Source organism: Castor canadensis, chromosome 10 (assembly GCF_047511655.1).
Source record: "Castor canadensis chromosome 10, mCasCan1.hap1v2, whole genome shotgun sequence".
NCBI lineage: Eukaryota > Metazoa > Chordata > Mammalia > Rodentia > Castoridae > Castor > Castor canadensis.
Window position 1 is genome coordinate 101,048,304 of NC_133395.1, and position 576,716 is coordinate 101,625,019.

General features: G+C 39.6%; 2 protein-coding genes and 1 non-coding gene across 9 annotated transcripts; 2 read left to right on the top strand and 1 right to left on the bottom strand.

The window, feature by feature from the left end:
- The first annotated feature begins 22,601 nt into the window (after positions 1 to 22,601).
- On the top strand, positions 22,602 to 90,675 carry Top2b (DNA topoisomerase II beta). 2 transcript variants are annotated; one of them, XM_074043787.1, is made up of 36 exons: positions 22,602 to 22,746; positions 38,393 to 38,548; positions 39,615 to 39,705; positions 41,271 to 41,334; positions 47,210 to 47,355; positions 48,163 to 48,260; positions 49,053 to 49,265; positions 56,391 to 56,564; positions 59,493 to 59,594; positions 59,682 to 59,819; positions 61,490 to 61,628; positions 61,929 to 62,086; positions 62,211 to 62,336; positions 63,456 to 63,566; positions 63,650 to 63,755; positions 64,825 to 64,934; positions 65,224 to 65,316; positions 65,720 to 65,834; positions 67,240 to 67,361; positions 67,556 to 67,704; positions 68,373 to 68,604; positions 70,566 to 70,700; positions 71,280 to 71,480; positions 72,450 to 72,645; positions 72,791 to 72,882; positions 75,630 to 75,785; positions 75,930 to 76,013; positions 77,959 to 78,153; positions 79,842 to 79,983; positions 80,215 to 80,376; positions 82,109 to 82,307; positions 83,902 to 83,981; positions 85,329 to 85,439; positions 88,137 to 88,265; positions 89,245 to 89,339; positions 90,185 to 90,675. In XM_074043787.1, the coding sequence occupies exons 1-36, from the start codon at positions 22,678 to 22,680 to the stop codon at positions 90,350 to 90,352; spliced, it is 4,857 nt and encodes a 1,618-aa protein (XP_073899888.1). In that variant the 5' UTR covers positions 22,602 to 22,677; the 3' UTR covers positions 90,353 to 90,675. The 2 variants fall into 2 exon arrangements, with proteins under 2 accessions (XP_073899888.1, XP_073899887.1); XM_074043786.1 differs by having other exon boundaries at positions 22,643 to 22,746; positions 38,378 to 38,548.
- On the bottom strand, positions 90,342 to 475,717 carry Rarb (retinoic acid receptor beta). Of its 6 annotated transcripts, none has more exons than XM_074043790.1 (8): positions 475,286 to 475,717; positions 216,282 to 216,430; positions 178,822 to 178,963; positions 116,201 to 116,361; positions 106,276 to 106,452; positions 95,357 to 95,561; positions 94,272 to 94,430; positions 90,342 to 92,237 (listed from the first exon to the last, which is right to left on the bottom strand). In XM_074043790.1, exons 1-8 carry the CDS (start codon positions 475,461 to 475,463, stop codon positions 92,041 to 92,043), a joined length of 1,368 nt encoding a protein of 455 aa, XP_073899891.1. In that variant the 5' UTR covers positions 475,464 to 475,717; the 3' UTR covers positions 90,342 to 92,040. The 6 variants fall into 6 exon arrangements, with proteins under 6 accessions (XP_073899891.1, XP_073899892.1, XP_073899895.1 ...); XM_074043791.1 differs by lacking the exon at positions 475,286 to 475,717 and adding an exon at positions 244,462 to 245,152; XM_074043794.1 differs by lacking the exon at positions 475,286 to 475,717 and adding an exon at positions 244,818 to 245,150.
- LOC141413131 (U6 spliceosomal RNA) lies at positions 289,693 to 289,800 on the top strand. Its single transcript, XR_012437954.1, has one exon. It is a non-coding gene; the product is annotated as a U6 spliceosomal RNA (small nuclear RNA).
- Positions 475,718 to 576,716: the final 100,999 nt, after the last annotated feature.

Here is a 576,716-nt window from a genome sequence, read left to right on the forward strand (position 1 = left end):
ACACCAACTATTTTACTGTAAGACCTCTGTTGCTTGGATGCTAAAATAATTCCTCTCTTTTTCTTTTAAAAAATCAGTCCATTTTGAGGTATGTTTATTATTTGTTGGATTTGGAAAATTAAAAGTGATGATTATGGCACTACAGACTGTGCACTATTAGCAACTAGGACCCTTAACAATAACAGTGTATTGCCGGCAGCGGTGGCTCACACCTACAATTCTAGCTACTCAGGAGACAGAGATCAGTAAGATTATGATTCAAAGCAAAACATTTCATGAGACCCTATCTCGAAAATACCAAATGCAAAAAGGGCTAGCAGAATGGTCAAGTGGTAGAACACCTATCTAACAAGTGTGAGGCCTAGAGTTCAAACCCCAGTAGCACAAAAAAGATAATGGTGTATTTAAAACTGGAGTATTATGTGGAGGGTGTTTGAACCTTAAGAAACAGAATGGGAATTACAAGGAACAGAGGATACAGGGGACTTTTGATGAGATGTGGAACACAGGGAGGAACCCGGGTAGAGTTTGGGTGGACTTGAACCAAGCCAGAGCATGTAATTGACTTGCTCGAAACTCAGGTAGCTCCCATTCCACCAACTGTAAAAGCAAAAGCCTTCCCCAGCCCATTAGACCCTCCTACCACCTGGCCCTGCTGCCTCCCAAGACTCCCCCATTCTCTCCCTCCACCCCCCACTGTCTCTGCTACTCCAGTTACTCCAGACTTGTTTCTGGGAGGGAGGCCTGCCTCAGGGCCTTTGTACTTATTGTCCCTTCATTCTGGAATTCACTCCAACCCCCATGCCTCATTGCCCCACATTATTCAGGTCTTTACTCAAATGCCAGCCTACCAAAGGGGCCTTTCCTATCATCACCTTCCTCCACTGTCTTGGCTCCAGCCCCCATCTCCCTTACCATAACCTGTAGGGATGCTTCCTTATTACTGTACCTCCAGCACCTGGAACAGGCTCATGTTAGGTGCTCAGTAAATAATAATTAGGGCTGGTGGAATGGCTCAAGTGGTAAGAGCACCTGCCTAGCAAGTGTGAGGCCCTGAGTTCAAACCCTAGTGCCACCAAAAAAATAAATGATAATTGAATGAATAAAGAAATCAGTTTGAGGGATGCTGCATTAGAGCTGCAATGTGGATTTCTCAGAGGCATCTGGACTCTAGATTGGAGATCATCTCTACATGGTCTGAGAGTGTGTGAGGTTAGGCACTGAGGAAGAAGGGAAGGGAAAAGCCAAAGCAGCATCCTTGGGAACAGCAACTTTAAGATGCAGGCAGAGAAAACGGGTCCTTGAAGAAGACTTGGATTACAAAATGTAGAGAGAAGGATCTTAATATCAGACCCCAAACTCTTAAGTTGATACAAGAAAGAGTAGGTAATACTCTGGAGTTAGTAGGTATAGGTAAGAACTTTCTCAATGAAACCCCAGCAGCACAGCAACTAAGAGATAGCATAGATAAATGGGACTTCATAAAACTAAAAAGCATCTGTTCATCAAAAGAAATGGTCTCTAAACTGAAGAGAACACCCACAGAGTGGGAGAAAATATTTGCCAGCTACACATCAGACAAAGGACTGATAACCAGAATATACAGGGAACTTAAAAAACTAAATTCTCCCAAAACTAATGAACCAATAAAGAAATGGGCACGTGAACTAAACAGAACTTTCTCAAAAGAAGAAATTCAAATGGCCAGAAAACACATGAAAAAATGCTCACCATCTCTAGCAATAAAGGAAATGCAAATTAAAACCACGCTAAGATTCCACCTCACCCCTGTTAGAATAGCCATCATCAGCAACACCACCAACAACAGGTGTTGGTGAGGATGCGGGGAAAAAGGAACCCTCTTACACTGTTGGTGGGAATGTAAACTAGTACAACTACTCTGGAAAAAAAATTTGGAGGCTACTTAAAAAGCTGGACATCGATCTACCATTTGATCCAGCAATACCACTCTTGGGGATATACCCAAAATACTGTTACTCCAGAGGCACCTGCACATCCATGTTTATTGCGGCACTATTCACAATAGCCAAGTTATGGAAACAGCCAAGATGCCCCACCACTGACGAATGGATTAAGAAAATGTGGTATCTATACACAATGGAATTTTATGCAGCCACGAAGAAGAACGAAATGTTATCATTTGCTTGTAAATGGATGGAATTGGAGAACATCATTCTGAGTGAGGTTAGCCTGGCCCAAAAGACCAAAAACCGTATGTTCTCCCTCATATGTGGACATTAGATCAAGGGCAAACACAACAAGGGGATTGGACTATGAGCACATGATAAAAGCGAGAGCACACAAGGAAGGGGTGAGGATAGGTAAGACACCTAAAAAACTAGATAGCATTTATTGCCCTTAACGCAGAGAAACTAAAGCAGATACCTTAAAGCAACTGAGGCCAATAGGAAAAGGGGAACAGGTACTAGAGAAAATGTGAGATCAAAAAGAATTAACCTAGAAGGTAACACCCACGCACAGGAAATCAATGTGAGTCAATGCCCTGTATAGCTATCCTTATCTCAACCAGCAAAAACCCTTGTTCCTTCCTATTATTGCTTATACTCTCTCTACAACAAAATTAGAAATAAGGGCAAAATAGTTTCTGCTGGGTATTGAGGGGGGGGAGAGGGAGGGGACGGAGTGGGTGGTAAGGGAGGGGGTGGGGACAGGGGGGAGAAATGAACCAAGCCTTGTATTCACATATGAATAATAAAAGAAAAATGAAAAAAAAAAACAAAAAAAACAAAAGGTAGAGAGAGGGAGAGGCATCCTGACCATGCACTACATGGAGGGTCCCAATAAGAGAAGGACAGACAGCATCCGTTCAGCACTGCAGAATGTGAACGGTTCCCCAGAGCAGCATCCCTGGAATGGTGAAGGAGAAGCCAGCTGCAGGGAGCTGAGGACCGAATCAGAAAGGACAGAAGTCGCAAGGCAGTAGCAGAGGTGGATTGAAATGGATGATAGATGGAATCTGTTTGTTGATGGAGTGAAGCTGGAAGGAGAGGGATGTGACAGTACAATGAGGAGCTGAGTCCAGTCCTCCTCTTCTGTTGCTGAGGAGAGGAGGAAAGCCGTGGACACAGAGGTAAGAGAAATTGCAGTGGGATTTGAGCAGTGAGGACATGAAGGAGAGCTTCATGGTTGAGGCTTTTCTCCTCCCCAGTAAAAGAAGAGGTGAAACTATTTGCTGAAAGAAAGTGATGAGTTTCCAAAGAGAGGACTAACTTTGAAATGGCAGCTGGGGAATGGGATCATGTGTTCCCCAGGGGACAGCCTAGGGTGTCCAGAGGTGCAGAGTCACCTGGAGACCCTGATTCCTGTAGGGATACCAGGGTTTTATGTTAATGTTTGCCAATTTCGATCAACACAGAAATCACCCTGGGAACCTGACTAATGTGCACCTTCTGGATCAGAGGGCCTGGAGCAAGGCTCAGAGTTTATAGCTCCTAAAAGTTCTCAGGTGATGCTGGAGCCATAGACTTTGAGAAATGGTTTCTGCCATCTTCTCTGGCATCACTCAGCAGATGTGGGTCAGAGATCAGCTCCAGGAGTGGTACAGCGAGGGCTGGAGTTTTGCAGGGTGGATTCAATAGAAGAGAAAGTTGGTGAGGGAAGTTGAGAATTAAAAGGAGCAGTTAAAGCAAGGCGCTCTCAGTCTGAGGAGGATGAAGAAGGATTGGAAGTCGGGAGAAGTCCTCTGACAGGGTGATGTAATGAGCTGGCAATGCTAAAGTTGTCAGATCTGCTTGGCAAGACAGGTCATGTCTCTAAGACAAGAAAGGTTTCTAAGGTCAGAGACAGAAATGTAGCTACCTACGTAACACTAAAGGAAAACTCTACTCACAATCAGTTTATACTTTTCCTGAACACACAAAATTAAACTGAGTGTATCAAAATCCTTCTTATCCTCTTTCTTTTAATTAGTTATCTCCTTTTCCCCCTGTTATGTTTGCAGAGATTTTACTTTGGGATGGACATCTGTATAGCCCTACACTGCATAGGAGCTTGGCCGAACAACATGTTTAAATGCTTTTCAGGGGAACACATATATGAACTTCACTGATCCATAAATCATTCATTGCCTGAAAAGGCTCCTCTTGTCATCCTGCTCAGTAAAACAGCACAATTCCATTATTTTAGTCCTTTTTTTTGCATAGGGCATCCATATTCTTAGGACGATAACTCTGTTCTGCAAAACTCAAATTAGGTGACAAGCCCATGGTCTAGGCATTCCCCATGTCCGGTTGTACTGTGCTTATAACAGGTTCTTATACTTAAGCCGACTATGGTTTACCTTCAGGAAGTGGCTTGGCATGATGGGACTGCAGAGAGACATATGGCAGGGTCACTTTTCTTGGCTCTGTTAGATACCAAGATATACATGGGCAAAGTCATCTAGTACCCTCCAGTATGTCCATCAAGTGCCAGAATGAATGAAATGAAAAGTTCAAACTCAAGGCACTTTGAAAGATAATTCACAGCAAAAGAACCAAACCGAACAACAACAAGTTGCTAGTTTTTGACTTCAAGATCAGTTGAAGGCATAGTTTTCAATTAGTGTTAATCCTAACTCTGACTTAAGCAGCATGCTTTTCTTTAGCACCTGAAATCAATAATATTAACAGTTGTTAGTTATTAACTAACACTGAATAATTACCACTTAACCATTTATTATAAAATAATTTAGGCATGCAAGAGGCATAAAGGATAGATAATGTAATAAATACAAAGTAATTCTTTGATATGCACCAGTCTTCAGCCTAGTGATACTCAGTAAATGTTTGTTGAATGAATAAATGATTCTCATTTATTATTAAATGCCTTGTCTCCATATTTATAATACCCTTGGGGAGCCAAGGTCAATGCTTTAAATTTATCTTCTTTACCAGGGTTACCATAATGATGGTTATATGGTTGTTATTCAATGAATACTTGTAGATTGGTTAATTTCTTCAAGGCTTTGTTTCCCTATTTGTAGTTTTCTTTAAGCTTGATCCCTAACTTTTAGCTTAACCATAAACTAATACTTAGCCTAACTGAAATTACTTTAGTTATAACCCATTGTTGATGAAGTACACCTCTACAACTCATAGAAGAGCTGAAAATCATTTAAGTTATGGCTTTTAATTGAATTGCTTTATAATAACTTTTTTTTGAGGCAGGGTCACACTGTGTAGCACTGGCTGACCTTAAACTTGTAATCCACTTCCCTCTGCCTCCTGAATGCTGGGATTAGGTGTGCATTACCACATCTGGCAATGTCATCCTGTTTTACTACATCCTGTTTAATGTTTGAATTCAAAATACAGAATTGCTTAAACTCCTAATTTTTCAAGTTAGAGTAAGAATAAGTCAAAATCTTATGTTGCAAAAACAGTTAAGCATGGATTTTTCTCTTTTACAAAGAACCTAACTTACCTCAATTTTAAAAGCCATCCTGTGACTACTACCAGATTCTATCTCCATGAAGCCCCAGAAATTATTCATATACTGCCATGAACATTTTTCTGTTCCTTTGTCTAGTTTACTGTTTCAAAAGGGGATTCAAAAGCCACTTCCACTGGAATAGCCTGAGTGCTTAGGTGCATCATCTATGCTCCAGCCAGGGCAGTGGGAGTGGTGTGTGAGTTTTCTTGGCACCCACATTTCCCAGTACTGCAGATGCTTCTTAAAGAAGTCAAGTTGGAATCAATTGGCATTGCTTTTGTTTTAACTCTGGTTTTCTTGCCTAACTTCAATTCTTGGTTTACCTTCATATTTCTGTTCCTATTCTTTCTTTCAGATACTTTCCACATCCTACACCTACTACCAATCCCAGCACTTTCCTAATGGTATCTTCTCCATGGTCTCTGCTCCATTTACCAACATGGAATCTTTGAAGTAGCTACTCCTACAGGATTATTTGCCTCCTTACTTTGGTCTCAGAAGCCACAATCATGAAAAACACTAAAACATTCTGTTTAGGGTGTGAAATGCTGGTGAGGAGTGAAGGTCAGGACTGTTTACAGAAGCCTGTGTATGAGACAGAAACTTGTGCTTGGATAGTCAACACACTACTTGCTTTTTGCAAAAGTCTTATTACAATTTTATGTTCAGGCACAGGTTTTATGTTCAGACACAAGGCTGTTTGTGGACCTGTAATTTTTCATAGAAGGAACCATTCCATTGACCACATTTTGGGGTCTGTCTTACAAATTTTGGAGGGGAAGGGCTTCACTGTGAGATAATTCATATATCATACAATTCATTAATTTGAAGCATAGGAAAGGATTCACAGAGTTGTGCAACCTTCACTATCATTTTAGAACATTTCACCACCAAAAAGAAACCCTGTACCCTTAAACTATTACCCTTCAATCCTGTTTCCTTCTCTCCTAAGACCTTATCACCATTTTACTTTCTGCCTCTAGATGTTTGACTTTGCTGAATATTTAATGCAATTGCAAACATATATGATCTTATGTGACTGGCTTCTTTTACTTAGTATACTGTTACTCCCACAATTCATCCACATTGTAGCATGTAACTCATTCCTTGTATAGTCAAATATTGCATTGTATAGAGGTACCTACCACACTTTGTTGATTTTTAAATACTATAAATAATGATGCTATGAACATCTATATCCAAGCGTTTGTGTGGCCATGTTTTCAGTTCTTTGGGATTTAGATCTAGGAGATAAATTATTGAGTCAAATGGTAATTCTATGTTTAAATTATGAGAACTGATGAGAATGTTCTCCATAGTGGTTGTACCATTTTACCTTCCTACCACCAATGCATGGGTATTCTCATTTCTCCTGGCTAACATTTGTTATGTCTTTGATTATAGCCATCGTCCACTGTGGGTTTGATTTTGCATTTACCTGATGACTAAGGATGGTGAGCATATTTTCATGAGTTTATTGGCCATTCGTATATATGCTTTGCAGAATGCAGGTCAGATCCTTTGCTCTTTTAAAAACTGGGTTATTTGTCTTTTCACTGGGAAATGGTAAGAGTTCATTCTATGTTCTAGAAACAAGTCCATTACTAGACACATAATTTGCAAATATTTTCTCCATACAATATGCTGTCTTTTCACAGTCTCAATAGTATCCTTTTGAGCACAAAAGTTTTTTAATTTTGGTGAAGTTCATTTTGTCTATATTTTTGGTGGCTTATGCTTTTGAAGGTACTGTTAAAAATCCAAGATCACAAAGATTTGCTCCCAAGTTTTTTCTCAGAGTTTTACAGTTTTGACTACTCTATGAGGTCTTGATTTATTTTGAGTGAATTTTTATATGTGGTGTGAAGGATCCAGTCTTTCAGTTTTTACTCAGCTGTACCAGCACCATTTGTTGAAAAGACTATTCTTTCTTTGTTGAATGATACTGGCACCTTCATTGAAAATTAATTGACTATAGATACATGGGTTCATTTCTTGACTCTCAGCTCTATTCCGTCAATCTATATAACTGTCCTTACGACAGTTTCACACTATCTTGATTACTGTGGCTTTGTAGTAAGTTTTAAAACTGGGAAGTGTGGGTTCTCCAACTTTATTCTATTTCAAGATTGTTTTGATTAGTCTGGGTCCCTTGAGTTTCATAGGACTTTTAGGAGGAACTTGTTAATCTTGACAAAGAAGCCAGGTGGGATTCTGATGAGAATTGTGTTGAATTTTTAGATCAGCTTGGGGAGTATTGCAGTCTTAATGATATTGTCTTTTAATCCACGAACATGGGAAGTGTCTCCATTTATTTAGATTTTCTTTCTTTCTTTTTGTTTTTTAGTATTGGATCTTCAACTTAGGGCTTTGAACTTGCTAGGCAGGCACTCTACTGCTGGAGCCAAGACATCTTATTTAAATTTCTTTCAGCAGTATCTTATAGTTTTCAGAGTACAAGTTTGCATTTCTTTTGTTCTGTTCCTTTCTAAGTACTCTATTCTTTTTGATGCCATTGTGAATGGAATTTTTTCTAAATGTCATCTGAGATCATCCATTTGTAGTTTTTACTCAGGGATGTGGAGAAGAAAACTGAACTGTTGCAGAGAAATGTTGGCTAGTGGTTTGTGAGCCATCATTTTCAAAAACACATTTGATATTCTATGTGGAGAAAAAAGTGTTCTATGGTCAAGTAATTTTTGGAAAATGCTGTGTAACATATTTATGAGACCCATAAGTATATAGAAGGGTATTACAATCAGGAGACACATTGAAGCTTTAAACCCTATAAAAAGCAAAGCCCTTCATCTATTTTGAAATACTTAATCCTGAATGCAAATATTTTCCAGATCCTTTGCAAGATGTGATAAGATACAGAGTTTGTGTTACTGAGGTCTTGGAAAACAAAGTTAAGCTCTTTTGATGTTAATGGTTGATCATGACTTTTGTTGTAAAATGCACTCTAAATGCTAGAGAAAATAGTTCTTTTGGAAAGCAACATTTAAATTCAGCCAGAAAATACTGCCTTTTGTTGAATTTTTCCTTTGAATAAAGTGTCCTAAATTAAGATTTCCTAACTATATGTTTTTATCAATACTATATAAAGTTAAGAGTAAGATATTTAGGAGTAGAGAAATGGGGTTTGAAGGAAGCTATTAGATGAATAAGTCACAGTAATTTTGATTGAGTCTTTTTTTTGTTGGTGGTGGTACTGGAACTTGAACTCAGGGCCTCACACTTGCTATGCAGGAGCTCTACCACTTGAGCTACTCCATCAGCCCAAGTGCAGAGTAATTTTAGGTTAGGAAAACCTTTTTTTCTTGAAAAAGGAACATGGACTGTGAAGGTAGACATACCCACATTTGAATACTAGCTCTGTGTCACCTGAATGACAGTAGACATTTGATGGCCTCTTGGGACCTAAGTGTCATCATTTTAAAATGATCTTAATAGCTATACCACTCTATAAAATACATAGCAGAATATATACATAACTTGGGTTGGTAAATGCCTTTCTTCTCTAAATGGGGATACAGTATTTATAGTTCCATTTTTACATAGGCTTTACTTATGTCTTAATGTCTGGCCCTGAAATTGGTGTCTGATGTGAAGAGGCACCAGACATTGAATTCTGGGGCCAGCTTAGTGTGTTTGAATGGAGTGGACTCAGGGCTCCACATATCTGAACTTCACCTGAAGTGGCTCTGAGCAAAATCCACCATCGGGGCAGTTTAACTCTGCTCATCCCCCAGGTCTGCTTTCTGCTTTCCCTGGAACTCATTTCTTCCTCCTCTCTGAAATACTAGGCAGTTCTAACAAAACCAGCTTTCTGAAAATGGAATATAAAGTAAAGTTAAGATGGCACATTGCCCTTAACAGGGATGTTTGCAATTTTTTCTGAGATCTCTTGATATGGAATAAAAGGCACCATTTTGGAACTTTTTCATGGATGGCAGTGAGAAGGTATAGAATTCAATTTTCTTTGGTGAAATTTTTCCTAATGCTTTAATTAGCTAAATATTTTCCTGATATTCAATTCCATTGATACTTCTTCTATCTGACCAAAAATTATCAGCATGAGTCAGGAAAGCATCATAGTTGTTTTTTTTTTTTTCTTTTTTGGCTTTAACTCTGGTGCTATAGAAAGTTGGGGTACAGAAAGAAGGAGCCTACATTGCACAAGGGCACTGAATAAACAGTTGGAAAATGGACAATATCAATAAATTCAGGCCTAACAATAGGCATAAAATTGCTGCTGCTTATCTTCCTTATTACAACTCCCAGAAGATTTTTTTTGTACAAGAGATAATGTCTCACTTTCTTTGTAGGACTGAGATTTGAATTCAGGGCTTCATATTTGCAAAGCAGGCACTCTACCACTTGAGCCACTCCTCAAGTGCATTTTGCTCTGGTATTTTGGAGATGGGGTTTTGCAAACTATTTACCTGGACTGACCTCAAAACTCTATTCCCCCCAATCTTAGCCTCCCGAGTAGTTAGGATTACAGGCGTGAGCCACATACCTGGCTCTGCTTCTTTTTGAGATGGGGGGGTCTCCATAACTTTTTTCTCAGGCTGGCCTTGAACTCTGATCTTCCCATTTCTATTTCCTGTTATGATTTATTTGAAACTCTTGAAATTTTAATATACAAAACCAGTCAAGAGGAAGATGGTGGGGGTGATCTAACCAATGTACAATGTAAGGCTACTGGGAATTGCACAATGAATCCCCCTGTACGATGAATATGTGCTAGTAAAAGAAACCAGTCAAGAGGTAGAACCAGGGAAAAGAAATCAATAAATACCCACCTAATGGAGACCTCCAAGAGAGTGAGAAAATCTAGGTGTCACTTCCTCAGGAGGAGCAAAATGCAAAGGTAGGGCTTTTGTTGGGACTCCAAGCTCAGTCAGTTTGTTTCAGCGGAAAGAAAAGTTTGCTGACTGAGATTAGGGGAAACAATAGTTTCCCAAAAGTTTGACCCCCCCCCCCAAGACCTTTCAAGAGAACACTAATAAAAGGACAAAATACAAAAACAGCTTTTGAGCAATGAAAGGCATTTTTGACATTTCTAAAACTAAGCACAAGATAGATCTAGTCCTCTTTCCCTTTCTCCCTCTCTCCTCTTCCTTGCTGTCTCTTATTATATAGAATATTTGACTTTGGAGCCCCATTGTTAAACAATGGAGACCCTCATTCAGTGCTGTGAAAGAAGCCTGGTTATATCATTCTTTCCAAAGCCAACAATGTGGGTAAAATATGAAAAAGAAGATTCTGAAAACAAGTTGTAAAGGGGTGAATGCACCTCACTGGTCACGTTTCTCAAATTATTATTCTTACATTTGAATAATGAGAAGAGTAAAAAAAATTAGTGAAATCTTTAGCTAGAAGGAGATACCAAGTCCAAATCTCCTCTGTTTTACAGATAAAGAAACTAGAGCTGGGTGCTGGTGGCTCATGCCTGTAATCTTAGCTTCTTGGGAGGCAGAATTTGGGAGGATCATGACTCAAGGCCAGCCTGGGATGTTACATATATACATGGAAATATCTTAATGAAATTCCCTGTATAGCTATCTTAAACAAACAAAAATTCTTTTTTTTTCCAAATGAAGGACAGGAAGGTAAAACATGTCCTGTCTTAGGGTTGGTACCAGTGGGAGGGAGGAAGATATAAAGAAAGGGTGAAGAAGGATGAATATGGTGGAAATGTTTTGCACTCATGTATGAAAATGGAAAAATGAGACCTGTTGAAATTATTCTAAGAAGCAGGGAGGGGAGATAAAGGAGAATGGTAGAGGGGATGAATTTAACTAAGATATATTGCAAGCACTTTTGTAAATGTCACAATGTACCCCCAATACAACAATATGTTAATAAAAGTAAAATTTTAAAAAGATTAAAAAATGGCTAGTCAGGGAAAATAGCTCACGAGACCCCCATCTCCAAAATAACCAGAAGAAAATGGACTGGAGGTATTGCTCAAGTGGTAGAGAGACTTCTTTGCAAGTGAGAAGCCCTGAGTTCAAACTCCACTTCCATCAAAACAACAACAAACCCCTAGAGATCAGAAGTAATACTTTGAAAGAATTAATGAATAAAACTTGTAAAATTGAGGACAGGAATTAAAAATAGTTGTGAAATTTCACTGTTATTGGAGACAATTGAGCACAAGAAGCAATGTAAAAAGCAAAAGTGAGTGAGTTTCATTGAAAAGCAAGAATTGTGAAACATAATAAATTCCTGAGAGAAATTCATGACCAGGTAATGGCAAGACACTGAAAGCTGTTACTAGTCTGTACTGTCAGATTCCATGATCATATGACACCATCCCTATGTGGTCATCAAAGGCCTTCCGTGAAGGGTCAGCTCAGCTGTTGTGGATATTGCTTTACTAATACTCACACAGAAAGCAGTGAACTTGTGGATGGTGTAGTCAGAAAACAGATTTTTAAATGATAGTCCACAAATGATGTTTTCCCGGACTTACTATTAGATCACTGGGAGTTTTTATACTAATAACTCTATTAGTGATCATTCTTTATATTCGTATTATTCTCAGCATGTTATTTATCCAAAGGAATATTCTTATTTTGCAGGTGTGAAATTTGAAGAACAAAATGGGAACAGAGAATCAACGATAATGTATCCTCTGTTGGACTTTCAAGGAGAAATTTTTAAAGGCAGTATTGTGAAGTACACATTAGTCATTAGTAGGAGATAGATAATAACAATCCTGATGCATGTTATCTTATTTTCCCATAAGGAAAGGAAAGAATATATCATAATAGGTGGTATATTCTCTAGTTTAATTGTTTTGTTGTTGTTGTTGGCACTGGGGTTTGAACTCAGGGCCTCATGCTTGCTAGGCAGGTGTTCTACCACTTGAGCCACTCTGCCAGCCCCTCTAATTTAATTTCTAAGGCTTGGTCTCTGCATATTTTCTATAAGAAAAAAATAATATGGTAATACTAGAATAGACAAAATAGGAAATTCCAGATGTAATCATGACATACTGCTGCTTAAAATTCTTCAGTGTTTTACCATTGTTTTGAAGGGCCAAAGAGAAGAATCCCTAACAACACCCACTGGCCCTGCTTGACCAGGCGTTAGTCTTCCCCTTCAGCTGTGGCTGTTGTCCTCTTTCATGCCTGCTCCCTCCTGCCCAAGAGTGTCACACACACTCTTTTATTTTGGCAGAATGGAGATTTGAACTTAGGGCCTCACACTTGCTTGGAAGGTGCTCTTACTGCTTCAGTCACTCTGCCAGCCCTTTTTTTGTAATGGGTATTTTCAAAGACCTCTCAAACTATTTGCCCAAGGCTGGCTTCAAATTGTGATCCTCCTGATCTCTGTCTCCTGAGTAACTAGGATTATAGGTATGAGCCACTGGTGCCCAGCCATTGCTAAAGAGCAATGTTAACCCATACTCTATCTTCAGAGCATAACACAATTTTCTTTGGAAAGCCTCCTACCCCCAACTCCCACCTCATTATATTTCTCTCACTAGTTTCAGTTATTAATTTTTTCCTGTCTGTCTTCAACAAACTTCATAGACGTGCTGTCTCTAGTTATTTCCTCTGACTGTTGCAGCTGGGCCCACCTGATGCAGAAGGTGTTTAATAAATATTGTGGAATGAGTTACATGAGACAACAGATGTTAAAGAACTTTATTTTAAATATCTGGTCCATAGTAGGTACTTAGTCAATATTAACAGCTATGGTAATTTTGAATTTATCCACTCATCCTCTGTTGCTTCTTTGCTTTGTTATTTTACCAGCTATCTGCTCAGCACAGGCATGAAATCAGGAGTGTTAAGGGACCAGCAGTGTGCTACTGGATTCAATGGGAACTTGAGATTCATTTGTATCATTAATGATGAGGATGAGGCCAAAGCTGCCTGGTCCATAAAGCTGTAGTACCCTGACCTTGGACCTGGTATCCCTCTAACAGAGGTTAGCTTGTAGGATACTCCATCATGGTCAAACATTATCTGAGACTACGACAGGTAAGTATCTCCTAACATATATGACAGATGTTTAAAGAAGCATTGAGTCTAAAGAGTTGTTCATCCTCTGGTTTGAGAGTCTGACTGTAGTAAGAGTGAGAAACTCTGCTCATAGTGAAGTGCTAAGCTAATCTTAGCAGTCATTAAAAGAATGAGGTAGATTTGTGTGCAGACATGGAGGTTTCCAGGAGATGCAGTTAAAATAAATCAACCCAGAGCAGCTCTGCCATACAATCCCCTAAACCACTAGCCTCTGCTGTGTGCATGCTGTGTATGTATGTGTATATATATATATATATACAGTCTCTGAAAATATACCCTTTGTTGACTAGTAAAATCAATGTGGAAAAAAATTGCCAAAGGAGTGTTTGCAAGTCTTAGTAGACATGCTGCTTTACTCAGTTTTTTTTTGTTTTTTGTTTTTTTTTACAACCAGAGGCATTACATTTATGATTTTGGAAATGTTCCTAATGCATACAATTCCTGTAAGATTAAAGTAATTAATGCAAATAAAATGTTAGCCCCTTGACAATATAGGTAAGTGCCAGTATAAGATAGATATAACTATTATTAGGAAGACTATATATTTTTCTTCTTGAAAATTGAAAGTAGTTCAGGAAATAAAGGTGTATAGGTAAACATGGCAATTAAGGTTGAGCATGGTGACTCACCCCTGTAATCACAGCTACTCAGAAGGTGGAGATCCAGGATGGGGGTTTAAGAGCAGTCTGAGTCAAAAAGTTAGTGAGCCCCCATCTCAGTCAATAAGCTGTGCATAGTAAAATGACCCTGTGGGTCCCACAGGTGGGAGGCCATAGGTAAGAGGATCATCATCTGAGCCCACCCCAGGCAAAAATATGAGAGGCCCTATCCAAAAAACTAAAGCAGAAAGGGCCAGGGGCAGGCATGGCTCAAGTGGTAGAGTCCCTGCCTAGCAAGTGTAAGATGCTGAATTCAAACCCCAGTATATATCTGCAATTAAAAGATTTTAATAATACCCTCACTGAGCTTCCAGTGAGGTGGCACTCATTTTCCATCACATATGAATTACGTTCTGTGTTTACAGAAGAATGGCAATGTTACAAAATTTTGTGCACAAATGAAAAGGAAAACCAGCGCAGTAAGCTGGGAAGAGCTTCTTCACGTTCAGTCTCTTAGTCACTGGTCACCTCGAAGACACCAGGGACACTCTTTTTCCACACTCATCTTATTTCTATCACTGTAAATAATGCAGCATTTTAAAGTAAACTTTTCTTAACATGTAGCATTTATCCAGAAAAGTATAAAATTCAGAAGTGTACAGGTGGATGCAGTTTTAAAGCAAGCAAAGTCACACATTTGCCAGCTGGGTTCAGCAAATAGAAATGATAAGCCCCCAGAATCTGCCTCCCACCAGTAACCACATCCTGACTTCTAACATAGAAGAACTTTGCATGCTTTAAAATTTTATACTAAGGGGCATCCCATGGCATATATTCTTTTCTGTTTGACTCCGTTAGCTTTGTATTTTCAGGCTAGGTGTAGTAGTAATCACTCAGTCTTATTGTGGAACAGTGTTCTGTGATATGACATACATTGTACCCATTCTCTCATGCATGGCCATTTGGTTTCTAGTTTGGGGCTACTACAAACACACAGTATTTCTACATGCTTTCAAGTGTGTCTTCTGGCACAGGTAGGATGCATTTCCAGTTGTATATCCCTGGGAGTGGAATTTCTGCTTCATAGGGTATGTGATTGTTCAGCTGAGAAATTTTTCCACAGTGGTTTTCCACAGTGGTTTATGAGGCTATATGACACCAGCAGTGCAGGAGTTTCTGCTGCTCTTTATCCTCTCTAATATTTGGTGTTGTCTGTCTTTTAAAAAATTTAGCCATTCTGGTGGAGTAGCTTTCATTTTTAACTTTAAATTTTATATTAATGCCTATTGCTCCCTTTAAAAAATATGTATATTTAGCCAGGAGCTGGTGGCTCATACCTGTAATCCTAGCTAGTTGGGAGGCTGAGATAGGGAGGACTGTGGTTCAAGGCCAGCATGGGCAAACAGTGCAGGCAACAGCATCTTTAAAATAACCAGAGCAAAATGGACTGGAGGTGTGGCTTAAGTGGTAGAGTGGCTCTTTTGCAAGCACAAAACCCTGAGTTTGAATCTCAGTTCCACCAAAAGAAAAAGAGGTATGTGTTTTTGAACACTTATAAAAGGAGTAGAAAGATATTCACCAAATTGTTAACAGTAATCTTTTGAGTCGTGGAATTGTGGGTCATTTTATTCTTTGCTTTTTATTTCTCTACACTTTCTAAACTTGCATAACGTACATGTTCTAATAACAAAAATGATATGAAAAGTGGCAGTGATTTCCCAGGTCTTTTCTCTAAAACGTGAATTCTAGGGATATTCCAAGAACCGTGGGAAGAGTTGGAAGGAGGCTGACTTGCTCACTGCAGGATTGCTCAGAGACTTTCAGATGCCAACAGGTTTTATGAATCCTTTATGCATGGGAATGACACAATCGTGTGGCATGGTTTTGTGACTTATAATTTCCAAAATACTCATTTATTGCTCAGGGATCTAGTGCACTGAAAAATGTTATTTGCAAAATGCTAGAATGGGAGAAGCAAAAATGTAAGACAAAGTAAATTACAAAAAGGCTTATTATTATCCTTTTAATGGACTCTTACAAATTTTGAACAATTTACTTTGTAATATGGTAAAACAGAGCAGTCCCAGACTAGTTTCAAAGAGAACTTCTGGTTGGTGATACAAATTGTGGATACTTGTCACCATAGTTCAACAATAAAATTTAACAACCAAAGGGTTTTACTGAGGGCCAATGGCTAGAATCATTCACTAGGGTTGCCAAGTTCCTAGCACATTGCCAAATATGCTATATTGCCAAGTATGTTAGCCAAGTCGGCTGTATGACAAAGGGTGTGGTTTGGAGTAAGAGAAACTTAGATTTGAGTTTCAGTCCTGTTACTTATTCAGCTCTGCTACTCTCTATGACCTTTCATTTCTTGACTAAAGTAAAAATGATAATAGTATACCTATTTTAGGTTGTTGAAAATTAATTAGGCTAATAAATATGAAATAGCCTGCCTTAGTATTGCAGCAACCAGATACCCAGGCACTCCGTGAGTGGGGGTTTCCTTCTTAATGAAACAAAGTGTTAGCTTTGGCAAGGCAAGGCTAGTCTTCCATACCCAGAGTGTTGCCTGTTCCACTCAGTCCCACACAGTGGGATGCTTTTGTTCTCTCTCTCCCTCTTCCGGTCCCTCAGTTCTTTCTCCTGGGGCCATAACCTCTCTTCTTTATTCCCTCTTCCCATCACCCTGTGTCTCATTCCCAAAAAGAAATAATGCTTTACCCAATTATTGATAACTTGTTAACTGATACAGTTTAAGGTACTTTACTCTCTCGGATATTCAACCAACAACATCCAAAAAACACAAAAGAGGATCCCGAAGGATGAGTCTCAATGGCCAAGTCTCAGCACCATCATACCTGGAGGACAAGATAATGTTTTGCTAGGAGGTGGCTTCTACCCACACTTCCAGTTCGTTCTTAGAGCAATTACTTCCTGAGCACTGACTACATGCCAGGCATTGACTGTGACTAACTAGCAGTATGTAGAGTACCATTACTGAGCACATGAGCCATGTTCTTTTACTTTTTCCCAAACAACATTTAAACCAGAAATATATCTCTTAAAGAATTGGATCTTTGCAGTTCTGACAATCCTCCCAAATCAAAGAAGACAAGATACTAGTTATATAAAATGTCTGAGCTAATCTTAATTGTTTTGAAAGGAATAGGTTGCTTTTTTGTTAATTGACATATTAAAGATGGTATCCTTCAAAGTTTTGACTTTTTTATAAGTACTAGAGTTTGAACTCAGGGCCTTGCACTTGCTAGACAATCACTCTACTGCTTGAGCCACACACACAGCCCTTTTTGCTCTAGTTTCTTATTTTTCAGATAAGGTCTCCTGCTTTTGCTTCGGGCGGGCCTCAGACCATGATCTTCTTATCTCCCAAGTAGCTGGAATTACAGGCTTGTAATAGCACACCTGCAAAAGTTTTGATTTTTAATTAACACCTTAAATAACTTTCAAGTACCTTTTTTGTTTTGTTTTGTTCCAGAAACTCCTCTAACTAAAAGACTGCACGTTAGATTCTTCTGGTGCAGAATTTCTAAACTTTCCTGGGCTTCTCTACCTGCAAATTAAAATTTTTAATAGACTGCAGAATGAAAACAACTTGATAACTCTGGTTGTAGAATTCCTTACTCTTCTGAAACAGAAACAGTTGACTTAGGAAAGTTACCACCATTTTTTACTTAGGTCAGAATTTTATAATGCCACAAAATAACTGAATCAGATGAATGGGAGTAGCCAGACAGTTCAAGTACAATACATGGTAGGATTGTGTGGTGTTCTGTGTATGAAGGCTAGGTGTATGATAACATCTGATCTTTCACAAAGCTGGATTTTCTCAGAATGCGATGCTTCTTCAAAAGTTCAGCCTTTTACAGTCTTACAATCTCTTACAAAGGCCAACAACAAACAGATTTCCTTTTTTTTTGGTGGCACTGGGGCTTGAACTCAGGACTTCAAACTTGCTAGTGACTCTACCACTTGAGTCATGCCATCAGCCCAGATTTCTTAAATAAGACATATGGTAATTGCATCCTCCACATTATAAAACTCAGTAGAGCAGTTAAGAACCCTGAATCATTATTGATCTGTATTAAGTAAAATAAATGAAGTTATTCTTTCTGTTTATACAAGTAATTAGAACCTTACCAGAGGATCAGTATAGCCTGCTTGTCCAAAACCAATATAATTAAATTCCTTTGAAACACAAGTCAAACAAAACAAACATCCCACACTCATTTCAGGTAGAAACTGAAGACCTTTAGCTTTGTCTGTCTTCCCAGTGGAGAAAACACTCAGAAATATGGTCATCATTGATATTTTTTGCCTCTTGAACCACAGTCCTTTTGAGTTTCTGGTATTACAAGCATGCACCACATTGCCTGGCTATCTTTGGTGCTTATGTACTTTTTTAAAAAATAAAAAATATACTTATAAAATATTTGAAGCAATTAAACAGTCTGACAAATCAGAGTTCACCTACTATCTGTTACTGTACAGATGCTGAAAAACAAAGAGCTACCTTGATGGTAGCTTTCTTGCCCCTCTGGAGCTCACTTCTAAAGAAATGTAACAAACTAAGTTATATTTAAACATTTAGTCATTATCCGGACAACCACTTAGAAGTATACTGTTGCCATGTATTTCTTGTCCTTAGCCTAGCAACTTTGTACATTTTAAGTATCTACAATGAGTCACACTATGTGAAGAGAGAACAAAATGACATTGAATTTTGAGTTAATTTAACTGCTTTAAATGTTTACTAGGTGAAAGATTAGTTCCCTGTCCTTCCAATTGAACCTTAATGTTGGCACAATGCATGATTTAAGTGGAAATTATCGAAACTCTATCATACCTGGAAGTATAGTTTTAAGTTGCTATCTCCTTAGATAATCTAAATTATTGATTAAATTACCTACTGTGTATAAAATGCAATGATGGGTGTGGCTCATCTGACAAACTATTGCACAGCAAATGAATAACTATAAAATTACTTTTGGACATAACACTCAATGAAAAAACTGTATCTTCACCTTTTTAAATTCCCAGTTCCTGAGTACAGTAACAGTTTTTTTTTTATTGCTGTAATAGGGAAACATATGATCTAAAAATAAAAATTTGTCTGGGCATGATAGTAGCATACAACTGTAATCCCAGGTTTAGGGAAATAGACAGAAGGGTTTTGAGTTCCAGGCTAGCCTGGGCTACACAGTGAGACTCTGTGTGTGTGTGTGTGTGTGTGTGTGTGTGTGTGTGTGTGTGTGTGTGTGTGCAAACCTGAAGTAGTTTAGATAAGAGTTCATGGAAGCTACTCAGAAAGGTGGCAATAAAGACGTTTAGGCTGGGCCTGGTGGTATATACCTGTTGTCTCAGCTTCTTGAGAGGTTGAAGGAGGAGGATTACAGTTGAGGCCAGCCCAATGTGAGACCAGCCCAGGCAAAACTGCCAAGGGACCCTATCTGCAAAACAGACTAAAAGGCAAAAAAAAAAGACTAGGGTGTGGCTCAAGTGGTAGAGTGCTTGTAAGCAGGAGGTCTTGAGTTTAATTCTCATGACCCAAAAACCAAAAACAACCTTTATTTTTTATAGTTTACAAAAATGATTTTGATTTCTATAGTTTTTCATTTTGGCTGGTGCTTGCTATGGGGTAGAAATTAAGTCTTTAAATATGTGTACTTATAAATTAAGTAGCATTTAAAACAAGATAACCCTGATTATCAAAACTTTGTAATGAAGCAGTTATTGCTACAGTTACTCTGTAAATGAAAATTGACATTACACCCAAAGGGAAAGCTGCACTCAAGTGTGTGCAATCAATTTTGTCATAAAAATGACTTGCACACAAAGACTGTTAGTCGGGTTTGGTGGTACACAGTTAGTTGGGTGTGGGAAGCTGAGACAGGAGGATTGAAAGTTCCAGGCACCTTGGGCTACATAGCAAGACCCTGTCTCAAAACAAAATAAAACAAAAACAGCCAAGCCAAAAAAGTAAATACACCACCAGCAACAAAAGCTTCCAGAAGCTAGGATGCTTTTAATCTAGATACTTTTTACCATTTGTTACAAAGCTCTGCTTTAAAATATTGGTTTGATGTCTATTCAAAACTCTGAGATTCTTTTAGGCAAGTCAGCATTTTTTTGTTTTTAGAATAAGCATTTATTAGAGGGTTTATTCATACTTAGGGTGCTAATGCCTCACATGAGGCAAGTGAAAAGATAGACATTATTTTCATTAATTAACTGACTTTTGACTATATTGTTTTATTCACTTCAATATCTGAAGCTTGAGATCACTGAAACTGAAATCTAAAACAGGAGACGGTTGTATGTTTTATAGCCTGACTTCTACTTAAAAGCATATGCCTTTATTTTAAAGGCTGGGCTTTTATTATGATCTCCTTTTAAAACTTGAAATATATGGGCACTTGGAGATGTATAGTCATAGTAAGAAAGAATAAAAAGTCCTCGTTTTACCGAGGCACAAACACAGATTTGGGAAGGTTAAATAACAAGGCCATAGATACTTAATGCGTCAGGTTCAGCGCCCAGATTAGACCCTGCTCTGTCTGATTTACAAGCTGTACCCCAAATTCAAGGTAAAGAAAGGCTTTACTGTTCTGAACCAAAGACCCCAAATATGCCAAAATTACATGGCCTCCAGAGAGCCAATTAAGAAAGACTACATTTAAATTATTTCCATGTTTCAGAGTTCTCCATCACTGGATTCTGAATGCAGATGAAAAAAGTGAGACATTTTTGTTTTTTCTCAAGGGGAAACACACGGTTGGAAGAGAAGTTCACAATAAAACAGCCCGCCCTACTCTTTTCATATTCATAAAAAGCTCTCTGGCCACAATTCCTTGGTGGTACTTTGTGTTATCAGTACTCATTTTGATGATAGTTAACTCCCTTTTATTCTGTTTCACAAAGCACGTTATGAATGGCTTGAAATCTGAGGCTCTGACTTTGAACCCATTGCAGAGTCTGGCACAGTGCGGCACAGCGCGTGGCCAAGGATACTTGTTGAATGGCATTGCACTGAAAAGCAGTCTTCCACCTGCCAAATGCTTTGGTGTTGCTGCTTGGGTCAATTTTGTCCTTAGAAAGCTTCAGTGTGAATGAAACTATTCCTTAGTGTGCATTTGGAAATCCCACTGAAAGCAGTTTAAAAAAATTAAGCGTGTCCCCACAGACTCGGGTTAGGGGCAGAGGTCTGGACACCGCCAACATCGTTCAGAGGAGGCAAGGGCCAACCCACCTTGCATTCTGTCCCTGGAACGACCTAGGCTCTTTCTGTCACTTAAGTTCTTTCACTGCAGTGGTCTCGAGACCGCTTACGTCCTTTCAGGAGAGGGGAGGAAAAGGAGGGAGATGAAGATCTGGGTAGGTGCACTTGGAGCCATGGGAAGCTGGGGTCACCGGACCCCTCCTCGCATCGGTGGAGTACAACGTCTTGCCTGCGGTTTACAACCGCTCTTTAAAAATAATTTCCCCTTGGGATGGCTTCTTCCTGCCACCCCACCCCCGCCCTTCGCCTCCCCCTTCCCCCCCCCCCCCCCGCCCCACGCCATGGAACGCCTGGGCTTCCATTGCAGATCTTTTAAGAGTAAACAACACGCTTGGAGGATTACAATCGACTCCAGTCCAAGTCGACCTTTCGCCCTGGCCGCCCTCAAATGACCCTTGACAGTAGCCCCCGCCCTCCCTTCAAATAGAAAAGCCACAGACACACATACACACACAAACAAAAAAACCTCAAGTCTGCCTTTCGGTTGCTACCCGCAATGACGTTTTCCCCTCGGGTCCCGCCCCTCCGGAGGCTTGGAATTTGTGATTGGCCGAGAGGTGGAGGCAACAAGGTTCCAATTGGACGGCGGGGAGCTGACTGACAGCAGGGGTGGCCGCCGCGCCCTCCCTCCTCCCGGTGAGCGAATGTGTGTGTGCGGTGTTATGCCGGACAAGAGGGAGGCGACCGTGGAGGCGACGGCTGTGTTTATTGTCCCTCTCGGTGTGTGCGGGTGAAGAAGCTGGGGCCAAAGCCGGCCGTTAAAGGCGGCCTTTGAGGCAGCGGCGGCCACCGCGACGACGACTCGGGAGACCCGAGCGACCGGCCTTTGCCGACTGTGAGGAGAGCGAGGCGCCCCGTGTCCCCGTCGCGTCCGGACGCTCGGAGCTCCGCGGCCGCCCTCGCGCCCCAGGGCTCGGGCCCGGCTGGCTGCGGCGCCCGCCGGAGGAGGAGGCAGCGGCAGCGGCAGCGGCAGCGGCGGCGCGGCTCGGCTGGGCTCGGCTCGGCGGCTTCCTCTTCTTCCGCCTTAGCCGCGGCGCTAGGCCCGGGCGGCGCGGCCACCGCGCCTCGAGTTTGAGGGCGGCGGGCAGGCGGTGCGGCCTCGTCGGCGGCTCGGCCACAAGTCCGCTGCGGTCCCGGCGATGGGGCGCGGGGACCGGCGCGGCTAGGAGCGCGGCGATCAGAGCCGAGCCGAGCGGAGCGGTCGGTGCGGAGCGGCGGCCCCCCACCCCCGGGGAGGCGGGGGCGGCGGCCTCGGGGCCTGTGAGCGGGAGGCACCGCCATGGCCAAGTCTGGCGGCGGCGGTGGCGCGGGAGCCGGCGCGGGCGGCAACGGGGCTCTGACCTGGGTGGTAAGTGCGGGTCTGGCGGGGCGGGGGTCGCGGAGGGGGAGTGCGCGGGGCGGGGGGAATGGAACCGGGAAGGGGAAATCCCGTCCGTGACCGGGCGCCCCGTCGGTCGGGGGAGCACCGCCCCCGCCCGCCTGCCTTTCTTCTCGCGTCTCCCGAGGCTCAGGCTGCGGGAGCATCTTGTGCACTTGAAACTTTGGGGTTAGGCACGATCCCTGCTGGGAACCCCGCTGGGGATCGGGCTGGGGCTGGAGGGGGTTGTTGGAAGTGCGTGTCTGCTCTGCGCTCCCTCCAAGTGCGGTTTAAGTAAGCACCGGAGGGCGGGCTCCGTGGTGCACGAAAAGCGTGCTGGTGGGCTTGAAAAACGAACCTGGCAATTGCCATTGCAGTTTGCCAAGTCTGTTTCCATGGACAGGGCGTCGGGGACGACCGCTGCACTGCAGTTATAACGCCTGATCGTCCATCTGTCAGGGGGAATTATTAAAAGACGGGCTTACTTACGTCAGCAGCGCAGGTGAAACGGGTTGGGGCTCAGGGTTGTCCCGAGAGGTGACCCCAGTGCTCAGTCCCAGGGTTAAAGGATTTGGGCGCTCACAGCGGGAGCGGAGAAGGTACAAGTGGCAATTGCGGAGAACTGGTGAGGCCAGATTCCCACGGCAGATCGATAATTCACTGGCATTTGACTTGCTCAGCATGGAGTTCACACTAGGGTCACTTCCCGCACAAACCCCCAGCTCAGCCCTCCGGCTAAGTATCCAGGACAAAAATTAGAGGCGTTACACTTTTCAGGGACTTGCCACGGGAGCCTTTTAAACACCCCAAGGGAACTTCCGTTTTGGCGTTTTTTGTTACTCAGTTCTTCTCTCTTTGTTTGGGGTAAGGTTTGGGTAGATGAGTCTGAGTAGCAGTTTTGCTGTGTTGACAAGTGTTCCTTGTGGAATGTGTTACTGACAGCATAAAAACATTTTAACCATTCATATTTGCGTGCCAGGGTATTTTGCAAAATAGCTTGTCAGGCTCTTAATTGCTGAATCTCTTTGATTTTTTATGTTACTGCAGTAATGCAGTATGAAAGAATGAATGGAAAGGAAATTTTAGATACGGCATGCACACATGAAGAGAATGATTTTTATAATTGATGTCCCCTAACCTCTTTTACTAAAATCAAACAGCTGAAAATGGAGTAAGATAGCCAGATGGTGTTGTGAGTTTCACTTACTGTTTGGAAGTGCTGAAGCCTGATGAGCATTACCTTGAGGACCTCTGTTTCCGTAGTGGTCAATATTTCTGTTTCCAGGCTAAATGGTTGACTTTAACGTTTGACAGCGATATTTTATTGTTACTTGACTTTGTAGATAATTTAGTGACCACTTTTCCTTTCAGTCGCAAACTTTCATCTACATAAGAAATGTAGCAAAACTTCGAAGGTTTCATTCAACATTAATAAAGCCCATTTGAAACTAAAATTGGCTTATTGATTAAATTCATTATAAATCAAATTATAGGAAATACAATAAAATAAGGAGAATTAAAAGTCACTTGATCTTATTTATAAAGTATATCTTGTTGAATTAGAGGGTTATTAAAAAGATAATCACCCTATGGGTCCTCTTTTGGGTTAGGTGCTTACTTTAAGTTAGAGTATGTGAGCATCTTTAAGTTCATAAATTTACCTCCTTGTTCATAGACTGGTTTAATTTTTGTTCTTTTTTTCCCCACTGTACTGGGATTTGAACTCATGGATTTGAGCTTGCTAAGTACTCTATCACTTGAACCTCCTGGAACTCAAAAATCCTGCCTCAGCCTCGATAGTGCTGGAATTATAGGCATGTATACCTTGCCTGACTAGTTTAATTTTATGGGAGATGATATAATTAATGAGTTGGTTATGGGCTTTGATGTCAGATTGATATAGGTTCAGATCTCATATTGCAGATGGGACATTTTGCAAGGAACCTAATCTTTCTAACCTTTTTTTAAAACCTGTCAAATAATATTAACTAATTAAATGAGATAATAGTACAGTGTCTGGTTTAATACATATTTATTGTTATTGTCCAAGTGCAAGAAATTCACACTCAGAAATAGTAGTTTGCAGTTTCTTTTACTTAAGATATCTTAGTTGGGTGAAAACAAACTAATTTATCTTTGCAAGAGTTTGGTACTAATCCTTGTTATCTTTCTTCTGGTTGAAGGGTTGTATGCCATGTGTTGCTGGTATTAACTTCTGTTGGGATGCATGCCAGTGTGTGTTGTTAATATTGTCATTATATGAAAGATTACCTTTCAGTGTCAGAAACCATAAAGCAGAGAGGTTTAAGATTTTCATTAATTCCTCTCTTTTCCTGAGGTACTGAGGTTTGAACTCAAGGACTTGTACTTTCTTTCTATCTGTTGAGCCACACACCCAGCCCTGGTTTTTCCTTTTAATAATTTACTTGGTTTGTGTTTGGTTTGCAGTACTTTTATAAGAATTTTTCTAATGAAAAAAGTGAGAAATAAAAATAAGGTAAAAACCTTAGAATTAAAATTGATAATAGCTATTAAGGCAAACAGTTTCTTGAATTATTAGTTTGTAAAAATTTGATTAGAATGTAATAGTCTGTTTCATTCTGTCAGCTTTTCATCACATTTAAGTTGTACCAAATATGTGAAAATACTAGGATATAGTTATATAACTAACCTCTTTTCTTTTTCTAGTAATACTCTAACTTGGCAGATTTAAAAAAATATTGTTAGTGGGCTGGGGATGTAGCTCAGTGGTACAGCACTTGCCTAGCATGTGCAAGGTCATGGATTCAATCCATAGCACTGCTAAAGAAATAAAGTTCTTACACACCACACACACACACACACACACACACACACACACACACACACACACACACACACACACATTATTATAGTGGAAAATTGTCAACCATCTAAAAAAGCAATAGCTAGAATAGTATAATGGGGCTCTCTATTCCCTAGCTTCAGTAATTGTCAGCTCAAGGTCACTACTTTTCCTCTTCTCATTTTGAAATGAGGTACATCCTAGAATTATATCACTTCATCTGTAAATGTTTTAATACTTATCTCTAAAAATTAAGCTTCTCCTTAAACAATATATAACCACAACATTAGTTTTTTTAAAATAAGCTTCATTGAAATATATAGTATACATTTTTACTGAGAATATTTTCAATTAAAGAAACATACATAGTGATATAGTTAAATATTGTTTAAAGATTTGTGATAAGAACCTTACTTTAGAGGCTCATTATTGCAAGTCTATATTCCTTAGCCAGACTTTCAAAACCTATGTGTCTTCCCCATTGAAATGTATTTCCTTTGTTCTGCATAGATTTATCTCTTCAATGTATTCTGCACAATTGATGCTTGTTTTTGTGGCATCTTTACCTTTCATCAGGAATGTCTCTTTTTTTCTTTACCATTCTAAATCTTAAATGCTCTTCAGCACTACCTCTGCCCCATAAAACTTTTTTTTCAATTTATACTCATCCTTTTTTTCCCTATAGAACTGTTACTCTTATCATGAAACATAAGCTGTTTTATGGAACTTTCATGTATGATAAATTTGCCTTTGCAATAATAAAACAAACTTCTGAAATCAGAGACCATATATTTTCCTTGTTTATATCTTTTATAGTGTTTGACAAAGATGTGGATACATAATCTAACCTCAGTTATTGTTAACAAGTTGGACAACTGACATTAATTTTCTAAAATCTATCATTAGTGAGTCAAGTAGTTGGTTGGGTAGCAGTGTTCTTTAAATACCTTCTCAACTAAACTGCTAGCTTTTCTGAATAGAAGAGAGTTCGTTCACTTGTAGTTTCAAGTCTTTCATTACTTAGGTGGTGAGACAGTTGTAGTCTACTAAGTATGCTTTAGAAAACAATATGTATATTGAAAGCCTAATACAAATACAACCTTATTTTGAAGGAAGTAAGAGCTAGCTGTCATTTGCAGAGGAGGAAGGAGGAACTTATAAATAGGTAGTAGATTAGGCACATGGCTAAGTCAAAAGTGGGATTTAAAGCAGGCTCACGTTCTTCACCATCATTTACGAAGCCTCATTTTAAAAAACAATAAAAACAAAACAAAAAAAACCTTCTTTTGTGCCCTGATATGACAGAATAGAGACTTCGGGATATATCTATTTATTTCTATTAACCTTTTATTTTTATACAAAAAGCTAAGAAGTGTATTTCCTTTGTAGGGTATATATATGCAGTATAGCATAATACTAAAGAGTACAAACTACGAAGTCAGATCATCTAGTCTCATGATTTAACTTCTTCAAGTCCTACTTTGTTAGCTTTGGGAAGACACTTCTCTAGACCTCAGTTACCTCTTCACAAAGGGAATCATAGTAATAGCACCTACTTGATGGAGATCTTACATAAGGATTAGTTGAGATTATCCATATAATTCCCATTGTGCCTGGCACATAGTAGCTGTCAGATGAGTGCGCACATAAAGATCCAGGGGGTTTTATTTTCATACTTTTTATATTATACTTTTTCTCTTAGAGAAACTTCTTTGTAGTGGAAATCTAAGCATTCCTGACTATACTAAGTGTCCCTTATCTTTCACCTCTCTCTTTGTTCTTTGGTTTGAGATGTTGTTTGTTTTTCATGTTTCAATAAGAGTGAGCAGATAAGATGCCCCTCAACAGTTTTTTTTCTTTTTTTTTTAATTAGGGATTGAACTCAGGCCCTCATATTTGCTAGACAGATCCTCTAACATTTGAGTCATTCCACTAAACCTTTTTACATTGGTTATTTTGGGGAGAGGGTCTTGCTTTGTGTCTGGACCAGCCTGGACCACAATCTTCCTATTTGTGCTTCCCCATGTAGCTAGAATGACAGACATGCACCACTGTGCCCAATCATTGGTTAAGATGGAGTTCTTGCAAACTTTTGTGCTTGGACTGGTGTTAAGCTGCTATCCCTATCTCCATTCCCCCACGCCCCAAGTAGCTAGGATTGCAGACTTGAGCCACCATGCCTGGCTCAACATTTTTATATTGGTGAAATATGGTTAAAATGAACATCAAGAGATGGCAGTTTTGAAAGAGAAAAGAAAAGGCAAGGATGTTACAAATGGTTATGTCTGAGAGGATTGTCCCTGAGGTAAGATGTTGCTACACTGCTAGCCCAGCCCTGTTCTTGTTTGCTCAGATATGGTACAGTTTCTTTGCTGCTTATATGATTTGAGTGAATTGAGTGCATAGTTCTTTTTTAGTAGCCACTGGCAAACCATTTCCCTTACCCTTTTTGGCAGCAATGTATTCTCCCACAGAAAAATAAGAGTTGGGAGTGATTGCCCCAGATTGCCATATCTCAGGTGACAACTCTGTTTGCAAGAATCTTTGTTTTACATAACGATCTTGGTACATACTTATTCTGAAAAATAGGTTTTTTAATTGTAATGTTTTTCTTTCCCTCCTGGTGGTTGAGAAGTGTTCTTCATAAAGGTCAAGTTATGAGTATTGTATCTAAATATTTTTAAATTTGGAGCTAGCAGCATTGCAGAAGTGCTATAGAATAGATTGCTACTTTAAATGATAAATGTATTTTTAATAATTTCACTTTAATTTTAAAAATCCCCAGTAATGTTTTGTTTAATTTGGCAGTCAGCTTTTGAACTTTAGAAAAAGCTAGTTTGGTCATCAATCATATATGTAGATCACAAAGAATAGAATTAAAACAGCTTTTAGAATGTGTAGGATATTTATCCTAATAAGGTGATTATTTTAAATTTTTGTTATCTTTAGTTTTATATAAGAATGAAAATATTACTTTGATTTCTTAGAGTTCAGTGTAATTGAGTTCTAGAATAATTTATTACTGTAGTTTGGTGATTTGTCAACCTAAATAAAATCAGTGAAGTAAATTACAAATAAATCTTAAAAATTTAAATTGCTAAACCCAAATGCAAACTTACTTAGAATGCTCTTCTTTAAAAAGGCGTATTGTTAATTTATATTGAATGTGAAATACTGAGAATAATTACTATTGTAATGATATCTTATTACTATGCACATATGAGAGAAGGTTAAACTAAACTATCCCTTCTTCTCTGTGTTTAAGATAAACGTGAATTCTCTTACCATGGAGGGATCAAATGTACATCACTCCCCTTTGTCTTCTGTGGAATTGAGAGTGTCTTTATAATGTGAGCTAGTGTGCTTTTGTTCAAGCTAATTTCCTGTTTTCTTTTCTGAATATTGTTAGCAATCGTGTTAAAACTGAGGAAGTACTCAGGGCAGCATTTTTGTTTTTTTTTAAAGAGATGGAGATAATGATGATAACTTCTGGGGAGAAGGTGCAAAATGTATTTCTTATTTAGTTTCTTTCTTCTAAGGCCAAGTGTGTTTGTATTTATGTCCAGTTTGGGTATAGGACCATCCCATTTTTATTTTTAATGACCTGAACCTCACTCAGTGAAAAACTTTCTGCTAATATGCAAAATCTTACAGATGTTTTGGGGAAACCTTCTGTATGGGCTGCTAGTGAGTCTGTGAACAAGCATAAACTATGATTTGTTGAGAATATATGAAAATAAAACACAAATCTGAATGAAATGTTACTTTCTACTTTCTATTCTGTCAAGGCTTCCAGTCTTATTTTTTTAATTTGTTTTTTGCCAAGACTCTAGTGGGAAAGTTAGGGCTGCAGAAGTAATAGGTAGATATAAATAGTACCTCTAGAAAAAGAAACCTGTTTATTCTAGCTTAATCATGTTTTCACATACATGAATTGATAAGCTTTTAACATATTCCTTTACATATTCATTATAAAAAAATCAGAAAACATGTATCCAAAAATAAAATGTGACCCATATTTCTTCTTTCTATAGGTCATTTTTATTGTTGGGTGTATCATATTTTTTCCTACTCATACATATATTATGCATAATTTTTTTGGACAAGAATGGGCTCATATTTATATATATATATTCTTTGGTAACTTTACTCATTAAATAGCATAGTTTCAATAACCTACTAAACAGTTTTAAGAAATCCTTAATTATCTTTACTAACATTATATAAAACCTATCAAGATAGAAGATTCTAATTATTATTTTTCATTATGACAACTAAAAATCATACTGAAGGTTTTTTATCAAGTTTGAGAAATTATTTTAATATTATAATTGAGAGTTGAGCCCAATGCTGGTGACTCACTCTTGTAATTCTAGCTACTCAGGAAGCAGAGATCAGGAGGATCGAGGTTCAAAGCTAGCCCAGGCAAATAGTTCACAAGACCCTATTGAAAAAATCCTTAACAGAAAAGGGCCAGTGGAGTGACTCAAGGTGTAGGCCCTGAGTTCAAGCCCCAGTACCGCAAACAAACAAAAAAAGTTGAGAGTCAATTAAAAATTACAAATGATCTTAAAATATCTGGCTTATTATGCATTTTATAAATAATATGTAATCTTAAACTGGCTGAGGCTACTATGGGAAGAGGACTAGGGAATAGCTAAGAGGACTGGTAGAGATGAACCATTTGGGGTTGTAATACATATATGCATGCAAACAACATGAGGAATCTCACTGTATACCTATCTTTAACTCAAACTAGCACAAATACCATGTTTCTCTTATTATCTTTTATGTTTTTTCTTCTGCAAAAGCAGAGAACAAGTTCTTGGTGGGGGGGGGAGGGTTGATACAGGTGGGAGAGGGGGGAGGTAGTGGGGAAAGGGGTAAGAAGATGAATATGGTGCACATAATGTATATGCATGTATGTAAATGCAAAAATGATACCTGTTGAAACTGTTCCAGGAATCAGGGGAGGGGGGATGAAAAAGAGCAGTGGAGGTGGTGAATTCAAGTATAATATATTTGATACATTGTAAGAACCTTTGTAAATGCTACAATGTACCTCCACCTAGCACAACAATAATAAAAATAAATAAAACCTACACTAAAAAAAATGTAACTCTTCATGCTTTTCATCACTTTTTAAAATAGAAAGGTACCTCTTTATTTTTCCCCCAACTCCTGTCATATGTTATTACTATACTTTTATAATATGTATGTGTTCTTCCTGGGGGAGATTATGAGTAGCAATTAGACAAAGCAAACTAATTGCAAGTTGTCTGATGTTTTAGTTGCATTTAAGAATATTTTCCATTAAATTTACTATAGTAACTGTTTTCACCTGCAGAGCTCAGCAGTGTTAAATGTATTTAATTATTGTGCAACAGATTTTTAGAATTACTTCACTTTGTAAAATTGAAATTATGCCTTCTAAGCACAAATTCTTCCATCCTTTCCCCCCCAGTTCTTGCTAACCACCTTTCTAATTTCTGTTTCTATGATTTTTTTACTATTTGAGATACTTCATCTGCATGGGATCATATGGAATTTGTCCTTTGTGACTGGCTTATTTTGCTTAACATAATATTCCTAAGGTTCATCCTTGTTATAGCACATGACCGGGTTTCCTTTTTAAGGCTGCATTGTAACCATTTATCTGTATACCTCATTTGCTTTATCCATTTGTCCATTGGTGGATGTTTGAGTTGTTCTCACCTCTTGGCTGTTGTGAATAACATTGTGATGAACATAGATGTGCAGGTATCTCTTTGAGATCCTGTTTGAGTTCTTTGGGATATATACCCCCAAAGGATTGCTGGGTCATGTTAACTCTTGGAGGAACCTCTATACAGTTTTCTATAATGGCTGCAATTATTTGATAGTCCCATCAACAGGGTGCACATCCTCAGCTATACTTGTTATTTTCTGATGGCTGTCTCGATATGTATAAAGTGATATCTTTTTGTGGTTTTGATTTGCATTTCTCTTACCATTTAATGATGTTGAGGCTCTCTTCATTTGCTTTTTGGCCATTTGTATATCTTATGTGGAGAATTGTCTATTCAAGTCCTTTGTCAGTTTCTTAATTTGATTATTCTGTTGTTGATTTATAGAAGTTTCATATACATCCTGGGTATTAAACCCCCTGTGACTTACAGATAATTTCTCATTCCATAGAAAGGACGTCTGGGGTTTCCTCTTCTGCCTGTTCTAATTGCTACTGAATTGTGTTTGCTAATATTTTCTTGAGGATTTTGCATCAATATTCATAGGTTTGTAGTTTTATTTTATTTTTGTGTGGTGTTGGTATCAGAAATGTTGGCCTTAGAATGATTCTGGAAGTGTTTTCTGATCTTTATTTTTTGGGAAGAAATTAAGGAGAATTGTTGCTAATTTTTTAAATGCTCTGTGTAGTTTTCCAGTGATTCCAGCTGGTTCTGGGTTTTTCCTTGTTGAGAGGTTTGGATTACTGCTTCAATCTCTTCACTTGTAGGTTTGTTTAGATTTTTAAAAATTTCTTCATGATTAAGTCTTGGTAGATTTATTTTTCTAGGAATTTATTCTTTGTTTTAAAATTTTGTTTCATTTATTGCAGTATTGAAGTTTGAACTCAGGGTCTTGTACTTGTTAGGCAAGCACTCTATCAGTTGAGTTACACCCCTAGCCCTTTTTCTTTATGTATATTTTTTTCAAATAGGGTCTTCTGGTTTTGCCTGAGGCCAGTTTTGGACCACAATCCTTCTACATATGCCTTCCACATAACTGAGATTACAGATGTGTACTATAATGCTGAACTTCTTTGTTGAGATGGGGGTCTTGCTAACTCTTTGCTTGGGCTGGTCTTGAACCAAGATCCTTCCGATCTCCAGCTCCTGAGAAGTTGGGTTTACAGGACTGAGACACTGCACCTGGCTGTTATTTGTTTCTTCTAGGTTATTCCATCTGTTGGCATATTATTGTTGATGTAAGTCTCTTATATTTCTGAGACATCAATTATGATGTCCCCTATTTTGTTTCAATATTAGTTGAATCTTAACTCTTGCTTTTTTTGACTTTTGAAAAGTTTTCTATTCTCCATTTCATTTATCTCTGCTATAATCTTTATTGTTTTCTTAATTCTGCTAATTTTGTGTTTGGTTCTTTTTCTATTTCCTTGAGGTGTAAAGTTAAATTGGTGGTTTGAGATCTTCATTTCTTAATTTTAAGTGCAATACTGCTTTAAACTGCATCCTCTAAGTTTTAGTGTGTTATGCTTTTGTTTTTATTTATTTCCATGTATTTTCTAAGTTCCCTTTTGATTTCTTCTTTGACTCAGTTGTGTAAGAGCATCTTGTTTAATGTTCACATATATATGAATTTTCTGTTTTCCTTCTATTGATTTCTAGTTTCAATACATTGTAAACAGAGATGATACTTTGCATGGTTTCAATCATTTTGAATTTAAGACTTGTTTTGTGATCTAACATGTAGTCTGCATTTGAGAATGTTCCATGTGACTTGAGAATGTTTATTCTGTTGTTGTTAAATGGAGTTTCTGTATGTGTCAGTCAGGTCTAATTGGTCCACAATATTGGTCAAGTGTTCTCTTTCTTTCCTTATTGATCTTCTGTGTGGTGGTTCTATCCATAACTGAAAGTGAGGTACTGAAATTTCTTGCTGTTATTGTGCTGATGTCTTTTTTTCCTCTTTAGATCTGTCAGTGTTTGCTGCATATATTTGGGTGTGCTAATGTTAGGTGTATATATATTTATAATTATTGGATCTTCCTGATGAATTATCTTTGTTTCTTATGACAGTTTTTGTCTTAAAGTGTATTTTGTCTAAATGTAAGTATGGTATTATCTCTCTCTTTAGGTTCCTGTTTACATTGAATGTCTTTTTGAATCCTTTCACTTGTAGTTCTTGTGTGTGTTCTTAGGTCTAAAGTGAGTCTCTCTTGTAGACAACATGTAATTGGATATTTTTTCTTTTGGCAATACTGGGATTGGTTTAACTCAGGGTCTTGCACTTGCTAGGCAGGCATTCTACCACCTGAGGCATGCTCCCAGCTCAAGATTTTATTTCTTTAACCAACTGACCAGTTTATGTCTTTTAACTGGGCATTTAATCCATTAACATTTAAAGTAATAACTGATATGAAAGGACTTACTATTGCCATTTTATTACTTGTTTTCTTTATATCATGGCTTTTTTTTTGTCTATATTTCCTACATTGCTGTCTTTTGTGTTTCATTGATCTTTTTTATAGTGATATATTTTGATTCTTTTTAAATTCTTCTTTATGTATATTCTATAGATATTTTATTTTCAATTACCATTGTAATTTCATAAAACATCTTAAAGGGATAAAAAAATGTGTAATCACAGTCACATGTAAAAACTATACTTTTACATTTCTGCCTCCATTATAGATAGGACAGAGTACCTGTTTATTTTGCATATCATTTAACATAGATTTATAATTTTTATGCTTTTAAAATTCTAAGCATATTTTAAGGTGATCTATGTACCTGCATTACAAATGTAGAAAAATTCTGCATTTGTTTATATTTACCTTTACTGGAAAGTTTTATATTTTTGTGTTGTTATTTCTTGTCCTTTTTCTTCAATGTGAAGGACTCTCATCAGCATTTTTTGTGTAGGTAGTGTTCTTGGTAAGCAGTTTTTAACTTTTAGCACTTTGAATATATCATACCCCTCCCATGTAGTCTGCAAGGTTTCTGCTGAGTGATTGGCTGATAACCTATTTGCATCTGATGACTTTGGTTTCTGTTGCTGTTTTCAAGATTCTCTCTTTTGTGACTTTTGACAGTTTATAATGTGCTCAAGGAATTCTTTGTTTGAATTCCTTGAGCTTCTTGAACTTGTGTGTCCATTTCTTCTCATATTTGGAAGTTTTCAGCCATCAATTAGTTCTTCAAATAGATTTTTTTTTCTCTTTTTGAAATTAAGGGTTTCACTGTGATATTTCCATGCATGCATATAATGTATTTTGATCAAATTCACCCTCTGTTACTCATCCAAATACTAACCAGGCCCAACACTGCTTAGCTTCCAAGATCAGATGAGATCAGGCGCATTCAGGCTGTTTATCTGTTTCTCTCTTTCTTCTTCTTTGAGACTTCTGTAATGTGTATGTTGTTTGATTGATGGTGATCTATGAGTTTTTCAGGCTCTCTTCATTTTTCTTCTTCTTCCTCTTTTTTTTTTGCTCCTCTGCCTTTGAATTTCTTGTCTTCAGACTTTTCTATTTTTTTTCTTTGCTGTTGAGGTGTTGAGGCATTTTTCCCCCCAGCTATTATATTCTTCATCCAGAAATAATGTTTGATTCTTCTTCCTATTTTTCTTCTGTTGATTTTTCTCATTTATGTTTTTGTTTAATTGTCTGTGTTCCTTTAGCTTGTTGAGCATCATTATGACAGTTATTTTAGATTAGTTTTTTTTTTTCATTTGTTTTTTTGTGAAGTGGGGTTTGAACTCAGGGGCTACACCTCGGGCCACTCCACCAGCCCTTTTTTGTGATTTTTTTTTTTTTTTTTTTGAGATAGTGTCTTGTGAAAAACTTGCCCAGGCTAGCTTCAAACCATGATCCTCCTGATCTCTGCCTCCTGAGTAACTAGGATTACAGGTATGACCTATTGGCACCCAGCTTATTTTGGATTCTTTGCCTGGAAATTCATATGTCTCCATTAATTTAGGATCAATCCTTTGGATAAGTCATATTTCCCTATTTCTTTGAATATCTTGTTATTTTTTGTTAGGATTGACATTTAAATGCTTAGCTACCTCTTACTCTTTACAGTCTGGTTTCATCTTGAGAGGACTTTCTCCATCTGGTTATTTTAGCTAGATAATATGGAGGTATTTACAGATCTTTTCTGTGGATGTATGGTCTCTTGGCTAGTGCTTGTAATATCTTAATTGAAGAGGTTTGCCTGTACCTCTGCTCACAAGCATTCCTTGGTGTCTGTCATACTGTGTCTTCATGGTGCTACTCCTAAGCCATTGGGTTTGAGCTCCACCCAGTGGCTGTTTCTGGTACTGTGTACTCTGGGTACTAGACCAAATCATGTTAATTTCCTTTGTTCTCAATGCCCCCCAGTCTAGCACCTTGTTCTGTCAGTGCTGAGAATCAGAAATGAGAAACCAGTCCATAGAGTAGTACTCCTCCTACCTTTTCATTGGAGGTACATTTTACTTCTTTCCTCTCCAAGGAGAAGTTGGAAGTTAGGAGTTTCCTTCCTGTTTTGCCTTGCTGGGGAGGGTGATGGACATCATGGGTTTTGATGCGGTTTTGTGTTCATCTGGGGTACAGGACCTCTTAAATGGTTTATATATTCCTCACAAAGGCAAGTGGTTCACCTATTGTTGTTTTATCCATGTTTCCATGGAAAGGAAGGGGTCTGGGGTTTTCTATTTTGTTGACATCGCACACATTTTCTGATTTTTTTTTGTGGGACTAGGATTTGAAATCAGGGCTTCTCACTTGCAAAACAGGTGCTCTACTACTTAAGCCACACCTCCAGCCCATTTTGCTCTAGTTACTTTGGGAATGGGGGGGTCTCGTGAACTATCTGCCCAGGATGGCCTCGAACCGTGATCCTCCTGATCTCAGCCTCCCAAGTAGCTAAGATTGTAGGCATGAGCCTGTGCCATCCTCACAAGAATAAGAAAATTTTGAACTTGCTAAGTCTAGGCCAAACATTTTTTCTCATATATCAATTTTGGAATAGTGACAGAGAAGGAAGAGGTGGTAACCATAAGGAAGATGTGGGCACAATGGTAAATTATTGAAAAAGGCATGAGGAGGGCTGGTAGAATGGCTCAAGTGGTAGAGAGCCTGTGTAGCAAGCATGAGGTCATGAGTTCAAACCAAAAAAAAAAAGTGGGGGGAGGCATGAGGAAAAGATGTTACCCTTATTGTCCATCCCTGTGCCACTTTAGTTTATTGTAATTCATCAGAGTAAAACTTGGAAGTACAAATTAGGTAAACATGAGACTCTGATTTTCTTGAAAACACTTTCTTTGTGATGGAGCTTGCTTCAGAAGAGTAGCTTGGATAAGAAGTTTTTTCCTTATTTAGCTACTCATGTCCGTAAGTTTTATGTCAATAATTGCAAACTTAGAATTGCTGTTCTAAATTAATGGTAGAAAGTTATTCACCTTCAATTCTATCCTTTCTATAATCTTTAGGGATTTTCTTACAGAGTTTGATCTTAGTCATTGCAATCTTTGTTCTGAGAAGCTATTTTAAAAATCAGTTATGTTTCTATGAATTATCTCTTAAAAGCATGGAACATGATTAGAAATTTGGACACTATTTGGTATTTTAAAAATATTCATATTTCTGGCCTGCCAGCTTATCATCTAACTCTTGGCAGAAATACAATATGGAAACCTATGAAACAATTATTTTCTTTTGCCCAAATCTATTTTAAACTGACTCTGCAGTATTAAAGGGTAAATATACAAGTGAAAGAAGGTATAAGAATATAGCATGAAATCTAGTAAAATTAGTTATTTGTTATACGCTTGTTTTTAAACTTTATTAAATCTTTTCAATTTTATATAAAATTTATGACATGGGGAAATTTTTAATGTTTTCATTTCCTGAGAGTTTATATGTTAAAATTCTTGTTCTGGTTTCTACTACTCAAAAATCATGCATTTAAATTTTTCTTTTCAGCACTTCTTTTTGGGGGAGGGTGGTATTAGGGTTTGAATTTAGGGCTTCATATTTGTTAGACAGGTGATCTACATGAGTATGCCTCCAGCCCTGCATTTTGATTTTTAAACATATGTAATGACATTTTCAAGAAATAATTTTAAAGGTGATTGTATGTTTATGTCAAGGAACTGAATTTAATTTGCTTATTTAATTGCATAAAAATCTATCTTTCATTGTTTGTTATGTATTTCTTTCTACTAAAGTCAAAGACTTATGAAGATAAGTCAGTTTTCACTGTGTCTTACGAGTTTTTTTTATTCTGAAAAGTCAAAGAAGGCCATCATAATAGCCTTCTTTTTAATGGAATGTCATATTTGTCAGTTTTCGGGAATTCTGGAAGGAGAATGTTTGCTGCTGCTATCAAGAAGACAGGAAAGTTCTTAGACTTGGGAATTTGATTTGGAATCCTCATCTGCTGTGGGAATGTTAGCATTAGAATCACCAATTCTACTTACTTAGAATTGGAGGTGAAACTGGAATTGTAGGGCACCTCAGGATTGGGGCAGCCAGAGCTAATCTACAAATGTGTGAAATTTGAGGATTTTTATAAGCCATGCTTATTCCCAACCATATTAGTGTTTATTAACTACAGCTTAATGTTTTCTGTAGGTTATTTTTGTGTACCTTTACTGTAGTCTTTAGTAGCTTGATGGCAGGAAACCTACATCTGGAAGCCTTTGTGACCCTTGTAGCCACCCAGATTGAGTCATTGTGATTCAGTAATGTGACCAGAATTTATATTCCTTGAGAAGTTTTGAGAAACACAAAAATTAACTTGAGATCTTACAGAATTGATAAATATGTATATTCTGGATTCACTAGATGGAGGCTGTTCTAGTGATTGTGGTGACTATATATAATTATTTTGGGCTCAGTCAAAACTATAGCTTCATGTTATAAAAAGAACTAGACTTTCAGTAGATAGATCAGTGTTCTTTCAGTCTTTAAGCATCAATGAGTCTGAAAGGTAATTTTTTCATTTAAAAAAGAAAACCCATGCTATGTGTCCATTCACATTTTAGTTTACCCCTTGGTAGGTTATTTAAATTTGATTTTTTGGTTAATTTTAGACTCTTTTTGATCAGAACAATGCTGCAAAAAAAGAAGAGTCAGAGACAGCAAATAAAAATGATTCTTCAAAGAAGTTGTCTGTTGAGAGAGTATACCAGAAGAAGACACAACTTGAACACATTCTCCTTCGTCCTGATACATATATTGGATCAGTGGAGCCATTAACACAGGTAATTATTTGCTAAAACTGATTAAAATTAGGAGATATGTACCTATACCTACGTTTTAAAATAAGGTGATAAAATTATTCTGAGTATACCCATAATTTCATGTCTTCATGATCCTGGAGCGGTCTGGAGATGTAGTTCAGTAGTAGAGTGCTTGCCTAGTTTGCCCAAGGCCCTAGATTTGATCCTCAACACCCACACACAAAAGGAGAGAGGGCAGAGAGGTCTAGAAGTAGAAATGCCTTCAGTTCCTTCTGGAGATAAATACTTTCAGAAGACAGAAATTAGAGTAATAGTAAAATGATACCATCTAGATTTTTAAAACTTTCCTAAGTTCATGCTGTGGTTTACTTTAATAGTAGTACATATATATAAACGATTATTTAATGCTTACTGTGGACTCAGCTTTATATATTTTGTCATATATGTTATTATGTTTGATCTTAATTTTGGGAAGTTCAAAGGCATGCTTTGTTAACATTTTACTACTATGCTGTAGAAAAATGTAAAGCATGAAGTAAAAGTGTAAAGTGAAAATGTTTTATTTTTTTTCTATTTTATTTAGCTACTATTTCTAATGATTCTTTGGTGCCTTATAAAAGTACACAGGGAAATTGCAAGACCTTGTGAATTTGGTTTGTGGTCCTTACCTGCTATAGGAATGGTTAGAATTAGGACTACCAAACTTTATTTCCTTGGAACCGGCAGAGAAACTGGAATCATAGGTGGTGTTTTGTTTGTTTTGGTGTTAGGACTTGAACCCAGAACTTCATGCATGCTAAGCACAAACTCTACCACTGAGCTACAACCCTGGCCCAAGTACCTTATTTGGGTTAAAACTGATTTTATACATAAATAAAAATACAGACTTGAAAGAATATGAACAACTTTTCATTTCTGAGGTTGTTTAAATTCAGTATGAATAGAGAACTTGACTATAGCTGAAGTTATATCTGTTCTCCTATGAAGACCTATTTTACATAGAGTAAATGACAATGTGGATTTATACTATGTAAAATCGATGTTAAAGATTTATGGAGTAATGTGTTGAATTTTTCTGTCAATGCAGTTAATGTGGGTGTATGATGAAGATGTAGGAATGAATTGCAGAGAGGTTACCTTTGTTCCAGGTTTATATAAGATCTTTGATGAAATTTTGGGTGAGTAATTGCTTAGGTTAGTCCATCTTTTTCTATTAATGTTGTTATAGTGTCTCTGTATATATAAAGCCAGACTTACAGTACACATTTTAAAGTATACTGCTAGCTTTTATGCTGTGTATGAATGTTGTTCAGAAAATTTTTGCCTAGATGTAATATTTTCATATCTCTATGCTTCATATCTTTTGTTTCTGTTTGCTCATCTGTTTGAAGCTCAGAGAACTTCTGAAAAGTGAATGTGCTGTATTTGTAATCCTGGTAGTTGGTCTGAACTCCTATATAACAAGTGGCACTTGTAAGAATCACTGTTACCTGGGGGGCGAATGTTAAATATGGAGACTGCAGGGCCTGATCTGGGCAGATTCTGTGAGTTGAAGATGGGACATGGCTTTTTTGGCTGTACTGGGGTCTGAACTCAGGGCCTGTGCTTCCTAGGGAGGTGCTTTACCATTTGAACCACTCCATCAGCCCTTTTTGTGTTGGCTGTTTTCAAGATAGGGTCTTGCTTTCTTTCCCAACCTGCCTGGACCATGATCTTCCTAGTTTTGCTTCCTGGCATAGCTGGGAATGACAGGTGTGCCCCATTGCACCCAGCCGATTGGTTGAGATGGGGTCGTGTGAACTTTTTACACTACTGCCCTCAGACCCATGAGCCACCATGCCTGCCCTAAATTTATGTTTTTCACTAACAAATCAGGTCTTTTCTGTTGGGCAGCCAAGTTTAATAGCCATTGCTGTAAAATGATCTCTTGTCTCTTCCGAATCACATGATTAATTAGATTACAATGAATGCCTTATCAACTCTTATGGAATGCTTGCCCTTTGGAAATGTTTTTAACCTTATGCTTTCTGAAGATTCTCTCTGTTCTGCCACCTCATTAATACAGCTTGAGGTTTCATGGGGTTGTGTGGCCCTCTCTGAGTTTCTTCCTGTTGGTCCTTGGGAAAGTGGTAGGAGAACAAAACTGGTTATGTTTTGTATTCTCACATTTCCCTCCCAACTATCCATTTGATTTTACATTTTACGTTTATTACATAGTGTTTGTCAGAAACACATTCTTTGGTTGAAGTTCTGTTTGACAGCTATCTTGAGGCAGTAGTTAAATAAAGCAAAAATATTTTTGTCATCAGCATAAGATTTAGAATTTTCATTCATAAGAGTTAAAGATTTCAATTAAAAATAACTAGTTGGTTTCAGTTTAGTCTGCATATAAAATCACTAGTATATTGAAGGAGATTAAGAGAAAGTATTTCCTACCAAGATAAGAAATAATTAAACCAATCTTTTTACTTTTAGACTTGGATTGGAGGCTAAGGGCAGATGTTTTTGCCCTTATTTAATTTTTTTAAACATTTCTTTCCATTTTTTTGTAATGGAAAATATAAAAGGAATTTGGTATGATATAAAATAAGATTTTTTTCAGTAGATGTTAGCAGTAATTTGCATTATTTATTATCACATATAGATGCTTATATTAAGTAGAGATGCACATACAGTTATGTCCATATGTTTATTTATATAACTTTGTGTATTTTATTACTCATCGAAATATTTAATTTTATAGTTAATGCTGCTGACAATAAGCAGAGGGATAAGAACATGACCTGTATTAAGGTTTCTATTGATCCGTAAGTATATTTCATATATAATTTTTTTATACTAAGTAGTTTTATTTATGTAATCCTCAATATAGAAATAGTTCTTAAATGTATCTGTGTATGGTTAGTACAGTTTTGTTTCCCTGTTGCCTTAGACTTTGTCATTTTGCCTTTTTCTCTGTTATTTGTACTGTTCCTCCCAAAGTACATCCCTACAGGAACTGTTGGAGAACATTTTTCTTCGATGCTGTTGGTTCCATTTTTGCTGCTAGAGCAATCATTCCATCTTTCTTTCTTTACCCTTTCTTTAGGATTATTAGTGCTATTCTGGGTACATAATGAGTTGTTTGTTTTTCATGACTGGAATTTTTTTTCCCATTAGATAAGACATAGTTCAATAAATTAGGTACTTTTGGTATTTCAGAATATATACAAGATGTTTAACTAATTAGATTTCTCTCTGGTGATTATTTTTTTGAGGCTGAGTGGGTATAAAAAAATAATAGTTTTACATTAGAAACATAGTTCTTCCATTTATCCTGTTTTTACCCGTGGGCCTTTCATAAAATTTTGCAGTCATCCTTTTTAATTTCATTAGTAAGTTAGCATAACTTTTAAGATTTATCTCTAATAACCATAAAAGTTTAATAACTTAGGTATAGTCCTACTGCCAATGTCAGATGACATGGTTAAGATTAGTGGTATAATAAAACTATAATTTATATTTGATTATACCATGAAAATAACTGTCTTACATGAAAATATTGTCACATAACTATGCTACTGAAGTTCTTGATTTTTCTTTCTCTTAACTGTTTTTATTTGGATCATTTTGTTATAAATACATTCTTGAGAATTGGTATAGTTAGGTGTACAGGATATGTTTGAGTTAAAGCTTGTATTGAAGTTTAAGACCGTTTTAAGGAAATTTTAGCTGTTAAGATTGCTTTTCTTCCTTACTTAGGAAATTGTCAGTTATGTTTTAGAGAGCTAATAAAGAGTAATAGATAGTGAGTATTTGGTATTTAAGCTTGTACAAATTGAGAATTGAAAGATTCTGATGGAAAACTAAGGAAGAAGCAGCGCTGTCCTTAAATACATTCTTGGTGGAAGTAGTTGTTTAGTTCGTTTATCACTATTAGTCTAACCACATTAATCCAGTAATATTGAATTTAAAAAATGGCTCATAGAATCTCATAACAATGAAAAAGAAGGGAGTTATAATGCAGCTCTATACACTATAGAAGGGTACTTGGTAGTTTGTTTCTCAATTTATTACATTTTCTGTACAAAGAGTAATTCTATGTAACTGTTGTCTTTATCACTCTCTTTTTAACTCTTAATCAACAAGCTTTTCTTTTAATGGTAATGATACACAAGTTCTTTTTTCTTGTTAATCTCCATTTAATTTTAACTACCTCTGGTAGAAAATTCTTTTATTTCAGTGTAAAACAAAACATTCTTAACTATTCCAAAGAGAAGAAGGGAGATACAGATATGGCATATTTTCACCTCTCCTTTCTTTCTTTTTCTCTTGTTGTTTGCAAATCATTGATGAGAAGTGATCAAGATTTTCCTTGCCCTGAATTTTATATATATTTAAAATTGGGCAATTTTAAATTTTAATTTATATATATTTAAAATGTTGGGCAAACATTGTGTGAGAAGTTGCATATGTTTTATTTTTGAATTTTAACTGTAACATTTTGACTTTTGTGAATTTTGTCCCATAAAGTCATTCTTTCTTTATTTTTACTACATATGCTACAGAATTAGTGTTAATTTTTATTAAAATGAATTTTGTTTCACACTTGTAGCTTTTGCTTAGTTAGGTTTCTGATTTAAGAAGTCATTTTAATGCAGGGTTCAAATGGGAAGATACAGTGTTGTGCTGTTTCACCCTTTTTTTATGACAAGCCATTTTGCTATCCATTTATTTTAATATTTTTAGATAGAAGTTTTAAATTTTATGTATATAAATATCTTTTTTTTTGACACCTCTTCTTTTATTCTTTATTTCTGTGTATGTGTGTATGTATTGCTGGGGATCAAACTCAGGGCCTGTTTCATGCTGGCAAGCATTCTACCACTGAGCTATACCAATGGTCCCTTACTTTTTTTATTTAAAGAAAACAAACAAATATATATATACAGTATATAAATATCTTATGTGAAGGAGAGGTTAAATATTAGTAGTTACACTGTTCAGTTAGCCCTTGTCTTTTTCCCCCCCAAAATATTCTATGAAATGAAGTAAAAAGTCATGTTTGTAGAATGCTTAGATACAGGTTAGCAAGGCATGCCATGAATAATTTGGACAGTCCTTGAGAATTTGGAGCAACTTCTTATATGGAGTTTAAAGTTCATTAAATAATATTAAATAATATAGAATAGTGGTTAGTTAGTATTGAAATAATTTATTTGGTGGCATCTGTCTGATTAAAAACCAAACAAACAGGGCAGGGGATATAGCTCTATGGTGAGTGTATGCTTAGTATATGTGATACCCTAAGGTTTGGTCCACAGCACCAAAATCAAACACATTATGTGGACATTATCCAGACTTCTAACTGTTCCCTTAGCCTAAGTATTCTTACTTATTTTGAGCTAAAATCTTAAAACTATAGATTTCAAATAATAATACTTGCATGTGGTAAAATATATGTACAATACATTTTTTTTAAAAAATAGGGTCATAATACATATACTATCTCATCTTTCTGTTTTTAATTCAACATGTTGTGGATGCTGTCCTTAAACTTTACATAGGTCCTTATTAAGGTATATTGAACTTAATTCTATTTTTTTTCTTGACAGTACCAGGGTTTGAATTCAGAGCCTATGCTTGCTAGGCAGGCACTCTACTACCTTGAGCCATGCCTTCCAGTCATTTTTGCTTCAGTCCAAATAGGTCCTTGTGTTTCTGCCCTAGGCTGGCCTAGGACATGATCCTCCAGTTTATACCTTCTGCATACCTCAGATGACAGGTGTGCCACCACACCCAGCTTATTGGTTATGATGGGGTCTCACTAACTTTTTGCCTGGGGTGACCTCAAACTTTCATCCTCCTGATCTCTGCCTCCCAAGTATCTTGGAACTTGATTCTTTTTAATTATTGCCAAACATTTTGTTGGGTTCATATGGCATAATATATTTAACTTCTTTCCAGTTGATGAATATTGAATGTTTAGATTGTTTTCAACATTTCTTTTTAGCTTTAATTATTTTTGAAACTTTATTTGAGCCTATTCCAACATATTTATATTCCTATTATTTCTTTTTTTAATTTTATATTTCATTTTCTTTTAGCATGGGGATTGAATTCAGGACCTGGTACTTGTTAAATAAGTGCTCTACCTCTTGAGCCATGCTCCTAGCACTGTGAAGATTATTGATGGAGCAAATGATACAGGGATAGAATTTAAATAATTATTTAAGGAAAACAGGAATAAATACTATGTCTCAGAAGTGATATGATTGAAAATTTTTAATAGAAAAGTTACTGTCATGGAAAATTCTAATTCATACTCACATAGACTTAATGAATAAAGGAGATGCCAAGCCTTATATTTTCGAAACTTTGATAGAGGTAATGAATTTACCAAATGCTTATCTTGATTATAGTACAATAGGTAAACCATTTCTTAAGGTATTTTCACAAATATATTACCTTTTTTATCATTCTGAGATGTTTAAGATCTGTAATTTTCCATTTCTTGCCTGTTTGCTTCATAATTCTTCTCTATTAGTTTTCTATCTCCTTAAGTTTCTTGTATCAAATAGGTGCTTAATAAATGGTAAGTTTTAAGCCCAAGCCAGACCTATATGGAAATCTAAAAAAGTAGTGCAGGACATGGTCTTTTTTTGTGAGGTCCACTATTTTACTTCTGGAATTTGGATGCCCAGGTGAAAGAACAATAGACAGTTATGTACTTAACTGTTCAGTTTTGTGTTCTGTAGAGATTGTTTATCTACTAGTGAGAAAAAACTAATTATCTTATGAAGTCCACAGTAAATAATTTAGGTTTTTTTCTAGTTTTAATATACAGAGGATTAGAAAACATTATGAAAGATGTAATGGAGAACTGAAGTCATAAATTGACCCTCGATGTTTGAGTAAGGTTTGGCTAGACAAAGGAAAGAGGAAAAAGACATTAGAAGCAAGGCAAAGACCAATGCATGAAGAAACGGAAGACTTGGGAATGAACATGGACAAGTAATAGAACCGAACTGAAGGAAAAATAGAATGCACCCTGCAGGATAGTGGCAGTTGTATGTAGCTATAATGCAATTAAGCTACATACATACATATAATACAATAAAGATAATAGGCCTTTAATAGAGGACTTTTAGGCTTGATTTTATTGAAAATGTGGAACCACTTCTGTGTTCCAGAGCAAAAAATGGTATTATGAAAGCTTAATATAGCTGTGCAAATGCAGTAACTTACCATATTGTTTTTAAAATTAAGTGCAGTAGACAGGAGACGATTGCACTAATCAGTGTTTAAGGTCATAATAGCTTTATCTGGATTCATATGTTGGCATTTAGAATGAAGAAAGGATTGATAGAGATATGAAATGAATCTTATAAGACAAATTAATAAGCCTTTATGGGACTCATAATTCTAAATAATGAACAGGAGATATGAATCAAAAAAGACACCAAAATTTGAGACTAGAGGTAATGATACTGTTGGATAGTAAGAGAAAGGAAAAGTTTGCTGATTTGGGGAAGGAAGGTGATGTGTTAAAAATTTCATTTTACTTTTTTTTTTTTTTCCAGTACTGGGTTTGAACTCAGTATTTTGTGTTTGCTAGTCTAGCACTCTACTACTTGAGCCACATCTCCAGCCCTATCTTCTTTTTTTTAAACTTATGAATCATTGATTTTTCATTTTGTTTTTTTATAACTTAATATTTTAGTATGATGACTACTTCTAATAACTGGAGAGATTAAGATATGTGTAAGTAAACTGTGGCTAAGAATAATTGTGAATCAGATTTGCAAATGATTGCTTTTCAAAGCCAGTTCTCAGTGTTAGTTATAAAGCTGTGTCTCTTTGCAAATTTGACTATTACATGAGTAGAGGTATCCTACTACTCAAAACAATATGGTAAGTAAAAATTTTCATCCAGCCTACTGCTCATGTAAAGTTGCTGTGACCTACAGGAGCCTTTATCCCATATACCATTCAGGATTAAGACTGATTGATGGTTTTATGAGAGAAAACCCAAAAGACCTAAGTAGGTAAATCTGTGTATTTTAAGATAATTAAAATAAATTTATGACAGTGATCATCATGACACAAATAATGTCAAACATTTTGGTCGAGAATAGGATAATGTTTCAGGCTATTTGCCCTTTTGTGTATCTGTGTGTATGTGAATGTGTGTTTGCTACGTGACCCAGACTGGCCTGGAACTTGCTATCCTCCTGCCTCAGCCTCCCAAGTGCTGGGATTACAGCCATGCATCACATGCCTGGTTTATTTGTCCCTTTTCCATATATACCGCTGCAACGGTTATTTAGGCAATGAAGATGGTAATGGCAATACTGATAGAATCAAGCAGGAAGATCATGTCTAATGCATATGAAAAGAAACTGAAATTATAGCTGACTTCTCGTAAAAGTGTTACTCCTTTTACTCTTTTGTGAGAGGTTGAAAAGAATTTCTTCTTAGAAATTTTGTAGTATTACCTTGCAGATCTTAGTGATCCTAATTTGAGTTATGACCCAGGGATTGAAATGTGTGGCCTTAGCAAGAAAACTAAGACATGTCTTCTAATCGATAATGACTGGTATCTTGCTTGCAAACATTCTGATTTATTCTGGGTTACATTTTCATTGAAAATTAATGTATGTTTAATTTTAAGCTCTAAATTCTGCTTGTATTTATTTACAGTGAATCTAACATCATAAGCATTTGGAATAATGGAAAGGGCATTCCAGTGGTAGAACACAAAGTAGAGAAAGTTTATGTTCCTGCTTTAATTTTTGGACAGCTCTTAACATCCAGTAACTATGATGATGATGAGAAAAAAGTTACAGGTAAAATCTGAATTTTGACTGAAAAATACTATTTTCTTAACATAAAATCTCTAACTTCCTATTTTTACTTAAAATATCACAAGAAGGAAACCTGTGTAGTTTTGTTGTGAGAAAGTCCTTTTCAGAATTAACATTTATAAAAACCTCACATACAAACATTGTTTTAATTCCATAAGTCTGACAGCAACATTTTAGAAGCCTAATCATACACTGAGTTTTAGATTGGGACGGTTGGAACTCTGGCTGACAGGTTGAATTTGAGTTCAATAATACTACTGTGATACATACATATATATATATACACACACACACACACACACATGTATGTAAATATACATGTGTGTGTGCATATATTATAAGCTTGTTATTACATATGCACTTGTCTTATGGTATTAAATTACTTTTAAACTGTTTCCTTAAGTGGGTCAAGATTGAAAATCGACTCTCTAAAGTTGAAAGTGTTTTGGAAAACTTACTGTTGCCCAAGTAAGTTAATAGTTTCTTTTAAGAGAATGACTTTGATAGAAAGTATAGATTTCATACATAGACATACTGTGTCATAAGATATGAAGCTTATTTTTTTGAAATTGTGAAAATAATCTACAAATATCTGTTTTAATTATACTAATCCATATGTTAAATTCCATATGCTAAATTTTAATTATATTTTTCTTTAAATGAAAAAACCCCCAGTATACTCAGAAATATCCAATCAGTGATTGATAACATAATAGAACTGTTTTGCAGGAGATTTGCCCAGGTTCCTCTAAAATCATTTTACTAAATCATATTTAATTTGTTTTATAGGTGGCCGCAATGGTTATGGTGCAAAACTTTGTAATATTTTTAGTACAAAGTTTACAGTTGAAACAGCTTGCAAAGAATACAAACATAGTTTTAAGCAGGTATGATAGAAACATGTCTATTTCTCTTTTAAAAATAACGTTTTATCATTTTGTTTAGATAATAAACTTTAGATAAATTGCAGTAATAACCTACATGACCTTTTCTTTCTTTTTTTTAAGCATTGTACCAAATTCATATCAGAATACTTGGGGTTTTGTATAAAGCTCTTTACCATTCCTTTAAGGCAGAATGCTTTATTTAATAGACTTCTTTAATTTTGCCCAGGATTAGTGAAAAAGTCCTACACATCATACATGTATTTAAATACAGCCACTTACCGTGCTTAAAAACTTCCCTATTGAATCATTGAATTCATATTTAAAATATCTGGCAGTCCTTTGAAACAATAGTTTGAAATTTTATGTAAGCTGAAATAATTTAGTCAGAAAAATGAATCTTGCCTGTTTATTTTTGTAAAAATCTGTATGACATGTTGGATTTTATTTTACTGCCAACATATAAAGTTGTACAGTTTATTTTCAACATGAAGTTGTAATAATAGTAATACTTACAGTTTTTCATCTTTTTTTTTTTTTTTTTTAATGGTGGAACTGGGGTTTTTCACTCAGGGTCCCTCACTTACTAAGTAGGTGCTCTATCACTTGAGCTGTGTCTCCAGTCCTCATCTTTAATTTTAACAGTTTCAAGGATTTGTTTGTTTGTTTGTTGTGAGGTTGGGAAAAATGTACATATATAGTTTTGGTAAATATATATTTCATGAACTTTGTCTTTATGTGTTATGAAACCTAGAAAGCATTATAGAAATAACTTTAATATTGTTTCTTTTAAAGACATGGATGAATAATATGATGAAGACTTCTGAAGCCAAAATTAAACATTTTGATGGTGAAGATTATACATGCATAACATTCCAACCAGATCTGGCTAAATTTAAGATGGAAAAACTTGACAAAGATATTGTGGCCCTCATGACTAGAAGAGCATATGATTTGGCTGGTTCATGTAAAGGAGTCAAGGTCATGTTTAATGGAAAGAAACTGCCTGTAAGTATCTTCTAAAATAATTTAAATACAGTGTTATTTTATAGACAGGATATAGTTGTATCTTGATTTCTAAAACTAATTTGGTAATTCTTTTAACTGGTATGTTTAGATGACTAACATTTAAAGTTATTATTGATTTATTTGGAATAAAATCCATCACCTTGATAGGTAATTTCTATCCCATTGTATATGTTCTTTGTTCCTTAGTCTTATTCTGTCTTCTTTGATTTTAATTGAGCATTTAAAAACTAAATATATTTTGTCTTCTGTTATTTATACTTTAAAAAATCTTAGTAGTATCCATAGGATTTACAATGAATACACTTTTCTAAATGGTTTGAATTCACCTTCAAATAATACTTCATGTATAGCAAAAGGACTTTAAGGAATGAGCCTGTTGCTCACTCTGTACATTTTACTTTTACATAGGTTATAAACACCAGACAGAGAAGAAAGAAAATGAGGCAGAAAAAATACTTGAAAAAGTAATGACCGGCAAGCCAGTCATTGGCATATGGTGGCCAATACCTGTAATCCCAGCATGTGTGAGGCTGAGGCAAGAGGCTCAAGCCAAAGGCCAGCCTGGGCTACATAGTGAGATCTTGTCTCAAAAAAAAAAGTAATGACAGAAAAAGATTTAAAATAGTGACATTATTGTTATTGCTTTAAGCAGCTAGTTTTCTTTTAGAGCTATTAAAAATACAATAAAGATTATATTTTACATTTATTCCCTTTCCATTGTTCCTCATTTTTTGGTATAGATCTCAGTTTCTGAGATGTGTATGTGTTTGTTTATTTATTTATTTATCCATTTGCTTTGTTGCCCAGGCTTGCCTGGAATTCCTGGGTTCAGGCAATCTTCCTGCCTCAGCCTACCAAGTAGCAGCAACCATAGACATGAACTACTAAGCCTGATTACAGTTTTTGATCTTAATTATATTCCTTCTGCATGAACATTTTCCCTTAACATTTTGTGTAAAACAGCTGGCAATGAACTCCCTCAGTTTTTGTCTTAAGAAGGTCCTTATTTTTTCTTTCACTTTTAAAGGACATTTTCAATGGGTGTGAAATTGTAAGTTGACAGTGGTTTTCTTTCAGTACTATAAGGTATCTCTCCATTGTGTTCTTGCTTTTATGGTTTATGATTAGAAGTTTGCTATGTAAGTCTATTTTGGTAAGGTGTTTCTTTTTTCTTTGGTTGCTTTGAGGATTTTTTTCTATTTGTGTTTTTTGAATATGATATGCTTATGTGTCTGGTGTTTTTTGTTTTTATTTATATATTTGGGTGTTCTTTGAGCTTCTTGGATCTGTTATTCAGTGTCTGTCACTAATTTTGAAACCATTATTTCTGAGACTAAGGTTTGAACTCATGGCTTCATGCTTGCAAAGCCGGTGCTCTATCAGTTGAGTCACACCTCCAGTCCATTTTGCTCTGGTTACTTTGGAGATGAGGTCTCGCAAACTATTTTCTCCGGGCTGGCCTTGAACCATGATCCTCCCAATCTCAGCCTCCCCAAGCACTAATTTGAGCCACCAGTGCCCTGTGCTTGCTTTTGAAGTTTTATCCTTTCTGCTGTGGGTATCAGGGTCTTCCAGATCTTTCTTGTTTTTTATTTCCTCTTGGTTTTGTTTTTTCTCTTTCAACTGCCCCTCAGTGATGGTTTCTCTTACAGCTCTTCCCACCAAAACTCTGTTGTTAGCATGGGGTAAATTGTTAGGGAAGTGTTCGCTAATGTCTGACTAAATCGCAATCTTTGGAATGCACAGTGAACTTGTATTTCATGTGTTTGGCTTCAGAAGTATTTATGCCCATCTTCCATAGGTAGGGATTTTCCTTCTGCTCTTTATTCTTTTTCCCTAGCTGTAGCACTTATCACCAGTGTTCTCAGTCTAGGTCCTTAATGCCCTTGTCCTGCAGATAAGGAAATAGGCTCTGGGTACATTTTCCAGTGGCTGCTGTTCTCCTCCCCTAGCCAGCATCCTGGGGGATTCTTTCTCTTGATTGTTTCTGAACTTTCCTATGAGAACTTGGTAGGATTTCTAGAGAGAAAACCTGCTAAGTAGAACTCCTTATGGCTACAGCCCATAGGAGCTTTCCACACTTGCTGTTCCTGTTTGGTTAAACTTCTTATTTAAGGTTTCTGCTGGTTTAGTCATCTTCTGCCCCAAATAAACAAATGCTTAGGTTCTAAAGGTTTTCTACAGACACATGTCTCTTTTCAGATTTCAGGATGGCCAGTATCTCAACTCTTTGATGAGTCCAGAAAAAAATCATTGATTTGTTTGATCAGTTGTTTTCTTGTGAGGATAGTGATACACTGGAATTTTCAGGTGGTGAGGGTCCTTGTTCTGTGCTTGGATAGAAGTCAAAGGTAGGAATGCAAGCAAAGATCAAAGGAATTTTATTTACAGAGACGTGAAAGAAAAGGCTGCGTGGAGAGGTGGGTGTCGGGACTTGGAATCTGGTAGTCCCCTGACTTGGGTTGGATATCAGGTTTTATAGTTTTTTGTTGCCAGTGGGAAGAATATGTTTTAGCACAAAAATTTTGGTGCCAACAGGTGTCTCTTGGGAAGGAGATGGGGTGTTTCCTTCCCTGGCTAATCACCATCTTCGGGGAATATGTGGACCTCCCACAGTCTGCCATGTCCCCTCTCTTAATGATCACCTTAACTAGCATTAGGAACAGGGACAACAAGGTCTATTTAATGACTACTTCCTGCTGAAAGGGGGCAGCAAAGGGGCCTGAGGCATCGGGGCTGACCATGAGAGGGGTTATCGAGGGGACCAAGATAGGTTGTTTTTATTTCCAACAGCATCTGTAGTTTGATGGATGCTGAGGGAGGGGAATCAAACTTTACAAGTAAGTTTAGAGCGCAAGGTCCAAACACAAGTAAGAAAATAATGGCAACTACAGGACCCAAAGGGAGCCAGCATTTTATTTGATCCCATACCTGTGTGGATACCTAAGTTTCAAGGGACTGTTGCTGGAGCCACTTAGCCTGTTGGAGAATGTTGTTTGTACGTTTCTGTACAATGCCTGAAGTATTTATATGTATAACAGGAAGTATTGGTGACTATACATAGTCCTCCCTGTTCACCCAAAAGAAAATTTATGGCTGTGGTCTATGAGTCTAAGAAAAACCCATTGTTTAAGTCCAAAACTAAAAACACCACCTTTAAGTACCATAGGACATGCCTGGAGCAGTAGAAATATTCACTTTGTCTCTATGACAGTAGAAGGCCCTGGCCAAAAATACGAGTTTGTGCCTAGAAGGGCTTTAGTGCCAGACAGCCACACATGCATAACAACTTCTCAACCCTCTCGGCTTTGATTAATTTTTTGAGAGGTCTGGCACGACTGACTCCATTTGAGCATTGACAGCATTCTCCCCTTGTCTCCAAACTGTTTGTCTCCGAGCAGTCTGAAGGTTTTTCTAATTGGTCATTTTGATCCTTCCTTGTGAGGATTAGCTTTCTTTTTAAGTATCCCACGTTGTAGGGGAAGCAACAAGCAGGTCAGGTGAGAGTCAGTGCCAACTAGACCCTTCTGGCCAAACTTAAGCAACAAAGAGGTTTAGAAGGAGTTGCTCTTGGGCAATGTGCTTCAAGATAACAACAATACAAAACAAAATCTAACAAAGTAGATATTTAAAAAGCTAACTGATTGACGGGTACTTGTTAGAGTCTTTTTTTATGGACTTGACTGTAAATGTCCCAGAAGGATCAGAACTATAATGACAAAAACTTAAAGTGCCATGGTTACAATTTTAATGGACAATTTAGTTACTAACAGAACAGTATATCGTACCATTAACTTTTTGTTACAGTGTTTATCTAAATTTTGTATTTTAGGAGGCCTGATATACTTGGAAAATACAAATATATTTACTATATAGGAGCCAGCAACAGCATCACAGCTCTCTAGAGGTTATACATACATATTAGTTGTTACCCTTGGAGTAAAACCTTAGATTTCCAATTAGTTGAGGGGGCAGTGTCAGTGACCCCAAATAGCCTAATCATAGCACATACAGGGTACTAACTGCATTAAAATCACCTAAGACAATAGTTGTTTAACCACAATTATGAGGTCATCTAGAAGATTTTACATAAACCAACTCTTAAATGAATTTTTATTTAGTTATGACTCAGTTATTTCAGTGTCAAAACCCTTACAAAAATCAGCAGAGAACACAAGTAAATATTATGAGGACTAAGTGTAGAGTTAGGAAACCTGATGGCTGACATTAAGGGATGGCTTATGACATACAGAAGGGTTCTGCTGACCTGTAGCCAGTGGAGTCCCCCAAAATTAACAGGCTCAATCTGACCATACCAGGCCAATTTCTTCACCTGATATGTTTAAGGAGTTGATAATGCATAGCCCATGCATAGCCCAGTGTTTGAGAGTTAATGACACACAACCCAATTTGTTTTTTTTGTTTTTTAGAACTAAGTATTGACTCTAGTAAAAGACTTGAAGTCTCAAGATTTCCATATAGTGTTCTTTTTTAAGTCCCTTTTTATCCTGTCTGGAGGGTGTACTTTGGTTTTGTTTTTATTTTGCTTTACATAAGTAGATTCGTCCCAATCTACATGTTAGTGCAGTAGCACTCCCCGTGTTTAGCTGCCTGTTACTTTTCTAAGTCCTTATAAACTTTTATTTTTCTACTTGATTGTCTTGATAAATTCTTGGAGCACCAAAGATCCTTGACAGTTATCTGAATAGAACAAAAACCTCTTATTTAAGATAGTATTTTTGTAAATGTTATCAAGAACAGAACAATATTTTTAAGACAGCCTTGTTGTTATGAGCTTAGAGAATTAAGTTTTAGTTTAACATTGATACATCAAATTTTGACCTCATAAAATTTTAATGTAACTCTTAGATTTTAGTCAACCTAGTCACTTATATAAGCATTTATAAGCTCCATCTTTTTATGACAACTTACTCTGTACCCTGGGGAGCTTGTCCTTATCCTGTTTTTTTTTCATTTTGAGACAATTTTGAGGACAAAATTTTTCTTATGTAATCTTTTTTTTTAATCTAAAAGCATTTTTTCTTTAACCTGTTATTGTTAAAAATCATATCCTTAATACTTTTTAGATTTCTTTGTTACTTGTTGAAAATAACTCCTAAGACCTTTTAATTTAGAGCATTATATTTGCCTGAAAACAACCAGAAAGAAAGCAACCTTAAAATGATTATTTTTTTATAAAAACAATTTATAGAAAGCCCAGTTGTTGCTAGGCCCATGTGTTATAAGAGAAGATTAAATCCCAGATTTTATTTACAACAGAGTGAAACAGGCTAAGGTTATTTCTTTAACTACCCAAATTCTAAGATTTCTGCTGCAGGCTGTGGCCAGGGTTTAAAAAATGGCACCTTTTTTTTTTTGCTCTGAGCTGGAATGTTAACCTCTGAATGTCTGAATCTTAGTGAGACCTGGTTGAAATAAGTTTGAAAACTGTTGTTTTTTAAAAGCAGTAGAACAGAGTAGAAGTAACAATTTTTTTTACATTAACTCTACGATAAGAACCATCTCAAGATGTCTACATATTTTTAAGTAGAAAGCTTAAGCAGTTTACCATAGAGATCTCCAATATAAACACCCTGGGTTTTTGTATTACCTTATAACTGCCATTTCCTCTTTCCCATTTTTTTTAAGGTTTTTTTTTTCAGGAGCTAAAGCCTGCAAGGTATCTAATGATAGATACCACATCTATATAACGTTTTCTACAAAGTTTAGGTTTTCCCCTCCTTTTTTTTCCATAGAACAAGTCAAGTTGTAAGATGGTGTTCTAGTCAATGCTTTCCCCTTCTGGCCAGCACTCCTGATCTCCCAAAGGATATTTAGGCCAAGCCTGGGTTTAGCAGAAAATGAGAATTTTTCCTTAGGCTCCCAGGGTTAAGATTTTTCCAATGCCTTAATAAGCAAGTGAGGGTGAGATCCTTTGAGAATTTAGAATGTTGTTCTCCCATCTAAAAGAGGGAGAAGGGAAACTGGTCATTCTAAGGAGGATCTTGTGCGTAGGTGTCCCCAGGATCAGAAACCTTGTTCCCCTACTGGGAACCATACTCCTTTGGGGAGAAGGCGCCCCTTTCTCCCATCTCCTTCTGCTGCTACCACCCATGGCCAGGGTTGTGGGGAAGACATTTGGGTCTTTCCGATTTGCGACCACCCTTACTGGCATGACCTTGACCAAGTCTTCGCTTATTTATTTTATAACGTTGTATAACTAGCCATTTTCCAATTATTAATAAGAGAGAGACAGAGAGAGAGAGAGAGAGAGAGAGAGAGAGAGAGAGAGAGACGTCCTGAGAGTTCCACCATAGCTAAACTGTGGTAGGAGTGGCTCTCCTGGAGGGCAGAATCCACCAGAGTGCTGGATAATCACGGCCACTTCATAGGCAGTCCCCTCAAGTTTGGCACAACCTGTACAGTCCTCAGATGAAGAGGAGGGGTCCCTTCATGTTTGCCAAGATGATACGCTGGAATTTTCGGGTGGTGAGGGTCCTTGTTCCGCTCTTGGAGAGAATTCAAAGGCAGGAACACAAGCAAAGATCAAAGGAGTTTTATTTCCAGAGAAGTGAGAGAAAAGGCTGCAGGACCTGGAATTTGGTAGTCCTCCAAGTTGTTTTGGATGTCAGGTTTTATAATTTTTTGTTGTCAGTGGGAAGAGTATGTTCTAGCGCAGATTTTGACAGGAACAGGTTCTCTTGGGAAGGAGACAGGGTGTTTCCTTCTCTGACTAATTGCCATCTTTGGGGAATACGGGAACTTCCCGCAGTCTGCCCTTCAGATAGGAATTTCTTTTATTTCAATCATGTACATCTCTGAACTTAGAAGTTCACAGAAGTTCACTTTGTCATTTATAAACAAATTTTTGATAATTTTTATAATTTACCTGTATAGCTACCCCTTCTTTATCACGTATACACAGAAACGAATTATTTTTTAAAGAACAGGGATCAAGAGGTAGAAGATTCTGGCATGAAGGTTTGGATCTGGGGTAAGACCTGTAGTAAATGAGAGGAGATAGAAATATGAGAAGTACCTAATGTCATTTGCCTATTTGTGCTGCCAGTATATGATTGTTTATTCATTTTTTTAAATTAATAGGTAAATGGATTTCGCAGTTACGTAGACCTTTATGTGAAGGACAAATTGGATGAAACTGGGGTGGCCCTGAAAGTTATTCATGAACTTGCAAATGAAAGGTGGGATGTTTGTCTCACATTGAGTGAAAAAGGATTCCAGCAAATCAGCTTTGTAAATAGTATTGCAACTACAAAAGTAAGTAGCAAATTCATTGTTTCCAGGCGACTGGCAAGCAATGCTTTATTTAAAACAACAAAATAGGGCTGGTAGAGTGGCTCAAGCAGTAAAAGTGCCTGCCTAGTAAGTGTGAGGCCCTGAGTTCAAACCCCAGTACCATCAAAAGTAAATAAAAAATAAACAACAGGAGTACATTTTTAAAAATCTGAGTTTGAGCTCAGGACCTTGTGCTTGTTAGGCAGGCATTCTACTATTTGAGCCACACTCCCATGCCAAAATCTGTTGTTAAATTAAAATTGACTTAGAAAAATGAAACTTATTTTCTGTGCAATAGCTATATTACAATTTATTTAAACATCCATTGAAAAATAAGTTTATATTCTTAGTGTTTGTAGTCATACATTTTTTATGAAATTTATAATGATAGCAGATACCCTATCCTGTGTTCTGAGTTGGGGATGTAGTATAGAATAATAGGAAATGAATCTCTTTTGGGGTCAGATTGTGGAACATGTTATCTGATATTCTAAGGAGTTTGAACCCTCTTCTGTAGGCTTTGTATTTCAAAATCAAAAGACATTCTTCTCACCTAAAAGCATTTATTGGGCTGGAAATGTAGAAATTTAGCTCAGGTGTAGAGTGCTTGCCTAGCATGTGTGAGGTCCTGGGTTCAATCTCCAGGACTGCAAAAATCAAACAAACAAAAACCAAAAGCATTTATTCACTAACTATAATAAAATGCTAGATCGTAGAATAGTTTAAAGCAATGATTTATCATTCTTATTCAAGCTGTAACTTCTCTTAATGTTTAATGTTTTCTATAATCTAGCATCACTTTTTCTAGTCAACAGAAATTCTCAGTTATGATTGCATTTTTATGTATAATAGAAACTTTATTAGACAGTGACTGAAACATGTAACGGTTTTTATTTTTTTCCCCAGTCTTGGGCTGCTACTCACACCATAATGCCATCAGGGACCTTGTTCTTGCTGGCTTTCTTTTCTGCTACCTTTAGTATGTTGTTTCTTTCTCACATCTTTCAAATACCTACTGCACCCCTATGTCTCATTCCCAAATCCTAGGGAAAGGAAAATGGAGTTGAGCCAAATCCTCATTCTTTTAATCCACAATATAATAGCTCTTTGCTAGCATCTCATTAACTACAACTAAGACAAATGGGCTGTCCCTAGCTACAAAAGAGTAAAAATTTGTGAATCTTTTAAAATGGGTATGTTGCCAGTTAAAAACAATTTGTGCTTGTTAGTAACAGAGGAGAATGTATATTAGACGGACAACTAATAATAGTTGCCACAATCCATAGACTCAAATCATGTGAGTCTATTACTCCCATCCACACCAGTTTTCATTCTCACTTCCAGGTCTTTATTGTTTTTACTCTATAATAGAGTTGGCCAAATGGAGTTATGTGGAGTTGTGTAGCATAATAAAAAATGTACATTTGGTCTTTGTCCCCAATTCCTGATACAGAGCTCTCTAAAATTCTTGTAATTTCCTGAGTAATAGGGAAGACAGGAGTATCTTTTTTTTTATTGTAGTATTTGATCTTCATCCTTAGTTCCTGACATAAAGCTCCCAAATTCCTTGGAGTTTCCTGGGTAATCGGAGTGCCCTTTGTTTAAATATGATAGAACTTGGTGGACCCTTAGATACCTTTAGGATGGGGACTTGTTGCCTGATAGAATAAGCTCTGATTAGAAACCAGGACCTTTCAGTTCTAGCCCTTCAGTCTCAGGGGAGAGGAGAGAGAGAGACAGGAGACTGAGTTATAATTTGATCATTCCTACATGATGAAGGGTCCATTAATAACATCTAAATAGTAGGGTTTAGAGAAATCCCATGTTGGTGAATACATTGAAGTGTTGAGAGGGTGGTGTGCCTGGAGGATGGGAAGCTCCATGTACCTTCTCCCCATACCTTACACTGTATGCTACACATCTCTTCCATTTGACTCTTCATGAGTTGTGTTTCCTTCCTTCCTTCCTTCCTTCCTTCCTTCCTTCCTTCCTTCCTTCCTTCCTTCCTTCCTTCCTTCCTTCCTTCCTTCCTTCCTTCCTTCCCTCCTTCCTCCCCTCCCTCCCTCTGTCCCTCCCTGACTCTTCATGAGTTGTTTCCTTCCTTCCCTCCTCCCTTCCCCTCCTTCCCTTCCCTCCGCTCTTTCCCTCCCACCCTCCCCTCCATCCCTGACTCTTTATGAGTTGTGTTCCCTCCCTTCCTTCCTTCCTCCCTCCCTCCCTTCTTTCCCTCCTTCCCCTCCCCTCCTTCCCCCCTCCCCTCCTTTCACCCCTTCCTTCTTTTCCCCTCCCCTCTTCTCCCTCCCTCCCTCTCTCCATCTTTTCCTCCCTCCCTCCCTTTTTTTTTAAGTTTAAGGTACTGGGGTTTGAATGCGAGGCCTTGTGCTTATTAGGCAGGTACTTTATCACTTGAGCTATGTTCCCAGCCCAAGTTTTTTTTTTTTTTTTATAAAAGTAAAAATGTGTTCCTGAGTTCTCTGAGGTATTCTAACAAATTGTCAACTCTGAATGAGTCATGGGAACACCTTCTACTAGACAGAAATATGGGAGACCTAGGACTTGGATGATATCTGAAGTGGAGGAGCAGTCCTGTGGGATAGCCCTTAACCCATTAGGCTGAGCCAACTGTGAGTAGTTAGTGTCAAAAATTGAATTACATTGTGAACATCTAGTTGGTGTCCAAAGACTCAGAGAATTGATTGTGAGTGTTGAAAAACACACTGGAACTGGTATCCAAAGTTGGGTGAGGAAATAAATCAGAAAGTGGTTTACTGGCATTGTGACCAGTCATTCTGTCTGTCATTCTGAGACTTCTTAATCCTCTAGAAAATAAGGCTTTTAGTGATATCATCAAGTGACTGGGTCACCTAGTTATGCAACATTTTGGGTTCTATACTTTTCTTTCCTCTTTAGGGCGGACGGCATGTAGATTATGTAGTAGATCAAGTCGTTGGTAAACTGATTGAAGTAGTGAAGAAAAAGAACAAAGCTGGTGTATCAGTGAAACCATTTCAAGTAAGTGACACACCATATATTCTACTAAATTGCTAAACAATACCAGTTTTGATGTTGACTTTTCTTTTTTGGGTATGTTTTCCACAGGTAAAAAACCACATATGGGTTTTTATTAATTGTCTTATTGAAAATCCAACTTTTGATTCTCAGACTAAGGAAAACATGACTCTGCAGCCCAAAAGTTTTGGGTCCAAATGCCAACTGTCAGAAAAATTTTTTAAAGCAGTGAGTAAAACTCATTATTTTTCAGTGTTGTTGAGAGTTGATTTAGTAGTTTTCTTGATTTATTTATTCTGTTTGTGACTAGTTTCGCTCATCATCTTAATTATGAGTATATATGGATATAGGCATATTTCTACTACAAACTAATATACTTAATTCTGACTTTGTTGTTTCACAAAACTGTTGATTGTTTTGCCAAGAACTAAAGTAGGAAATTACGTAGCTAACTTTATGTTTAGCTTTGCATTGGTCATTATAAAATTCAGATTTCCCTCTATCAAATGTACAGGTCCTTACAAGTCTCTTGGTTTCATCTTCTATTCTCGTTTCAACTTCATCTACTGATTTTTAACTTTACGTGTTTTTTATTGTGGTATTAAATATACAATGTGAAACATTTTTTTTTACATTTTATTTGATTTTGCATGCATTATTTAGGCTATCTTAATTATTCCAAAATAAGATGAGGATACAAGTAAGTAATCTTAGATTTGTAACTGAACCTTATGGCTGTTATTAGCTTCTTGTAATCTGTTGCATATAATCAAAATTTGACTGAGTTCCCTTGTTGATGGCACAATCCCTTACTGTACCATCAGTAAACATTTGCTAAACATTTGTGAAGTATCTTTAAATGTGCTTGGGAGTGGAAATGTAAAGACAAATAAACCAGAGCCCCTCCTATTTGAAGTTTATAGTTTGGTGGGAGAATGGTGTGTAATTACCATTTATCAAATTTTAATGTTGGAATTTTCAAAGGTTTCCAGAAACAAAAGCAAAAATTGGCTTTAAGTTCTATCTTAAGGCTTATAGAAATAATACTTTGATAATCTAATCTTAATGAATTCTGAGCACAAAACACCCTATATTAATGCTTCCTCAAATTTCCATTCTTCATTCATATGATGAAGTGATTTGATTTTAGACTTGGCAGCATAGTTCACCTCTTTTATATATTAAATATTCCAGAAAACTATTTCATATTCCTAAAATCAAATCACCAAGGATGATAAAAAAAGAACTTTCAGAACTTGAAGTTGAAGATACATAATTTCTTTTAGAGCTAACATCTTGTCACATGTTAACTCACTGCAAATTACAAACAGTATGAAATAGTGAAATCTTCATTACCAACCTATTTAAAGAATAAAGCCTATTCATAAGTTCCCAAGTTTATCCTAATGTTCCCTTCATGTTAATATTTTTTTATTTGTCATAAAGAAGTCAGGACTCACATATTGTATTAAGGAATATCAGAGATGTCAATGTCTGGAGTTTGCCAGCTAGTGAATTCATGGGTAAATTAGCTTTTTCTGTGTCAATTTTAACAAAACCAACTTGTAATAAGAGCAATATATATTCCTCCTGAAGTTTATTTCAACAGAATTTGTCTCATATGTAGTGCAGTGGCCCTTTTTTCATGTTTGTCTTTTAGTACAATAGATCATTGTGAATAAAGCTGCCTGAGTTAGTTTTACTAAGATGACACAGTTTTAGTATAATTGAGTAAAATTTACTAGCATGTATTACTATTATCATTGTAATTGTTTTACCTTAAAACTATCCAGATTCCAGGTATTGCAGTAAAATCTGTAGTTAAATATATGACATTGGCTTATTTGTATCACTGCTCTTCTCTTTCTTTTCTTTTCTTCTTTCTTTTTTTTTTTAAGGCTTCTAATTGTGGCATTGTAGAAAGTATCCTGAATTGGGTGAAATTTAAAGCTCAGACTCAGCTGAATAAGAAGTGTTCATCAGTAAAATACAGTAAAATTAAAGGTATTCCCAAATTGGATGATGCTAATGATGCTGGTAAGATATTATTTTTTAAAGGTTTTGATTTAACTTTTAATTTATTCAGTTATAGAAAATTTTCATCTAGGTTATGCTTTTCTGTCCAGAGTGTAACTGAAATCTCTACATGCATCACATATTACTAGTTTTCAGGGAATAGGAATTCAGTAAAATATAGTAACTATTCTAAGCATGATAAAAAAAAAGATCATTTTAACAGTTGTTCACTATTGTCACTGTGACCAATAGTTTTTCTGGCTTCATTTTTCTCATCAGAATAAGTAATCTAAAATGCATGTGATTTTTAATTGTTCTCAGGTGGCAAACATTCTCTGGAGTGTACACTGATATTAACAGAGGGAGACTCTGCCAAATCGCTGGCTGTGTCTGGATTAGGTGTGATTGGGAGAGATAGATATGGAGTCTTTCCACTCAGGGGCAAAATTCTTAATGTACGAGAAGCTTCTCATAAACAGGTTTGTATATATACCCATACGTATTTATGAAATTTCTAATACATTACTGAAATTGTTGAATTTTAAAATGTAAATTTGGACTCACCTTTAAAAAAAGCTTTCACTGCTTTTCCTTTTTGCACAGATCATGGAAAATGCAGAAATAAACAATATTATTAAAATAGTTGGTCTACAATACAAGAAAAGTTATGATGATGCAGAATCTCTGAAAACCTTACGTTATGGAAAGATTATGATTATGACTGATCAGGTTGGTTTGAAAATTATCACATATTTACAATTTTTATAATTTGTATTTTTAGACACTTTTCCCCCCAGAGCTAGGAATTGAACCCGGGGCCTCATAAGTGTTAGGCAAGTACTGTGTCATTGAGGCCCATCCCCACTGCTCAAATTGTTCTTTGATAATTGCTTCATGAGATTTATTCCAAGATGACAAAGAAATGTGATTGTGTACAACAACAAGAAAAAAACCCACATGATTTAATGGAAACATTTATGTGAAGCACATTTTACATTACTTAATTTTTGGTTACCAATCTTACTAGTTATTAAAAAATATTTTTAAATGCAACAAATATGAGAAGAACAGAGCATAGTGCTGCGTTATAGGAACTAAGCCCACATGTAAGCAGGAATGAAATGGTGCATCCGCCAGTGGGAAATATTAATCAATAGGTAATGGTTAATATCAGTGTCTGTTGGCATAAATTGAGATGCAAAAAAAATCATAAGGACTGGAGTAGTAAAAGGGCAATAATCAGGAAGGAATTAGAAATGGTAGTTCCTTCCTTCCTTTTTTTTTTTTTTTTTTTTAGTACTGGGATCTGAATTCAGGACCCTGTGCTTAGAAAATTGAAAAGGAAGAATTTCCTATGCATCCAACTTTGTGTCTTTTGTGTACTCTTAAGTAAAAGCATTTGTAGAGAAAAACCTCTGATGGAAATAGCTGCTACAGTTTTAAGCAGAATTTTTGCAGTTTTTTCTCAAGAGAAGACTTGTAAATACTTGTACTCCCTGGATTTCCTTTTCCATGGCCCAGTAAAGTGGCATTATAATCATGTTTTTATGTATTTTTCGATCTTTAAGTCATTCTTGTAGTGAAATCTTGGTAAACTATAAGACATATACAATGACAATGTATTTTATAAGGACAGGAAAATTTCATATATCACTAGCTATGCTCTTTATTTACATTTTAAGAAACAATTCTTTACTATGGTCATCTGATGTGTATTATTTTGTTAAATGCCATTTTAAAATTTGAATGGAATTTTGTCTCTGCTTCATTCATACATTTTAAGATTTAGTTTTAAGTAGTTATATTTTGTAAAATTATTATAGGACTTTTTGCTTTTCATTTATTTAGGATCAAGATGGTTCTCACATAAAAGGTTTGCTTATTAATTTCATCCATCACAATTGGCCATCACTTTTGAAGCATGGTTTTCTTGAAGAGTTCATTACTCCTATTGTAAAGGTACTGTTTTGCATTATTATATTTTTAAACTATTGTCTTAAAAGGTAGCAGAAGCACTAATTTCTTTTTTTAATTAATTTAAGGCAAGCAAAAATAAGCAAGAACTTTCCTTCTACAGTATTCCTGAATTTGACGAGTGGAAAAAACATATAGAAAACCAGAAAGCCTGGAAAATAAAATACTACAAAGGTTTGTGTTTTAAAATATTTAAATTTTGACGTGATTACTTATATAAATTTATTTTTATGGAAGCAACATAAAATATTTTGAAAGTTTGTCTCTTTTAGACTTCAAAATTATATAGAAAATTACATAAAAATAGGGTAATATAATAAATTCTTCATGTACATTAACAACCAAATTTAGTGGCCTGTCTTGTTTCATCTAAACCTCCCATCACCCCTATATTAATTTGAAGTAACTTCTAGATCTATAAGATCTATAAGTACTTTAGTGTGTATTTTCAAAAAAATAGTCATTTTTTTCTTTAACATGTTTAAAAATCCAACCAGTCTCAAATCTCTTCATGATTGTGTTAATATGTAAATAGCATCATAAAATGTTAAAGTTTCCAATATATTCATAAGGAATGTATATTTTTACATAATTTTATATTACATGTTTATATTTTAAGTGAAGATCCAAACACATTACATTTGGTTGAGTGGTCTCTTAAATATCTTAATGTTATTTCTTTTTTCATATTTTTCCTCACAATTTATTTATTAAGAAAGTTGAGTTGTGAGGTGGTGTTACATGCCTGTGATTTCAGCTATGTGGGAGGCATAGGTAGGAGGATCATGGTCTGAGGCTGTCCCGTGGCAAAAGTGAGACCCTATCTGAAAAATAGCTAAAAGCAAAAAGGATGGGGGCCTGGTTCAAGTGGTAGATCAAGTGTGAGGCCAAGTTCAAACCCCAGTACACTCTCCCACATTCTAAATTTTGCCTATTGTAACCCGTTAATCTCATTTAATATGTTATACATTCCCCCGCTCTTTATTGTCTGTTAACTGGTAGTCAAATCAGAGGTGTGATTACATTTGGGTTAGATTTGTTTGGTAAAAACATTTAACAGGTAGCATATTCTTATGTCAGGAGGCATGTGATTTGGTTTGTTTTTCTTTGTCTATTAAGATCAATCAGTTGAAATAATTGCTAGTTTGACGTAGCTTACAACTTTGCCTGCAAGCTTTTTTTTTTCATGGTTTTGAACAGCCATTAATATTTGTGACTCAGTTTTATTTTTAAAATTGTGCAGGATTGGGTACCAGTACAGCTAAAGAAGCAAAGGAATATTTTGCTGATATGGAAAGGCATCGCATTTTGTTTAGATATGCTGGTCCTGAAGATGATGCTGCCATTACTTTGGTAATTAAGTTAATTAAGTAGAAGTCTTTTGTTAGCCACCCCCTCCCTGCTATATTTTTCCTGCTGGTCCTCATTTCGTAAATTTCTTGAAATTTTAATTTTTCCACAGATTATGACTGGCTTTCATACTTCTTTAAGAGAAAGTGCATTTTTGATAAGAAAAAAATTGGAAAAAAACCCTCTTAATTTGCCAGAAGCTTATTAGTTAAATTTACAATTACACGTTTAAATTTTATAATGAAATCAATTTTATTTTTAATATGTGAAATCATTACTTGAATCCTTTCAGGCATTCAGTAAGAAGAAAATTGATGACAGAAAAGAATGGCTAACAAATTTTATGGAAGATCGGAGACAGCGTAGGTTACACGGCTTGCCAGAGGTTAGTCATAAAGAGTGGTGATCTGACACGGGAGGCAGATTAGGAAAATTGTGGTTTGAGGACAGCCTGGGTAAAAAGTTATCAAGACCCATCTCAATCAATAAGCTGGGTATGGTGGTGCACATCTCTGCTCCCAGTTACACAGCAGGTAGTAGGAAGGAGGATCATTGTCCAAGCTAGCTCATGCCAAAAAACCTGAGACCTTACCTAAATCATAACCTAAAGCGAAAAGGGCTGGGAATATGTCTCAAGTGGCAGAATACTTGCCTAGCAAGCACAAGGCCCTGAGTTTAAACCCCAGTACCCCTCCCCACCCCCAGACACACAGAAAAGATCTAGGGGAAAAAGAGACTAAAATTTATATAGTAATAATGACAATATTCTAATATGACTTTTCTCCTAGCAATTTTTATATGGTACGGCAACAAAGCATTTGACTTATAATGATTTTATCAACAAGGAATTGATTCTTTTCTCAAACTCAGACAATGAAAGATCTATACCATCTCTTGTTGATGGTAAGTAGCTTTTGTTTTAGAAATCTTTCATTTTTCTATGTTATTGAGTATTGTTTAATTTCAAGTAGTCAAGCCATCCTTAAAATACATTTTAAAGTTCTTATTTATATCTTACAAAACATGAAGAACTGATTCAGAGGAACTTAAAGCCTTTTAATGTTGCTTTTGAGATGTTTTGATAGCATTGAAGTTTTTAATCTTCCTCAATCTGAAACTTTTAGAATCTTTTTGAGTTTCTTGGGAAAATTAACTTTAAGGCTAGTCTTCAAAGCTTTTGCTAACTACTGAATTTCTAAAATAAAAAGTAAAATGGGACTTTGATAGTTTCTAAAATATCTATCAGGGATTAAATTTTTAAAACACCTTTATACCTCATTGATCAAAATCTAATGCTTTTACTTATTTACATTGACAAAATTTAGAAATTCTTTCTCATTAGAACAGATGTTGATCTCCTATCTAGAACTTTTTTCTTTATTTTAGAACCTTTAGCATATTGTTGATCTTTGCATTTCTTGATTTTCAGCTAATAGCAATTTTGTCCATCCATCACTTTTTAGCACAAAGTTGCCTCCCTTCTATGAAGTCTTCTCTAACGATTCCATTTTAAATTAGTCTCAGATGACTAAACTTCTTTATCAGTTATTGTGTACCTCTTATTTTACCTATGTTAATTTTATCTCTTTGATTATGTTATAAAATTTTTAACAAAGTGGCCATATTTTATCATCTTGTTTCTTCTATGCTCTGGGCCCTGTAATTATAGTGACAATAGTTAGGTATAGTGAGAGGATTCTTAACTGTATTCATTGGCCTAAAGCAAGAAGAATGAGAAGAAACAGAATGCTTTGTTTACATAATCCTTATGACAACTCTGCCAGAAAGATTATTATTCAGTAACTCTGAGGACACTGAGACATACTGATTTAGTAGTTTGCTCAGTCACATGGTAAATGGCCCAATTGAGATGATTATCCATACTCATTAGATTCTAAAGCCTACTTAAATTCTTAACTACCAAGTAAGCCTTTATAAGAGTTTTCATGATATAGGATACTTTAATAATCATTGTCAGACTTATTAGTAGTTTGCTGGTACTTTATTTACAGCTGGCATTTTAGTCATGAGAGTGTTTAGAAATGCTTATGAAAGGAGTTTGGTGCCACTGGATGTTCATTAAGGCTAAAAGGTTATCTTTCATTTCGTACTTCACTTTTAAAATTGAAAATGTGTTAGTGAACTCATATTGTTGTAGAATCTCAAGTAACAATTTTAGTCAGTTATTCTTCAAAAACTGAACCTTTGAATTTTTTCTGAATGTACACATTGTTGTCACTAAAAAGAATTATTACAACTATATTTTGAAGTAGTATTTTTAAAAGATGGTTCCTCTTTTTAAAAATAGGCTTTAAACCAGGCCAACGAAAAGTTTTGTTTACCTGTTTCAAGAGGAATGATAAACGTGAAGTAAAAGTCGCTCAGTTGGCTGGATCTGTTGCTGAAATGTCTGCTTATCACCATGGAGAAGTAAGCATTAAGCCTGAAGTCAATTGACAAATGTAGTCATTGACATGAAGAATGATAATTATGTATAATAAAGAATTTCCAAAGATCTTTGGAAATGTAATAGAATTGAGAATGTAGATCTTAATACAAATTAAGAAATAGTTATAGAAAAGTTAGAAAATTAATGTTATATTCTCTCTGCTTCTATTATGTAGCAAGCATTGATGATGACTATTGTGAATTTGGCTCAGAACTTTGTGGGCAGTAACAACATTAACTTGCTTCAGCCCATTGGTCAGTTTGGAACTCGGCTTCATGGTGGCAAAGATGCTGCAAGCCCTCGTTATATTTTCACAATGTTAAGGTAAATATTTGCTGATATTATGGTATAGGGTTCAATTTTAAGTTTTTTTAATGAATACTTTTATTAGGATTTGTTTTTATTAGGATACCGGGCTATAGGGAAGTGGGGGAGGAATCATAGTGACAATTCCTATTAGACTTATATTGTATATTAGTTCACTTTGAAGTTTATTGGTATCAATTAAATGTTTAATAGAATTGGAACTATGGATGGATGTGATTATCTGGTTATTCTACTGAGAGTAAATGTTCCAAATTATTTGATCACAAATAGAATGAAATCTGTTGATCTTAATTTTATGAATTCTTGTTGAAATCAATCCAAATGAATAAAGATTTTTTTCTGATTTAACTTTATTCTTCAGGTTGAAAATGGATTATGTGCTTTATTGAGAATACTAAGAAATTTTTAAAGAGTTATTTAACAGTATTAAGGAACATAAGTAAGTAAATATGTAGATAAAATAGTCTATTTTATTCTGGCTTTATGCCTGATAGAAATATGCATTGAGTACTAATGTTAGGTGAACTTTATTGGCGAACACATGTAGTTCAAATTATAAAAAATGCATTCTTTCTAGAAGATATTTTTGAAATGCACAGTCTTTATGAAGTTTTATTTTTCAAAATCATACCATTTTTTCATATTCTTCTTTTTCCTTTTGTTAGCTCTTTAGCAAGACTCCTTTTTCCTGCTGTGGATGATAACTTGCTTAAGTTCCTTTATGATGATAATCAGCGTGTAGAGCCTGAGTGGTACATTCCCATAATTCCTATGGTTTTAATAAATGGTGCTGAGGGCATTGGCACAGGATGGGCTTGTAAACTACCCAACTATGATGCGAGGGAAATTGTGAACAATGTCAGACGGATGCTAGAAGGATTGGATCCTCATCCCATGGTAAGTTTTTAGAATTTATTGCTTATATTGTTTATTTAGCAAATGAAAATGGACAAAGGACAAAATTCAGTCATTTTAGAAAAATAATAGAATGTTTTCATTCTACCTTACTAGGGGTAACTTGTTTTAGCTTATAGTAAAAGATATAAAGGAATGAGTCTGACGGTAAGTTTTATTGGGAGAAATTGTTTATTGAAATTTAAAAATACTCCATATTCCAGGCTTTCAAGTCTCTCAGCTATACAGACAATAGTGCTTTTGTGTTAAAATTATATGTAATTCTTTTTTGTCTCAAACTATCAAGTCTTCAAAGACACAACTAGTATATCTTATTATAAAAATTATAATGCTCATTGTGGAAAATATAAGCAGGCAAAGAAGAAAAATGGTCCATAAACCTACTGTACAGAAACAGACTTAATATTTTGATATATTTGTTTTAGATTTTATTTCATTTTTATTTTTAAAAAATAATACTCATTATTATGAGCACAATCTATATTTTTTTCCTTGAAATACTTCTAAGTACTTCTTCTGAAGTATTTCTAACAGAAGTATCAAACTGATTTTTGTGATGATAGTGTTACATCTAAACTGTTTTATATATATTTTAGAACGTTAGGCTAGAGTATCTTATCCGTACATACTTATTGTGTGACACTGGGCTGAGTGGTGAGATAAAGAGCTATGGCCCCTTTCTTCCAAAAGTTAATCTCTTGTCAGGATAAGACATTAGGACTTAAAATTTAGTGACAAAGCACATTAATACATGCCAGAAGAATTGACCTGTACTATATAACTAATTTTTTAGTGACAGTAAGTACAGTTTTGTTTTGTTTTTTTAAACTCAAAGCCTCATGCTTGCTAGACAGGTACTCTACACCTGAGCCACACCCCTACATCCCTTTTTGCTTTTGGTTATTTTTGAGATAGGGTATCATGTTTATGCCTGGGCCAGCTGGGACCACAATCCTCCTGTTTACATTTCTTGACAGCCTAATGACAGTCCTGGCTTTTTATTAGTCGAGATGGGGTCTCATGAATTTTTTCTGGGGCTGGGCTTGAACCATAGTACTTCTGATCTGCCTTCTGAGTAGCTAGGATCACAATTGTGAGCCACTGCACCTGGCCATAAGTACAAGTTTTAGAAGATGGAGCAATCTTTTGTAATTTGGTCGAAAAGGGTAAGTAAGTTTCTATAGATGAATGGAATGAGGAGACTGAATATATGTAAGGGTTGGTAAATAGTGTCTTAGACTATTTTTTGTTAATATAATGAAACACCTGAGGTAGACTATTTTGAAGATAAGAGTATTCTTTTTTCTTTTTGTGGTAGTGGGGGTTGGACCTAGGCCTTTGTATACTCTAGGCAAGACTGTTTCCCAAAGGACCCTACCTCTAAACAACACAGGTTGAATTTCCAGCCTCTATATGCTTTTACAACAGGGATTAGATTTCCATACACAGAGCTTTGGGGAACTCTCAAACCATTTTTAGACTATAGCAAGTAGAACTAATATTCAGAATACTCCAGCACAATATGGGAGCACAGTAGCTGCTCTGCAGAGCAAATCATTGGGTAAAAATTATTTAGTTTAGGACTAGATGGTGAAATTTCCAAGGAGATTGAATTTAAAGGATATTAATATAAAGGAGAAGGAATTATAGGGGCAGTAGACTGAGAAGAAGTACTATTCCAGGAAGACTCCAAAAGATGATGCCAAAATTTTGAGAGATTGGAGAGATGCTCAGATTATGTTAACAGAAGCAATGAACTCAAGATTGATGAATTCAAGATTGAGGGGTAATTTAGAGAGGGACAGTTAAGGATGAGGAATTCAGTTTCAGCCACATTAGTCTGCCGTATCAGTAGACCAAATACTAAGGGGTATTCAAATGTGGTATTGGCACTCAAGAACAAAGTCATGGCTCTAAGTCATTTCCATTTTTTTCCTCTGCAGCTTCCAAATTACAAAAATTTTAAAGGCACAATCCAAGAACTTGGTCAAAACCAATATGCAGTCAGTGGTGAAATATTTGTGGTGGATAGAAACACAGTAGAAATTACAGAGCTTCCGGTTAGAACCTGGACACAGGTTAGTTTTATCATGTGAGCTGCTGTTAGAAGTAAATTAAATAATTCTTTCTGGTAAGAATGATCCATGATTGTTTTAAGTCTGTATAGTGTTAATTACCGTATACTGTTTTTTACACATTCCATTGATGTTGTACTTTGAATTTTCAAATACTAACCAAAAAGCCTTTAATCTTATATAAACAATACAGTATTTTTTTCTTAGAGAGTTTATTTTTGTATGAACCTTAAAATGAAATGACCAGAATAAGAAATAGAGTTTGAGTCTTTATAACTATAGTCAATAAATTCATGTCAGTATCAGTTGTTACCAATCTAAATGCATGCATGTCATCTGTCAGTTCTAGTTGGTGTCTTCCTCTTTATACCCTCAAACTTTATCTTGCTCTTTGGTATGAGTAGATTAGAGCCATTATCTTGTATGTCTTTTCTCACCACTGAGTATATTATCATGTATCTCTTCTGTAGTCATTGAGCAGTAGCAAATAGAGTTGAGAATTTTTAAAAAGATTGTGTGACTTAATGATAAGAGAATATGACAGTGTTTCAGAAAAAGAATTACTTATTTTTAAATCTGCAGGTATACAAGGAACAGGTTTTAGAACCTATGCTAAATGGAACAGATAAAACACCAGCATTAATTTCTGATTATAAAGAATATCATACTGATACAACTGTGAAATTTGTGGTGAAAATGACAGAAGAGAAGCTTGCACAAGCAGAAGCTGCTGGACTACATAAAGTTTTTAAACTTCAGACTACTCTTACTTGCAATTCCATGGTAACTTACTAGTTTTACTATTAACTTAATCTTTCTTGCATGACATATTTTGGATTGTTTTGTTTGGATTCATGATAAAAATGGCTATAGTAAGCCTGAATGTTCTTTTCCCTGCATAAATTCTGAAGAATCTAGGGGTGCATTTCTTTGTTCTATTATTATCCCATACCCTGTGCTTGTGCATCTTGGCTTGAACACACAGGATGTACATGCCTACAATAAGAGTTAAAGAATGCATTGCAGTGTTTATATGTGTCTGTGCTCATCTCTATTAGCATTTTAACTGTAGAGAATTATCTCTTCATAGCTCTAAACTGTTTTCGTAAACTTGTATGTTTTTGTTTCTATATATAATTGGAAAGGAAGGCAGAGAGTTAGTGGGTATGGTTACCCAAGTTACATTCCAAGCTAGCTTTTAGATTTAAAATAAATTACAAGAAAAAACATCCAGTAGTAGTGCGTAGCATCTGAGATCAAAGTGTCATAATCTGTTATGAAAGGCTGGTAGAAAGCTAGGGAGGATGGAGAGTTTGAATAATTGAGTTATAGCACAAGTAAATTATGAAAGGGATGGCACATACACATCTTCTGAGTATTTGAAGGAGGGAAAAATTTTAATCTAACATTTTAAAGCTTAGAGATAGAATATGTATATTTTTAGTTTGGGAGAAAACATTTTTCTTAAGTGGTATTAAACGTACTTTAAGAACCTATTTTTAAGACCTCATATCTCAAAATTATTACTATTTTAAATTTTTTTGTAGTTTCGAGGTTTGAATTTATCAGTCTTGTAATTGTCAAAGGAATATTTACAGGAATGTGCTTAATTTGGTTCCACTTAATTGGTTTTGAGGGTAGCATTGTTCACATAAATGGGTTGTAGTTATTTTAACTACTATAGATGTTATATAAATTAGAATATCGGTACAGACTTAGGAAATTGAAAAATCTTTTATGTGTTTTGCTTAGGTACTCTTTGATCATATGGGATGTCTGAAGAAGTATGAAACTGTGCAAGACATTCTGAAGGAATTCTTTGATTTACGGTTAAGTTACTATGGTTTACGGAAGGAGTGGCTTGTAGGAATGTTGGGAGCAGAATCTACAAAACTTAACAATCAAGCCCGTTTCATTTTAGAGAAGATACAAGGGAAAATTACTATAGGTAAGATGCAAACTTTAAAAATTTGAACATTAGTTAAAATGGAAAAAAAAACTTTATTAATAGAAGACATTTTTATCAGTAGAATATAAACAAATACAAATTGAATCTCTTTTCTTGATCCTAACTTTATTTTTCCCTCACATAGAGAATAGGTCAAAGAAAGATTTGATTCAAATGTTAGTCCAGAGAGGTTATGAATCTGACCCAGTGAAAGCCTGGAAAGAAGCACAAGAAAAGGTAATCATTTGCAGAAAAAGACATTCAGAGAAGCTTTTAAAAACAACTTCCAAAACAAACAAAAACCCAACCCCTAAATTTTAAATTTACTATTGGTAAAGGTGCTGAGTTGGCTGTTTGGAGACTGAAGTCTTCTGTTTATCCACAGAACAGATACAGTACAGGAATATGCAGTGTACACCCACCACAAAGTACATGGCCAGTGTGACTCAACCAGGTCCTGGAGAAATGACTCCAGGTTTAAGAAGGTAGCTCAGTCTCCTTGGCCTTGTCTTTTTTAAGCCTGCCATTAAAAGGATGTCATTTGTGGTGGTGGTTTTTGTGAGGTGCATGCCTACTGTCTGGGAATGAGATTGGTAGCACTGAAAATCATTTCACAGTGTGCAGCCTATGATCACAATATGGCATCTGGTCACCGCTCACTTGATCTGGGTTTGGTTAAGGCTGGGAAAATGAAAGACAAATGTTTTTATTATAGTTACTTATTGAGCACCAAGTATGTATTCTGCCTGGACTTAGATTTTTGGTCAGAAATTTAAACCCTATAACTTCATATTAAAAGTCTGTTGTTTCATTAATTGTCTGTTTCAGAACATAAGCAGTAATTAATTCAATGAATGAGGTATTGAAATTTTGAGAAATAGTTTCTTGATATATCACATAATTAGTAGAGGATTTTTTTTCTTTTTGTGATACTAGGGTTTAAACTCAGGGCTTCATGCTAGCTAGGCAGGCACTCTACCACTTAAGTCATTCTGCCAGCCCCTGAGATTTCATATAATAAAAAGAAAAATTTAAAAAGGTCTTGCAACAATATAACATTGTGATTGAGAACAGAAATGTAGAAAAAGGAAGAAAACTTGAAATGATTAATTTTTTAGATATTTATCATATGATATCGATATTGCTATCTTTTAAAAATAGTTATGTCATATAATGAAATTTTAAACTTCCCCACACGAGTTCTCAATCATAATGTTTTCATTTTTTTATCAAACTTCATAGAAATACTGCTTTTGTTCACGTTATTTAAATCGTTTTTTCAATTTTATTTCAATAAATGCCAAATTAAAATAAATTACATAGTATAGCAGTGGAAGAGAATAGGGTAGGACAAGATAGGCAGCACTTAGATTATGATGTCTGCAGCACTTTGTTTTCCTCTCAGTGTGCTTTATTGTATTTTCAAACTCCAAATTTATGGTTTATATACTACTCGCCCTTCTGTATCAATTGTTGGTTTAAACTGTATCTTTAAAAAGATTAGATAGAAGATAAAGGTATCTATGTTTGAGAATGCCCTTCTGTTTCTGGTAGAAGAGGAATTGCATCTTGGCCATGTGTACACTTGAAGGGGGTTCAGAAATTGCTCTTACAAGAGTACCCTATTATACATATTTGGAAAAGAGGGTTAGGATTGTACAGCACCTAATTAGAAGATTAAGGTTTTTTCCTAAAACATAATGAAATTATAACATTAAAACTTTACAGTTTATTTTTATTGATTTCTGTGTCCTTAGTCATATTCCTGTTAGCAATGTAATGCACATGTATTCCCAGATTACTTATTAACAATTCCTGAGGTGTCATCAAAGCCTAGATCAAATGGGTTTGTAAAGTCTGGGCACCCTAATGCCTTACAGTACCCTAGCAACTAAGTGCTGCATAGCAGCGCATGGCTTCATGAAGAAGGTTGAAAGGCTGTAGATTAGTTTGTCATAAGTTATCCAGTTATTAATCATCTGTAAGTTCAACAACAGCATTCCTTATCTGACTAATGTTGCTTAATTGAATTTATAATTCTGTTTATGTGATGAAGCATCTTGCTTTGCAATTTCAGTTTTTATCCTTTAATTTCTAAAGAACAACTAAATTTTAGTTTGTATATGTACACTATTTTACTTAATTTTTTTAAATTGTGAAGCTAATTTTATTTGTTTACCAACTGTAAACTTTTTGCTTGATGAATATCATGGTTAAATTACTCATTTTTAATTATCTGAGGTCTATAGCCAACTTAGATGCAATTTTATTTAATGTCTATTTTTATTTTTAAACTTTTAAAGGCAATACCATCTAAAATTATTTTGCATTCATTGTATCTTGAAATGTTAAAATAGCATAAGAGGATTTTTGTTGCAGTTGTTTTTTCGTGAAAAAACTTAGGAATAAATTTTCAGAAAAGCCCTGATACTTTAAACTCATCAACTTTTAAATTCTTGGGTGAACTTATTTCTTAGTTCTTACATGAGCATTCTTGCCTTAAAGAATTAATAATTCAACCTTAGTTGAGTAAACTTAACTTGCCATATTTATTGCAACCTAAACATTCTTCACAAGTGCTACTTATTTTGGGTTTCAAATTGCTCATTCACCAGTATAAATATCAGACAACATGCAATGATAAAACATTTTACTCTAATAATTTTGAGATATAATATCTTCTTATTTTGTGATAAGTCATGAGGAAAGCAGTTAACTTTTCATCAAATTCATGGGTGATAGGGACTGAATATACTATTCCTTCTGAAGATTTTATTGTACATCTTTAAAAAGTCTTAAACTATTTTTAATAGGAAATACATGTATATAGGTAATCTTTCAGATAATCTAAAATAACTCTACCATCCTGAAGGTGTAGCATTAGTGTGTAGCATTTGTAGAATTTTAAACTCAGTACTCAATAAAATTAAACATTAATTTGATATTATACAGGAATTTAATATAAAGTTTATTATTTTTTACAGGCAGCAGAAGAGGAAGAAACACAAAACCAGCATGATGATAGTTCCTCTGATTCAGGAACTCCTTCAGGCCCTGATTTTAATTATATTTTAAATATGTCTCTATGGTCTCTTACTAAAGAAAAAGTTGAAGAACTCATTAAACAGAGAGATACAAAAGTATGAACTTTTGTGGGTTAAATAACTTGAAACTTTCAGTATTACTCATATCTTTGAATTTTTTTCCAAAAATAAATATTTTGATTTACCCTCTATATATTTAAAAACTATTGGATGTTAAACTATACTACTTTTTTATTATAGGGGCGAGAGGTCAATGATCTTAAAAGAAAATCTCCTTCAGATCTTTGGAAAGAAGATTTAGCAGCATTTGTCGAAGAGTTGGATGTATGTTGAGTCTCTTAAAATATTTTGGAGAGAAATGTTTGTGAGATGACAGCAGAAATCCTCTTAAGTTACATTATCTCAGATTTCTTTTAACTGTATTAACACTTGTATAAGCTAAGTTAAGAAAGGTAGCTAGAGCTCTGTGGAAGTCATAAAGAAAATTATCTGTAGCATTGGTAGATGTAAATGCCATGGAGTTAGAGTCTAGAATACATTAAGGCTGCACTTTCTACTAGCTATAATGTCTTCACTGGCTTATGAATTAGCTGGCTGAGTCAAGTCAGTCCCTTGTTTTCCTGGAAGGAGTTAAGGACCGAATGTATATATAATTCAGTATAGGTACTTTGACCTTAGGAGTAGAATGACTATCTTGTTTCACTTATAAAAAAAGAAAAATTTCCATATTTTTATTTGTAACCTACTTTTCTCCAAGTAGAATTACAATTTTAAAAGTAAGAAAAAGTAGAAAGCTGGGTGCCGGTGGCTCATGCCTGTAATCCTAGCTACTCAAGGGGAAGTGATCAGAAGGATCGAGGTTGGAGGCCAGCCCAGGGAAATAGTTCATGAGACACTATCTCAAAAAAAACCCAACACAAAAAGATCTGGCAAAGTGGCTCAAGAGGTAGAGCACCTGCCTAGCAAGCATGAGGCCCTGAGTTCAAACCCCAGTAACAACAACAAAAAAAAAAGTAGAGGAAAGATATAAAATGTAAATAAACATTTTCTAAAATTGCCCACTTAAACTGTTAGAATTAAATTAACAGCAGTAGTATGAACACTTACTGTTACATGAACCCTATAAGTTCAATGTGAGCACAGGTTTTCTCCATAAAATGGGGAATGCAGGATTTTTTTTTTTTTTTGCAGTACTAGGGTTTGAACTCAGGACCTTGCACTTTCTAAGCAAACACTCTCCCACTGGAGCTGTGCTCCAGCCTTTTTGCTTTAGTTATCTTTCAGATAGGGTCTTGTGTTTTTGCCTGGGCCAACCTTGGACTGTGATCATCCTACCTATGCCTCCCATGAAGCTGGCATATTATAGGTATGCACCATCAACCCAGCTTGTTTGTTGAAATGGGGTTTCTCATTAACTTTTTGCCTGGGTTGGCCTCAAACTGTGTTCTTCCTGGTCTCTGCCTCCTGAGTAGCTGGGATTACAGGCGTGAGCCACTGCACCCAGCTAATCACAGCATTTTTTAATGCCTAGCACATGGTAGTTGCTTTATAAATTGTCTATTGTTTCTTAACAATACATAGCTAGTAAGTGGAACTGCTAACATTGAAATTCATGAGTTTCTGCTTTTAAAACATGTTATTTTTATTAAACTGTTATGCTATGAAGAGCTCTTTAAATATCTTTCAAGGGATATTATTTTGCCTTGTACCTTTCAAAGCCTGTTAATTATTTGAAAGGATCATTTTATAAAATATAGAATCTATGACATTAATCTTGGTTATACCCTCATTCATCATTACATAGATCCCCATAAGTTCAATGTAAGTGTATTGGGACTTTTAATTTTTCATACTTTCTGATTTTATGTTTGTGAACAATTACCATGGCTACAGCAATAGAAAAGAGTAGCTTTGTACTTCTTGACAGGACTGCCTTTAGGTGTGATTTGACTTACTTTCGATGACACCAGGTCATCTAAGACCCCCATTCTACAGCATATTGTAGGACTCTAGAATTGGAAGGAGACAGTTAGGTCATTTAGTCATTACTGTCTTCTTGTATTAGTAGTGAGAAGCTAGTTGGAGGAATTGGGATTACCACATAGGTCTTTTGATTTAGAATTTTTGTCCTTATTTTGCCTTAGATCAGTTGAAGTGAAAGCATTATCCCTTAGTGAGTGAGCAATGTTTGTTTCAATTTCTTATGCAGTAGTGATTTTCCTTCTAAGGAGTTGTTTCCATCCCTTTCCCCCTTGTAACTATACTTCAGAAAGTGGAAGCACAAGAACGAGAAGATATTCTGGCGGGAATGTCTGGAAAAGCAATTAAAGGTAAAGTTGGCAAACCTAAGGTGAAGAAGCTGCAACTGGAGGAGACAATGCCTTCACCGTATGGGAGAAGGATAGTTCCTGAAATCACTGCTATGAAGGCAGATGCCAGCAAGAAGTTGCTGAAAAAGAAAAAGGTATGTTTTAGTTCATTGGTAGACTCTTGTATCAATATATATTTATTTTTATTTCAGTCTGTGCTTAATGTGCTTTATTTTAATTTTCTAATGTATTTTCAGGGTTGTGATAGGAAATCTTTTTCTTTTTTTTTTTTTTTTTGCTATGCTTATTTTGGAGATAAGGTCTTGCTTTAGGCCTGGGCTGGTTTAGACAGTGATCCTCCTATTTATGCCTCCTGTATAACTGACATGACAGGCATATGCCACCATGCCCAGCTTTATTGGCTGAGGTGGGGTCTCAAGAACTTTTTTGCCCAGGCTGGTCTCAAATTGCAGTCTTTTTTCATCTCTGCCTCCTGAATAGCTAAAATTATAGGCATGAGCCACTGTGCCTAGCCAGAAATCTTACTCTTTCCATGAGAGGAGTTAGTGAAGAATCACACATATGCGAATCTAAGTATGTGGCCCAGGCTGACCTCAAACTCCTGCGCTCGAGCGACCCTCCTACCTGTCTCAGCCTCCTGTGTAGGTGGAACTTTGGGTGCATGCCATTGTGCTGGGCTTTATTCAGTTTTTTCATTTAACGAATAAATCCTATTTTCTGCCTACTAAGTAATTCTAGAATCCACCCCCTTACCTTGGTCCTCTTTATATTGCCTTAGAAGTCTATGTTTTCTCTGAGATACACTTTAAAGTGGTCCTTTTAACTAGTTCCTCTAACCTGTCTCTAGTTATTTAGTCATGATTTTAGCTTTTCTCCACTTCATTTCTTTTAGACCTGTCTTTTATTACTAGAATTATATTTTTACACAAATGGTTAAAAACCTTCAGTGACTTCCCCACACACAGACTCCGGGTATATAGTGGTTTGACATCTGGGTGCCTCCTTGCGTTTCTATTCCTGGTTATACTTTCACCTTTCCTTGAATCCTAGCAGACTATTTCCTATGTTCAAAGACCTAATTCTTTAAACATAATAGGGTATTTCATGCTTGTGTCTCCTACCTCAGATGCTGTTCCCTCCTTTTCTTCAAGAACCTGGCAAACTTAAATGATTCCTTCAGAACACAATAAGAAAGTCGCTATGAAAGCTTCTCAGACTCTTCCTTAAACTGAGTTTGTCATTCCCCCCACCTGCCCACCAAAGCCACTGCTATACTTCACTCTGTATTTATTATTTATATTGTTATATTGTAATTATATCTCTCTCTCTCCCTCTGCTCCCTTTGTCCTCCCATAGTCTTAGGGTTGGAGACTTTGCCTGATAGTGTCTAGCTGTGCGTGACATATGTTGCTTATTTTTCTTCAATAATTTGAATACTTTTGTTCTATTATGTAGAGACTCAGGTATAGGAGCTAATCTTGCAAGAGCCTTTACGTGTGCTTAGCTATTGGTCTCATAGTTCCTTCGCTAATCAAAAGCTGCCTTCTTATTTTTATGGTTACTTCTAAGTAGCAGTTATCTCATTGAGTGTCCCAAAAAAATTAGAGCTGTAAGCAATGTTATTTGCTTCAGATGAATAAAATTAAAACATCTGATCATAGTCATCTGTTAGGACCCCAACAGGCTCACATTAAAAAACCCCAAAAAACAAGAGTTACCTCATGTGAAAAAGCCATTGACTGGAACTGTATCTCTAAAATATGCACTGTTAATTTAACTTTTATTTGAAAAATCATGGTTTTGTTTCCTTTTTAATATGTAGGGTGATCTGGATACTACCGCAGTGAAAGTGGAATTTGATGAGGAATTTAGTGGAACACCAGTAGAAGGTGTAGAAGAGGCATTAACCACATCAGCCCCTGCAAATAAAGGTCCCAAACCCAAAAGGGAGAAAAAAGAGCCTGGTGAGAAATTTTGATTTGTGTGTATGTATGTGTTTATGCTGAGAGAAGAACTCTACATACAGAATCTTTTTTTTTCTAATAGTTGAAGTAATGCCCTCAATTTTCATGTACATTTGTTATTTTATAATGAACTTTTTCGTTATAACTGTTTTATTTTTACTGGTTTCTTTTTTTCATAAATATTTGTTACTTATTTATTAAGAATGTATAATGCCATTGTTTTGGTTTTAGGTACCAGAGTTAGAAAAACACCTACATCATCTGGTAAACCTAGCACAAAGAAAGTGAAGAAACGGAATCCTTGGTCAGATGATGAGTCTAAGTCAGAAAGTGACTTGGAAGAAACAGAACCTGTGGTTATTCCAAGAGATTCTTTGCTTAGGAGAGCAGCTGGTATTGTGATACATTTCATATTTATTTTATTGCATATTATAGATTTATCTATAAGTTGATCTTAGTATTATCCATATTGCTGGAATACTAAATCATTATTTAAGAACTTATAGTCACAAAGACAAATTGCATTGCAGAATGGTCTCTTCTAGCAAGGTTGAACATAAACTTCTCTAAAGTGAATCATGTTTTGTATTGAATTTATAAAAGTTTGGGTTATATTCCTTCCCTGGGTTTGCAACATTTGATTTAAAAAACATGCAGGCTGGTAGTATACCAGCAGTGACGGATCTATTAGAAGTACTTTTTGATTTCTTCATTTATATCATGAAGAATCTTGTCCTCCTGTAGTCTTGTATGTTTAAGAATCTGATTCTATATATGTAGCTCTTTTCATTATAGTGGGAGGTTAGGCTGAAGAACCCCATCTTTCTATTGAGTGTGTGTGGTTTGAACCTTTGTGAACATTCATTAACTCAAATTATTCAATAATTAAAATCTGATGAGTTTCTTATTTTATAAATTCTTCTTAAATTTTGATAAGTCCTAATCTATTAAAATGAATATTACAACATTAGTGTAATGTTTAACTCTTGAGAGATACATTTTTAATTATACACCAGGCTTAAGTTCTTTGACTCTGTAATTATTGAGTGATTGAATTATTTTTCCTAAAGAACATAGGTATAATATAGGTAAATCTTTAATGTGGATAACTTAAATTATATGAAAATTAATTTGTTATATTAAATGCTTCAAAATTATATTTAGGCCTTTTGTGAAAAATTATTTCAAAGTTTTATTCTATAATACATGCTAGAAGTTATAATAGAATTTATTTGTCTTATTCCATATTCCTTTCCCCATAATTGGTATCTTTTTAGACATGTTAAATTATTTTATTAATATATTGAAGTTTCATTGTTTTGTATCTTTTTTTCTCATTCATCTGAAAATTTACAGTCTTTGTTATTTCATAGTAAAACTAACCCTAAAGAAAAGATAAAAGTTTTTAATCAGAGGGGTTAAGAGAAAGTTTAGCACTTTTTTTGGGTAGTTTTGAGATAAGATCTCAACCTATGTAGCCTAGGATGGCTTTGAACTCGCCATCCTCCTACATTTCATCTCCTGAGTGCTAGGATTACAAGTATGGGCTACCATGCCCAGAAAGTTTAGCACTTTTTAAAGAACTGTAAACCTTTTCATTTCTCATTGAAGAAATAGGTTTTTTTCTTGTTGTTTGTTTGTTTGTTTGTTTTGGTAGTACAGGAGTTTGAACTCAGGGGCTTGTGCTTCTAAGAAATGGGAAACCTTATACTGTAGTCCTTTGTACAGTAACCATATGAGACAAGGCCATATTGACTACTTTCCTCAGTGTTTTTGAGACATATTTAAGAATAGCAAACCACATCCTAATCAGTCAGCCCCATAAGTTTATGTCCTGTTAACATATTCAGCATTACTTCCAGCTTCTGAAAAGTATAAGGCATATGCCAACACTTTGAGGTCAGAGTTGTTGGTTTTTATTCTTTAAGTGTTTGTCTTTTCCTTATGTATTTTTAAATATTTCATGTGGATATATATTAGGATCTGAGTTTAACATTCTTATGTTGTTGATTTTAAGATGGGATCTTCCTGCGTTGCCCAGGCTGGCCTCCAAATCCTGCTTCTTTTGCCTCAGCCTCCTACATGCCACTGTACCCAGCTAACATTCATTTTTATTTTCTCCTAGCTGAGAGACCTAAGTACACATTTGATTTCTCAGAGGAAGAGGATGATGATGCTGATGATGATGACGACAATGATTTAGAGGAACTGAAAGTTAAGGCATCTCCCATAACAAATGATGGGGAGGATGAATTTATTCCTTCAGATGGCTTAGAAAAAGATGAATATACATTTTCTCCAGGCAAATCAAAAGCTACTCCAGAGTAAGTAATGAAGTGTCTGCTGTTCAGTAATATGATATAATTAGTTGTCTAGACATTTGCTGTAGGTCTTATAGGCAGCTCTAGGACATTGTTGTCATTGTATATAAGGTTAATATTGTAGCTGTTCCCCTAGTGGTTGCTGTAATTTAGAGGAAGGATTGGTTAGCCTGGCCCAAAAGACCAAAAAATCGTATGTTCTCCCTCATATGTGGACATTAGATCAAGGGCAAACAAAACAAGGGGATTGGGCTTTGGTCACATGATAAAGCGAGAGCACACAAGGGAGGTATAAGGATAGGTAAGACACCTAAAAAATTAGATAGCATTTATTGCCCTCAACACAGAGAAACTAAAGCAGATACGTTAAAACAACTGAGGCCAATAGGAAAAGGGGAACAGGAACTAGAGAAAAGGTGAGATCAAAAAGAATTAACCTAGAAGGTAACACACATGCACAGGAAATCAATGCGAGTCAACTCCCTGTATAGCTATCCTTATCTCAACTAGCAAAAACCCTTGTTCCTTCCTATTATTGCTTATACTCTCTCTTCAACAAAATCAGAGATAAGGGCAAAATAGTTTCTGCTGGGTAGCGAGGGGGTGGGGGGGAGAGGGAAGGGGCAGAAGGGTAAGGGTGGGGGTGGGGGAAGGAGAGAAATGACCCAAACATTGTATGCACATATGAATAAAATAAAAATTAAAAAAAAATAGAGGAAGGATTGGCAAACTTTTCCATAAAGAACTTCATAGTAAATATTTAAGGTTTTGCTGATCATATTGCTTTATCACAACTAGTCAGTGTTGCCATTGTAGCAAGAAAACAACCATAAACAAATGAGTTTACGTTCCAATAAAACATTACTTACAAAAATGCTCATGGAATGTATTTGGATAATTCCTAGTTTGGAGAAAAGTTACTAGATCTTTAGGAATTGGGATGTTTATATATATTTTCCTAGATTTGGTTTTGACTGATTTTTCTTGCTTTTAGTGAGTATCAGCATTAACATGGGAGGGAATAGAGGGAAAATAGATTTATGAACTATTTCAAGTTTTTTAAAAGAACCATTTTCTCACTTACTGTAGTTGGCCTTGACCAGATGCTGAAATAACTGCCCAATGATGGTAGATCTGAAATGGGATTATTACTTACCATGATGGGGATTCCATCTTTTTCTTGGGGTCTTTGCGAGTAATTTACTAATGCTCAATTCTGGACTGTCTAGTTCTGTCAACCATAAAATTTAGTGTAATGGTTTATTTATTTATTTATTTTGGTGGGACTGGGGTTTGACCTCAGGGCTCACGCTTGCAAAGCAGGTGTCCTACCTCTTGAGGCCACATCTCCAGCCCTAGTTTAATGATATTTTGAATAAACCATTGCCCAGTTTTCATTCTTATTTTGTTATATCTTTCTTTTATCTAGTGTTTGTATGTATACATAGATTTGTGAAAAAATTTTCTTTGCCCTGTCTTTAACAGAGAAAGAAATTTTAAAAAATAAAAGTTTTGTTCTGTGATTATAATCCAGCTTCCCAAGGTTGAAACTGCATATTTAAATTATATCCTGTTTGTGGTGTTTTCTTTCTAATAGAAAATCTTCACATGACAAAAAGGGACAGGATTTTGGGAATCTCTTTTCATTTCCTTCATACTCTCAGAAGTCAGAAGATGGTATGCTCTGTTAGTCGTTTCATTGATTAATTATTATGTTGTTATAATTGGTAGAAAACAGTAGCTAAATCCTTAGGTCAGGACTTAATTTTAAAATTTTCATGCGCAGAGGTTTACTTTTTTACATTTTACTCAATATTATAGTAAAGTTTATTAACTTTTTCTGATGTGATTCCCAACTTACTGGTCAGCATAGGCATTATTCTGGGACATTGCGGCGCACAAGCAAATGCTAACCTGCTTGTGTATATATAATGTTTCCAAAAAGAAATTTTGGAAAACTGAAATTTGATTTTCATGGCAACATAAATATATATTTAAACCTATAAAGGTACCAATATAGATGTAGATTTGTTTTACTAAATCTTTGTAGTTGAGAGACTAAAACCTTCATAGGAGCAAATTTAATCAGGGTATGTTTTTGACTGACTGCGTTTTTGTGTGTGCAGTTTTTTTTTTGTTGTTCTTTTTTTGGCTATGTTGGGGTTTGAACTCAGGGCCTCACTGTCTTGCATTTTTAAGTACACAAACATACAGGTTTGCATTTGTTGTATAGATATACATTTTTGGCAGTATGTCAAAACAGTTATTTAAAAATATTTACTTAAATCCATGAAGCCATTTTAAAAGTACTTGATGTAGTTAAGAGAAAAAAGAATTGATTGCTAAATTAAACTAATGTGTGAACAAAAGTAAGCTGAAGCTGGGTGTGCTGGTATCCCTCTGTAATCCCAAGTACTTAGGAGGCTGAGGCAGGGGTATTGAGTTCAAGGCCAGCCTTGACTGCATAGTGAGACTCTGTTTCAAAAAAAAAAAAAAAAACTCAAAAAACAAAATGACCCCCCCCAAAAGAAAAACAAGCAAAAGATAAACTGAAGGTAAGTTTGCATGTATTTTAAATTAATCTTCAAGGACTTAATGATTTAAAAATACAAATACTTACTGCTCTTTAGATTTGAGCATTGGTACTGATATTCCTGAAAGGTTAATAGTTTTATCTAGTTAACGACTAAAATAATCACAGTAGAGCTTTTTCATATCTCATGTTAAAACAAATCATTAGTATATATTTTTTGAACTGTTAGTTATGTTTTAAATGATTAGCATTTAGTACTATTAATTTTCACTACTCTATGCATTTCTATATTGTTTCATTACAGAGTTAACATTTTTGAGGTATAACATTCATATATTTTTTATTTTCGGTTGTTTGTATATTGTGGATTATGTGATCAAAATAGAAACTTACAAGATCAATTATCTAGCTAAAGAGAAGTCATCAAAGAATCAGTTTACTCAGAGGTCTTTATAGAATCTCTTTACTAAAAAAAGCTTTGAAATTTTTAGATTCAGCTAAATTTGACAGTAATGAAGAAGACACTGCTTCTGTTTTTTCACCATCATTTGGTCTGAAGCAAACAGATAAAGTTCCAAGTAAAACAGCAGCTGCTAAAAAGGGTATGTACTTATTTGATTGTTAAGCAGTACATAAACCATGTAGAGATAATTGATGTAAAAGGAAGTTTGATATATTTTGAAACTATTTGCACTAGGATTTCAAGATAAAACTTATTTTAAAAAGTATCAGGGTGTATAAAAAGAATTTCTCTTGTTTTCTAATCATGTGAAAGGATTATTACAATGTCTGTAAGACTGAGGAGTTGACTTAGGGCCTCACATTTGGTAGGCAGGCACTCTGCATCTTGACCCATTCCACCAGCCCAAGACTGCATTTTAAAGCTGTTGTAATTATAAAATAACCCTGGCATTGATGTCTAAACATTGTTGTTAAAGCAGATTAAAGTTTTGTCTTGTTAGTAGCCTGATTCTGTTACCTACGTCAGTAATGCCTCTACTCCCTATGTGGATGGATTGGACAGTTCAGTCAGACCATGTTTTCTTTGTGAATCATGTAGCTTTTCTCTTTTCCATAACATTAGATTGTACATGAAATAGTTAATTAATGAATCTGTTACTGGTGCCAAGGGATATATCTTGGTCTTTTTTGAAGGAGGTCATTATTAGTTTTATTATTAGTTTATGTTTGAAAGATAACACTTTGAAGAAATAAATCTACTTAAGATGCTATATAAGACATAGCTGTTCCCTCAGGATCTTAAAAATCTACAACATATAATACCATTATAGCCACATGTGTATTAAGCTCAGCAGAACAACAACACCTACTTAAGTACCTGCTTATTTTTAATGTGCTAGAACTGTGATGAGATTGGCTAGAGGAGTCTCTGTAGACAATACACTGTGTGACTCACCCATAACCTGTTGCCCTAATCTCTTTAGTACACATTGCCAGTGTCCACATTTCTTTGCTTGAGAATGTTTGCTTTGCAGCTATGCTGGAATATTAACACTTTTCTTGACCCTAGCTCTCCTTAACCAGTGATTGAGGAGAACTAGTCAGTGCATAGTTCAGTGCCCTTGCTTCTCAGGTAGGTTAACTCTGAGATGTATTACACTGGCTCCCCTAAATTCCTTATGGGGATTAATTAAGCTCCTAGGATGATGAGTGGCTTGATAACTTATCCATTACTAGTTGTCCTCTCTTTGTTGTCTATTAATTTTTGGTAGTACTAAAATTTTGAACTCAGGGCCTATGCTTGCTAGGGAAGCAGTCTACCACTTGAGCCATGCTCCCAGCCATTTTTTGCTTTAGATATTTTTCAGATAGGTTTCTATGCTTTTGCTCAGGACTGGCCCTGGACCTCAATTCTCCTACCTCTGCCTGCCAAGTTACTGGGATTATAGGCATGAACCTCTGTGACCAGTCTTTTTGGGTTTTTTTGAAATCCTCATATAAGTATCTTAGAAATACCCTAGGAACTATATTCCTTCTTGAAACAGCATCTTGTTTCCTTCATCAAGCTATTCAGTGTAATGAGTTTTAGCATTAACTAAAAGGCTATGCTATTATCACCTATCCTATTTGGTTGTTTTTCTAGTAGCTAAACTGGCTTTGTGTTACTTGAGTAGGAGGAGACTGTAGAGTGACTTCAGGGGCCGCAACAAGCTGTCTCCCTTCCTCAAGTTTCCTCCCCAAATCAAATTCCCATACAATACTTCAAGGAGAGAACAGGTCATGTGTCAACCCCAAGTTATATAATATTATACAAGTCAGATTCTATGTTCTAATACAAAAGGCAACCTATAGTACTTAGGTATCGGTCCTTTGTTTGGCTGGTAGAGTTAAAAGTGCCACCTACCCCTGCAAGCTTGGAAACCTTGCCAAAGAGAAAAGGTGGTCCCCTTCACCCAGCTATGTCAAGTCTGTGTTCCTGCTAGGAGTTGCTTTATGGTCCCTATGTTAGATTTAGTCAGAGAACTCAAAGGAAGGAAAACCCACAAAATCTTTGGCCACCACCACCACCATATAGAGTTCCTCCTGCCTTTGGCTAGTGAGGACTATTATCTCTAGCTTCTCAGATTGAGACTGGGAATACATTTTCCATAGAATTGGTACTGACTTTTAATAGAAAAGTATGCAGTTAATTTGGATTCATTCAATACATTTTTCCCAAATTAGGCTTTATTACACCAGTAAACAGTGTTATCAGTTTTTACATAGACCTGCAGATGAAGCTAAGAAATAAGATCTATTTTAAATACATATAGTACAACAAAGCAAAGGCCTTTTATCTATTTTCTACTTATCTAGGATTTTCATATCTATTTCCATATAAAAACGTAGAGTCTGAATTTCAGCTGTTGAATGGAAGTGAGTTGGTTTCTATTCTTTGTCTTTGAGGTTCCTATAAAAAGCTACATTTCCACTAAACCATTTTAAAAACTAGAACTTAACACATATTGTGCTTGAGTTATAATTAATGTCAGAGATGCTACTTTTTTGTCATGACTATACTATATTTAAAGGCTACTCAATTCATTTTAATGGCCCTTGTTTAAAATATCTCAATTGAATTATCTAAAAATAAATTATGCATAATTAAATTAGCACTTTGTCATGTATGAGAAATTATTTGCCTTTCCATTGGCACATAGCAGAGGAACCATTTCATTACTTAAGGCTACTCAATTTCTTGTCAGCAGTAACAAATCCCATTGTTACAGAACTCACTTCAGCTTTGTTTGTTGGTAAGTACATTATATTGACCTTTGAAATGGATATTTACTTAATAGGAAAACCACCTACAAGCCTGGAAGCTTCTAAACCCAAAAGAGCCTCCAAACAGAAGAAAGTAGTAGAGACTGTAAACTCTGACTCAGATTCAGAATTTGGCATTCCAAAGAAGACTACAGCACCAAAAGGTGAGGATTGTCTTTGTATAACCCTTCAACATATGTTCTGTGGAAAAAATTTAGATTTTTCTACTTCATTGAATTTAGAGACTGGATACCTATTTTATTTTCAATTGTGTTACTAAACAGTATGTCTAAGAATTAGTGCTAAGTTAGAGTTCAAAGGAAATAGAGCAATTCAGTTCAATCACTTTGTTTTCACCAAACATTTAGACTCAACTAGGTTGAGTAAGGAGGGGTTAAAAAACCCCTGCAGCAAATGCACTGGAAGTTGTTATTTAAAAGGCAGATTAGGATCGATACTAACTGAAGTGTGACACTCGTTAGGGTGGGTTAGATGCAGGACTCTTAATGAGAACTTCTTGCTCATCTTGGAAATGAAATAGCCAGACTTGGGGCCACACAAGAAACTAGCACCAGTTCTTCTTCCTGGCACCCCCTCTTTGCCTCCAGCATGTGTGATAACATACTCAGAGTAGCTGTTCAGTCTTTTATACAACTAGAGTATTTTTCATCAGTGTGTTTATTTTACTTCTTAAAGGGGTAGTTGGGATAAGGAACAGTAGTTCAATAGGGAAACAAAAAGAATCGGAGGGTAGAAAAGAATCATAGAGATTAGGTCAGTATTTAAAGTATGCATGATTTTTGAAACCTTTATAAATTTACAAGTGCTGTTTCATTGAATCATTTGAGTAACAGTGACCTTCCAAGATCATTTAGACTGTCTTTTCTTACTGTGCAGTCTAGATCTTTGTCTCTAGGATTTTCCCACTTGTGTAAATCTGTTTGTGAAATACTCTGTAGTCATGTCAGCCCTAGAATTAAAATGGTGCTCCCAAATTGTGTGTGTGCCATTCATAATGAGACTGGGATTATAATGCCTCACTGATTGGGCATGCTAAATAAGTAACCATAATGTTTTGGCATTTATTTTTCTATGTTGCATTTATCATTAAGAGGGGAAAAAAAACTTTTGTTTCATTTTAAGGTAAAGGCCGAGGGGCAAAGAAAAGGAAAGCATCTGGCTCTGAAAATGAAGGGGATTATAACCCTGGCAGGAAAACATCTAAACCAACAAGCAAGGTAATCAAGAGCATCTTTGTAGTGCCTGGGTTCATTTAAGATAACCTATAACTGATGTGGCTGATTTACTACTGTGATAGCTTTAATATAGCTTCTCTTACCAATACAATTAAACAATTTTGTGGTATAAATTTATATAACCAGTCTACTTCTTGCATAAATAGTATGCTATAAGCTATACTACTTAGAATCTTCATGTAATCCATTGAGCTGTAGTAGTTATGCTACTTGAAGTTATACTTTTTCTTTTAAATTTGGATGAACTCCATTCTTTATATTGAATTTGTTTGTGGCTAATATTCCTAATTAATATGACCTTTCTCCAGATATACTATCTCTTTAAGGTAAATGAATGACCTCAGATGCTCCCCCTCTTCCTATGAAAATTTTAAAATACAAGCATAGATGACTATGGCTTTAAGCTATTTTTCATATTGATCTCTCACTCAGTAGTCTTCTATGCCTCGCTGTCCACATTGGTTATTCTTCTCTGCATTTTTACTCACATTGTGCATGATCTTGTTTTACTTCCATGAATTCTTGATATGTTTTACAAATAGGACAACTTGAATTTTTATTAATCTAGTCATTGTGCATATTTGTTGAGTAATATATAGTAATGGTGTTGCGTTTTTGAGACTATAACTTGGTAAACATAAGACCGCTGAGGTGGAAAACTATTATATCAAATCCCTTTTATTCCCTTTCCAAAATTGGTCTTACATACAAGTTAGCATTACAATTCTGATTTTAAAAGCATAATTGTTTGTAATATTTCTTAAGTAACAGAAATTTCCTCAACGTTGAGATTTTAAATCTATTTTGTTTTTTTAAAAAATGTCTAGAAGCCGAAGAAGACATCTTTTGATCAAGATTCAGATGTAGATATCTTCCCCTCGGACTTCACTTCTGAACCACCTTCTCTGCCAAGGACCGGCCGGGCTAGGAAAGAAGTAAAATATTTTGCAGAGTCTGATGAAGAAGAAGATGTTGATTTTGCAATGTTTAATTAAGTGCCCAAAGAGCACAAACATTTTTCAACAAATAATTTGTGTTGTCCTTTTGTCTTTTCTGTCTCAGACTTTTGTACATCTGGCTTATTTTAATGTGATGATGTAATTGATGGTTTTTTATTATTGTGGTAGGCCTTTTAACATTTTGTTCTTACACATACAGTTTTATGCTCTTTTTTACTCATTGAAACGTCATGTATTGTCTGATTGGCTTGTAGAATTGTTATAGACTGCCGTGCATTAGCACAGATTTTAATTGTCTTGGTTGCAGACTACAGACCTGCTTTTTGAAATGAAATTTAAACATTAAAAATGGAACTGTGTTCTCTGTCTCTTTACTGAAGGTGAAAAAGTAGTAAAAGTTCCCACACGCCTTTAAAATAAATATATTTTATTCTTTGCCAGGAGACTCCATGGAAAAAGGTAAACAGTATATGAACATAGAAAGCCTTGTTAAACAATCTCAATGTACAAACAGAGCCAGTGAAAGTACATCACAGACTTGCTAATATATCCAAAAAAAATTCACTAGTGCTTAAATGAGAACTAAGAACCTGACGCTTGTATCTGTTAACCACTCTACCACAGCTTTCACTCTGCTTCATAGTGATTGAACAAGGTCAAAGGAGGCAGATTCTATGCCCATGCCTTTGGGAGTTACCATTAGCCCCTTGGCATCAAGAAGACTGGAAAAAAAAAAAATTCCAGTATGAGGCATGAATCAGGAAGGACACTAGAGTTACAAGGTCTAGGTGGTATATCAGCCTGCCAAGTTCTCTAATGGCTTATGAACAGGTAAACAAACAGTAACACTGAAAAGTGTTTTTTGCCTTAGAGGCTATCATTACTGTAAAAATGTATCTTTTTTATTGTGTAGTTATGTTATTAAGTAATAAACCACTTTTAATTTAAAGTGACAACAATTGAACAAATGACATTTGATGAACTGAACTGGCAGTTACATTGATAAAGAATTCTCTTCTGCTAGTGCAGTGAGTGTGTATACTTTTACTGGGGCAACATGAAATAAAAGATGCAATTGAGAGCATCAAAAAGCAAAGACAAGGTTTCATACTAACTAAATTGGAGTATCTTTAGTCTTATCCTGTCATACTGTACAACAGTCCTATTTCCTTACCTTGATGTCTTGATTATTCCATGAAAGCAAGACAGTTAACCTTTTTGAACCTTAGGTGGACATGTACAGTAGTCTATTTCATAACCTTGGTGTCTTGGTTATTGAGTATGCAAGACAAAAGGAAAGCACCAAATGTACAGTGTAGAAAGAACAGAGCCGTACTTCTGTATGTACAAAGTCTTCAGAAACTTAACCAGGGGTAAATCATTTCGACTGGGTCTTTGCCATGCAATCTTGACTGTTCAAAGAGGAAAATAGAAGCTTTTAACTAGTTTCTGGTTGCATGAAATGGCTGATTTTTAGAATTTGAAAAGTTTGTATTTCTAGGTAAGTTACACAGTGAGGAGTATATATATATATATATATACACATATATATGTATATATATATATATATGTATATATTGATACATATGAAAACTTCTTGGTCCTTCTTTGAAGTTTAATATATTTCAGTCCAAAAACTAAGCAGCAGTAAAAATGTTTTTTCTTGCATTTTAAATTCCGGAACTGAAGGTACTGGGGAATGTTTGGAGTAGCTGGGAAATGTCTTATTGCACCAGTGGTGACTGACTGACTCCACTGTTTTCCACTGAGCTGGGTGAGATGCTAGGACTGTGCTCTGCTGTGTTCCCACTTGAACTTGGGGTCAAGGGTTCATGTCCTTCAGAATTCTCCAACATTTCCTGAATGAGAGGTGGCATTGATCCAGGAATTTCCATTTTCAAGGTAATTACACGTTCTGCACCTTTAAGAAGAGATAATAGAAACCTCATTAAGATAAGGAAATAAGCTAGATAAGAGGGAACTTTCATCTGCCTTAAGAGTGGTATTTCCTCAGTCTTATTTGAGTTATAAAATGTATATAGCAGGGTGGCATTTATCCTTGTTGAAAAGGATCTGTTTATTACTATAGTTTTCACAAATGCACACATAAGTGTGTTTAGAATGGGAAGTGGATCCACCAGAAGCCATGTTAGTATGTTGTGAGATCAGAAGTAGATTGGGTGCTTAGCAGTTCAGGGTCAGAATGCTGATTGAGGTCGCCTCACTATGAGAGCCTCACTCATCCTTTATGAAAGCCATGGCTGTTCTATGCAAACACTGCCTCCCAGAGGCTGTCCTACCTAACATCACAACATTAAAACACCTGCCAGAAAAGCAGCAGAGATGAGTATTGTATAAATTGGATAGTTCCAATGCCTCAGTTGTAGGAAATAACAATTTATAAAGAGAAGTTTCAAATAACAGACCAGAAAGGGTATATTTTTTAAATGAGACAGTTGAAAGGATACCAGTTACCCACAAATGGAAGAACTGGCTTCAGTAATCAGTGGTCTAGGAGTCACTGTGGCTAGTTAAATACAACTGGGAAGAGTGTCTTGGTTGAGTTAGCCACATTTCAAGTGCTTGGAATCACGTGGCTACTATATTACGTATGTGGCGATTATGGAGAATTTACACAATCACAGTAAATTCTGTTAGATATCCCTAGCCTAGCCCGCTATACAGATTGACAGTATATTAAACAGCCTTGTTTTAAAAAATTAAAGGTATATTCATAATTAGATTGTTCGAGCATTTGTATCTACTTTTTACTTCTCTTCATCCCATGCTAGTGATGGACTTCACTAAAGAAACCTCTTAAGAGGGTTGGTGGAATGGCTCTAGCAAGCATGGGGCCCTGAGTTCAAACCTAATACCACCAAAAAAACCAAAAACAAAACAAACCCCCCAAAACAAGAACCTCTTAGGAGGAGCTCAAGAATTGAGACTCCTTGTCAAGCAAGTTCACTTTCTGCAATGTAGAATTAGTTCCTTGGCTTGCCAAGGTATAGAGTAGGCTAACAGGGAAGGAGAGGGAAATGATAGTGTGGTAGAAGGGATGACTGCTCAGTTATCTCTCTACATGGAGAATCTTGACTCTTAACACTCCACCGTGATATGGCTGTAGGCAATTCTGTAATTGCGTGAGTTGCCACCTAAACTGAAACTCACTAGACAAGGAATATTATACTTCTCAGGAAGGCAGAAATTCCTTTGCTTAGAAGTAAATCTGCCTGTACATAAGAGAACAGTGGGTACCATGACTGGGAGAGAAATTTAAGCGATAACAAGTACTATTCACTTTTCTTAAGTTCACACTTGATTTTAGCCAAAAGGCCAATGTTAAGGAAATATTGAGGTCAAGTTTCTATAAATCAGAAATGTCTGGAAAACTGGGAATGAAACCAGAAAACTTAAAAAGCTGCCATATAGTATATTTTCTGGAAAACAGTGTTTTTCTAATTAGTATCAGAACCTTAGAACTTCAGCAATCAAGATCAGGGTGTGGTGGAACACGCCTGTAATCTCAGGAACTTGGAAGGTAGAGGCAGGAGAGCGGTAATTTGAGGCTAGCTGGGGCAAAGGCCGCAAACTCTATCTCAAAAACAAAAATGAAAGGGCTGTGGGTGTGGCTCAAGGAAGTGCTTGCCTAGCAAGGGCAGTCTCCTGGTACTGCAAAGAAAAAAACGTACCTGCTTTTTGCTTCTGTCGGTGATCTCATGCTTACAGAATTTAAAGCCTCTCACAAAGAAACTTCCTAGGGTCAGATTTTGAGGTTTTCTTTTTGTGTAGTATGTGTGTGTGCGTGTTACTTAATTCCTTTTGCTTTCAATGAGATATGCATTCCAAAACTATTAAACATCCTGAATTAAAAAACAGGGTTTTAGAAACAGTTCCCTGTGGCAAGGCCCTGAGCTGCACTTGTGCCTGTGGTGCAGTGTACAGACAGACGTACCCTTAGCACTGATGCTGCGGAGATCTGTGATTTTCATTAGGATCTTTGGGAACATGTGAGGCTTGCTGGGCCGTCTTTTTCTAATATAAATTTTGAGTGCTTCCAGCAATGGTTCTTGTAGCTTATCTACTTTTGTTGGTTCCTCAAGGTCCTGGCGGTCTAGACACCAGGAAGAAAGCATTAAGTGATTGATTAGTGTCAGGACAGAAAGGGTTATGTACGTTCCAGGCTACAGGACTTCTGCCCACTTCCCCCTCCTCGTTTCCTGTTCCTACTATATTATGACTTTATTAATTTGGGATTCAATCACATACTAATTTGAGTACATATACAATTGCTTTAAGCCGTGATATTTGAAAATAATTGTCCCCCTTGTTGGGGAAAAGCATGTTTGATGCCTGGTTGATTTGGCTCCGGGAAAGAATTACCTCTCATGACCAGGAGATGTCAGTATTGAACTGAATTAAAACAAACCTGAAGTACCTTGCTTATAAAAGCAAGGTAAATCTCCCCCTTAATTAAAGCCATTACTTTTTAACCACTTGAGATGCAGCCTTGTGTGAGTCAGCAGGGGTCACCACATAGAAGAAAGCCATGCTTTATCCCAGTCCTCTAAGGACTGTGGAGGAGGCCCAGGCAGTAACTTGTATTCTTAGCCATTTTGTTAACAAACAGAACACGCAAGTCCCTTAAGTCATCATTAAAATGTCCCTAGGCAATTTATTTTACCATAGTATCATCCTGCCTTTAAAAAAGTACCCGCGACAACTGGAGAACTAGTATTTGGGCATATCTTTCACAGTGTAAGGATTCCTAGTGCCACTTTAAAATTTACATATTAATATGAGGGCTGGCGGAGTGGCTCAAGCAGTAGAGTGCCTGCCTAGCAAGGCTGGGGAGCTGAGTTCAACCCCCAATACCACCAAATAAATAAATAATAAATTTACAACAAGCCCAGGCATGGATGCTGTATTCACATGCCTTTCTCCTTGCAAAATAGCCCCAAAATGGAGACGAGGGATTCCCTATAAAATCTAAGTTGTTCTTCATGGAATCGCATGAGGGGTTCTCCAGGCAGATGGTACCTCCACAGATTAAGCAGATGGCACTGAGAAGGCCTGTTTCTGTGTCATCCATTTCCAAAGGCAGGAGCTGGTTGGCAAAGGTGAACACGAGGTCAGTCAGAGGACCGAATCCAGCATTGTGCATCTGAGTTCGATTTAGGGTAAGGCCATCAGAAAAGGTCATGGTGTCTTGTTCTGGGGTATACCTGGTGCAAATTCTAAGAATCTGGAAGAAAATGCACATATATTTGATAGGTCATTCTATGCCAGCCTGTTGAGAGTGTCAACCAGATGTAAGAGGAAATAACTTGAAGATTTCTCAGAAGCTCACACATCACACGGGGCAGTCTGTCTGTTTTCACTAAACACTACAAAAGCAAAAAAGCACATAGCTAAAGTTACTTATGGAATGATAAGTAGGACACAGACATTTTGAGAAATAACTTTGTATTAAAAGTGATTCATCATTTGACTCAAATAAACACATCCTGGCACCTACCAGGTGCTAGGGAATAAAAGATGAATGAGATTCTGTTTCTCAGAGCTCACAGTCTATCAAAACCATTATTAAACGCTTAGTGTATACCTCTATATGGTGTACTTGCCATATTCAGTCTTACAAATGTTATTCTTATTTCACAGATGAGGGACACAAGACTCAGAAAGGCCACCCGATGTGCCAGTGTCACAGTTAACGTGTGACCGAATCCGAGTTCAACTCAACCTCACAATGTCCCACTCTCTTCATGTGGCCTCTGTGCACACAGCCACACAGAGAGCTATAACAGAAGGCGCTGGAGTGGAACCAGCAAGACGCTAGAGTTCAGAAGGAAAGCTCAGTTACAGCAGGAGGAAATCGGGGCAGAGCCATGGAGAACAGGCACCATTTCAAGTCCACCCTAAACTATAGGCAGGATTTGGGTCATGCCCCCAGTCTCCCATTCCCACCCCTTGTGCCCTTGCTCCATAACCCTGTTGGCCACGCAGGGTGCCCGCTGCTATTGCGCTGTGCCTCTAGGCCTCACTCAGAGCATGACAAACTCAAAAAACCTTGACAGTCATCTTGCTTCCTGTTCTCTTGGCCCTAAGAAGCCTAGTGGTGGTGAGCACAGTGCCTTCCGGGGCATTTCCGCACTAGATCCACATTTTCCTGCACCAACATTGAGGGGCCTCTGCGGACCAGGTTTCCACACTCGTCTTTCCTACTGAAAAAACCGCAGAGCTGCTAGGGGCACAGGGGTTCAACATAACCTGGACAAAATGGACCACCCCTGTGCGGTAGGGAACTGGGAGTTTTTTCCAGATGCTGGTACTCCGGTGACTAGCAGTGGCCACCACGAATATCTGTGCATTACTGTGCACATGGAGGAGGGGAGGAGGACAGAGGTGATCTGCAAGGCCTGCATTCTTCTAGTTCCACGGCCATGTGTGGAGGGAGTGGCCTTCTGAGAAGGGGAAGTGCCCTCTGTGAGGGGAGTCCTTAGAAAGCCCTGCCACTCTGCCCATACCCACCAGGGATCCTGGTGCAGAACTTCCATTGGCTCTTCTGTCTTAAGTGCTAGGCGACAGGGGAGGCCATGCCCACGGGAGGACCACCCTATCTAACGGTTCATGTGATCAGCAAAGCCCCATGTTGTGTGGACCACACTGGCCAGGGGGTGGTGCTGCTGCACTGGACAGGGTGACCTGGCTCAGATGATCTGAACTTCCAAGAAGACCCCTCCCCCCACATTCAGGACTCCAGCCCTGGAGCCAGAGTGCCTTGCAGAGTGAGGCCATAGGACCTGAGTCGGTTAAAAAAATAAAAGTTCCACTCCAGCATCTTATCAGTTAGAATCCAGGGAGGAGAAGAGTGAATGAGTAGCACTTCTCACCCCCAACAGATAAGTATTTATTGACCACCTACTGCACGCCAGGTCCCGTACTGCTATTTCTTCTCTACACGAGTCAAGTGGTGCCGTTATCCCACTTTTCAGATAAGGAAGCAAACCTGAAGCGCTGCTCCCAGGGCACATTATTTCTAGGTGGCAGATTTGATCCAGACCATCTGTTTCCAGAGCCTGTTCCCTCACCCATTGCTCCACAGATATCTCCATTCCTTATACCAATATGCAAACCCAACACCTTGCTAAGCTATCCCAGGACTCATTTGGACATCAGCTTCATTTGTCCCCCAAGGGGGGCACTTTTGTGCAGCCCACAACCTGCCCAGCCATTCACTGTGGCCTACCTGGCGTACAGGAAGGAGCTTGTGGCCTGCAAGCACAAACTTCACTTCATACCGAAAGAAGAGGTTGAAATACCTAAATTGAGACGTTCTCCAATTTCTCAATGTTCTCACTGTGTGACCAAGTGAGTAGGACAGTGAACTGGAAAGTCACCAATCATGAGCTCACAAGTCAATACCACAGTGATTTCTCCTCTTACATAGGTGTCATTTCTTACCTCGTTGATATTTGTGCAGGGACCTGTCTGAGACAGCATGGCCATTTCCTCTGGGTCCCCAACTGGCTGATCTGTTTCCCTTCATCCTGGCAGCTGATGGGGTACTGAGTCGTTCCTACCTGAGCAGCAAAGCAACTCAGCGGTCATGGGTCCTGTGTCCCCCAGAAGTGAACTGTGGTACCCAAAGTCACACAGTCAGTGGCATCAGGACTTAGAACATAGCTGCCAGGCCTAAGGGCCCCTCAGCTACCTGAAGAAATGTTAGGACATGCTTCTTCTCCAGGGATTATCGCATGATAGCCCAAGTTAGCAGGCGGCCCAAAACCTCCAGCCATGTCTCTAGTCTGGAATCAAACAAGCAAATAACTGCCTGGCTAGAGTGCAGCCAAGATGGGAGTGTGGGGAATCTGTGCCCTGGAAGAACAGAAGAACCCAGGGGGGGGGTCTGTCGGAAAGGAACAGAAGACCAGGATATTAGGAATGGCAAGGTTGCCAAAGCTGACTTGGAAATCCAAGCTCAAGGGCAGCACATGAGCTTCTTTGTTCTATTCTGAATGACTTCTGTTCTCCAAACTCGGAAAATACCTGGATTCTGCTGAGGCACTTAAACTATGTCTTGTTGCCTGTCTCCTTAGAAAGTTCAAAACCAAGTGTAAATGGTGCAGCAAGGATGGGATGCCCCTGGCCTGAGAAGAAAAATGGCTTGAAGTCATCTTTTATCCCAGCTTCATGGCTGGTCCTGCCTCCAGAGAGACACCAAGTGGTTTCCTATGTCACAGTCAAAGCCAGTGGCCACCACCAACTTCTCTCCCAGGATACAAACACTGTGAAAGGAGGTATCCTCCCTGGAAGGACCATGATACAGCGCGCCAGTCCATGAGATGGGTAAGATGGCCCCTACAGGAGGACCCTGGGGAATGACACAAAGCTCTGTTTTATGGTTGATGTTCTTTAGGGCAAAAAGAAACCTCTTCCCACCTTCCCCACAGACAGTTGGGCACCTGTCTACTGCTTCCAGCAGAGTATGCATACTGGGAGCAGCCTGTTAAACCTGGAGCCCTGGAAAAGTGTATGTGGGACCCCAGAGGCAAAGCCGGGGACTTGTCCACCAACCTGCTGTTGTCTTTCCCCTCTCCCACCACTTTTGATTCCACTCCCTCCACTACTATGCGATCAACCCACAATAGCCAGAGCACGCTGTTCTCAGTGTCCATCACAGGAGAAGTGCCCCATGCTAAAACCTCTTTGATGACTTCTCATCTTTAGAACAAAGTCCCAACATCTTTCTGTGGCCTCCCCAACTTGCATGTCTGCTCTTTTTCTTTGCTTAGTCAATTCTGTCCTTCCTCGTGCCTCTCCAAAGACTTGCTGCTGTCATGGCCCAGCTTTCTCTTCCATCTACCTTCAGTGTTCTTCCTGAATCTCTCAGGGGCTGCTTTTCCTGTTTGGAGCTCAGCTCAGTATCCCCCTCAGAAAGCACAGAAAACATCTTTCCTAAAACTCATTGTTTTCTATCACATCATTTTTTGATGTGTAACAGGTGGTGGTCTTAAAATGTGCCCACAAATTCTTTGGTATATAACTGCCTAGAAAGAGTAGAGCTTAAGTGTCCAACTTTGGGTGTGGGAGGGACTTAGCAACTCTTCTAAACAAATAGAATAAGAAGAAGTGATGGTGGCCTCTGCTCGTTTGCTCACATTTTAAAAAATTTCTAATTATTTATTTATTTTTTGGTGGAACTGGGGTTTGAACTCAGGGCTTTGTGTTCACAAAGCAGGTGCTCTATTGCTTGAGCCACACCTGCAGTCCACTTTGCTCTGCTTATTTGAGGAAAGGGAGTCTCATGAACTATTGGCCTGGACTGGCTTCGAACCACGATCCTTCTAATCTCAGCCTCCCAAGTAGTTAGGTTTTATAGGTATAAGCCTCTGAGGCCTGGCCTTTAAATTTTTTACTAGCATAAATTAATTGTACAAAGTGGTTTCATTACAGTATTTACAAAGTGTATCTTGATCATATCCCCTCTATATTACCTTTCTTAACCACCCTCCCCCTCCTTCCTTCTGAACAGTTTTTGGTGGGCTTCTCTGTGTTATATTTACATGGGACTTCGAAATAGTCACACCCCAGCTTCTTCCCTTGAATCTCTCTCCCACTTCACTTCTTTCCTTGAATCTCTTGCTCTGCAAGAAGCTAGCCAACAAGTCACAAGGACCCTCAAGCAGTCCCACGGGGAGGTCCAAGCATCAAGGACCAGCACCGACTTGCCAGAGAAGTGTGCCGACCAGCTGGCACTAGAGGATCATGTCTTGTGGGTGCCCTGAGTGTACCTTCCTGAAAAATGCCCAGACAGTTGGCACCATATTCCTGACCCATGCAGCTTACTGTCTAACAGGGTAAGTTTCCTGGATATATATTACACGGTAACAGGTGCATAGTATAAATCCAGGACCCAACGTATGCACCTGGGCCTATGCAGAAACCTCAGAACTCACTCCCCTGAGCCCTGGGAAGGGGAGGAAGGGACAGGTTCACATGGGAACAGCCCTCTGAGCTGGGAGGCTGCAAGGTCTGCAGAACTCAGGAGTCACAAATCACGTCCTGAAGTCACACAGGCAGTGACTGTGCGTCATCAGAAGCGGGTACTGTGTTACTGGCATGGGAACACTTCCTAGGGAAAGAGAGAACAGTGGGAAGGGGACCCTGAGGGGTGGGAGGACGGTAGGAGGGACACAAGAGGACAGTGGGAGGAAGCCAGTTATCCAAAGCCTGAAACCTCATGCCTAAAAGCCAGGCTCAGCAAGCAGCCTGTGCTGAGATTTGAATTTTGGCCCCTATCTCATGGACTTACCCCTCTACCCAACCTCTCTCTAACACTCACCGAACGACTCTCTCTCTGCACCAGAGACCAACCCCAGCATGGCTGCTTCCCCTCCCTGAGCCTCCTTCCAGCCACAAGTTGTGGTGAACAGCTTCTGAGCACAGGTGCCAGGGGAGGGCTGGGTGCAGAGCTGGAGCTGGGCTCAGGCCCCTTCAGAGAGGTTTTTAAGGGTATCCTAGTGGCAACAGGCCAGAGGATAAAACAGGGCAGGCCGGTGGGTGCTGCAGGCAGAGGTGCTGAGGCTGATGGTGACTGACTGAGAGGGGTGCCCGTGTGAGGCAAGATGCAGGCGGCTTCCCTGTGTTGGCAAACAGAAGCAGCATGTTTTGAAGCTCCTGTTCTGAGAAATAGGAGCAATGGCTCTCCTATGGGGACAGTGCCAAGCTAAGGGAGGCAGGATGGCCAGGAACCTCAGTCCAGGAAGAGGGACTCACCTCGTCTCCTAAGCAGCCAGGTGGGCTGATATTAAAACCTTGTCATTTAGTCAAAAGACGAGAACCATTATCTCTCCTGTGTTCCCACACGGTTTAATTTCGTTGTAAAAAGTGTAGCTACGGATTGAGTTCCACCACAGACTTTAAACAAATCCTGGCAAAGTAAATCATTTTCTCATCAGAAAATGCTCAAGCCTGTCCAACCTTTGTGACGTCGATTCTGCTTTCTTTTTTCCGGAGGCTGAAAAGCCCCTCAGGAAGTCACAGGGGCTTTTAGCTTCCATTGAGCCTCAGTTGCCTCACTGTGCTGATGGATTGAGGCTTAATGACCCTATGTAAGGTGGCTCAGCCTATGATGTGCCAAACACGGTTCCAAAGCCTTGTGACACCTCATTGCAAATTGAAGGTGGTAACCTTCACTTTACTTTTTTGGTGGTGCTGGATTTTGACTTCAGGGCTTTGCACTTGCTAGGCAGGCGCTCTACCACTTGAGCCACACCTCCAGTCCTCACCTTCATTTTAAATATGAGCAGACTGAGGCTCAGGAAACTGACCTGCCCAAGGTCACACAGCTAGTAGGCAGCAGAATCAGATTGTGAACTCAGGCAAGCTGGCTTTTAGCTCGTACTCGTGGTCAGGATCAGAGGCTAGGGCATGCCAGGGCCTGTGGAGGCAGGATCAATGTGGAGCCATGTTTGAGTAGGGCAGGGGACAGAAGTGCTGTGGTAAAACCAGGGTCAGGACCAGGGTCGGTGCAGGGCAGGGACTCACCTCTCCCCACGCCCCCCTTCACATAAGTGCTCAGCAGGTCTGTGTGAGAATCACTTCCTCAGTTAATGTCCACTCCTCACAGGAGGGATTTTTGTGACCCCAGAACAAGAATGCGTGTGGGAGCTCAGGTTCCTTTTCCCCAGACCTGCTCCTCCCACACTGCTCTCCTCAGCGCCCCTTCTGGGCACATCTCATCCTGTCTATTCCTCACACCCACCCTGGGCTTCCCTGTTCCAGGGCCTCTGAACTCTATAAGGCTCGGTCCTCCTACTCCCATCAGTGGTTTTTCCAGGTTCTGGCTCCTCTCTCCCTCCATTTGGGTATCTTCACAGGCCCCCTGCCCTCCTACCCATGCTAGGGAAGCTACCCAATTCCTTACTGTGGCTCTGCTTCTCTTCAGAGTAGCTGAGACACCTGTGCTGTCCTGGCACCGGCCCTAGGAAGGGGTCAGATCCACAGGAGGTCAGATTTTCCTCCTCTTGTCCACTGCTGTGTCACAGGTCCTCTAGGACTGCTGGTGGCAGGAAGGGGGGATGGGAAGGAGGGAAGAAGAGAGTCAGGATGCCTCAAGCTTGTTGGATTTTATGATTTTAAATTGAGAGAGATTTGATCCTAATTCCCTGCAGAGGAGAAGAGGGAGGTGAGAGGGAGAAGAAAAAGGATGGAGAAGGTGCCCTATGAGTCCTCAAGCTTGCAGGAAACATAAGGGCAGATTCCTGGTGACTGATGGCTCCCTGGGGCATCCTCGCTTGCCCTGAACACAGGATGAGATGTTTCAAGTCTTAGGTGATGAAGGGAAGGAAAATTCTCCAAGCAAGGGCTGTGAAGAGTTCACCACTTGAGCAGAGGCATTCTGGCTGCCTGGCCCCTGTGGGACAGAATGAAACTCAAAGCTGGGTCTCAGCCTCCCTCACCCATCCCTTGAATGGAAGCCCCTGCCTAGCAGAAGCTAGAAGGTGGTACGGCAGGGTCCTAGCAGGAGGCCTTCCGCCCCCCACCCCACCCTGTCCCACCCGTCTCCAGGCCACCCACGTGATTACAAACTGGCCCCTCCCCCTAGAGCCTCCCTGCCTGTCACTCAGGCTGTTTCTTCCTATCACAATGCCAGCCCAGCAGTCATGTGATGTGAGACAAATAGCCCTGTCTTGTTGGATGATGATACACAACACAAGGACACAGCAGGTGACCCTGGGACAGCCTCAACTGTCCTTTCTAGGTGCTGAGGACAACCTCAACCTGAGTCTGCCTGTCCATCTGGTCACTCTATCTCTCTCCATCCATACATCAACGGCTTAGATAAGAAGATTCTTCTCACCCGGCACTGAGGCTCATGCCTGTAATCCTAGCTACTCAGGAGGCAGAGATCCAGAGATCGGGAGATCACAGATCAAAACCAGCAGGGGGAAATATTTTGTGAGACTCTGTTTTGAAAAAACCCATCACAGAAAAAGGCTGGTGGAGTGGCTTAAGGTAGTACTGCAAAGGAAACAAAAAAGAAGATTCTTCTCAACGACTCCACTGGTAGTCTCACGCAAAAGATGCCTTCTACGCTGCATTTTTTAGGCTCTTATGATGAACAACTTTCACTACAAATTCTTAGCAATACGCTCTTGCCTGGGCCACATGAGCAAGGCTTCTGTTCTGCCTCATGCGACTGGAGGTCTCTGCCCTTCCCTAGGAGGGCTTCTCCCCGTAACCAACAGCATCCCAACCAAAATCCTACCTGCCTGAGGCCAGGAACACGTGGCTCAGGGTTCCCAACCAGGCCCAGGACCAACACTGCTCCCTGTAACCTCCCTAGTTTTGCCTTTGAGCACTTGCTCCATGCTGCATGCCACGCCATGTAATAATCGCCAGACTGAATGCCTGATTAGGTTGTGTTTCCACTCTGCACATAGGTAAACTGAGGCCTGGAGATGTTTTCACCTCACTCACCGAGGGCTAAAGGTGGATTCTTGGATCCACAGGCAACTGAAGGAGCACCATAGAGGTCAGTACAAGGGCAGCACTGGGAAGACAGCAGTGGACACTGGAAGTTGGTGTCTCTATGGGGAGCTGTAAATCTTGTGAGGACCACACCCTGATCACTGAGCATGTGACTCTGCAGAAACAAGACACTTTCCCAGAAGATCTCAAAGCATACCTGTCATTCTGCATATTCCAGAGGGCTGGGATTGGGGAGTCACAAAGTGTCCCCATTTGGCAACTGGATAAACGGAGGCTCAGTAAACAAGTGCAAGGCCGAAGTCAGAGGCGAGCACAGGAGGCTCCAGGCCCAGCTGGGTGACCGTGTGGTGAAGGGCAGCAGAATGACACAGTGTTTGCTGGTATAGAGTTGATCACTCAGCCATTGGGGGGTCCCTGAGGTACCTCTTTGTGGGAGTAACTCTAGTATCTAGGAATTTCTTAGAGGGTGTTCAGAGGCACGGGTGAATCCCGCTGAGTGTTCCAGGAAAGCACTTAGAAGCCCAGCATTACTGTTTACATTGCCAAGAGCTCCAGGGCTCCTTTCCAGCTCCTGTTTTATCTTTCACATCTTCTGCTAATTTGGATCGGAAAGGCTTGGGTTCTGAGGGCTGCTTCTGGCTGCCCAACATGGGTGGCATGCCTTACCCAGCTCCTCGTCTGTAAGGAGCTGAGGTTGGCAATGACAGGTGAACACTGCTCTGACGTTCTAGTTTTTTTGAATGAACTGCCACGGTTTTAATGTGTTCCTAAATTTCATGTGTTAGATATTTACCCAAATTTGTACTGACTGGATGTGTAGGCCTTTGATAAGAAATCAGGGTCTGCATGATGGGACTGCAGCTTTGTAAGAAGAGGAAGAGAGCATGCAGCCGAGTTGGCATATGCATTCTGTGTTCTGTCTTTCCACATGGCACCCTCTGCTGTGTTAGGATGTAGCAAAAGGGCCTCACCAGATTTAGAGCAGATATCAGTGCTGTGCTCTTGGGTCTCCCAACTTCCAGAACCATGAGCCAAATAAACTATTCTCTACAAACTTTCCAGTCTCAGGTACTTTGTTATAACAACAGAACATGCACTGAGCCATCCCATCCAGGGTCTTCTTCCCTCCTGCGTGGAATAGCTAAGTGTGTGGTTAATGATAGTGAGTCACTGGGTCAGCTTTGCAGAATGGTTCATAACCAAAGTTATGAAAAATGCAATACAAAGAAAGACCTATGCTTTCAAAGCACCTCAAAAGCTAATTGTACTCCCTAATTTCTGATACATCTTGTCCACTTCCTCCACAGGCCTCACTGCACTAATCCCCTCCCCTCAGGTAGAACACATCCATCCTTGTTGCCTGTAATGGGAGCTGCTCCTGTGGCCAAGGAACCAGCAAGCCAGAACTGGTCACCTATCTCTGGTGCCTCTGCTGAGCAGGGAGGAGGAAGGACACTCAGCCAGCAAAGGTCAGCAGAGACCACAGAGGATGAGGTGTGACAATGTCCTTACCCTCTCCAAGGCTTTAGAAGCTGCAGTGTGACAATGGCACTGCCAAGAGGCATCAGGAGACGCCCTCCTTCCAGGTGAGAAGAGAGGTCCACAGAGGTGCCTATGGACTGAACGTGTCACCCCTTCATATATTGGAGGCCTGACCCATCAAGGGCCCATATTGGGAGGTGGTGCCTCTGGGGAACTTTAGGTTTAGATGAAGAGGGTAGAAGGGATTAGTGCCTTGAAGGAGAAGCAGGGACCCCAGTGCTCTTTCTCTTTGCCTTGAGAGGACACAGCAGGAAGGCAGCCATCTCTGACCCAAGACAGGCGCCCTCACAAGAACCCAGCCACACTCATTCCTTGGTCTTGGACTTCCAGGTTCCAGAACTGTAAGAAACAAATATGCAAAGTTCTCTAGTCTCTGATTTAGCAGCCTAAACTAAGACAAGAGGGACAGTTTCCCCAAAGCCACAGACAGAAGGGGTAAGGGGTGCAAGACTGGGGCTGAGGCCAGAGTGTTACTGTGCCTCCAGGTTATTCTGGAGAGTCCCAATGGTCTTTCAACACATCCAGGGCTGCTCCAGGAAAGGGGCTGCAAATATCCCGTGAGGTTCCAGGGCAGTGGAGCATGAGCAGAAGGAAGGAAGATGGTCTTTGAGATGAATTGCCTGGCCTGCACAAGGAGGGAGGGAGAGAGCCATCATGGAAGGCCACTCTCTCAAGATTACATGGGGGTCCTGCACTGGGAAGGGGAATTTGAAGGTTCTGCTCAACTCCAAGGGTCTCTGAGCTGTTGGTTAGCTGAGAGGTAGCACTGCATGGGCTTGGGAGTCCTAGGAAGTAAAACTGGGAAACCATAGTTTCTGGAAATCTTTGAAGTATCTCATCTCCCTCCCTACCCACTCACCCTCCTTCTTTCTCTCCTCATCGCTGCCCACTCCCACCCCTGACTTCAGAAAGGTTCATACCAGGATGTCCAGGCAGGCGGCCTTCAGCAAGGTGATTTGGTCTGCGATGGTCAAGCCAGTGAAGCCCGGCAGACGTTTAGCAAATTCCACGATCTTAATAATGCACTTGGTGGCCAGTTCACTGAATTTATCCCAGAGGCCCAAGTCCAGTCGGACTCGATGGTCAGCACTGGAATTCTGAGAGAGAGAGAAAACACCGTCAGGTATAGTTCCTGGAAGCCCAAGGTAGGCAGGGAACTCCACATGCTTCTATTAATAGGATGACATTTTGGACTTGACCATATTGCTTCTTGAGGGTACAGCCTGTATTCATGCTTTGAAAATGTGCAAAGTGTTATGCCAGTGTCAGTGGATAATGAAGGAAGAAATTAGTTATCTGGCTAATAAGTGCAGAAGGACTGATGGAGTGAACACTTGCTAGGCTACAACCCTGACAACTAATGACTGGACATTAGCCATCAGTGGTGGCTAATATCTCAGAACCAGGCAGCCTGCCACATGGGTTCTAACTTGTCCTGACGGGAAACACTACCACCTCTGCAACAGTCTGGCCCAGAGCAAACTTGAGTCAGATTGAGCCTCTAGATCTAACCGGAGGAAATCCAGGAATGTGGGAATGATACCACAGGAGTGCAACTGGCAACACCCGGAAAGCCTAAAAAACCAACATACAGGTTTCTTCAACAAAGAAGATTCCAAGAGGGAAAAAATATAAAGAGACACCTAGAGAATAAAAGTGACTCAGCTGCCATGCTTTGCTATTAACAGAAGATAACTAAGTTATGACTCCAAGTCTGAAATCAATGCCGGGGGCATTCCCAGAAAGAATACAGGGCTCCATGGCACAACACCGGAGACCTTCGAAAGCACTGTGCCAAACGGAGGAAGGCAGACGCAAAGCCTATTCACAAAATGATTTCACGTACATGCAATTCTAGAAAAGGCAAAACTACAGTTTTGAACCAATCGGTAGTCTCCAGGGACTGGGATGGGGGAGAAGGCCCGCAAGCTGCACGAGGGAATTTTCTGGAGTGATGGAAATGTGCTACACCCTGACTGAGGTCACAGCTACACGACTATGTACTTCTGTCACAAGCATCAAACCATGCCTTTAAAAAAAGATAAAAGAAATCACACATGTAAGTTATTCCCCAAAAACTTTTTAGGAGACTTATAAGGTCTAAAACTTACCTGAATTCTGATTCAAACAAACTATAGACTGTGTCAGATAGGAGAAAACTAAAACTCTGAGAGATCAAGGCGTCTGAGGTATTAATTTTATTTAACAGTGGCACTGATGCTTTGCTTTTGTACTCTCATTTGAAGCACACACTGAGATATTTACAGGTAAGATGGTGAGAGGTCTGCAAATTCCTTCAGAATGACATGTTCTGGAGAGCACAAGGGTTAGAGGTAAGACCGGCTGTGGAGTGATCACAGGGGTTTATGTTTGAAATCATAAGAAGTGACAATAATAATAAAGAATAATAATAAAAAATACAAAAATGATGAAGATTAGGATCTCTGAGTGCTTCAGTGGCCTCAGACTTGGCATCAGATGAGTGGGGTGTCCCAGGCCTCAGGAAAGTGCCTCTGATCTGGTCTGGTCAGTGGGGGTGGGGTTCCTACCTCTGGACACAGTGATTGGTTAAGGAAAGAGCATGTGATCCAGAGCAGACCAACGACATAAATTCTGAGACTCTGGTTGGAAGAACTGAGGAAGTGAAGCTCTTTGCCAGTGGGAGTGAGCTTTCAGGGGTCACCAAGTGGAGAAGGGCTCTCTAAAAATACAGCCAATTAGAGGGAAGGCTAAGCTGAAAGACAGAGGAGGAATGGCTCAATCCTGAAGACAAGAAACCTGAGTCATATGTGTGTTTTTTTTAAATGTAAGTTGATTTGAGTTGTGGTTCTGTCACCTGCAACAGAAGAATTCTGACTAATGTACAGTTTGGGCTCTTGAGGGTTAGGTCTGAGAGTTTTACACTTTCCTCTGAAGAATCATCAGGACTTAAGGAAGAGGTTCTGCTGCAACTGCCACCACCACCTCCCTCCTGGACTACTGCAGCACCTCCTCACGGGTGTCCCTTCTCCTACCCTGGCCTCATGAAAGCAGCAAGGGATCTTGTAAAACACAAGCCCAAGCAAGACACTGCTCAAAATCTCCAGTGATTCCTCCATCCTTTCAGTGGCTGGCAGGTCCTCCCCACTCCCTCAGTCCCAGCCACTCAGGGCTCCTGGCTATACCTGACTAAGTCTGAAATGCCCCGGTTCAAGTCTGTTCCCCCACCTGCATTGCTCTCCCCCACGCCCTCATATCTGCATGATACACTCTCTCATTCTGTGTCTTTCATTAAATGTCATCTTCTCTTTCACCTTCCCTAGTGTCCATGAAGACTGTACCCCCACTATCTCCCCAGAACTCCACACTCCCTCTCCTGAGTCTGATCATTTCCACACAGCTTCTTGTCTGATTTCTCATTGCTGTCTTGTCACTGCCAGCAATACAGGTGACATAGCAAGCACCTGCTTGCTATGAATCAGTGGGTGAAGCTCCCACAAATCCCTGCTTGTTTGAACTATCCCAGAACTGTTGTCATTCTGAGGATGAGGCTCAAAGATGCCGCTTCTCTTGGTGGTGGCTGAGGTCAACCTGCTCATGAGGCTTTGAACTCTGCTCCGTCCCCAGGCAGGACTGAACCATCTAAGGGGGTCAAGGCTCCCCAGGGCTGTGCGTGGCCCTCTAGCTCAATAAAGGGAACCATGCATCACAAACACACGGCTTTGGCTTTCCACCTCAGTTAAAAAACCAGTCCTCAGGTGTCAAAGTAGTGCTTGTTTCCAACATGTCAAGGACCTGGATGAAGAAACCCTACAGACAGTGGTGACCATGGTGGCCTTCCACAACACTGCTTGTAGAAGTAGGTGTGCGTCTTCCAGATTCCTTTCTCAAGGACCTTGGTGGAATGCAGTACATTTGGGGGACAGAAGATCAAGATGCATGGTTATTTGGGCTGTAATTAAATTTAATAGGCAGTTTATCCAGTTTGTAGGAAGATGCCATGGAAGAGAGGGACAGAGGCAAGCTGATGGGAGAAATGATTTTGCAAGGGAGTATCCATCTGGAAAAAAAGGCATTGCTGGGCCCAGCAAGTGTGAACAAAATCTTTATCAGCAGCGTGGAGGCACTCCATCAGGCACAGGGTGGGCGGGGGGGGCCTGTCGGATCTTCTATTAAAAATAACGCACAGCTGAGCAGTGGATGTAAATCCAGCTCGCCATTATGCAAACTGAAGGCAAGAGGCAGTTAATAAAACACAAAATAACCTGGTGTTTTATTGTCCTGGGGGCCAGATTCATAGGCGTGAGGCTTCCAATGGCTTACATGCTATCTTCCAGCTGCAGCAGGTGCAGAGCCCTGGCCCCAGGCTGGGGAGGATGGTGGTTCCAGGAAGGAGAAGAAGTGTCAGGGTGGCTCTGAAGGTGAAGGGAGGGACTGAGAGGGCCAAGAGGGGCTGGGGTAGGAGGCAGCAGGAGGAAGAAGAGTGAAGGGAGAGAAGGGACAGGAAGGTCCCAGCTCAGTCTCAGAGTTCTTCTCCCTTGCTGAGGTGCAAGGACATCTGGGGCTTCCACCGAAGGCTCCTCAGGCAGGAGCTCCACCACCTTCCCACAGTGCTGTACTCTGAGGCCCCTCCAGGATCCTCTTATGTCACAGAAGAGCCCAGCCCCATTATGAAAGTCAATTAAATGGCCATTTTTGCAGGCAGATGGCCCCCTTTCTTCTGCTGGTTTGGTTCTTGGCTGCCACACTGCCTTTCTGACTGTCTTTATGGAGGTGGAATCACCAGTGTCTTGAAATTCCCACTGATAGCAGCTCCTGGGTACTACAGTGGCATATTCAAAGCTTTTGTAGCAAAGGAAAAAATAAAAACTTTTAGGGGTGTCCCATCCTGCTGTTACATGATTCTTGGGCCAGGCAATAAGGCGGTGGGGGACCCCCACACAGCTGCAGCCCCTTCACTCCTGGGGGGCAGCCTTGGGAGTGAAGTACAGTGGCAGTGGATGTGTGTGTGTGTAGGCATGTAGATCATGTCCCAAAGGATGTCCAAGTGATGCTAAAATTTGGAGGTGACTGCAGCTTCTGGGAGGGGCCATTGAAGGCTTCTGGAACTCTGGTGGCCCATCTAAGAAAGATAAAAAGGTCTACCCTGATTGCCTTTCAAAGCCAGGGGCTACCCTGTTGGAACTTCTAGAAACTTCTCTTGGCTCCCTGTGGCTAACATTCAACCCATCTTACCCTAGCATACCCCAGCCTACCTCCTCACACTCAGCTCTGCCTCTCATCTGGCCCCTCTCTGCAAGACCTGGGGCCATGTTCAAGCTATTCCTTTTGCTGGGAATGTCTTGTCCTTTCTCTACTGGGTACTTTCAAGATGCAGACTTCCGTGTGTGCTGCCTGTTCTAAAGGCTCATTACACTTGTGACAAAATTTGATTTCCAGCCAGACTTTGCAACAGAGCTGCAAACCCAGGATAAACACAGTGCACTCCAATTCTACTCTCAGCAGGAATTGGGGAGTTAATTGTGACCCACCCCCAACAAAGATATGTCGCAGCCCTAACACCCAGAACTTCAGAACGGAACTTTGCTCAGAAATCGGGGCTTTCCAAAGACAACCCAGTAAAAGTGAGGTCGTTAAGATGGGACCAAAGTGAAGACACAGAGGGAGAAGATGGTGTATGAAAATGGAGGAGCGGAGTGACACACCCATAAACCAAGAAACGTCACCCACTCTCTGTTGCCCTGCCACAGCAGCCTATGGAAGTAACCTGGTAGGTGCCTAGTCAGCGTGTGTTACAAAATCACAGGATAGAGTGCATGACGTGTTCAGGGCAGGTGCGAGCAACTGAGGCTGGTCCTGGGTGAGATTGCTGTGAGGTGACAGAGTGGGATCAGAAGTCTTGTCCCATGACTCTCCACTTATTATCCACTCACCTGCTGCATCTCTCCTAGGGGGCCAACCTCCATGAGGCTCAGGGTTTGGTTTTCTAGCTCATCACACACATCAGTTTCTTTTAAAAAGAAAGCGCCATCTGCCAGTAGCTACTAACTGTTTACAACATCCTTCCTAAAGCACTTCTCCTGGAAAGTCTGCTGGTGGCTTAAGGATTTGGTTTGTGGTCATTTTTCCGAGGAGATTAAAGTCTCCTTAAATCTTCATAGTTCATATTCACAGGCCCCTCAGAGGACAGCTTATGTCCTACCAACCCCTGCAAGGTGATGAACAGCCTGGATGTGGCAGAGCAGTCGGTGCAGGGAGCAGATGGTCCAGCCTGGAGTCACGCTGGCTGGAGACGTGCTGTCATAGCCTCCACCTTCCTTTTCCAGAACCTGGACATGTGGTTCTAAATGATGATGGTTCATTCCTGAGTACCAAGGGGAGAAAAGCCACCCATTCTGTACCCCTCTTCTCTAGCAGGAACTCTGACACACTTTTCTCACCAAACCCTTCAGGCAAACTATGAAGTAGCTACCATACCTCATTATTTATATATATGCATATATAATTTATATATATATATATATATATATAAACACATATAACAGGGAAGGGGGACTATCTGGTGAGGGAACCAATGGGAGAGGGAGACGGAATATGATCAAAACACATTGTATGTATGTATGAAAATGTCATATAAAGAAAAGCATTTGAAAATTGTAAAAAAAAAAAAAAGAAGAAGGGGAGAAAAGAAATAATACAGGAAATGAGAGTGACTGGAGTACATTATTATACATAGATATTATAGAAATATCTCAATGAAACACTTCAGTCTGTAAAGGGTTGTAATATATGCAATAAAAAATTCCCAGATGAGGGAGCTGAGCCTCAAATGATGGTGTAAGGTCATGTACCATCTAAGTGGTGCAGGCAAGATTAGAACTTGGATTTATTAAGTGCCCAAGCTCCAACGACATGGTTGCTACAGTCAGGCTAAGGAAGCAACTCACATCCTCGGAGTGTTTGTCACCTCTGGTTTGCTCCCGAGGAGTGGGGCAATGGTCTGTACACAGCTATTCCACAACTTTCTCCTTTCCATCACCTCTCTTTTTGTGGTGAGGGGTCATTGGTTAGAAATCTTCCCAAAGACACTAGCTCTGCAGCTTGTAGGTGGGCACCCTGCCCAGGCCTAGGGTGGAGGATGGTGGGCACATATTTCTGACTCCTCCATCCATTCTTGTCACCTCTTAGGACCTGACCACTTGTTCTAAACTGACCCTAATTGGAGAAGAAAAAGTTGCTGTTTTCTGTAAGATCTGCAGGTGGGTGGCTGGCTGCCCGCCCTTGTATTCCTTTCTGCCCACTTATTCCGAAGGAGCATCTGACAGTGATGCCACTCTGGTGAAGGGGGCAGGAAGTTTCTTGCAGTGGAAGCAACTGCCTATCTAAAAAAAGCTCTTACAAATGCTCAACTCGGAACTGAGAGCTTGCTGAGAGCGTGTTATGGCTGCTGTTATTTATTTATATTCCCACCTACTTCCAGAAGGGATTTGAAGTTGCTTATAATGAACACAAAGCCAGATCTGTGTCGAGATAGAAGAAATACAGAGAAAGGCACTGACGGTTACCTCAGTGTGTCTGGACAGAAGGCACGCTGCCCAGCAACTAAGGGCCAGTCTTGGAGATAAACTGTATTTCTGTCTTCTTTGCTTGACTGAAAGAGGTGTAGAAAAGTCCCCACAAAGGGCTTAGGATGATGAGTCCCAGTTGACAGATGGTGCCTCGTCCCGTCCCCAAAAAGGGGTGAAAGGGAAGGGGCCCAGGACGCTCTGTCTTGGGCCAGAAGCACACCCTAAAATTAGGATCTAAAGGCAAGCAGTTTATTTGGGAGGAAACAGATAAACTCCCAGGAAGCCCTGGGAGGCAGAGGGAAGGAGGTACACAGTACTGAGCATCACGGAGGTGATGGATGGGGACTTGAGCTGGCTGGGGAACTCCAGAGTGGCTAGAGAATGCCCAAGGGTCACGCTGCCCAGGTGAGGAGGTGGTGTTTTACCTACCAGCTTCTGTGTTGCCAAGGCTAGGGCAGCTACCACAAGTGTCAGTGCCCCATGTGTGAGCCATCCTAGAGGGTCCAGACCACACCAGGCAGGCCACACCAGAACATGAGTTCAGGGAGGGGTAAATGCTGTGCTCTGTGGCTGTCCCACCCCTGCAGATAGACCCGGCCTTTTCACCTGGTTATCCTGTGAGTCAGCCTAGGGGACTGACTAGCCATCTGAAAACACCCTCACCTGGAGAGGAGGAAGGGGTCCCCTCGAGTAGAACGGGACCCAGGTATTGCCATGTTTTACCTTTTGGCCCAGTGCACAGCTTCCTCTTCCATGAAGACCTCACTCTAATCTGTTTTTCTTTTCTGGAGCTAAAAGTTTGATTTATTCCTAGGAAACAGGCACCTCCTCCTCCTAACTGATGCTACCAATGGCTCCCACTTCCTTTCTACTTCTCTGACTGCCCTCTTGGACTATTCTGGGCATAGGGTATGGGTTAAGAGATCTGCCCTGGAGTCAGACTGCTCTGCCAAGAGGGTAAGCATGAGGTAAAGGGGAAGTTACTTAGCCACTCTGTGCCTCAGTTTACTTATCTGTGTATGGGGTCAATAATACCCACCTCATAGAGTCCTCATAGGGAGAGAAAGAATTAGAATATTTAGTGGGGTGTCTGGCACATGATAAAGGCTCAGTAAATATTGGCAACAATAACAGTGATGCTAACAGTTATGAAGACATCAGATCACCAACTGTCACTTTCTATTATCTATAGATGAAAATCTAGACTCATCAGCTGTGTTCAGCACTCTGTAAGGATTTCCCCCTTTTCACTCCCCACTCTCTCTCAGCATGGCCCCACTATTCCCTGCACCTGTTTCCTCTCAGCCTTTTTTGCCCCCTCCACCATCCCAGCCTGGGTTGATTTCCTCATTCCTTAGACCAGGGTCCACTCACCTTGATAGAAGAGTCAAGGCCAATACAGTGCCTCAAACATGGCTGGGGAAAACAACTGTTGGGGATGATAACTGTTCCACAAGTTAAAAATGACCTGCTCCCTGGCTCTTGACTCCTCTTCAAGTGCTGCACTGGCAAGGGCCAGGTCCCTGGGGGTCAGTTCACCCCTGGGGTATCAGTGCTGTGTGGATGCTGCCAGGTTTCAACACAGAAGCCTTTCAGAAATTGGCCTATTTCAGTCTCTCATTTCCTGGCACACAGCTGAGCAGAATCTGAACCACACAGATGTGGCTCCAGGACCTTGCTCTGATACATGGTGTCATCCTTCACAGCCACTGCTTTCCTTCCCCGTGGCATCTAGCCTTGTCCTGCTCTGTGTCCTGCTCTGGGCTTCCCCAGCTCAGGCAGAGCTGGTCTCTGGCAGGCTGCAGTGTCTCTGCTGCTCCTGACACAGGCTGTGTGGGCCTCACAAGGTCACCCTGGTCTTACTGCAGTCCAATGCTTGAGAAACGTCCCAGTCCGAGCCCCCGAGTCGGAATCCACAGGTTTCCAGGGTAGCTACACACATGACTTTGGGGAAGCGCTGTTCTTGGTTCTTTCTGTGCTTCCAGATGTGCACAAGTCTCTAGTTCAGCCAGGAGACCTGCTGTCTTGCCCTTGCCAGAAGTTGGTACCACTGACCACAGCCTTGACATTGCCACAGCCTCAGGTTCCCTTGGGAAGCCACAGGGGTGGGTTCCAGCACCAAGCTCCATCAAACCTTCTGTGCCTGCGCTGTCTCCATTCCTGAGCACCTCAAGAATGACTTCAAAGCCCCTCCCCGAGCTATCCCTTTCTTCCTGCCATCAATATTGCATCTTTTAATCCTCAGGACCTTCTTTCTTTCTTTTTTTTCTTTTGATGGTACTGAGGTTTGAACTTAGGACTTTGTGCTTGCCAGGCAGGCGCTCTACCATGTGAGCCATGCCTCCAGCCCCTCAGGGCTTGCTCACTAACATTTTTACAGCACATCAGTTATCAATCTAGCAAACGCAGCAATACTTGGATTTTCAAGGAACATTTACCAGCATCTCAGGCAACAATACAAGCCATTTAAAGAGGCCAAAATGCTGTTCTAGTTTTATCCATTTATTCATTCGTCAGTTATCTAGTGAGTGCCTAGTGTGTGCCACAAACTAGGAAACTATGTCAGTGCATACAATGCAAGTATATAATACAATACCTCTTGAAAAATTAAAGGACCTCATGACACCTCCCAGGCACATTCTAGACCAGCTAACATGCTCCTACCCTTCATCTCGCATGTCTCCCCACTCCCTTCCTGAATTCTAACCATACTGAAAGCCACCCCTACCTGTGCCCTTCTAGGCCCTGGCTGGTTTTTATACCCACTCCTCACTGAAGCCAGACCTTGGCTTAAGGGATGGCGCTATAATCTCAATCGGACTCTACAGCTGGACTGGTGTTTATAAAAGATTGAGCCTGTCACCCCTGGTTCCCTATGGGCTCTGTACAGGTGTCTGTCACAACCCAAGTAATTCCTCACTGCCTTGCCTTACCTTCTTCACCAGACCAAAGTCCCTGCCTGAGAGCAGCAACAGATAATTCATGTTGCCAGGGCCTGGCATGCAACCTGGCATATAGTAAGCACGCAGTGAATGCTTCTTGAGTGAATGCATGCACGCACAAGTAAATTGAAGGACCACCCATCCTATTCAGTGACTGTCCAAAGGCCACTATGTGGAAACAAGTGGCCACTGTGCAGCCCCACTTGGCTGACTTGCAAAAGTTCTAGGCTAAGTTTGGGTGGATGACCCTGCAGGTTCAGGACGTGTGTGTGTGTGTGTGTGTGTGAGTATGTGTGTGCATGTGTGAAAGGCCTGTGCTCACACCCCCAGCAATCTGCGGTGGAAGCGGCTCTTACCGTGGTGTATTTACCCAGCTGGCAGAGTGAGGGGAAAGTTTCCTGGTGAGCCTTTCGGATCTTCTCTGTGAGGTCGTCCAGCTCAGCTGTCATCTCATAGCTCTCTGGGCACTCCTGCTTTGTAGGCTCCTTCTTTTTCTTGTTCCTGTCATTTCTAACAGCTGGAAAATGAGAAAGAAGGGAAACCAGAGGTCACTAATGGCTGGAACTGTGCTGCCAGAGCTGGGAGTTTCCCTCTCCCAACACTGCCTTGTGATCCCCCCTGGTACCTGAAACAGGAACAGTGAGGAAAGGTGGGATCAACACCCCACTTGTGGGACAAGGGACTCCGCAGTCAGGGCTCCTGGGCAGAGGGCAAGGTTTGTCTGGGTGGGCATGTGCCAGTCAGCGTAGGGAAAGCTAGCAAAGTGGGAGGCTGAGTCCTGGCTGTGTGAGAGAACATTCCATGTGAACGGTGTCCTGTGAAGACGGACTTGTCCAACAGTGTTACCCCAGTTCCAGAGAGGCTGCTCTGCAAACGCTGTGGGACACCCCTTGGGCCTGGGAGCCAGGTCCCCGAACACAGCCTATGTGGCTTCATAATTAGTGTTTCCTAGCTGGGCATTTGGGTTTTTTGTTTGTTGGTTGGTTGGTTGGTTTTCTAAATAAACTGACTGGCATCTTTGAAGAGATTTGGCTCAGGGGTAGAATTATGGAAAGTCCTTGCTGGACTTTCTGTGTTAACCATACAGCCTTTTGCTATTTATAAAACAATTTAAAAACAGTAGAAAACCCTCACCCTGGAAAACCAATCACTCATTCACAGTCGCCAATTCCAGGTCTCATCAGGCACCCCTGGACTGCAGCAGGTCCAGGAAGACCTGCTTTTTGCCCCTGCACGCCCCAGCCCCACAGCGCCCATCACACAGTTGGGGTCAGGACTGGTACTGCAGGTCGGTGGAGGCCCAGCCTCCTCCCAGGTTTCTGGATGACAGTGATCCAGTGCAACTAGATGCTCCAGCTCCCACTTGGGAGCACCTGGGGAAGAATACAGAAATCCAGGATGGCAGACAGGTGTAACCAGACCGCGTGACCCCCCTCTGGGGAGTTTCATTTCCCAGGCACCCGTGGGTGCCAGACTGGATGCAGCCTGGCTGAGAATGCCACCAGTGTGACCTGGGATCGGTCACACTGCAAAGTGACCCAGGGCATAATCTGATCTACCTAAGAGGATTTGGCCCGATTGCCTCCCTAAGGATGCCTGGGCCATCTGAGCACTGGTAGCTTTTAGGTCCATAGTAGCATAGTCCCCAAGCCCTGCAAAGGGCAGGAGCAGGGGGTGGAGTAACCAAAGTCAGAGGATGAGGAGAGGTGACAGAAAGAGTGTGACTGTTCTGAGAAGTCAGCCTGTGCAAGCTGCTCAGGCTGCCCAGGAGGGAGGGCAGTTGGGAGAAGAGGAACACTTAACTCTTTGAGTATCATGAGCTCTGTACTGGGAGCTTTGTCCATGGAATCTCACTCAATTCCCTTATCAGGTATGCAGTTTTAAACCCATTTTACAGGTAGATAACTGACACCCATGTTTATGTAGATGGCAAGTTCTTTCCTCACTTGAACTCATGTAGTCCCAAGAAAATGGCCACCTGGGAGGACAGTGACTCCCTCTCCTTTCTGATATGGCACTGTACTAGACTGCTAGGAATGAGGACTGTATTCTTCCCTAGTAATAGACTGGCCTGGCCTATCGGGGTCTCTGTGACCAGCTCTTCCCAGGAGGTGCAGGGAAGAGTGAAAAGAGGGAAGATACAAAGAATTCAGTCACCAATGGAGACACAGGGAGGGAGCAGGGGCAGCACAGGTGACAGGAACCCCCACATTGGTGGCCCTCCTAGGGACCGCCATGTCCTCTGTGAGAGAACACTGCAGCTTGGTTCTGAGGATGAATCATGGTGATGGCTGACAGAGTGTCCCCTCCTTACGGTGAGGGCAGGTGATGCTGGGGAATGGGGCTGGTGTGGGCTGGTGGGCAGCTGTGCTATTTGATGGCCACACCCTCTTTCATGCCAATGGCACTTAGCTGGCATATGTACCCACATATCCATGATGGCCCTGGGGAGTAGACAAGCTGCTTTCCAGCACAGCTCACCCCTGGGAGAGGGGAGAGCACAGGGAGGCAGGGCAAGGGGCCTACACAGTCACACCTGCCTCAGAGCCTCCTGGTCTGGGACAATCCGGAAGGCAAGGACCATATTTTGTTTGCCTCTGTGGTACCAGGGCTTAATACAGAACCTGAGCCACAGTGGGGCTCAAGAACTGTTTTGTGAATGACAAGGTACATATGTGACTAGGTGTGGACTTCCATCCAGCCACCATCAGGGCCTGTGTGCAGGCAGACAGAGCTCACCTGAGCCTCCTTGCTTCCAGGAATTAAATTTCTCACGGTCACCTCGAGGTCTGCAGAGGAATCACTAACCGCTCTCCACCCCTCAGCAGTGCCAGGAGGGTGATGAAGTGGCAGTGGGGGCATCCAAAGGGTCAGGAGTGTGATTTATACACCTGATAGAACCCGGCCCCATGTTTGCAAAGCGCTTCTTGGACTAAAGGTGCCCCATAAAATATCAAGTATTCTCCTCGTGAGGTGCTAAGTGCCACAAATCAGATTTGGTGGCATAAAAGTAACATATTTATGATCCACTATCATATTGCAAATGAAATGAATGTAATAAAAATGTCACTTATACAAATACCTCTGATGTACGGGCCTCGACCTATGAATATGAAAACAGACACCCAAGCACTTTTATTTGAATGTCTAATCATGGAAATAAATGAAGTCATGTTCATTTTAATGTGTGCACTTGTGCATGTATCTGAAATATTGATTTCCATGCACACAATAAAAACTGAATGCAAGAAACATGCAAAGACGTGGCTCTCACTTGGACTCATGAAGAAATGAAAACACTTCGCTAAAAATTCCTTCAGGTCAAAAAAATGAAAGTTCCATTGATGGTGATTTTTTTTTTTTTGTCCATAAAGTTTTTTTTTTTTTAATATTCAGTTTAGTAAAGGGGCTATAATGGTCTATTTACTCTTGCTTGAAAATTAAAGTTTGAAATTTGCACATCTTGACTTCTCAGCTGCTTGCTAACTGCAAAACTAATGGATCACAGTTGGTGATTGAAGTGATCTGGTTGTCGTGAGTGGGGGAGGGCTGTGACTAACATACTGATTCACTCAAGAGAAGAAGTCAAAGACATTGTCTAATCTTAGTCTGAAAAACCAGTTCCCGAATGAGTTACGTCGTCAACTGCTGTGGATCTGAAGGCAGGAGAACCGTTAGTAATTGCTAGAAATGGTTTTCCCCCAATGAGGGATTTGGGGGTTGGTGCTCAAGCAGCCATGCAGCAGGCCCCGCAGTGATGGTGGGTGGAGTTGGGGTGCATGAATGCTCCCTCCGAGTTCGAATCTCAGTGAAGATGGAGACAGCCAAGTACCCAGAAAACGAAGGGTGCAGAAAGAGGCCCCACTATGCTACCTCGCCACTAGGAAGGCAGTGTGTTTGGGGCCAGCCTCAGGGCCAGGCACCCCTGCATGTCGATTGGATGAATACAGCCCTTTCTTCCTTGGGACCTTGAGTTCAGGGTTTGTGGGATGGAGGTCAAGCAGCATCTTCAGAGGACAGTTCCAGCCCTGTCACGTGGCAGCGTATGTGTGAGGCCTTCCAGAGGCCACACCATGCCCCGCACAACTGTTGGAGGGATGGTCTGGTGCCCGTTGTGCTAGTGAGCAGCAGGGAGCACCCTTAGAGTTTTTACAGAAAGAAGAGTGTGGACACAGCAACAAACGTGGATCTCGTAGCCCAGATCAACTTTGTAAAGTTATTCAAAGCAGGTACAGGAAAACTCTGAGACACCAGGACATACAGATGCACACACTCTTCCTTGGTGTGCTACACAAATGAAAATTTCAGAGCAACTGTGGGCAAGTTGTCCTTCAGTGGTGGTTTTTAGATACACTGCTGACGCCACCCCTGCCTGAGAGGCCAGTGCCCCCACCTCTTCCTTCGTCCTCTGTCTAGGCTGCCATGGAATGTCCTTCCATGGCTGTGTGCATTCTTGGACAGGCCAGTGTGGCGGCCTTTGAGAGATCTGGAGTTCAGAAGCTCCCTTTTAAGTGACAAGCTCACTTCCTTGGACATATGAACTACCGGGAACATTTTATGTTCAACTCCAGAAATGGAAAACATCCTAGCAGACATGTGAAGGGAGGAGCAATGATGAAGAGCTGAGCTACTGTGCACATTTCTGAGGGACCTTCCTCTAGTAGTGAGACTCAGGCAGCTGCTGGTTACTACTGCTGATGGCTTTGCCTAAGTCCTGTCCACAGGAGGTGATGTGTCCTTGGTCTCGAGTTTGTGACAGAGTTACCCACCAGGAGATGAGATGAAGATGTCATGAAACAGAAAAAATGGAAACATTTTTCTGTTAAGGCTGCTTCTAAACACACACTCCTGCTGCACAATCAGTTCTCTTTCTTTTAAAACAGCCTTCAACCTAGAAAAGCAGAGGTCAGCACCCACTTTAAGCAATATCCTTCATTATAAATTCTAACTGCCAGATTTTTCATTCCCTACTGTCCTCTAAACCACATTAACTTGCAGCAAATGAACCCAAGTTTTCCTTGACACGCTCATCATACTCGTCCTCTTAAAATGTTTCTTTTAATAGAAGTGAGATTTTTCTCAGACATGAAGAGTTCTGAGAAACAGAAGTCCTGAGACACCAAGAGGAGGAGAGGCCAGTTGTTCCCGTCAAGACTTCCTTAGATCAACCCAGGTGCTCCTCCTGAACCCGAGAAGACCCAGCAGAATTGCCTAGACACTGACACTGACCACAGAGTCATGAGAGAGAGTTCAGAAGTACAACCTGTGTCATTCATGGTCTTGTGGACAATCACAAGTGCTTATTGTTTCATTGAGCTTTGGGGGGATTTGTTACACAGCATTAGCTAACTGATGCAGTCTGTGTAAAGAGTGGTTTTGTACAACAGTAGTACACACTCCATAGGATATCTGGATAAAATGGTTGCCTTTGCTCAGCAGTTAGGGGAAGAAAACAAACAATTTTTCATTCCTGCCACCTAAAGTTTCAGATCCTTTCCCCATCTGTTACAACACACAGAAATGATGGAACTGCTCCTTGTAGGTCTTAAACAAAATTAAAGAAACATCGGAAAAGTGGTAGGACACCAGGGTAAAACTCCAAAGGCCTGCGTTTTAGTTCATTAGCTAACTGGAAAACTCATGATAGTCTCTTAATGTCTCTGAGTTTAAGTTTCCACACCTAAAATATGAGGACATTAATTTTTGCCCATTCCACACAGGATTTGCACATATATATATTTAGATTATAAATGATTTCAATATAATACAACATATACAAAAGTAGTTGAAGGCTGAGTGAGGTAGTACACACTTGTAATCCCAGCACCTGGGAGGCAGAGGCAGGAGGATCTTAAGACCAAGGCAGCCTCGGCTACACAATGAGACCCTACCCCAAAAGAATAAAAATAGCAAAAACAAATAAACAAAAAATTGTTGAAATTTGTTGAATTCATTTATTCAACAAATATTTATTGAATCCTGGAGTTACTAAAGACAGCCAAATAAAGAATAGATATTTCCAAAATAAATGAAGCACACTTGCTATAGACTGCAGAATATGAGTACAGGGAACACACTGAAATGTGGAAGTTTTAAGTCATTGTGGAAAAAAGGTAGGAAGAAACAAAAGGTGAAAAGGAAAAGAGGGAAGGGAAAGGAAGGGGGTGGGGAAGGAAAGTGAACAGAGAGAAGATGAAGAAGGTGAGGAGGAAAGAATTTTCACCCGGGTGAAGATCAATGAGCTGGCCTGTACCACGTGACCAGAGAACACAGGGCACAGGTAAACTAAACAGACAGCTCAAAGTTTCACGGGTTCGTCTCTCATGGCAGGACTTTGCATAGGAAGCTGGCCTGCTTGGGATTCAGCTTTTGCAGCTGTAGTTTCACACTCTCGATGTCTCTGTGGGTGAGAGGACTGACATGTGTCCTAAGGCATCTGAGGGAGAGAGACAAATGGCCAGCAAGCTTTCAAGACATTTGCCAAACGCCCTACCTGGGATATTGCATAGTGTCAAGGAAAACTTTAAAAAGCCTGATCCATTACAGCACTGGTCTATGTGTGGATGTGTGGGTATACATAGTTCTTTTTTTATTTTTTAAGAGGTACTGGGGTTTGAACTCAGGGCCTCATGCTGGCAAGGCAGGCACTCTACCACTTGAGCCACTCCAGTAGCCCTGTTTTGTGTTGGGTTTTTCTTGAGATAGGATCTCACAAACTGTTTGTCTGGGCTGGCTTTGAACCGAAATCCTCTTGATCTCTGCCTCCTGAGTAGCTAGGATTACAGGTGTAAGCCACCAGTGTCTGGCTTCAGTGGGGTTCTTGAAGGACTTAGAGTTTTCTGAGGATATTCAGACTTACCAAGTATAACTCTTGTTCAGTATAGCTTTTGTTCTAAATATATTCTATTATTTCAGTTTTTATTTGAAAATTTATTTTATTCTCTTTTTAAGAAGGATCCTCACTGTGTAGCCCAGGCTGGCCTTGCTATCCTCTGGCTTTAGCTCAGACTGTGGAGCTTTTTAAACTGTGATTTTTTTTTTTAATCCATCCCCTAACTGGCCATCCATGTATTCATCCACAATCCATTCTTTCATTTGTCTACTTCTGTCAGCTGCTCATTTATCTAACCATCCATCTGTCCATCCTTCCATTTTGTAATTTGTTCATTCAGCTGTCCATCCATTTGTTTAATTTCTTTCATTCATTGATTTGTTCATCTTCCTGCCTGTCCAGTCATATGTCCATTTATTTATTTGTTCAATCATCCATCCATTCATCTATCCAACCAACCATCCATCCATTTATTTATTTCTTTTTCTGTTATAATAGTTATTGAGGATGTGTACTGCACCTGGCCCTGTAATCAATGTTATAGAATCAGGGTCACACATGGTGGCACATGCCTGTAATCCCAGCTACCCAGGAGGCAGTGATAGGAAGATCTTGGTTTGGGCCATCCTGGGCAAAGTTAGTGAGACCCTATCTCAAAAACAAGTCAGGCTGACTGTGGTGGCTCATGCTTGTAATCCCAGCTATGTGGGAGGTGGAGATCAGGAGGATAGCAGTTCAAAGCTAGCCCTGGCAAAAAGTTAGAGAGACACCACCTCAACCAATACATTGGCTGTGGGTGGTGTGCACATGTAACCCCAGCAATCAGGAAGCATAGGTATGAGAATATGGTTCAAAGTTGGCCCCAGGTAAAAACTCAAAATATCTGAAAAATAACTAAAGCAAAAAAGGGCTGGTGGCATGGCTCAAGTGGTAGACTGTCTACTTAATAAGCTAACAAGCTTGAGACCATGAGTTCAAACCCCAGTACTGACAAAAAAATAAAAATAAAAATAGCTGAATGTGCACACCTGTGGCACCAGCTACTCAGAAAGCAGAAGTAGTAGAATCTTGGCCAAAGGTCAGCCCAGTCAGAGTTAGCACAAGACTCTTTCTCAAAAGCAAACTAAAAACAAGGACAAGGAACATGGCTCAAATGGTGGCCCTGAGTTCAATCCCTAGTACCACACACACACACAAAGAAATAATAGAGGGCATTGTTCCAAGAGACTTACATTTTAGTAAAAGGCACAGTCATCTAAACAAATAATCACTATACACTAAGCTAGATGCCAGAAGGAAAATATTCATTCAGTGACTCCAGCATAAAGGAATACAAAACCTAAGAAGGGGGTTGCAAAGCAGTATTAGACCCACAGAGGAGGCAGCTGATGGCTTAGCCTGTGGGGTCATGGGAAACATCACAAGAAAGAGCTGTGTACCCTGCAGGAGTGTGGCACATCTTATTCTCTCAATGTCCTCATTTCCTGCAACAGTGGCCTTTCCATAACAGACACTCAACTCTATAGGTTAAATGAGTGGGGCCTGGCAGGGTAGGAGACATGTTTGAGAATACCGTGTGCAAAGGCTCAGGGATTAGAGATAGCAAGACGGAAGCCAGCTTTGGGATGGCCTTAAAAGGTGGGGTCTCATTGAGAGGGCCAAAAGGGGAGGGAAGAACCTTCTGGATGTGAGGAGTATGAGCAACTATTCCATGAATGTTTCCAGAACAGGGGAGAGGCTGGTGTGACTGAGGAAAAAGTGGAGGTGGGGGACTGGTGGGAGGGCAGACTGGATTTTCATATCGAGAAAGGATATGGAGGAAGGGACTGCAAAGAAACCTTGGGATCAGATGAAATATGGAGGTGAAGAACAAGACTTGAAGGTTATAGTAAGAGGAGATAATGACAGAAGCCATGAACAGTGGGCAGGAATCAGGGTTTCAAAGAACCATAGAAACCAATGGAAAAAAGAATCTGAAGCAGCAGTAGCAGTAGCCTGGTCAAGTGGCCACTGGAGCCACTAGTTAGAAAGAAAAGTCATGACTTTCAAGAGAACATTTCTTCTAGAACACTGTGGATAGACGCCTGACTGGGGAGCGGGAAGGTTAAGAGGAGGCCAGACAAAGTCCTTCAGAAATCAACATAGGAAACAAGCTCAAGTCCAAGCACTTGAAAACATGGTTTTCTGTAATCAAACCTGTAAAGGTAGTCAGTGAGAGCACTCCTGGTTACAAACATGAGAAAGCTATATGACTTTCCCCATGAAACTGACATTGTTCATTTGCAGAGACTCCTTGCAGGGTCCAGGTGAAACAAGGAGATCTTGGAAAATGCACTTAAACACTGTTTATGCAGATATCCAAAGTAGGAGGCTGTTTTCCAGGTGAACACAGAGTGACAAGGCAGCCTTGAAGTTCTTTCAGGAACAGGCAGGGCTCACAGGTCAGGCTGAGACTGGACCACAGCTCATGGTTTCCATGTCATCTCGTGAACCTTGCCAATGAGGCTTTAAGTTCAAATGGGTTGTTGCTGGCAGCTATATTGTGAGAAGAGTCAATGTGTCATGATGAAGAGATGACTGGGACTAGAGAAGTGGCTGAGATGGTTGGTAGAAGTTCTAGGTGAAAGAATAGGGAGGTCTCAATTAGAGATCAACTGAGGAAAGACCAAAAGAAGGGACGCCAGGCAGGACCACACAACTCCTGGGTTTCCAGCTTGCACAATGGTGAGGGAATAACAGGGTAGAGCGGGATGTACAGGATCCCAAGTGCCCATGGAGTTACCCATAGAGCGGATGCAAGGGGATGTCTGGGACTTAGGCTGAGAAGTGACTAGCTGCAGACAGAGTCCAGGGAAAGGTCCATTTATGACTGGAACAGTGGCAATGGATGGGGCTGAATTCCTTTAGTCCCTCTGCATTTTCTTTCTTTTAGCGTTTGACTTCTAGGGATCCACTTCATGTGGAAGACACTAAGCTGCTACCATATGACAGGTGCTAGTGCAGACATGGAGAAGCAGCAGGAAACCACACCAAAGTCCTGTGTTGGTGGAAATCCTGGGTGCCGTGTGCATGTGTGTGGTGGGTGGGAGCAAAGCACAGGGGAGGTATTTTTACCCTGAAGTTAAATAAGGAAACTGAGGCAGCAGGGAAAACCTTAAAAGCCACACAGCCACTAATCTACAGGGCCAGGACCTGAACATGTGTCTATCTAATTCCAAAGCTATATATTGTTCATAAAATAATTCTTAAAACTTTTTGTTTATTTATTTTTTTAAACAGGGACCATAACAAGAAGGTGATGAAGACTATAACTAAGGACTTGACCTTGGCTGCCCTGAATAGCACTGAGGGGTCATTTTCAGGCCACGTGCCATACTAAAAATGTTAAAAAAAAAAGAAACCTCATAAATAAGCCACGCACTCCCTCCCAAGTCAATCTCAGCAAGGAAGTGCTGGTCAGAATTGTAGCCAACTTAGCCTTCCCCTGAGTGAATTTGCCATTTTCTCAGTATAAATAGATCATATCCAAGTGCCCCGTCTGTAAAGTATGGCTGAATCCTATTTAGTTCACAAAAATCTTCTGCCCGACAGTTCTTTAATTCGCAGGTAGGTATTTCTCCAGAGAGTCATTTGGATAAGAAGGAAAGCTGCCTTTACCATGCTCTGCATAGCTTACAGCCACAAAGGTGGCTGCCTAATGTGCACACACATCCAGTTTATTGCCCAAATGCTTCTGCCTAAGGGGTCAAAAACTGCAAGAAGCCCAAGAAACAGCACACAAAATGTTCCTGCCAGAGCTTCACAGTTCACTTCCTTTGCCCTTCCTTTGCCCTTCCTCTAACTCCCACACCCACGCACAGAATGCACTTTCCCCCTTCTAATCAGAAAGACATCTGCTAACGCCTTTTACAGTAGAGATGCCTTCAGCAGTCACAGAGAGGCCGGCAGCCCCTAGAACAGAAAGCAGAAAGCAGCTGAGAAGAACCCTAGCATGCCCGGCAGCCTAGTTCCTAGCAGTCACACGGTGGGGGCGGAAAATCAGTGCCAGAGCACTTAGAGCTAGCGGGAAGACAGCTCACGTCCAAGAAACAACAGGAGCACCACAAAAAAAAGTCCTGGGCCACAGCAATCTGTTCCACATGTGATCACGTGGTTAGCAGTCTTTACTGAGTACCCACTATGTCCCAGGCACAGGGATCGTGGCAGGGAATTAAATGTTCTCTGTCTTCCTGGAGTCAATTTCCTCCTGGAGGAAGGCAGACAATGAACACAGACAGATGCAATCCAGTGGCCCGGGAGTGGGTGAGTGTTATCGAGAGAAACAGTGCAGGAGAAACATGGACGGCAGATGCTGGGTTCTGAAGTGTGGGCAGGATGTGCCACTCTGATGAGAGGCAAGTACAGGTGTCCTCCCTCTGTATCTGTGACCTCCCTGTTCACAGAGTCAACCAACCACAGGTGGAAAAGATTTTAAAAATGTTGTCTGTACTGAACACATACAGACTTTTTCTTGTCATTATTTCTTAAATAATACAGTCTAACAAGAATTCCCTAGCATTTACACTGTCTTATGTATAATAAGTAATCTAGAGATGATTAAAAGTGCATGGAGGGTGTGCCTTGATATCATGTGAACGCGATACCATTTTATTTAAGGGACTTGCATCCTTGGATTTTGGTATCTGCAGGAGTCCTGGAAACTCTTCCCCAGGGATGGTGAGGGATGACTGTATTGTAGATATCTAGAGGCAGAGAGTATTGCTTACGTTGGAAAAATAGCTTTCCATAAACTAAATATACAAGATAGACTAGTTATCTGTCAATTTAGCCAAATCATTCATTTAACAGTTTTACTCAAACATTTATAAGGAACCTATGCCATGCTACATCTGGCCCTAAAATGCAGAGATGTTAATGGTGAAGGAAGCAGATGTGGTTCCTTATGGAGTCACATCTAGACCAACAGAGAGGGCAACTTGTCCCATAAAATTTTAGCTATAACTCAGTTGTCCTTATAGCACAAAAGGAGAGAGGACTATGTGCCAACAAACCTGTTATGTTCTAAGAAAACTTGCTTTACCAAAACAAACTGTGGGCCAGGTTTGATCTGTGGGCTATAGTTTGCCAACCCCTGTGCTAAAAAATGGCTTGATTGTTGAGAAGTTATTAGTGTAATAAATCCAAGTGGGGGAAGAGAGTAAATCTAACAGAAAGGAAAATGATACTATCAACCCCATGTTTGCTTTTCATTTTATTTCAGTCATCAGGTAACATAACAGATGTTAATTATTTTTTGCACAACGAGGCTCCCCAGTCTTTGCTCCAGGAAGTCCCTTTCCCCAGTGTAACCAGTCCTTCCAGGCTCCTGACCTAGAGGCAGATGCAGACATTCCTCACCTAGCCACACGTGGACTCGTGTTCCACTCAGCCCTACTAACACAGACTGGGGAGCAGAGAAGCAGATACACGTGATACGGCCTTCTTGCCAGTCGGGGAAGGGAAGGAGGCGGCTGACCAGAGAAAGTCTGTGCAGGGAGGGAACATCTGAGCAGCAGCCAACAAGGTGAACAACGTTCAAGGCCAAGGGAAAAGCTGGCCCAACGTTCTTGACAACATCATGAGTGTCAGAGACCTGAGGCTGGGGGTCTTTGAGACATGTCTGAGAGATGCAAGGGGCACTTCCGTTCTGGGTAACAGAGGTTAGCCTCCGCACCTGCCAGGTGTACCGAGGACTCAATGAAAATGCCTACGAATGTGTTCAGCAAATGTGTGCTGAACCTCTTCCAAGAACAGATGTTTTTCAGGCTGACGTAGCATTGGCACAGAGGTTCATTCAGTGCTGTACAGTGTCTGGGCAGCACCTCAGATGATTTGGGGCCAGGGTGGAGTTCTCCCGAGATCCCTCCTTCAGAAGCATTCAGAGGTTTGCCAAAGTCATTTGTGACCTACTGCTCTTTTAGAAGGTAATCTACGAGTAGTTTATACTTCACACGGGCAAAGAAGATGGATGCAGAGATCCCCATAAGACAATGCTACCTGCTACCCGCTCCCTGCTCCCCAGGCCATCATTCTTCAGGTCATATTGTCTGGAGGGGTGTCTGAAGGCCAGTGTGGCAAAGGCCACCCTCCCACAATAGTCAGTAAGAGTGTGGAGACCAGAGCATTCTAAAGATAACAACTGATGTAGTTCTGTTTGTTTACTCAAATCTTTCCTTGAAAAAAAATGTAAAAGATGGCAGAAAAAAAGTCATCGTCACACAACTAAAATTTTGAGCATTTAAGCACTTTTCCTTTTCATATTATTCACCAAGTGAATTATAGCTTTCACATCTTCCTTTGTAGAGCTTCTGTTTTTCATTTTTAAGCTTCAAAACACAGACTCTACCATGTCTATCATTTTTTCTACTTCTGGCAAGTTGAATATTTATATTTTGATGAAAGGACCATTCATTCAATACCCAGCATCAGTGGTCAACTCACTATCAATCTTATTTCCTCCCCAATCCTTCTTCCCCTAGATTATTTTGAAGTATATCCTAGAAATTCAGTGTTTTCAGCCAGTAAATATTGCAAAATTCTTTCTTTGGTAACTCTTATAACACTCATACTTCATTTTTGAGAAAATATTTTCTCCTTCATGTAGATTTTAGTAGAGAGAGAGGTCAAGAGCCAGAACTCACCTAAAAACTTGAGAGGGGAAAGCAAAATGAAAGAAATGGTGGCATGCCCACCTGACCTTGATGGATTCCAGGCAGAGCCTTCTATCCTGGAAACATTCAGACCATACGGAGACAGGTCAGATCATAAGGGTGTTCTCCACTTAACAACCACGTTCATTCCACGTAACAACCAAGTTCGTTCCACTTAACAACCAAGTTATTTTTACCAAGAGCTGGCAGCCCTTCCCCCACCCATCCATTTCCATTACCTTGAGAACACATGGCCTAACTGTGCCTGCCATTCAGGCACAGTTAAACTATAAAGGAATGCCAGACTCTGAAATAGTATTTTTCTCATTAATATCACCAGACTTTCTTTCCTCTGCTCAGCCTGTCCCCCTAACTTTCCCAACCATGTTTTGGCCAAATTGAGGAAGTTCCACACTGACTGGTGAGCTCCAGGAACTGCCAAGTTCAGTCATATAGACCACTTGTGCTACCCTGAACCTTAACTGCAGAGAGACTCATGGTCAGCTGTGATTATTGGCTTTGCTCATAGCCAAATTTATTTAAAAACAGGGAAAGGTCACAGTAATGGAAGGGAACTTCCTAGGATGACTTTGACTTTACAGTGTAGCCAAGAATTATGAAACGTGGTTACTAAAAAGTGCCTTAAGCTAGAATCTTGGAAAAGAGGATTGAAGGCAGGGGGGGGTAGGGGCGGCAGAGGGGAGGGGAGGAAGGGGGAGGGGATTCCCTCTCTCAGGATTGTTGCTGACTCCCAGATTTGTAAAAAAGAGCCCGATGGCTTGGCTAAGAGAACTAAAAATGTCCATCTTGAAATACTGAGGCAGGGGGGAGAAATGACACAAACATTGCACGCACATATAAATAAAAGAAAAAAAAATACTGAGGCATGGCCTGGTTTGCAGCCCATCCAGCACTCCCCACCTCTGGCCTGTCTCCAGCCCTCTTCTCACTCTTCTTTTATCTAAGCCCTCCACTGTCCAGCACGCCTACAAATAAGATCCACTCCATCACTACACCAGACTTTTCTCCCAAGCATCAGCTGTGACTTGCCCAACTGCCCACAGGATTCTGTGGCACTTCACTTTGATCCTCTCCTAAAAGGAACTCTGGCCGCCCTGAGTGACTCCTTTTCCTCCCATGTGGTCATCTCCATGAACCATCCAGGCCCAAGTTGCAAAGTAGGCAAACCCCTCCTTCATTCTTCCTTGTCTAGAGTCTCTATCAAGGTCCTCTGAGTCTACCATTTCTCAAGTCTTCTCTGGAAAATGATTTGCAGACAACAGCTATTCTGCAAAAGGTCTGAAAACGCAATATAAGACAATAAAAAGTAAAAGTGGCACTGTGAGAACTAGAACAGATGTCTGGTTCCACAGATGTAGCCCTACTGAATCTGGGACCCAGAACTGTGACCTGCTCGGTTGACGTAGGTGCGTACTATGAGGACATCGCTTAAAACTTCTCCTTCACATCCTAACCACCAAGCTTGGAGCCTGCCCTAAAGCCTTCAAAGGGGATTTTTGTCATTAAGTTTATAGGCCATCTCCTCAACTCTTTAAGAAAAGCAGTGTTACAGACTGAAGGCTTGTGTTCTCCCCAAATCCATAAGCCCCAGTGTGATGTATTTAGAGTTGGGTCATTGGGAGATGATGAGGTCATAAGGGTGGAGCCCTCATGAATGGGATTAGGGACCCTTTTAAGAGTCCTGAAAGACTTCTGTCACAACAGGAAGACAAGAGTCTGTAAGTCAAAAAGTGAGTCTCCACCAAACACCTCATAGGGCCTTGATATCAGACTTCCTAGCCTCCAGAGCTGAAAGAAATAAATTTCTTTTCTTTATAAGCCACCCAGTCTACAGTCTTTGTGTTATAGTAGGCCAGATGGACTAAGACAGACAAACAAGGATGCTCCCTTTCCTCAGAAATTACATGTTGCCCCAAGCATTGCTATTTTCAACTACGGAGACGGCTTTCACTGCCAAGTACCTTACCTACCATGGAGGTCCTCATTTCCTTAACCTCTGCCACATGTGCTCCCACATTGACCTCAACATATGTGCTGATGCCTAGAATGCCAGCTGTGACTTTCACACACATCCTACTAGTCATGTGCAGAATCCCACAGCTGTGGTGCTCACCCAGAATCAGCAGAAAGGGAATCTCAGTTATAGGGAGATTCCAGGGCCTGGAAGAGAGAGCTGGGCTTTGTCTGGACTCTGTGGCCTATCTCAGCGTTGGCTGTCAGACTGTTAATCTCATGGATGTGTGGGAAAGACCCAGCATTCAGTGAATGGAGCCAGCATCATAATTTTCCTTTTCTTCAGGCCCTTCAGGTAGTTTAGAGCAACACATCCAGCTTTCTCTACCCTATGAACTCCCAGTATGTTCAATTACATCTCATAGCACAAAGCTTATGATCTCAAACCATCCTGGTCAACCTGGTTTGGAAATTGTTCAGCTGCAGAGAACTTCCCTCTTGGACTTTTGGAATGGCTCAAGTGGTAAGAGCACCTGCCTAGCAAGTGTGAGGCCCTGAGTTCAAACCCCAGTAAAGACACCCAAGATAATAAATAAAATAGATAATTTCCCTGTTAAAATGGATTTCCTCTGGTTAGCTCCACATACACAGGGTTTGTGGTCTTTCATGCTATGTTTGGTTAAACACCTTAAAGGGAACACACTTGACTGTCTAGAGTTGGTTCAGGAGAGTGTGGTAGTCAGAGTTGTCACCTTGGTCTTCCCTGCCCAGTGCATCCACTACTGATTTAACTGAGTCTGATGAGGACTTGATCTGCATCTTTGTCCCAGTTCACTGTTTACTTCTGCTTGGATCTTCTGAAAACTTCAGATTTTCCGCAGTTCCATATGCCAGGCCACAGCTGGGACCAGCTGCAGAGTGGGCCTTCCACCTAACCCTTGAAGCCACTCTGTTCTACCTTTTGCCCCAAAATGCCCCTCACCAAGAGCACAGCACAGGGGGAGAAATTCCTTCGGGGCTACTGCTTGTGTTGCCATTTCATATGGGCCAGATCACCACACTGAGCTTTGTGCTGTAATAGAAGAATTCTTAATTGCTAACCTAGATTTGGATTTGACTAGAATTGGTTCCAAACCACAAATATTAAAAGCACAGCTTACTTGCAAAAGTGAATCAGTGTTTTTAGAAAACACACAGTAAACATAATCAGGTAAGTATTAGGCCCTAAATATAGCCTCGCCTACTCCAAAGTAGACGTCCTGTGGCTTACCCTAAAACATCTATAATGTCAGCTGCTGCTACAATGGATATTGGAAAAATATTCTCAACTAAAATACGGTATTTCTCAAGGGAATATCAAAAATGGGGAGAAAGCAGCAATTACCAGAGGAACTTAATAAATAACCTGGCAACCTGTCACCTTTCCCCAGGTGCACTGATAACATATATTAAAAGGGTTCTAAACTCTGCTGTTTCCTCCCCCAATTTTGGTAGAGGGAGGATGAAGTTTCCTGGCAAAGTTCCATTTGGATCACCAGCAGGGCAAAAATCCCTGCACGATACAGGCGAAGACTTAGTGTGTCCGTCACAGTGAAGGTCTACCAAAGACCTTCTCTCACGCTGCCTTAAAACAGGAGACTCTGAGTGCTGGTCCTCCTGCATTATTCATTACATAATTGCTGTGTTTTATTACAAATATGATCTATTATAACCTTGAATGGAGTACATTAAATGACATTGAAAATTAGATTATTCTGATTATTAGAGAAGTGAGAAATGTGCTAAACATTTGTAAGACTGATAATCAATCAGGGTATCCATTTGAGTGTAATAAAAATCAATCTGGAGCCAGTGTGTTTAAATCTAATTTTTTAAGCATGGCATTTTCCTCAGAGTTTCTTTCTAAAATGTCACCATCTTCTACAACAGTGATTGATTCTGTCTCTAGGGAGAAGCACTCACTCCAATTACTTTATCCACTGCACATAAACTGTAGTCCACTTGGAAAAAAAGCCAAATGAATCATAGTAATAACAATATATCTTATGGGGGGGCACAGATTTACGTCACTCAAGCTAGAAAGTCACCCGTCTTCCTCTCCTGGGCACAAGCAAATACAACATGCTGCTTTAGGCCATGGTGTGGCTTTTTATTATCTTCCAATAGAAATAAGGAATTTTTGTATTGAGTTTTTGTTTCATCTGAGGAAAAAAAGATGAAACTATTCTGTCTTTGTAAAATCATTATTCTCTTCGCTTATTTTCAGAGAAAAAAATGATACAATGACTTTGTCTTAATTTACTCTTTCTTCCTTTCATCTAGTCACCCTCTTTATTTCTTCTCTCTTCCATTTCCCCATCAATCTGTCCATCCTTCCCTCTTCCCTCCTTCCATCCATCCACCTATCAACCCATCTACCTATCTACCCACCCATCCCTCCCTCTATTCATCCACCCACCAATCCATCTACCCATCCATCCATCCATCCATCCACAATTATTAAACACTAGCTGAGATCACCAAGACGCTGTGCAGCTTGGGAGGGGGATCCTTATTGTTTTTTTTCTTTCTCTTGAGTATGTTCAAATACACACCAAGTGAGAAGGGTGACTTATGTTATCCAAAGGAAACACATTAACTTGATCCTATATCCTGTGCAGTGTTCATCAGGCTGATGCAAATAGGAATGACTGCTCAATAATTCAGGTTGGCTTGTTAGATTGGCACATGGGGCATATTTACTTAGAAAACTTTGGTATTTTCCTGGCAATGGTAGGGGGAGGGGCATTTTCCAGGACCAAGTTCTTGATACTCACTAGCCCATTAAGTTCCCACTGGAAGAAGAAGGCTCCTACCACTGTTCCATGCCTTGGGTTTTCTTGTATGGACAAGAAAACTTGTCTCTCACTAGGGTGATGCTTTGGGCCTCTTCCCACCTCTCCTTCTGTCCCAGACCTGATCTAAATCAAAATCTTAACAAGGCTTATTTCTAGGACACTGGACTATAATTTAGAGTTTCTTCTTTATAAATTTCAGTATTTTCCAAATGATCTGCCATGACCCTATGTTATTTCAATTATTGTTAAAGGTAGGTTCCCTTCCTTCCTTCCTTCCTTCCTCCCTCCTTTCCTTCTTCCCTCTCTTCCTCCCTCCTTCCCTTCATTTTTTTTCCTTTCATTTAAGATAAAGTAGCTTTTCTCTGGCACTATCAAATTTCTCAGGTTAGAAGGCAACTCTTAGAAGTAAGTGACTGATATTTTGTGAGTGGGTGTAAAAGTGTGAGGGGAAGGGAGGGCTGGGATTGGTCCCCTCCACCTTACTGTGCCCTCTGGACTGTGGCAGCAGCCAATGTCAGTGGCTAACTCAGCAGGCACTTCATAGCTCTCTTTGCTTCTGCCTGCCCCACCCCCACCTGTTCTAACAGAGCAGCTATGGGATCCTGTGGAACCCAGGTGTGGTGGAACGTGGTGTAAGGGCCACCTTCTGCAGAAAGCCTCCCCAGGCTTAAGGCAAGGGGGACTCTTCTCCCTCAGCCTCTCTGACTCCTCTTCCTGCCTTCCTTGTGCCACCTGTTTATTCCCCTCTACACACTGTGGTCTCCTTGAGGGTTCCCAGACACACCATGCCCACTCACAACTTAGCACTTTTGCAGCAGCTGTCCCCTATTCCTGGGTGCTTTGCATCTTTCCCCTCCCGGGTAAGGGTGCTCCCTCTCCTCCTTCCAGTCTTTTCTCAGATGTTACCTTTTCAGGAGGCCACTTTGGCTATGGCAGCAAAATATATAGCCCTATTCTCCTTGCTTATTTTGGTTCACCCTTTGACTTCTTTATCATCTCCCACCCCCAAGCACAATGCAAGCTTCAGTAGGAATTTAGGAGTTCTTTATTTGCTATCACCAGCACCAGAACAGCACCTTCTTGGTGCACCGTAAGCACTCCATAGACCCTTGCTGTCAACAAAGGTGCTGAAAGTGGAGGCCATGTGCCAGGCAGGAAGGAAGGGTGCAACTTTTCATCCATGGGCTGGTCATTGCCCTTGTGGGAGCTGTGAGTCAACAGCCATGCAGAGAGGCCTTGGATCTGCCCCCAGGGCTGCCCTGCTACTTAGAACAATGCCAGGGCAGGCACAGGGGGACTGAGGGGCATGTGAGAGACATGAGATCATCTCATGGCTGGCTGACCTGTGGAGAATGGTCCACTCAGAGTCATGGTGGTTAAACCACCATGTTCTCCTGCAGCTTCAGGCTTGTTTGGAGGGAGGGCCCAACAGTAAACCACAGCAAGCCATGAGGACTGACACAGGCAGATAACCTGAGCCATGTGCAGCGCCTCTGAGAGAAAGGGCACAAAGAAGACCAAGCGCTTTCCTGTGGGTCAGCCCGACATCGCCCTCTTCCTTTAAAGAAGTGTATGCCCAACAGGAAATGGAGAGAGAATAGAACAAAATCCCCAAATTTCTTCTGCTCAAAGCCAGCAACTCAGGCAAAATGAATGCAACGCACCTTAACTGTATTATAACAACCACAGATTCAGCCACAGGCTGCTGCTTCAGAAGCAGTTCACAGTTTAGGATGAAAATCCACATATTCTAGAGAGAGTGAGGAAAAAAGACAGATGGCTGGAGACAAGCAGGTATGCAATTTACCACAGAAGGAAGAGGAAGAAGGCAGGTGTAGTTCTCATGGCTGTAATCTCAGCACTCGGGAGGCTGAGGCAGGAGGATCCCAAATTTGAGGGCAAACTGGGCTACACAGTGAGACGTTTTCTCAACAAACAAATAAGCAAACAACAACAAAACAACAAAAGAAAAAGGAGGAAGGTTCTCTGGTGTTCAAGTAAACACTGGTGTGAGGGTGACAAGGGATAGAAGGCGAGAGATGAGCTAACTTAAGTACTCTTCCAGGGAGTATAGGGCAAGAATCCCTTATCCAAAGTGTTTGGACCTGAAGTGGCTAAGATTTTGTATTTCAGAGTATTTGTGTGTGTGTGTGTGTGTGTGTGTGTGTGTGTATACATATATATATATATATATATATATATATATATATATATCATGAGCTATCTTGGGGATAGACCCAAGTCTAAACAGTAGATTCATTTATGTTTCATGCACACCTCATAACATAGTGTGAAGGTAATTCATACAGTAAAAACAACTTTTATGCATTTTGACTGAAAACTGTTGCACAAGATCAGGCGTGGGATTTTCCACTTGCAGTGTCACACCAGTGCTCGAAAAGTTCTCAATTTTGAAGGATTCTGGATTTTACACGTTCCAACTTGAAGTGCTCACCCTGTATCTGATTTTTGGTGAGAACAATTACTTATCTAGGTGTTCAGCAATTAGTTTCCTAGAGACTCCACACAGAACGAGAACCTTAGCCATGCCAGGGGAAGCAATTTTCTGTTGAAAGAAAAGAAGTACCATTTTAAAAACAGCAACACAGGCCAGGCCTGGTGGCTCCTCCCTGCACTGTCAACACTTAGAAGGTGAAGGTTGGGGATCTCAAGTTTGAGGCCAGCCAGGACTACAGAGCAAAACCCTGTCCAAAACAAAACAAAACAAAACAAAAAACCGAAAACAACATCGGCTCACTGCAGACAATTTGGAAAGTACTGAAATTTGTGAAGAAGGAAATACAAATCATGGTTAATTTACATGGTTAATTTACATGGTTAATTACAATTTGGAAAGTACTGAAATTTGTGAAGAAGGAAATACAAATCATGGTTAATTTACATTTATATAAGGCCTGTTAATATTTTGATATATTTTATTCTGCTATTTTTTCTATGCATTTACATTTTTAGCATAGATTATACAGTATCAAAATTTTCTGATCTGTTTTTCATAAATTTAACCTTGTGGGTTTTCCCTATGTCATTAAATAGCCTTCAGAAAAATTACTTTTAATGACAGCATAAGTTTCCCTTCTATAGGTGCGAATTCATTTGTATAGCTGGTTAGTCGTTTATGTTCTGACTCATTTTATGCTAACATAAATAGTCCTGCAATGAACATCTTTTATGCATCATTATTGTACTTTTGGTTTTTTTTGCAGTCCTGGGGCTTGAATTCAGGATCTACACCTTGAGTCACTCCCCCAGTCCTTTTTGATGATGGGTTTTTTCGAGATGATAGGGTCTCACAAACTATTTGCCTGGACTGGCTTTGAACTGCAATCCTCCTGATCTCTGCCTCCTGAGAAGCCAGGACTACAGGTGTGAGCAACAGCACTTCTTTAAAGTGGTATCCATAAAGGGGTTCTAAAGGCTTTTGAAATGCAGGGCAAAATCACAGACATGTCTAGTGTCCAGCGTGAAGCTTGCCGTTCTCTGCAGATTGTGGGACGCATTCTATGGAAGGAGGTTACTTTAGTGTTCTCAGCATCATGCTGTATAGGGGAGCAGCAAGAGCGCCCTCTTCCCGTAAGAGCAACCTACATGCTAATCCTCACTAGCGGGGTGATTGCACTAACTCCTAGCCAAACTATCCTTCCCATAAACATTGGGTCTTACTTATATTGGTCAATGCAGTTGGCTTAATGGTTCCCCATGGAGCCACAGATGGCCAATGGGTGGATATAGCAACATAATCTGATAGCAGAACAACTGTGACCCAATCTCAGCCTTGTTTTGCAAATGGCCCCCCATCCAGAAGGAGTGAATGTGCAGGCTGCACAGCTCCTGGGTAGGTTCACAGCCAAAAGCACAGGGTTTACTCCATTTCAGTGCCTGAGCATGCTCACGGAGCTTTGTGTCTTATCAGGAAGATGAAAGATAAGGAGAGAACCTAGGGTAACTTTAGGAAGGGTTTCTCCCTGACAGTTCCTAGATAAGAAAAAATTAGCAACTGATTCCCACCTACAGTGAGTTTTGTTCTTTTGAGTTGAACCATTTGTATGTTCAGACCCCAAAGATCTTTACACGGCCATCAACCACGTGTAACTGTCAACAAAAGCACCTACAGTTGAGATCCACTGGTGGTTAAGAGTATAGGCTTAGCTGGCCCAAAAGACCAAAAATCGTATGTTCTCCTTCATATGCGGACATTAGATCAAGGGCAAACACAACAAGGTGATTGGACTTTGATCATAAGATAAAAGCAAGAACACACAAGGGAGATATGAGGATAGGTAAAACACCTAAAAAACTAGATAGCATTTGTTGCCCTCAATGCAGAGAAACTAAAGCAGATATCTTAAAAGCAACTGAGGCCAATAGGAGAAGGGGTCCAGGAACTAGAGAAAAGGTTAGATCAAGAAGAATTAACCTAGAAGGTAACACACATGCACAGGAAATTAATGTGAGTCGACTCCCTGTATAGCTATCCTTACTAGCAAAAACCCTTGTTCCTTCCTATTATTGCTTATACTCTCTCTAAAACAAAATTAGAGATAAGGGCAAAATAGTATCTGCCAGGTATCGAGGGGGTGGGGGGAAGAGGGAGGGGACGGGGTGGGTGGTAAGGGAGGGGGTGGGGGCAGGGGGGAGAAATGACCCAAGCATTGTATACACATATGAATAATAAAAAAACAAAAGAGAAAGAAAAATTGAGGAAAAAAAAAAAAAGAGAGTACAGGCTTAGGAACCAGACATTTTATTAGAATCAGACCTTCCTTTCTCCCTTCCTTTCCTTTTCCTTCCTTCCTTTCCTCCTTCCTTCCTTTCTTCCTCTGTCCCTCTTGCCCTCCCTCCCTTCCTTCCTTCCTCTGTCCTTCTTTCCCTCCCTCCCTCCCTTCCTTCTTTCCTCCATCGCTCCTTCCCTTCCTCCCTCCCTCCCTCCCTCCCTTCCTTCCTTGACAGGGTTGCACTGTGCAGTCCAGGCTGACCTTGAACTTGCAGTCTTCCTGCCTCAGCCTTCTGAGTTCAACAGGACTTCTCTATAAAGTGGTTTGAAAGGAAGAGCTCTGGTCAATCCTTCCTCTAGACAAAGCTAGGTTCATTCACTCACTCAGCAAACACAGGGGACAGCACTGTTCTAGAACTGGGGAGGGAGACATGAGCTACCCAGACCCTGGGGTTGGTTTCCAGGTAAGTCAAGTTCAGGATGGAAGGCAGAAAAAGAACAGTCAGAAAGAAGAGAGGAGATGCAGTGGGAGAGGGAAGATATTTTCAAGTGTGGGGGTTTCTGAGAGCCAAAGGGAGTAGAGGCTAAGGAGGGAGAGAAGGGACTCAGGGTCCCTAGAGTGACTAAATCAATAGGTGTACTCATATAAATAAAGGTCAGCAAACTGATTTTTGTAAAGGGCCAGAGATCAAATATTTGAAGCTCTGTGGACCACATAGTTTCTGTCCCAACTAGTCAGCCCTATGTGCACAATACACATCCACAGGTTCAACCAACCATAGATCAAAAACAGGGTCTGTACTGAACATGTACGGGCTTTTTCCTTACTATTATCCCCCAAACAATACAGTTTATTAACTATTTACATTGCATTAGGTGTTATATGTAATCTAGAAATGATTTAAAGCATATAGAGGGTGTGTAGGTTATGTGCACATATTATATAATTTTTTTTTGGTGCTACTAGGGCTTGAACTCAGGGCCTCACACTTGGTAGGCAGGCATTGTAGTACTTCAGCCACTCTTCCAGCCCTGTCTTCTGTTGGGTATTTTTGAGATAGGGTCTTGCAAACTATTTGCCTGGACTGGCTTCCAACTGTGATCCTCTTGATCTCTGCCTCTTGAGGAGCTAGGATTATAGGCATGTGCCACCAGTGCCCGGCTTATACAAATTTCTATACAGGATTGAGCACAGGGTTGCTAGAATCAGTCTGCAGAAGACACTGAAGAACAGATGACTATCTTCAGTTCTTCAACTGCCCTGGCAAAGCATCCATAGACAATTAGTATAAATGAAAAGATAGGTGACTGGCTGGATCTGGCCTATAGGTCACATTCTATAGTTTACTGACCTCTGATTTAGGTCATTAGGGAGTTCAATGAAGCATTTTTTTTCTCTGTAGAGTGGTTGGGGCAGATGCCAAAATGCAGAGTTAAGAAATGGGTGAGTGATGAGTGAGTCAGGCAGCCATTAAGGAGCAAGGGCTCATTCTGCACTGAATGAACTCCAGTCAGTTTCTTCTCTCTTTCATCTTTTCTTGATTATAAAAATCAAACGTGCTCATTAAGACATGAGCAACAGTTGTGTTAATGATCTTCCCACTCCTGATCCATCTGCAGACCCTGAGGCAACCCATGTACAATGTCCGGTGTGGTTCTAGGATGCAGTGACCATGCCTCCAAAGGTTGGGGTGCAGGAGATAACCTGATGTGAACTGGCTTTCTCAGTAAGGGACCTCTGGGATTAGTGATACTAGAAGGGAAGGAGAAGGAAGGTGGCAGTCAAAACAATGGATCCACCTGGGGCCCATCCACCTGTGGCACAGATTATGCTGGGGAACCAATGGCACAGATTCTTGGGAGTTCAGCTCATTGGGACTTAGTCAATGAGCTAACCATGCCCTGATGTGGAGACCAAAGTGTGGGTGTCTACCAGCTCAAACTAACTGGGAAGATAACTGCTTTCCTTCCACTGACATAATTCTTCTCAAAACATCTTACAGGATTAAAATCATGAATCAGACATTATAGAATTCCATGGCTTGGCTGGGTGAATGCTTGGTGGGTGAAGAAAAGAATCAACCAACTGATAAACTACTAGATCAATAAATAAAATAACTATCCATGAAGAAATTTATATTAAAAAGACTTAATTTATCTTGCTGTAAGACATCAAGGTGCTGCGGTGCAAGCTAGGTAATGGGTCTTAGGTTCTTCTTATGCATTTTAAGGAATATAGCATGTGGATATTGGGATATTGTTTTTCTTTATTCTGGACAGACCACCTGTGAAATGCCAGGTTCAGTGAATGGGACTCCTCAATTTAGGATGAACATGGACTAAAAGAAGTGTGACCCAGAGGTGAGACAGAGGCTAGGTCATTCTGGAAGCCACACCCCACAAAGAACTGTTGGAAAAATCTAGGGATATTTGGTTTGGTGAAAGAAGATTCAGGAGGGGTCTGTGACTAAATATTGGACTTACTCTCAGTACCTTGAGAAGGCAGGTCTAGGCCAACAGATAGGAGTCAGAGTAGGGTGGGCATGATTAGGGGTTTCCTAATTGTCCCAACTGAAGTCAAACAGAAAACTGTCTACTGTGACACATTCTTCCCCATGCCAGGGAGCTGTGTGGCTCCCTGGGGTCTGGTTTGCACCTTAAGCTTCTATGCAGTTAGGGTTTTTCCAACTGCTCTGGAAAGCATTGGCAATTGACCAGTCTGTGGGGTCTAAATGGCTTTATGACTTGGAAGAACTCAAATGTCATCAAAGTTTCTATGTTCATAGATCATTCCAGATTAATTGTATACAGAGGTATCACCTTAAAAAAGCACAGGCAAGAGATGCATAGGCAAACAAAGACATTTGCAGATGTCTTTGCCTTAACTTGTCTGTAGTTAGCAGCAAAGCTTTGGCTTCTGGTAAAATGGGACCTAAAACACAATCCCCATCTCCTTCCTGAGACTAAGCAGAATCAAAGGAGAAGATGAACACTGCACAACAGCTTTTCCTCAGATTCCTAGGATGAAGATCCAGGGTTCTTTTCATATTTCTTATTTATTTTGGATGAATTACTTTTGTAAAATGAAGTAAAGATGAACAATTAGAAAAACAAAATGCTGCTTGAATGTTGCAGCAATATCAAATTGCTAGAAGTTTCTAAATGCCACTCTCAACTTCCACTCCTACCTCACTGGTCTGGTAATAGTTTACAGACCAGCTATGGTCCGTGGATCACACTTTGAGTAGCTGTATTCTAAAACATTAAAAATATTATAAGTAGCAGTTCTGTAAAGTTAAGACATGGAAAAGACTACAATTATAAGAAAACTAAAACCCTAATAAGAAGACAATAGAATTTAAAAAGATGTTTAACAACCAAAAGCCTCCTTTCTCTTTTGATAATGGGATGAGTTTAATGATATTTAATGTAATTATGGGAATAAAGAGTAAATTCCTCAACTATGAAACAGGTCTAAGTCTCCCATTCTGTCAAGTGGATTGTCTTTTCAGACACTGATGTACACTGGAAATTTTACTTGAAGTTCTTTCAAAATCAAAAAGGTTGGATTGGCTTAGTATCTAATAAAGCAGTCAAAAAGATAGACACTTATTACCTGGAAACACAAGAAGAAGGAGGAAGGGATGAGGAGGAGGAAGAGGAGAAGGAGAAGGGTTTTCATTGTTGATTTTAATTCTAAGTGATTACTTGGAGGCCTCTGAAAACTTCCAAAAACAATGCCCTGGACACAAGAGACTGTTTCTATAAAGCAAACAGGCAGCAGTTTGCACAGAATTAACTCAATAAAATAACACTTTCTACTTGGATAAGCTGACCTAGATTTCTTGACTTCCATGTGGAAACAAAGAAGGCAGTCTGAGGTCTTGGGAGCTGTCTTTGAGGAGAGCAGAGCGGTGGAAAAGTGAGGTGGGGAGTCCTTGGCGGTAAGCAAGATGACTTCATTTTGTTATAAAGCTTGCACCCTCCTCAGCTTTGTGAACAGAGGGGCCAGGTCCAGGCTTTTAAGAAGAGGATTAATGACATCATAGTTCAGAATTGGGCCCACAGACAGGTCTTCCTTATCAAAAGGAGCCATGGAAATACACACCCCATTGTGCCATGCAGTCTCCTCCCTCGATGTGCATATTCATGTCATGACAACCTGGGGTCATGCAGTAAGGCCACAGTCACACAGCCTTGCAGGAGCCTCAGTGTCTCCATCTGCAACATGGGAATTAAAACACCTGCTACGTTAACTACTCTATTATGAATACTGAAGGAGTATTGGGAACATAGGCTGTAATGGGTAAATGTGGCATGTGTGCACGCACACAGCTCACTTAGGACCTATTCACCACACACAGCCCATCTTGAACTGCGGGGTAAGGCAATCCCCGGAGAAGGACTACATACAGTTGAAATAATTTACAAGAACATAAGCTCACATTACTCAATTAGCTTGGCATGAGTTTAAAGCATGAAATGGCTTTTTCCAGATGCTTCTTGTTTTCAGCTGCTTTCCTGTCAGCAGGACTCTCCTAACCAATATCCTTCCCTTCCATGGGACCAAACCACTCTTTCAACTCCCTCGGTCCCTGTAGGTTTGGTGTCTTTTCCTGAGTCATCTCCAAACCACCCTCTCCAGCATCCAACTGGGACAGCCCCCTCTCCAGCATCTCTCAGAGAGACCCTGGGTGTTCCTGTGGGGTTTAGTAGTTTTTTCTTGTGATTCTGGGAATTTGGTCTCTTACTCAATTTCTCTGGACTGGACTCGCCATCTTGTTTAGCACAACGTGACTTTTCTTTCTCAATCCAAATTTTCACTGGAAAACTCCCCAACTTTCTTTTTCTAGGCTTCATGGTGATATTCCTTACCTCTCAGCAACTCATGAAACTCCCAGGAAAAACTTACCCCACAAACTCATCCCTCACACCTCCAACAATGAATTTCTAACAGATTATTTGTTCTAGAAATACCCAGCTTCACTTGCTCAGAACAACACATCTGCATTTTATTTTCACTGAATTTTAACTTTTTTAGCTATGACAAACTAATTCTTTTATATCCCCTAGAGCCCAGAGATAAACATCTTTGATTGTTTTCTGAAACCACAAATGTTATCTAGTTTTGCACTCCACTTTCTGGGCAATGATTTGACTTGGAACATTTTTTTCATACCTCAATTCCATTTTGTCTTTCCTCTAAGCTAGCTTGTGGGGTTGCCATGAATTGGTATAATCAAACTTCTGTGTAGGCCCTGAAGAAATTGAGCCTACTTTGTCTTCTCAGGTACTTACATTTCCAGTGGAAAGTTAGCATGGCATGTTATTAGCAGTGGATCAGAACTCTGCAGACTATGGCTTATAGGCCTGGCTTTCAGGCCTGGCTTTCTCTCTAATCATCTGTGTGACTTTCCTTACTTAACCACTCTTGACTTCAGCTTTTGCCTGTAAAATGGGTTGTGACCCCATCAATCCTAACACAAGGGTTCTATGGGAGATATTTTAAAAGGTGAAGCCGTAGATAGAAAACAAGGTTCACACAGTGATGGGTAAGGGTAGACAGGGAATCCTGCTATAACCTTTATCATCTTCGGTGCTCTGCTTACCTTGGCTCACGTTTACAGATGGCTTGCTAAATATCCCGCATTCTTCCGTGTGCTAAGTCTTTCTACTTGTACAGCAATCTAAAGAAGAAAGGATTCACTCTCTTGAAATGAGAGATAAGGACAATGAGGTATGTAGAGGTCATCAGCCCATAGCCATTTGGGGGCTCTAACCATCTGTACTGCGTTCAGGTGGTAGAGCCAGGGGCTAAAGCTAGGTTGTGTTCCTAAATACCAGACAAAAGTGTCTTCTTGACTGTCACCCCAAACAAGTAACCTCTGACCTCAATGAAGAGATTTCCAATCCTAAACTTATCACCACTCATTGATGAAGAAACAAAATCAGAGGAACAGGTTCTGGAACTATTGACCCAGTCTCTTTCCCTGGGGAAACTGAAACTTGACTACTCTCCCTTCCAGATCATAATCAATAAATCCAAGCTACTTTATTTTGTTTCTCCCACAGCCACACCAACATTTTGATCACTCACATTCACTATAATGACAAGCACAGCATACAGAACAGGGCTTGGGCTTCTGAGTAGCATGACTATCCTACAGGAAAACTCTGGAGGGGCTACCTAGGCACTTACTAGTGGAAGCAGGAACTTTTTATAGGTTTCTTTGCACTGTTCGGCCAGCTTTCGTCTGTTTGTTTCCTTAAAGAAAACCAACTATTAGATGCTAATCCCAAAGTCACCACGTAAGAACTCTGCCTAAATAAAATAAAAATTTGAAATGTCATTAGAAGTGTTTTATAAAGTTTTCTCTGAAAAGAAATATGGCCTCATTCAAGAATTAAGTCTGCATCCCAACAGGTATGTTCAGAAAACACTGTTTCAGGGGACAAAAAAGCCCACATACTTGATGGGAAAAGGAAAGTAGAGCCAGGTGCTGGTGGCTCACATCTGTAACCCTAGCTAGTTGGGAGGCTGAGATCAGAAGGATCATGGTTTGAGGCCATCCTGGCAAAATAGTTTGTGACACCCTATCTCAAAAATAACCAGAGCAAAACGGACTGGAAGTGTGGCTCAAGTGGCAGACCATCTGCTCTGCAAGGGCAAAACCCTGAGTTCAAACCCTAGTCCCATCTCCCCTGCCCTCCTAAGAAAGGGTGAAAGCAGGAAGAGTGGGGAAAGCACGTGTGATATTCCCAAAGGATTCGTGAAGCAGGACCTTTCTCTGCTTTTACCCATAGTGTATATTTTTAAAATATGAACTGGGCTGCAGTATAGTGGTAGAGTGCTAGACTAGAATGCATGAGGGCCCAAGCTCCCTGGTCCTGAACACACAACAATAAAAAAGAATTAAGAACTCTGAACACCTCCAGATTCAGATAAACTAAATGAAGACCCATTAATAATAGTAGTAACAGATAAATTTTGTTGAATTGAGCACTAAGTATTTATTGGGACCACAGTACCTAGGTGCATATCCTAAGTACATGGGCTCCCATCCAACCCCACCGTTAAGAGAGGAGCTATTGTTAACTCTAAGTTTATAAATGTTCTTAAGTATTTGCTTGAGGTCTATGGTTAGCAAGTGGTGAAACTGAATTTCCAATTCACATGGACTGATTCCAGAGTTATGGGCTGCTTGAGTAATATATTTGCTTTCTGATGATTGGTTATGAAAGAATAAATTGAATCCATAACTATAGGAAATTAGAGGTGAGTTTGAGTGGAACATAATGTAGGGTTTCTTCAAGCGGCAATGGCAAAATCATTTCTTGGAAGGCTGGGATACTTGGAAGACATGAGCAAGGACTTTGCCCTCATGAAGGACCTCTGACAGCCTCCGAATAGCCCTGAAAATCTCTCACTGTTACAAGAGAGAAGACCAGGGCTTAATTAAAACTTAATTCACATGAGTTAAAATGTTAGGAAGAGAGGCATTAATTTTGCCCTGGACTTCATATTTCTTTAAGGCATGCTTTCAATTATATAACTTAATAACTTATTTAAATAGATAATCCCTGCTATTCACTTAAACTTGGTAAGTGTTTTTCTTCATTTGTTTAGCACTAATCAAGTGCTGTGGGTTGCCTTTTGCTCTTTCTACCACATCATTTTTTGGATTCTGTGAAAGACTGAGCAGAAGGAAAGCAGCAAGGAAAGACCCTTGCTATATCACTGCAGAGTAAGCACTTATTTGCTGGAAGGTAAGATGTGGTCCTTCCTTCCTGATACTTCAAACATCATCCTGGTTTCCCTGTGCTAACACTGTCCATGGGAAGCCAAAAGCCCAAGACATAAGGTGATAAACAACAAGCCACAATCCAGGCAACTCAGAAGGCTTTCAGCTCAGCCCATTAAGTTACTGTCTTAACTCCCATATTTCAGCATTTCCTGAAAGCAATATGCTTTTTTCTACAGGTTTCCACATTCTTTCAGGGCTAGTAACCACATATCCAGAACTTGTTATGTCTTATTGAGTTGTGGTATATAAAGTATAAAATTATGCTTATTAAACAGAATACATCCCCCTATTTTAATGTATTTATAAAAATAGTTTTTTGTTAGTCTGCACTGACATGGCCTTTACAAGGATTACATTAGATTTAAAAAGTCAGGGTGGCCTCTATAGTATTTTTTTTAGAAAGTATTATTCATAAAGAATTCTCTTTGAGTCTTTAATTCCTTTTGACTTCCTAACTGCATGGATTGTCTGCAGCTGGGTACAGTGGTAAGTTTGGCATGACTGTGATATTGTCTGCCACCTGGCGTCAGCCTGCTGGAATTGCAGGTACAGGCCACGGTTCAGGAGGACTAGACATGGCAGAGGCTGGCCACCTATGTGAACTGAACGGTGAGCAGCAGTTTCTTTGCAAAGTTTCCAAGTGTATTCCCAGGAGGAATTCTGTCACCTATGGCTCAGGTCGGGGCCACTTTCCACAGGGAATGAGGTCCAGTTCTCACTTTAGAGACAGAGGATGCTTCTTTGGGGCTCCAGCCATGGGAGTCACGTTCTTAATAATCTGAAAGCTGGATCTTCCGCTGTTCTCCCTGGATGGTACCAGGAACCATTTCTAACCAAATCCACCAGTCAGGCACTGTCACTTAATATATGGCAAACACGCACAGCTCTTGGGAAGCAAAGTGCTACAAAAATAAAATAAATTATTACTAGAGGAACTACCACAAACCTCAGAAATACTCCTTCCTCTTTTGCTTTGGGGATGCAGTATCATAAATAGGAGACATTTCTTTAAAAAAAAAACTATTTTTTTGAGCAGCTCCTCCCCCTCCCCTGCTGTTAATAAAGTCTGCTGCTACATTTAAGCAGGAAGAAAATGTAGCCACACGATTTTAAAAGCATGTGTTTATGACTTGCCATGTTTAAGCACTGCTGAATAAATGAATATTGAAAACATATTTCAAGTGAGAAGCCATAATAAGAGGTTTAGGGATATTCAATATTACTCTACTAATTCATAGCACACCGTAATTATGGAATATGTAGACTTTCTAGATGTAAATTATAATCCCTGACTGGGTAAGAGCCCTTCGCAGCCCTCCCTGGGTGCAATGCCACAACGTTTTACACTTCAGGCAAATTGACACAAAATAGAGTAAATCATGTCAGGAGCTATGTCGCACCATTATTCCAGCCTTAAACATTTTATTAACACTAAACAGATCAAACTCTCCCCTTCCCGCCTCTACTTCTAAGCCTGCAAAGGAATGGAAAGGTTTCAAGATCCTGAACAAGGTCTCTTTTTACCATTTCTAGTGCAAAGATTATTGCTATTTTTATCAACAAAACTAACTCCAGATTTCTGTTCATGTCTCTTCAGCAAAGACCCCGAAGGAAGTTAAATTGAGTTGTTGTTTTTTTGCTCCCTCAAATTCATACCTGGCAGAAAAAAGTCCTGACATCCAATTTTTATAATTTGTAGGCCAAGAAAGTGGTTTTCACTGTTTTTTTTAAAAAGGCTATTCTTGAAGGGAACTGGTGGCTCATGTCTGCAATCCCAGCTACTCAGGAGGCAGAGAGTGGGAGGATCTCAGTTCAAGCCCAGCCCTGGCAAACAGTTCACAAGACCCCATAAAACCTGGGCATGGTGGTACACATCTGTCATCCCAGCTACTCTGGAGGCCTAGGTAGAAGCATGGCTGTGCAATCCTGAAAGCAGGAAGTGTGATTGCTACAAGTTCTCAGTCTCTTAGATTTTAATAATGACCTCTTTACACCTCTAGGATGTCCACATCCTAGTGCATGGAACTTGTGACTGTTAGGTTGCCTGGCAAGAGAGAATGAAGGTTGCAGATGGAATAAGAAGTCAGTCGGCTGCTCCTAAAATATGGTTGTCCCAGATATCCAGGTAGGGCCAATGTAATCACAAGAGTCTTTTAATATAGAAGAGGGTGGCAGGGCAGTATGAATCTGCGTGATGCAATGTGAGAAAGACTCAATCAGCCATGGCTGGCTTTGAAAGTAGACATGGGCCATGAGTCAGGGAACATGGGCAGCCTCAAGGGATGTGCATCTCCTCTAGAGCCTCCAAAAAGGAATGCTGCCCTGTCATCTTCCTATTTTAGCTCCAGATCTGTAAAATAATAATCTGTGTTGCTTCAAGTCACTAAATTTGTGGTAATTTGTTACCACAGCAATAGGAATCTAATAAACCATATAAACTACAGAGCTGGCAGGTTTGAAATAATTCCACCATCATTTCCCTCCTACAGAATCAAGGGGGACACCTGCATATCTGAACAAAATTGCACAAATCTTTGCTACATTAGAAAAACAGGCCCGACAACACTCAGGTGACTTTCAGTCCAGTGGAACACAGGCAGAGAAGTCCACAGACAGCCACAATCCAGCAAGGTCAGCCCTGCGACAGGAAAAGGAGAGGCAGCAAAGGACACAAGGGTCAGCCCAGGCTGAGAAAGGAGGGGCAAGGCAGGATGTGAAGGGGCCCCCAACTTCCTTAACGCCTGAGTGTAACCTAAGGAAAATGGCCAACCAATGAGGGGTTTAAAACACCACTCTTTTGAGTAATTTGATAGATATAAAAGAATATGTTATATGAGGTATAAAATCACAATATAATGAAGACACCTATGTGCCTACCATGTACTTTTCTTTAAAAAGATTTTTTTTGGTTGAGCTGTAATTTACATATAAAATTCTTCTATTTGGCATTCAGCCTATGAGCGCTGATGAACGCACGATCCTGGAGATGTCATTAGGACCAGATACAGACAAGCTTCCCCTTTTGCTCACGTGTATCATTGCCTTCCTTCCCCCTTCCTGGTCCCCTCCCCATTCCCTCCTGTCTCCCCATCCGTCAGGAGTTGTCCTGTTCTAAATTCTGTGCTTACCACACTTCCATCCATAAAGAAAAGGTTGTCTGGCATGTTTTTGATATTTATATAAGTGAAAACATACAAAATTTTTCTGTTAGAGAACACCCACAGAGTGGGAGAAAATATTTGCCAATTATACATCAGACAAAGGACTGATAACCAGAATATACAGGGAACTTAAAAAACTAAATTCTCCCAAAACTAATGAACCAATAAAGAAATGGGCATGTGAACTAAACAGAACTTTCTCAAAAGAAGAAATTCAAATGGCCAGAAAACACATGAAAAAATGCTCACCATCTCTAGCAATAAAGGAAATGCAAATTAAAACCACACTAAGATTCCACCTCACCCCTGTTAGAATAGCCATCATCAGCAACACCACCAACAACAGGTGTTGGCGAGGATGCGGGGAAAAAGGAACCCTCTTACACTGTTGGTGGGAATGTAGACTAGTACAACCACTCTGGAAAAAAATTTGGAGGCTACTTAAAAAGCTGGACATCGATCTACCATTTGATCCAGCAATACCACTCTTGGGGATATACCCAAAAGACTGTTACTCCAGAGGCACCTGCACATCCATGTTTATTGCGGCACTATTCACAATAGCCAAGTTATGGAAACAGCCAAGATGCCCCAGCACTGACGAATGGATTAAGAAAATGTGGTATCTATACACAATGGAATTTTATGCAGCCATGAAGAAGAACGAAATGTTATCATTCGCTGGTAAATGGATGGAATTGGAGAACATCATTCTGAGTGAGGTTAGCCTGGCTCAAAAGACCAAAAATCCTATGTTCTCCCTCATATGTGGACATTAGATCAAGGGCAAACACAACAAGGGGATTGGACTATGAGCACATGATAAAAGCGAGAGCACACAGGGAGGGGTGAGGATAGGTAAGACACCTAAAAAACTAGCTAGCATTTGTTGCCCTTAATGCAGAGAAACTAAAGCAGATACCTTAAAAGCAACTGAGGCCAATAGGAAAAGGGGACCAGGAACTAGAGAAAAGGTTAGATTAAAAAGAATTAACCTAGAAGGTAACACCCATGCACAGGAAATCAATGTGAGTCAATGCCCTGTATAGCTATCCTTATCTCAACCAGCAAAACCCCTTGTTCCTTCCTATTATTGCTTATACTCTCTCTACAACAAAATTAGAGATAAGGGCAAAATAGTTTCTGCTGGGTATTGAGGGGGGGAGCGGGAGGGGGTGGAGTGGGTGGTAAGGGAGGGGGTGGGGGCAGGGGGGAGAAATAAACCAAGCCTTGTATGCACATATGAATAATAAAAGAAAAATGAAAAAAAAAATTTTTTTCTGTTAACTAACCCTATGTTAGGATGATCTCCCAGATCCACCATGTTCTCTACTACACAACCTCTTGCTGTATTTCCTTGTTGTATAGAACACATTCCACTGCCATTGAAACTTGGGCTGTTTCTAGAATTCTGCTATTTTGAATTCTCATACACATCTTTCTATGGCATACATACACCCACATATCCATACCTATGAAACATATTTTTCTTGGGTTATTAGATATATGCATTTTTCACTTTACTAAACAATGCTACATTGTTTTCAAAACTATCGCACTCACTCACCCTCCAACCATCTGTGAATTACTCCTCATTCACTCTGTCAGATGTGAGGAGAGAGCTGCATTTTTTTTTCTTCAGAAAGACCATTCTGACCAAGAGAAACTATGAGAAAATGATGTGGTTAGAGACTGTAAAGGACAAAAGATTCTAACTTGTAAAGATTAGATCGGATGCATAGGAGGGTTCCTAGTGAGGGTGTCCCTATTTTAAGGAGAACTGAAGCCTTAAAAGTTGCTAACCCACTTCTGCATGTGGACACTTTAGGGCACTCTGTGTGGACTTGCATGTCCTCCTCCAGCTCCTTTCCCATCCTGAAAAGGAAGCAGCACTATCACCTAGATCCTCTCTGGGGGAGGAACGGAAAGGATCCTTGAGTCCCAGGGCAGGAGGAAAGCTCTCCCCTCCTCTTACTCCTCCTCTAGAAGAAACAAGTCATGAAGGAGGGGGACATTGGAGCAGATGGGTTACTTCAGTTCAACAACCAGCAAATGCCTGGTGCTGGACCCAGCCTGGCATGTGCCACTGAAAGGCTGCCACATGCCAATTTTGGATGGAGCCGTCTTGCCTCCAGAGGTGCACCTGAGGCTTCACTTGCATTCGTGCCTCAGGGCCCTGCAGTCCACAGGCTCTAGGAATCAAGGCACACTGTCTTTCTGGGACTAATTGCTCATTTCAAAATGGCTTGACAAACTTCCTTGAGCTCCATGTTGGCCAGGCCCCTCCTCTAGGATCTCCATGCTTGGCTCTAAGTCTGCCTTTCTTCCTTCCTCAACACCCACCAGTCTTTTGCTTTCTTTTCTCCTGGTGCCAGCTTCCCAGACATCACCAATTAGTCAAACATCAGTGTTTGGCAAGCGTCTTCCTATGATCTGGTGCAGCATGCTGAGTACCTCATTGTGGCCTCCGGCCTGGTTTTGTAAAGGCCTCATCGCTGAATAAAGACCACACTTGGTAGAAGAGGCTGAGGTAAGAAACAAGCAGCAAGAAACCTGGGGGAAAAGCTTCTCTTCTGAGGTTTAGAGAGAGGTTTTTGTGTTTTTAGGATTTGTAAAGGCAAAGATAATAATCTACCATTAAGTTTTACTCACTCAAGGCAAAATAATGTTTAGGTTTTCTGGAGCAATGCCAGAAACATCTACTTATGCCGAAAAATCTCCCAAAACCCCTTTTTGCCTTAAGACATAAGGCGCCATAGTTGTCCTTTGTTGCATTTTCCTGGGGCTTGGAAGGTTCGGACTAAATGCTTTATGTACAAGCTGTCCTCTCACAACACGCTGCTGAGGCCAGTTTAGCCCCAGGTTGTACTTGAGGGAACTCCAGCTCTCAGAGTCTGGAGTTGAACTTAAACCCACAGCTGACCGGTTCTAAAGCCCAGCTTTCCTGGCCTCTATGCCGAAGGGGACTGATTTACCTGAAAAAGGCCCTGCCCATCACTTCCCTTCTTGGGTCTTCTCAAATACCTCCCCATCTAAGTGTCTGTGAGGGGGATCGTGTCACAGACAAGGACTACCACTAGGTCCACCACAGCAGCAGAGTTACAGGAGTCTTTGCCTCTTCAAAGAATGATGCTAGAACAGGGAATAGTTTAGGGCTAACAAGCAAAACTTTGGCTTCTCACTGTAGAGAACCAGAATTTGGAGGACTGGATAGCCAGAGCAGACACTCACTGATGGTTCTCAGTGGACATCTGGATGTTGGGGGACCTCATTCCTGCTGCTCATCTGCTGTGGCCCACCTTCACTACACTTTAGGTTCATCACCTTTACAAGAGGCTGATGGCACTGACCTCAAAGGAAAGATCATGGAAAGCAGCTGGCCCAGCCCCTGCCCTGCCCTAGCTTCTGCAGAGTTTGGCTCTCCATGTCCTTCCTGTGATCAGAAGAAAAGGACATGCAAACATGGAGCTGAGGTACCAGAGGTGTCTGGGATCCTAATATTCCGGACATTGAGAGATGGTGAAAACAGTCAAGAGACCATAAAGGAAGAGAGCGCCGTTAGGCTGGAGGGAACATAGGGCATTGCTCCTGCCTTCTTTACTTCATAACAAGAGATAGTTATTTTTTTTGATGAAATGTATGTGTTTTTATTAAAATGAAACTTATAAAAGGAAAGATTTGGGTGGGATGGGACAATACCAACTGAGTGTGAAACTAGCCTTTTTATAAGGTGTTATAACAAGAGATAGTTTTGTCCCTGTAACTTTTCCTTAAAGGCAAAATCCTCATCACTAGATACACAATAAATGGATGGGGAAAGAAAGCATTCATTTGTACTGCACAGGGAACTCCTGGGCCTTACGTAGGATATGTGTGTCCTTTATTCTCAGTTCTACCCCCTCCTGCCATAGGTAACAACCCCCAGGGAGGGGAGTAGGCAAGTGCCTGGGCGAGGGGTACAGGATCTCCACCTGCCTTGCTGTGTTTGGCTCCCTGTCACATGGCAGGCAGGCACTGCCCACTGCTGCTTCATCCCTTTACATGGAAATCCCAGAACCACCCCCATACTTGTCCGTGGGCTACAGGGTACTCCTCCCCCTGCCAGTTTCTGCAGGAGGCACATCCTGAGTCCACCCACATGCTCCTGACCCAGCTCATCTGAAGTGCTTACAGTACAGTTTCTAAATGTAAAGGTTTCTTGTCTGGGACTCCTGTCTTTTCTTTCTTCCCCCTTCTATTCTGTCTTTTCTCATTTTCTTACTCCCATTCTTCCCCTCCCACATTCATCTTTACTACTATGTCTATTTTAATGCTTTCTCTCTAGTCCTTGATGGCCACTCTCTAAGGCAAGTGAGCCCTGTGGGCTGGCCTGCTGTCTGGTTTTATAATAAAGTTTTATTGGAACACAGCCACACCCATCCCCTTAGGTAGTGCCTATGGCTACTTTCATGCTTCAACACAAGAGCTGAGTACTTGTGACAGAGGCCTCATGGCCCACACAGCTGAAAATATTTGCAATCTAGGCACTTGGTGATCATTGCTCAAGGTTTTGCTACTCAAAGTTTAGCCTGAGGACCAGAGCCTTAGAGAGATGTAGGAACTTGTCAGAATCCAGAATTTTGAGCCCCATTCCAGACTCACAAAATCAAAATCTGTGTTTTATCAACATCCCAAATGGCTGTAGTGCATCAACCATTTGAGATGCACGGTGCTAAGCAACTTACTCATTTCCACTGCTGGCTCTGAACAAGTATGATAATTACACATACCCTGCTCCCAGCTGTATGCTTAACCACACAAATAAGGTTTTCTGGCAAGATTATTGGTAAATAATGTATTTCACTGACTGAACACTAATGTGAGTAAGGAATTTTGGTAAATCTTCCCCACCTAGAGAAGGGGAATACCTCTAATGTCTCCCTGCTTTTATTAAATTTTGAGACTGGTCTGTTTAAACTGTATTGACAACTACAGAACTGGTAGCCACCCACCCATCTACTCACCCACTAATCTACCCCCTTATCTACTTGCCCATCCATCCATCCATCCATCCTCCATCCATCTTTCCCCCCTCCCTGTCTCTTTTCATTCATCCATTCATCCATCTATCCATCACTCATCTACTCAGTCCACCCAACATTCTCAAGATGTCTTTTGTGTCATATGTCCCTCTATTTCTATCTACAATTTATTTATCAAAATCCATTCACTTCTTTTTAAGTTTTACCTTATTTTTCATTTCCTTTTATCTCTACTGCTATGGTCTTAGTCTCAGCCATCACCATCATCTCTGTGTGGACTTCTCAACTAGTTACTACATTTCATTCTCAGCCCCTTTTCCAATCCCTTCTTCACACAGTGAACTGAGCAATTCACATTTCAAACTAAAAACGTGGTCGGGTTATTTAGTGTTTATAACTGATTAATGGCATACATTACATTAGGAATAAAAACCAAATTCCTTCAAGTGGCCTGCAGGATCACTGGCCTCTGGCTCCCTCTCACCTGTTTCCTCTATCACCATGTCCCAGTCCCAAGATCTTCTTTCCTTTGGAGTCCCAGAAGACTCAGACTCACCCCAGCCTTGGGTCCCTCTCCCAGGATATCCTACTGCCTGTAATGCCTTCTCCACTCCATATGTACAGTCAGCCTCTTCTCAGATTTCACTTGTCTTCACAGAGGTCTTCCTCCATCAGCCAATCCTGAATCCTTCCCTACTCATTCTCTATCATAACCTGATATTCAACTATATATGCATGTCTTTGCTTCCTAATTTAATGTCTACCTTTCCTGTAGAATAAAAATGCCAAGAGCATGGGCTATGATTGTATCTGATTTGTTTACCACTCAACCCCAGCATACAGCACAGAGCTTTCTTTGCAATTTTCTGTTCCTCTGCCTGGAACACCCCCTAGTATCTGCCTGGCTCACTCTCACTTCCTTTAGGTCCCTGTCCAAATGGTACCTACCAGATAAACCTTCCATGACCACCCTATATAAAGGTAGCCCTTGCTGGGCCTATAATGCTCCCCTTAATTATTTTCTTTATATTTTATGTGACTACCATGTTGTGCAGAACAGTTCTAAGAAACAATGACTGCCTTACAGATCATGTAAAATTTCCAATCACTTACGTCTGCCTGCTCTCTCCCCAATCTTGAGTAGGCGCTCCATGATTCGAGGAACTCTGAGCTACAACAGCATGTAGCACAGAGTATACACACAAAACATAATGGTTGTTGAAAGGCTAAATGCTAAGAACTTAGGAAATAAATGGTAAATGAGTGAACTCATGAAGGCATGAGTCAGAAGCCATGTTTGCAGACAGGGTCCATGAAGACAATGCAGGTAAATATTCTGACATCAAGGATCTTGTCACTGAGGATAGACATGGGGCATTTGCTGACCCTTAGTCCTCCTGCCTGCATCTTCTTTGCACTCCTTTCCCACCAGCTCTGTTGTCCCCCCATCTTCTACCTGTCCACTCAGAGCCACACCAGGCTTTAGTTTTGCCTGCAAATTGGACAGAATAACCTGCATCCTGGGAATTTTGTTTCCATGACAGAAATGTCTTGGGGTGTTCTATGTTTTTCCCATATCCATTCAACATGATGTGTGTGTGGAATTGAAAATTTCCACATAATGTATTTCTGACTTTATTCCCAAGTACATCAAAGAAACCTATTTTTAAATGTACAGCAAAAAAAGAGAGAAAAGCTGCAAGCCAGTGGTTCACACCTATAAATCCTAGCTACTTGGGAAGCTGAGATAGGGAGGTTAGTGGTTCAAGGCTAGCCTGAGCAAATAGTTCTCGAGACTTTATCTCCAAAATAATGAGAATAATGTGGAATGAGGTGTGGCTCAAGTGGTAGAGCTCCTGCTTTGCAAGTGAGAAGCCCTGGGTTCAAACCCCATTCCCATAAAAGAAAGAAGAGAGAGAAGAAAAAGAAGGATGAGGAAGCAACATGAGAGAGCTGACTTCTTTTGAAGGTGTTGTTGTTGTGGTTTAAATCCTTAAACCTTTATGAGATGGAAAAGGTTTGTACTGAATTACTTAGGAACGTCATCTTTAGTCCATCTAAGGTGGAGATGATGGTAATGGGTTGCTGTGTGTTCCATGTCTACCCCTACTTTCTGCTGGAGAAAGGTCCCAATTAAATTATCGTTTAGATCTTACTTTTCTGGGCAACACCTTGACCTTGACTTTAAAAGTACTTTTTGTTCCATCTGATTTTTCAAGTAGTTTAAAATTAACCTTTATGCTGGGAGCTGTGGTAACAAAAGTAGGTCACCGTGGTTCGGTCGCACAACTTTCTGAGTCCGTTAGAACTGTCAGGTGACTCCTCAGACTCAGAATTCTCACAAAGTGTGCGTGTGCCGGTCATACACTGTGTGGAGGGAAAGGCTGCATTCCATTTAGTTCTGAGATCAAAATGCATCTTAGATACTTCGAGAATATCCTTCACTTTTTACACAAATCTCCTAGCTGCAATGAACAACCCATTCTGGATTGAGAGCAGAGTAATGAAACCCCTCAGAAAGTTCAGTGTGCATCAGCCTAGGGCATTGCCTGTAGGATGTAATGCTACAACTTTTTCAGATGCAACTTTTAAATTATGCTTTATACAGGAATAGAATGAGGTATTCTTTTTCCTTCTATTGCTAAAAATGGCCCATTTAAAAAATATATACAATGTTACTAATAGGTCCTGTGCAGAAGAAAAAGAGTTAGGAAAAATCACTGCAGAAGTTTGATGATTAATATTTTCCCTCGTAATTCTGGATGTGTGTAAGGGCCAATTCTTTACGCAAATAGTGAAGGAGTAGGTAAGGCATTTTCTCATCATTTTCAGAAAGCATTCGTGAAGCCTTTTTTGAGGGACCACACAAAATGCATGGGATAGACATGGTCCCCGAGGCCTAGAGGCTTTCAGATTGTAACTTTTCAGCTCAGCTAGTGAGTGTACTCTCTGAAGAGTGGGATATGCCATGGTAGCAAAGGAACTCCTCTTAGAATCAGGACAGAGGGCATAGCCAGCTTACTAACCATCAACATTAGCTAAGTCATTTTATTCCTATAAATCTTGTAACCCTGAGTCTTTAAGTAAGAAACTAAAGCAGATACCTTAAAGCAACTGAGGCCAATAGGAAAAGGGGACCAGGAACTAGAGAAAAGGTGAGATCAAAAAGAATTAACCTAGAAGGTAACACACACGCACAGGAAATCAATGTGAGTCAATGTCCTGTATAGCTATCCTTATCTCAACCAGCAAAAACCCTTGTTCCTTCCTATTATTGCTTATACTCTCTCTACAACAAAATTAGAAATAAGGGCAAAATAGTTTCTGCTGGGTATTGAGGGGTGGGAGAGGGAGGGGGCGGAGTGGGTGGTAAGGGAGGGGGTGGGAGCAGGGGGGAGAAATGAACCAAGCCTTGTATGCACATATGAATAATAAAAGAAAAATGAAAAAAAAAAAAGAATTCAGTGTTTCCCTTGTTTGCCTTGCATTATACCCTCTGAGACCAAAGTACCAGGAGGTGGTACTCATATCATAAAAGGATTACTCCCTTTGCAAAAAAGCCCACCCACACCTCCTCAAAGCACTGATAACTCCTGCATCTGAAAAGAAGTCTACCTATTTATAAGGATTCAATCACACATCCTAACAAGGGATAAGTCAAATAGAAAGAAAGACAAAAAAAAAAAAAATTCCCCTGGACAGACGCTCTGTAATCCTTATACACAAAAGACAATGCTTCTGATCACACTGGCAGAACTTACTGGAAGTTAGGGGTGTTCTCAGTACACTCAAGCACAATGTTTCTTCTGATTCCACCATGTGTTAAAACCTGGACTTTTGAGAAAAGTTGTGATCAAGTTAAAGTTTTCTATGTGTAAAATCTGAGACCTGGTGGCAAAAAGAACTACTTAGGCAGCACCATCACCATAAAAGTGCAGATTATTTAAGCTAGGTTGTAATCATGTGCTCATCTGTTCCTCATTCGGTGTCTACTGAGAGCCATGCCTGGAGACCTGGATCTCCTCTGTGGACAAAGCCTTGAACCCCAAAGCACATACTCCATCCCATCACTAGGAAGTACACCTCAGCGCATGGTACAGGTGTGGTTCAGGAGGGTAGGACAGGGGCAGCTCAGGAAGGGAGATACCTGTGAGCTCAGAGAAGACCCTAGACCTCTCAATGATCCAGGGACCCCGGAATTCCATGCCATGGTTGACCGAGCCACACCACCCCAGTGTTTATCTTTGCTCCTCCCCTTTCTCCTTCACTTCCTCCCCAAAATGTGCTCTCAAAAAGAGTCAACACTAACTTCCTCTAAAGTGTCAAGAGGTGATTTAACCTGCCACCTCATCAGGGGAACTTCTATTTTCATGGGATTCCAAAGAAACAGCTGCTAAGTGTAGAAACCTTTTAATGTTGGGTACGGGAACCCAGAGACAAGTGGCCTTTCCCTCTAATTTGGGGTGTTAGTGATGGGTGTATATTGTCACCCACTCATAAAATATGCCTTGTTCTCTCCCTCTAAAGAGGGGTTGTTTAGACCCATCTCTTTGCTTCTCCTTTCCCAATCACATCTACTAGTGAGAGTACATAGATTTTTAAATCTACATATTCATGCTAGAACCCTAGGAAACATAAAGTGCTTAATTATAACTTTAATTATCTCCCATGGCAAGCTTATGGGTCTTCTCTACAATTGTTGCTTCATGTATTTTGTTTTCTTTACATTTTCTTGGGCAAGGTAAGTAATTTCTTTGTGTCTCAGGTATTTCATCTCTAAAATGGAGATATTCCTTTATAGCGTGCCATGATCAAAATGTTCAGAGAGCTTCACATAAAAAGGTGACACTTGAGAAAAAAGAGTGAGAAAAGTCAATCTTGGCACACCATTATGTTCACAAACCATTTAACAACTCTCTGTCGACTTTATTAGGAGCAGAACACAGTGTGAATTAGGTTTCACCGTAATTATGTCCTGGAAGCAAAGATGATTTTCAATGAAGAGGTTTTACCGGCTCTAATTAAAGGGATGTTACAGAACACTGTCTCAGACAGTGTGATGTGTGGAAGGGACCTTACAGTCAATGCCTCGATGCCCTTGTTTCACAGACATGTACAACATGTGGAGAGGCTAAGTGAGCCACCCATAGCTGCCTAGCTAGCGAGGGTCATGGTTACCCTGGGTTTCACATTCTGGATTTGCAGTGTAGACTGCTATTACATTAAAGTAAGGTGGCATACTTGTGCCTACCATGCAGATCTCTTCTTCCATTACTGCTCTGCAGAAACAAAACCCCAGTGAAGTCTCACTTCTTACCTTTTTTCATACATCCTAGAAACTGTCTGAGACAGCAGAAATAATTCAGAAGCAGTCACATGTTGATGCACCCTGGAAATGTGACCAGCAGGGATGGGAGTTGATGCTTGGTGCACCCTTGGTTTCATGTAATTAGATCTAGGAAAGAACTCTAAGAAAGACGGTTGGATCTTTCAGATGAGTGGAGTTTAAAATCTCAGAAAGCCAGGGAAGTTCCACTATGACATTTGTTCTGCACTGGAGACAGGGAAAAACCACACCCTGTCCTCCTTGTCCCATAGGGGAATCCTAGACAAAGGGCTCTGCAGTCTTTACCCTAATAAAAGTCACCACAGTTGTCTTATTCCTAAAGCAGTTTGATTTGTCAGAGAATGTATGTGGTGTCTTGACACTCCTGGTATTTTGTTCTCAAAAATGCCCTTAGGCAGGAGAAGGATAGGGATGTATTCTTTATATTTTAAGTGACAATGGAGGCAGTGACTGTTCTGTCTTGCAGTCCATCTTTAAAATGGGCCAGTGCACCATGCTCATTGACTAAGTGTATTTGTTTGGAATGCATTTGGTATTTGTTAAAGGCATTGGTGAAGGGGCAGTGAGTTTATTATGAGCTGGATGTAAATGTTAAGGTATTTTGGTATATATATATATATATATATATATATATATATATATATATATATATGGTATATACCATATATATATGGTATATACCATATATATATATATATATATATGGTATATATATATATATATATATATATATATATATATATATATGGTGTAGCTATAAATGGGTGAGGTTTTATATAATATACGGCTGTTTAAACAAAGAAAAGTCATCCTGGGATTTACCTGTTCCACCACTTGCAACATTTCTCTCTCTCTTCTAGAACTGTCTTTGGAGCCAATTTCTAGACAAGAAAATCAAGCTAATTTATCTACTTACAGTCACTATTCACTTTATCCAAAAAAGAGTTATTTTCCTTGGATGTCTACATTCTCATCTGCCTTTGTTGAAAAGTGAATGATTTTATAGTTAGCAACATTTTATCCAGAACAGACTCTTTTTATGTTTCCTGTACCTAAAATGACTGGATCTTGGAGTGGAGCTGGGAGAGAATTAGCTTATAAATTTTCAGTCCAAAGTTCAAATCAGAAGGTCCCTATTGAATTACGAAGGTGTTGTTGTAAAGCACATAACCACTGAGTAGCTTTTATGAATTGGATAGACAGGAAAGCTGCAGTTATAAATTGCACATATGTTTGGCACAGAACTAACCAGTGTTTGAATTAAAAATAGGAAATTTAAACAGATTATGGCTGGGATTGGCAAACTTTTTCTGTAAAGAGATAGATAGTAAATATTTTAGGCTCTCCAGTCATCTATCTACTTCTCTCACCAACTATCAACTCTGTTGTAATAGCAGAGAAATACCAGTAAACAACACATGAATGAATGTACATGGTTGTATCCCCATAAAGTTTTATTGCTAAAAATAGGTGGCAGGGCAGATCTGGCCTACAGGCTGAAGTTCATTGCTCTGGTTATGGCCTTCTACATTGAGGTAAATACGGGTGTTGCTATGGTATGCATGTGGTTTGAGTACGTCCCTCAAAGGTTCATGTGTTGAGAACTTGGTCCCCAGTGTGGTGAGGTAAGAAATGGCAGCCTACAGGGAGTTGGTTGGGTTACTGGAGGTGATGTCTTTAGCAGGTTAGGTCTCATGACAAGAAGTTACAAAAGAATGAGTGTGGCCCCTCCTTTTGCTCTGACTTGCTGTTTCAGTTAAGTCTGCCACGAGGACTTGAACTTCCAGAACTTTGAGCTAAATAAAACTCTTTTCTTCATATAGTACTCAGTTTCAGGTATTTCATTATTGTAATGGAAAACAGCTTAGTACAGATGTTATCCCTAGATATCACGATGTCTAAGCAAATAAAAATGAATATAATCTTCTCTGGGGAAACAAAGAAGCAAATGCAAAACCATACTGTATCACTTTTCTCAATAATTTCCATCTCAATCATTGTTAAAAACCAATAGCAGAGAAAGTGTTAGAAAATTGGAAAATCTGAAAGCTATGTTTCAGAATAGACTGACCTTTCAGTAAATTAAAAAGGAAGGTAATATCAATCATCAGGAAAATGTTAACTAAACCCACAGTGAGACGCCACTTCATACCAGTGAAATGTCTAAAATTGAAAGGACCCTAATACCAAGATTTGGCAAGACTGTGCAGCAACTGGAATTCTCACACACTGCTGAGGAAATACAAAATGATAAGTAGGACAATTGAGAAAGTGGTTATTATTAAAACTAAACATGTGTGTCCCCATGCCTGTGCATAAGCCCAAGTACAATAAGCTCCCATGTCTCCCAAAGGCAGGTTCAAGGATGTTTATGGCAGCTTTATTCATAGTAAATCCAAACTGAAAACAACCTAAATGTCCGACAGTGATAGACATGACAGGCATACGTAGGTGTCTGTCACCCCAAATCAAGATGTGCAATGTTCCAATCCCAGAAGGTTCCCATATGCATTTTTCTAATATCTTGACTTGGGAAGTGGTTCAAAAAATGTATGTATTTATCAAAACTAAACGGTACAGTTAAGTTTTATGCCATTAAGATATATACATTTATAAAGAGAAAATGTTAATAAGACAAAAATGGTTCTAAAATATACAGTTGATTTGTACCTTAAAAAGGATAACAAAATAGACAACATCTATTCAGGCAGTATTTGAAACAGAGAACTTTTAAATTACATAAGCTGAAGTCTAATGAGGACAGTCAACTCTTGTTTTGAAGAGGCCATCTCGTCAATTTCATGCCCATTATCATTTCTTTTGGGATCCAGGGTCATAAAAATTGCCCTGCTTCTCTACACCTTTTTTATTCCAATCTGAAAAATAGTTGAGACTTAACCGCATGGAAGGATGTCTTTAAAAAGCAATGACAAAATGTCAAGGACATCCTAAATGACGTCTTCCATACTCTCCTTATAAGGACCCATGAGTGATATTCTTCTCAAACATCAGTGTCTGAAAAACCTGTAATTCTTCTGAAAAGGAGGCTTACTTCCTCTCAGATATGTGGTGTAATCAAAAGTGATTTAAGAACCTGTATGAATCCTAGTTTAATAATTAGTTGACTATCCTTTTTACCATAATTAAAAACAATCAAAACACGATGTCTTTTCATTTTGATTCATTCATTAAAGGCAAGTGGACCTTGAAATTAGCAAGAGATCAAATTGAGTCTCTTAGCAAGCTTGTTTTCATCTTGTAGCTACCAATAATCTTGTCTCTGACTTCGTCCCCCTTTTACTCTGACTACCAGAAATACAAGATCCAAATAAGAGCCCTCTTCTAGTATAGCTATACATTAGTGTAGTAACCTGATAACAAGGCTCAGTCTCCTTATGTGTTTTCCCTTACATCAATTAGTCTAACATTCTTAAATCATTTAACTGTTTCTGTGTTTGTTTTTGTTTTGGTGCTTGGGATCAAACCCAGGTCCTTGCACCTACATGCTCTACCATTGAGCTATAGCTCCAGTCCCATTTGATTTTTTAAATTTAAATTAAGACATAAATCCCATGCTATAACACTCATTCTCCTTCATTCTTTTAAAGTTGTTATTTGGTGGTTCTTTTTTTTTTTTTTTTTTTTTGGCAGCACTGGGGTTTGAACTCAGGGCCTCAAACTTGCTAGGCAGGCACTCTACCACTTGACCCATTCTGCCAGCCCTGTTTTTTGTTGGGTATTTTTGAGATAGGGTCTTGCAAACTATTTGCCTGGAGCTGGCTTCCAACCATGATCCTCTTGATCTCTGCCTGAGTAGCTAGGATTACAGTGTGAGCCACAGGCACCTGGCTATTTAGTGCTTCTTAATATATTCACCAAATTATAAAACCATCACTATGATTAAGTCTAGAATAGTTCATCACTCCAAAAACCCATCAGCAGTCACTCCCCGCACTCTACTCCCCAACAACCCTAGCAATTGCTAATCTACTTCATATTCTAAGGATTTGCCTATTCTGGACATTCCTTATACATGAATTCATGTAATGTGTGACTTTTTGCATCTAGCTGCTTTCAATTACCATTATATTTTCAAGCTCTATTTATGATGTGTCATATATCAGCAGTTCACTCATTTTTATAACTGAATAGTTATTCATGGCATGTATAATACCGTATACATTTTACTTGTCTGTTTATCAATTAATGGATTGAGAATGGGTTGTTTCCACTTTTTGCTATTAGTAATATACAGATATGAATATTTCTGTCAAGGGTTTGGGTGGAGAGTTTTTTTCCTTCCTCTTGGGTACACACGTAGGGGTAGAACTGATGGATCATACAGTAACTCTATGTTTAACGTCTTGAGAAACTGCCAAACTATTTTCCAGAGTGGCTATGCCATTTATGTTCCCACAGGAGTAAGTAAGGATTCAAATTTTGCTGCAAATTTTGCTAACATATGTCAATGTCTGTCTTTGATTATAAACATCTTCGTGGATAGGAAGTGGTAACTCATCGTGGTTTTTAACTTGCATTCCCTGATGACTAAAGATGTTATGCATCTTTTAATGTATTAATTACTTATTTGTATATTTCCTTTGGTAAATTTTCTATTTAAATCCATTTAAATCTATTTAAATTTCTTTTTTAAAAATTGGGTTGTCTTTTATTGTTCAGCTGTAATTTTTTCTTTTTAACAATACTTTTGTGAGCTCCACTGCATTCTTTGAAGATGGCATTAAGAGATAAATATATCTACAGTAGTTCATCCTTATCTGCAAAGGATATGTTCAGATGCCTGAAACCTGTCTCATCTGAAACCATGATTAGTACTGCATCCTATAATAATACAGTGCTTTTCCTTTACGTACGTACCTATGACAAAGTTTAATTTATAATTAGGCATAGTAAGAGCTTAAGAACATTTTAGTATTAGACTATATTAAAGGTTAAATGAATGTGACCCCTCTATATGTATCTCTCTCTCCTCTCTCTCTTGCTCTTAAAGCATCTTATTGCATTTTGATAGCTTGACATTCAGTTTGGTAATAGAGGACTAATAAGTGAACATTGGCGGGTAGCAAATACAGCGTGGACACCCTGAACAAAGGGGTGATTCACATCCCAGTTACAGCAGAGTGAGACAGAGTGAGAGCTTATCATACTATTCAGGAAAACACTCCATTTACAACATGTATGGAGTATTTCTAGCATTTTCCATTTCATATTTTTGGATGCAGTTGACTGCAGGTAGCGGAAACCTTGGAAGTTAAAACCACAGATAAGGGGGGAATTATATAAAAAAGGGTTGGAGTTTGAGCATGTTTACATTTTTGAGAGATAACTAACTCCAGTAGTTTTGATATTTTAAGAGATGGTGCGTATCTTAAATCAACTTGTTCATATACCATCCCACAAAATTGCTACCACTCTCACCTCTACCCCCTAGTTTTGCTTTTTAATCTTTATACAAATGCAGTCATACAGAATGTTTGTTGTATTTTCTTCTAAGTTTTTTCATTCAATATTATGTCTATAAGGCTTATCCATGCTGTAAGTTCTTTTTGTTGTTGTTACTATTCGTATTCAATTATTTTACTATATCACAATTTATTTATACATTCCACTCTTGGTGACATATGGTGCCTCTCCAGATTTGGGCTATTACTGAGAAAGCTGCTGTCTTTTGGTGGGTCTGTACACTCATTTCTCTTGAATGAGTGTTCCCAGGAGTAGAATTACTGGGTCACACTGGCATATGTAACTTTAGGAGATACTGCTAAACAGTTTCCTAAACTTTGACATGTTTTGTAGTTCTCCCAGCCATGTGTGAGAGTTTTGGTTCCTTAACGTCTCACCAACACTGGCTATGGTCAGTCTTCTAAAGTCAATTATTGTGGTGGAGTAAAGTATCACATTTCAATTTGATGTACATAATTCTATTATTAAGAAATACAAAGCCACACAGAAGCCACTATCGTGAGGAATGTGGGGAAGGCCATCTCCAAGTGTTTGCTCAGCCCAGAAGCCAGGAGGAAGCCCTGGTATCCTTCTGTCTGTACCAACTCACTGGGCTGCATGTGTTACAGGGGACAGGAGTACATTGTGAGCTTGCATATTTTCAGATTTTTAAGAGCTCTAAGTTCAAGTCCAAGGGGGCCACAGCCAAGTTTCCTTCAGTTTAAAGTTGCCCAAGAGTTTATACAACATTTCCAGGACACAAAGTGAGACTCCTTCACTCATCACGTTTTGCACTCAAGCTCTTCCTGCCCTCATTAAACCTCCTGAGCCGACAGCTTACTAGAAGAGTCTTCATCTTTCCCTTTGGAAGTGCCATATTGTGAGTGGCTCCCAAATTTTGAAATGGAGGTGAAATTCCTTAGTTTTATTTTTAAGATTTAAGCAATGTGACTGAATAAAAACATTGTTGAGAAGTCAGACCAAGTGATTGTACAACTCTCTTTACCCCCAAAGAAAAATGGGGGATTTGCATTTTCCAATATCAGTACATTTCTGTCCTAAAATCATTTTGAAAAAAATTCAGATTTTTTTTTTTTAAATCATGGAAGTTTTTTTCCACTGGTAAAATGCAGTATTGGAGCAATAAAGTGTGCATTTGGGACGAACCCCCATTCTTCTCTTGAGGATGTGTGCACTTTCCTTGGTCCTGATACTAAAGGATGCCTGTTTCCATTTACTGACTCTGGACCATTACTCACCTCTGTTTCCAGCTGTAAAGACAGAAGTCTCAGAGAGTCAACCTAACTGAGATAGCTAATATTTTGTGATGTCAGAGGGAGAAGAGACAGGGGTTAAGTGCTCAATCCCACTCCAGGAGGCACAAATTCCAGCCTGTACTCCATGCATGGATTTATTGAGTAATTTAGGTAGTCACCCTCCAGAGAAATGCTGTCATTATTGGGAGAAGGTACTTAAAGGGCCACATTCACAGCCTCAGAATGCAGGGGCTGTGGGAGAACTTCGTGTTGCTATTTTCATGGAGACATTTGTTTCCAAACAAAGGGCTCTCTGCCAGCTACTTTAGAAGCGCTTGCATATGTATTCAGCCAGCTCTCTGCACTGGGGACTGTCTTTGGGCACTGAGGTTTTATCAATGTCTATTTAAAGCTGAATGAAAAATAGCTCAAGATGAAAACAGAGAATATTTCCAGCCAAGAATGTGAGTTGCTTCCTTTTTCTTACAGGCTTGATATTTGGTTTCTCCCTTTCTGAAACTGCCTGCCACCTGTCAGCAGTGTGTCTCAGTTTAGTGGGTGCTGTTTTCTTTTTAGAAGTCCATAAATGAATAGTGCACCTTAACAAAGTACAGATATGATGAAATATTTGTATGTGTGTGTGTGTACTTTTGCAAGAATGAAAATCTTCTCAGTTAAGACCTATCTATTAGCCTTATCTGGTTATATTCATCATGGCACAAAGTGAGATGTCATTTCATGAAAGGCTAACATGCTATTATGAATAAGTTACAAATTAGGAAAAGAGGCAAAACAGAGAGGCTAAAAATGATCTCATTATATCAATGACACCTAAAGTTTTCCTGAACTTTAATTACATATGATTCAAATTTCTAACTCTTGGAAAGATCAGCTGAAAACTCCCAATTCAGAATCTCTATTCTTGTGAATCCTTCAATAGCTCAGTTGGTAGAGCAGAGGACTGTAGTGGATGGAGTTCTCAGAATCTCTAGTCTTTAAGTAACTTTTGCCTCCCAATCCATTCCAGAAACACTTATTAAATACAAGGCACCAGGCTCTCAGGTGAGGAACCAAGTAAGCTTGTAGCCAGCACAGAGAACTCCTGTGGGCTGAGTGCTTTTTTTCTCAATACACACACACACACACACACACACACACACACACACTCTCTCTCACACACCATCTCCTGGATGCAAGAACAAGTTGACTCTGAAAGTCAAGTCAACAGACATGCCACTTACTAACACATCACACTGTGGAGAGGTGACAGTGCCCCTTCCCTGCCTTTCCTGCTGTTAGCAAGGTGTGTTGTATGATGTGCATGCTTATTTAGGATGGAGGTGGCTTGGAGGAACAGTGAGGAAGGACATCACAGCAGAGAGAACAGCACACACACCAGAGGCTGCATCATGATGGGCAGATGGAGTGGCTTGAGGTGGCTAGTGCATGGTGCACTGAGAGAGTGTGACAAAAGAGCAGCGTCCAGACAGCCCAGGGCAGCTGGGCCTGGCTCTACGCATGCCGAGACTCATTCTGTAAGTGATGGAAGGCCATGAACCCACATGGGAGCCTCTGGCTGGGCACTGAAGCCTTGCCCATCTACCTATCATTTTGCTTGTGGGTGTAGATTTGAGGCCAAAAGTGCAAATTTCAAATTCGGGAGTACTTCTTGTTTTGACTAAATAGGCCCCTGGGACAGAAAGAGCATTAACTCTTCTTTACAGCTACAAAGGACCACCGATGAGGGAACCCACTGCTCTGTGGAGGCCAGGGTGGCTCAGAGGATGGCAGGAGGACTAACAGCAGGAGCTGACACTTGGAAAAGTGCTGTTTTTAGCCCTTGTCCTATGTTAACTCATCTACTCCTCACAATAGCCACATGGAGCAGTGCTCTTATTGTCCACATCACAGACAAGGAGCCTAAGATACACAGATACTGAAGACGCTATCCAAGGTCATGTGTCAGACCTAAGTGGTGGGCCGGGATCTGAATTCAGGCTGCCTTTGAGTCCAGGCTTTAAGCCACAGCACTTCTTCTACTACTTCTGCTACTCTTCAAGAGGTGGTACAAACAGTGCAACTTGTGGGTGGGTTTCCTATTTCCTCCAGCAGTTTACCTGGACACTTGAAATCCCACTAGGAGAGATGTGCTCATTCATCAACCCTTTGTTTTATCAGCTCTAAAGTAAGCCCTGAGGATGCAAGAAAAGCAAGACCCCCATTGCTCACCCTGAACCTGTGTACAGTACAGAGGTAAGGAAGGGTGGGATTCGCGCAGCCCTGTGGGATATTGAGCAGAGGTTGAGGTATTACAGAGTCTCTGGGAAGTGTGGGGGGAGGTAACCACTTTAGTGCCAGGCTGTTTCTGTTCCTGTAAAGACACAAGCACACTTGACCAGCTAATATTAAGCCTGGGCTTCTCAAACTTTACCCTTCTTGTATTACTGTCACAATTTTTCACTATTCCCAGCTATTAGAATTTTTTTCTGAATTGACTTTTTTTTCTTAAATATAATTTAGAGGAAACTTTTGCTTTATTACTATAAAAGGAAAAACAGTATCATTTGTCATAAATAGAAAAAAAAACAAACAAGGGTTTCAGATCAATTGCCTATTTTTTGTTTTTTGGGTTTTTTTGGCAGTACTGGGGTTTGAACTCAAGGCCTCACACTTGCCAGATAGGCATTCTACCACTTGAGTCACTCTGCCAGCCCTTTTTTGTGTTGGGTATTTTCAAGATAGGGTCTTGGAAACTATTTGCTTGGGGCTGGCTTTTGAACCTCAATCTTTCTGATCTCTGCCTTCTTAGGAGCTACGATTACAGGCATGAGCCACCAGTGCCTGGCTCAATTGCCTATTTTTGTAAATAAAGTTTTATTGGAACAAAGCCATGCTCAACTATGAAGTTCTCATACTGCAAGAGGTAGAGAAATTGGAAGAAACACTCAAAGTTCCTGCAAAGCCTAAAGTATTTACTATCTGGCCACTTAAGAAAAAGTTTGCATATTTCTAAAATAAAATATAATTCCATACTAGTCAGGTACTGCTGCCTGTCTTCTCTGTGTGGATCAGGGAAGGTTCAACAGCTATTAATGAAGGATGTAGTGGTACCACTGAGATTTTCTTACTGGTAATAAAAACTTGAATGAATATTGAAAAGGGAATAACTTTTTATCACTACATGGTTTGATGTTATTTTATGCCAAGTTCAATATATTCTAAAATTATGTCTCATGTTACTGTGTACAGAGTCTATGGTCAGAGAATACTGAAGTAAATTAGCATATATATATTAATATATATCCATATATACATAAAATCACATATGTAGATGATGGAATAGTTGATTTGGGAGCACATATGGGTGAAGATATGGAAAAGTTAAACACAGGCAAGCACTTCATCATTAGAGAAGCAAAGTGTAATTGAAAGGGTCCTGGGAATTGAAGTTAAGACCCATTGGCATAATCCCTCAGTGTGACTTTAGGCAGGGCTCTGAACCTCAGAAAACAGACCCCCAATATCTATCACACTGGATAACCTGAAGTCTTGAAAGACTGTGCAAAACACTTGTGACCATCAGCTATCATGATGCATTGATGTCCTTCCCAGTTTTCTTTTCACATGGCTGACTACAAAAACAATCCTGGTAAAGGGGCCAAAGGGTGGATAAGGTTTGGTTGGGGGAAGGGAGATGACTGATCCAGAGGAAGGGCAGGTCACAAAGTCTTAATTAAAGCATGAGGAGAGAGAGAAGGTGCCAAATGAGCCAAGAAAGGAGGCTGCTGGGAGGGAGGGGAAACTTGGCCTCCATTGTGATGCAGCAGTCTCAGCACTGCTTGGGAGATGTTGATGGCCTCACCTTGAGCAGACATATACGGGAAGGGGCTAGGCATCCTTTCTAACACCCTCATTCTTTTTCTCCCTGGAGTTGGGTTCCACCCTATCAGGATACATTCCTATTCTCTGATTACATGTCTCTACGTCTCGGCATCTCTGGGCAACTGAGCCATTAACCTCCCAGTTTACAGTAGCCGAGTGACACGGTCATTTATTTTAGAAACTATGCTCACAAGCTTTATTTTTAATGCTTTGACATAATATTTGGGGCTGTCCCTCTACCCTGCAGCATCATGAACAGGTCAAAATGAAGAGCAGCTCCATCCTTCATTTTTCTCCTAAAGTACTATAGAATACTTTATTCACTTTATTATCAGGGCTATAGTTGTTCCAATAATGGGCAGTTGTGCCAGCACAAAACTGTGTCCCAACCAGAGAAAAAGCCTGAGAGAATACCTGCGTTTTCCAGCAGCTATGTGCCAAGGATGGTATTAAACAAATTACCCTTACAGGGTCCAGTACACAGCGTAACTGCAGGGTTGCTGGGATGGTCCCATGGGCAGGTTAGCTCATCCCACTTGAAGCAAGATTAGGCAATTGTCTCAAGTTGAGATAGCTCAAGGGTAAAGTGAGATTTGAACCTGGCTCAGGCTAACTTCAAAGGCCTTTGTTCTTTCTCTTGCTCTGTTCTCTTGTGTAATGGATTTTTTTTTTTTTCCTAAGGTGAGAAGATACCAAGTGTGCCATCTCCAGGAGAGAGGGGACAGTTAGTGAAGCTGAAGGAATCTTAATACTCCCTTGCAGTCTGAGTGTAAATGGACTTTGAGTCCACAGTGGCACTGACATCACTGGGCCTCTGGTGCCCAAACGGAATTTGTGTTTTTATCTCCTGGACAGATGCAGGAAGACATTAACATTTGGCAAATGGGACAGGTCAGCCGATTTCTATTTTCCAACTTGAAGGACAATTTTAGATATAAAAATGCAAAGTTTCCGGCCTTTCACTTATACCTGGGGGGGCTCTTTGGGGATTTGTGTGTGGATCAATAGGAGAAGGTGGGGGTCTGTGTCATGCCTCTGCTGAGTAGAACAAAATGATAGCAATGAACCTGGGAAAGGTAGTAAGAGGATGGGATATAACATGAGAACAAATGAAGAAATAAACTAAAATTAGAAAGATGTTAAGTGTTCTGAGGATGATTTTTATGTAATTTCCCAACTACACAGGGCAACTTACAATATGAATATCTTTGTTTTTAAGCCAGTAAAATCCAGCAGAACCAATGAGCAGCACATCAATATAATTTGTACACCAGCAAAGGTGGTTTTAACTGAGGTTAAGTGGCTTTAGTCCAGAAAGGTTTGTTTTAATATAAGTGTTAAGACTACAGAGGAAATGGGAGAAGCCCAGAGCAGAAAAACTCTCTGGTAGAAGCAGCGAAGTGTCTATGCAAAGCAACTATCATTCCTTTCCCTCCACCCATGGGGGCATTCATGTAAGAAATATAAATCAGAATTTAGAGACTTTATAAGAAGCTGCTTTTAAGCTCAACGTGCCCCAGATGAGAAGGTGTCAATGAGTGCTTAGGGACTCCTAAATTCAGAGATTATTCAATTGCTCTATTCTACAAATACACTTATGAAACTGTCACAGAACAAAAAATGCTGTGATATAAACATTAAACAGCATTCTCAAACAAAATCGAAGACATGTTTTACCCACACTCAAGGGCATGGACCACATAAACATAACCTTGAAAAGCAATACAAAGAGGTTCGCTTTGTCAATTAATGGCCAGTAGTTTTCAAAAAGAAAAGCAGCATTAGAATGAGGGTAGGTAGCTTCCATAATGTCTTTGCTGTAGACACGGGATGAGGGGCACCCAATATGGGAGGTCAGAGGCCCATGGGAACTTGGTCCAAGGTCAGAGCATCCAGGATCCACTACTGACCCTTCACCATAGCACACAAGTCACGATTCTGGACTGATTCTTGTCTTCTGTTTCCTTTTGGCCTCTAGACCCCAATGCTTAGCTATCCCAGGGTCCTCTTCTTTTGTCACTGAGCAACTTGATAGCCAAGGTTTGGAAAAGGTGACCACAAACCTTATTTGTCCATCTGAGCTCCTCTGTGTTAGCTGGGCTTTTTGCCTCTCAAAGAGACAGAAAGATGTCTGCTCAGATCAACCTTTTTCACTGGCAAAAGCACTGAAAGGTCTAGTGTCTTTGAGGGAAGGGAACTGAAAAGAGGAAGCAGTTTGGGGCAACCCTGTTGTCTAAACAGGATTAAAAGTGTCAATTCTCATGTTGTACCTGGGCTGTTAGTCAATACTAAATTCGTCTGATCAAGGTAGAAAACACAAGCCCAAAGAAGTTGAAAAACTTGTTCTGGGGCCCTCACAGATAAGTGAGTGACAAATATTTGAATAGATACACACCCAGGATTGTTTTGTGTTGGACAACTTTTCAGAAAGTAAAGTCAGGGAGAAGCTAAGTTTGGTTGTCTTTAAAAAATGGCCACACAAGCCAGGTGTGGTGATACAGGCCTGTAATTCTAGCACTTGGGAGCCTGAGGGAGGAAGATCGCAAGTTTGAGTACAGTCTCTGAGACTCTGTCTCAAAAAACCAAAAGAAAAAAATAGTAAAAATGGCCATCTAATCATTTGACCAATCTAACCTCATTGAACAAACAACAGAGTAAAGTCTTGAGGACACAGGGTGAAGAAGATGTGGTGCTTGCCTTTTAGGAGTGTATAATGCACTTGATTTACCCACAGGGCTGAGAAATAACACTTTAGGAATTTATCAATAAACCGGGGAGACCTGCTGGAATGTGAAGAATTACACTATAGTACAGTTAAGTGCATGGTTCGTGGAGGTATATGCAAAGCCCTATGGGAAAAGGGGAAAGTGGAAACCTTTGTGCCAGGTGTGGGATGGGGATTAAGGGAGGCTTCAAAGAGGAAATGACATTTCATCAAGCACCTGGGTTCAACTGAAGGGTGAGGAGGTGGTGGGTTCCAAGGCAGGAGTTAGGCTTATGCATCAGTGCTATAGAGTGTGATGGGAGGCTTGGTGTTTACTGGTAGGAGGTGAGTCCAGGATGAGATGGTAGAGCAGCCCTAATGGACATCTGTGGGCACTGGGTGACCCCCGTAAAGGAGAAGATGGTGTATTATGGTACTGGGTCAAACCCATCCCTTGCCAGCCTTTGTAGACACAATGTTACTGGACCATAACCAAACCTGTTTGTTTATATACGTTCCGTGTGTGCTTCTGTGTTATGATGGCAGAAGTCACGTGGCTCACAAAGCCCAAAATATTTTCTAAGAAATATTTAGGAGGGTAAATGTGGGGGAAATATTAGGTACTCATGTATGAAAATGGAAAAATGAGACCTGTTAAAACTATTCCAGGAATAGGGGGAGGGAGAATAAAGGAGAATGATGGAGGGAGTGAATTCAATTATGACATATTATAAGAACTCTTGTAAATGTCACAATGCACCCTCAGTACACCAATAATATGATAATAAAAAACAATTCAATGGAATATAAAAATATTTAGGAAACTTTTTTTAGAAGTATTTTTTGCTGACCTCTCGCTTAAAGCTTTGCACTATTCATTTGAACTTCTGTCACTGACAGTATATGGTCAAGCTTTCCAGGCCATATTCTTGTACACAGTCTCTACGCAGTACCATTTTAAGTCTTCCCCTGCCCACACCTTGGACAATTAGTTGCTAATCTATGTCATAAGCTTAGCTGGGCTTCCCTTTCACAGTCCCAAATGCTATGTCTTCATTCCTTCGCTTATTGTTTTCTTTTTCATTTCTTGTTTTTATTTAGGGCTTTTCCACACTTTTCCTTTGCTGACATTGTTACAAGTTGCCTAACCCATCAGAAGCTTATCACTCAATGTGGAATTGTTTTGGTTCCTTCTCCAATTCTTCGTGAATTTTTGTAGCACTTATAGAATTCTGCTGAAAATCAGATTTTTTAACTTGCCATTACTCTCAGACTTTAGGCTCTGACAGGGGGCTATTCCTCTGCAAAAAGGTTTCCTTGGCTCTATAAAGTCCTTGGAAAACATACAGTCTACCCATCAGCATTTACAAAACAGAAACATGTAGAAATACTATTGCTTTTTCAGTTGGCCACGTTAAAGGATTTCTTTTACTAGTAAGTCCCCTTATATATTTAAAATCAAATTTGATCTATAAGAATTAAATTTGCACATGATTTTCTCGGGAATATGTCTCTAATATAGAGCAAGGAGTGTGGTTATTGTTTTATTAACCACTGGCAATAAAATAGAGTAGAAAAAGTAATTCAGAGTTTTAAGAGCTGCTTTTTATGGCATGTAGTATATATTTCAGTTTGAACATAGACTTTAAAATCAAACTACCTTGTTTAAAATCAAACCACAGCACTGCCCCTTACTTTGTCATTTTGAATGAGGTAATTAACCTCTCTGTGCCTCAGCGTACACATCTGTCAAAGGGGGGTGAAGGGCTATAAGGTAGCAACCTCGTAGATCTGTTGTGAGCACCAATGGAATAAAGCACTAAGCGTGGGTAGTACAGGCCCTGGGCTCTAGAACACACAATGTCTAATTAGCTATTACTATAATACACATCGTAGATTTCTTTCATACTTGTCCCCCAAACAAATGACATAAAGAGTTAAGAATGTTCTAGGAAACAACATGGGACTTGACATATCACAGTGGACCAAGGTCATTTTTGCCTCCTATCTTTATTTTACATTATTTTTTGGGGGGGTGTGCTGGGAATGGACTTGGATGGCATGCATGTTAGGAAGGGTTTTACAACTGAGCCATACTTCTGTCCTTCTCATTCTCTCCACTTCCTTCCACATGCCTAGCACACATAGGTGGAATCAACCTCAACCCTAGACTTGAAAGATACATGATCCCCAGATAAACCAGTGTGTTAATAGAGAGAGGGGTGTGTGAGAATCCATCCCCAGGCTCTGATGCAGTGATCAGAATCTGAGCATCTCTCTCTTTTTGGTGGGCAGACCCCTGGCCTGGAGTTGTTGTTCACCATCTTTATCAGCCACAGGGAAAACCTCCCAAGAAGGAAGTCAACCCAGCAACAAACATCTGTGAGAGACAAAGAGAAAAGGTACCCCCAAAACAAATATGTGTCCTTGGTTCCTGCCATGTGACTCTGGACTTTTCCATCAGATGTAGTGATTTTTTAGTTGAAGCCAGTTTGAGCTGTGTTTTCTGTCACTGTGTTTTCTGTCACTTGCATCCAAAGGGTTCTGACACATACTAATGAACTGACAAGTCCCATGGCTAGAATTGAATGCAACCCTGCTAATCTTGCTACTTCAGAGAGCAGGATGAGGAAAGGTGGCAGACATGAATTGGAGACTTGATTCTGTCTTTAGCTAATCAGGGATTGCTGGCACAACTGGTTCATCTTTCTGAATGCTGGTATACTTGCATGTCAAATGAGAGAGGTGAGTGAAATCCATCTCCAAGATCCCTTTTCAGTTCTAACATTCCACAAGCAGCTATTATTCTTGGGTTCCTTTCAGTTGCATATGCACTGGTATAATTGGTTACCGATTCTCATATTTGCTGCTTCCTTCTGTTTCAACTTTAAAAATATTCTATTAGACTCTCAATTCCTACACTCTAAGTGTTTATTTCCCCTTCAATTTCCTCTTAAGAAAAACATGTTTATTTTTGTGTACTTGGATATAATGATCCCATTTTCTTCCCATTTCTATATTTTAAAATCTAATTAAGGTGATAAGTTCTTTGTGAGTTGAAGTTAGAGTTTTCCTGTGTGGGTAAACATTATTTTTTTTAATTGGCAACCAAGCTGCCAGTTTTTACAGAGTGGCAGGATATGGGTTTTAAGTAATGTAAGCAGGAAATGGGTCTCCAGCCCACACAAAATAAATGCAAAAATACCGATTTTTCTCTCAGTTCCCATCTGGCTTACTCATTTATAATTTCAGTCTGAACTGAAATTCTCCCACAGAAATGCAGTGTGCCATCCATGTTTACTGAACATCAGACCAAAGACAGAACATTAAGTGATCATTCCGTGAGTCTCATACACATAAATAACCTGGCTATTTCAGGACATCATGCTTTTCCCTTTACCAGTAGGATTCAGGCCTTGAAATAATTGAATATTAGTTTTATAGTTCCACATTTATTGAGTACAACTAATTCAATAGCTCTGAAGTTTGGAGGCATCACAGGGGACTGGGTGAAACATGGTCAAGTGGCCCATCATCTGTAGATAGAACTAACTGCCCAGAAGGGAATGGTCCACACAGGAAGCTTCCCTGGCTGACAGATGACCTTGCTTATTCTTGTTCATGGGGACCCTATAGGACACCAACTCCAAAGGCCTTAATGGGTGCTTCTTGATAAATACAACAAAATGACCTAGAATTAGGGGATTCACAGGTTTTTCTGGTTTGGCAATTCAGTGATGTCATCAAATAGGGCCTGTTTTCTCTCCACTTTTCCATCCATGGTATCAGCCTTGTCCAATAGCTGACATCCCCTGGGAGGAGAGGATAGTGACAAGGGTACACCTACTTGCTTCCCTGTTCAAATGCACTATAAAAAGAAGGCTCATCTGTCCCACTGTTCTGAATCTTGAATTAACTCTCACTGGACTGGCCTATGTTACACGCTCATATGGTGAACTGTCCACCGTGGCTAACAGAGAACAGGCTGTATGGCATGATTGGATTAAGTTAATGCCAACCTTTTGTAGAAACTCAAGGGCTATGAAAACAAATGAAATCTGAGCATAGTTAGGAAAGGTGAAAGGACAAGAGCACAGTTAGAAAAAGTGGCTGTGTGGGCTCCCAAGAAACAGCCACTCAATCCGTAAGTAGCAGTCCCTGCAGAAGCCAGCATTACTCGCACACCCTCCCAACAGTGCTGCTCAGCCTTAGCGATTTCCCCTTTTCAGTTCCACTTCTCCTCAGGCTGCATTGCCCTGTTCCAAAAATCCAAGCGTCCTTGACTCATGACATAATCTTCCAAACCCATGGTGGGATCATGGGGCTCCTACACAGGATGGGGTATCTGGCTTTTTGTCCCTTGCTGTTGAAGACATTGGCCGGGTCTCAGGCATCTCCAGGGTCCCCAGATAGCACCTCACGAGCAATTCACATACACTGTGGGCCTCCTCCAAATCCCCAAGTGACAGAATGAATGAAAAAGTAGCAATCCCATAAGTGTTTCCCCCGCATACAGCCCCATGACTTCCTAGGCCTGCCCATGCTTGTCATTGTCCTAGTCCCTACATGAAAGAGAGAACATAAATAATTAAAATGTTTTTCAGGGTACATATTTTATCTACATTAAGGCATGTATATTTCAAGTCCCCATTATTAGATATTTATGGACTAATAACCAGCTTTTAACTTATTAAAATATTCTCTTTTGCATTAATAAAATGTGTTATTGTTTGGAAGTGGTGACTTGGAAGAGAAAAGCTAAATCAAGTTTAAAAACAGAGGCCAATGCCTGAAATTTCAAAATATTTCTTCTAAAACAAAAATTATGTGATCCTCCCCAATCTAAAAAAGGGCAAATAAGTGTTTCTATTAATACTCCTGCTTCTTGTCTCTTTTTAGTCTCACTGATAAGAAGATCCTTATTCCTACTGTCAAGATAGGGACATGGAGACACCACATGGCTCTGTGCTGTGGCTGTGTTACAGCACACAGTGAGTCAGTAACTGCTCTGGAATACAAATCTCCCATCCACAGCACCAGCACCTCCTGCCTTTTCACCACCTGCCACTCAAGTTTTATCAGAAATTCTCCATAGTTACTTCATTTCATGTCATCTCTGTTTACACCTACCCTTCACAATATGTCATCAGTGAATGTCTGAATTTCATATACTAACGTCCTTCATGATTTGACTTTGGAAGCTGAGCAAATATATTTATAGATAAGGCAAACAAAGCAGAAGACTTTTTTTTTTTTTTTTGAGATTCCACTTACATTCTTTGGACATTCCCACTTCAAAGCACTTCTGGAGTCGACAGTACTGGCATCGATTCCTGGTGACTTTATTAATAACACAGTTCTTATCTCGGTGACAAGTGTAAATCATGTTCTTCTGAATACTTCTGCGGAAAAAGCCCTGCAAGCAAACAAGAATATGAGCAAGCTAAGTAAAAAGCTAAGCTTCACAAGAAACCAGAACCAACCTTATCAACGCATTTCTTGCTCTTTTTAATATTGAAGGGATGGTAACAGAAATGTTAACTTATTAAAACCTAAAACTCTTGGAAAATATTAATAGCACTCCCTTTGTTGCAAGCCCTAAATCCCCTTTAAATCAAAACTAGACATGACCATTATTTTGCTGAAGGAAAATGAATACCATGCTGACTTTCTTGGAAAACATCAGGCATTGTTGGGATCCCTCCAAACAGGCTTAGCTGAACCAGCTCTTTTGCTGGCCAAAAGAATTTCAGGTGAGCCCACTAACAAGAAACCTGATATATGAGCAGCACTGCTCTTACAAAAGAAATTATTTGCTTCATGCAAGAATTAGGTCTTTTATATATTTAACTCCTACCATAATCTTTAAAAGGTGATTTAATCTACAAAGTGCTTAGGAAAAGTTACACCAAACTGAAAACAATAAATTAATGCCTGCCCATTTAATGATTCATCAGAGTTGACTGTCCAGTGTGGTAGCCATTGCTCACACGTGGCTATATAAATCAAAATTAATGAAATGAAGTGGGAAATTAAATTCCTCAGTTGCATTTCAAGTGTTTAATAGGTACAGGCAGCTAGTGGTTAATATACTGCACAGCAAATATACAGAATATTTATATCAATGCAGAAAGTTCTACTACAGCATTCACTGACAGCCACCTTAGGGTCATTCAGTGACCCTGGGGTATATAACTTTGACCTACTGTTCACTGTCAATTGAACCCAGACTCTATAAAGATTGTGAAAGACTGGTAAATTACATTTAAAAATTGTTTAGTGTAGGTGAAAGGATTTCTGCTCCTATGAAAAATAATCCTGAAGCCTATTGTTTTATTGTCTTGTAAGAATATCAACAATCTTTGTATCTAACTTTGCAACTTTATCACAGAATTCTTTATTCTGCTTACTCTATCATCTATCTATCTATCTATCTATCTATCTAATCTATCGTCTATCTAGCCCACCTACCTACTTAGATATTTCTCTCATATCATCCTTTAGACCAAACTTGTCATCTTCTTCTCACTTAATTAATGAGTTAAATTTTTGACATGTGCTTACTAAATACTTTTTTTGAGTATGTTTTTTAACTTTTTGAAAATCATATTTTGACCAAAGCAATCTGTCATGATTTTTGTGAAATAGTGATGAAATAAAGCAGACTTTAGACTTCACAAGCAAGAGTCTCCAATATTCTCTTTGTCCCCATTTCTACCATACAGTATTGCTGACAATGGATAATTTACTGGTGCTTTTTGAAACCACAATGAATAAACAGAAGTGTAGGGCATATCTGCTTCTTTTCTCTCTTTTAATTGCCCAACAGAAACTCTCCATTGCTCAAGTAATAAAAGCAAGAAGTTTCACCTTATCAGATGTGATATGACTTATAACTACACTGGATACAAGTCTGTTGAATGTTGGAAACACCATTGGATGCACTGAGCAAAATGTTAAGTGTCATCTTAGTGTGACTTTCCCTGTAGTATATTAACACTGTGGGGGCAGGAATGACAACACTCAATGCTCCACCTCATTAGTCAAGAAAGCTTGTCTAACACATATTTTTTAGGACATTTCCATGGGCACCCTAGGCTTCTAGAGTCCAAATAAACTTATTTTTATTGGCATGGTTCAATTGGAAGCGTCTGGACATCTGGTTTAAGGTTGCAACTTCTGTCATATATCCCAGACACACACATTTTCTAAGAAAACACAGTTTATTTCTGTACCTCTGAAGCTACAAATATGCTCAGAATCTAAAATAACAGGTTACAAGTACCCTGAAATATGGATACATTTGTGCGGAGTGGTCACCTCAAAACATATCTTTCCCAGCAAAAATACGTACAGGCCACTTTTGGCTTCCAGATGTACAAACTCAATTTACAGAAACCATCATTGCTCCTCTTCCAAGAAGCAAGGACAGGATGGAAGATAGTCTTTTCTGTGTGTGTGAAAAAAGTGTGATACAAAGGTGACCTTCTCTGTTTATTAAAAACTAAATATTCAGTTCAGCAAATTCTTAGTGCGTGACCACAGAGCAGAGAAAAACAATCTCATGGTGCTCAGATAAAAGAAGAGAGAATTAAAGAACTTTATAGGTCACTAATTACCCAGCCAGGGTGGTTGAGTAACAGTGACGGCAGAAACTAAATAGGACTTCTTGGTTTTCCAAATCAGATTTCTGGCTGGATTTCAGAAGAAGGTCTAAGTTTCAGTAAATCATTTCCACCATGGTAGAATACTTGCTGACTGAAATATATGCTGTGAGGTATTTTTATACATGGGTTGGGTAAACAGAAATGCCCTGGGAGCCACACAGAGGTTTACATCATACAAATCCTGTTGCTCCTCATTGCCTTTCTGAATTGTTACATAAATCTTACTCTCCTACAGACTATTGCTTTGAGTGCCATGGCATGTATGGGGTTGGGGGACATAACCCCATGCCACCTAAATTCTGTTTAATATTTTTATATAGGTTAACTCATCCCTTTACTTTTAAACTTATTTAAAATGGAAACCTTTAATCTCTGGCTTAATTGGACAACCAGCACTTCTAATGTCAACCTTAGAAGGCAGTCATAAAATAAACAAAAGAAAGTCAAATAATTCAGTGTTCAGATGTTATTTTCCTCTTGGTGGACATGGAGCCTACAGAGTGCAGGGAGTCTAAGGCTTCCTCACTCCTTGTTGAAACAAGAGTTGAGCACATGCTAGAGGCATACCAGCACTGAGGAATTCTGAGAATTTAAAAAGTTTCTCACTGTGCAAATCAATGAGATTTAAAGCCACAGATCTGTCTGACTTAAAATTAGGAGCCTCATTTGTTGAGAAACAAAATGTTAATCTAAGACTTGACTACAAAAGTGGCTTTAGAGGTGCATAATAAATTCAAGTATGACAGTTTGTGAAGCATATGGATGGATGGACACATGGAGAATGAAAGACTCCCAACATCTGAGCATGTAAAGAGTTGTTATCCATGGAAGTACAAGTAAAGGCAGAGGGGAGGCCAAACACAGAGGAGGGAGAGCCCTGGAATGGGATGGGGGAATCCCGAGGCAGCAGCCTCCTCATTACCACTTAGCGGGGCTAAGTGCTCTCACCTCCTCAGTAAGGGGCTGGACCACTGATTTACAAGGTCCTTTCCAGCTGTAAATTTCTGTGATTCCAGGTGTGTCATTACACCAGAGATAGATGGGATGGGATGGCTTGAGAGGGAAGAGTTTTTATGGGCAAAGAAAATGGCCAAGGAAGAGGTGGTATTTGAAAACCAAGGAAAAAAAGAGCCTCCACTGGCATGGGCAAGGATGGTAATTTTGCAGGCCAGCCCAGAGCTTAAGGGACACCAAGAAGAAGGCATTCAAGTGATATGTGTGCATATCTTAGATCTGAGTCATCATAGCACCTTTGGGAGGAGCCCCAGGTGGGTATTTATGGTGGCACTGAAGTTGATGATTCAGAACTGTCTCCAGGGCTCGTGGCTAGAAGCCTTGAGGTCTGATTTTCTGACATTAAGTCTCAGTCTGCTGACACCACAATTTTACTCTTTCATTTTCCTGGAATTTTCTTTTTCCAGTAAACCCAAGAAGCTTCTCTAATGTGCCCTATTAAGAGAGCTTACTCTTACTGATCTGAGCACACCAAATGCTACCTCTTCAGGTAGCCTTAGTATTTTGCTTTTCCTTCTAAATTACAACTAGTTGAGGATGATGTCAGAATATTAAACAATAGTCCTATGTCTAAGAAGTGACATGAGTGACACAGGGAATGTCAGTCTGTGACCAGTGGTTACAACCGAAGGAGCTCAATGGCGTTGTGCGTTTCTCCATTAGGGTGTCACAGTACCACCACCAAATGTGCCGCCTTCCTTGCTAGTATCCATGCACCCTAAGAGGTGAGAAGGATGAGCAGGGAGGCTGGATCCCTTGAACTACAGCAGATGGGTTGGTGGTCCCCACTATGGCCTCCAGGCAGCATCCAATATGGCTTCCCCAGAATAAAGGCAATGGTTTGGATGGAGTGAGAGAAAGACCCAAAGCAATGGTTATTCAACACCTCTGTAATCCTAGCTACTGAGTAAGCAGTGAGGAGGATTGTGGTTCAAAGGCAGCCTGGACAAATAGTTCATGAGACCCTATCTCGACAATATCCAACACAAAGTAGGGCAGGTGGAATAGCTCAAGTTGTAGATTGCCTGCCTAGCAAGTGTAAGGCCATGAGTTCAAACTCCAGTACTGCTTCCCCCCAAAAAAACCAAACTGGTAGGAAAGTATGTCACCTTTTCAACTTAATAAAAATGTATTAATACATATCAGCTGAGTATAATAGGTCTGGAACAGAACTTGACACATAATAGATATTCAATAAATAATTATTGATTGAATGAATGAATGATGAAGTTTCAGCTATTACCAGAGCCTTTGTGATAGTACTGGTTTTATTATCTATTACTTCTTTAAAATATTCCTCGATATTAAATGTATTCCTTGAGGATGATATTATCTGTATTTAAGAAAGTGAGCCAAAACTTCCTCTGAAATTAGTAGAAGACTCACTGATCTGAGTTGTAATCAGACCAGGGCTAAGGATGTAGCTCAGTGATAGAGCGTTTTTCCAAAATGGTCACGATCAGATAAGTCAATGAGGGCTTCAGCTGTTTAACCATGATTTGTGAAGGTTAGGTAGATTCCCAAATAAGACAGAACAGTGTTCTGAATCAGGAGCAATATAAATTCTTGTGGGTAGACAACCTCACGATTCGAAAAGCCATCTCTATATTCACCCATTCATTTATTGATTTGTTCACTCTATACTAATTAGTTAGGTAGATTTCCAAATAAGACAGAACAGTGTTCTGAATCAGGAGCAATATAAATTCTTGTGGGTAGACAACCTCATGATTTGAAAAGCCATCTCTATATTCACCCATTCACTTATTGATTTGTTCACTCTACCTAATTAGTTGGAGTGGATATGGTAGGCTTTTGGGGGGCAAACAATGATGCAGAAGGCACGGACAATCACTGTCTCAATTTATAAGAAATGAAGACAAGTGAATGTTATGTAACAGATGCCACCAAGCAGTGGGATAAGAACTTCAAGGAAAGCACGAAGTGGAATAATGCCCAGTGTAGTATAGTAGGTACACAAAAAAATATCTGTTGAGTAAATGAAGGCCATAGGAATTCAAAGAAGTTGATCCTAACTCTAATGATGGGGTAGGATGTGAGTGACAGAGTTTTCCCCAAGAGCAATCTCATGGTAAGCAAAAACAGAGGCTGTCCAGGGGTCCAGTCTGGTGGAAAGGTGAATGCAAGGAATGTGTGTGTCTAAGACATAGCTAGAAAAGGGGTTGATTTTCAGCCTGTGGTGATCTTGAAGGCATGGCAAGCATTCACTTAGAGAGCCACTGTCCTCTTCTATACAAGAGATGGCAGGGCCAGAATTATATTCTACCAAGACTGTTAAGAGAGCTATGAGTTTCTGACATCATCATGCATTTAACACATACTAAAGTTGATACTGAGATATAGGCACCGAAAAGAAATACCTGATTCTCTGAGCCGACCCTTGGGTCTGGGCAAAAATGCAGCCCCCAATCCTTGCCCTGAGATAATAGCAACTCATACTTAACCACACAATTGCTTACGAGGATTCATACTGTGCTATTCTGAATGGAAGTTATTTTTTGGCCATATAGCCATTTACATGGGATTTAACATGTGGGATGCCTTATAATAGTTCGAGGAAAAACACTATGTAAAAACTTTTATTTTTTTAAGGAAGGCAATTTAGTACTACATTTTATGATAAAAAAAAAATATTGGGTCAGGAGAAATTCACCCAAAAAAAGTGTGGGAAACACATCTATGTGACCTGAGCTGCTGCTGAGTTCATTTCTACCCCACGTGAATTGTCCTTTATAGGACAATTTCTCTATCCAGAGCAAAAGAAGGGATAGAAAGTGAAGGGTCTTACGTAGTCCTATCCCCCTCAATCATTAAAAGGAAAAGATTCCAATCCCATTTCAATAAAAAAGTAAATAATGATGGCCCCAGAGTCATTCACCTGCCCAGCAAGACCACAGCTCTGCAGTGTCCCGTGGCCAGCGCAGACCCAGTTTCCACTTCCAGCCAGAAACAAAACTGCTGCCAGCAGGAGGTAACTGTGGAATAATCCCATCACAGTCACTTTGGGAAGCACAGTTTTGAGACCAGGAAACACGTTGCCTTAAACAAACAAAAAACACCCTCCGTGAGTGGAAGTCTATGCGTGACAATGGCTGAAAAGTTATTAATAGCAAGATTTGAGGGAGAGAGAGAAAAGTGAAGACCTTTTCACCCCACTGAAAGACAATGGGTGAGAGGGAGGGAGAAAGTAGAAAAACAGCCCGTTATTTTGATGATAGAGAGCTTTTGTCCAAGCAGGGAGGTGGGCATGAACCTAAGGCAAAGAACACTGATGTCAGGGAGGGGGCCCAACTCAGAACAAGAATGGCAAAAGACCATAAAAATCATATCCCAAATAAGAAAGCCACACTGTCCCAAAGGAAATTGAGGCTCAGAGTTGTTTATTTTTTTGTTAAAAAGTAAGCAAATAAATCCTCCCATACCAGGACCAAGTCCTGAGTAAAGATGAATGAATGACCACAGTGAAGACTGAGGTGCCCTGATTTGTAATGGCCGTGAATTCTAGAAGGTCTCTTACTCCATGGCACCTCTCGCTGCTAACATGGAAGATGTCTCATGTCTTTCTGTCCTTTCACTCAGAACCTGACCACAGATGTTGGTACAGTCTGTCTCTTTTTAGCACCCTTGAGCCAGACTTTCCTGAGTACACCTACTCTTGCCCAGGCTACTAAACCCATATTTTGTGAGACGCCTTGCAAGATGGTTCTAAGGAAGGCAGTGATTACAGATTTCGCAAGGTTATCTCTGTGGGAACTAATCTTTCCGGGAGAGTATGATGACGGCACTTCCCTGGCTTTGTCAGGTGAACCCCTGAGAGCTCAACCCCTGCTACACCCAGAGGTCACAGCTCTTAGTCCTTTTAATCCCCAATTAATTAAAACTCCCTGAGAATGCCAATGAGAAAGTGACCCATGCTCTTAACTGAGAACCTGAACTCACATCATCAGAGGTCAAGGTCTGAACTTCCAAAGTCTGCGATGTCCTGGGAAGGGCACAGAGCCAATGCATTCAGCTCACAATGTTCCTTCTTTTAGGGGAACATGCTCCAAGGAGGAAATGCTAGTAGGTAATATGAACTGAAAACCAGCAGTAAGAAAGATTACTCAATTGGATAAAATATCTTTTAATTTAGGTGAAATTAGGTGAAAAATGTCTTTTTTATATTCTCAAGTGTGATCTTGGATAAAGTAATTTTTTACATGACCAGATATCAAACCATTTGATTATCATAATCCTATTCTAATTGGTAGGCAGCAAACCCACCAGGTTTTGCAGCCAATCATTTCAAAGAAAAATTGTCAAGGAGAGAATTTCATAAGGCAGGTATGAAACTTACCTTATGCAAGTTAACCTGGCTATTTTAAAAAGGCAAAAAGGTTTGTTCTGGGCAGGGCCAGATGTATCACCCTGTGCATCCCCTAACATAGAAGGACCCTGTGCTTAGCTTATGGTTCTGCTGTCCCTGTCTTAAATGTTGAGTAGTTTTTGAACAAGAAACAAGCATTTTCAGGTTGCATGAGGTGCTTCAAATTATACAGATAGTCCTGGCTCTAGACTCCCATCGATAGCAAAAGTCTATAGCCCTTTCCTTTGTGAGGATGTGGGCATCTCAGAGAACCTCTTCCCTGGGACTGCATTGTTGTTTAAAAACTATGGATCAGACAGAATTCAGTGGTTACCACAGTCACACTTATTCTCCCCAAGAGTCCCTTGGGATGCTGCTAAGAAATTCCACTGTCTCAGCAAGAGCCAAAAAGGAAAACCTTTCAGGAGGTATTTTATGTTTTACTACTGGGCTTTCTTTGCAGTAGAGGGGACTCTGGGAGGACAAAAAGAACTCAAGGAACTTTTTTACAATTAGATAAAATTTCCTCCCAAAGAGCAACCACACCCAGGCACAATTTCAGAAGGATGCCAGAAGCTCATTCACAGACCCCTTAGGGGCCCTTGCTCCCACCAAAATAAAGTATGAATTGAAAGAAGATAAAAGAATATGAGGTTAAAGCAACTAATTAGTCATCCATAGAATTTATGTGCAGTGAGCAGGTTAAATATTATAAAGATGGTATCTGGGGACCACCCCCCACCTCTTCTCAAGACTTTGGGTTAAGATGAGGTACAAGGAAACCTGAGAGCAGGGTAGAAAGCCCTCTAGAACGGAAGCTCTCACTGGCTCCACAGAGCTCGCTTTAACTCTGTCTTGAGAATTTACTTTACACCAACTGAAGACATCTGTTTTCTAGATTACTTGGGTCAGTTATTCTGTGCCCTTCCACAGTGAAACCCATAGCTACCGATTTATTATCAGTACTACTCTAAATATAACAGGGCAAGAAGCCAATGAATTTTAAGTTCTTGAATTCTCAATTATTTTCCTGACAAAATGCATGAAAATAGCTCCTTAGCTACAGCCCAGGAGTTAACAGACCCCTGTTGCTTTCCACATTAATTACTAAATTTCATCTTGTCCCAAATTAAGACTCCCATCTGTACTTAAAAAGTAAGCAGACAGAAAGAGAGTCAAAACATGATCAAATATATTTAAACCCTTCGCTGAAGAGCATGGATTTTAAAATCTCTTTCAGAAGTCTGGTATGCAACATTCACCATCCACAAAGCCAGGACATAGCTCTATCAAAACACAGTGGTTGATGACAACGCCACATCGCCATGGCAACTCTGCATAGTGCATGATTCAAAGACTTTTCACAGACCCCAATAATTATGATGTACTTGCATAGTTTTATGACATTAAAGACCTAAATTAATATAGAAAAGAAATGCTTGTCCACAATTTGCTGTTTTTTTAAAGCTAATTTAATTTTCAGGTCCAGTTTGGGATCTTTCCACTGGAATTTTTCTCCCTTATTTTATACATGGTTCCATCTTGAGCTTGAAATAAAAAGGAAGGAATCAGACAGGATGTGAGGGCAGAAGAAGGGAAGCTGGTCAGGCATTTACACTTATGTCTTCACAAGTCTGGCAACTAGAAAATAACAGGATTTATGGGATAGAATCCTCTGCTTTGCCTCACAACAGACACTGCTCAGACAAAGGAAAATCTCACCAAGTTTATTGAGAAAATACTGCCTGAACTCCAGGTTTCAAGATGAATTCTGTTCTTGGGTGGAAAAACCATGGTGCCTTCAGCTATGGGCTCAGAGGGCCAAAGGCATCATCCCATATCACAACCTGTAAACTCTGAGATGTCAGCAAAAGGGTTCAGAGATACTCGCCCCTCGTGTGTGCTCATGCTTTGGCCAGTCTTATTACCCAGGACCCTCAAACTTAGAGCATTTTTTCTGCATCGTGCCTCTGTATATCAGAACTCCTTGGCTTCAGAGTCCTTTCCTCACCTTGGAAAGGTTCATGCCTGCTCACGCTCCATGCCTGCTCACACTCCAGCATACAAGCGGTGTCAGACTCCCAGAAAGCCCATGTCACCTGCACATCCTGCTCTTTCACTCGCTCTGTGACATTGCAACCATTGGGCTGTGTGCTTCTTTCTTCCTCAAGACAGCAGAACTTTGTAGACAGGGATGTTTCTGAATCTCTTTGTGTGGACAGAACATATTCAACTCTTCTAATTAAGATAACATTATAAAATGTATATTCCTTGTGGAAGAAAAGAAAGATTCGCAAAGAAACCTAAATTCAATAAATGTAACAACCATCAAAATTCTTTTAAGTATAAGGAAAAGGAAAAAGGAAGCTATGTTTTCAGTAGTAAAATTCTAATACTGTAAATTCAGGCAACAACCTAATTTAATGATTTATTACAACCTTCCTTCTTTCTTATTCCAAATTGGCAAAAGATAGGCTCAAATTTCACCCTCAGGCTTCTGTTTCTTGATCTTTAAAATTAAAGTAGCTGTATTATGTCAGCATGGTGCCAAGATTTGAAATCAAATAGGTCCCCAATGCAAAAGGTAAAGTTCTTTTAAACAACATGATCTTGCCTGCAATTAGTACATTATAGCTTTCACCTAAGCACTGTGCTATATAAAAATACACTCTTGGAACTACTGCTATGTCTAAGACCTTCGCTTTTACATGTTGTGATCCTATTTTCTGAGAGAAAATTTAGGAGAATGCATAAAATTAATTTTAAGTGTACTTCTCTGCTTCTCCACTTCATGCCTGACTCTCAGTGATAAAGAGTAGTCGTCTTTCCATTACACTGGAGAGAAGGAGCAAACAGCCCCCGTAATAAAAGAGGTACCTGCCAATTAGTTAGATTGTTCTCTAGTTTTCAATTAAAGGCAGCCTAATGGATGTAGGGGGACGTGTTTTATTTTCCCTGACAGAACCCTTATTTTTAAACTCTTAGCTTCATTTTCCAAAATTGCTGGCTTTAGACAGAAGAAACATATATCTTGAGTGAAAAGCTGTTTTGTTCCTCTTCCATTTCCTGTATCAAAATTGCACTTTTCTCCGGAGTGGCTACTTCCCACCTGGCTTCACAAAGCTCTCTGCTGCCCTGGCGGGCTTGTGAATTGATGGTGGTCCCTGATGTCACGGCCCAGTCCAGAAGACAGCCAGGAAGACCCATCTGGGAGCTCTGGGGTGTCTCACTTTAGTTTTGCTCTCTTTGGATGATCGTCTCATGGAAATTCATTCATCCTTCTAATTGTCTCCAGAAGGACAAAGATCGCTTTGTAGGGTATGTTTATTTTGAAATCATTCAAAAGCACTTCACTTTCTGCTCTGAAGCCTGTGTGTGGAATTTGGGGATTATTTTCCTTAGATCAAACAGGGCTGAAAATTTCCTTGGACTTGGTTCGCCTTTTTCTTTGGAGCACACACGCTCCAGGAAGGATATTTTTATCCAGAGTTTTCTCAAATGAATAATTAGGAAGATGTCCACAGGCAGGTGTAGGGAAAAAAAAAGCTAGACCTTCATAAATGATGATTAAACTACATTTAACCACCAAAAGACTGACCCACCTTCTGTAAACAGCTTAGTGGTTTTGTTTCTAAGGGATAACACTGTCCCTAGACTTTGGGGAATGGAGTGGGGGGGACAATTTCCCTACTCCCCACAGGAGTTAGAGCAGCTGCATAAATCCCTCTGGGGTTGGAAAACTGTTCTGGGGGTGGAAAGGAAGCCAGGAACTACATTATCCTGTAATCTGAGACTTAGCGTATCTACAGAGGGGAGACACCGCACCATGCATTAATCCCTATTTGTTTTCAATGTCACCTGAGGTTTACATGGTAAAGACCAAGGGCTGCTGCAGGAGATCCCTGAGGGCTATGCAAAAACACCTTGGGGAGCCCCAGAACAGACCCTGTGAAAATGCTAACTAAGCAGGGACCCAAACCCAACACTCCTCCTGCCAGGGGAGCAGAGAGATTCTTCAGGAGCCCACCAAAGGACAGTCTGAATTAATTTGTGATTTTGAATTTCCAGGTGGCTGTTATGAGCTTGCTTACACAAACTATGTCTTTTAATTTTTAATTTTTATCTGCACAGTGCTCAAAAAATACACCAATGTGAATCATTGCCACTCATCCTGTTATCTTAATAGGAGCAGGGAAGAGGGTCCTGCTCGCCATTCTGCCTTAGGAGTCCTCATTTACAGATTGAAAAAATAAAAGTGCTGGCCATAAATTATTTAAATCCTATTGTATCCAAGTGTGTTCTGTAAGCATTCACTACCGGCAAAGCAGACAGATTATTTTTCACTTTTAATTGTGTTGATACCTTATCTGCTTTGTTGAAAGTGGAGAGTGGTTAGGTGAAACCACACGGCATGCTGAAGAAAAGAAGCTCTTGGGTGTATTATTCAAAGCCAAAGTAACCTACTTGGTGGAAGTAACTAACACACTGAGGTTGCTATTTAGCTTGCCATGTGTGACTAGTACTGTCATTGTGAATGAGAGGTGGGCAGGGCTGTTTTTCTTAAATAAGTCACCACTGACACTTTCCATCACATTCAGGCACAAAGGATCCAGTGTGTGAATAAGGGGACTCACCCAGCATCCATCCTCTTTCTCTCCCTTCCAAATCTCAGTTGTATACCAAGGCAACATAAATCCGAGGGGATCATCAGTAGGTGTGTCTGACCTAATCTCAACTCAGAAATGCTTAGCACAGTAAAATATGCATGTAGATAATAAAATTACTAATCTGTGTCTGACTGAAATAGTGCTACACATAGGATACAAGGATTCATTATTAGAAAGTCAATGTGAGCCCTGGTTGTCCTTTTCTTTCCCACCTCCACAACCATCATCAAGAAATGTACAAGTGTGCTGAAAATGTCCGTATGCTGCTCAAAAGTTTGTCAAATTCAAATTACTGAATTTGCAGTAACTTCCAAACCCAAGAACTCAGGAATGCGGTTGGGTGAACTGAGAGTGCGCAGTAGGGCACACACAGGTGTGTGGGCTCGTTCTGATGTAGTTTATTAAACTGAAGGCTCGTCATAAATAACTCTAGCTTTTTATATCCTCAGCACCAAATCCACCACCCTACCGTGCTTCTGGTAAATATTTGCACGTGTGGATGGGTGGAGGATTGAGTGACTCAATTTGCCAAACATCCTCTCCCAGGGCTGAAGACCAGAAGTACTTGAATAGAGGGCCAAAGAGCTATGAGTTATTTTACCCTTTGCCTTGAGCTGACTTTGGACACTTGGGCAAAGTGCTAAAACTACTCCTATGATTTCATTCCACAAGTCTAAAATTATCTCTACATGCTTTGTTTGCACTGATGTTTGAGATTTCTATGTGTCTGGATAGGGAACACGTGTTCCCTGTGTCCCTAACGTGAACCTCTGTTCTGTACCTTTCAATGGGACCTGGCTGTTTTGTTAAGATGCCAAGAAATGAAGGGAACCCAAAGCCTCCCAAATACAGGTCTTTTTCTCACTGTGTCAAAACCCAGTGAAAGGACAACCTCCAGCAAAGTGCTCAAGGTGGTCACAGGACACAAGAATAAGCTGCATCATCTGTGATATTTATGAGTTTCATTTTCACACTGTCAAATGTAATCTGTGACAACCCACTTTAGAGAAAGCCCAAGGTAGCCACACACTGTTCATTCCCTCGGAAGCCCACCAACCCAAACAGTGTGAGCTCCAAACTGAACTCCTGACCTTTCTGCTATTACCCTTGCCATCCATAGCCCCATCATCACCTCAAGTCAACATGTGAGAGGAGCAGTTGCCGGGAAGGCTGTTCCTCTGTCCCCAAAGGGGACCAGGAGAGGGAGGACCCTGCTTTCCTTTCTATCTGGTTTCTCCAATAAAGGGGGGAAAAGGAATGGAAATGAAAAGTATACAATTTAAAAAAATTACATTTAACTTCCTTTTGCTAATGTCTGTAGGATGATTTGGGGCCTGGCAGGAGGCTCCAGATGGGTTGTGTAATGAATATAATTTAATATGGAGAAATGGAGTTCACAGAAACACATTTTTCCAAGTCAGAAGGTAGTGGGTCGCCTCACACTGTTTAATGTACAACATGGGAACCAGTCACATTGCTTTTCTTATTGCACATTGGCCTTTAAACCTAATATCACTGTGGCCAGACCCCAAGCCATCAAAACCAGAAGCTGTCACTGTCCATGATGGGGCTGACACCCGTGCTTGCTTCCCCCAAAGGCCAGAGACCGCTAACCACTCACCGTGTTTTTCCTCCAGGGTCTCAGGATTTATATCACCAATTAAGGCCATAATGAGTGCCCCAAGTTGACCTCCTAGGAGCAAGAATTAATTAAGCACAGTATTTCTTAGTAAGGCATGACATTTCTCCAAACGAGTTAGGCACAGTAGCCATATTTTCTGATATTATCCTGCTTCCACGTGTGAATCCTAGTTGCTAACACAAATAGAACAATCCAGGAATGCACTTTAGTTTATGCTTTTAATTTGACAGTAAAAGAAAACAATTTTCACTTTTATCCTTATTGGGGGTAGAGAATGCTTTGAGTATATATTTTGCGTGTGTGAAGTACAAAATTATTTACATTAGTAATACAACATTTCAATTATTAATACCACTATAAAAGAATGAAGCTAGAACTTATATTTATAATCTTACCAGCTTTCAAAAATCAAGAGTTATGTTTTAAACCCATTTGTAACCTCCGAATTCTTATACTCCCATAAATTTTGGAATTGAGGTTAAAAAAAAAATAGCCCAAGTCTCCATTTTGTGAACCACATCTTAGGTAACCTAATCCAGGAGTTGGCAGACTTCTTCTAGAAAGTGCCAAATATTAACTTGTAACCTGTATGTGGCCATACAGGCTTGCTGTAAATATGCTCTCTGGGGGTGGGGTGAAAACGACTATGTACAACTCAGAAATGAATTTATAAATGCTGGAAATTAAAACTTCATATAATTTTCACATGCCATGTTATTCTTCAAACATTTTTGAGCATTTAAGATATTAAACATTTTTTCCCTAACAATTGGCTGTCCAAAAACAGGTGGGAGGTAAGAATTAACCTGTTTACTCAAGTTTGACAACCAATAGTCTAAAATATATGAATATTTTTCAGTAATCAGTGAGGTTTGAGAATATATGACCTACCCCCCGCTCACACAAACACACGCACACATACACTCTAATTATTCACATTATGGTCTCTGAAACTCTTGAAAAGTACAGGAAAACTGTGGCTTCAAGCATGTTCTCCTTATTGCTCTCAACCAGGACGTGAAAAACCCTCAGTTTGAAGAAACATTGGAGTATGGTAGGAAAAAGAGACCTTTTTCCTCCCTGACCTTTCTCATCAAGAAAATTCCCATTCTAAGAACCAGGCATGGTGGCTTGCACCTATAATCCCTTGTAAGGTGGAGTCAGGAGGACCGAAATTCATGACCAGTCTGGGCAAACTTAGGGTGACACCATATCTCAAAAACAAAAAAAATCAAGAAGACTTGGGGCATAGCTCAAGTGGTAGACAGCTTGGTAGACAGCTTGCCAAACAAGTGAGAGGCCCTAATACCACACACGCGCACACACACACACACACACACACACACAAATTCCCACTCCAACTTAGAAACCATGTCCTCCCCTCTGACGAGTTAACACAGCCAGCACAGACTTGGAAATCCCTGAAGCCTTCTTGCCAATTAATGTATTTAACTCTAAAAAGCAGAGGCTTTTTAATTTAGCTCATCTATCATGAACAGAACATTTTGGTAGAAAATATTAGGATTTCCAAATAACTTTATAGCTCTGTAAATTGCCAACATACCATCTGCAATTGAATTAACATTTATAACCAAACTGAAATAATAAATAAAACAAATTATGCTGCAAATATTCGTGAGTGCCCAATATGCACTTGAGAACGATAATTATCATTTTATAATCACGCTTCATTTTCTTTATCCAACTCCCTGTCACATTAATGATAAAATATTTTAAACTGTGCTCTATCGGCACACAGCAGTACAATCTCTAGATTAGCCATTAACTAACACAGAGAACGAAGAGACATTTTTTTTGTCCAGTGAAGTTTCACTCATAACCTCAGCCTCCAGTCTCTTTTGCTTCTTATCTCTGGGTTTTTTAGTATTTCCCCTCCCTCACTCCAAACAAGGCCCAGAAAGTTGATGCTTCATTTATGCCGTCCCAGTAAGAAGAAAAGAAGAAGGATTTTTAAATTTATTATGTTCTTCTGATCTAGAAAAATGAAAGGAGGTTAAAGGTCAGGAAACTTATTTAAGTGGAATAACTGTTACTCTCAAATGATTCTTTCCAAAGTTCTCTCTCATTAAGACCTGACATCCTCACCTGTAGAATGTGCAGTTCTTTTTGTAGCCAGAATGAAAATTAATTCAACTACATAAATCAATAAAGAAGAAATATATATACTGTTTTAACTAGATTTTCCATCAATTAGCAAAAATTCCCCTAAGGTTTCCCATTGTTTTCCTCCAAAATCACTTCTTTAAAACAATTTTTATCTAGAGCTAGCATGGTGGTACACACCTGTAATCTCAGTACTCAGGAACAAAGGCAGGAGAATCATAATCTGAGGCCACTTAGAGCAAAAAGCATAAGTCCGTATCTGAAAAAAAACACTAAAAGCAAAAAAAAAAAAATGGGGGTGTGGCTCAAGTGGTAGAGCTTGCAAGGCCGAGTTCAAACCCCAGTACTACAAAAACCAAAACTACCATTATATCCAAAATGGTTTCTTCAACATTTTTTTTTTTGCTTTGGCTCCATTCCTGTTCACATTCAACATTTCCTGGGGGTTTTTTTTGACTGTGTTGCTTGGCTTTGGGTGTAATTCCCACATCTCAGTGCTTCGGTGCTGTTCTAACACAGTAGCTTCTGGCCTCGTGTGGCCATAGCACTTGACTTGTGGCATCAAACTGAGGTGTGCCGCAGGTGTGAAAGCTACTTCCTCCTCTGAGGACGAACATGAGACCATAATGCAAAGTGTCTCAACAATCGTAGACTCATTGTTGAAATGACTGAGATCCGTTATTGAAATTAATTCCACATGTTTGTTTTTACACTTTTTTAACATGTGGCTACTAGAAAATTTAAAAATACATATGTAACTTGCATTTGTGGCTAGCTTTATGTTTCTGTTACTCAGTGCTGATCGAGTGAATCCTATGTTCAATGGTGCCTGAGAGTATTTATGGAGTAAACGCTCTACCGTTGATAAAAATGATAGCTAGAGTGAAGCAAGCCAGGCTCAAAAACTCAAAGGCTGCCTGTTTACCCTCATAGACCCATGCAGTAAATGTGTATACAGATACATATATGACCATATATATATATATTATAGTGAGAAAGAGAACAAAGCTATATTAGTGAGTCTGTCTTAGGGGACTACAGGAGGTGGGAGAAGGAAAGAAAATGTTAGAGAATGGAAAATGTTGAAACCACCCATCTGTACATGAACATAACAGAACGCATTGTACAGAAAACTGTTGAATTTTAGGGGAGAAGGTGATAGAGAATGAGTAAGTAATGGGGGGTTAACCTGATTAAAGCACAATATATAGAGAGCTGAAGTACCAAGGCGAATCCCCCTTGTACTGTCAACGCAGGCTTTTAAAAAAATGAAGGGCAGGAGGGAAAAATAAATCTTTTCTGGAGGTGGGGACCAGTCGGAGGTGTGTGGGCACAAAGAAAGGGGGGAGAGGGTGAGTATGGTGGATGTACTTTGTATCCATAAATGAAAGTAGAAGAATGAAACCTGTTGAAACTGTTCTGAGAAGGGAGGAAGGGGAAGAGGGAGAATGAGGGAGGAGGTAAATCTAACTAAGATATATGGTAAGCAAACATGCAAACATCACATATGTATTCCCCTGTACGACTAGTTTTCTAAAAATGGTTGTTTGTAAGAGGCCAAGTCAGTGCTATACAAGGCACTCTGCCTGCACACAGTACACAATCCTTTTTTTATTGAGATATGGGTGTGATGAGCCAGACGTCCACTTGAGGATAGAAGGAAAGTGGAAATGATTCTGTGGGCAGCTGTGGGCACAGCCTCCCCACTCGTCCAGGTCCTGTGGGGAAAAGGAGGGCTGGAAGCTGCTCTGGGGGGGCAGTCTAGAGGTTGTGGCTTGAGCCTCGCAGCTGGCTAGCCTGGGTTCAAGTCCTACCTCTCCCTGTTATTGTGTGATCTCAGACAGGTCACATAACTGTTCTGTGCCTTGTTTCTTTATGTTTTAATTGGGGATAGTACTACTTTCTACCTCACAGTTGGTACAAAGATTAAAGAGGTACACATGTAAAAAATCCCCCATAATACCTGGCACAGCATAGTGTTCAAAAATATTAGTAATAATAATGATGGTCAATATAATAATAACTCATCTATCTTTAAAGGTAATCAGAAACTTTCCCAAAACAAAGGGAAGTGACAAAAGGTGCAGGTGAAGCCAAAACAAGAGCCAAGCGAGACAAGGAAAGCAAGCAAGCTGGACAGAGGAGCAGAAAGGAGGAAAATGTCACAGGATAGAAAGAAACACGGCATTACTGGTATCTTTCACACAAACCATGCAAGCGCCTGCTGATCGGCTTCCTCGGGGACCAGGATTCACAAGCCACACACACTGAACAGAGGGGATGTCTACTAATCCTGATGGTTCATGGATATCCTTTGCTGGCTATAAAAGGAAAGCACATGCTGTGTGGTTCTCACTAGCTTTGCTTTAGTTCTCCTCATGTTTTTCATCATATTTTTAATCATAGAAATTTCCAAGACATAATTCTTATATTATCATCCATTTTGTCTTCCTAGCTTCTAAGCAGAGGTTGTAAACTACTGATCTGCAAGCTGACTTGAACTAAAAGACATGTTTATTTTGGCTTAGACAGAGGTGGCGGACAGTCTTTCAAAAACTTTTAAATTCAGTGCCAACATTTTAAAAGCAGGAGACTTCAATGACAAACGAGATTGACTTAACATTCTTTCCTAATATTTTCTTGCCTAACCATTGTGACCTGAGTATTTTTCAGTAGTGAGATGTTTGAAGAAAGAACCAGAAAATGCCTAGAGAAGGTCACAGCCATAAGTAATAAAGGGGTTCTCATGAAATATTGTGAAATCTGTTAATTTAATTCCATAGTCCCCTAGGACAGTGATCTCAAAACGTTGTGTCTGGATCAATACCCACACTATTCCTGAATCTGAAACTCTGCTAGCAGGATCCAACAATCTACCATTTACCAAGCCATCCGGGTGATTCTCACTCCCGCAAAAACTCAACTGAAGAAGGGTAGCAATGAATTAGAAGACAGCCAAGGCTTTGTCATACTTCCTGCCAGTCTCTATTGTCCCTGCCCAACCTGTGTGATTCAGGTACTGCCTAGCCCGCCCAATAAGGCACCTGAACTCTCACCTCTGGTAACAAAATTAACTCCAAGAAAAAAAAATAAAAATACCTTCTCAATGGGCTGATTTCTGCAGAAAATGATTGAGCACCCTTTGACTGTAAAATCAAGTAAATGGACTAGGTAGTTACTCTTACTTTTAAAATTACATGCAACAGTACCAAAATGTATCCTCACCAAACCTGCGAGGAATAATAAATTGGAGTATGTTAAAGATGAAAGACAGTCACCTTTGCTACCATTTGAACCTGTCCTGGCTCTGTCGCAGGTAGAGAATCATGTCTATAAAGAAGTAACTTGGAAGCCTCCTGACTTGGCCTAGGTACTACATCCCACCTGGAAAGCATGGTGGTAACAGTTCCGTCTTAGGGCTGGTGGAGCTGCTCAAGTGGTAGAATCTGCCTAGCAAGTGTGAGGCTCTGAGTTCAAACCCCAGTACTGCCAAAAAAAAAAAAAAAAAAACCCAATCCTTCATAGAACTGCTGTGTTAAGTAAAGTGTTACAGTATGTCTAGCAAGCCAGGCACTGGTGGCTCACGCCTGTAATCCTAGCTGCTTAGAAGGCAGAGATCAGGAGGCTTGCAGCTCCAAGCCAGACAGGGCAAATAGTTCTCAACACCCTATCTCAAATAAACCCATCACAAAAAAGGGCTGGTAGAGTGGCACAAGGTGTAGGCCCTGAGTTCAAGCCCCACTAATGAAACAAAAGAAGTATCTGGCATAGAAAAAGTGCTAGATAAGTGGTTTTGTTACTAAATAAACTGAGTGCCTACATTATTTTTTTTTCACAATGATTCCAGTGCTCAGATGTTATTTTCCTCATTCTACAAAAGATGAAACTGGTTTTTAGTGGTTTGTCCAAGAAAGTGTTTGGCCAGGATTTGAACTCAGGCTGCTCAATTCCCAGTCTAAAGGAATTTACCAGACCAGTCTAAAGGAAAAGCAGGAACTACACCCTGCTTTCTTCTCTCTCACCAAAATAGAGCCTGCTGGATGTAAGCAAATTTCTCTCTTCCAAGCAAACATAACATAATTTGTTCTTTAGGGGCAGTGGTCCTTTTGTGGTCCATTCAAGTTCTTTTCAAGCTTCCTGGGCACTGCACTTGGCAGTGAACACATGGGAGTCAGCACGAGGCTGGAGGACTCATTGGCTACTTCTCAAAATCATCCAGCAGTGGAGGGCTGAAATCCAGCGGGATCAGTAGGACCTGTGGGCTCTGTTTCGTGATCACCCAGCATCCTTTCCAAGAGATAATGGTGGAGCTTGGTTGGTGGTACCTCATGAAAGGTTTGAACCAAGTGAGAGATGGGAAGATTCCAAGACCTCCCAGCAATGTCTGACCAACTGAAGTTCAATACTTTGAAAATTCATTGCATGCATTCTATTTACTAAAGTCTTGAATAAAACTCAGCACATTTTACTTGGTTTGGGGTTAAGGTTTTAGGTAGGAGCACATTAACGAACAGCTTTTGAAGTTTTAACCTAAAGTGAAATGTAGAAGGAAAAATAAAATTCGTGTTTCCAGATTAGCAAGGATTGCGTCACACGATGTGCTGAAAGATTGCGATTTTAAACTACAGGGAAGCACCTCACATTTCATAATAGGGTATGCCACGTTAAAACCAATAATACACCAGGATGCACTCACTGAGGAATTTTTAAGTAAATACCCCTGCATATTTTCTCACTGCCCTTCCCTTGACATGCTGCACCTCACAAAAATTCATGTCCATGTTCAAAGAGGAAAAAAAAAAAAAGACAGATGGACAGACAGCATTTTTTAAAACAGTCCAGCCTTGGAAATATGTACAGAATTTATGCATGTTTAAAGTGCTTTCTCCTTTCCCAGGGGGTGTAATTAAAAACCCATAGACAACTTCTAAACTGAGGCCAAAGAGAATTTCAGTTGAAGTCAATGGGAGTTCAGCATCAGGGACACACAGGAAACGTGGGGACAGAGAGTCTCACGTTAAAACCCAGTATAATAAAAGTAAAAATTGCTCGGTGACCTACATTCAACATGACAATAATGGTGAGATCTGGCTGGCAGGACTGGCTCACATGGCTCTTCTGATTGACTTTTCCCTCCCGAATCCCATAAACTTTATAAACATCCTAAGATTATTTTACTTCTCTCAGTTATCTGTGAGGCCAGAACCTACTCTTGGCAGCTGAAAGGCAGGTGGTCGTCAAATGTCCACCTGACACTTAACTCAGTGGGCATGTGCCCTGAACGGGGCAGGACAGGTGATGGGAACCCACGGTGCCCTCAACCTGCATCAGTTCCCACCTGCTTTTCAAACAGAACCACATCTGAGTTCATAAAAGCACATGTTTTCCCTATAATGGGTTCTTAAGAGCAAGTCACCTGCTTCATTTGGCATCTAACCGAAGGAAGAGTCATGGTTCAAAGCAAAACCCAGTTTGCAGCAGACTGGATTTTCCAAAGATGGCCACAGTGACATCTCTTATCCCAGATCCTTTTTAAAAGTGACCCTATGAGAGGTACCATCTCCGTGCGAAGAGGGTTGGTTCCCTCTTCTTGAATCTGGGTGGGTTTGTGAATGCTCTAAGAGAAAGGAATTGGATAGAAGCAACACTGGGATTTCCAGACAGGAAAAGAAAAGGCCACGTGGCTTTCACCACGTCCTAGGAAGCCCTGGCTTTTGGACCCCTAAGCCGCCGGGTAACAAGTCTAATGACTCCAAGCTGCCATTTTGAAAGAAAGCTCAGGTCACATCATGAAGCTAGGTTCGTAGCTCTAGCTGGGAACCGAGTCTACAGGGAACAGCAATCACCAGACCGTTAGGTGAAAACACCTCTAAGGACTCCACCTCCTGGAGCTACCTCTAGTCGTTGAGCCCCATCATCTGAGGCCCCAGACAGATTAGTGACCCCGAGAATCTGTGAGAAAAAAAGAAGTTGTTTTACGCCATTAAGAATTGGGATGGAGCAGGACTGATGGGGTGGCTCAAGTGTTGAGTGCTGCTTAGCAAACACAAGGCCCTGAGTTCAAAAGCCAATAGGGCAACAAAACAACAACAACAAAAAACCCACTTGGGATGATATGCTATGCAGCAATGGTAATTGAGACAGAGTCTGGGAGAATTAAGTGTCATTTTAATCACCCACAATTTTCACTATATATACTTATTTTAGAATTTAAACTCTAAGGAAGAAGAGAGTCCACTCCCTCTTCCCTCATAACAGAGCTGTTTTAATAAGCAAGAAGATACTGCATTTGTAAACTCTCAGTAAATTGCAGCATGCTGCATAGTTGCAGGATTTGTCACTTCAAAACGAAAACAAGGAATTTGTTATTTCACTTGTACATATGATGAATGGGACCAGAGAGGTGTTTGAAATTGAAAATCAGTTCTATGTGGGCATAAGAAGTGACCTTAATAACTGGTAAGGTCAACCATCATGTACAGAAAATAGCTACCATTGGTGGACACCAATAAGGCACCTCTCTCACTAGATGGCCAACTGAGCTCAAATGTTCTACTTATACCACTGTCCCCGTGCCCAGAACAGCATGGCAATGGGGAAGAGAGTGATAGTCTCTGGACATTCAGAGAACTTTCCTCTGAAAAGTACAAATCACACAGAGAGTGATGCCTACTGAGACTGTTCTTCTTCCTTTCTGATAGGACAGGCTTGGCTAACATTGTCCCAAAAATCTCCTTTGTCTACCCCTTAGCATCTGTCCTATAATAACTTGGAATGAGCACAGATATGTGTAATTCTGCCTGCTTTATTCCACCTCTTTTTCATGTTATTTATTACTGATTCATTGAACAGATTTTTCTTGAGTGGCCACAGCTTGCTAAGCTTTCTTACAGGTGCTTAGAGTGCAGAAGTGAGCAAGATTCACAAAGTTCCTATTTTCATAGTATTTCTGTACTAGTGGGTGAGGAAAACAGTGAAATAATTTCAAACAGCATGTGCCACCACAGAAGCTGTACTCCAGGAAGCCTGGCGTATCAGGAAGGCTGCAGCAACTTGGATTCCATGAAGACTCATCAGACCACATTGATATTTATAGAGAGTGGGTGGTTATAGGCCAGGACTGGGTTTCTTGCATCAACATAGGGATATCAGCTTTCCTTTAACTTCTAGGGGAGTTCCCAGAGAGACAGCGTAGACTATTGAAAAACAAAATGAGGGAGGAAGAAGGGAGTTAAGGGAATAAAACAGAGGGGTGAGCTTGTTCAAAGCACACTGTATGCATCTATGGCTTTATCACAATGAAACAGCCCTTGTACTGTTAATGTACTAATAAAAATTATTTTAAAAACAAAAGATTTTCAAAAAAAGAAAGAAAAATAAAATGAGAGATTTGGTATGATAACAATTTTGGATGTGAGCCAATGTTTTATTCCTGAATTTATGCTATGAACTATGCTTAAGGAACTTGTATGGATATTTATAAAGAAGAATGATATAAAATAGCATAAAGCTGGGTGTGGCAGGACACACCTGTAATTCCAGCTACTCTCAGAGGTAGGAAGATCATAGTTCAACGTCAACCTGGGCAAAGTTAGTAAGACCCTATCTGAAAAGCAAACTAAAAGCAAAAGAACTTGGGGGTATGACTCAAGATGTAGAATGTGGGGCCCTGGTACTATAAAAATAGATGATACACAGACAGACAGACAGATAGACAGATAGATAGGTAGATAGACAGGATGGTCATAAAGAATGTATTACTCACAGTGTTACATAAGTACCCAGTAGAGTTTGGTACTAATGGGGAGAGGACGGTTTTTCACTGCCCAAGAAAACTGCAGTGACAGCAAAACAAGAATCCTGCTGATTTTTGGAGCAGTGGGAGGAGTCAGCATTAGAGATGTCCATTCTTCTTCTAGACACACTTCTCTATTCCATCTGAATACGGTGGGGCCACTCTACCCATTGAAGCAACAACGGAGGTGGGACAGCCAGTAGAAGGACAGAGGACCTGTGCACAGTCCTCCATTGTGCTTCTCCCCTTGATGACAGGGCGAGTGGGTTTCTGACAGTTGGTGCCTCCATCGGTCTTGACTTTTGAGTGAGAGTGACATGGAAGAGGACTTTGCCTATCCAAGATGCACACAGAGCACGAGTGATAGAAAAAGAACCTTTGTTTTACGTCATTGCAGTTTTGAGTGTTTGTTCTACAGCCTATCCTGGCCTTATCTTGACTAAAGTGGGAAGAATTAGGCTCTGACTGTGATGGAAGGAAGGGTATCACTGAGTGAGAACAAGTCACAAGTTCACTTCCATCAGGAGTCCAAGCACCATGGTGCAGGCAGCAGCAGAAGAGAGAGTGACCCCAAAGACACTTTCGACCTTTATTAACCACCATGTACAAGGCAGAGGGCCTCGTGACAGGCAGAAGAGAAAGGTCTGTATTCCTGCAAGGACTCAGAACCAAGGATGACCCACACCTATGTCACAGTGCTCCAAGAGGCTTAAAGAAAAAGAAGCAAATGTTGCAATCATATCCACTTCCAAAAATTTAGTTAAGTCATTTTTTCTTTCCTATTGAAGTTGTTTCATGTGTCCCTATGGGAATTTCAGCTTTATTACTAAACATAAGTTACTAAACTACTAATTACTTAATACTGATATACTTAAACATACTATATTTCCAGTGACTTTTGTTTGTTTCTTCCTCTTCTATCATGTGAACTCAAAAGTCTACCCACTCAACACTATATCGGTAAACACCCAGCTCCTCAGAGGTCACTGGTATCATTCCTCATCCAGTGCTCTTGTTTCTAACAGTGTAATGGTACAGAACAGGGATACTCTTTCTGAGGCCTGGAGTTCATAAAGGATAAGATGTATGAAAGGAATCAAATAACGAAGGAATACCTGATCCAGACGCACTCACTCAAAAGTGTTCCTTCACGTTTCTCAAATCATCAAGTGCGTGCTATCAACCTTACAGACTGTCTAACCACAAATACACTGCACATGGTATAAGGAAGAAATGATTTCATTCTCAGTTTGCACTTAAAACCAAGTATGTACAGTGATGACAGATTTATTTTGGTTTTGTGATGTAATTGATTATTTTAAGCAGATCTTCCCTGCCACAAGTATTTCAGTAATAAACCTGTTACTTCTGTGGATATTATGTAGAACATGAGACTAAAACTTTTGGTCAATAGGCAAGGACTAGCAGCAAACATGCATTGATAAAAGGCATACTTTTACCTAACCCTTAAAGAGGAAACTGATTTAGGACCAAAATCCAACTGAATGAGGGATTGTACACTTAATTCCATTTTGGGGAAATAACCAGAATTAGCAGAATCATTTACTTTCTGATACCATCTTCTCAAATTTCTGGCATTAGTTTGAATATTTCATACTTTTCCAATCACAGTTCAACACAATAAATATGCTTACAGTTATGCAAGTATTTTAGCATAATGTTTTGGAGGAAATTACAAACACAACATTTTGTAGGATCAAATGGAATAGATGCCATCAAAAGATATCTTAGGGAGCAGTGGAACAACGCACTGATTAACTTAGTAGTTGTAGGAACATCCGCTGTGTAAGACACGCTTTGGAAAGTGATAACACTAAGGCCATGCCCCCTCTCAAAATGCTATTATTCTGAGCCTATATTAGACTATGTTAATGAGGACCCACACGTTGAAACCAGGGGAACAGTTTTAGAAGTATCCCCTGATATATACAGCATAGTTATCTACAACTTGAGTGTAACATGGAGAAGTGAGATCCAAACTAAACCTGTCCTTTCCCTGAGGGACAGTCAGATGACTCTCTGCTGAGGTTCAGTAATTGGGATAATTTCCATGATTTGGGGGACTTTCCAGGCCCGTATGAATGGTAGCGTTGTGTATTTAGAATGCTGCTATTTTCAAATTCAAAAGCATTGAGGAGAATTGATACTGTTTGATCATTCCAGTTTCTCCAAATTTGCTTAACCATGACAATTCTTTATAAAACCAGAGATGAAACCAACTCATTCTCCCTGTCACTAAGCTACCTCAAGGATTTCAATCGCCCACTACTTTAGGACTCATGGAACCCAAGAAGGACATTTGACATTTTTCACTTCAGTGCATCTGACACAAAGGAAAGGATTTTTTTTTTTTTCCTGATATAGAAAAGGCCTCCATAGAAGCAGAGCTGTGAGAGTCACTGAAGATTTTGTTTTTCCTTACTGGAATATTTACTTTGCAAATCCCCCAATCTCTGGAATAAATGAAGCATTGAGTGAAATCCTGAGAGAGAGGTGGGGGCCCATGTTAAAACAGAAAGGCTGCCTCAGGAACATTCAAGAACATGCTAAGAAGTTGCATTCACTGTGTATACCTTCTTGCATTTTGACACTAGTGAAAAGGAAGCAGACACCCTGGCAGACAGGCCACCTTGACTGTACCAACAAGTATGACAACAAGCTTTGCAAAAACTGCTCCACCTTGAACATTTATGCTGCCTGTACTTTGCTGCTTTTCAAATAAAACAAAACCAACCCAAACAAAAATGCCCCAGGCGACAGCATTGGCCACAGAACTAGTGCCAGAAATCCGGGCAGGATGCTGCTAGCAAAGGAATGTCATCTTTTCAATGTGGAACAAGGAACAAGGCTCTAATGGGGTAGGCCTGCCAGAACCCCAGCTTTTCTCCCTCGCCCCAGACAAAGCCCATATTGTACAGGCTAGAGATGCACTCAGATTATTATGTTCCTCTCTAAGTTTCTTCCAGGACTGAGTTCTAGGGTCTGCAGAACAAAATTTTCCCCATTCTGGTGTTGCTTATCAATACAACACATCTAGTTTTCCTCCTGAGGTGGAAAAATACTGAACAATACCAACGACAATGATAAAAAAAAAAAAAAAAAGACACAGCTTATAAAAAAGCACAAGAAAAATTCCAATCCTAAAAAAATTATTAAGATAGGAGGAGCTTAGTGACAAGGAAACATCTAGAAGGATGTGTGATTTTCATGACATGAGTGTTGTGCTAGGCCAATATGGTTTTTCTGCATAAGTACATATGCTTTTGTCACAACATGAGAGCATGTGCTATCCCATAGAAGGGACAAAAATCTGTTTCCAAAGCTGGAGGAAGAACTGACTTTGTAGGTCCTAGTGACAGACATATGACAGTCTCCAAGTTTGTTTTCTGTGGGATTATTTTGTCTACGTGTACTTTTGCCTTGTGGGCTGAGATTGAAATCTAACCCCTGATAAAGGTTTAACTTTGAGTAAGACTTTCCCCATCTCTCCAAATGTCAAAACAGAACATGCAAGGCATATGGAGATGTTTAGAGAGACAGGCTTTGAAAAGATAGTTTGATGTGTTTCAGGGGAAAAGCAAGCACAGAAACATCCAAGGAGGTTTCTACAGGAAGCATTTCAGTAACAGAATCAGATTGTAACTCAAGGTTGCATATGATAAAACTTATTTTTATGAACTCTCACTTTCCTCATCTGTGAAATAAAGGAGGAAAAAAACCACATTCCACCCACTTCTGTAACATTATGAGTACACACACACACACACACACAACCCACATACCTTTGGTAGAAATCGTTAGCTCCACTATTTCCACAATAAGAGATCTGTACCTAGGTGCATTTCGAGACTACATTTCCCAGTTTCCTTTGCAGTTGTTTTGGTCATGTGACCAGTTCTTTTGATTTCAGTTAAGCCTAGTTGAATGTCATTCTATACATGAAAATGCTTTAGAAATACTGAGGCTATAGAAATGCAAGGCTTTTTAAAATTGTGTGTGTGTGTGTGTTTACAGGTGACAGCTGGGGACCAGGAAACTGTGGAGAATGGGAAGACCAGGGACCTACAGCTCTGCCCTGAAAAGAGGCTGAGGAAGGGGGTCAGGGGACATTAATAAAACAGGGCTCTCTACAAGAGTCCAGGCAGGACAAAGGAAAACAGAATGGAAAGTTCTCTATTTATCCTTGTGGGTAAAAATGGTCAGAAAGAAAGAAAACTGAAATATTTATCTTCCAAAAGTGACTGAAGCACTATCTATGAGGGTATAAATTTTATTTAATGAGAAATGATTTTCAATCATCATTTTTGCAACTTCAGGAAAGCTCAAAAATATACTTTCATTTCTGTGACAACAACATTTTTATGTTTGTTTGGAATACTTGTAATACAGGCTACCATGCAGTGTAGGTAATATCCCCTAGGGATTTGGGGAAAGCAATATATTTCATTGCCTACCTACTATGTGCTTTCAATCACAAAATAGAGTATTGGTTTTTGGTGATTTTAAAAATTGACTAAAATCTTCATGTAACAGATACTTAAGACATCATTGGGAGGTGAGTCATTTTCAAATTGACAGATTAACCATGAAATTCTTCCTCTACTGGATGACTAAGGCAAAAACTTTTACCAAAAATTGCAGCTGGTTCGTTTGTTTGATATAACAAAAAACAGCAAACAACAGTGTTATGGGCATTTTCAAGTGACAAACAAGCTAAGTAAACAGTTAAACTGGCATTCATGAACTTTTAACCATTAAAAAATTATGAACTCCTTAAAACCACCAAATTAAATAACCATTTTCACCAGGCCAACATGAGCTAAAGAAAAAAGAAAAAATACAGGGTTGCAGGCTAATTCAGAGCTCACCCTCTACTTCCTGTTTATTCATATACCAGAAAAATGGTGGGGGGAGAAAAGACAAACTTTTCAGCTTTTTTAATCCAAAATGACTTCTCAATTTAAAACAAAATACATGCAGAAGAGGAAAAGTACTTTCTCCTTTGTAGGAGCTGTTACTAGAAAAGGTAGACTGTTATTCTGGCTGGCTTATTTTCCAGGATATCAAGGTAAATACTTTATGTTAATTTTTTTTTCTTTTAAAAATACTAAGAGTTCACAATACTTCAAAATACATCACTCCAGTTGCTAGTTCTTATAAGTTTGCTTAAAGACAATATCACAGAGAACATATCTTTTGCAGCCAAAGGTCAGCTTGAGGTGGAAGGTAGAAATTCCTGAAAAGATGAACGGGACTCTGACCACCAAAAGTCTTGTCCTGTTTGTAAAAACTTCACAAGAGTTCATAAATGTGCCATCACAAACCCTATATAATTAGACGCAATTCATTATCTAATTGGATAAAATGTATAGAATACTGTATGTACTATTTATATAACTGTATCTGGTTTATTACATGTAATTTATAACTATACTAATTACTGTATAGATATACTTTATGATTACAAAGTGCCTCACTAGCACTGTGATACCTTTGGTGATCCAGTTGTGACAAGAGAGATAAGGCCCAGCTTCCTGAAGTTTACAGTCTGATGGAAGAGGCTGATACTCAACAATAATAACTTAATTTCAATTACAATAGTACCATAAAGGTGACAAAAAATGTAGAAGGGGACCTAACTTAGGGCTTCTGAGCTGATAGAGTCCTTCTGAGTGTCTTCAGTGCTCTTCCTAGTTGCTTACACAGGACTATGCAACAACATGCTGGTAGAATGCAAATCCATTCTCCCACACAAGTTTTCACAGGCCATTTCATCCTAAGCTCTTACCTCTAGCCCCACCTTGAACTTTTGCCTGAAACATTTCTCTCCCCTTCCCCATGTAGAAAATGCTTAGACATCTATAAAATCACCATTGTCACAGGACTCTGAGTCCCCTTCTCACACCCATTCATTCTTCCATCCAGTCAACAAATATATACCATGAGTCTTTTGTATGACAGGCACTTTTCTGGGCACTTTCTAGACTTTGGGGCATAACACTAGAAACAAAATACTCGCAAACCTTTAATTTCTATATCCTAGAACCTGACTTATAGGAACTGCTTAATTCTGTCTGAAGAATGGGGAATAAATCAGTTTTCTATTGATGGCTGATCGGGGGGTCTAGGAAGAGGCCTACAGTGTGGTTCAAGGACTCCAGTAAGGAAGTCAAAGGCAGGAGTCCATTGTCCTGTGTTTGTTATTGACTTAGTAATGTAAGATTGGTCCTGGGACTCAAAACTTCAGCAAACCCTTAAACAGAAGCAACTATCAGGGTGAGGAAGGCTAAAAATAGTATCCAAACACAGCATGATGTTTGTGTTTATCTATGCCAGTTAAACAATGTAGTTTTAAATGGCTTTGTTCAAATAAAATCACTAAGCACATTTATAGTTTTTAACAGAAGCTCTAAAATTAAATGCAGACATCCATCCTCCTGATTGCAAAACTTTTTGTGACAGGACATTCTGTTTGCTGTCTGCCAGGAAAACCCTGCCTTGCTCTCTTCAGAGGCACGGAAAGAGAACAGAGCCTCTCTCTCTTCAGAGGCAAGGAAGACACAAGCAGATAAGAAGATGGACGGCATTAGCCCTGAGAGACCGAGGGGTCTGATGGAGTGTAAACTCTACAAGGTGCTGTAGATAGAAAACTACCTATGTGATGTGACGTGATGTCAGCAGGCACTTTCTCTGTGCCCTCGTGGAGAAGCTGCCATCATGGCTACCTGGGAACTTCTGCAGTGTGAGCTGGAGAAGGGCTCTCACAGACTGGCTTGCAGATAAGAAGATCCCACCCATCCTTAGCAAAGTGGAGGGAACAGGACAAAGCAGCATTTCAGAGTGAGCCTGTGTGTGGGTCTTGCCCACTAACTGTCCCTTCTAAAGAAAGAACACCCAGGGCTGGGAGTGTGGCTTAGGGGTAGAGCACCTGCCTAGCAAGGGCAAGTCCCTGAATCCAAACCCCAGTACCACTGTACCACTTAAAAAAGAAAGAAAGAATGCCTTGTAAATTCTTTAAAAAAAAACCAAAATTTTTGTTGCAAAAATGTCAGTTTTAAGAAATGATCAAGATGCTAGGGTGTTTAATGTATATTTTGCTTTTTTAAATTTAGTGGTCCATGAAATTCCCAGTCTTGACCATAGCACACCATAGCTTCCTGCCTTCTGTGTACCGTGCTGCTGAAGCAGTGGCTGTTACAATAGGCTCAGGATTTCAATCCCAGTTCTGGCAAATACTAGTGTGTGCCCTTAACCTCTCTGAACCTCAGCTTCCCCACCTGTGAAATAAGGGTCAGAGTTGCAGAGCTGTTCTTACAATTAAGTGGGCTATAATTGACTGGGGCAGAAAAGGTATCCAGCAGGGAAGTTTTCATCTTCCCCCTTCACCACACATGGACTGGCACACACTGGGAACACTCCACATAAGCCATCCCTAACAAGAAATCAGTGTAGCTACTGTGTGCACTGTTGTTATATTTGTATTTGACATGGGAATAGGTTCAAATGTGTGGACTGTCATTTAACAGAGCTGCTAAGGCCCACAGAGAGAAATGGTCCAAGAATCCAAGGGTTTGGTTTCTGACTTACATAGCTGGTTCCTTCTAGGCTAGAAGGTGCCACCTGACTCTTATTTTATTCTCTACAACACTATTTTGTTCATTTTCTTCTGACTTTGAATTGTTTAGCACTTATTTCCATGTGTGGGACAGAAATTTCCATGAGGAACCTTGTTGTATTCACAATTTTATCTCTAGCACCTGCCTCGGGCCCTGAAACCTGGTGGTGTTCATTCAGTCAGCTGAAGAATGACTGAATGGTGTCTACTGTTGTCAGGAGAACTGAGGGAGTACTAGGAGACATCACATAAGCACTTGCCAGCTCTGGCAGGCTCACCTTTTTGCAAGGTGACCTTTGGGGGAGAGTGGCATAGTCATGTAATTTGCTACATCAACAGGACATTAGCACAAGTGTTGCAACCAGGTTGGAAAGTATTTGCATGTTTGTGGCTGCCCTCTCTCTGGTGGAAGCTCACCCATGACCACGTGGGCAACCCAGGAGAGCCTAAGGGTGGGCAGTGACATAGAGAGAGGAATCAGGCGTCCCACCAAGAACTCAGTTATGTGAGTGAGGTCCTCCTAGATTACCTGATCAAGTCCAACCAGCCCAAGACAAGATCTGCCCAGACCTTCAGTGAATAACAAATGTCCACTGATGTAACAGACAAGAAGCATTTTGGTCATTTGTCAAGCAGGAAGAACTAACTGATAAAGCAAGTGTATAAAACCTTTCCAAAGTTGGATACCAGGTATTTCTTTTTTTTGACATTTTTAAAAAGAGAACTTTAAGGTTCTCCTTTTTTTTTTTATTGCTTTATTATTCATATGTGCATACAAGGCTTGGGTCATTTCTCCCCCCTGCCCCCACCCCCTCCCTTACCACCCACTCCGCCCCCTCCCTCTCCCCCCACCAGGTATTTCTTGAAGTAGCTCATTTACAAGGAAATCACAAACTTCTTTGTCTTTAGGTAAGTATTTATGAGAAGTGAAGGAATGACCAGATGGGGAGAGTAGACTTGAAGCTCACCAGATTATAGACAGGTAGACAGCAACGGTTTTTGTAGTGGGTAGAATGCAGCAGTCCTGGACTATGGTCCACCCAAACATGGCCTGACATCTCTGGCATGAGAGATCTTTTTTTTTGGCAGTACTGTGGCTGGAACTCAGGGTTTCACTCTTGCTAGGCAGGCACCCTACTGAACTTTACTTTACACCTCTAGTCCTATGGGCCACCAACTTCTGAGAGTTAGAAATAGTGAAAAGAAAAGTATCATGTACTGTGGCAAGGGTCAGGGTACTATAGCACAGTGGGCATATCTGGCCCACTGTATGTTTGTATAAATAAAGTTTCATTGGCACAGAGCCATGCCCATTCTGTTACACATTATCTATGGCTCCTTTCATGTAAAACAGCAGAGTTGAGTCATTATGACAGAGGCCATATGGTTCTCAAGCCTAAAATACTTACCATATGACTCTTTGCAAAAACAATTTGCCAAACGCTGTTCTACAGTAATCCAGGGAGGCTCAGGTTGGGTCTTGAAGGGAAAAGGCAGTGTTATTTTGGTATAAATGAATGAGGAAATGCTCAAAGACCATTATGAGAAGTACCAAGATTAGAATGGATGTGACCTCGCTGTGTGCAAAAGTAATTATTCTAAGTTAATGAAGTACAAACAATAATTAAGCATGTGTACACTGCTTACTGTGCACCAGGTACTGCTCTGTGATTTATACATAGTAGTTTATTTTATGTTCACAATAATATTAATCTCCATTTTTCCAGATGAGAAAAGACAGACAGAAAATGTAAGATGCTTGTCCAAGGTCATCAACCTAGGAAGTAACCGAGGGAGGATTCAATTCCTGGTATTTTTACTCTAGACTCCACACTCTTTGAAAGCTAAAAAAATGGAAATGTAAAATATTATTAGGCCAAAATTGGGCATAAATGTTAGATATGAGAAATGAGACTGTTTCCTAAAAACACATTATTTTATATTGTCTTATTATTTTAGGAAGAGGGAGTTGTTTGCTTGTGGTATTTTTTTTTTTTTTTTAAGACAGGGTCTCTGTATGTAGCCTCTGTATGTTGGCCTGGAACTCACATCCTCCTGCCTCAGACTCCAGAGTGCTGGGATTATAGGCGTGCACCACCACACCCACTTTTTTTCTTTTTAATATTGTTTTATGATTTTACATTGCCAAACCTTCTTGACTAACCACACAGCGCATTCACTTTCTGTACTCTTTGTGCCCTACAAAACACTGCCATCGCTCAGCTGGAAATCCCCTAAATGGGATGTCCCAAGGGCATGTTTAGTGGTTTTGTTGCCATGGTGATGTTGTGTCAATATAGCAGCCACTGACCGTTCCCAGAGGCGAACCACAGCTCATTCATTAAAATCCGACTGTGGGTCTGTAGCAGTGGCTAAGACTACTGCATGGCTCCTTGGAAGATGGAAGCTTCCCTTTCCCAGTAATAGTCAATAAAGTCAACCTAGCTATGACAGGCGGAGGCTTCTGTAAGCATCACTTCCTTGAAGATATATTCTGGGTTCTGTTTGAGAGTCCTATTTCAGAAAGAGGTTCCCAGCCCAGAGCAATGACCTTGAAACTTCAGACAAGGGGTGGACCAGGCACGCACAGTGACCATGCATATGGCCCAGTGTAAACATCAAATTCAGTGTAGGTGGAATTCTAAAAGAGAAGTTGTGTACCAATTCATTACCTTATTACCACAAGGGAGAGATTCCAAATAGATAGTCTCCAATAGGATTAGCTTTTTGCAGTTTAACAGATCATAAACTGATTAACACATTTTCTTGAGCACATTTTGGCTATTTGTATTAAAAGTATTAAAAATGTATAGCCAGATATGGTAATGTATGCCTGTAACCCCAGCTACCCAGGAGGTGGAGGCAGGAGGAGCAAGAGTTTGGTGCCAGCCCAGGCAAAGTTAGTCAAGTTGTCTCAAAAACAACATGGGAGGGAGGGAGGAGGGAGGGAGCATGGCTTAGGTGGTCAAGTGCCTGTCCAGCAAGCTCAAGGGTCAGTGCCATACACACAGCACACAAAAAGTGCAAACCCATTGACTTAGAAAGTCCACTTCTAGTAATTTATCCCAAGGAAATTATCAGCGATATACCTAACAGTTATTCATTAAAAGACACAAATTGGAAAGATCCTAGTTATATAGTAGATTAGTTAAAGAAATTATGTTACAACCATAAACCATTACATTAATTAGATGACTATAAAAACTACACAGTTGTTTAATTTCTGATCGTGGAATATTGTTAAACTTAAAAAGCAGGTTAACGAAGGTCTGTAGTATAAAATCCTATTTTTGTCAAAACAAAATAAAACAAAACCAAATAACAAAAAAACCCAAATATAACAGCATGTACATGCTCATAAAAACCAGAATTGTTTTAATTTTCTATTTTTTTTAATACAATCTGCACTGTATTGGTAATATTAAATAATAATCAGTAAGACTATATTTTATTTTCAAAAGTTTTATTCTTTTCTTTGGCTATTACATTAGAGTTTTACCTCCTCGTGATTTTTAGTTCTGTGAATTTTTTCACTCTGTTTCCAGCAAGCCCAAATGCAGATCAAGTCTTTCTTCACAGACAGAAGGAGAAGCCTGACCACAAGTCTATCCACAACACCAAAATGGTCAAATTCAGCACCTGGCTTCAGAACTCTTCTGACCTTTAGGTTTATGGGTTTGGTAAAAATCATATTCCATCCTATGAGTCAGGAACACTTAACTGAGTTTATCAAAGTTGGGTTGGTGTGGGTTTTGTTTTTGTTGGGCGTTTTCCTAAAAAGAGTCAGAATCCCAAATTACAAGAGGTCAGAGAATTAGCTGACTCTGAGCTGGCTGAAACAGTTCGTACTGTACCGACTATGAGCAGCTGATATCAGGTCACGTTATCTCATGAAGGAAGACATGCTGCTAATCCCTTCCCCCAGGATGTCAGGGGAGCAGGGAAGCTGACTTATCACACACCTCCTTCCAACTGCTGGACACAAGATGACTAAAAAGTTTTTGGCAATAAGGAAGTATCTTATCATGTAATTTTCAAATGAACACTAGAAAGTGATTTATTTACATATTACAAAACAAATGGACAGAATGAACCAGTATTCCCTGGAAGCCTTCACAAATATTACAATAAATTTAAGTAGTTTCAGCTAAGGGTTACCAACAATAAGATAAGGAGATGCACACATGCATTGCTTCATAGCCAGAGCCAACTGGCTGCCCACAGAACTCTCCAAAGCACCATACTGAGAGGAACCAGAGGAAAGAAAATTCCCTTCAAATAACCCTCATAATCCCAGAGGGAGAGAGCCGTCCTAAATCTTCAATGAGTTTCCCTCATCTGGCCTTACTCTGTAAAATAATATACATGTTGATTCGAATGATTTGAAAAGAAGAGAAAACTCCCATAATTCCTTAGGGAGAAGGAGTGACATTTATGCATTTGCTCAGTCCCATCTTTAAGCATCAGGTCAGACTGGGTGTGAGGGGCTTAATATCCCTACACTCATCTTAATAAGAATTAGATGAGCACTGCAGGAGACTGAACACAAAAATGACTCCTATTTTTCCCCAAGTCCATTTCCCTTTTAATGTGACTTTGATGCTCCTCTCATTAAGAAAGTTCTACCTGTTGAATCTGGACTGACCTTAAGATGTGCTTGGGTCATCAGAGTGTGGCAGAAGTCAGGCAGCTGCTTCTGTGTCTAGGCCTCTGGAGACCTTCTATGCTCCCACTCTCTCCTGCAGCCCTGCCTCTGTGAATAACTTAGGCCAGCCCACACGGAGGAGCACTGAAGCTTCCAGTAAACATCAGCACCCCGAGAGGCAGTCAATTAGGTAACCTGAAGCTGACCAGAGACACACAGTAGACAAATGAACCACACAGATGAGCCTGGCTAAAACCATAGATCCACAGGGGTTGCTATCTTAAGCCACCAATTGGGGCACGGCTTGTTACACAGCAGAACCTGACTAACACATACAGTAAGTGCTAGTTCTGATAAGGCAAATAGAAAAATGCTATGGAGCGCCACTAACGTTATTCCAACATGCTAACAACTGTGGTGAATCGTGCCATTTAGATATATAAACGACAGAGAGCGAAAACTGGAAAGAAGTTACTTGTCTAGGGAGGGACTGCTTGAGACAGCCATAGTTTCTCTGAGAAACTTTTGATGGATGAGTTGAATATGTCTATGAGTTGCTCTTTGTTTTTTCCTCCCTTAAAAAGCCTAAGAAGCTCTTTCACTCAATTAAGCCTGCTGGACTTGCTGACAATTGTCTAGCTTGATTGAAAGCAGCCATCTCTGCTCGCAGGAACTTTAAATCCGCCTCCCCTGAATCTGTGACACGTACACAGTAGCAAGTCTCTACAGGCTGAAAATCAAGCTCAAATTCAAAGGCCACACGGCTGAGAAAACAGCCAGGAGATAAATCCCAATTTCAACCTTGGACTGCCTGCAAGTTGATTCAATGGACTGTCAGTCATATTTAAAAATAAAACTATAAAGACACCAGATGGCATGTTCCAAAGAGAAACAGAATGGTGCTTCTCAGAACTCTTTCGAATGGTTCTTATTATCAAAAAAAGCATTGGCACATGGGGCGGGACTTGAAGGGCTGAGAGTCTTTGGCCTCAATCCGTCATTCACAGACATTTCTGAACTAAAGAGATTCTAGCAAGCCACTGAAACCATGCAATACAACCGCCCTGATGGGTGCTGACGTGACTCGTGTCAAAGCCACCCCTTTCTAGACCTGGGTTGGTCACCTCCCGAGAGCACACGTACAATGAACTTGCCTAGCACGGAGGCGTGGTACTCACCTTACACCCCTCGCAGGCGCTGACCCCATAGTGGTACCCTGACGATTTGTCCTGGCACACGAAGCAGGGCTTGTACACTCGAGGGGGAGGAAGTGGAGACGGAGGGCTCGGCACGAGTTCCTCGGAGCTGGTACTCTGTGTTTCAATCGCTGTGATGGAGGTGCGACAAGGGGGAGAAATGAGAGGAAATGCATTTCAGTTCCTTTATTTTTTCATCACTGAATTCCCACGCCTGTGCCCCAACTTCAGCAATAGGCACAGCAGTGGTGGTACCGACACCGACATGGCACTGTACAGTTCACAGAGCAATCCCAAATGCCATTCTGATTTGAAGTTTACCCTAGCACTGACAGGGTGACAGTTTCTATCACCAATTTACCCACAGTCCAAGTCACTCAGGTACTGACTTGTCGAAAGCCAGCAGGCAAATGGTAGAGCCAAGATTCAAATTCAAATCTCCATATGTTAAACCCTTAGATTTCTCTCCTCTCCTGCTTCTCCTAGCTTCAGTCTCATTTAGGCGCTTTAATGAAATGTTTGACCCTGCTGCTTACTTAGCCAAAAGTAATTTTTCTCAGAAAAAAATAAAGACAATGCCCCAAACAGTTATTCAAGACATACACCGCAAGGGCTTTCAGCATAACTGACATTCTCCCACTCTTAACCTCTAGGGTGTAATTCAAAGCCAAGGCAAGAACTGACCCTACATGTATTGCAGGCAAACAATGCCATAAACTAGGAATGGAGTGATTGAAAGTGGTAAAATAATGTTCTAGAATCTTCCAGTCTCCAAATCACTTCATAATACACAGAATACATGGAATGTTTCCTAGAGTATAAAATTTCCAGTTGCTTCACTGCTTGTAATTGCCCAGACCAGATATTCTACTGACTGGTTTCTCCTGCAGCCAAACTTTTAGGAAGTCTGGTCAACTCTGCTCCCTGCACATCCTGTCACTCCATCCTAATCTCAGTGTCCTGTTCCCACAGCAGGCTAGGAGTCACCTCAGCTATTGCAATCACCTCATCTTTGCCTTCCATGTATCTGTGCTTTCTATCTAGGACTCATTCTTCAACCAACTAGGCAAGACAATTAACCAAAAGTTCAAATGGATCTTTCTCCCTTGTCTTCCAATAGTCACCAATTGGATCAAAGTCAAGGTCCTTTTCCTATAAGGCTTTTCATGACACGGCCTCTTAGCAGCAGCACTGAATTTAATGATTGGCTTCTACCATGTGTCTTGAACAGGCCAAGCTCCAATACTAACTTAAGACTAAGGCACTGGGCCTGTACTTCCGGTCACTTAGGAGGCCTAGGCAGAAGGATCCATTGAGCTCAGGATTTCCGGCAAGACCCTGACTCAAACGAACGAGCAAATAAATACAAAAATAACACTGTCACGGTAGCCATTTTAACTACCTTGAAATTCTCAGACCTCTACATCTCTTAGATCTCAGAGCAAATGTCACCTTTTCAGAGACGACTTCTCTAATTAAAATGCCCTTCCTGGGAATGGGGTTGTATCTTAGTGGCAGAGGATGTGTTTGGCAAATGTGAAGTTATAGGTTCAATCCCCAGCACAAGCCACAAAGGCAGAAAGAAAATGCCCCTTCCACTCTTGGTCATGGAATCCTATTATTTTATCTTATTGCCTGTAAAATTAAACTGCCATCCAAACTTAGAAAGTTTTTATATTCTACATCTGTCATTCCCCCCACCACTGCATTCACACCCCAAATAAGGGTTTCACCCACATTATTTACATCTATGCTCCAGGACTAGAAGAGGTAGGTCCTCACATATAGCAGGCAATCAATAAATATTTGTTTCATTGCCCAGGAGTAATCCCACCTGTAATCCCAGCTATGTGGGAAGTATAGGGAGCAGGATCAGGGTCCCAGACTGGCCCCAGCAAAAACATGAGACCCTATCTGAAAAATAACTTGAAACAAAAAGGACTGGCGGAGTGGCTCAAGTGGTAGAGTACTTGCCTAGCAAGCGCAAGGCCTTCAGTTCAAACCCCAGGACCACAAAAAAAAATGTTGAATTAATTCATGAACTTTTTCCTTCTTCTTCCTCTTTTCAAGCACTGAGTGCCCTTCTAAGTAGTTAACTGCTAAAATTAGAAATCAAACAGCCCTCATAGTCTTTGCTTCTTTAAAAAAGTAATTAGCCTTTTGGAACAGAATCAACTATAATTAGAGTATTTTCATAATTCAGAAGAATCTTGGAATGAGTCATTACCGCAGTGCAGGTTCTAGCAGGATAAATCTGTCACCATCTTTCCTGGTTAGCTCTGAGACACATAGGATGAGGACATCAGTCCTGAGCACATATTTCTTCCAGCAAATAGAAACCTTGGCTCTGGACACCATGGCACAGTGGTACCAGCTGTACTACAGAGGGGCTGGCTCCTGAGGTGTCACCAAAGCTTATAGCTACTGGGAGGTCCCAGAAAGCAAATGAGGAATGATGACACCAACAATGTGCCCATCTTTGTTAAAATACAGGAAACACACACACACACACACAATTCTTTCACTCAGAAACTCACTGTGGTCATCTTGGTATGTTTCCTGCCAGACTTTCTGCTATGCATTATAAACGTTTTTCTTTGCTTACTAAAGTGGAATTATACTGAGATTGTTTGGGACCTTGTCTGCTTAACTTATGAGGTCTTGAATTTATTTCCTTGTCAATAAATAATTCTCCTGCACGATAGCCTATCCTGATGAACATCTGTGTAGCTAAACTCAGCAGATCTCTAACTACTTCCTTAGGATACATTCTCAGAAGTGGAAATATTAGTTGCAAAGGGATGATATTTCAAAAATATTTTGTTAGTGTTGAATTCGTATTGATAAACCGACTTCTAGAAAGGTTGTCAATTTACACTCCTCATCTCTGTAGAAGAGAGCCCTTCCTTCTCCTGTGCCTTCCAAATCTTTCAGGTTGGTTTGATTGCTGGGCCTCTGCTGTCACCCATGTGTGTTAACAGCTCTGGCAGAGCCACCATCACCACTATAGTCGGTCCTGCTTTTTGTTCTTCACAGAAACACAGGGTGTGGGGGTGGAGTTGGATGTTCCCCTCTCTTGGGAAGAACAGCTAATCTGGCTTGTCTAGGGAAGTTGTAAATAGAATTGGGCTAGGGCTGGATTCAGCTGTCAGAGCTATGCCCTGAATTTCAAAAGTGGGTAGCAATTTCCATAAATATGCCACTTCAAACACACGTACTGAAGGGAGTCCAGCATTCACCCTCCCAAAGAGAGGAAAGAGAATTGTGGGTAATTTTAATACCCCAGAATTTTGGGGCTAAGCAAACAAAAAGGCAGAGGCCTATTGGATGTCAAAAATCTCAAAACATTTTACAAAGGCTGGCAAAAGCCTTTCTGTGTGGATAAGAGTGGATGAGAGTGATTTCTGTAAAATGAATGAATCCAGAGGGCCATGAATGAACATGTGAGCGACAAATAGGGAGAACCCTGGGCTTCGCTAAGGTTCTGGTGAGCTCATCAGTCACGTTGCTATGGACTTCCCAGAGGGTACAGTGAAGTCTCAAACCAACCATGTGTTTTACTACTTTGTTATTTTGAGACAGGGTCTTGCTGTGTAGCCCAGGCTGGCCTCGAAACTCCTGCCTCAGTCTCCATCCCAGTGCTGGGATTACAGAAGTTTGCTATCACACCCAGCTCTTTTTTAAGTGATCTTGGGGATCGAACCCAGGGCCTTACACATGCCAGGCAAACTCTCTACCATTGAGCTATATCCCTAGCCCCTGTCCTTGTGTTTGATCGCTGAGTGACTATAACATAACAGTTTTGTGTTGTATGCTATGGAAAGTTCAGAATATGGTAACTTAAGCTCATGAGGATAAACCAACAATTAGGATATAACACAGTAGTTCCCAGATGTGGGTGCACATTAAAACCACCCTAACATGCAAGTTGTATCCCAGACCTATTGTGCCAGAAAGTCTTGGAAATGAGAACCAGGAATCCTGTTTGTCAAAAATATTCCCAGGTGAATCCAAATTGAAGAGGTTTGACAACCACTGATTAAAAAGTGACAGGGGAGACTACACACCTCCTTTAGTATAGAAGAAATCAAGGGAGGCTTCCCAGAGGAGGATGAGTTGCTTCTTTCTATTTCAATTTTTTCTTTCTTAATGTTTTTTTTTGCAGTACTGGGGGTTGAACTCAGGGCCTACACCTTGAGCCACTCCACCAGCCCTTTTTTGTGATGAGTTTTTTTCAAGATAGGGTCTTGTGAACTATTTGTCTGAACTGGCTTCAAACCAAGATCCTGCTGATCTCTGCCTCCTGAGTAGCTAGGAATACAGGAATGAGCCACCGGCACCTGGCCTCTTTCTATTTCTTGTCTATTTAATTTGAATTCTAGAAATACCACTCAATAGAAACAGAAACATCCTACTAGTGACAAGAAATAGTGGTGGTGAACATTCAGAGATCATCAACACTGGCAGTGTATAGTGCTGAGAGCAATAGGAGGCAGAGAGAGAGAGAGAGAGAGAGAGAGAGAGAGAGCGAGAGAGAGAAGCCAGTGATGTACTCAGCTCACCAAAGCTGGCCTCAGGTGGACATGCCAAGACAAATTTAAAATTACCACCAGAATATGGCACAAAGATTAAAGAGCAATCTCTTGCCTCTTCAATAATGTAGCAAAAACACATTTGGCCAAGTTCATCAGAGCTCCTCTTCCCCAGTGCCCCCACCACCCCAACAAAGACGTGGGCAGCCCGCAGCTCCCCTTCCCCAGGCTCTTTTGGTATTTAAGGTAGATACAGACTGCTCAGCCATTGATTTGTCCATGGTCATCCTGCTTAAATCAATAATCTATTAGTCCCTTTAGATTCATCAAATGCCCTTGAGAGGCCTCAAACATTCTGTCCCTTATTCCAGGCGAGCACCATCATGCTATGGAATGATACAATTCCTGCTAGAAAACTCTGCCGGCTCAGCAGACAATGTGTTCCATATTAGCTCATTCAGCGATCTCAGGCAGGCCAAAAAAAAAAAAGCAGTTTTCTGACTTCCCAGGGGGCAAGAGACTTGTGTCATTTCATAAAAGCACTGCATCCAGCCATCCTGATGGGATTTCAGCCCGGCAGCAGTTTGAGGGATAACTCCGATCTGTATTTTGCCTCCTGCCTCATTTATTTCCTTGCTTACTTCTTGCTGGGTCCACTTCTGCTTGGTGACTGCCTCCCCAACCAACAGCCACCTCCAAAGTGCTAACCATATGGGCTGCCTTGCTTGGCCAGGGGACAGGGATGGGCCAGGCAGAGGAAGGCCGGGTTCTGGGTCCCTGCCCCAGCAGAGTGAGCCAGAGATGCTGAGAGGAGTTTCTCTGTGCTCACAAGGCTGAGCTGCCTTCGGGACCAGAGCCAGCCTCGAAGGCAGAAGCTGTAGCCCACCCACGACATACACGCGATTGTCACCAAGCAAGACACCACCAGAATCACCTTCCTGGTAAAATTAGTCATGGGACTTGTTTGCCTTTAAATCAATGTTTTTCAAACTTGCAGAATCCTTACAGCTTTAAGTTGGTGATTTTTGGGCTCAGTAGCGGAGGACCATTTCATACTTTTTTCCTTATGGATTGACTAAATTCAATAAAAATCAATTGCTAGGAGAAAATAAACAATTAAGGACAAACAAAGCTGTCTAAACTCCAACTTCAAAAAAAAAAAAGAAAAGAAATTTTAAAAACATAAGATTACTCTTAAGTTGCTACAAAAGTTTTCCAAATGCATTTCTTCCTGGTGGACTGGTAACAGGCTGTTCTGGACCTGGTACCAGTCTATGGACCTTGCTTTTGAAACACAAAGCCCTAAAGACTTCATCACACAGGCTGTTTGCAGACAAAACAAAAACACAACTCAGCAAAATCCCCACCAGTGGGATGCAGAACTCCAGTGTCCCACTGACACAGCCTCCTTAAACATTGCCGAAAATCTGAGGGTTCCTGCATTCCTCCAATTAAAAGAAAAAAAAAATAATAAAATAAATTAACATCACTGCCTGGGAAAACTTGACACCTGAGAACTCGACTCACCTGAGACAACACAGTCTAAATGTCCTTGGTGTGACAACACACCTGAGTGTTACTTAAACACACAAAGTCTCCAACAATAGCTGTTTTCACAATTCCTTGCATACTCTGCATTTTTTTAAAGGTTAGATAAAGTAGCAGATAACATTTTTAAAGGGGCGTGATATACCTTTTCCCTTTGTGAGAGCTTATTTACAGCCGGCTAACCCATGTTGACAGACTGCAGGATTTGCGGTTGGGCCTGACCAAAGAGATGGGCAGGCATCTTGCATTATCAAAGTCTTGCCTTTTTACTAGATCTTTCTTCCATGATTAAGACTGTCTTAATGCACTCCCTGGGCAGCTGAGCCTTAAAAGAAAAAGGAGTTGTAAAGCAAAAGGCATTTCCTGCTTGGCCCCAAGGGAATTTTGAGCCCAGAGCATGGGGTCCGGTGGGCGGGAGTCATTTCAGCTAATTAAGGGAGAATAGCAAAGCCTTGCATTTGGTCAAAACACCGAGTTGCGCTGCATTTTTGTTGGCACCAGAGAGGGCCGATCTGGACTTTTCGCCTCTCTCTTTTTTTCTGTGGATTCACTGCAGGACTGCAAAGCCCACAGCTCACATACATTAGGGAGAAAGTCAAAGGAAACGCCAAAGTTCAACTGAAGTACAAGTAATTAGAACCAGATTCTCCCTGGTGCCTGAGCTGGCGCATGCGCGATGTGAGCGCGTGCAGCGGTTTTATGAAAATGTCATTTGCAGACCTTGCAAACGTTGCGTGGGGCGGGGGGGTCTGGGGCTTTCTACTGTCGCCCACTTCATTTTCAAGTCACCTCTTCCTCTGGGCTTCTGCTTTTAATCATCTTTCAGGAGGGCAGTTTGCTTGCACACACGGGGGTCTTGCAAATCTGTGAATCGCATTCCGAAATTAGCTAATTGCCAGGCAAGAAGAGCTCCGCTTTGCGATCGGCGGTGGCTGGCTTCCCGGGTTTGGGGCCGGCATGCAAGGGAGGGAGGGAAGAAGGGACGGAGCGAAGGAAAACAGCAGAAAACAGCATCTTAGGCCCTTGGCAGTCTTGACTCAGTAACCTGCCCGTGACCCTGAAGAAGTGTGTGTTTGCCCGGGTCACCGGGATCCTGGCCGAGCTGGGCTATGAGAATCCCTGCTACTCTGACCACACATGTAACAGGTGCTGAGCACAGGCAGGGGACAAAAGAAGGGACTGGGGAGGGGGAAACTCTGATTTTTTTAAGTCTTTAAAGAAAACCTTGCTTTTCAAAGAAAATTCAGAATCTCAGCCCCACCCCCAGAAACGCCCATTGGAACCCTCCTCTTAACAAACTCGCTGATCATTCCTGTACTAGTTAATATTTGGGATGCGCTAACAGAAAGATGTCTTTTTCATTGTCTAACCACCTTGGAATCCCAAACATTTTGCTGAGTCAATTTGGCGTGGGAACTCCCCCTTGCACTGGCTCCTTACTAAACACTCCACCTTGTTAAGTGCTTCATACATTAAGATCTTCAGGCTGTGTGTGGTGATGCTCATTAGAAACCAGAGGCCTTCCTTCTTCTTTCCCACAGAATTTTGGCGGTGGCTTCTAATAGTCGCTACTGTTTACTGAGCATTTACTATGTGACATGCCTTGCCAGGTGCAATGTACTCTTCCAGCACGAACGCTGCACCTTAGAATGAGGAAATTTAAAAATACAGCAGTGTTGGGCTGTGGCTCAAGTGTAGAGCACCTGCCCAGCAAGCATAAGGCCCTGAGTTCAAACCCCAGTGCCACCAGAAATTTAAAGAAAAAAAAAAAAATACAGCAAGGTTTTCAGCCTTTACCCACTGGCTAAAGTAATACTATTATTTACTAGGACAACCCTCCCCCGCCCCAGCTTTTAACTTTTCATTTTCCATCTTGCTCATTTACTTTTAGGCTAGATTTCCATCTCTCTCACTGGGTTTGGTCTCCTTGGATCTACTTGCTCAAATTTGTGCTGCAGAGCTATGTAACTCTCTTTTAATGCATAGTTATGATATTCCAAATACCAATTTAATTCCAGGTAAGGCTAACTTTGACAAGATACTGTGGGCATCAGAGAGAGAAAGAGACAGAGAGAAGATCAAGACCTACATCTCTCTGGCTTGTGGCTACATCTGTCTGTTTGGGCTTGCTGCCACCAGGGGACATCACTCCTGGGACTGACTTTTACCATGGGAAGTGCTGTTATATTTTTGCAAGGGACCATGATGAGTTCAAGTTCAACACCTACATTTCATTTTCATAACATGTGTTCTTGCTTCAAGGAACATATTTAACTATTATCTCATGGGGATTTTATGTGATGCTTTGTATCACTGTTTCCTAGGGCATACAAAGATAGCTTAGGACAGGGGTCAAATAAATTCTCCCTTAAAATCACTTCACAGGCTGACATAACTAATGGCTTATTAATGATCTGAACTGCACTGAAGGGGAAAAACGCTGGATCAGGTCTCAGAGTCCTGTGTGGATGAGGCTAGTTGCATCACAATATTACAGTAACCTGAAGACTTTATCTCAACACCAAATGGTTCAGTTCCATATTCCATTCTACTGTGGATTCCCATCATTAAAAAAAAAAGGATTGCACTAATAAAAGACATACTTTTTTCTGTTCACACTTCCTGCTTGCAAAAGGGACTACATTAGTTGTATGGCCCTTCAGACACACATTCTTTGCTATGTCTGTAAATGTATGTGAAAACCAGGTGGTATCAGCCTTACAGACCAGTAACAGGGTTTGAACTCAGGGCTTCATGCTGGCTAGGCAGGTGCTCTTACCACTTGAGCCACTGAAGACATTTTGGAACATTTAAGGAAGGCAACAGTAAAATGACACTGTCACGTGCCTTACCCCAGCTCTGAGCACTGAGAAAGTTCAAATGTAATAGCTTATTCCAGAATTCAGCCCAAACCATTTCTCAGAAACAAATAATGTTCTGCTTTCTGTACATTAACTGCAAAAATGTTTGTCTGTTTTATTTCTACAGGTATAACCCTACTAACAACCCCAAATAACTGTGACACTAATTTAAGCCTCACAGTGCGGGGTGTCTGGGTTTCTAAAAGGAAAGAGAACACCATGAGCCTGCATAAACTTCGTGGGGGAGGTGAGGGGAAGCTCATGAACTTGGCCCTGGATTTGTTCCCTCTTCTATCACTCAGGAATTCAACGTCCACAGAGTTTTCTTTACTTCTCTGAACCCTACCGTTTCCTTCCTGAAAACTCATACAATCCTAAAATTTTTGTTGGTAAAAGGGAAACAATGTTTGCAACTTGCCTGGCATACAGTAAGTGCTCAATAAATGATAATGCCCTTTCACACACCACCGCCCCAACACAGTTCCCTTCCATCATCCTTACCTAGAGTAGGGTTTCTTAACCAGTGCTGTGTCCTTTGTGATATCTTTAGATGGCTGGGGCTGTCACAGTCCAGAGCTGCTACTGCTGAGATGGGGACCCAGAAGGTCTGACTGCTCAGAGACAAGCAAGCAGGAAAACTGAACCAGGGAGCTGTGAGCAGGTGGCCACCAAGATGGGGACAGTGCTGGCTGAGAACTGCCCAGGCCTGATGGTGCAAACTCCATTGTAATGCGTTAGCATAGGAGGCACACAAGCACCTATCTCTTGCATGCAACTGCAAGTCTCCGCCCCTTCCTGGAGGACTCAAACACTTTCCCATAAAATGACCTGCTACCCTGGGGCAGTCTGGGGTACTTCTTTTCTGTCACAAACTTTCAGTTGACTTTCATTTTAGAATTAGTCCCTTATGATTTCTATCTCTAGCAGACAAAGGAACCATCCAGCTGGGGACACTTGTACCCACTAGCTGGAGGTAGGGGTGCCACAAATGTCTCACAACACTCACAGAGGGCAGGCCCTTCCTCACAAACAGGCAGTCACAAATTGCTGAAGTAGGAAAACTCTGATCCAAAGTAAGAGGAGACTCTGGACAAGAGTGGGACAGCAAGAGAAAACCTTCAGTTTCCTAACCTGAAACATACACGACAAGCATACTTGCTGCATTTCAGGGTTCACACATACAGAAAAGTGTAAAAGCCGGGCGCCGTAGCTCAAAACTGTAATCCCAGTTACTCAGGATGCAGAAACCAGGAGAATCTCAGTTCAAAGCCAGCCCAGGCAAAAGTTAAATAGTTTGCAAGATCCTATGTCGAAAAATCCATCATAAAAGAGGGCTGGTGGAGTAGCTCAAGCAGTAAGAGCACCTGCTTAGAAAGCCTGAGTTCAAGCTCCAGTGCCACAAATAAAAGAGCGTAAAAGCATAAAAACTGGTTAATACTGTATTACTCAAGTATTGAGGAGAAAATGGATAAGTTCATATCTTTTTTTCTCTTTTTGACAGTTCTGGAGTTTGAACTCAGGACCTTGGACTTGCTAGGCAGGCACTCCACCTCTTGAGCCCTTTTTTGCTTTAGTTATTTTTCTGGTAGAAACTCACAGTTTTGTCCAGTCTGAAGCTGACCTCAAAGTGCAATCCTCCTACCAATGCCTTCCAATAGCTGAGATGACAGCTGTGCACCTGACTAATATTGTCATCATAGAAAATGACAAACAACTCCAAAGTCTAGTCAAATAATAGCATCACAGTAATGGGTAACTTTAAAATCGAAGCATGTAAAACAGGCTAGTCACTCCCCATCCAGCTCTACATATCCATACATGTCATATGTATTAATTTGATTCCATAGTGACAAGCGATAACTAGTTTTCGTATTTCTTTTTTACAGCAAGAAGCCAGAGGCCAGTGGCCAGGTACTTGGCTCAAGGCCATGCCATGTGTGAAGGATGAGCAGGGATTTGAATGTAACTGGTCTTGGATTCAAGAGGACAGGACGAGTGGGACTCAGGGGTTGAGGGAAGACAATGACATTCTCTTATGACTGCCCAAAATGCTCACAAGCACCTGTTCCTGTAGCAAGCCTCAGAGTATACAGACAGACAGACAGACAAGATAGTTATCTCAGCGTAAGAACTAAAAGTAAAACTGAGAAACTAAAAAGAAAGAAGCTGAAGACAGAAATAATGCCCTTTTTTCTTTCCAGTCAGAGGAATAAGGCAGGAAAGTCCCCAGAAGCAGGCACAGGCATTACAAGGCCACAGCACCTCATCTGCCTCCTCCCTGCTGAGAAAGCCCCCACCCCACCCCCACTCTACCCAGCAGCAAGCCAGACAGGCCCAGGTTCCAAATGACCTTGGCCTGGCTCTGAGGCCTGTGACAGGAGCAGTCATTAGGCCAAGAGTAGCCTGCACAAGGCCCCAAGCTGGTTCCCCTTCAGTGACCCTAAGGCCGCCCACAGCCCCTTCATCAAAGTTAAATTGGCACAAGAAGGAAAGCAAGAACCTGATTTCCAAGCTGTGCTCTGTGTCGCTGTCCACAGAGAGGACAGCTTTACTTGAGGAGCTGACTTAAACTCTTCCCAAGGAGGCCAGAGCGGTGGGAAGAGACCAGTTTAAAGGGATATAATGGTAAGAGTTTATTAAAAATGACTCTCAAGTTTCCAGACAGAATTGATCAGAATTTCCATATAGAATCCTAGGTCATTGGCTATCTGCTATGACATTGCTGGGTTTTTTTGTTTTTTCTTTCCTAACAGTGATTTGAGAAAGTTGAAAGTTGCAACGTACTTTAGTTTTATTTCTTTAAAAAAACACAAAACAAAACTTCTAAGGAAAACTTGAAAACGTAAGTCAAAGAAATTTTCACCAACTTTCCAACTCTGAGCAACTTGCAAGGCTCAGGAGTTTTGAATAGTTCCAGAATTTGTCAATCTTTACGCACGGCTTTTTCGAGGCATGTGGTTGGAAGTGTGACCTGTGGAGCTGGTCTTCCTGAACTCAAATCCTAACTCTGCTATTTACCAGCTGGGTGGCTTTGGACAAGTGACTTAACCTCTCTGTGCCTTGGTTTCTGCCTGCATAAAAGCATGTATGATCAGCTCTTTCAGATGACTAAATGATACTGCTGTAAAGCAGTTGACACAATAGCTGCCCCACAGTGGAGACCCACTGGTAAAGCCGCCTCTGTGCACCTGCCTTATTCCCCATGCATCAGTGTCACGACTTGTTCTGTTGACCATTTCATCACTTCCATTTTTATATCTTCCCCTCCTGATGGGCCTGAGAATTCTCTAGAAGCCAATCAAGTAAAGCAAATTGGGTCAGCTCCTCCTTCATCTGTCATCTCTCCCCTTCTCCCTAGGCCCAGAGGCATCTGTCCAAAGTACCACAGCAGCCCTCTTCCTATGTGGATCCCTGGCTGGTCCCCAGGCCAGGCTGCCCTGTACCCTCCCAAGCCTCCCCTGCACTCCTCCTTCCACCTTCCACAGCTGTTCCAAGCCCAAATCTGAGGGAGGACCAATTCGGGTGGGAGGACAGACATGCAGCCAGCAGCACACAGCAGAGCCCCTGGTGGCCACCCCAGGACCATGATGGCATCTAGCGCCGGGCAGAGGTGCTCCCCGCCCACGCAGACAGCTCACCTGGCTCCAGCTACAGAAAGACGAGGGGTCCCAGGCATTACTGTGTTACCTTCCAATACCCAGGCTTGGACTGGAGGTGTGGCTCAGGTGGTAGAGTGCCTGCTTTGCAAGCACGAAGCCCTGAGTTCAAACCCCAGTCCCACCAAAAAAGAAAAGAAAAGAAAAGAAAAGAAAACAAAAAACCCCAGGCTTCAAAAAGTGTCTGATATACAGCCAGAGCTCAATAAATATTCATTTAAAAATCAATGAAAAGCTGGGCTGCTGGTGGGCAGAGACCAAGAGGACTGTGGTTCAAAGTCAGCTCAGGCAAATAGTTTGCGAGACCCTATCTTGAAAAAAACCCATCACCAAAAAGGCTGGTGGAATGGCCCAAGTGGTAGAGTGCCTATCTAGCAAGTTTGAGGCCCTGAGTTCAAACTCCAGTACTGCCAAAAAAGAAAGAAAGAAGAAAGAATGATAAACTAAACCCTGCACAGACATCCTTACATTAGATGTCAGATAACTGGTATGGCTTCAGCTGATGCAGCCAGAGTTGCACCCAAGGGCAGACATGAAGTGTTTACACCCACGTGACCCCCAGAGCCTCAGTCATGACAAAAGTGTGGCAGAGAGTAGGGCTCAGTAACATGATCAGGTGGGGTTTTGGGAGCGTAAACTTAGTAGACACATGCTCTACCACTTAAGCCACACCCCCAGTCCTTTTGGCGTTAGGTTATTTTTTAGGTAGGGCCTCACATTTTTCCAAGGGATGGCCTTGATGGTTACTTTCCTACTTATGCCTCCTGAGTAACTGAGATGACACGTGTGCACCACCAGGCCCAGCTTGTTGAGATGGGATCTTGCTAAACTTTTGCCTGGGCTGACTTCGAACTACAATCCTCCTGATTTCCACTACCTGGTTACAAGTGTGCACCACTTCACCCAGCCCTGATCAGGTTTTTTTTTCTTTTCTTTTTTGGCATTACTCAGGTTTGAACTCAGGGCCTGACGCTTGTTAGGCAGGTCCTCTACCACTTGAACCACTTTGCCAGCTCCTGATCAAGTTTTTTCAGTACTGGAGTTTGAACTCAGGGCCTACACCTTGAGCTACTCCACCAGCTCTTTTTGGTGAAGGGTTTTTTTGAGAGAGGGTCTCGCGAACTATTTGCTCAGGCTGGCTTTGAACTGCAATCCTCCTGATCTCTGCTCCTGAGAAATCTACAGGATTCATGAGGACACTGAAGCTTACAGGGGCTACATGACTTGGCTGAGGTCACACAGTTAGGAAGTGATGTGACCCAGAATTGGCCCCCTGAATAATCTACTTTCGAGGTTAATATCAATGAGAAACCCAGCACTCATTTTTATTTCTTGAAGCCCTATTAATTTTTGGTTTTATGTTCTGGTTGACAAACGTAACAAAGGGCCAGACAGTAAATATATCAGGCCTTGTGGACTACCCTGTCTGTCACAGCCACCAGACAGGGTGTGAGAGCAGGTGTGGCATGTTCTAATAAAACTTTACTTACAAAAACAGGCTACAGCCCAGATTCTGCTCAACGCACTGACCCCTGCTTTAAGAGAAAAGAAAATGCAACTACTCCTTCTTAGACTAACTGCACATGTTACTATAAAATTCATGCTTTCCCTTGCTTGCTGGGTAAAACAGCATGACAGCCATATGTCACAGAGCTGTGGACTGTATTTTGAAGACACCAACACAACAGCGTGTTGCAAGGGGCTTCCAAACTAACCTCGTGGATACACTTTTATTAGTTAGGGAGGTCAATCTGTCCACCATAAATACATTTTAAAATTCCTTCCTTCAGATTCTGTCTATTGGGATTATTTATCATGCCTTGTTCCCTGGCCTAGAGCCAGGCGGAATATGGGAGTTTTAATATCTTGAATCCATTACATGGACTTTTTAGGACTCCATAAGACGAAATAAAATGCACTCTCATGGTCGAATATACAATAAACCTGATGTGTCACTTAATATTTCATGTCCCATTTTGTATTTCAGTTGTGACTGTTTCCAGCATTCAATGTGTGTGCAGAATGACATGTCTGAAGCCTTTTTTTTTGGGGGGGGGAGCTCTATTTTTTGTTTGTTTAGAGAAGTTCTGACAATTCATGTCGCTGTAGGCTGTCAGGAGTGATACTGCTCTCCAGTATTCTGAGGTTTTAAAATGATTGTCTATCAACATTGGCCACCCAGTGAGTGGCAATGTAGAGAACTGATCCTGTTTATTATTTATGTTGTCACCTTGTATTGAAAGAGAGATATGCACTATTCCCCCAGCCTGTTAGGAGTGGCACTGGTCTCTGAAGACGGCCTCCTCTGGGAACCCACCTCCAATGACACAGGGCCCTATTTTCTCTCAAGCTGTTTCTGTCCCTATCCCCAGACCCCAAGTGTGAGTGCCACCTGCCGTCACCTGCACACACTCTCTCGTTTGGAGACGCAGCTGCTTACTTACAGGGCTGTTGTATTTTTATTTGTTCCTCCAGGGAATAGATTGAATTCTCCTCCCCACACCGGACAATGCAATTCAGAATAATAGCAGGTAATGGCTTGTCACCCTCACTGGGCACCCACGAGCGAGTGCAGAGGCTGGCTCACCCGCTCTCTGTGACCTTCTGTGAAACATCTGTTTCCTAGGAGCCACTTAAAAGTGCACACATCTGTAAATAATAAGCCTGTGTGTGCACATAATTTAACAAATTAGGACATAAAAAGGAACTGAACAGAAGGGACAAGGCAATTAGAGTAGCTGCCCATTCTGCTAAATACGTGTTGTTTTCAGCTTTCACTTAGGATCTCTGATTACTCTGTGGGTTCCGAGGCTCCCAGCTTGTCTGTTCCCCACGACCCCCCCACCGGAAGAATGGGCTGTATACAGTTGGCACAGAGAAGACCCTCCCACCTTCCTTCTCCTGTGCAGGAGGTGAGAGGTGAGTAGGGCTGAGGGTCTCTGGCCCAGGGCTTTCGTGTATAGAATGGGGTAGTCTCAGTGGCCTTGCTTAGGCTGTGGGGAGGGAGAGATGATGACCCTATGGTATAGTTCAAGCACTTGGTGCTTAAAAAGCACTCAGTAAACTGGCAGAGTGGCTCAAGCAGTAAAAGTGCCAGCCTACTGAGTGTGAGGCCCTGAGTTCAAACCCCAGCACCATCAAAAAAAAGAAAAGGCTCAATAAATATAAATTGTGATGATGCTGATTGTTTCATTTTAATAAAAAGCAATCATACTTCAAACTACTGGGGCATCTGTGGTTCAAAAGTTTTGGTGTTTTTGTGGGGGAAGTGATACTGGGGATTGAATTTGGAGCCTCACACTTGCTAGGCAAGTGCTCTACTACTTGAGTCATGCCTCCAGACCTTTTGCTTCAGCTGTTTTCAGACAGAGTCTTACCTGGGCCAGTGTCAGGCCAGGATCCTCTTACTTCTGCCTCCTGAGTAACTGGGATTATAGGCATGCACCAACACACCCAGCCCAAAAGTTTCTCTTCATTGTTGTCTTAACTTTATTTCTGTTTACTTTCCTCGCACCATTCTAGGGATGGGCAAAAGTGGGGGAGGACAGAGGGAATGGTAAATGTCCTGAGTGACAGGAAGTCACCCTCAGAAAAATCTGTTCCCATGACAACCAACATGAGTGCCAGAAACCCAAGCATACATGCTCATATTTTCAGGAGATGAGTATCTCAGACAACACATTCATAAGGGCTTGTCCTAACAGCTAACTTGAACCTCCCACATTTTCAACAACTGCCTCAGGGTTACTTCAAGTGTCCTGGACAACCCAAAAATCTGTGAACAAACCACAGCAGAGAGCACTTTCGATGTTCCGAATTTCAAATGCATTTCCGCTGAACGGCACTCAACATATTTTCTGAGTGCCTACTGTGTGCCAGGACTGGGTTACAAAGCAGGAAACTCAGATGTGAGCAGAAAGCCCTGGTGGAAGAGAGTGCATGGAACTTTCCAGAAGGCAAACTGAGGCTTTCCCTCCCTGGAGTTTGTTGAGATGTTCAAGTTGATTTGAAAGTAATTGGAAAATGCTGGAAGATACCCTGTGTCCATTTGAAAACCAAGCAGATGTGGAACCCAGGAATAAACAGTGTATGTCACCATGATCTGACTGCCACAGGAATATAATTGAAGTCCAGCCCACTGGGATTTCATTAAAAAAGAAAAAAAAAATCTTGGTGTAGCCCTGGGAAATAAGTAAGAAACATTTGCCAGGCCCCGGGAAAAAGCGTTGCACTCAGAAGGAAAAGCAGTTAAACAATGGTGAAATCACCGCCCTGCAGTATTGTGTTTACACTCTCCTACTCTATTTACCATCGACTTAAAGACATAATTAGAGCTTGCTAATAGCACAGAAGGGGGGACGACGGGCTAAAGGGAAAGGGACACTCACTGAGGGAATGTGCAAGAAACACTGGCTGCAGTGCGTGGAGCCGTGCTGTCCGGACAGCACCCTCTCACCACTGTGGCTACTGAAAGTTCAATTAAGATGAAATCAAATGACAAGTTCACTTGCTCAGGTGCATTGGCCTCATTTCAAGTGTTCAATAGCCCGGCGGCTGGTGACTGCCATGTTAGACAACATGTAGAGTTCAGATCATCTCCCTCACTGGAGAAAGTTCTACTGGAGAGGTCTGTCGCTGAGGTCTGGCGCACAGAAGGGCGTGGACTTGGTCATCTCCGTGGACTCACCAGAGCTAACTGATTGCTGATGGTGGATCATGAGTTACACTTGACCTCAAAGACTTCCCAGCTTAGTGATGAACCCTGGTCAACAAAACAACAACAACAACACACACACACACACACACACACACACGCACACACGCACACACACGCCCACATACAAGGAGAAAGGCGGACAAACACGAAAAAGATGTTGGTGATTTTAATGACAGATGTGGTGATGATTACCCAGCTATTTGTTCAACATTTTCTGCATTTAAAATATTTTCATGCAGGGTGCTAGTGGCTCTTGCCTATAATCCTAGCTACTTGGGAGGCTGAAACTGGGAGGATCAAGGTTCGAGGCCAGCCTGACAAATAGTTCCTGAGACCCCCCCATCTCCAAAATAACCAGAGCAAAATGGACTGGAGGTGTGACTCAAGTGCTAGAGTGCCTGTTTTGTGAGCACTAAGCCTGAGTTCAAACCCCACTCCCGCCAGAAAAAAATTTTTTCATAAAAATACTCTGTTGAGTATAATATGTCAAATCACAGTTTTTAAAGCGTTTGATTAAAGCTATGATCTTAAGCAACACAGTTCCATTTTACAGATGAAAAAGGAGAGGCAACTTAGAGCTTGAGCTCCCCCAGTTAAGGGGGTGTATGCAAAGAATATCTGCCCACCTCCTCTGAATCACACGTCCCTATACTGTGTGACACCCACTCTGTGACTTCCAACAAGCCTCTTTAATTCATCCACTGGTCTCTGTTTCCTCAAAATAGACAATTCAGGGCCGAATATGGTAGGGCACCTCAATAACCCCAGTTACTTGGGAGGTAAGGTAGAAGGATCCCAATCTGAGGCCAGCCCCTGGCAAAAGTGGGAGGCCTCATCTCAATAAACAAACTGAGCATGGCAGCTTGTATCTGTAATCCCAACTACAAGAAAGGCTGTAGGTAGGAAGATCAAGGTCTGAGGCTGACCAGGCGAAAAACACAAGACCCTATCTGAAATAATTAAAGCAAAAAGGGCTATGGGTGTGGCTCAAGTGGTAAAGCACCTACCTAGCAAGCACAAGGCCCTGAGTTCAAACCCCAGTACTGCCAAAAAGCACAATTCAATAACAATTAGATTTCTAACAGGAGAAACAAGTATAACATAATATGTAAAAACCCAAAACATGAAAAATACACTATATTTCAAATATGTTTGAAGTCTCTGAATAAGAGCATTATCTGAAAGGCCAATAGTAATCATTTCATGTAAGTTTCACTAAAAATGTAACAGTTAATTTAGGTTTGGGATCCTGTAAACCCAAAAGATAAGTAAAAATCAGTGGCACACAGCAAAATACCCATCCAACCTCGCTGGGTCTCAGGAAGTTTTCTTCCTCCTTTTTACTTCTGGTAATAGAAGACTCCTTCTTTCCTTCCTCCCTCCCTTCCCCTCCTTTTTCTTTTTTGGTGGTTCTGAGATTTGAACTCAGGGCTTCACGCTTGCCAGGCAGGTGCTCTACCACTTGAGCCACACCTCCAGCCCTCTCGGTCCTTTCCTGGCATTATCAAGAAATAAAACATTTTTAGGAATTCTTCTCCGCGGACAGACTGACAGCCAAACAGCTGAGGCTGAGGACCCCGAGGAGCGGAGCGGCTGGAGAAAAGCCCTCCAAGGTGCACACCCAGTCCGTGTGACCTCAGAGCCTTGATTTCCTTGTCTATAAAATTAGGACGACAATACAGCCTCCTCCTAGGGATGGGAGGATTAGCCGAGAATGTATACACAGTCATTAGAGTAGAATTTTGTTAAATATTTAACCAGCCAAAAGCCACTAACTAAAAGCCCTGCAATTGTCCTTCAATTTAGTCTCTTTCAGAAGACAGTATTTTCCTTCTTAGTGGAGGGCACGGAGGCTATGACTGTTATGCAAGACTACAGATCGTGGGACATTCTTGTCACCCCCCTCCACCACCACCACCGAGAGGCAGATTTATTGAATCTGGGCTGGCCCTGGAACAGAATCCAGTGGAGGAGACTTGATGCCAGGGCTGGATCCTTAAGGGGACCCAGAGCTTGGCTTCCTCCTCCCTGGAGGGCTTGCTCTGGGGCCACTCCCTGGGGAAAGAGCACTGTGAGTCTGGGGACACACCAGCCACATGCAGATGCAGCCCATTGAGTCCCAGTGCCACAGCCCCTGTGGATGTCACACAGAGTAGATCTGCCCAGCTGAGCCCAGTCAATCCACAGAATAACGAGATAATAAACTGTTAGGCCAATAAACGTGGAGGTGGCTTGTTACACAGCAATAAGTCACAGAGGCACTCACCAAGAACAAGGAGTTTAAAAAAATCTCTGCTCCTCAAACCCAGCCCGCAAAAGAACATCCTAACTTAACAAACACTCCAGGAACATCCACGTGAGAGCTTTCTAGAAGCAAGGTTGGAAGGCACGCACTAGATCCTTGCTCAAGATACGTTTACAACTCCTCTTTGTGAACTTTTTGAGACTTCCTTTTCACGGAAAACCTTCACACTCACTCCACAGTGACAGGAATGGATAACCCACTTATTACCCACTGTCTGCACCAGCTGTGGCTCTTAGTGGTTTAATTATTTCCATCACCAATCTCAGGTTCAAAGTCCTGAGGAGACTGTGTTATAAAGGAGTTGTGTCACAATGGCGTGTGGACACTGCTTTCTCCCACTAATGGTGAGTTTGCAGGAACACAGTCTGGTTGATCTTGGATCATACCAAGGAGCCTGGCACATGGTGGACACCCAGTGGTCTTTTGTTTATGAATCCTGCAAGAGCCAGTCCATCAGAGAACAGGAAAAATGTGCTGCGACCACACAGTGTCTTCGGGCCACGTGTATTGTGACAACTTTGCAAGTGACAAGGCTCACTTGTAAAAGTCAATCATTTGTGCAAAATCTGGGGGTTTGGTGAATGGATACCTCTGAATCGGGACCACAGAATTACCCAAACTGACAGCTAGGAAGGACTGTCACCTACATTATGAATTGCAGATGAGAAGCAATAGATAATTTAGATATGACTAAAAAAATGCACACTGTTCACAATTAGCAAAGGCACATAAACCAAAGGTGTCATGCCAAATGAAGAGCAGAAGCCCTACCCTGTGACTTCAAGACGAGAATAGAATAATTTCCCCCATCTCTAACTTTCTACAAATCCTGCCGTGTAGACATTACTGCTCCCATTTCAGAGCTGTAGAAATCGACCTGGTGTCAAGTCGTGCTATTTCCGTTATCTCAGCCCATCTGCCAGTGACGAGGGAGCAGCGGTGGGGGGATGTGTGTGAGAGGAGGGGGGCGAAGGCGCCTTGAGACTCTCAAGGAGTGACAACTGGTCACAGCCTCTGCAGAGGGCAAGGACGGTTGTCTCTCCTACTGTGGAGAGACTTCGAGGCGCAGGTGGCAGTGGGACCTCTGCACAAGCATCCATAACTCCAGCCACTAGAAGCCCAACCTGGGCAACTCTTGCCGAATAGCAGTGCTACCCTGTGAATTCATCTGCATCCTTCACCTCTGCACACAGTTCCAAACCTGCTCATCCTATCTGGAGTTTGCATTGTTTCCTCTGATAAGCAGGGCCCCAGTGAACAATTAAAGCTTTCAATAAATAATCTCTAAGCACATTCATTTGATTGACTGTTATTTGATACAGCAGTTAGTTTCAATGGGGCAGTTAATATTGATCAAATAAAGTACTCCAGACAAACACGAAACAGTTCCAGAACTCCATGGATTATTACCCTTTATCTGCCAGTCATCTGGGTTACTTGTAATGGTCATGGAATTTAAAATCAATAAGAACAATTAGTGTTCTGTACACCCAAACGGATGAATCATGTGAAATGGGTTTTCATAGAAAAATCAAAGGGGAAGCAGGCCTATAACATGGAAAAGGCGATTTGAATTTCCAAAGCACATTTCCAAAGCAAGGTCCTTTCATGCAAACCTTCAAAACAGAGAGAAAGAAAGGTGTTCGGGAAAAGATGTGGCCATTAGAGACACAGTCGAAAGGAACTCCTGACAGTCTTAATCCAAAGGAAGGTGTGTAAAAGATAAAAGTGATCAAAGTGAGCGCTAACAAATGAAGTAAAATTAATCCGTTAATTTTAACTGGCAATTTTCTTCCTCAAAGATGCATGCTTAGCTACCTTTTTTTCAGCTTTCAATTTGCAGGCATTAATCGTGTCTTTTTGTTTGTTTTTTTTTTTTTTTGCAGTAAAAATGGTAACAACGGTATTTCAGGTCCATGTACTACTACGATGAAGACTGGATAATTAAAATGCAAAGCAACAGCGAAATGTCTCATCATTAAACTGTAACCAGTGCACTCTGTGAAATCATCCATCCCAAAGACTTGTTTTTCATCAATTATTTGTTATTTATCTGATGTAAATATAAGAAGGACTAATTAAAATGTATGTCTTTTTATACAGCTTCTTGTCATTAAAGCCAATGAAAGCATTCTGAGGACCGTAATGAAATAATTATGTTTGCCGTTAAGAATTCTCTTCAATAACACATGGTTGTTCTGAGCTAAATTAAAACATCAAGAACTAAATTTTGCTGCCTCCACTTCCATTTTAGTTAATTATACCCCCAAGCTTTCAGGCAGACCAGACCCTAAAAAATCTTTTGATGCTGAGTCGGCCTTCAGACATCAGCCTTTTCAAAATTATGGACTTTGATGGCATGAGAAAGGTACTGTAACCACCATGAGAAGAGGGATTTACCATGTGACTCCTTCATTTGCTCATCTCCAGAGAAGGGTCTGGGGAAAAACTGGGATATATGAAATTCAAATCTTTTTTCTCCACTTAATTGGCAAACTCACTTTATTTGATCTTACTTGCACTATTTAGAATTCACCTTCTTTTTTTTTAATGATTCTAGAAAATTTTGATCTGAGGCAACACAGTAATTGATCAATAACAGCAAAAACAAACATTTCTGTAGCTCTGGGTCCAATTAAGAGAATAACTCCTTCAAAACTAAGGTTTAAAAAAATAAGGTGCTTTCCTTAATACAGGAGTAGATGGATAGAATCTGTAAATTAAAAAAAATAAAACAGGAGCCTGCATTTCTCCTTCTCAAACCTCATGTCAGGTCTAAGAGAAAAGGAAGTCTGAAAGGGGAAGAAATTCAAGGTGATTCCAAGGCTGGGGACAAATGACATGGCTGTAGCAATGCTGTCGTAAGATGTGACTGGGGGTGGGAACTTTGTACTTATGGAAGTATGAGTGGCAGGGATTAGCTCTGACTGCAACTCCCCAGCATTTTTTTTCAATAGGGTGGATGGTGGATTACTGGATAGGTTTGTGGGTGGATGGTTTTTGTCAATTACCAGATAGGTTGTCTTAGGAGACAAACAAATACCTCTTCTATGATTATGTAAAATTGGAATACAGTCTCAGAACTCCATTGCCCTTCCAGGTATTCTTTGTTAGGTCTGGAGAAATGTGCTTTGGAGGATAAGGTATGTGATCCCCCACATCATCTCGTTAAAATCAGTCTTCTTCCTCCCTTTCCTGAGCGGTTCACCCATCAGCTACATGGAAGGCCGAGGGGGCTCCTGGAGATCATTTGTCCTGACTAAAGGAAATGCTTGGCCAGGCTGGGTCGCCTCACTGACGTCAGTTCCTCACCTTATCATGTAGGGGACCAGGAGTCTTATCTTACTGAATGGCCCCCTCTCGGCTCCCCACCCTGCAAGGCCAGAGAAAAAGCAAGTCAGCAGTTCCTCTGCCTGTCTGAATTCCCAGCTAAGACATTCTGAACGCCCAAGACAAACAAAACGCCTGCAGACTTGGCCTCTACTGCTTCCTAGGTGGACAGAACTTTTTGCAACTTTATTTTTCATTCATTTAAAGGAGCTTGGGGGTGGGAGGGGATGGGAATCATGGTTCTTAGTGATGTGAGGAAGTCAGGAAGGAAAAGAAGAGAATTCAGGACAGCCTATTGACTGATGAGGCAGTGTTAATAGATCTTACAAACAGGGCAGGTTATCTCACCTCCTATTTAACAAGAGGTACTTAGGCCAAACCACTTACAGACAGAAGCCTGGTAAATCGGAAACCTGAGGTGACTATACCTTCTTTGCACCATCACTTCCAACTCCAACTTTTTAAGAAGCTGGTGGAATGCCGATACAGATTTGTTCAGAACCATTCAATTGAGTTCCACTGCCCTCCTCCACCCCAAGACACACACACACACACACACACACACACACACACACACACACACGCTGGAGTGGGACACACACCCCAATGCACTTTGCAGGGAATGCCTTCTATTTACTGACCTACAGTTTGCTACAAAAGGAATGCACGCTCAGAATGACCCAGAAACACAAGGCGATCTCCGACATAATGGAAAATTAAACTGTGAGCACTCCAATGATATTGACTACAGAATCCAAACAAAGACTTTCTGTGCCCCTCCTGGGTTCAAGGGGCAGCCTAGGAGATGTCGTAATAGTGAAATATCTGGCATATTTCAATGATTTATGTGGGAGCCGTGGAGTACATCTAAAAGTGGGTTATTCTAGAAAATCAGAGATATACGATTGCCGTAACTACCCTGTGATATGAAAGGCAAGAGTCTAGATTAATATATCTTTGGAAAGGTTTTCAGCCAAGATTTTTCTGATTAACCTTCATCAAAAAGTCCCATTTCTGAAATAATCTATTTAATTGATAGTTAACTGAATTTATATTAGAACATTTAAAGTATAAAAATGTCATTTAAGGAGGAATTTATTGGCACTTACATGTAACTCAAACTCTATAGAAGATTCTTTTTAAGAGGTTCTAAAATGAATACTGCATTTATTGTTAAATAAAGTCTTGTGCAACTTGAAAAAGGCTTTTATATTTTGTTTCTGGGTTTTACATTTTCATCGTCCTCACAGACACTAACTTTCTAATTAGAAAATTCCCAGTTTTGTTCAAAAATTTTTTTATTTAAAGAATTATAAATGCTTGAGAGCAGAATCTATACTCTCTGTCATTTGTCATGCATTTCCCTTCTGGGGTAGAGCTTAGTGATGTTTGTGGAATGTATGAAGGAGATAATAAGATTTTCTTTCTTTTTCAGTCATCTCGGGGCTGAGATGATACTAAATTATCTCAAATCTGAGTGAACTTTCTTTTATTCTTTTGCTCTATATGTACACATATGAAAAGTCTGTAATGGTACTGTCCTGTTGTATATGGTCAGAACCTGGCTTCCAGAAATAAGAAGGAATATGACATTCTGGCCATTTATCTACTAAGAAAAAAAACAGCTCAGATTCAAAGCAAAGGGCTTCACATTCCTGTTGGCAAACCAAATTCAGACTAGACTGTCCAAATCATTTCCAAATTAACAGCTTAGTTTAAGCAGGTAGGTATCTACCTCTCCCATGGTTTTGTCTTGGTTTTCATCATCTAGCGACAAAAGTTAAACCTCTGCATTTTTGTTCTTCTGAATCACACATCAATACTCCCCTGCAGCACAGACAGACTTAACTGGATGCTGACAATATTTTACTATTTCTTCTTTTCTACAGGGAAGGAAAACTTTGTGAAATCTTTCACTTGTTTTCAAAATGACCCTGTTCTGCACTCAATCTGAGATTTAAGCAAAAGTCTCTTTGCTTCTTTTCTTTCTGATGGTATTAGTTACCACCATCATGCGGCTGAGAAGCAGAAAATTACGTCCTACTTTAGGAAAACAATTGGGCCTTTTTACCGAAATATTTATTCAAAATCCTGTTCAACTCGTAAGGTGGCTGTCAGTCTTTATTCCGTCTCTCTTGCACGGAGTATCTTTGATTTTGCCATTTTGGCCCCAATTTCTATCTTATTAGGAGAGGATTTAGATACTATTTAATACTTAAAATTCAGGTCCCAGGGCTTTGAGAAGGGGGCTTTTCTTGTCCCTTAATCACACATTGCTTCTATATGTTTTTAAAAAATAATTTCTTCTCATTAATGAACCAACTCCTATTTCAAAAAGAAAACATTTTTTTTCTTTTTCCTTTAGATGTGTTGAGTAGGGAGAATACAGGGAAACAGGCCAAGAAGTTGTCACACTCGTGATTTCACCAAAAGCAACTATATTTAGATGACAAAACAGTAAGATTTAGCCCATGCCTACAGAGCAATTCCTGCAAAAACAGCTGGAACAGCCTATAATCCAGGAGGAACCTGAAGACACGCTCAGGGGCTCCACTGCCTTCCGGGGGGCTAGTCTCCATTCACAGTCTTAGTCGCCCCCAGTCCTGATTCTGAATATTTGTAACAAGCAATTCACAGGCCCCACTGCTACCGACAGCTGGCTGGCATATCATTTTTCTGTCTTTAAAATTGAAAAGCCAATAAAAGGAATATTCTAACACCTTTAAAGTGAGGTTCTGGTGTGTTCTGTGTTCAAAGGTTTTACTGTATTTACTACAAAAAAGCACACACATGCACACACACACACACCCATGCACACAGCATACAAAAGTAGACTCTCAAAGCTGAAGTTTGGGTTGGAATTGAGTACTATTTTTTCCTCTTTGCCCACCATTTCCTCTGTGTTAAGAGCACAAACAGGTCTGCTTTTCGTCAAAGCAGCCATTAAGTAAAATGGAAAAGGTGTTGCTTTTTTTTTAATGTTCTTACTTGTGCAAATCTACCCCAATATGCTTTTATTTAAAAATTCCACTAGCTAGCCACTCTGCACCCACCACCGCGTGACACAGACAAGTTAGGATCTTTTTTTTTTTTAAGAAGGTTTTAGTTTTATTTATGCTTGAAAACTTAATCACTTGCACCACTAAACTGACTAGTCATAAAGTGGTTTATGCTGAATAAAACAGCCCTGCTGGAGCCCACACAATATTTACATTTTATTCCTTTAACCTAAGGTTGGAGTGTGGGATTTAAACCCTGGTGAACTGACCACAATAAGCACTAATTGCCCTGCTTACAAAAATAAGACACTGGAATTTCTGAAATCCCTTTGTCAAATGTCTTTATTTACTTTGTCTAAGGCAAGTTTCTTTGATTAGCTAAACTTTGCTGTTATCAACACTCCTTGCTTATCGGCTTGCCCTAGGCGAATGACACATTCTCTTCCAAGATAAAGCAAACCCCTTGTTGAGAACAAACAAAGCTTTTCCCTCTACTCTTACAATCTAATAGGCACGTTTGGAGGACTAATTACAAAAGGGAGAATTTCTTAATGTAAACGCTCTATAAAGTTGAGCAATGTTCCAAGAGGTCCCACAGCGTCTTCCCCCACTTCTGTTAAAAAATATGTTTCATTCCAACTTTCTCTAATAAGAAAAAGTTTCACAGCAGTCCCACTGCCCTGGGATCTTAACTAGAATTGTTCATACTGTTTTAATTGCTACAGAAAGAACAGACCTAAAAGGATCTGTGAGTGAACTGGAAAATTATTTTGTAATACTCAGTTTCTCTGAGTTCTCGAGAAAGAAAATGGGCAGGAAAAAAAGAGAGAGAGACAGAGACAGAGAGAGAGAAGGCATTAAGGGAACAGCTGAAGATTAAGCCCCCTTCTGCAAACCATATCCTTCTTTGCCCTGCTTACGCCTCTACAAAATGCTACAGTCAGACAGCCAGACTGTCGGCATCAAAGCCTATTGATTCTCCAGCTCCAAACCTGTTGATTTCCTGGCCCAAGAAGCAAGTCTCTACTCCTGAGAAAAAGCTTCAGAGAGGGCAATTTAAATCCTGTTATTGTCCCCTCCTTCTCCTCTTTCTTCTCTCTTTAGATAAGCCACCAATATTATTAGGAAAACTCAATTTCTTCCAGTTAAACTTTGACCTCTTTGAAACAAAGATTTAAAATGTCATTTTCAGGCTAATGCTCCAATGAATTCTCAAATAAAGTACTAAAAACATTTTGATAGATAGCTAAGCCATTTATCTAAATCACTGTCAGAGCAGCGAGCATCCTGCGGGCTCCCGCCCAGCCACCCCAAGGTGGGATTTTTCTGGGACTCTGGGTCATTTCTCAAGCCTGCAGCCAAGCTACTGTTGACCAGATGCGAGCCTCAGCCCCGTGTCAGCATCAGATAACCAAACAGTCAATATTTTTTTTTAAACTGAGCTAGCCCACTTATATTTCCTCTCCTTTAAGCAATGTCCAGGTTCCCACTGAACAGCGAGATAGGAAGTAATGGATGGCTCAGCCCAAGGGGTGTTCATTGCCAGTAGTTTCTAGCAAAACAGCAACTTCTTAGACCAACAAAGTGACTCGGAAAGGTGGCAGTGGGGTCAATGCTAAGAAATATTGCCTTTCCTGAGCAAGGAAAACACTGGAGGCAGCTGCCTGAAGTGGTGCTTTATGAACTTCGGGAGCAGTAGCCACCTTAATTAGGCTGCATTCCTTGCAGGGAAGATACCCTATGTTAATTACTTTGGACTGCTGAAATACACAAGGGGGGCATAGAGACAGCTAGCTCTTAGCTAATCCAAAACATGGCAAAGTTAAATTCCCTTCCAAGCACACACCTTAGTAGAAAACAAAACAAAACAAAACCGGACATTGTGTCAAACTGCCCTACTTGCAGAATGTTTCAAAGTCCTGTGGTCACCCTCTCTACTTTCCCCCCTCCCATCGTGCATATTTAAAAAAAAAAAAACTATTTCCTAGAGATAGTGAAGAGGGGAGCCTGGGTCCTGGATGGGGTTATTGGGGAAGAAAACATCCAAGAGGAATTTTTCAGCAGAGGGAATCATATCACGCCCCTTCCAGCCTTAAATCATTAAATCCTTTGTCTTGCTACAAACGCAGTTTATTTCCAATGTCTTTATTGCATGCAAGAGAGACAGTTAATTTTTTTTTTTCTTGGTAGAAGAAGGGAAAAAAATAAACCTACATTGAGCAGTGTGCCGGTGCTGCCATTCGGCTTGGGTCAATCCACTGAAGCATGCTTTGAGAGCTTTCTCCTGGAGCATGCAGGAAGACGGGCTCGCAGTGTAGAAATCCAGGATTTGCCCAGGACTCACTGACAGAACATCCATACAGTCAAACATGATCTCCCCTGCACGGAATGTCTGCAAAAGCGCTTATCCTCTAGGTGTGGCGGCAAATGGCACAGGAGAGTCCACCCAACTCCATCAAACTCTGCCCCTTTTTTGGCACGTAGGCTGTTGGTCTTTTTCCCAGCCCCGAATCATGAATTATGACAGACAAGCCAGCTAAAAGCCTGTAATTGATGCAATGATCATTTACCATTTCCAGGCTCGCTCGGCCAATCCAGCCAGGGCGGGGGGTTCCCAGAAAGATCCCAAGTTCTCCTTGCAGGGAAATGCCAGCTAGGAGGCTTCCGAAGGCGCTGCGGATCCTAGCCCGACGGGGCCCGGACGAGCCCTGGCCCGGTGGCCGGCGTCCTCGGCATCCCAGTGCGCAAACAGCCCCGCGCGGGGGAAGCTGTTCCCCCCCTTTGGCAAAGAATAGACCCTCCTGCCTCTGAACAGCTCACTTCCTACTACTTCTGTCACACGGAATGAAAGATTGAATTGCCTAATATATGCGAGTGAACTTTCCGTGAACCCTTCCCGGGCTGCTAACCTTCAAATGACCCAACCGGTCTGACATCACCAACTCCCAGGATTCTCCCAGCGCTTAAAGCCTCCCAGCAGCCCTGCCCGCGCCGACAGCCAGCCAGCCAGCCAGCCGGGGAAAGGCGAGGATGGAGATGGGTGGCGAGGGTGGCGAGGGTGGCAAGGGTGGCGAGGGAGCGGCCAGCCGTGCGCCCGGGGGGTTGCGCTGCGTAGACGAAGAGGGGGCGCACGGCGGACCCTCCCAGCCCCCAAGGCCCCTCGGTCGCCCCAGCCCACGCTGCAGATTCCTTCGTGCGCCCCGGATCTGATCCATCAGATGAGTGCCTGTAACTTGGGTGTTTTTCCACTCCCCAAAAAGCGCAGGCAAGCCCCGAGCTGCAGAGCCCAGCTCGCTGGCCCTCGGGAGAGGAGAACGCGCGCTGGGAAACTTTTCATTGCAGTCTCCTTACTTTCTCCTTCCTCCTGCGAGCCTTGGCTTGGAAGGCTTGGCATTGGCTCTGGAGTAAAAATTCACCTTTCAGGATTCACTTGACTTTAAAAAAAAATCCTCTCTAGGCTGTCACAGGGAGGAATCAGGACCCTAACACTGCCCTCTCCCACCTGTGCATGCAGCAGGTAGGATTTAGGGTCCTGACGAGAGAAACGTAATATAGCGCTCAACAGCAGGGATTTGGGAGTCAAACCCGATTGGATTCCAATTCCAGTTCTACCACAGACACACCGGTGTGTGATGGGGCCTCAGTTTTCTCGTCTGCAAAATGAACACAGACTACCTCCGGCCTCAGTGGGTTACTGAGAGGATAGAAATAATACTTGTTAGACTGCTCAGGAAATTTCCGGGAACAAATGTTACCTCTGATTCATCTTTGCATTTTCCAACCCTGTGAACAGGCCACCAGGGAGAAAGACCTGCCTGAGGCCACACAATTCAGACTACGGGTAGAACCCAGCTCCCCAGCATCCCAATTCAACCTGAAAACTACATTGCTGCTCCCCAGCCATGTACCCCCCTCCCCAGTAACATGTTGGCATCTTGTCACACACATACAGCACCATTAAACATATACCATGAAAACTGGTTAAAGATCAGGGTTTTGCCCATTCCAACCCCTGCCCAATCTTATTTCTTAAAACAATTTATAGAGATGATCTTTTTTATAACTTCTTTCTAGCCAGTTTTAAAACACAGGGAAAGACAGAGGCCATCTTCACAAATAAACCCAAGCAGAGAGGAGGCTTTCAAAGAGAGACAGTCCACCCTGGAGTCATTTTGCACAGCTTGCTTGCAGGACCCATCAATGAATCAGGGTAACCTCCTTCCTCCACCACACCTCTGGTATTTACTAAGAATTCTTCCTGAGAACCTTGCCCAGCACAAGGACTGGGCAGGGAGAAGAGCCTCAGAGCCTCTAGTGGGGAAACCCATTGCCCCACTAGCCCTTCTGTGGAGAGTGCTGGAATGTGCCTTGACATCCAGGCCTTTTAAAAGCCTGCCAGGGGCATCGCCCAGTGCTGAACCTCTGCTCTCTCCAGTGGAGTTGCTAAGTGGCGTTTGGTGCAACAAGCAATGTATGCCTCACACACACAAGTCAAAGACCCTTTCAGGAAAGCACATTAAAATAATTTTCAGCCCTGCAGCTTGGTTCTTGCTATTGAAAAGTTCAGATTTTGCTGAAATTATGTGTTTGTGGGTTTTTTTTTTTCGCTCCCTCTCTCTCCTTTTTTAGATGGCCTCATGTTGTAACAGCCTTATTATAAGAACCCCTGTAACTACAAAGAAAACACACATTTTAAGCAAGGGAGCACAAAGGAATTTACAAAACATTTAACACCATGCCATTAAGATAGTTGTAAAGATACACAAAGCACCACATTAGGTGACAATTTCTACTTGGTACATGAAACTTACAGTGCCCAAGGCTTGCTTAAAGTCCTTAGTGTGCCTTGGAAACTGGGCTCACTATACCCAGTAATGGAGGTGGATGACAAGTTATTGATTAAGAGGAGAGGAACTTGAGTTAGAGGTGACAAAACCTAGCACCATTAGCAGGTGCAGGTGTATAGGTTCTTTCTTGCTCTTCACTTTTTTTTTTTTTGGTCAGGACCGACAGTGAACTCGAGGTCTTGCACTTGGCTAGGCAGGTGCTTTACACCAGAGCCATGCCCCCAATCTTTTTTGGCTTTAGCTATTTTTCAGATAGGGTGTGATATTTTTTGCTCTACCTCCACTTCCCTCATAGCTTGAACAACGGACATGTACCACTATGCCTGGCTTGCTTATTGAGATGGGGTCTTACTAACTTTTTGCCTGAGTTGGCCTTGAACCAGGAGCTTCCCAGTGTCTCCCTCCCAAATAGGTGGGATTACAGGCAAGGAAACACAGAACATGGCTTTGCTCTTCGTATTTCCAAAAGGTAGGGATACACTGCCCACGGGAAAGTGAAGATGATGATGGTAGCCTCAAAATTCTGTTCATTCTCATTTCTTTGGCTGCATACTCAGCCTCATCTAGGAAGGATGACACTGTTCCCAAACCTCTTCTCCCATTCTGTATGACTGCACAAAAGTCACAGAATGTGTGTGTTTATGTGTGGTAGCTGTTGGGAGACTTGGTGTTTTCTTTCTTTGCACCAGAAAATTGAACATTTATCATCACCCTTAGCTTCTTTTAATGTAAGAAGATGAACTTGAGCTTGAAATGAATGCTCAGTCTTTAAGTCCTTGTGAATAGAGTAGGGTGGGTTTCTTATAATACAATGGTGTTCACTAATCAGTTCATTAATTCTCACTATGAACTAATTATCTGATAGCAGGGATTAGGGATATTAATCTAGGTATTCATTTATTAATCGGACTCAATTCAGCCACACATTTCTTATTTTTCTTCATTAGTAAATCTAATTCTTACATTTCTTCTCTCTCTCCCTCTCTGTCTTTTTTTGTTGGGACTGGGGTTTGAACTCAGGTCTTGGTGCTTTCTACCACCTCAGCCACACTTCCAGTCCACTTTGCTTCGGTTATTTTGAAGAAAGAGTCTTGTGAACTATTTTCCTGGGCTGACCTCAAAATTTGGTCTTCCTGATCTCAGCCTTCCAAGTAGTCAGGATTACAGGCATGGGCCACTGCACCCATCTAATTCTTACACTTTCTTTTTGGTACTGGTGTTTGAACTCAGGGCCTCACGATTGCTAGACAGGTGCTCTACCACTTGAGCCACTCCGCCAGCCCTTTTTCTTTTCTGTGTTGGGTATTTGGAGATAGGGTCTCACAAACAATTTGCCTATTCTGGTTTTGAACTGCGATCCTCCTGATCTCTGCCTCTTAAGTAGCTAAGATTACAGGTGTGAGCCACCAGCATCTGGCTAATGCTTATACTGTTTGAAAACTTGATTCTTCTCTAAATTTTTCATTTAAGTAAAAGTAAGGAAACATAAATAAGTCACAATTTTAAAATATGCATCCATATACTATAAAGATTAATGAATAGGATAATGAACTTAAATTATTGACAATCATTTTAAATATGACTCAGAAGAAATGTTCTCAAATGTCCCCCCCAAATACATTCTGAAATATGTCATCTTTTATGTTTTCTTTGTCTTTGATCAACAGTCTAACAAAAGTTTTCCCAAGTAACAAAGAGCAAAAAAAAAAAAAAGAGAGAAAGAAGAAAAGCCCCAAAAGGCAAAAGTTTGACAGCAAAATCCATTTTGTTTCAGCGTAACTGTATATTTGTCAGTGTGACACAGCACATTTGAAACCCATAATCATAAAACAAAAATTTATAGCCAGGGTTCAGGGTCTACATCTGTTTCTCTGGTTTTCGTACAGCAGTTACCCACTGGACAATCCAGAAAGAAACACCATGAATCAAGCTCTGCAAACATGTTTGAACTGGAGAGTTTCCTAAAGAAAAAGCAGGCCCTGTGCACATCGTCTCTGTGCACAGTGTGGCTGCCAGTCGTGTTCAAAGCTGGTTAAGAACCTTGTGATTTGAAGTTAGAGGGTCCTCACGACATGCACTCATCCAAAGAGGCCAGAAGACCTGCAAAGTGCAGGCAGACACTGGAGTGGGGTGGACAGAGGCAGACATGATTGCTCTAAAAAGACATGTCTTCCTTTTTCATGGTTTTGTTTTCATTTATTTATTTATTTATTTATTCATTAATTTTTTTGAGGTACTGGGGTTTGAGCTCAGGGCCTCACTCTTGCTAGGTAGGCACTCTACCACTTGAGTCACTCCACCAACCCTTGTTTGTGTTGTTTTTTTCTGAAATAGGATCTCACTTTTGTTGCCCAGGCTGGCCTCCAACCATGATCCTCCTGATCTCTGCCTCCTAAATTGCTAGGATTACAGGCATGAGCCATCCACGCCTGACTAATTAATTTTGATTTTTTAGTGTTGTTCTGTTAACCCCTCCAAATCTCCTCTTGCCATAGTCCTGTAAGAAGACCATGGCGAATACTGAGTGATCTGTATGCTTCTGTGGGGAAGCCACGGCAGGGAGGAGGCCCAGCCCAGGGCCTTCTCCCACCAGATGAGCGGGCTTTGTGTCCTTAGCTAGCAGTTGTATCTCTAGTCAATGCTTAAAAACTTTGCCTCTGGTCCCTTACTCTGAACGCTGCTAATGTGTCAGGACAGGGCACAGATGTATTTAATACAAATTTATTTACTGAGCTGCGAGCATAACTCAAGTGATAGAGTGCTTGCCCAGCAAGTCTGAGACCCTGAGGAGTTCAACTTGCAGTACTGCCCCCCCCCCAAAATATATTCACATATATATGTGTTTATGTATATATATGTATATGTATATACACACACACATATACGCATGTGTAAGTATATATGTGTATATGTACACAGACAGATATATACATATATACGTATACATATACGTATATATGTATATAAATATATACACATGCTAGGTTTGGTCCACGGACTATTATTTGTGTACTTGTGTTCTAAACCAACAGTTCAGATTTTCACTAAATTCTGCACTGCCTTACAAAAGCCCAGACACATATACTTGGGGTTTTTTGTTTATTTGTTTTGTTTTACGATGCTGGGGATGGAATCCAGGGCCTCACACATGCTTGGCAAGCTCTCCAGCCCAAAGCCGCATGGCTTTTGTGGACACGTTAACTTTCCTTCTTTAAATGCTCAGTTTCCAGTTGTGTGGCACAGGACCAGTAATACAGCTTGAGTATTATTCAGTCAGAATGTTGTATGTTGCTTCATTCAGAATCATTTTTCTGTTTCTCTTCTCTCACAACTTTCCACTTCTCCACTGTGTACTGTGTAAGAGGTGTGTTTGCTGCACCTCTGCCTTTGAAAGGAGCACAGATGCCATTTTCCTCCTGTCCATCAAAGCCTGCTTTAAAGCCCATCACGTCCATCAACAGCTCCCTGTCCCTGTGATGGCAGTGTTTAAGAACAGATGGCAACAGTACCACCATACTACAACTTGCTCATGGCTTTCCTGTGTTAGTCTGCCTGATTTCTTTTTTGCAGCTCATCTCAGTACATTTTCTGGTGAGCTAAGATTAGATACGTTGGCAGAATGCTTAAGGAAGGAAGTACAAAAGATTCCGAGAGTGCATTGCAATTATTTCATGTTAACGTTGTTAATGTAGGGCACTGTCTTTGACCAAGACGCCTGCTTCAGTTCTTAGTTCAGCACTTCATCTTTTGGGATCATATGTATGAACAAAGACGATTAGCTGGCTCTTAAACCGTGCTGCTTACGTAAATTAAAATTAAACAATTAAAAACTCAGTTTCTCAGTTACCCTAGCTGCATTTCAAGTGCTCAGAAGCTGATGGCTAGTGGCTGTCATGTTAACAGGACAGTGCTGACCAAACCTCAGTGCTTTCAAAGGTCAGCTTAATGATCAGAGAGGTGATGTCGCAGGGTGTCCAGTTGGGACACCATGGACAGCACCTAAACCCCACCTTTGCCTCTTCCTAGCTGCTCTACCCAAGGCAAGTTACTTAACCTCTACCTGCTTACTTCCCTCACCTGTAAAATGGAGAAGCTAATGGTGCCTCCCATCATCAAAGGGTTGTCGTGCAGACTAAATGAGGTAATATAAGCAAAAAGTGCTTAGAACATTGCCTGAGACAGAATAAATACTTTGGAAATGGTAGTGTGAAGTTTGCAAGGAAAAAAGGAAGTCAGGAGCACATTGCTAATGCTACTCAAATGCTACTGTCACCATAGCCAGAGAACCTTCCTCCAGACAGCCCAAGCAGGGTAGGTATCTCAGGCAGCAGGGTCCAGACACACCAAGGAGGGCAAGTTCCCAAGAGGACCTCCGTATATGCCTGGCTAAATCTCACTTCATGAAGTGGTTGGTTTGACTTACAAGTTTTCGACTACTCTACAGTGGTACAAAAGCCATAAGCATTTAGTGGAAATTGTACTTCAATTTGGAATTTTGACCTTTTCCTGGACTAGCAATGTGCAGTAAGTTACTCTTTTGCGACACAGGGGCATCAGCAGCCAGCCATGGCTCCCAGCTGGCCACAAGACCCCAAGGGGAAACAACTGATGCTCTGAGTGAACTGTGTTGCTAACTGAGGATATTTGGTATGTTAGGTCTACTAAATACCTTTACTCTTTTTTTGGTGGTACTGGGATTTGAACTCAGGGCCTCATGCTTGCTGGGAAGGCACTCTACCACTTGATCCATGCCCCTAATTCTTTTTTGCTTTTGTTATTTTTCTAATAAGGCATTTATGTCTGGGTAGGCCTGGACTACCACCTTCCTACTTATGTTTCCTGCATAGCTGGAGTGACAGGGCACACCACCATGCCTAGCTTTCTTGGTTGAGATGGGGATCTCACAAATTTTTTGGCAAGGCTGGCTCAATCTACAATCCTCCCAATCTCTGCCTCCAGGGTAGCTAGCAGCCACTGTTCCTGGCTTATTAAATGTACTTTTGAATGACCATATTTTCAATTTTCAGTGAGTTCATCAGCACATCACCTCACTCACTGTAAGTCAAGAACCAGCTGTACTATATAAAGGAAGGTGATTTCTTACATTCTACGACACAGACAATAAGTGTGATGTTAATCTTTACTGTCTAGAGGAAGAGATGCCTAGGAGATTGGTAAAACACTTTGAGGGTGTCTATAAATGTATTTCCAAAGACAATTAAACCATGAGGGTTCCGGCATAAGGAATGGTTTGATTCACTGATGGATTCAAAATATGAATAGACTCTTGGCAGGTGGTGTGACTGTGGAAATGAGGCCTGGTTGGAGGAAGTAGGTCACTGGGGGCATGACCAGGTGGACTATGTCTTGCCATGGCCCCTTCTTACCAGTTGCACTGCCTTCTGGCTGCCATGAGAGGAACAGCTCTGTTCCACATACTCCTGCCACCAGAGCCAAGGACTGTGGAGTGAAACCTCTTAAATTATGAGCCAAAATGAATAATTCCTCCCCTTAAGTTGTCCTCTCAGGAATTTTGGTCAAACCATCGAATAGCAAACTAACATACTAAGTAAGAACGGCAATGAAATACTTAGCAAGCTGCACTGTGCTATCCAGTGGGAGGCAAGAAACAGATCACATGATTTGCTGTCTTCTGTAGGTGTGTTAAGCTTCAGGAGCTTAAAGCCAATTGTAGTTAAACAGCAATAATAAGACTCACATTATTTATCTATCTTATCTTTCTATCCAACCATCCATCTTTCCAACCACCCATCCACCCAATCCACCTACTCATTCATCCATCTCATATACCCGCCCATTCATTTACTTGATATTCAACTATCCACCTATGGTCTATTTATCCATCTACCAAGCCATCTATCTTTCTAACTATCTACTTACTCACTTGTCCATTTAGTCACCTACCCATCCATCCATCCATCCATCCATCCATCCATCCATCCTTGAACCTATCATCTATTATGAGCTAGCCACCAAAAGTGATAAAGCAGAGTGTGGCTTTTTGGCAGGTGATATATAAAGTAAGAAGAGAGACAAAAGCAAAACTTTTCAGATCATGTGCTTATCTTTCTCCAGAATCCTTGAAAAGGATTTCCTAAAAAGATGTGCTGGCAGAAATAAGGTCAAAGGCATTGGCCACTGAGGATTCCAGTTAACCAGGATTGATAAATCAGGTAGTGACTGGAAAGCCCCTAAAAGCTAACACCCCAGGATTTGAAATGCTAATGAAGCCAATTCTATTAGCAACACAAAAGTTTTTGTCTCAGAGAAAGCTAAAGATCCAAGGGAATTTCCTCCAGCTTCTACAGGGAAAGGGAATGTAGAAAGTACAAATACAGCAGAGGGATTGTGCAGAGACTTTAAATTCATCCTGCTCTCTAACAGAGAAAAGGCAAATAAAAAAGCCCTAGGTGACTGGGTGGGAATTGTCAAGGTAAAATAAAGCCAGAAAGAAATTTCTGTTGAAGAAACAATGATGTGTATTTAAGGATGTGCACATGCACACACACACACACACACACACACACATACACATGCACACACATGCACACACACAATTTTAACACAATATAAACATTTTTGATGAAAAGATAGGTAATCTCTTTGTCTCTTTTCATGATGCAGAGTGTAAAGTTGACTTCTCAACAAGCAAAGGTTTTGAAAGTTTGTCTTTGAAAAGACAATGTGGCTTCTAAAATTTACATTTGGCCTTTCCTCATTATCTGTTTGCTTGTTTGTGAATTAATGAAGTTTCAAAAGAGATTAGCAAAGTTATTTCAGGAAAAAAAAGTTCTAAAATTTAAGATAACACATTGACATGGGAGGGCAAGAAAGGGAAAGAACAGGCAGAAGTAGGATCACCTTGTCCTGTCTCATTAAGCACCATGAGTGATGAAATGTAAGATCCATTGCAATGACGCCTAAGCATGGATTTTAGAACTACGTACCCAGGGCCACCTAACAAAAATTTCTAGGGTTCAAGTCAGCTCTTCTGCATGGGAATCAAGGGCTTCAGGCATTTACAGTGAAGGTTACAGTGTAAACACCAGGGCATAGGAAGCCTTTCGTGATTAAGGTGTGACGAGGACCTCAAGTCCAGTCAGCCTCCTCCACTCCTCTGCTTGACGGGCCTGACCTTGGGCTTCCCTCTCTGTCCTTGCAGAATCAAGTTTGAGCAAGAATCCCGCCATGGCAGTCAAGGGGAAACAGCTCTTTAACCTCGGTAGTAATGGTCCAGGATACTCTCTCTACCCCCAGATGTGTAGCTTGGCGGTAAAGACGTCAGCAGAAGAGGGCAGTTCATGCTTACCCTCCCCTCCTCTTTTGGGAACTAGACTCCTATGAGAGCTGCCCTCTCTATATAGGGAAGAAAGGAGCTGAAGAAATGGGAATGAAGAGAAGAAGCTGAACAAATAGGGCAGGCACCCCAAGTTCCTGTCAGATTCTTACCATTGGATCTGACTCCCTTTGATCAAGCACACTTCTCAACAACTGCCCATTTCTTCACCAAACCCAGCATAAAGACACACAGCCTCTTCTGTCTTTCTGTGTCTTCAGTTTTGAAGGCTCCCATGTCATGTAAAACTCTCCTTTTATTTGTTTGAAATAGAAAAAAAGAACAAAGATGATCTTGGTATTTCTCACGCAATTGTCTGAACACAGTTCTGACATGTTGGCAATAATGCGCCAATAGGTTTCGGTTCTTACTGTACCCTTAAGCTTCTGTTTTCCAGGGTCACGGTCCTGCCTCCCAGGGTCACAGTCCTGCCTCCCAGGGTCACAGTCCTGCCTCAAGTCTAGCTTGAACCCTCCTTCTGCCCCAACCTCCAATCAGCATGAACCATAAGATCCTAACCAATCAGATCATGCTGAGTCCCACTGAGGGGTATTTAAGCCCCTGCCTCTTTCTCTCTCTTTCTCTCTCTCTCTCTCTCTCTCTCTCTCTCTCTCTCTCTCTCTGTCTGTCTTGGCTCTCTGCTCTCTCCCTCTCTCACCCGGCAATAAAGAATCTCTTGGCCAGATCACTCCTCTCCATGTGGTCACTTTTGGGGCCTACATTTCCTTACATGACATATTCCATATGACTGCCCCTCTTACAACTCCTGGCTGAAAGGCAGCTTTTAAAGACAGAATGGGCGATTTGTTTTTCAGCTTCCTATCTTCCCAGTGTCGGTTGCTTCTGACGTCTTCCCATCCTGTCTCCCAGCTACTGGACAGCCCTTTTGTCATCCCGCCCCTCTCCCCCAGTCCTCCTGTGGTCTCTCCCAAACTTTTAGACTTGTCGAGAGTTTGGGTAGCTTGGAGCCTTCTCTGTAAACGTCCAGGGGTCATTGTCTTCTCAGCTGGTACACTCCCCTTTTCTGTATCAATCCATCAAGACTGAAGGATATAGGCCATGACTCTGAAGGCAGGCTTTTCTTTTTGGCTTTAGTTTACAGTACTGGCTCTCCACCAGGGCGGTACTATTTGTAGGGTGTTTATAGAGTCTTTGGAAGATATTTAAAATTTTTTTTATCATATTATAGCTGTACTGGAGGTACATTGTGACATTTATAAAAGTGCTTACAATATATCTTAGTTAAAATAACCCCCCAATCATTCCCCTTTTCTCTCCCCTCTCATTTTTAGAACAGTTTCAACAGGTCTCATTTTTTCGTTTTCATGCGTGAGAGCGTAATATTTCCACTGCATTCACCTCCTACACAGTTCTTTGGCACTGAGTAAATAATATCAGAAATGTCGGCTGTTCTGGGCCATACAGGATAACCCATGTCCCACACCATTTCAGAACACAGGTAATGCATGCAGGTGAACTACCTGAGCCTAGAACCTAATTCCTTCTTACACACCCACACGAACTATTTTTTGCATGGTTTTAATATACCCTGTATTTCCCAAGATTTGATTACCTTGTGGATTGAGGGAAGAACATATTTTGGATTGTATTGGTCACAAAACAGCCAAGGGTTGGTCATCATTTGAGAAAATCATGTTCCTTCACCAAAACCTTACCTGTCAGTCTGCATTGTAGGGGTGCTTTCCTGCTGGTTTTACACAAAGGTACATCTGACTTTTCCACCTTGCCTTCCAGTGCAGTCATATACAAGTATTTATGTATTAAAAACCAAACTACATTATTATGAATTCCTTTCCTTAATTTTTCCTATAGTTTATCACTAGAATGTTATGCTGATTTTAAAGTTTTACACGTGCAGATTATATGGCCTGTGAATTTCCTTGAGGAATGACACAGGGTATGCTGGGAATATTTGTTAAACAAAGGACTGAGGTTCCCTCACTCACAGAAACAGCTCCAATTCCTCTGAAAATTGTTCAAATGCCTCTGGAAGGCCTTAACTTCTTTTACCAAATATAGGCTGACCTTTACCCCCGTGGTGTGCTCGTAAATATTTAACAAGTGATTCTCTGGAAAAGCGTGTGGGGGAGGCGGGGGAAAAGCTGATTTGCAGTGTTTGTTGATTTCCATGGTGTAGATACTCTGCCCATGGCCAAACAGCATGACGTCACTGGGCAGGGAGTTCTGTACGGCTAGCAAAAATTAACTCGTGTGAACTTACATAGCGGGGAACCTGAAGGATCACAGTTATCAAATTTTCTGCTTAGACACCCCACTTTTTTCTAGGTGACTCTAACAGGACTCAGGGCACCATAAAGCAAATTACACAGAAACAAACAGGCTTCAAACTTATTTGGGAAAGAAACCCGACACCACAAGTCTGAGAGAGTTCACTGCTCCAAGAAGCAAAGGGAATAAAGAATGAATTAAATTATATTTTATAAAGTCAGTTGATATCAGTCGGGACTCCAGGATAAAAAGTACTACCATGTTCTGAGGAGAACTACATGGCAGGACAATATGTTCTAGCATTTATTCTGCTGCAGCTTGAGAGAAAACACAGGGGACAGATTCGTGATACTGTTTCAGGACAGCACCTGGAAAAGTATCGTCGAATTTGCTAGGCAATAGAAATTCAGGAAGGCAGACTAGGCCTACTTGGCTGCATCTTACCTGTGTCTGCTACTCAAAAAAAGGGACATGTATGGCAAATGACACTCAGCTGTTGTGTTGTCAGCCATTTTCAGGACTAGAAGACTCCATTGATGTGTTTTGGCCACAGTACAAAAATCTCCTCAAGAGAGAATAGTAATGGATTATCACCTAAGAGAATGGATAAAAACAAGATCTGGATTGGGGTAACATGAAAAAAAATGACCACGATCCATAACAATGAGAAACTGATGAAAATACTTGTCTGATTTACCATTTGTCTAGGACCTCAATTGGCATTATTTCCTATGTTTCTCTTAACTCACTGCTAAAGAACACCGAAGGTTCCTGGGATGCTAAAGCAGGGCCCAAAGTACATTCTGTGCCTATGGTGAGATGGATAGTAACATTTCTTTTTCTTTTTTTCTTTTTTGGTGATACTGGGGTTTGAACTCGGGACCTCCTGCTAGGCAGGTGTTCTACCACTTAAGCCACTCTGCCAGCCCTTTTTTGTGTTAAGTCTTGAAGTATTTATTTCTTGAAGAAGGCTTTGAACCCCGATCCTCCTGATCTCTGTCTCCTGGGTAGCTAGGATTACAGACATGAGCCTCTAGCGCTCAGCAGAACAGTAACATTTCTGGAACGTGGATATAGGGGAAGGTCTCCGTTTGTTTGCACAGGGACCTCAATGTTCGTGGCCATTTGGAATTCTTCATGTTATTAAGAGAGGGCACCAAAACAAAAGAAGACAAAATTTTGCACAGTTTATACTCTGCATACCTCTTTATTGCTCTTGCGCTTTCAAAAATTTTAAGTATAGGTCCATAAAAGAGGTGCTTCTGGCCAATGTTAAAAAGGTAAGATCCTGGGATTTCATATTCTCTACGAATCCCAAATATTCAGTTGATCTGAGGAGGTCCTGATGCCACATGACACTACAGAGTTAATACAAATTTGGCATAAAGTCTTGAGTCTATGATGAATGTGGTCCAGACATACAAAAAAGTTTACAGCGACTGTCAACGTGGAAAATGTGCAACCCCAGCAGATAATGCATATGGTGCTGGATCTGATGAGGGGAAGAAGGTTAGCAGAGCCTCTGCTAACAGATGCTCAATGACAAAAGGGGAGTCAGTTGTATGGTCTCTCAGGAAAACATGGGTCAAATTTTTTTGTGATGTCAGTGGAAGATATTTATGAGTTAGACATTTTCCTCTGCTATCGAGTAATGAATTCATGGCAGTGGGCTTCAGCCACTGTGACTGGAGGGTCCCAGGTCATCATACAAAATCACAAAGAACCTTCTGCACGGATCCTTTCCTACGCAAGCACTTAAGAACATCATGGCTTGTGCTGTTATTAGTTCCCAAATGCCATGGTGGCATTTCCTTTGCTACAGCTTGATTTGCCATCTGCCTGGAGCCAGAGAGGCCTTCTCTTAACAATTCTTTAATGCCAGAGAACTTTGGTTGGCAGTGAAGGCACTACATGAATGTACCTTCAATTTTCTCATGGCAACTGTCTGTGGTGGGCACCAGTTGTTTGTAGCCTATACCATGATGTTATTAAGTGCTTGCGTAGGAAAGGATCCATGCAGAAGGTTCCTCGCACAGAATGATTAAGAAATGAGACTGAGCTTGTTCAGCTGATGTGTCTCAGGTTGAGTGCCCAGACACAGACACTGAGATGAGCTTGGAATGCAAGTAGTTATTATGGGGAATCCCAAGAAGCACTGGTAGGGGGTGAATGAGTGAGATGACAAAGTAATAGGACGCACCCTTGGGCAGATGGAGCTAAACCCGCCATAATAAAGATCGATACTGAGTTACCAAATATGTTAGTCACTAGGCAGCCCTATTTTGTGTTGGGTACTTTCATGGTAGGGTCTTGAGAACTATCTGCCCGGGTTGGCTTTGAACTTTGATCCTCCTGATCCTCTGCCTCCTGAGTAGCTAGGATTACAGGTGTGAGCCACTAGGACCCAGCTGCCTTGGATCTTTGATATGGTAATTACCTGTCAGTCTTGTGACTCAAAAGCAAAAGCTTTCAATGATTTTCACAAGTTCCTCTAGATGCTAGGCCTCTGTGCTGCTCTTCTGTGGAGCAAGGCTCAAATATAGTCTTGGCCTCTCAGGGCTCAGAGAAATGAAGCCAGGCTCACCTCTCAGATCTGTCCATGGCATTTAGCCAAACCTAAGGGATCCAGCATTATATCAATTTTTTTTTCCACAGATAGAAAAAAGATAGAATAAATGCTGACTGGGCATGAGACCACCTGAATGCCTGAAAAAAACGTATAAATGAATTATGTTCTTTGAGAAGCAAACAATAATTAAGGATAGGTGTGAAAGAGGAGGGAGAGGTTATTGACTGAGCTAGAAACTTTGAAAACCTCCCCTTGTTTCATATAACTGCAATACCAGCCTTTTTCTTCATGGTCAATGTTTGAAAATACAAAGGCTAGGTCCCTTCCTGCCATCCCTCTACGATTGATTCCCCACCCTGGAGTCCTTGCAAATAGTAGGTGCTTAATTAGGCACCTTCTCCAGTTGTCCTCTTCATTCTGCAGAAAGATGCTGGGGGACATTTCTTTTCTATCCTGACTCAGTTCTCTGTTTCTTAAATTCTTATCTTTCACAAAAATGGAGAATGTTAAGTCAGCTAGCCGGTCTCCTTCTGATCCAATGTGCAGAACTCCTGGAGAAAACAGTGGTTCCAGGGTGCGAAGGGGGGGCATGCATGAGCAGTCAATGTTCTACCAGGGAGCATGTTACAGCTGGCCCACACTCCAGGCCCGCTAAGCTAACCCTGCTGGAATGTGAAATGGAGTGTAGCCAACACCTTGTAAATGTGGAAGGAAACCATCAGAGCTTTGCCAGGAAGACTCATCAGCAAGTAGCGTCCCCTGGAAAGAATGGAGTGACAGAAATCACTGGAGAAAGTCTCGAGCCAGCCGAGAATCCATGCTGACATGCTGACAAATATCACTCCTCCCTGCTTTCTTCAAATCAAGCAGTAAAAGCACGAGCTATTTTTAAATAGGTTCTCCATAGGCTGAGACTGCCTTCTTCTTGCCTTATCAAGGGCACTGAAAGGCTCCAGGTGGATCTTGTCCAGGAAAATAAGAAATCCTGAAATACTCAGTAAAAAGCTATTTGACAAGCTTTGCCCTCCAGCTATAGGCTCCTGGAAAAACACACTCATATTTTTCTTGCTTTCTTTCTTGTTTTCTTTTTGAAGAGAAAGAATTCACAGCTTGTAAAACTTGGCATCCTTTCTGTTTGCTTGTTTTAATGAGAAGGATGGCTGATTTCACAAAAGAAAAAGAAATGGAAGTATCAGGGATAAATATCAACATCCAAATGTCAAAGAAGTCCAGATTTTTCCAGACAAATATCAGAACTGATTAAGAAGCTGAAAAAAATTATTGGGATGTTAGTAAAGCTTAGGAGATAGTCTCTTCTCATTTCAGAGCAAATTTTAAAAAACTAAATCACAGAAATGACATTTTAATTTTTGTTCTGGCTTTAAAATTAAGCTAGGGTAACTTTATCCTAGCTAGGATTGCTCTGGTTTAAAGGCAAAGGTGAGGCCAAATTCATCACCAGTATCTCCTTCTCCACCCTAAATCACACAAATCCAAAGGTTCATGTGCTTTTACTCCTAAATCATAAATGAATCACTAGTGTTGGGCAAAACTTGCTTTGAGTGATTGGGTTTTATCTACCTTGGGGTTCAAATTATGTATTTAACTTTCAGGGATGAGTTCCACCAATTTCAGAGAATTTGTGGTCTTGGTCTCTTTAAAATTCTTTTTCTTCTCTCCTTCTGGAAATCCAAATATATATGCTAATATTTTTCAATCTGTCTCTTTGTTCTTTTCTGCATTTTTCCATCCTTGTATGTCTTTTTGCTTTGGCCTGTATCCTTTTGTGAGGCCTAGATTACAGTTCACTAATTGGCTTGTTGGCCATAGCCCATCTTCTATTAAACTTGTCTCTGAGACCTTCATTTCAGATAACACATTTTCTAGTTCTAGAATTTCTACTTGATTCTTTTTAATAGTGTATAATTTTCTGGCAAAATTCTTCATCTTATTTGTTTCTTGAGTAATTACATTTCCTTAAAATACAAGTACCATATCTGTACCACCTGTAGAGCTGGTCTTTACTTTTCTTGGTCATGCTTCTTTGTATGTCTGGTGACTTTTGACAGAAGGAGGGACATTGTGTATGAAAAAATTTAAAGGTTCTGGGTGGTTATCTCCTTCAGAATGACTTCCCTTTCTGAAGACCAATGTTGACATTAACGTAGGGGAATCCTACTTAAATCTAACCACAGACTCTGTTGACCAGAGGGAAAGCTTTGTCCTCTCAGCTGGTTATATCTGGGGTTCACTTCCTCTTGGGAGTTGTCCACTAGGAGTCCCTGGACAGGTCTGGAATGTTCCTCTCCTGAATTCCAGTTCTGTCTTTTTGTGAGATTCAGAAAACTCCACTCTGCATTTTAGCATCTTTTTTCTTTCGCTTGGCTTCTCAACCTCTGATGTAAATTAACTGAGGAGGAAAAGAGTTCTGGGTCTTCCTTTCTCAGAGGGCTTGGCCCTTATTTACTGAAAGCCTCAGCAGATCTCTGGGGCCTGCAAGCCAACTTTTATTTTATTTTTGCCTGTCTTTTCTAGTTGTTCTTGCTCAGAGCTTTGATCTGATACAAGGGACTTCATAAGAGCCAGAAGAAGAACTGGTAAATAACTGTGGGTCTTGAAAAGGCAAAACTCCAGTGGCAGAAAGCAGTCAAAAACCCAACTGAGGGAATTCCTTCTCTGTGCCAGGAACTGTATTTTTACTGTTTTTTTTTTTTTTAAATGAATAAGATAATCTCCCTTTCTTGGGGGCATTCACATTCTATCAAACTCTTCTAAGGTACACTTAACTCCATTCCATTCTTATTCTCTTCTTCACTCATTTTTAGTATTTAGTTCCAGATCCCAAATAAGCCTTTGCTAAAAGATGCAAGCAAACTATGAGATCTTCTTTCTCTGAAACTTCATGCTACTTATTATCAACATCTCCACAGAGCAATGTGTCACTTGCGTTATCTAATGAACTCTTCCCCTACTCCCCCTTTCCTACCCACAAGACTGAAGGTAACTGAGGAGAAGAGCTATATTAGACATTTATGCTATAACCTCCAAATCAACGGATATATATTCTTGGTTTATTTTTTCATTATGATCACTACCCAGGAAAACTCCCATACTCCCAGTACCTTTTATGTGGGAAAGAATGGGAGGAAGGAAGTGACTTTCTTTATGGGGTCCTGTCTATGGAAAGGGGACAATTAATGGGACTTTATTTCTGGGAGTTAGATGTCCTGGTCTATGCAGAATCAATAATGATTGGCCTCTCTTTTTCCAGATCACCATAATAATGGGTAGCAATTATTAGATCTCTAGTGTGTCCTGTATTATTCTAAGAAATTTACATATATCATTATCTCACAAAATCCTTAGACTAACCTTAAAAGGTAGGCTCTATTATTATCTACATTTTGAAAGTAAGCAAACAGAGGCACGGAAACATAACCAAAATCCACCATGAAGCTCCCTTTCCTTGAAAAACCAGCTGAGACCCTGACATGATGTGCTCCTTACGGTGGTCCCTAGCGGGGTGGGTGGGAGTCATTGATGAGAGACTTGCTAATTTATGCAGTGGTCTCTGCCTGAGAGACAAATGTTAGATTTTCTTCTAGTTCCACCTAATATTTTTATTCTTTCAATTTTTAGTTTGTTTTGCTTTATCAACTTCCGAGTTGAGTTCAGTAATAGCCATGATGGTGCCTTAATTGGGACCTATATTTTTCCAAGAACAAGAGATCCAGAGGAGATAGGTGTGGAGGTACTTGTCTCTAATTCCAGCCCTCAAGAAGTGGAGGCTGGAGAGTTTGAGGCCAAGCTAGGCTACACAGTGAGACATTGATACACCCACACACACGCGTGCACAAACACATACACACACACAAAAGCAGTTTAGGGCTCATAGTGACTCCATAATGACCCCAAGGGTTTGAGGCTCATTCTTTCTATTTTTTTAGCTAAATATGTAACTTTCACCTTTTCTTTTCTTTCTTTCTTTCTTTTTTTTTTTTTTTTGCATGCTGGCTGCTATCTGTTCAGCATTGTGTCTGCATTTCAGAAAGGAAGAAGAGTGAAGGGAATAAGATATAGAGTGAAGTCATCAATTCTGCTCCCATCTAAACCATTTTCCCAAAACTCATCTGGGGACTTTCTTCACAACAGTGCAGCCCTTACTGGGTCTCATGGCTGCCTCTGGCTACAAGGGAGTCTGGGAGATGGAGTATTTTAAGTAGGCACATTGCTATGCTGAAGAAAATCACAAAACTTTTAGTAGTGACTACATAATATCAATCCAAGATAATGCCATAATTATTAAGGTTTTAACTGAAGTCAGTCAGAGGAAAGAATTTTATTAAAGCCCAGTCAGCCATATTTCTTTGTGAGGCATCACAGTGATAGAGGGAGTTGGAATAAGAAACCCACATACTTCTGATTTAAGTCTATGTGTTTACCTATGCATAAATGACGTCATGCTACAATGGTGTACAGAATAGTGTGTAGATGTCATGCTGTATAGTGAATAGAATTTTAAACTTGGAAATAGATCAAAGCCACAAACTGCTTTTGCTACATGTAATCTGGAGAAACTTGTGTCAGATATTAACTTCATATTTCTTATTAGCAAACTGGGAAGAAACACATGTGTCCTGTCCATGTCAAGTAATTGGGAAGATCAAAAGAATGAATGTGAAAATGTTTTGAAATCCAACAGTCTGAGCATTTCATGTATTCCCTCTGCTATACTTGAAAATTAGAAATAAAGTATAAAAGGAAACATAATTATTTTAACAACCTTTCCTGTTTATAAGACTATTTAAAATTACACATGAATATAAGTTGGTAACATTTTATGTGTACAAAATTAAATATATGCACTTGTAGATAATTTTATAATAGCAAAGTGTAGACAGACATACACATATGTGGGTGCATGCAGTTGTTTATTTAATGAAATTTTGTGATATCTTTGTTATGGAACCTGGTACAATTTAGGGTATTTCCCCTAGGACTTAAGCTTCTGGAACCCACCTGGTTGACCAGTCTACTTGCCATATTGGGTGGAGGGAGCTTGGAATTATCCGTGTATCTCAACATTAAAACTGTCATTTCTCCCATTGGAAATATGACAATGGTGGTGTGTTTTCCAAGATATATGCCAGCAATATTTCAAAATATGATTAACAGTGCCAATAGCTTGTAAAGGTGGGCACATCTTTTCTCATTCTGTCTTAGTGATACCGTCTATCTTTGTGAAAGCTGATATATTAAATAGCTTTTTAAAAGCCTTATTGTGGCCTTTCTTTCCCTTTGGTATAGTAGTGTAACTTTTATCGATAATAATGGGAGCTATGTTGGAGTGTATGGGGTGGTTATGTGGCTCGTATAGTTAATGGTGATGGACCATTCCTGAATCCACAGCCTGGATTTCAGGAGTCTGTCTCAATTATTTATACTCTCAGGGGGGATGGGAGATGCTTGGCTACAGCTCTCTTAGCTAGCCCCAAACTCGGAGTTTTTCTGCCTTTTTATCTGGCAGAAACAAGTACATGAATGCTTACATTAAGTGAAATGAATGAAAACAAGTTTCATGGAAGATTTTATGATAAATCTTCCATGTTTCCAACTTTCCATGTGAAAGTTGGGAGAACTTTTACGCAAAAGATTTATCTTAGCATCAGCCTAAATTTCAGTTAAAAAGCATATGAGGTTATAACCTTTGAAAGGTTATATAAGATGACCGGTGAATAGCTATATAAGCCAGCCCTTAAAATGTACATAAGGAACATTTTTCTAAGCAAGAGCTCACTCATTTTCACAAGCAACACAAATTTTTGAGCTATGAAGAGTTGTGAAATGGATTCATTTTATAGAGCAGGAAACAAACAGGACCAGGAATAGATAAAGCATGGTAATATGAAACATGTCAAGTGAACAACATATATGCATGCTTGGTGCAGAATGAACACTCAGTACCTTTAAAAAGTTCAGTACTGGGCTGGTAAAGTGTACAGAGCTAACCTAATAAAAAAAAAACTGTGATCAAAATTATTCATGCTTTGCTGAAAAGTACTAGGAAAAGTCAAACTACTACCATCACAAAAAGTTTATGAGAAGTTCAATTCCCATTCAAAGATGAATAAGTACTTGTTGACTGAGGAAGTGTATTGAAAATTTATTGTACATGTGAAAAAATACCACAAAAGAGCAATTTAAAAAGCTATACTTTTTTTTCTTTTGATGATGACTTTTATTATTGTGAAGTCCAAACTGGAAGAACACGATAGGTTATACATTTGGTTGTTGTTTGGAGTAGCTTTTCACTATACACTTCAAAGCCTATACTAATTTTTGAAGAGGAAAGATGAATAAGTCTTCTAAATACACAGGTACCTTTAGTCTTTTTATATCCCACAGGTTATCTTTTACCCAAAGTCTTAGTCCATTTGGGTTGCCAAAACAAAATACCTGAGCCTGGGTGATTTATAAACAACAGAAATTTATTTTTCAAAGTGCTGGAGACTGGGAAGACCAAGGTCCCAGCAGATTTTGTATCTGGTGAGGGCTCCTTCCTCATAGACAGTGTCTTCTTGTGTCTTCACATAGTGAAAGGAATAAACATGCTCCATTGGACCTCTTTTCTAAGGGTGCTAATCCTATACATGAGGGCTCTACCTTCAAGAGCTAACCACTTTCCAAGAGGTCCCTCCTCCTAGTACTGTCCTACTGAGCAATAAGTTTCAACACAGGAATTTGCAGGAGAGACAGTAAGACCATGGAACTCAACTAGTAACCCCAGCCCCCATCCAAGCTGATACTCATCTTTCACCAGCTTTGCTTTACCTTTTCAGCCACAACCAACCCAAACATCTCATGACTCCATGTCTTAAACCTTCAGTCTTTTAGTATTCTCCTCAGCTGGTTTGCCTTCATTCAAGACTCAAATATTCTTTTTCTTTCAGTCCTTTTCAAGCTCTCTAAGGCTCTTTTTCCTCACACCACTATGTACTCCAAAGATAGCTAGTTTTTATGATTATTATTAAGTACACCATTGCCTGTTCTGTTAGATTGCTGATTTTGAGAAGGCAGCTACCCAAAAGTTCTATTTATTTCTGGGTCCAAAACAAATAAGCCCTGCACTGGAAACCAAGTGGGTGCTCAGTAAATGTTAGTTAAATGAATGAACAAAACATGCCAAAGCTTAGCATATTCCTGACACTAGGTTTTCTACACTGGTCCTGTCCTCAAAGTACTATGACATGTGCCATGCAGGGCTGGTCAACATGCATGACAACGTTTTGTCCCCACAACAGCATCAGGAAGCCACTTTAAGTCCTGGCACTCTTTTGTTGGTGAGGAAATAGACTTGAGAGATGTTTAGTGACTTTCTCAAAGTCACCCACTGAGTTATTGACAGCTATCTCTCAAATGACTGTGCTGTGGAAAAACTAGGGGACAAACTGAGACAAAATGGACCTTGCTGGCAAAAAGCCACAACAGTCATCAAAGCAATCAAAGCAAGAGCATCACTGAAGGAACAGCAGAACAAAAATCCAAAAGTGGTACCACATAAAACAAAGAAAGCATGGATGGCAGGGACATGGCAGGTCGCCCATCACTTTGCTTCCTGGAATTTCGTTAGGGAATATGGCCAGGTTAAATGTTTGTGCCACCTCCAAAGAACCCTGTCTAGAGGGTCTGCATGTGGAAGTGTGTCCTTCAGCCAACTCAGAGGGCACATGTTCTGTAGTCTGTGATGCACACATCCCATGAAGATGTTTTTACCTTCTTTCTCTTCCTTCCTTCTTGCAACTGGCCATAGACTTACGTCCCTTAGATAATTCAGACGGCTCGTGTGTCTCTAGTCAAGTAAACACATCAGTGGCACCTTCTACCACTAAGTTGAAAATCTCTCTTTCTCCACCTTAAAGCAAAAATCAGGTAATATTCTAATCAGTTTATTATATGTGTGTGTGTGTGTATAGTGTGTGTAGGCTGCCAGCAATGGAATCCAGGGCCTTAAACATACCAGGCAAGTGCTCTAGCACTGAGCTACATCCCTTTCTCCTCTATTTTTTAATGCCTAAAAATTCACTGACAAGAAAACAAAAGTTTTCCTCACCTGTTCCAAGCACTGTGAGCATTTTCATGCAATTGCTTAGAGTGAGTTCTATTCAGTTTTGTCCATGTACAGTTAAACTGCTTTCTCATGCTAAGCTCTCTGTAAAGTGTCACAATAGTTAATGGGAAGTTTGTATCAAATACTATTTAATTTGAAGGCATTTCTGTCTAATTTATTACTGACTACAAATCTCATTTTGCTTAGGCCCAAAACAATTTGTTTGTTTCATGTCAAAAATAGTTTTTCAAATAAATTCTGATGGTACACTTATCAAGCCCTTTTATCTTTCATTAAACTAATGCTTTCAAGCATAATTAAAAATGGACTGGAAAGCTAAGTGTATTGTAATGCTCTGATATTAGAGAAGACATATCAAAATAAATTTGCGATCATATCATTACATCAATCTCTCCTATGACTGCAATAGTATTGTAACCATAATTAATCAGCTATGGTACAAATTACTAATAAATCTTTAGAAATTAAATGCCTGATTTTTCACAACCATATGTCTTTGTAAATTGATTATTTAGAATTTAGAGTCTTTTTAATTAGGAAGAAATTTATGCAATGCTGTATGTAATAATTAGGAAACAGCTTTTCTTCAATACTATTGAACATCAGCAAAAAATTAAATCTTTGGAAAATAGTCTGGGTTAATTATAGTATTTCACTGTCAAAAAACAACATATAGGTAAAATTTAGAGGTTAATGTGGCCTTTCCATTTCTTTAACTTCCACCTAGCTTTATGTTCTCAGTGCTGGAATCATTAACTGAATCCAAAAATCAATAGGGAAGGTGGGAGCCTCCCCAGTGATTTATGTCTCTAAGAAAGTTTTCATTTTAGCCAATAGTTTCAACAAATATCATCAATCCAGGTTAAACATTTAACCCTCTTTTTTTTATTCCCTCAAGATAAAGCAGGGCTATTTTTCTGAGCCTTGCCATCCTTTTTGGCAAGTGATTTTTTGACATAAAACACAAAGGTGCTTTGTTAGGAGAGTGGGAACATTATTTGAGGTCAAAGACATTGCTGAAGTGAAACCTTGTTATGTTTGTGGTCCAAAGACCCAAAGAGATGAGAAGAGCATCTGATGGCTGGACAATCAACATTCACAGAGGCCTGCAGAGGCTGGATTTCAAAGTCAAGGCCTTCCTGCATCCAGAAGTCTGGCCAGGAGGTGACCTGGGACATATCTTGGTCCTGCTAACACTAAAGAAATGTGTTGAAGATATTATAAATGAGAGGGGAATGCTATCAAAATCAGAAGGAATTACTGACCGCTTAGTCCAGAAGCTGATATGACTTCCATATTGCTTCATCTCCCTACTTGAGTTCTCTGAATGCAACAGCAAATGGGTAGGTAGAGGAGAACACAGCCAACCTAGCGAAAACCATTTCTGCTCTTCTAAGCACTTCCCTCCCATCTTCCTCTTGAGCTCACCTTCCAAAACAAAGAGCAAGATCCTGCAAACTTTCTAAACTTCTGTGAGTTTTTCTGCCCAGGAAACAGAATTATTCTTCCCTGCTAGTTCCACAAGTTAAGGTGTGTTTTCTACCTGTTGGGTTTCTGCTGTACATCAGCCATTTCATCATCTGAAGGACCCAGGGGCGGGGGGGCGGTGGGGGGATCCTGTTAAATTTCCTGAGAGGTGACTCCAGGGGTCCACTGGCTCCCAGATGAGTTTGTACTCTGGCAGCATTGGTCTTTAATGGTTGTTCACAGAGAAAGGAAGAGCAACCCTCACTCCTCTGTTCACTGCTGCTGGCAGATAAATGTGCCTATATCCGCATTTATGGGAGAAAAATTGCTTACGCCTACAGAGTGAAATCTCAGACTTTGACAGCTGCTAGGAAAGAAAATGAGAATCATTTTATCCTAGGCAAATACAGCACCCACCACATCTTGTACAATGAGGAGTCGGTGGCCTGAAGGCAGTAATGCCCTCAAAGAGTCTCCTGGAAAGACAAACATGCAACAAGTGACCAAACAATTGTCCACTTATCAAAGCATGTCTCCTCACCATCTTAAGTTGTTCTTTCCAAAATGGCTCCAATCCTCAATTCTCACTTCAATGGCTCCTGGTTCTAGAAAGCCCTGTGTGAAAACCCAGGCCTCTGTCTGAATCCAGAACACCTTCATTGCTCACAATAGCCTCTCACCAGGTTTTCTGACTCCACCACAGAGTCTTCTAAAACACTACTATTTCTCTTCTTAAAATCATTCGGTCCAATTCCTGCCGTCAGGGCAGTCCCACTGGTGTAAGCTGACTTATCTGGCCCTCTCATGCTGGCCCTCCTTGTCCTTCCAGCCTCATTCCTCACTCACTCCTGGGCCCCTAAGCTTGTGAAGGGCTGTGCTCTTTCTCCTCCCATTCTACTTTTCTGAATAAACTTCTAAATTCCAGACTTTGCTTTTGTTGTTCCTTTGCCTCTGAAACATTCTCAGACTTCTTGAGGAGCAAAGGCAGGGAAAATAGTTGGGAACAAAATTAGTTCTTATCTTCTTTTAAATTTCATAAAGAAATAGAATTTGGCTAGCTGGTTTTCTACCCTCAAATGCATAAAAAAAAGACCAGCCCTTCTGCAATTGTTCTTTTCTGGAGAGTACGTAGACAGGTGAAACAAACTGCAACTCACTAGTGCCAAATATATCTCACATCAGCCCACCTCCTGCCATTGCAAGCTCCTGGCAGAGAAAAGAATATTCTCAAGTGAGCGGGGCGTGTGGCTTTATCCTAGAGAAAGGGGAGCTGGTCCTGCATGTGGGTGTGATTACAGAATTGGTGTTCTGATGCTTTAAAGAAAAAGGACCTGAAAAACAGAGCCCCACCCCCATTTCTTACACCTGTCAAACAACCACATAGGACATCACCATCTGTGTCTTTTCATTTGTAAAGACAGGAGTCAAGGATCCAGTTCTTAATTCTTATAACCTCCTTCTTATCCCACTGCATTGGTTAATAGGAAATAAGGACAATAAATAAAGCTTGCTCTGTGTGTTTGTGTGTGTGTGTGAGAGAGAGAAAGCGAGAGAGACAGGAGATAGAGAGACAGAGAACCAGAGCACACGTCACTGGATTGACTTCCTTGATAATGACTAGACAACTAAGCAATGATCTACCATGAAAGGTATTACTGGAACACAAGGAGCCCAGACTATTCCAAACGACATACTGGATATTGGGGGGAAATGGATTCTGTTTGTTCATTCAAAAGGTTAAGGGAACAGAAGTTAAATTATGTTTTTGGTTTTTTTTCTTCCTCCAAATAGAAGTCATCCTAACATCCAACTAAAAAAATGTCTTATTGATCTATGTGTTCTAATAAAGTAGCCACTATCTACACTAGTGGCTATTTAAAATTTTATTTTAAAATTTGAATGAAATGAAAAACAATTTTTTTTTGGGGATACTGGGGTTTGAACTCAGGGCGTTATGCTTGCTAAACAGGCACTCTACCACTTGAGCCACTCCACCAGCCCCTAAATGAAAAAAATTTAAATAAAGAATTTAGTTCCTTAGGCAGTGGTTATTGCTTTGAAGAGAACAGACATTGGACATTTCGATCATCACCAGACCACACTGCTAAAGGCTAATGGTGCCCATGTTCTTTAGGATTGACTCATCCCCTAGTCCTACCATCTTGAAATATGAGAAAACCCTGGAGGATAGCAAAAGCTATTGATCTGTCAGATCTAGCAAGCAAACCACCTTTTCATTTCTTGGTTCAGAAAGGGGCCTCCCTGCCGAGGATGAAGCATTATAGTCCCTGTTGGTAGTGGGAGGGCACAGGGAAGATGAAGTGGAAGATGTCTGGCTTGGGATTCTAAGATTACAAGGGCTCTATGATTACTTCTGTAACTTCCATCCTTGCAAACTCTCTGAAACTCAGTTTCTATATCAATAAAGTGGGAAGATCAAACCCATCTAGCTATCTAAGTGAGTATAAACATGTAACATCCTAACCAAGCACAGAAATTCGTCCTTGCACAACTGTCTTAGTAGCAGCATGCCTTTAGGAGTCATTTGAGAAGTGTTCCAGGATGGTAGGTGTAAGCTACCCTGGTCTAGGTGTTCTTGCACTGGTTCTATGAGGACTTCCAGGCCGTCTGCCTATGGGTGAAGGCTGTGACTTCTCATCTGTTGTCTCTTTGGGACCATTCTTCAGTAGCAGGTGCCAGCTGTGTTTTCTCAGTGCATTTAACAAGGGAGGTCTATGACTGTTCTCTATATTCAACAGAGATCATCACAGACTCTTGTGGATCACCTTGTGCTCTTTAGGGCAAAAACAGTTCACACAGATCATAACCACAGATAGGCCTACCTGGTCCCGTTCCTAAAAAGGGAATTTCTCCTGAAGTAGTATGTTAGCTTTCCTCAGATATTAACTTTTTTGGGGGGAGGGTACTGGGGTTTGAACTCCGGACCTTGTGCTTGTTAGGTAGATGCTCTACCACTTGAGCCATACCTCCAGCACTTTTCTGCATTAGTTATTTTTCAGATTGGGTCTCATGTTTTGGTCCAGTGCCAGGTTTGGTCCACAATCCTTCTATCTACGGCCTCCTGTGTGGCTGGGATTCAGGCTTGAACCCCCAAGCCCAGCTTATTTTTTGAAATGAGTGCTTGCTAACTTTTTGCCTGGGCTAGTCTTGAACCACGGTCTTCCCAGGCCTGAGCCACCCTGCCTGACCTATTATCTTTATTTTCATGTGTCTCAGATAAGTAACTTTGTTAAAGTTCCACAGCTCAAGGGCATAATAGAGTTGGTGTCTGAGCACAGAATGTCTGTTACTAGAGGCTACAGTCACTGAACTATACTACCTCTCCTTCCAACCCTCTTCTTTCCCAGTGTTACTCTCACCCCTGGGCAAGTGACAACATTCCCTTCAAGGTGCATTGTTTGGGAGTCTCCCCTGAACATGATGCTAACAACCTTAAGGGTATTGGATGCTACCCTTGGTGAAGTTTATGCTTAGTACATAGCAATCATAACAGATCATAGATTCTTGGGAGTATTCTGACTTAAGTTATTATCTTACCAGAAAGATTTGACAAATATAAAAACAGAAACCTGAGTGAAGGAAGAGAAATAATAAACAGGAAAAGGAAATAATAAAGCAAGAGGAAGAAGGGCAAAAATAGCCAGATGGAAAGGTTGAGGAGATAAAACACAAGGAATAAGTATTCTATAGGAGAAAAAAATCTCAAAACTAAACATGCATGGTAGAAAAGTTAAACTCTGGTGTATGTACTAAGAAAATAGAAATGTAAACCAGTCAAGAGAATAGAATATGGGAAATTTGTGTTTGTGGGAGGTGGGGGTGGGGGACACAAAAGATACTATTAATCAGATTTTGAACTTTAGTTGTTAGAATTGTACATTAAGCTATATCAACCTTCATCTTCAGGGAATTTCTTTTTTTAAATTTGAATTGTCTTTTTAATTTTCCCATTTTTATTAGCATATATTCATTGTATGGAGGGATTCATTGTTACAATTCCAAATAGTTTTACATTGTACATTGGTTAGATCATCCCCATCATCTCCCCCTCAAAAACCCCTCCCTGCCCCAGTTAGAGCAATTGCAAGAGGTTTCATTGATCTCGTTCCCTCATATATCTGAAGCCTATCAACCATATTTCCTCACCTTCATCTCCTCCATTCACCTTTCCCTTTCCCTAACACGTACCCCCCCAACTGTACCTACTTTACAGTCCTGTCTTTCATTATTAATTCTAAAGTCAATGCTCAAAGGGGTTTCTCAAAGTACCCCTGCTGTGAGTATACTTTACTGTGGTCAGTTCCATCCCTTTAAAATTTTCAAACCCTTTAAAATTTTCAACCCTTTAAAATATAGGATAAACGGTTTGGTTTTGTTCCAATGCTGGCCCCTCAAATCCTGCTTGCTTGTTTTATTTTTTCTTGAGCAAAAGATGTTTCACTAAAGGTTGGCACATGGGAAAAATCTTTTAGAGGAAAGCAGGAGAAATAATTCACAAGGAAGGAAGGATTCATTGTGACAAGGGCTGGGTCAGGGAAATGGCCACATAACTGCATTCCTGGAAGCCAGGCCTGCACGAAACTCAACCCGCATGAAGACTGCTTGCTCTGCCCTGGGACTCAGTTGGGGTCGCTCCAGAGGCCAGTCACAGAGCCTGGGACTCTGAACATTCTGTTTTAGATTAAGAGCTGGGTTCACCCAAGGGGTACAGACTGGGGAAGAAAAGAGATGATGTCAGCTGGAGTCTGAGGGCCTGCATCCTGCTCTGAGATCCTAGGACCTCTGTAGTAGGTGGTTTTTCCACTGAAGAGGGCAAAGATGGTGGGTGGGGTGGAGGGTATCCAGTTTTGCTTGCCCGCTCATCCCTTTCTCATCTTCTGTCAGATTCTTTTCTTTACAATCCTATTGTGCTGTAAAAGGAAATTCTTGGATTTTAAAATTGTATTCTTGCAAATTTTTTATCTCTCCTTCAAAATGATTTCTAACCCAGCCTAATGTTAACTTTGCAGCCATGTAGGCCACAAAATGCCTCTTTATGCAGTCTTTCAGAATCTGTCCTCTGGGGATCCATCTCCCTCTTCTCAGAACTCTCTCAGTCCCAGAGAAGAGGTATTTGTGAAGCCATATTACTACATTTTTATGGACTCTAAGACCCCACTTAGTATAAGAAGTACCCTTGTCAGATGCTAATGGCTCATGCTTGTAATCCTAATGCTCAGGAGGCAGCAATCAGGAGGATCACTATTCGAGGCTAGGCAAATAGTTTGAGAGACCCTGTCTCAAAAGTACCCAATGCAAAAAAAACTGGTGGAGTGGCTCAAATATAGACAGCCAGACTAGCAAGCATGAGACCTGGTATTTGAACCCTGGTATTGCAAAAAAAAAAAAAAAAAAAAGGGAAAAAACACCCTTACTTCATGTGCCACCAAGAAAGAAATGTTCTGCTTATTAAACTAAAGTATGCCATTAGCTATGAGATAAATAACATCATCAGAGATGTTATAACAAACACTGTCTTGCATGCAAGAAACATGCCATTTCCTATACCCAAAGATAAACTTCTTGAGAGGACTTATTGTGCCACCTTCCCTCACCTCGGAAGCCATCCTAGGGCAAACAGCTTATTGTGTTTTCCAAGCAAAACTGGCTAACAACTCTGACCAAATTGAGACAGAGAAAGAATGTGTCCAATCACACATTCTCATAGCACATTATACACATTTTGTGCTTAAACTTTTCCAGGAAATTCAGGAACTTGGCAGGTGTCGAGTTACTTTCCTGTTTTATAGCTGATCAACCTGAGGCTTAGAGACATAATCTAACACATCAACAGTCAGGTCACCAGGAAAAGCTGGAACCAGGACCTGAAAATACGTCTTCATCTTAGCAGGTTTTAGTATTTCCATGTTCAAGAAATAGGAGTAAGGAGAAAGATATGGACTCCTCACTTCACACCCCAGCTCCTGAGGAAAACCCACACCTGATTAGAAAATAATGAATGTTTCCATGCCCTTGTATGCTCTGGTGTGGAGCCCCTTGTTTTATCTCTGTGGCAGCTACCTGTCAACGTGTGGTGCTTGGAGCTGATGGTGGGGAGTTTGTACACACCAAGACTATCTAAACAGACCATTAAGTGGTAGTAAAGCCACACATGTGAACGACAGGTCAATAAATCCCCAACAACTGATGCTGCCTGCAAAGAACTGGCCCTTGCTGGGTCTTGTGTTTACATAAAATCAATTTTACAAGGGATCTTAAATAATTAGGAAAGACACCATCATACAGAGGCTATTCTACACTTACTGTAATAGCTTCAGCATTCATCTCATTGATTCTTCTTGTTTGATATTATATGTGTTTTTTCCTCCTAAGCTGCTATCTTTTCTGATAGCTTCTTTGTGAGATATGGTTCCTCATAAGGAACCAAGAAACACATCCTTATCAGTATTTGCAGATGAAAGACCTTGAAGTTACCTATTAGCTGAGTCTTCATGAAGCTCTGTTTTATATGCATTTTTCTTTAACTCTCTAATTTCAAGCCCTTAAAACATTTGGGAATAAATAAAGGGGGGAGGATGTAGGTATCATGTATATTAAATATTAGAGTCTTTAATGTAAAAGAAAAGTATTAAATACAAAAGAAAAACTACTTTGGATTTTATGATAATAGCAGAGGACATTTAAACTAATGTGGGTTTCTCAATCTTGTAGCTTTCTGGGTGATGCTTATTTAGCCTTTATAAAGCTTAACAAAATAGGTCTTTTGTTGATATCAAACACCCATTATTGATACATTGTAGAGGACAGGATGAAGCCAATGGTCCCACTGAGAAAAAAAAAAAAATCTCCTTTGGAGACTCCTGTGCCTGTGATTCATAAGCCAGAGGTGTCAACCATTCCTGCTGCCCCTCAGGTACTAGGAAACACTTTGGCTGTGGCTGTGATGCTATAAATCCACATTTACCCTGGGACACTATGGGTCCCATCTGTTCCCTGAAGTGCCTACATAAACTAAGTCTCTGCAAGCCATCTGCAAAGTGCCCTGGTGCATGCATGCAAAGTCTTGCTCACGCAATGTGGTGATTTTGAAACTTCAAATAAGGTTCATTTTAATTGTCATTGTTAAGATCAAATGCTTTGCAGCTGTCTTTCTTCTGCGGATGAAAAAGCATAACTTTGATGGCTAATGGGATCAACTCTTACGTCCTATTTTTCATTGAACTGCCACACTTCAGTGTCTAGGTCTAGCATGTGCTTACCAAATATTTTTGAATTACAAAGATTATGAGTATGATAAAGTGGTGGGCAGCAAAGTGGGAAAAATCTAAGACTCTCAGATAAAAAAGTGTATTCAGGCTACTGCTTGGCTACTGTGTGGCTTTGTGACTAAATTCTCTGAGCCTTGTTTTCCCCATTTGGAAAATGGGCATATTGGGTTAAGTGTCTCAAAGGTCTCTACCAGCTCTAAATTTGGGTTCTAAATTTTCACCATCTTCTTCTCATGGATAACTGTAAACTTGCTTAAATTTTCTTTTCTGGGAAATATGACCCAATTTACAAATGTCTCCTCCCTTTTCCTTTATTTTGTAATCCCAACTAAATCTTTATATAAACCAGCTCAGAGATTTTCAGCTATCATTAATCACCTATTTTAAATGAAACTATAAATGATAACTTTTATAGTTATCTTTAAAATAGCTGGTGGCTCACGCCTGAAATCCTAGCTACTCAGGAGGCAGAGATCAGGAGGATCATGGTTTGAAGCCAGCCTAGGCAAATAGTTCTGAGAGACCCTACCTCAAAAAACCCTTCATAAAAATAGGGCTGGTAGAGTGGCTCAAGGTGAAGACCCTGAGTTCAAGCCCCAGTACTGCAGAAAAAAAAACTAAACAACAACGAAAAGATAACTTAATTAACTGTGGTTGGTAATTTTTATCCTCTTAAGATGACCTATTTCCTCTTACTGTGGTTTAAGTAAAAATAAAAAAGCAATTTATGAAAGAAGTATCTAGCCTATATAGTGTCATTCTTGGTGTGTAAGAATGCTCCTATCCTGCTAACACCATGTTCGTGACCTCCACATAGTCTATCTGTACATTTCTCCCTCTGCCTGGTTTGTAAAGAAAAAAGCCCAGCTCCATCTGAATACTGTTGTGTTGAGTTCCCTTTTCAATACAGTTGGTATTTAGTCTAACAAGAAAAGCAAAGAAGGATTAGACAAAGTCCAGGAGTACCTGTTCTTTTACTGCTGATAAGCTCAATTGAGTGGGGCATGTCTGAGCAGGATCTGTCATTAACACAATGTACTGTTTGTCCAAACATCTGTAGGTCACTTATTTTTCTACCAGGTAGTGAGAGAAAAAGCAAAACCAAGACAGGTTATTAATCACTTACTCAGTATTTCTCAGCACACACACAAACACACACAGACATACACACAGCATAACAGATTGAAAAAGAAAAACAAAGCATTTTTCATTACTGTGAAACGAGACACCACATTCCAGCAAGCCCATGTTTTACACACGGCATTCTGGGCAGGTACTGGGTGCCATGAGAGGTTGCAAATGGGACCAGTGCCTAACTGAGAACACCCTAGTGGTTCTCATTTCCTTCAGAAGGAAATGGAAATTCCCATTTGCATGTCTTCTCTATTTGTGTTGGAATTGCTTCCACCAGGAATGTGGGAAAACCCAAAGGATGGAATGAATCAAGCAACTGTAGGGACAGTCAGATACCATTAGGAGCAGGTAGCCTGAGGACAAGAGTTCAAGTGTCCATTAATGCCATCCGAAAAGAAATAGTGAGGTTTCCTTGCTATCACAGCTGTCATGGTGGTAGCGGATTTTATAGGTAGGTGTGCTTTTACACATCTGTCAGCAAAGGTCTGTTTTTAAATTAAAAAAAAAAAATCTAGTACTCAAGAACAGCATGTATTGTTGACCCTCCCAGGAGGACTTCAGTTTCATAGATCCAGGAGAAGATTACAAGGTGACATTGAGACAGGGTTGTATCTGCAGCCCTAAATCCCTGTAATTACTCACAGAGACAAAAGCTTCATTCAGTATACTCCTCACTAACAAGATGACGTCAAGAGACAGACTGGAATTGCCTTATTTAAATACCTGCACCCCCACACTAATGGGGTCCCTACTGTGTGCTATGCATAATTGATAATGAGCTTCCAAAGAGGGAGGAGGTTACCACTGTGGTGGATAAGGGAAAGGAAAAATGTGCGAGGTGGAAAAAGAGAAAAATATCATGCTATGTGGTCAATTCTACATGAGAAAACAATACTTTCACTTGGAGGTTTTCTTAGTAAACAACGCAATGCAACATTAAAGCATCAATAAAATAACACTCTACAAGCTAACATTTTCAGAACACTCCCTGTGGGCCAGGCATGGTTTAAGAGCTCTACACAGATTAGCTAATTTATTCCTTGCTAATCCAGAAGAAGTAGATGTAACATTATCCCCATTTCGTACTTGGAGAAATGAAACCATGGGGAGGTTCACTAACCCTGAAGGCCATACAGCTTGTAAGTGGTAGGCAGATATTTGAATCCTGTAAGTCTGGCTTCAGAGACCCAGCTTTTAATCATTCTCTCTCGGAAAAATCATATGGCTGGTTATAGCTGACCAGAACTAGCACCTCATTTTGTTCATGGTCCACAAGTCCTTGTAGATACCCATAGGTTTATGTACAGAGAATTTGGGAGAAGGTGTGTAGTATATGGTGATCGCCTCTTAACTGATACACAGTGAAACGTAGACACCAAAAGGATCCAAGTTTGCCTCAAACAAATGCACTCATTATTTAAGTCATTTGCATTAGCCCCATTTAGTCCATTAGCCCACCAAGAAGTATACAAGGCTACTTCTTAATCCCAACAACTAGCCACAGGGACCAAGCGACCCAAAAGAAGCTGGTCATCTTGCCTGAGGCAGTAATTGGCATATTATTGCAGAACTCTTTGGTAGGGTGGTAAAATTTTGATCTTAAAACAATAACAGCACCCAGTACTGGAAACCGTCACAGAGACAGATTGATGGCTGTCATGTTGCCTACAGCACCCACTGTTTTGAGAAATAAAATAGATCAGCATTCTATGGTAACTGAGCTGCAGTGATGGTGGTAGAACACACTGCTCTCATTGAAAAGGCTTTGGCTACATCAGTCAGGTAGGGTCCTGTATTTATTATCTTGCTTGAAGCCAATGTTTTTTAAAGGTGGGATATGCTGACAGAGGATAAGTTTTTACCAGGCAGATCTCCTGTAACATGGTTTTGGTGGCTAGCATCATGCAGTAATGATTTTCCTTGTTTGCTGACAATCTGGTTTATTTCTAAGTTTTCAGGCTATTCTCAGTCTAGAAGATTATCAGTGTGCTCTACACTAAATAAAAAGTAGGAGGCTTCAGAAAAGATACCCCGGTTAAAAACAGAAGAAACACAAAACAATCTTGGAGTTTTCCTTGTGATGCTTTTCTGGATATGCTCCTGTAGTTTTTTTGTGGGCAAAGTCAAGGTTGGATCTGCCCAGTGTAGCTAAATTCCTGCTAATGTCCTTAGTATATGAAGAAAGACATTTGCTTACCCTGAAGAGCAGAATCCATCATGTGAGAGGGAGTGAAAGAAGTGTGTCTTTCATTTGCCTCTCCAGATCTATTTTCTGTTCCTGTGTGATCTGGGAGGCTAACATTTAATCTGGCTTCTGGCTGGAGACTGATTGGCAGGAAAAAGGAGTGTGAGTTTGGGATGGTTATTTTCCAAGCTCCCTCCAAGTTGGGGGCAGCAGAGCAGATTGGCTGTGTTGTTACTGAAGGGCCCTCTTCTGTGGGCTATCCTCCAAACTCCAGGATCTGGTAACTTTCTCTTTACCTTTCAGGTCTGGTCATGAAAACGAAGTCCTCTTTTTGATATCTTTTAACCCTACCCACACTTTTAGACCTTTTCAATTAGTCTGTTTCCTGCTAGGACCCTACCTTTATGAAAAGTTCTTTCCTAGTGCATGCTCTGAGCACAGGGAATATGTCTGTGTGCCTGACTGGGCTCTCTAGGTGATAGCTCCAATCCCTGGCTTCCACACCCAGCTCTGTTCACCTAGCCTCCTACTGGACTATTCATTCTGCTCATGAGTCTGCTTGGGCCTCTGAAGGTTAAGTAGTAGTCCAGTTTGAATACGACTTTGGCTGCCAGTGTCTTGAAATATCAAAACATAGCTAACAATTTAGTGTAATCCTGAGCTTCACTCACTTTCTTTTTCTTTTTGGTAATACAATGGTTCCTCAAGTATGCACTCTTGTCATCTGTAACCTACTTTGATTTCTGTTTCATTCCTCTTCTGTCTATTAGTCCCCCATCACCAAGGGCTGGATGTCAAGCCAAGACAAAGACCTCTTGAATGACTTGAACTATCTCCAGATAGGTCTCATAAGAGCATGGACTCACAAGGTTGGAAGCAACTATAATGTGGTCCATTCCCTTCCATGGTAGTAGGAAGGGAGTTTACAGTTTAATTATCAAAAGAGAACATACAAAAATGTAAAACTAAAGGGTATGAAGCAATTAGTTCTTTAAGTGCTGTAGAACATCGGGCAACTGACCTATACACTAGATTTCATTACTTAAAATGATTAGTGAGTTGGACACTGGTTTCTCATGCCTGTAATCCTAGCTACTCAGGGGGCAGAGATCAGGAGGATCTCAGTTTGAAGCCAGCCTGGGCAAACAGTTCCAGAGACCCTATTTCAAAAAAACCCATCACAAAAAAAAAAAGGGCTGGTGGAGTAGCTCAAGGTGCAGGCCCTGAGTTCAAACCCCAGCACCTCAAAAAAAAAAATTAATGATGCAGCATTTAGAATCTCTCAACATTAATATTCTGATTTTCTGGGTACTTATTACTCCTTGTTTTTGTTTTCTTTTTCCTCTTTCTCCTCCTCCCTCTTATTTCCAAATTATATTTCCAGTCTTGACCTCTTTCCTTAACTCTAGACTTTTGACTTTTTTTAATTCCTTGGAAGTCTAGTCAATATTTCAAACACTCCCAGGTCAGAACATGTAACTTTCTTCTTCACACTGTGCCTGCCACCCAGCCTTGTTCCTCTATTCTCCATATTTGAGGAAATGCCATGAGTCACCAACCTGCTCAGGTTGTAAACCTTCTTGGAGTCTTATTTTCCTTATACCCACACTCCTAACCATCATCAATTTCTGTGATTCCACCTCCAACACATCTACAAAATTTCTCCATTTCAGTCTCTCTTCAGTGAGAAACTGTCATCTTCTTGTGCCTGGAGTATACCACAGCATCTAAGTGGTTTTAGCTTCTGTTACTAGCTCCTCTACAAACTTTTCTCTTTGCAGTCTCTCTAGAGAGTAAATATTTAACTCCGTGGTTTTCATCTAGGGCTGATTTTTTACCTCAGGGGCATTTGGCAATGCTTGGAGATACTTTTAGTTAACACAACCATAGAGTAGGTACAACTGGCGTATGGTGTGCAGAGGCCTGGGATGCTGCTCATCATCCTACAATATAAAGGGCAGTCTCCACAACAAGAATTTCCCAGACCAAAATGTCAGCAGTGCCAAGGGTGAAAAACTGATTTCAGTGGTAATTGGACCACACCCTACTATTATTTAAAATCCTCCAATGGCTTCTGTTTGTATTTGAAATCCACGCTTTCTACTACAGTTTACATGACCTTGCATGATGCTTCCTGGGGTCTGATCATATACCCCTCTTTTCCATTCTCACTGTTCCTCAAACAGGCCGGGCCTGCTCCTCAAGTCACTGGCAGTGGATGTGAACCTGAGATGTCTTTCATGCAGGTCTCTCCAGGTCTCCCTGTCAAATGAACCTGGTTGGTGAAGCCTTCCCTGACCACCTAACCTCACCTGTCCCTCATACACTTTCACATACTCTATTTTCTTTTCTTTTGGCATGTGTTACTCCTATTTTCTCATTTATACAATATTTACATATTGATTATTAACTCATGAATGCTGGGAACATTTTCAAGCTTTATTCACAAAACCACAGTAGATGCTTTATAAATATATATATTTATAATTAAATAAATATATTTGTTGAATGAATTAACTTCATGTTTGTATAGTAAAAATTGACTGGCTTTGAGCATTTTCAAGTAGCCTAATAAGGAACACCTTTATGCAAGAATAATTTTTGCTCCAGGGCCAACAACTGTTCAAACACTTACAGAGCACCTCCTATAGCACAAGTATCCTCCTCTCACCTCTAAACATATGCACTTGTTCCTTGACTGACTTGCAGACTCATTCACTTCTTCATTAATTCAATAGTGAGCAAGTTGGAAATTGTGAAAGGTGCTTTCTCTTTATAATGACCAAGAAGCCTTTCTAGTCCTGTGACACTTGTGGGTTTAACCTGCTGGAGCCATCTTCTAACAAATTCACTGTGGCAGTACTCCTTGCTCATAGCCTGTTGTGCTAGCACTTGAATGGGTTGAATGCTGCCCCTCTTCCCAGATGTGGGTCCACAGTCTAAACTCTGGAACTTGTAATGTGAGCTAATTGAAAAAAAAGGGTCTCAGCAGATGTAATTAAGTCAAAAAGCTCTATCAAATCATCCTGGATTATCCAGGTTGGCCTTAAATTCAATGAGAACTGTCCTTAAGATACACAGAGGAGAGACATGTGGACAAAGAGGAGAGGGCCATTTGAAAATAGAGGCATAGACTGGAGTTATGCAGCTACAAGCCAGGGGACCCCTAGCGTCAACAAAAGCTGGAAGGTAAAGAAGGTGATATGAATATGTCCTTCCAAAATTCAGATGGTGCCAACGTGACAGTAGAAAGAGGTGGAGCCTTAATAAAGTGATTAGCCATGAACATGCCTCCCTCAGGAATGGTATTAAAACCTTATAAAAGAGCTTCTCCCAGCTTTGGGCTAGCTTGCTCTCCTGCCTCCTTCCAGGTGAGGAAACAGTATTCTCTCCAGTGGATGAAGAATTAAGGTACCATCTTGGAAGCACAGAGTAGCCCTCACCAGACAACTGAAACTTCTGGTGCCTTAATTTTGGATTTCCAACCTCCAGAACGATGAGAAATAAATTTTTGTTCCTTATAAATTACACAGTCTGTGGCTTTGTGTTATAGCAGCACAAACCAACGAAGAGGCTCTCCCTGACAGCCTCTCAGAGGAGCGCAGCCCTGCTGGACTTTGGTCTCTCATTCTCCAGAACTGTTAAGGAATAAATTTCTGTTGTTTTAAGCCGCTAAATTTGGGGTAATTTTTGTGCCAGTACCATGCTGTTTTTATTGTTATTGCTTTATAATATAGTTTGAAGTCAGGTATTGTGATACCTCCTGCATTGTTCTTTTGACTGAGTATTGCCTTGGCTATTCGTGGCCTCTTGTGTTTCCATATAAATTTCACAGTAGATTTTTCAATCTCCTTAATGAATGTCTTTGGAATTTTGATGGGAATTGCATTAAACATGTAGATTACTTTTGGGAGTATCGACATTTTTACTATGTTGATTCTACCAATCCATGAGCATGGGAGATCTCTCCACTTTCTATAGTCTTCCTCAATCTCTTTCTTCAGAAGTGTATAGTTTTCCTTGTAGAAGTCTTTCACATCTTTTGTTAGGTTTACACCTAGGTATTTGATTTTTTTTGAGGCTATTGTAAATGGAATTGTTTTCATACATTCTTTTTCCGTTTGCTCATTGTTAGTGTATAGAAATGCTAATGATTTTTCTATGTTGATTTTATATCCTGCTACCTTGCTATAGCTATTGATGATGTCTAGAAGCTTCTGAGTAGAGTTTTTTTGAGTCTTTAAGGTATAGGATCATGTCGTCTGCAAATAGGGATATTTTGACAGTTTCTTTACCTATTTGTATTCCTTTTATTCCTTCTTCTTGCCTAATTGCTCTGGCTAGGAATTCCAGTACTATGTTGAATAGGAGTGGAGATAGTGGGCATCCTTGTCTGGTTCCTGATTTTAGAGGGAATGGTTTCAGTTGGCCAGAAAACACATGAAAAAATGCTCACCATCTCTAGCAATAAAGGAAATGCAAATTAAAACCACGCTAAGATTCCACCTCACCCCTGTTAGAATAGCCATCATCAGCAACACCACCAACAACAGGTGTTGGCGAGGATGCGGGGAAAAAGGAACCCTCTTACACTGTTGGTGGGAATGTAGACTAGTACAACCACTCTGGAAAAAAGTTTGGAGGGTACTTAAAAAGCTAGACATGGATCTACCATTTGATACAGCAATACCACTCTTGGGGATATACCCAAAAGACTGTGACACAGGTTACTCCAGAGGCACCTGCACACCCATGTTTATTGCGTACTATTCACAATAACCAAGTTATGGAAACAGCCAAGATGCCCCACCACTGACGAATGGATTAAGAAAATGTGGTATCTATACACAATGGAATTCTATGCAGCCATGAAGAAGAACGAAATGTTATCATTCGCTGGTAAATGGATGGAATTGGAGAACATCATTCTGAGTGAGGTTAGCCTGGCCCAAAACACCAAAAATCGTATGTTCTCCCTCATATGTGGACATTAGATCAAGGGCAAACACAACAAGGGGATTGGACTATGAGCTCATGATAAAAGCGAGAGCACACAAGGAAGGGGTGAGGATATATAAGACACCTAAAAAACTAGCTAGCATTTGTTGCACTTAATGCAGAGAAACTAAAGCAGATACCTTAAAGCAACTGAGGCCAATAGGAAAAGGGGAACAGGAACTAGAGAAAAGGTTAGATCAAAAAGAATTAACCTAGAAGGTAACACCCACGCACAGGAAATCAATGTGAGTCAACTCCCTGTATAGCTATCCTTATCTCAACCAGCAAAAAACCCTTGTTCCTTCCTATTATTGCTTATACTCTCTCTTCAACAAAATTAGAAATAAGGGCAAAATAGTTTCTGCTGGGTATTGAGGGGGTGAGGGGGAGAGGGAGGGGGCGGAGTGGGTGGTAAGGGAGGGGGTGGGGGCAGGGGGGAGAAATGACCCAAGCCTTGTATGCACATATGAATAATAAAAGAAAAAGGAAAAAAAAATTTGGGGTGATTTGTTATGATAGCCGCGGGAAATGAATATAAGCTTTCGCACAGCACACTCCTCATTCTTCAGCATTGCTCAAGCCTCTCTCATCTCCAGTGTGCAACTGCTTCCACCGGCCATGCCCTCCCCAGGCCTTCCACTACCACCTAGCCAAGCTTGATTGTGTGGGATTACTTGCGCTGTCCGCAAGCTCAATCCCCTTTTGCACTTTGCTGGTCTTGGCCCTGTCTCCAACCCCTTCCCATTCTAGTTCAGTCAAATGTCCTACTCACATTTCAGGACTCATCTTAGATTTTCATTCCCTCACTTTCCTTTAAGACACTTCTGTCAGCACCCACCGTCCTTATGGAACCAATTACTCCCTTTCCCATAGCTTGCAGTGTAGACATTTACTGTTTCACTAATTTTTATGTAGTGCATGTTGATGCTTTTTATGAACCAATTATAAACCATTTCATGAATATAATCTACCTATTTAAAAAGAGAATTATAGATAAAACTAAAGTGCCTCTTTAACCACCCCTTCTTCATCCTGGGTTTTGTCCACCAGGGGTATGGCTTATATTTTTCCAAACTAATTTTATCTATATAAACAAATGTCAGAAATTGCATTTTTATATATCTTTAAATATATAAATTATATGTACATATCATGTATATAAATATATACACATAAACCATATATGCATACACTCTATATGTATAGACAGTGTGTGTTACACAGCATTTTGTTAACTATAACAAATACTTGAAATTGGCAGCTTATAAAGAACAAAAGTTGGTTCTGGCTCACAGTTTTGGAGGTTCCAGCCCCAACTGGTAACGCTGTTGCTTTAGAGCCCTTGGCAAAGTCAACATGTCATGGCAGCCTTGTGTGGAAAACCTGTTCACTTCATGGCCAGGACACACAGGAGAGAGAGGAAGACAACAGGGTCCTACCATCCCCTTCAAGGATATGTACCCAAAGTACCCAATGACCTAAAACCTCCCCGTGGGGCCCAACTCCTAAAGGCCCAATCACCACCCAGTAATACCATGGGCTGGGGACTAACCCTTTAATATGTAAGTATCGTGTGTGATTAGTTCTGCTCTGTGCCTTTTCACCCAGTTCCTCTACTATGAGATGAACATTTAGGCTGTTTATAATTTATCATTATCAAAACTGTGGATGTGAACATCTTTGAATCTGCTTGCATATGCCAATGTGACAGCACTTGTTATAGTAGATAAAAAGGAGCAGAGTCACTGAGATAGGCACACATTTTAAATTTCAGCAAATATCGTCTAATCTTCCTTCCCTGTGGGACTGGGGTGAGAGTAGACTATAGCTTTTAGTCAACTTAGGCACAGAATCTTTGCTCCATGTGGCTCTGCCTCTTGTTCTTTTCACTGCTGTGTTCTCAGTTCCCTAGAATGGTGCTTGGTGCCTAGGAGGCAGGAGTTGAAAGTGTTGACAAATGGATGCTGAGGAAGACTTCTCTTCTCCTGTGGGCTTCTCTTAGGCAGAATTAATGGCTCATTCTTTTCTGTAGGCCCAAAGCCTAATGGTGTCTCATACAAAATAAGTGCCCAAAATGTGTACTTGTTATTGAGTTAATAAAAAAAATATTCTGAGCACATCACTGTACATATTGGTTTTCAGTTCTTTGCAATGATCATCTAGGTACTTACTGAAGTCAGATAAAAGAAACTACTATGTAATTAAAAAATGGAGACTACATTTTCAACCTCTCCTCCCCCCAATGAAAATAATTATAACTGGGGATTTTATACATCCAGCACATAAAACACCATCAATATTTTAAATATGTAAAGTACTTATGTGTAAGAAGAATTATTTCAGGAGCACACACCAATGATATGGTCATCTTCCTCACTTGTAATCTCACGGGGGGCATGTGGACACTCACATCTACAGCAGGGAATTACTCAAAGGAATCCAGACAATATCCTAGAATGGTAGGCAAGAAAAAGAGGCTAGGGATAGAAGAGCAGTCCCACTGGCTGATCTCACTCAGTGACCGGGAATGGTGTAACCATGGACAGATTCCACTGAAAGTGGAATAAACACACCTGGAAATGTACTTGCAATGGGAAGGGAATAAAGAGCACATCTGTGCAGGCTAGGTCTGTTTGTCAGCAGGTCAGTATGCAAAGCAGAATCAGGAATGGCTTGTGATGTGGGTTTTCAATGAAAACAGGACAATTCCTTATAAGCAGATTGCCACCTGTTGCATTTGTATGTAGATCAATTGATGATCTTTACCTAAATGAAAGTGTGTGTGCACACGCATTTAAATAATGTATTACAGCAAACATCTATGACCTTACTTGCTTATGTATAAGGGTAGTGTGCAAAATATACCTCGTAATTATGACAAATGTAAGTGAAAAACACTAAACTTTTTTTTCAAATTAGGTGGTGTAGCTATTCATTACCAACTTGGATGCCTATTGTACTGCTTAAGGAATGTTTGGTTTCTCTAAAATGCAAGGGAAAAATTCTCAATTGCCTAGTCTAGAAATTCCAAGAGCTCATATTTCATGGAGTGATTAAAACAGCAAACAAATAAATAAATTTAGAACCTCCTATAGCTTGCCACCTTTTCATTTGGCCCAGGAAGGGGACATTAAACAAGAAGAAAAACAACTGCTACTTACTAACATCACCACTTCATAAAAAGATTTTTATGCCCTTTACCCTCTCTACCCACCCATACCACCCTCCCCCCATAAAAAAAGGTCAAGGAGGTCATTCTTAGAATAAAGGGGAGTCTTTCGGCTGGAAGCCATTGAGTTTATAAAAGATTTAAGTTTACAACAATGCTTTCTAGTTTCACAGAGGCACCTTGGACACTTGGAAGAAGTAGTGCTGGAGAATCACTTGTCCAGCCTGGCTGCCTCTCACGCTCTGGATTCTTTGGAAATTCTCCCATGAAATCCAATGGCCGTCCATACTTGTCTGAGCTGGGGAGGTGACCCAATTCCACAGCATTTAAGGAGGCCCTGCTGTGAGCTTAACTCTGGTAAAGGAGCTTTGACAAGCAATGCCAGAGCAGAGAGCAGTCCTGTGCTCCCTGTTGCATTTCAGAGGGAAGAGTTCCAGAACCAGAAAGAAAATGCTTGTGACAAAGTATGACTAATGCTATTGTGCTGGGTGCCCAAGGCAATGCACAAATGTTACCAAAGCTTAGAATTTTCTGCCAAGGATGCTCAGAGCCAACTGAGGGAACTCAATTTTTCAAGTAAATGTTGGTAGGTGTGTCTCTCTTCTGCTTTTCCTACTTGGTTATTCAAACCTGAGAAAGTACAGAAAGGATCTCCTTAGATCTGTAGTTTCACATGTTTAGATTGACAAGAAGGAAATGACATAAGGTGTTGGCTGAAATAAGAATGGAACAAGACAGACTGCCTGTTTAGAGGTCAGCCTTTCTTTCCCCTCCTTCAACCCAAGTTTCCTTAAGAACCTCTGTATGCTGCTTCAATGCTAAAGATTCTGCCACAGAAGAGGTAAAAATGGCTAAGTCTGGGCCTAACTGTATGTTCACCACTCTGGGAACATACTCTGTTTATTTCATGAGGTAACAATCTCGAACAAGTGCTAGGATAGTGTTGAGGAAACACTCCTAGGGCCCTTAGAAGAGCCCATTTGCTTGTATGCATGTTTGGAAATATCATAATGAAACACCTTTGTACAATGGATATATACTAATTCTGAAAAATCTGGTACACACAAAAAAAATTTTGCTTTGTTCCATAGTGAATTCATTTGCACTTAGAGAGACCAAATATCAAGTAGCAATAATAAAACAACTCAATACAGATTTTTGTCTCTAAACAGTAACCTTTTTGAAAAGGGTGGTTGACTGGTGTTTAGGAATCATAAGATATAAATAATTTGATCGTGTCCTATAAATTATCTCCTTTATGTTTAGCTGTCCAGCTGCTCCCCCACCCCACCCCCTTTGTTAGTTTTCTTGGAATCTTAGTGCTAAGTCTTTTCAATTCAGAGGTGGCTTCTATTAATTTGATCATTTATTTCACACAATTAACAATCATAATTTTTTTGTAACTAGTGTTTGATATTTTTCTTGCCTATTAGTTTCCTAATAGGAAAATAGTAATAAGAAAATAGTAATATCAAGGTGTGGAAGGCAAAGAATCATGCTATGGAGGGGAACATGGGATTGGAGACAAAAGTTGGTTCAGATCTTGTTTTTATGACTTACCAGCCTTGCAAATGTGGCCCACTGCGTAATGTCTTTGAGCTACACTTTTCATTTGTAAAATAGAAATAACATCCATATTACAAGGCTGTAACAAGTACTAAAGAAAATTGATGTGAAATCTTGGCACAGTCCTTAATACATCAAATAAATGTAAGTCTAGTTGTTTCTCACACCTGTAGGGAAAACATCTGTAGTAAGTAATCCGTCCTACACTCTCCATAAAGATGCTTATGCATCGCTCTCCATGTTGTATGGAGGCAGGGGAGGGTCAATGTCATCAATTCTTTTCTTCATCGTCTTTTAATTACTTTTTGTTATACTAAAATCAGGCACTATGATCCCTCACTTGGCTTCCTGAGCACTTGTGAAGTTATTTTGGTGCATGAATGGCTGTCCCAACTGGTATGTCTGTGGGGAGGCCATTGCTAGAGGACCTTACTCAGCTGCTATCTTGCTCCCTGGTCAAGATGTATGATTAAAAACAACAGCCATGTGCTCACTTCGACAGCACATATGCTAAAATTGGAACGATACAGAAAAGGTTAGCATGGTCCCTGCAGCAAAGATGACATGCAAATTCTTGAAGCGTTCCATTAAAATTAAAAAAAAAAAACAAAAAAACAGAACGAAAAGCCAACAGCCACGCTATTCTCTGACACTTGTCCCACAGAGAGGTGGGAGGCTTCTGTTCTGTTCTTGAATGGAAGCAGTGCTGTGGCTGCTCAGCAAAACAGAAACATTGGCATGTGATTTCCTAGGTGAGGTCATAAAAAGTCATGCTGCCTTTTTACCAAAACGCTTACACCAACATGGCCACATAATGTGTTTGACTGCGCTGAGGCCTCCGTGCTGTGAGGAAGCCCAAACTGCAAGGAGAGGGAGGCACTTCTGTTTACAGTCCCAGCCTTTGAGTCATCCTAGCCCACTGTATTGTCAAACATGGAAGTAATTCTTCATGTGATTGCAATCTCTAGCTGTCCAGTCACTCTTAGCCTGTGGGCATTTTTAGCTGTCTTTCTAGATACTGTAGAAGAGAGATAAAATATTCCTCTTATCCCCTGTCCCAATTCCTAACTCATAGAATCTGTGAGAGGAATAAAGTGGTGAGTTTGTGCCCGTAAGTTTTGGAATGAATTGTTACATATACAGCAAATGTAACTGGAACATAGAACATATTTTCAATTTGAGGGGGTAGAAAACATAGATGGCTTGCTTACTGTTTTTATGGAACATAGGACATTCTAGGCAAGAAGCTAGAAGCCCAGAGGATTTCGTTTTTTCTATTGTAACATTCAGAAGGGACTTTGAGTGATGGAAAATTTCATCTAGATAGCCCCCAAAATAACTATCAAAACAAAACACGAGATGGACAACATAAAAATTGAAAACTCGAATCTCACTGAATCAAATGATAGTAGTAATTTAAATACAAGAAGGATGATAGAGCTGATTTGTTTCAGAAATATAATGGAAGTAACTTGGTAAATGTAAAGTTTTAATAGGAGCATGGATACATTTTACTTGTCATACTGATGAAGTATTTATATCTTTTAAAGAGAGAGAGAGTTTATATAAATCTTTCAAAATTTTACTACTCACTTGTTTATAAACCAGATGAAGACAGAGTTTCACATTGAATTGGAGGTAAATACAGGTCTTCTCATGGCTCCCTATCACCTTCCACATCAAGTAGAAACAAGCTTTACCTTGGTATTCAAAGCTCTGTACAAAAAAGCTAGAAATTATCTCCCATTAGTCTCCTTCTTCAATGCGCATTCCAGCCAAATGATTTCCTTCTGAACCTGTAACTTGTGGCACACATTCCTGCCTTGGAGTCTTTATCTATGTGGTTCTATCTGTATAGGACACAGGTCTTTATTCTTAGGTTCATGGATGAGACTTAGGGTGTGTATGAGCATCCTGAAAATAAAAGCAACATTCTGTATAAATTTGCATACATCATGGACATCTAGGGGGCTGTGAGCCAAGGTTGTTTAAAAACTACTCAGTATGTCTTTACCTTGGAGTGATTCTAATTTTTGCATATGTCCACTTATTCATTTGCTAAGGAACATTTATCAGATGCCCAATATATACTGGACACTGCTCCAGGCACTTGGGATATAACAGCAAATAAAACAAGAATTTTTTCCTCTTGGAAGTAATATTCTAGCTGAAGAGTGTAGACAATAAATCCTAATAAAATCAACAACAAAAAGAATACATAAATTACATAATGTGCTTAAAGATAATAAATGGTTTGCAAAACAAAAAGTACCTGGAAGAATAATAGGCAGTGTTTGAGAAAGTTGCAATTTTACACAGAATGATTACTTCAGGGCCTATAAGAAGATGGCATTTCAGCAAGGGGCCTAAGGAAGTTATAGAGTGATCTTCATGGACAGAAGAACATTCCAGAGGGGGAAAAGTCAGTGCAAGGATGCTGAGGTGGGAATCTGCAGTCTGCTTGGCATGTATGAGGAGCAACACAGAGGCCAATGTGTCTGGAGCCAAGTGAGGGGAGAAAAGAGTAGCTGAGTTGAGGACCATAAGACAATTCTTAAAACCAAAATAACACAATCTTATTTGTGTTATATTGAGAAAAAGACATGCAGTTAAACAAAGGGTAAAGGTAAGGAAACCAGCTATTGGGCTATTTCAATAGTCTACCTGAGAAAAATAGTGAATGAAGATGACAGGAGTAGAAAAGTCACTAGATTCTGCATGTACACTGAATGAAGAGTTAATAGGAAAGGTTTGTGGCCTGAGCAACTGGAAGGAATGGATGCTATCTCAACCATGACAGAAGTTTGTAGGGGAGAAGGTTTTGGGGGACAAAGTTGGTAACTCACCCTTGGACCTGCTAATTAGATATCTAAGTAGATACTTCCAGTTGCTAGCTGGATATATGATCCAGGAGTTCCAGGGTAAGTTCCAGCTAGAGATAAACACTGTGATTCATCAATTCTAGATATTTATAAATCCACTTGACTAGCCCAACAACAGCCCCCATCCCTTCTCTGACACCTTACACACTTTGCTGTACCTCCCAGTGAAAAGTTTTGTAGTTTTCTTTGTTCTACAACTTTCTGTGTACTTTTCTCATCTTCCTACTTGGACAGAAAAGTTCTCAAATTGCAGCCTATGCAATTTTACTTAGACTGAATCATGACACCCAAGCTCTTTATAGACTTTCCTATTTCACGTGCTAAGACCTGTAGATGGGCTAAAAATAATTTAACTTCTTTTTTCTTATTTATTAACATTTACCATAAAACTCAAGCTCTATTTTTTATTTTCTCTTCAGTGTAAATCATTATTAAGCAAAATCTCCCCTTAAAATTGAACATTGGTAAGGTGGCATTGCATTGTCAAGATGGCTAAAAGCACCTGGCGTGTTTCCCTTCATAACAAGGACCAAAACAAAGAGAAAACAGCAACTATTTTTCTGGAGTGTTTGAGGTGGGGCGTCAACTGCAAGTTGGGGATATGGCAGAGTCACTGCCGAGCCTGGAGGTACAAGATGGTCTGAGAATGAAAGGAGATGAGAACACATTCCATCCACCATTCTATCTCCTGAGATCAACCCTAAGATCATAAAAAATAATCACATGGAAATCTTGGAGCTAAAAATCTCAAAAAATGAAATAAAAAATAGTCCAGAGCCTTACTAGTAGAATTGGTCAGGTACAATAAAGAATTTCTGAGCTTAAAGACAGGTCTTTTGAAAAGATCCAGTCAGATTTTGTTTTGTTTTGTTTTTGTGGTGCTAGGAATTGAACCCAGGACTTCAAGCATGCTAGGCAAGCGCTCTACCATGAGACTATATCCCAGCCCCCAGATTTTGTTTTTAAGGAAAAAAATTAAAAAAGAATATTGACTACCTTAGAAAGCAAACTTGCACATTATGGGTGTTTCAGAAGAGAAGGGAAAAAACATAGAAAAACTTTTTAATTAAATAATTCTGGAATACCTTAAAGCAACTGAGGCCAATAGGAAAAGGGAACCAGGTACTAGAGAAAAGGTTAGATCAAAAAGAATTAACCTAGAAGGTAACACCCACGCACAGGAAATCAATGTGAGTCAATGCCCTGTATAGCTATCTTTATCTCAACCAGCAAAACCCCTTGTTCCTTCCTATTATTGCTTATACTCTCTCTACAACAAAATTAGAGATAAGGGCAAAATAGTTTCTGCTGGGTATTGAGGGGGGGAGCGGGAGGGGGTGGAGTGGGTGGTAAGGGAGGGGGTGGGGGCAGGGGGGAGAAATAAACCAAGCCTTGTATGCACATATGAATAATAAAAGAAAAATGAAAAAAAATAATAATAATTCTGGAAAACTTCTCACATCTTGGGAAAGATAGAGACATCTAAGTCCAGGAAGCTCAAAAGACCCTTATCAGATTCAGCCAAAAAAGACCCTCTCTGAGGCATATCATAGTCAAAGCCATGAAGTACCAAAGAGAGAACTGTAAAAAGAGCAAGAGGAAAGCTTTAAGTTATATACAAGGGAATCCTCATTAGAATAACAGCAGATTTCTCAAAAGAAACTTTACAGGCCAGGAGAGAATGGGATGATACATTTAAAGTCTCAGGGAAAAAAACTTCTAGTCAAAAATATTATATTCAGCACAGTTATCCTTCAGAAATGAAAGAGAAAGATTTCCAAGACAAGCAAAAACAGGGAATTCACCATCGTCAGACTTATCTCATAAGAAATGCTTAAGGGAGTCTTACACTAGAAAGGAAAGGATGTTAATTCCCATTATGAAGACACATGAAAGTACAAAACTCAATATTAGAATTTATACACAAATGCAAAAGAGAAGAAAATCAGACATTACAGATACAGAAAACTAGCAAACCACAAAGATGAAAAACAAGAGATGAAGACATGAACAAAGAATAAACAAAATAACCCTCCAAATTTAACGGAATGATAGCAGTATGTCTTTAATATCAATAATTACATTGAATGTAAACAGATTAAATCCCCCTATTAAAAGATACAGACTGTCTGAATTGATTTTTAAAAAAGTAGACTAAATTATATGTGGTTTATAAGAAATCCATTTCAAAGTAAAGATGCACATAGCTGGGTGTGGTGGCCCACACTTGTAATCCCAGCACTCAGGAAGCTGAGGCAGGAAGATGTGAGTTTGAGGCCAGACTGGGCTACATAGTGAGCTCCAGTCCAGTCTGAGTTCTACAGTGAGACCTGTCTTAAAAAAAAAAAAGACACACACGGAGTGCAAGTGAAGGGATGGAAAAAGATATACCATGAAATGAAAACCCAAAGTTGGCAGGGGTAACTATACTTGTACCAGACAAAATAGACTTTATTCAAAACTGTAAAAAGAGACAGAGAAGGGCTCTTGATGAAATCAATAAGAAGAATAATGGAGGGAGTGAACATGTTCAAAATACACTGTATTCATGTATGGAATTATCACAACGGAACCCCCTCATATTATTAATGTATGCTAATTCAAAAATAAAATAAAACTTAAAAATCAACAAGAGGAAAGAACAATTGTAAATACATATGCACCAAATGCTGGGCAACCAAGTATATAAAACAAAAATTATCAGCTCTAACAGGAAAGGTATATTCTAATAATAGTTGGAAACTTCAACATTCTACTATCATCAATGGACAGATTATCCAGATAAAAATCAATGAAGAAACATGAGAATTAAACTATACTATAGACCAAATGGAACTAACAGGTATTTACAGGACATTTCATCCCACAGCTGCAGAAAATACATTCTTCCCATCAGCCCATGGAACATTCTGTAGGATAGAATGCATGCCAGGACATAAAACAAGTCTCAATAAATTATAAAAACACCAAAATCATGGCACTTCCATCTCTTACCATAAAGGAGTAAATCTAGACGTCAACAAAAGAGAACTGGAATCTAGAAATGATGCAAACACATGGAAATTGGGCAACATTCTCTTTAATGACCAATGGGTCAATGAAGAAATCAAAAGAGAAAATTAAAAATGTTTTGAAGCAAATGAAAATAAAAGTATAACGTATCAAAGCCTGTGGGATGCAGTAAAAACCATCTGAAGAGGGACATTTGTAGCAATCTACGTCTACACTTCCTTCAGAAGGAAGGAAGAAAGGGAAGGTAGGAAGGAAGGAAAGACAGAGAGGGAGGCGGGGAGGGAGGAAAGAAAAGTTTTGGGTAAACAACTTAATTATGCAAGTCAAGGATCCAGAAGAGCAAGAACACAATAAACCTAAAATTAGTAGAAGGCAAAAAAAAAAAAAAAAAAAAAAAAAAAAAAATCCCAAAGATCAGAGCAGAAATAAATGAGATAGTAAAAATAAAACACAAAAAACTGAAATGAAGACTTTTTTTCTAAAGATAAGCAAAATTGAGACGTTAAGCTAGATTAACCAAAGAAAAATAGAAAGAACAAATAAAATTAGAGATGACAAAGGAGACATTACAACTGACACCACAGAAATACCTAGGATTATATACCAACAAATTGGAAAACCTGGACATACATAACCTACTAAAATTCAAACATGAGATGGAACCAGCAACAAAAGTTTTCTCAACAAAGCAAAGCCCAGGACCAGATGGCTTCACTGCGGAATTTTACCAATCTTTTAAAGGAAGAGCCAACACCAATTCTCCATCTCAAAGCATCAAAAGGGAAGTCATTTTCTAAACTCATCCTACAAACTCATTGCCTGACACAACCAAAAAGAAAACTACAGACTGATATCCCTGAAGAATACATATGCAAACTTTCCCAAGATATGTATGTTGAGATATACATACAGAATCTATATCCCAAGAATACATATGCAGACATTCTCAAAACAGTATATACAAATGACCAACAAGTATATAAAAAATGCTCAGTATCACTAATAGTCAGGGAAACGCAAATCAAAAGCTTCATGAGGTATCATCCCACCCCAGTTAGAATAACTAAAAAATGCAAAAACACCATTGAGGATGTGGAGGGAGGAGGATTCACATACACTGTTGGTGGGTTTGTAAACTGTCATTTACAAACTAACTATAGTTAGTATAGCTATTATGGAAAACAGTATGGAAGGTCTTTAAAAAACTAGAAACAGAGCTATCATATATATGATTTAACAATCCCACTGCTGGGTATAAGCCCCCAAAGAAATGAAACCAGTATGATCAAGTGACACCTTTCCCATGTGCATTGCAGTATGAGCCACAATGCTCAGGTGTGGATTTGGCACAGGTGTTTCTCCACAGATGCATGGACAAAGAGCATGCATATACACAATTCAGCCGTGAAAAGAGTGAAATTCTGTAATCTGTAGCAACATGGATGGAAATGGAGGCCATTATGTTAAGTGAAGTAAGTCAGGCATGGAAAGACAGATATTGTAAGTTCTTACTTATATATGGAAGCTAAACGGTCATTATCATGGGAGTAGAAAGTGGAGTAGTGGTTACCAGAGCCAGGCAAGGGTGTGGGGGAAGAGAAGATGGAGAGAAGACAGCTAATGAAGATGGAGGCGCAGTTATACTGGAAGCATAACTTCTAATGTCTTATTGCACAGTAGCATAGCTATTGTTGACAATAATTAATTGGCCATTTAAAAATGCCTACTATTGAGGAGTTTGCATGTTCTTAGCACAAAGAAATGATACATGTCTGAGGTGGTAGATATGCCTGCTGCCCTGATCTGATCAGTACGCATTGTATATGTGGATTGAAATGCCACCCCATACCCTTAAATATGTGCAATTACTATGAGCTAGCTAAAAACAAAAAATATATTAAAATTGATTTTTGTTAAAACATTAAGACTATTTATTGTAAATAAAACAGAAAAAAACGTCAAAAGGCAACATTCAACACTTTCTCCTTTCGCTTTTATGGTTTTCTTGAAAATTAGCTTTTGTATTCTGTTTTCACTTAGCTGTGTTTTAGCTCTGTGAGTTTCAAGTTTCTCCAAGAAAATGAAGAAACTGGGCTAGAAGATTCTAAAATTCCATAAACTCTTCTTTTTGAAAAGTACAGAATGGCTCTGTTAAATCTCTAAAGGTGCTAGAGACAGCATTGATTTCGTTTGAAGTTAGATATGATTGGAATAGATGTAAATCCTTTATATTAACTTGCAAATAAAAAGCAGTTTTTAACTAAAAAGGATTTCTAAGAATGATATTGAGCATTTTCTATAGATAGAATGGCTGAAAATGGTTGTGTCACATTTTTCTAATTAATAACATTTAAATGTATTATAGATGCATCCAATAAAAAATAAGGAATTGAATCACATGGCAAGTTAGACTTAGGATACAATTTGCATGACTAAACTGTATTTTTGTGATTGCTAAACTAAAGTTACTTTGGATGATTATGAAGTTTGGGGACATAGGTGGAGAAAGGACAAACAAGAAGTCCTCTAGCCAAAGAAATTCCTGTGAAGAGGAGGCCAGTGGCTTTGACTGAAGTGCTACATTGTGTGACCAAGTACAGGAATCCCATCAGATTATCCCAGATCTGAAAGTACTGGGAGATTGGGAGGCCAGACAAGGAAAACCTTGCTATCAAAAAGATGGATGGAGAGAACTATAGGCCAATCTCCTTAATGAACATTGATGCAAAAATCCTCAACAAAATAATGGCAAATCGAATTCAGCAACACATCAAAAAGATTATTCACCACGACCAGGTAGGCTTCATCCCAGGGATGCAGGGGTGGTTCAACATACGAAAATCAATAAACGTAATAAACCACATTAACAGAAGCAAAGACAAAAACCACTTGATCATCTCAATAGATGCAGAAAAAGCCTTTGATAAGATCCAACATCATTTCATGATAAAAGCTCTAAGAAAACTAGGAATAGAAGGAAAGTTCCTCAACATTATAAAAGCTATATATGACAAACCTACAGCCAGCATTATACTTAACGGAGAAAAATTAAAACCATTCCCTCTAAAATCAGGAACCAGACAAGGATGCCCACTATCTCCACTCCTATTCAACATAGTACTGGAATTCCTAGCCAGAGCAATTAGGCAAGAAGAAGGAATAAAAGGAATACAAATAGGTAAAGAAACTGTCAAAATATCCCTATTTGCAGATGACATGATCCTATACCTTAAAGACCCAAAAAACTCTACTCAGAAGCTTCTAGACATCATCAATAGCTATAGCAAAGTAGCAGGATATAAAATCAACATAGAAAAATCATTAGCATTTCTATACACTAACAATGAGCAAACGGAAAAAGAATGTATGAAAACAATTCCATTTACAATAGCCTCAAAAAAAATCAAATACCTAGGTGTAAACCTAACAAAAGATGTGAAAGACCTCTACAAGGAAAACTATACACTTCTGAAGAAAGAGATTGAGGAAGACTATAGAAAGTGGAGAGATCTCCCATGCTCATGGATTGGTAGAATCAACATAGTAAAAATGTCGATACTCCCTAAAGTAATCTACATGTTTAATGCAATTCCCATCAAAATTCCAATGACATTCATTAAACAGATTGAAAAATCTACTGTGAAATTTATATGGAAACACAAGAGGCCACGAATAGCCAAGGCAATACTCAGTCAAAAGAACAATGCAGGAGGTATCACAATACCTGACTTCAAACTATATTACAAAGCAATAACAATAAAAACAGCATGGTACTGGCACAAAAACAGACATGAAGACCAGTGGAACAGAATTGAGGATCCAGATATGAAGCCACACAACTATGAGCAACTTATCTTTGACAAAGGAGCTAAAAATATACGATGGAGAAATAGCAGCCTCTTCAACAAAAACTGCTGGGAAAACTGGTTAGCAGTCTGCAAAAAACTGAAACTAGATCCATGTATATCACCCTATACCAAGATTAACTCAAAATGGATCAAGGATCTTAATATCAGACCCCAAACTCTTAAGTTGATACAAGAAAGAGTAGGAAATACTCTGGAGTTAGTAGGTATAGGTAAGAACTTTCTCAATGAAACCCCAGCAGCACAGCAACTAAGAGATAGCATAGATAAATGGGACCTCATAAAACTAAAAAGCTTCTGTTCATCAAAAGAAATGGTCTCTAAACTGAAGAGAACACCCACAGAGTGGGAGAAAATATTTGCCAATTATACATCAGACAAAGGACTGATAACCAGAATATACAGGGAACTTAAAAAACTAAATTCTCCCAAAACTAATGAACCAATAAAGAAATGGGCATGTGAACTAAAGAGAACTTTCTCAAAAGAAGAAATTCAAATGGCCAGAAAACACATGAAAAAATGCTCACCATCTCTAGCAATAAAGGAAATGCAAATTAAAACCACACTAAGATTCTACCTCACCCCTGTTAGAATAGCCATCATCAGCAACACCACCAACAGCAGGTGTTGGCGAGGATGCGGGGAAAAAGGAACCCTCTTACACTGTTGGTGGGAATGTAGACTAGTACAACCACTCTGGAAAAAAATCTGGAGGCTACTTAAAAAGCTGGACATCGATCTACCATTTGATCCAGCAATACCACTCTTGGGGATATACCCAAAAGACTGTTACTCCAGAGGCACCTGCACATCCATGTTTATTGCGGCACTATTTACAATAGCCAAGTTATGGAAACAGCCAAGATGCCCCAGCACTGATGAATGGATTAAGAAAATGTGGTATCTATACACAAGGGAATTTTATGCAGCCATGAAGAAGAACGAAATGTTATCATTCGCTGGTAAATGGATGGAATTGGAGAACATCATTCTGAGTAAGGTTAGCCTGGCCCAAAAAACCAAAAATCGTATGTTCTCCCTCATATGTGGACATTAGATCAAGGGCAAACACAACAAGGGGATTGGACTATGAGCACATGATAAAAGCGAGAGCACACAAGGGAGGGGTGAGGATAGGTAAGACACCTAAAAAACTAGCTAGCATTTGTTGCCCTTAATGCAGAGAAACTAAAGCAGATACCTTAAGGCAACTGAGGCCAATAGGAAAAGGGGACCAGGAACTAGAGAAAAGGTTAGATCAAAAAGAATTAACCTAGAAGGTAACACCCACGCACAGGAAATCAATGTGAGTCAATGCCCTGTATAGCTATCCTTATCTCAACCAGCAAAACCCCTTGTTCCTTCCTATTATTGCTTATACTCTCTCTACAACAAAATTAGAGATAAGGACAAAATAGTTTCTGCTGGGTATTGAGGGGGGGAGCGGGAGGGGGTGGAGTGGGTGGTAAGGGAGGGGGTGGGGGCAGGGGGGAGAAATGAACCAAGCCTTGTATGCACATATGAATAATAAAAGAAAAATGAAAAAAAAAAAAAAAGATGGATGGAAAAGACTTTTAAAAAGAACCACCATTGCTGGTGGAATGGCTCAAGTGGTAGAGCACCTGCCTAGCAAGCATGAGGCCCCGAGTTCAAATCCCAGTACCAAAAATAAGACAAAAAGATCCACAAAACCCCAACAACTACCCATACCAAAAAAACACAAAAAACAAAAACCCAAACAAGCAAAAACAAAACAACAAAAATCCTAAACCCAATAAACAATGGAAACACTGTGCAAACAACCAATATTATTTTGTGTAATCAGTTTTTTAAAAAACTTAAAACATTTTTATTAGCATATATTATTTGTATGGGGGTTTCACTGTGACATTTCCATATGCCTTACAATGAACCTTGATTAGATTCACCTCTCTATTGTCCTCTCATTCCCTTCCTCCTTTCTTAAAACAATTTCAGCAGATTTCCTGGTTCTATTTTCATACAAATATATAAAGCACATTGGCCATATGTAATATAGGTTTATGTAAAACATACATATGCAGCATGTTGTACATATATGCCAGGGAACATTCCAAGACGTTACAAACACTAACTTACTTCATTTTCCGGGAAACCCTATGGAACGAAGAATAACAGGCAGACGCAGGGCTCTGAAACTTGGCCAAAGCTGCACACGTCAGTAAGTGGCAGAGTTGTGATTCTGACACAGATGGTTGAACTCAGAGCCCACACTCAAGGCTGCTGCACTGTGCCGTGTGTGTGGTTCAAACCTCCTACTCCTCCTGCTTCACCAAACTCAGTAATCCTAAATCCTGAGGAGGGTGGTTCACCAACTGAATAGTAGCAAAGCATAGCTTTCTCTCTCTCTCTTTTTCTCTCTTTCTCTCTCTCTCTGACAGGGTCTCACTATGTAGCCCAGGCTGGCCACCAGTTCCCAATCCTTGTGTCTCAGCCTCCTAGTGCTGGGATTGCAGGCATGTGCTACCATGCCTAGCTTAGTCTGTTTCTTAAGTATGATCACCTCCATGTTCCCTACGCATGTTCAATTCTGTCACCAATAAATCAAACCCAATAAAGGTGAAACAAAATAATCAGATATTTAATACAGAATAGGCAACTGGGAAATATAGTTTGGTTTTTACTGAGTGCTCAAAAGGCAGGATTGAGGGAGACCAGCGTGTTCTGCTTCCCATTCTATAAGACATGAGGGTGGATAGCAACTTGGTTTGCTTATACTATGGGAAGGTTTTCCAGGGCTTATCATAGTTCTTCTTCTCCACTGTCCAAAATAACATATAATAAAATAAATGAGTGGCTTATACTTCTGGGTCTAAGAGGATGTTGATACAAGTTTTAGAAATGAGAAGAACAGACCACCCCCAAGAGGAAATTCCAGAGAGGAAAAGCATACCATCAGGGCGCACACGATCACAACCTGATTTAGCATCCCTTAAAACCACAGTCTCCTTGAGGATTTTCCTGATTACTGTCTTCAGATGCATGAAGAAGTTAAAACGGGATTTGCCTGCTTATTGAGTTCCAAAAGCATGAGAAAGTTTCCAAGAGTCACACGATAGACTTGTCTAACTTGAAGTTTACTGCCAGGCAGTGGGCAGGGTTACATTTTTATTACTGCCGCACGATAGTTCTGGGAACAGGAAAAGAGGTTAGTCACAAGAAATTGCATTCTTCATGTGGACCAGACTCTTTTAGTTGAATAGCCTTACCTTTTTGGGGGTGAGGAGGAGAGTGGAAAGACCATAGATTCCTTTGTGAGCCTGATAAAAGCTCTGAACGTACACTTCAGAAAAAAATGCAAGGGACATCTAGTTACAATATGCTGCATTTTCTTTTATGGAGTTTACAAAACTCTTAACTCCCTGCATTTTATACATTTAGGATGTAGTTGAATTTTATAGATGGTTCAAGATGACAGTATAGAATTACTCCAAGGCTAGGCTTACTGTTGCAAAGGCATCAAAGACCTCTGGGACTGACCCCTACCTGCTCTCTGGCCTCCCCGTAATTATCTGACTAAAGAAGCAGGTTTAGAGGTAAGAGGGATGGAAACACTCAGCTTTGAAGGTATGGCCACCTTCAAAGTGAACAGTTATCAGAGATGCAAGAAATAGCCTGAATTTTAGTTTCAATTGTTTTGTTTTTAACAACATAACTGAATCTCCTGGGTGTAAGATGAAAAAAAAAAAAATCTCAGGAGCAGTTTCTTCCTAGGGGAATCAATCTTACAACTAAATTTAACTAGTTAAGAGACCCAGTTTCTTGTCAAAACTAGCTGGAATAAGATAAAACATTGAACTATACCCCAAATCCTAAAACCACTTGTTAAAATTGACTGCCCAAGTTCAGGAAGCAAATTGAAGTCATCCAATGTAAAATTTCATTATCATTTTCCCCTGTTCATGATTTATTCATGAATTCATTTAAACACATTTTCATTGAGATCCCACAATGTAGCAGACTTCAAGTAATTAGCAATATGTAATTAGTTCAACAGATCCTGTCTAGGAGTGCCAGCCAATAAAGTACTACGAGATTTCAGAGCAAAGTTTCCTGCTTGCTAATGTTGACTTCATCATGACCCATCAATGAAAGAGGCAAATGAGACAAGGAAAGCCATCCCACTAACAAGGGTCTGCACTTTCAAGACAGCTATGTGCTGAGGATGCCTCTGAAAGGCAGGTGGGGACCTCACTTTGTTCTGTATTCTAAGTGTTTCATATGTTACTTGGCACACAGTAGGAGTACAGTGAGTACTTGCTGAATAGATGAAAGCTTTTGCTTCTCTCTTGATCGTTCAGTGACTCCGTAATACTCAACATGGCCATGATCAGATGAGAAAAGCTGAGTCTTAGAGAAGTCAAGCAATTGATCAAGGATGGTATAATTAGATACTGCACGTTCAAATCTGGAATTCAACCTTTTCAGCTCCTAGTCCAGTGTTCAACCTACTGGACACACAGTGCACTGGGGAAGTAAAGGGAGAGTGCTCCTGAAACGGGTGCAAAACAAGATGGAAGAGGAGGGTTTGTGAAGCTGGATTGAGTCTAGTCAGAGCTGCTTGGTAATTTTGTCCTACTGACATTTCATGTGTTAGTTTTGAAAATATTGAGCAATAAGCTATTTAGTTACTCACTGGAAACAGAAGAACAGACAGAAAAAGATGAGAAAAATGTTACAAACTGAGTCAGGCTAAACCTACAGAAGTCAGAGGAGCAATGACAGTCACTAGACAAAGGAGAGGCAGGATGATAATAACAAGTGGTTTGGGGCTTGCAGTATAGCTCCATGGCAGAATGCTTGCCTAGCAAGGCCCTGGGTTTGATCCCTAACACTGCAAAATAAAGTAAAATTAAATAAAATATACATGCCTTTAATCCTAGCTTCTTGGGAGGTGGAAGAGGGAGGATCGTGATGTGAGGCTGGCCCCAGGAAAAAGTACAAGACCCTATCTGAAAAATGAACTAAAGCAAAAAGGACTGGGGGAAATGGGTCAAGTAGTAGAGCACCTGCCTAGCAAGTTGCAAGACCCTGAGTTCAAGTCCCCTGAAATAAGTAAAAAATAAAAGTTAACACGTGATTCTAAACTAGCTCCTGATAGACTTCCATGACCAGGGGCCTCATGGCTGTTGCCAGATCCAAGAGACTCTGAGTTTGGTTCCTTTCCTAGTTTTGGAGAGCCATGTGGCAAGTTCAAATCAGGAAAGACAGGGACTGAGGTAGAGAAAGGGAAGGAAGCTGGCATGGTTCTAAAAGGGGGTAATGGTGGGGGTTAGTTTCTCCTCTGCTCAGGTCCTGCCATGCCCACAGCCTTCCTTTGGTTCACTTTCAAGAGGTCAGCTGAGTCACTGGCTATGAAGAGCTGCAGCTTCACCAACACATGGCATGCTCTGAGAACATGGCTTTAAGTGGTGTTTGCACTCAGGCTATAAACTCCACAGGACATTGCTGGCCTTTTGGTTAGACTTAAAACACACACTGTATTGTAGCGACTGTAGGCCTAGGATCTGAACTCGATGTGCCTCTGAGAACTTGAGGTGCAGCTATATACCACTGTCGCAGTTAGAGAACACTCACATTAGGGCTTCTGGAGAGCACTCTTAGCCAGATGCCTTCCTTTGGCAAGCCTGCACTGAGGCTCCAGCGAGACGTGAAGACTTGCAAAAAAATAACCAGGACAGGGTCCAACAGAAACACAGAAAATGGTTTTTCAAGGCTGTTTCTCAACCTCATTTGAAAACAAACAACTGTCGGCAAGACTGGTAAAATGATTGAAACCCAGTCTGGAGGTGCGGCTCAAGTGGTAGAGTACCTATCTATCAAGAGCGCAACCACAAGTTCAAATCCCAGTAACCACCAATGAATAAATAAATAAATGTTAAAACAATGGTTGAAACCCATAGCACTGAAAATCACTTTGTACAGAGCTAAGATGAACAGGTTTTAGATGAAGACTCTATGAATAAGAAACAGACTGGGCATTCAAAGGAAAGGCCACACATGTGACTGCCACAGCTGACTTGTAACCAATGCAGGTGCTAGCACATAAAATTCAATAAGGAAATCGGATTTGCTTTTCTGTGATCAATAACCAATCAAAAGAGCAAATGGATAGGACGATGAGCTCAAACAAGCAGTCTAATCTATAAGACCAAGTTTTCAAAGGGATACTGTAGAAAAAAAACAAAGAAAGAAAAAGGGGAGGGAGAGAAGGATGAGAGGAGAGGAAGAAGAAGGAGAGGGATAGAAATACGGAGAGAAGAGGAAGAGGGAGAGGACAGGAAAAGAAAGAGAAGGGATAGGGGGAAGGAAGGGAGGGAGAAGGAAGCCAGCCCCTCTCCAAAGCTCAGTGAAAAGCAGAACACAATGAAAACCTATCTGGTTAAGCCTTTTTTTTAGGAATGAATGGTTAACACCCACTAACCAGCTTTAATGAGATGAGGATATCCAAGTTTTAATTGTAAATAATACAGCATTGCACTAAAGACTCACTCCTTAAAACTAAAGCATTAGATAAAGCCAGGTTCATGTTTCTACCACCACTGTGTTTGGAAATGGGAGCAAAAAGCCTAATTGGCCAAATAAAGAAACTAGAGGCTTCACAGAAACACCCTCTAAACCTGTGATCGATGTCTACTGACACCTTGGAACAATGACACCATGGGAACTGGCAGAGGGCACACACCATGCACAAGGGGATGGCAGCCTGGGGTTCTGCAGAGCAGAGGCAAACCCAGCCACAGCCCTGTGTCACAGCAGCTGATTTTGGAGTTGTCATGTCTGTATCAGCCATATTCTTTAATATGAAGATTATCTACTCATTCATTGCGTAAACATTAACAGCGAGTCTCTAGGTGCCAGGTACTATTCTCAGTGCTAGACATCCAGCAGAGAGCAGAAGAGACAGGGTGCCTTCCCCAGGGACCTCTGCACTTGATTGGGGGAACCAGACAATAACTCAGGCAAACAGAACCTTAATAAAGCATCAGGCGTAGGTACAAGGAAAAAAAGGTAAGGCAGGATAAGGGTGCTGGTGCAGGAAGGTAAGCAGAGACGCTGCTCTGCTCAGCAGACTGCTGAAAATCCTCTCATCTAAAGTCAAAGCCCTTTTCCCTCGTTGGGAAGTACTATTGTCCATCCCAAGTCGGACCTGGCTGGGTTGTGGTATAGAATGCGAAGGTCTCGAACAGCAGGGAGTGGGAAAACCAATGTCATCCTGACAGCGGTAGACTGAGGGTCCTGGAGACCTACCTACATGTCCTGACATCACGTTCTTTTGTAGACCCTCCCAATGACTTGGCCCAACCCAATGACTCCTTTTACGTAACTGATTCTGGTGAAGGAATTGATGCTAGGACAATTCCAAGTTTAAGCCTAAAGAAGAGCTGGTAGTTTCTGCCTTTGTATGCAGGGAAAAGCCAGGCACCTGGTCAGCCCTACTCCCCTGCGACCACCCTGTGGTGAGAAGCCCACCTCACCACATGGGCAGACCACAATGAGGAAGACCAAAGTCTCATCAACAATGCCAGCATCAACTTGTCAACAGAAAGGAGAAAAGGCAACTTGGAATCCTGGTCCTGCCCCAGCTGTGCCAGCCATGCTGTCACCACGTAGAGGAGAGCCCTACCAAGAACTGAACAAATTGCAGAATCATGAGCAAAGAAAGAAAGCAGCTGTTGGTTTATGTTACTGGGCTATGGGCTAGTTTTATGACTTCGCATCGGTTAACCAACACAATGGCTTTCAATTGCAGATACAAACTCATATATAATACCTTCTTCATGCACAGTCTTGACTTGGATTTTTGTTTGGTTGTTTAGAGTGTTCTTGGTCTGTTTTCTGTGCTTTTGATTTTAAAATAGCTCATTTGAGGATGTGAATTGTTAGATCTCAAATGGGGGGAAGAGATATGTTCTGATTTAAAGCGTAAAAAGAGAAATCTGCTATTAGGAAGACAAGAATACGTTTCAGCTGACCTATTCATCTCCCACAGGCCAAACTTATGTCCTGCCATAATTCTCTAGGTAGGAAACTAAACCCAAATTGACCTCAGTTAGCATTTCCCAGCTCAAGTAACAAGACCCACCCTGGAATTCCTGACAACTCTATCACCTCACACAGCAGCCACTTGCTGGCTATCCTCAGAAAGTGCTGGTGACAAGGTCTTTTTCAAAGAGAAGGGATAAATCTGCCTGGCTTTATGCAAAGGAAAAGGAAAAGCAAAGCAATTAATTCCCCCTGGGGAAACATGCCGAGGCCAGGAATTTGCCAGGTAGCACAGACTGTCAAGTCAGCTGCAGCCACAGGGAGGATGCTCCATCCTTCCCCTGTCCTCTGGGCCTTTTCCGCCTCCACTGTGGGGGAAGGCAGCGAATGGTGGCGGTGGTGGGGGGTGATGACAGGGGAATTTAGGACATGCTATGTATGACTTGGAATATAAAGGGAACATTGCTTCTCGATGATACCAGGCTTAATGTGACCTGCCTTGTAAAAACCAAAGATCTGGGAGAGGATGCATCCAGGGATTCCTTGAGATGGTCTGTCGCAGTTTATCCAAGTATTGTCATCTCTGGAAATGGCAGCGTGAACATGACCCAGAAACCTCTAGAAACACAAGTTTCTGGGTGCTTCCCCAAAAGGACCACCTCAGAAACCCTGGGAGTGGGAAGCAGTAATTCTATGTTAACAGGTCCTTCAGTTTGCTCTGATGCACACTTAAGTTTGGGAACCACTAACATGCTCAAAATCAAGCAGAAAAAATTAAAACCCTCTATTTATATTTATTTTTAAGTTGAGAAGGGAAAACACTACTTTGCTAACATTTAAACTTACCAGTCTTTAATATTTGTTAACACTGATTCTGCATGCTGCTCTTGCACAGAGGAGGTGTGCCAAGAAGCCGAGCAGTGGTGGCGCTCACAGACCCAAGAAGATGGGACAGCTCAAACTGTGAGGCCAATGGGAGATGTACAGAGAAGGAGCTTCTAGAGCAAGATTGCAGATTGTTGCCATCCTTATGCCCCAGTGACAACTAACTACCCTGAAGAAGGAAGACTAGGGGACTCCAAAAGGCACCCACGGGGTCCTATAAACCAGCAAGAAACAAAGCCCTCTCCAAATCCACAAATAGAGAAGCAACTAACCACAGGAAGAATGGGAAGAATGACTTGCAGCTCAACACTCCTGATCCCCCACACCTGAGATGTCCACGCAGCTCCAGGCTCCATTACTCAGTGCTCACTGGGCGGTTCATCCAGGAACTCAGGGCTCCATGCTCCCCTCAGTTACACAGTCTGCTACCTTCACCCTGAAGCGCCAGGGAAATGGTACCCCTGTGTAAGCAGGACCCAGGGCTCATGCTGCTCCACAGGTAACAGAAGGTGAAGCCAGCAGGTTTGGTTCCCCATGCCAGTAGCAGCTGCTGTACTGCTTTCCTGGAAGCCTGAACCAGCAAACAGGCCCCAGGGTTCTCGCTGCTCACAGGCTTGGATCCTCAGTTGCTGTGGCTCCTGGAAGCCCATGCCCCAACACAAGTAGACCCCAGGGCCTCTGCTGCATTGTGAGCACCATTGTGAGTATAATGACATGTGCTTTGAAGGTGAATGGATGCAATTGGAGGACATCATGTTAAGTGAAGTCAGCCAGGATCAGAAACACAAAAGCTGAATGTTTTCTTTCATACATGGAAGACAGATCCAAAGAGAAATATATACACAAAAACAAGCATGATCATATACAAACTTGGATGTAGAACATGTTTGTAACAGTGGAACTACTCTTGGAACTTGGGGAGAGGAAAGGAAAAGAGAATGACAGAGCGATAGTAATATTGCACACTGTAAGTTGTGAAGGTTGAGGTTATAAGAATGTGTATTGAAAACTGTTGAAAAACAGGGGGTGGGCATAGTAAGGGAGAGTCATGGAAGGGGTGGAACTGACCAAAGAAAAGCACACCCACAGCGGGCATATATTGAAACACCCCTTTGAACATCAACTTAAATGTTAATAACAAAAACCAGTATGGTAAAATAGGTACGTGTGTGTATGTGGGGGTACTGGTGGGAGTGGGGAGGGTGAAGGAAGGAGATTAAGGTGATGGTATATGGTAGATGGACTTTGTATACCTATGTGAAACAGAATTAAGAAACCTCTTGCAGTTGCTTTAAGTTGGAGGGGAGGGGGTTGAGGGGAAGAGACGATAGGGGCAATGTAAATAATGTACAATATAAGTCTAATTGCAATTGTCACTATGAAACAGCCCCTATATAATGAATATATCCTAATAAAAAACAAACAAACAAAATATTTGCTAACACTGAATGGTAACTTTCCTCTTCTTATCTAATTTGTTAGTCTTGTGTCATATGTGATAAACAGTTTGCACAACCCAAAAGATTTGAGATGATTATTCTTATTTGTTCATTTGCTTTCAGCTTATTGTAAAGAGTTATTCTTATGCCCATGGGAGGATGTACAAATTATATTACCTCACTTTACTTCTGGTAGCCTGTCTCAAATAGCCAAGTGGCTTAAAAAATTTCTGCAAAGATGCCACCAAGCCAAAGTAGATAAAAATATGAGCAGAGTTGACCCTTTCACAAATCTGTATCCCCAGCAAATTGTTCCCACTATAAACATTATTGAAAATAATGTTTTAATGAGCACCAAAAATAAAACTGTATATAATATAGAGTAAAAATTAAGATATTATTTAGTTCTACTTATCTCATAGTTTGATAACTTTTTTATTATCTCATGGTTGGATAATATAAAAATATGTTAGTATAGGAATATATTTGGATATATCCTCTACATGCTTTGGAGACTATGTCTCAAATAATACCTCTTATTGACAAGATATGCAGATATATTTCATCACACTCTTATATTTAATTTCTTGGTAGCATGAATCCAGATATGCACAATAAATTCTGCAGAAAATAGAACAATGAAAACCAGCAGGAGTGATGATACATGGATGTCTATATGTAGTATACAAACGTGAAATACCAACCATGGTTCAATTTGATAGAATGATACTGTAACATTAGCAGCAATTGCTATATAGAAATATTCACCTGCACTTAGGATTTAAGCATTTTATATTAATTAGTGATTTCGCTTTTGTCTGTATCAAATCAGTACTTAATCAACCCCATATCTCAGATGAAGAAACTGAGGCTCAGAGATGTTGCATAAATTCATAAAACAAGATTTAAGCTTTGGAACATTTGTGAGCTCTCATAGCCTGTAGCTGTCAGATGACTGTCTAAATGCAGCCTTTTAGCCCGAGCAGCCTATGAGGATTCTGCAGTTCTGTTTTGTTCTTTTTTCTGAGGTTTTCCATATCCTGGCAGTTTTCGTCTTTAATGTTGTCTATTTTTCTCCTGAGTTAATTTATCCGTTTATTCATTGTGTTCTCTCTTTCACTTTGGTGTTTATACAGTGCTTCTATGGTTTCCTTTATTTCTTCTTTTGCTTTTTCAAATTCTCTATTTTTGTTGTCTTGGAATTTCTTGAGTGTCTCCTGTACATTTTGGTTGACCCTATCCAGTATCATCTCTATAAAATTCTCATTGAGTACTTGTAGTATGTCTTCTTTTAAATTATTCTTGTGGGCTTCATTGGGTCCTTTGGCATAGTTTATCTTCATTTTGTTGGAGTCTGGATCTGAGTTTCTGTTCTCTTCATTCCCCTCTGGTTCCTGTACTAATTTTTTGCTGTGGGGAAACTGGTTTCCCTGTTTTTTCTGTCTTCCCGTCATTGTATTTGGTGTTGTTACTGTCCCTGTACTGTGTGCAATTAAGTATTTTCTAGCTTGTAATAATAACAATGGTAATATTGAGAATGGAAGAGTGAGCTGAGATGGAAAGCAAGAAGTTAAAGAAAAGAGGAAAACGAATATACAGACAAGAGGGAGAAAGCAGAACAAGGTATCAGACAAGAGAGTTTCAAAGGTATAAACAGGGAGTGTTAGTGTACTAATCGACAGTAAGCTGAACAGACATTAGAGAGACAGAGAGAGGATTGAAAATCAAAGATAAAAAAAATAAAAAATAAGTAAATGAAAGAAATAGCTATATATAAAAATGAATTAAAATAAAATGGAAAATAGAAAATTAAAAAAAAAACAAAAACCAAAAACCAAAAAACTTCCAAGTTTATATGCAATGCAGTTTCAGTCTTAATAATTTGGGTGTCCGTCTCAATCTCCAGTCCTGGAGTTGGTGCCTCAGATGTTGTTCTGTAGTTGTCTCATCAAAGGGGATGCATAAAGTAGAACAAAACTACACACACACACACACACACACACACACACACACATACACACAAAAAAGCCCCACCAATTGTCCCAAGTTCAAATGCAATACAGTTTCAGGAAGTTTTTCGGCTTGCAGGTGTAATTCGGTGTGGAGGGGTCAAAGTTATGCCTTTTCTCAGTGATTATGCCTGCAAAGTGTGTCTCCAGCGTCTCTCCAAGATTTCACTATAGGAGGCTCGCTTTCTGCTTCCTACCTCTAGCCACCATCTTGGAATCCCCTCCCCCTATGAGGATTCTGATAGAAGACACAGGTTGGCCACAAGATTGGAACTAGGTCGGACTTTTTGTTAATACAAGACCTTGCAATGATATTAGGAAGACAGGGCCAGTAGCGCCCTCAAGGAATATAGACTAGTGGACAGCAATAAGGCCGGATAAGTTGCACTTGTCTGAGACAACTCTTCTGTGATTTTACCAATGTTGGAAGTATTCCTACAACATCCATCAGTGCTGGAATTTGGCATGAGTCCTTCAGGCACTGAACCAGCGTGCAAGTGGTTGGCATTGTCAGTGTGGTAACTCTTACATGTTATATTGATTCCTTTCCTCACAAAATGCCAATCCTGGAAACTGGCATGGATTTAAATAACATAGATTTTCAGGCCTTTCAATGATTTTACAACATATCTAAACCTGAAGTTTCCATTACTCTTGTACCTGTCCTCTGCATTTTGCCTGGAAAAATAAGATGGAACAATAAGTTCCAACTGGAAAAATAAGTTGGAACAAAGTGAGGTTTATAAGAAAATAATAATAAATATACAGAGAAAAATTAAAAACCTAAGTGTGACCACTGGGCCAGGCCTCCTCCCAATGCCAGCAAGCCTCGCTGTGGTCTCTGCAGTGCTGTCCAGACAGCCGTGTCACAACATCTTGAGTTGATGGAGGCAGCAGGCAGCTACTTGGAGCTTCCTGATTAACTGGTGAGAGCTCACTCTGCGGAGGCCATAGTGTGGTGTGCCATGTTATCACAGGACGAAGTTTCTAAGGACAAAACTGTCAGGGTCTGGTGAGCTCATCCGAGACATACAGGAAACAGGGAGTAGAAATAAAAAGCAATAAATTCAATAAAAATGCTAATTCATTTACTCATCAATTTTTAGTCATTTGACCACCTAATTAATTAATAAATTAGTGTTGTTTGGACAATGGCTCCTTCCTGAAAGCATTTGGGGCTGATGGCCATAAAAGACACAAATATAGTAACCCTCAAGGGCATTAAAAATAAGTCAGGAAAAATGCTGGGTTTCTCTCCACTACTTGTCTTGGGAAATCCAGGTAACCATGTTAAAGAATGTTGACCCTGGGGATACTCTAATATGATCCAGATGAAGAAAGTTACAAAAGGCATTTACAGACATAGGGAGACTGAAAATAAACAGAACAGGACAGACGTTCATCTGAGTAAGGATCAGGCAGAGAGACCACAGCACGAGGAACTCAGCCTCTAGGCCTTGGCCATCCCAGACCAGAGAGTCCACAGCTACCTATCAGCTGACCACAATTGCAGTGTGGCCCAGCTACGGTCAGCCAGGCCTGGCCTAGATTAGAAAAACGCCAAATTGCAGATTTGTAGAATCATTTCAGCAAAAGCTAATGGAAAGAGTTCATTTCAGACACAATCAACTCATGAGAAGCAAATACTTGTCTACTTCAGTCTTCAGCTTCAGAGAACGGAAAAATCATTTTAGCTTTTCCTGTGTCCATTTGCATTTAGTCTTTTGATGACTATCTTACGTGTAACCCCCTCTGCCAGTATTACGATTATTAGTCATAACAGCCAAAGGGAGAAAAGAAAGTGCCATGAATTTCCGCTCAGCAGGCTCAGTTCCTTCTTTTTCATCACAAAACCAAAACCAAAAATTCTCCAGACGTTAAATTTGACTCCTGTAGCATTGAACAAATAGCTTGGCGAGTTGTTTTATTTAGGCCTTTTATGGTGCTGGGGATGGGGGAAGGGTGGTAATAATACTGTTAAGTTTGGGTTGAGAACACTTTTTCTCTTTGGGAGCTTGAGTCAGGGGTAACCTAGAAAATCAAGACCACAGATATTTCTACAAGGTGAAAAAATCAAATAATCTAAACTTTAGCCTGTCTGCTCATCCATTTGAAGACTGTCTTTATTTGGAAAGCAAGCAAACAAGTGTAAAGAGAAAAGGAAAGAAAATGGTTAAGGACATGACTGTATACTTTACCTTACAAATACAAACGTGCCAAATACTTTTCCGAGATCATGCAGGAGAACGACAAGTTAAGCTTAAGCTCTAAGAGCTTTCACTCTCCCTGGCTCCCACCATGTATATAAAAGGTTTAAATGAACAACAAAAACGTGTTGGGATTAGGATTTGGTTCCACAAAAAGCTTTTATAGTCATGTAGAATGACTAGGAGTTACACTAGCTTCAAAAGACGCACCAAACAAAACCTGATTTTTATCAAATAGCATTCATTCTTTATGGGCCAAAGATGTTCTCGCAAAGTATTTACACAATAAAGAGCTTGCCAAGCTGTGTAAATATTTATGGCTTTAGGGTTCCTATTTTAAAGCTTTCAAATTCACTCAAAAGGGAAAACCCATGTTTGTTTATTTGAACTTCAAAATTTGTCAACAGATCCCAAACTCAACATGTCTGAAAAACGAATTGCAGCCTCACTTACTACCATAACAAAGGATGCTTTTACCATGCCAGGGTGTGGTAGACACATTTTAAAGTTGTTTCAGTTTTAATTGTCTCAACCATTTGTAAATCTCTTAGATGTAAACATTACCTAGGAATTAACTGCTCTTGATTTGTTAGTGTGAAAACTCACCCAAGACTCTCAGGGGCCTCAGACAAACATTAACAACTATAATTTCTTTTTATAAAACACCAAATCATTTCATTTATGTTGACTCTGCTCTTGAAATAATTGAAAAGTTCTCCATGCACTTACTTTTTAACTCATACAAATATAATTGCAAGAAAGAAGAAATGAAGGATTTAATCACTCCCACCCCCCATCCCTCAGGCAAGCAGTTCAGAGAAGTGACTCTGGTACCCGGGTTCCTGAGTCTGAGCTTAAAGCTTTGACATTCTTTGTTTGGTCTCCATGCTAAGTCACAGGTTTGGAGACTGTTATTGTAGGATTGAATTCATACTTGTCTGCCGTGACTTTTGTCTCCTGTTTGCTTGAATTTCCCATTTTCTAAATAGCCATCTCTTTTCCTTCTTATCCCTTCATCTTGTACCCCTCTTTAGTTTCCTCATTATCATCCAAAAGTGAGCAAATGATTGCCTAATCATTATTTGATGACTTATTTTTGTCCTGGAATCAGGGATTTGAAGATTAGCAAACCATGTTTCTCTTGAAAGATACAGTACATACTAGCATATCAAACACAAGGACAACTTAGTCCAGAACTGCCCAAATGAGTTTATTTATATATTTAAAGGAACTGGATTCTGACAAATATAATTTGGGAAAATCTCTTTTTCATAACTCTTTTCCCTTTACCCCACTGTGAGAGGTTTGAACTCTGGGTCTTCCACTTGGTAGGCAGGCAGTCTACTACTTAAACCATACCTCCAGCCTTAAAATATTATTTTCTTGAATAAAAAAATTTTTGGCAGTACTCAAATTTGAACTCGGGACCTCACACTTGCTAAGGTAGTGCTACATCACTTGAGCCACAAGTCTTTTCATGCTTTTCATGCTTTTGTCTGGGCTAGCCTCGAACTACAGTTCTCCTACCTCCTCCTCCTGAATAGCTAGTATCATAGGTGTTGAATAAAAATTTTTATAAGGGCATTTCCTAATTCCATGTTCTCAACTGGTCAAAGGATAGAACAAGTGAGGTAAAGAAACAGATATGAGGGAAAGAAATGAAATTAATCCCTTCCTGATTTTAATTGTCTGTTCTTTTTACGGCTTTGCACATTAAATACCATCAAGAAGAAAAAAAAAGTTTTCAATTGGGAAAATACTGACTGAGAACATTCTCCTGACAGGGTACTCTGCTGGGACCAGAGAAACTCAGAGCAACATGGTGTGGTCCTCATCTCCAAGTCTACTGGAGAACAGAGACAGAGCACAACGCTCTACTTCTGTACTCTGAAGCATGTGTCTGTAAGAGTTTGCAAGGCAGCCCCTTGAAGCTAAGGCCTTTCCTTCTAATCAGAACCATGAAGACCACGCCTGGGATTCTCATCTAACCACGGCTCCTTACCAAGAAGGAATAAAAAGTGCCTGCAAAATGTGAATGGAAACCAGCCAGGGACACATTGTGTCCTGAATACTTGATTTTTTTTCTCCTCTTAAACTATGAATCATGGCATCTCCCCAAAGTAGCACTGCCCTCTACCACTAATCTGTCAAAGCCATAATCTCTACTAATTTAGATTCTTTTACCAACTTTGTGTTTCAGAGGAGAGTAAGTTCAGGTTATGCTGTGTGACCTATCATCTCTGTTTCTGCCTTCGCCTCATTAAAATGACTATGCAGAAAGATTAGCCACCCAAGAAGAAGACTGTCACATCAAGGAGGGCCGCTTCCAGCTGCAGGCTGGAGAAAACCTGACTACAATGGCTTTTAGCAGAAGTGAATTTCTTTCTCATTTGATAATCCATCCAGGTGAAATTAGTTTGCTGATGCTGGTTCCAACCAGGAGAAGGAAGGTGGTTGGTGCCTGTTTAGCTGTCCCTTCTCTCAGAAAAGCAAATGCTTTTCCAGAACTGTCTCAGCTGATCTTTTCTTCCCATTAATCTGGATGGTGCCACATGGCTGTAGAAAAGAGTGGGACACTGAGCATGAATGGCCATCATGGCAGCCGATGAAGAGTCTTTACCATAAAATTAATTCTGGTTCAACCTCCAGACATTTTTCTGGTCCTGGTTGGCACCACGCTCCTTTAGTGGCTAAGAACCAAAATGCTGAATTGTATCAGCATTCAGAATTAAAAGTGTGTAAGCAGAGGAGTTTGAATATCAGGTCTATCTTCATACCATGGCAGAACTCATCACTTTCTTGACCAAATTTCCATGGATACCTGAGACTACATGTCTATATAACAATAGGAGTATCTCTGTTGCTTATTTTGTAATATTAGTCACCTCTTGACTCATTCATTCAATAAGTATTTATTGAGGATCTACTATGTGCTAGGAGTACTGATGGATGTTGGGATATGGTGGTGAAGCAGATACTTTCTTCTATAGAGTTTGGTGTTTGTGGAAGAGACACAGAAGATGTATTTCCTTATTGTGATAGATGCTATGGAGGGGAATTTCAAAGGAAAGTGAGGACTAGCAGAGTTTGAGGTGTGTCAGGAAAAGCTTCCACACAGTTCACTGAAACCAAAGTTATTCTAAGCATCAGACCTTTTGACATCTGGGGCAAGGTAATTCTTTGATGTGGGAGACTGTCTTGCTTACTATGCTGTGTTCAGCAGCAGCCATGGCCTCTACCCACTGGATGCCAGCAGTTTTCCCTTCTCTCTACATTGAAAAATATCCCTGGGGGTATTTGTCCCCAGTTGAGGCACTGACTTAAAGACTCAAATGATGAATAGGAGACTTAGTCAGACCAACTGAGAGAGGTCATCAATTCATGTTCACCAGCCTTCTCTCTTGTAACTTCTTAAGCCCTCACTTCCCTCAAAGAACCCTAAAAATTATGTTCTTTAGGGAGTCTTTGCTGAATAAGTGAAAAATAGGTGGCAATTTCCCTCTGATTCCTACTCTGAATGTGACTTTTTTCTACTTACTCTGTCATGCACTCGTCTGGAGTCACATATAATGTTACTTCACTTTCTCCCAGATTGAAGATGTCCTCAATGACCTGATGTACGTTCACCTGTTTCCAGGGTGTAAAGATAACCTGTGTACTTATTTTTCTCCCAACCCAGAGACAGGCACAGGGGGCCTGTGTCATGCCAGGTTCCTGTCATGGATGCTCCAGGTAAGATAAGGCCTGTGTTCTGCAAGAGCTCATTCTGGCGCTTCACTCAAGCTCCACATGAGCAGAGGCAATGCTGAGGGTTGAGATCAGCTGTTTTCTGCTGGCTGCATGTCCTTTCAAATAAAAACAGATTGAGAGGGCACTGCAATGCCTGTGAGCTCACATTGCAGCACCTACAAGATAGAGAAAACAGCAAAAGATGTGACGGATGGCCTTTCTGATAGGAAGTGATAAACGACAATGACTCCATGCTCACTCAGACAATTTGCACAGGAAGTGACGCTTCCACAGGCCTGAGTCTCTGTAATCATTTGCAGAATAAGCAGACACTTGATTTTCATTTACTTCAAGCTTTGTTGATAACTTCCCCAAAGTGAGATCCTTCCCCAAATTCCTGGCTAGGCTTCAGCCTACTTGCTTCTTTCCCAGACAAATCTTCCCCCTAAAACTTCACCTGTTTAGCCAAGTCAACTGCTAAGGACAGGAAAGCTTAAGTGGGACAAAGTAGTTCTTTCCTGCTTTATGGACACTTTAAGGAAAACAATCAAACAAACAAAAGTCCTCTCTTGCTTTCTAAGTAATGTTTTGTTTAGGTCAGAACTACACTCTGGTTCACATGTCCAGACAGCCTGAAAAATCAAGTCAGAGGCATAAGGACTGATAAGAACATGCATTGCTATTTCCTTTCCTACAAAAGGGAGCCTGAGGGTGGTGGCCCATCACTTGCAAACTAAAGAGTGGACGTGAAATTTTACAGGAAACAGGGCTCAGAAAGGAACATGTTTAAATGTAGTGTTTAAGAGTTTGGGAAACTGAACTTCTGTCCCATTGGAGGTGAAAGCAATTCGGCAGGGATTTCTGCAAAGGAACAAAAATGGCCAGAACAGTGCAATAAAGTAAGTGCAGCAGGAGCACAGAAAGTCACCTCTTTTCCTTCCATTGGTCCTTCAGGCTCTCTGGATATCAGCCCATGTAAGGGCTGAGAACATTAGCTCCACACTGCCCACTCTGCTTGAGAAGAAGAACCATGTCAGCAGTCTCTATACTTTAATGTCAATGACACGTGTCCTGAGTGTCCTTTCTGACTTGATACATTCATTACCAACAGCTCCTAGATTAAAGTTCCTTTTCATTAGCCCATGGTGGGGGATTTCATACCAATCCAGGACCTTCTGCATGCTTCAAGCTTGTGGACATCTCTACCAAGAGGCTGTCATAATTTATTTCTGAGAAACTGTCTATATCACAGCACAGAAATTGTGGCCAGAGTTATTGAGATTCAAGCAATTCCATGGAAACTTCCAAGGACTAACTTCTTTTCCAGAAAACAAACAGGCTGCCAAGTGTTGCAGTATATGTGATTAATTGGGCCTCACTGTCAGACCTCTGGAAGTGCAATGCTGTAGAGCCTGGGAATGTAATACAGTTGACTCATGTATCCCAATCATGGATATATTACAGTATAGGGAGAGAGAGAGACAGAGAAAGCAAGAGAAGAGAAGAGAAGAGAAGAGAAGTCACCTGTGCACTTGTGGGTGTATGTGTTCAAACGAGAATGTCCTTTCTTTGGAAACTCTCTAATTAGGTGAAGGATGTGAGAGTTTGCTTTGGTGGGCAAGGCAAGGCAACAGAATCAGGTTCTGGAACTTTGTTCTTCAGGGTACTTCAAAACAGTTTAATATTTTTAGATTATGTGACTTCCATCTCTGGTAAATTGGCTTGATTTGTTATGTAGTAAAGGACATAGAACTCTCAAATGAAAATTTTATTGCTACTATAGTTTGGGGAGGAGGGTGAAATTCAAGTATTCATCCAACTAAAGGTAGCAGGCACCACTGCTCAGAATGGACTCAGTTATTGTTTCAAAGTCCTGTTCCGGAAGGCTGCTGATGGCCCAGGTGAACTTTTCCGTGGGGCTCTAGGGGACATGTGGTGGAGGATTCTTGTGGGAAACCCCACATGACCCTGATGATGGGGCTAGTGGCACAAGTATTTCAGTAACCAGTAGAGTTGTATTGGTACAAACTGTTAAGTGTCACCCTTACTTTCCTAGATGAAGTTAAATGAGTGAATGAATGACTTAGACTGTTAAGCCTAATCAGGTGGACTTGGGCCTTCCAGAAATCTATAGATGCTTTTATGGGTGAGTTTGGCTTATTGAGTCTTTTCTTTTTCTTTCGAGCTTTCCTATGGATAAAAGGGAGCTTCTAGCAGACTAGCAGCTGTCTTTTGGCCACATGTCAAGGTAACTAGAGAATGTAAATGATTCTAGCCAAGGCCATCTATAATTAACAATGAGTAATTCAGTACATATACTCTTAGGCCACCTTTTTACAAAGGTGGCAAAGAGATATTTCTGCTTCTCTTCACCCATTCAGTTTAGACACCAGTCCACCCTCAAAGAGTGCCACACATTCCAATCATGAAAAAAAAATGGTGTGACAATAGCCAGGGGATTTTAGATCAGAGCATCTCTTGGTAAACATAGCTCTGGATATTATCTCTAGTCCTCCTGTGGGATCATGCTGCAAAAGAGGATGAAACTCAAAAGGTTTCTGAGTGACCAAAATGTAGCTCTTGGGTTCTACAAATTTTTATGTTTTGCTGCTTTGCTTAATTCTCTCTCTCTCTCTCTGTATTGTATGTGTGAGCATACCTGCTATACTGCTCAGTAGTGGTGATTTCTGTCATTCAATGAACAAAACAGTGTTAAATATTTGTACAGTCTATAATTTTTAGATCTAATTTTCTTGAGCTCTCAATTATTCTCTCTATTTAATTTAGTTCAATTAAACTCATTCATTTGTTCATTCATCAAATATTTGCTGAGTGTCTATTTTATATCATCTATTCTTCTAGGCCCTAGAAAGCGAGAAGGGAAGGAAGCAAACAAGAAGCCTATATTAATTACCAGAACTTACATTCTAAAGAAATAGGATAGTAAATAGCTGTCTCAGAATAGTAAGGTAACAGTAAGTACCATAAAGAAAAATAAAGCAGGGTAAGGGTTGAAGTGGGCAGGGATCTCTTAGCAGGGGTGATTGTGGAAGACCTTTACAAGGAGGTGATGTCAGAGTAGGGGATTGAGAGATGTGACAGGGAGAGATAAGTAGAGATTTGGTGGAAAAACCTTCTCCATAGACAATAAGAGCAAAAACCTTAAGATGGGGCTGATCTTGTGTGTTCCAGTCACGTCAAGAATCCAGTATCCTGAAGAGATGCAACAAGGACACAAATGTAGGAGATGAGTCCCAGGTGACTCTTGTTAAGACCCCTGAAGATTAAATCTTTTGCCAGATTGAGGGAACTTTCCACATAAAAGCTGTAAAATCTCTCTGAAGAACAAAATGCTTCCTAATTGAGTTACAACAGTGGGAGTAATTAGGATTCTGAATTGGAGAATCGTGTTGCTGGAACAATGCTTTATTATTGTTGATACATGGCATGATTTTCCATGTTGGTCTATAATGAATACATTTTAATTTTTCTTGTGAGGGCAGGTAAGGAGCAGGATGGTGGCAATGATGATTGGCCTACCTATATATGAGTAGACTACATGTTTCCAGTTCCTTCCTCTTCTAGTTTGCTAGCAGATGTTCTCATTTTTAAATGACATCCCATTTCAACAGACTGGGGTCACATGGGCCTCAGTTCTATTGGAAAATAACTCCCACAAGGGCAGTGGTGTGCTCACCACTGAGTCCATGGTAACTTATAAACTTGGTCCACCTCTACTTGTTTCCTTGTCCTCCGGACCCTCCCTCAGCCTCGCGGAGCTGGCCACCATTACAGAAAGATAACAGCAGGTCCTGGGACTCTCACAAGAGCATTTTGCAGTTAATTGCACAATCTCACCCCAACACAATGTGCTGTAGACTGTTTCTTGGAAAAGCCCTGGTCTTCCCAGCATGGCTCATCCACATTAAATTTTAGGTAACTGACACTGAGGAATAGCAGCGTTCCAGGTAATGAGAGAGGTGGCCACAGTTGTCCAAATTGTGCCTGTCATTGTGGAGAGTTTGTTCCGTGCATCTTAAGTTGGTTGATGGAGAAGGAGGAACCATTACCCCTTCTCCCTCTCCCAAGCTGGGATATTTATAAGCATTTAACATCAAAAAGAATGGCGAGGCACTTGTGGCACAGAGCCTAAAGTGGTTCTTGTCCACAAGAGGTGTAAAATCCCAGAGAAAAAAAAAAAAAAGGCAATAAGACAGCACTTAACTGAATATTGGGCTGGTGGAGTGGCTCAAGTGGATACAACTTGTTTTTAACTCATATCCTTTATCCAACGATAAAATCACAGACTTTCTAAATCAAAAAGAAAAAGAATGAAAGAAGGAAGGAAGAAAGAAAGAAAGAAAAAGGAGCAGGGAGGACAATACAAAAGAACCCAGTCTCTGAACCTACAACAACTCACCTATCATTTTGGTTTATTGCCTTTCAGTTCTTTTTAAAAATTCTTATACAGATAAACTCATACGCAAAACATAACTTTATTTCCCCTTTGCCCTCTTGAGATCATAGCGTGTTTTGCATGTTTTTCAAACTTTTGTTTTATAAGCTGAACAGTTACGCAGTGAATCACTGACATGAGACTTTGGGAGGTGATGGATATATTCCAACAAAATCTCCTCGTCGAAAACTTCACACTTTCTACTGTACTGTCCTATGGCTGTTTCCTGGTCACATGAATGACAAAATATTACTTCAAGAGAAAAATATAGCAGAAATAACAACAGCTGAGGCTGCTTCAGGCAGAGGTTCAGTGTTTGGTGTTTCTGTGTGTGGCTCTGCAGAGTAAACACAGGATAGCAGCATCAGCTGGGTTATCTGGTCTTCAGCAGGGCCCCTCTCAGGAAGTGAACTCACAGTGGCCTTTCAGATGACAGCCAAAAGATGGGGTGGATACTGTTAGCAGTTACCTTAGGTCAGAGACCCCAGGGGGCAACTGCAAGGATGGGATGGGACCTGGTAGAGCCAAGAGAAGGGAATGAGGTGGCAGCCCTGGCCGGGCACACACAAAGTGGGAGAGAAGCCAGGAAAGTACAAGCTACCAGGCCAGGCTTCAAAAACTCATCAGACAGTGCACTGCTTCTGGGAAGCCCTGCAGCTCATAACCAGGTCCCTGTAATTAAGTCGTCTTCATCAGAGAATTCGAGCTGCAAAGTCTGTGAGCTCTAAGCATGTCTGATGGCCTTCTGAAGTACTGCACTGACTATTTCGTGATGTGTGGGCTGAGTGAAAACCATGGGCTTATTGCTGCTTGAGTGTTTAGGATGTGTGAGGCACTGAAGCCCCACTGGACGCCACCCACTCATGTAAGCCTCCCAACTAGCCTCTTCCTGCTCCTGCTCTGCCCTGTTACTCACACAGCCAAGGAAACAGGCACAAAGAGGTTGTCTAGCACCAACCTTCCTTGTACCCTTGTACGTGACATGGGAATTCACGATGTGCACTCCTTAAGTAACTCCACAAGGACTCCATGTGTGTTAGCATCACTTTCCCCTCCTCCAACTCCCAGCTCACACTGACATGAACAAGATAGTGACCAAAAATCAAGCTTGTATTTCTGATTTCTTGTGCTGGACACTTAGTTTCATGGAATCTTTCTGTTTCAGAGTGAACTCTCTCTCATTTGGCTGAAGGTAAACCTCAAGATTAAAGGAGAACAAGAGATAGAAATATTCCGAGACCCTACATATCTGAAGATGTCTTCCTTTCATGGTCACACTTGATTAAAAGTTTAGGCAGGTTGTAGAATTTTAGGCTGAAAATAATTTTCTTCCCGAAATATAAAAATCTTGTTTCTAGGTTTTTCTCTCTTCTAATGTAGCTATTAAAATCTCTGATGTCTTCCTGATTCTGATCTTTGCATATGATTTGTCCCCATCTTTGGGGATGGTTTCTGAGACTTCTCTCATCTGTTATCTAGAAATATCACAGTGATGTTCCTTGATGTGGATCTTTTTATTGATTAAGTTTTCACTCACTGTACTTAAGCCCCATTCAGTTTGAAACTATATATTCTTCAGGTCTTAAAAACTTTCTCCTTTTATTTATTTATTTTGTGGTACTGAGGTTTGAACACAGGTCCTTGCACTTGTTAGGCAAGTGCTCTCTACCACTTGAGCCATGCCCCAGTCCTCTTTGCTTTTAGGTTACTTTTCAGATATGGTCTTGTGCTTTTGCCTGGGACCAGCCTTGTACCATGACCCTCCTATCTAGACCTCCTGCATAGCTGGGACCACAGGCATGGATCAGCATACCCTGCTTGTTTGTTGAGATGGGGTTTTGTTAACTTTTTGCCTGGGCTGTCTTGGACCACGATCCTCCAGATTATGACTCTGAGTAGTTGGAATTATAGGTGTGAGCCACCATGTCAAACTCCTCTTTTTTTTTTTTATTCACATGTGCATACAATGTTTGGGTCATTTCTTCCCCCTTCCCCCAACTCCCTCCCTTACCCCACCCCCTGCTCCCTCCCTTACCCCCCCAATCCCTCATTACCAGGCAGAAACTATTTTGCCCTTATTTCTAATTTTGTTGTAGAGAGAGTATAAGCAATAATAGGAAGGAACAAGGGTTTTTGCTGGTTGAGATAAGGACAGCTATACAGGGAGTTGACTCACATTGATTTCCTGTGCATGTGTGTTACCTTCTAGGTTAATTCTTTTTGATTTCACCTTTTCTCTAGTTCCTGGTCCCCTTTTCCTATTGGCCTCAGTTGCTTTTAAGGTATCTGCATTAGTTTCTCTGCGTTGAGGACAACAAATGCTATCTAGTTTTTTGGGTGTCTTACCTATCCTCACCCCTCCCTTGTGTGCTCCCGTTTTTATCATGTGCTCAAAGTCCAATTCCATTGTTGTGTTTGCCCTTGATCTAAAGTCCAAATATGAGGGAAAACATACAATTTTTGGTCTTTTGGGCCAGGCTAACCTCACTCAGAATGATGTTCTCCAATTCCATCCATTTACCTGCGAATGGTAAGATTTCATTCTTCTTCATGGCTGCATAAAATTCCATTTTCTTAATCCATTCATCAGTGGTGGGGCATCTTGGCTGTTTCCATAACTTGGCTATTGTGAATAGTGCCACAATAAACATGAGTGTGCAGGTGCCTCTGGAGTAACCTATGTCACATTCTTTTGGTTATATTCCCAAGCCAACTCTTCTTTTTTTGAGGCAGTTTCTCCCCACTGTTTCTTCTCTCCTCCAAAAATTCCTAATAGTGAAACATTAAATCTTCTGGGTTGAGTTAAATCTCTCTTTCCTACCTCTCCCATTTTATTCAATCTTTTAATTCTACATTTTGTGGAAATTTCTTTCTTTTGGTGGCACTAGGATTTGAACTCAGGGCCTCATGCTTGCTGAGCAGGCACTCTACCACTTGATCCACTTAACCAGTCTTGGAATTTCTTCCTTTATTAGCATATTATAGTTGTATGTTGTAACATTTACATAAGTGCTTATGATATATCTTTATTAGATTCACCCTGTCATCTTTCTCCTTTATCTCCCTCCCCCCTTCTTAGAACAATGTCTACAGGTTTCATTGTTCTATTTTCATACATGAATGCAAAATGCATATTCACCCTTCTTCACCCTTTCCCTATGCTCTCCCCCGTCTTACTGGTACCTACCCCTAGACAGGACCTGCTTTGCCTTCCTGTCCTTCATTTATTAAAAAAGACCATTTTTGTTGGCATATGATATTTATTCAGGAGGTTTTGTTCCATATGTACATGTATTATACCCTGAAGTGGTTCATCCCCTCCATTATTCTCCCTCCTACCCCACTCCCTTTCTTAGGTGACTTCAACAGGTTTCAATGCTTCATATTCATACCTATATAGAAAACACATCAATCACATTCACCCTCTTTACTTTCTTCATTATGAGAACTTCTTGACAATGCTATTCAGCCTACCTGTTAAATATTTCATTTCTTATAGAAATATGGAAGGATGTTTACTGGACCCCTTCAGACTGTCTCTGTAGTTCAGGGGAGGCTCCAAAGGTTGGAGCAGGAGGCACCAGTGAAAAGATTTGGAAATCCTTTAAGGAGATGCCAAGGAATGCTGGAAGTCACAACTCAATACTTGTTGATAAAAAGTTCAGCTTGTAAGGTGCAAATCATGACATCAGGAAGTTATCTAATTTATTTTTTAATGCCATCGGCTGTCAACCATATTATTTTGAATATTTTCTTCCTGCCCTTGAAAGGAACTTGGGCCATATCCAGTCCTTAAAAATAGTCTCAGTTAGACAATTGTTTCCATAGACAATTGGGGACATCGTGCCCTTCCGGGGGTCCCTTTTAGGATGACTCCATTTCTGCTTTTTTCCACAGTTTTCACATGCAACCGGTAGGAAGCATGAAGTTTTGTTGAACCACCAGTGAGATGCAATAGATTCTCATAGTAGCCCTTTCTCTTTGTTTTGGGGCAGCTCCAGAGTGTGGTTTGAAATATGTTGACCTTGGATTTAGCTAAAACTGAGTCCACAAGAAAATCTGCATTCAAAATCACTTTGGCAATTTTATCTTGATTTCCAAGAGCACTTTCTTGTTTCTTCTTTCCTGTTTCCTATTCCTGAATAATATACAATATCTTCTAATTTATCTGAGTTTACAAATTAGAGATTTCACCCATTTCCTTAACTCCCTGCTTCCTGAAGGGGCTTATCTTTGGTCTGTTTGTTCTGCTTCTAGTTTATCAAGGGCTTTCCTCACTGCTTCGTAATCCTTGATTGTCTTCTGTCACTCGAGAATGAGGTACTGGTATGTGAACAGTGTTTTAGAAAGGAACAAACTTGTGGTTAGATTTGCTACACTTAACTAATGCTCTCTTGGGATTTGGGATCATGAGTTAAATGTCTAAGTCTTGTCAGTATAGTCATCCATTTTAGGGCCATGTTTTGTGTTTTTCCTCCAGATCTTCTTCTTGATGTGGGCATAGAAGTCCAACATAAAAATATGTGACCTTTTGTTATCCAGGCCAGCATGTGTTTTCTGAAGAGATTCCAAACTAGACCTTTCAAAGCTATGAGCAAAATATTGCATACCAAAGTGGGTGAAATATAATCCAGAGTTACGACTTTCCTTCTCCATTTCATGTGTGCGTAGTTTTATCTTTGGGGGATTTTGAGTAAGTTGCAAAAAAGCAAATGAGCAAACAAAAAATCCTTGAGTGTTTAAATTGAGTAGACTAGTATTACAGTTTTCAGTCGCTCTTACATTAGTATGTTTTGTTGAGTATGAATGTGAGGGTTCAACTTCATCCATTGCCTCAAGTTCTCTTTTCAGAGATCTACGTTGTGGTAGATGGTTTTATCTATTTATTCATTTATTTATATTTATTTTGAGCTGGGGTCTCACCATGTTGCCTAGGATACCTTAACCTTCCAAGCTCAAGTGAGTATCTGGGATCAGAGGCACTCACGCCACACACAATAGATTGTTTGACCTTTTCTCACTGAGACTGTGCTTTGAGACGCCACACACAATAGATTGACTGACCTTTTCTCACTGAGACCTACATGAGCTCATGTACCCTGGAATGTGGGGTGGTCTTCTGACTTGCACTGACCAGTAGATTGTGGTAAAAGTGCTGTATCGGTTGAATCCAGGCCTCTTGAGCTCTCATGGCCTGTGCTTTTCCTCCTGAGCCTCCAGGTAAGTGAGCTCAGGGTGTTCTGTTAGAAACAGGTCAATGGAGGAGCAGCAAGGTACTCACCGACAGATAGGACTGGGGCCCAGGCAGGTAAGTGGAACCCTTTTGGAGCCTCCCACTGCAGGAAATGTGTAGATGACCCCACCTGAAGTATAGACAAATGGTACCTCTCAAGGCCTACCTGATTTTCTGACCCAGGAATGAGTCAGGAGCAATAAAATGTTCTTGTTTTAAGCCGGAAAGTTTGGGGTGGTCTATTATGCAGCAATACATAACTGCCACTACCTCACTTTCGAAGTATTTAGAGCAGGGATTCTTAACTCACACAGCATTGTGGTGTCTATACTCAGGTGCACTTATAGGGGATAGAGTCCATAGCTTCTGATACTTCACTTTTTTTTTAAAATCATACATCAATAGTACAAGGGGTTTTCATTGTGAGGATTCCAGAGTGTGCACAGTATACTTTGAGCAAGTTAGCTTCTGATTCTTAAAGGAATCTTTATCTCCAAAAAGACTAAAAACCACTGACTTAGTGGTTAGATGCAGTGTCAGTACAGGTTTTAGTTTTTGTTTATAAAAACAATACATGCTTGTACTATCATAAAAACAGCTCAGCATTGGTGGCTCACACCTGTAATCCTAGATACTTTGGAGGCTGAGATTCGGAGGACTGTGGTTCAAGAGAGACCCCAATCTCCAAAATAACCAGAGCAAAATGGACTAGAGGAGAGGCTCAAGTTGTAGAGAACCTGCTTTGTGAGCACCTGCTTTGTAAGTGTGAAGCCTTCCACACACAGATACACAAAATAAAAACAAACAAAAAACATGGTTACAAAATTGTATCAAATAAAAGACTGTCCCAAAGCTGTGGCAAAATTTTTAACCTTCCCAAAGTACCTAGTATTAGGAATTGATTTGGAGAAATTAAAATGACACATGTGTATTTGTATGTGTGTATGTGTCTATGTGTGCATTCACATGTCAATAATGTACTTAGCTGAGTAAGATAATCAGACCTTCATATGTGTTGCAAATGCCTTATATTAGTTTGTTGGCAGTCTTTCAACTTTTGATGAAATTACTTTTTTAAATTCATTTTGAGGTCAAATATATTAATATTTTATTACATAGCTCCTACATTTCATGTTACTCCTAGAAGTGTCCTCCTTTCCTAAGTATACAATGCACCTATATTTCTTTTGTTGTTGTTGTTTTAATTGTTTATACCTTTATTCATAGGTGCATACATTGTTTGGGCAATCTCTCCCCTCTGCCCCCATCTCCCCTCCCTCTCCCTGTACCTCCCTCACTTCCAGGCAGAACTTGTTCTGCCCTCTTCTTCAGTTTCTACGTTTCTTTTAGAACTTTATAGCATCAGCTTTTTTTTTTCATTGTTATCACTTATGTCTTTATGGTTTATCTGAAATCTATTTGGGGAGTTTTCCTTATTTTTCCTCAATATTTATTAAATAGACCATCTTTGACTGTGTATTTAGATGGCCACCTTATGTATGGAATTTCCATGTGGGTTTAGGACCACCTCCAGACCCAACACTGCTCTACTCATATTGCTGAACCTATGCCAGTAACTCATTGTTTTGATTGCTATTGCTTATAACAGACCTCATTATATGGAAAGGAGGTCTTTCCTTTTTTGTCTTCTTTACACAAGCTATTTCCTTTAACTATATCCACCTTTTCATTTTTCCAGATGAAATGATGTAATGTCATCATGTTAGCATCCCTCTTCAACTGTCCACTCCACATTGTCTAAACTTCTTTGTTCCCTTTGAAATGCATTACATTGAACCTTTAGCTCTTTCTAGGCAGAAGTTAACACTTCACAATACTGAGCTCTCCTACCTAAGAGCAAGTTATCTTTGCATTCACTCAAGATTTACCATGGCTGGTGGCAGAAATCAAAGATTTTCTTCTTTTGGTCTCTGCTAAATTTACTTGTAGATATTTTAACTCTTTTTGGTCAGGAACATCACAGTGTATAATAGAAATATTCAGTTTGGAGGAGACAGCTACATTAATATTCTATCCAAGAAATTCCCATGGCATTTTCCCATACATTACAAAGTCAGGTTCTCTAAGTCTAAATGCATGACACACAATTTCTATTGGATCATTTGTCCTGTTTAGCTTAGGAATCATTGCACTTGACAGCTTGAGGTTCCTAAACTTGTCCCAGTACTAAAAGGTCTGCCTATTGAACCCAGGCAGATTTCTACACAAGCTATAGCACTTGGAAAAGCAGTATTCCCAAACAAAACCCAAAGCTCCTTTGATGGGTTTAGATAGCTTATAATTTGAAGCCAGATTAAAAACTAAAAAAACACTTTTAAATATCACTGTTGGGTGGATACCTCAAAATTGGTCAGGTTCATTCCTCTGTTCAGCAAATTAAAGTGTTTTAAAGGGATTAAGTGATGAACTTTGAGGCTTTACCTGGGATCTTACTGTATGTATGCTTCACTCTGAGGGAAGAAGACAGTAGCTGGATGAATTCACTGGGAAAGAAGCCAAATCATATTTCTCCCTTAAAAATATGTAAATCCTAGGTTTCAAAAAAATATCTTCTTAGCACTTTTTTTTTTTAGAGAAATGCTAGTACAAGTAATTATACTGTGGTCTCTCACATAAATGGAAGCCTAGATGCTAGGCATTACTTTGGTGCTAGAAGTAAGATAAAGAATTTAGAAGAAACAAAGTAGTAGATGCTTGGCATGCCGAACAATTTAAAATGCAAGATGTGGGGGAAGCACAGTCAAGGAAATAGCAGAAAGAGAAAATGTTGGAAAGACTGGGTGGCTTGCGTGTGTGTGTGTGTGTGTGTGTGTGTGTGTGTGTGTGTGTTAACTGGTAATGGAGTCAGGGCCAAAGGTTCTGGCCAACCTTTAGATTGTGCCTTTTGGTCCTGGAAAGCTCCAATTCTTTACTTCAGTTCCAAAGATCTAAGCTGAAGCTGGTGGCAGGGCATGCAGAGAAAATGATAGCTTGTGGGGTGGTGGTAAGACTTCATGAGCCATTTTAATTTATTACAATACTTTCATGTAAATTAGTGAAGGTGAAAGAAATAAAGAAAAAAGCTGCCATATTCTTTATAAAAATATCCTGACAATGTTTAAAGACTGCATGGAGAGTGTGGTGGTGGTATGACTCTGAAAGGTCTTCCAACTTTTAGAGTCAGCAGAATCTCAGTGGCTTTTGTCTTGTCTTATCTAGATTTATGAATGAAGAGATCCAAAAGCAACATACCCAATAGTGAGAAGATGGTCCTTATTACTTTCATTTTTAGTTATCGGTTGCAGAGAGAATGTCTAAGTGTTTTAGAAATAGTCTCATTCACAGGCTTTTGTTACCCAAATTAAATCAAATTAAATTCTAACATTCTTTCTACAGTGAATAGCTTCAGGCTCTATCACCTTATTGATACAATAATTCTAAAAAAATGACCTTAGAGAATATTTGGAACAAGAACCTCTGTAATCCACACAGAATAGAATCCACTGTAAACACTTTTTGCTCTAGAATATAAAACTTCTTAGCTCCACAAACACAATGTTCACTTCATTAACAGAGTCCTCTCTCATCATGACCCATGTCTTTTCAGGCAGTGGCAAAGTCCATTACTGAAGAGCAAGAAATCAAATCTACCATGTGCACATGGCACCATTTAAACTGAATTCAAGTCTAATTCTGTATTCACAGGACCTTCAGCTGTGGGTTCTGTGGTATTTGCCAGTTACTTCGTTTTGGTTGCTCTGATGGGCTTGCCTGGGCTGAGGGATGGAGAATGGTACAGATTCAGAGCATGTTAAGGAGTGTGATTAGCAGAGTTTATGATGGAGCTACCCATAATTCAGCTGCTGGAGTCTCAGGCACTCTCACCTCCTTCTAGCATGACCACAGCACAGGAGGAAAACAAGTTATCTTTCGGGGGATTAAGATGGATGCTCTTGAGGTAATCCCATAGGGACTCAGTTGTTAGGTGGGACTTGTCTATGTCATCGAACTGTATCCCACGAGGGCCATGTGGGATCACAAGGATAAGAAAGGAATCATGTGAATTCCTTTATTTTGCACACCTGGTTTTGAAGGACAGAACTTCACCATGAAGCTAACCTTGCCATTTGCCACGTAAGAATTTCCTATATCTCCCAAATCCGAAAACACAAATAAATTAGTCCAATATATCCCCACTATCTTAAATATTGTAGTTGATGAGAAAAAAACAGTTAAATCAGGCTGTCTGAAATCTCCCTTATGATTCAGCAATCAAACATAAACATAGAGTTCAGAGGAAAGACACAGTATGAGTTTTTGTATGTATTAAGCATGACAAGAGTTAAAGAGTTGGTGAATGGACACATGGAGAAAAGGCATTAAAGATATCAACTGAGGACAATGTAGGTAAAATCAAAACCTTTCTGAAATTCTCCTTCATCTTGCAGGTAATGAGTCTCAAAGTGACAATTTTTAATATGTGGGCTACTTAGTATTGTGATAGCACTGTGTAGTTGCTATTTGCTCTGGTGGAAATCATCTTTTCAGGAAGACCAAAGAATTCTGCATATTTCTCCTCGAGAGTCCCTTCTTTAACAAGGATTTGAGCAGATTCCTGTCATTGTTCTAGGTAATGGATTACCTACACATACATTTCCAAGTGTAATGACACTCTTGCTTATTAAAGACCTCTCAGCTGAAGGGGCAGAATATTATGAACTGGCCTAGCCATTCATTTTCTTGAATATGTTATTCAGTATTTTATGCTAAACCAGCAATACACCATCCATTTTAGTACAATGATCCTTATGTTCAATAAAATTGAAGTGTCGCATCATAAATCATTATAGTCATTTATTTTACATTAGACACATTAGCCACTATATTCCATAATCTATTACAATAAGGTGGATTTAAATGTACCCCAAGGAACTGCAATAATAACTCGAGAACCAAATATAGCAAATTATGGGTAAAATATGCTTAACCTAAAACTGCACTAGCTTTCGTGACAGCTGTGAACTCTGAATGGAATTTAGTGCTGATGGTGACTGAACCCAGGTACACATAAAGAGAAAGGAAAGGGGAGGGGGTGACAGACCTTCCCCTAACTTTCTGTTCATTAGTTTAAAAAATGTACAGGATTAATAATTATACAACTAATCAGTGAGACATAAACTTTGCAGGAAGAATTCATGCTCAAGCAATACATGTTCAAGGTCTCTAGTTAGTCACTGAGTTATATTGTTTCCCAAACCAGCTGTGTCCTAAGAGCTCCATCAATTCAGACCAATGCAACAAATTCCAAGTTTGCAAAAATCAGACAAGCTGGGTAAAGTGAAGAAAAATGTTTGTATGTCTAATTAAGAGTGTGAAAGGGCAGTGAAGAGAATGTTTTGATGCTAGAGAACTGTTTAAAATCATTCTTAAATATGTAGTATGCATCCTTTTATTTATAACTGAGATGATAATTGCAAATAAATTCTTATCAGTTAAGAACAAAGCTTTCTCCAATGATCTCTTCTAAATAATATTTTATTAGCCTTCTCTCCCATTTCATGTGTGTGTGTGTGTGTGTGTGTGTGTGTAATAAAACTGTATCCTGTAACTCAGTTTCGTCACTAATTTGGCATGCCTCCACTTAATCATAGAATGCTTCCTGGTTGTAAGTACAGGTAAATGGTTACCACCCAAGCTGCTCACACTCCTAGACACCTCTCTTGGAGATCTCAAGTCTTTGAGATTTGATCATGAAATGAGACTTGCTTTATTAAATTTCCTAATATAAAGTCCTTGCTGTTCAAGATTATTAAAAAGTATGCTCATTGCTGTGTTCAATTTGAGATAGCATGGCCCAGAATTGGCATAGCCAAGCCTTCCTCAGGAAATTAGAGGACAGATTAAATTTCCCCTTTGAAAGTCACTCATCCATCCACCCATCACCCACTCATCCTTTCTCCCACCCTTCCTTTCTCCCTCTCTTCCATGCACCCAACCATCCAGTTATCTAGTCTTCAACCAATGTTCTAAGTAACGAATATATAATACCTATTTAATGCCTTCTCTGAGCAGGACACAAAGTGGGCACTAGGATACCATGATGAACAAGACAGGGGCCTACCACTGTATTAAGATACTTTCAATGATTACATTATTCTTTTATTCTATGCAAAAATATTATATGTTTATACCATTTATAATAATTGAATACTTATGGTTAGTTTATGGTTAGTTATATTTTCCTTCATCAACATTTATAAAGCTGAGTTCTGAGGGGAAAGAGATCTTATATGGCTCTTTTTTCATCTGTACAATGAGAGGGCTAACTAGGTAGTTTCCAGAGTTCCGTCTCATATTCGAAGATGGGAACCAGTATTTTTGTCGTCCCTTATAATCATCTTTTTATAAAAATGCTTCTAAAACAAAAAGACAAAATAAGAAAGAAGTAAAAAAACTTACCCTTTTCATATCTGCCAATCCCCTGAAATCTACTTTAGACTGCTTTGTTTTTTTTTCTAACTTGTACTGCTAGCACCAAATTTATTGTTCTCTTATCAGTTTTGCAGTTTAGTTTATGCTCTTAAAACCTGTTACCATCTGGACACAGTGCTCACACCAGGTTTGATGTCATCTCTCTTCTAACCCACCTCAGCATCCATACCATCCTGTTTTCCTCTTCTGTCCATCTATCTGAATTACATATTGCTTCCCCCAGGCGGGCTCTTCCAAATGAAATAAAGTTTCATTGTCTGTTCCTCACTCTAATCCCACTAGAATACTTAGCTTAAAATATTTAGACACTACTTTGTACGATTTTTCATAATTTGAACCTATTGTGTGCATTATTACGTCTTGTGCTTTTAGGGGGTTCTGGACTGTGCTCACCCACAAGTGAAGCTTTCCTATAATACTACATGTTATCCTGTATGGGCTCTGTCAATTACAGAGAAAAATGGCACTTCTTATTTCTAGATAGATAGAATAAAATTTACACAGGTTCATAATAAAGATATAAAGATGTAATGTCTCTCAGATTAACCCACAGGCTCAACTAGGTGCCTCATACACAAAATTTACTAAAGACAATGGGTATCTATCTGTATAACATCTTTAGGTCAAGTTCAGAAATGTACCAATATTTCTGAATATATTCTTTCAAGCAAAAACACAAGTACACATCAGGGACCTGTTAGGAAAACAATCTCCTTCTAGGTGATCCAACAGAAAGAACTGATTACAGTCACTAGTGATAAATGTTTCGGATGATCTGAAACGGAGTGGGATCGTGATAGAGATGCCCATCTGCAGACACACTGCCCATCATAGGGCTGGAAGGATAGGAAGGAGGTGGCCTTTCACAAAAATCTCAGCCAGGAGCCTCCTATCTCTTGTCTGCACCTCCTTTTGCTCAGATCAAGCTGGAGAGAGAAGGGGATTGAGAGGGAAGTTAGGGAGGTTGAAGGTCAGGGCCTCTCACTGCAGGCCTGGGAGAGGTGCCAGCAAACTGCACAAATGGTCATACAGATACAATTGAAAAATGATAACAATTTAATTCAAATAGTTATGACTGCCTTCTCTGTATACTCCACATCTCCTGTGTCATACTTCCTTTTGAGATAGGTGGGGCCTACCCAGGGTCTGTCTAGGGGAAGTTGAGCTGGGGGTTCACTTATGTCCTCACTAGTCAGATGTAGTATGTGATATATAGCTACTTGTGTGTAGACTTATGTCATTGGTTGTGATCATCATAAGGTCAGGAGTTAGTACTACTAGATCTGGGGATACTAGGTATACTGTAAGCCGCAGACGATCCCACACGCCTACAAAATTCTCCTCATTTAGCATGACTTTTAAATGCCCCATCAGACATTCATCAATATGTAAAAGAAAAAAAAAAGGATTTTCTTGTGTCTTGCTGTTAGAACAGAGTCTAGTAGTACACAGATACCTGCCATACCATTCATGTTGAGTGTCTCAACACTGAGACAATGACAAAAAACTGGCTGGTCATGCCACAAGAGACTTAAACTATCCTAAAGTCTTTTTATGCAAGCAACTTGATAGAAGTTTTCCTACAACTGACAACAATCCTAACAATTTACAGAGTATTAAATTGTCAATAACAAAGAAGTAAATTTCACTGGGTACCGGTGACTCACACCTATAATCCTAACTACTTAGGAAGCAGAGATCAGGAGGAGTGCAGTCTGAAATCAGCCCAGGCAAATAGTTCACAAGACCCTATCTTGAAAAAACCTATCACAAAAAAGGGCTGGAGGAGTGGTTCATGTGGTAGAGCACCTGCCAAGCAAGTATGAGGCCTGAGTTCAAACCCCAATACTACCAAAAAAAAAAAAAAAAAAAAAAAACCCAAAAAGTAAAGTTCACTCAGCACACTTAGGAAAGATTGAACTATATTTCTTCTTTTTCTATAAAAAACTATTGCCATAGGAAGAAACAAAGAGTATGAATCCTAAAATTTTAGGGGTAAAATTATAAGAGGTATATTTCAATAGTTAACTAATAAAATGACCTTAAGAAGTTGGCAAACTTCTTATTTTTATTTGTTCTAGTTTGTTTTTCATTCCAAGTAAAATTTTAGAATTTGCCATTTGTTGTGTTTTTTCTCATGAAAAAGAGATACTATTTTTTGTACATAATTTTGTATTACTTTTCTTATACAGCCTCCAAATTAAATAAACCTTATACCCTATGTATCTGATGACTCAAGAGCTTGCAAAATGAATTTTGTAGTGAACTTTTATAGTGGGTACATGTACAACATAGAGTAGAACAGAGGAAAAAATGGGAAATGGATCTGAGAGCCAACAAGCAGAAGAGAAGCACTACAGCAAATAAAGGGGCTCACAGAGTCTCTAGGAGGGTAGAGGCAGATGTGGAAATCACACAACCAGAGATAATTGCTGATATCATAGCAGAGAGTGAGGGAAGCCAGATGTTTCCTACACTGTCACACATGTCACAGCTCACAAACCACAGAGTGATGAGGGATGGTAGCCTGACACATCTACCATGGCTGTCCCCAGAAACTCAAGGTAACTCCTGAAAGATAAACATGCACATGTGTGTTCCTTTGGGTCCGTAACTCTTGATTCTACATGTGACTCATTTGTATGTGATTGGTAAAAAATGGATCTCTTCCTTTACTCCTTAAGATGGGAACCTCCTAAGGAAGGGATAATGTGGAAAGAAAGACAATCCCAAAACCTACTGCAGTGCTATCAGTATCATCATCCCTGTTTATAGAATAGAAATGGAAGCTTTAGGAGTTAAAGAATACCATACAATTGATGAATGGGCCAAGAAAATGTGATACACACACACACATACACACATACATACATATATGTATATATTGGAGTTTTATTCAGCCATAGGAAGAATGAAACCATGTGGTTTGAAGGTAAATTGATGCAGTTGGATGACAACATGTTAAATGATGTAAGTCAGGCTCAGAAAGACAAAGGTCACATGTTTTCTCTCATATGTGGGAGGAAGACATGCAAATATAAGCAATTTTATGAAAAACAGGTCACTAAGAGAAGGTCACTAAAGGGAAAGGGAGTATAAAAAGAAGTTCAGAAGGTGAATATGGATGATGTACTTTCTATACAAGAGTGAATATAGAATTTTTAAACCTGCTGAAATCACCATAAGAAGGGAACTAAGGCAGAAAGTAGAAAAATAGAAGGCATGAATCAGTTCTGGTTATGATACATATATACATGGAAATGTCACAAGGAAACTTCCTATAGAGCTATCTAAACAAACAAAAATGCCTTTTGTTTTTTCAAAAACAATAGGAAAGTAAAACAGGTCCTGTGTGGGAGTTGGTACTAGTGGGAGAAGGGAGGATATAAGGAAAGGGTGAAGGAGGCTGAATGTAGTGGAAATATTAGGTACTCATGCATGAAAATGGAAAAATGAGAACTGTTGAAACTATTCCAGGATTGGGGGAGGAAGAGAGGGTAAAGAAGAATGATGAAGGGGGTGAATTCATCTATGATATACTGTAAGAACTTTTATAAATGTCACAATGTACACCCAGTACAACAATAATATAATAATACTAAAGAAAAGAGTGAAAGGAGCATGCTTGGGTTCACAGACCTGGAAACACATAGCATGGGATGCTGGTTCTAAAACTGAGGATACAAATTCCAAGGCCTACAGGATCCAAAGAGTGGTGCAGGTGGAAAGGAGAAACACGCCAGCCCAAGTGAGATAAGAGCTATCAGCTGGTCACTGGTCTCCAGGACTGGGGACAACATCAGTGGTAGAGCTGAGGCAAACTGGAACACTTACATCAAAGATGGCTGCTGCTCCTAAAGCCTCCTGTTGACTGTAGGTATGGAATTATTGACCTATGGGGCCAGATACACTGATTATAAAAGAGAGGTGAGAAATCTAGACTTTACCAAAAAAGTCTTGATTTTTAAATGTTGTTGAAAGTTGGAAACACTTTTTTAAATGTTGTGTGGGCCATAACTGGGCAAGCACATGTGCTACTTAATGTTAGCTTCTGTTAGCAATTGCAACTCCAGACTGAGCTCTTGTCCACTAAATTAAATTGCTACACATCCTTTCCTAAATGCATTACCTTTGTAAACTCACTGTTAACTTCTTGGCTTTGCTTCGCCTCTGTACCTGACTAGATCAGAGGTAAAAGGTCCAGGTTTTTAGTTTTGATTTAATTGCTTATTAATTACACGATTTTGAGTAAATCCTCTCAAAATCTTAGATCATCTGTAAATGAAAAAATATATATATACATACTCTGCCTATCTCCCAGGGTTTAGGAATTAAATAAAATAAACCAGTACAGTTACTATGTGCCAATTAAAACTAAAAAAAATAATGGATCTGAATGTGTTTTGAAAACTGTTAAGATCTATGGAGAAGTGAATGTTTTATTTTTAATGATGATCTTAATTTTTAGAAAGGCAATTAGCCAAAGTTTCCCCTCTCCGTTTATAGAAATAACACATTAATTTTTCTTCCGTCTCTGATTCTACCCCATTCTCCTTGGCATTTCTAAATGATTGCCTTGTATTCAGTAAGTTCATTAGCTACTTTCCCAACACTGCAGGAAACAACTCATCTGCCTCAATTCACTTGTGTTTTCACATGGTATTTATTTTTCCTTTTCTGTTTTCACTAAGTCAATATCACTGAATTGTGCTTTACTTAAATTTTTCTTTTGTGACTTAAAATTAACTAACTAGAACCAGGAGATGGGATCCTTGAGGGTCAGCAGAGAAGTAGAGCAGGGGCAGCAATGGGTGTGAGTATCCATATCCCCAGTGCATTCCTTGTGTTGTTTGAGAGTTTGAGCCTGGACTGAGTTCCACGTATGCTCTAGAGAAAGCTATTCTCCTTGGAAGGCAAAATGAACTCACCACTTATCTGAAGAACGGGATGCACTGGCAATGATATTCCTTTCCACATTCCCCTCTTCAAATAACCTGGTTGCTGCAAAAGACCTGCTGAAACATCCACAAGAGGCTTGCCTTCCTGCTGGAAACTTTAGCCTACTCATGGGTACTGACCAGGCTGTGTTTGCCACCAACATGAGGGCTGTCCAGGAACAAAGCTCCATATCTGATATATAACTATGGTTAATTAAATAAAATCTGTAAACAGAGAATCTATGACAAAAGGTCCAGATCTGCGAAGCTCTTTCTTAGCTATGGGAGGCCTCCTTGACCAAGAAGGACACGAAGCCATCCTTTGCTGCAGGCCCAGAGAGTCTGAATGGCTGGCATTATACCTTTAAAAATTCACTTCAGTAGATTCTTCTAAAAATTATCCACACAGGGCTGGTCAGAATCTGAGCCTCATTCTTACCGTGTTTTCTGCCAGGTGGGACTTGAATCTGTTTTCACAAGCATACCATGTTCATTCTTGTTTTGTCTTCTGTAGGGTTGTTCTTGCTGTCTGACAGACCCCTCCCTATGCCCACCCCTTACCTAGAATATATAGTCTTTTAAGACTTGGCACTAATCCCATACCCTTCACGAAGCCTCCCTTGACAACACTAATCCCCATTAAACTTCCTTTCCCCGGAATCTGACCCACAAGTCAGTACCATGGGTTGGGTCCTGGTACCCGAGGGCCAGTCTTCTCTACTGTTGCAAGTACTTCTCCTTGCTTGTCCACCTCGTCTACTACAGAGTAGTGCTTGGCATAGAGTAGAAACTCAGTAAAAAAAGAAAATGATTTGCATGTAAATTCTGGCCTTGAGGCTCCCGACAAAGGGTGATTTGATATACATGTAGGCTTCCAGAGCTTCGGCGCTTCAAAGGAGAAACACTGAAATAAGTATAGTTGCCTAGAAATGAAACACTGCTTTGGGAAATGGTGAGCATTCTGCTTCTGAAAACTTTAAGTAGAGGCTGGACAACCACTGGCATGAATGGAATTGAGTTGAATCAAGCATGAATGGAATGGGATGAAGGAAACGGTGGCGCAGACAGGCAAATTGGTCAGCCAAAGTCATACAACAGGGGCCTGGCCTAGAAGGGTTTGGGCCTCATATGGTCATTACATTAAAAGCCCAAACCTTCTGTTTCCACAACAGTAGAGATTGCTGTTTCATTCTCTGTGAGAGTCCAAGTGCTTTTTCACATGTGGGTGTTAAACAAGTTTTTGCCTGATCTTGAATGAGTACCTAAAACGCCAGAGTTATCAGTCAGATTGGCTAGATACACTGTAAAAAAATAAAACAAAACCCTAAATCTCAGTCATCTGCAAAATGCTTTCACTCCTGCTCAGCAGCCATCTGAGGTAGCAGGGATTCTGTCCCAGGTCATCCTACCCAGACCCCGACTAGTGAAACACCAACTATCTTCAATTCTGTTGGTCACCATGCCAGAGAGAAAGAACTCTGCAGGGCTTTCAGTTAGCAGCTAAATGCATGGGCTTGAGGTGACACACATCATTTCACCTCAAAATTCTTAAGCCAGACTTCATCATATGTCCTGCCCAACCACAAGGGCCCACTAAGGACAATCCTACTTTGCTATAAAAAGAGAAGTCAGAAATACAAGTAGACCAGTTTTTGTGACTTTCATGAAGTATATTTGCTCCTAGCTCCTTCGCTGCCACTGAAAGTGGGTAAAATGGGGAAACAAGAGCACAAAGTCTGGAAGAAGCCTCTGTTTACACATTCGGATGAAGGAAGAAAGACTCAGAGACACATGTTTCATTCCTTCCCATTTACAAGGTGTTATGAAATCAGACCCTATTGTAAAAACAGGGGCACAGTCCAGGAAGGACTATGGTGAAAAAGGACAAAATTATAAAAACCAGCAAGATAATTTTCTATTCTCTAAAGATGAATTAAATTTTAGTTTACATTAGTAGGAATATAACTTCTAGAAGGATGGAGGTGGCAATTCTGCCTAACTTTACATTGGTAGAAGCACATCTGGAATACTGCTTAGCACCTGATGGTTGGTGAATACATCCAGAGGATTAACTGGATTTTTAAAGGACACAATAGTGGGACAAAGGAAATAAACTCGAATATTGAATTTGAAGAAAACACAGAGGGAGAAAATAAGAGTAGTTTTCAATACCTGAGTGATCATTGCATTGAAAAGCATTCATGCATGTCTGTATGTCTGTGGAGCATTGGAATATAACAAGGGAAAGAAGCTACAAGGAGATAGATTTGTACAAGGAAGAATTCCTAACAGAACTATGAAAATACAGAACACCATTTTCAAGGATTTGGTAGTTTCTTCAAAACCAGAGATGTTATTGTGGAGGTAATCAAACATCAAACACTGGGAATTAAGATGAGGTAGTTTCTAAGGTTCCACTTCACTTGAAAATTCATGATTTTTGACTCTGTAGCATCTTATCACTCTTGCTGTCACTGCTTAAAGTACAGCAGCATCTACTTTTGTGTGCCGTAATTTAGGAAAAAGTTTTTGAGGAAAACAATACGGCTGGCCAGGGGTTGGCGCTTTTTCTGAAAAGGTCAGATAGTATATTTAGGCTTTGCTGGCTGTAATGTCTCTATGACAACTGTTCAACTTTACTGGCACAGTTTGAAAACAGTTACAGGTAATATGCAAACTAACGAACAGGTTGTGTCCCAATAAAACTTTATTTACAAAAGTAGATGTTAGGTAGGATTTGGTTGCTGGAGAACAGTTTGCCAACCCCTTTTGAAGACTCTGAGGAGAAGGCTAGCTAGAGAAACTGCTTATCCAGGAAATGTATACTTTGAGTGCCTCGTCCTCATTCTAGTGATAAAGACATAGTGATAATAAGGAGGCCAAAGTGTTATAGGACCTACCCATCTCTGTCCAAAGACAAGGGAACCAAGTAATGCCTGGCTTAATAGGAGGTAGAGAAAGCTAGGAATTAAATACAAGTATTTGTGATAATGACTCGAAATCACAGATAAATAGAGTAACAGAAAATGGCTTTCCAGGAAAGATATTTTTCCTTAAATTTCAAATCTGACTCATAGCACATTTTAGAAAACAAGAGCTGCAACTAGAGATGTCACTGAAGTCTCTATATGTCAGTTGAGGGACTATGAGTATTAGCGACAACCATGGAATGAAACCAAGACTGTGCAGGAACTTAAGACCATGTAACATTTTTGTTTTCTTTTGTTTTTTGTTTACTGTGCTGGAGTTTGAGCTCAGGGCCTCATGCTTGCTAGGCAGGTGTTGCAGCACTTGAGCCATACCCCAACCCCCTCCCCCATTACTTTACTTTCTTAGCTGATCTGTATGAATAACCAACAGGGAGCATCGATGTTTTCTGGATGGCAGGGAGACCAGATGTATGCAGGTCTCTGGCCCTAGCAGAATTGTCTGTTCCAGCCTGGATAGTTCAATGTGCAACTGAGACAGACCTGGGCAACGAAGTCCAGACCTGGCACACCCAGTCCCCCATCAACGAGGAAGCCAAGACATGCAGACAATTAAAAGAGACAACTGACTTTTGATTTGAAATAAGAAAGATGTTCAACCCACCCTACTATCAGTATGTTTAGCTCATAATCAGGAATTATTATAATGGTATGCAAATTGTGGAAATGGCAGACATTCTTTCCAGCTATGTTTTCATTAAAGATTCAGCTTTTTTCCCCCTTCAGAATAATAGTAAATGACATGCGAACTTCATATGAACTATAGGTCATGAAAGGATTCAGTATTGGCATTTTTAATCTAAAAAGTCTAGCGCCAGAAAATCAATATGTTTCAGTTGCAGCATTCGAATGCAATTTTCCTCACTAACAGGGTTTCTTTCTTTCTTCCTCTTCTTCCTCTAAGTCCTTTTTTTTTTTTTTAAGAATGAATAATTCCTGGTTTTTCTATGAAACAAGCAGCTGTATTATAAGGTAATGACATCAATAACACATTACATGTAAACAGAAAATGAACAAAAAATCATTCAAGGCCCTTTTGAAACTGGAGTGCTTTTCATCAGCCCTATTACAGGTTCCATTCACATTATCGGATTGAACCATCCTGCATAACCGAGGTGCTGACAAGCCCTGATTACCCAATAACTCCTGTATCCCTTTCAGGCAGGTTCACGGAGAGGACAGGAGCACTAGGCTTTCCTAGGGGGCAGTGGCCTGCCAAGGAGACCCAATCAGTGAAACTCAATGCCTCCCTCCCCTTCTCCAAAAATGGGGTGCCGTGCTTCCTGGTGTGTAATTGGGCCTTTTCCTCTGTGTTCTCATTTGTTTCAGATAACAACTGTTTATAATACATGGGGAAGAGGCCAAGCTAAGACTCCCAAACTCCTTCCCCAAAATCCTTCCAAGGCTCCTTTTGATTAGGCTGCCTGCGTGGCAAATCGAAGGGCATTTTTCTTCTTCTTCTTCTTTTTTTTTTTTTAAAGTAGCAGCACCCACAGAAGAGCCCTAAGGACAAAAAGAGAACCAGACAGCACGAGGAGTTTGAGCACGGGTGTTGGTCCCTTGCCTTTCACTCCTCAACCTTGAGTTTCACCACTAACACCACATCCAAAGACTTCTCCCTCCCTGTTTTTTTCTACCATGGAGTGACATCTTTCTGAGGGCATTTGAGTAGAAGGCTAAGCCCTTTCTATACTCACCATATGAAATTCTCCCCCCTCAGTAGGTGGGAACTTGGGAGGACACTGTTCAACTCAGGTGTGGTAGTCATGAAAGTCAGCTACCTGGTTAGGCTGCCTGATGCCTGACAATAGTGGGTGGACAACCCTTCTAACAGTGTAGAGTCTCTGAGCAGAGCCCCAAGTCCTCTTCTCAGGACAACTTTTCAAATCTTGCATAGAAACTACAGTCCGTGGCTTGTGGTACAGCCCTGAGACACAGCCAAGCCAGTCTAAAACAAACCTTTTAAACAAGCAAACTGTGGTTTTGTCTTTTGGGTGGTACATCACCATATATTTGACGTAATCTCCGGCTTGGGAGAGATCAGATTTTTAAAACAATTTTCTTGGCTTCCAGCTTGGCTCTGGAGCATTGCTGCTGAGGGACATGAGTTTCCCTAATTAATACAGGCTCCAGCCTTTCTCTGCTTTTCTTCCCTTAAAAACTTCTCCTCCTACAGTTAAAATTCATACATCTATATATTTGCAAGCATAAGAAAACAAACAGAGTGCTGGACTCTTTGTTTTAAATTAAAAATGAGTTCTGATGGTGCGCCTTGCAACACATTTTGGCATACCCTGTGTTCTGTGGCAGGGTAGGCAGTGGGCAGCAATGGGGATTCTTGTGGTTCAAATCTCAACTCAGCCCATACTGCCTGTGCACATTGTGAAAGTTTCCTAACCTCTCTGTGCCTCACTGTTCGAACTAGAGCCACTTACAAGGTTCAAGATGCATGAAACTATGCAAGGCTAAGAGTGCCTCTTTAGGGTAAATGCTACTAATATGAATCGCAAAACCAACGTAGAAAGGATGGCTAGCTATTTTGTCTTGGCAGGGCTTGGACAAAGAGTTAGGAGCCACTGGGATTTTTGAATGGGGAACAAATGTGACTGAACATACATTTGAAAAGGATCACTGTGGCTTCTGTGCTGAGCCGTTCTTAAGGGCTGGAGTGGAAGCAGGAGACTTAATTAAGCAGTTGGTATAGCAACTCAGGAGGGGTCAAACAGTATCATGGATTAAGGTGGTAGTGGTAGAGCTGGTGGAGGACTTTAGGTTTTGGAGGACTTAAGATAGAGCCCACGGGACTTGCAGAAGGATGAGGTGTTGGGCACGATAGGAGTCAAAGATTATTCCAAGGGTTGGCTAGTTGATGAAAAAGTGGAAAGAACAAAATAGAGGTAAGATGAATACTGAAACTAGAGCACTGAAAGTGGTCTAACACCAGGCCCTGTAACTGTGGTGGATGTAGCACTGATTGGGTGGATTGGGGTCATGAGCAAGTGGAGATTCCTTCTAAGAAGGAAGAAAAGCTGAGGTGAAGATGTGGAAATGGAAGGAATGTTCAATGTCCAGGAAGGAGATGACCAACAAAGCTGAATAAAGAGGGTTTCCTAGGAAGCACCCAGAGCAGTTAGGTACAGCAGGTTTTGCAAGGCCTTGACTCTCTATCAGACAGTTCTGCTCCGTAATGGACTAGTGTTTTGGACACTTAGGTTCTGCGTTCACCTGCGATCTGTGTATCACATGAAAGGTTGCTTCACCCTGAGAACCTTAGAAGACTTGTAAAGGTACTCGTTTCTACCTGAGATACACTACGAAAACTCCCAGGTCTTAAAATTGACACTGGGTCATCTAAAAATCTATCAATTAACAACTTAAATGAACACTACTGTGACCCTTTACTTTTGAACAGTAGAATACCATCTTCTGTGCATTTAAAGAACATGAATTCAACTCAGTGTGTGCTTTTGGTTATTTAAGATTATATTTTGCATTTGTACCATTTACGATATGCTGTGCATTTCTAGGTACATTAAACATCTTCACTTATATTAGCTGTTCAAGGACATAGATAACAAACTCACTTATACTCTACTTCATGAGTAATTGAAAGGATTTTCAAGGGTAATTTTTTCTAGTCTTAATTGCAGCCTTTAATATTCTAATGTATGCCTTGGATAAAGTTGCACATTGGAACCACCTGGGGAGCTTTAAAAACTAGGCCTGATGCCTTTTGTCTTGATCAGGGTGGCGAGCTGGGCACCAGGATTGCTATCAGTTTCCTGGGATGCCTGTGTTGTGCAGCAGAGTTAGACAACTGATGGTCTAAGTCTATTTCCTTGTCTTCAGGATATTTTGTTTGTAAGGTTAGCCAAGGAAAGTTGCACATGTATTACTCAAGTCAGGGTGGACTGAGGAGGATCTACTGAGGTTTCCATTTTTTGGGAGCTCTGGGGTTGTTCTGTGTTCTTTCTCATATTGGGAATATTCGCAAGTCCTATTAAACCCATGGGCCACCCACAGTCACACTTTACCCTTGAACTCCGGACTCTGCAGTTTGCAATTAAGAAGCAAACCAAGACCAAACAAAATAAAATGAAATGAAAACATGCTGCCAGGCTGGCTAGGGCTCTATGGAGCTTAAAAGTAGCTCTCTTGAAATTCTGCCAAAGTTGTGGTGAGTTGTTATTGTAGCTGAGTTCCACAAAGAAGGAAACTTGAGCATCTAAACAACCCATCTCTCTACAGAGCAGAGAGCAGAGAGATGATGGCCACCACCATGCAGAAAAGAAATCATTCTCACTTGATGAGGTTTCAACCATGCAGTGGGTTCTTGCTGCTATCTGCCCTGCTAAGTATCATGGGACATTAGAGAGAATGTCCCATGGGACATTAGAGAGGGAGGACTCATTTTACCATTCAGTGGGGTTTTGTTTTATTATTTGGGCTAGCTCAAAAAAATTAGTTGGTGCTCAGCTTTGCAATTGCCAAATATTATATTCTAGCTTAATTGTAGTCATTCCTAAACAGAAAGGTCTGCAATAAATTTAGTAAACAGGAGTTAAAAGCACTTGAGGAATCAGATTAAAGGAGTTCTGCAAACTTGTGAGGGGAAAATCGGTGTCAGTTTTCTTTGCTTCTCAGGTCACAATCTCTACGAGCTTGGGTTTTCTCATTTGCAAATGGCGATAATGATACCTCCCAAAGTTCTTCCCAGTGTGATAGGCTGTGGGGCTGGAATGCTGGGCATGCCCAGGCACTGTTTGTTTAAAGGACTAAGGAGCCTCTGGGAAGCAGCTCAAGGAAACAGGGAGTAAATTCAGCCTGTGATGATGGCTCATCAAGGGGTTGGAGGCATTCTAAGGAAAGCAGCAGGTTTGATTTTCAGAAACTGGAATTTCTCCCTCTCTCTCTCTCTCTCTCTCTCTCTCTCTCTCTCTCTCTCTTACACACACACACACACACACACACACACACACACACACACACACACACACATTCTGTGACAAATGCAGTGTAGCATCTGTCAATGCTACAAAGTGCAAACAGGAATTATCCATCCATTGAGCACAGCTCAGCTTTATTGAGGACTTTCCTCTTTAATAATAGCTTGAAATATAACTCACATAAGGTAAAATTCACCCTTTTAAAGTGTATAGTCACCTAACATATACTCCCAAAGTTGTGCAATGACTATCATTATTTAATCCTGAACATTTCCACCATGCCCCATTAGCATTCACTCCCCATTCTCCCCTCGTCCCTAGCCCCTGAAAAGCACAAGTTCAACTTTCTGCCACGTTTTCCTATTTTGGATACTTCATGGAAATGGGATCACACACTCGGCACAATGCATTCAGGTTTATCCATATTGCAGCATGTATCAGCACTTCATTTTTTATTATGGCCAAATAATATTCCATTTGTTGGGATAAACACATTCGTTTATCCATTTATCAGTTACTGGTTACTTGGATTGAGGATCATTTCTACTTTTTGGTTACTATGAATAAAGCTGCAAGAATTTTCATGTTCATGTTTTCATGCAAACGTGTCAATTCCTGTCGTGAAACCTAGGAATGGAATTGCTGGTTCATATGCTTATTCCATGTTTAACCTTGGAGAACTGTCAGACTCTTTTCCATACCTCTTGTATCATTTTCCATCCCACCTGAAATGCAGGAGAATTCTAATTTCTCCTTATCCTTTCTAAACCTTGCTATTGTCTGACATTTTGATTTTAGCCATGGCAGAGTGCGTGCAGTGGTATCTCACAGCTGTTATAACTCACTTTTATTTATTTATCTTGGCATTACTGTGAACTTAGTGTGAGAACTTATGTCCTAAGTGATTCATGGTCACTGTTACTTCTTCTTTTCAATGTTTTCATCCTCGCTTTTTCTATAATTTGTAGGTGACTATTGGAAGTTTCAGATCTGTCCTCCAGTTCTCTTACCTTTTAGATACTTCTTATGCCATTATTTAATTTCTTGCTCAGGGACACTTTTCATTTGAGTCCAAGTGCTACTTGTTGTTCTTGATGAGTTCTTAATTTTAATAATATTTTGTATTTCTAGGATTTCTGGCTGGGTTTTTTTCTTTACAATTTTTATAAAATAATAACTTCTTCTGATTTTAGTGATATGATTCTCTTCTTTGGCTTTCTGAGATTAAGAGTTTAAAAAAATTACTCTCATATTCCTTTTTTAGCTGGTGTTAATTTTTCTCACACCCTTCCGTCGGGGATCTCCGTCAGCTACATCGGTACTATCAGTCTTGTGATCATCTTCCACAAGAGGGCCCTCCCTTGCATGACCCAGGCTGCTGAAGTTTGCTGTGAAGTGGCCTGGTGACATTGTTGGCCTTGGGCTCTTTTAGGAGGTGAAGCCATAGCTCTGTTGGTGGTGCAGTCAAGGCCACCTTCTATAATCATGAGCTCTCTTCTGCATCCTGCATTTCTATTTATTGGGATAAATACCCTTGTCATGTGTTGTTGTAGACTGTGGGTATGTATTTTTGATTCTGTTTCTTATTTCTGCATTTTGTGTATGGGTGGGTTTGGAGTTGATTTTTGCAGGTGTTCCATCTATCATCTTAAATTGGAAATTTAGTAGAGTTTTAGAATATGCATGATATCAGGAGTAGTGGGACTTAGGTTGTGGCCTTGGAGGGCAAAGATCCCTAGGCATTTGAGGCCCTTGCAATGTCAGTCCTTATTACTGTGCCTTCAACCACAATGGGTGGTGGCACCAGTATGGCCCTTCCACCATGAAAGGATGTAGCAATAAGGCACCATCTTAGAAGCAGAGAGTAGCCATCCTAAACACTGAATGTTCTGGCACCTTGATCTTGGACTTCCTAGCCTCCAGAACTGTAAGAAATAAATTTTTGTTCTTCATAAATTACTCAGTCTGTGATACTTTGCTATGGTAGCACCTGAAACTAAGACAGCAATGTTGTATGTAGTCCCGCTCTCCCTGCAAAAATGACTATGGTCTCTCCTTTGTAAGCTGTTATGACCCTGTTACAGAGAGCCCTGGCTGCTTCTACTCTTCTCCAGAACTGCCATCCTCCTATAGGGATGCCTGTGTGTACTGTGGGGCATCACTCATGGGCCTCACAAATGGACAGAAAGGTCTTCAGACTTGTTCTTTCTTCTAAGATTTGGGATTAATGATTCAAGACTAGATAATCTCTGTTAATGGTCAGACTAAGACAGCATGTGAATTCAGAAGCTATGAAACAACTGTGCTTCCATCTTGTGCACTGTGAAAAACTGGAGTATTGTTTAGCCATAGTCACTCACCTTCCTCCATAGACACACAATTTAGAAGTTTTGTCACATTTTACAACATCTTAATCATTTTTACACATTGATAAGTATGTTTGTACTGAATAAATTATAATGCAAGGACATTTTCTAGAAAGAGTGCCATCTTTTGACATATAACAGTGTTTACCAGACCCACCACAGCAGTGAAAATGGAAACACACATTAAATTTGGAACAATGGTTCTCAAGTTATTTCATGTGATAGACTCCTCAACCGTGTCTTACTAAGACATAAACTATGAAACTATGAAGACCATGCTTAAGTGATAACAGCTGAATGTTGAAATTGAATCAAAAGAAATACAAATCAATCTGACACATATTTAATGCTATGCACAGTTGTAATTATACTGTATGACAATTAGACATAAAAGGCACACTGCTCAGGTTGAGTCCCAGAATTCCCAGAGTTTTCCAGTCATTTGGAGGTGGCAAATGATTCTCAAAGAGGAGGGAAAAAGTATTGCTAATTCCTAATCTTTAACTTTCTATATAGCAGAATTCTCCTAACTTTTTTTTCTGTGCCACAAATTCTTTAACAGGCTATGGAGGACTGTGAACTCTTTCTCAAAACAATGTTCTTAAAATAAGACATAGAATTACAGAGGAAACGGATTTTATTAAAAGACAAACTATTCTCTTTAATTCATAGCATAGTAATAGATGTTCCTCTTTGCTAACTCATTCAATAACATATTGGTTGTAGGGCTTAATGATTATGATTAGCCTAACTTGGAAATAGTGACGAGTCTGAGCAATATTTTGAGATGCTGCAATGATTAAGCATGCCATGAAAAAAATCACAGGCACTTCTAGATATATTACACTTGTGTCCATAAATAATCCCAAATTTCAGTTAGTAGTGGCTGATAAAGATGAATTTTAAAGCTGAAGGCTGGACATACATGTAATCCCAGCACTTAGGAGGCTCAGGCAGGAGGATCACGAGTTCAAAGTCAGCCTGGGCTGCATAATTCAAGGTCACCATTCCCTAATAAGTACTCATTAAATGTCAGCTATTTATTAGGAAATGAAGAATTGTTCAAATAACAGCTTTCATATTACCTAAACTGGGGCTAATGCACTGACCTTGTCACAAAGTTACAAGAAGCCACCTTAATGCGTCTGCTAGAAATCTGCTTTAGTAACTACACAAGAATACGACAGCTGTGATGTGAACAGTGGCCCCTTAGATGCAGTAATCACAGTCGTATGTGGCAGTCTTGGACACGGTGTAGCCACAACGGTAGTGAGTTCCTTTCTCTCTGGGTTTTGGAAACAGGCCGACTGACTCTCTGCTCTTAGTCTGAATAGATCCCTGGGTGTTCCTGAACAATTTGGGGAGAGTCGAAGAAAGAGGTCTATGGTCCCACCAGGTTGTACCCAGTGGTCCCTGGGAAGTTCTTTGAAATGCTGCATGTTTCGTTACCAATCCTCCAAACCCAGAGAAGCTGAGAAGATGTCATCCTCCTTTGAGGCAGCAGCCTCTACACCCAGCCTCCTGGAGTACTCAAGTGTAAGACAGAGGAGGAAGATTGCTGAAATCCCCAACATTTTTCTAGAATCCCGTGTCAGCGTCATACTTGGGCCTGGAAATCAGAGACCAGTTTGACTCACTGCAATGCAAATCATTGTCCCAAGTTTGGATTCTTCACCAGGGACACACAATGGATTGTTGAATTAAAGGAATGTGGGAACAGTCTGCCCTGGCTCCTTATCACTGTATCTAAGCCTAGTTTTTAAGCATATACTAGATGAAAAGATTTGGTAGCAATCCTTAATAAAATTATATGAGTGTTTACACAGTCAAAGTAGCTCTTTTATAAGCTGTACAAATAAATACTATCCAAATACTGTCCCCCCACTCCAAGCTTCTGCTTTGAAGGAAAAACACATGCTTAGCTGTCCTTTGTCCTATATTACAAAAGAAAAGCCCCTTTCTGTGGAATATCTGAATCATTCATTGGCAGTTTCTCAAGGTAAACAGAGTAAATTAAAAATTAATGTTTCTCATATGTCAGACACATACACATAAGAGAATGAAGGCCTTCACGGCCCCACCAGGCATTAAAAGCAGTTGAGTTCTTCCTTCATTTCAGAAAGCCACCAGAAGAAAAGAAATGCTAAGACATCAAAAAACTTCTGAAAACAATGTCCTGGATAAAGATAAACAGTCTTCCAGTGATTTCTCTTGTCTAATTAGTCCCAGGCGCGAGACTAGACTGGAGGGAGATAGAAAAAAAAAAAAAAAAAAAAAAGGAGAGTGGCTCTTTTTTTTTAATAGAGAAGAAAACAAAAGGAAAAAACAATACTTGATAGTCCTGATATCTTAAAGGAAAGGGGGAAAATCCCCATGAAGATTTGGTTTTTCCTGTACATAGTTAGCCTCTCCTTATGAATTAGGTTTTTGATAAAAGCTGTTTTAGATTACAAGAAAACAAACAAACCATGATTCTTAGGAGTTCATATTATATTACAGCTTTGTGGAGAATGCAGGAATGCCTTTGACCAGGATAAATTCAAAGTAAAATTAAAGGCAAACTCTAAGTTAGGACAAAGAAAAGGGGCTTCTAGGTTTTCAGGGTTTTTTTTTTTCCTGCAATGTCAGGAGTAGAGGGGACGGTTGTAGAGTTAAATGAATTGATTATAAGGTCCTTCCTTCTGCTAATATCCTGTTTCAGTGGTAGGTCTGATTATTCTGCTGGTAGGAAATCTAGACCTGTCTTCTCTCGCTTTATCTGAAGTCGGTTATTTTTAACCACTTGAGAATATGAAGAAAGCAATGGACCTTCTCTTGATGAAGATGTGCACTGGCATAGACACGTTACATTTTGCATACCATTGGGGGTTCATGAATTCCCTAAAGCCTGTGTATATGTATGTGTACCTCTTGAAGGACCTGGATCTTCAGCTGCTTTAATGTCCATTCATCTCTTTCTCTACCCCGTGGATTCCTTATGGCAGGAACCAAAGCCCCCACTGAGGCTCAGTCGGCAGGACGCATCTGGGGCCATGGGATGGGCCACTCAGGACACGGAGACTCACCCCTCCCTCCCTGCCGTGGGACATCCTTCCCAGAGCAGCTGGGAGCAGAGCACTACTGGGGATGGCATGCCATTGAAATGCCTGGTTCACTTATGTACATGATGGATTCAGGCAAGATAACAAAAAGTAAAAGGGACTTCCAATTCCTACCTGTTGATAGTGGCATGGACCAGTTCATGGGTCAGGTTAGAGACCATCCGGAGAACCATTGGTTTAAACAGCAGAACAGTCTGGATGGGGCATGAGGTCCCCTACCTCAGTAATACAGACCCTTTTCTTCCAGACCTTTACCTACCAAATCATTAAAATAATGGAACGAAGATCTTTTGAATCTTACCACCTGCCAGGTACCATGCTAAGCACGTTCTGGTACAAACTCACTTGAACCTCATGTCAGCTTCAAGAGGAAGGCACAATGATAAGCAGTTTTATAGATAACCAACTGACTTGTTTACAGAAAGAAAATTTGCCTGGGTTCCCAGAGGTAGAAAATGGTGAAAGTATTTCCCATCCTGCCTTCCCTATGAATATAAGTAGCTCAATTTATCCTGAAGCAGAAGTCCTCCCAAAATTCCCAGATTTGGGGGGACTTACAGAGTTTTTTTTGTAATTTTCTAGGATGCCTTTCCCTTTAGATGTTCTAGTGTGGGGTGAGAAGATTTTTTTGGTTTCCATAATGTATGTTTGCTTTCTACCCTTTTCAAATTTCTTTCAAGGCCCATCTCAAGTTCTGCCTTTTTTTGTGTCTGTCCCTATGACTGATTCTATTCTGCAGAATTATACACCCTAGAATGTACTTTTCTTAGGCAGTCAGCTCAATAAGACCCTAAGTCTCTGATGTCACAAGCCAACGACATTCACAGAGTTAGTTGACAGACTGTTTGAGAAACACTTTGGTGAGTGAGGCAAAAGTCCCAATTCTCCAAATACACCTTTTGTAAATCCTTTTCCCCCTCCCAATACTTGTAAGTTGTTCTTGAGGCTGGTGGTAGAGATGGGGTTAGAGTTGAGGAACTTGTTCTCAACACATCCTTCTGCTTTTAGTCATGTGCCTCACACTTAAGTTGGCATCTGAAATCTAACATATAGGTACCTTAGTCAGAACTGAGGCAGAAATAGTCCCACTTTGTCATCTTATCACAGTGACAAAAATGGACCACCAATATGTCAGAACATGAGGCAGATCTAGGAAAATTGTCAGTTAATACTTTGGAGAATCTAGCCCTGCATATTAGGCAGATAAAATTAAAATGCTAGGAAGTTAGGAGTATTCTGAATTTCATTATTCAAATGAGGAACAAAGAAGCTCACTAAGGATACTATAACAAAACACCTCACATTGGGTAATTTATAGACAACAGACATGTATTGCTCACAGTTCTGGAGGCTGAGAAGTGCAAGAACAAGTACCAGTAGATCTGGTATCTAGCAAAGATCTGTTCTTTAGAGACGGTGCCTTGCTGGGACCTCACAGGGTGGAAGGGAAGAATGGGCTTGCTCCAGGTTCTTTGGTAAGTGCGCTAATGCCATACAGGAAGTCTTTGACTTGTGACTTAACCGCCTCTTTTTTTAAAATTAAATTTTATTTTTATTTTCATATTCTTGTTGTACTGGTGTACATTGTGATATTTACAAAGTGCTTACAATATATCTTAGTTAGATTCATCTCCTCCATCTTTCTCCTTTATTCCCCATTCTTCCTACTTAGAATAGTTTCAACAGGTCTCATTTTTCCATTATCGTACATGAGGACATAGTATTTCCAGCACATTCACCCTCCACTCTTTCTTTATGTCCTCCCCACTTCCATTGGTGCCATCCCCCAGACAGGACCTGTTTTACCTTCCTGTCCTTCATTTTTGATAAGAAGACATTTTGGTTTGTTTAAGATAGCCATGCAGGAAGTTTCACTGTGACTTTTTTTTTTTTGGTATATATGTATTATATACTGAATTTATATTTCCTCCACTTTTCTTTCTACCTTAGTCACCTTCTTATAAGGATTTCAACAAATTTAAATATTCTATATTCATTCTTGTATAGAAAGGACATCAACCATATTCACCTTCTTTACTTCCTTCTTTTACCTTCCCCCTCCTGTTAGTGCCCTTCCCTTAGTGTGACCTGTTTTTCATTCTTGTCCTTCACTGTTTATGTATCATTTCATTGTTAATCGGAAATTTTGACTTGGTATTATACCTGGACATGCACTGTGCTGAAGTTAATCTAACCCCCTCCGCTGCACTTCCTCATCCTTTCCCCGTTCTGTGTTGTTGGACAGTTTTCAGTGTTTTGTTATGTCTTGTTCCTACACAGATGTGATGTGTTTCATTATTATTCACTATCTTTCTTTCTTTCTTTTCCTCCTTCCTGGTCTCCTCTTTCAGTCCTACTTTTGAGTGTTCTATATGTATTTGTATGTATATATAATATTAATTGTGTTTGTGTTGGGCCTAAATTCTACATATGAGAGAAAACATGTGGCCCCAAAGATCCCACCTCTTGATACCAACACATTGGGGATTAGATTTCACCATATTAATTTTGGAGGCACACACCATTCAGACCACAGCAGTTAAATTGCCCCCCGAATCACTCAGCAGGCACAATCAGGATTTGAACTCATGTATTTAACACCTTTTACTCTTTTTAAAAACATTTTATTAGCATATATTAGTTTTACAGGGGGATTCATTATGACGTTTCCATATGTGCTTAAATGTAAGTTGGTTAGATTTACCCCCTCCATCATTCTCCCTCATCTTTCTTCTCCCCTTCTTAAAACAATTTCAACAGGTTTCATTGTTCTATTTTCACACAAGGATACAAAGTAACATTGAACCCTCTCCATTCACCCTCCCCACTCCCACTAACACCCACCCCAGAATAAGGCCTGTCTTATATTCAAGAACTTTTATTCTTTTTTTTTTTTCACTTTTTTATTGGCTTTTTTATTTTTATTTTTTATTTACTGTTTTATTATTCATATGTGAATACAAGGCTTGGGTCATTTCTCCCCCCTGCCCCCACCCCCTCCCTTACCACCCACTCCGCCCCCTCCCTCTCCCCCCACCCCCTCAATACCCAGCAGAAGCTATTTTGCCCTTATTTCTAATTTTGTTGTAGAGAGAGTATAAGCCATAATAGGAAGGAACAAGGGTTTTTGCTGGTTGAGATAAGGATAGCTATACAGGGCATTGACTCACATTGATTTCCTCTGCGTGTGTGTTACCTTCTAGGTTAATTCTTTTTGATCTAACCTTTTCTCTAGGTCCTGGTCCCCTTTTCCTATTTGCCCATTTCTTTATTGGCTCATTAGTTTTGGGAGAATTTAGTTTTTAAGTTCCCTATATATTCTGGTTATCAGTCCTTTGTCTGATGTGTAGCTGGCAAGTATTTTCTCCCACGCTGCGGGTGTTCTCTTCAGTTTAGAGACCATTTCTTTTGATGAACAGAAGCTTTTTAATTATGAAGTGCCATTTATCTATGCTATCTCTTAGTTGCTGTGCTGCTGGGGTTCCATTGAGAAAGTTCTTACCTATACCTACTAACTCCAGAGTATTTACTACTCTTTCCTGTATCAACTTTAGAGTTTGGGGTCTGATATTAAGATCCTTGATCCATTTTGAGCTAATATTGGTATAGGGTGATATACATGGATCTAGTTTCAGTTTTTTGCAGACTGCTAACCAGTTTTCCCAGCAGTTTTTGTTGAAGATGCTGCTATTTCTCCATTGTATATTTTTAGCTCCTTTGTCAAAGACAAGTTGGACTTTTCTTTTTGGGGAGACTCTTGATTGCTGCTTCAATTTCATTTTGTGTTATAGATCTATTCAGGTGATTAATTTCCTCTTGGTTCAGTTTTGGATGACATATATGTATCTAGAAATCTGTCCATTTCTTTTAGATTTTCAAATTTATTTGAATATAGGTTCTCGAAGTAGTCTCTGATGACTTCCTGGACTTCCATGGTGTTTGTTGTTATCTCCCCTTTTGCATTCCTGATTCTACTAATTTGGGTTTTTTCTCTCCTCATTTTAGTCAGGTTTGCCAGGGGCCTATCGATCTTGTTTATTTTTTCAAAGAACCAACTTTTTGTTTCATTAATTCTTTGTATGGTTTTTCTGGTTTCTATTTCTTTGATTTCAGCTCTTATTTTTATTATTTCTCTCCTTCTATTTGTTTTGGGATTTGCTTGTTCTTGTTTTTCTAGGAGTTTGAGATGTATCATTAGGTCATTGATTTGGGATCTTTCAGTCTTTTTAATAGATGCACTCATGGCTATAAACTTTCCTCTCAGGACTGCCTTTGCTGTGTCCCATAGGTTCCAGTAGGTTGTGTTTTCATTTTCATTGACTCCCAGGAACTTTTTAATTTCCTCTTTTATTTCATCGATGATCCATTGTTCATTAAGTAATGAGTTATTTAGTTTCCAGCTGTTTGCATGTTTTTTGTCTTTACTTTTGTTGTTGAGAAGAACTTTTATTCTTAAGCACTCTTCCATGTTGACTCCAGCAGAGAGTTACATGGTAAATGGTAACATGTAAGTCTACCACTTAGAAACATATAATATCCTTTGGGAAAATGAACAGATCAATACTTTAGAGGAAAAAGCACAGAAATACTTTCTGGTATCACATAAGTCACTGCACAGGACTAATCACACAGTGTACCATGGCACTCTGATAAACAGCAGGGCAGGGCAAGGACAGGGAATGAATCTGAGAGAAAATATGCAAATCTTGTGATTTTTTCCCTTTTTTTCATGGGAGAGGGAAAAAGTCTAAAGAAAGTATGAATTTACCATTTACCATCCAGGAAACTTCCAGCAATGAAGTGCATCATTTCTGCCTTAGGTGGATGCCTTAGATGGCTTCTACACAGTGAATGAGCCTCCTCTGTGGTTTTGGTTCCACTGTCTGCTGTTAACCTCCAGTAGCATTCTCTTTTCCTGGTGTCCCTTTGCCTAGGAAAGTAGCAGCTTCCCACTGTAGCTAATGTCTTGGCTGTTCCAATTGTATAGGTTCTTCTTTCTGCTCCTCCATCAACGGTAAAACCAATGCCCTGTACTAAATTCCTTCTGTTAGAAATAGATGGAATGGTGTTTATTCTTCCTTACTGGATGCTGACAAACAGCTGGAAAGAAGTCAATACCAAGACTTATTTCAGGTCATGCACTATGTACTGAAGTTCTTGGAGTTCAAATGTCTCCCTTCAAAACCTGGACTTTCGCCACTAGAACAATATATATATATGTATGTATGTATACATAAATTTAATTCTTAAATAATGACAAAATAATAATTTATTTTGTTTTATTCTTACTTTTACCTCAGTTCCCTTTGGTCTTTTAAATTCCATTGGTCCTTTTGTCAAGTTCTGAGTTGTTCATAGGATCCTTACAATTGTGGAGTTCCTTCCTGGGAACTAAACTGTGTTTTTCTTGGTGAGTATCCCCTGCTCACTTTCTCTGCAGTTATTGTCACCTTGATGCTGGGGCTGAAGACAAGGAGCCACTGAAAGCAACCAAGCCCTTGGAACAAATGAATAGTGTGAGGGGGATCACTGAGTCCTGAGAAGTTACTTCACTTACAACATGTGAAACTGAGTGCTTTCTTGGCTTGAATTCCAAAACACAATTAGGTTGTGGCCTATGATACTTTCAAAGGTAGAACGAGAACCAGTTCTTCATTTTGGTGGCAGATAACAGACAGAAGATACACACATAGCCTCTTCACCTAGAATTCCTGAGCCTGAGCCATTTCCATCCATCTGGACTGTAGACAAGAATGGAGACATGAGGTGATGATGGCTGTAGGCACATCTGCCTCTTATCTTTGGATTTTCTTAATGGAGTAACAGCAGCTTTGGGAAATTCTTTTCTTTTTGCCTGTAAAATGCCTTAGGATCTTGAAGAATGTTGTGCTGTATGTTGGATAATAGGCAGTCTTCCTGTAGTCAACCTTAATGACAATACCGCAGCATCAGCTACCAGAAAAATGCTAAAAAGGTGAGTAACAACTAACATTTGAGAGCTCATGATGTGCCAGGTGCTGTTCTAAGTGGTCCAGTATAAAACACTGAAGTAGGAACTAACATAGCCTCACCTTACAGATGAAAATGCTGGGCACAGAGAAGTGAAATCATTGCCAGTGTGACACAGTTGATAAGTGGCAGAGCTGGGATTTCAACATGACAATTCAGTGTTTTCACCCATACTTTTAATACTGTGTAGTAAGCACTGCTTCTCCAGGATGTATGAAAGCTGATATAGATATGGTGAAAATGAACCATCAGTGTCTGAAGTGGTGTGTGACCATGCATCCAGGCTGCAATGACTAGGGTAGTCAATTCTTTTGTCTCCATGAGATCTCTAATCACAGAAAAGAAAACCCAACCCCCTTTACTGAGTTTCTAGGATTTTGTTCAGTTCTTGTAGGGGGTCTCTGATGTGCTATGCTTAATCTTTGATGCACTTGTGGGACTTTTCATACCCCAGGGGTATTTTCAGGCCAATGCTAAGGCAAAAGCTAACTGACCAGACCTGAATAGGGCAAGACCACTTTTCCTCAAAACTAAAAATAAAAGGCATGCCTAAATGTGCCCACTCTGAAAGCAACCCAGGCTCCTCCAGCACCCACTTGCCAGTGGGGACAGGTGACCATATCAAAGGGAAGGAAGATCCTGAAATAGCAGTGGCTGGTTTCTGAAGACTTGAGTTTTGAGGGTTTAAGAGGCTGAAGAGGAGGTATTAATATAAACCTTCCCTTGTCCCACTCCGTCTGTGATATGAGGCTACACAAAGCAACGCAAGCTCCCTCTTGTTTCAGAAGTACTTTTTCATCACATAATCTGCTTTAAAAAAAAGAACTACAAAGGTTTTGTTTCTATAGGCTTCCCCTTCTCAGCTCCCTACCTCAAAAGAAGACAGGGATGGCGCTGGCTCCCTCTTGACTGACAGTTCACCATTCAAGTAGTAAAGTGACCCTGCCCACATGAAAGGAAGTACTGAGTGTGCCCCCACCTCGCCTTTGTACTCAGTGGTGTGTGTGTGGGGTCATTCAATGTGGGACCCTTCCTGAATACATTTCCGAATCACATTTTGGTACAGTGAGGGAGCCCCCTCACCATCCATTGATCCTTACCTAGCTGCATGATAATGAGGAACACCCTTGTATTTTTGTTAATTATCTAGATTGTCCTATTAGGGACAAGAACACCGAGTCTCCTCATCAGCAATGTCTGAAACAGAGCATCTCCAGCAAAGGGTGGGGAGTTGGAGAAATGACTCATTTCTATCAAGGCTTGGTAAAACAAAGGGAGAAAGGCTTACTCCCTTCTTCCCACATATTAGAAACAATGTCTTATTAAATTGAGACAATTTTACTGAGAGAAGAGGATCTACCCCACCCCATAAGAAGGGGGAAAATTAAAGCCCTGGGTTAAAGATTAATATTCCAAGTTCAGAACAAAAGGATGCTCTTTTGTGGCTCTGTGCTTATGCCTCTGAATGTAAACATTGTTCTGAGAGCCATTTTTTCTTTGCCAGATCTTTAAAGGGTAATAAATTAGCCCGTGGACAGCCATACAAGCTGCTACTAGATGTGAATGTGAATGTGTCTGAAGAAAAGGCTGACTTTCAATCAAAGTCTATTGAAAGAATGGTTGGATTTTCTAAAGAAGCATGTTGTGCCTATTAACCAACTTACAAAAGGGGCCATTTCCTTGATTTATGTTTGGTTGCTATAGAGATCCTGCAGCCCAGACTGGCAGGTGAAGCTCCCCTCTAACAATCTCAGAGGTTTTTCTTAGTTATACCCTGAGTGTGAACTGCAGCAGTAGATAGAAGTCAGTGTGCAAACAAGCTGCTTGTGTTATTAAAAAAAATCAAACACCTTGCTCAAGCATTTTCACACATTATCTCTTAAATGATGACTTACTATATCCAAGACTTAGGGCAAGTGTTTTTGCAGCACTTAAAAAATAAGAATAAAAAGAAAAGTTTATTGTTCTATTTTAAACTATTAATGACTGGCTCCTGCAATGAAGTTTATTGCTTAAATTATTTTATAGACTGCATAGCATTCAATGTTTGAACTCACTAGTCTGAGCTGTGCCTCATGACCTATATCTATGTGTAGATTTGTGTATATTTTGATGACTAGATATATAAAAATCATTGCATAATAATGCTAGAGGGATCTTACAGATAATTTTGCCTCATAGTTCAACCTCCTATATTTCAGAAGAGGAAACTGAGGGATTTCAGAAGGAAGATTTGCCCAGAGGTAAAATAGGTGATTCATAATAGAACAAAAAACAAGACAAAACAAAAAACAAAAACAAAAAATATCTCTGTACCAGTAATACTCTTGCTATCATTCTCTTACCAGTTGAGTAAACTGTAGAAGATTACAGGGTCAGAGGTCAAGAGAGGGCTTGGACATTGATGATGGCATAATTTCACATATAATTTCCAAGGAAAGCATTATCACTGGTCAAAGACAAATCAAAATTTATGTTCTGGGAGAGTGCAACAGAAGAGGGAAGAAAAGGAGGGGATGCAGAGAACTGAGCAAAAAACTAAGCATACTCGTATCAAAGAGAATGACATCCTAGGAAAAAAGAAAGGCTGCCAAGGGGCACAGTCACTTCAAGAGGGTAACAGGCATGGCCAGGATCACTTCCAACTCTTGAACCTTGTTCCCATGCACCCAATTGGAGCCTCTTCTTGGTGTCAAGTACAACTTGTAAAGCTATGTAAATGCTTGGGAGGACCAGGAAGAATTCTCTTCCCAGTCATGAGGGTATGCTGCTTGTGCCCCTGAACAGTGCGTTAGCTTGCCAGGACTGCCATAACGTAACACCATAGACTGGGTGGCTTAAACAACACAAATTAACTTTCTCACAGTTATGACGGTGTGATGTTGGTAGGATTGCTTGTTCAAGGCCTCTCTCTGGCTTGTAGAGGTTAGTCTTCATTGAGTGTCTTTGCATGGTTTTCCTCTCACATATGTCATCTTTTCATAAGTACACCATATTGGATTAGGGCCCATCCTAATGAACTCATTTTAACATGAATACTTATTTTAGGGCCCTGTCCCCAAATATAGTCACATTCCTAAGAATGTACAGGGGAATAGGACTTCAAAATATGAAATTTAGAAGACAACAAATCAGCTTATCACACAGAGTAAAAGCATATTTCTTCTTGAACAGCTTAGTACTACATCAACCTGAAGAAGAACAGACCATTTTCTACAAGGTTCTCTTAAATCTCTCAACCACAGGATCAAGAGGGGAATTTCCACAGGCCCAACCAGTACCTGCCAGAGCCTTTTCCTGATTTCCAGTAAAGCCAAGATTTCTTCACAGCAGAGAGTTGTGGTGACATCATTTCAGCCACTAGGAATTCCTCATAGCCTATTTCCCCACAAGGTCTTGGAGTCTTTTGCAAAGAACTGTTTGTTATTGGTTAAAAAACTGTTTGACTTATTTCCAAAATGTTATTTGTGGCTTAGTCCACAGCTCTCCAATGCTTCCAAGAAACTGAAAGGAACAGCTGAGAAAGAGAAAGAGAAAAAGAGAGAGAAAGAGAGAGAGAGAGAGAGAGTCCTTAATTCCCTCCTAAGCTTTTATTATTCTGTAAACATTTGTTAATAGTGCAATTATCTTTTGAGTTGTATAAATAAGTATGAGAAAGAAAAGGGTGAAGGAAAAGTACAATTCTTCAATCTTAATGAGGTCAAGTGAAATTATTTCAAGTGGATATGAGTTATGGAGAACAGAATTCTCTTTTGCCAAAGTTTAATAAATGATAGCATGTCATTCTGTGACCTAAACCTTACAGCTTGGTTTTGTCAGATAACATATACAAGTACACAATAAAGCCATCTGTGGAAAGATCTGGCCTGTTGAAAAAGGGACTTTTATGGTTGAGAGGTGTAATAGGGAGCACGGACACTGTGTCAAATAGCCTTTAGTAGCTTCCCTGAGTGTTTGCCAAGTGTCCACCATTGTGCTCAGTGCATTACCACATGTATCTCATTTCAGCCTCACAGCATCATTTCTGGCAAGTAAGCAAATACTGTCAGACATACTTAGGAACTGGACCAAGATTCCACAGCTGGGGAAATGGAGCTGATATGTAAACTCAACATTGGTTCTAAACCTGAGCTCTAACCTACACCATGTCAAGGCTTCTCTGCTGGTCCAGTCAACTGACATTATGAAGCGCTGCCTCAGTGGTAGAACAGATATCATCATTGGATCATAAGATTATTATTCCAGAAATTAAGCTCTGCAAATACAGGGGTGGAAGTATTAGGGGATTCTTGATCTCTACTTGTTGAAACTTGCATTAATGGGAGGGCTAATAGAAGGGACAGGTGGGATAAAGATCAATGTCCCAAATTTCTATAGGGACAAACCAGAATTTTCAATCTTTAGGAGTGAAGGAGAAAAAGAAGAAGAAGCTCTAAAGGGTGATAGACTGTCTTTGAAGATGGTCGCCCTGGGATCATTTTGCTTGCTTCTCCTCTTATTATTCCTGTTGCAGGGAGTTGTGGAGGGGTCAATCTGTGGCTAGGTATTCATTCACCAAATGAATACCACCTAAGGTGAGTCTCACACATGCAAAACACCCTGAAGCACATGGGTTGTTTGGATCCATGCAGCTGAGATTTAAATGGCAGCAAACATACAAGAACATTTTGCATCAAAGACTTGGTTCAGAGAAAATAGTGCATTGACTGTGTCCCCTCTGCTTTCCTTAGCTCCAAAGTCTTATGACATTCCTACCACCATCTTGGTGCCATTAGGGAGAGAAGAAGCAATCAACTGCTTTATGGTCTGCTTTTGAATTCAGTTTCAAAGTTTTTCTACATCATTTCTTTTGCTGCTAGGTTTATTTTTTATTTTCTGGAGCGTCTTAACCATTTCTCTCCTTTCTTTCCAAACTAGGGCTACAATACAAAGAAAATTTGCTACTAAATCCAGCATGGCCTGTAACCCTCACTGGACAGTTCCCTGTAGTTGCTTTATAAGTATTTACTGCTTGAATTTCTTTGACAATATTATGCTGTATTTGACACTTGTCTTCAACACTAAACTTGACATTTTTAACTGTATGGACATACTAGGTTTTTGATTTCTATTAAATATGGATTTTATTTCAATGAATGTACCAACTTTGTGCAAAATTTAATAGTGAAAATTGTCTTCCTCCCTCCCCCATCTTTTAATGCACACTGAATTAACTCTGTGATCTTACAGGCTCTATGGGGATGTTTAGGATCACAATCTGCTCTTGTCCAGGTCTAAGTGACTATGGTTAACAACAAATGGAAGAGAAATGCTTCTCTCATAAGCTGCAATCATTTCTCAAGTTTGTGTCCCTTCTGGATATAGTTTGTTTTTTTTTTTTAAACTGAATAGTGGAAAATATGCAAGACATTATATTTAAATAGGACACTGTCCAATTTACAAAGGGTTTCCAATGCATTTCATCAGCTGACAAAGAGGAAGATCCTTTAAATTCTTTGAAGCCCATACAAAAGAAGTTAGAATTTGCCAGGGATTTTTGAAGCCAGGGAATGCTGCTCACTGATACCAAGGAAGGCTGAGGGTGTGCATCCTGTGTGGGCCAGGTGGGAAGGATGAGAGCAGTTTCAATCTACTCTCCCCCTGCTGCCCTCCTAATAACCTCCGCTGTGGCCTGAGGGACCAACATCCCTTAGAATGAGAGGTTATTTAGCTTTGATATGAGTGTAGCCTTGGGACTCCCTGTAGAGAAATTGCTTATTCCAAAAATTTTGCTTCTTTTTCTTGTAAGTGGAAACATAAGAAGAGATGTGTTTTGGCATATGGGAAAAACAAAGCCACACTGGAAAGAGGAGGACAAATGTGTATCTTCTGGACAGAGGAACAGCCAGATGCTCCAGACAAGCATCATGGGTTAATGTGGTTCAAGGTGATATGCATTTCAGCCACAATTTTACCCCGAGATGCAAGACCCACACCACTGGTAGGATGGGACTAGTTCATGTGATCACAAATACAAACTGAGTCACAGTGAGAAACAAAGTGGCTCTTCCATTGTTTCTAATAACAATGGAAGGAAGCCTTCTTCCTTTTATTTATTTGTTTTCTTTATGGGTTCATTTTTTCATTTTTATTAGCATATATTCATTGTATGGGGGGGGGGAATCATTGTTACAATTCCCAATATCCTTGCATTGTACATTGGTTAGATCGCCCCCACCGTCTCCATGCCCCACTTAAAGAAACTGCAAGAGGTTTCATCATTCTATTTCATATATGTATATGAAGCCCATCAACCATATTCCCTCACCTTCATCTCCTTCATTCCCCTCTCCCACAAATACCTCCCCACACTGTACTTATTTTACAGTCCTGTCTTTCATTACTAATTCTAAAGTCAATGTTCAAAGGGGTTTCTCAAAGTATCTCGGCTGTGAGTATACTTTATTTTGGTCAGTTCAACCTCTTCTATTACTCTCCATTTCCCCTTCCCTCCTGCCCCCCATTATTTGACAGTTTTCAGTACATACCATTATATCCTCTACCTATACAGATGTAACGTATTTCGATATTGTTGACTATCTTTCTCTTTTCCTTTCCCTCCTCTCCCAAGTTCCATAGAGTAGTTTCACTATTACAAACATGATCTACATATAAGTTTGTATTTGATCATGTTTATTTTTGTGTATATGTTTATTTTTTGGATCTGTCTTCCACATAGGAGAGAAAACATGTAGCCTTTGTCTTTCTGAACCTGGCTTACTTCTCTTAATGTGATGTCCTTTGCAAGGTGTCTATCACCTCTCTCATCTCCCCTTTACAAACACAGAACATTGTGAGTGGTAGGGAGTTTTCCACTCGTGGCCATGATATGCAAGCTTTTTTTGCAAAAAAGTAAACAAAAAAAGATTTATTTAAGAGAAGTGTTATAGTACATAGGCATATAGAAAGGCTACTGATTTTTTGTAAGTTAATTTTGTATCCTGCTACATTGATGAAGTTATTTATGGTGTCTAGTTTTGGGGAGGGATGTTTGGGGTCTTTGAGGTATAGGATCATGTTGTCTGCAAATAGGGATACTTTGACTATTTCTTTACCTATTTGTATTCCTTTTATTTCTTTTTCTTGGCTTATTGCTCTGGCTAGGAATTACAGGACTGTGTTGAATAAGAGTGGGGAGACTGGGTATCCTTGTCTCATTGATGACTTTAGGGGAAATGGTTTCATTTTTCCCCATTAGATATGATGTCAGCTACAGGTTTGTCATATATAACCTTTATAATGTTGACATTCATTCCTTTTATTCCTAGTTTTCTTAGAGCTTTTATCAAGAAGTGGTGTTTAATCTTATCAAAGGCTTTTTCTGCATCTATGGAGATGATCAAGTGGTTTTTGTCTTTACTTCTATTAATGTGCTTTATTACATCTATAGATATGCATATGTTGAAACATCCTTGCATCCCTGGGATGAGGCCGACTTGGTCATGGTGGATGATCTTTCTCATATGTTGTTGGATTCGGTTTGCCATTATTTTATTTAGGAGTTTTGCATCAATGTTAATTAAGGAGATTGGTCTGTAGTTATCCTTTTTGGATGTGTCCTTGTCCAGTTTTGAGATGAATGTAATACAGGCACCACAGAATGAGTTAGGGAGTGGTCCTTCCCTTTCTATTTCATGGATTGGCAGAATCAACATAGTAAAAATGGCTATACTACCAAAAGCAATCTACATGTTGAATGCAATTCCACCAAAATCCCAATGACATTCATCACAGAGATTGAAAATCTACCTTAAAGTTCATTTGGAAACACAAAAGACCGTGAATAGCCAAGGCAATACTCAGCAAAAAGGACAATGCTAGAGGTATCACAATACCTGACTTCAAACTATACTACAGAGCCATAGCAGTAAAAACAGCATGGTACTGGTACAGAAACAGATACAAAGACCAGTAGAACAGAATAGAGAATCTGGATATGAATCCACACAGCTATGCCCACCTTATTTTTGACAAAGGCACCAAAAACATGATGGAGAAAAGACAACCTTTTCAACAAATGTTGCTGGGAAAAGTGGTTATCTGCCTGCAGAAAACTGAAACTAGATTCATGCTTATCACCCTGTATGGGTATCAACTCAAGGTGGATTATGGACCTTAATATCAGACCCGAAACCTTACAGCTAGTACAGGAAAGAGAAGGGTATACATTGGAAACAATAGGTATAGGCAAGGACTTCCTCAGTAGAAGTTAAGCAGCCCAGCAACTATGACAAAGGATGGACAATAGGGACTATATGAAATTAAAAAGCTTCTGCACAACAAAAGAAATGTTCTCTAAATTGAAGAGACCACCCACAGAGTGGGAGAAAGTGTTTGCTAATTATACATCAGATAAAGGACTGATAACCAGAATATACAGGGAGCTCAAAAACTAAACTCCCCAAAATCAATGAACCAATAAAGAAGTGGGCAACTGAACTAAACAGAACTTTTTCAAAGGAAGAAATCCAAATGGCCAAAAAACACAAGAAAAACTGCTTACCACCATCCCTGACTATAAAGGAAATGCAAATCAAAACCACACTAAGATTCCACCTCACCCCTGTTAGAATAGCTATCATCAAGTATACCACTAACAACAAACATTGGTGAGGATGCAGGGGAAAAGAAACCCTTATACGCTGCTAGTGGGAATGTGAGCTAGTATAACCACTTTGGAAAACAATAAGGAGGCTTCTTAAAAAACTAAACATAGATCTTCCACATATCCAGCAATCCCACTCCTAGGAATATACCCAAAGGAATGTGACTCAGGTTACTCCATAGACACCTGCACACCCATGTTTACTGCAGCATTAATTATAATAGCCAAATTATGAAAACAGCAAAAATGCCCCACCACCGATGAATGGATTAAGAAAATGTGGTATTTATACACAATGGAATTTTACTCAACCAAAAAGAAGAACGAAACTTTGTCATTTGCATGTAAATGGCAGGAACTGGAGAACATCTTAAGCTAAGTTAGCCAGGCTCAGAAGGCCAAAAATCGCATGTTCTCCCTCATATGCAGATTATAGACCTAAAACAAATGCAGTAATATTATTGGACATGGGTCACACACTAAGGGGAGAACGCACATGGGAGGAATAGGGAAAGGGAAGGAAACCTAAAAGTTGAATGTGGTTCATGTGCTCACTGTAGAGGAGCAAATATAGTAACCTTAAAGTGGCAGAGGCCACTATGGGAAGGAGACTAAGAAGTAGTGAAGAGGTCTGGTAGAGATGAACCAATGTGGGTTGCAATACACAGGTGCATAGAAGCAATACTAAGAATCTCTCTGTATAGCTATCTTTATCTCAAACTAGCAAAAAAAACAAACAAACCCAAAACGCTGTGTATTTCTTATTAACACTTAAATTGGAGAACAAGAAGGTGGAACAGGTTCTGCCCGGAAGCAGGGAAGGCTGGGAAGGTGGTGGTAGGGAGGTGGCCCAAACAATATATATACATGTGAGTAAATGTACAAACAATAAAATAAAAACAAAGTACATAGGCCATTCCTTTCTATGACTTCATCTCTTTGAGGTCTCAATTTACTTCTTTGAAATGTGAAAATGCCAACCTACTAAGTTTCTTGGGAACGTTGTCACCTCCTAGGGACCATTAAAACATTCACATGACTAACTAGAAGCAGGTAAAGATGGAATCAACTTAGGAAAATGGAGAATCATGGAGAACAATAATTAGGAAGTTGCTTCCCTGAGTCCTGAATGGCAGAGTAAGGAGATAGAACTTTGAACTGAGGCTGCTGGGAGCAACTGAAGTTTTGTGGGCAGGGTATGTTCTGATGAAAGACGTAGGTGAAGAAATCCATCCAGCAACATTGTATGGGGCATGATGGAGAAGAAAGAGGCTGGACAGTAGGAACACAGAAGGCCATTACAACAGGGCTCTGGGGGAGGCAGTAGAGAGGGAAGCAGGAAAGTACTGTAGTATTTCAAGAGAGACTAGAAGCCAGGTGTAGTGGTACATGTGTGCAATCCAGCACTTGGAGGCAAAGGCAGGAGGATTGTGAGTTCAAGACCAGTCTAGGCTATATAGTGAGATCCTGTCTCGAAATGACAAACAAATAAACAAATGTGTGTGTGTGTGTGTGTGTGTGTGAGAGAGAGAGAGAGAGAGAGAGAGAGAGAGAGAGAGAGAGGATGAAAGAGATGTATCCATAGGAGTAGGGAAACTATAGATAATATTAATGTACCATGTATCTAAAACAACCCAGAAGATAGGATTTTGAATGCTTTTACCACAATAAAATGATGGTTTACCCTGATTTTATCATTACACAATGTATACATGCATCAAAACATTGTATGGCATCCCAAAAATATGTTCAAATTTTATGTTTTGTGTATCAACTTAAAAATAAGGACTGGGATGTGGTTCAAGTGCTAGAGTGCTTGCCTAGCAAGTGCAAGGCCCTGAGTTTAATCCCAGTACCACAAAAACAAACAAACAAGCAATAAAAATGACAGAAAAAAGTGAAGGATTGAGATTAGCAGGTAATTGAATGGGGTTGGTTACTTAGAGAACGGCCCCTGGTTGAGACAGAGGGATGAAAGTCCATCAAAATAGGGAGGGCAGAAAAGGCAACTGGGCTTAAAAAGTTTGTTTTTTCTTTTTTCAGTTTGTGTATGTGTGCACATGCCAGCACTGCCAAGCATGTATGAGCATGTATGAATGTATTTCTGTGTAAGTATTGGTGGTTACTGGGATGGATACAGAGGAGGATAAAGCCAGGTCTCATGTCGACTTTCTAAAATGAAGTTTACCATTTACTTCTTTACCATTTGCCTTTACCACTGCTTCTTTCTTTGACTCTGCCATTGACTTTGGACCAGTTGTCACCTCTCTAGTCTTACCTGTACCATGGAGACTGTCTTACCATGACATCTTCATCATCTCCAATTCATCACCCAGCCTGATAAGATTCTCTTAAAATGCTGCCCTCTCTCCAGCCCTCAGCTGTCACCTTGGTGTAAGACACTATTCTTTCCCATGGGGTGACTCTAAGGCACTTTAACTAGTCTTCCAGGTTGAACCCAAGGACCCTTCAACTGGTTCTCCACACTGTAGCCAAAGTGTAAATCTGATCATGTCACCACCAACTGCCCTCTCCCAATGGATTGCTGTTGTCACGGGTCCTACAAGCCCCTCCCAGCCTGCATGCCCCAATTACCAGTTCTCTCTCTAGTGCAGACAGAGGGCCTTCTCCACATGGTGCTTTTGTGCTTCTTCCTTCCACTGGGATGCTTCTCCTTTCCCACTTCACTTAGCTACCTAGTCTTCTGAATTCACTATATCACTTCATCAGCAAAGCTTTCCCTGTCCTCACCCCAATACAACCAAGCTCAAAACCATCCCTTAACTTGGGAAAATGTGCCTCAGGTTTTAATTGTACACTCGTGCTCCTGACCATTGAGATAATGCTGCTCTCACCTCACTGGATGCTTCCTGAGGGCTCTATGGATATAACAAGGTACCTAGAGAGACACAGGTGAATAAATGAGGGAATGCATAAATGAGCTCAGGAATGAACGAATGCCCCATAGAGTTGCTCGAAGGACACTGGCAAATGTAACTACTATTTGATGTGTCGGTTTTGACTTATAATCCTGAATGTTCCAGGATGAAATGCAAGTGTTTGTAGTAAGCATCTTGAATCTTTTCTCTTCCTTTTATGTGACAGGTATTGATGGATTGCTAAGAACCTGTATTTTAGAATGCTGCCTCCTTTACTATGCTGGTTATCCATTGCAACATAAGAAAATTTCTCAAAATCCAGAGGCTGAAACAGCATGCATTATCTCACAGTTTCTGTAGCTCAGGAATCTGGGCAGGGCTTGACGGGGTCCTCTGTTGACAGTCAGCAGTCAAGGTACTGATGGGGTTATGGTCATCATAAGACTGAACTGGGCAGGTCTGCTTTGAAGTTCCTGAGTGCCTTTGAAGGACTCAATTCCTCATGTTAGACTCAGGACCTAAGTTCCTGGTAGGTGTTGGCTGAAGGCCACACTCTGTTTCCATGTGCACTTCTTCTCTTGTGGTAGTTTACTTCATCAAAGCAAGCATGATGAGGAGGAAGGGGAGAAGACTACTGACAAGGCAGAAGTCATGGTCTGTTTTAACCTCACCTTAGAAATGACATCCCAATACTTTGTCATCTATTATTTATTTACTAGAAGAGAGTCACAGGTCTGCTCCACTCACACAGGGAGAGGAATGCCAGGAGGAGCTGAGCTCTCAATAGGCTACCTGGCCCTTCAAACAAACACTCAAAGGCAGAGTAACTTAGCCACCACTGCAGTGGCCCTCAGTGGTATTCACAAACAGTCCCCTTCCAGATGCTTGTGTCTGTCTCTGATGATAGAACAATCCAGCTCAGAACAGATGACCTTATTGATCCACAGCTTAAAATGTCTCTGTTTCTTCACAAGGTGTGTCAGGGAGAGAAACAGTCAGTCTGACCCAGCAAGGTCATACTGACTCCATTTCCATTTAATAAATATTCACGGACTCCAGCAAGCCACCACGAAGGTGTCAGGTATGATGTTTTAATTTCAGCAATTACGTGACCTCCTGTCAGATTGATGTGGCAACTGGTATTGAGATACAGAGGAACTAAAGTATTTCCACATGGGGTCAGGCCCAAAACAGAGAGGGGAGTCATTTAATGTTCTTCAACCTAAGTGGATTGGGTGTGATAGCAAAAATGGGCTGTCACAGGAAAGGTGCACACTCCGAGCTACTGTTCTCAGAGCTTTGATTGGTTTCCACAAGCTCAGCTCTGCTTTCTTGTCTGGCTTGCATTGGCAGGAGGCTAGAGGTCACTATTATAGGTCACTGCCTCTAGGAGAGGGCAAAGCCTTCCTGAAGACTTAAACTCTTGCTTTTGACCTTATTAGGCGAGGAGCCAATAGGAATGGTCTGGAGTAAAACAGGGGCTTCAGAATCAGGAGACCCAGATGGATAAACTTGGCTGGGTGGCTTATTGTGAGACTTAAAGCAAGTTATATAACTGCTCTGAGCTTCAGGTGGCCACTTTGAAAAGGGGAGGGGCAGTGTTCCTCCTCCATGTTCTCATATTGTCTGTTCTCAGGGGATGGACTTCCTCAGTCTCCACCTGACACTCTACTATTTGGAGAAGTTGAAAATACAAATACTACCTTTGCCAGGTTGTCTTCCTTAGGTTGGAAAAGTGGAAGTGAAGCAGAAGCAATCTTGCTGGGGCACTGAAAGCTGACAAGGAAGCTCCAAAGATGTGAGGGGTGCAGCACTGAGCTGGCCCAGTGGCGAGCACATATGGGGGCATGACCTGGACCCCTTATGTCTAATGGCAATGCTAGGCTTTAAGCAACATCTATATTCTAGGCACACTAATTTAGGCCTTTGGGATTCACCACTGAACAAAACACGTGTAGAATCCTGCCTGTGAAGAAACAATGAATGTGTTAAGTAAATGCTTTGTATTTTAAAAATTAAGAGCTATGAAAAATAGAAGAAACAAAATAGTAGAAGGGGCTTCAAAAAGAAAAAAGTGCTGGAAATGAGAGTAACAATTATAAATAGGGCAGTGGGGCAAACTTCACTGAAAAGACAACACTTGAGGAAAAATCTCAAAGAAGAGGGGGAAGAACATTGTAGACAGAGGAAGTAGTGAGGTAAAGGTCCTTCACTGGGAGTCTCGTTGGGGTATCAAGGATGAGGAAGGAGTCCAGTGTGGATGAAGAAGGGCAAGGATAGGTGGAGGTAGTACATGAGGTTAGTCAGGTAATTGAGGGCCAGACCTGGTACCTAATGCCCTGTATTAAATCCCTTTCTGTTTGAAAGACCTAGAATGATCTCTCTTTCAGAGGACAGCTATGTGCCCTTTCCACAATTTTACCCTAAGCCTCTTAGAATTGAACTGAAATTATGCTTTTGTGTTTGCACCACCCCAAAGACAGTGCCTCATTAATCTTAGTACTCTGAATACCCAGTCCAGGGCTCTTTTGAAAAGGTACTTAATATATGATTATTAATACAACATGAGCACAGCTATTTCAAGACCACTGCCTCTTCCAAATAGGAGACTTCAACATGGGAGGATATAGCCTCCAGTAAGGCTGGATGTGTGGGGGATAAAGATCTTCCTTGTTGAAGTAATGTATTTAGTATTCTAATGAACTAATTATAAAAGTAAGTAATTATTGAAATAACCACATCAACTCCCAGTCATTAAAATCCCCCTAAACAGAGCTGGCATGATGGCTTAGGCTATTAGAAACCTTGGCAACCACCCAATGCCTACAATAGCTTCTAATTAATTGATCTCACCTCTAATCTGCTATTGTTAGCTCAGCACTGATCATTTGTTTGGCCTACAGATCCTATTGCCCCTTCCTTTTGATTGTATTTGTTACTGTACCCTCTCTATCTCTTTCAATTAAGCACAGGTTAAGTGGTTCACCCACAAGAGAATAGGAGATAATGGCACCAATCAAAGTAATCTCTTTAATTTGCTAAATGGATTACAGGGAAACCCCAGCCAAAGTGAAGTCATAGCTAGTGGCCTTCACTTGAACTATACACAAGGAGTATCTAATTATTAACCCATCATAAGCCAAACTTCATTGTGGAATAAATCTCTACAAAGTTAGCAAGGTATAAGCAGACTTCAGTAGAAGATATGGCTCCTGTCACTAACTTGTTTCCATGGTAAAATGCTCCCACTGGCTCCATTCCTAAATTTCTCGCCTGTCTTAACTTTGTAGCACAACACACATCCTCATATACCACTCAAAGGACTGGCCAGCACTCCAGTCAAGAGAGTGGATTTACAATCTCTTTAAGGACATACTCTAGCTAGAATTCATTTTTCTTATTTGTACTATAAATGCAAATGTGGTTTTATAGGCATGATAGCTCTGGCTTTTGCTGACTCTGAGGAAAATACATATTTAAGACTAAACAAGTTTGTCCTTATGCTGGTAAATGATCTTCCTTCTTTTCTGACCCTGCTTATTCTCTCTCTCTCTTACACACACACATACATGCACACACCCACACACCCCCCATTCTGACACACAGGGTAGGGCACAACACAGAAAGATCCTTCAGTACTAGGACTCTGGCTTTGCACATGTCTTGGGTGATCAGATCAGCAAGCAAAAATTCTTAAATCAAGTCATGTCCCAGTGGAACAAAAACAAGGGGTTCTGCAAGAATAAAATGGAAGCTTAAAAAACACAAAAATAAAGCTGTCAACCTGGTAAAAGTTGAAGTACCTGGATAGACCTCAATTTGACTAACTCGAGTATTTCAGTTACTGATATGGTCTGCATGTCGTTGAGTCTTCCAGCACTCTTTGGTTGCTGCTTTTCTCAGTACTCAACTGAAATGTCCCATGTTCTGTAGGAAGCCCAGTGACATTAAGCATTCCTGAGCATTCCTGAAGAGGCTTGTGACCAGTTATTTCACTCAGTGTTTCTGTGCTTCACTTTCATGGGATTTGGGACTCACCAAAAGTACAAACCATGGCACCCTGGCATTTGAAAAAACAGCAGAAGCAGAAGATCTCCCTCTCCTTCCCCTCCTCCTCCAAAGCAGGTCGTAAGACTCTCATTCAAGAGAATCCTCACTATACTTGGAGGAAAGGAACATCTTTCTTCCTGAAGATGAAGGGTTAAAGCATACAACGTGAACAAATGGGCCTTGCTACATCCCTCTGCCTCCCATGTACACCCAGTTTATTGGCATCATAATCCTTTGTCCAGTCACACTTCATGATTACCCACTGTGTCATCAAACTTAGCAAAAATTTTGTTTTCCTGCTTTTTTTTGGGGGGGAGGTGAGGAGGTGTCTTTGTACCATTATGGAGGCTCCTATGTTGCATAAAGCATATACTAAATAATTTGCATGTTTTTCTCTTGTTAATCTCTCTTTTGTTGTAGAGGTCTCAGCCATAAACCCAACGATGGATGAGGAAAAGAAATCTTTCCTCTCCTACCATCTTTTAACCCATTCCTCCTGGGGCATTTGACCTTCTTGTCTTCTGTCTTCAGACCAAACTGGCCTAACTCACCTTCTTGCATTTCTTTAAATGTCACTGACACAGGGTATGCAATATAATTTTAGTGAAGTTTCAGACAACATTATCCAGAGGGGCATTCAACACACAGCAGAATAAGAAAAGCTTAAAAGTTAAGACTAGATGTCACTAGCACTCATCTATCTTCACCAAATATGGCCTATCAAGGACCGTATTTCCTCACTGGTGCCGGTCATCACTGAATTTCTTTCTGCTAAAGATCTTCCTTCCAATCCCTTCCCCTTCCACCCTTTCTCCTGAGCCATTAAACAGAAACACTAACTTTTTTTTCATAGAACAATAATAATCTGTCCCTTGTGTAGAATTGCTTTGCGACTTACTTTTGTATAATAAAAAAATTCCTTAAGATCTTTCCTCAGTCAAGAGTCCCTTTCTTTCCCTATTCATACACATCTGAACTCTCAGAGTAACCCTTGTGAAATGAAACCAGTTGATAAATAAAGATGTTTATCCCAGTTTCATGAAGCACTCACTATGCTTAAGATGCATAAGAGTAGGTGAAGAAGAGAAACAGAATGCAGGACAAGGGCTGCTCTCTACCTACAGTGAACTTGCCATACTGTTCCCTGATACAGAAGGAGGGATGGAAATGCACACAGGAAGCTGTGTTGTCAAATAGCCAAGGCAATACTCAGTCAAAAGAACAATGCAGGAGGTATCACAATACCTGACTTCAAACTATATTACAAAGCAATAACAATAAAAACAGCATGGTACTGGCACAAAAACAGACATGAAGACCAGTGGAACAGAATAGAGGTCCCAGATAGGAAGCCACATAACTATAACCAACTTGTCTTTGACAAAGGAGCTAAAAATATACGATGGAGAAATAGCAGCATCTTCAACAAAAACTGCTGGGAAAACTGGTTAGCAGTCTGCAAAAAACTGAAACTAGATCCATGTATATCACCCTATACCAATATTAACTCAAAATGGATCAAGGATCTTAATATCAGACCACAAACTCTAAAGTTGATACAGGAAAGAGTAGGAAATACTCTGGAGTTAGTAGGTATAGGTAAGAACTTTCTCAACGAAACCCCAGCAGCACAGCAACTAAGAGATAGCATAGATAAATGGGACCTCATAAAGCTAAAAAGCTTCTGTTCATCAAAAGAAATGGTCTCTAAACTGAAGAGAACACCCACAGAGTGGGAGAAAATATTTGCCAACTATATATCAGACAAAGGACTGATAACCAGAATATATAGGGAACTTAAAAAACTAAATTCTCCCAAAACTAATGAACCAATAAAGAAATGGGCAAGTGAACTAAACAGAACTTTCTCAAAAGAAGACATTCAAATGGCCAAAAAACACATGAAAAAATGTTCACCATCTCTAGCAATAAAGGAAATGCAAATTAAAACCACGCTAAGATTCCACCTCACCCCTGTTAGAATAGCCATCATCAGCAACACCACCAACAACAGGTGTTGGCGAGGATGCGGAGAAAAAGGAACCCTCTTACACTGTTGGTGGGAATGCAAACTAGGACAACCACTCTGGAAAAAAATTTGGAGGCTACTTAAAAAGCTAGATATCGATCTACCATTTGATCCAGCAATACCACTCTTGGGGATATACCCAAAAGACTGTGACACAGGTTACTCCAGAGGCACCTGCACACCCATGTTTATTGCGGCACTATTCACAATAGCCAAGTTATGGAAACAGCCAAGATGCCCCAGCACTGACGAATGGATTAAGAAAATGTGGTATCTATACACAATGGAATTTTATGCAGCCATGAAGAAGAATGAAATGTTATCATTCGCTGGTAAATGGATGGAATTGGAGAACATCATTCTGAGTGAGGTTAGCCTGGCTCAAAAAACCAAAAATCGTATGTTCTCCCTCATATGTGGACATTAGATCAAGGGCAAACACAACAAGGGGATTGGACTATGAGCACATGATAAAAGTGAGAGCACACAAGGGAGGGGTGAGGATAGGTAAGACACCTAAAAAACTAGCAAGCATTTGTTGCCCTTAACGCAGAGAAACTAAAGCAGATACCTTAAAAGCAACTGAGGCCAATAGGAAAAGGGGACCAGGAACTAGAGAAAAGGTTAGATCAAAAAGAATTAACTGAAAAGGTAACACACATGCACAGGAAATCAATGTGAGTCAATGCCCTGTATAGCTATTCTTATCTCAACTAGCAAAAACCCTTGTTCCTTCCTATTATTGCTTATACTCTCTCTACAACAAAATTAGAAATAAGGGCAAAATAGTTTCTGCTGGGTATTGAGGGGGTGAGGGGGAGAGGGAGGGGGTGGAGTGGGTGGTAAGGGAGGGGGTGGGGGCAGGGGGGAGAAATGAACCAAGCCTTGTATGCACATATGAATAATAAAAGAAAAAAAAAAAAGGAAGCTGTGTTGTGAATAGAAGACTGAAGACCCATGTATCTGTGTTGTTTTCACCACTTGATAAAATGCCCAAAGACCAGATGGGCTACCTTTCTGAGCTTTGGTAAAAGAAGGAGATGAATGCTCGATTCTTGGCCTCATTTCTGCATAGCTGTGAGATAAAAGGGAATGATGTATAAGGAAGAGCTATATCATAAAACCCTTCACATATATATGACATTGCTATGTGAAAAGTAACATGGAATATTTAGGCATAAGTGTAACTCCCCATTAGTACTATCTTTTAGGATTCAATTGCTAAAACGGTTGTCAGTTTCAGAGGAACTAGAACAAGTAAACACCAAAAAAACAGGTCAACAGACACATGCTTCAATATATCCTTTAATCTACAAAACAGCCTTAGCCATATTTGGTGAGGATGGATAAGTGCTAGTGGCTTAACTTTTAAGCATTTCCTATTCTGCTGTGTTTTGAATGCCCCTCTGGATAATGTGATCTCTCTGAGTAGAGTTTCTAAATGGAATGTTGCTGCTACATCTTTGTTCTCTTGTGTGCTCACACATCAACCTTTCACATAAGCTGGTAATTAAACAAATTTACCTTGTAATTGGGCTGCCATTTTACTGTATATTTTTCTGCTTACTTCTGGGAAGCTGTATCTTGGTTTCCACCCATTTTGACCTGCTCAGGGTCTCTTTGATAGAGGGTGTTATAACCTAATGGATTCTCAGCTATAGTAGAAATAAAATCTACATATTAAGAGATGCTTTAAGCTGGGCATAGTGGCACAGCTGTAGTCCTAGCCAGCTGAAGCAGGAGGATAACAAGTTCTAAGCCAGCTTGGGCTATGTACTTTGGCCTAGAATTAAGATCCATTGTTACAGTCTCTACATACTTTTATGGGTTTAGAAGATCTGAGAGTGGTTAGAGAAGGTTTCAACAAAGATCATGGACCATTTGATTGGCAGAACAAAAGGCTAGAGGGTTTCTCTTTAAAGGGAAAGGCTTATATGTGCATCACATTTCAAGTTCACCAAGTTTTATATACCTCATTTCATTTAATGTTTACATCAGGTTGCTATTACTGATTTTTCTCCCAACTGTAGTAACAGATATAAGCCAACAGAAATTTGTACACATGTACCCTAAAATAAATGTACACAATAACTTGTAGCTGTGATGCTCATACTGGTCCCAAAGTGGAAAAATCCTAAACGTCCTTGCTCATTAGGATGCATAGATGCAAATGAAAGAATACATTGCAAGATACCCTGGTAAGTAATGAGAACAAACCAACCATAAGTGAAACCTCATGCTGGTGAGAGAAGGCAGACACAGGAGAGAAAACATTCTGACACCATTCACGTGAGTTCAAAGATGAATGCCGTAAGGTACGTCTGGGAGAAAACACTGATGGGAAAGAGGATGGTGTCATCTAAGATAAAAGAAATATTCTGTTCCTTGACCTAGGTTCTGTTACTTGGTAAAAATTAATCAAGAAGTGCATTGATCTGCTATACCTCAATAAACATTTACATTAACAAAGGCAGAAGGACCTACACAGGATGGCCCACTTTTATTTTGATAAGTGGTAAAAAATATATCAAACACTATTTATCATCTATTATTGTCTCTGTGATTCTGTAACAGAATCACTGAGACTGGCAATTTATAAAGAACAGAGATTTATTTCTTACAGTTCTGGAGCTAAAATGTCCAAGGTCAAGGGTGAGGGTTGCACCTGGTGAGGTGCTTCTTGTTGTGTCATCTCATCTCTCATTTTTCATGGGAGAAAGGTAAGAAAACACACATGCACAAGAGACAGCAAGAGGCTGAGCTCACCTTCACTACATGCCCACTCTTGTGATGATGATATCAGTCAGCTTGAGATGTCACCTCATCATCACCTGTTAAAGAACTCACCTCTCAATAGTGGGGGTTCCATTTCCAAATGCAAGAACATGGGGGGACACATTCAGTGATCATAATCTAAACATTTTAAGACTAAGAAAGAAGTAAAAAATAAGAAAGACGTTGCACATATTAACTCAATGAAAACCACAGTGCTTGTGGTATTAACCTTATTTTGCTCATTCTATTCTAGGCCCTGAGAGTTCTCCGAGGACAATATAGTTTGTTAACTATTCTTTGAGACCCACAACTCTTTCACATCTGAAAAAATTTAAAAAAGAAACCCTGCTGGATAGAAACGCTCCTTTATTTTATTTTTTTCCTTTTATTTTATTGTTTTTATATTTACTTACATGTGTATACATTGTTTGTGCTCCTCCAGCTCCCCACCCCCTGCTTCCAGGCAGAACTTGTTCTGCCTTCTCTGATTTTGTTGAAGAGAAAACATCAGAGATAAGAAACACATAGCGTTTTTGCTAGACACTCTCCTTTTTTTTGTTTCTGACCCATAGGGAATTTTGTATATATTTTTTCACTTCTGCAAGTGAGTAGCTTATTTTTAAATTTATTTTTAAACTGACGCATAAAAACAAAAATTGTATGTGTTCATGGGGGTACTATTTGATGTTCCCATATATGTATATATTGCGTAATGTTCAAATAAGGGTAAACATATTCATCTCTTCAAATATTTGTTTCTTTGTAGTAAGAACATTCCACTCTTTTCTTCCAGCAATAGCACACGAGAGCTGCTTTCTCATTTCTCAGTATCCATTGATCAAACTTTCCCCACCCCTCTCCTCCCCCCACCATTTTAATGTCTAGAAACGATCATTCTACTTTCAACTTCTGTGAGATCAACTTTTTTTTTTTTTTAATTCTCCACGCTAGTGAAATCACATGGTACTTGTCTTTCTGTGCCTGGCAAGTCACTTAATGAAATGACTTCCAGTTCCATCCACATTCTTGCAAACAAGAAGACTTTGTTTTCTCATGGATGAGTAGTATTCCACGGTAAACACATACCGCATTTTCTTTATCCGTTTGTCAGCTGATGGTCACTTAGGTTGCTTCCACTTCTTGGCTAGTGGACACTCAAGTGCAGACGTCTCTTCAACATATTGAGCTCATTTCCTTTGGTTATAAACCCAGTAGTGGGATTGTTGAATCATGTGATCAGTCTATGTTTAATTTTCTAAGGGGCCTCTATGGCTGTTCTAACTTACATTTCCACCAAAAGTGTGCAAGGTTTCCTTTTTCTCCACTTTCTCACTAGCACTTTTTATCATTTGTCTTTTTGATAATGGCCATTCTTACCAGAGTGAGGGGATGTCTCATAGTGGTTTTGAAACTTTGAGTTTTTATTCTGCTCTGGCAGTTAGTTAGCTGATTTCTTGAACTTCTCTGGTAATATGTGCATGTGGGCTGTTATGGCTTGGGTCTGAAATATCCCTGAAAGGCCATGTGTTAAAGGCTTGGCTAGGAGCTGGTGGCTTTAATGGGAGGTGGTGGATCTTTAGGAGGTGAGGCCTACTTGGAGGAAGTGGGTGACTGCGGGTGTGCCTTTGAAGAGTGTACCTTGTCTCTAACCACCTCCCACCCGCCACACACGCACATACCTCTTGGATGCTAGAAGGTAAGCATCTTTGCTCTGCTACACTCTCACTGTCATGATGTTCTGCCTTGCCACAGGTCCAGAAACAATGCAACCAAGTGACCATGGGCTGCAACCTCTGACCATAAGCCAGAACAACTTTCCTTTTTCATTTATCTCAGGTATTTTGTCACAGTGACGGAAAGGTGACTAACATAGGTTTTGCTGCTACTGTTATTATTATTATCCTTGAAGAGAGATAGCCTTCACCTGCTTTCTACTTTTTTGAATCATCAAAATACTAATTTATCTGTCCATTCATTCATTTTTCCCTCTTCTTTTCTACTTTATTGTGTAAACTCTTACCAACCAGAAAAGATGTGCTAGATCTAAGGCCTGTATTTCCATTTTATGAAGTGTCTGTACTAGTTAATATATTATATAGTACACTAGTATATACTAACATATATTAGTCTAATATGTTTTAGATTAATATATTGTATTAATTAAGTTCTCTAGATCTCCAGACCTGTTGGTCCTAGGAGGAAAGGAGAGTGGTTGAAAAACTTGGTCTTTGCACAGCTTTTGATTCAGTACAAGGAGCCTGCTGCCTTCCTTGTGACAATAAATTTGGTTTGAGCTGGCCTTGTTTTCTGCAGGCTTTCTCTGTGCTAAATATTCAGGTTGACCTTTTTATGATTACTGTTTGAAATTAGAGATGCAATGTGTTTTACTACTTCTTTCTCTCAACATTCTTACAAGTAACAATTCACAGTCTGAGAGTTACTTAGACTGCTCTTCCTACTTACTAAGAAAGGGAAAATGAATATGGACTGAAAATGAAATTTCCTTTGTAATGAAATACCTTAGAAGCCACAGAAGGGGAAACTAAGCCTCAGAAAGGTTAATGACCTAGGGATGTCTCAGCTCCATAGGAGTCCCTGCATTTGGCTGTATCCTTGTTGCCCATTTTATGATATTTTCATTCAATGGGATAACGCTGTGTTAAAGGGTCATGATGGCCAGGTGCTGGTGGCTCATGCCTGTGATCCTGGCTTCGCAGGATGCAGAGACCAGGAGGATTGTGGTTTGAAGCCAGCTTGGGCAAACGGTTTGAGAAACCCTATCTCAAAAATACCCATCACAAAACAGAGCTGGCAGAGAGTGGTAGAGTGTCTGCCTAGTAAGCATGAGGCCCTGAGTTCAAACTCCAGTACCAGCTATAGGACAGATATTGAACATGTATGAGTCTTAGGGTGGTGCCCATGATCAAAGGGGACAGAGCAAAGGATTCCCCTGGTGGGTAACAGTATATAGGGCTTTCATCTAGATAGTTCAGGCAACAAGCCAGACACTAAAAGTAGAGAATGAGTAAGTCAAGACTTTAAGTTTGCAGGGGCATTGTATGGAGAGTTTGTGAGTACAAAGTCACAGCCACTGTGACTGAGAAATGTGCAGAGACCAGAGACCTCTCACAGCACAGAGGAAGGTGGGGCCCAGAGAGGACTTCAACACACATTTTCAAGGTTCCAACCAAAAGTGGATCAGCTAAGTATCTTTATGAGTTATAATGAGTTGATTATTGGCTCACACTGTTTTCTTCTCTTCCTGCCCTTGTATGGTTTGCTATGAGCCAAGACACTTCCCTACTTCATGGATGTTGGGCTTAAACATGTGATTTTCTTAGATCAATAGAATGTGGGTAGAAATGTCAGTCTGCCAGTCCCAAGTCTGGGCCTAAGACACCCTAAATGTTTACTTTCCCACATCTTGTACTTCTGCCATTATCAAGGAGACAGCAAAGCCAAGGCCATCCTGAAGCTTGGGCCAAGGCCAGCTGGTTCCAGCTTCAAAGCTCTGTAACCATTAACATTTTGGGGCTGCTTGTTTCACAGCATTATGTGAGCTACCCTACACAGGATGTACCTCAAATACCTTTCCAGACAAGCCACTCAAGAACTCTGTCCAAGTTTCTCCATCCTCTCAGCAGCCCTGGGTAAGAGAGACCTTCCTGATTATTCTCTACAAAAGGTAAGACCACCCCCCATACCCTGTTTCCTTCCCTGTATTATTGTCTCTTATACCATTACACACACACACACACACACACACACACACACACACACAATTTCTGTTTCCACTGCTTCCCAGAGCTCCTTAGCTAATACGTATTTGTTGAGTGGGTGAATGGATTAGTCTAGAGTGGGTACCAACCATGGTTGCACCGTGTAATCTCTTAGGGAGTTCAACACACACTTGGGCCCAGAAAACTAAAGCCTGAGTCCCAGGGAAAGTCTTATCTGATTGATCAGTAGTAAAGCCTAGCCTTTGAGCTTTTAAAAAATTCCTGAGTGGAGTCGGGGAAGGAGGAAAATAACAGAGGAAATGAACCAAACCAGGAACCATATATGTATATATGGAACTGTCATAGTGAAACCCACTGTATAACTATCATATGATAACAAAATGTTTTTTAAAAATCCCCAAGTGATTCTAATCCCCAACCACTGAGCAACAGGGGTTCTAGAAGCAGAGGTCAGAGGTGGCTTCCTCAAAGGGACATGTGATCTGAGTCTTGCAAGAGGGTGTGGGATAACCCTGGTGCAGCCAATGGGAAAGGGCTAGATGTATAGCATGCAATCTGGTGACCTGACGCCATAGGCCACATGTGAACACTTGAAAGGGAGACATGTTACAAGTATGAAATACACACTGGATTTTAAAGATTCAGTATGAAAAAGGGAATATAAGCTATCATAGTTTTATACTGGTGGCGTGCTAAAATGATCATATTTGAAACTTTGGGGTAAAGGAAACAGAGTTGTCCCGCTGTTCTCTGCGTACGCTAGCACTCGTGGAGAGGAACATTAGAGAAATGACTGCTTCTGTATCGAGCTTGTGCAGACCTTTCCCCTTTGTCATTATTCCCTAAACAATACAGTATAACAAGTATTTACGAAGCACTTACATTAGATTAGGTGTTATCAGTAACCTACCAGTATGTGGGAGAATGTGCACAGGTTATATGCAGCACTATGCTATTTATAGATACAGATATTTCTATCTACAGATTTTGGTATCTGTGGGGAATCCTGGATCCCTATCAGTGCCAGAGGATGACTGTATAATGTTGAAATTAATTTCACCTGTCTCTCTCCCCCTCCCAATGTGATAAACAGAATATTTTAAGTAACATATGTCTCTGAGTATACATCTATAGGGCAGGTTGGGGCTTGAGAACTCCTGGGCCAGTGAAGCAACACAAGCAAAGCCCAGAGTGAGAAACATTCCAGGGTGGGGTGGCTGCCAGCTGCAGCTTGGTTGGGGCCTTCAGGGTGAGCCATGCAGATGTGGCAGGTTGAGACAATTCACAGAAGACAGGCTACTGAGGCCAGAACACTATGCTTAGGGGCTGCAGCCATATCCTGGAGGGGCCTGAAAAGGATCTTTCTGAAAGAAGGATGCCTGGATACTTGATGGCTGGGGTATAAGAGGAGACTGGCAGATACTGAGGAAGTGAAATATTTGTAATAGTTGAGTCAAGTGCCGGCTAGCAACTGCTCCCCTATTCTAAGGCACTTACAGTTTGATTCATGGGCAATTTGAAACCATAAGCAGTTTCGGTGATGAAACATACAGACTGAATGATATCACATTCTTTATCTTCACCAGTGAGCACACTTTCCCCTCTGCCTGCTGTCACAAACACTGTCACCTTGAAAGGTGCTATCCTCTCATTGCCTGATGGGCTGAGCAGGGAGACGTCACTTCTAACAGCACTGTGAACGATGGGCCCACTTAAAGAAGTATTTGGCAACCTTTAAGAAAGCCAAGGAAAAGGCAAGAGGAAAGACACGCAAGTCATAACCAGATTAGAATTCCATGATGTATATAACTTTTAGCTGAGTGCCCATTAAGTGATGATTTTAGAGACCACGTATAAAAACATCGGAAGTAATGAAATGATTTCACAAGGGAACAACTGCAAAGACTTTGAATGGATAAACACTAGCTTATCATATACGGTAGCCGGGGTCGGTTAGACCGTTTGGTAGAATCATGGCAAACATCAGTGAGACTGGTACACTTCACACCCACATAAAAGCCCATAAGTATTAATGCCGGGGCCTAGACACAGTGCATGGTCATCCCACCTTCTAGCATCTGAACAAGCTGCAGGCTGCTGGGGTAGGTTTGGGGATAAGGGAGGCTGGAATGTAAAACGTAAGTGAAGGTTAGGATGTCAAAAGATAAAAAGACTTCTTCCCACAATTTGATAATGAAGATTTCTATTTGTTCAGATACAAAGAAACTAGCGTTTCACAGACTGATAGAATTTGGAGGTGATTAACAATCAACCCTTTCACTTAACAGGTGGCTCAGGCAGGAGAGTGATGCATTCAAAAGGGCTGGAACTCAAACCTGGGTCTCCTGCAGCCTTACACAGCACTCTTAATCACTTGCTACCTGTAGCTGACCCAGGAGCTCAGATGCCTTGAAATGAAATGCGCTGAAGTACTGAGAACGGGGCTCAGAGAAGCAGTTCTCAGCCCTGGCTGCACACCAGAATATGTGGAGAAATTTCTGAAAAGTCCTGGCTACATACCAGAGGCAGGATCTCTGGAGATGGGACCCAGACATCTGCATTTTTAAAAGCTTTCCAAGTGATTCTATTATATAGTTGAGAATTATTGCCTAAAGGGTAGATGACAACCAGGTCTATCTAGAGGCTATTGGTATGGAAGATATAGAGATCAAACCAGCAACATTATCTTGATCACAAGAATTATTTTTTTCCTTTTTTTTTTGGTTTGCCAAACAGACACCAGTGAGTTACAAAGTCACCTGACCTCTCAACCCACAGCAGCTTTGTTGGTGTGAAATAGGTTTCTTCACATCATTGCCACGTGACCAGCATGGAACACAGCTCTAGAGGAACACATTGTTTTGCTGTTGCTATTTTTGTCTGGTTTTGGTACTGAGGTTTGAACTCAGGGCCTTGCGCTTGTTAGGCAGGTACACTACCTTTCAGCCGTGCCCTCAGTCCTTTTTGCTTCAGTTTGGTTTTCAGATACGGTCTAGTGCTTTTGCCCTGGCCAGACTCATATCGCAGTCCTCCTTCCTCTGTGTTTCCCTGCCTGGCAGAACAAGTTTTTAAAAGCAAAGATGTTCACTTTTAAGAGGTTTACAATAACAGTACATATAGAACTTTCTGTCACTGATGGAAAGAACTTGCATCTGTACTTTTTAACATGATTTTCACTTGCCACCTCTGCGTAGTAAGTACTCTAAACGTTGCAGGCAAGACTAAAATACTGAATCACCAAATTTTAAATTCTATTGCATTAAATTATTTTATATTTAACTAATCACATGTAGTCAGTGACTCTTGCATCAGACAAGGCAAGGAAGGTCTCAGAATTTTCCTAATGAGATAGAAGATATCAAATTTATAGATGGCAAAGAGAAATATTTTAATTTAAGCTGTGCTATTGCCTACTCTATATATGTCTTTACCTTTTTCAGCAATATTGGACATTAAAAAAGCAGCTTACTAGACAGTGTTTTTTGACAATAAAGACACAGATAACATTAATTTTTCTGAGTACTTTTGACTATTTTTTTCCTTTTATAAACAAGATTAAGGAATTGAATAAGCAAATTCCTGCCTGTGGGTATCAAAGTTTGAGAGAAGAATGAATTGAGGAAGACCAAGTATCTCGTGGCCTTCAGGAAGGGTGTTTAAGAGTCAGGTTGCAGGAACCATGGGACTTTTGTTTCATCTAATGACCACCTTTCCACAGAAACTCTTCCAAAAGAAAGTGAGTTGTATGCCAAGATCAACTCTTCTCCCAGAAACACAGAGAGAACCTGATTCTCCTAATGCAGAGGCCCTCAGCCAAGGAACATGCTTCAACTTTCTGTTCACTTCCTTCAGTTCAAGAAACAGACACTCTCTTGTCCGCCCTACATTTGGGATGAGATCCTCAGGATGTTGGTATCCTATAGGACATTCCAACAGTTAGTTATTTTTGGTTAAAACTTTAGTTTTCATATGAAAACTCATATCATGATCATGGAAATGCAAACTTACTGCCCATTATATCTTGTTATTTTATCTCATTCTTAAATACTTGACAGTGTTTTTTGGTCTCCACCAATAAAAATGGAGAGAACAAAAATTTCAGCCACATTCCATCCTACTTGGGGATGTGATACCTCTGACTAACCTCACTCTACTATTGTAAAAATCACATCTACTGTTGTAGATGGCAAAGAGAAATATGGAAATTTTAATCTGTGCTGTTGCCTACTAACCTTTTTCAGCAAGATTGGACTTTCAAAATACAAACATCTTACTAAACAGCAGTTTTTGGCAATAAAGACACAGATAATGAGTTATAAGAGAACCATCATTTCTTTGGCAATGCTGTGCCCATAGCATTAGCTGAATTTCACTAAAAAGTAGATCAGGTGATGCATTTATGGGATGAAGGAAGATCTGGCCAAGTACTGGCCTGGATGAGGAGAGAGCATAGGGGTGGGTGCCTAAGGCGAGGGTATAAATTCTGACACCAAACTCACCTCTAGAAACCTTGAAGACTGCCACTTAGTTATCCTGAGATCCACTTTCCTTACCTGCACTAGGCTGGTACACTAGAGAATATTTGCACCTCATCTACTTATTCCTGAATCTATTGAAGACAATTCATGTGCTAGGTACATTTTGCTTTCAGAAATGCAAAGGAATAAAGCCATGTTCCAGTGGGTTGTGGTGATGGTGGGGTGACAGGAAGTGATACACAATTGCATCAATATTCCAGGGTCAAGTAATGGTGGAAACTATGTAGAAGAAATCGGGTTAAGAGGAAAGAAAGGTCTGAAGGACGGGGGTTGACATTTTAGTCAGTGTTGTCAGGGAAGGTTCCTGTGCTTGACAGAGACCAGAATGAAATGAAAATATGAACAGGGATAAAAAGCATTCTTAGACAAAGAGGGAAACCAGTGTAAAGGCCCTGAGGCAGGAGCTTCCCTCAGATATTTGTACAGGAGTGCAGTGTGAGTGGAATTTTTATCTCCATGATAAAAATGGAATTCATCAAATGGGAAACTGGTGAGGACCAGAGTTGAAACACCACATATAAGATGGCCTGTGATTGTTTTTCTATTTTTTTGGAGACTGAATCACAAATGCTATGCACAAAAAGTAATTATCCACTGCTTAGTCTGGACAAAAGATACCAGGTGTATTTACCATCAATATATATGGCAAGATTAAGACTTATTTCTTTTATAGCAACCTATGACCATCCTTTGTGTTGAGTCTACTTGCTTTTTCAAAAAGTCAACAATGGTTACCAAACCCTCATTAATGAAGAAAGGGAAGAGAAGTCTACAGTTGAGATTTGTTCAAAGATTAAAAGAGGATTTGTGGGGTTCATGTTAGATTATGAGCTTAAGTATAGATTTGAAAATTTGGGAGGCAGGTTTTAAAAATTCTATTAAAGGTCTACTCTTAAGAAAGAATAACTGAGGCGATTAAACTGATTAAAGTACAATATATTTACAGGTAAAATACCAGAGCAAAATCCCACTGAACAATGAACAGACATTTAAACAATGAAGGACGGGAAGGTAACACAGTCATATTAAGGGGAGGGTGCTAGTGGGAGGGGAGGGTAAATGACGTGGGTAAAGGAGGGTGAATATGGCTGATGTATTTTCTACACATGCATGAATATGGAACACCAAAACCTGTCGAAGTCATTTTAAGAAGGGAGGGGGGAAGAGGGAGAATGATGGAGGGGAAGGAAGAGGGAGAATGATGGAGGGGATGAACCAAACTGGGGTCATATACGTATATATAGAAATGTCACAAAAGAAAACCCTGCATAGATATCATATACTAATAAAAATGTTTTAAAATTTTTGAAATTGTTACCACTGAGAACTTAAAAACTATGTAACACTTCTCCTACTATTTGTCAAAAACCTGAGAGATTATCAAAATTCAGAAAATTTATTGGTTTCACCATTGCGTATACATTTTCCAATTTTCCATATTAAACTTCTATAAGGATTTCTAAATATCTCAGCCCATAAACACTAGAAAGCAAGAGTTCCTAATTCTGTGTCATTATATATAATGTTTTCATTTTCATTATATATTTAACCAAAAACTGGAATAATCTTAAGTCATAGGTCTTTAGCTCTCCTATCCTAGGTCTCTCCCAAATTTGGACAAGCTAAATGACTGTATTGCAAAATAATACCACAAATTAAAAATCTCTTTCCAAAAAACAGCCTGTCACATTTGCTACAGAATATAAGTAACCGCCCTTGAGTGTGGGGAAGGAAAGGGTTCTGTGAGGTCGCTGCCTCCAACATTAAGCTCAGCATTTTTCCTAAAAGCAAGAGGATACTAAACAAGTTTAAATTTAGAAAACGAAGGAACAGAAGCACACAGGACATCTGCAACAAGTATAGCGGTGCAGCCAAGAGGGGAGTGTCTAAGGCCAGAGTGGTGCTGGTGGTCACTGTCAGGCCTGGAGGGGATGGCTAATAATGAAAGGCTTCCCATGTCTGCTGGCTGCCACCATATCATCACAAGGCCACGATGCCATGGCAGCCTAAACTCATACTATGTTCTCTAAATAAAGTCTGGGAAAATGTAGTTGTTTCATATTAAATCAAAGTTAAACTGGTGTTCCCCCTTCAGGATTTTTAGGATAGGGTGCTCAGCACAATTTGTGGTTTCCTATGTACTTTGTTCCTGAAAAGCCAGAGTCAGAGCATTACAAAAGGAGTGGGGTGCGGAACCAAACAGCTTTGCTGGTTATTTCTAGGTAGCTGCTATGTTGCTGTGCTCAGGCTGCTGGAACCCAACACCTTGAGTGGAGTGGCTTAGGCAGCAAGAACTTATTTCTCACTGTTCTGGAGGCTGGAATTCTGAGCTCAGGCTGCCAGCATGCATGGATTCTGGGGAGAGCTCTGTCCCTGGCTTGCAGGTGGGGGTCTTCTTTTAAAAGAATATCAAATTATTGGATCGGGGCCCCACCCTTGCAACCTCATTTGACATAAATTCCCTCCTCAAAGGCCCTGTCTTCGATAGTCACAGGAGGGTTAGATCCCCAACATATGATCTGGGGTGTGGGGAGCATGGTTTAATCTATAGTTATGATTTAAATTCAAAGATATGACAACAAAGCCAGAAGGAAAGGACCAAGGAATGTAGGTATAAAAAATTTAAACTTTTGACCAGAGATGATAAATAAGCCAAAAGAAAGTGAAATCAAGAAAAATATTTACAACATACATGATGTACATATATGATATATAAAACTCCAATAGATAAGAAATAAAATGTCAATGAAGAGGAAAAGATGTGAATAATCCTATCACTGAAAAAGGACAAACATTTATAAAAATTGTCTATATTCATCATAATCAAAATTTTAAAGTGATTTAAAAATTTTCCACTTTAAATTCAGAAGGCATAGAACCCCACTGTTGTGTCAGGCAGACTGTTAATTCCCAAAGATGTTAATGTCCTAATTCCCGAACCTGCGGCTGTTTAGGGTATAAAACATTGAACGTATTAGACAGCCCTTCAAATAGTAACTTCATCCTGGATTTTGCAGGTGGGCTCAATGTAGTTACAAGGGGTCTTAAAAATGGGAGAGGAATGGGAGAAAAAAAACCCCAAACTATAGAGCTGGCAGTATAAGAAGAACTAAGCCTAAAGCTGCCTGCTTTGAAATGAAGATGAGCTGAGGACTATGGACATGCTCCATGAGCTGTATAAAAGCTAGGAAGTCAATTCCCAGCTTTAGGGAGGAACCTGGGTCTGCTCACTCGTTTATTTTATCCTAGTGAAACCTATTTCAGATTTCTGATCCCTATAATTGTAAGGTGAAAAAAAAAAAGTGCATGGCTTAAATCACCAAGTTTGTGGTCATTTGTTTCTTCCAAAAAAGTAAAAATGAGGAAAATCTTGCTGAGAAATAAATTGACGCAAACTTTTTTGGAAGGCAATTAGACACATATTTATTAACTTCTAGAGTGTGAATATTTTCATACCTAGAAATGATACCTTTCATGAATTCATTCCAGGAAAACAAGCAATTCTTCTTTCACTTTTCCTTCAAATAGAGGAAAGCCAGATGCAAAGTGAATGGCCTGCATTATAACCACTGAGTACTACAGAGCTATTAATAAGCCTCTTAATTCCATGTGGGCTGCTAAATACCACAGGCTAAATGACTTAGAAAACATCAGAAATGTATTTCCAACAACTCATAGACTAGAGAATACAAGATCAAGGTGTTGATAAATTTGGTGTTTGGGAATGGCCTATTATTTCCTGTTCTCACATGGTGGAAGAAGTGAAGGAGTTCTCTTGGATTTCCTTCAGAAAGGCACTAACCCCATTCATGGGGGCTCAGCCAGCAGGACCTGATCACCTCCCAAAGGCCTCTCCTGTAATACCACTGCATTGACAGTTGAGTCCTACACATGTATTCTGGGGAAACACATATTCAGTCTATAGCACTACAAGATAAGAAATGCCAATAAGCATTCAGACAGTGAATATTCTGCTTTTCATTTAAAAAAAGCAGGTTCTTAGTGAATTCAGATTTGGAAAAAAGAAGTGTACATAAACACATTCAGAAGGAAGAAAAATCTGAGGGACATTTTTTCCTATTACTAGTAGTGTTCTTGTGGATGTGGATTTCTACCATAAGTATATGTTCCAATGGAGTTTTGAGCTTATAAAACTGGTAAATATGCTGGTTTCTGATTTTTAAAGAAGCAAAGACATTTCATTCAATAGCACTGAAAACAAAACAATGTGTAAATTTGGCTTCAAGGACTTTAAGTTAATTGTAGAAAAGTAATTGCGTTAGCTCCCTCAGGCCATTTGAAGATGCCAACCATGGAAACTGGACAGACAGTGAATTCAGTGTGGCTCAGGCTCTTTGCAAGAACTCATGCCATATAATATAATGAAATAAAATAGTGCCTACTGCTCACCATATCTATTGAATGGAGGGAAACTCGCTTCCTTTTTCACCTCAAGGTTGAGGGCATACTAGGATGATAATATCAACTTAATGTCATTCGTACTTTCTTCCCCCTCTTCCTTAGGTCACAAATCGACCAGGTTATAGTTTACAAGAACTCTGAAATCAGTGAAAAATGCCATCAGCTTTCTAAACAAAGTTGTTTGCAGCAAAACAAAATCAACTCTAAAACATATAGCGCCCCAAACTAGCAAATACATATTATTAGTTTACCCTGCCACTAATTGAACTGCTGATATAAGTGAGGGAGTCATTGGGAAACTTATGAATTCTGTTTCATCACAGAAAACAACCTCCTAATATCCTTCGCCTTTGATGGCTTCTATTACATTCTAGAGTGCTAAGAGAAATATGCCTGTCAGTACAAAATGCCTTAAAGGGCTCTCCCCCTTTAGAACTGCTGAGAAGACATAGAATTTGTTGACTGAGAGGAGGCGATCAGCGTGTTCCCTGGAGACAGCATCAAAGGCAGATGCTGTAAGGAACCACAGATTTAATATGCTTCTTCTCTCCATTTCTCCTCCCTGGAGCTGGCCTTCCCCCGGGACTGATGCTCATCAAACTGACAAAATGATCATGTGTGGACTCACCGTTAGGCTCAAGGATTTTCCTAAAGACCAAGGTGGCTTTGAAAGATAATACACAAGCTCATTTTTATACTTGAGGTCCACAGCCTATGTGTCTTAGAAGTTGGCTGGCTGAAAAGACTCAGATGGAGCCCGCTAATTCACTCTGTTCTTTTCTTAAACCCATGAGGCTGAAAGCTATTGGGTTTCATGAGAAATAAACAAAATTTCGAATTCACTACAATGACCTCCCATTTATGTAGACTGGTCACAGAAGGGATTGTTTAGGTTGGCAGATCCCGTGGTTAACTCAGAGTGACTGTATAGTAAGCTGTCTGACACTAGGAGTTATTTAATCCCTGATACTTCGGTTTTCATATTCACAAAGAGGATAGTAATAATTGTACTCATATCAGAAGTTTGTTGTAAAAACTAAGTAAATTAAGACACGAAAAGCACTAAGAACAATGTCTCATGTAGAATAAGAGACACAAATTTCAGCTATTGCAGTGAGTACTGTAATTTATATCATTAATACCATATCTTGGATGACAAATGTTGACAAAATAGAATATAATCTGAATAATTACTGGGCACAGATTAATCTCTCTTCTGGGACAGATCCTAGATTATTACTAGTTATTTGAATTATTTATTATTATATGTATTTATTTATTTATATTTATTTGGCAGTACTGGGGCTTGAACTCAGTGCCTTGTACTTGCTAGGCAGGTGCTCTACCACATGAGCCATTTGCCTCAGTTTATTTTTCAGATAGGGTCTTACTTTTGCCTGGGGCTGGCCTCAGACCATGATCCTCTTACCTCTGCCTCCTGAATAGCTGGGATTAGAGGTGTACACCACCACACCCAGCTTTATGTACTATCTTAAAACTTTTACTGAGTGTTTACTATTTGCTCTTAATATGGGAAATCAAAGATGAATTAGATCATAAGAAAGTCAAAGTTATCCAGACGCCAGTGGCTCATGCCTCTAATACTAGCTACTCAGGAGGCAGAGATCAGGAAGATCACAGTTGGAAGCCAGCCTTGGCAAATACTTTCAGTGACCCTATCTCAAAAGAAACCTTTAATAAAAATGGAGTGACTCAAGGTGAAGACCCTGAGTTCAAGCGCCCGTATTGAAAAGAAAGACAAATTTAAGCCAGGGAGACTGACCAATATGCAAATATTTATGATACTATTTACTATGTGGGATGATAGAGATTACAACAGAGTTTTATAGGAACGTAGATGAGAACATGCTAGTGGCAGACTAATAGCTTTTCCAAAGATGTCCATGTCCTAATCCCTAGAAGCTATGAATATGTTTCATTGCGTGGCAGAGAGAAATTAAAGTCACTAACCAGGTGATTTAAGATAAGAACATGATCCTTGTTTTCTGGGTGGGCCCAATGTAAACAAGAGGATACTTAAAAGTGGAAGAGAGGAGCAGAAGGCTAGATCAGTGTCATGATGTCAAAGGAGTCAACAGCAGCACTGTACCTAAAGGTGGAGGAAGTGGGCCATGAGCCTAGGAATGCAGGGTCCTCTAGGACCTGTAAATGAAAAGGGAACAGATCCTATCCAAAGCCTACAGAAAGGAATAAGCTCTGCTGACACTTGGATTTTAGCCCAGTGAAACCCGTATTAGATTTCAGATATACAGAACTGTAAGTGACTTGTGTTATTTTCAACACATAACTTGTGGTAATTTATTTTCAGCAGACGTAGAAGACTAATACAAAACAGAGTTCAACTTGTGTGTAGGAAGAGGAGCAATGGGGAAGGGAGGAGATCCTTGGGAAGGTCTGGCTACACTGTTAGAAGATGAATAATAGCCATGTATTTAGTGGTTATGCAAAGTAAGGGTGCTCACTCTGGGTAGAGATTTTCATTTGGATAAAGACCAAGAGGCTATGGTACCACCGATCCGGTGGATTAGTGGAGTGGTTGAAAATGAGTCCTGGAGAGTTTGCTGTTACAGGAGTGTGACTTTTTGCCTCCATAGCAAGAAAGTTCAAAGGGGCTTTTGTCCAGAGAATAACAGTGTCAGCTTTGTGTTTTGGAAACATTAGTGGAGTAGCAAGATGGAGGATGACCCTGAGAAGGGCAGGCCAAGAGAAAGGAGGCCATGCAAGAGGTTCCGGTGAAAGATGGCAGAGACTGAACTAGGGCACTGGGAGTCAGAAGATGAAGGAAGCATCAGATTTGGGGAGTGTTAGTTACCAAAAATGGCAAGCAGCAGAAAGAAGAGAAAGAAAGACGCAGAATGATTCTGCTTCTCCAGTTGGATGACCAGGTTGATGAACATGACCTTGAGTGAGATACAGAATGGACGAGGAGCAGGAATTGGTTTAGGATGCCGAGTTTCCTTTTGATGGTCAGGTGGAGACACAAATAGGTACATCTGGAAGCTACGGGAGCCTGGGCTGAAGAGAAGAATTTGTCCTCTAGCATGAGAATGACAACATCCCCCTCACAGCAAATGGTGGGATACTTTTGCTAGTATAGCCTATTTAATAGACTGGAAGACATCCCTGCCCAATGTTCAGAAGAGTGGGCTGAAGACTAGTCTGGGGGAAAGTAGCACATAAGAAGTGCTACAGAAAAAGATGGATGGGAAATGAGCAGGAAACATTCTAGAGAATTAGCTAGTATGGCATTCCAGGAGCCAGGATGAACATGACCAAGTGTACAAGGTCCAGAAAGACTGTAATTAGATGATGATGGTGACTCTGACAATGACCAACTTGATAATCATCACACAATTAAAATAATGATAAGCAGGCTTGGGGACTCATACCTGTAATCCTAGCTACATGGGAGGCAGAGATTGGGAGGACTGTGGTTTGAGGCCAGGCTGGGCAAAAAGTCAGCAAGACCCCATTTCAACCAGTAACAGCCAGACATAGTGGCGTGTGACTGCCACCCAGCAATGAGGGAAGCTTAACTAGGAGGCCAGCCTGTGCATGACTTTAAGAGTGTATTAGAAAAATAGCGGAAGAAAAAGGCTGGGGGCAGAGGTAGAGCATGTAACTAGTACGCATGAAGCACTGAGTTCAAACCCCGGTGCTGCCAAATAATAATAATAATAATCAAAACTAGCACTTCTTAAACATTCATTATGAAGTGAGTACTATGATTTATGAAACCAATGCATGTTGAACACTTCCTCCCTGAAACTAAGTGCTTTATGAGTTTTATTTCCTTTAATTCTTGAAACAATCCTAAGAGGCAGATACTATCATCAGCCCCATTTTACAGATTAAAAAAAGAAGAGGAAACACAGAAACTTTAAATAACTTGCCCCAAGTTCCTCAGTGAGTGAGGGAGAGGGCCAAGACTCCAGGCTCAGGATTTTATATCCACTGTGCTCTGCTGCCTCACTTTGTCTCATTTAATTTTCACCATACCTGAGCCAATCAGTAGGTTTTGCCTTCTCCCTAAGGAGATGGGTAAAACCACGGAGGATTAGTATACTTACCCAGCATCCCAGGGCCAGCCAGCTGCAGGGGCAGGCGTGGACATCAGGCTGTATGAGCAGACTTAGTTGGTCGGCATACTGAAACCAATCAACATGAGCATGACTGTCACTGTGACTGTGCCTAGCAGAGGAGGCTGTAAGTGACATAGCTCATGAGGGATCCCCTTCCTTCTGTGGGAGGATAAAGGCAGGAGCTAGGTTGGGGATGAACTGCTGTTTATGACTTGGTTAGTTCTGGCTTGCTTTCATCCCTTGGGGAAGCCTCTGGGACTTTTGAGAGCCTCGTGGGCATCCATTTCTTCTGGGATTGTGAGAGATTCTGTTCTTCCCTTCAAAGATTTTTTTTTTCACTAACAAGGAATGTGAAAAAAACACAACAGGTTAAACTTTTCAGTTGTTCGTTTCTATTTACATGGTAGGCTACCATAATCTAGAACAGTTCTCTTTCAAATTAGGCATTTTTTAAAATCAGAACATGGAGGTCCATACCTACGTGTTTTTTCATTCCACACAAATGCTGCCCCTGTCTCTGTGAACCAAGCCATGGTATTCCAGCATGAGCTGTCTTCCAACCAGTCTTAGAGGAATGTAGTCAGGTCCCATACTCCAGGGATCCCTGACCACCGGGTATCAGAAGCTGATCTCAGAGCAGTCGGTACAAACAATAAACAAAGCTGAAACTCAGCTGGGCCTTGTGCCCAAGAAAACCAGCCACACACGAACTCACACCATGGGGGAAGCAGAGGGAAAAGAGTTCCAAAAACAAACTGAAGAGAGAAAAAGACTGGCTCCACACTGACGGTCCCACCCTGTGAATGCCTGAGAGACAAAGTCTCCCCAGGAAAGGGCTCTGGTCTCTGGAGTTATTGGAAAGCAGCAAGAGAGGAGATGGCTTTGGTTCATGCATAAAACAAAATAGGTTTTGCTTAACAAGAAAAACTCAGAAATGCTTAAACACCTTTTGTGTTATTTACATGTAGAAGTTGCCCAAACTGAAGCATTTAATTGAACATGTATAAATCAGTTAAGAGGATGCTCACCATTGTCACAGATAAACGTGAAAGCTCAATGGCTTCACACAATGGAAGTTTATTTTTTTCTTGTGTAAATCCAGTGAGTTAATGGGAGGAGGTAGGCTATTGCTGTGTTCCAGTATCACTCAGGGACCTAGGTAGAGTATAGTTCTGCCAGCTGTGACATGTGACTTCTCAGTTTTCACTGGACATTGACAGCTAGCTATAACAGAAAGGGAAGAATGAGGATTTTACAGGAGATGTTTGTACCACCAGGGATACTTTTCTCTATATATCTTTAGCCAAATGGAGCTCAGCCCATGGCTCATCAAATCCACAGAAAACTGGGAGATGTAATCCCTTCCTGGACAGTCACCTCCCCGCAAAAGTGTCATATTATAGAAAGGGAACAGTTATGACTGGGGAAAGAAAGACACCTCTTTTGCAATAGATTCGCCATTCTTTACCAGATCTGTTTGTTGTATGACTTTAGGGTTTTGACGGAAAAGTGCTATCATCATTTTAGGGGAGACAGTTGTTTGTTGTACTGTTTCTAATACTGGTCATATTCTTGATCTCTCCCTGCCACCTCCGTGAAGGCCAGAAGCATGCCCAGACACCATGACAACCCAAAACATCATACAATCCAAATGTCCCCTTAAAGGTTGGTTCTCCCCTGGCTAAGAACCACAGCTAGTTAGAATTTCAAGGTACTGATTATTTTTAAATTCTTGCTGGATCAGGTTATCAGAATTATCCCATCAAGTGAATCTCCAATGGCTTCTATTCCACTAACATTCTTCTAGGTTGTCATGTGTTCTGCTTACTTTAGAATTTCAGTTTTGACTGTAAAATAATGGGTCAACAGCACAGAAGAGTGCTGTCCATTCAAAACAGTCATCTTGAGATGACTGACCACTTAGTATAATGAGTTGCCATTTATTTAAGTGTTTTTGGAGCTTTTCTTTTGGAATCATTGCAGAGATATTGTTATATAAACATGTGGAATTATTGAACTTGGGGGCCCCTCAGAGGAACTTTGGTCTGATATCCATTTCATGCTTTAATTCTTTCCACCATGCCTCTGCCAGCCATTCCATCCATTCAGCCTGTGTCCTGAGACGCTGCCTTCATTGCTAAGCCAGGAAGGAAGAGCTATGGAAATACAAACGCTAAATTAGCTTAAAGAGGAGACATTTGGGCTGGAGTATATTGGTGCAGTTACTTGAGAAGTATAGGTAAGAGGTCAGCCCTGGGCAAAACTGTAAGACCTTACTTGACAAATAACTAAAAACAAACTTGACATGTTTTGTTCAAGTGGTAGAGTGATTCCTTGGCAAGCACAAGTCCTTGAGTTCAAACCCTAGTACCACCAAAAAACAAATGAAAGAACAAAAAGCAAAAGCAAGGAGAGACGTATGATTTATGCTTTGATGGGAAGATTAAGAAGCTAGAATAGAAGTATGGGTATTGTCAAGACCTGAAGTAGACAGGGGGTTTCAAAGTTTTGGGAAGGACTAAGTGGCCTGAGAGATAGAAGGGTGATGGGATGGATGGAGAGGAACATTCTGGGAGGACTCTTGTGAAACAGAGGGCAGACAGAGCCTGGGAAGGAGTGGAGGCAGGCAGACTGCGGGATGTGGAGAGACTTGGACTTGGGGCCTCTGTCACACATGTTTAACAAGACCTGAATGACTTTAGAATTTATAAAGATCTCAAAATTTAACCCAAACCTGCCCCACATCACTTCCTACCCATGAGTCCTTGTTCTCCCCTCACGGAGACTGATCATACTCACTTTTCCAGAGATCAACCCTTCTCAAACCTGAGGACAATTATGCTAAATACCCTCTTTCTGTGTGTGTGGGAGGGTATTTCTGTGGGATTGTCTGCAAGTCTCTCTTTGTTCTTATCTCTTCCCTCTGAGCTGGACCTACTCCAGTTGGTCAACACTTCCCTTACAATGCAGTACCCAGAATGTAACACACAAGTGTGGCTCACCAAGATGATCTTTGATCTGTACTTGAGCATCAAACTACACTACCAGGCAGACATGCCACACTCCTGCATCATGCTGAGCTCACTATCAACTAGTATATTTGCTGCTGGTAAGTTCATTCCCTGTTCCATTCAGGGGCAGATTTTTTTTAAGTGGTGCATATAACTTTATATTGATCAGCTTTCATTTCCCTTGGTAATATTTGATCCATTTTTCCAGGCTGTCAAGAGCTTTTAGAATAGTTCTTCTAATTTTATGATGTCTTGGTCAAACACGACAAGCATGAAGCCAATGTCCTCTTCCAAGTTCTTAATAATGATGTTTTATGAGAAAAAGCTGAGACAACTCATAAACCACCACTCAAGACATCTCAAAAATAGGCTGTTTGTGCCATTCTTTGTCTTCATTTTTGAATATTCTTAGTTTTCCCATGCTGTAACATCTTCCATGTTTTAAACATGGGTTCATCAGAGAACTCTGCAGCCAAATTGGTTTTTTAAGTTCCTTCCATCTTTTCTGCTCCACTCACTATGGCCAAAACTTCATTTCTGATACCCTTCCATCCTTTTTGAGAAGGCTTTGAGTGTCAGCCATCATCTCTACTCATAGTTGCTCAAATACTTGAAAATTCTGATACCATGTTCATATGTCTGATTATGAACTATTTCCTAACACAGTGTTTTGTTTACTCCATATGAACTTTAAAACAGCATGGATACCCTTGGAGGGAGCTCTCTCTTTGATCAGTTTCTTCTTGATTCACTAAACTCCTCCAAAATGATTGCAGAAGTTTCCTTCATAATTTTCCTTGCGTTCTAAGAGATTATGACACAAAGGTGGAAGAACAAGTTGAAATGGATGAAGCTAGATGGAAGGAACAATGAGAAGACAGACAAGTAAAGGTACAGGTGTGGTCTGCAGATTCATTTATGTATGCTTAATTCATTTCTCCCAAATAGATGGCAGGAGGTGACCACATCTTTTTGGGGGAGTATTGGTTCTTTTGTTTCTATCATTGTGGAGTGCCAAGCACACAACCTGATGAATATTTCTGAACAATAATAACACAGTTTGATGTTTAGGATGCATACTTTCATCCACTGGCCAAAGCATTTCAGGTGTCAGAAATTTTCTCAATGTGAGAAAATACCATTCCTACATAGAAAAATTGATAACACTGGACATTTACAGATACAATAGAGTTGCAAATAAATCCAAGTCTAGAAAGAAAAGTTGACCCTTAAGAAATCAGATTCCATTAAATATGTATGAAACAAATATACACAACTTTACTTGGCTATACCAAAGGCATAAAAGAAATCATTTACTAATCTATTTTCTTTTCAAAAGTTAGGCAGACAGATTTTGGTTGTCTTAGATTTCAGGAGTTTAACTAATAAGTACATAAAACTGCATCACATACACTACTTTAGTATGGTGTAAAGTCTCTCTGCAGCCAGAATCTAAAATGACAAGGCTTTAATTCATATTCTCAGCCTCGGAGGGCCCAACACGGCAAGCACTAACTCTTGCTCACTAAGATAAAGAAGGAGCTTTTATTTTTCACTTACGAGGTGCATAATGATTAAATATTCTGATTGCCAAGGGTGAAATGCTGCTTCAAACTAGAAGTTCAATTGTTTTGTGAATGTGTAATTGTACTCTTTCTGAGGGATGAGGAAGGCAGAGGAGGAAACTTATGAATGTGACACAAATTAAATAGAGTCCCGTGAAGAGCTCACAGTGGTGTTCAGGTGTGAGGGAAACTGTTTCGAACACAAAGAGTTATCTCTGACCACACCAAGGCCAGCCACTGCTAAGGCGGCCATAGGCCTAAGGACTCGCTTTGTGTTCCAAAAAGAGATTAAACACCCAAGTTGGGAACTCTAGAGAAAATTCCTATTTGTCTTGATCCACCGTTGTGTCTGTGTGAGTGGGAGAAGCTGTGTGAGAGAACTAACCAGTCGCTAATGCCTGAGAGCATAAATGTGTGAGTGCTACCCAAGAGACAAATCCAAGTATAATCTGGTCAGCAAAAGCCCTTTGGCTAATACTGAGGGAAGCCTCTAGGTTAGGCTGATAGAGAACTATAAGGCTAATAACGCTTGTTAAGTATATGCCACGTCTAACCTGGCACCAGTGGCTCACGCCTACAATCCTAGCTACTCAGGAGGCAGAGATCAGATCGCAGTTCGAAGCCAGCCTAGGCAAATAATTTGCGAGACCCTCCCTTGAAAAAACCCATCACACAAAAAAAGGCTGGTGCAGTGGCTCAAGGTGAAGGCTCTGAGCTCAAGCCCCAGTACTGCAAAAAAGAATATGCTAGGTCCCAGGCACTGTGCTCAATGGTCCTTTAAAGCCCATGTCAATCAATTCAAGACATGATTGATATCATGCTCATTCAAAGGCTGGAGCACCAAGTACGAGAGCAACACATAAGTTGCCCATGGTTACAAAGCCAGTTAGTAGCAGAGATCACAATGAAAGACTGTTTTAAATCCTTCCAAAGCCACCCCTCACTTATCCTACCTCACTTTCTTGAATTCTCCCTTATTTGATTCAGATTAGGTACTAAGTACTCTTATGATGTGGCTTGCTGGCCAACCAAGTCCTCTAGAAGCTTCCCTCTCCTCATAAATATACCCAAGGTTTTGCCTTGATTTTAAATACTTTAATCATGATTTCAGTAGTCTCCTTTCAGGTGATTTATTTAAGGAAAACTATCAGAGAAGGAAAAACCAGTTGGCTGCTAAGGCAATGCCTCAATGCTGACACAGTTTTGGTATGATTTTCCATTATCTTTGGTCTGGTTATTTCAAGATTATTTTATAAAGCTGTTTTGGGAAGTCACCCTGAAGGATTGTCTAATGACATGACTTATTATTAGGTTATTTTAGTTCTTTAGTAATCAATTCTCTAAATAAATTAGCTAACGTATACTGAATATTGTTTTATATAGAATCCCTCTGTTGTGAGGTATTAATGCAGGGAAGCTTTTAACTGTTAAAAAATCTTCAGATAAAAGGAGACCTTTATGAAATGGAAAGATAGCAATTAAGATAATAACATAAGATATCTTCTTTCAACCACACCATAAATACAGAAAATTATCTAATGCAGAAAGTATATAATCTGATTGACTCAATACCAAAAGACCTATAACCTGTGCTTAGAGGTAGGTAGAGAAAGAGAAGTTATCTGGTAAGGAGTCAGACAATCATCAGAATAATATCATTCTTAAAAATTTTGGATTTTCAATGAATATTATAATATTAAAATATATAAGAATACTCACTATAAAATGATGCTAAATTTTCCAGGTAAATAATAACAACTTACTTAGAAAAGGTCCCAGCATCTTTTTTCTTGTTGGTACTGGAGTTTGAACTCAGGGCCTCATGCTTGCTAGGCAGGCACTCTACCACTTGAGCTACTCCTCCAGCCCCCAGGATTTTTTAAAAAATAAAATGTACTGACTGCACGAGAAAGTTTTAGTCTATTTTTCTTATATTCCCTACCAAATCTCAAATCCAATATGAAACACTAGACAATTGGAGCAGTAGTAGAAATGTCAAGTTGGTGTAAGAGTTAGCATTTATTTTCTCTGTCCACATGTATATGCCAATGTTAATGTAGAATATGGTGCTTTCATATGTACTTAAGGACACAGCTATGGGGAAAAGAATGATTTCTCTCTTTCCTTTTCCTCCTTCCCTCTCTCCTCTGCTAGCTTCCATGCTTCACAACTCTCTTTCTTTCTTTTTTATTATAAAGATAACTACCATTTCTATAGTGGTTTTTGTTTCAAGGATTCAAGACTTTTTAGAATACTACTGTTTAGTCTTAGAAAAATCAGCAGAATAGCAGTAGAGTGGATATTTAGCCACACATATATAAAGTGGTAACCCACCTATCTATTATTCTGAGGTAAGAATCAACAAGCAATCTTATCTTTGAGTCTGGGGCTTAAATGCTGCTGATGAGCAAAATTTGGTGGGATGCTCACCTATCGACCACAGCTAAGGTTTTTGTTTCTAATTCTAGCAAGTAGTACTGCTCTTGACACAATATTTGTTGGATGAATATAGCAAGGCATATAGCTGTATTTGTAAAGCCATTCATTCATACAGTGAGCTATAAATACGCTATGAATATATCAGGGTCATAAACATTATTTCTGAGATGTGCACAAAGAAGATATCTACAAAGACCAAAGAATATAGAGTTAAAACTAGTATCTCCTGAAACAGTTTACATATACTCCTTTTTTTGGGCTATTTAGATTTAGGATTGACAATTCTATAAAGTTCCTTGAGATGTTTGATTTATGTGACCCCAGAGTTGATTTTTGTTTCTCCTTTTATTTTTTACATTTAGTTACATGTGTACACATTGTTTGGGCCCCCTCCTCCTCCTCCCACTTCCTGGCAGAGCCTGTTCTGCCCTCTTGTTCTCTGATTTTGTCAAAGAGAAAATATAGGAGATAATAAGAAAGATATAGTGTTCATTCTAGTGTGAGATAAAGACAGCTATACAGAAAGATTCCTAGTGTTGCTTCCATGCACTTGTGAATTACAACCCACACTGGTTCATTTCTACCAGACCTCTTCACTACTTCCTGGTCCCCTTCCCATAGTGGCCTCTGCCAGTTTAAGATTACTTTATTTTCTCCTCTACAGCGAGCTCATCAACCACATTCAAGTTTTAGGTTTCCTTCCCTTTCCCTATTCCTCCTGTGTGCATTCTCCCCTTAGTGTGTGACCCATGTCCAATGATATTACTGCATTTGTTTGACCCCAGAGTTGATTTTGATATAAAAAACAGAGAAGATGAAAGTATCTAATATTTGAATAAGTAATGGAATACTATTTGCCATTCTTTATTTATAGATACAAGTACTATGGGGAGAATTATGAGATTTTTACTTACGTTTAAATGTATAAATAAAAAGGCATATAATATCAATGAAGGGTTTTTATACTAAAACCTTCATATTCCCTGTATGTGTTTTTTCATTTGCCCTACTACCTTGTAGCCTCTCTCATTGACTGTAATAAGTAATAGAAACATGGTCAGCCACATGAAAGAGCAGACTTGCTTATTACAGCTATGAAATGTTTTGTCTGTGATTTGAATAAAAAGTACAGTAACAAAAGAAAAAGGCAATTGAAATTCAGCCATAATGAAGAAAGAACATATTTCTTTTTTGCTGGGACTTTGAAAATACCTTCAATCTGCTTTTGGCGAGGAGAAAGATTTTTTTTGTTATAGTTCAGTTTTCTAATTCATCTCAAATGTATACACATTTTTATCTATTATCATTCAAATCCCAGCTTCTAGAAGAGTCTGTGTTGTTCTGAGTAAAATTTTGGCTTATAACAGTTGGTGTTCAGAGCTCATAATACTGACCAAGAATAACACCACTTGAGATATTACAACTGAATAATTTTAGATGGAATTTTAAAAAGCAAATCCACAAGGATCTTGAAGAATAAACAACTTCAGGCACAGATCAAGGAAGATAAAAACTTCATGAATGTCCAGTACCACTGAGTTTTCTTGTTTACTAAGGGTAAGTCTGGTGACCTGAGTTGAGTGTGGGCAAGGGCAGCAAGAACTCTTGAGACACTCCCATTTCTGGGAGTGGGATGGGAGGGCTATCTCACAGATGGAAGTTACAAGGGAAATAACTGTTTTCACCTCTTCTTTTTATTATTCCACATCATATTCTCCATGAGAACATCCCTGGTCATGCAACTGCATTGATGTGGTGGGGACAACAGCAGTGACAGTGGGATGTGCAATTCCAAGAGAAAAACCTGCCTCTCTAGACAGATGTAGTAACTCAGAATTATACTAGAGTTTAAAAGGATAAACACATGGTCAGAGTAAGCAGGAAAAGGTGCCCTCTGGAACCAGAGAGTATAGGAAAATCCTAGACAGAATGAAGAAGGGGTTCCCCTAACTATGTATTATAAAATCAAACAAGGCCCAGGCTCAACCATAGCCATGCATACATGGAACAGAATCAAAGAAAGAAATAACACAAATAATAGCAGAGTAGAATAAAATTGAAAGCAAACATATAGAGAAAAATTAGTGAAAACAAAATTAATTGAAAACTTCAATAAAACAGTGAAGCATCTAGCCAGAGGACCAACAAAAGATAGAGAAGCTCAGATTAACGATCTTAATAAAGAAAGTGCCATCATTACAGACACTACAGACCTGAAACTGGATTATCAAGAGGAAGTAGAACAAGACCTTTAAAGACACAAACTACTAGGACACAGTTAAGAATTAAAGGAGTTAAATTTATGTTTAAAAACTTCCAACAAAGAAAACACCAAACCTAAATGATTTCCTTGGTGAATTTTAGCAAATATTTATAAAAGAAATAATAGTAATTTTATAACTCTCTTCCAAAAAATTGGATAGTGATATTGTTCAGCTTCTTTCATGAAGCCAGCATTACTCCCATAACAAAATCAGACATTACAAGAAAGTTATGGGCCAATATCCCTTGTAAATAGCCTTTAAGATCTTCAACAATATACTGCAAACTAAAAGTAGAAAAATGTAAAAGGAATAATAAATCACAATAAAGTAGAGTTTGTCCTATGAGAATGGGAGAAATGATTAGGAAAATAATCAGTGACAAGGGATTAATATCCAGAAAAATGCTCAATATTAGTAATCATCAAAGAAACTCTAACCCAACATTAAAAATCAATTAAAATAAAACACTAATGAGAGAAGTTCAAGAGGGTACCCACATAAAATAGAAAGATCCCACAGTCATGAACTGGAAGAACTGATATTGTTAGAAAGGCCATACTACCCAAATGATCTGTAGCTTCCCTAACAAAAAAGTAATGATATTCTTCACAGAAATAGAAAAATAATACTAAAATTCATATGGAGCCACAAAAGACCCAGAATAGACAAAACAATCCTGATAACAACTAGCAACCAAACAAACAAAAAACCTAGAAACAAAATCATGCTTGACTTCAAAACATACTACAAAGCTACAGTAACTAAAATAGCATGGTACTAGTATAAAAACTGATACATACAATCTTCTGTCTGTACTAGAGATACATTAATTCAGTGGGAACATGCTTCTTGCTAATATTTTAATAGTGTAAATATAATAATGAACTGTCTAAGAAACTATGCTTAGTGTACTCTGTTCCTTTATGTCTCATTGTAAACAGAGCATTAAGGGAATGCAGTGTTGTAACTCTGATAATAATTCTGTCTAGAGAGAGGCCTGTTGCCGTTTGTGTCTTCAGTGAAATTTTTGTCCCCAAGAAAGGCAGGATTACATTTTTTTTCTAACAGATTGAGTTGGTGTAGTGCATTCTTGTGTAGCAAAGTATTCCTGTAGCTTTGGGATTTTGAGTTGGTGAGCATCCACAATGTATGGAAAAGCATGACCCAGACCATATGATCTCAGTTACCTAAAAGGGATCATTGTGTGCACCCAAAGGATTTAGGACAGCCCAACTGTACTGCTTGTGGCTATGGATGATTTTGTCCTTTGCTTTGTATGTTTCCTGTAATGCAAATGTTAACTTAAAAAAATAAAAGTTATTTTAAAACCTCAAAAAAACTGATACATACAGCAATGGAACATAATAGTGAACACAGAAATTAATGCATATGTACACAGGAAATTGATTTTTTTTACAAAGATGCCAAGAGCATACATTGGAGAAAAGACAGCTTCTTTAATAAATAGTGCTGGGAAAACTGGACATCCATGTGCAGAAGAATAAAACTAAATCTCTACTCCCTCACCATTTATAAAAAAACCAAATCAAAATAGATCAAAGATCTAAATGTAAAACTGTATAATCCAAAACTGTATAAGAAAACAGAGAAGAAACAAAGAGATTTTGAATACGACCAAAAAAGCACAGATGATAAAAGTAAAAATAGACAAATAGTATTACATTAAACTGGAGACAACCAGGAGGATGGGAGAAACTATTCGGAAAATATTCATCTAAAAAGGGATTAATATGTAGAATACCCAAGGAACATAAACAACTTAAAGCAAAATCTCAAAATAATCCATTCAAAAAATTGGCAAATGATGTGAATATTTTTCTCAAAAAAAGACATACAAATGCTAAGTATATGGAAAAATGCTCACTTTCACTGATCATCAGAAACATGCAAAACAAACCACAATGAGATGCCATTCTCCCAGTTAGAACGGCTATAATAAACATGACAAAATCAATACTGGTGAGGATGTGGAGAAAGGAGAACTCTTATACACCACAGATGGAAATATAAATTAGTAAAGCCATTATGGAAAACAGTATGGAAATTCCCCAAAATACTAAAATACAACCACCAAAATACCCAGCAAAATACCCAGCAATCTTACTACCGGGTATTTATAGAAAGAAAATGAAGTCACTACATCAAATAGAAACTATTTGATACAGAAAACTGTAATTTTCACTACTCATAATTGTCAAGAGTTGGAATCAACCAAGGTATCTACCAATAGATGAATGGATAAAGAAAATGTGATATATAATAATGAGGTATTATTTAACCACAAAAAGAATGGAATCTTGTCATTTGTGTGGAAATGGATAGAACTGGAAGATCATGGTAAGTGAAATAAGTAAGGTACAGAAAGACAAATATCACATGTTCTCACTTGTTTATACAAAGTTAATAATCTAAAAGAAGACAGCAGACTAGTGGTTACTAGAAACCAGGAAGGGCAGAGGGAGTGGAGATGGAATTGGATTAGGTAAAGGCACCAAAACACAGACTCTCAAATTCTATAATTCTATAACCTCAGATTCTATAACACAGACTCTCAGATGCTATGGCCACAGCAATCTGTGGTACATGTCAGAACGGCCAGAAGAGTGCAGAGGTTCCCAAGCCAGAAGTGAATTAATTTTGAGAATATGGACATGATAATACCCCAACTGGCTCATCACACACTGCAAAATATGTATTAAGATATTATAATGTGCCCCATAAATATGTCCAAGTGTTCTTAAAACATATTCTTAAAAATCAACTAAACTAATCATGTGGGGGAGGGGGGCAGGGTGGAGAAATGACCCAAACAATGTATGCACATGTAAATAAATAAACAACAACAACAACAGAAAAACTAATCATAGTGCTAACAGGTTAAGGAAAATGAACCATATAATCCTCACAAAATTCAACATTCATTTACGTTAAAAGCAAACAACTCTTGGTATACCAGGGGAAAAATGATCTTATAAAGGGCATCTCCAAACAAAAACAAACAAATGTTATGGCTTTTATTTTAGAAGGAAGACTGAATGCGTCTTTTCCAATATTGGGAGCAAGACAAATATGTCTTTTCTCGCTATTCTTGTTCAACTTTACTATAAGATTCTTTGCCATGCAAGAAAGTAATTTAAAGAAATTAAAGGCTCATAGACCAGAAGGAAGAAATACAACTATTTCTATTCACACAGTATATGGTTGGATACATTTTATAAACACATGCTCACATAAACTTCCTAGAACCAATAATATATACTAGCAAGATTTCAGACTATAAGGCCAGTATATATTTTTAAAAATTAGTGTATTCCTATGTAGCAACATAGGAAATCGAAGGGATAAATAGAATTAAAAAATTTTAAAAGTGTCTTTACAACAGCATGGATAAATACACATAAATCTACAAATATAATGGGCTGGATGTGTATGTTGAAATTTACAAATCACTGGCCAAAGAAACAAAATAAAACATATAGATGAAGAGGCGCGCTATATTTATGGATCAGAAGTCTTGACATTGTTAGGATATCAACTCTTCCCAAACTGACCCACAGACTCAATAGCATCACATCCAAGATCAGCACTGAGAGGCCAACAAGCCGAGTCTGACACTGGCACGGAAGGTCAGCAGAACTGAAGCTGACAAACAATTTTGAAGAAAAACAAAACTGAAGTAATATTCACTGCCTTCAAGACTTGTGACAAACTACAGCACCAAGCACCGTTCAGCACTGGTAAAAGAATAAGCACACAGACTAGTGGGATAAAACAGTCTAGAAGTAGAGCCATACAATATGAGAAAATAAGTTGTTTTTTTTTTTTTTTACAAAGGTGCAAAGTAAGTTTAATGGGAAATCAATAGATTTTTTTTCTCAATAAATGTTCCTTGGAAAATCTGGCATGTATATACAAAAGAAATTATCTCCATCTCATATAAAGCTATATTATTTCCAGAAAAAAACTCTTTGTGACTTCTTGGGCAATGAGGTCTTAGACATGATACCTAAATCTTCGATATGATTCCTTATATCCCCGCAGATGGACAAATAAGACTTCATCAAAATTAAGAAATTTTGCTAAGTGAAAGATGCTACTAAGAAAACAAAGTTGGGTATTTGGTACATACCTGTAATCCCAGAACTCAGGAGGCAGAGGCCAGAGAATTGTGAATCTGAGGCCAGCCTGGCTACATAGTGAGTTCCAGGACAGCATGGGGTACACAGAGCAAGCCTGTAGCAAAATACAGAAAAAGGGCAGGCATGGTGTTTCATGCCTGTAATCTTAGCTACTTGGGAGGTGGAGATAGCAGGATCACATTCCTAGGCTGGCTGGGCAAAAGCATGAGAACCTATATGAAAAAAATTTTAAAGCAAAAGGACCTGGGTGTGAATCAAGTGGTAGAGCTATTGCCTAGCAAGCAAGAGGCCTTGAGCTCAGTCCTCAGTAACAGACACACACACACACACACACACACACACACACACACACACACAACCAAGCAAGCACCCCATTTAAAAATGCACAGCAGATTTGAACAGATCTTTCAGAGAAGATACTTGGTAGACGAGAAGACATGTGAAACAACACTCAACTTCATCTGTCATCCAGAAAATGCACATTTAAACTGAAATGAGACACCATGACACATCATAATGACTAATATTAAAAATAAAGACACCACCAGGTTCTGGCAAGATGCAGACCAACTGGGAAGCTTACATCCAGCTAGTTATTTGACAGCACCTACTGTCTCAAAGGATCAACCTGGAAGGATTTCTTCTAATGAACAGTGTTGCTCGCCATGAGCAAGTCCCACTAAAGGCTGGCCAGGATGCCCAGGTTTGAAACAGAAAGCTGGAGGAGACCTTGGCTTGGTCTCACTTCTACAGTGTGGTTATGGTCCAGTGAGCTATTGTTCAAGAAGGGGCAGACTCTTCTGGCTGCTGGGAGCAGCAGGTGTTGCTTTGTGGGCTGCATCTCAATGAACTGCCCTTCAGTTAAACTTTCTAGAAGTGCTGCATTTTCAATTCTAAAAGTCCTATTGGAGTGACCCTTAACATGTCAACAATAAAGTGTAAATGTGTTCTTGGTTGCAAAGTATGACATTTGCTTGCTTCTTTTAAAGAAGGAATATAACTAGGGACTTGGAGCAAAATAAAACAAGACAAATTCTTTATTTTGTCAAGATTTTCTCATTTTTCATAAAATTTTAAGACTTGAGATTTTGTTAAGGTTATCATGGTTCTTGTCAGTACATTGATTGCTGCTGTGGTTTGATCTGACCCCCAAATATCATGTGTTGGAAACATAATTCTCAGTGCAATAGTGTTGGGGTGGGGGGATCTAATCAAGGGTGATTTGGCCATGAGAGCAGAGTGAATGGATTAATGTCACTACCCCAGGAGTGGATTCATGATGATTAAAGGAGTAATTTGACTCTTAGACTCTCTATCACCCTCTTTGCCCTTCCATTTCTATCATTAGATGACACAAGGTGGTCCTTGCCAGAAGCTGTACCCTTGATGTTCCTAGCCTCCAGATCTGTGAGGAAATAAATTTCTGTTCTTTATACTTTACCCAGTCTGTGGTATTTTGTTATAGCAGCACACAACATACTAAGACAGTTACTGATTACTGCATAACAGAAAACAAAATAATTTATCTTACAGAACAATTAGATATGTGTTATCCCATGTGCTAACTCTGTGTGGCTATTTACATTTAAAATTAAGTTACAAATACAGTTTCTCAGTCTTTTTATTCCATTTTTAAAATTATCACATTGTTGTACATTGTGATAGTTACAAAAGTTTTTTTTTTATAATATATCATAATTGAATTTATCCCCTCCATGATTCTCCTCCTTCCCTCCCCTTATTGCTGGCATGGTTTCAACATGTCTCATTCTTCCATTTTCATACATGAGTACATAACATTTCTACCACATTCACCCTCCCACACCCTTTCCTTATATCCTCCTCTTAGTCTTTTTTAGTCAGTCTCTTTAGCTCCTAGTAACGACTATATTGGACAGCCCAAGAGTCCAGAAGACTGGTTTCAATTCTTTTGTAAACTTAAGCTTGCTGTAAATTAATGAGAGAATACTTCCTATCTGGGAAAATTAAACCAGATAAATTTGTATGAAATGCCAGTCAGTGTGCCTGATACATAATAAATCCTAAATACTATATGTTGTTATATTAGCTATAATAATAATCACTGTTACAAACTGAAATTTAGTTATATATAACTTGCCTGGGCTAATTTAAATTTTCTATGGAAAGTCTACTTCAAGATTAAGAACACTTTATATTTATGAATAGGACTTATATTTGCTTCTTTTTATCATTCTAGCTCTCTGAGAAGGAACTGCCTGACCACTAACTCATCTTCTATGATTCTACAAGTTTCCAGTACATCAAAAGGCACGAGATATCTTAGGCTTTGGGGGAAAAAGCCATAATCTTCCTGCCCTTAATAATTATAACACTTCTCCAAATAATTATTGGGAAATAAAACCACTTAGTTGGTTTGTACAAGAAAAAGAATGATGTACGGCACAGAGAAGAGAGAAGGGGTCTTACTAATACCAGGGGTTCCTAGGCTAAAACTTCCGGGTAAGCACACTCCATTATTTATTTTTATTTCTTTGGTGTCACTAGCATCATCACTCATAATATATTTACTCAAGATTCCTTCCCACTCTAGAAATATGTTTTACAACACAAGTCTTTGATGATCTCACAAGCTATCACACACTTCATTACGGAGTATAGTGGGGAAGAGGATGAGCTTCAGAGGGGTGACCTGTCACACCCAGCTCATCCATTACATCTCCTGTCACAACTGTTTACTTTTTCACACTGTGCTGAAGCCATTAAGAAGGAACACGAGGGTAGGATTGGCTACATGCTGTTCTCCTCTTGACCTGCCAGGGAATTAATCTTGAATGCTCAATTTAATGCTTTCTAACAATGGCAGCTGGGTAGGGGGGGAGGCTGTTGCATTTGAAAAAAAAAAGAGGAAGAGGAGGAGGAAGAAAGAAAAAAGAAGAAAGAGGAAAGAAAAGGCACACATTTTAAGCACAGAACTAAATTTCACTGACTACTTTGATAGGAAAAGAGTAGTAAAAGGTCCATGCATCTTTTTCCCACCACATAATAGAGTCAATGATTACTGGAGTAGAATGCTTACTTCTATATTAGGATGGACAGTCAGTGAAAGATCTCAATTTATAAACAAGCATTGCAAATAGTGGTAGTTTATGGAGAACTGTAATTTTCTACCATTGATTTGAGAAAGAACTTGGAAGGTTTCTAAATGTTTCAAATTCAGTTCAGGAATCTTCGCATATCTTCAACATGTCACATGAAATTCAGACTGTAAAGATGATGAGGGCTGTGGCTGTGGCTCAAGTAGTAGAACACCTGCCTAGCAAGCGTGAGGTTATGAGTCAGATCCCAGTGTGTGTGGGGAGAAGCATGTATATTCTTTTTCCTGAAACTGATAGAAATGAATAAAAAGAAAAAATAGGGTAGAAAATACTAGGAAAGAAATATAACCACAAGTCATGGATTAAAAAGATAGCTTGCCCAATATGATGACATTTACTCCAAATTAAGGTTGAAAATATTGCCAATAAATCTTTGCAAACTTTTCCAGCCTGACATAGATCTTTCAGAAGATAAGTTAGCAGGATCCAAGAGACCCAGGCAATGGTCCATCCCTTCAGAGAGTGAGGACTAAGTTAGTGGATAGAACATAAGAAACAAAGAAACATCCTTACAGAGTTCTGGCTCCTTGCAACCTGAAGACACTTATTGGTGAGAAGGTGGACAAACAAGAAACAGAAGATACAAATAGCAAGTTGGTGAGGAAGTCTTAGCAGGAGTCAACCCAACAATTGCCTCAGGGATTTGCTCTCCCAGAAGAGAAAGGCTTAGGCATAGTGGGATGCCCTTGCTAGTCAGTTCACTCTTCACACACATGCTTTTGCTCCTGATAGCGGTGAACAGACCTAAAGGTACACACAGGTGACTCTACTCACCTTGAATCAAACATGCTTCCTACACAGGGTTTTGATGACACTCCCATCTCCTACCAAGAAAATGTCAAGAAGGAACATAAAAACAATCCATACGTTTCAGGGAACTAGAAGACTGCATTCTAAAACTCCTCTACACTCTTAAAAATGGAAGGAAACACAGAATTTTTGGTAGGTGAAGAGATTATCAACAAATCAATACATGAGATGAAAGCCACTCTGGCCACACATAGAAGAGGTATTAAAGAAAGCCATGAAACCACTATTGATGAAAAGAAAACCACATTAGAAACAGGTAAATGTAGAAAGGATACTGCTAAAATGACAGGAAATGATAAGGTGAATAAGCCTGAAAAAATAATAAACGCAAAAGAAAAGTAAAAATCAATGAAAGTTAGTAGATGTAGCAATGAATGAAGTATCCTTAAGATAGAAAGGTTGACAAGTGAACACTACCACAAAAACAAGGGAAAAAGATATAATAAAGGAAAATTTTCCTATGAAAAAGGAAGTTCGGTATCTGCAGATCTAAATGGCACAGCAGTTTCTCATAAAAACAGTTACAGAATAATCAGTAGAATGATATATTCTGGTGAAGTTTCTGGACAGTAGGAATAGAGAAGGAAATCTTTGGAGATTGAGATAAAAAAAAAAGCACTTAATCACCTGCAAGATAGAAAAATCAAGACAACCTGACTTCCGCACAGCAATACTCCCAGAAGACATGGAGGCAATGTCTACTGAATTGAAAGGAAAAGCAAAACTAATACAACTACAACCAGCCTGGGGTTCAATCACTTTTAAAGACCCCCCCAAAAAATTCTAAAACAGTGAATTCTTGGAAAAACCTGGTTGCTAGTAGAATCCAAGCCATGAAGAAATGAATAAATGAAGACATACATGTCAGGGAGACAAAGCTGAAAAGTGGAAGGCTGGTCAGTGGTCCCATGTGATGTAGAAGAGGCTTAATGATAAACCACAATGGAAATAATGATCACGCATGAGGATCTAAATGTTAAGAATATTCATATATTCATATCTATGAATGCAGCAAATGCAATGTGACTGTAATGCCATGGGGAAAATGCATTTAGTCAGTTTTTCCATCTTCCACAGCTGGGTGTCAATGATTTCTTAATAAAAGGCATCTCTGTACCAACACAGGGAGTATGTTCATATGAGAAATGAGAAGAAGTGGTTGTGGAATAGTTTCGCTTATGGTCCTACTTGTGAACTTTGGTGGGGGTAGGTGGTGGCCGCAGGGTAGGAGGTAAGACTGGCAAGAAAAGAGACCTGTTAACTCTTCTGAACAGTGTAAATCCTGCAGTGCTTTTATAATCAGTATCAAATACATTCTCCTTTTGATCGGCAAAATGCATCTACTATGCTTAGCCAACATGTTACTCTGATGATATGATATGAGTTATGTTATTGAATAACTTATTTTCCTGAAACATGTCCTTCATTCATTTTAATTCAAGGCAAAATATTCAGATTTTTATTGATTTCTCTCAAGCTTCTTTAATTTTTCTATATCATTTTAGTAGACTTATTTATCTCAACAATGCGCCCATAAGACTACCAAATGACTGTCTTTTAAATGGCACATGTGTTCTCTCAGTTGTGTGAATCTCTCTGGTTTTTTGTTTTGTTTTAGAACTCAGGGCCTCACATTTGCCAGGCAGGTGTTCTACCACTTGAGCCACTCAACTGCTGGGTATTTTTTAGATAGAGTCTCATGAACTATTTACCCAGGCTGGCTTTGAACAATGATCCTCTGGATCTCTGCCTCCCGAGTGGCTAGGATTATAGGCGTGAACTACCAATGCCCAACTACTTGTTCAAGTCTATTAAGCAGTATCTTTATAGTGTCTAACCATCAGCTTTCAGAAGAGAAGACTGAAACTTGAAATAGCAAGTATACTGCACAGGCAAAGTGCTGGCAAGGAAAGCCAGCACCTAATTAAACCAATCAACAGTAATCACCCTCATCTTAAATACTGTAGGCTGTCTTGTAACTGGACTTTTCCTGTGTGACATGTTCTGAATCCTGGGAAAGACCATAGTTAAGTCCTCTGGAGGTGCCATTATGGATAACTGTGCATAGTCCAAAGTCTGTACATCTAGCCCTCTTGACCCTGTCATGCCTTGACCTGTTTCAAGTGTGTCTCCTTGTGTTTGATTCATAGAACATCCTGATAGGGAGGGATGTGGAGTTTGGGAGAACCCATCAGAAAAGTGAAGGGAGATACTAGTTTTGACTGAGTACCCACTAGCAATTCAGACAGCAGCCAACCTGCTGAAGACAAGCTGAATGTTCAAGTTCACATTCCTCAGCAGATGTTGTGCTTTGTTGCCTGTCAGGTATGTGGCATAGATTATATTAAGACATTAGGATTGGCAGGTTTGCAGGTTTCATTCTGAGAAAACCAGAAAATTTGTAGACGGCTCTTTCAAACAAATGGTTGAACAAACGATCATAAAGCTGAATTTAAGTGCCTTACAGAAGAGACTGGTCCTGGTACATTTTTCCTGAGAGAAATATTGGAATAGGGCTATTTAGAGGCAAAACTAAATTACCCTGAAGTCAGAGCAAGTTCACTGCTATTTTAAAGTAATTATAACCTAGCTCCATCATTTGTTTAATAAGGGCTCTGTAATACCTAGTAAAATAAATTTCAATACTGTAATAGAAGTGCTTCATTTTACAGAGTAAACATGTCTAATTGAGGATATTTGTAACTCAACTGATTATCCAAGCGAGTATGGAAAAATCTCTTTAAAAAGAGGAGAAACTTACTCCTTCCCTTACAAATACTAGAATGTTGAATTCTCACCTAGGCAGTCTGCCTAAAAAGGCTGCAGCTGTCTTTATCAATCATATTTGTTTACAAATATTTAATCCTCCAGAGACTTAGACATTACTTTTTAAAAGCTCCCTTTTTCATTGTTTGTCTGGCACTTTTTTGTGTGTGTTTGTATGTGTGTAGTGCTTGGGATTGTATCCAGGACCTTGCACATGTAAGTCAGCACCCTACCACTGAGCTATATCCCCAGCCATGAAATTGGTTTTAATATGCATTCATTTTCTGATTTTAGGGGTTATCAATGCATTCTCATTTGGAAGATGGCCATACTTTCCAACCCAAACATCTGTAATGGGTGCTGGGTTGTTGGATGAGCTTTCAAAGGTTGTTCAAATCTCACTTTTCTGTTTTCAATGCCTATTCAAAGATACCATTCAGTGATTGAAGCAAATTAAAACAGACTATTAGGACTGGGGTTGTGTCTCAAGTGTCAGAGTGTCTGCCTAGCAAGCACAAAACCCTGAGTTCAAATCCTAGTACCACCAATGACACAAACAAAAACCCAAGCAAATAAAAAAAACAAAACCAAAACAGCCTACTGATCAGAAGTAACTACTGTCAGGACTGATCTTGGTTATCTCCATCAGAAGTATGAATGTGTGAGTATGTCAGTCTACATCTTCTGTATCTAGTTGTGTTCTATGTCAAATTCTCTATTGGTTTTAACATTATATCACAAAATTCCTGGTCATCCTTTCTGTTTGTTACTCAAGTCATGACATTCTGTTTTATCAATATCCTATTTTGAGAGACTTTAACCTTCTTACTATGGCTCTCTATATTAACTATCAGAATTTAAGGATTCCAGACAGTATAGGATCTTTCCATGATGCTGAATTCCCTCTACTTGGTGTTGAAATAAGACCATAAGAGTTCTGAACTACTGATGTATATCCCTCCTTGAAAGCATTTATAACCATCCAGAATGGGACCCAGATTAGAGACATTGCACACTGCCCTCTCAGAGTTTCTCTGTAGTCCCCAAATCACCTGCAAGTTACCTAACCTGCATGTCTCCTCACACAAGGTCCTGCCCACAAGTCACCTCTTCCTGAAGTTGTCCTTACTTCCTTTCCTACACAGAAACCCCTTGTTTTTCCCATCACACTCTCAGTCTTTTCATCTGTGTCACAACACCTAAATATTTGGGAAGCAATTCATAAAGAAGTTTTGAAAAGCCAGCCTTGGTGGTTCATGCCTGTAATCATAGCTTTTTGGGAGACTGAGTGTGGGAGGATTGCAGTTCCAAGTCAGTCTGAGTAAAAAAGTTCACAAGACCCCATCTAAACAGAAAAAGTTGGGCATAGTGGCATGTGTCAGTCACTCCAGCTTTTGTGAGAAGTGTAAACAGGAGGATCTGGGTCTTAGGTTGGCCCATCCCCAAAACTACCAGAGCAAAAAGGGCTGGGGGTGTGGCTCAAGCTGTAGAGCTCCTGCCTAGCAAGCATGAAGCTCCGATTTCAAACCCCAGTAACATCAAAACAAAGCAACAACAACATAAAAGTTTTGAATGGATGGATTCTAACCACATGGATGGATGGTTAAACTAAACCAGAGCTTCATGGAATACAAGGGGTCAGCTAATCACTTGTCTGGCTGTCACCTTGTTGGACTTGTGAAACCAACACAATTCAACTACGTTAGTTGTTTACCACATTTCTGAGATTCAGAATATAACAGAAGCCTATACCTGAAGGGGTCTTACCTGCAGAATTCAAATCTTTCTAGATGTTAAGCTTAATAGATACAATATGTAATAGGAGCCAAAGTTAATGGATTAAGGTTTTAGGTGAAATTTATTTTTCTGTTGAAAACCTAATTTCTGGAATACTTAGTGATTTTATTGAGAAAAAAACAAAATCTTAAAAGCCAAAAAGGTTTTGCTTAAGATATATGCTTGATAAACTCTGCAATCACTAAATTGACGCCCAGTAGCAATGAGGCTTGGTATACTTTTGTACAAAATTTGGCTTCCTTTTATCAGTTTTTTTTTTTTGGCCTTCACATAGATTCTAATTCAAACTGTGTAGCTGGCTCTGTGTGAAAATTCTGTTTCTCTTGACGTGCTCAAAAATATCACTTGATATGAGAGAATACATCCTCTCAATTTTCCTGTTTAGATAATGACAAGTATGTAAGTCAAGTGGACTCCTTTTTGTTTTCAGTTCACTTCTGTAACTGACTTGCATATTGGGATAATAGACTATTAAAAATTGTCTTTCCTTTTGGCAGCTCTGGGATTTGAACTCATGGCCTTGTGTTTCCTAGGCAAGAGCTCTACCTTGTGAGCCATGCTTCCAGCCCTAAAAAATTATCTTTAACTTCACAAAATCTGCCATCAAACGTTGAGAAAATTGGGGCTGCTCTAGTTTCCTCCTCACTTAAAATGAGGCCATAAGTCTAACACAACTTTGAGTGTTAACACTGCATGATCTCCCATTTCCAAGTATGTCATTCCTTGGCTATACTTCTTGTGTTCAAAAAAGAACTGAAGAGGATGCATAATTCAAAAAATGACTAAATATTTAGAAACACTCTTCGGGCAAATAAAAGGAGACTGCATTGTAAATGCACTGAGTTGATTATCCAAAAGCGGGAAATTCAGGATAAAATACTGAGTCACAAAGGCGTTAGCATTACTCCAGTGGTAAAGTTAAGAATAGGTCTGAAAGGAATGTGAAACAGTCCCCGTACCCATCCCTTTCCAGCACTCCTGGGATAAGTGGGGGAACTTTCTTCCTGAGCTTCAGTGTTACTCATCTTGAGGGCCCTCTTCACCTGTGAGTACCGTGCAAGGAGGATGACTGTCTATAAATGTCTTCATTCACTTTTTAACAATGATTTTTTGGGCACCAAGTACACCTGACATTGGGTGAGACACTGCAGATACAACAGCAGCTAGAGAGCTTGGGTCCTGCCACCACTCAGCTTTCAAGCTTGTCACTGTCAAGTATTAGAGATATACACTGGAATAGAAGGCATTTGTTCTCTCTTCAAGCAAGAATACAAATTGCCACCTCCATACTTGTTATCAAGTTCATACAGAATTCCTTCTAGCCACTACACTTAATGTTCTTTCAGCTTGCTTCCTCATAAAAATAAGTTCTCCTGTAACATCATTCAGCAGTAACAAAACAGGGACATGTGTGACAACAAAGACTGCACGAAAGAAGTCAAACAGAAAGACTAAAATACGAGTCTATTAATATGCCATTCAAGAACAGGCAACAGACATGACATAACGGCACCCGGTGATCGCTGAGGTGTGGGGGCCACAGGATTGGTTCACGGTGGGGCACACAAGGAGCGGGTCAGGATTACACAGTGCTGATGGCTACAGATCACATACGGATACCAAAGTTCACTAGAGTGCCTACTTACAAAAAGGAGCATCTGCTGCTTTTAAATTATACCTCAATAAACTAAAAAATGTTGTTATTCATCTCTAACAAATCTTACAAGAGAAAAGTGATATAACAGGGTTTTTTTAAAAAAAAAAAAACTCTAGTTCCAAAGCAAGTTATAAACCTGAATAGTATTAGCTTGGCTCTTCACATACACAAAAACCTTAAACCAGTAGTGTTCTAACTGTAATATATCCTTGTCTTTATCAAAAATTAAGAATAAGGCTAGGCATAGCAGTACATGCCTATAATCCCAGCACTTAGAAGGCAGAGGTATGAGGATGGCAAGTTCCAGGCAAGACTGGGATATACAGTGAGTTCTGGGTCAGCCTGGACTACATAGCAAGATGCTGTATAAAAAAATTGAGAATAAGAATTCATGATAAAGAATATTACTACATTTTTAGCTATATTACCATTGAAGGCAAGTCTATAAAATTCCTTAAGGTACCTTATATAAGCACTTAAATAAAATAGTTTTAGAATTTAATATTAGCAATTTTTTTAAACAAAATAGCATTCTTTGTTTCAATCCCTTATCCCTTTTTGATTCTGCTGCCAGGAATCTCAACTGCACCAAAAATATTACCCGTAATTTTTAGCATCAGTCCTTCTATCTTCTTTTTATTAGAGAAATATTATTATATAATAGTCTTTAAAAATATTATCAGGCTTATAATTACATCACCTAAGAATCATATAGAAATCCATTGGCAAGTGCACCTATGAAATTGACTTTTCTTTAGAAAAGAATCAAGAAATTCAGTTACACATGAACAATAGTTGAAAAATCCTTAGAGAGTAAAGTAATTAGTGATTAAGTGATTAGTCAGATAAAAGCCCTGAAGAAACTAGGAATAGAAGGAACGTATCTCAACATAATAAAGGCTATACATGAAAAACCTATAGCCAGCATCATACTAAACAGGAAAGCCTGAAAACATATTCTCTAAAGTCAGGACCAAGACAAGAGTTTCCACTCTTTCCCATCTTACTCAATATAGCACTTAAATTCTTTGCTACAGCAATAAAGCAAGAGAAAGAAATAAAAGGGACACAAATAGGAAAGGGAGAGTTCAAACTCTTCCTATTTGCAGATGATATGATCCTATATTTAAAAGACTACACCGGAAACTCTTAGATGTTATAAACAGTTTCAGCAAAATACAAAATCAACATACAAAAATCAATAGCTCTTCTATACACTGACGATGAATAGGCTGAGAAAGAAATCAGGAAAGTTATCCCATTCACAATAGCCTCAAAAAATAATGCATAGGAATAAATCTAACTAAGGAGGTGAAAGGCCTTTGCAATGAAAACTATGACACATGAAGAAAGAGATTGAAGAAGACACTAGAAGATGGAATATCTCCACATTCATGGATTGGCAGAATTAATACTGTGAAAATGGCTCTATTCTACCAAAAGCAATCTATGAATTCAATGCAATAGCCTTCAAAATCTCAATGTTGTTTTTCACAGAAATAAAATCAATCCTAAAATTCATATGGAATCCCAAAAGACCCCAAAAAGCCAAACTAATCCTAAGTACAAAAAAAGCAATGCTAGAGGTATCACAATGCTGGACTTCAAGTTATACCACAGAGCCACAGTTACAAAAACAGGGTGGCACTGGCACAAAAACAGACATGAAGAGCAATGGAACAGCACAGAAAACCCAGATATGAACCTACACAGTTACAGTCATCTGATTCTCAGCAAAGGTGTCAAAATACATATTGGAGAAAACAGCCTCCTCAACAAGTAATACAGGGTAAACAAGTTATCTTTAAGTAGGAGACTGAAGCTAGACCTCTATCTCTCACCCTGTCCAAAAATCAATTGAAAATGGATCAAGGACCTTAATGTAAGACCTGGACCTTGAAAATACTAGAGGGAAACATAGAGAAAACACTTTAAGATAGAGGTACAGGCAATGACTTTCTAATAGACTCAGGAAATAATAGCAAGAATGTATAAAGAGCTAAAAAAAATTAAACACCAAAAGAAAAAAATAAAAATAATCTAACCAAGAAATGGACAAAATGAACAGAACAGACTGTTCTCAAAAGAAGTACAAATGGAGAATAAACACATGAAGAAATATTCACCATCATTAGTCATCAGGGAAATGCAAATCAAGATAACATTGAGATTCCATATCAATCTAATCAGAATGGCTAGTATCAAGAAAACAAACAAAAAAATGTTGACAAGAATGTGGAGAGAAAAGGAACCCTTACATGCTGTTGATAGGAATGTAAGTTTGTTCATCCACTGGAAATCAGTATGGAGGTTCCTAAAAAAACTAAAAACAGAGGCACTATATGACCGAGCAATACCACTTCTGGTCACATATCTAAAAGAATAAAAATCAGCATACAATAGAGATGCCTGCACACTCATATTTATTGTAGCACTATTCACAATAGCCAAGCTTTGGAATCAGCTTAGGTGCCCATTAATGGATGAATGAATAAAGAAAATGTAGTTTTATTCAGCCATAAAGAATGAAATCATGTCATTTGTGGGAAAATGGATGGAACCAGAGATTGTCATGTTGAGCAAAATGAGCCAGATTCAGAGAGACAAATATCACATGCTTTCTGTCATATGCAGAATCTAGATTTAAAGAAAAAGACACAAAAGTGGAAGGGGATCCATTTGGGAAGAGGAAGGGAGCTAGAAGAGGAAGGGTGTGACAAGAAATGGTAATGCAGGAATGAATAGAATTGAAGTACATTATACATGTATGAAAATGTAATAATGAAACTCATTGTTTTGTATAATTAGTATATGCTAATAAAAAGAAAAATGCTGTAAAATATTATCTAGTTTAGAATTACTTCATAGGCACTCTGACAATGACAGCTACAAAACTGACTTTTCTTGAAGTATACCTCTGCGGGAAAGAACCAAGTGAGTCAATTACACACAAACGATAGTCAAATATTCTTGGACAGCAAAAGAATGTGGGGCTACTTAGAAGTGAAAGCTGAGAAGCAGTGGAGAAGGTGGTCACTGACTTGGAAATCTTAAAAACAGTGCAACTTACTACAGTAAGGCAGAGAGTTGGGGAATATTTCTGGTGGAGCTTCTGGGGCCAGCAGCTGCACTCATCACACATATGCCTTGCATGCTCTCCCCACTGGACAGCTACTTCTGGAGTGACACCTTGTTAGTGACATGCCTCCTGTTGATGAATTGTACTAATGCATCATTAGAACGACAGGTCACACTGGTGATATATTATTGCCAAGCAACTTAATGAGAGTGATAGCTCACTCCGATTATGCTCCTTGAAAGGCAGGCTCTGTCTTCTGAACTCATCTACAAGCTGATTCTGCTTAATTACAGGATACGACACACGCTAATAGTAATGTCAAGATGTTATTTGGCACCAAGTTTTTGGCACTGATCAAAATTTGATTTATTGCTATGCTGCAAACGCTCACATGTTCATGCGGGATGCACTATTTTAGGATGAGAAGCAAGAGACCGAAGCACTTTGTTTCTAGGCTGGCAAAACAGATCTATTTTCCCTCTAAGTCTCAGTGCTGGTATCAGTAAGGCCATCTTAAATGCTGCATTTGGTTCAAAAGAGCTGGTGGAGGGAGGGGGAGAAATAAAGTGACTCCCTTTAGAGTCTGGCAGACACAGCTTATTATACAAGTTGTACCTTCACAATGAGAGATTACTTTCCTATGGATTAGGCTTGACAATAAATCCATCCATGTCTTAGTCTTAGTAGAATTTGATAGCTCTGGTCTGTGCATAAGAAAGCAAGAAGAGCATCATGACAAGGAAGAGGGGGATTATTTACAAAGCTAATAATAATCATTGCCATTTAGTACTTGTCTACTTTGTGTCAGGCAATGGAATCTCTCTTTTGAGTGTTTCGTAATGACTTATGAAGCCTGTGATAAGATACAAAGCTACTTTGGAAGCACTCAGTTATGAGCTAACACAGCCCAAGGACCCAGAGGGTTCTCTCAATCAGACTGGGAAGCAATGCCAAAAGTGGGCTTTTTTTCCTGCCTTGACCACTAGAAAGCTCAATGTCAGCAGTTCCTTCTCCTGTCTCTTAGCTTCGTTATTTGGCAGCTGTTCTCACATACGTGTTTGATTGGTTCTTTTATATTCGTATTTTGTATCATAAACAACTTCATTATTTTTGGAAGTAGAAAAACAAATTAGAACTGAAAAAGAAGAGCTGTGCAAAGTTGTCAAGTGTTTATTTGTAGGGGAAGGGCTTAAAAACAAAACCAAAAGAAGAATGTCTGACATTACGCATCGCCTGACACTTCTGGAAGCACTATTTGTTCATCCTCCTTGACCTGCGTCAGTGACCCCATTAGACAGCCATATCTGTGAATGGCCATTTCCACGTAATAGATGACTTTCTCAATGTAGCCCTAAGATCATGTAGTCCTCTTTCCCTTACAGAATGCTTTCTCAGAAACAAAAATCACAATACTAATCAAAAGACTTTCAATAATTGCTAAATATGAGTTAAAAACAAAACAGCTAAGTTATTATAAGATGAATTATCACATACACAAAAATGTTCTCTTTTTCTAAATAAAAGAAGATGGCCTGTCAGTTGTTACCTTCTGAAACACACATGAGGGAGATACAATGGCCCAGCTGACTAGTGAACTCCAAGTCAGTGGTGAGGAGTCTATAAATAACTCAATTACAGTAGAATTGTGAGGATTTCATGAAACATAATTATACAACTTTAACATGAGGTATGTGTTATGTAAAGTCACTTCTGCTTTGAACTCAGGACCTCGCAGTTGCTAGACAGGCACTCTATCACTTGAGTCACACCTCCAGCCCTTTTCGCTTTATTATTTTGGGGATAGGGTCTTACACTTTTGCTCAGGTGGACTGTGATCCTTTTATTTATTCTCTCCACATAGATAGGATGACAAGTGTGATCACCACCACACCCAGCTATTGGTTAAGATTGGTCTCATTAATTTTTTTCCCGGGCTGGTCTTGAACAGCAGTCCTCCTAATTTCTGTCTCCTGAGTAGCTGGGATTACATGTGTGAGCTACTGTACCTGGTCCTTACTTCCCTTTTTCTCAAAATACTTTTTTTTTAACCTTACCCAGATCACACTAAATTCTCTGTAGGGATCTAATGCCATCTGTGTATCTGGCACAGAGGCAGGAGACTGCTCTGCCAGCACTCTGGACTGCAGGTCTTTGCCAAATCTTATGGAGCTCCCTGAAGCCTGGAGGTTGTGGTTCATGATCCAACACAATTGTCGAGAAAATGCCATTTTTGAAAACAACAACAGCAAACGCCTAAAGATTATGGTGAAATGGGTGAAAGAACAGAGGACAAGCAGTATGCAGCCCTTCAGCAAGTGAGATAATGCAGGACCCCCCTCATACACACAGATCCTGGCTTTTGGCAGTAAGAGATACATGATGCTGGCTTTAAACCCTAAATAATTCGTTAGTGTTATTTCAAATTGTGAAGACTTAAGATGACTCAGGTCCAAGACCAACCAAGAGCTATCAATGGTTATTTCCTAGTTTTCACCTTCTATCTTCTCTTTCTTTCTTTTATAATTGTGTTAGTCACTTGACATCACTGTGACAAAATATCTGAGAAAAACAACTAACAGGAGGAAAGATTATTTTGATTTGTAGTTTCAGAGATTTCACTCCACAGTCACTTGACTTCAATGTTTCTGGGAAGTGGCAAGGCAGAACATCATGGCAGGAAGCATGAAGTAGAGCAAAGTTACTCACCTCATGGCAGTCAGAAAGCACAGGGAAAGAGGAAGGGACAGGGACAAAGTATCCCCATCAAGGGCACACCACCAGTGACCTACTTCATCCAGTTAGGGCCTACTTCCTAGTTTCCACCACCTCTCAGTAATGCCATTAAATTAAGAATCCATCAGTGGAGGAATCCACTGATTAGGTCAGAGCCCTCATGATCCACTCACTTCCCCAAAGCCTGACCTCTTCCACTGGGGACAAGCCTTTAACACATGAGCCTTTTCAGGGGATACTTCATATTCAAATCATAACAGGTAGTAGCCAGAAAATGAGAAGGTGGTAGCTTGAGACTTCTTTAGTCTTTGCTATAAGATAATGTATGCACATACATTGATTTTTTTAACCTAGAGGCAATTCCTGTATTAATTTTAAGAGATCATTAAAAATGACTTTAATGGGAAACTTACTAATATACATAAACTTTTTCTTCCATTTGGTTATAAGCAAGTGCTGTTTCCCTGCTAAAGGCACAGTGCTTGACACATAGTTGGTACTGAGTTAAACAGATGGACCCTACATGACTGTAATAGCCAGCACAGGCTGGAAGTCCAAGTGCAGAGGCTAAGAGTCATCTCACCAAGGAAGCAAGGTATGGATGACAGTAGGAACCTTTGCTATCCTGAGAAGAAAGGCCTGGCTAGGGTCACACAAAGACCCCTGGAGGGGGAGAAAAAAGAACCAAGTTTTAGTCTCAGTTCTTGTAACTCTGAGACTCTGAATCAACTCTCTGAGTCTCCGTTTTCTAGTATATAAAATAAGAATAGAGTGTCTCCTTACCTTCCCTGAGGTTACTGTAAGACCACAAGCAGCAGCACACACAAAGCCTTGCACAGGTACAGCCAAGCCCTATAATAACATAAGCCCATGAAGATGACTCCTACTTCCCCCATGAAGGATTCGGTAAATACTCAGTTTTAGCTCATTGCTATGTTTTGAACAGAGCATCCTCCAAAGGCCCATGTGGCTTAGCCCCAGTGTGGCAGTACTGGGAGGTGTTGTGGGCCTTTAAGAGGTGTGGCTTTGCGGGAGGCCCTCAGATCATTGGTATATCCCCATAAAGGGTAGAGTGGGACCTCAGTTTCTTCCTCTCTCTTTCCTTTTTCTTCATTGTTTTGATGTGAATCATTTGGTTCTACATGTGCTCCCACCTTGATCTGCCACCCTCACCAGAGCCCAGAGTGATGGGGCTGCCCAGTCTTGGACTTGAACCTCCAAGTGAGCTAAATTTTGTGAGCTAAACAAACCTTATCCCTCTGTAAGTTAATCACCTTAGGCATTTCTCTGTAGTAATGCAAAGGTGACTAAAACAGTGACCATGGCAAAATATCTCAGATCCTTGGTTTTGACAGGGTAGGTAAAAGTCATTTAGCCTGAGGAGACAACTGGTTGGATCTGCTTGGCTGGGAACACATAAAGCAGCACACCGGGTATCTCAGCGGCCTTTGGAGTGGCAAGGAAAACACATAAGGGGTGAGACAGGTAGGTATGTGGGGATGGGGTCTGCAAGGCTGATGCTGTGCCATGACATTTCTACAACAGTGTCAAAGAAAACCATCCACCCTGGAGACTGGAGTCCTTCAAAGGAGATAAAGTGTGCTGTACTCATTTGCCTGGGAGGCCACAGTGTTTAAGTCTTGAACATGTTTCCCAGTGGACAACTCCTTTCTTAAATTGTGTCTACTCCTCTACCCCTGCCTATGGCTAAATAGAGAGCTAACTGCTTCTATGACTTAGCGCATTCCCCAGGGCTTTGCAAGGGGCGATCTGGAAAGGGAAGGAATTTGCACCCGGTGTCCGCTGTGCATTGGGTGCTATGCTGGGCATTCTGTGTATGTTCTCAATTCATGCATTACATTGGGCTAAGCCAAATGTTGTCACTCTCACTTCTGCAGAGGAAGAAAGGTAGTCTCAGAGAGGTTGATGGAGACACAAAAGGCCACCAGCTAGTCACTAGTGTAGCAAAGATTCGAGCTGTCACTGAATCTGAAAGCTGTGCCTTTTTGCCTTCCTTGGTCATATAACTTTAGAGGATCAAAAGGGAGGGCTGGAAAATGTCAGACTTTTTCTGCTGTCTGTCCATCATCCTGGGGTGATGGTTGTAGAGGCATAAATTTTGCCATTGTGCAGCCATGAAAACATTCTCCTAAGAAAGATTCTAACAATTATGACAGATTGAAATAGAGCTGGTGTTTCATTTATGAGTTCCTCATGACACACAAAAAATTAATTGGCCATCTTTTGGGGAAGGTGCTAGAGAATTAGTGATTTATTTTGAACAATGCTGAAGTGAAATACTCAAACTTTCATCTTGCTTTTCTTTTATAAGCTGTATTACCAGGTAACCAAATAGTAGATAAGGGGGATTTCTCTGTGTAGAATATTTAAACAAACAAATGAAGAAAGAATGTTAAAGTGGGAATGCCATTTACTCTTAAAGAATTATGGAAGTAAGGACTGAATATCAGCAGCTTCTTCCAAGACAAAAAAGAAGACAAAGAGAGAGTACATGGTCCTGGTGAAGAACACATAGCCACCTAAGAAGCCATCTTCTGAATACGAGTCACCAGATCCAACTGTCAATTTGTAGGAAAGACGGAGGCCAGAGGAGAACGAGAACCTACATGTGGGAACACAATGAGCAGAACCTCAGGAAATCATACAGAGGACATGACATGGTTTCTTCAGCAAATAAATCGCAATGGAGTGAAAAAAGACATCTAAATGAAATTAAAAGAGTACAGTTCTCATAATTAATATTTTGATCACACACACAGAGACAGTATCAGAGTTGCTGGGGGTGGTGGCTTTTGTTTCATTTAAATAAACATATGACTATGAATTTAAATATAAATATGTAAAATAGGAATATTTGCAGGTACAAGTCTTTTCTGCTTTTACATTGACTTCATGTGAGTACAGAAGCAATTTCCTACTGAAAGAATACTAGAAGAGCATCTGCCTAAAAAGTGTGAGGCCCTGAGTTCAAAGCCCAGTACCGTCAAAACAAAAAAAAGACTCCTAGGCCCTTTGACAGGAAGGAGCTGGCACAGGCAACATGGTTCCGGAGGCACCTGCTTCAGGCACGTATTTTTAAGTTTAGGAGTCTGAAAGAGTGAAGCTTTGTCCCTTAGTGTGCTATGCACTTCTGGGGAGTATGCCCCTTAGAACTTGGCTTATTTAAAATGAAAACCATATGGTTCTGTCTCTAGCAGTTGTCAGTTTCAGTTTGGCTTAACAAATACTAGAATCTGATACCAAAATATTCCAGGCGTCACTTTCCTACATCCCAGCGTGTAGTCCTGTCCTGATCTGGCTAAAGTGCAGGGGGCATTATTTTTTCCACTGCACCATGGCCTTCTCTTCATTCCAAGTTTCTTTTCCATAGATCAAAGGGCAGAGGGACTGTGACAGGCCAGTCACCAGGACAGCCTGGTTTCAAGTCATTGCAAAGGAAAGAATCTCGTAGTGACCTTCAACATGTTCTGTGTCTATCACTCTCACGAAGCCCTCAAGCCCTTCATTCCAAGGCTGATCTTTCTCCTGCAGTTCTACACCTTGATCCTTCCTTCCCTGTGTGGGGGTGATAACATCATTTCATGCTGGGCTCCCTGTGGTGGGCTCTCCTCTCTCTCTCTCTCTCTCTCTCTCTCTCTCCCCTCTGCTCCATAGTCACAACTACATGAACAGTAAGCACCCTGGATGGACCCCAGGTAAGATGACTTCTACAAAGACATTTAATATCCTTCTGTGGCTCTCAACTTTGGCTGTAGAGGTCACCTGGTAACTGTTTCAAACACTGCTACCCAGTCCTCTTCTAAACCAAATGAAACCGAAGTTGTGGTACTGACACCTGGGCCTCAGGTCATTCTGGATGCAGCTGGCATGGAGGTTGGCTAGCTAGAGTCTTTACTGACTTGGGCAAAATCAGCTGGCCCCTTTTAATAGCCATGTGTGTGTGTTTTTCTTTTGTAGATTTCAACTTGCATGTGTTTTGACTACTGTATTTCTGTTGTGTGTGGTTTATAGACCCTCAGAAAAAGTCTGTGTGACCTCTCCCCAAGTTAGGAGTGGGATAACAGAAAGAGAGGGTGAAGGTCATAGCTCTGTTGCTGCAATGGGAAAGCACTGGGAAGACAGCTTAGCCTCTCAGCCTCTGCCTTTGCAGATGTATAAAATGGGAACCACAGTGTAATCTTTTCACAGTTACTGTGAACATGAGGCAGCATCTAGAAAGATCCTATCCACAAAGCTAGAAACATGGGAACTCTGAAAATTCTCAATCCCTAATTCCCTAGGGTAGCATGTTGCTGGTGTCAGCTTCACCCCAGCTCTGATGTCCTTTCAGGGACATTTCTCTTTTTTTTAGTGAAAGTGATAGTAAAGTGGAATACACTTCCAATAGACTTGAAAGTGGATTATCTTTAGAGAGAGAATGAGGATGACATCAGGGATATTTCTTATGTCACCTTGTTAAAGTGCCTAGGATTCTTTTTACTTTTTTTGAGCATTAATGGGCTTTGGATTCAAGGCCTCCAATTTCCTAGGGAGGTGCTTTCCAGGATTCTTCCAGTAGGGAAATTGCTTCTGTAGTCACATGAATTCAATGTAAAAACAGAAAAGAGTTATAATTACAAATATTCATATTTTATGTACTTATATATTTAAACAGAAATACATGTTTAAATGTATTTAACATAAAATTGGGGGAAGCTACTGCCCCCTGATATTGTCTCTCTATGTGTAGTTGAAACACTAATAATGAGAATCAGCAGTATGCTCCCATTAGCAGGATCTTACAGTGGGAAGTGCTCCTGCCAAGCTCTTGGGCTCATGTCCAGTTAAGCCCTCCAGGAGGGTTCCATTAACTGCCCAGAAGGTCCACCTTTGAGGTCATCAAGAGTGCTGTCTGCACAAAGAGCAGGAAAGTCAAGAAGCCAAGACAGCCAAGAGGGCAGCTCCTGCAATACATGGCCCATGCCTCCAGGCCGCTCTTCCAAACTTTTGAACTTCTGCTTTGCTGGGAGAACAAACTTTGCACTTGACCTCAAAACTCCCATCCATCATGTTCTCAATCCTGATTGTGAAATTAGAATTAAATGCACTACAGCTTTGCAGAAACACACAAGCATGCTCTAACCACACAGATTTGGTAAGTTGGTTTCTGTGGACTGTTAAATAGTCACAATTTTTATTAGTATTTCTATGCTCTGAGAAGTCAACAGTGTGTCTAGAACTGTCAAAATCTATTTGTTCACAGAGGAAAGAGCAATGAGTAGTTCTGTAAAATTGAGTTTTCCAGGTGCAAGAAACTGCCAAAATGATCACAATGTTATTGCAGGTGTACTTCCTTGCCATTTTAAATAGAAGTGACAGACCATGGTTTGCCATTCTTGGTAAATCAAGGTCATCATAGTCAAAATCCACTTTGGGTGCTGGGCCATGGTACAGCAATGCCATATGCTAGCTTGTCTCTGGTCAGAGAGCTTCTAAATGTCATTCCACCTCTCATTGTTGTGGATATTGGGATGCCTGCCTTCCATAGGTCTGCCTTCCAGTGTGTTGTGTAGAAGCTTCTGTGAACTTCAGGAAAAGGGCAGAGAGTACTAAAGCTACTGAACATATGCCTATCCTGCGGGTCCTGATTTCACTGCTGGGTTAGGTATGTACTGGGTGCCAATGTGTGTATATGGTCAGCCCAAGACTCCTATTAGGAGTTCATGGAAATCTTTTGGTAATAGTCCCAAGCCAGCAACCTATTGCTAAACATCCACTAACAATAGAAGGGATAAATCAGATATGGTATACTCATACAGTGGAATACCACAGAGAACTGAAAAAGAACAAGCTATGGCTATATGTGACAACATGGCTGAATCTCACAAAGATACTACTGAGGCAGAGAAGTCTGAAGGACCATACTGTGTGGCTTTAGTGCCAGGAGTAAAACGATCCACCTCTATCCCTGCACACACATACCTGTGCTGTCAGAGGCAGCACAGTGAGGACTCTTGGAGAGATGGGACAGAGGGGAAGAAAGGTGTTCCTAGGGTGCTGGTAATTAATGTTCTTCTTTGAACTGCACACTGTGAATTCATTCAACTGAATTCTTACTACATATATATGTCTAGGAAGAACTCAGTTATACACACACACACACACACACACACACACACATACACATATACTAATCCCTACATGTATCACCCTCAAATCAAAAGTTTAAAAAACTACAGTGAACAAAGAAAAAAGAAAGCATGGTATTTAAATGAAAATGTGTGAATTCTGAGGCAAGCACCAGGGGCCACATACAAGTAAGGACCATGGGGTGGGTGTCCAATGATCAGGGACATCCTTTACTTCCTGTAGTCAACTCAGGGTCCATCCAAAGCAAATGGCCTCTGGCAGTTAGCTTTCCTTGGAATTTCCCTAAATTGCTTTGGGTCTTTTGGCATATGGAAAAATGGATGTCTAGTAATAATCAAAGGATTTTCATATATTTTTCATATATAGGAAATAAAATAATTGGCACATTTATGGAACAGCACCAGACTATGATATAATTTGATAGCTGATGTAGAGATTTAGGACCACAATGGTCTGGATAGCCCATAGTATCAGATCTGACAAGATATATATTTATTTATATTACATAGACAACGTAAAATAGCAAGTATTTATTTTTGAGCTTATTTCTGCATTGAGCTTTTTTACTTGGGTAATTTTCATTTTCTTTCAGTTTTATTCTAGAAATAGGAAAATAAGGACTGGAATTTAGGTAAACATTTTAATTGTTGTCTATTATTGGGTTTTTGTGACCTTGGTGTTTGGGCAATGTCATTTCAACTTATTAGAAGAAAAGGAAATAATTCTCACCCCCCTCCAACTCAACTAAACAGAGATGCTTAACAAAAAAGATCAAAACTTAGATAGTAAAACATCTCTTTTCCTTCAGAGAGTCCTAAAAATAGTCTTAGAAAATGTGTATATTTTCACAAGGAAGGGGTGAGAATAAAAAACTAGCTAGCATTTGTTGCCCTTAACGCAGAGAAACTAAAGCAGATACCTTAAAGCAACTGAGGCCAATAGGAAAAGGGGAACAGGTACTAGAGAAAAGGTTAGATCAAAAAGAATTAACCTAGAAGGTAACACCCACGCACAGGAAATCAATGTGAGTCAATGCCCTGTATAGCTATCCTTATCTCAACCAGCAAAACCCCTTGTTCCTTCCTATTATTGCTTATACTCTCTCTACAACAAAATTAGAAATAAGGGCAAAATAGTTTCTGCTGGGTATTGCGGGGGGGGGGGGGGGGGGAGAGGGAGGGGGCGGAGTGGGTGGTAAGGGAGGGGGTGGGGGCAGGGGGGAGAAATGAACCAAGCCTTGTATGCACCTATGAATAATAAAAGAAAAAAGAAAAAAGGAAAAAAAAAAGATTCTCTTACAAAAAAAAAAAAAGAAAATGTGTATATTTTAAGTAGGTAAACAAAATGTATACAATAAGATGGTAGGGTGACAGAAAAAGAAGCTTCAAAGGTGTGACTGGTTACAAATTTAAATCATGAGTCTACAAATTATAGATCATGTGTGAAATTTAGTGCAGCACGGACTTTTATGAAGTTCTATTGGAACACAGCCACACTAATTCATTTACATATTACTTACGGCTACTTTTGTGCTGAAATAGCAGAGTTGAATAGAGTTTCAAGAGATATCATGTAATCCAAACAAAGTCAAAAATATTTACCATCTGGTTCTTTATGGAAAAAGTTTAACAATCTCTGATTGAAATGACAATATTTGCATTTAGATTTCAAATTTCAGTCTCAAACCACATGGAGATGAACCAGACAACATTCTGCCTTTGACAGCTAAGAGGAAATTCATATGTCGTTACTGTATGTTACTTACAATTATTAATAAATTTCCACTAGACCATATGCTTCCATAACATACTGCAAAATAAGCTAATACATGGGGCACTATGCCTTCCGACACGTTTGCAATGAATCTCCAAGGCACTGTGATGATATACATTAAAATAAAAATCTTCTTGATCATGGCTCAAATTCATATTAACCAAGAAGGCTTATAGAAATTCTTCCCCTCTACATGGTACCACCTTACTGCCAGGCAGGTTTTTAGACTCCTGTTTTGCATCTTGCTTCTGCCACTCTGAAATACAGTAAGAGAATCAAGTGCCTTGAGCATGTGTTGGTGCTTGGTAACAGAACCACACTCTACGGTCATCGATCTAATGAATGAGAGCTAACATTTGCTGAGTGCGTACTATGTTCTAGGCATGACTCTGAGTACTTTCCTTTATTAACTCTATGAAATGTTATTAAATTAATCCCAAGCAATATGAGAGAGGTACTGTCATTTCCATTTTAACAAGATGAGGAAACTGAGACATAGAAAGGCACTTACCAAAGTCACCAAGAAGATTAGTACCTGCACCAGAAGAATTCATGTCCATCTTAAAAAGTAAGACTGTGATCTTTCCTGTGGTGGATCTCAAGCAAGAGTCAGCAAATTTTTTTTTTCTATAAAAGGCCAGATAAATGTTCTTTGCAACTGCCTCCCTAGGGGGAAACTCCTTTATCAATTCTCACAAAACTTCCTTTGATTTACTGGCTATTCTGGAAGATGTTGCCTCTGGCAAGTCTATGGGCTAATTGTGGCTACATGGGCATGAGGTCTTATCTCATCCTTGCCTGTGAGGACCTCATAGCTTCTGTATGTGCATCTGGAAGAGAGGAATAAACTTCAGAGTGTCTTCAGTACCCACCCAGGGAACAATCCAGGGAATAACTGTACACCTCACACTTCTACACGCAGAGACTAGATAAAGTCACAGTAGCACAAAAAAGATGAAAGGGAGCCATCAGCAACTTCACTGACTCTAGAGATCATTTGCAAATTAACCTGACTCAGCTTCCTGCAAATGAAGCTCCAGCTGGCTGATGATGGGGTCAAGAGGTGGGGACAGATGAAAATGCCATGCCAAGTTTAGACTAAACTGGTATGTGTAGACTCTTGTCATGGCCACTTGTCATGATGACCGTGATAATAGGTGACACGTCTTTAGCCTTCTGTGTCCCTTTTAACTTAAAGTCCTTGTCTGAACACAGGGAGCCATGATTCATGTTTGTTTTTGAACATTAGGCTGAGTGCAAAGTGTTGCTGCCCATGCGCTCTGTGGGGCACTTTATTAAGCAAAGAAGTCCTTGATAAGATGAGAGACCTTTCCATGAACTCCAAGTCATCTGGGATTTCCCAGCAGTATGACTGCTTGTGTCCAGGTTACCTTCCCTAATGGTTAGGAGAAGGTACAAAGATCCGCAGCTGGGGACTTGTTAGCCAAAATCTGGGGGCTAAGAGTGATCCCGTAACTTTGGAGAAGAAAGAAAACATGTTTCTACAGTAAAACAAGCGAGAAAAGAAGACAAAAGTGTCAAGACAGGGGGCTGGAAAAATATATCGTACAGTGGAACATTTTCTCTCTCTTTTCTAAGAAAAAAAACCTGTAACACAGGGGAAGTAATAATGTTCATTTCAAAACAGAATAGCACTGATAGCTGGAACACCCTGGATTTGGGGGCTACCTCTTGAGGTGGGCCTTATTGGTATAAGTTTTAAGTATAGCAAAGAAATGCAAAATGAGAGCAAATTACTTGATTAAAAAGTCAATAGTACAAATTCAACAGAATCACCAGAATAACAATAAGCAATCAGCATTCTGCTAACTGCAGTGGATGAGGTTATTTGATGAATCATGATCTCCAATAGAAACATATACTAATACTTTGATAATTCAGAATTTTAGAATATTAGATAAAAGAAAATTAGCTCCCCCTGACAGAAACATGAGGCCTTGGATTCTTAGATTCTAATGTGAACAATAAAGTATGCTATCTTTACAAAAAGTCTGAATCACTTGCATTAATTAAGTCAACAAATATTAACTGAGAACCTTCAAGATGTTCTAAGTACTTTGAGTGTTTCAGGGAATGGCAGAAGCAAAAATTCTTACTTTTGGGGAGGAGTTTTCATTCTAATAGGGAAAAAGAAAACAGTAAATGATGTGGTATATTGAAATATGGTACTTATATATGTATAGATACTATTATATATTAAGTAAATATATAAAGTACATATTATATTAAGCAGACCAGAAAAATAGGGGAAGAGGGGACTGCTTTATAATTTTACTGCTATTACCACTTGTCAAGAATGAATAGTTGCTTTTTCTCTGTGTTTGACATGTAATTGTTTACTATTATTCTGACTAAGAACAATATTGAAATAGGAAAGAGGCTATGTGGGTACATGTCCCAGGTCAGCTGTGCTTCCTTGGGTAAAGCATATGTTCACTTTTTTTATTGTTGTGCTGGAGGTACATTGTGGCATTTCTAAGAGTTCTTTTAATACATTAAATATATCGTACTTGAATTCACTCCCTCCATCATTCTTCTTTAACCTCCCCCAATTCCTGGAATAGTTTCAACAGGTCTCATTTTTCCACTTACATACATGTGTGCATAGTATCTGCTCCATATTCACCCTCCTACACCCTTTCCCACGTCTTCCTCCTTTCCACTGGTACCTACTTCCCCACCCCCAGACACAGCTGTTCTGCCCTTCTCTGATTTTGTAAAAGAAAAACAAATGACATTTTTGTTTAAGATAGCTATTCCTTGTGACATTTCCATGTATATATGTATTTACCCCCTCACTCATCTCTATTTTCTTCTTTTCTATTTTTCTTCTTTCTACCTTAGTCCCCTTCTTATGGTGATTTCAACACGTTTAAAAATTCTATATTCATTCTTGTATAGAAAGTACATCAACCATATTCACCTTTTTTACTTCCTTCTTTTAGCCTCCCTCTTTCGCATGTGACCTCCTTGTAAGCGTGACATGTTTTTCATAATATTGCTTGTATTTGTATTAAGTCTATATTCCACATATGAGAGAAAACATGCATCTATTGGCCTTCTGAACTAGGATAAGTTCACTTAAGATTATGTTCTCCAGTTCCATCCATTTACCTGCAAATGACAAAATTTCATTCATCTTTGTGGCTGAGCAAAATTTCACTGTGTATAAATACCACATTTTCTTAATCCATTCATCAATAGTGGGATATCTTGGCTGTTTCCATAGATTAGCTATTGTGAATATTGCTGCAATAAACATGGGTGTGCAGGTGCCTTTATTGTAACCTGACTCATATTCCTTCAGGCATATCCCTAGGAGTGGAATTGCTGGATCATATGGCAGTTCTAGTTTCAGTCTTTTGAGGAGTCTCCATACTGTTTTTCATAGAGGTTGTACTAATTTACATTCCCACAGTGTATGAGGGTTCCTTTTTCCCCACATCCTCACCAACATTAATTCATTTGTTGTTGTTTGTGCTCTTGATGATAGCTATTCTAACAGGAGTGAGGTAGGATCTTTACATGATTTTGATTTGCATTTCTTTTATGGCAAGGGATGGTGAGCATTTTTTCATGTAGTTTTTGGCCATTTGGACTTCTTCCTTTGAAAAAGCTCTGTTCAGTTCTTTTGCCCATTTCTTCATTGAGTCATTGATTTTTTTGGAATTTAGTTTTTGAGCTCCTTGTATATTCTGGTTATTAATCCCTTGTCAGATGTATGGCTGGCAAAAATTTTTTCCATTCTGTGGGCAGCTTCTTCAGTTTGGTGACCACTTCTTTTGTTGTGCAGAAGCTTTTTAATTTCCTGTAGACCTATTTGTCAATCTTTTCTTTTAGTTGCTGAGTTTCTATTTAGAAAGTCACTGCCTATGTCTATGCCAGTGTATTCTCTGCTCTTTCTTGCACTAGCTTCAAAGTTTCAGGTCTTAAATTGAGGTCCTTAATCCACTTTGAGTTGATACTTGTACAGGGTGACAGACATGGATCTGGTTTTAGTTTTCTGCAGGCAGATAGCCAGTTTTCCCAGCAATATTTGTTGAAGACACTGTCTTTTCTACATCATATGCTTTTGGCAACTTTGTCAAAAATTAGGTGGACATAGCTGCATGGATTCATATATGGGTCTTCTATTCTGTTTCACTGATCTTCATATCTATTTTTGTGACAAAACCATGCTGTTTTTATTGTTATAGTTCTGTAATATAGTTTGAAGTTGGGTATTGTGATACCTACAGTGTGGCTCTTTTTGCTCAGTATTGCCTTGGCTATCTCTGGTCTTTTGCTCTTCCAAATGAACCTTAAGGTTTATTTTTCAATCTCTGTGATGAATGTCATTGGAATTTTGATGGGAATTGCACTGAACTTGTAGATTGCTTTTGGTAGTATAGCTGTTTTCAAAATATTGATTCTATCAATCCATGAGCATGGAAGCTCTTTCTGTCTTCTGTAGTCTTCTTTTCTTTCTTTTTTCAATGGTTTATAGTTTTCCTTGTAAAGTTCTTTCACATCCTTTATTAAGTTTATTCCTAGGTATTTTTGAGGCTATTTTCAATGGAATTATTGTCCTATATTCTTTTTCAGTCTGTTCATTGTTTGTGTATAGAAAGTCTACTGATTTTTGTAAATTGATTTTGTATCCAGCTACTTTGTGGAAGCTGTTTGTGGTGTCTAGGAGTTTTTCAGGTCTTTCAGGTATGAGATCATGCCATCTTCAAATAAGGATAGTTTTATTTCTTCCTTTTCTATTTGTATTCCTTTTATTTCTTCTTCCTGTCTTTTTGCCCTGGCTAGGAATTCCAAAACTATATTGAATAAGAGTGGAAAGAGTGTACACCCTTGTCTCATTCTTGACTTAAGAGGAAATGGTTTCTATTTTTCCCCATGTAGTATGATGTTGGCTGTAGGTTTGTCATATGTAGCCTTTATAATGTTGAGGTTCATTGCTTCTATTCCTAGTTTCATCAGAGCTTTTATCACAAAAGGATGTTGGATTTTGTCAAAGGCTTTTTCTGTATTCATCGAGATGATCAAGTGTTTTTTGTCTTTGCTTCTGTTAATATGCTGTATTACATTTAATGATTTGTGTATTTTTTTTTCATTTTTCTTTTATTATTCATATGTGCATACAAGGCTTGGTTTATTTCTCCCCCCTGCCCCCACCCCCTCCCTTACCACCCACTCCACCCCCTCCCGCTCCCCCCCTCAATACCCAGCAGAAACTATTTTGCCCTTATCTCTAATTTTGTTGTAGAGAGAGTATAAGCAATAATAGGAAGGAACAAGGGGTTTTGCTGGTTGAGATAAGGATAGCTATACAGGGCATTGACTCACATTGATTTCCTGTGCGTGGGTGTTACCTTCTAGGTTAATTCTTTTTAATCTAACCTTTTCTCTAGTTCCTGGTCCCCTTTTCCTATTGGCCTCAGTTGCTTTAAGGTATCTGCTTTAGTTTCTCTGCATTAAGGGCAACAAATGCTAGCTAGTTTTTTAGGTGTCTTACCTATCCTCACCCCTCCCTTGTGTGCTCTCGCTTTTATCATGTGCTCATAGTCCAATCCCCTTGTTGTGTTTGCCCTTGATCTAATGTCCACATATGAGGGAGAACATACGATTTTTGGTCTTTTGAGCCAGGCTAACCTCACTCAGAATGATGTTCTCCAATTCCATCCATTTACCAGCGAATGATAACATTTCGTTCTTCTTCATGGCTGCATAAAATTCCATTGTGTATAGATACCACATTTTCTTAATCCATTCGTCAGTGCTGGGGCATCTTGGCTGTTTCCATAACTTGGCTATTGTGAATAGTGCCGCAATAAACATGGATGTGCAGGTGCCTCTGGAGTAACAGTCTTTTGGGTATATCCCCAAGAGTGGTATTGCTGGATCAAATGGTAGATCGATGTCCAGCTTTTTAAGTAGCCTCCAAATTTTTTTCCAGAGTGGTTGTACTAGTCTACATTCCCACCAACAGTGTAAGAGGGTTCCTTTCTCCCCGCATCCTCGCCAACACCTGTTGTTGGTGGTGTTGTTGATGATGGCTATTCTAACAGGGGTGAGGTGGAATCTTAGTGTGGTTTTAATTTGCATTTCCTTTATTGCTAGAGATGGTGAGCATTTTTTCATGTGTTTTCTGGCCATTTGAATTTCTTCTTTTGAGAAAGTTCTGTTTAGTTCACCTGCCCATTTCTTTATTGGTTCATTAGTTTTGGGAGAATTTAGTTTTTTAAGTTCCCTGTATATTCTGGTTATCAGTCCTTTGTCTGAAGTATAGTTGGCAAATATTTTCTCCCACTCTGTGGGTGTTCTCTTCAGTTTAGAGACCATTTCTTTTGATGAACAGAAGCTTTTTAGTTTTATGAGGTCCCATTTATCTATGCTATCTCTTAGTTGCTGTGCTGCTGGGGTTTCATTGAGAAAGTTCTTACCTATACCTACTAACTCCAGAGTATTTCCTACTCTTTCTTGTATCAACTTAAGAGTTTGGGGTCTGATATTAAGATCCTTGATCCATTTTGAGTTAATCTTGGTATAGGGTGATATACATGGATCTAGTTTCAGTTTTTTGCAGACTGCTAACCAGTTTTCCCAGCAGTTTTTGTTGAAGAGGCTGCTATTTCTCCATCGTATATTTTTAGCTCCTTTGTCAAAGATAAGTTGCTTATAGTTGTGTGGCTTCATATCTGGATCCTCTATTCTGTTCCACTGGTCTTCATGTCTGTTTTTGTGCCAGTACCATGCTGTTTTTATTATTATTGCTTTGTAATATAGTTTGAAGTCAGGTATTGTGATACCTCCTGCATTGTTCTTTTGACTGAGTATTGCCTTGGCTATTCGTGGCCTCTTGTGTTTCCATATAAATTTAACAGTAGATTTTTCAATCTCTTTGATGAATGTCATTGGAATTTTGATGGGAATTGCATTAAACATGTAGATTACTTTTGGGAGTATAGACATTTTTACTATGTTGATTCTACCAATCCATGAGCATGGGAGATCTCTCCACTTTCTATAGTCTTCCTCAATCTCTTTCTTCAGAAGTGTATAGTTTTCCTTGTAGAGGTCTTTCACATCTTTTGTTAGGTTTACACCTAGGTATTTGATTTTTTTTGAGGCTATTGTAAATGGAATTGTTTTCATACATTCTTTTTCCGTTTGCTCATTGTTAGTGTATAGAAATGCTAATGATTTTTCTATGTTGATTTTATATCCTGCTACCTTGCTATAGCTATTGATGATGTCTAGAAGCTTCTGAGTAGAGTTTTTTGGGTCTTTAAGGTATAGGATCATGTCGTCTGCAAATAGGGATATTTTGACAGTTTCTTTACCTATTTGTATTCCTTTTATTCCTTCTTCTTGCCTAATTGCTCTGGCTAGGAATTCCAGTACTATGTTGAATAGGAGTGGAGATAGTGGGCATCCTTGTCTGGTTCCTGATTTTAGAGGGAATGGTTTTAATTTTTCTCCGTTAAGTATAATGCTGGCTGTAGGTTTGTCATATATAGCTTTTATAATGTTGAGGAACTTTCCTTCTATTCCTAGTTTTCTTAGAGCTTTTATCATGAAATGATGTTGGATCTTATCAAAGGCTTTTTCTGCATCTATTGAGATGATCAAGTGGTTTTTGTCTTTGCTTCTGTTAATGTGGTTTATTACGTTTATTGATTTTCGTATGTTGAACCACCCCTGCATCCCTGGGATGAAGCCTACCTGGTCGTGGTGAATAATCTTTTTGATGTGTTGCTGAATTCGATTTGCCATTATTTTGTTGAGGATTTTTGCATCAATGTTCATTAAGGAGATTGGCCTATAGTTCTCCTTTTTGGAGGTGTCTTTGCCTGGTTTTGGGATAAGTGTAATAGTGGCTTCATAAAATGTGTTTGGCAGTTTTCCTTCCCTTTCTATTTCATGGAACAGTTTAAGGAGGGTTGGTATCAGTTCTTCTTTAAAGGTCTGATAGAATTCAGCAGAGAATCCATCAGGTCCTGGACTTTTCTTTTTGGGGAAACTCTTGATTGCTGCTTCAATTTCATTTTGTGTTATAGGTCTATTTAGGTGATTAATTTCCTCTTGGTTCAGTTTTGGATGATCATATGTATCTAGAAATCTGTCCATTTCTTTTAGATTTTCAAATTTATTTGAATATAGGTTCTCAAAGTAGTCTCTGATGATTTCCTGGACTTCCATGGTGTTTGTTGTTATCTCCCCTTTTGCATTCCTGATTCTACTAATTTGGGTTTTTTCTCTCCTCATTTTAGTCAGGTTTGCCAGGGGTCTATTGATCTTGTTTATTTTTTCAAAGAACCAACTTTTTGTTTCATTAATTCTTTGTATGGTTTTTTTGGTTTCTATTTCGTTGATTTCAGCTCTTATTTTTATTATTTCTCTCCTTCTATTTGTTTTGGGATTTGCTTGTTCTTGTTTTTCTAGGAGTTTGAGATGTATCATTAGGTCATTGATTTGGGATCTTTCAATCTTTTTAATATATGCACTCATGGCTATAAACTTTCCTCTCAAGACTGCCTTAGCTGTTTCCCATAGGTTCTGGTAGGTTGTGTTTTCATTTTCATTGACTTCTAGGAACTTTTTAATTTCCTCTTTTATTGCATCAATGATCCATTCTTCATTAAGTAATGAGTTATTTAGTTTCCAGCTCTTTGCATGTTTTTTGTCTTTACTTTTGTTGTTGAGTTCTACTTTTACTGCATTGTGGTCAGATAGTATGCATGGTATTATTTCTATTTTCTTATATTTGCTGAGGCTTGCTTTGTGCCCTAGGATATGATCTATTTTGGAGAAGGTTCCATGGGCTGCTGAGAAGAATGTATATTGTGTAGAGGTTGGATGAAATGTTCTGTAGACATCTACTAGGTCCACTTGATCTATTGCATATTTTAGATCTTGGATTTCTTTATTGAGTTTTTGTTTGGATGACCTATCTATTGATGATAATGGAGTGTTAAAGTCTCCCACAACCACTGTGTTGGCGTTTATATATGCTTTTAGGTCTTTCAGGGTATGTTTGATGAAATTGGGTGCGTTGACATTGGGTGCGTACAGATTGATGATTATTATTTCCTTTTGGTCTATTTCCCCTTTTATTAGTATGGAATGTCCTTCTTTATCTCGTTTGATCAATGTAGGTTTGAAGTCTACTTTGTCAGAGATAAGTATTGCTACTCCTGCTTGTTTTCGGGGGCCATTGGCTTGGTAAATCTTCTTCCAGCCTTTCATCCTAAGCATATGCTTATTTCTGTCGGTGAGATGAGTCTCCTGTAAGCAACAAATTGTTGGATCTTCTTTTTTAATCCATTTTGTCAAATGGTGTCTTTTGGTGGGTGAATTAAGTCCATTAACATTAAGTGTTAGTACTGATAGGTATGTGGTGATTCCTGCCATTTAGTTATCTTAGTTGTTTGAAGGTTTGATTGTGTGTACCTAACTTGATGTTACTCTCTGCTGTCTTGCTTTTTCTTATCCTGTGGCTTGGTGCTGCCTGCCTTTTCATGGTTAAGTTGGGTGTCACTTTCTGTGTGCAGGATCCCTTGCAGAATCTTTTGTAATGGTGGCTTTGTGGTCACATATTGTTTTAGTTTCTGCTTATCATGGAAGACTTTTATTGCTCCATCTATTTTGAATGATAGCTTTGCTGGGTAGAGTATCCTGGGGTTGAAGTTATTTTCATTCAGTGCCCGGAAGATCTCACCCCATGCTCTTCTTGCTTTTAATGTTTCTGTTGAGAAGTCTGCTGTGATTTTGATGGGTTTACCTTTGTATGTTACTTGTTTTTTCTCTCTTGCAGCCTTCAATATTCTTTCCTTAGTTTCTGAACTTGTTGTTTTAATGATGATATGTCGTGGAGTAGTTCTATTTTGATCTGGTCTGTTTGGTGTCCTGGAGGCCTCTTGCATTTGTATGGGAATATCTTTCTCTAGATTTGGGAAATTTTCCGTTATTATTTTGTTGAATATATTACGCATTCCCTTCGCTTGCACCTCTTCTCCTTCTTCGATGCCCATGATTCTCAAGTTTGGTCTTTTGATGGAGTCGGTGAGTTCTTGCATTTTCTTTTCACAGGTCTTGAGTTGTTTAATTAGTAGTTCTTCAGTTTTTCCTTTAATTACCATTTCATCTTCAAGTTCTGAGATTCTGTCTTCTGTTTGTTCTATTCTGCTGGATTGGCCTTCCGTTTTGTTTTGCAGTTCTGTTTCGTTCTTTTTTCTGAGGTTTTCCATATCCTGGCTGTTTTCTTCTTTATTGTTGTCTATTTTTGTCCTGAGTTCATTTATCCATTTATTCATTGTGTTCTCTCTTTCATTTTGGTGTTTATACAGTGCTTCTATGGTTTCCTTTATTTCTTCTTTTGCTTTTTCAAATTCTCTATTTTTATTGTCTTGGAATTTCTTAAGTGTCTCCTGTACATTTTGGTTGACCCTATCCAGTATCATCTCTATAAAATTCTCATTGAGTACTTGTAGTATGTCTTCTTTTAAATTATTCTTGTAGGCTTCATTGGGTCCTTTGGCATAGTTTATCTTCATTTTGTTGGAGTCTGGCTCTGAGTTTCTGTTCTCTTCATTCTGATTTGTGTATTTTGAACCATCCCTGCATCCCTGGGATGAAATCGACTTGATCATGGTGTATAATCTTTTTGGTATGGTGTTGAATTTGGTTTGCCAATATTTCATTGAGGATTTTTGCATCTAAGTTCATTAAAGAGATTGGCCTGTAATTCTCTTTTGTTGTTGTTGTTGTGTCCTTATCCAGTTTTGGGATGAGTATAATACTAGTTTCATAGAATGAGATTGGCAGTTTTCCGTCCCTTTCTATTTCATGGAGAAGATTGAGGAGTGATGTTATTAGTTCTTCTTTAAAGGTCTGATAGAATTCAGAGCAGAATCCATAAGGTCCTGGACTTTTCTTTTTTTGGAAGATTTTTTAATTGTTGCTTCAATTTCATTGCTTGTTATAGATCTGTTTAGGTGATTAATAACCTCTTACTTCAATTTTGGATGGACAGATTTGTCTAGAAATTCACCAATGTCATCTACATTTTCCAATTTATCTAAATACAGGTTTTCAAAGTAGTTCCTAATGATTTCCTTGTGTTTGTTGTTATCTCCCCTTTTTCGTTTCTGATTTTATTAATTTGGTTCTTTTCCCTCCTCATTTTGCTCAGATTTGCCAGGGGTTTATTAATCTTATTTATCTTTTCAAAGAACCAGTTTTTTTGTTGGTTTCCATTTTATTGATTTTGGCTCGTATTTTTATTATTTCTCTCCTTCTGCTAGTTTTGGATTCAGTTTGTTCTTGTTTTTCTAGGAGTTTGAGATGCAGCATTAGGTCATTTATTTGAGAATTTTCTGTGTTTTTAATATATGCATTCATGGCTGTAAATGTTCCCCTTAGGACTGCCTTTGCTGTGTCCCATAGGTTCTGATAGGTTGTGCTTTCATTCTCATTAAATTTCAGGAACTTTTTTATTTCATCCTTTATTTATTCAATGACCCACTGACCATGGAGCAATGTGGGGTTCAGTCTCTAGATGTTTGAGTATTTTTTGCTGTTTCTTTCATTGTTGAGTTCTAGTTTTATTGTGTTGTGGTCAGACAGTAAAGCATGTGACCACTTTTAACCTGTGGATGTAGCTCAGTGGTAGAGCACTTGCCTGGCATGCACAAACTTTGGTTTTGCTTCCCAACACTGAAGAAAGAAAGGAAAGGAAGGAAGAAAAGAAGGAATGAAGGAAGGAAGGAAGGGAGGAAGGAAGGAAGGAAGGAAGATATTTATATTTTGATATTCTATCACTACCACTATTTTATCAAAACATAGTTTTCCTCTTAAATCTGTGATTTGATTCTCAAAATTTCTTTATATAATTTTAACTTAAACTTAACACTCCTTTTCATTCTGGGAATGAAGCTATAATTTCACAATAAGTCAGTGAACTGGAATTCACTACCAAGTTAAATTTTCAATGCACTTTTGTTACATAAAAAGCATTTTAAATACACTGAACTTTTATATAAAGTGCTAAGAAATTTCTGCGCATTCAGTAAAGATGGACAGTGTAGTAACAGAAATAAATTTGAAATAAATTCAGAAGCTGAATATGATACTACGGATAACTAATACCACAAGTATTTTTAAAAACATGTTTGAATCATATTAGGAAATACTAGTTTACTTGGAAGTTAGGTAGTGTGATACATCCAGGTTTGTCCTTTTTGCTGAGATTGTATGGACTAGTCAGGGTCTTTTGTGGTTCCAATATGAATTTTAAGATTTTCTTCCTACTTCTATGAAGAATGTCACTGAGCTGGTGGGGTGGCTCAAGTGGTAGAGCACCTGCCTAGCAAGCATGAGGCCCTAAGTTCAAACCCCAGTACCACCAAAAAAAAAGAAAAAAAAATAAGCATGTCATTGACATTTTAATGTGGATTTCATTAAAGATTTCTTTGAATAGACATTTCAACAATATTTTTTGCAATCCATGAGCACAGGATATATTTTCACTTATTTGTGCCTTCAATTTCTTTCATTAATGTTTTATAGTTTTCATTGTAGAGAACTTTAACCTCCTTGATTACATTTATTCTTAGGTATTTTTTGTAGCTATTGTAAAGAGGATTATACAAAGCTTGAGTGACCAAAACAGCATGGTATGGGCATGAAAATAGATATACAGATCGACAGATCAGAGTACAAAGCCTAGAAATAAACCCACACATTGAAAGCCAAGGTGCCAACGCCATACCTTGGGGAAAAGACAGTCTCTTCAAGAAATGTGCTAGGAAAACTGGATGTTTGCATACAGAAAATTAAATTAGGGCTTTATTTCTTACCACACACAATTCCAATGGATAAAAGGCTGAAATGTGAGAAGTGAAACTACTAGAAGAAATCAGGGGAAAACAATTCAAGACACTGGTCTGAGAAACAATTGTGGGGGGGTGGGTGGAGGGAATAAGACATCAAAAACATAGGCAAACAAAGCAAAAATAGACAAATGAGATTTCACTAAGCTAAAAAGGTTGTGCAGGGCAAAGGAAACAATTTTTACAGAATGATATAAAATATTTGACATTTCCCTACATTTGACATGAAGGATGCAGGGTAAAAGGAACTCTTATACACTGCTGGTGGGAATGTAAGCTAGTACAACGACTTTGGAAAACAATATGGAGGGTTCATAAAAAACTAAACATAGATCTGCCATATGATCCAGCAATCCCACTCCTAGGGATATACTCAAAGGAGTGTGACTAAGGTTACTCCATAGGCACCTGCACACCCATGTTTACTGCAGCATTAATTACAATAGCCAAGTTATGAAAACAGTAAAAATGCTCCAGCACCGATGAATAGATTAAGAAAATGTGGTATTTATACACAATGGAATTTTACTCAGCCACAATGAAACTTTGTCATTTGCATGTAAACAGCAGGAACTGGAGAACATCATCTTAAGCTAAGTTAGCCAGGCTCAGAAGGCCAAAAATCGCATGTTCTCCCCCATATGCTGGTTATAGACCTAAAACAAATGCAGTAATATTATTGGACATGGGTCACACACTAAGGGGAGAACGCACATGGGAGGAATAGGGAAAGGGAAGGAACCTAAAACTTGAATGTGGTTGATGTGCTCACTGTAGAGGAGCAAATATAGTAACCTTAAAGTGGCAGAGGCCACTATGGGAAGGAGACTAAGAAGTAGTGAAGAGGTCTGGTAGAGATGAACCAATGTGGGTTGCAATACACAGGTGCATAGAAGCGATGCTAGGAATCTCTCTGTATAGCTATTTTTATCTCAAACTAGCAAAAAAACACTATGTATTTCTTATTAACTCTTAAATCAGAGAACAAGAAGGTGGAACTAGGTTCTGCCTGGAAGCAGGGAGGGCTGGGAAGGTGGTGGAAGGAAGGTCACCCAAACAATATATACACATGTGAGTAAATGTACAAACGATAAAATAAAAAAAAGTACATAGGCCATTCCTTTCTATGACTTATGGCCAATATCACTTCACTTCATCATCTGAGAAATGCAAATCAAAACCACAATGAGAGATCACTTCTCCCCAGTTAGAATGACTTCTCAAAAGGGCAAAAGATAGCAAGTGCTGATGAGAACGTAGACAAAAGAAAGCTCTTCACACACACTGCTGGAAATGCAAATTAGTACAGCTGTTATGGAAAAACCATATGGAGACTCCTCAAAAAACTAAAGCTACCCTCTGATTTAGCAATCCCACTACTGAGTATGTATTTTAAAGGGAATGAAATCCATATGTTGAAAAGATATCTGCACTCCTCATTTTATTGTAGCAATAGTCACAACAGCCAAGTCTGGGAAACAACCTTAGTGTCCATTAACAGATGTTTGGATAAAGAGAATGTGCTCTATACACACAATGGAATACTATTCAGCCAAAACAAGAACAAAATCCTGCCACTTGCAGCAACAAGGATGAACCTGGAAGATATTATGTTGTGTGAAATGAGGCAGGCACAGAAAGAAAAATCTGTTTTTAGAGTCATTCTTATGTGGACTCTAAAAAAGTTAATCTCTTAGAAAGTAGAATGGTAGTTGCCAGAGGATGAGGTAGTGAGAATCACAAAATAGCAAATGGGAAAAAGAAGCATAAAGAGATCGATCATACAGTAAGACGACTATATGACGATAAAATGAATTCTGAAAAGGTAGAGCAAATGGATGCTGAGTGTACTCACCCCCTCACACAGGGAAGAAATGTTACTTTAGTATCTCACCACTGGAATCTACCCACGAAAGCCAATGCCATTAAAAACCAATTTCCTTCATCCATGAATAACTACAATGAAATTTTTGCAAATTAGTGTCAGAAACTGAGCATATAAGGGCATTAAAGGTGCAGTCCTGAGCTGATGAGGAATTAAATATGTGGAGGTAAAAGCTGTTTGGAAGAGAAATTCTTGTGTCATAGCCTACAGGAAGGATAGTTAACAACTTGTGGAATTTCAGTGATGCTATGAAGAACTTTGGTACCAAGAAATATTCCACACCTATCAGTTGCTGACTTATGGCAAACATCCCCTGCTAGAGATCACGATGGTTAATCTTAATTGTCAACCTGACCCTGTATGGAGAAAAGCCTAGGGTATTAGTTAGACACACTCTGGGAGATCTGTGATGGCTTTACAGAGACCATTAGGTCATGGAGCTCTGACCTGATCAGTGGATTAATCCTGGATAGATTCACAGTACAATGGCATTGTTGGGAGCTGGTGAAAGGTACGAGGGCATGTCCTTGGGAACCAGACTTTCCCTGGCCGCTTTCTGCATGCCTCTGCTTCCTGTCTACCATGAGTGAACAGCCTGCTCGGCCGCGCCCTCTCGTCCTCATAATGCTCTTCCCAAGCTCACGGGACAAGCTAACATGGAATGAGCTCTCTGAAACCAAAATAAATCTTTCCTCCTCTTAAGTTTTTTCCTTAGATATTTGGTCACAGTAATGGTAAAACTAATTAATAAAGAGATACTTTTTTTTGTTGTTAAAACTTGTTTCTGTTAAAATATCTATTGGAGGTAAAAGATAGCAAGTTATATTAGTCACTTGCTCTTTAGTATGAATTATTTTCCATTTCACCAAATTTTTAAAGCATTCTTTGATGGGGACAGCCAGGGGTAGAGGAAAGTCATACCTAGTGCTCAAAGAAGATCCGACCAGAGAGACGGTCATAACTTGATGTGGGGTCCACAGATGTCAAGTTTTTCAAGTTAACAAAAACAGTGTTTTGTTAATTTGTTTGAGCACAGAATGCTCATGAAAACATATAACATTCTTCTATCAATAAACATTTGTTTGGAATTTCTGTATACATGGGCAATTTAAAGATCCAAGAAACAGGGACCCTATCCTCAAAGAACTCTAACTCTAATATCTGCTCCCGTATCCAGACATATATTTAGGGTGTATATATTTTTATCATATATATTTTAGGTGCATAACGTGATGCTCTGAATTCATATACACGTTGGAATGATTACTACTGTTGAGCAAATTGTCCATCACTTTCCACAGTTTTCTGTATGGGGTATGGGGGGGGGTATAAGCACCTATAATCTACTCCCTCAGCAAATTTCAGCATGCAATTCCATATTAACTGTAGTTTTGTGCTACATTTTATATCTCTAGACTTATTCATCCTACACATGTCTAAGTTTGCACCCTTTGATCTACTCATTTCTTCGCCCCCTTTGCCCCATAACGATCTTTCTACTCTCATTTTCTGTATTTTATGTTTTTATAGATTCCACATAAAAGTAAAATAGTGAAGTATATGTGTTCCTGTGCCTGGTTCATTTCACTTAGCATGATGTTCTATGGACTCCAACATGTTTTCCAAATGGCTGCATCTCCTTTTGTAAAGCTGAGTAATACTCTTTCATATGGGCGCATGTATACATGAGTGCATAAATTCACATACATGCATACACACAATAATTTCTGTACTCGTCTCTCAGTTAATGAATATTTGGATGTTTGCATAGCTTGGTGATTGTGGTTAATATATAGTCTAATTTACATACAGAAATGTTTCATCTAAATCATGCAGTTAAATAACCATTTTACTAACTGGTTGATAACAAATAACTTTAAATATTTATTGGTATATATTTTGAAAGCGAGTGGAAATGTATAATGCATCTGTCTGTCTTGTATGTTCATAAAATGTATACTTTGCTCGTGTTTATTAACTCCTCCATTTTCCTTTTCCCTTTCCCATTCAATCATTGTCTTTCTTCCTTGAAAAGCAATAATCTACACACATAACTGAAAGAAAATTACACTGGAAATTGTTAAGTTATCTCCCTATAAAATATATCACAACAGCTGCTAACAAAGGATATATTTCAAAAAACATGGACAGAGAAGAGGAACAATAAAACAATAGAATGACGAACAATAAAATTTGATAATTTCTGCTCTTTTTTATGACAAATTTATTACTGAGAATGAGATGCTGACAAGCAATTACAATTGAGTTAACTGCCACATATAAAACAATAAACAGCACAGTCAGACCAAGGGTGGGAGGAAACAGACCCCACTCAGACAAAGTGATTTCAGAACTTTTTAGGAACTCAAGTGTTTTAATGTGCCTGTCTTTTTAGTCTATGCAAACAGATTTATTTTTTGCTTTAAAACTGACTTTTAAAGACTGCTTGATTGGAACAATCTTTAAAGTAACTAAATGATCAAAGGAAGTCAGCTTCTGCCCCATGACAATACACTTTCCTTTGGATGAAGAAGAGTGTAAAATCACGGGGTTGGGAGAAGCCTCCATTAGTGCAGAAGGGACATTCATATCTGTGCCAAGTGGGCTGCAATCAAAAGGTGTGTGTGGAACAAGTGATGAAAGGTTTTTCCATGCTTAGAATGTTGGCAGCTACTGAGGCCCCAGGCCTGGACTCAAAACTGCATAGCTGGTTGTGTGGCGAAGCAAAGTTCTCAGCTTTTCCTCCTAAACACCAGCAGCCACATGTGTTAGGAGCTTCTTTCTAGAACAGGAGCTCCATGAGGGCTTGCTAGGTCTGTTTCATTTATATACCTGAATTCCAGACTCTTAGGGGGCATCTGATACACAGTAGGAGCTCAAGCAGGGTTTGTCTAGCATGGACTGAACACCAAGCCAATCACTCACTCCAACAACCAGAGTAACCAGATCTAATGACACTTATGCTACACAGTGGGGGTGCTGGCATTTTGAGCAGAGCAAGTTTTGTTCGTCTTTCTGACACAGGACTGTCTGATGTAGTACAGATGTCGAATATCTCTACCGTCACTCCTCAATGGCCAGTGACAGCCTCCAGTTATCACAAAAGCATAAACTACAGATTTCCAAGTGCCTTCTGCTGGAAAAGCCCTATCCCAGTGCAGAGCCTCTGAGAATAATGACAGTGAAGTGTGTTACTAAAAATTAAATTACTAAGTGGTGTGACAGGTTCTTTGTGACAATGCTTTAATTCTTTTTTTTACAAGTCACTAAAGAAAGAAATCAATGAAGATAACAGGAGATGGAAGGACATCCCATACTCACAGATTGGCAGAATCAATATTGTGAAATGGCTACACTACTGAAAGCATTCTGTGTTCAATGCAATCTGTATCAAAATTCCAATGACATTATTCACCGAGATAGAAAAGTCAATCTTAAAGTTCATTTGGAAGTTCAAAAGACCTTGAATAGCCCAAACAATCCTGAGCCAAAAGAGCGATGTTGGAGGTGTCACAATACCTGACCTCAGACTATACTACAGAGCCATAACAAGAAACACAGCATGGTACCGGCACAAAAGCAGACATGAAGACCAATGGAACAGAACAGAAGACCCTGACACAAATCTACACAACTACAGCAATCTGATTTTCCACAAACTAGCCCAAAATATGCATTGGAGAAAAGATAGTCTCTTCAACAAATGGTGCTGGAAATTCAGCACCTGCAGAAGAACACTTTAATTCTCATGAGAGGCACTGAAAGTTCTCTTCCAGTGTCTGCAGTATTATTGTGTAGATATATCTTGTTCTCAGCCATTTCTCTTCCACTTGTCAGGAGGACAGTTACCTGTTTTCAGACTTCTGAAGCCTACGTTTATTTTGGCCTAACTCACAAAGTGCTGATATCTTCACTGAGCCAACTTCAACTGATCATGAAGTTTTAATCATTTCACATGAAAAGTAAAATTTTCTTAACTGAGGTTTAATTCTCTTCCCAATCTCCAAAACAAGACAAAATGAGGCTGAGATCCAACATAAAACCTTTGAACCACTCACTTCATTCTTGAAATTTATCCAAAAAAAGTAATTTAAAAGACTGGGTTGGGGGACAGGGTCCTGGACACGACAGTTGTTTGTTCTGGTATTTCCTATACCTGTAAAAAAATGGAAACCACCTAAATGCTAAGGATAGATGGAATGATTTACCTCTCCTACAGAACATTGCACAGAAATTAAAATTATAATTATGAAGAATATATTTCAACAGTAAAGAAGTTTTTTTTTCTGGAACAGATTTTAGGTGATTTATAGAACATAAATAAAATGAGCCCAACGAAAACAGAAAATCAGTTAAAGACAGTAGAATTGGATTAGGGAACTAAAATGCAACACATGAAGGCAGGTGAATATGAAAAATGCTCATCAAACAATATGATCCTATACCTTGAAGGCCCAAAAAACTCTACTCAAAATCTCCTAGACACCATCAATAGCTATAGCAAGGTAGCAGGATATAAAATCAACATAGAAAATCATTAGCATTTCTATACAGTAATAATGAACAAACTGAGAAAGAATATATGAAAACAATTCCATTTCAATAGCCCCCCAAAAAATCAAATACCTAGGTAAACCTAACAAAAGATGTGAAAGACCTCTACAAGGAAAACTATAAACTCCTGAAGAAAGAGATTGAGGAAGACTATAGAAAGTGGAGAGATCTCCCATGCTCATGGATTGGTAGAATCAACATAGTAAAAATGTCGATACTCCCAAAAGTAATCTACATGTTTAATGCAATTCCCATCAAAATCCCAATGACATTCATCAAAGAGACTGAAAAATCTACCGTTAAATTTATATGGAAACACAAGAGGCCACGAATAGCCAAGGTAACTCAGTAAAAAGAACAACGCTGGAGGTATCACGAGACCTAACTTCAAACTATATTACAAAGCAATAACGACAAAAACAGCATGGTACTGGCACAAAAACAGACATGAAGACCAGTGGAACAGAATAGAGGACCCAGATATGAAGCCACACAACTATAACCAACTTGTCTTTGACAAAGGAGTTAAAAATATACGATGGAGAAATAGCAGCCTCTTCAACAAAAACTGCTGGGAAAACTGGTTAGCAGTCTGCAAAAAACTGAAACTAGATCCATGTTTATCACCGTATACCAATATTAACTCAAAATAGATCAAGGACCTTAATGTCAGACCCCAAACTCTAAAGTTGGTATAGGAAAGAGTAGGAAATACTCTGGAATTGATAGTATAGGCAAGAACTTTCTCAATGGAACCCCAGCAGCTCAGCAACTAAGAGATAGCACAGATAAATGAGACTTCATAAAACTAACCTGCTCAGCAAAAGAAATGGTCTCTAAACTGAAGAGAACACCCACAGAGTGGGAGAAAATATTTGCAAGCTACACATCAGACAAAGGACTGATAACCAGAATATATAGGGAACTCAAAAAACTAAATTCTCCCAGAATTAATGAACCAATAAAGAAATGGGCAAGTGAACTAAACAGAACATTCTCAAAAGAAGAAATTCAAATGGCCAAAAAACACATGAAAAAATGCTCATCATCTCTAGCAATAAAGGAAATGCAAATTAAAACCACGCTAAGATTCCACCTCACCCCTGTTAGAATAGCCATCATTAGCAACACCACCACCAACAGGTGTTAGCAAGGATGCAGGGAAAAAGGAACTTCTTACACTGCTGGTGGGAATGTAAACTAGTACAACCACTCTGGAAAAAAATTTGGAGGCTACTTAAAAAGCTAAACATTGATCTACCATATGATCCAGCAATACCACTCTTGGGGATATACCCAAAAGACTGTGACACAGGTTACTCCAGAGGCACCTGCACACCCATGTTTATTGCGGCACTATTCACAATAGCCAAGTTATGGAAACAGCCAAGATGCCCCACTACCAACGAATGGATTAAGAAAATGTGGTATTTATACACAATGGAATTTTATGCAGCCACGAAGAAGAATGAAATGTTATCATTTGCAGGTAAATGGATGGAATTGGAGAACATCATTCTGAGTGAGTGTAGCCTGGCCCAAAAGACCAAAAATCGTATGTTCTCCCTCATATGTGGACATTAGATCAAGGGCAAACACAACAAGGGGATTGGACTTTGATCACATGATAAAGCGAGAAAACAAAGGAAGGTATGAGGATAGATAAGACACCCAAAAAACTAGATAGCATTTGTTGCCCTTAACGCAGAGAAACTAAAGCAGATACTTTAAAGCAACTGAGGCCAAATAGGAGAAGGGGACCAGGGACTAGAGAAAAGTTTAGTTCAAGAAGAATTAACTTAGATGGTAACACACATGTACAGGAAAGCAATGTGAGTCAACTCCCTGTATAGCTATCCTTATCTCAACTAGCAAAAACCCTTGGTCCAACCTCAACAAAATTAGAGATAAGGGCAGAATAGTTTCTGCTGGGTAGCGAGGGGTAATGTAATGGGGGGTAAAGGAGGGAGCAGGGGGTGGGGGTGTGAGAGAGAGGGTGGGGGAAGGGGGGAGAAATGACCCAAACATTGTATGCGCATGTGAATAAAAGAAAAGTTAAAGAAAAATGCTCGTCATAAATATTGTACTTACGGTAGACTACAAAGGTAGCACACAGCCTCCTAGGACCAATGCAAACTATCAAATGAGTTTCAACATCCAAAAAATTAAAAAAAAAAAACAAACCCAACTCTGTGCTCACTTTGACACAGTTATTTTTGCTGTATAGTTCAGAAGAGATATCTCCTCTGTGATAACTTACAAAGGGACCACTGTGAGCTACAGGGAGCCACATCCTCTATGACATTCAGTATAGCTACAAGCTGCAGACATCAACTCCTAACTGTAAGGATAAAGGAAGTCATAATTTAGAATTATTTTTTTCCTTAGGACTATAATTATATGAAATTATACATGCATATGGACCAAGACCAAAACAAAAGTGATGAAAACAATACAGTTTAAGTTTCTGGAGTTCATTTCATTATTTTATTTTATTTTATTTTATTTTATTTTATTTGCAGGGGGAGGTGGAACTGGAGTTTAAACTCAGGGCCTCAAGCTTGCTAAGCAGGTGCCCTGGCATGAGCTACACCCCTAGTCCACAGAGTTTATTTTAAATAAATATCTTACTTTTACATTCTGATTTCTTCACACTGAGGCATTTTGAACTTTTCTACCCAGTAAATGCATGCATTAAAATAAATTCTGGACTACAGTATTCAATAATAAATATAAGAAGATAATTTAAGTTGTACTGACCAATATCCAACTGTCTTTGTTGTGAATTTAGTCCCTGAAAACATCATTAACTCCATAATACCATCAACCAATAGTTTAAAAACAATTAACTGATTTCTACCAATTAGAATCTTTTAGAAGACTAGCAGGAAATCTGAATAATTAGCTTATGAGAGAAGCTACAATGCTTCACTTTGTTTGACCTATAAATTATTTAACTGTGAGAGGTTATTTAGTTTTACTTAAAGAACCACACCAAAAAGTGTTCTTATTTCTATTCTGATATCCACAAAGCCATTAGGCGGAGAAACTACCTTTCTGTCCTAGAAGGTCCAGTGATGAAGAATCATGTAAATATTAGATTTTGAAAATTCAAGGCCCTCCATCATTGTTACACGTCTGCAAAGCTGTTTAAATAAGTACTTCCAGAATAACTGCTGTGACTCTGTATTACATTAACACTCCATCTCTTCCCCTCAGAGACCCTCCTCTCCAGGCCCCCAGCCTCTCTGCCTGCTTTACATTAAAGAAAAACCTATACATCAGCAAATTTGCAGGATTCCTTGACTATGTAACCAGAGACAACATAGGAAACCTTTTCCCAAAGATTTAATTTATCATCAGAGCTCACCACTGGACCTTACACTGGATTACAGATATTTCAGTCTCTACTGAGGAGCTATATTTAGGGACACAGATTTTCTGACTTAGGATGTGCCACTTTGAGCCCTTGCAGAGATGGCATAAACTGAGTTAAAGTCTTCTCCTAGGACAAGGAATTTAGTTACTTCCTAGCTTCATTATTGTAATACTACCAGCAAAGTGGCTTAAAGGCTCCATGTGGGTTTTTTCATGTATTCCTTATGTGCTCTGAGATGAAAGTCCCAGGCATCCATTTGGAAATTCTTTCTCTCACTCAATGAAACTGATGTGAACATCCCTAGTGAAAGGTAGTGTCCCAGTGAGGCAGAAGAGAATGTGGTACTTGCCTTCAACAGTGGACAACTCCATTGGAGGGTTAAAATGTTTAAGCCAATGACTACATTATAAAGTGAATAAACAGAATTCTTTATTAGAGATATAAATTCCTGTGGTGAGGAAGTAAAGGTGGATTCTGAGGGGAATGTTTGTTCATGAGCAATGGCTAAGCATTATGAAATGCTGGCATCAGGATTGTGAGTGACAGAGTCTTTATGAAAAATATATCTGTCTGGGGCTTTTTCAAACTTCCCCCTGCCCTTTCCTTTTTTTTTTTTTTTTTTTTTTGGTGGTACTGGGGCTTAAACTCAGGTCCTCACGGTTGCTAGGCAGGTACTCTACCACTTGAGCCACTCTGCTACCCCCTCCTACCCTTTTGTTAGAATAAAAATCCTTTTAACACACAAGAGCAACATGTAAGTTATATCAGGTCTGTAACACATGCTAGGCTGCCACCTCCCAATAACTTTGTGCTAGATTTCTTTGTCTTCTATGTACTGGAAGCATGAGGATAATAAAGACAGGAAGCTGGGCGAGGCCCCAACCCAAATCATGCAAACCACTCAGTTGCTTTCGGGGGATTCATTAACCGATTCGATTTATCACGAGTTTCTGTACTGGATGGTGTTTTTGGTTTTTTTGATGGCACATCTGGCAATATCATAAAAACTCCAGGTCCCAAATGATTAGCCAGGATCTTTGTAAATCAGTGATGACTGTTACTGATGTGAGCGAGCGACAGAAATGGGCAAAGACAAAGGAAAAACAATGTGGGGTGGGAAGGAGACTTCTCCCTTCAAGACACCTTTTAGAAGGGGTATACATTTATCATTTGAAACTACAACACTGCCACCATGAATAGATTGCAATTAATAAGCGCACCTCAAGCAATCACCCAGGAGCCTCTTTTTTCACTTGCATGTTACAGAAAAGCATTCTTTAGCTGTGCAGTTGATGCTTTCTATGAAAAAAATGTGGAACTTGCTGACCCCAGACAGAACCCTCCAGTTAAACCTCTCCTGCTGTGCTCTGTAATAAGAGACCACAGAGAGATTAGAAATACTTCCTATCCCCCACCCAAATTAAAACAACTTATTTTGTTGTGTGTATTGGTACTTTAATGAGCACATGAAGGAAGGTGTTACGGAGCTGGTATGGTGGTGCACATCTGTAAACCTAGCTACTTGGGATGTGGAGCCAGGAGGATGAGTTTGGTTTGAGGCCTGCCCTGGCAAAGTTAGGGAGTCTCTATCTCAAAAACAAAATACAAACAAAAAGGATAGAGGCATAGCTTAGTGGCAAAGCACTTTCCCAGCATGTGCAAGGCCCTGGGTTCAATTCTCATTATTGCAAAAACGAAAGTACAGTCATTTGGATACATAAGCCCATGAGTGATTTTGTTGAAGGTATCTGGGGTGCCTGGGTGGGCTGTTAAGAGAACATTGACCATTCTTTTCTGGGTCCAAAGGAAATTAACCAAATTGAAGAAACCACTCATGAATCCATTTGCTTCTATCTACTTGTGCAGACTTTTGATAAGTCATCATTCTATTTTTTTTTTCTTTTTTTTTTTTTCATTTTTCTTTTATTATTCATATGTGCATACAAGGCTTGGTTTATTTCTCCCCCCTGCCCCCACCCCCTCCCTTACCACCCACTCCACCCCCTCCCGCTCCCCCCCTCAATACCCAGCAGAAACTATTTTGCCCTTATCTCTAATTTTGTTGTAGAGAGAGTATAAGCAATAATAGGAAGGATCAAGAGGTTTTGCTGGTTGAGATAAGGATAGCTATACAGGGCAGTCATCATTCTAGATACTACTGTTTTCTCTCTACTTTATTTTCAACTTCTTCTTATTCCTCCTCTTCCTCCACCCCCTGCTTCCCAATCAATAAACTGATCCATGCTAAGGAGTCATCACTGAGGCAAAGCACCACCAGAGATCTCCCTGCAGTCCTAATACCAGCCCCACTGTGAGGTCAAGAAAATGGACAGACAAAGGCAAGAGAAAAGAGAGGGTTGATGTGTGCATGGAGGGTCACAGAGCTAGACTGCTGGGGAGGTTTTCAAATAGACTGCTTTCTATCTGCCATGACCTGTTCTCTGTTAGAGCTGATTCTGCATTGTTCTGGAGGGGACAATGGCCTCTCCCTGGATACTGTGTGGGCCCCTGCTGAGGGGTGGGTTGGGCTCTTTGGCTCCTTGTCAAGGAAGTAGAACCTCTCCATGCTTTCAAGAATTTCTAGCTGAGGAAAACAGATTTTATGGAGAATTGCCTAAAGGCTAGGAAGACCACTTATTTATCTTGACACTAATATTTATTTCTGAATTAGGCTCAGTTTGTCAGAGAGCTGTGTACCTGAAGACACTGTTACAGATGTCTGCAGGGACCTGCTTTCACTGACTGAGCTTTGGAATGGTTAATTTGGCCTACATTGAGGGGTGTTATTAAAACACACACACACACACAGCATCAGAATTATATTTACTAAAAAGACAGAGTGGGACATGGCGACATGGCTTGCCATACAGTGATCTGTGCCTCTCCTGATGTCTAGGTGATGCCATGAACCTTTCAGCCATATAGATTTTCTTCTTTTTTTGGTGGTACTTGGCTTTGAACTCAGGACTTTGTGCTTGCAAGGCAGGTGCTCTACCACTTGAGCCATGTGTCCAGCCCAAGGATCTTCTTGAGATGGGATTTAAGGTCACTTGAGCAACATTTCTCATCTACATCATCTGATGCTTTTTAATGCATTGACTTCAAATTGGTTTTAACCCATTTTCCCCATATTTATTTTCTCTTTTCCTAAACATACTTACTTATAATTTTTAAAAGTTGGGCACATAATTTTTAATCGTCATAAAATCTACTTTCTGATGAAAATAATCATAAATAAGTTAATTCAAGAAAAATTTTGGCTGGGGGCCAGTGGCTTATGCCTATATCCATAGCTTCTTGAGAGGCTGCGATGGAGAGGATCATGGTTCAAGGCCAGCCCAGGCAAAAAGTTAGCAAGACATCATCTCAACCAATAGCTGGACTTGTTGGAATGTGCCTGTCATCCATGCTGCTTGGGAGGTTGAGATCAGGAGGATCATGGCTCCAAGCCAACATGGAGATCTCAACGTTTATGAGATCTGATCCCAGTAGAAAGAAAATGGGCATGATGTCCGCTCCTGTCCTCTCAGGGACTTGGGGAAGCCCAAAATAGGAGGATCGTGGTCTAGGTTGGCCTGGGCAAAAAGCCAGACTCTATCTTCCAAATAACCAGAGTAAAAAGGGCTGGAGGCATGGCTCAAGCAGTAGAGCACTTGCCTAGCAAGCAAAGTCCTGAGTTTAAAGCCCAGTACTGCCAAAACAGTCTTTTATATTAGCTGTTGTGAAAATGACTTCATGTATGTAGCTTCTCATAGATGTGGAAATCATGGTTATTATAGATCGTAATGATAACAGCACTTATAATCTGTCTGGGTCTATAAAACATCGAAAGCCTTCGTCATGGTTGAAGCATATGGATACCAGACAGTATAATTTTCAAAGAAGCTGATAGAATAACTTTCTACTCCAAAATATCCTCTCAGAAATTCTACTACTGCAGAATCAGAATCTTAGCTTAGAAGTTAGTGTTTCAGAATGCCAAAGTCTCTCTGAAAGTTTAATTCCGTGGAACTGGAATCAGGTAGGAATACCCTCACTCTTGAGAACAAGATCCTGATTTAGGTAGGATGTCTATTTCAGCTGAACACAATTGAATTAGCTCAGTGAAAGGTCTACATCCTTTCCTTTAAATTAATTTCATGTTATCGTTAAATTCATTCATTTGTACAACAAACATTTAAGGGGCACCCAGTATGTGCCAAGCACTAAAAAGTAAGACTAAAATTGTGAGCAAGAGGGTCATGTTCTGTCAGTAAATATTAAGAAAAGATTTCAGAGCCCAGTGTGGTGGTAGACACCTGTAATCCCAGATCTCAGGAGGGTGAGGCAGGAGGACCATGCGTTTGAGGTCAGCCTGAGCTATGCAGTGAGACCCTTTCTCAAAAAACTAAAACAGGTGGGGTGTGGCTCAAGTGGTAAAGTGCCTGCCTAGCAAGCACTAGGCCATGAGTTTAAATCCCAGGACTTCCAAAAGTAAAATGAATTTTAAAAAGACATTATTTGTAGCTGAGTGTGGTGGCATATGGTCTGTAATCCCAGCACTCAGGAGGCTGAGGCAGCAAGATGGTGAGTTTGAGGCCAGCCTGAGCTACATAGAGACCCTGTCTCAAAAAGCAAAGAAAGAGAAAAAGAAAATACCATGGTAAATCCATGACCTAGAAATAAACACTATCACTATGCCCCAAAGGGGTGTGGGTGTGGCTCAAGGATAGGGCACTTGCCTTGCATTGGATCCCCAGCACCACACACACACACACACACACACACACACACACACACACACACTCAAAAGGCCTCTTAAACTTTGTCCTAAATCCACACACACTCCCAAACATATACAAGCATCTGTTAAAAACCAGAATATTACGTAGTCTTAATACTTCTTGATATTTAATTCTATTAATTATGGAACTTGTTTTTTCCACTGAACATTTTCAGGTCAATATATTCATGTCTCATCAGCATTTCAAGCATATTCTACTATTTCCATTCTCACAACAGATACCTTTTATTAGCCAGAAAGATTGTCTCCAGTTTTATTTTTTTAATTATAAGTAAGTCTGTGTTAATACTCACATTCTCCCAAATACATTAACCATTTATTTTTGTGAAAAAAATTTCATAGACACAAAATGCAAAGTCACAGATAAGAATATTTTAAGACACCTAATACTTACTGCAAAGTTATTCCATAGAAAGGAGACATTCAATTTTTATTCCATCAAGGCCAGATGTGAGTATTCATTTCTCTAAAGCATGATTAACACTAGGAACCCTTTTAAAAAATCCTTGCTTTCCCATGAGCAAAAAATAATAATCTAAATTTGCATTTCTTGTTCTTTTAAGACTAAAACCTTTAAAATATTTTTATTAGCTCTTTGCCTTTTTGACATGCAAATTTGCTCTGTGAAAGGCTATGGCTGTTCTTTCCCTGTCTGCCATACCTCTCTAACATATGAAGGACATCTCTCACTTTATCTTATAATGTACATTTAATAACTACAGAAAGTGTGATATTCATGTGCATGGCAGAGGGTGCCGGAAGAATAAGTACTTACTCACTTATCGCTTTATTACTTCTGCATCTATGTCACACTTTGTCAACTATTAAACCTCAGAAACAGGAAGTTCATTCTCACCTTTCTCCCCTGAAGCAGGCCATAAGACCTGCACTGGAAAGCCTGCCATCCCCAGACCTGGGTCTCTGTAGACACAGGACACAGAGATGCACCTGAACAAGCAAGCCTTGTTAAATACTCCAGTTTACTACAATTAAGTCACACACCCCCGTCCAACCATTCTCCTGTACAACCCTCCACTTTTCATCAAACTTAGCAAAAGCAAGCGAACAGAAGAAATTCACAGGTTTGTTTTCTTGTTTCTTTCAGTCTTCATCTCTGAAGGCTCCAGCATATAAAACTTATTTTAAATAAATGTGCATGTTTTTCTCTTGTTAATCCCTTTTTCTATACGTGACTCAGCCATGAATCTAGCTGAAAAATCACTTCTCAATAATTTATACAACAGTTAGCATCCTGTACATAGTCTTAAAGAATCTGTTTTTCATTCAACATTACACTTCTACGATCTGTCAGTGTGTTATTGCCTAGAACTTCATTTTCACTAATGAATTATAATCAATTTCCTATGTTTGGATGGTATTGAACTTTTTACAGTCTATGAATAGTGCCTCTAAAACATTCCTAAACATGAATTTTGATATTCCTATTAAAGAATGTTTCTAAAGTAATACCTAGAATGCGAATTATTTGGTCATAGGGATTCTGAATATTCAATTTTAGAATTGAAAAAATTCTCTGTGTCTCTGTGTATCTGTGAAACTGCATCCTTTCCAACCCTTGATATTGTCACCATACTTAATTTCTACAGCTTTAATGGCTCCATGAGAGCATTGCATGGCTGTCTTGATTTGGATCTCCTTGATTATTAATGTGAGGTTGATACCGAACATATGAATTCCTTTTTTAGTGACATGAAGGGTGTTGTCTATTTTTTGAGTTGCCTTTTTCTTTTGATTTATTCAAGTTCTATATACATTCTTTATATACTCTGTCTTTGTTGCATTTTCAATATGAATTCTGTGATTACTAGTGTCAAACCTTGTTCTTTTTCATATATATACATATATACACATATATATGCACACACATATGTATATATGTATGTATGCATATATATATCATATGTTATTATTTTTCTTAGTTGACAGAGAAGCTGAAACACAGAGTGTTTTTATATATCAAACAGATGTGAAATACATTTGACATATATATAAAACATATTAAATGCATTTTATTTAAACCTATTTGAGGAGTCAGAATTGATGATAACATATACTGCATGCTTTGATTTGTTGTTTGGCTTTAGTTCTGGAATAGGATTTCCTATGGCAGAAGAAATGCCCACAGGTGGTGAGCACAGGGGCCAATGAGGCTGTGAAGGTCACTGCAGGTCTCAGAGCTTTCTATCAGGACTCACAAAAATTCCCGTTTGTTTACTAAATACTCTTAAGGGTAGTGGCCCTTTTAACTATGTGGTTATCATTAAAGTGCTATTCGCTTGTGTGAAATGCTGAGGTTAACTTTTTTCCCTTAGGTATTTTTTGGAGGAGATTGGTTGATTTCATAATCATTAAGTAGTTAACATTAGAGCAGCTTGGTATTATTAGAAGCAAATCCAAGAGTGTCTGAGAAATGCACATCATTGTAAACACCACTGAACCTAAATGAACTAGTAGTGTGCATAGACCTGCAGATCGTGCAGGTCCTAGGAGACTAGTCCAGCCTTTGACTAAGCGCTCTGCCTCTGAGGGATACTCATCTGTGGAAGATAACATTAAGTGCATGTCTATTCCTTGGATGTAAACTCTTTAGAATAAATCCCAAATTATTCATCATGTCTTGCTTACTTATGTAAAAGGATCTTTTTGAGACAGAAAAAAACGGCCCCTGGAAACTTCCATTATGACCTCCCTGTGACCTTACAGGTTGGAAAAAAGGAAAGGCAGGACTGGCAGGATGAGGATCAGTACCAACTAATCAGAACGTTGCAGGCACAGCCAACCAAAATGCTGCTTTCTGCACACCTAATTAGCATAGAGATTGAGCATGGCCCTGGAGACAATGGATAATAACCTTAGACCATATCACTTTTGGGGCACCTTCTTTTGGTACTCCGTCCTCCTCCAACTCTGGAGGCTCTACTCTCCCACTTTGCTCTTAACTCAATAAACTCTCCTACTTTTCTCTCTCATTGTCCATGAAGCTCATTCTTTGACCTTGGCTTCCTGAGACAAGAACTCAGAGCTCCCACTCTCAAATCTCCTATTTCATATTTGGGACATGGGCTGGGAACTTGCAGCATAAATGGGGAACTCCCTGCCTCTATCATTGGGCTAACAGACCTGTGACCTTAGCCAGCATGGCAGGTCTAGATCTCATAAGGAGAGTCTGCTTTCATCTTCTGGTACCCAAATTTAAGATGACCTCCTTGAAGAATTCTGAAATTTAAAAGAGCATCTTGGCAGGGTAGAAACTCTGTGAAGTGAAAACTTTCCTATGTGTCATGTGGACTTCAGAAACATGCAGAAAAATTACTTGTGCCTGTAGAAAGATCTATGAATTTTGGAAGCAGCACAAATAAGAGAAAGGATGGTTTCTGAGTTTTTAGTGTTATAACATTGTTATAAGTACTTTACCTGTATCAGTTGATGAAAATCTCATCATCTTTTGAGGAGACCATTAGTTTATTGAGAAGCTAAAGCACACAGAGCTTAAAAATCTTGTTGAACACAGACTGGGTCTGGAAATAGCCCTTTTTTGTCCTAACTTTAAGTTCCTGATGCTTAACACCTTCCCCCTTCTGTATCAACACCACTGTTGGTTCAACAAGATGAGTCTTTCCTAATGAGCATTTCTGTGTTAGACCACAAGCTCCTAGAGGCAGGACAGTCTGGGGATGATATCTCTCACAGAACCTGGGAGATTTGCCCTGAAACAATGACTAGACAGTTAACTATTATCAACAGTGACCACAGGGCACAGAAACCTGCTGTCATTGTTCTCAAAGTCCTTAAAATTAATTTTGTTAGACAGTTTGTCTAAACATTTATGAAAATTTAGAAAAGTATCTTAGTACTAAATTAATATACATACAGTCTCTGTAGAAAATGGTAATTTCTAATGAATGCCACATTGGCTTCTTAAAAATTTAGGCACTAAATTGAAAAAAAAGGAAGTATATATGCAGATTTTCATAGTATTAAATGTGATTCATTTTCTTACATAAAAAGACTTTGAGTCAATAGCTAAACTATGAAATCAGCCTAGGTTGTCCATCAACAGATGATCAGATAAAATGTGATACACACACACACACACAATGGGATACGATTCAACCATAAAGAAGAATGAAATTATGTCACTTGCAGAAAAATGGATGGAACTGGAAATTGCTAAGCAAAATAAGCCAGACTCAGAAAGGCAAGTATCATTTTTTTGTCTCTCATATGTGGAATTTAGACTTAAAGAAAAGAATAATAGGTGTATAAAACGGGGACTGTTCTGGGGTGAGAACCAGTGGGATAGGGGAAGGTAAAAGGAGAGGATGAATATGATAGAAGTTCATGCACATGTATGAAAATACAATAATGAAATCTGTTAAAATTGTTTAAAAGGGGATGGAGGAAAGTAGGAGAAAGTGTAAAAGAATGGATGAATTTGATCAAAGCACATTATATGCATATATGGAAGTATCACACACACACACACAAAACCCCAAAGAACAAAAGGTGAAACAAAAAAAGAGTCAGTGGCGAGTGTAAAGTTAACCAGCGAAGGATTAGTAAGGCTCAGAATTTGCAAGTGAACTTTATATGTACTGAAATGTTAAGACTCCTCAAAAAAACTTTAACAGGTTTTTGGCTGTAAGGAACTAAAAAGGTCAGATGTGGACAACTATTTGGGGCAGATGTAAAGACCAAGACATGAACAGTATATAGAACTAACTACATACTAAAATTGTATCTAAGTGTAAAGAAAGAAGCGATGCCATGGGACAGACAGGTGAGTCATTAAAGCTTGACTGTTCACAAAACAGAGGGCTTCAAGAACTATAGACTTTAGATAAAGTCAACTAAATTTTCAGCTCAGAAATCCTGAAGAGAGACTATCACATAAGCTAATAAAGTGATGTTCTACGTGATAAAGAACTAGTAGTTAGAGTGAAAAGATCCCTGCCTTCAGCAACTAGAATGTGGATGTGAATGTGTCATGTGAATGATTCTAGAGAATCTCCCACAGTCCAATATGACAGTGATGGGTCCTGCAGAGGCAAAGGTTTTAACACCAAGGGTGAATATGTTAGGTCGAGAAAGGGGATGGGAGTTTGCCATCTGATAAGAAAAAAGGAAAGCTAGAGGAATAGAGAGAAATTCATTATTTTTAAAACAATTGTGGACATTGTGTCATAACCACGGCCTTATAGCTGCCAGAATCAAGAGAGATCAGCTCTATTGGCTATGTAGAATTCCTCAATTATTACTAGCTCAAGTCAAAGGAGCTACATAAAATTGGAAAGTCATTGTGAAGACAAAATTATGAGGAAATAAAAGAATAGAAACATTTCAAGGGAGAAAAGGTAAAACCAGTTTTTTCCTTTCTCAGTGGCAAGAAGTTATGGTTACCATATTAATTTCCTAGAGCTGTTATCTTAAAATACAAGGAAAATTTCTGGAAGCTACAAGTTCCAAAGCAAGATGTTGGCAGAGTTGTTTCCTTCTGTGGGCTGTGGGGAGGATGTGTTCCCTCCCTCACTGCTAGCTTCTGTGGTTGCCAGTAATCTTTGGCATTCTTTGACTTGTGCCACCTAACACCAGTCTTCACGTGGTGCTTCCCTGTGTCTCTATCTGTGTCGAGATGGCCTCTTTCCTCAGGAACAAAGCCTAATGATTAGAGCCCACCTAATGAGCTCTTGGTTATCTGCTAAGACCCTATTTCCAAATCAGGTTACATTCACAGGAACTAGCAGTTAAGACTTCAACATCCTTTGGAAGACACAACTCAATCCATAACAGTTCCATAATTGTTCCTGGCAAATTTTAAAACACTGTGTCATTGGAGGTACATGTGACATGACAAACAAGTGAGGACTAATCACTCTGACAGATTAACTGACAAAATCCTCACAGAGATGCCTAATGCAACACCTACCACATATGCATTAAATATTGGAAGAGTGAATTCATGAAGAACAATACCTTTGATTCTCTTCTGCACACTGTGGGGTCGCTGGCTACATATCAAGAGCTGGAAGAAAGGGCTGATGGTTCTTTCCTAATCCCATTTGGCATCCAACATAGGAAACATTTGCTTTCTTTGCACATGGGTTGTGCATGTGGCTTAACCCACTACCATGCCCACTGCCCCATGCCTGCCTGGCATAATCACTGGATTTGATTTCACAAGCCTTTTCCTGTCCTTTCCTCTCCTAGCTATAGCATTTATTTTCTGGGCAGTTTGATGCTGTTAGTTATTTTTCAGTGATTCTCTCATTCATTCCAGTGATCCTCAACATTTGGATTCAATGCTTCTTTTAGTAACATTGTTCATAACACTTGTACTATTCCAAAATAAAAGTCATATCTAATACAGGTTATCTATACAGATAATTTCAAAGAAATTAATATAATGCCCTGACTGCAATATCAAGACTGAATGAAAAGAGTAATTTATAACAGTTAGTTCAATGTGTAAATGTTCAGACATAAAGAAGTAGTAAGATACTTGCCCCTACATGCAGAATGACCTTGAATATTTTAACTACAAATGCAGATTGATAGAAATGTGTGACACAGGTGAGTTAAATATTAAGAACATGCCGCCAGTAGTGAAATGGTTTTCTGAAATCATGAAAAACTCTTAGAAAAGTTCCAAACAGAACAAAGAGTGTCCTACTCTCATCTCCCACAGCAACTATAGTTCTAAATAATTAAGAGGATAATGCAATCAGAACCTAATGTTTTGCATCTGGAGTTACAGTTTAGGTTTAGTTCACCATAATTTCTTTGTGTGGGGGGGAGCAGGTCTTAATATGAATGTCTGGTGGGATATTGGAAAATCAAGAGGATGTGAAGCAATTCCTTATTATTTGTGACTACTGTCCTCATTCAAGACACCCAGCCTCCTGGCCCCTACTCAATGATTGCCTATAGTGCAAAGGCATATCTGCAATTTCCCCAAATTTCCCCACCTGCAAGAACCATGCATTCAGTCATTCCACAAATATTTAGTGAGTAGTGTGAACACAATACTGGCCTTGTTTAGAACAAGAATATGAGGTTCAAACACATTCCTGCATTTTTGTTTGAGCAACCTTAGGAAACATGGTTACCTGGATCTGAGTTTCTTCTATTTCTTCTTTCCAATTGGCAGATAAAGGTAATGTGTATCACACACTAAATAAATGGTAGCTATTTTAAATACTTATTATCCTGTTCCTGTCAAAGTGAAAAAAAAAAAAAAAGCAAGAGAATCAATGTGTTACCTGTCTATTGATTGGTCTGGTAGCTGCAGGTCTTTGGCTTGGAGCTCAAATAACTGGGCAAATTAGATTCATTTCTCTCTGTCTCTCTCTCTCTCTCTCTCTCTCTCTCTCTCTCTTTCCTACCTCTTTCCCCTTTATTTTATATTTATTTACTTTCATTTTTGACTGATACATAGGATTTGTACATATTTATAGATACAAGATGATGTTTTGATTCATGTATATATTGGGTAATGATCAATAATGTAATTAGTAAATCCATCGCCTAAAACTTGTATCATTTCTCTACAGTGAAAACATTTAAAATCCTCTCTTTAACTATGTTGAGATATATACTGTTAATTATACTCATCCTGCTGTGTCATACAATGCACTTTAAACTACAAAGAATCATCCAAATATCAGAGGGAGCCAAACTTAGAGGGAGAAGCAAAGATACAGGGAGCTGCATTGCTTGGAGGAGGAGCATAAGTCACAGCATTTTGGTGAGACTGCCTGAGGCATCCTGGAGATGGCACCTGTCTTCACACCCAGCTACCTATATGAAGGTAAAGTGCTCCCATGCAAGACCAGCTGAATACAGCCCATCCAAAATCTGTAGGCACTGAAGATTGATGGAGTAATCAAGGCAGAACTTTGGAACACCTGGGAAGTCTCAGGTGTTCCTGCCAAAGCTGAGCTTTTATGTGATTCGAATTTTTCCCAGGTGCAATACTCTTTTTAAACATCTCTATCTAATTTAACTATCTAACAAATACAATTAGAGTATTTTTATCTGAAGGGATTGTCATACGAACTCTAAACCATCTCTCACATTTCTCCATTCTTGGTCTTTCTTTGCATACATTCTTCCGAACATTCTCTCCATAGTAAAAAAAAAAAAAAAGTATATCATTGATAAGAGTAACTTGGAAGAAAATCCATTCTTGTTTTTATTGTCAGCTCCATGGATTAAATAACTCCTATTCAAGACCACAAGTCTACAGTTGGAATTCTTCTTTGGGAATTGTAGTTAATTTGATGAAATGAAAATTATACTTTGGTTTTTAATTCATGTTCATACATTTTTTTATCTGTTTGGGGAAAAGCTCAACAAACAAGAATAACCCAGCAACTCACTAGAACTATGCTTGTTATAGTCATGTAGAGTCATGTAGAGTCTGGGGAAACAACAGAGACAATGAGAGACACAAAAAGACTCCTATATTTGGGGGAAACAGAGGCTCTGAAGTAACCAATAGCTGTCCACCTTTAAAGAACATGCTCCTACATGATACACAAGAGGCTCCAGGTCTAGTCAATGCTACTAAAATAATTCCATCAAGTCAAAAGTGTGAACTGTGTTTTTCAAAAATTCAGGTAAGGCATTTGACTACCACAAATCAATAGTTGAAACCTTATGTAGTGGGCATTACTTATAACTGAGTTTTAAAATTCCTAACAAGTTTCTTTTACTACCTTTTACCTTATTTTTGTCATAAAAATGTGAAGGGCACATGAATATGGGCCATACTAGTGTACTTGACATCCATGAAAAAGAGCTAGTACATTAAGACCCAGACATCTTAAAATCGGGTATGATTCCTGTCCATTGGAGTTACTGTGTAAGTTTAAGGGCAGATATAACTCAGCAGAAAGAAGACAAACTAAAAAGTAAAGGGCAACAGATATTAGGAACTAGTGAGTTGGTTTTATATATTTAAAACAGAACGCACAACTTAATATGTTGGATGAGAAATCCAGTCTACACCTGGCTGCACACCCTGCTACAGACAAGGCTCTATTAATTTAAGATGAAAACTAGAAATAAGACTTGTTTTATGTCTGGTCATTGGTAATTGCGAGATTCTTCAGGAAGTTGGGATTTTTAAGTGAATACACTATTTTGTAATTTTTATAGGAGAGTACTTTCTGGTCATTAAAGAAGCAAAGGAAAAAGAACTCTCATTTTAAGATGCTAGAGTTAAACTGAGATCATTTTGAGCAAGGCTCTGAAGCCAAACTACTTAATAATATTTTCCAGCTTGCAACAACCTATAAAAAAGCACATGTGCAGCAATAAAACAGAACAAGCAGCCATGAAAGGAACATAAAGAGAGACAGACAGACAGTTGTCCAACTTTCACAGAGAGCATTGGAACATAAAATTTTGAGTGTTCCCTGGCACAGTATTGCAGGCTTGCCTCCCTCCCACTGGAAGTCAAGCTTATCAAAAGCATCGCAATGGTGCCCTTGTCATGGGGGTCCCCTCAGCTCCCCATTTTGATGAAAAATGATAGCTGCTTCCACAGTAGTTGGTGAAACTAAAGAGGTTCAAAGTCCCTTAAATGTCCATCCTTTCCAAGGGCCCCCTGAAGCATCATGGGATAGAGATGCCCACAGTGGATCTGTGGCTCATCAGTGGGGTAAGTTGGCCTTGCTAATACACTGGGGAAAGGCATCATGCACTTTAGAGTCCCAAGATCTGGATTTGGAATTTGACTCCAACATTAACTGGCTATATAAGCTCTTTACTCTCTTTAAGCCTCATAGTCTTTATCAGTAAAACAGCCATTCTGTTAATGGCCTGGCAGCGATGTCAGGAGACTATTAAAAATATTAAGAATGACATAGATTAAATGCTCTGTGATTGATCCAGGAGGTGCTCAGTGCATGGTAGTTTTTATTTTTATATATTTTAACTCCATCTTTTATCATGATTCCCATGATTTAAGCTTACAGAGACTACATGCTTTAAGAATTAAACCCAAACCCAAAAATAAGGCATGAACACACGGAAGATATTCTCAAATTCACTTCTTTTCTGCAAGTACCTTTCTTTTCTTCTTTTTCTTTTGGTGTTATTGGGATTTGAACTCAGGGCTTTGCACTTGTGAGGGAGGTGCTCTATGGCTTGAGCCACACTTCTAGCTCTTTTTTGCTCTGCATAATTTGGAGTTAGGGTCTTGCTTTTTGCCCAGACTGTGATGCTCCTACTTTATGCTTCCCAACATAGCTGGGATGACAGGCATGAACCACTGTGCTCAGTTTTTTGCTGTTGAGATGGAGTCTCATAAACTTTTTTGCCTGGGCTGGCCTAGAATTGGGGTCCTCAGGATCTCCCATGCAGCTGGGATGACAGGTACATGCCACAACATTCAGCTGTTGGTTGAGACAGGGGTTTTATGAACTCTGCAACCCTCACACCCACCAGCTGGCCTTGAACCACAATTCTCCTGACCTTAGCCTCCCAAGTAGCTAGGATTTCAGGCATGAACCACCAGGACCTGTTTAACATTTTCTTTAGTGTAGAAAATTCTAGAGAATAAACTTTCTGAAAAGTGCTCCTATCTTTCCCTCTAAATCCTATGTGGTCACACCAATAGCTGAGGACTCCATGTTGCAGAAGAACCAGGTTCACCACTGACACAAATCAAGGACAGGTGAGCTGCCTGCCTGTAAGTGGCATCAGGACCAGGAAAAAAAATCTAAGTTGTACAGAATCATCACCTGCTGTTGACAAGATCTTGGAGATGGTTTGGTTTCACCCCTGTACACTATAAGTTCCTATCTAACTTATGTCCTATTTTCATCCTTAAAAGATTTAAATAAGACAATTATGAGAGATTGCCTATCAGTTAAAATATTTTCTAGTTTATAGAACCTAGATACAGAGAGGTCAAATACTCATAAACTATATGTAGAGTCAAGGACATTTTTTAAAAAAAATCTGAGATAGGGTCTCACTATAAAACTACTTGAAATTCTCCTGCCTCTGCCTCCCCAGTGCTGGTTGGATTACGGGTGTGTACCACCACATCTGGCAAGGACATCTTTATGTGTGAGAATGGAGACATTGTACTGTAGGCAGAAGTTCAAGTGTATATAGGCAGAGGAAGGAGCAGGTATAAAACTGGTAGCTGCTATGGAAATTGTTCTCGCTGGCTTTTAGGTAGGAAGTTCTTGAGTCTTCACAGCTGAAAGAACCTCGTTCAGGGGCAGGAGAATTTATTCTCTCTGGATGGGCAAGTCTCATAGTTCAGTGGCATGGATCTCTTTATGGAGTAATTGCTGAACATGTCTGTACCCTTTTTATTCCATATACCTTTTCTACCCAAAGTGTGTGTGCTGCTATTTATTGAGAATTTATGACACTTGGATACTTCCCTAACTTACTTCACAACAAGGAGCAAACTTTACATTTATTTTTAGCCAAAAGTAACTTTGAAGATTTTACCCTTATGGGATCTGTCTAAGACATGGAGTTGATAAAGACAATTCACTCTCTGAGGGTGAACCGACACATTACATCTTAACAGTGACGTCCTTTAACGAATTTCATCTGAGCAGCTTTCATTAATTTTGCCTACAGCAACAAATAATAAAACAAGGTATTAGTCAGGGTATGAAGGAAGACAGCTTTGAAATGTCCAGCCTGAACCTTCTGAACCTGCTCTTTTTTCTGCTTCTTCTCTAACTACCTTTCTGTCAATCACCAACACTCCTATAAGGTCTTCTAAAAGAACTACCATCAGTTACTTAACCCTCTGTTCTTCTTGAACTTCAAACCCTCCCCTTCCCAAGTTGAATTATATGCAAATGCTTATATTTGATCAATTTTGATCTAGAAAAATGTCAGTTGTTATGGTTCAACCTAGTGACAGCATTCTGTGCATTGTTAGTAATTTTGAAATGAAAAAAAAATTGTCTTGTTTTTAGAGGTGAAAGGAACTTAGATGTTAACATAACCTAATTTGTTTGGGGTAGAGGATGAACCTCTGAGACTCAGACTTGGAGAAGTAGAAGAGCTAACATTACCAGCTATGGAATCTGAATTCAATTTGGGGTGGTTTAACTCCTATCTTGTGCTCTTATCTCCAGAGCAGGGGTCAGAAATCTTCTATAAAGGGAAGCAATAAATATCTTGGAATGTATGGACTATAAAATCTTATTGTAGCACAAAAGCAGTTCTACATGAAGTGTAAACAAATGAGAATGGTCACATTTCAATAAAACTTTATTTATAAAAACAGATGGAGGCCTGGGTTTGGCCTATAGGCTATAGCTTGCCAAGTACTTGCTCTGTAGGAATCTTAGACATAAAGATATCTGCAAGCACATGATTTGTATACTGACAGCCTGTTCAAGAGTTCAGAGATGCTGGCCAGCCATGAGAATAATGTGATTTCTTCCTTTCCTATTTATATGCATTTTATTCCTTTCTCTTGCCTATGGCTCTGCCTAATTCAAGCACTATATTGAATAAGAGTAGAGAGAATGGACACCCTGTTTTGTTACTGATTTTAGAGGAAATGATTTCAGTTTTTCCCCATTTAGCAGTGTTGACTGTAGGTTTCTCATATGTAGCCTTTATCATGTTGAGTGGGATCCCTTCATTCCTAGCTTCTTCAGAGATTTTACCATGTAGGGGTGTTGACTTTTGTCAAAGACTTTTTCTGCATCTGTTGAGGTGATCATGTGATTTTTGTCCTTTAGTCTATGTATGTGCTGAGTTAAGTTTATTGGTTACTGTATGGTGACCCATCTTTGCATCTCTGGAATTAAACCAACTTGATCATCATGTATGATCTATTAAATCTGTTGTTTGCAAGTATTTTATTGAGGATTATGGTGTCTGTATTCATCAAGGAAACTGGCCTATAATTTTCTATAATTCTTATATTCTTATTCAGTTTTGGTATCAGGTAATACTGGTTTCATAGAATCAGTTCAATAGTTTTCCTTCCCTTTCTATTTTATAGAATAGTTTAAGGAGCATTGGTGTTAGCTCTTTTAAGTCTGGTGGGGAGGATAAAGGAGAATGGTGGAGGGGATGAATTCAAGTATGATATATTTGATGTACTATAAGAACTTTTGTAAATGGCACAATGTACCTATACCCAACACAACAATAAAATTAATCTTTAAAAAATTAAGTCTGGTAGAAACCCAGTACAGTGGTTCATTCCTGCAATACCAGTTACTCCAGAGATTTTGATTAGGAGGATCACAGTTCAATGCCAGCCTGGACAAAAGTTAGCAGGACTTCATCTCAATCAGTAAGCCAGGTGTGGTGATGCACTCTGTGGTCCCAACTATGTGGGAGGCAGCAGATAGGAGGATCATGGTCTGAGGCTGACCCTGGCAAAAACACAAGACCCTAGCTGAAAAATAACTAAAACAAAAAGGGCTGAGGGCATGGCTCAAGTGGTAGAGTCCCCATCCAGCAAGTATAAGGCCCTGAGTTCAAACCCCAATATTGTGCACCTCCCAATTAAAAAAAAAGTCTGATAGAATTCAGCAGTATCTGGTCCTGAGTTTTCTTTGTTTGAAGATTCTTTATTAGTGCTCCAATCTCATGTTCATTACAGACCTGTTTAGGTTGCTTATATCTTTATAATCCTCTTGGTCCAAATTCAGTAGGTCCTATATGTCTAATTTATCGTTCTACATTTTTCAAATTATTAGAATATAAAATTTCAAAATATCCCCTAATGATCTTCTGGATTTCATTGGTATCTATTGTAACATCCCCTTTTCAATCTCTAATTGTTTCAACTCAGGTCTCTTTCTCTCTCTCTTTGGCAAAGTGTTTGTCAATCATGTTTATCTTCTATATTTAAAAGACTCTAAATACTCCACCAAAAATTTCTTAGATCTGATAAACACTTTCTGCAAGTAGCAGAATACAAAAGAACAAATCGGTAGCTTTTCCACAGTAGCTTTTCACCATAATGAACAGGAAAATGATCCCACTCAAAATAGCCTCAAAATAAAGAAACAAAAAAACCTAGGGAAAAAACATAACCATGGAGGTGAAAGACTTCTCCAATGAAAACTGTAAAACACTGAAGAAAGAAATTGTAGAAGACAGTGGAAGATGGAAAGACCTTCCAAGTTCATGGATTGGCAGAATTAACATTGTGAAAATGGCTGTATTACTGAACGCAACCTACAGATCTAGTGCAATACCTATCAAAATCCCAAATGACATTCTTCACAGTAAAAACAACACTGATCTTAAATTTCACAGGGAAAGCACCAGGGGAGTGGCTCAAGTGGTAGAGTAACTGCCTAGCAAGTGTAAGGCCCTGAGTTCAAACCCCAGTACCACACACACACACACACACACACACACACACACACACACAATCATATGTAAGCATTAAAAAACCCCAAAAGCTGACAAAATCTTGAACAAAAAGAGCAATGCTAGAGGTATCACAATACCTGATTTCAAACTATACTACAGAGCCATAGTAACAAAAACAGCATGGCACTGGCACAAAAGTAGTCATAGAGAGCAATAGAATAGAAAACCCAGAAATAGCCCACACATCTATAGCCATCTGATTTTTTTTTTGTTTTCTAATACTGGGGCTTGAACTTGAGGCCTTCACCTTCAGCCACTCCACCAGCACTATTTTTGTGAAGGGTTTTTCAAGGTAGGGTCTCATGAACTATTTGTCTGGGCTGGCTTCAAACCACAATCCTCCTTATTTCTGCCTCCCGAGCAGCTGGGATCATAGGCAAGAGCCACCAGTGCCCAGCTCAGCTATCTGATTTTTGACAAAGGCACCACTAAAAATATACACTGGAGAAAAGACAGCCTCTTCAGTAAATGGTACTGGAAAAACTGGATATCTACATGTACAACACTGAAGCTAAACTCCTATTTCTCACCCTATTCAAAAATTAATTTGAAATGGATTAAAGATCTGTACATAAGGCCTAAAACCTTGATGTTACTACAAGAAAACATAGGAAAAACATTTCAAGATATAAGCTTAGGCAATGAATGTATGGATAGGACTCCAATTGGTCAGGAAATAAGAGCAAAAATTGACAAATGGAATTGCATCAAATTAAAAAGCTTTTTTGTACAGCAAAGGAAATGATTACCAGAGAGAAAAGACAGCCTAGAGAATGGGAGAAATTCATCTGACATGGGTTTAATACCTAGAATATATAAAGAACTCAAAAAATTAAACACCAAAGAACAAATAATCCAATCAAAAAATGGCCAAGTGAATTCAACAGAAAGTTCTCAAAAGAAGTACAAATCATATTTTTTCCCATAGAACTACAGGTAGAATTCTAGACAAAGAAAAACTAACACCAAAGAAAATGCAAGCTTGCCCTTATACCAACCATTCTGTTTTCTCAGGCCCATTATGCCCATCAGCAAAGAGCACATTCCTGGAGTACTTACTTGCAGGTGATGGAGTGCTGCAGCCACTAGGAGGAGGGTGGCCGTGGAGACCATGGAGGGAAGGCAGAGAAAGTCCACTGATGACTGGTGGGAAGAGTAACGGGTAGGGGGTGGCTGGGTAGTGAGTCATGTGTCCATTCACTGGTGGAACAGGGCATGAGTGGCTACTGGTGGTCATGTTTCAGGCCTCACAGAAGGAAAGGTACTCTGGGGCAGGAACACATCACTCCAGGTCTTAAGCCAAAGTGAGAGAGGTAGACGCAGGACAGGAGTTAGGGCTGAGCTGCGTTCTGGGCCAAAGGCAGGACAGTTCAACTGGTGACCTGGCTTCCTCCCAGCGTGGTTTCTCCAAGTCTCATTTTGCTAGGTAGATGACAGGAAGGATGTCTCTTTTGTTTCCCTTCTTAGCTGAAGGCTAGGGAGGTACTCGCACCTTCAAATTCCAGAGCTGTTAATCCTGTAACAACAAGAAATACATATTTGCATATAACACAAATCTAAATATTTCTCTCATTAAGTAATTATGCCAAAAAAAACCCCTTTAATATTAATTCAGGTCTTCCAATTCCTCTATACTTACTATTTTGCAGTTTTGATTTTCTCAAATTCTCACGTTCTAATTTCAAAGTAATTGATCATCCTGTATAAAGCTACACCTCCCCACACACTCCTGTAACCATTGCTACAGTGCCACTCACCCTACAGTATTTCTCCCCATGGTTCTTCAACAACTTGACACATCCCATGTGGGACTATTTGTTTTTCTGTCCCTCCATTAGCATGCACTCACCAGGAGGGCAGAATGTTTATTTTGTTAACAGAGATGCTTCAAGCTCCTATAAGAGTACCTGAAAGAGGATGGACTCTCAGTAAATATTTGCTGAATGATTGAAATGTCTTTCTTGTTCTTTAGGGAAATTGATTGTTTAATGCTCGACTAACCTATGTCTCTGAAACTGTACATATATTATACATACAACAAGTTTGGATTTTACTGGAGCCATTTGGAATGACATAACAACAAGATAAACAGAATTATAGGGGGAGAGTACATTATAATCTAATGAAAGCTAAGAGAGACAGTGAAGTATTTAGATCACTTTCTTATTGTCAATATACACACTTTTAAGAACACCATCCATCCATTCATCCAATCAGATGATCCATCATTCATTGTCTGTTCAATCACCCATCCATCAATCAAATCTAAACTTAGAATCATGTGCCAGGTGCTAATGTAGACACCAAAGATACACGATGTACAAGAGCGCTAATGAGGTTCCTGCATTCGGAGTTTCTAGTCTTAACAACTCCTGATTGAGGTGACCTACTTAAAGAAATCTAAACTGCCCATCCCCACAAAGCACGCAACCTTGGGATTCCTTGAGAGTGGATATGGAAGACTTAACTAGATTACAGGGTGATCTGGCTGTGGGCGTCATATGCTCACCTTGGCCTTGTAAGTGCTCCCCAACTCTGGAACCTACTGAATGGCAAACTGTTGTGGCACTAAATAAGAGCAGGACTTAAGGCCAGCATAGAGCTGAGGCTAAGAGCATGATCCTTCAAATCATGATTTTGCACATTGGGAAATGACCTCACCTCTGTCTTTTACCTGAAAGATGGGGATATTTACAGAATTTACTTTCGAGGGTTAGGGTGAGGATTAAATGAGAACACTTGAAAACAGAATAGTACCCGATACATAGCAACTACTAGGTAAAAGTGTTGCCTGGGTAAATAGTGTGCTTCAGAGAACAAGCTTGCTGGATAAACAGGAGGCCTTGGGGCTGAGGCAGGAAGGAGACCACATCATAGAAGGTCCCAGGAAAAAATATTAGCACTAACACTGAGGTGAGGCAAGCAAAGAAGAAAAGATGGGATCTGTGAAGGGAGAACACACATTCAGGCTTCTCAATCCCTTGCTTTGTGTGGTGTGCCAGCTTGGATATGATCTCCTTAAAATGTTCCAGTCAATAACAAGTTCCATTTAGTATTTACCATGTGTCAGGCATTACATAAGAGGTTCTTAAACTACTTTTGATGAAAAGCACTGACTCCTTACTTGGGCCCATGAATCAACTGAAGGCAGGAGAAAAGCTTGACATCTCTGTCTCCATTTTGTATTTGCTGTCCTTGGCTCTGAGCCATTCTCTCCTTCAGTCACCTTGGAATCAAGGAAGGACAGGAATGCTTCGTAACAACCTTATGACAAGGGACTGAAACTACCCCTAAGGAACAGCAGAACCTTGCAGGACAGACCATCCCTCCAAATGAGGAAAAATTACCTACAATGATGAGGCTGCACCCTGGAGCAGGAATAATCATGTCTTGGGAACCAGATTGCTCCCCTCAAGTGATGACAGTGATAATAACTTCTCCAGAACCCTCGAAGAACAAGGACTGAGATAATGACCAACAACAGCCCCACTGGACCACTGGAACATACCTGTGACTGTGACTGTTAAACTATGCATACTTTTTGTCCCCTGGCCCTAATTCTTAGTCTACTTAAAGGTAACGCTCATGTCTGTACCTGAAGATGGCTGAAGATGGGCTGAATGTTTACTTTCCCTGTTCCCATGCTGTGTCTGGGCCATGTGATAAATCTCCTTTCTCTATCCTTCGCCATGTCTCTTTACTTGGCATAGAGAGATAGTGGCCAGACCTGACACGTGGAAGTCTAAGAGTTTGGGCCTTTGTTCCAAAACTCTGGTTTCAATTGTACTTACAAACTCTAACCTCTAGCTCTTAGGGCATTCTTACAAGGCAGCTCTAGTCATGCTTGTTTTCCAGACAAGAAAACTAACTCTCAGTGAGCTCAAACAAATTCCAGTCAATGTCAGAGTCAATCTGTAGCTAAGCCAGAATTTGGATTTGGACCTGGATGACTCCACAACCTCTGCTCTCCATCGCTCCCCAGCCGTGCCTGGATTTCCAGTGCCTGCGTGATCCTGGTTGAACAGTAGCTTCTGTCTTAACTTAGACGATATTCATCCAAAGGCCTGTTACTATTGATATTAAAAACTAACATTGTCCACAGGGAGACCAGTGGTCCCTGCCTCCCCAGAACTCTGCACCCACAAAGAAGTACACATTCTCAGTTGGTTTGTTCCACCCTTTCACACCCCACCTGTCTCCCTAATGGAAAGAAAGTTAATGGATTGTGCATCCATTTTATCACAGAGGTAAATGAGTTTGGTGCTTTTTCTTCTAAAAAGCACACCCCATTCAACATCTTTAATACTTTTATTTTGTCTTTTGTTGCAAATTAATTAGAAAATAAACAACGCCATTTAGTATTTGCTGCATTTCCACTCAATTTGATTTTTAAATCCCACACAAAGCCCAGCATTGTTATAAACGGTCCTTTCATCTCCATTTGACAAACTGCCTCATTAACTGGAGGAGCTGACAGTTTACCAAACCCACCCCCGCAGGGCACAATTCTCAGATTTTTGAAGCTGTTTGTTTGTTTGGTTTTTTTTTTAACCAACCAGGGACCTTTCCACCCTCACAATCCTTCAGCTTTCTTTGCTTTCAAACACCGCAGACGGTCAGCATCTACAGCCTGCTTGAAAGGTCTGGTGTCATCTCTGGGATCTTAAAAAAATAAAATTAAAACAACAAAAACTACTTATACTGATAATAGGCAAAAGAAAAAAATCAATATACTGGGAAAATTCTGTTACGTTGGTGGGAAATTGCCTGAGCCGTCCCTGTGTCTGTGCTCACACATGTTACTGATGGAGGTGATTGCCAGGAGCAGACAATTTCCTTTGTTTCAGACTTTTAGAAACAAAGATGATCACTAGTGTTAGTGGGACTCTCGTTCCTTCAGGCCTGACTTGAGTCTGGGCTCACGTGGGCTTCTTTCCTTTGCTACCAGAGGCAAAGCAAACACAGCCTGGTGGAAGGGAATGTTGTGGAGGGTGGAGGTCTTGGATCTACCACCCACAAAAGTTTTTCTGGTATCAGTTTCATCACATGTAAAGGGGGCAGGTGGCCAAGGAATAGGATTTAAATCAGGTTTCTCAACTGTGGTGTCCAGAAAGCAAATGCTTTGCAAGAACATAATGACTTCTAGAAAAGTTAAAAGTAACTTACAACATTACAATTATCTTGTGGAAGATAAAATTAAAAAGATTTTTATACAGCTATGTGTATGGTTGATACTGCTCTGTGGTAATCTACCTTTCATAACTAAGATGCCAGACAGGGGTACAAAGTCTGTCCACTAGCCATGGGATGCTAAGTGCTCATTTGTGGCAGAGGCTTGGCAATCAACATTTAGGTCTGTATCTCTGATATCTTCTTACTAACAAAACAGTAGGTTTTTTCCAGTTTAATTAATGTTTTTGCTGCATTAAAAAGTCATTTTTAATGATACTATAGTAATTTGTTGCATTTAATTCACCAGAGCTTTTTTTGTGTGTAATTTTAGCCCAAAGTTGTGTGGATACTTCTAGCTTCAGACTTCTCAGCATTTGGAATTTAGTTTATGAACAATACTTACACATGACTTTTTAAAACTAAATGATTCCTTTAGACCAGCAGCTCTCAAAGTGGGTAAATACCCAGCAAATCATATCCTCTGGAATGAGCCCCACAAACTGGGTTCCAACAAGCTTCACAGAAGGATCAGAGGCAGTCTTGATTTGAGAACTACTGTTCCAAGCAAGAGGCTGGCAAAGTGCCATAGTCTCAGTCTGTCATAGCAGCTCAACTCTGCTGTGGGACAACTACTTACAACAGAAAAGCAGCCACAAGAGAGTGGGCGTGGCCGTGCTCCATAAAGGTCAATGTCTAGAGGAAGCAGGAGGCTGAGTGCCATCATAGGCCATGGTGTGCTGACCCCTGCTTGAGAAGGCTCTGTACTTTCTTCACCCTGCAAACCTCTCCCTAGAAGTCACTATTGAGACTATTTTATTTGGACTTTTTCCCCCTGTCATTTATATCTGTATTTCAAGATAATAAACTTTTTCATAAATCATGCAAAAGTTTCTTTATTATCCACTGTGAACATGATCTGCTCTTAGCTTATGGCCCCCATACAAAAGTCTTACACTAAACATAAACTCACCACATTTAAAAATGAAAGGCATTTACAATGAGTTTATGTTACTGTAACTAGATGAGTGTTGTTACAATGGAGTCACATAGTGTACCACAGTCACAGATCTTTTTTTTTGTGTGTGTGTAATATTTTGGTTTTCCTGGCATTAACCTTGGTATTTACATAATTTGATTTATGTAATTTGATTTGCTTATTTTTAATCTATGAATACTTATTTTCCAACTCTCTGGTGGGCAATTTTGTCACCTGGTCATATGATAAATGACTTCTACAACTAAAAGGCATTCTGCTTGCTCCCGGGCTGGCTGACTGGCTGGCTGCCTAGTCTCATGTGTGGGATTTCAAGTAGGGGTTTCTCATTGCTTCTGTCTTTCCTTGAGACTGCCTTCCTGAATCTTGCATTCTCTTCTTTCTTGGGCTTCTTCTTTATTTGGGTACTATTTTCTTTTCTTTTCTTTTTTGGTGCTGGGATCGAACTACTATTTTCTTAAGAGATTTCTGAAACATGGTACAAAAGAGTAAAATTTTGAAACTCTGCACATATTAAAATATTTTTGCTATGCTTTATACTTGATAATATGGCTAGGTATAAAATTTTAAATTAGAAAACCTAGCTACTTGGGAGGCTGAGATCAGGAGGACTGAGGTTCTAGGCCAGCCAGGGCAAATAGTTCATGAGATCCCATCTCCAAAATAACCAGAGCAAAACTGGCTGGAGGTGTGGCTCAAGTGCTAGAGTGCCTGCTTTATAAGCGTGAAGCCCTGAGTTCAAACCTCAGTCTCACCAAAAATAATAAGAAGAAGAATTAGAAATCATTTCCTTAACTGGAATTTTAGGTGTATTGAACTGTTTTTTCAAACTCTGTATATTGACTTGGACAAGTTCAGCATGATTCTGGTTTCTGGTCCTATACATATGACGCCCTTGCTTTCCTGGAGCCTTGACAATCTTTTCTTTATCACCTGTCGGGCTTTTTCTCCCCTGCTGTGCATTGTGCTGTGTATCTCTGTGGCAGAGGATGTTGCTCACATCCTGTTAAGAAGAATTTGACTTTATGTTCTTTTGATGATACCATCCTTAAATTCTATTTTTTATTCTTCTTTTGGAAATCTTATGTAGACTGTGCAACTTCTGAATTGATTCTCTAATTTTATTATATCTTCTCTCCATTACTACTTATCTGTATGCTATCCCAGCTGGAAGATATCCCCACTTGAACTTCCACTAACTTTTATTGAATTTCCTGGTTATGCTAACATAGTTTTAACATTCAAGAGTTGTTTCCTTCTTCTGTATATATTCTTCTTTTGGTATGACTACCATGTCTTTTCAGTTTTATTTTATTCACTATATTGACTCTGGTTCTCTTTACTTTTTTTTCTGTTGTTCTCTCTCTTTCTATTGCTGAACTGGAATTTGAACTTGAGGACTTGCAGTTGCTAAGCAGGTGTGCTGCCACTTGAGCCATGCCCCTGCCTGTTTTGCTTTGGTAATTTTTTGAATAAGATCTGACATCTTTGCCCAGATTGCCTCAGACTGTGATCTTCCTACCTATTCCTCTGCAAAGCTGGGATCACAGCTGTATACCATCACGGTCAGCTTATTGTGTGAGATGGGGTTTTTACCATCACGGTCAGCTTATTGTGTGAGATGGGGTTTTGCTAGGTTTTTGACCAGGCTGGCTTTGAACTGTGATACTCCTGATCTCTGCTCCCAAATAGCTGCGATTATCAGCATGCACCACTGTGCCCATCCCTCTTATTTCTCTTCTTATTGGATGCATTTCTAATGCATTATTGCTGAGTTCTCTAGTCTTGTCCATTCATATTCAAAAGACAAAGCTATCACAAACTCTCCTTTCATGAGCAAGCCTTGTCAGATGGTTTTCAAGATAAAATTACTAAACAGGGAACTGTTTATTAATCAGAATTTGATCAAAAATTTGACTAATTATTTGATTAACTTATTGTAGTACTTCCCAAATGTCAGATTCTTTGATAACTCCACTGAGAAATCCTCTAAGCATCTGACCTGGAAGGGAAGAAACAAAAGCCTTATGAAGGACTTCTAGAGTTGAATGGATGAAGCTGGCTGGGGCTGCAGGTGTATTTTGTTAGCAATATGGAGCCTTTCACTTCTTCCTCCTATTTTCAGTCAACTCTCACTCCCCACCATACACACTTTATCTTCATGCCTGGTGTCCACGACTCAGGCTCCTGCTCGTTCAGTATCTTCAAAGAGTAGACATAGAATGTAATAGGTAACAGAGGAGTTTCAGTTAGAAGATCAACCAATTTTCCTGCCAGCCATCATGTCCACTCTTCAGGGTACCAAGTACTTCTACTTTTGGGGACTGGCCAAGAAAGTGTGTCCTTGAGTTTACTTTTCATCTCCTTCCATAGACACACAGCAATCAGCTTTTTTGCATTCTATTAACTTATTCATCTTTGAACACCTACTTTCCATCTTCAAAAACACTGCACCATAGACTAGAGTCTATGATTAATCTCACTTGCATTCTTGTTATCTTTTATAGTTTGTACTTTTTATATCCCCTTACTAACATTTTAGTAAATATTTGAGAATAGGAAAAATTAATGTCTTTATTATGTTTTACTGAAAGCTAATTACCTAGAAAAAACAAGAAACACAAGCCCTGTGGTCAAATAAGTTTGGGAAATCTAGAATGATGAGTCCATATCTTTTTGGCACTAAAGTCCTTCTATGAAAAAGGAGTTAAAGAATAATTATGCTGGGCACTGGTAGCTCATGCCTGTAATCCTAGCTGTTTAGAAGGCATAGATCAGGAGGATTGAGTTTGAAACAGCCTGGGCAAATAGTTCTCAATATCCAACGCAAAAATGGGCAGAGTGCTTCAAGTGGTAGAGTGCTTGCCTAGTAAAGATGAAGCCAAGGTTCAAACCCCAGTACTGCCAAAAAAAAAAAGGGTTATTATGAGGAACTGGGAGCAGTAGCTCATGCCTATAATTCCAGGTACTTGGGAGGAAGAGATGGGAGGATCATGGTTCCAAGGCCATCTCAGACATAAAAGGTTAATGAGATCCTCTCTAAGAGAAGAACAAGTTGAGTATGGTGATTCATGCCTGTAATCCCAGCTGTAGGGGAGATATAGGTAGGAGGATCTTGGTCCAAGGCCAGCCTGGGTAAAAAGCAGAAGACCCTATCCAAAAAATAATTAAAGCAAAAAGGGATGGAGGCATGGCTCAAGTAGTAGTGCACTTGCTTAGCAAGTGTGAGTTCAAACCCCAGTACTATTAAAAAAAACAAAACAAAACAACTTACTCAAGATCCTAGCTGAGATTAGATTTAGGCAATGATGTCTAGATTGTTAATGTCATGTGGCAAAATAAAGACAGTAAGAGCTCCAAAATAAGTTAGAATGGCCCTGTCTGCCATCATGGACGTGCCATGGGCTATGCCAAATGAGATTTGACCTGTGTGAGCCATGCATCTGCGAGCATACTGGGTAATCAGACATACCACTTAATGTCATCGTAGTATGTGCTTTTTTGAAGATTCTGACTTGGAGAGAGGATTCTTACTACAGCCTGCCTTGAGCTGGAGGTGTGGCTCAAGTGGTAGAGCGCCTACCTAACAAGCGCGAAAAGCCCTGAGTTCAAACCCCAGTACCGTAAACAAACAAAACTAGAGCCTTCCTTGAGACACAGAAGCCAAATATCTTAGCATGTGAGAAGTGTCAATTTTAAACTCTGCTCCTTCAAGTATAGTCCAAGCAACAAAGTACACAAGAATTTTAGAGAAAACTCAGTATTCACTTCTTCCTACAGCACCATGGCTGATCTGATCAACAGTAAACAAACAGAAAGTGAAAAAGATAAATTTTTACAATCTGATGTAGTACAGAAAGTTTTCCTTTCTTCCTTGGTGGATACAGAATTTGGTGTAAGGAAATCTTTGCTTCGATAGACATGACACACATGTACCTTAACTCAAGCCTCCCAATTTATTTAAGGTATTGGTTCCAGGGTAATGCCACTTGAAATTTCTCAAATGCATTCAGCCAAATACCTGTTTTCAGCAAAAATGTGCAGCTCAGCACAACGTTTGTCAGTTGCTTTTGCTGCTGTTCCTGATAGAAAAGAAACAAGGCTGTGAAGAAGTCAGTTCTGCCTGCCTGCTGGTTTTGAAGCATCTTCATCATAAATATTGCTGATAAAATTATGTTTAGCTTAAACCCAGGAGTAGCCACAATGGAAAAATTAGAATTTGGCCAAAAAAGATGTATTTTTTTCTTCCTTTTAATTTAATTTAGGAATGAAGGGAATAGAAAAGACTTGTTTAGAGAGAATAATGCAGTCCGAGGAGTCCCTTGGACCACCAAGCGAGCAGAGAATGAAATCTGAATAGCTTTCTCTGCAGTAGGAGGGATCATTTGACATATTAGAGATTTTTTTTAAGTATATACAGAATGTCCCTGTATTCCTTTTTAGGCCATTTTTAAAATAAGATTCCATCTGGTAAACACAAAGTGAAAATAGGACTTTCAGAAAAAGAGGCAGAAACACACATGCATTAGAATGTATAAAAGTCTAAGATTTTAGTTCCATAAATTATGGGATCAGTAATATAAACACAAGTTTTTAGGGAATCAACACTTAACCCAAACTTATTACACATGTTAGCACTGCACACACATCCTGAGATTCAGATTTCACCTAAGGTCTTTTCACATAGGTTCCAATACAGAAGGTATAGCATAAATGTTAGATTGAATGTCTGCTGGGACCATGACTTCTTTTTGAGAAAAGTGGCAGCAGGCCACTCCCTATGCAATGGCTTCCATGCTCTGTACCGTGGACTCCTGCCAAGCCAAGCAGATGACTGGACTAGAGTTTGGCCCTTGAGCGAAAGCCTTCCATCTACAGTATGACTAGTGGCATCCGAGGTAGCCTAGAAGGAATTTGCCCAAGGGAGCTTCTACCATAGTGACCCACCTATCCTATCAAAGACTCGCTATTTGTTGGTTGTGAATGTCCAACACACCAAGAAAGACCCAGAGAGAAGACTGGCACAGAAGTGGAAGGGGCTACAGAGAAGTAGGCTGGCAGAAGGCATGAGGTTAGGACACAGAGGACAGAGAGCAAAGGCACTGGTAAAAACATACAAGAATAAGCCGTAGTAGCTACAGCTAGGCTTCTAAGGTTGACTTCAGTGTCAAGAACAGCATTCTGGGTTTCATGTGGTCTGAATTTTCAATGTTCAAACTGTTTTGTATTCTTCCTTTGTTGTTCTTCCTTATAACAAACTCCTAAATTGTATCTCTGTGCCTCACCTTACAAACCCAGTACTTAACTCTACTCCTTCTGATAGGATAAGATCACCAGTCTTCAGTTGACTGTGGTTATAGACCATTGATGAAATGGCAAGTTATATGTAAAGATCCTAACCTTACTATAATTTTGTCAAGTGGGATCTGAAGTGTCCCTTCACCAATGACACAGTGCTGGAAAGAGAGCTGAAGAAAGAGACACATATGAGGAACCTAGACCACTGCATTATAATTAACATGGAGACTACAAAGCCAAGCATAGTGGACCTTGCTGTAGTCAACTCAGTATATATGCATATCCATTTTTGTTTGAAAAATAAACTTATGGCATGTTTCTTTATTCCATCTACAAAGGAAATTTCATGTAATAGAAGTCATGAAAGATCTCCAAAGTAGTGAATTAAAATAACTCCAAAGTAGCAAATTCAAATTAATTTAATATTTAAATGCTTATAATTGGGGAAACATATCTACTCTAAATAGTGAAATCTAGCTATAAACGTTTTTTAAACAAATTTACACACTCGCATTTACAAAGGGAAGATAACAAAAGAGCAAGAAATCTCAAGGTATGTTTGGGTTACTTGCATTGTTCAAATAAATGAACTGATCTCATGTCTTCTGAGTTAATAAGGGCTAGGAACTGTCAGAGCTGCTATACAACATTTGAATTACCCATGTCCACCTCAGGTCTTCTCACCTTCTGGTACCATGTTAACCATGTTAGGATCTTCTTGTGATGGCAAGAATTGTTCTTAATACCCAGTAAGAATTGTGCTTAATACCCAGTAAGCTATGGGTAATATCTGGATCTCTCAAGAAGATCCCTGTCATGTGATCAATTTCCCCTCTTCTGTTCCTCAGAACCTTCTGATTGAGGTCAAGATATTCTATCTACCTCTTGTCAGCTGCCTTCTCTGTAGTGGTCCTGCCTCTGGGAGCTAGCCATGTGTTGATCTCAATTTGGACAGGCAATTAGGAGATACTTTCACATGGCCTTGACCTAACACCTCTATCTGGAGTCACTGGTTCATACTTCTCCTTTCACCATTTTGGGTCCTCTTGGAGAAGGATCAGTTCCCATGTTGAACATCATGTGTCATGCTCTTAATTCCCTTGAGGACAAGCTCTGTGGCCACATAAGCTACCACACAAGCTATCACACAGTTCAGGTCTTCTCTACCATGTCCTTTTCATTTTCCATCACATTTACTTTCTGAGGTAAAAGAGAAACATCACAGCGGTATTAGACAAACTAGAATTTTCTAAATGGTGTTCTCCAAAATGAATGAAAAATATGCCTGTGACTTGGATCTCTTCTGCCACTAGTGGCTTAGCAGACCTGAACAGAGACTGTGACTGTGTTCATCTGTTAGCAGGCACTTTTTTTACACCACGGGCCATGAAAATATGACCAATTTCTGTACACCACATGGCATGCATTACATTTGAATTACAGTCCTATGTGGGGAAGACAAGACCAAACAAGTGAACTCTATGCTCTTTCAATCTCTCTGTCTCATATATACATTCTCAAGGGAACTAAAAGTGTGACACATATATAATACATAAGATTTATATATGCTTACATATATGTATATTAGGTGTGGAAGCAATGCCTAATTTCTGTATTTTCTTAAACAAAATTTGATCAGACTCTAAATACTTATCCCACCACCCAGTAGGAATTCAAGCTGTTGTTTTCAGGTTATTCGTTCCATTTTAGGGTTATGCAAAGAACCTGGGGTTTCAGACAGTACAAAACATTGAGGTGGGCTATCAGAAAAAAGATAGACAATAGCAAGTGTTGGAGACATGTGTAGACACTGGAACTGTTCACCGTGTTGTAGCCACTTTGGAAAACAGTTTGATAGCTCCTCAAAAAGTTAAACATAAAACCACATGACTCGGCAATTCTATTCTGGGCACATATCCCAGGGAGTTAAAAACGCATGGCTATGCAAAATTTTGTACACAAGTGTTCACAGCAACATTATAATATCTAAAAAGTGGAAATAGCCAAGTATCTATCTGCCGAATGGACGAACAAAATGTGGTTATCCGTGTAATGGAACATTATTTGCCCATAAAGAAGGAATGATGATTGCTGCTGCAACATGAATGTTGAAAGCATTATGCTACATGCAAGAAGCCAGACACCAAAAGCCACATGTTACATGGTCTCGCTTACATGAAATGCCCACAACAGGCAAATCTCAGCACAGAAAGTACAGTTGTGGTTGCATGGGGCTGAGGGAAGGGGGAAGGGGTGATTAGAGAACAACTGCTGATGAACTTCTTTTTTTTTTTCAGTACTGGGGCTAGCCATTCCATCAGTCCTTTTTTTTTTTTTCTTGGTTTTTTCGAGATAGGGTCTCACGAACTATTGCCTGGGCTGGCTTTGAACCGTAATCCTCCTGATCTCTGCCTCCTGACTAGCTAGGATTACAGGCATGAGCCACCGGCACCCAGCAGCACTTTCTTTTTATGAAAACATTCCACAATTAGGTAGTGTTGATGGTGACACAACTTTGTGAATATACCTAGAACCACTGAATTATGCATCTTAAGTGACTTTTGTTTTGTTTGAGTTATACCTTAATAATTAAAAAGAGAAATAGGTAAATACATATGTACCACCCAGCTGATTTCTAGAGGTAGGCTCTCAGGCCTCGGTGCACACAGGCTGTGCTGTGGCCTACCTGCCCTGTGTTTCATAGTCCTGGGCCCTGCACCCTGGGCCCTCAGAAGCATCAAACCTTGGGGATAGGTGGGCTAGCTCAGGGAAACTGATTCTGCACCTCTGAATTCCAGAGCTATATGAGAATAAAATTGTGTGATTTAGAGCTTGTGACATAGTGATATGTTACAGTAGCAATAGGAGAATAATATATCAGCCAGCTCTGAGCCTTAAAGGACCTAGTTAAAAGCATGAGCCATAATAACAAAACACACTGAAAGCTGTGTGTAATAGGGGTGCACAGGGAATAGAGAAAGATAAAGTAATGTAGGCATGCATGAAATACCATGGTGAAACCCCTTTGAGTAGTTAATACACACTTCAAAGAATAACGGACAGGAAGGTAAAATGGGCCCTGCTGAGGGGGTGGGTCCCAGTGGGATGGAGTGAGGGTGAAAAGAGATGGTGCAAGAGGGTGAACATGGTTGAGGAACTTTGTATACATGTAGAAAACAGAACAATGAAACCTGTTGAAATTGTTTTAAGAAGAAAGGGAGAGGGGGTGAGGGAGAATGATGGAGGGGGAAGTCTAATTAAGGTACACTGTAAGCACATATGGAAATGCCACAATGAAACCCTCTGTACAACTAATAAATGCTAATAAAGATGTTTTTTAAAAAAGCATGAGCCACAAGCACTGACATGTTACACATCCTGGAGCCAGTGGCCAGTTTTTCCCATACAAGTTTCTTGTCTTTGCATAGGGGAAACCCAGTGGGTGCTGTTGGTAGATGAGACAAACTTGAAATGGTCGCTACCAGCTAGAATGCTGAAGAACAGATGAAGCCAAATGCTTGTCAGTTCTGTACAAGATGTGAACTCTAGAAGAAGCCAATGACCAAAATCACGTCAAGAGGAAAGGCAAGAGTGTGGTATCTTTATTGAGGATGTACATCCATTCCTGAGCAAGTGTTTAAAATGTTTATTAGATTACTTCACCTTTCTCTCATGCCATGTGGGAATTATGTATAGTCATTTATTTATCTGTGTTGCCAGAGCTTCCCTAAAAGTTGCCAGAGCCTAGACATAAATGACAGTTATTCCATCTGAAATGGATACAATGGAGGCAGTAAAGGAAAAGAATGGGGGTTTGTGTACTCATGTGACTTTGCAGAGGTCAGAACAAAAATGGCAAAGTCAGTGTTTTTATTTTTATTATTTTTACTATCTGTACTTAATTTCCTTTATTGTCTCAATTAGCCAATCTGCTAGTCAAGTGCGCTACTGCTTCAGCCATGTTTGCTTTTAGTTTTGCAGTTAGAGTCTCATGTTTTTGCCCAGAACCAAGATCCTCAGACAGTAATCCACTGCCTCTGCCTCCTGAATGGCTGAGACCATAGGCATGATCCCAGTTTGTTTTGTTTTGTTTTTGGTAGTACTGGGGTTTGAACTCAGGACTTTCCACTTACTAAGTAGTCGCTCTCCCACTTTAGTCTTGTCTCCAGTGGCAGCTTCTTTCTGAGATAGAATCTCACTTTTGCCCCAGCTGGCCTCAAACCACAATCCTATATCTCTGTCTCCTGAATTTCTGGGATTATAGGCATCATCTACCACATGTGCCCTTGAAGTAAGTTTTTTAAGGCAAATCTTCCAAGGATGGGAAACTGCCACATTCCTGATAAATTAATGTTTGCTACAAAGGCATTTAAAAGAAGAGGAATGCCAAAGAGAGTCTAATTACTAGTACCATCTAAACAGGTCTGCAACTTCTCCAGTGATTGTCTTTGTAATCAACAGCACTTAAGCACTTATATTTGAACTCATAAGAGAGTGAAATCAGTTAAGGCCTGGACATTCTCAGACATAAATTTCATAAATAACCAAGTGCTTTAGTTTTTGTTTCTTGTTTGTTTTGTTTTGTTTTTTTAGGAAAAGCTTCCAGAATCAAATCGAGGATAGCATGGAATGGGCTTTTCAAAAACAGACATGTGCAGAAGAAGCCAACTTGTCTGGTCAACATCACAAGCTCAAAATCCCCTTCTCAGAGCCTAACTCCCCCTAGGGGAAAAATCCAGCCTGTGAGAAGGCATGATGACTGTCTACACCTGCACCTATGAACTCTGAAACTCCCTCATCTGGCCAGCCAACCAACAGTTTCTCCCTTTTCCCTATAAACCCCTTGATATCAACTATCTGGGAGGCACATCTCAGCTTCTTCCCCCAGCTCCTGGCCTCCTTAGCTGTTGACCTTGCAATAAAGCTCTTTCTGTTCCACAAAAACTGCCATCGTATTGGCTTCTGTGCTTGTGGGGCAGCAAGTCTTTGCTAAGTATCAAGAAATTAGAACTGTAACGGCCATAGAACTACTATAAAATAATATTTTAAAATAACTACTAATTTTACTAATCCGAGCATTCTAATAATTGGAGTGTGTGTGTCAGAGACAGAGAGAGAGAGAGAGAAAGAGAAAGAGAGAGAGAGGAGAAAGAGAGAGAGAGAAAGAGATGTAAGGTAGTGTGATTTCTCAGCTACTGTGGCAGCCAGTCCCCAGGATGAAGATAGAAGGGGCATTTGTAGGAAATACAGAAGTATTGTCTTGACAGTTTGGCCCTCAAAGTCTGGCTATAATGCATGAGCTGTCATGTTTTTAGTTGTTTATATGTTTGGGCAAGAAATTATATTGAAAGTATTTAACTTCAGTTGTGCAAATATCATATTATGGGATAAAATGCTATTGATTAACTGTTACATTCTTTCAAAGTCAAGATAACCACATTTTGGAAAAGTTATCAATTCAGAATGTGTCAAATTATAGACTTTCTGGATAAACAATTGCCTACTGTCTAAGTTCTGGCATGTTTAGTTAAAATCTATAGGCACATTGCCTTGTGAGTTCACACCTTGTAAAGAGAGGTGAATCTCATTGAAGGAAACAAGCCATAACAGAAAAGCTACTGTTAGAGGCAAGGGGTGAAGTCTCAATTTCATTGAGTTTCAGTTTCCTGATTTTAATAAATGAGAACAGCAGCAGAACTCAGCTCCCAGGTTTGTGCTGAAGAGCGAATGAGTTAACGTATGCGCTTTAAGCTGCATGTGGCACCTTGGGAGCAAAATCCTTTCTTAATATTGGTGAGTCCACAAAAATATTCGATATATTTGATTGATTCAACCAGCTCATGTTCACATGTAGCTGAAAACAGAACAAAACATGTTTCCCCATTTTTTTAAACAAATACCCTAGTGGTTCCTACACTATATTATTTACATTTATTTTATATCAGATGTACATTTATGTACATACACATACGTTCTTTTTTAAAGTCCCATTTCTTCACTTAAAAATCAGTTTAGGCTTACAGAATAAGTATATAAAGAAAGAAAATATTTTTGTACAACTGTACAATATGTTTGTATTTTGTACTAAATGTTATTATAAAAAGGTCAAAAAGATTTTTTAAAATTAAAAATTTTATCAAGTAAAAAAAAAATCAGTTTAGGAAATTTCCTGAGAATGTATGAAAATGTTCCTTATTTCCTTTGAGGTTTTATACGTGGTTACTAAAATCTCTTGCCAAACCTGGCTCCAGCATTTCGGCTGTCCAGCTAACCAGGAGCGTTTAAGTGGAAGGCCTACCACATTCTGAACTATCGTGTCACTCTAGCAATCTGCAAGAGACAGCACCTCTTTTAGCCCTGTTCGAGTTAGGATTCAGCCTGTTTCTCTATCACTTAAACTCCAATTATGGGAAAAAAAAAAAAATCAGCCTGAAAATTCCTCTGGGCCAAAACACAGCCTTGGGCATCTTATGGTAAGGAGGGAGTTGACAGCACTGGATGGGGCATTTTTGAATTTGTTGTAGTATTGAGAGCATCTCCATCTAGACTCCTCATTTTTAAAAACTAGTTCTGTCTTTATGGACAAGCACTTTAAAAATTACAATAAAAATTAAGTGAAAACTCCAAGTGTTTTTTTGTTTTTTTGTAAATGGCACAAGAATCTGTGTGATTTGCGTCATTTACAATGAAGTAAAATTAATAGCAAGAAAGCTCTCGCTGGTGATGGGAATGGATGGCCACATTTCCATGACATTTTACTGCATCCACTCAAACAGATGGGATTCCAGGGCTAACTGGCCTCTGTTGAGATGAATGAGATTTCACAACTATTAGCACATTGGCATAGAAATGGCTGGATTCAGTTGCAGAGGCATTCTTACAGAAACAAAGAAGACCACAAAGCTCTCCTGTCCCCAGTGCCCATCAATGCAGACCCATTCGTTATCGAATCCTATTCATTCCAGTTAAAGCGACATTCAATATCAGATGACACTCTTTAGGCACTGCATGGAAATCCCAAGGATTTGATCATCTATTAACTACTATTGATGCTGATGTGGCTGACTTAAGACAAACGGTACTCTCACAACTGGTGATACAAGTTAAAAAAGCGCTAGGCAGAAATCAAACACCCAGATGAAAAGCAGACTCACCCATAAGCAAATGGACTAAGGCCTCCTGTGTTGGCAAAGGTCACCCAAGACATTGAAATTCAATGAAGGGAGTTTTAAGTTAAGGAAAACAGGCAAGCACCAGGGAACCTATCATGTAAAAAGACTGGGGACCAATGCCCCCTTTCTTATAGAAAGGAGTCAGCATGGGGCAGGCTTTGCAGATGGGCCAGGGGAGCAGACAGGCTGCAGAGCACATCTGGCACACAGGTGTATGGCCTGGTATTCCTAAGCCAGCTATCAACAGTCATGTGGAAAGAGTCCTACTGCTGTTTTGAGTGGAAAGCAAAAGGAATTATAGCTCAGTGATCATAATGCTTTTTTTTTCTTTTTGAAGTATTAGGTCCCAGCCAAAACATTCTTCCTCCAGTAGATTATATTTTTAATCCACCTACTTAATTAACTAGCTCCTCAGCGGATCAAATGATATTAGTGAGTTAGAGTAATATTGCCACTGGAGCAGCCATTTAATTCTGGCAACTCTAAAGCAAATTATTTCATAAATGGAGAGTTTATTCAATTCAGTTCAGTTCCAATTCAATTCTGAGCCCCTTCTATGACCAAAGCACCGAGATAGACCAGTGGGAGAACAGAGCAAGGGAGAAACAATTCTGGCCCACAACCTAATAAGGGAATGGCGACCTCTTCACAAATTACAGCGACACAATGCAAATAAAATATATGTGTGCTGGGGTGAGGGTGAGAAGAGGGCTAGACAAAGAAAGGAGGGATCTGTTCATGTCCAGGAAGCAGAAGGATGATGGAGCAGAGAGCATGGAAGATGAATAATGAATGATATAAAAACATTTTTCAGCAGATAGGAGGAAGACAGGGAGAGGCAATAGTCCAGTCTGGTTGGAACATAAGACAGACAGGAAGACAATGGAGTAATATAAATCTAAACTAGATGATGGCAATGAGAATAAATAACAGGAAGATATATGCGAGAATTGTAATTTAACAAATGATGGAACGAAGTAGAGAAGTTTCATGAATGCTTGTTATGTGTTAGGTCCTACATTGGATATTTGGCCATAAAAACAAAAGACACGCCATCCCCTCCCTTCCAAATATTTTACAGCCTAGTGTGGAAAAGACAGCTCTTCAGGGTTTGGTCCATGCTCTGAGCATCTAAGTCAAGAAAAGGCTTGTAGGGTAACAACTGAATAGGAGCAGCACTTTTTGGCAAAGAATACAGAAAATGCAAAGCAACAGCCTGGGCGTAGTAAGAGATGAGACTGGAAAAAAAGGAATGAGATGGGGAACCCTGTACACATTGTCATGGAGACTGGACTGTTCTCCTGCATGTACTCACGGGTGACCTACTGGTAGGTTTGAAGTAGGGGAGTGACACTGTAAGACCTAAACATGACAAAGGCCAGTTTGGCTGCTGTGTGATGGAGACTAGACTGGATAACCATAAGAGACTGCTCAGTGGTCCCTCTGAGAGGACCAGACACTTAGATCCATGAGTATGGGTGGCATGAGCAGCGTGGACACCCAGGATTAAAGGAAAGAATCAAAGCAGACTCTGGGATTCTGGTTTTAGAAACTAAGGAAATACAGCACTCTTTATCAAGCCAGAGAATTGAAAAAGAGCAACAGGGAAGGATGAAGGCAGTTTGGATGGATTAATTTGAAGTGCCTGTGGAGAATAAGACAAACTATTAGAAAAAGAAAAAAAAAATCCAAAGCATGTCTAGTTCTGCAGTTAACATAGCTGACTCCCTAAAGATCAGTGTGATCACAGAAGAGAATTTAGAATGAACACAATAAAAATGAAAAGCTTACAAAGATAAAGTTGAAATGTGAAAGGTTTGACTATCATGTGATTTCTTTGCATTCTTTTGTGTACCTCTGTAGAGACGATGGACTTTAGAGAGTTTGGTCAGATCAACAGGACCTGAGCTAATTTGTCTGGCTCTTGTATTTAATAAGCCCTTATTAAGTAGGTGCTGAGTATCATGCAGTGTTGGGGAAAGTGAGGAATATGGATATTGACAAGGCTCCGTCCCTGGGTCAGTCAGCTTCCATCACTGCGATAAAATACCTGAGGAAATGAACCCGAAGGAGTTCACACATTCAGAGGTTTCAGTCTACACTTACTTGTCCCTGTTCTTTCTGGATATTTGGTAAGGCAGAACATTATGGTGGGATGACATGGTGGGGCAAAGCTGCTCACTTCATGGTGGCCAGGGAGCAGACTGGAGAGAGAGGAAGGGTTCAGATACAAGATCAGCCTTTCAAAGGCACATCCAGTGACCCAGTTCCTCCAAGCAGGTCCACCGCCTAAAAGCCTATTCAGTTACAAACTCATTAATGGATTAATCCACTGATAAGACTAATGCCCTCACAATCCAAACACCTCTCAATAGTGCCACCAACTGGGGACAGAGCCTTGGACACACGAGCTTTTGGAGGACATTTTAGACCCAGACCATAGCACTCCCTAACAGCAAGACATTATCCATGATGATGGACAATGATCACGACACATGAATTTTGCTTGGAGAGGACGAATGAGCCAAATGCTGTGGGATTTTAGAGCAAGGTGGATATGACGTAACATCAGAGTGAAAGGTGGATGACAAGGTTGGTCCTTACGCAGATTTTGATATTTTTATTGTGGAAATTTTTGCATTAATTTAGATTTAAATTTTTACATGAAAATATTATTTTCATTACTGAGAGTTTGGACATAGCTTTGTATTTCTGGGGTGAGTACTTTACTTGACTCATCCCAGTCCTGGCTCAGGGAAAGTTAATGCAATTCAGATGAGGCAGACAATCAACCAAGAGTTATCAAGGTAAAATCATTATTTTCCTGCTAAATTACTCTAAGTTCAGAATTACTCCATGTCTTTCTTATCAAGTAGCTGCCTCACCATGATAATGTAACCAAGGACTTTATGTTTTGAGCTTTTCTTTTGGGCAAATCCTCTATGATGAATTATCAGGAGGAAAATGACAGGAAGAATTCTGGTGTTATTAATTAGCTCAGATTTGACTTTTTTGCTTCTAAGAGTAATTTTCTATTCACCATAAGTACATACTTTGATTTCTATTAAGCCTAGTCCTTCTCTCCATCCCCCAACAGTCTGTGCATTTCAGATCCCCTACAAAAATACTTGGATCAGAGGAAACTGAAGTTTGTTCACTCCTCTCCTAGAGCCTGTGCTCCCAGGAGTTGGAGTTCTTTCTACCTCATGCACTGCTGCATCTCACCATTGAGGCCTGTACTGTGCCACAGTGGAAACTTAAGAATGTTTGCATGATTGTTGAAAAACTGAAGAGTCTTAACATCTGCAATAATGAATTATATATCAAAACAAATCTGAGGACCCATGATTTAATTATTCTGGTTTTATAGTTGCCTAATGTCCACAAATATTCAAGGCATGACTTTCCAACCCTAATTTCATTGCATTGTCAACTCTGATTAGTCCTTTGGTTGCAGCAGAAGGAGTACAGATGGACTTGAGTCAGGGGACCTTGTACCAATAACTCAAAAGGAGGTATCTGTGCATGTTCATAGTAAGAATGAAACTCTGAGCCACACTTTGGCAGACAGGTAGCTTATTAATGATATCTTGATGGCTAAGCTGATTTGGAAATTACTTGTTAAAGGTCTGGGAATGATGCATACAAAATACTTCACTGTGTGATCACTGCTGTGTTGTTTTCCTGGTGAAGGACAAGAGTCAAGACACTTCTTTACTGAAAACACACATACACACACACCTATCTCCATTACTTAGTTGGTTTAGATGATGAATGTTGGACAAACAATGAAGAATTCCATGAAAGTAGTAATACATGGCACTATCAACAGGCACAAAATTCTTCTGTGCTTTTCCCCTGAGGAATTTTACTCCTCCTCTCCCCTCAAACAGTTTGTCATGGCTCCACTCAAAATCATGTGTAGAAGAGTTATCTACCACTGCAGCCCACATACTTTTAAAAGCTTTGGATTTCCTTGGGAAGCCTCATCTGACTGGTGGCTCTGTGTGACTGTTCAGTTTATGAATTCTGATGAGCACATAGGTCAAAGCATTACTGCTCTAAGTAGTACTTTAAGTGATTTTAATATACTCCCAAAGAAGATCAGCTGACAAGATTCATATTTGTGGACTGGATAGAGTTTCTCAAAATATGAAGTGATTTTAATATACTGGCATGTTGGTATTACTGTGTGTATGTGTGTTTATAAATATACATAATGTATATAATATTGGATATAAACACATACTGTACACACATATGCACATACAGAGTTTCATGGAATAACAGGTTTATTTCTTTCCCTGGGTGAAGTATTTGATTATAGTCAACAAATTATAGTCTTCTTCTCACCTTTAGTTCTTTATAAATAAAGGAAAAAGAAAGCAATGGTCATTTTCCCTCACTTGTGTTTTTTGGTTTTTTTCCTTACAACAAAACAAAACTTTGGACCCAAGAAGAAGCAAAAGGTATTGATTAGTAATTGATTAGTAAGCTACTTTATAACATAATATTTTGTAACAACTTAAAAACATGTTAACAACATTTCCTGTTGGAAAAGGGTAAAAATCTTTAGCTAGCGTTTCCTAAAATAAAAAGAAAAGTGAGTTAAAAGCACAGCAATTTGAAATCAGAGAAAAAGCCAACTCTACCGACATCCACATATCTAGAGAGTATTTAAACTATTTCACTTTATAAACTTCAGCAGGGATATGATTTCTGGTGTTCTGGCTTATAGAATCACTTGGGAATGAATAATTCATAGGCTTTTTACCAAGCCTCCAGTGTAAATCAGTCAAATATAGCAACATGATATTCATGCTGAATTTTTAAGTACTTAAAACATTTAGATGGAAACTTTTTCTTTTCAAGAGAGGGAGGAAGGATGTCATTTTCCCTCTGCTCACGTTGCCCAGGCATACCTTGAGAATGTACTTCTAAAAAAATCTATAAGGGGGATTTAATTAAACAACCAGTTAACGGTAGAAGTGAAGAAAAGAAAAGCAACAACAACAGTAAAAAAAACTTTTCTCAGTGTTATGTTTTCTTTATTAACATACTGATGTGAAACTAAACAGAAAAAGCAATCTAATAACAAACATTCCTTTGAGACATGTTCAGGGAGCAAAAGGACATCCACTTATTGTTCCACCCATCCGATTGGTCCATATATGGCAATAAAGGTACAATGGACGGAAACAGGAAACAGACTGGCACATCTGTAGTATCTTATTAGCAGCTAATGGATATCTGAGAAGAACACGCATATAATGCTGAATCGTCTGTACCAATCTCCTAAGCAATTACTCTTAATTAGTGGGTTCTGTTTATAGATTCAACTTAGTGTACCCTTATGTATCAAAGAGATGAAGGCAGCTGGAGAGAATGAAATGACACTCTTAAAGAAAAAGTATTGCAAGATGTTGGAGGATTTCTTTTTAGTGAAGTGAAACTTAATTTCTCTCCCTTCCCTGGCTTTCTCTGTTGTGAATGATTAAAGAAAAGGTAAAAGAAAAAGAAAAAAACCTACGAAGGCAGGTTAAATGAAAACATATTTTTGCAATTTGTGTCAGGAAAATGCAAAGAAAATCAGTGAAACCAAATAATTGTGTAGGACAAAAAATACTGCCTCACACTATAACTCTAAACACTTCCAGAAGGCTCCAGGCTCCCCCTCCAACCAAATGTAGCACTTGAATTCAGAGGTGCAGCACCTGTTTTTAGCGTCTGCCAAATTGGAAGCCAAGGGGCAAATGGGCGGTGTGACCAGCTGTATCTCTATAAAAGAGAAAACACAAAATAGTTTTTCCAGGCCAATATAGTCAAAGGGGATCTGAATATATACATAGAGCCACTGAGCCAATGGCCCACTTCTGTAAATGGAAAAAACACTGTGCTAATCAGTTCTACCCCTGCTCCATGCTACACAGATCTTCCTCATGAACAAAAGGAAGACAATCCTCCTGGGTAATAATAGATGTTCATTTTGTACATTACTTGTTCTCCTGCAAACAGTTGTCTGGGTATCTTTCTTAAAGAGAGGTTACCTTGTGGTCCAGCTTCTTGGGTTTTCAAAAGGACTAGAAGGCTGGATTCTTGAAGCATTTCTGATCACTTTGGCAGCACAATGCTTTACTCTCTTGAAAGTCAGAGAAGTTCTTTCCTGGTCTCCTGGAATTCTGTTTACAATGACCACTGTGAATACATGACCAATATACTAATGTATAACTCGTGACTATTCTCTCAAGTGATTATGCTCCGAATAAAAGAAGGGCTGGGTTTTTTAGGAGGGTGAAGAAGAAAGATTGTTACTTGTCCAAAATACTATGGGTCAGGATAGAATGATCTCTTTTGGATCTATTATTATAAAGGCCTAGGATGCTCTATAAGGTATTCTCCCTACTAAAAGCCTTTGGACCAAGAGAAAAGAAAGAATTGGACTTTTTCACTGGAGTGAGTGTCTACAGTGAAGGCTGAGGTGGGCCAGTCAGGCTTAGGGTTATGGGATTGATGACAGGCTTGATATCCCTTAGGAATCCCCTTTCCTTCCTCAAAGCAGCTCCAGAGTGGCTTCTTTGCTCATAATGTAAGCCAGTCTCTGTCTAGCACTTGCTCTGATTCACCATGGTATACATTTGAGTTTCCAATAGGTTTAAAGTTGGAGATTTTTTTGCAAATTTTCTACAGTTTATGCATATGGGCAAAGTTGTTAAAATTTCATTAGGTTTATAAACAGCATTCTTCTGCTGGCTTAATCTTTTCAGAAGAATGGCAGAGTTGTAGCCAAAGAATGAAACATAAATGGAGACTTCTATCGTTTAACAGAGGGGGGTTTGCATGCACACACATCTAATTTGTGCACATATAAACTGTATGTGATGAGAGTGGAGGCGGGTGAGAGTCAGAAACAACTTCAATACTAGAGGGCGATTCATCTTTCCTCTTACTGCATTTACACCCCAGTGCTGGTGTGTAAAAGGGGACTTGAATGTGGTATGTCCCCAGTAAGCCTCTTTCCCCAGGCTGCTCTCATGGTGTGTGTGTTTGTGTGGATGAACACTGCCCTACTTAGCAGATAAAGGAAATGGCTCACAGAAAAAACTTCTCTAATACCACAGTTTCTGGGGAAATTGTAGTTGGCATATGTATTCTTTATTATATACAATATATTATTGTACAGGTTACATGTTTACATAATACATTACTGGAAAGGACTGCGGATGACAAATCACATACAAATGGTTCTTTTTATGAGTGATTTAATTTTCTAGGTAATGTTAGCAACACTCAATTTCAAATGAAAGCATTCACCACAAATTTCGGTATCTGTCCTATGGGAGATTCATCGTAATGCCACTACATAGCCTCTACAGATTACACCTGTCCTCCCTCTCCCTACCACTCTTGTCCCTTCTCCCCTTCTCACATCAAAATATGTAAAGGTGGTAATTAATCTTTTCTTTCCTGCTCAAGAATGTTATTTTTGGAAGAAGTTTAGACAAAGGTGGGATGGCCATGTTGCTAGATGGTTTCCAGTGTAAGTCCTTCTTTACTTATCACATGTCTTTCTATTGCTCAGAGGCTGTGAAGACAAGCCAGACAAGAGAGGAGTATTTGGTGTGAGGTAAGAGGAAGGAGCCAAAGTACAAAAAGATAGGGGAAGAAGTCACTTATAGCATCTTTCAGAACGTAGGCTGCACAGGGTAACATCCAACTTGAGGCTTCAAAAGGGAAAAAGGAATATTTGGCAATGACTTGTAACATAGTCTGTTCTGCAATATGCATTCTTTGCTTAATCCTGTCAGTAATGCTGATAGGCAATGAATTATCATCCATATTTTACATGTGAGGACACAACACACAGAGAAATTAGATAATACACTGTCAAACACAGGTTTAAAACAGGGTGTATACATTTATTTTTCTCTGCCACATACTCCCATAAAAGAATATGATTATTTAGTAATTAGTGATCATCTCAGTAAATAATATGACCCCTATAAATCAAACTAAAAACAAGAGTCAGTACAGAAAGCCATAAAAATTTTTGGAAGAACCATTCCTCGTTGACCTAAATATACTGACTGAATGGAATCCACTGACCTAATGATTCTATAACACACCAAGGTGATAACAGCATTGGGAACATTTTTGCAAAGTGGCTGCCATGTTGGCTGGTAGACACATACATTTTCTTTTAAAATTTCTGCCTGCTATTAGTTGAAACAATCTTGCCTCTGGCAAGCGGATTGAACAGTATATCTGTTAGACCTGCCAATAAAGTGCCCTCCTGTATGACACATTCTGAAGGCTTTCATCCATATATTAGGGTGTTCATTTCTCTTAAACACTGTATCTGCTGTAATACAGGAAGGGATTCTTTTGGCTGCAAGTAATAGTATTTCTGAGTGGTTTACCCAGCAAGTGTTTGATTAGGTCACACAAACAGCAGTCTATTGACAAAGCAGACAGGGAACAGAGTGTGTTCAAAGGAATCATCAAAGACCCAGGTCCTCCAGTATTCTTTCTAACTTCATGAATGTGTTGCTTTTTGCCTCACAGTCACAGATGGCATCTACATTCAATGCAGAAAGAAGGGGGAGAGGTTATAAAAGGATATGTAACAAAACCAAAGCTTTCTCAGAAGGACTCTGTAGTTTAAGAAGGGGGAGAGGTTATAAAAGGATATGTAACAAAACCAAAGCTTTCTCAGAAGGACTCTGTAGTTTAAGTCTTACTGGCCAGAACCAATTCTTTGCTTCACAGCACGGGAAGCTGGGAAAATGAGAACCTTTTCTAGACTCTTTAGTGGAAGGTTAGTTAAGGGAGAATGCCAGAGTTTTCCTTATATACAAATTACTATTGCTTATAGACAAATGTCAGATATCGTATAATTTCTGTTTCCCAAAATGGAAATCCATTTTGACCCCAAACCAACTCCCTGGTTGGTACATGAACCATTTTCTTTCATTCAAAACTGGGATTCTTATTCTAAAAATGAGACATGAGACTTCAACTCAAATCCATCACATCATGACAATTTCTGGTCTGGAATAATATTAAAAATTTCTTCTCAGGAAATAAATCCCTTGTCTAGTATGTCCAACCCACTACCACCACCAAAAATGTGGCCACAATGCATTAGAATAGGCTGCTCTGGCCTGGATGGGCTCACAGGATTAGCGGAAGTGTCCTAATCTCACTCTTGGGAAGAACCTGTAGAACAAGTTATATTTAGAAGAGAGAATATGGAAGGGAAGACAAGTTTCCCAAACTTGCTTGAAAACAAGAATTGTGTAGAGTGCTAGTTTAAGACACTGATTCCTGGGTCCCAGAGCAGAATTAGAATGTGCAGGGCAGAGGTCTAGACATCTTTTTTCTTTTCTTTTTTTAAACAAGGGTCCCCAATGAATGTCACCATTAGGAGAATTTGGAAACATAAGCAGTGGTTCTCACCCATGGCTGCTACTTAGAATTGCCTGGAAAGCTTGATCTGCGAAAACACCTCTGGCAATTCTACTGAGAAGGTCTGATGCTAGCTGTTCTCTATCAAAGGTGGGGGCTCTGATACAGAAACGCATCTGGTACAGAGGCCCAGATCCAATACCACACCTTAAAGAATGATCTAGGCAGCCAAAGGAACTAATTTAGAATCAGAAAATTATGATTTGCAGGCCACTTCCCTTTCTTCAGCTCATGTGATTATTTTAAATAAAGTTTTAGTGAAACACAGGCATGCCCATTTTCTTATATATTGTCTATGGCTACACTGTGTAGTGATAAAACTAAATTGTTACAATAGGGATGATCAGTGACTGACATAGCTGAAAATATTTACTATCTGGCTTTTTATAAGAAAAATTACTAACTTCTAAACTAATTAAACATCTAGGTCAGGAATATCTGGTAACAATAATCAGCACTGATTATACATAAGACATAGTTCTGAGCACTTTAATTCTTCTTTTTCCAATATGGAAACCAATAAAAAAAACTTTTCTAAGTGACTTTAGCTCTGTCACCAGAGGTGGTGAAGATCAAGGGCAGTTTCTGAGTGCAGGCTGTCTGAATCCAAGACTTATACATGCATTTTTAGTTTAATCGATAGGTCGCTTAAGTATGACTTTTTTTTTTTTTGACAAGGTATAAGAAGTGCAATATCCTTCTAATTTTGTAGACAGTGATGAGTCAACAGGATAGCCAGATGACTGAATAATCTAAACTACCCCTTGTAGTTTTCCCTTATGCCTAAAAATCCACTGGAGTGACCAAGACTGCACTTGCATTTCTCAAGTAAGCTTGAGAAATGGTGAGTACCGAATTGTACAATTTCTTTTTCTTTTTTGGAATTTTACAATGTTCAATAAGACTAACTCTATAAACTGGAGCTCTAAGAATCAATCCAGGCTCCCAGACATATGGCATTGTGATCACTTCTTTGGCTGCATTAAGTCTCACACCCTTAATTTGTTCCATGATATATTCAATATGTTCCTAGTTTTCCACAGGGTCAGCAGGATAGACAGTTTGCTGGCAAAGATTACAGACATTACTCTGGAATCACCTTTTTGCTGTGGCTCTTTGTCAAGGGAACAGCAAGGCAGTTAGAAGAGAAGACCATGCAGCTACTAAACACATTGGAACAAAGACATTGCAGTGGCTGCTAAGACAAAAATAGCCATTTTATTGTCAATATTTTGCTTTACAGGGAGCCAACAAAGCAATTGAAACATAAATTCTATGCTGAGATAACCAGTCCACCAAAGGGACTGGTGGAGCTTCTGGATCATCTGCCTCTGACAATGGAGCCCACCTCATTAGAGGTGCAAAGACAAAAGCCACAGAAGCGCTAATCCTTTTATATTCCAAAATGCTGTATTCCAAAGGTGTCAATCACACAAGCTCAATGAAGAGTGGACAAATTCTTGAGTCATCTCACCCTACCCAGCTTGTCACACTGGTTTATGTTATTGTTTACTAACCTTAATAGTCTTAAGACTCTAGACTCCTCCAGCCAGGGACTATGTTCGGGCCTTATTTGTCAGCAATGTATACCAGGCGTATAAAATATGAGGTCATTGGTAAGGCTGTCAATGATATCACTTACCGCTGGGGGAGCTTAGCTAGATCTACCTAATGCTAGTGTCTGTTCCACCAAGATTGTCATGCATCAGTCACTAAATGCCAGGAACCCAGGTGATACTTGAAGAGTGTACTTTAAGTCAAACTTTTCTTTCTTTTGGCCTTGCTCTTTGCTACTTGTTCTTTCTATAATGAATATGCACATTTGGACTGAATTCTTTAACCAGAGAGCTCTGGTCTCTGAATCCTTGCTGCCCTTCTCCTCCCTCAGCACCCTGTGGCACCCCTTCCTGCCCTGCCATCCAGCCTCCTCCACACTGCCTGTGTTGCTCAGAATTCCAGGGCAGGACTGGGCCTCGCCTCACCCTGAAGGTGGAAATACCATTGTCTTCAAGAAGCCTCTTTGTCTGATTTTTCAGACACAGTGTACTAGACCCGTACTGTTTAAGTCCTCTGCCACCCTCCGTTTAAATTAGCTTTTGAAATATGCATGTTACATGGCTCCTATAAAGATGTTCAATCCTTGAGGCTAGAAACTTTGCACGAATAGTTGCTCAACCAATTCTGCTGAATGTATGAACTAAAGGTTATCAGTGGCCTTGCCTGGATAAAGAGGTAGGCAAATTGTTCAAAAATAAAAATTTCTATTCTGGGCCCGTAGGCTCCTGCAAGACTCTGAATATTGGAGAGAACTGAAATGAACATCCGTAAGCCGAGTGGTGAGCTTACTCACGGTGTTCCTATTCTTCTAGGTCTAAAGGCAGGAGAGTTTGAGTCCTCAGATAAATGGTTATCATGAGGGAAGGTAAAGACCGAGAGAAGTTAATAAGGCATTCCCTCCTAGCTAGGAGGGAAAGTGCCAGGTAACTCAGCCGTAACTATAGCCTTCACGCAAACCTTTGGAACGCCTCCCCATGGTGCTGCATTATCAGCTACTGGATAGGATGGACCTTGGATTAAACCAATGTCTAAACCACTAGCCACATGAAACTACAGCTTATCTAATGGCCTACCAGGAGGATTTTAGAAATGTTTAAAAATATATAGACAAATGGTTTCTTGCTGGAATTTACGCAGGAAATCCTGCCCTTACAGTGCCTCAACGACACGCCTCCCTCTTCATCCTGCACTGTAGACAAGCTTAGGAGCTGCCTCTTCCAATTTGCCTCCAGGAACTCGCAGCTGCTAGCTCATTATGACCTCTGAGACAGGGCTGCAAGCCAGGCTGGGAGTGTGAGGTGTGGATCTAAGCATGGGCTCAGGGACAGTAAAGTGAGGCAAGTCTCCATGGGCATGGGATGACGTATCTACTACAACTGGACCCTCCAGCTAACTTTTACACAGGAGAAGTGCCTCTTAGATAAAAGCTAGACTTTTCTGCCTGCCCTAGCATTTAATTGCCTTTTCCAGAAACAATCCAGAAGATTTGTACATTCTCTTTGATATCAAATGACATTGAAATGAAATGCATTCTTTTTGAAAACTTCATCCCTACTTCATTTATGTATCATTATTGCTAAGGTTGGATCCACCCCTCCAGCAGGGGCCCAGAGGTAGGAATGGTCTGGTTTTGTTTACTGAAGGCTATAATTTCTCAGAAGCCCTGTTTTCTCCCACATAGTGACCACAGGTTCGGAGGCCAAAAGCAAGCCAGCCAGCAGTAGGACAGAAATCCTCTTGCTGACCACCATTCTTTGCACACAGGGAGCCAAGGGAGTTCCTGAAGGCTTCTGAGAGGCAGCAAATGCCCCTGGCCTATTGGCCCTGTTACCTCCCCCAAAGCCCATACTGAGGAAAAGGACCATGTTCTCAGATACACCATCTACAGGATATTTACAGAAAGACATCAGCAGTGACTTCCTGCTGGGAGAGAATGCCTATGAGGAGGAAGGGCACAGAGTTCCTAGCTTTGCCTCATAGCATTATTATAAAGGATAAATAAACAGGTGTCATTACAGTCTATAAAGGTGTGGGCAGAGTTTCTCAACTTTCATGTGTGTGCCACAGGGATCTTGTTAAAATAGAATCTGAGTCAGGATTTCTAAGGTGGGGTCTGAAATTTTGTACTTCTAACAAGTCCTGAAGTGAGGCTGATGCTGCAAGTACTCCAACCACATTTGGAGTAGCAAGGCTATAGGAATATTCTATGCCTGGTTGTCACAAGTATTAATATTTCCAATGGCCAACCTTACAATCCACAAATCTGTCACACCCAACGCAGAAGATTTTTCATGCCATTGTGCCATCTGTAGGTGAGGGAGATACTTCATTTACTTTAAAAGGGGCTTTATTTTATAAAAATCTAGATTTCACAAACTGACTTTTAACTCCTTAAAAGTAATGTACTTTAGAATTTTTTTTAGCAGTAGAAAGCTCTTCTAAGAAATTACTCTTTTTTTTTTTTTTTTTGCTTTTGGTCATTTTGACACAGGATCTTGCTATGTAGCCCTTGTGATCCTTCTGTTTCTGGCTCCTGAGTTCTGGGATTGGTTTTACTTTTTTTTAAAGTCCTGATTTAAGTGCAGATGTACAGGAAGCCATTCATGATTGATCTGGGAAATGGTGGAAAGAAGTCAACACCCCAGGATTGGAACGAGAGCCCTGACATTTTCTCACCATTTGAATGCTACACCTGTCACAGTTCTGAGGCTTTTAGCTACTCCCCGACAATAGATGGCAAGAATTCAGTGGACACTGGCTCTCCAAAGACTCCCTGAAGTGGGAAGATCATTCTACCTCTCTGGGCCACCCAGGAAGTGAGTGAATTGGGTACAAATAGGTCAGGGCTTCTTCAAATACCACCAGAAATCTGAAGTTAACTGTAAGCAAGGAAAAGGAGCCTAGAGCAATTGCTTGTACCAACTTTTCTCATGTAGTAGACTGGTGTCTACTGGACAGTACTACTATACAGTAGCAAAATGTGTATTCGTCATTGTCACAAGTCATTGGAGAAAGGCAGACATCTTCTGAATACATTTTATCAGTTTCCAGGTGCTATGACTTTCATCCTCACGTGTTTTTTTTTTTTAACTCATCTTTTAAAGAACAATGTTTTATGTAGGATCATATGATAAAAGAGAAAAATTTAAATTTAAATATGAAATTGTTATTAATTGTTAACTGATTTAGTTAGGCTTGAAACTAATGGTTCCACTTATTTGTTTATATGTTGTCTCAACTAAAATTGTCTATACAGATGCAACTTCTACAGATAATTAATAGGTGTGCTAAACCAAATAATCTTCAATATCTACACCTTGATTTCTTTTCTTAGAAACTAACATTGTTTTAAAATGTCTGCTCATGCTCAAATCTATAAAGAATGAGGATTCCCGTAAGTAATTAGAATCTAAGTTTAAAGTGGAAACAGTAAAAAGTAAACTCAAGTTGAAGATGGCTACATTGCCTCATTCAGTAGATTCTGTACAACAATCCAAAAGCAGAAGATGAATGAGTGGTCTTTTTTGTAGCAATGTTCAATCTAGAAATTGCCAGAATTTTCCTTTGACTTTTTCTAATACCTCAGTTATGGTGTTATTTTTAAAAGGATGTATCATAGCCTACAGACAAGGCATAAACAGCCAACTTTTAGTAATTTCTTCATGGATGTATCTGCTTTCATCTATGTAATCTGAGCATTCACCAGAAGTGATCACCTTGTGACCACGCCAGATGTTGGGGCATTGCTTGAAAGGCAGTCTTGTAGTTCCCTGAAGACTGGAATTCCCAATAACCCCAAGGTGTATCATCTGAAGTCAAAACAAAGCCTTCTTAACTTGCTCTGCTAGAGTCTTTTATCTCTTTAGTTGCCTGGTCATGCCTCCCTAAATGAAACCTCAGATTTGATCTTAGGTAAAAAAGATGCTTTGAGTATCTTTATTCTTATTTAGAAGATGGCTGTTTCAGAAAGCTCTAGTCTTTCAAAAGCAGTAGCTTCTTTTAAACTGAAGTCTCCCTTGCCTTGGAGTCTCACAAAGTGGTTCCGCGTCCCTTATAGCTAAGAGCTGAAGACAGGGTAATTGGGGATTAGAAGGAGAGACTCTGGCTAACATTGTTTATGACGTGCCAATGCGACCTCCTCAACATGAGCATGTGGCTCTTCATTACACACTTATTTAAATGGCAGTGAACAAACCTGCAACTTACAGGTCTGCTGAATCCTGCGCTAAACTAATTTCTATGGAAATGCAAAATCACTGTCAAATTCAGTAAGAAAGTATTTAAAATACACAACGATTTTTAAACTTTGACTTCCACATGTAAAGCAAGAAAATTTTCTACTGCAATCCCAATTCCTTTGCTTCCTCCATATCTGACCAAACTGGATTTTTCTGTAAGTCATAATAAAATATTAATAAACTCAAGACTCACAACATATATAACTCAGTATTTCTCAATTCTAACATTACCACACTTTCTTATAGCTAAGATTAAGGGGACAGAAATCATATCCTTTACTGAAGTTTCATTTCATTGCTGAAGTAGAACATATATTTTATAATACCAAGCTGCATGTTTTGTGAGAAATGAAAAATTATAAGCAATACAGCTGCTTTAAGAATTTCTTAAATTTTAAGTTCTTAAAGCTTGTTTTCCTTGGCTGCATAAAGCTGTTCTTTTAAACACAACTCAGCCGCAGTGAAAAAATCTTTTGCAATGGGAGAAATATTCAGTATCTGAAGAAATTAATAGGTCTCATTAAATGGCCTGAGATGAGTGCATCTTCATCTGAGAGCACAGCTTGACATCTGTTTGCCTCTCCTTGCTTAATACTTTTTTCTTCTTCAACAATTTGGATGCAGTCAAATCATTGGCTTTTTTGTGTTCCCAACAAATCTGCTTGGTATTTGATGCCATTAACAATCTTAGCCCAACTCTCCAAATATGTCCCTCTACTTTTCTATTAAATGATCTGTTAATTCATCCCTCCCCCCACATTTCCTGAACACACCTTCTAGGCCAATGATCTTCCAAGGCTTTCCCTTTTCATCCCCACACTCACCCTATCCTTCATCATTGAGGCCTGGTCCTACCACACCTGCTACTTCATCTTCCCTTCTCAATGTAGCATACTGCCTATATCTACAATTGTGTGTGTGTGTGTGTGAGTGTGTGTGCATGTGTGTGCGTGCATGTGTACCATGCTGGGTATGGAACCCAGGGCCTCATGCATGCTAGGAAAGCACTCTACCAGTGAGCTATAGTCTGCCCGACCTATGTACACCTGTGTGGTACACAGCATATTTGGGCTTCTGTTTTGATCTTCTGTGACCATTTCAATCATTGTCATATAATAAGAGAGGCATCTTGTCCATGCAGTTATTCGTCTAATAATGGAATTCCCACCATTTATAAAACAAAATAATTCATTATGTCCTATCAGGTAATATTTTTAAGATAAAACAGATGGCCTTAAATAAGGTAAAAACCAAACTTCTCACAGTAAGCCATAAACCTACTAGAAAGACAGATTATCACATGAATTTCGATACATCCACTTCTTTCTTTCTTTTTGTTTTTTGGCAGCACTGGGGTTTGAACTCAGGGCCTCACACTTGCTAGGCAGGTGCTCTTACCATCTGTCATTCCACCAGCCCTTTTTGTGTTTTTTTTTTTTTTTTTTTTTTTTGAGATAGGGTCTTGCACGCTATTTGCCTGGGGATGGCTGCAAACTGTGATTCTCCTGATTACTGCTTCCTGAGTAGCTAGGATTATAGGCATAAGCTACTGATACCTGGCTCCATTTACTTCTTTATACATAAAGCATAAAGACAAAAAAAAAGGCTTGTCCATGTGTGCTGTGGCCCTGGCTTTTGCTAAATATTAACTGTGAAGTGTGCCTGCTCCTGCTATCTTCAACAGGGCCTTTTATAAGCCCTGCAGTAAAAGCTTCCTGTCATGACATATACCTATCAGGGGTTCACTCTATTCTCCCGGCATTCTGAGAGATCAGTGGGTCAACAATAGCTTTCTACTCTGAGTTTTTTAGACTGCATACTCCCCTGACATTCTAAAATGAGTCAGAAATGAAGGCAGATAATGAACCCAAGGAGGTTGGGGCAGACAAGGAATGATTTCACATAGGAATGTTCCTATTCCTCCAGTTGCCAAGACTTTTCTTAAACATTTTTTTTCAAACTTAAGATTTTATGTACTCGTGTATGAAAATGGAAAAATGAGAACTGTTGAAACTGCTGTAGGAATGGGGGAGGGGATAGAGGAGAATGATGGAGGTGAATTCAATTATGATATATTGTGAGAACTTTGGTAAATGTCACAATGCACCTCCAGTATGACAATAATAATAAAAATAAAAAGATAAAATAAAAAACTTAAGATTTTATACTTCACTTTATGAAAGGTATTTTTCAAAGATAATTCAAGCTTTTTCTTAACAAATTAGTTTCACCATTATCAATGATGCTGCCTGCAATTTTATGACTCTCTGGAGGTTGCCCTGAATTGAACTTTGTCCCTTAGTGAATTGGCCTCAGATTGATACGTCATTACAGTTCTACTGTCTACTTTTTCTGTTTTATTTCAATTTAATTTTTTTCTCTGCCCCATATACTGCCTGTCTCAAAAACATGACTTAATGCAGTATTTCATTTAAAAAAGTCTTTGCTCTTTTATTTCTACCATTTAGCTGTATCTTCTCACTGACATCAATCTGTTTCTGGCTTTTCTGCTGTTTTATTTTGCACACAATTATTTAGATGACAGTCCTAAAGTGGCTAAAGCTATGTTGTTGAAAATACTACTTTGACATCAGCAGGAATCATTTGTAGCATAATATTTTGCAGCATAATAATGGCACATTTGCCTTTCTGAGACTTTTCCTACTTATCTCTGGTTTCCAGCTACCACATGAATACTAACCTTTCCTAAACATCAGACATCCAGATAAGTAAGGTTACTCTTATGATTCCCAAGGAAACAGAAATGCTCTGAAGAAGAATGTTTTAGAACTGTGCCATACAATATGATAATTGTTAGTTATCTACATCTGTATCTATATAGATGTATAGATGCATAAATTAAAATGAAATAAAACAAAAAATTTAGCTTCCCAATCACACCAGGTATATTTTGGGTACACAGGAGCCACATATGGCTAGTGGCTGCTTTATCAGATGGAGCAAAATAATTTCTACCATCATGAAAGTTTTGTGGAATACTATGCTTTAATTCCTAGAAACATGGGAACATGTTTCTAGGCCTATTAAGCACTGAAGAAAAGAAAGAAAAAGGCTCTTAAGGACTTTTTTATACCTATTCCAAATTCTTGTCATATAATTTTTAAATAATGTCATCATGAAGTAGAATTTAATTTTCATATGGTATCAGGATCTTTGAAATTCACAGAACAAAATCCACTCACTCCTGGGGGAAAGTCTGTGTAATGGTTAAGAAAGCTACATGATTCAGACCAGGGAGAAGCAGTGATAGTGAAGGTCAGATTCATCCCTGGCTGTATCCTGATTCTTCTATAATAGACATGATGATGAATGAAAGCAAGAATCTACCTTGAAAAAAAAATCCACTCAATGCTAATCCAAGGTGGATCTCATAGCCATTTTCTTTGCCCCTAAGGTAGAATATTCTGTCACTGGGAAGAATGGAGAATCCTATTTAGGGAAATAAAATACTTAAGTTGATGGACAGTAACTGTGTACAATGTTATCATATTGTCATTCTAGCTAACACTCTGAGGGGTCACTGTGTCCCAGCATGTCATATGTGGTAGTTCAAGTCCCACAGCAAACCCGGGAGAAAGGTACTTTCATGAGTCTTACTTTGCAGATGAGAACTAGAGGCACAGGATGAACAACTAACTAAAAAAGCTAACAGCTATGGTTGCAGTGGTCTAAGTTTCCCCCGAAAGTCCACTGATTAAAAGCTTGGTCTCCAGAGAGCACCGCTGGAAGGTGGTGGGATCTTTTGAGGTAGGATTTGGTAGGAGGTCACAGGGGAAATACCCTCGGAAGGGATAGTGGAACTCTGTCTCTCTCTGACTTCCTGTTTGGTGTTATAAACTCTCCACATACATGTTCCCACCATGATATATACTGTTATCCACTGCTGCCCACTAGAGGCCCAAACAATATGGTTGCCCAATCTTGGGCTTTGAATCTACAGCATTGTGAGATAAACAACCTTTTTTCCTTTATAAGTTAGCTGCCTCAGGTATTTTACTGCAGTAATGTAAAGCTGATGAATATGGTATCCCAGGTGATTCAGCTAACAGGCAGCAAACTTGGACTGAAACCAAGGTAGATTCTGTGTCTTCCCTACTTTAATCTCCAGTACCCTATGTGTCATTTAAGAGCCTTAGAATTACCAACCAGGTAAAAGATTTCCTAGCATTTCAAAAACCCTACTAATCGTCACTTCATATTTTCTTCATTGGCTTAGAGAACAGTTCTGATGTTACCAGATCTCCCGATTTTATGAGTCATCACTAAACTAATGATTTTCAAAATGCTAGTAACCAAAGAGATTCGATCAACAAAATGCCAGACAACTAGTTTAGTCTCTTATCTTTGCAAGCAGACAGGAAACATAAGAAGTAGAGAGGCAGATGGATGGGAATTGCTACAAGAAATGAATACTCTTAAATCACGGAGAATGTCTTTTTTTTCTTTAATAAATACAGTACTCTCCAGGAAATCTCAGTTTTTGTTTTTGTTCAACCAGGACTGTAATATTTAATTAACATCACAGCTGGATCAACGTACTTATGATATTTCAGACTCATTTTTCTTAAATGTTTTAGTGCAGGATGAATAATATTTCTACTAACCCTTCTTCCCCTCCTTAGTTAACACACTTACTGTTCTTCATCAGTACTGATTAGCCTTTCTACTATGAAAAGCATACGCACACACATGCATGTGCATTTGGGTGTGTTTGTAGCTTTTCCAATAACCATATTGAATCACACAGTCAGGTCCTCTCTTAATCTGAAAAAAAAATGCTATATGAAAAAACAAAGTAGACTATGTGTAGTTACAGAAAACAATTTTTTTAACTGGGTATAAACTGTTCTTTAAAAAGGCTGATTTTTATGACTGGAGTGAATTTTCTAGATAACTTAAGCCATGATAAGTACTTGAGATTCACTTTCAGTTCTGCCTCAAACCAAGTAGATTGTAAACCATACATCACTGATTCTTAGCCATGTATTTTTTCCCCTTTTAATATTTCTATGCACAGTTCCCATGCTCCAGGGAGCAGTGGTGATGTGAGTGCTCTAAAAACTCACAGAGTAGGTATCAGAAGCTTGGGAAAAATCCCAAACAAAATAGTGGACAACATTTTAAGGTTTGCTGTTATACTCATGTTGGTGATTTCACAAAGGAGGATGCTCTTGGGATAGGAATAAGTGATTCTGAGTCAAAAAGTAATTGAGAACAGACAAATACTAATATGGAGATGTTTAGAACATCTTAACCAACTTATTCACCTGTACTCTTCTTTTTGCATATGGTTAAGGGTGATATATGATAAAACTCTATGTCTATGTGAAGTCTCAAAAACTCTTACAATGTGAAGAAGTTAAAGTGATAACCAAGCATTTTGCCATAGTTTAATTGGGATTATTTTAATTTATTTTTGGCATGCAAAATAATGGTGTATCCTAAAATGATACTCTCTTAGATTCAATGCAAACATCAGTTAAACATCATTGAACAAACCTGGAATAAGTCCTCAACCTTCTACTTAACACCTATGAATCCTTGGATGAAATGCTTTACTTAATAATTTTTAATTTCATAACAAAAGTACCTATTATAATTTTTTTGTGATGACTGGATGCAATCACACAGGAAAAGTACCTTAACATGATGCCCAGCACGTAGTAAAAACTCCATAAATCCGGCTTTTATTATATGGGTTAGTAGGGTGAACTCACAAAATTTTTGGAAGCTGTTTTTTTTTTTAACTGTCTGAGTCAAAAATGTCCTGTCACATCCTAAGAGCTGTTGGGATGTTCAAATACAATTATAGTCATGAAAAGACAGAATGACAAACTTCTATTACAATGTACTATTATTGTTTGTAGTTACAGTTGCTGACAGTGCTATTAAGCAACACAGATGCTTTTCTTGTGAGTGTGAGCACCTGGCACAGAAAGGATGTGTGACCTGGGCTCAAGCGGAGGTGGAGAGAAGGAGACTGATACCTTTTTTGGGGGGAAGAGGAGAAGCTGGTATTAGATTATCCCTAAGATCTCTTCTACTTGTAAAACTTGTTGAAATTGAGTAATAATATTGGGTAATGTGTCAAGACATGTCTAGATGGAGGAATTGTAGCAGGCAAATATGCAACTCCTAATGGACCCACAATCTTTGGACCACTGATTTACTTTTCATGGCCTTAATCTCTCTTCTTCTCCAACCCTACCTTCTTCTGCACCCCTAATCCCATTTTCTATCCTTTCTTCTAACACCTTACAATTTCCTCTGCTTTATTTGTTCCAAATACATCTAGTGCTAGTAATGGTGAGAAACTTCTTAGCTTGATATTTTATTTCCTTGAATTTTGGGAAAACACTGGAGTGGAAAGGGGAAGAACTATTGATGTTGGCACGACTTTTCAAATTAGAATTGTAAAACATTTTGGTTCTCCTCTCTTCTCCTACTGGCCAGCCTGGCAAAATGGCAAAATGGTTTCATTCTCTACCCCCTTGATATTTTTTCTAAATGAATAGGATCCATCATCAACTTTTGATTCCTGAAATTTAAAACCTTTACAAATATATTTTTCTTAGCAGATGAGGAACTTTGAAAAAAAATATAGCATGCCAGACGGGCTTAAACAATTCATCTGGTATGTTGAAGCTAATTAGACATGCAACATAAACACTGCTGCGATAAAAATGTACAGAAAAGGCATTTCACAAACAATATGACTATAAAACCCTACATCTGATCAAAAATGTTTAAAAAGAAACAAAGCTGTGCCAAGATTATTTTCCAAAGTCCATTATTTTTAGTGCTGTGTCTGCAGAGGCAGCCAAGTCAGTGAAGAGCTTGATGTTCAAGAGCTAGTGAGTCAAACTAAACACAAAATGATTAGGTGCTGGAGCAGGCAGCGGACCTTTCCTTGCTCTTATTGTCCTTGGCGCTAAGCTTGTGAATTTTGCTCAAAACTTGGGTCAGCATGAGTAGGCACCTCACTTTGCACAGCTTTTGGGTTCAATTTCTGTGTAGGTCCTAAAATCTTCCTTGGCCTTCCCTTCAGACTTCATTCTCAGAAGACAAAGAGGTTGATTTCACATAAGTAATACAGAGTACTGAAAGAATTAGTGACAAATATTGCTGAGTTCTTTGCGGCACTTTGGTAAGAGGAGGAAGAAAGATGGACAAGTCATTCCTTCAAAAGTTCCAGATCAAGCAGGGTTTATACAAGGATGGGGCTATGGGAGAAGAGTGAGAGAATGCTTTGGCCTCTTAGAATCTTCCTGTAAGAAAATAACTAGAAAAGGTGACATAATACTCTGTGTTGAATTTGAGAAGAAAAGTCAAATATTCCTCTTTTCCTTTTTTAACTTTTTAGAGTTCTCAAATGTACTAAGGCTTAATAGGACAGGTAATCCAGGACAGCAAGAATGAGGGAAAAGTGCAGAGAGCCAGGCAAGAAAGAGAGAAGGCACAAGGTGATACATTGCTAACCTGGTTAAAATTTTATAAAAACATCACAACATGCTCCGTGTTGTTGAAAACGTCCTGTAGGAACAACTCTTTAGCTTCTAATCCAAGTTAGTTGCAGACAGAAAATGCAGTATGCTTTCTAATCAGAGTTCAGGTGCAAGAACTCAGGAAACCCTATAGGTAGAGGTATTGGTTTAGTTAAGCCTTAAAAGATTAGTATGGTTTTGACAGGTTCTCCTGGGGCATGGGGAAAGTTGGGCATTCTCAGACACTAAAAGGCATGGGTGTATGTGCTCAGAAAGGACTGGTGACACCAAAGGAATAGTTGTTTTACTTCCCTACCTGGAAAATAACGAAACAGGCCACTCTCAAAAGGCCTATCCTGTGCCTGCTTGTTCAGTTTTCTCCCGAATGGGAAGAACATTTTTGCTTAGAATTTCCACACTAAGGTAGTAAAATCCCAACCAGGTCTTTGTATTATGCACTTCAAGCTGGTTTTTGAGTCTCGATATTTGTTTATGAGGCTGAGGAGAGTTCAGGGAAGGAAAGGCCCAAGCATACTAGAGCTTCTGAATCAACCTAAAAAAATCTATTTCCACTCAGCAGAAAGCATTTCTAAACAGTTTCTAATGACCTTCTTCTTCCCGCAGCAAAGCATATGCAATTAGTACCAAGAATGAATGCAAATGTTGACTACAACATTTAGGAAAAGTGCAAATCCAACCAGAGGCAAAAACATGCTCTGATTAAAATTTTTTTTTTCTTTTTAATGAATCTTTCTAAATTTTGCTATTAGTTTATAGGAGTCATTAATTGATTCATCAGTAGCAACTACATGATAAGGATTAGTCACAGGTTTAATCTTTATGCTTACTTACAAAGAAATATTTTGTAGTCTTCATTTTGGACAAATTGAAAGGTTAGGTGATTAACTTCATATGTGGAGACGATGACGGTTCAATCTATGCCAATGTGGTTTTGAGATTAGTTTCTTCACTACAAATGGAACTTACATCATCTGATTCAAAACGTGCCTGTTATATATTTATGTTTCTACTTTGTTTTAAATAAACCAAAGTTCAAAAAACCTGAGACCATTTCTCTACAAAAAGACACACTGAAATGATGCCATACACTTATATATGGATATACATGGAGAGTAAAAAAAGCCCCTCTTTGTATGAAAACTTAGAAACAGAAATCATGGAATAGAAATATTTATAAAAAGAGGAAATGATTAATGTGGAATAATCAAAACAATCCTTTCCCACTCCACTTTTCTGTTTTACTAGCTTATTCCTTACAACCAATAAAGCAGTAAGAAACACTCCTAGCATAATAATAAAAGGAAAAAACTGATTTAAAAGTTAGTTTAAAATTCTAATTTGCCAAATTTCTAGAATGGGTTAGACATTATTTTTCCAAATATTGCCTCTTCTCTTCATTAGAACTTATATTGAACCTTCTTAACCCACCCCCATGTCTCTTTTCTATTCCATCTTTTTCCTTTTTTGGTCTGTTATATAACTTCTTCCCATGTAGCTTCCAGTTAACTAATTCTCCCTTTAATAGATTCCAACCTGCAATTGTGTCACCCATGGAGGCATCTATCTATCTATCTATCTATCTATCCACCTATCTGAAATGTGAGGCTAGTTACTTTTGCATAGATGATTTTAACATCTCATAAGAGATCTTATTTTTATGTTACAGGTGAGACAAGGAGGCTAGGAAGGTTCAGGTACCTCTGCAGAGATACAAGACTAATGACCACTGAGCCAATATTTGACTAGGGAAATTTCAAAGTGCACATTCTTTGTACCAGCCAACATAGACCCAATTACTTGTAGTAATTTCTGCTCCTCAATCATGGGTGGTCAGCAGGTTAGAAAAATCTGATAAGAAGGCCAAAAGCAGGGAACAAACATAACAGCTAAGAGCCTAAGCACTTCATTCTGCCCAGGACAGAGGACCACCTTAGTTTGAGGTGACTATTCAGTAAATGTTGGCTTTGTCTCCTCCAAGGGCAGCCTAAGGCTCTGTCAGAATGCATGCATAATCAGGGTAGAGAAACTGCCTGAGGCATGCCATTCTTATGTAAATTTGCCCAAATGGTGCCTTTTTTCAACTCATCTGAGTTTCTGGAAATAAAAAGTAATCATGTTACTAAAACTCAAATGCTCTTTGTAAAAAATATTTTAAGCCTTAAATTATACATGGTAATTTCTGTCACTGTCTTCTGAGAACACAAGAAAAGATAATTTCTAATGGTAATCAGTAAACTGATAAATGGGGTATATTGTGATCAAATGTAGGTGACTTGTCTGCCTGCTTTTCTGTACTATCTCTTTCTTCCAGTTTCCTCTTACTAAATGACAAGCCTTCTTGGAGTTTATATTCTAGTGTGGTAGTGGGGAGGCATAAAAGAGTAAACAGAGGCACAAAAGTTATGCTCAGGCAGTGATAGGGCTAAAGAGGGAGCATAGTGGGAGGACGGGATATGGGGACCTCAGGACACCCTGATGTAAATGGGATACTTTAAGATGCTGTGACACTTGAGAAGGCAAAACACCACCACAAAGCTCAGAGCTGGAAGGAGTCTGACCGGCTGTCAAGGAGCAGCAGATGGAAGGCTGGTGGACAGGGGTCATGTATGACAGGAAAAGGGTCCTGGGAAAGATGAGGGAGGTTGGAAGGGTCTTATCAGGCAGCTCCTACAAGCCTTGGTCATGGGTTAGGGTTTTATTCTGAGAACACAGGGAGGCAATGTGTTTTTTAAGGAGGCAATGATACTGTGATTTATCCTCTTCCAAGATCACCTGTGGCTGCTGCGCACAGAGTTGAGGCAGGGAGAAGAGATAGGGGAGTCTTTCTGAGCTTGGTGAAAAAGTGATTTTGCTGACAGGAGTGATGTGGCAGAGGTAGAGAGAACTGGATGGAGATGGGATGCGATTTGAAGGCATGGCTGGCAGAACTTGCTGAAGATGCGTAAAGGTAGGGAATCTCACAAACCACTGAAGGCTCTGCTTGCCTTTAGGCCTAATTCTCAGATGTAAGAAGCATATGCTGGTTAGCTCAACTGAGTGATCCTAGAAGGTTATCCAAAAGACACTCTCTTAGGACATGGAAGAAACAAGGCGCAGTGTGAACTTAAAGCCAGTTCCACTGACCTGCAATGCAAGTACATTTCCAGAAACAACATTATCACTTAGTGCCTTGGGTTATAAAGCATGGTCTGGGACCAGCAGCAGGATCCCCTGGTTAGAAACTGAGTTTTTGTCCCCATTCCAGACCCAATGCTTTGTTTATGTGCACACTAAGGTTTGAACTTGGGGAGCACAGAGACTTTCCAGCTGACTAGAGACCACACCCTTTGTTTTTAAGAAATGCAGTAGGGGCATCACACTTATTTAGCATACTGACCTTAAAACACAGAGGTTGCTCTTACTGGAACAGCAACAAAATACCAAAACAGAACCCTAAATCTAGCTTCTCTAAGCTTTCTTCAAACCACCTTCCTTTCTGGACTTCCCTTTTTGGTGGTCTTACTTTTAATAATTGCACACTAGAGAATGGAAATCTGGCCAAATCTGGTTAGCAGGCTTCAGGGTCTTGTGGTCAGAAAGACTGCTCCCCAGTAATATTTTAAAGGAAACATTACTTTCTTCAATTATAAATAGAGGTCACAGCAATTTCTGCACAGACCCCTAAATGTTTTATGATGTTTTTAATGAAAAAAAGGTAAAGGAGCCAGCACTTCAATACATCATGCCGACCAGAGCAGCAAAAAAATTCTAATAAAAATCTATGTACTCCACTACATTTCCAGCCAGCGGTGAATCTATTGTGAGTGGAACAGTAGATAGGCAGCTCATTTCTTACTTGAATGTAGGTGAACCTCACTAACAAGGGCTCTTCCCCAATCTAGTTTCCTTCCTGGAGAACTCACCTAAAAATGGAATACAAAACCAGCTGTTTAAAAACCAAATTAAGATGTTTTCCAGAGCAGTGGTGCTGAAATCAACTGTATTGGCTTGCACCCAGAGGTTATTAATCAAGGCTTGGAAGAATCAAAGTTCAATTCAAGTCAACAAGTATTTATTGAACACCTATAATGCCCAGACACTTTTGAATTATATACATGTAGAGCTACTGAAACCTGCTGATTGAGGAATTTCCACATTGACAATTTCAAAGACAAAAGGAGTGAACTTTCCTTAAAAGTTGAAACACAACTATGAAGATTACACTCTTGGAATATTAAATTATTGTGTCTTCTTTTCCTCATGATTTTAAGTACTGGGATCTAATGATGCTATTTCCACGCTCCCTCCTGAGAGGAAACTTCCCTGTGACTCAATTGAACATAGGTTTTTACCCTTGACATTCTCTCATACAATCTAGTACTTTTCCTTTCACAGTACTTAATATGCACTGTAATTTTATTTTGCATGTCTTTATTTGCCTGAACTCTATCTTCCCTTTGGGACAAGTCTCAGGACAGCAGGGTTTATCTGATTTGTTACTTAATGAATGATAGCTGCCTAGTGGAATATTCTTCCATGTAAACAATAAATATTTGTTGAATGAAATCATGAAAGTGTAAACTGTCAAAATCTTATCTTTGTTCCACTGATTGTTCCAGACATCCCAATTAAACCTAATCTGTCTCTGAATTTCTTATTCATCTACTCATTCACTTAGCAATAGAACATATACCTTTAGAATATATTCTTTCTAGGAAAACAAACAAAAGTTGGTTTTGTTTTCCTAAATTTAAACTGCCATGATCAATAATTATTGACCATTAGAATATTTTCTTACTTTATCTAATTTCTGATTTTTCTCACTAAACTAGATAATCTCCATCAAGAATTTTTTTATCAGTTACCAGAAGCCAAGCAAATAATTTCAACATATAAGTCATTAGTGCTAAAATTCCCATTAACATTTGCCTTTTACTATATTAACCAAATGAATTATATATTTCAAAGAGGAAACCTGAAAAGATTGATTGACTTAGCAATCGCAGGGAATACAGACAAAGGTGAGCCAGAGGTATGGTGTCCAATTTGCACATGGATTGAAGTTCATCTGTAGTTTGGTTGGCAACAGATAGTAGGCAAATAAAAACCACTGGGCCACAAGTAAAAACCATAAATCACATGGAAAAAGAAAGCAAATACCTCAATCCAAACTCATCTCTAGGTCAAAACCTCAAAACTGGCATTTCAGAGAATGTGTTTAAAGGGTTCACAAGGAGCAAGACAGAGAAGTCAGAGGAATATTTAGAAGAAATTCTGAAGTTATTTTGTTTCCAAGGGGGTATGTGTTCTATAATAGTCAATTTGAATCTCCAGGTCAATAGGGTTGTAAAGGGTGTGAAGAGGGACTCTTGCACAACCCATAAAATTCTGTGTACAGGATCAAATGCATTTTAATTTGTTAGGTATACTTTTTTATCATAAAAGTAATACAGTTCATTGAAATTTGGAAAACAGAGAAATAAAGGACCCAGTCATAATTGCTAACATCACCAGAGCTCACCAATTAACTGATAATGGTTTATAATGGGCAATGAAATCAGGTTTGTCTACTACTCATCAGTTTAATATACTCACCTGCCAAGATTCCTGGAAGGAGCTCACTGTATTGATTAAAAGGGGTACACTGAATGCTTTCAAGTTTAAATGGAAACTTTAATTATAGTTATTTATATTCCCTAGCTATCCACAAACTCATTGTGAATTAATCAGAGGTCATAGGCCACAAGAGACTTTGAAAGGCCACTTGGGCCATAACCCTAAGTGTGCTCTCTTGCTCTACCAGGTCTCATTTTTAGTGGACACTGGAATGGCCCCACATGCTTACATCCATTTCACTCCTTCCTGGTTGAGTACTGATAACACAGTTTGAAGAATTTACCCCTGATAAAGAGTTGTATCTGATTATTCCAAATTTATCCTTGGCATTGATTGGTTCAGGGCTGAGATGTTTTGACTAGTAAGTTATGATATCATACTCGCTATTGGCTTTTTAGAAACTTCTAGAGAAAGCTGCAAGAAGCAATCCTCTCCCATAGCCATGTCAAGAGCCATCCTTAAAACTAAAGGTTGTGGATGGCAGATGAGGGAGATGAAAACAAATCTAGACGCCATGGTTAAAGAGATGGATCTACAAACACTAAGCCTATAGCTACAAGAGAGTTGTTTAAGAGATACAGGGTTTTGGTTGCTCCTTGCTGCTTTTAATTACAAGAGAGGAACATTTCCAGTGAATTTCCTACTCCATTTAGAAGACTCTGTCCCAAAGGTTCAGGTTGAAGTCATATGTTACCTTTCTAGTGGGGCCTTCCTCATGGCCTTTGAGAAGGAACCCCTCCCCCATGTCTGGGGTCTCCCAGCCCTTCATATACACGCGTATGAATTCCTGCACACATACTTCTACAACAGCACTTTTGGTGATGTGTTTATTTAAATCAGGGGTTGGCCAACTCCTTCTATAAAAGGTCTAGCAACTGTTTTAGATTTCGTTGGCCAAAAGGTCTCTGCAGCAACTACTGAATTCTGCCTTTGTGCTGGGAAAGCAGCCATAGACAATATGCAAATTAATTGATGTGGCGTAGCTTCAGCAAACCTTTGGCTGGGGCTAGATTTGTCCAAAGGGTGATGGCTGATGGCTCCTGATCAAAATCTTTCAGACAGCAGTCCTCCTACTGCTCCTGAATTCTCCCAGGTTATTTGTCCTCAAAGACTTGCTGGGTCCTCTTTAGTCATTTCCCCAAATTCTTTGGAGTGCCTGAACAACAGCATTCATTTTTTGGTTGAAAAATTTTGGAAATGGCTTTAGTTAATATACTATATTCAGTGTGAAGTAGGTGAATTACATATTCAGGAAACCACATTGGACTGTGTGTGTAGATGCATTTTCTTTGATCTATAGTGTTGACCTATAAAGTGTCTTACATTTAATTGGGTAATGTTTTGAAATAGTTAATAATTTTTTTAAAATGTTATGCTTTATATTTTTTTGACAAATTGGAAGGCATTGCTATACTCCATCCAGCTTCTCTTATGGGAAGTTCAGTGGATCTGAGAACCAGGTGCCCCTTTTAAAAGGAGCATGTGATCTCCAGGGTTCCTCAGTCATGGCCACTCTCTACCATGTCTCCAACATCCAGCTCAGATGTCAGTTGCCATTTATCATCTTACATCTGCCCAGCCTCTTTCTTTATGTAACCTATTTGGCTCTAATCATTTGAGTTTAAAATGCTTGATATAGTTAGTAAGAATTCCTATCTTCACTTTCTTGCACCAATTCATGCTTTATTCTGTGTTGCATACATAGGGCTAAGCATACCCATTTGTGTGATGAATGAATTTAAAAACTGCAAGCCTCAAATTCTCTTTTGCTTTGTATGATCAAACCATCATTTCTTCTTTCCTCTCACTTGTTTGTCTACAGCCTTACATGTTATCTCCCTATCTATGTATCAGATTCTTCAAGTACAGGTTAAATGTTCATTTGATTCCAATAATAAAAATGCAGGTCCTAGATTCAAACACCTTAAGCTGTATTAGAGCTCTGTTAGAAAGTCTACCTAAATGTTCACTGAAGCCACTTGCTAAGCCTATGGGAATGACAAGGTTTTCAGCTGTGAAGATGACTTCCCTATTTTTGGCAGGACAGCAGTACCTTTGTGGCCATTTCCTTGTTAGTGGAGTTGGGTTGGGCTAAGTTACATTCATGCATCTGGTTCACCTCCTGTCTTGTCTCACAGCCTTCATTTGTGAGATAGAAGGGGTTCAGGGCACAGGGTTCAGCTAAGTTCAGTAACAGCAGCCAACGTTTACGAGCAGTGTCTATATTTAAGAGTCTTCTAAGATCTCTTACATAGATTACTTTGTTTAATCCTCATAATACACCCAGGGAGAGAGTACTATTCTTACATTCATTTTATAGCTAAGGAAACTATGGCACAAAAAGATAATATGCCAAGGTCAGCTAGAAGGGTAGGATTTTAAAGCCTATTCTCCTTACCACTGACCTCCAACTTTATTCCACCAGCTGTCAGTAGAAGACCATGGACAGTCTGATCCTCTTTTCCAAACAAGTTCAAACCACAGGTTTTGCTAAAGGACCTATCAAACTGTAAATGATACTGCATTCCAGAACTACCCACATTCCTATCTTGCTTAGTAATGAAAAAGGTAATAAAGATATACTATTCCTAGTCTTAAGCAACATGGGATATTGGTGAAAGTTTTGATGGAAACTTTAAAAAATTGCATTATATTACTTTCAACTTACACTGGGAATGACACTGCACAAAGCTCTATGTTCTCTGGATACTCTATTTACTGAGATTTTTATTTTTTTATGACCATAGTGGGCATTTGGTTATAGCTGCTTTAAATTTTTTCTGAAATAAAGATTAAAGTTGTACCTTAAAACAGGGAACTCTGGGACTTCAATTTCCCATCTGTCTGTCTTATAATGGGCACAAAATGAGTTTCTGGGGAGGATTCTGGGTTGCCTGGGACTATTTGTATAGCTCATTGCTAAGCAAAACCAGGTATCCTTCTATTGAGACTTACCTCAGTGTTAAACATACAACCTCACAGGACAACATTAATTCCACCCCGGATTAGCTAAAAACAGCACATGGCCTAGGATTTCCTGAGAAAAACAGAACAGCTTTCCTCTTTGTATTTCTCAAGGAATGAAACTTCCAACTTGTTATTGATCTAGTAATATCTTTTAAGAACTTGACTGAGAGAAGATGTATTCATGGAAGATTTCCCTCCACCCCCACCTCAAAGCTACAATGATTCCTCAGAAACAGTAGTCTTTCCTATATAGAATTCAAAAATGTACCAAGAATGTATGTATACTCACTCTTAATAAAAGTCCAGGCACCTCATAAACACAAGATAAGAAAAAGATCCTCCATTTTCCATCCTGGAATTAATGGCAGACCACCAGAAAGTGACAAATCTGGAGTACTTCAGGTCGAATCTGATGAAAGCACTCCCTTTTTTCATAGAATTGATTTTCAATCAATTTTAGCTTGGCAGATGCTCTGGTCCGCATTGAAGGACGGTTTAGGAAATAGCTGGTGAAGGTTATCTCTGTGTTTATGATGAGGATGTTGTTCATGATATTATACAGTGTCCCCTCTAGAAAACCTTATTGGAGAAATTTCTCTTTGGTCTCAGAATCAGGCAGGATGGGGCCACTCCAAGCAATTGGTTTCACCTCACTTATGAACACTGTGAATCATGCCCACCTCCTACCTTGGGCTGCTGAAAAGCTCAGTGTCAAATGTGTGGCTCTTCTCTACAAAGGATGATGGCTTCAAAGATGTGCTGGTCCTCCTCCTGACCCCATCTCACCCTTCAATCATAATTTTCTCCTTCCTTCATCTGTTGATTTTATTTCCTCTGTTATACTAAACATATTTTAGCAAGATTTTTTTCTAACAAAGACAGAAATCAGTAACTAATGTCTTCAGTGTTCTTTCCCCAGGGAGAATTGTTCTAATGATCTGTTTGCTACCCTTATTGTCCTGAAAGCCATATTTGACTCTTTCTTCCCTCTTATGCTCATGGTTGACCCTGCTTCAAAATCAGGCACATACTCTTTTACTGCCACTAATCTAAGTTCAGGCCACGAGAGTTTCTCTTCTGGACCACTGCAGTAACTGACTTAGTCTTACTTGCTCTTGTCTAATCCTCCCCTACCCAAACTATTCTCAGAGATTCAGTTATCATTGAAACCTTTCATTGGCTTCATCCTTAAAAGAGTGTCCAAACTCTCTGGCAAACTATACAAGTCTCTGGTACATCTGTAATGAGCACTCTTTGCTTTAACCCATGGTATATCTTTTTCCTTTCCTCCTTGTTTGGGCATTTACTTACTATATTCCCCCTACATGGAATATTCTTATTTCACAAGCCTGGATAACTTTTACTCAAGTTGTCAGTTCTCAGTTTTGGGGTAAATTTTCTGGTCCTTAGATTTGGTTACACATTCTTATTATATGCCATCAGGAGCAGTTATTACTTGGGAGGTACAGTTTATTGCGTTCGATTACAATTACTTCCTGTTGTGCTATAGGGCAGGGACCACATCTGTTCTGTTCAAAGCTCTACTCCCTATGTTAAGGATAGTACCTGGAACATTATCAGTACTCAATAAATTTAGTCATTGATTGACTGAATGAAATAAATCACCATTAAGGTATCAGAAAAGAAAGGCCAATATAAGGTTTCTGGCTGATACAGCTTCAGTGGACTCACAAATTTAGTGAAACAACCTGTAAATTTGTTCTTACTTTTATGCAATGAAAAATCATTATATTGCTTGCTTGTTTTCCTCCTTTTAATATTTCCACTTTATAATAGGAAAAGGAAAATTCGCATAAGCATATGGTCCCTAATGGCTCCTTATTCAGCTGCCAGGGTAATAACCCATGGAAATACAACAATAAAAGGCAAAGTCAATATTCAGGGATCTCTCCTTTTATCAAGGGATCCTGAGTTATTTAGACATAAAGAAAGCTATTGGTTGTATGTATAAGAGAGACGTGAGGAGAGAGATAACTGCCAACTCATTCCAAGATAGCATTCAACTGCCAATGTCAATGGTAGCTTAAGACCTCCTTCCTGTACAGACAGTATGATGCCACTTAATTTTCAAGCATTTCAGGCTTATCTTTAAATGACATTACTTTTTGTACCCATACCATTAGGCAAGACAATACTACAGACCTCACTCTGGGACTGAATGTACTACGTGAGTAGACTTAAGATGGACTGGCTGGTACTTTGGCTTTACTTCCTCTATTTCCTGCATTCTCAACTTTGACTTGTTCATAAACTCTAATAGTACATATGGTGATCACTTGGGTCATGACCTGCACAAAACACAGAGGAAAAAAATGGGGCTGATTATTATTTCTGCCCCAAACAAATATTTTTAACTCAAGTTTGTTTATAGGGCATTTCAACATGAGCTAAACCTCCCAGTCACTTGCAAGTGGTCACAGAGCTCAATTTCTGAGACATAGCTGCATTTCCACCCCTGGTGAACCTGAACAAGCAAAACAAGAATTTACTCAATGAAATATCAAACACATGGATGGTCTAAAATAGAGGCTGCTATGGAGAAAGCAGAGAATCACATCTTAAAATTATCACTGAGGAAGAGAATCCTTAGGGCTCTCCTTAAAGAGAAATGAAGATTATCTTCAAAATTGTAAAACTAGAGGATTCTAAGCATAATTAGAAATGCTGACTTCTACACATAGGTTCAGCTCTATTAAGTAGCCATCTTTTACACATACACACACACTCAAACCAGTTATCTGCTCCTTTCTAACTAGTGAATTTTATAGACTTTTAAAAGTCATTAATAGCAAAGCACAGTTTTTTTTGTTCCACTAAGAAACAGAAAACATTTCCAATTAAATAGTAATACAATGCTTTCTTGACACTTATTTTTAATTTTATACTTCTTAAAATGGCTCCTTCAAATGTAGACAGATTTGTTTAAACACTTACCTTTATGTACTAAAAGAGAAATCCAAGTGAAATACACTGGTTAAGATGCTTTTAAAACTTCTTTATATTCAGTCCATCACTTTCAAATCACTTTTCTATCAGCCTTTCAGAGGTATATTTTTCTCACACGGTATCATCTTCTATGACATCAATAGCAATTGTAACATGGTATTTCTTAAAAGAGTGCACCACTGTCTCTAAGCCGCCAACCATCATTTATCAAGTGTAATGCTGTAGCTTTCTGGATTTTATTAGAAGGTGTCAACAGACGGTGTTCAGACAGCAACCTAAACTTCCTTCCTCAGATGGTCTTGACATGGTTGTACAGCCACGCTGTTAGAAACTACTGCCATATTCATGCAGTCAAGGAACGGCTATGTCATTATGGCTGTCAAAAACACTTGCAAAATACTACAAATTGCAAGCTGAGTTATGATTTTATTGATAGTTAATTGTGCGTGTTTGTGAGGTGGGAAGAAGTTTACCTGAGAATCAGTAAAATACAATGGTAGAAATTTACTCTAGAATAGAAAATAAAACCCCTACAAGAAAGGATCATTTTTTCTTCTCTAAAAGAAACATTTTAACTGAAGGATTTTTTTTAAGCATTCCAAAACTAGTCAAAACTCTCTGTTATTTGCAAGAAGAATAATCAGAAGTAGAACAATCAACCAGAAGCCTCAACTATCTCAATTGTCTGGTTTGGCCCTATGACTTTTCTTGAGTAGAAGGAACTTGAGTGTAAGCTGGGCTGATCCAGGAGGCAAAATTTCATGAAGAGGAATAGTTCCCATTTCTCTAAACTGCATAGACTTGGGTGGGTGGAACCAAAAATACTTTCAGCACAAATATCTTCAACATATTATTGCCTTCCCTGCCTGTTTCCCCTTCCCCCACCATTCCTTTTAACAAATAAAGGGGATGCAATCAATTTGTATTCTTTTGAAATGCCCAAGAAGAAAATTAGTTAAGTAGGTGTTTGGGTTGACAGAGCATATTTTATGAACCATCTTTCAATCTTTCCACCTTTTTGGGTTAATTTATAGGCTCTATTAAACATAAAATTAAAAATGACACCATTTCTGGGAGGTTCTGTACACACATTCTCTAGGTGTCCACATTCTCAGAGAAAGACTACTGCCAATGCAGCCCTCTTTGCCTGCTCTCCACTGGGGTCTTTTTTCCTGGTTTGGTGGACATCAATGTTGCTAGAGAACTTTTTACAACTGCTTTCCTCCATCACTCTTTAATTAAAGACTCTTTCCTAAATCCGTTGTCTATATCCCAACTGGATGTCAGGACTTGTCTATGGAACCCTGGGAAATGGCTAACCAAGAAGATTCTGAGGACCCAGAATGAGCACCCAGGAAAGATGATCAGTACTATACAAAGCTAATATGTCAGAGAATTAAGTGGCAGTTCAGTTATTAGCAGGAAGTTGCTAACAAACAAAAAAATTACAAGTTGTTCTTTCTATGAAGTAAAGCAATGATCTTTCTCTTAGGTCTTATTTAGAATCAGACTTCATTTCTCAAAGAAGATAAAAAATATTTCCACTGCCCACTTACTGTTAAGAAACCTTTGGCTTTAGGATTGTCAAAATAAACTGGACATGAACAAAATTAGACTCTGAGGAAACTTACAGTGACACTGAAATGTATTGTACCCAGTGTTAATTTAATTTCCTTATCAGTCTCTCCCAAGAGAAACTGGGAATAGAAATGTGTCCAAGTCCAAGAATTCCTGAAGAGAATGCATAAAAGAAGCTAAATTGCTAATTGAAACAATTGGAACCAGACCACATCAGTTCAGATAATACAGATACAAAGGGGCAAAAGCAAGGAAATGATCAGTGAGAAATGAGAAGAGGAAGAAAAAAACCAGAACAAAAATAAACAAAATGACAGATCTCTTTATAATGTGACTCATTTCCAAATAAACGGCCAGTTAGGACAAAACTGCATGAAAACAAGAGTGTAGAATATCTCCCATCAAGAACACCACAAAAACAGATACTTGATAAAAAGAAAAATAGCCTTAAATTCAGAAAAAAAAGTCTGTATCTAAGCAAGAACAGAAGACTCTATGGTCAGTATAATTTTTAGACATTAGACTGACACGGTTCTGCCCCCAAAACAGAATATTAAATATCAATTTCTTGTAGATCAGAGTTAAGAAAACAATTAATTTTTATAAGGAAGTATTAGTTGCCATTAATGCAGTTAGGAAGATAAACTTAGTTATTATAAAAGGAAATCTTTTTGATTTTTAGTTCAAATTTAAATGAAGGTACAAAGTACTTCACAGGAGGGTGAATATGGTGCAAATATTATGTATGCATGTATGAAAATGGAAAAATAAGACCTGTTGAAACTATTCCAGGAATGGAGTGAGGGGATAAGGGATAAGGATGGAATTCAATTATGATATGTTGTAAGAACTTTTGTAATGTCACAGTGTTCCCTAGCACAACAATAAAAATAAATAAATAAATAAAATAATAATTAAAAAAACCCCTGAATTACTTCATAGGACTTTAAGAAATGTTTAAGTTATAGCATAATAATGCAAGTGGATTATGACTAAAATTTGGAGGTTTTTGTTGCTAAATATTAAGTCGTAATTATCACTAAAGAGCTTCTAAGTCAATCTGTTCTCTCTGTCAGTGATGCTCAAAGTGTGCACTGTGTACAGACTACCTGGGGATCAGGTAAATGCAGAGTCTGATCCAGCAGGTTGAACCGAGGCCTGAGAATCTGCATGTTTAACAAGCCTCCAGTGACCTGTGACTTGAGCCACAAGGCTCACCATACCACCTCTACTTTTGGTGGGATCTTTCACCAGAGCACCAATGATATTGGACCAAAATCAATATCTGCCTCAATACCATGTCAATAATTTGAATCTGGTTTCAGTTATAGATTTTGGTTTAAGATACTCACTGTCCAAATAATTGTCAACTTTTACAAGAGCTGGTTCTCTCATTCATTTAAAATCATGATTATAATCAAAATACTGTACTACTAGCTGCCTATCTGTGGGGTTGCAGATTAAGTTGCAAAAGTAAACAGCCTCCTATTCCTTAGGAGTTCATTATGTAACACACAGACATTGATATTGGTGTGTATATGTGACATTTCAAAGCAGATATATGCCTTCAAATCATATCTAAATCACAGGTTTAATTTGTTTGACAAGTAAAAGGGAGAAATATTAATATAAAATTTGGTGGAAATTAAGATAATTTGGCTTAAGAAACCTAAATTGCAATAAATATTATATAGTTGACCATTTGCTTTCAGACAATCCCTTCTAGGAAAGCATGGAATTTCAGAAATGATTTAAAGTCAGTTTTCCAAGCTGCTAGGGAGAGAGAATTTCCAAGTATACAGAAAATAACACTACAGACATCAATGGTAGTCTTGGTGGTTAAAGGAGACACTTACTAATACTGGTCAGGATGGTAGAGAACTTAAGAATAACAGCTGGTCTTCAATTCCTGAAGTTAAATATTGTTTTGACTTTCAAATACAATTGAAGCACTTCCTAAAATTATGCCACTAAATCTTCCTCCAAAAGATTTATATAAACATATCTCTTAGTAAATGAAATCAAAACAGTATTAGGATTGATTACTTGCATCTGAAAAAACAAGATGGATTTAACAATGGATCTGGACTTCCTTACAACCACGGCTCTACACGCATTTAACTGGTAAGAAAATAATCCTGCCAAGCCCCTGGAAAGACTCTAAAGGCTGGAAAGAATGCCAAGATGTTAGAAATCTCTCCCCATTCCCACTGTTCTCCTTTCTGTCAAACTCATAAAAATGTATACAATCTGTACACATTTGTAAAAGTATACTCTATTTATGTCAAAGAGAACTTCAACTTGGAGCTTGAGTGTCTTTCACATAATGCAGCTCATTGTTTCCCTGAGAAATAAAGATGAGATATTTTAGTACCTGGGGCAATGTAGAGATTATTCAATTTGAGTGGGGTAATTAAGAACAGGTCCTGAGTAATAATGCTGATCAGCTTAAACTAAATCACAATTCACAAAATACGCCCTCTTCCAAAGATTTTCAAACTTAATATCTTCTACAATGGAAAAGCCAAAGATTATTTCTTTTCCAGAATAAGACATAATTATAGACTTCTGAGGCTGACTGTAGCTATAAGATTAAACTAAGAAAGTTTATTGGATTATTGTTCCCCTTTTCCATGTCAACTGGTGCTTCATTTGCTTGCTAGATGAAGTCTTAATATTTAAAGCAAAATTTGCTGTAAAATGAAAAAAGTGGTACATTTAAAACAATACTAAAAGGTAGTTATGTTTAGAATAAAAAGCATTGAATTAAAGTGTCTGAATTTAAATTCTGGGTTCTTTTACTTACTAACTCAGTGACTTGGACCATGTCATAAGTTGAGTTTCCTTATCTTTAAGGTTCCCTGGAGACATGAAATAAGAATTAAGTGATATAATATACATGAATGGCCTTAGAATAACAAGAATGTTCCTAATTTGTCATTTTATACACTGACAGGTAATAACAAGAGCCACAGCCATAAGAACAACCATAAAGTAAGGCATATTGACATAGACTCCAAATTAAGATTAATTTTCTATGGAGTGTCCTCTTGAAAACTGGCAAAGAATACATAAAGAAAGAGATGTGGAAATATTGCTGTGATAGAGTGATGCTAATTTTTAAGTGACTGTTTTACAGATGGAAGTTTAAAATTAGCTTATTGTAAAAAAATTTAATTAATTCATAGGGCTTTAGTTTTAAAAAACATACAATTTGAGCACAGTAAAAACTAGAGAGGGGAGAATGGATTCAGAATTGTCAAAAGTAATATCACAAAATCTCTATACAAAGTATTGTAGCAGAGACTGACAACTGTGCAACAAAATCCATCCTTCTTAGACTGCATTTCCCTGATTACCTTGCAGTTGGGTGTGGTCACATGACTGAGTTCTAGCCAATAGGACTGGAAGTAGGAATGATGCCTGATACTTCCTAATCTGGCCCATGAAACCTTCCCACCAATTCTTTTATCTCTTTCTCCAGGTGGACTCCAGCACATCAGGATTCTAAGGTGGTAAAGGAGACTTGAGTTGAAGAGGCCTAAATAGCTAGATCACCCTGTAAAAGATGATGACCTCAACCTTATCTTAGGCTCTTCTGAATGTGAGAGTCAAACTTCAATTGTAACTGTGCCATTTCATATTTGAGTGCTTTGTCTCCACTGCTTAATTTAGCCTTAACTGATGCACACATGATTCTAGAATTCTAATAATAATAAAAAATAACAGCAGCTAAAATTTATTAAGCCCTTACTAAAATGTTAAGAAGTAATCTAAACATATTACTTGTATTTATTTACAAAGGAACTTGTCAGACTCTCACTCAGAATCTCTCTACACTTTGCACATGGCACAAAGGATTCCAATTAGCTGGTGGAGTGGCTCAAGCCATAAAAGTGCCTGCCTAGCAAGTGTGAGACCCTGAGTTTAAACCCTGGTGCAGCCAATAAAAATAAAAATAACAAAGGATTCTAGTTAGATGTTCTATGGTTCAAACAGAGAGACACAGAAATATTGCTGTGACACAGTGAGGCTAGAGGAAGAAAACCAGAAACAAAAGCAAATTAATCTGTAAATAAGATCACTGATAAAAGCAAGAACTGACAATTGATAGCTTGATTACAAAGGAGGAGGTAGTAGGGAACAAAGTCATGTAAGAAAAATTGCAATCTGAGGCCATCTGGTGTAGGACCTTAGTTCTACCAAACTTAAAACCTTTGAGGGAATCACAGTATACTTGCTCCTTTCAATGGCTGAAGCGTATAATGATGACCAAGTCATCCCTAAGCTTAGTTTAGGAAAGCAGGAAAGTGTTAACAATAGTCCTCTAGATATTTTCTTACTGACATGGTCACCATAAAAAAATCCTACTGCCTAATGGATGTGTTTTAGTTAGCTGAAATTTTGCATATATGGATAAATAGCAAATTCATAAATGGTAGCATATTACTGTTCTTTTTTCTGAGAAGCCACCTCTGAAACATCGCAACTATAAAACCTGTAGAAAACTCAGGGTAAAGGCTTGATATAAGGCAGAGCATCAGAATAGTCGTCATGTTTTAATGCGTTCCCATTTTATGGGAACCAATCAACCTCTTCAGCTGATGTGAATCACAAGAGCCCTGTCTTACAAGTTGTTGGCTAGGCTTGCCTTCTGGGTTTGCTATCTTTCCACTGTGTCATTCTGGGGCATCTACTGAGAACTGTGTTACTGATTTGTGCTGCTTGCCTGCTGGGATTAGTAATGGCCACACTACCAAATAGTACTGTGCAATCGACCTGGAGGTTGCATTTAGATTACATTGGTTTCCATATGTAGGAAATTCATGCTTTAATTTTCCTCTTATGTTAAAATTGGCAATGCATAGAAAAGAAGATATCTGCTCACGATACTGAGTTTATAAAGGAGGGATGATATACTTTATAATAGTGGTGCTCATACCATCAAATGTGCATTTGTGATTTGACCAGCTGTCCTGTGGAAAAGAGAGACTGAGAAACAAATAAATACAGGAGAACTGGGAAACAGTCCCAACCACAGGGTGGGTAAAAGAAGACCCTCCCCCACATGCCAGAGAGATGTCAGAAGAGAGCAAATTTGGTAATCATATTCTTCCAAGCCCTCCCTCCAAGTGCACTGAGGCCTATAAACAGCCAAATCCATTATTCACAAGATAAAGACCAAGGAAAGAGCGAAGACTGTTATATCAGAAGCAGCATAGTCTTACTTGGCAACACACATGACTGATGCCCTTTATGGCAGCACAAATCTTGTGGGGGTTTTTGTTTTTTTGCACATGTATACACTAAACAGCTGTCACTTCTTTTTATACCTGTTATGAATTTTTTAAAAGTGCTATCAAAGCACTTGTTTTACTATCTTTTTACTGTCTTTTTTTTTTTTTCTTTTACAGTGGGTCTCAAAGAAGCCTGGATGTACATCTGAAAGCTCATTAGGTAGGGGAGGAATGAAGTCCAGCTGTGTAGAGATTCTCTGTGGGGATTCAGGATATGTGTGTGCTTGTGTGTGTGTATATGTGTGTGTGTGTGTGTGTGTGTGTGTGTATAGTGGAAACTGTGGGAAGCCAAAATGAAAATTCTCTAACACTGAAAATAATATAATTATGAAAGTATTTTACCTTTAGTGTAAAACTGCTTGCATCAGAGTGATTTTTCTTCATGAAGAATTTTAATATTTTATACTTCTTAATTAAACTGTATATACTTCTAGATAGTACACAAAATTTAAGTATATACCTCAATGAGGTTTCACTTAACACCCATGTGACATCATTCAGATTAAAAAATAGATCATGAGCGGCAAATAGAAGATCCCCCTCAAAGTCATTACCTCTACACTGTCGAGTGAACACTCTGCTAATTTCTAACTGGAAAGTAGCTTTGCTACTGATATGCAAATACATATATAAGTAATATATGCAAATATTTATGATGTATTTCACATGGCATGGACTATTGTATATGTGATATCTATCCAAATTGTTTTATGTACTTGTACTTTGCTTATTTTCACTGGGAATATTTCATTGTGGAAATATCCCAATTTATTTATCAATTTTTTTTTTGTCAGTACTGGGGTTTGAACTTGGGGCCTTGAACTAGGCAAGCACTCTACCAACTGAGCTATGCCCTCAGCCTTTTTTTTGCTTTAGTTATTTTTCAGATAGGGTCTCCTATTTTTGCCTGGGGCCAGCCTGGGCCTTAATCTTCCTACTTATGCCTGTACCTGGGTTTACACAGCTGTGAACCACCACACAGCTTATTTTTAGGAGATGGGATTTGAAAACGTTTTGCCTGGGCTGGCCTTGAACTATGATCCTTCAAGTAGCTGGGTACAGAGGTGTACCACCATGCCTGTCTTTTATTTATGAACTCTAATACTGATAGGTCTTTGGAAGTTTTCCAGTTTAAGGTTACGGAATAGTACTATTATGAGCTTTTGTTCATGCCTTTTTTTGGTAAACATGTTAATGTTTTTTAGGTTGCACCTAAGAATGGAATCAGTAAGTCATAACATGCACATTTGGCTTTAATAGACACTGAGAGTTTTTCCAAACTGTTTCTACCAATTTATAATCAAATCAATGATGTGTGTGGGGGTGTTATGGTCATACCTTATCCTTGCAAAGTTGTTACTCTCTGTGTTTTTCATTTTAGCCAGTCAGGTAAGTATGTGGTATAAGCATACTACGGTTTTAATTGCATTTCTGTGCTCACTAATGCTGTTTAATGGAGTGATATTTTTAATGTATTTTCAAACAAATGCATTTTTTATGGAATCCTGAGGTAGTAAAGCATCTCAAAGGTGATCCAGTCCAAGAGAGGTCCAGTGAGCCCCCATGCCACCTTGCCCATACCTTTGGAATACACAGCTAAACTGAGCATCTAACCTGAGCTCAGCTTCAGAATCCTTCCTGACCCAATTTACTCTGCAGCCATTTCTAAACAATCAGAATAAATTCACAAGAAACATCTTACTGAGGCTTATCAGACAGGTAGGAAGAGTGAAAAAGGCTGAGGCAGACTGCTATAGGTTCAAATTTCAGATCTGAGGCTGAATGTTGTGGAACACATCTATGATCCCAGCCCTCAGGAGGCCGAGGCAGGAGGATGGAGAGTTCAAGGCCAACCTGAGCTACATAGCAAGGCCTTGTTTCAAATAACAAATGAACAAACAAAAATTCAGATTTGATATCATTGTGGATCAAAAGAAGATCCCTGTTCATAATATTGACTTTATAAAGGGGACATGATTTGCTATTGTATAGTTGCAGGTTCAATTCCCTGTGTCATTTGACAGACGGCAAATGACTTCATTTCTAGAAAGTGCTTTTGTAAAGATTAGCTGAGAAAAGATCTCTACTCTTTCCAATCCTATTCTACTTCACCTTGCTCGAGGATGGCTTTCTAACTCCTGATGACCAAACCATGATTTCTACTAATCTATCTGTTCTTGAATTAGTATTCTCTTTAGAATCCTGGTGAAGATAACATGAGTTTAGGCAACTACTGAGTCATCAAAAGAATGAGATCGCTCCCAATTTCTGTCTGAAGCATTGGGTCTTTCAGTCATCTTGAATCATGAGCAAGGAGGGAGGGTGGCTTAACGATGGAATTACCAGGAATCAGATCACTCTTCCTATTACTTCTAAATTGTTCAACAATTTGAATCAACAATGAGGTCAACCATTGGCCAATGGGACAAAGTTGCAATTCCCCTCCAAAATAATAAAAAACAGAGGGGAACCAATTAGATGCTGTTGGCAGCTCCTTGTAGCTTCCTCTGCATGGCTCCAGGGACCTTTGTCCTTCTTCCTCCCTCTTACTCTGTGTTGTCTGCCCATCCTACTGAGCCCCGTCTTTATTTGTGAGGCATTTCTTTATGCAAGCTCACAATATCCTAAGTGAACTTCTGAAATCTGAAAAGTTCTGAATACCAAAACTTCTTGTATAACTCATTTGGAGGCAAGACTTTATTTAATCTGAATGTATTTCATGGCAAAAATCTTTCCTAAACTGATGTGAGGGTATTTACCATTTTTGGTTAGACCATTTTTGTTGTACATTTACGTATTTTGCTGTAGAAATATTGATGTGCTTGCTTAGGAAAGTGCTGGCCCACATTTGAGCACATTAGCTTTCAAAATCTGTAAAATTAATTTGAATTTTTAAATTAATCTGGCTCCAAGAGTGTTGGTTGAAGGACTGGAGGTGTACAACAGGCCTGAATTTTAAACTCCATGTCCTCTGAGAGTTTACCCTTTAATCTGAACTATTTTAAGAGACGCAAATCAAAACAAAGAGACAGAAAGCACTTTGTGTCTAATAGAGCAGCCAAATGTAGCAACGTGAAATTACCCAGAGTGGAAGCAGGGACCCTTATATGCTCTTGATGGAAATATATGTTGGTGTAAACTTTCTGAAAGGTTACTCATAATTTTCTTTGAGAATTTAAAATGCATACACACATCCAGCAATCCCACTGCAGTGTACCTTGCAGAAAGAGTAAAAGAAGTATGCCCAGGATATGCTATATTAAATGTAACTGGGATATATAAAATAAAAATAACTTAAAAACTTACCAATAAGAGACTGGTTACATTAATTTTATAATAACCTCACAAAATAATATAATGTAGTCTTTAAAATCGGAAATACTATGGATTTGCATGTAATAATATGGAGAAACAAGCAATTTGTAGGACAGTGCATACATATAAAATAGCTAGATGTAATTTCCACAATCCCTAGGGATATATTTATTTTCTAGATTGGCCACTTTTTCCTCACACACAGTTTAATGGACAATACCAGGTGGTGATGGTTAGCTGGGATGGAGACGAGGCCTTCTTGTTATATCTGTTTATTACTGTTTTTCTTTCCCATGTAAATATTCTGCTCTTATTATTATTCTTGAGGAGTTTGTGGAATTTGCACAGATTAAGGTACAGTATAGTTCGTTGAATGTCTTTCAGACTAGAAGTGTCAAGAGTAGAGGCTCCCAGCCACCAAAACCCCTGTTACTTTCTGGTTCATCTTGATTTCCACTGATTCTTAGATTAGACATCCTTGGGTGACATCATGGAATTTCAGAGATGTCCTGCTAAGTAAATCCAATAATCATCTCCAAGTCCTCCTTGAATGTGTTCTGTGCAAGGCATGTGAACTGTACTCTGGTCTCTCCATGTGCTTCTGCTCTTAGTGAGGTGTTGAGAGCCAACAGCAGCCTATGATTGATGAACAGAGCAATGGGTGCAATGATTCTTGCACTTCCCATCCCTCCATTCTGCTTAGTACAAAGGAGAAAGCATAAATCTTGGTATGTAACGACCTGTGTACTGTCGCCTTCAACACTTTCTCAGTGGTTAAGGGAACCTCCAAGTTTAACTTTTTTTTTTTTGAAACGGTACTGGGGATTAAACTCAGGGCCTTGAGCTTGCTAGGCAAGTGCCCTACCACTTGAGCCATGCCTCAGTCCAAAGAGCCTATGTGATTTTTTTCTTTTTCTTTTCTTTTTTTTGGTGGCACTGGGGTTTGAACTCAGGGCCTCACTCTTGCTAGGCAGGCACTCTTACCACTCAAGCCACTCTACCAGCCTGGGAATCTCAAGTTTAAATGTAATAAAAATCACAGGATGAAAATATCTATGGACTCCCTCAAATTCACACCAAATATATTAACTCTTGTTTTAAACTCACCTAGGATTGCACCTGGGTCAGAAAAGCAGTAGGGCATGGCAGAGTCAGGTGTCATTGCCACACGTGTTTGATACTACCACGTCTGTCCAGTGCAAACATATAAAACAAAGCAAAGCAACTTGACGATGGTTTTCATACTGGTGGAAACATGTATTCTTAATAATTGGGTGCCTAACTATTACTTCAGGCTTTGTTATTCTGAGCTTAAGGTTTTCTTTGCTTTTCTTAAGCCTTTCATTTTCAAATGCTGCCTTTAAAAATCTAAGTACACTCCAGCCTTCAGTTGCATCCTTTATCTAGAACATTCTTCTTTCTGATCTTTGCAAGGCTGGTCCTTTTTTGTCATATACATTGCAGTTTAAATGACACCTAGGTTTGTTCCTCCAAGCAAGCACTGTCACATTTAAATGCCTGTGTATTACTTATCATTAATTATTTCCCTAACTTACTAATTATTCAATTGCTATTAGTTTATGCCTAGCCCCTAGAATTTAAATGTTATAAAAACAGAAATATTGTTTTGATTGTCACTGCTCTCAAAGTAACTATCACTCTGTCACTTTGGAGGGATGTGACAGTGTGGGGGGAGATGAGTGAATGAAGAAACACTTTTTTGTCATTTCTTTTCTCCTAGAAGAGGACCCAGATGTTTTGAGGGTAACAAAAGCAAAGCAGATACTGCTTTTGTTCAGCAGAAAAAAAAAGGCTGGGTCAAATAGGAAATGGTATTTTAAGCTGAGTAAAGAACCACACCCAAGTTAATCCACAAGGCAGAGTATTTACAGCCACTGAGGTCTTCCTGCTGCTTTCCTACAGGCTGAAGACAGAGGACTGAGCTCACAAATGGAGGAAAGTCAGTGGAGAGTGGAGAGAGCCAAGCTCTCCACAAGCCCTTCTGAGATGCACTGTGTTCAGATCTGTCATGAGAACTGAGCAGCAGAGAAGCGAAATGAACACAACCAAGACTGAGATGACCCTTCCTGGGCAGGCATCAGTAAGGCCTGCACACAAGTGTTTGGGTATCACCTACTACAAAATGAAGGCTTTTAACATTTTATCCTGAAAATACTTAGGAAAAAATTAGAGGAAAATTGGCAGTAATGGAAAAATGTTAGTAGTGTAATAATATCTAGGAAGACATAATTTGATTCAATGATACCTATGCATCTTAATCTGCACATTTAATCCTTCCAGGTTCTTTTCTAAGACATTATAAATGAAATGCTTCACTCAGAGCATTTCTATTCTGTCATACCACTGTTTTTTTCTCTGAAAGCTTATCTGGGCAATTTAGTCCCCATCCTTTTACCCACTGTTGCAGAAGAAAACCTAGGGACCTCCAAGCCTTCCCATCATAACTTTAATCAAGAAGGCAGAATAAGGATGTGAGGGCGATCTGGCTGCGACATCTGTCACCCCATTGATCGCCAGGGTTGATTCAGCTGATCTGGCTGGCTAGGCGGGTGTCCCCTTCCTCCCTCACCGCTCCATGTGCGTCCCTCCCGAAGCTGCGCGCTCGGTGGAAGAGGACGACCATCCCCGATAGAGGAGGACCGTTCTTCGGTCAAGGGTATACGAGTAGCTGCGCTCCCCTGCTAGAACCTCCAAACAAGCTCTCAAGAAGGCAGAATAAGTAAGAAAGATGGAGGCAATTTTCTTTAGGGATGCCAGGCAAATGAACTTTCTTTATAGGCTACTTGTTTTGTTACCTTTCCTTTTATGCTTACCACCTCCGGTCATGACCCCTTAATCCCCTCACCCTGGCAAGTTTCATCACTCTCTGTGCTAGGCATACAACCAAGTACTGAGGTTGCAGTAGGGAAGGGACCTGGTGCCCCATTTTCAAGGTGCTGACATTCTAGCCATTAAAAATAAGGATGTCACAGGGTTGTGGCATCTTAAATATCTTAGAAGAAAAGTTTTTTTAAAAAATTCCTTTACCAACAAGCCTAATACAATGGAAGAACATTTATACCTTTAGCTGGGCTCAAGGGGAGGGGCTTGGTGGTGAGGAGGTAGGCATTACATCCAGGTTTACTCAGGACTGACAACAGTAAACGTATGCTAAATGTATAGGTCTGGGTACAGCACACTTTTCCTGTAAAAGACAAGAAGGTAAATACTTCAGACTTCCTGGGCGAGATATATTCTGTTCCAACTGTTCAACTTTTGCCTCATGGCCCCAAATCAGTCATAGACAATGTACAAATAAGTAGTCATCATTGTGTTCCAATAAAACTTTGTTCACAAAAGCAGGTGGCTGGCAAACTAGGCCTGCTGGCTATAGTTTGCCAATTCTGAACTAGGTCATGCTCTGATGATAGAGATGGGATTTCTAATTCAGTGTTTCACAGGTAGGAACTGCCCTGACTTGCTTTGACTCCTGACTTTATGTAGATAGTGAGCAAAGCCAAAGAAGCAGGAAGATAAGCCTGGGGAGCACAACATGGTAGAGGTCCTAACCTCTAAACTATGCACTACAATTTGGGTAAATTATTGTGAGTAAGAGAAGAGGGTCACTTAGAGCTGAGTAACTATGGAAATCTTTCTGGGAAAGATGGCTGAAGAATTCCTTTCCTGAAATATCTGCCTTTGTCTGTAAGTAACGCCTCTCTTTTCAGGCTTCCCCTCCTGTGGGAAGCCTTCCCAGAGACTTCAGGCACACTCAGCTGCTCCCGTCTACAGTGCCACTGCTCCTAGTGAAAGCACACAGCATTGTGTGTGTACTCTTCTGTATGTATATTATACTTCAGTGAAAAATGAAACAAACAAAAATTGACAAACTTATCCTATGGTACTGGTGGCTGGTTATTTTTATGTCTGAAACTGTAAAGGTCTTCAAGCAACTCAAGGGCAGTGTCACTGTTCTCTCTTTAATCTCTATTCTAGCCCAATGTTGGCATGTGCTATATGCTCAGAATTCATGACTTAAAGTAGGGGAAGATCGCCATGAGCATAAAGGGAGAAGAAGATACATTCCTTAGAGGGAACATTACCTATGACTGGAGACATTGATGTGGAACTGAGCCTTAAAAAGGTGAAAGCAGTGAGGTGAGTGCCACTGGAGCTGGGACAAGTTTGTAGAATGCCCAGGGTTCTACTGTTGCTTTATATGCCCGCCACCATCCACGAGGTCCCTTTTGTTGGTTACAAACTTGAAAAGTATATATTTTTTTATAAACAGTGTTGGTAACTTTTTATAAATTAAAGAGAAATGGAAATTAATACAAAATGATTCCCAAATACAAATAAGTCCAGGTTATGAGTATATATGCCTCAAAATTATAAATTCAGTTATAAATAAACTTTTGATAAGCTAATAAGACTGAGCATGGCAATGATCAAATAACTGGAAACTAAAAGCAACAATGGAAATCCCTTTCATCTATCAAGTTAAAGAAGATTAAGAAAAGATATAATCCAAAGTTGACAAGATAGAAGAGAGAGGGAACGAAATGAGTGCATATGTTTATTGCTGTGGAAATTAAAAATAAGAATTCCTTTGCAAAAGCAATTCAGTAATTCTTAGCACTCTTAAAAATGTTCCTCTCTTCTGATTCTGTAATCCCACTTCTGGGACTGTACCTTGGGCAATGAAAGTTCTTAATACAAATATTTATTTGCACATAAGCTGTTTCAAATTATTTCAAATGGAAACATTAATTAAATTAATATTAATTAAATAAAACATGATGTAGCTGGACAAAGACTTGGTATGCCATCAGTATTAACACTTCCTCCTTGAAGAAACCCTGCATGGTCGGGAGTTATGAACTTGAGGTGAACAAGAAAAGGATGTGGGCCATCTGACAAGTGCAATTGCTGTTTGTGGACAGCCACAGCAGTTACTGCAAGAGTTACAGCAAAGTCTTCTACCACTGGTGTTCCAGATGCTTCTGACTAAGCTTCCACAGTGAGACAGAGCTCAGAGTTTGGCTGAAGATGATGTGGAATGAATGAAATACCAACATAATATAATCTCAGTTAAAGGATGTTTCTTTAATTCTTTTTTTTTAAATTTTTATTTTATTCATAAGTGCATACAATGTTTGGATCATTTCTCCCCCCTTCCCCCTAACCCCTCCCTTCCCCCCCGAAAAGTATTTTTGCTTACAAGTATTTCCATATACAATGTTAGTAAAATTGATACCCCTACCTCTGGCATAAAGAAACCATTCAATTATCTTAGAAAACCACCCAAGTTAATATTCTGATGCTGCTCTCTTCAGTACCCAGGGATTTGCTTTGACTAGATTTCTATTTCAACCCATGCTTCTTTTTGTTTCTTTATTTTTAGTTCTTTTTTTGGTTTCTCTGCTTTACATGGTTGGGAGCAATCATCCAATAGCTTTTGGTTCATGTGCATGAAGAGTCTCATAGCAGATCACACACTGTCTTGTTTCAATGGGTCTTCTAGTTACAAAACAATAATGGAAGCCTAATGGACAGGATGTTCACTGAACTCTCACTGATTGTTTGCTCTCCCTCTGCCTTTCAAATCATTTGCTGTCTTTTAGCCAAAATGCTTCCAAAAAAAAACAAAACAAAAAAACCTAGAGGGAAGACCCCTCTTCTACTGTCATCTGTTTGTTTCTCCTTATTCAACCCCATAGGCTGGGAAGCTTTGATCAGAGAGGTTTTAGATAACTGAAAAGCCATCACTTTATATTCCCTACCACCTCATAGTTGATGAAGTACTTGTGAGCCATTTTCCTTCTGCAGGGTCTATTCTCTTCTCACAATGTCTCATCTAGTGTCTATGAATAGATTAGTCTTCCCAAGAGCCCAACCTGGCAGATGATTCATACTCGGGGTCCACCCCCACATTAATCACCTTGAGATAGCAAGGGGTGAAACCTACCCACCAAGCTCAGGTAAAAGTGCCTAACCTGCCCTTTCCCCACCCTGCCTTGCCTTTTCTCCTCGGTGTTTTCGCTACATTTTAAAACATAGGTTCCTCACTATATGACAGAAACAGAAAAAAATCAAATGACACCAACATCAAAGTTGGAAGTCAATCATTGGTTAAGAAAATGGTACAACTAAAAATATTAAATAATTTTCGAAATTACAGGGAGATATTTTGCATATGTTATAAAGTATCTTAGAATTGGTGACTAATGAGTAATGTCAAGCAGCTGGATGTTTTGAATCTGTATAATAAATTTAGTTACATTCCCCCAACTTTCCCCACAGACTCCCCAATGGTCTCCAGCCTTGCATAAATATTTCTGTTCCCTTTCCCCTTTTGAGGTTTCACACAAGCTCTCAGTTTAAACAACTATATTCCATTAACTCCTTACCCACTCCAGTGTTCTGGAATCTTAATTCTTTCACAAACCACTGTCATGAGGACTGATAAAACCTAACCCAAAGAGCCACTGAGTGGAGTTCAGCTGGGAATGCTTGAAAAATATGACAAAAACCAGCCATGTTGAATGAACACACAACAAAGGGCATTAGGGAAATTGGTTAATATACCGAGTTACTTAAAATTATAATGTTGAAAATAATAATTTCAGTAGCAGGGAAATGATGTCAATTAAGGAGTCTAGTAATGGGGAAGAGGCAGGAGAGAAGTCACTTTGCCATCCATAACCCAGGCCCTTCATGCCCTAGAAGTGAATGCCTGCCTTCTTCCACCAGCATGGAACTATATGGAAGATTTCCACCACATCAAGATTTTCAGGAGAAAATAAAAGGTTCCAGCTAAGAAGACATCAGCCTTAACTTCAAAGCGCAAGAAGGAAGGATTGTAAATGACTAAAGTGATGTCAGATGACAATGCTTAATCACATTCCTTTTTCTCCGAGGCCAATTTCTTCCTTTTCCTTTTTTGATGTTTCAATACTCTGGCCACACCCAGAAAGATTCCAAAATCCTCCCTCAGTTTTTATTCCTGCTGTTGGCAACCTATACCACCAGAATATCCATCTTTTAATACAAATCTAAATGTCTTGCATCGTCATTTGGATTTAAATGTATTTCTCCCAGGCTCTGGCTTCAGTAAAAAAAGCAGACAGCTGGTTACCATATTCTACATCACAAACCTGTTGGGAGAACATATCGCCAAGGGGCTTGGCTTACATCAGAAGTACTTGGAAAGCTTGTTTCTGCCTTCACCCCAAATATCTCTTTCATAAGTTTGGTATGGAACCCAATAATTTGCAGTTATAATGAGTTGATCCTGCTGTTCCCAGGGACACACTTTGAGAATGACTACTGTAAAGCAACCCCAAACCTACTCTCTCAAAAGCTATGGCAGTGTTCCCCAAATCTGCTGGAGACCAGGATCACCTGGTGAACTTTTAGAAATGCAATGCATCCATTCAAGTAAATCAGAATGTCTAGGGGTAGAAGCTGAGCATCCATAGTTTTCAAGTATGTCCCAGTCAGAGCAACAAATAGGCAGGTTTGGGAACCAAGGATCTTTGGGATGAGGTCTGGGCCAAAGGGAAAAAGCACCACCAAGTAGAGACCAAAGGAGGAGGAAGAGTAGGTCTAACTAACTGGCATTATGACAATTGCCTCCATTTCCCAGTCTCTTGTTTTTCCATCTGTCAAATGGGATAACTATCCCTTGCTTCCTTCACAAATATCTGTAGGAAGAAAAAATACATGAAACAAAAGCAAATGGTTTTGAAAATTAGGGATCAGGCACATCAAGGCAGCCAGTCTGCCAAAGGAGAAATACAAGGGCTTTGGCATCAAGAAGACCTTGATCAGGACCTTGACTCAGAGTAGCCCTGTTACCATAGCAACTTATTTAAACACTCTGTGATGCAGCTTCCTGTTTTGGAAAATAAAGTGGCAATAACTTTTTCATGGGGTTTCTCTGGAGCAACATTACTGTTTGCCCAGGACACAGCTGTGTTCAACAAGGGCATTAGGCACATCTGGTAAGTGCGCTACCAACGCCATCAGCCCCTTCTACCAGGAGAAGGCATCCTCTGAAGAGAATTTCAAATAGAAGTTAGTGACAGTAACAGTGATAGAATAGAAAATATCATCACATATTTTCTATATGAGAACAATGATAACTGTGTACACACAAAGAGTCAGCTCATTTTAAGAAACTTAACGGCCAGGTCTTAAGGCAGCAGTGTCCTTGGAGCTGCTGGCTTCCACCCATCCTTTACTCTAAGACTGGCTAATTCCAATTCACAAGTTTGCATCTCAGATGACATGTACTGGGTTGTTAGTCTGAAATTAGAGGCACACAGAGATCTTGTATTTGATATTTTGTTTGGAATGTAGACATCTTTCTCCTGGACCAGCCTATAAGCTTCTTGGATTTTATGGGTTCATGTTTTCCTAGAGCACTCACAGGCTGACAATTCTGGGTCTTTAATAGTTATCCATTTCTCATCTACCTCCAGAAGGTCCCCTGTTAATCTACCTTCTACAAAGCTTCCAGAACAATCCTTCAAAAATCCCAAAGCAATTCCTCTGCTTAAAACCTCATGGTTTCCACTACTCTCGGGATCCAATTCAAACTTCTCAGTATGGCTTCCAAGGCTCTTAGTAATATGGCCTTAAGCTCACTTCCCCAAGCTTGGCAGAGCAGCGATGTCCAGGGTTTTGTATCACAATGACTTGGGTTTGAAGTACACTCAGCCTCTGACAAAGCTGTGTACTTGTCAACAAGTTCTGTAACCTCTGTAACCTCAGTTTGTTGATTTGTGAAATGGGAACCATATGCCTCCTTTACAGATATATAATACTAGAACTACTACATGGGAAATGCCTGGCATTTCTTGGTACTCTCAAATGTGCAGCCCTTGTCACAGAAATTGTGAACACCTTTCCCCTCCTTGCCCTGTTATCTTTGAATGGGTACGTCCCTGTCCCCATCTCACCAGCCTGCAAACCTCTAACCCTTCAAGACACTGAAGAACACTGCAAGCTCCCATGGGGGCTCCATGGCCCTCATGAACAAAGCCGCTGCCAGTGGAACTGCCCTCCTTGGTACAGAGTTCTGTCTGCATGCTCTTCTTGGATTCTTGTTTTATGCCTGTCTCTCCACTCAGTCAGAGAGCTTCATAAACATCAGGAACTGTGTCACATTCATTTAGTGTGGCACATGACTTGCAGATGGTGGGTGTTACCTAAGCATCTCCCTCCACATGGTTTCTCCTCTGTCCTGATACAATGTTCACAGAGGGCATCCTATTTATTCCCTTGCTTCACAGGGACTAAGAGCACTCACAGCACCAAGTGCTCTTTAAGACAGAAGAACCTCAGGCACCTCCCCAGCCTTCCCACCTCAGAATCTGCATTTCAAAAAGCCCCCAACTTCTCCCCAGGTGAAGTGAATGATCAGTAGTACAGAAGTGTGGTTCTAAACACCCCATATACCCCACCAGGGGCACACAGCAGGCCTCTGATAAGTGAAGGGGAGTGTGGATGATGTCACGCACTAGCAAGGAAACACAGGAGCTCCAAGCACATTCCAATCCTGCCCAATGCTGGTGACAGGAGTAGTCCCATATTTTAATCTGTGTAATGCTGTAGCAAAAATGATACTTTCCTGAAAAACATTACTGTAAATTCTCACTAAAATAATAATGATGATGATGATGGTGGTAGTGATGATGATGGGAAAACAACAAAAGTCTTTCTCAACCTAGATCCTTGTATCAAAGGGCTTTAAACAGTGTGGGCTCACAGAACTAAAAATGAAATAGTTAAAATCCAAGAGCAGGTAGTAAAACTCATGAAAAGTAACTTGTCCATTATCAAGAGAAATCTAATTTCCCACCTGTATCAGAGCACGAAGTGACCATGATCTGAGAGGAATACATACTCAATACCATGTGGGCAACACTCATGCCTTAAGTGGGGCTGGAACGCCATTTTGAAACTGGAAATTGGAATATTATAATCTGTAATCCCCTCTCTCCCATGAATCTGTAATGTTATAAGAAATGTCTTCATTTTTCTAAGGTGAAAAGTCAGTTCTCTCCCTATCTCTTAAATGAACATTACAGATGAAATAAGGACACAAGGAAAAGTGAACTTTACATCAAACAACTTTTCTTACATCTGAAACTCATATTCAGGAGACATTAGCTAGGAATCCATTCAGTGGAAAAATGTCCCCCATAACCAACAGCAATTACCTAGCAAGGCAACATACATCTAGAGGCATATTTATCAAAACTAAAGCACTCACAAACTTCTGCACAATTATAAAATGTTGTTCTAGGACTGGGGTGGGTGGTAGCTCAAGCAGTAGAGCACCTGCCTAGCAAGTGTGAGGTTCTGCATTCAAACACCAGTACTGCCCAAATAAATTAAACAAATAAACAAAGTGTCCCACATTCTTTGCTAGGAAAAGGAAAAAAAGGTAGCAAGTATATAATTTGAGTGAAAGATTACCAATTTCCAAGTAGCAGCCAGATTTTGGTGGTGAGAGCAAAGGGTTGGAGCTCAAGGTAGTTGAATACCTTACTGGCACAAGAAAGATGATACTTTAAATGGTAGCAAAAATAAAACAGAACTAGTTTTTGCTTCTGTTTGCTCTAAATTCTGGAGAAATGCCTGCCTCTAAATTAGCAAAATAAAGATACTTTACATGGGATCCTACCCTCACTTTTTTATTTTAAGGTCTTAGGCAAATAAATGAACAAAAAAAATCCTAAATGAAACTAAGAAAAGGCATTTAGGGTATTTGCCTTGCCATCTCGTTCTCATAAAGACCTTAATATCACAATAGTTTGTAACCTTTTTTGGGCAGACACTTTTTTCCCATCCTTAACAGATAAGAAAGACTTTGTGAAGTTTTCAGAGCCAGGGACAGGCCCGCCTCTTCTCTCCTAAGTGCCTTGTCAGCAGATTCCTAAGGCCAAGCTATAAAGCACTTGTTTCTACTTTCCCCCAATACTGGAAAGATGCTTCCTAAGCTATTGTGAGGTGGATCATAGCCGTTCAATTACCCAAATACTACAAACCCATAAATGAACATTGTGCCACAATTGGTTTCTTAATTTGAATGAATCGGCATGCCCAACGCCATCCCCAGATCCTGAAAATAAATGTCCTCACATTTATTCCCTTCCAAGGTTGGTTCCCACAAGGAGGTTGGAATCTTCCTTTCCAACCTCCTTGCGGGATGCAGTTTTATCAGTTCTGAGATAACTTGCAAAATACACACACCAAACTAATATCCCAGTACCTCCGGGAAACATAACCCCCGTTAAACCTTTTTACACGAGTGCTCACAGCAGCAACAACAGATTATACATTTTTGATACAGATGTTCAGATTTCAATTTTCAGAATGCTTTTAAACATACCCAACTGTTTTAATGTGACAAATGTCTTTTAGTACCCACTCCTCAAATATTCCAATCATACTCAGCTGAATGCAATTATGTCTATGGCCACTCAGAGAGTGACTGAGAAAAAAAATCTAAACAAACCAAACCTAATTGTGAAGTCTATAAAATTTATGTCTACACTATGTGAAACAGATGGATTCTATAGAAGGCATAAGGCAAACATGAGCTGTCCAGTTGGAAGCTTGGTTGGAAGAGCTATTTCAGGGTGGGGGTGGGGCTTGCACCTCTGTGCTTTTCCTGTTCACTATGGACTCACCTGTGCTTAGAAAGAGGGGAGTAGCTGGAAACTTCACTTGTCTATTGAAATCGTAAAATCAAGGGCATAGGCTGAGTCCAGCTTCCAACTTTTGGCATGAGGAGACAGTGTACACTCAAACATCAGAAAGCATCAAGATAGCTGTACATCTTGCAAAAAACCCAAAACCCCATCTCTCACTTATGCAGATGTGTTTATTGGGGTTGACATGGCTTGCCCAGAGGGCTGACTTGTTGTTCCATAAAGATCCTCAAACAGGAACTACTGATGAAACATTTAATTCAAGTTTCAGGATCAAGAAAATGACTGCTTACTGCCAGAGACGGTGACAGAAAAGCCCATTCCGCATTAAACAATTGCATAGACGGTTATAACTGTTCATCTTGAGTTTTAACCCAGTTCAGCCTTTCTGGAACACAGCTGATCAACTTCACATCTTATTTTAATAACATATGTATAGCACTTCTGAGAGCACAGATCACTTTTACATTTCTTGAAGGAAATCATCTCTTCCCCCCATATGAAAAATGGAGTGTGAGTTTGATTTGAACGAGAGATGGTTGTTGAGATATGCCGTACAGCAATTATTCATGCAGGTATATGCTGACTATTTCTAAAAATTCTTCTTGGCTCATAGTTAAAAGCTATAGTTAATGGGGAGGGGACATTTTTGTCTCCTTAGTGCCATGAATATTTTATTTTTGTCTAACCTGAACTTTTTATAAGTGAGAAGAAATTCACTGACTATTTCTAGGGGCCGTATCCCAAAAGTCTAGTAAAAATTCTTGTCCTCCAAGGCAGCAACATCTACTTTATATGACAGCCTGGGACAAAAGGAAGGGCCTCAGTGGCAAACATCCAGAGTAATCTTTTGTTCTGAAACTTGACCTTCTTCTGAGCACAGGGGATGATGACTGATGTGACAATATATTTTTTTTAAGGTATGGAAGTTATAGATTGATAGAGAAATATTTTCTTAAAGTGAAAACATTGTACGCAACAAGCTGAACACTGGTTTTGAAATGTAAAGCTGTGAGAATCATAAGGATGGAAAGGCTTAAGAATATCCTATATTAGAATTTTTTCTCAAATACTTATTTTTTTTCCAAGAAAGAATGGAAAAGCACTAGAGTATATGGTTCTCATCTTTACAGTGGGTTTTTACTTATTTATTTTTTCTTTTTTTGCAGTGCTGAGGATCAAATTCAGGGCAGAGCACATGCTGAGTAAGCACCCCACCAGTAAGCAAACCCCCATCCCACTAGCAGGTTTATTCTGAGTGGAGTTCTTTCTAGACATACAAAGGCATCAGAGGAAGGCTAGCTCTTTTTAAGGAAAAGGAGCTCCCTGCCTTCAGGAAATGGATTTTTAATTCTTCGTAGGTGTCCTATGTCTGTGTATTTGTACTTTCATTCAGATTAACTATGGATTTTAATTATTGCTTTCTGTCATTTGGTTAATGAATATTTTTCTGATAAGTCACATCAGTAGACCTGGATTGATGTTATATCTCACATCAGTTCCACGTTAAGGGATTGTTCTCCAAGGCCCATTGATTCTTGTGTCATTAAGAAGGGACTCTGAGGGCTAATGTACCAACATATGGGAGCAGTCTTTCTTCTAATTTCAAAGGATTCAGATTTAACTAGAAATACAATCTATGAAAAACATGATTTCCATTTGAGTCTCACATCTTTCATATGGAAACTATTTATCAGTTCAAACTCCTTTAAAGTAGAGGAAATGAATTGTAAATAATCTTGGCTTCTCTAACAAGGAGAGGTTGACTGTTCCCGAGCCTCCTGAGTTAAAACAATGCAAAATAAAACAAATACCTATAAATAATGTCCACATTAGCAGATGAATGTAAAAAAAACGAATCAGAACACTCTTCTGACCACTTTGAGCTGTTGGTTTGTTAACTAACTAACCCTAGTAATGGTTATTAGCTTACTAACTAGAATGCACTGATATTAAAACAGCATTTCAGTACACTCTTTTCATAATTTGGGATGTATTTATGGGATGTGATCCAGTACCCATTTACACTTATAATTTTTTTGTTACTTCATTTATTCAATCCTCCTGGAATAATATTCTCAATCACTAAAATACACTGTATAAGTAAATCATGTAAAACTCACTATGTTCTCCAATTTGTTCTAATTTTATGTTTCTGTGATGTATTACTCTAATTTTGGCTTATATTTCATTTGTAAATATATGTATATCTACGTAAATACATACATACATATATAAATATATATATCTTCAGCTTACTGGGTAAATTTTATAGAAGGAAAATTTAAAAACCCCAAATAAATTACAAATTCTGTTCCTCTCAATGAATACATGTTTTTAAAAAATTGGCTAACTCCATTTTTTTTGTAACTCTTGAGAAGAATGTATAATTACTTTCAGAAAGTTAGTCTTTGCAACATAAAGAAGAAATGTCAATTTAGAGGGTTCAGCAGACTCCTTTTGAACTAAGACAACTAAAGAGGGAAGAGTAGGGAAAAAGCATGGCATGAAACTCAGCAAGTACTAGGATGACAGGTACTGCAAGCTACATTGTGATAAAGCTGCCAAGAAAAAAAAAATCTGCATTTTTTTTCTTTTTCATTATGAGATAAAAGAGACTTGTGCCATTTAAAAAGAGCGTTCAACTGCTCCCCAGTCAACGACTTAGCAACCTGTCAGGGATTCTGGGAGCAGCATTTCAATACTAATAACTTGATGTACTAATGTCAAATTTCGTTTTTGGAGTACCAAATATATCTGGCTCACCAAATAGCTCTGCTTTTCTTTAGAAACGCCCCACAATGAATACATTAGCTTTAACATCTATTCTGTGTTAAGCCATCTTGAGGTGGCCTGACTTTTGTTTTCTCTACTTTCACAAACACACTCCTCAGCATGATGAATGGTCTCCCATTGGGTATATGGGAAACTTCCCAGCCCCGTTCCCTTGAGAATGCTCCACTGCGTGGATTTCTAAGCAAAGCCAGATTGAAAGAGGAGGAGCATGAGCCAGAGCCCTACCCTACAGCCATCAATTACACTCCCTTATAAATCAAAGTTTTCAGCCTGAACAAAGACCAGTGTGGCAAGCAAACAAGGGCGTTCACGGCAAATTGTTTAGAGACCGAATAAAACTCTTGATGGACAACAATGGAGCTGGGAAAGCCACTGTCAATATCACTCTAAAGTTCAGCTGATTTATTAAGAATTAGACATGGTGTATCAAGTCACTAGAGGATAGATAAAGAAAATGGCAAAGAAAAGTGTGAATAGGTGAATATGAAACCAAATGATGTTCCTCCCTCACCATAAGTAAGTTTGACCAAACGTTTCCATCTGTATGAATCTTGCCCGAGATCCCTGCTATGAAATTTCTAGTTCCTCCCCGCCTCCACCTTCCTACTATGTTTCTTCTCCTTCTTAGCAAAACTATCGCCTTTTGTACCTTCCCACGAACCATGATTTTAGGCTCACACCTTCCTGCTACTTTTTTCCCATCTGAGAGAATTTAATTTCACTTGTTTCAGACACTGTTTTCTATTTTAAATACAGAAGCAGGAAAATATTGACTTCTGTAAGAAGAAATGGAAATACCATCAGAAGGGAAAGTGAGTAGCAGAAGGCATGAAATTAAATAAATGCTATAGTTATCTAGTAGGTTTTTTTTTTTTTAAATCTAGATCTACTTGTCAAGAACTTTCTGTTTTAGAGCTAAAAATTGCTCAGATCTCTAAAACATGTATGTGATTGGGAGAATGATAAGACTTCTAATGAGGACAATCAACATTAGCATTATAACTACTGAGCTCTTATTCTGTTCTAGGAATTCTTTAAAACAATTCATGTGTATTTTCCTGTTTATTCTTTAGAAAAAACCCTATGAAGTATTTATTAGTATCCTTTCCACTTTATGGCAGAAGAAATGGGTGCATGAAAAAGTTAACTTTTCTAAGGTTACATTGCTAAGATGTCACACAAGTGAGACAAGATAGACTCTGGCTTTGAACCCAGGAAGCATGGCTTTTTTGTGTTTGTTTGGTTTTGTTTTGGCAGTACTGGGGTTTGAACTTGAGGCCTCATGTTTGCTAGACAGGCACTCCATGTTCTGGTGGAAACTGAAGAAGGGGTGGGCATGTGATTACGGCCGTTCCCACAGCCAGAGCACAACGGGAGTAGACAGGATGTGGACACTGCTAGGCCAAGGCCATCAAAGGGTGAGTGAACCCCCTTTACATTTGTGGCTCCTTTTCCTCTTCCATTAAGAAACCTGGATATGGTGAACCCATTATAGACACACAGACTCAACAAGGGCATGGGGAACCGGAAGGCCACAAAATGAGACAAGCCTGAGTCCCTGGGTTATTACATGGATGAAAGCTTCTTTCAACCCACAGTACCCACTGCAGGTGTTCTATGATTAAGAAATAAACTTCCTTCAGGTTTAAGCATTACATATTTTGGTCTATTTGTTACAGCAGATTGGCCTACTATCATTAACGCAACAATAGTGCAAATGACTTTCAGCCACACTTAAGTTTAGATTATTTCATTAGCTTGGTCACAACGAAAATCATGGAAATGGTCTTGAAGCAAATCTGAACAGTTATGCTCCACAAACACTCAAAATGAAGGGAAGATAACAAAGCCAAGTGTTTCTTTTTTCATCATTTGGGAGAAAGTGAGTCTTGACTAATGCTAAGAATTTAGATTTTTGTTTTTGGCAGTACTGGGGTTTGAACTCTTGGCCTCCTGCTTGCTGAGCACACCTCCATCCCTAGATTTCTTTTTCTTTTACTGGCAATATTTATCTCTTGTTTTGTGTTCAAGAAAGAATAAAGATAACTAAATGAAACGGATTAAGGGGGAAAATAACAGCCCAGAAAAAGGAAAAAATATGGAAAGTAAGAAGGGAAGGAAAGAAGAGAGAGAGAAAAGAAGAGTAGTAAAAAAAAATTATTCCAACAATTCCCCAAAGATGTTTCTTAAGAATCTAGAAAATCCTCAAAGAATATTTTATTCAGATTTTCCCCTTCTGTGAAATGGTAGATAAAACTCTATTACCAAAAGTGAAAAAAAATCAACAAAATAAGTTAATTAACCTAAAAATTATTAGTTCATGTCAATGTAGGATGCTGCTATAGTTAAGGCTTGGAATACTGTCCCACCTACCAAAAACCTGTGTTAAAAGCTTGGTGCCCAGCTTGGTGCCACCAGAAGGTGTGGATTCTTTAAGTGTAGGCTTAGTGGGAGGCCTTCAGATCACTGGGGGATGGCCTCACAGGGAACTGTGAGGTCCTGCTCTCTTTCTTTTTTTTTCACTTTCCCTCCATTAGGCAAAGCGAATGGGTTTGCTTTCCACATGACTCCCCACCATGATGTACTGCATTCCGTAGACCCAAAAGCAATAGGGCCAACTGATCACAGACTGTAACCTCCAAAGCTGTCAGCCAAAGTAAACCCTTCCTCTTTATAAATTAGTTACCTTGGGTATTTGTCATGGTGACAGAAGACTATCAAAGATAATTTATTCTATTTTCTATACCTAACATTCACATTGTTACAGTTGTTAAAGAAAATCTCTGCTTTATTCTCACAATTCAAATAGATGACACTATTCCTGACAAAGAATAATTCTCTATTGATAGGGTAATTCAGCATTTTTGAACTTTAGGTAGCACATCTATAGTATTCTGCTTTTGTAATAATGCATGACTTATGCCCTCTTCAAAATAATAGATCCTTTAATCTATAGCTAATCCAACATAAAGGATTGTATGCTCTGCTTGTAATTTCATGAGGACAGTATACAAACAACTTCTAATTTGTAGTGATTATTACATGATAATGTATTTTGAAGTGGGTGGTGAAAGTACTAATATTTAAGGGATTAAATTAATTCATGCTGGGGTCTATTCAGGTTGGCAAATGCTATTTTTAAATGTTCACTCAAAATGAGTTGACTCAAATCTAATTTAAAATTTAGGTTAAAATATACTTATTAAAATTAGAAATAAAATCCCAAGTTCTGGGAAAAATGCTTAAAAACCCTAAACAGATGGAATATAAAAAAATGGAAAAAATGCAATAGCACTATAAAGTCTGAGAAATAATACAAAAAATTTCTCCTCACATTTTATGATGAATCCCTGTTGACACATGCCTTTATAAGTTGTTTTATATCCTCTTCCAAATGTCAGTAATTTTCTAGTCATAAAAATATCTGAGAATAGTGTTGTATATAGAAAAATTAATTATGTGTAAAGAATAAATATTGATGATATCAACATATTTCCAGTGTACTAAACAGATGACTAAAAATCAAGAGAAAGATAAAAATTTTATAACTGCATTATGATTTCAACAGCAAAAATTATTTTTGTACACTTTATAGGTACCATCTATGACAGGGTGACATGTATTAAATTTAACTTGTTGTAAATAGCTATGAAGCTAAAAAAAAAAACACATGAAGCACCTGTTTTCAGATATTGGACAACAGAAGGCTATGACCCTCAAGGGAGTTGAGTTTCTCCAAGGAAATTTTCCAAACTGGCACAGGGAAGAACTCAATTAGAAAGCTGCAGACTCTGGATAGAGAAAGAGGAGACTGAAACTTGGAGCTTCTGAGTTAGACGGAATCAAAGGAATAGGGTATCAAAGAGGAGGAAGATGCTTAAGATAGAGCCCCATGAGAGCGCACAGATGTTCCATTAAGTAATTCAGCAAATTCTAAGAAACACACCGAGATGATGAGAACGAGCGAGTTCTTCTAGAGAGTAGCTACAGGGAGCTAAGAGATGAAAGAAGACACCAAAGAACACATAATACTGGATGTTTTAATTTTACCAACATGGACAGACATTGCTTAAAACCTGGAGCATCTACTTGAAACTTTAGAAAGGTCTTATCTGAGAAGTGTGTCAATTCTAGCCCTGTACTACAAGCTATTTTGGATTTGCTCCAACAAATCCTAAAACCAAGCTGAAATTCTATTTATTTAATAGCCTACCAGAACAAAACTCAACTATCTTTAAAGGATTAGAATACAACTCAAACTTTCGATAACACAGCATGTACAATATCCAGCAAATACTCAGTCATTATTAGGCAATAAAAACAGGAAAAAACAACCATAAGAGAGGAATCCAAATACAGAAATAGAGATGGCACAGATGTTAGAATTAATAAGCAAAGATTTTTAAAGTTATTGTAAATATATTCAATGATTTAAATAGAGGATAAACATAATGAGTGGACAAATGGCAAATCCCACTAAAATGCAAACTATCAGAGAACCAAATAAAAATCCCACAATTGAAAACACTGTATGAAGAGAAACAAACATACAAATCACTGGGTGGACAGACTGGAAATGCCAAAAGAATAGATCAGAAAACTTGAGAAAGATCAAGATATATACTGGCAATTGATAAAGAACAAGTGGTAAAAACATAATACAAATAACAAGCTGGGGAATACACTGGAAGCTATAGGCATAGGCAAGGACTTCTTCAATAGAGCTCAAGTGGCCTAGCAACTTAGAGAAAGAATCAACAAATGGGACTACATGAAATTAAAAAGCTTCTACACAACAAAAGGAATGGTCTCTAAATTAAAAAGGTGGCCCACAGAATGGGAGAAAATGTTTTCTAGCTATACATCAGATAAGGGACTGATAAGCAGAATATACAGGGAGCTCAAAAACTAAACTCCCCCAAAATCAATGACCCAATAAAGAAATGGATGAATGAACTACTGAACTACAGAAATGGACAACAGAACTTTCCAACGGAAAAAGTGCAAATGGCTAAAAAAGCACATGAAAAAATGCTATCTCTGGTCATAAAGGAAATGCAAATCAAAACCACCCTAAGATTCCACCTCACTCCTGTTGGAATTGTTACTATCAAGAATACCATGAACACTAAATGGTGGTGAGAATGTGGGGAAAAAGGAACCCTCATACACTGCTGGTGGGAATGTAAGCTAGCACAACTACTATGGAAAACAATATGGAGGCTTCTTAAAAACTAAACATAGATCTGTCATATGATTCAGCAATCCCACTCCTAGGGACATACCCAAAGGAATGTGACTCAGGTTCTTACAAAGGCACCTGCACACCCATGTTTCTTGAAGCACTATTCACAATAGCCAAGCTATGGAAACAGCCAAGATGCCCCACTACTGACAAATGGATTAGGAAAATGTGGTATTTATACATGATGGAATTTTATTCAGTCGCCAAGAAGAATGAAATTTTGTCATTTACAGGTAAATGAATGGAACTGGAGAACACCATCTTAAGTGAAGTTAGCCAGGCAGAGGGTCAAAAATCACATGTTCTCCCTCATATGTGGATAGTAGACCCAAAACAGTGCAGTAATTTTATTGGACATGGGTCTCACACTAAGAGGAGGTCATGCACAGGAGCGATAGGAAAGAAAACCAAAAATTTGAATGTGGTTGATGTGCTCACTGTATAAAAATGAATATAATAACCTTAAACTGGCAGAGGCCACTATGGGAAGGGGACTAGGAAGTAGTGAAGAGGTCTGGCATAGATGAAACAATTTGGGTTGTAATACACATATGCATGGAAACAACACAAAGAATCTCCCTGTATAGCTATCCTTGTCTCAAACTACCAAAAACACCATGTTTTTCTTATTATCTTTTATGTTTTTTCTTCAAGAAAATTGGAGAACAAGAGGGTGAAGCAGGTTCTGCCAGGAAGGTGGGGGAGGTGGTCCAAATAATGTCTACACCTATAAGTACATGTAAAAACAATAAAATAAAATTAAAATAAATAAAATAAAAAGACAAAAACAAACAAACAAACAAAGAACAACCTGGTATCCAAGAAAGCGATGACACCAATAAGTACAGTTTACATTTATAAACAGACTAGATACTTCATTAAAAGGAATAAATTGTCTCTCTGGTGTCAAGCTCCACTTCTGCACTACTTATAACTGTCAATATTTTATGTTTTACATTTGGCATTTACACTTACTACTTATAAATGTAAAAACTTTACACATTATATTTGATATTTGAAATATAAATAGATCTAAAAAGAAAAAGGAGACTGTACATGTAAATAGGAATCACAAGAAAGCCATAGTGACTATGTAAAGGCAAAATAAACTTCAAGACAAAGAATATTAGAAGAGTAGGACTAATTCATGAGAAGGACCTAAAAACCTAAATGTAGATACAACTAATAATAGCTTAAAGATATAAACAAACAAAATATAAGCAAGCAGTAGCAAAAGTAAGTGGGGAAATAGACACATGTACTAACAAAGTTTGAGACTTTAATATTTCCCTCTCAATAGCTGATAAAATAAGTAACCAAAAATGAGTTAGGCTGCTGAAGACAAGGACTGTACTATCAGTCAATTGACCTACATGAAATTTAAAGAGCACTACACTTTTCAACTACAAATTACATGGAACATTAATCATGAGGCAGTATATGCTGGACAATAAAATAAAGCCTTGGTAAACTTTCAATTCCAAAGATTATATAGAGTACACTCTCTAAATGTAACTGACTTAAATTAGAACCAATAGTAAAAAGTTACCTGGAAATTAAATAGCATATTTCTAAATAACCCATGTTTCAAAGTAACCATGCAGAAAACTAGAAAATATTTTGAAATGAGTTATAAAAGACGCAACAGCAAAACTTGTAAGGTGCAGCTAAGGCACTGCCTGGAGGAAAATTGATCTAATGACTTAGAATTCCAATGTAAGAAACTAAAGAAGAGTAAAGTAAAACCATAGTATGTATAGGGAAAAAAAAATAAGAGGGGTCAGAAATCAATGAAATAGGAGCTGAGGGCACAAGTCAGTGGTAAGCGCTTGCCTAGCATGTGCAAGATCCCAGTATTAAAACTCAGCACTACAAAAAATGAAAAAAGAAATTAATGAAATATAAAAAGATTGAAATACAGAAATATCAACAAAATTAAGACTTTAAAAAACAATAAAATTAAATAATTCCAAGAAATAAAATAATCAGCTATATTTGGTTTCATTAAAATTAACAACTTTTGTCCAAAGAATATGAAGACAGTGAAAAAATAATCTAAAAATAAAAGAAAATATTTGTACATAATATGTCAAATAAGGTCTCAATATCTAGAACACAAAAGAACTTGTAAAACTCAGCAATAAAAAACAAACAACACAATTCAAATCTGGACAAATGGCTTACAAAATCTCCAAAGATTTTGTACAGATGGCCAATGTGCCCAGGAAAAGATGGCTGATGATGTCAGTCACTCGGAAAGCAAATAAGAACCACAATAAGATATGACTACACACTAACTAGGATGGGTATATCCCAAACAATAACAAGTGCTTGCAAGGATGTGAAGAAATTAGAACTTTCATACCGTGTAAAATGGTCGGCTGCTATGGAAAACAGTTTGACATTTCCTCAGAAGGTAAACATAAAATTACCATGTAACTCTGCAATTTATTTTTAACTAAAAGAACTGAGAACAGGGACATGAACTGATACTTGTTCACCAATATTCATTGCAACATGTTCACAAAAGCCCAAAGGTGTAAATATTACAACTGTTTCTTCACAGATGAATAAACAAAATATTTGATATAAATACAGCACACTTTTTTTCTTTTGTTTCTTTTTTAAAAATTTGTTGTGCTGGGTGGGGGTACGTTGTGGCATTTACAAAAGTTTTTACAATATATCAAATATATCATACTTGAATATATCCCCTCGACTATTCAGCATAATATTAAGAATCAATGAAAAAGAATGAAGTTCTGATATATGCTATAATATGAATGAATCTTGGAGGCATTTGTTTTTGGTTTTGGAAGTACTGGGATTTGAACTCAGGGACTCACACTAAGCTGATACTCTATCAATTGCCACGGCCACTATCCATGGCCACTACCCTTTGTTGCTTTCATTATTTTTCAGACATGGTCTCATGTTTTTGCCTAGGACTGGCCTTGGATTGAGATCCTCCTACTTATACCTCCTATGTAGTTGGGATGACAGACCAATACTCCTGCCTTTTTGGTTGAGAAGGGATCTCTAACTTTTTGCCTGGACTGGTTTAGACCCTGATCCTCCCAATCTTGGCCCCCAAGTAGCTGAGATTATAGGCATGGACCACCATGCCTTGATTACATGCATGTCCCCTTGAAGACAGTCTGATAAGTGAAATAAACAAAACACAAAATAATAACCACTGTAGGAGTCTACTTGTAGGGAATACCAAGAATAGAATAATTCATGGAGACATAAAGTAGATGGGAGGTTACCAGGGATCTGAGGAAGGGAGTGGAGATAGTAATTGTCAATGGTTACAGGGTAACAATTGTGTGGAGTGATGTATGGAGTGATGAAAAAGTTTCAGAAATAGTGGCTAGGGTTTTACAACATTGAGAATGTAAATAATGCTACTGAATAGCACAAACAAAAATTGCTAAAGTAGAAAAATTTTACAAGGTAGCAACAGTACCAAATTTACAATCTCAGAAAACAGAAATGGGAACAAAATTGTATAACACATGTGAGGCCCAGATGATCCTGTCAAAATAAACAAACAAGAATACAAGAAAACAAATTTATAGGCAAATATTCTTCACCAACATAGTTGTGAAAATATTAACAGAACTTTAGCATATTGAGTCTAGCAACACAATAAAGGGTAGGAATACATTTAAAAAATCAGTGGTTATTTACCACATTAACAGAGTAAAGACAAAGAAACAAATGAACAGCTGTAGATACAGGGAAGACATGTGTCCAAGTTCAATGTACACTTATTACAGAAACCTTCAGCAAACCAGGAAGTGAGGGGAACTTTCTTAGCCTACAACAAGGAATCTATGACAAAGAGTAGATATTATATTTCTTTTTTATCACTTCAGAATATTAAATGTAATGTAGATTATTGAAAACTTGGACCACAAATACTACAGTATTTAAAAATGCCTGCTTTCAAATCATGCTCAAAATACTTTTTGCTGTTTAGATCACTTTTTGTGAAATAACTTTGGATGTAGTTTTTAAACTTAAAGTTTCACCTATGAGTCTTTTAAAAGGCTCTATCCTTTCAAAAGCTAATATATAATAAAATTAGTATATAAGACTCCACAAGTTAAGAATTGATTTCTATGGGAACTATAATAAGCTATAGCAGTGAATGACTAAGTGCTTTCTCATGAAGACTGGGAAAATGGCAAGAGTGTCTACTTTCACCACTACTATTCAGCACTGTCCTGGAAGTCCTAGGTGGGAAAAGAATAAACATATAATTTGAAAAGGAGCACATAGACACTCTTTATGTAAAGACAATATAACTATTATGATGTGCCCATAGAAAATCCTAAGACACAAAGATGTGTATTTGTATTTAGCAAGGTAGAGAATATACATGTACAAGAATTTTTACTTCCAAATATTATCAATGAACAATCAGAAATTGAGAAAAAACAGAATACCATTGATAACAAAAGAAAACATCTACAATACACTTAAAGACAAATTTAATGGGATATGTATAAGACCTGTGCATTGAAAAAATCTAAGTAAATGTAGAGATATAATATGTTCATGACTTATAAGACTCAATACTGTTAAAATGTCAGTTTTCCCTGAATTAATCTATGGATTCAACACAATTCTAATAAAAATCCCAGCAGGTGGCTTTGTGGAGTTTGACATACATTTCTAAAATTTATGTGGGAATGCAAAGAACCTAGAATAACCAAAATAATCATGTAAAAATCCACAAAGTTAGAGGACTAGCATTGCTTGATTTCACTTTAAAGTTATAGTAATCAACACAGCATGCTTTGTCATAAAAATGGACAAATATATAGCAGAAGAGTATCAAAAACTCAGAAACAGAACACAATTAAATGGCCAACTAACTTTTGATGGAGACAAAACAATTCAATAGGGAGATGAACACCTATTCACCAGATAGTTTTGGAAAAATCAAATATTTACTACTAATGAACTTAAATCCCAATTTTATACTATAAGATTAATTTATAATACTTAAAGACCCAAATATAGGAATGAAATCTCACAGCTTCTTGAAAATAACATGAGAATATTTTTGAATATGTTGAGTAAACAAAGACTTGCTTAGAATACAAAAATCTTCAACCATTAAAGAAAAAATTAATAAACTAGAATTCATTAAATTGACAAATTTCTGCTCATAAAAATATTAAGGAAATGAATTAGAATTCCATAGACTGAAAGTATTTTTATATATCTATATATACCTATCTCTGACTGTATATATCTCAAAGTATTTATGTTTAGAATATATAAAGTGACTTTGGAACTCAATAATAAAATTCAAGTAATAACTAAAATGAGAAACAGACTTGTACAGAGAATTTCACAAAGGAAGAATTATGGCTGAACCATAAGCACATAACAATGGTCAACCTCACTACTTAGCAAGGACATTCAGTTTAAACTAAAATGAGATACTGCTTCTTACCACAAACATGACTACAATTAAGAAGGAATGACAATAGACACATTGGTATGGGACAATCAAAGCACTCTTTTAGCACACACAATATTACAAAATGGTAAAACCACTCTGTAAAAACAATGGACAATTTCACACACAAAAAACACATACTCTAATTTCAGCAATTTTACTTCTATATAGTCACCCAAGAGAAATGAAAAGATGTATGTACAAAATATTCTCTAAAAATACTTATGGCAAAGATCATAGACACCATCAACAGCTATAGCAAGGTAGCAGGATATAAAATCAACATAGAAAAATCATTAGCATTTCTATACACTAATAATGAACAAACTGAGAAAAAATATGAGAACAATTTCATTTACAATAGCCTAAAAAAAAATCAAATACCTAGGTGTAAACCTAACAAAGGATGTGAATGACCTCTACAAGGAAAACTATAACCTTCTAAAGAAAGAGATTGAGGAAAACTATAGAAAGTGGAGAGATCTCCCATGCTCATGGATTAGTAGAATCAACATAGTAAAAATGTCTATACTTCCAAAAGTAATCTACATGTTTAATGCAATTCTCCTCAAAATCCCAATGACGTTCATCAAAGAGATTGAAAAATCTATTGGTAAACTTATATGAAAACACAACGAGGCCATGAATAGCCAAGGCAACACTCAGTAAAAAGAACAACACTGGAAGTATCACGATACCTGACTTCAAACTATATTACAAAGCAGTAACAATAAAAACAGCATGGTACTGGCACAAAAACAGACATGAAGACCAGTGGAACAGAATAGGGGACCGAGATATGAAACCACACAACTATAACCAACTTGTCTTTGACAAAAGCATTAAAAATATACGATGGAGAAAAGACAGCCTCTTCAACAAGAACTGCTGAGGAAACTGGTTAGCAGTCTGCAAAAAACTGAAACTAGATGCATGTTTACCACCCTATACCAATATTAACTCAAAATGGTTCAAGGATCTTAATATCAGACCCCAAACTCTAAAGTTGGTACAGGAAAGAGTAGGAAATACTTTGGAACTAATTGGTATAGGCAAGGATTTCTCAATGGAACCCCAGCAGCTCAGCAAGCAACTAGGAGATAGCATAGATAAATGGGACTTCATAAAACTAAAAAGCTTCTGCTCAACAAAAGAAATGGTCTCTAAACTGAAGAGACCACCCACAGAGTGGGAGAAAATATTTGCCAGCTACACATCAGACAAAGGACTGATAACTAGAATATATAGGAAACTCAAAAAACTAAATTCTCCCAAAACTAATGAACCAATAAAGAAATGGGCAAGTGAACTAAACAGAACTTTCTCAAAAGAAGACATTCAAATGGCCAAAAAACACATGAAAAAATGCTCACCATCTCTAGCAACAAAGGAAATGCAAATTAAAACCACACTAAGATTCCACCTCACCACTGTTAGAATAGCCATCATAAGCAACACCAACAACAACAGGTGTTGGCGAGGATGTGGGGAAAAAGGAACCCTCTTACACTGCTGGTGGGACTATAAACTACTACAACCACTCTAGAAAAAAATTTGGAGGCTTCTTAAAAATCTAAACATAGATCTACCTTATGATCCAGCAATACCACTAATGGGGATATAACCAAAAGAATGTGACTCAGGTTACTCCAGAGGCACCTACACACACATGTTTATTGCAGCACTATTCACAATAGCCAAGTTATGGAAACAGCCAAGAAGCCCCACTAGTGATGAATGGATTAAGAAAACGTGGTATTTATATACAATGGAATTTTATGCAGCTATGAAGAAGAATGAAATCTTATCATTCGCAGGTAAATGGATGGAACTGGAGAACATCATTCTGAGTGAGGTTAGCCTGGTCCAAAAGACCAAAAATCATATGTTCTCCCTCATATGTGGACAGTAGATCAAGGGCAAACACAAGAAGGGGATTGGACTTTGATCACATGATAAAGTGAGAGCACACAAGGGAGGCATGAGGATTGGTAAGACACCCAAAAAACTAGATATCCTTTGTTGCCCTCAACACAGAGAAACTAATGTAGATACTTTAAAGCAACTGAGGCCAATAGGAGAAGGGGACCAGGAACTAGAGAAAAGGTTACTTCAGGAAGAATTAACTGAGAAGGTAACACACATGTACAGGAAAGCAATGCAAGTCAACTCCCTGTATAGCTAGTCTTATCTCAACTAGCAAAAACCCTTGTTCCTTCCTATTACTGCTTATACTCTCTCTTCAACAAAATTAGAGATAAGGGCAAAATAGCTTTTGCTTGGTAGCAAGGGGTAAGGGGGGTAAGGGGAGGGGTAAAGGGAGGGGAAGGGGGGGAAATGACCAAACATTGTATGCACATATGAATTAAATAAATAAATAAATAAATAAATAAAATTAAAAAATACTTATGGCAGTTTCATGCACAACACTCCACCAGAAATAATCAAATGTCCATCCATCGAGAATAACAGGTAAATAAGTTGGGGCATACTACTCTGCAGTGAGAAGGAAGTCTCTGGAAGCATGACGACAACATGGATGAACTGAAAAAGGACTATATAAGGCTCAGAAAAGATGGTAGATTCAATTATTAGGTCTGAAAATTTAATTGTGGACAATGAAATCAGAGTGCTGACTAACTCAGGGTGGAGAGGGAAGATGACGACTGAGGACAGACACTAGAAAACTTTGACAAATGGAAATAGTTTTGAGATACACGTGTCAAAATGCCTTGAATTCTACTAGGTATGGTCTGTGTATTTTACTGTGTATACATTGTACATTGGTTATTAGAACTAAAAACCAACATTCCAATGCAGTTGGCTTATAAGGAATAGTTCATGACAATAGAAAAACACTGATTTGAGGAAGACTTTAATATCAGTATTGAGTTTGACCATATGAGGAGGGCCAATATCTTTTCTCTTGGGCACACAGTAAAGTCAGCTGCACACAGAAGATGACTCCAAAGGAATGGCTTTTTCCACACAAAGATCTAGAAAACTTAGGAAAGGAAAAAACAGACATAAAGTCCTTGGTTACAATGACATTCTTTTATAGCTATCATCATATTGAACCAGATTTTTGTAAAAAATTTCACCATAAATCTGGGCATAGAGGTGCACACTTGTAATCCCCAGCATTTGGGAGGCTGAGATAGGAGGACAGAGAATTCTTGTACAGCCTGGACTACATAAAGAGACTCTGTCTTAAAAAAATAATTCATCGTAAAGGTAAATGCCTCATGGGAAGCATGGAGGTTCATAAGGTAACTGTTTCTTAAAACAGATGGTTTGGGAGATTCCAAGATGGCAGCTAGAGGGAGGAAGCAGAAAGCGTGCTTCCAAAGTAAAATCCTGGAGAGATGCTGGAGATACACCTTACAGGAAAAACCACCAAGAAGAGGCAAAACTTTGACTCCTCCACACCCCGCCTGCACAGAGCATCTCCACTTCATGTTAAATGGAGAAACCAGGAGGGCTCCCACACCACCGCCAGATGGCAGCACCCAGATGGCTTGGGAAGATGCGGACCACAAGGTGAGCTAAGTGGCACATGGTACTCCCACAGACAACCCTGGGCCAGATCAGCATAGCCCCCTGGACAGACCAACCCCCACCCAGGGAAAAAAGAAAAAAAAACTGAATAATAAGCAATAACAACAGAAAAGACATGTGGCAAAGAGTGCAGGGTGCCCTGAGCACTGAAGGGGGGGAGGGGAAATCCCTCACAACAAGCTGGCTGGAGAAGGCAGGAGTGGAGGCACACACCCAACAACCAGGAGCAGGAAACCTTGTAAAAGTGGCAGTGGGAGGAAAACTCTGCAGGAGAGGGGGGAAGACCCACTTCCCACATGAACTGTAAATAAACATGCAGGCCTGAGAAAGCTGGTGCAGTGTCATCTCCCCCACTGTGCTTGGAAAGGGGAAAGTTTGTAGCAGTGGTGGTAGCACAGGAGAACTCTAAGTAAACAGAGCCTGAGGGGCCAGGTGAGTGTTAAACTCACTCCTGAGATCTGCATAAATAACGCCTCCAGCAACAGCTGATTGACAGCAGCGGGCAGGTGAACCACAGCCTCAGGTACCATTCTCAGAACTGTCTCCAGACTCTTTTTTTCCTCCTTTCCTTTGATGAGACAACAACTGAACAACACCTGCATGCTGAAAAACTTACTAAAACTGTATTACATTTGAACTTGTGACACTTTGTGGTTTTATTTTTTTTTGGTTTTTCTCCCCTTTGATTAGACAACGACAGAACTACTTCTGAGACACCATCTCCAGGATTGGAGGCTGAGGGACTAACAAGATAATTATTAACACCGAACCTTATTGCATTTGAACTTGGAGATTTAAAAATTTTTTTTTTATTTTTACATATTTTTTAATTTAATTCATTAATTTATTTATTTTCTTTTTTTCTCAATCCCTTCTGTCTCTCTAATGGTGTTCAGCTTACTGTTGATTAGTACATTCTCTCTCCCTGTTGATATCTTTGAAACTTTGTTTGCTTTGTTTTGTTTTACTTGTTTATTTGTTTTTCCCTCTTTCTTTAACTTCTTTGCTTTCCCTCTCCTCTCACCCATTAATATCACCATTGTTATTATTACAAGCTAGAAAATGCTTAATTGCACACAGTACAGGGACAATAACAACACCAAGGGCAATGACGGGAAGACAGAAAAAACAGGGAAACCAGTTTCTCCACAGTAAAAAAATTAGTACAGGAACCAAAGGGAAATGAAGAAAACAGATACTCAGATCCAGACTCCAACAAAATGAAGATAAACTATGCCAAAGAATCCAATGAAGCCCACAAGAATAATCTAAAAGAAGAAATACTACAGGTAATCAATGAGAATTTTATAGAGATGATACTGGATATGGTCAATCAAAATGTACAGGAGAAACTCAAGAAATTCCAAGACAACAAAAATAGAGAATTTGAAAAAGCACAAGAAGAAACAAAAGAAACCATAGAAGCACTGTACAAACACCAAAGAGAAACAAAGAACATGATTAATAAAGAGATAAATGAACTCAGGTTGAAAATAGACAACATTAAAGAGGAAACGACTCAGGATATGGAAAATCTCAGAAAAAAGAATGAAACAGAACTGCAAAACAAAATGGAAGGCCAATCCAGCAGAATAGAACAAACAGAAGACAGAATCTCAGAACTCGAAGATGAAATGGTAGTTAAAGGAAAAACCGAAGAACTATTAGTTAAACAATTCAAGACCTGTGAAAAGAAAATACAAGAACTTAATGACTCCATCAAAAGACCAAACCTGAGAATCAAGGGCACTGAAAAAGGAGAAGAGGTGCAAGCAAAGGGAATGTGTAATATATTTAAAAAAATAATGACAGAAAATTTCCCAAATCTAGAGAAATCTATTCCCATACAGACGCAAGAGGCCTCCAGACACCAAACAGAGCAGACAAAAATAGGTCTACCCCACAGCATATTATCATTAAAACAACAAATACAGAGACCCAAGAAACAATATTGAAGGCTGTAAGAGAGAAAAAGCAAATAACATACAAAGGTAAACCCATCAAAATTACAGCAGACTTCTCAACAGAAACATTAAAAGCAAGAAGAGCTTGGGGTGAGATCTTCTGGGCAGTGAATGAAAATAACTTCAACCCTAGGATACTCTACCCAGCAAAACTATCAATCAAAATAGATGGAGCAATAAAAGTCTTCCATGATAAGCAGAAATTAAAACAATATATGACCACAAAGCCACCACTACAAAAGATTCTTCAAGGGATTCTGCACACAGAAAGTGAAACCCAACATAACCATGAAAAGGCAGGCAGTACCAAACTACAGGAAAAGAAAAAGCAAACAGTAAAGAGTAACCTCAACTTAGGTACACACAATCAAATCTTCACACAACTAAGACAACTAAATGACAGGAATCACCACATACCTATCAGTACTAACACTTAATGTTAATGGACTTAATTCCCTCATCAAAAGGCACCGCTTCACAAAATGGATTAAAAAGGAAGATCCAACAACATGTCGTTTACAGGAGACCCATCTCATCAATAGAAATAAGCACAGGCTTAGGATGAAAGGCTGAAAGAAGATTTACCAAGCCAATGGCCCCTGAAAACAGGCAGCAGTAGCATACTTATCTCTGACAAAGTAGACTTCAAACCTACACTGATCAAATGAGACAATGAAGGACATTCCATACTAATGCATTCTATCTGATCACAATGCAATAGAACTAGAACTCAACAACAAAAGTAAAGACAAAAAACACACAAAGAGCTGGAAACTGAATAACTCATTGCTTAATGAACAATGGGTCACTGATGAAATAAAAGAGGAAATTAAAAAGTTCCTGGTAGTCAATGAAAATGAAAACACAACCTACCGGAACCTATGGGACACAGCTAAGGCAGTCCTGAGAGGAAAGTTTATAGGCATGAGTGCATATATTAAAAAGACTGAAAGATCCCAAATCAATGACCTAATGATACATCTCAAACTCCTAGAAAAACAAGAACAAGCAAATCCCAAAACAAATAGAAGGAGTGAAATAATAAAATAAAAGCTGAAATTCATAAACTAGAAACTAAGACAAAATACAAAGAATTAATTAAACAAAAAGTTGGTTCTTTGAAAAAATAAAAAGATTGAAAGACCCAGGCAAACCTGACTAAAATGAGGAGAGAAAAAACCCAAATTAGTAGAATCAGGAATGCAAAAGGGGAGATAACAACAAACACCATGGAAGTCCAGGAAATCACCAGAGACTACTTTGAGAACCTATATTCAAATAAATTCAAAAATTGTAAATAAATGGACAGATTTCTAGATACATATGATCATCCAAAACTGAACCAAGAGGATATTAATCACCTGAATAGATCTATAACACAAAATGCAACTGAAGCAGCAATCAAGAATCTCCTCAAGAAGAAAAGTCTAGGACCCGATGGACTCTCTCCTGAATTCTATCACACCTTTAAAGAAGACTGACACCAACCCTCCTTAAACTGTTCCACAAAATAGAAAGGGAAGGAAAACTGCCTAACTCATTTTATGAAGCCAGTATTACATTTATCCCAAAACCAGGCAAAGACACCTCTAAAAAGGAGAACTATAGGTCAATCTCCTTAATGAACATTGATGCAAAAATATTCAATAAAATAATGGGGAACTGAATTCAACAACACATCAAAAAGATTATTCACTATGACCAAGTAGGCTTCATCCCAGGAATGCAGGGTTGGTTCAAAATATGAAAATCAATAAATGTAATAAACCACATTTACAGAAGCAAAGACAAAAACCACTTGATCATCTCAATAGATACAGAAAAAGCCTTTGATAAGCTCCAACACCATTTCATGACAAAAGCCCTAAGAAAACTAGGAATAGAAGGAAAGTACCTCAACATTATAAAAGCTATATATGACAAACTTACAGCCAGCATTATACTTAAAGGAGAAAAACTGAAATCATTCCCTCTAAAAACAGGAACGAGACAAGGATGCCCACTATCTCCACTCCTATTCAACATAGTACTGGAATTCCTAGCCAGAGCAATTAAGCAAGAAGAAGGAATAAAAGGAATACAAATAGGTAAAGAAACTGTCAAAATATCCCTATTTGCAGACGACATGATCCTATACCTTAAAGACCCAAAAAACTCTACTCAAAAGCTCCTAGACACCATCAACGGCTATAGCAAGGTAGCAGGATATAAAATCAACATAGAAAAATCATTAGCATTTCTATACACTAATAATGAACAAACTGAGAAAGAATATATGAAAATTCCATTTACAATAGCCTCAAAAAAAATCAAATACCTAGGTGTAAACCTAACAAAAGATGTGAACGACCTCTACATGGAAAACTATAAACTTTTGAAGAAAGAGATTGAGGAAGACTATAGAAAGTGGAGAGATCTCCCATGCTCATGGATTAGTAGAATCAACATAGTAAAAATGTCGATACTCCCTAAAGTAATCTACATGTTTAATGCAATTCCCATCAAAATTTCAATGACATTCATTCAAGAGATTGAAAAATCTACTGTTAAATTTATATGGAAACACAAGAGGCCACGAATAGCCAAAGCAATACTCAGTCAAAAGAAAAATGCTAGAGGTATCATGATACCTGACTTCAAATTACATTGCAAAGCAGTAACAATAAAAACAGCATGGTACTGGCACAAAAACAGACATGAAGACCAGTGGAACAGAATAAAGGACCCTGATATGAAGACACACAACTATAATCAACTTGTCTTTGACAAAGGCGCTAAAAATATACAATGAGAAAAGACAGCCTCTTCAACAAAAACTGCTGGGAAATCTGGTTAGCAGTCTGCAAAAAACTGAAACTAGATCCATGTATATCACCCTATACCAAGATTAACTCAAAGTGGATCAAGGATCTTAATATCAGACCCCAAACTCTAAAGTTGGTACAGGAAAGAGTAGGAAATACTTTGGAACTAATTGGTATAGGCAAGGATTTCTCAACGGAACCCCGGCAGGTCAGCAAGCAACTAAGAGATAGCATAGATAAATGGGACTTCATAAAACTAAAAAGCTTCTGTTCATCAAAAGAAATGGTCTCTAAACTGAAGAGACCACCCACAGAGTGGGAGAAAATATTTGCCAGCTACACATCAGACAAAGGACTGATAACTAGAATATATAGGGAACTCAAAAAACTAAATTCTCCCAAAACTAATGAACCAATAAAGAAATGGGCAAGTGAACTAAACAGAACTTTCTCAAAAGAAGACATTCAAATGGCCAAAAAACACATGAAAAAATGCTCACCATCTCTAGCAACAAAGGAAATGCAAATTAAAACCACACTAAGATTCCACCTCACCCCTGTTAGAATAGCCATCATTAGCAATACCACCAACAACAGGTGTTGGTGAGGATGCGGGGAAAAAGGAACCCTTTTACACTGCTGGTGGGAATGTAAACTAGTACAACCACTCTGGAAAAAAATTTGGAGGCTACTTAAAAATCTAAACGTTGATCTACCATATGATCCTGCTATACCACTCTTGGGGATATACTCAAAAGAATGTGACACAGGTTACTCCAGAGGCACCTGCACACCCATGTTTATTGCAGCACTATTCAGAATAGCCAAGTTATGGAAACAGCCAAGATGCCCCACTACAGACGAATGGATTAAGAAAATGTGGTATTTATACACAATAGAATTTTATCCAGCCATGAAGAAGAATGAAATCTTATCATTTGCTGGTAAATGGATGGAATTGGAGAACATCCTTCTGAGTGAGGTTAGCCTGGCCCAAAAGACCAAAAATCATATGTTCTCCCTCATTTGCGGACATTAGATCAAGGGCAAATACAACAAGGGGACTGGACTTTGATCACATGATAAAGCAAGAGCGTACAAGGGAGGTATGAGGATAGGTAAGACACCTAAAAAACTAGATATCCTTTGTTGCCCTCAATGCAGAGAAACTAAAGCAGATACCTTAAAAGCAACTGAGGCCTATAGGAGAAGGGACCAGGAACTAGAGAAAATGTTAGTTCAAGAAGAATTAAATTAGAAGGTAACACACACACATAGAAAATCAATGTGAGTCAACTCCCTGTATGGCTATCCTTATCTCAACTAGCAAAAACCCTTGTTCCTTCCTATTATTGCTTATACTCTGTTTTCAACAAAATTAGAGATAAGGGCAAAATAGTTTCTGCTGGGTAGCGAGGGGCTAGGAGAAGAGAGGGAGGAAGTGAGCGGCTCAGGGAGGGGGTAGGGGAAGGGATGAGAAATGACCCAAACCTTGTATGCACATATGAATAAAAAAAAAAAAACAGATAGTCTGTGTAGAAAAGGAACTTTAGTAGTTAAATAGGCTTTGAGAACACTTTGTTTTGTTAAAAATTTTAAGAGTTTCACACTCTGGAAGTAATAGCTATAGGCAAGGACTTCCTCAATAGAACTTCAGCAGCCCAGCAACTAAGAGAAAGTATAGACAAATGGGACTTCATAAAATTAAAAAGCTTCTGCTCAACAAAAGAAATGGTCTCTAAACTGAAGAGACCATCCACAGAGTAGGAGAAAATATTTGCCAGCTATACATCAGACAAAGGACTGATAACCAGAATATATAGGGAACTTAAGAAACTAAATTCTCCCAAAATTAATGAACCAATAAAGAAATGGGCAAGTGAACTAAACAGAACTTTCTCAAAAGAAAAAATTCAAATGGCCAAAAATACATGAAAAAATGCTCACCATCTCTAGCCATAAAGGAAATCCAAATCAAAACCACACTGAGATTCCACGTTACCCCTGTTAGAATAGGCATCATCAAAAACACTATCAACAACAGGTGTTGGGAATGATGTGGAGAAAAAGGAACCCTCATACACTGCTGGTGGGAATGCAAGCTGGTGCAACCACTCTGGAAAAAAATTTGGAGGTTTCTTAAAAATCTGAACATAGATCTGCCATATGATCCAGCAATCCCACTCCTGGGGATATACCCAAAGGAATGCGACACAGGTTTCTCCAGAGGCACCTGCACACCCATGTTTAGTGCAGTGCTATTCACAACAGTCAAGTTATGGAAACAACCAAGATGCCCCATTATTGATGAATGGATTAAGAAAATGTGGTATTTATACACAGTGGAATTTTACTCAGTTATGAAGAATGAAATCTTATCATTCCCAAGTAAATGGATGAAACTGGAGAACATCATTCTGAGTGAGGTTAGCCAGGCTCAGAAGACCAAAAATTGTATGTTCTCTCTCATATGCACACTTTAGATCTAGGGCAAATACAGCAATGTGATTGGACTTGGGTCACATGATAAGGGGAGAGCACGCACGGGAGGTTGGAGATAGGTAAGAAACCCAAAAAACATGATAGTATTTGAGGTCCTCACTGCAGAGGAACCAATACAGAACCTTAAAGCAATAGAAGCCAATATGAGAAGGGGATCAGGAACTACAGAAAAGGTCAGAGATGTATCAACTTAGAATGTAACACATTTATACATGGAAGCAATGCTAGGAATGTCCCTCTGTAGCTATCCTTATCTCAACTAGCAAAACTGCTTTGTCTTTCTTATTATTATTTATACTCTCTCTTCAACAAAATTAGAGATAAGGGCAGAACAGATTCTGCCTGAAAGCGAGGGGGGGCGGGGGGAGAGGATAGGGGGTATGAGGGAGAAATGGCCCAAACAATATATCCACATATGAATAAATAAATAAAAAAAATTTAAGCATTTTAATTAATTACAAGACCTCTTCAGAATCCTTAATATGCAAATGTTCAGAGTGACACTTCAAAAATGGGGATACAAACCAGGCGGCAGTGGCTCACTCCTGTAATCCTAGCTACTTTGGAGGCAGAGATCAGGAGGATCATGGTTCAAAGCCAGCCCAGGCAAATAGTTCTCGAAAGCCTATCTCAAAAAAAACTTATCACAAAAAAGGTCTGGTGGATGGTTCAAAGTGAGGCCCTGAGTTTAAGCCCTAGTATCAAAAAGAAAAAACAATGGGAATACATTGACAGTACTTTTCAAACCTACTTGAGTATGAAATAATTTATTTACTAAAAATGTCAGCAGGGAGGAGTTCCATGAAGTCACTCTTGGGAAATTCCAAGACAGAGTACTAATTGGAAGGTACATTTGTATCTAAAATAGCCACACTCACCATGGTATTCATAGGTCTATATAATGTTCCCAAATTAAAAAAATTAACTGTTTCAGTGTATACTATTGAGTGTTCAATCTAGAGATCTGTTAATTTAACCAAGGCCTTAAATTCTTGAATAGGCTATTGACTCATCCTTACAAAGTTGTATTTTTAAACTATTTCTAATTTAAAAATATTCCTTTTTGATGACCAGAGACTGACCTATGGGTTTTCCAGCCTCTTCAGACATCTAATGACATAGAGAAACAACTTGATATCTATAAACTGAAACATCAAGAGTGATAATTCATCAATTTGTTGGTTGCTGTGGTTATCAGTTGTTAATGGACCTTAAGTCATTACTTTGAGCATACAAGCTCATCTACAGAATGCTCCCAAGTTCATCTTTCTCCTGCCAAGTAAATCCCAAACAGTGTGCTGAAATAATATGCTATCAGGGGATTGGGCAACAAATGTCATTCCCATTTGCTTTTTCGGGTTTTGAGGATAATTCACTAAATGATCTCTACAGCCAAACCCAGACTCTGTAGATGGGTAATAAGAGGGTTCTTTGCAATTAGCTGAGTTCAGTATAATATTTTCCCCTAGTACAATGAGGTAATGAACAACAGAAATTAGGGTGATCTTTTTTCCTGTCTGCTTTAATAAGTGCACATTCAAGTTGGGCTGTGCTGGGTGACTGTCAGCTGGGCTCAGGCATGCCTCAGGCCCCACATCCATCTCTCTGCTTCTTCACCACTTCTAGACTGACAGCTAAATTACTGCACAGATAGGTTTCCATGGGCTGTAACCATAATGCTGCCACTGAAACTAGTTTGTGGGCTAAAGGATAAACAGAGACTGAAGGACAACTTTCATTAACAGACAAAGAAGGTAGTGGGAGCAGAGCTGGAGAGGCACGGGAAAACAAGCTTAGCAAACTCCAGGATGAAATGCAAATAGACACACACTAATTGAGTTGTTATTTTATTGTCAAGTGGCAGGCACTTGCTGAATTCTTGGGTTATCCCCAAATCTGCATGTTAGGCTAGGCTGTGTTATACATTCTCTGGAGTTTTTTTTAACCTATAAATGGAATTGAAATTTGAGCACTAAAGAGAGGGAGTCCATGGTTCTTCAGAACTGAACTGACAAATCAGTTTTGGAAAAATGAACCTTTGTTGAAGCAAAATCAAACAATAGGACAGGGAACCAAGACTGAGGAATAAGAAGAAAATCAAGTTCATATTCAGAAAATTATCAGTCTAATATGTACAAGTTGCCGCAACTGCACATATAGGAGATAGGGGCCTAGTGGCAATGGTCCTAAAGCTTACATTAGAGGAAAGACACTCAGATATATACTAGGTTCCAAGTGTCAGGTCAGCAGGAGTCACATTTATCTTGGTTTATCTCTTTTATCCCCAGCTGTCAGAAGAAAAGTACAATTGTGGAGAACACACCAAAGACCTTCAATTACATTTACTGAGTAAACCAATGAATATTTTCTGTAATAAGGGAAAAAATAACAACCATGAGAATGTCACAGACTAGTGAGCTTATAGGGTATGAATGGTAGAGCATTTACTTCCAGCTAGAAGGATGAAAGATGATGCTAGAAGTCAGCAAGTTCATGCAGGCCTGAAATCTGAGCATCAAGGAAGCAGAGGCAGGAGGACCAAGAGTTTCAGGCCAGCCTGGACTACATCTCAAGACTGTCTCAAAACAACAGCAATAACAACAAAAGATGACTGTTTAAAGACGTGGCACAAAATCTGGGCCTCAGTGTTAAAAATATTTGTAGATTTAGAATGACACTGAGGAAGAATAAATTATAGCAGCATGAACAGAGAAGTGGAGATTTCCTAGGATTAACAGGAAAAAGGAGACACATTTTTAGTTGCAGGGCAACTATCCAGGATGAAATGAACATCCTCCCATCATCCTGGTTTTCAGTATATGATGGTTAAGAAAATGCTATTTGTGCAGGCACCCATGTAACCGAAAACCTCCAAGTCAGCTTATAACATGACTCAGTAAATGGTTGTAGAACAAGCTATTCTTTTTCAAAATGTCAGAAAACCCTTTCTGGAAAGGAAACACTATTCCTTTGTATCTTAGCAGTTTTCCATTGTGATAAATTATTAAATGAAAGCATATACTTTAATTTGATCCCTGAGTTTAGGTAGGAACTAGCATTAGCTATAGCAAGTAATTTAATCCAGATTGTACTCAGTACCTGTCATATTGTTTGGCACATAGTAGGTGGCTTGGCAAATAATATCAAAAGTCAAGAGATTTTCATGTACTGGGAATAGATAATTTTTATAGATAAAGGGATTGGCCTTATCATCTCTAGTCTCACACTCTCCATTTAAAATGTAAAAGTTTGAACACTGAATCACAAGGCAGCTG

Coding starts and splice junctions, on each gene's coding strand:
- Top2b (XM_074043786.1), top strand. CDS start 22,678: ATGGCCAAGTCTGGCGGCGGCGGTGGCGCGGGAGCCGGCGCGGGCGGC. Junction 62,337..63,455: donor TTATGATTATGACTGATCAG/GTTGGTTTGAAA, acceptor TCATTTATTTAG/GATCAAGATGGTTCTCACAT. Junction 70,701..71,279: donor CGGTTAGAACCTGGACACAG/GTTAGTTTTATC, acceptor TTAAATCTGCAG/GTATACAAGGAACAGGTTTT.
- Rarb (XM_074043788.1), bottom strand. CDS start 226,060: ATGGGAAAGTGTTTGAGTCCTCCAGGAAGGGGCGGAGACTTGCAGTTG. Junction 116,362..178,821: donor AGTGGGAATGTCCAAAGAAT/GTAAGTGGAATC, acceptor CTCATTTTCCAG/CTGTTAGAAATGACAGGAAC. Junction 92,238..94,271: donor CCGCAGCATCAGTGCTAAGG/GTACGTCTGTCT, acceptor CTCTTCTTAAAG/GTGCAGAACGTGTAATTACC.